Genomic DNA, 576,716 nt, shown 5'->3' on the forward strand with positions numbered 1-576,716 from the left:
CATCAGCGCTGGCAGACGCGGGAACCTTTTATGAGGACGTGCAGTCACCTCTGAACGAGACACAGGGAAAGTGGGACGATGAGCTGGGCATGGAGATAGGGGGAGGATACTGGATGGAAGCACTGCGTAGGGCGAACTGCACCTCCCCATGCGCAAGGTTAAGCCTAACTAGGCTAAAGGTCGAGCACAGGGCGCACTTGACCAGAACACACATGAGTGGGTTCTTCCCGGAGGTGGAGGACAAATGTGAACGGGGCCAGGGAGGCCCAGCCAACCACACCCACATGTTCTGGTCCTGTTCCAGACTTGTTGGGTACGGGACCGCCTTTTCGGAGGCCGTGTCCAAGGTGGTGAGGGTGAGGGTGGAGCCATGCCCACTGGTGGCAGTCGTTAGTGTATCGGAACAGCCAGAACTCTTTGCGGGGAGAAGGGAAGAAGCCCCTCTCCCCACCCTGGTCACCTGGAGATCAGCAGCAACACCCAAAGCTGAAGATCGGCTGTCTGACTGAGCAGAATTCCTTCAATTGGAAAAAATAAAATTCACCAGGAAGGCCTTCCACAACACATGTAGGCAATTCACCAACTTGTTCAAAGACCTGTTTGTGAGCAGCAAGCAAAATGGATAATGGAAGAAGAGATGAAGGGGACGGAAAACATCAACCAGAATACAGGACAAGACGAGCAAAGGAGATCAATGGCTATGAAGCACATGGGTGCGACCGCAACAACAAAAACACCAAGGTAACACCAAACACCCTTTGCAAATGTTTTAATACCAGGGGGCAATATGTATATTAATTAGGACAGTACGGTTGTGGTATCAGATCATTGGGGCCCAAAGTTAGGCGTCCCATATCTGTATATGTGTTACCTTTATATGCATACCTATTTACCTTTCCTTCGTATCCCCGATTCTTAGATAGTTCTTGCAATGTTGTTAGAAATACAAACCAATAAAAATATTTTTAAGTTGAAGACCCTAGTTTCAGACCCATGTGACACCCCCTCAAACTGAGCATGAAATTCTTACCATATTATGATCACTCTTACCTGGAGGATCCTTTATTATGAAGTGATTAATTAATCTCATCTCATTACACATTACCAGGGCTGAAATCACCCATGCCCTGGTTGGTTTCAGAATGTATTGTGCTAAGAAACTGTACAATTCACCAGGATACCGATAGTAGTACAGTTCAGATGAACACTATCTCAATGGTACAGCTCTCTCTTTCCCCAGTACTGGTTCCAATGCGCCTTGAATTGAAACCCATTTCTCCCACACCAATTTTTGAGCTGCACATTCATTCTCTGGTCTTATTTACCCAACTCCAAATTTGCTTGTGGCTCAGGTAGTAATCTAAAGGTTACCTTTGTGATTCTACTTATTAAATTTTGTCCCTAGCTGCTCATACTCTTTATCATAACTTATTTCTTAGTCCTGCTTATGTTGTTGGTACCCACGTGGATCACTACAACTGGATTCTTTCCCTCTCACTCCAAGTTGCTCTCCAGCTTGGGGTCTTTACCCCTGGCACCAGGACTCGCACTCTTGGCTGCAGAGAATACTATCCATCTCCCCAACTATACTGTTCCCCACAACTACATTCTTGTTACTCCCCAACTTGAATGCCTCAAAGAAGAACAAAGAAAAGTACAGCACAGGGACAGGCCCTTCGGCCCTCCAAGCCTGCGCTGACCATGCTGCCCGTCTAAACTAAAATCTTCTACACTTTCGGGGTCCGTATCCCTCTATTCCCATCCTATTCATGTATTTGTCAAGATGCCCCTTAAATGTCACTATCGTCCCTGCTTCCACCACCTCCTCCGGTAGCGAGTTCCAGGCACCCACTACCCTCTGTGTAAAAAAACTTGCCTCGTACATCTACTCTAAACCTTGCCCCTCGCACCTTAAACCTATGCCCCCTAGTAATTGACCCCTCTACCCTGGGAAAAAGCCTCTGACTATCCACTCTGTCTATGCCCCTCATAATTTTGTAGATCTCTATCAGGTCGCCCCTCAACCTCCGTCGTTCCAGTGAGATCCCGGCACCATGGTGCCCTCTCAGTTTACTCATCCTTCCTGCGGTCCCTGCTCTCGTTCACACAAGCTGCCAGAGCCTTGATCTTGTTGACATTTACAAGGGCTGAGGTTCCTCCACTGCTACCTTCGGAGTTTCCATACCTGCGTCTCCGACAGTCACATCCTGCACTCCCTGACCACGGACCAAATGTAAAGAACTGAACCAAAAGAGTGCGACGGCCTTCTGGTACAAAATACCCAGCTCACTTTCCCCTTCCCGGATAGGTCACAGTGTCTGCAGCTCCATAGCTCGACAGCCGAGCCAGACTCCCCCGCGCTGCAAGACGCTTGGCGCAGCCGTGGTTCATTGCAGCAGCACCCACATGCCACAGCACCCGGCCTGCCCATCATCTTCATTGTGCTTTGTTGAACTAATTTGGTTTCCAGTTCAGAAACATGACTCAAACTAGTATTCATAGTCACATAACGAAGTTTAACTATTATGCACAAATCGATGCAGGAGAATGAGAGAGTGCGGAACAGCAACCTGAATAAGAACACAAATCTGTGACCTTACCAAGCCTGCATCCTCGGTGCACTCCCTGACAACGAGACCTGGACAACATGAGCTCGGCAGGGGAAACAAACCTAAACACGGTCTCGCGCAGCATCTCTTGGCAGGACACGGTCACCAGAGGCTTTGGAGCTAATTTGATCAGCATTGCCAAGCCAACGACCTCTGAACTGGCTCAGCCATGTTCATTGGGTGGATGACGGCCGTAAATGCAAAAACATTCTGAATGGCGAACTGGGTCATGGCGTCCTAGGTGTCCGGACACCTGTGACGAGGACACCAGCAGGTGAGATGTGATGATGGTGAACGCTGACACTTGGGACAGCTGCTGATGGCCACGACATCCGGAGGTTGTCTGTTTGCCGGGGCACTGGCAGAGGTGAGCAGGGAGGTAAAGCTCACCTCGCCGAGAGGAGGGCTCGGAGAGGTCACCGAATCGTGCACCTTCTCAGCCCACTGTCTCGCTCTGCAGTTAATGTGACAGAAACGGCCAATGCCAGGGTGGAATTCCTGAGCCGTACCAGATCAAATTTGTGGGACGTGGGCCTTGCTGGCTAGGCCAACGTTCAGTGCCCCATCCCAACAAGTGGAGAGTTTTCCATCACATTCTTGACTTGCTCATTGTAAATGGTGAACAGGCTTTGCGGGTGGGGGGTGGGTGGTCAGGAGGTGAGTTACCTGCCGCAGGAATTCTAATCTCGGACCTGCTCTGGTCACCACAGTATTTATATGGCTGGTCTAGTTCAGTTTCTGATCAATGGTAACCCCCAGGACTCAACGACGGCAACAGAGACATAGATAATAGGAGCAGGCGGAGGCCATTCAGCCCTTCGAGCATGGTCATGGCTGATCATCCAACTCAGGAGCCTAATTCCGCTTTCCCCCACATACCCTTCGCCCAAAGTGCTACATCTAACTGCTGCTTGAAAACATACAGGGCGGGATTCTCTCGGCCCGGGGCCGGGCAATCCCCGCGACGGGCGCAAACCGCGCCAAGCTCTCCCAACGTCAGGATGGGCCGAGCGGCCGTCGTAAAAAGCCGAGACCCGCCAGCGCCGCCCACACCTGCTCTCAGCCGGCGGAACTCGGCGTGGAAGGGTCGAGGAGCGGCCTGTGAGGGGGTGATCCGACCCCGGGAGGGGGCCTCTGATGTGGCCTGGCCCGCGATCGGGGCCCACCGATCGGCGGGCCAGCCTCTCTGGCTGGGGGCCTCCTTTCTTCCGTGCCGGCCCCTGTAGTCCTGCACCATATTGCATCGGGGCCGGCAAGTTGAAGGAAGCCACTGCGCATGTGCGCGTTGGCGGCGGTGCCACTGCGCATGCGCGGATCCCGCAGCAACCAGTTGACGCCGGGATCAACAGCTGGAGCGGTGGGAGCTGCTCCACTGCCACGCTGGCCCCCTCTAGGGGCCAGAATTGCTGGTCTTGAAGCCGTGTTGATGCCGTCAAGATCACAGAATCCCACCCACAATGTATTGGCCCCAACTACTTTCTGTGGTAACATTAACAAAGGCCGGCCACTCTCTGGGTGAAGAAATCTCTCCTCATCTCTGTCCTAAATGACCTGGGTCATTCACCTGAGGAAGGAGCAGCGCTCCGAAAGCTAGTGACATCGAAACAAACCTGTTGGACTTTAACCTGGTGTTGTAAGACTTCGTACTGTCCTAAATGGTCTAACCCGTATCCTCAGACTGTGACCCCTGGTTCTGGACACGCCCACCATCAGGAACATCCTTCCTGCAGCTACCCTGTCCAGTTCTGTTGGAAGTTTATAGGTTTCGAGGATATCTCCCCCCCCCCCCATACTCTTTCACATCTTCTGTCCTCTCTGGGGACTGCCATTAACACTCTTTCCCCTTGGTTTCTGTGGCCATTAGCACCCGTTTCCGTGGGATTCTGTGACTATGACTCATCTTTCATTCTCACTCCACAGTATAAATATTTCCCACTTTCTCTGTCTGTTAGCTTTGACAAAGAGTCATCGGACTCGAAACGTTCGCTCTTTTCTCTCCCTACAGATGCTGCCAGACCTGCTGAGATTTTCCAGCATTTTCTCTTTGGTTTCAGATTCCAGCATCCGCAGTAATTTGCATTTCTCCCCCTCCCCCGCATACTCTTCTGAACTCCAGCGAATACAATCCTAACCGATTCAATCTCCCCTCGTAGGTCACTCCCACCAGCCCAGGAATCAGTCTGGTAAACCTTTGCTTCACTCCCTCTGGAGCAAGAACATTCTTCCTCAGATAAGGAGACCGTAACTGCCCACAATACTCCAGGTGTGGCCTCACCGAGGCCCTGTATAACTGCAACAAGACATCCCTGTTTCTGCACTCGAATCCTGTCGCTACGAAGGCCAAGATACCATTTGCCTTTTTACCACTTGCTGCACCTGCATATTTACCTTCAGTGACTGGTGCACGAGGACACCAGATCCCGCTGCACATTCCCCTCTCCTAATTTATGGTCATTCAGGTAATAGTCTGCCCTTCCGTGTTTTCTACCAAAGTGGATGACCTCGCATTTATCCAAATTTTACTGCATCCGCCATTCATTTTCCCCACTCACTCAACTTGTCCAAATCACAATCTTTGCAGCCTCCTCACAGCTCACCCTCCCACCCCATTGAACATCAAGGGACAATGGATAGATTCCTTCTTTTTGAAGATGGTCATTGGATGACACTGGTGTGACACAAATGTTACTTTTCCTTGTCAGCCCAAGCCTGGATATTGTCCGGGTCTTGCTGCGCTTGCACATGCACCGTTTCAGTATCGGAGTCGTCGCAAAAGTTGCTGAAAATTGTTCGCTAGTCGCGGCATCCCCACATCTGACTTATAATGTAGCAGCTGAAGATGGTTGACCTCCAACCACCACAACCATCTTCCTTTGTGCCGGGTATGAATCCAACCAGCGGAGAGTTTTCCCCTGATTCCCATTGACAAGGAGCTCGGGCTCCTTGATGCCACACTCAGTCGAATGCTGTCTTGATGTCAAGGCAGTCACCTCTGGCATTCAGCTCTTTTGTCCAGATTTGAAACAAGGCTATAACGAGGTCAAGAGCTGACTGACCCTGGCAGAACCCAAACTGATCACTACATTCACCTGAGGAAGGAGCAGTGCTCCGAAAGCTAGCGATTTGAAACAAACCTGTTGGACTTTAACCTGGTGTTGTAAGACTTCTTACTGTGCCCACCCCAGTCCAACGCCGGCATCTCCACATCATGGCTACCATCGACACCGCAAACTGCCGGCTCAAAGTGGAGAGGATCTCCAGGAAGATCGCGCATATAGACACTGACATTAAGTTTCTACAAAGATGCAAGAAAGCAGACAAGATCCCGAAAGGGCTACAGATCACAAACCCACTCGTCGACCTACAACACAGACTACGCTGTGAGACTCTGCCGTCGCACCTCTCTCACACTCCTCAACCACCTCGTACGCCAGCTCTACAGCAGACGACGCAACCTGGAAACCAAGATAGAGGCCATATTCTCAACTTGCGCTCAGGACGCAGCAGACCAGCTGCGGAACACCGCCAAACAGATGAGACAACAATACTATGCCACCTATATGCATACCAAGAACAGGAAGCTTGAGAAACTTGGCATCACCACCAGCAGCAACCAAGCCACCCCCGGTGTCACAGTAGAAAACAGTACAGGGAAATCTATTGTCAACTTGTCAGACTACACCCTTCAACCAGACGAAATCGAAGTCCTCAGCAGAGGGCTCAATTTCTGCACCACCACCAAAATGGACCCCATCAGTCTCGCGGCAGACACGGAGGAATTCATCAGGCGAATGAGGCTCCGGGAATTCTTCCACAGACCCCAAGAGGCCGACAGCGAACCTAAGGAGATTACCAATGAACCGGAACAGCAGACCGAGAGATCTGCGGTGCGGCAACCGAAGAGGAAAGAGTCGAATTGGACCCCTCCGGAAGGCCGCTGCCCTAGACTCGACATGTATGCTCAAGCCGTCAGGAGTCGCGTCAATGCCAGATTCATCAGTTGCATTCACAAGACAGCCCCGAACGTCACCCAAGCACAACGCAATGCCATCCGCGCTCTCAAGACTAATCGCAACATAGTCATCGCCATCAAACCAGCAGACAAAGGAGGGGCCACCGTCACACTGAACAGAACGGACTGCTGCAAGGAAGTGTACCGACAACTCAACAACCAGGAATACTACAGACAGTTACCAGCAGATCCGACCAAGGAACACACTGGCCAACTCAACAGACTGATCAAGACCTTGGATCCAGACCTTCAGAACACCCTACGTGCTCTCATCCCACATACTCCCCATGGCAAGTTCTGGAGCACAAGTCTTCAGTACTATTGCCGGGATATTGTCAGGGCCCACAGCCTTTGCAGTATTCAGTGCCTTCAGCCGTTTCTCGATATTATGTGGGGTGAATTGGATTGTTCGAAGACTGACATCTGTGATGTTGTGGACCTCTGGAGGAGGCCCAGATAGATAATCACTCAGCACTTCTGGCTGAAGACTGCTTCAGCGTCATGTTTTGCACTGATGTGCTGCGCTCCTTCATCATTGAGGATCGGGATATTTGTGGAACTTCCTCCTCCAGTGAGGTAAACATAGAAAACAGGAGGAGGGGGAGCAGACCTTCGAGCCTGCTCTGCCTTTCCTTATGATCAGGGCTGATCATCAGTAACCGGTTCCCACTTTCTCCCCATATCCTTGGATCCTTTTCACCCCAAATGCAAAAACTACCTCCTTCTTGAAAACATGCAATGTGTCTCAACTGCTTTCTGAGATAGCAAATTGCTCAGACTTACCACTCTGTCTGGTGAATAAATGTCTCTTCATCTCGGGGCAGCACGGTGGCGCAGTGGTTAGCATTGCTGCCTCACGGCGCCGAGGTCCCAGGTTCAAATCCCCGCTGGGTCACTGTCTGTGCGGAGTCTGCACGTTCTCCCCGTGTCTGCGTGGGTTTCCCCCGGGTGCTCTGGTTTCCTCCCACAGTCCAAAGACGTGCAGGTTAGGTGGACTGGCCATGCTAAATTGCCCTTAATGTCCAAAAAGGTTAGGAGGGGTTATTGGATTACGGGGATCGAGTGGAAGTGAGGGCTTAAGTGGGTCGGTGCAGACTCGATGGGCCGAATGGTCTCCTTCTGCACTATGTTCTCTGAAACCCAAAAATGTGCAGGCTAGGTGGATTGGCCACATTAAATTTCCCCTTAATTGGAAAAAATGAATTGGGTACTCTAAATTTTAAAAAATATAGATGTCTCTTCATCTCAGTCCAAAATGGTTTACCCTGGAACCTCAACCGTGACAAAGGCTAATTACTGCGGATGCTGGAATCTGAAACCAAAGAGAAAATGCTGGAAAATCTCAGCAGTTCTGGGTTTCCAATCCAGATGACCCTTTATCAAATCATTGACAAGGGGCCGAAACGTTCGCTCTTTTCTCTCCCTACAGATGCTGCCAGGCCTGCTGAGATTTTCCAGCATTTCCTCTTCGGTTCCTTAACTGTGAACGCTGGTTCCAGACTCTCCGCCATTCGAAACATTCCTGTTAGAATTTTATTCATTCTGACTCTGTCTGATTCTGCCACCCTTTTCCCAAGTGCTCTTGCTATTAAACCTTTCATCATGAACTCGAGCATTTTCCCCACTACCAAAGTCAGGCTTACTGGTCTATAATTCTCAGTTTTCTCTCTCCCTCCCTTTTTAAATAGTGGTGCTACATTCGCCACCCTCCAACCTGCAGGAACTAGTCCATAGTCTATAGAAACTTGGAGGATGACCACTAATGCATCCACTAGGTCACTTACCGCTCTGGGGTACAGACTATTAGCCTTCAATCTCATCAATATTCGAGGATGACCTGTTCTCCAGTTGGCTCCTCAATATATTGGTCCAGAAAACCATCCCGTATACACTCCAGGAATTCCTTTTCGACAGTATTGTGACTCATTTGATTTTCCCAACCAATTTGTAGATTTAAAGCCACTCATAATTACAGATATTTCTTTATCGCACGAGTCTCTAATGTCCCGTTTACTGCCATTCTCACCATCTCCACCATAGTTTGGGGGTCTATATGCAACTCCCAATAACGTTTTTTGCCCTTGGTGTTTCTCTATCCATACAGATTCCAGATTGTCGGAGTCAATATCCTTCTTCACTACTGCACTAATTTCCTCTTTAACCAGCAATGCAACTCCACCAGCTTTTCCTTTTTGTCGGTCCTTCCTAAATACTGAATATCCCCGATGTTCAATTCCCATCCCTGCTCACCCTGCAACCATGGGGGCGATTCTCCGAGCCCCGTGCCGGGCCGGAGAATCGCTGCAACCGCGCCACGAAGCCCTGACGCCGGCGCGCGATTCTCCGAGGTGCGGAGAATCAGCGCCATTTGCGCCGGCATCGGTAGATACGACAGAGCCGGCTGGCGCCATTCACCCCTGGTCGCTGCCGGCGGGAACTCTGCGCGAACGGTCGGGGGGGCGGCTCCGTCCCCGGGGGGGGGGGGGGCACCGATGGGGTCTGGCCCGTGATCGGTGGCCCACTGATCAGCGGGCCGGCCTCTCCCCCCCCGGGACTACTTTCCGGCACAGCCGGCCCCTGAACACCGACGCCATGTTGAGTCGGGGCCGGCGCGCTAAAGAAGCCCCCCGCGCATGCGCAGGTTGGCACGGCCCAACTGCGCATGGCGGGTTGGCGTGGTGCCCATTTGGCACTGGGAAGGGAGGCTAGAGTGGCGTAACCCGCTCCAGCACCGTGCTGGCCCCCTGTGGGGCCCAGAATCGGTCGTCCCCGTGCCCGTTTAGCGCTGTTGTGAAACGCGACGCCGTTCGCGATGACGTGAACACTTGGGCTCCATTTTGGAGAATCGCCTCCCATGTCTCCGTAACCCCGGTTATATCATATCCGTTTACATCTATGCAATTAATTCATCCAGTTTATTGCGAATGCTCCCAGCAATCACGCACAAAGCCTTAAGGCTGGTCTTTTTAATATTCTTTGTCCCATTCCCGTTATTTTTCGCTGTGGCCCTGGTTCGTTGGGTTGTCAATACGGAATTGGCCACCATGGACAGAAGGCTGCCTGAAATATTACAGCCTGCCTGGTTCATACTACATTGAAATTACCACATGCTCTCCTTGCTGTCATATCTCTCTATTCCCTTATCCCTCACGCCTGGATCCGGTCTCTGCATTAATGCATCAGAATTCTCTGCTTTAACCACTACGTTCTGTATGAAGAAATTTCTTTAAATCTTTATTTGTTGTCAGTGGCTATCTGATATTTATGGCCTCTTGAGTTCAACAATTTCAGATCATAACCTCTGCTCCCATTTTTTCTGACAGTAGCGGTTACCAATTACAAATCCACTAGACCCACCTAAAACATAGAACATACAGTGCAGAAGGAGGCCATTCGGCCCATCTAGTCTGCACCGACCCACTTAAACCCTCACTTCCACACTATCCCTGTAACCCAATAACCTCTCCTAACCTTTTTGGACACGAAGGGCAATTTATCACGGCCAGTCCACCTAACAGCACGTCTTTGGACTGCGGGAGGAAACCGGAGCGCCCGGAGGAAACCCACGCAGACACGGGGAGAACGTGCAGACTCCGCACAGTGACCCAGCGGGGAATCGAACCTGGGACTCTGGCGCTGTGAAGCCACAGTGCTATCCACTTGTGCTACCGTGCTTGGTTTCTTTATTAATCCCACAACGCTGGGCGAGATTCCCTGGCCTCTGTGGGCGGGACTCCCTGGCCTCTGTGGGCGGGACTCCCTGGCCTCCACCGTCGGCTGGGGTGCGCCGTCAGCAGGACCAGAAGATCCAGTTGGTGTGAGCTTGCGGAAGATCGCGCCCCGTGATTGACACGCTCACCTCAGAGTCAGATCGTCGGAGGTTCCAGCCTCACTGCCACCCAGCAATGCAAGGTGACACTCCCAACATAAAAAAAACAACAGTGGCTTCACCTCAAAACTCCTTCACTGGCTGCTGCGTAATCATTCGCACGTCTTTCGCTTTCCTTGCACCATCATCCATTCAGGTTTCACTCAAACATTAACCAGCCTCTCCACGTCACTAACACTTCCCAGTTCTGATGGGATTTCAGGCTCATGACCTGAAACATGAATTCTCTTGCGATGCCGGCTGATTATGCGAATTCTCCACATTTTCTGTTTATATTCCAGACTTCCGGCACTCGTGTAATACACCATATATTCTAATTCTGGACACACCCCGGGGTTTCTCCACATCGCACAACAGCAAACTCCTCCCACAATAAGATCGCCTCCCAAGTCTCCCCTTTTTACAGGTAAAAGATCCCCAGGTCGGCCAAGCCTTTCTGACAGCAACCCGCCCCCTCCCCCCCACCATCCCCCTCCCCCCACCATCCCCCTCCCCCCCACCATCCCCCTCCCCCCACCATCCCCCTCCCCCTCCCCCCACCATCCCCCTCCCCCACCATCCCCCTCCCCCCGCTCCACCCGCCCCCTCCCCCCACCATCCCCCTCCCCCCACCATCCCCCTCCCCCCGCTCCACCCGCCCCCTCCCCCCACCATCCCCCTCCCCCTCCCCCCCACCATCCCCCTCCCCCCCACCATCCCCCTCCCCCTCCCCCCCACCATCCCCCTCCCCCCACCATCCCCCTCCCCCTCCCCCCCACCATCCCCCTCCCCCCCACCATCCCCCTCGCCCACCCCGCCCCATCCCCTCGCCCACCCCGCCCCATCCCCTCGCCCACCCCGCCCCACCACCTCGCCCCCCCGCCCCACCCCCTCGTCCCCCCTATCCCCATCCCCTCACCCCCCCCTATCCCCATCCCCTCACCCCCCGCATATCCCCATCCCCTCACCACCCCCGCCCCGTCCCGTCCCCGCACCGCCCACGCCCCGTCCCCTCACCCCCCCTATCCCCATCCCCTCACCCCCCCTATCCCCATCTCCGCACCCCCCCATCCCCATCCCCTCACCCCCCCTATCCCCATCCCCTCACCCCCCCTATCCCCATCCCCTCACCCCCCTATCCCCATCCCCTCACCCCCACCTATCCCCATCCCCTCACCGCCCCCGCCCCGTCCCCGCACCGCCCCCGCCCCGTCACCCCCCCATCCCCTCACCCCCCCTATCCCCATCTCCTCACCCCCCCTATCCCCATCCCCTCACCCCCCTATCCCCATCCCCTCACCCCCCCCTATCCCCATCCCCTCACCCCCCCCTATCCCCATCCCCTCACCCCCCCTATCCCCATCCCCTCACCCCCCTATCCCCATCCCCTCACCCCTCTATCCCCATCCCCTCACCCCCCTATCCCCATCCCCTCACCCCCCTATCCCCATCCCCTCACCCCCCCCTATCCCCATCCCCTCACCCCCCCTATCCCCATCCCCTCACCCCCCCTATCCCCATCCCCTCACCCCTCTATCCCCATCCCCTCACCCCCCTATCCCCATCCCCTCACCCCTCTATCCCCATCCCCTCACCCCCCTATCCCCATCCCCTCACCCCCCTATCCCCATCCCCTCACCCCCCTATCCCCATCCCCTCACCCCCCCCCTATCCCCATCCCCTCACCCCCCCCTTATCCCCATCCCCTCACCCCCCGCATATCCCCATCCCCTCACCCCCCGCATATCCCCATCCCCTCACCCCCCGCATATCCCCATCCCCTCACCCCCCGCATATCCCCATCCCCTCACCCCCCGCATATCCCCATCCCCTCACCCCCCGCATATCCCCATCCCCTCACCCCCCGCATATCCCCATCCCCTCACCCCCCGCATATCCCCATCCCCTCACCCCCCGCATATCCCCATCCCCTCACCCCCCGCATATCCCCATCCCCTCACCCCCCGCATATCCCCATCCCCTCACCCCCCGCATATCCCCATCCCCTCACCCCCCGCATATCCCCATCCCCTCACCCCCCGCATATCCCCATCCCCTCACCCCCCGCATATCCCCATCCCCTCACCCCCCGCATATCCCCATCCCCTCACCCCCCGCATATCCCCATCCCCTCACCCCCCGCATATCCCCATCCCCTCACCCCCCGCATATCCCCATCCCCTCACCCCCCGCATATCCCCATCCCCTCACCCCCCGCATATCCCCATCCCCTCACCCCCCGCATATCCCCATCCCCTCACCCCCCGCATATCCCCATCCCCTCACCCCCCGCATATCCCCATCCCCTCACCCCCCGCATATCCCCATCCCCTCACCCCCCGCATATCCCCATCCCCTCACCCCCCGCATATCCCCATCCCCTCACCCCCCGCATATCCCCATCCCCTCACCCCCCGCATATCCCCATCCCCTCACCCCCCGCATATCCCCATCCCCTCACCCCCCGCATATCCCCATCCCCTCACCCCCCGCATATCCCCATCCCCTCACCCCCCGCATATCCCCATCCCCTCACCCCCCGCATATCCCCATCCCCTCACCCCCCGCATATCCCCATCCCCTCACCCCCCGCATATCCCTATCCCCTCACCACCCCCGCCCCGTCCCGTCCCCGCACCACCCCCGCCCCGTTCCCGCACTCCCCCCGCCCCGTCCCCGCACTCCCCCCCCGCCCCGTCCCCGCACTCCCCCCCCGCCCCGTCCCCTCACCCCCCCCCCCCCCCCCGCCCCGTCCCCTCAATTCTCGCAAATCATGATTTTCCCTCTTGCTACCTTTCCGCCGGCCAGCATCACAGGAGCTCGAAGGAGAAGGTCCAAATCTCTCCTCGATCGTCTCGCTCGGACTGGAGCCAAATGCACAGAATTCAGGTTACCTGGACCAAACAGAATTTAAATGGGGAGGGGTGGGTTGACATCAGGCAGCTCCCGATGATCACACACTGTGCCTCCTGATGCAGGAACAGGCCATATGCTGCCATTGTATGCCAGGACCTTCAATAGAAAAAATTTGGCTGACAATATTAGTTTGTCATCGTGACAGGATTTTGATGGGATTTGACAATGATGTGTACTTATACAGTGCTTTAAAGCAGTTAAATGTCCCAAGGTGCTTCGCAGTGGAGGTCACTATTGAGCAGAAACTGGACCAGCCATATAAATACTGGCGCTACGACAAATAAAAATAAAGTCGCCGTAGTCCTAGATGACCAGAGGCTGCTTTCCCCTTTGAGGGGGGAGAGCTGCCTGGCGGTGATTTAACCGGAGGGTCACCACACCTCAGGCGAGGGGCGAGGTCGAGAAGGCGGGACCTTGATGAATAACCTCAACCGGTACGGGGATTGAACCCCCGCTGTTGGTCTCGCTCCCCGTCATGAACCAGCTGTCCAGCCAACTGACCTAAAGCAACACCCATGCCCACCGCGAATAGCCCACCTCCCGACTCCCCAAAGCCAGTCCATCTCCCTACAAGGCACAAATCAGGAGTGTGTGACAGAATACTCGCCACTTGCCTGGATGAGTGCAGCTCCAACAGAGCTGAAGAAACTGGACATTATCCAGGGCAACTGAAACTTTCAAGACGGAGATGGATACATTTTTGTTGGGCAAGAATATCAAGGGAAACGGAACAATGGATCAAGGTAAAGATAGGTCATGATCTATTTGAAACGGTGGGATAGAATCCAGAAGCCCAAGTGGGATGGTAATACTGGGTCAAAAATCTAACAAGGCCTTCAGAAAGGACGAGTTAAGACAGAATGGGCAAGGCATTACTACATTCATTAATGGAAACGTTATCGTTCGGGAAATTGGTCATTCTGCTGGATAAGATACAGCCATAGTATTTTGGGTTCAAATGGATTATAGCAGGAAGAGAAAACCATTCAGTCCCTCAAGATGGTTCCAATTCTAGCTCTAATTGCCTGGATTCTTTCCCCACCATCTCCCCCCACACCACCACCGAGGAAATAGTTTCTCTGTATTAACTCCTTTGTTGCTCAATTAGATCACCACATAATATTCTGCACTCAAGGAAACTAGTCTGTGCAACCTGACAACATGATTTATCACTTCCCCAGAATCAACTATGGCACCTTGCGTCACCTCCAGATCTCCCATTGTCGCCCATTGCTCGAGTTTATATTATATTCCCTCTCCTCACGGCCAAGCCTCGCGCCTTGAAAGGTGTTGTACAGGAAAGGTGTTTTATGAGCGGCTGTGGATTTAATTCAAACAACATTGGGCCCATTTTCAGGAATGATTCTTTGTCAGCAACAAGTTGGGTCTCAGCCGCTGCGCACGTATAGTTTTCAATCGAATTGTTACCCGCATTGTGTGCAAACCGCTCAAATACGACTGGATGCCGATATGCAGCAGTCACAATAAGCAAATTGGTTCTTAATTACTCTCCTCTTTCCCTTTCAACATGGCGCTAGTTATGTTGGCAAGCATGCAGGATTCTTCTGGAGGCAGCACTGAATGCAAAACTCAGGAGACTTTACTCACACCCCACCCCCCCCCTACTTTTGCTTATTTGTCATTAGCAGTTGGGTGGGGGCACAGGTTAATGATGGGCGGTGATATGATGAAACCAGAGTTGGCAACTCAAGGCACTGAACCAAACTCAGAACCAGAGATTGGTCACTCTCCAGGTCCGGCTGCGTTGAATCATAGAATCCACAGTGCAGAAGGAGGCCATTTGGCCCATCGAGTCTGCACCGGCCCTTGGAAAAAGCACCCTACTTAAGCCCACACCTCCACCATATCCCTGCAACCCCACCTAACCAATTTGGACACTAAGGGCAATTAAACATGGCCAATCCACCTAACCTGCACATCTTTCAACTTGTGGGAGGAAACCGGAGCACCCGGAGGAAACCCACGCAGACACGGGGGGAGCGTGTAGACTCCTCACGGACAGTGACCCAAGCCGGGAATCGAACCTGGGACCCTGGAGCTGTGAAGCAACAGTGCTAACCACTGTGCTAACGTGCCGCCCTTATTGCAATCTGGACTTCAAATCTCTCTCTACACCTTGAGTCTAGATCACGGTTGCCAAATTTGATTACATGTATTCCAGGAGAAATCACCACATGACTTGCCCCCAGGCTCCAGCCAATAGGCGGCCAGCACTCGTGGCCTTTCTGCACCAGTTGGAGAGCAAAACGACTCATTGATTGGATGATGATCGACTCTCATTCCCCCCCACGTTCTAATACTTTTATATCTGGTGAAGAGAATCTGGTAAAGAGAATGATTAAAAAAACACATTTTTTCAATGCCCAAACACCCCAGGCAAACCCTGGAAGTTTGGCACTCCTGCTACAGACGGTAAGCACCAACATGCTCTTTAACTGTTCTGATCCCACTCTCACGTGGCACTATGCCAATGTTAGAAGTGATTTGCAATTTCCTCGAGATTGATCACATTGCCACCAGCTGGAACCAACATTCCCAACTCATTCATCCTCCCACTATCACTCTCTCTTACCCAAGGGGATGGTTCAGGTCTGTCAAATGAAACTACTCTTGTTAACCTCAACGCCGGGATTTAAACAGGGCTAAACACCTGGAAACATCTGAGCTGGCCAGAGAGCCAGCTTGGATCAGTACAGGGCGGATTGTGCCAGATAAACCTGTGGGTGACTAAAGTAACGGACAGGAGAGAATGTCTATGGATCTTGTTTACATGGACTTCCAGAGGACAACGGAGAACATTCTGCACAAGCCACTGTTAGTTCAAGATGATGCAATTAAAGTCAAATGATTGACCACGATAGGAAATGGCTGAGCAGAAGGAGCAGGGTAAGGATAATTAGCAGGTACTCTAATTGGCAGGATGCGAGGAGTGGGAGCCCACATAGCCCAGTCAGTACAGCATCAGACCTTTAACCTGAGTGCCCACAGTTCTGGTCTCTGCTGGAGGGCTGCCTGTTACAAAGTATTTCAATTCTTGGTGAAAACATGCAATGTGAGCCATTTACTTGGAATTCTCCTGCTCCCTGAATGGAAGCGAAGGGGACGATTCTTCATTTTGCAAGGATCTGTGTTGGGGCCTGAACCATTCACCAGATTTATTAATGAGTTTGATGATAGTATTGATGAAAGCCACGTATTCAAATTTGCCAATGATGCAACATAGACGGCGCGGTGAGCAGTGTAGACGGGAGCATCAAATTACAAAGTTAAATTGATAGATTCAATGATTCGGAAAAACTAAGACAAATCGGAAATCACCCAATTTTGACCGGGAAAGGATAGAAGAGTGCACTTTGCAAATGGTGAACAGCAAGAAAAATAAGTTGTCCAAAGAGACTTGGAGGGTCCTGGTAAATAGATCATAAAAAGGCATGATTATGCAAAGAAAATAAATGGAGGTGAATGGCGTGCTGGCCTGTACAAGTCGTGGATTAGAAAACAAAGAGGTAGATGTCGTGCTTCAGCTACCCAAAGCCACACCTGGGATAGCGGGAACAGGTCTGCACACCACACCATCCAAAAGATATATTGGTCTTTGGAAGAAGTGCAGCATGGATTTACATGATACTTGCATTCCTTGAAACTAGGGTTGTGCCCCCGGAAATTGATGGGTAATTGGACCAAAGATTAAGATGTCAAGGGAACAGATAAAAGGTGGGAATGTCTAAAACTAGGACTTTCTTCAATATTGGCAAAGTCCGGTGCCGGGTGAGATGAGCGGTGTTATGCCTGCCGATGGCAACGGTGGCTTTTTACACCATATAGTGTGGGATTTCGTTGAAAAAAGAAAAGGCTTTTATGCCATATCGTTAGCGGACAGCCTCTGACCCACCCACCCCACCAATCACCTCAGCGCTTTGATGATCTGGGCACCATATTAGAAGGCCAGCCATGCACACAGCGAGTACACAACATTCACCTGGAAAGAACATTCTTCACCCAGGTTTATCCCCTGGCACCCCCTCTGAACTCTGCCCTTCTCCCCACTCAAAACGTTGAGCCATTTCCGAGCTCCCTCCGGAGTAATGCCCACCAGGTGAACGCCTTCCGAGACAGTCGCACGTTGCACTGTCCTGCCACCACGCCAGCGTGGATGCATTATCTGCGGCAGGGGTCTGATTCCGGCACAAAAGGCCCGACAATGATATACTGATTTATTACAATGAAGTTCCCAATGTTGGACGATGGGAAACATGGGCATTGTGGGCAGCACGGTAGCACTGTGGCTTCACAGCGCCAGGGCCCCAGGTTCGATTCCCTGCTTGGGTCACTGTCTGTGCGGAGTCTGCACGTCCTCCCCGTGTCTGCGTGGGTTTCCTCCGGTTTCCTCCCACAGTCCAAAGACGTGCGGGTTAGGTGGATTGGCCGTGATAAATTGCCCTTAGTGACCAAAATGTTTAGGAGGGGTTATCGGGTTACGGGGATAGGGTGGAAGTGAGGGTTTAAGTGGGTCGGTGCAGACTCGATGGGCCGAATGACCTCTTTCTGTACTGTATGTTCCACGTTCTATGTTCCCTGACAGGGGGAGAGGGGAGAGCAGCCGCTTCTTGCATTTACGTAGACGTGAATGTGACTTTGATCTTCTCGCATATTCTCCGCTCTCGCTGCCTGATCGGGAGCGGAAAGTTCCAGCCTAGAAAGAGTCGGAAAACTTCAAACCCCAGATCTTTCAGGAATTTAATTAGGAAAAAAACCCTTTTACATGCAAAGGGTGACAGCTGTTTGGGACGCTTCACTCACAATCGATCCTCGATCAGCTGGAATTTCAAATCTGGGATTAACCAATATCTTGACTTTACAATTCACACCCACGTTTTCAAACCTCTTCATGGCCTCACCTCCTTCCCCATCTCGGAAATCTCTTCCAGCCCCAAAACCCTACGCGATATCGGCATTCCTCTTGCTTCTCGCGCATTCGCAATCCTATTGCTCCACCACTGCTGAGGCGGTCTTCAGTTGCCTCGGCCCCAAGCTCTGGGATTTCCTCACTGCATCGCACGTTCCTCCATTTATCGCTTCTTTTACCTCTATGACCAAGCTTTTGGTCATCTCACCTAAATATCTCCTTATGGAGCTCAGTGTCAGACTTTGTCTTGTGACACTCCTGTGCGGCACTTTGGGATGTTTCATTACATTAAAAAGGTGCTATACAAATGAACGTTGGTGATGCAAGGTTTTTGTTAGTCATAGATCATAGAATTTACAGTGCCGAAGGAGGCCATTCGGCCCATCGAGTCTACACCAGCTCTTGGAAAGAGCCCACACTACCCTATCCCCAGTAACCCCACTCAACCAACCCCAAGGGCAATTTTGGACACTAAGGGCAATTTAGCATGGCCAATCCACCTAACCTGCACATCTTTGGACTGAGAGAGGAAACCCACGCACACACGGGGAGAACGTGCAGACTCCGCACAGACAGTGACCCAGCCGGGAATCGAACCTGGGACCCTGGAGATGTGAAGCAATTGTGCTAACCACTATGCTACCGTACTGCCCACAGATTGGTCATAGGTATGAAGTGATATCGGGCAAACGTGGGTAGGTGCAGTTATGTCTGAGATTAGCTCTGCCCTCAGTGAATGGTGGGACTGGTTTTGAGAGGCTCCATGACCTCTTCCTGTGCCTATGTTCTCAAAGAATACAAGAACTAGGAGCAGGAGTTGGCCACTCTTACCAACTTTTACAGATGCACCATAGAAAGCATCCTGGGCGGGATTCTCCACTCCCGCGCCGAAGTGCCCACGCTGTCGTGAACGCCGTCGAGGTTCACGACGGCGCGAAACGGTCCCTATCCCGACCGATTCAGGGCCCGATAATGGGCTAGGAGCGGGGCCGTGTCATTTACACGCACCAGGCCTTGGCGCCGCGTAAAGGCGGCACCGCATACATGACGCGGCTGGCGCCGCATAACTGGCGTCACCCGCGCATGCGTGGTTGCCGTCCTCTCCGAGTCCGCCCGCAAGATGTCAGACGGATCTTGCGGAAGAAAGGAGGTCCTCCTTCAGAGAGGACGGCCCGACGATTGGTGGGCACCGATCGCGGGCCAGACCCCATTTGAGCCCCCGCCCCCCCGGTGCGGGATCCCCTCTCCCCCCACCGCAGGCCGCCCCCCCCAGCATTCCTGCGCTGTTCCCGCCGGCAGCGACCAGGTGTGGACGGCGCCGGGGGGAACCCGCCGTTTTGGCCTGGCCGCTCGGCCCATCCGGGCTTGGGAATAGCAGGGGTGCCGGAGAATCGCCATTTTGGGTGTCTCAGGCGATTCTCCGGCCTGCGGCCCGCGGAACTCGACGGGGCCGTTCCCACCACTTGGGAGAATCGCGGGAGGGCGTCGGACCGGCGTCGCGGGAAAATTCGGCGACCCAGGCGATTCTCCCAATCAGCGCGGGAGTGGAGAATCCCGCCCCCTATCCTGCTGCATCACAGCCTGGTAGGGTAACTGCTCGGCCCAAGACCGCAAGAAGCTTCAGAGAGTCGTGAACACCGCCCAGTCCATCACACAAACCCACTTCCCATCCATTGACACCATCTACACCTCCCGCTGCCTGGGGAAAGCGGGCAGCATAATCAAAGACCCCTCCCACCCGGCTTACTCACTCTTCCAACTTCTTCCATCGGGCAGGAGATACAGAAGTCTGAGAACAGGCACGAACAGACTCAAAAACAGCTTCTTCCCCACTGTCACCAGACTCCTGAATGAGCCTCCTGTGGACTGAACTGATGCCTCTCTACTGTGTATGCTTCACCCGATGCCCATATATTTACATTGTTTGTTTATTGATTTCTGTCCTATGTTTTTCATGTATGGAACGATCCATCTGGACTGTACGCAGAACAATATCTTTCACAGTACCTCAGTTCACGTGACAATAAACCAAATCCAAAATGCTGAGATGTTTCCATTGTGGGGGAGGGGAGCTCAAAACTAGAACATACAGAGGCCATAAATATGAGACAGTCATGAATAAATTCAGCAGGGAGTTCATAAGAACATCTCTTTGAATCAGAGCAGTGAGAATGCAAACTTTGTTCCAGCAGAGAGGAGCTACATTGAAGAGTATAGATACATGTAATGGGAAAGCTGGATAGACAGAGGAAAGAGAAATTAATAGAAGGCTATGGTCACAGGGTGAGAGGAGAAGGTTGGGAGAGGCTGATGAGGATCTTACAGCAGTTGGGTCAAACAGTTGGACCATTTAACTCTGATATCCCCCCCTCCAATTTCTCATCTGCACGATGCCCTCAGCAACATGGGCCCACATCTTCCTGGTTCCCCGTTGTAACATTTAAGGGGGTACTCAATGATGCGTTGGGGAATCCCTCAAGGAAGTTCACTCGGCAAATATCCAGAAGTTTGAACTTGCTCTGGACAATTGCACTGGGCTGGAAACCATCCAACAGAAGCGATGTAAATCACTAACTTTGGCTGGTTCTGCCAATTTTACCCCGATAGTTACACTGAAAGAATTAGAGGAGAAAAATCACTTCCAAGTACCAAGACGAATCCTCCCACGGGACACCCGCCCACACACACAATTCCCTACCGGAGCCCCCTCCACCATCCGGTCTGATGCTCCCCCTTCCAGACCTACCTATGCCCACCCCTCCGCTCCCCCAGGTACTCCATGCCAATGTTGCCGGGCCCACTATTCACTGCTCACCCGGCCCGGGGAAGGACCGATGGGCGAGACAGGGGCTTCGGGATTTCAACAAGGGCAAGTCCATTGAAAGTGACAATCTGACGGAGATGGCCACGCTGGGAGTCATCCGAGAACACTGTAATAGTCTTCACATGTACACCGAGAACACCCATCTCAACCTCACCACTTCTCTCTCCGCTTTCTGAAACTGGGCTGCTTGTCCAGCATCCAGAAGCGAACGAGCAGGAATTTCCTCCAACTACATACTGGGAAGATTTTTGCCAATGTTTTTAGTTGGTGGCAAAAATCCCTCTCGCTCACAACCGAGTCTATGGCCGTCCCTGTCCCAGACTACTGGAAACCCCGTTGTCATCCCTGACCCCGGATGAGCTTCCAATCGCCTGGCAACGTCGCTCCCCGTTGAACACAACCGTTCAAATCTTTTTTTTTTTTAATATATTTTTTATTCTCCTCCTTTTTCACATTTTCTCCCAAATTTACACCCACCAACAATAAACAATAATCAGTAACAAATATGTCAATCCCCATATCAATAACGACGATCCCATCCTCCCACCAAACCCCAAACATTCACCCACATGTTCACATAAACAAATGACAAAAAGGAATCAGGAATCACCAATAGTCACCATCAACACACACCGCCCCCCTCCCTCTAACTCTCCCACCCACCCCACCCCCAACTAATGTTCGATGTTATCCAGTTCTTGAAAGTGCATGATGAATAATGCCCATGAATTGTAGAACCCCTCCATCCTTCCCCTCAGTTCAAACTTAACCTTCTCAAGAGTCAAGAATTCCAACAGGTCCCCCCCACCACGCCAGGGCACAGGGTGGAGAGGTTGTCCTCCATCCCATCAGGATCCACCTTCAGGTGATCAACGAGGCGAAGAATACAACATCTGCCGCCGCACCCGTTTCCAACCCTGGCTGATCAAACACCCTGAATATGGCCTCCCGGGGGCCCGGGTCCAGTTTCACGTGCACCACTTTAGAAATTACCCTCAAAACCTCCTTCCAGTAATCCTCTAGCTTTGGACAGGACCAAAACATATGAACAGGATTAGCGCTGCCCATGCTGCCCGTCTAAACTACAATCTTCTACACTTCCTGGGTCCGTATCCCTCTATTCCCATCCTATTCATGTATTTGTCAAGATGCCCCTTAAATGTCACTATCGTCCCTGCTTCCACCACCTCCTCCGGCAGCGCGTTCCAGGCACCCACTACCCTCTGAGTAAAAAACCTGCCTCGTACATCTCCTCTAAACCTTGCCCCTCGCACCTTAAACCTATGCCCCCTAGTAATTGACCCCTCTACCCTGGGGAAAAGCCTTTGACTATCCACTCTGTCTATGCCCCTCATAATTTTGTAGACCTCCATCAGGTCGCCCCTCAACCTTGTCCTCTTCCAAAATAGCTCCGTAAACCGCTGACACTACCCCCTTCTCCAGTCCCCCTGTCGTCAGCAAGCTGTTCATACTTAACTTCCATCAAATCCGGTTCACCATTACCACTATGCTCGTTGACCTACATGGGTTAAGAAAAACCTTGATTTTTAAATTCTGGTCCTGGTTTACAAATGATGCCAAGTCCTCCTCGTTTTATTTCAGTTCTAATCCGCTGCAGCTCCACGACCCTCCGGGGGCACTCTGCACTTTTCCAATTCTGACCCCATGCAACCCCAACATTAGCCACTCCACCACTGGTAGCCATGCTTACAGTTGCCAAAGTCTTTAGCTTGTGAATTCCTTTCCAAAAACTCTCCGACTCTCTACCAATCTCTCCTCCAGTAAGTCAGTCCATTTAAACAGAGTTTTTATCTGGCTCAGCCTCCCATTTTGCCGATCACACTCCTGTGAAGTTCCTTGGATGCTTTACTGTGATAAAGAGTGCTATACACCTGCAAATTGTGCATGGTTTGGTTGTCCCTGTCCACGCCTGGTGATGCTGAAGCTAATATTTCCAACGCCGCCGTCACATCAAGGGACCTGTCCCCAGATAACGAGGCTTTGAATCGCAACCTGGTCTTAAAAACCGGAATTCTGCTCCAAGTCTGAAAATGGGAAGCTGGTATCTGCAAAACCGACCACAAATTATCCGAAAACCCAGTAATATCGATCACAAAAGGAAATCTGCCAACCTTAACTGACCTGACCTAGAACTGACTCCCCCAGATCCACGACAAGGTGATCAGTGATTAACTACTCGAAAAATCCTGCAACTCCCTCCCCAACAGCACAGGGGGTGTACCTACACCTCCAGGGCTGCAGGGGTTCGAGAAGGCAGAATGGGCAACTAGGGACGGGCAGTAAATGCTGGTTTAGCCAGGGGCAACCACATCCCATGAAGGAATGAAGAAAGCCACAGGAACATCAATGAACTCTTGGCACAAACGGGACACTTACGGAAACAAATTAGCTCGTCACCGCTGAAAAAAAAAAAGTGTCAATGAAATTTCCAGTCCTTAGTGTGAGTTAATGGATCAGGACATGATGAAGCAACAGGTTTTCCCGTGACACAGGGGAAGCCACAACTCATGCACATGCCTCATGTAATAAATGAGTCAGTGTCTGCTCCACATAAAGCACCTCAATAACAAAACAGAAAGTTAGTCCACTGACTCAATACCATAGGGTGGCTTTCTGTTATTGTACCTACTGACGTCACCATTATTCAAGTTTGGGCATAGCACAAATAGACCAAAATTGCTTTACCGGGTTAGAAAACCCGGTGGGCAGCACGGTAGCATTGTGGATAGCACAATTGCTTCACAGCGCCAGGGTCCCAGGTTCAATTCCCGGCTTGGGTCACTGCCTGTGCGGAGTCTGCACGTCCTCCCCGTGTCTGCGTGGGTTTCCTCCGGGTGCTCCGGTTTCCTCCCACAGTCCAAAGATGTGCAGGTTAGGTGGATTGGCCGTGATAAATTGCCCTTAGTGTCCAAAATTGCTCTTAGTGTTGGGTGGGGTTACTGGGTTATGGGGATAGGGTGGAGGTGTTGACCTTGGGTAGGGTGCTCTTTCCAAGAGCCAGTGCAGACTCGATGGGCCGAATGGCCTCCTTCTGCACTGTAAATTCTATGATAATCTATGAAAACCTGGGCCATTATTTATCCTTCACCCAGCGTCACTGAAATAGATTCACTGACCATTACCGCACCACTTTCTTTGTGGGATCTTGCTGTGCACAATCAGGTTGCTACATTTCCTGCATGACAACAGTAACTACACTTCAAAAATACTGAATTGACTGTAAAAAAAACTTTGGAGCGTCCCACGGTCACGAAAGATGCTAGAGCAATGCAATGTCTTTTGACATCCTCACGTATGCACTGCAATCAGGTGTGAGAAGATTGATACCTTCTCTTCCACCCACCAGCCCATTACTGCAGCATGGGCGATGGACTGAACCTTCAGCTCAGCCTATCCATTCCCGCGTTGGAGTCAGGGCGCCCTCAGATGTAAAGACCTTACTTCTGACACAGAATTTCAGGTTGAAATCAGATGGTTGTGTGTGACCCCCCCCCCACCCGACCCCTCCTTGTGTGGATTGAGAGAGCTCAGTGAACCCTCCCATTGCAAAGGACGAACAGGCCCCCACCATCAGCTGCAAGTAAAAGTGGTCAGCGCCATGGAAAGAACATTCTATGTGAATGTGAGCCCTCCCACTGCTCCACACGGTCCTGCCAAGAGTCCAACTGTGATGACACCTAGAATACTGGGCTGAGACCAACTAATAAAACATCGGCTGCAAAAAGAGACAGGGGGGGTGGACTATTCGGCCCATCAAATCTATTCCACCATTCAGTACAACCATGGCTGAATGTGGGACTTCAATTCCAACCACTCACTCCTCATATTCCTCAATTGCTCAATTCCTCAAACAAGAACAAAAATCTGCTTATCTCAGCTTTAAATGTTCATTTTTACAGGACGTGGGCTTTGTTGGGTAGGCCAGCAATTGGCTCCCAGCGTATTCAATGGTGGAGCACCCACCACCCTCTGGGATAGAGGATTCGCAGAGTGAAGAGATTTCCCTCATCACTCAGTCCTCAAATCGCCTGACCCCCCCCCCCGAATCCCGAGGTTGGGCTGGTTGAAAATCAAACCAGGGTCCCTGGTCTCTGCGTCACGTTAGGCTGTTGAGTTAATTTGTGAGGTGGGGGCAGAAACAATTTGGCAACTTGTCTTTCTCTCTCCTTCCCTCACAGAACACCTTACTGATCTGCAAGAAAGGACAGGCAGAGACTTGCTCCTAGGTTCTGCTGCCGCTCCATAACACGGAGAACAGATTTAGATTCCCACTCCACCCACACATTCGAGACAAATTTGAACAGAGTACAGCAACTCCAACCATGTAGGACTTTGGCCATCTAATCTTCACATTCCGAGGCACAGAGCCAATCTCAGATACAGTATCAAATAGCATTCCATGACATGAATCCATTCTCCCAAACAACTTAGATATGCCGACAAGCCTTAGGAAATGCGATGGGATGGGATAGTTCCCGTCGGAACCAGTTACACTCCTCCATTCCATCCAACAAGCCATGATTCACGTGCAGACCACAAGGCCCATCACGCATCAGCCCCAATTCGTCTTCAACGGGCATCTCAATACAAGCAGGCTGTTGTCATTTACTCTCCACGAGGAGCAAACAATTCCAATCGCGTTTACCCAGTCTCTCGCTGCACCCCTTCAAAACCATTTCCTTCATCCAAATATTCGGAATGCCTGAACCTCTAACCTTGGCATACTGGCCCTGGGGAATGACGGGCAACTTTGTGCATTTGTGTAGCACCTTTCATGTGGTTAAACATCCCAAGACGTTGTTCACACACCTGATTATCAAACAACATTCGACGCTGAGCCACATTAGGCCAGGTGGCCAAAAGCTTGGTCAGGTGCAATATTTTTTATGGTACGAGGCGGGGAGAAGGTAAAATGACTTGGCAGCCTGATGGTGGAGTGATTAAAATGCACTGGAGGCAGGAATTGGAGGAGCACAGAGGTCTCAGAGAGTTGGAGGAGGTCACAGGAATAAGGAGATAGACCATGGAAGGATTTGTAAACAAAAACTGGAATTTGTTTTGGGTGGGGGGGGGGGGGGCATAGAATGACAAACAGCAGGTTCGCTAAAACCCTTCACAAATTTCTGCTGTCAGTTTGCCAAACAGGCATTGAAAGAAGTAGTGCTTTCTGAGTTAACCAGTGTCTCAACATTCTTGTGTATGGGATTTCTGCCTCTGCAAGAAACGACTTGCCATATTAAGCATCTGGGGAGAGGGGCACTGAATCCAAATCACTCCTTCTCCCCTGCCCCCACTAACATGCGCATTGACACGATGGTCTGTTCAAAAATGCCACAAGAGCAGAACTGTGCAGACATGCCAGCAAATCAAGAGATAATTAGCAGAATAGCTCTTTCACAGGCTCGTGACAAAAGCCCTATATTAAACTCAGAAGTGACTCCACACAAGATTTTTTTTTTTTGATATTCATCCACACTAAACAAAGGCAGTCTCACCATTGGATACACTCTACAACAGGCACACACCAGCGCTGGTCAACACCCCTTCCCCACCATCACTCATTCCCCACCCAACCCCAGCACTCTGTCCAACTCTCTCCACCACCCCCCCCCACCCCGCAATCCGGCCTGTCAACCACCTCGCCCCCACCCCCCAATTCTTTCCTCCTGAATTCTGCCCTCGACACACCCATTCAGGATCATTCACAGCAATCAGCACAGTTTAATGAGAGGGGTCACAGCAGGTTATTTGAAGTGACCATTTCTCTCTGGCAGCTCTCCAGTACCCAAATGCCCTAAATTATGGCAGCTTCGGATTAACTGAAGGAGTGATTTTCACCTGAATAACTCATTGCCTTCAAAAGCATTGCATTAATGTGTCTCACCAATAACAGGTCTGATAACATTAACCAACAGAGCTCCTGGGCTCCTGAACCGGAGGAATCGGCCTCTCATCTGAAGGCTTTAAAAAAAAACAGGTCCTATTGAACATCTTCACCTCCATAAATGTAAATGTGTTTTGTTGGGGCGGAATTAAACAGCACAATATTCCTGGGTCAGTTTCTCTACCTTCTACCAGGGGTATTTTTCTGCACTGTCCTAGCTGAGGCTCCCCCCATCTCTCTCTCTCTGCTCTCTCTAACCATCCATCTCTAATTCAGGCGATTCTTTACAAAAGCAGCAATACATTTTCTATAGAGAGACGGGGGGGGGGGGGGGGGCTATTTTTAAACGCAACCTCTTCAGTGAGACCCTGCAAAGGATGCAATGAAACATTGGACGGATTTAGGAAGGGGGGCACACACACACACACAGAGGAAAGGCCAGGAAAATGCCTCCAATTGAAAACAATTCACATTGCACTGCGGGGATGGGGAGGAAAGTCAATGAATGAAATAGGCTCAATTTCTACCCTACTTCATTGTGAGATCGGTGTAGTAGTGAGCTTGTCAGAACGGGCTAAAGACATAACAGGCAACTTGGGTGTTTTAAATAAAAAAAGTGTTATTTTCCCTTCCTTACCAATTGTGGAATACGATACAATATTTGTAGTTGTAACATTGCACACATCCCTGTTACATCTAGCTGCAACATTGGTGAGTTTTATATTGTGACAGTACTAGAGGGGGAGAAGAGGAGGGGGGGGGGAGACAATGTGTCTTCGGGAATAAAGGAATGTCTGGAGCAGTACAAGGAATGCTCTGCTCGAGGCTACTCACCCTCAGAGCCGAGAGGTCGATTTCATCCAAGCTTCGAGCCGGAGAGTCGCTCGCCATGTTAATTTCACCAGAAAACTGACACAGCCGGAGCCCAGTCCTCTTCCCTGAGTCTCCTCTCTCTCTTCACTGCTGGGCTTCTAGCGATTTAAACCATATCCTTCCGCTCAATGACAAACAATCAATCGGACAGGTCCTTTATACTGAAACAAAGAAACAAGGGAGGGGGGGGGGGGTATTTCAATTTGTTCTCATTTCTGGTCAGACCACAGAGAGAGAGAGTTAAAATTTTTAGCAATACTGTCGTCTTATTCTGTGATCTGTCCTTTTCAGAACAACTGCTCTCTCTCTCTCTCTCTCTACAAAGCGCCCACACAATATAAAGCACACACACAACAGGCTTTGCAGAACCTGCCAATCTCAGTATCCGGGGAGGAGACACACGCGTGCCCTTCCCCGAGACAGACAAAAACCTGCCTCGTCTTAAAGCAACTCCAACCAGTTTTGGACAGCGGGTGGTCACCGGGGCGGAATGCCCAAACGCACAAAGCACCTCCACTCCCCCCTTCCCTTAAATCCCTGGCTGGAACGCGTCCCCCATCAGCTTGCAAGCTCAGGTCAGAGGCTTAGTACGTGCTGAGTGAGGGGAGGCTGCATCCACGAGGCCGGCGGTCCAGTCCACAGAATGAGGCGCTTTGGGAATGGATCCACCTGTTGGACCATTTCTGGAGGCGACCACATTGCTGTGGGTCCCACAGGTGCGGTCTCGTCGGTCAGGCCAGGTAAAGGCGGCAGGTTTCCTTCACGAAAGGACACACAGCAGGTTACAACAATCAACAATGGTTCCACGGTCACCGTTACCGGCATCAGCTTTTAATTCCAGATTTATCAATTCATTGAATAAAATTCCACCTGCTGCCCTGGTGGGATTTGAACTCACGTTCTCACAGCTCGCACCAGGAGCTCCTCTCCCAGCCACACCCCATCCTGGTTTGGAAATATATCACCATTCTTCACCATCGCTCCAACAACACTCATGAAGCTCGACACCATCCAGGATAAAGCAGCCCGCTTGATTGGCACCCCTTCCACAAACATTCAAACCCCCCACCACCGACGAACAGTGGCAGCCGTGTGCACCATCTACAAGATGCAGGAACTCACCAAGGTTCCTCAGGCAGCACCTTCCAAACCGTGACCACTACCATCTAGAAGGACATGGGCAGCAGATACCTGGGAACCCCACCACCTGGAGGTTCCCCTCCAAGTCACTCGCCACCCCGACTTGGAAATATATCCACCGTCCCTAACCAGTGATGCCCACATCATGCGAACACGTCGAGATGTTTCAGCAGATTCAATGACTGGATAAACAAAGAGGACCTATTTCCTTTGGTGGGGCGTGTTCGCGACAATGGTTATGACCGGAGACTAGAGCCAGGCTGTTCAAGGTTGATGTCAGAAAGGCAGCACGGTAGCCTTGTGGATAGCACAATTGCTTCACAGCTCCAGGGTCCCAGGTTCGATTCCGGCTTGGATCACTGTCTGTGCGGAGTCTGCACATCCTCCCCGTGTGTGCGTGGGTTTCCTCCGGGTGCTCCGGTTTCCTCCCGCAGTCCCAAGATGTGCAGGTTAGGTGGATTGGCCATGATAAATTGCCCTTAGTGTCCAAAATTGCCCTTAGTGTTGGGTGGGGTTACTGGGTTATGGGGATAGGGTGGAGGTGTTGACCTTGGGTAGGGTGCTCTTTCCAAGACCCGGTGCAGACTCGATGGGCCGAATGGCCTCCTTCTGCACTGTAAATTCTATTCTTCTATTCTATGATTTCTACTCAAAAATGGTGGTGAAAATCTGCAACTCTTTCCACCGAAAAGAAAATTGCCAAGACTGGAGTGAGTTAAAAATGTCAAAACTGCCACTGATGGATTTCAGGTGGATGAGGAAATGGTCAGTTATGGAACGAAGGTGGATCGATGGAGTTGAGATACAAATTAGATAATCCGATTGAATTATAGAATTCAGCCACTCAAACCATTGGCATTAATTTATATCTAATTATTGAGGCGGAGGCACCCTCGGGTGGGGGGGGGTGTTGGGGTTGTTCGGGGGGGGGGGGGGCTGGAGTGTTCGAGGTCAGGGGTCGCCCTTGAGCCGGGGAGGATTGGATTGGATTGGATTTGTTTATTGTCACATGTACCAAGGTACAGTGAAAAGTATTTTACTGTGAGCAGCTCGACAGATCATTAAATACATGGGAACAAAGGGAATAAAAGAAAATACATAATAGGGCAACACAACATATACAATGTAACTACATAAGCACTGGCATTGGATGAAGCATACAGGGTGTAGTGTTAATGAGGTCAGTCCATATGAGGGTCATTTAGGAGTCTGGTAACAGCGGGGAAGAAGCTGTTTTTGAGTCTGTTCATGCGTGTTCTCAGACTTCTGTATCTCCTGCCCGATGGAAGAAGTTGGAAGAGTGAGTAAGCCGGGTGGGAGGGATCTTTGATTATGCTGCCCACTTTCCCCAGGCAGCGGGAGGTGTAGATGGAGTCAATGGATGGGAGGCAGGTTTATGTGATGGACTGGGCGGTGTTCACGACTCTCTAATGTTTCTTGCGGTCCTGGGCTGAGCAGTTGCTATACCAGGCTGTGATGCAGCCAGATAGGATGCTTTCTATGGTGCATCTGTAAAAGTTGGTAAGGGTTAATGTGGACATGCCGAATTTCCTTAGTTTCCTGAGGAAGTATAGGCTCTGTTGTGCTTTCTTGGTGGTAGCGTTGACGTGGGTGGACCAGGACAGATTTTTAGAGATGTGCACCCCTCGGAATTTGAAACTGCTAACCATCTCCACCTTGGCCCCGTAGATGCAGACAGGGGTGTGTACAGTACTTTGCTTCCTGAAGTCAATGACCAGCTCTTTAGTTTTGCTGGCATTGAGGGAGAGATTGTTGTCGCTGCACCACTCCACTAGGTTCTCTATCCCCCGCCTGTATTCTGACTCATCGTTATTCGAGATCCGGCCCACTATGGTCGTATCGTCAGCAAACTTGTAGATAGAGTTGGGACCAAGTTTTGCCACGCAGTCGTGTGTGTACAAGGAGTAGAGTAGGGGGCTCAGTACGCAGCCTTGCGGGGCCCCGGTGTTGAGGACTATTGTGGAGGAGGTGTTGTTGTTCATTCTTACTGATTGTGGTCTGTTGGTCAGAAAATCGAGGATCCAGTTGCAGAGTGGGGAGCCAAGTCCTAGGTTTTGGAGCTTTGATATGAGCTTGGCTGGGATTATGGTGTTGAAGGCGGAGCTGTAGTCAATAAATAGGAGTCTGATGGAGGAGTCCTTGTTTTCGAGATGCTCTAGGGATGAGTGTAGGGCCAGGGAAATGGCGTCTGATGTGGACCGGTTGCAGCGGTATGCGAATTGCAGTGGATCAAGGCGTTCTGGGAGTATGGAGGTGATGCGCTTCATGATCAACCTCTCAAAGCACTTCATTACGACTGAAGTCAGGGCCACTGGGCGGTAGTCATTGAGGCATGTTGCCTGGTTCTTCTTTGGTACCGGTATGATGGTGGTCTTCTTGAAGCAGGTGGGGTCCTCGGAGTGGAGTAGGGACAGGTTAAAGATATCCGCAAATACCTCTGCCAGCTGGCCCGCGCAGGCTCTGAGTGCACGACCAGGGATCCTGTCCGGGCCCGTCTCCTTCCGAGGGTTCGCTTTCAGGAAGGCCAATCTGACTTCGGAAGCTGTGATGGTGGGTATGGGTGAATTATGGGGTGCTGGGGCACTCGCCAGCGGATTGTTGGTTACCTGCTCGAACCGAGCACAGAATGCGTTGAGTTCATCGGGGAGGGGTGCGCTGCTGCCAGAGATACTGTTCGTCTTCGCTTTGTAGCCCGTTATGTTGTTTAGTCCTTGCCACAACCGTCGAGAGTCTGTCTGAGGGGCTTTGTGCCTGTGAGGCCTTCAATCCCTCTTTAAATATTGTGGAGACCCACAAGAGGGGTAACCACAGCTGCAGCCTGTCTGTCCCACCAAACACTCCCAGGACAGGGCCCTGCTGCAAGTTCTATTCAATTTCACTCCCTTTGACTGTGAGCAGCCTCTAGCTTCACAGCTGAAGGCGTGCACTTCACGTCCAGCGAACATTGATGCCTGAACAGTGAGCCTGTCCTCGAGCAGCGTCAGCACCACAGAGGCAGCTAAAGACCAGGGATTTAAACAATAAAGAGCAGGGATTCCGCTCTGAGGATGCTCTCGCAGCCAAAGGGTAAGAATATGGATGAGCGGAGGGCAGCTGAGCATGGCCTCCTTCATGGTTTCCACTGGGTCTGGGGGCTCCTGATGTGGCTGGGGGTGGGTGTGCAGAGCAAGATCTCGCTGGATGGCATGCTGAGAGAAAGCGGGGAGGACATGGTAAGGGCGGGGGAGGCTTGGTGGATTTGACGATCCCGGGATGGAAATTCTCCAATTCCTTTGGAGGCGTCGTTGGTGTGGGTCCCGTAGAGCCTGCCCTCGCTGTATTAGTGGCAGCCGAGGTGGGCAGGTTCTGTCGAAGATAGCAGCGACAATGCACGCTGGAGGGGGCACCCCATGTCAGGGGACCCGCTGCACACCCCGAGGTTGCGGCCGACCATTAGGCTGAGGAAGGAACCAGAAGTGGAGGCCAACGGACAGCCCAAGGTGTACAGGCGTCGTTGGTCATAGAGCTGACGGACGCCATGTGCCGCAGGAGACTCCGTCTCAACAAGGAGACAGTGCAGCACCTGTGCCACGTCCTCATGGACATGCCACCTGTGGAAGAGGAGGACACTGCTCCCGGTGGCCAGAAAGGTCACCACAGCCCTAAACTGCGGTGCCACTGGGTCATTCCAGGGCTCGAGCAGGGGCCTGCGTGCCATTTCCCAATCTTCCACCCAGAGGTACATCTGGGGGTGGTTGGGGGAGGGGGGGGGGGTGGGTTGGCGATGCTCTGCTCAGGCATCAAACTATATCACCTTTGACCTGGACCAAGCCCACCAAGATGTCCAGGCTTCAGGAATCGCCGCCATCGCTGGGATGCCCCAGGCCCAGGGGGTGATTGATGGCACCCATGTCTCCCTGTGAGCACCGGGGCATCAGGAGTACCCCATATTAACAGGAAGGCGTCCCACTCCCTGAAAGTTCGGTTTATGTGCGACCACCAACTCAGAATCATCCACGTGTGTGCCCGCTACCCTGGGAGTGTGCGTCACAGCTACATTCCTGGGACACTCAGAAATCGCCGGTGTCTTCGATGGCCACGACAGGATGATGGGTCTGCTCATGGGGGATAAAGGATACCCGCTGAGGACATGGCTGATGACACTGGTGCGGAGGCCGGTGGCCGAAGCAGCCTCGATCCAGTGAGGTCATCATCGCCACCGTGCTGTCATTGAGCAGGGCATCGGACTGCTCAGAATACAGTTCTGATGCCAGGGCCGTTCTGGTGGTGCCCTGCAGTACACCCCCCGGAGGGTCTCCCCTTGGTGGTGGTCTGCTGTGCCCCCCACAATCTGGCAGAGCAGAGAGACGACATGCTGGAGGAGATGGAGGGACATTCAGCCTCGTCTGCGGAGGTGGACCAGGAAGGGCTGGAGGACGAGCCTGAGGAGGGGGCTGGAAGATGGAGGACAGACTGCAGCGAGGATCTGACGAGCCGGGAAGACCAGGGAGGCCATCATCGTCTCCAGATTCTCCCAGGATGAGGTTGTGTCCGTCAGTTCAATGCCCCCACATTCCCTCCCCCCATTTCCCCATTCCCCCCACCCTCCTCCCCATCACACCACCCCATCCCCGACCGCCCTGTTCCCTCCTACCTGGCTCTGTGTAACATCACTCCAGGGTGATGGGCCTGTGACGGCACTGTCAGCGGCTCAGTGTACAAGGCAGGAGAGTGATGATAATTCACTGTGAGGAAAGCTCTGGTGCACCTCAGTTTCGGTTAAAGTCTGACTCCCGTCTTGCTGTTGACAGCGCGTCACACCCGTCCTCTGAACGGGGTTTGCATCGTGGTGTTTGATCTCGGACCACTGTCTCCGCAGGGTGAGGAGGAGGGGTTGCTGGGATTGAGGGTGCGGGCAGGCTCGGTCTCAGGATTAACTTGACAGAGGCTGCACATATATGAAGTATATTAAGAGCGAACATTTCACTGTTACAGATTTCCATTCCCCCAGAAAAAGATAGTGACCTCACCAGTGCCCACTTGCTGCTCCTCTCTCTTCCTGATCTTTCTTGGCCTTGCGCTGAGTCTAGATGTGTCCCCAGGGTGCACAACAAAGGTGGAGGCAGTCTGCTGCCTTGCGTGCCTGTGACATCTGATGCCCTTGGCAGACGTCCTCTGCAGGGCATGGAGCCGGAGGGCACTGGTCACCTTATCGGTGCCACAGGTGTCACCATGCCACCCTGTTCTGCCCTCTGCCCTTGAGATACGCCAGTGTCAGGATGGGGGTAATCGGAGCTGGAGACCACCTTAGGCTCCTTGGTGGCAGGCCCCAGGTTGGCCACCAGCACTTCCTTCTCCCTGAGATTGCCCGTAGGGGACTCCATGAGAGGGAGGGGCAGCTGGAGTGAGCTCCAGCAACCTCTGAGTCCTGTGGCTCTGCCAGTCCTGGAGGCTCCCAATTGTTTGTGTCATGGTGACGCGCCCCAGCAATATTCCTAAGTGACTGGACCACCCTCTGCAGTGCTTAGCATTGTCCACCTGTGACTGGGCCATGTCCCTCAGTGACTGGGACATGATGTCACGGCTCTCAGCCATGGTCGTCACAGTCTGAACCATGCCTTGGACACACCACTTAGGGCATGGACATCGTGCTCCAGGCTTTCCACTGCCACCCCAGCAGTGGAGGCCTCGGTGCCATGTCCTGCACCTGAAGCCCTTGGGGCTCCTCCAATCTGCCTTGCAGTCGCTGGAGTGTAGCTGACATTCCCTCCTGAATCTCACAGCCATGCCCTCGCGTCTGCATCAGCTCCGGGATAACCTGGTCCAGAGGCTCAGCATCTGACTGGGACTCAGCTGAGCCCCGGGCGGGGTCCCTGAGTCCGACTGCTGATCCCCTTGGATGTTCCTGCCTCCACCTGATGTGCATCAACAAGCAGATTGTGCCCTCGAAGCCTGTCTAATAATGTCGCCCACCAATGTGAGTGTCTCTGCGCTGGCAGAGGGTGTGGGTGTAAGCTGTGACGTCCTCGATTGTGGTCTCCTTTGCGCTCCTTTCCGACGTGGTCTCTTGGGTGTCGGGGGGGGGGGGAGTGATTGGGGATTGTCCGTTCCCGTCAGACAGAGATCCTGCAAGAACTGACATGTGATCAGTGAGAGGGAAGGGTCATTTTGTCAGACGTGAACAGGTCAGCTGAGGCAGGTCACCTGGGTGAAGGGCCAGTGGATGCTCACCTCTCTGGCATGGGCTAACCTCGCTGTGAGTGACGGCTCTTTCCTCGGGCAACCCCGTGATTTCCAGGGCCCGCTCCTCAGCGGAGCTGTTGACTCAAATCTCTGGGTCTCCTCACCCTATCTTGGCCTTGTCCATCTGATTATGGGCTATCTTCTCGTATAGGGACAAAGTGAGGATATTGTGAGCCACACGCTTGATAAGTCATGGGGGTTTATAGCGGGCGGCATGTGTGGGTTGTGCCAGTGGGTGCGGAGAGGGGGGGGGGCGGTTACATAGAACATAGAACATAGAACGATACAGCGCAGTACAGGCCCTTCGGCCCACGATGTTGCATCGAAACAAAAGCCATCTAACCTACACTATGCCATTATCATTCATATGCTTATCCAATAAACTTTTGAATGCCCTCAATGTTGGCGAGTTCACTACTGTTGCAGGTAGGGCATTCCACGGCCTCACTACTCTTTGCGTAAAGAACCTACCTCTGACCTCTGTCCTATATCTATTACCCCTCAGTTTAAGGCTATGTCCCCTCGTGCCAGCCATTTCCATCCGCGGGAGAAGGCTCTCACTGTCCACCCTATCTAATCCCCTGATCATTTTGTATGCCTCTATTAAGTCTCCTCTTAACCTTCTTCTCTCTAACGAAAACAACCTCAAGTCCACCAGCCTTTCCTCATAAGATTTTCCCTCCATACCAGGCAACATCCTGGTAAATCTCCTCTGCACCCGCTCCAAAGCTTCCACGTCCTTCCTATAATGCGGTGACCAGAACTGTATGTATATCTGAGGGATATGCTTGAAGACCGGATTTGGGAGGTGCGAGGCATCAACCTGTGGATTTGTGGGGGGGAGGGGGGGTTGCGAATGGGGGGGGGTTGAGGGCTGAGGGCTGGCAGGCAGAATTGGAGAGAGGTGGTAACTTACCCTTGCCGCTCGTTGGAGGTCATAGAATGTACAGTGCAGGAGGAGGCCATTCGGCCCATCGAGTCTGCACTGACCCACTTAAGCCCTCACTTCCACCCTATCCCCATAACCCAATAACCCCTCCTAACCTTGTTTTTGGTCACTAAGGGCAATTTCTCACGGCCAATCCACCTAACCTGCACGTCTTTGGACTGTGGGAGGAAACCGGGGCACCCGGAGGAAACCCACGCAGACACGGGGAGGATGTGCAGACTCCGCACAGACAGTGACCCAGCGGGGAATCGAACCTGGGACCCTGGCGCTGTGAAGACACAGTGCTAACCACTGTGCTACCGTGCTGCCCAAGACCAAGGTCGTTGGTCGTCTTCTGACATTGGACACTTCTCCGCCTGGTCATGCTGCCCGTACTCACTGCCGCTCTCACTGACTCCCAGGTGGCGTTTCTGACCCTGCTGCTTGTCCCTCTCTGGGAAGAAGGGTGCCTGACCTTCCATTCACAGCGTTGAGAAGCCTGACCAGGTTGCCATCGCCAAAGCGAGGAGCAGGTCTGCGCACTGCCATGCTTGTGTTGTGACTGGGAGTGAGGGTCAGGGAGTGTTTAAAAGCAGCTCCTCCTTGTTAGCAGCACTGAGGCGCGAGATGGGTGATCAGAGGGCAAGGGAGCCAATAATGTTGAGATTCTCATTGGGGCTCATTTTAATAATATTAATAATAATCTTTATTATTGTCACAAGTAGGCTTACATTAACACTACAATGAAGTTACTGTGAAAAGCCCCTAGTTGCCACATTCCTGCGCCTGTTCGGGTACACTGAGGGAGAATTCAGAATGTCCAATTCACCTAACAAGCACGTCTTTTGTGACTTGTGGGAGGAAACCGGAGCACCCGGAGGAAACCCACGCAGACACAGGGAGAACGTGTCGACTCCGCACAGACAGTGACCCAGGCGGGAATCGAACCTGGGACCCTGGCGCTGTGAAGCAAGAGTGCTAACATTGAATACGGGCCTTGATCTCGTAAACGTGGCCAATACGTAACTCGTCACCAAACGTGTTCAAAACCGGATTTTAACTTTTGTCCGCTGAATCACGCCTAATATGTTTGAGTCTTCCGAAGAAATGGCTCAGGTAATTTGCTGTGTATCTGTCAGTGATTCCAAAGCTCTCCTGACTGACCACCACCCCTACCCCCGCCCTCCCGACCACCCGCACCCTCCCCCCCCTCACCCTTGCAACCTCCGTACACTTGAGCTCATCCAAACCTCGCTGTCTACATTTCACTCACACCAAACACATTCATTCCTTTACTAATATTGAAAAAGTTGTCACAAGTAGGCTCACATTAACACTGTAATGAAGTTACTGTGAAAAGCCCCTAGTCGCCATATTCCGGCGCCTGTTCGGGTACACGGAGGGAGAATTCAGAATTCTCAGCTGGTACGGGAATTGAACCCGCGCTGCTGGCCTTGCTCTGCATCACAAACCAGCTTTCTAGCCCACTGAGCTAAACCAGCACTGCCCATAGATACATTGGCGTGATTTACATCCGCGATGTCCCAATTATAAATTCTCATAGTCAGACTCCATGGGCCTCAGCCAACCTCCATTTGTAACTTTCTCCATCCCGACAATCCTTTGAGATCTCAGCGCTCCTCCAATTCCAGCCTCTTGTACATCCCGGATTTTAATCGCTCTGCATTGGTGGCTGTGTCTCTCTCTCCAGCTATCTGGGTCCCAAGCACTGCATTCCCTCCCTAAACCTCTCCACCTCTCTCTCTCCCTCCTCCTTGAACCAACTCCTTAAAATCCAATCTTTCACCAAATCTTTGGTCATGGAATCTCGACAGTGCAGAAGGAGGCCATTTGGCCCATCAAGTCTGCACCGACCCTCTGAAAGAGCTCCCTCCTTAGGCCCACTCCCCCGCAACCCCATAACCTAAGCTGCACATCCTTGGACACTAAGGGCAATTTATCATGGCCAATCCGCCTAACCTGCACATCTTTGGACTGTGGGAGGAAACCGGAGCATTCGGAGGAAACCCACGCAGACTCAGGGAGAAAGTGCAAACTCCACGCAGTCACCCAAGGCCGGAATTGAACCCGGGTCCCTGGCGCGGTGAAGGCAGCAGAGCTAACCACTGTGTTGCTCGGTCACCTGCCCTGATATCTCCTTATGTGCCTCGGTGTCAAATCCTGTTTGATAATGCTCCTGTCAAGCACTTGGGATGTTTTACTACATTAAAGGTGCTAATAAATGCAAACATTGCTGTATATTGTAGCTAACCACACTTGACATTACATATGGGTGGTCATTAATGTGTCGTTTTTGAATGAAATGCATCACGAACTGGGGTATGTTTGGTCTCGACTCCATTATAAAGCTGCAGATTCAATCCTTATTTTTTTATATGGCCATTATGAATTCTTATATGTGCATTTAGAATGGAATTTGCCTCAGTAAACAGATCACCCGATAGTTTCAGTCTCCTACTGGCAGTGTACTGGTTACTCTCCCTCTGGCACCGGCTAGCAGAGATGTAATTAAAGATTGATAAATCTACATAATCACACGCATTCTGAATGTAAAGATTGGAATTTCGGATGGAAATATTGACAGGAAGTGTGCACAGAGAGAAGATTTTTAAAATTAAGAGAAATTAATTTGTATTTTCACTGCACCTTTCGTAACCTGTGGTTGTCCTAAAATAAGGGGGTGGCATAGTGGTATCGTCACTGGGCTAGTAAACCAGAGACCCAGAGTAATGCTTCGGAGACCCGGATTTGAATCCTGCCACGGCGGATGGTGAAATTTGAATTCAATAAAAAATCTGGAATTACAAGTCTAATGATGACGATTGTCGGGAAAAACCATCTGGTTTACTGATGTCCCTTTAGGGAAGGAAGTCTGCCGTCCTTACCCGGTCTGGCCTACGTGTGACTCCAGACCCACAGCAATGTGGTTGACTCTTAAATGGGCAATAAATGGGCAATAAATGCTGGCCCAGCAATGCCCACACACCGTCAACAAATAAAGAAAACAAAGTCCCAAAGCACAAGACAAGGAAGTACCTGTAAAGTGCCGTCCCTGTTGTAATATAAGATTCTTGCAGCCAAGCTGCATGCATGCTGATTGCACAAACGGCAACCTTTATAATAAAGGATAATTTTACTGGCGATAAATGTTGGCCCAAGACATTGTCGAGAAATCCCTTGTTCACCTCCAGTATGGTGGTGTGGGATTTTCTGCGTTCAGCTGAGAGGACTGAGGGGCCTCGGTTTAGTGTCCATACCTGTTTTCATAAAAGTGATCTTTGCGTAATCTGAACCCCCAGAGAATGCTTAATCCCCTTTCGCAATAACCCTCTGAAAATTCTTTGTGTAACCTTAACTGAAAGTGTTTGGTGCACATTTCCTTTCTCTCGGTAACTAAAATATCCGTGATATGCATTTAACACGCTATTATGGGCGGCCCGGTGACACAGTGGTTAGCACTGCTGTCTCACTCGCCGGGGACCCTCAGTAAATGTGACCATGTAGCTTCTGAACTGCCATAAAATCTCATCCGCTTCAGTAATATCCGTTCAAGAGGGAAAGCTGCCACCCTGACCCGGTATATAACTCCAGTTTCATACATTCAATCGGCTGGCATTGAATCCCTACAGTGCAGTAGGAGGCCATTCGGCCCATCAAGTCTGCATTGACCCTCTGAAAGAGCACCCTATCTAGGCCCAATCCGCTGCTCTAGCCTCGTAACTCCACCGAACCTGCACATCTTTTTGGGAGGAAACCGGAGCACTCGGAGGAAACTGTAGAATCCAATGCATGAACACACGGGAGAATATGTATGAATAAAGATTTATTACGGTATACACAATAATCTCAAAAGCACCAACTCCTCTCCCCGAAGGACCACATTTCCCGACCAGCACCCAGGTCGAGTTCTTTATACTGAGAGGTTCCTCCTGGTTAAGAGGAAACCCCCCCCCCCACCCTCCCCCAATTATCAGGGGCTTCATACTCTGAGGAAAAGGGGAGGGAATTGTTTGGGGACACTCCTTGGCACCTGAGGGGGTGGCGACAGAAACCCACGCCGACGCGGGGAGAAAGTGCAAACTGCACACACAGACAGTCACCCGAGGCCGGAATCGAACCCGGGTCCCTGGTGCTGTGAGGCAGCAGTGCTAAGCACCGTGCCGCCCTGAGGTTTATTCTTAACTTCCCTCTGAAGTTACTGAGCACTCGGTTGTATCAAATCTCAGGCAGCTCGAGTGGGGGGTAAATGCCAAGCATGTCAGCAGCGCCTGCATCCGAGAGCGTAAAGAAAAGTGTCTACAAAAACGAAACATTATACATTTTGTCACAGCATGATGACATTTAGCCATCAAGTTTACTTTCTGCTTTTTACTGACATTAGGGCGACTGTAAGGTTCAAGTACACACTGTTTTATGATGAGTATCACTTATTTAATCTGAGTGTGTGTTTGATATTTGCCAAGTTGAGAAAAGAAATACAAAGCAATCTCTTTTTTCCCTTTGCTTACTGGTGCGAGCTCCCTGCTGGGGAAAGGGTACATGAAGGTTCGTGCCAGGCACTACCCAGTACCAAGCCTAAGAAATCGAAAGATCGACACAGGTGAGAAAGGCCATCTCCCTCAATCTTATTCATGCAGAATATCTGTAGTATCGAACCGATCCTGACTCCCAGGATACTCGCCTCCACCATCCAACTCCGAGCCCGTTCCACATACTGACCGTTCTGTCAGGTAAGGTTTGTGATGATATGCCCCTGCAGAGTTCTGTACATAGTTAGTAATGCAACCTCCAACCAGCTGGTGGTAATAGAGATCTAGCATGTGACTCAAGATACCTGCCAGTTGGTAGTAAGATGTACAAGAGGATAGTCACACTTATAGTAGCTCCAGGAGAATTCACAGAATTAATTTAGTAGCCATTGTCTGTATTATAGTTTGTTACTTATCTTTCCACGTGTTTGTTATAAAGCATCTTTCTACTTAAACAAATAGGTGTTCTGTGTACATCATTACAACGGTTATATCACAGAACACAACAAGGTTAACAGGGTAAAACTAAAGATATTTGGTCAGCTGCATGTTACACATTCCCACCTGATTTTAATCTCCATTTGTCCATTTTATATTATTGCTAAAAGTTTTCTGTGTGAAGCAGAATTCCGTGATGTCAATCCCAGATTCCTATTCATCTGACTTGAACTGCTATGCTCTCCCAGCACTGAAATTGTGATTTGATTGACCACACTCCAATCCAAGCCCCCTCACATTCATATCGTCAAAAGCAAAATGCTGCAGATGTTAGAAATCTGAAATAGTTTTCTGTTGGAAAACGCTGGGTGAACTCAGCAGATCTGGCAGCGCCTGCTGAGAGAGGGAAACAGAGTTAAAGTTTCGAGTCCAATGTGACTCTTCGTCAGAGCTGCAGGATGGGAGAATGTTGATGGGGGTTGATGGCACTGAGGTGGGGGAGAGGAAGGAAGAATGGTAGGGCAGGTCTGGGATAATAATAGCTTATTATCACAAGTAGGCTACTGTGAAAAACCCCTAGTCGCCACATTCCGGCACCTGGTTGGGGAGGCTGGTACGGGAATTGAACCCGCGCTGCTGCCTTGTTCGGCATTTCAAGCTAGCTGTTTAGCCCACTGTGCTAAACCAGCCCCAGTATAGGGTAGCGAGCAGGAGAGATTAAATGGTAAAAATGTAATGGAACAAAAGGCAAAGGGAGTGGTAGTGGTCATAGGTAAGAAAGAAAGTATTGTTCCAGAGAGAGTGTGAATGGCAAAATAATTAAAGGTTTTGTCCAAAAGCAAAAGGCTTTCAGACCGGCATGTGGCAGAAAGAAACATTGTAAATGGGGGGCAGGGGCTATGGTCTGACGCTGTTGAACTCAATGTGGAAGATGAGGTACGTTCCTCGAAGGAACATCACCGGATTACTGCAGCTCGCTGAGGACAAGTAACTTGTGCAAGAAAGGAAAGTGGTGGATTAAAATGGCGAGCATCGGTCAGTGGGCCTGGTCGTTGGGCCCGGAGAGAGAGTAGTGTCCGAAGGGGGTGGCCGGCATCGGGCGAGCAAGCAGAGATCCCGCTGAGTTATGGTGCCCCATGGTATGTGTGTCACCACCACCACCCCCCCATCACCTACCATCCCCACACCCATTATACAGCAGGAAGACTGACTCACCATCGTGATATTTCTCTTGCCTTATAACTGCCTATCTGGACATTCCTCGAATGTAGACTGTGCACTCTCTCTGCTCAAATCTCTTTAGACAGAGCTGGGCCTCAATGCCGATGCAGCTGGAAGAGAGCGAGCTCTCTGTCAGCGGAATGAGGCAGGACGTGACAAGGGCCCAGATTTGCGTGGTTGAGACTGGTATTGAGAATGTTGGGTTTTCTCGTCCCCACAATGCCATCTCTGCCCTGGAGGAGCCCATTTACCCTCTTTTAGTGCTGGGGTAGTGGGTGTGTGCTGGAGACGGGTCCATGGCCTGTGGTGTCAGGCTGGAGGCAGGAACAGGCCCAGCAGAGACTGAGGCAGGGCAATGGTGATGTCGCCTTATTTCAAGGCGATCGGGCGGAGAATCCCTTCTGACGCCGAAATCGGGGGCGCCTGTTTGAAGCAGGTTTCGCATCCTCCGCCCCCTCCGAAGTGGCGACATCGAGTCGCGCACCGCACACCATCAGGCGTTAGCGCGTCACCTGAATGCCCTTCCCCGATACTCCGTCCCCGATGGGCCGAGTTCCTGACCGCGCGGCTGACATGTGGTCTCAGCGGTCGGGAACCCGGCGTGACGGCTGCGGACTGTGTCCAGCCGCCACAGTCGGGCGGTGTCATGATAGTCAAACACACACATCATGATGGACACACCAACAGACAAATCAGAGCACACAACACCACAACCAATCACACACAAGGACACCAACCACATAAAAGCACGAGCACGACACCTAGTGGACAGTAGGTCTGGGGACAAAGACACGGACAAGACCTGTTACAAGATCACAAACAGGGAATCCCCACGTGCAGAGTATCAAGACAAAACTGTACATTAAAGTTTAAATAAAATAGCGTTGTACCATATACAACCGTGTTGGCTCATCTGTGATTCAGAACGCCCAACACCACATGATACAGGAGTGGATCGATACCTGCCAACTAACCTGCCATTCTGGACATGGACCGCACCGACAAACCGCAGCCGTTGCAAGTCGCGGGGAACCTAGGTACCAATTGGAAGCTCTTCAGGCAGCGATTTGACCTGTACATCCGAGCCAACGAAAAACAGAGTGCCTCGGATGAAACGAAGATTGCAATGCTCCTCTTCTACGCAGGTCAGCACGCCCTCGACGTCTTCAACTCACTGGTGTTCGAAGAAGGCGAAAACCAATCCAAATATGACACGGTTATCCTCAAACTGGACCAGCACTTTAAGGTTGAAGTGAATGAAAGTTTTGAAAGATACCTCTTTCAGCAACGCCTGCAAGGTAAGGAGGAGCTTTTTCAACCCTTTTTGACGCACCTCCGAATTCTAGCGCAGTCCTGCGGTTTCGGCAGCACCACAGAGTCCATGATCAGGGACCAGATTGTTTTTGGCGTTGCCTCTAGTGGCCTACGCCAGCAGCTTCTTAAAATTAAAAACCTCACCTTAGCGTCTGCTGTGGAAGCCTGTGTCCTCCACGAGAATGCAACCTGCCGTTTTGCCCGATTTCAGGCGTCCGAGTTGGCACGGAGGGGGTCCCCAGCCGTCGAATCGGCAAGCCAGGCCGCCCACGACGCCGAACGCATCCAGGCCGTCGATTACTTCCCGACCCACGGCCCGGACGACAGCGGCCGCTTCCCGCGCTTTTCGCGGTCTCCCGCGCTGGTGCGCGCCAAAAATAACGGACGCCGTGACGTCATGACGTGCGGCAATTGTGGAGCTGTACACTTAAAAGGGCAATGTCCTGCTAAAAACCGACAGTGCCTCAGATGTGGCAAGATGGGCCACTATGCTGCCCACTGTCGTTCGGCTCAACCCATGGATCCTGCACATCCCCGACAATCTCGCAGACAAGTCAGGACCGTCCAGCCCACGCATCAAGACTTCCAGTTAAGTGATGCAGATGACCAGGATGCCTTCCGCGTTTCCGTCATCGATGTCAACAAGGTCAATGCCATCAATCCAGCCGATGAGTGGTGTGCCACCCTGACGGTCAACCGATCGCGCGTCACCTTCCGTCTGGACACCGGCGCATCCGCCAACCTGATTGCATATTCTGCATTCCAGGCCATGAAGGTCAAACCACCCATCACGCCATCCCGGCTCAAGATGGTTGATTATAACGGGAACGTCATCCCGTCCATAGGATCTTGCCAGCTACAGATAACTCACAAGATGCACACGGCCACACTCCCCTTCGAAGTTGTCGGCTCATCAAAGGACTCGTTACTGGGCGCACAGGCGTGTAAGGTCCTTCACCTGGTACAGCGCATTATGTCTCTCTCTCCAGATGAGATATCCGACTTCCCGGATGCTGAGTTCCACGCAAATCTCCATTCCCTCCTTGCTCACAACCAGGAGGTTTTTGAAGGCATGGGGACATTGCCATACACGTACAAGATTCGACTCAAACCGGACGCCATCCCTGTCGTTCACGCACCTCGCATGTTTCCTGCGCCACTCAAAGACCGCCTCAAGTTGCAGCAGCAGGATCTTCAGGACCAAGGGGTCCTATCCAGGGTCACGGAGCCCACGCCATGGGTCAGCTCCATGGTCTGTGTAAAGAAGCCCTCTGGCGAGCTCCGCATATGTATAGATCCTAAAGATCTGAATAACAACATCATGCGGGAACACTATCCCATCCCGAAACGAGAGGACCTCACCAGCGAGATGGCGCAAGCCAAAATATTTACCAAATTGGATGCGTCCAAAGGATTTTGGCAGATCCAATTGGACCCGGCCAGCCGAAGGCTATGCACGTTCAACACCCCTTTTGGCAGATTCTGCTACAACCGGATGCCATTCGGCATCATTTCAGCATCTGAAGTTTTCCACTGCATTATGGAGCAGATGATGGAAGGCATCGAAGGGGTACGTGTATATGTGGACGATATCATCATTTGGTCCACCACTCCGCAGGAACACATGCATCGTCTACGACGTGTCTTCACCCGCATACGACAAAATGGCCTGCGTCTCAACCGCGCCAAGTGTGCCTTCGGCCAGATGGAGCTGAAATTCCTCGGGGACCACATCTCATGATCAGGGGTCCGTCCCAATGCAGACAAAGTTAGCGCCATCACAGCCATACCACGGCCGGCTGATAAGATGGCTGTCCTAAGATTCCTGGGCATGGTCAACTTCCTTGGGAAGTTCATTCCCAATCTGGCTTCTCATACACCGAATATGCGCCATCTCGTAAAAAAATCAACAGAATTCCACTGGCAGCAATCGCATCAGCTGGAATGGGAGGAGCTCAAGCACAAACTGGTCACGGCACCAGTGCTGGCGTTCTTTGACATGACTCGCCCTACAAAGATCTCAACAGACGCCAGCCAATCTGGTATTGGAGTGGTACTCCTGCAAAAAGACAGCACGTCATCATGGGCCCCAGTTGCATATGCCTCACGAGCCATGGCCCCTACCGAACAGCGCTACGCGCAAATAGAAAAAGAATGCCTGGGCTTGTTAACTGGACTGGACAAGTTCCACGACTATGTGTATGGCCTGCCACGATTTACGGTTGAAACTGACCACCGCCCCCTGGTCAACATCATTAACAAAGACCTGAACGACATGACCCCTCGCCTTCAGCGCATCTTACTTAAACTCAGGAGGTATGATTTCGAACTGATCTACACTCCGGGGAAGGATCTCATCGTGGCGGACACGCTCTCCCGAGCAGTGAGCACACCACCAGATGCGGAGGGGTTCGTGCGTCAAATTGAGGCACACGTGACTCTGACAGCAGCAAATCTGCCAGCTGATGATCCAAGTCTGGCCCACATACGCACAGAGACGGCGACTGACCCCCTTCTGCAGCGAGTGATGCGCCACATGACGGAAGGGTGGCTCAAAGGGCAGTGCCCCCAGTTTTATAATGTGCGAGATGACCTTACCAACAGAGACGGTGTCCTTCTGAAATTAGACAGGATCGTTATTCCGCACAGCATGCGCCAGATGATTCTTAATCAACTACACGAAGGCCACTTGGGCGTCGAAAAATGCAGACGAAGGGCCCGAGAGGCGGTATATTGGCCGGGTATTAATGAAGACATAGCCAACATGGTGCTCAATTGCACAACCTGTCAGAGGTTTCAGCCGGCGCAACCTCCGGAGACGCTTCTACCACACGAGTTGGTGACGTCACCCTGGGCGAAGGTGGGTGTTGACCTATTTCACTCACTCAGCAGAGATTACATCATTATTATAGATTACTTCTCAAACTACCCGGAAGTCATGCCTCTCCATGATCTGACGTCGTCCGCAGTCATTGGGGCCTACAAGGAAACATTTGCTCGCCATGGCATTCCAAGGACTGTCATGTCAGACAATGGACCCTGCTTCGCCAGCCGTGAATGGTCGTCCTTTGCCGCAGCATATGGTTTCACTCATGTGACATCCAGCCCTCTACATCCACAGTCGAACGGGAAGGCTGAAAAGGGCGTCCACATTGCCAAGCGGCTCCTGTGCAAGGCGGCTGCTGCCGGATCGGACTTTAACCTCGCCTTGCTGGCCTATCGATTGGCCCCGCTATCCACGGGTCTCTCGCCAGCGCAGCTACTAATGGGTCGCTCCCTCAGGACGACGGTACCGTCCATCCTGGCACCAACAACAGACCATGAGACGGTTCTTCGGAACATGCAAATGCAGCGTGATCGCCAGAAAAGTCAGTACGACACACGAGCGACGGACCTGCCCCCCCTGTCCTCCGGAGACAAAGTACGCGTCCATCAACCGTATGGTGGCTGGTCAGCACCGGCCGAAGTCCTCCGACATGTGGCTCCCCGCTCGTTCCTGTTTCGCATGCCGGATGGTTCAGTGCGTCGCCGCAATCGGCGCGCCCTTCGCTGACTTCCACGCTCGCAGCCACACAGTACGCACACGCCAGATCCTCAACAGGCTTCCGAGGATGACTTTGTGGAGCTGCCGCAGATCACGCCCTCTCCATCGCCACCCATGGCCATGCTTGCACATCAGCCGGTGGTTCTTGACCCACCCTTGAGGCGGTCAACCCGAACTCGTCGCAAGCCCATTAGACTGGACTTATAACACCGTTCATATGTCTAACAAGTTACACAATTTTATATGATAACCTGTTGTTGTTTATCGTTCCAGATATCGTCTGACTGGACCACTGTTCAAGTTTTTTTTTCTCGTTCGCATTCATGTTCTGTTATGGTACAACTTTGCTCATGTGACGCACCCGACATCGCCCCATGTAAATAGTTACGTCATATGCACATGCTGTACACAACACACACACACTCTTAGATGCACTCACGACGCAATCATATTTATTACCACGTAGGCACATATCTTTGTAAAAAGGGGGGATGTCATGATATTCAAACACACACATCATGATGGACACACCAACAGACAAATCAGAGCACACAACACCACAACCAATCACACACAAGGACACCAACCACATAAAAGCACGAGCACGACACCTAGTGGACAGTAGGTCTGGGGACAAAGACACGGACAAGACCTGTTACAAGATCACAAACAGGGAATCCCCACGTGCAGAGTATCAAGACAAAACTGTACATAGAAAGTTTAAATAAAACAGCGTTGTACCATATACAACCGTGTTGGCTCATCTGTGTGTCAGAACGCCCAACACCACAGGCGGGAGCCGTGCTGCTGGCCGGGGGGGCTTCAGCGAGGGCTGGGGGGACTGGTGGGGGTTGGCCATAGGGTGGTCAGGGGGGGGCACTATCTGGCAGGTCGGCTGCGTGCACGTCCGGCGGCATGCAGGCCGTTGCCGCGCGCATGCGGGGCCACAGACCCGGCCATTCTCCGACTGTTTATATCGTGGGTGCCGGGAGTTTTCTGCCACGTGGCTGCCAGGCCCTCAACGGCCGCAGGGTCGGTGAGGAGCCGGCGTCCATTCTTTTGACGTAAAACGCCACAGATCCTCCACACAGGCTAAAAAAAAGGTGAATCAAGCCCCTCAGATTGAAGCATTTCTGGATAAATTGCAGAGAAAACACACTTCCTGCCTCCAGTTCACAGGTGATGACCTCACTCATCAGAGGTCAATCGTGAAGTTTCTCAATTGTGACCACCTCCATCAAGGGGAGGGGGGGGGGGGCTCTGAACCAACCGTCTCCCCAACAATACCATCAACATTGAACAACAGGCGGCCAGGGTCACAACCTTACCCCATTTCCCATGCGATTTACACGCGATAATTAATTGGAGTAGGTTGAATTGAGGGACGTTCCGAGACAGTGTCAAACTGGAGAGGAAATAGACAGAGTTTGGATAATGCCTGGAATTGAAGAAAGAGCTGACAGTTAACACAGATCATTTTAATGTAAGAGAAATGAGCAGCCTCGATATTAGACGTCATCATCATTCCTCCAGTGCCATTAAGCTTTTTATATGAAGTAATAATTAATCAATACTGACACATTCAGCCTGGGCATTTCTACTAAACATTTCACCTTTGAATGAGATATTAAGCTGCGCTGTAGGACGAATGTAAAATATCCCATGAACTCTGCTGTTTGTGATTTTCATTAATGACTTGGATGAGGGAGTTGAAGGGTGGGTCAGTAAATTTGCAGACGATACGAAGATTGGTGGAGTTGTGGATAGTGAGGAGGGCTGTTGTCGGCTGCAAAGAGACATAGATAGGATGCAGAGCTGGGCTGAGAAGTGGCAGATGGAGTTTAACCCTGAAAAGTGTGAGGTTGTCCATTTTGGAAGGACAAATATGAATGCGGAATACAGGGTTAACGATAGGGTTCTTGGCAATGTGGAGGAGCAGAGAGATCTTGGGGTCTATGTTCATACATCTTTGAAAGTTGCCACTCGAGTGGATAGAGCTGTGAAGAGGGCCTATGGTGTGCCAGGGTTCATTAGCAGAGGGATTGAATTTAAGAGCCGTGAGGTGATGATGCAGCTGTACAAAACTTTGGTAAGGCCACATTTGGAGTACTGTGTGCAGTTCTGGTCGCCTCATTGTAGGAAGGATGTGGAAGCTTTGGAAAAGTTGCAAAGGAGATTTACCAGGATGTTGCCTGGAATGAAGAGTAGGTCTTACGAGGAAAGGTTGAGGGTGCTAGGCCTTTTCTCATTAGAACGGAGAAGGATGAGGGGCGACTTGATAGAGGTTTATAAGATGATCAGGGGAATAGATAGAGTAGACAGTCAGAGACTTTTTCCCCGGGTGGAACAAACCATTACAAGGGGACATAAATTTAAGGTGAATGGTGGAAGATATAGGGAGGATGTCAGAGGTATGTTCTTTACGTAGAGAGTAGTGGAGGCATGGAATGCACTGCCTGTGGAAGTAGTTGATTCGGAAACATTAGTTAACGATTCAAGTCCGTACGACTCTTCTTGGATGCTGTTGGACCTGCTGAGATTTTTCAGCATCTTCTGTTTTTATTTCCCCCCGTTCCCGCCGGACTGGGGGGGGGGGGGGGGGGGGGGGCGGGCGGGGGGGGGGGGGCGGTGGTCTTCAAGTCCCGTCAACAGGCTCCCCAGTAGCAGAGGATGCAAACAACGGGAAACTCAGTCAAACAATCTTCCCGCGTTTACCAATTAATGGATGAAGCTCAAGATCACTTAAAAGGCAGTGAAACTGCCTTATCCATACTGGGTATATCCAAAACTTGAAGGTCATGAATTTAAAATGGATGTGGTACGGGCGCAGAACAATTGTTAATACCTGAGACAATTTATCATCAAAAGCTAACGCATCTGCCTTTAAAACCATCAAATGTGATTCCAAGGACATGCACCAAAAATGTTGCACCATTAGAAGGATGCATTATGGTGAAAGTTGATGCAAAGGGACAGACGGTGAAGCTGCCTCTTTGCGTGGAAACCTTCCTGCTCTATTTGGCAGTGCATGGTTGGCCAAGATTAGGCTTAACTGGGGGACAATCAATCCATTAGTGGATTCAAAGAGCAATTTGCAACCATTTCTGAAGAAGTACGAGAAGGTAGTTGAAGATTCACTTGGCGTTATGATTGGAGTTGAAGTACACAAAAAAATCAAGCCAGACAGCGCACACAAATGTATCAAATCTAGCACTGTACCATATACCATCAGGCCTAAAGTTGAAGAAGAGCTAGAAAGGTTGGGAAGGACAGGAGTCATTGAGCCTGTTGCTACAAGTGATTGGGCGACACCAATCATTCCTGTATTAAAGTAGGATGGCTCAGTGAAAATTTGCACAGATTTTAAAACCACTATTAGTCCACTTTGTGCATAGATCATTATCCACTACCCTGATTGAAGCCTGGTTTATTGGACTTTCTGGAGGACAGGAATTCAGCAAAATTGATCTTTCACAGGGCCATCTGCAGATGAATGTGGCTGCCGAATGACAGCCACTACTCACCGTCATGATGCACAAAGGTCTGTTTCAGTCCAGGAGACTTCCTTTTGGAATAACATCTGCTCCTGCTCTTTTTCAAAGATCCATGGATCAAATTCAAAGTGGGTTGAATGGAATGCACAGGTTTGAGTGAACAGAAACACTTGGAGAATTTGGAAGTTACCCTGAGGCAGTTACAGAGCCACAACCTGAGGGCTAAAAAGGAAATTTGCGATCTTTTCAAGTCATCCATAAATTATCTTGGTCATATTATCCACAAAGACGGTTCACACAAAGAACGAAAGACAATATCAGCCATCCTAGAAGCTCCACCTCCTCAAAATGTGATACAATTAAGGTTGTTTTTGGGGTTGATTAATTATTATGGTAGCAACACGATTGAAGCCTTTACGCATGTTGCTATGTGTCAAACAGGCATGGAACTGATCAGAAGAATGTGAAAATGAAATGAAATGAAATGAATGAAAATGAAAATCGCTTATTGTCACAAGTAGGCTTCAAATGAAGTTACCGTGAAAAGCCGCTAGTCACCACATTCCGGCACCTGTTTGGGGAGGCTGGTACGGGAATGCAGACAATGAAGTGAAAGATGCTTCACTGAAGTCAGAGCTGTTGGTTCATTATAATCCCAAGATGAAGTTGCAGTTAGCTTGTGTTCCCTCATCCTATGCGGTTGGTGCCATCGCCTCGCAGATAGGAGCGCAACAACCAACAGCATTTGCTTCATGCGGAAATTAATTAAAAGCAGCTTGTAAAAGAAGCTTCGAACATCATTTTCGGTGTAAGAAGGTTCCACCATCATCTTTATGGGCCTCATTTTATCCCTTTGATGGATCCTTGACTACAATCTTGACTACATCTTTGGCAGGTAATAGATTGCGTGACGACTGAGAGATGTTAGGAAATTGGATCGAAGATGAAGTGGGCGATTTAGGGGTTAACAGCTTGAGGGTAAAACAGTTAGCACGAAGTCAAAGATAGACACCCACACCTGGCCTGAGTTACATTGTCCCATTCAGAATTAAACTTGTTAATGGAAATAAACAGGATAACCCTGTTCTGCAGGGGTCATTCACTCAAGATCCATTGTCCTCATGGACACTATTGTCTGACCAGCCATTAGCCCATTATGGAACCTCTTTTGTCCAGAAATTGGATGTTAGTTGCGTATTCATAACTTGGCCCTGTTCTTTTGTGTAAACGGGAGTGGATAATCAAGTCTCGATCGCGATGATGAGTTCAAGTCTGGACAGAACCATCTTTGAGGGGCTGGGTGGAGCTCAGAGAGATAAGAGAATCCTATTTGAACAGGTGGGAGCTGAAGGAATTGGAGGACGATTGGGAGAGGCCATGAAAAAACTGCAATAGAGACCGGCTTTTGGACAGTGCCTGAAAGAGCCTCACTACCAGCAGGAAGACGTTCTGTAATATAAGTATCATTTTTTCCTGTCTGTGTAAGTGGAGGTGAGAGCTGTATGTTCATTTTGCGTTGCTGTTTAATGGAAAGTTGTATGTTCGTATTGAGAGATACATGGAAGCTGTTCCTGTTATGTTTGAAGTTTACAAGTTTAAATATTGTTTTTCTTTTTTTATAATAAAGTTTTGTTTGTAAAAATAACCATGGCCTATTCCTCAAGCCCTGGAGGGCGGCAGGGTAGCACAGTGGTTAGCACTATTGCTTCACAGTACCAGGGTCCCAGGTTCGATTCCCGACATTAGTCACAGTCTGTGTGGACTCTGCATTTTCTCCCGAAAGACGCGCTGTTAGGTGAATTGGACATTCTGAATTCTCCCTCAGTGTACCGAACAAGCGGCGGAATGTGGCAACTAGGGGCTTCTCACAGTAACTTCATTGCAGTGTTAATGTAAGCCTACTTGTGACACGAATAACGATTATTTAAGGGCAGCACGGTAGCACGGTGGTTAGCACTGCTGCCTCACAGATCCAGGGTCCCAGGTTAGATTCCAATCTTGGGTCACTGTCTGTGCGGAGACTGCACGTTCTCCCCGTGTCTGCGTGGGTTTCCTCCGGGTGCTCCGGTTTCCTCCCACAGCCCAAAGATGTGCAGGTTAGGTGGAGTGGCCATGCTAAATTGCCCTTAGTGTCCAAAAATGTTAGGTGGGGTTACTGGGTTCCAGGGAAAGGGTGGAGGCGTGGGCTTGAGTAGGGTGCTCGTTCCAAGGGCCAGTGCAGACTCGATGGGCCTCCTGTACTGTACATTCTATGATTCTATGAATCTCTACGCACAGTCTTGAAAGGGAATGGTAGACAGCATATATAGTCAGCTCCATATCATCAGCACCAAAGGATTGGTCATATTTTTTGTGCAGTCATTAAAGCTTTCTGGAAAAGCATCGATAGGCCAGAGAACATTATCGAGAGTAAACAAATTTCTTCTCGGAGGACTGTACATGTGATGCACTATCAATTACGACGAGACGAGAGTAGAGAGTAATCGAGGCTTTATTAAGCAGAGATGTGTTGCCACCTGCAGCTGCTGCCGAAATGGCTGCAGCTCGGTGAGCACGCACATTTACACTCCGCCTACTGGGCGGAGCCAGCAGGCAGGGATCTACCCCCGTACCTGTAGTACAGGAGCCTTACAGTATTGCTTCTCCTATACGTCATATATACAAACAGTGGTGACTGCCACAACATGCTACCATGCAAAGTTCACCAGCAAATGCCATTCAAATTCAAGAGAAAACTTACAAACACAGTTTGATTTGTTAACTCCACCTGATGCTTCAGAGATTGTCAAATTACAACAGCAAGCTCAGATTGCTGGGAGGGAGAAAATCTATTTTAAAAAAAGCAGGGAGAGAGTGTTAGCTAGGAGCCGCACCACCAATGAGAAATGGGTACCAGATATGATCCCAACAAAGCCAGAGTCAATATCATACACCGTACAGGCGGACAATGAAAGAGTTTGACGATGTCATGTTGATCAGTTACTTGCTGCACAAAGTGAGTTTGCAGAAAGTTCTCAACAGGTTCTACCTTTAGAAGATCTGGAGAGCTACACCTTGGAACGGGGACAAGAGACAGTGAGGAGTTCAGATTCCATTTCTGCGGACTTTTCAATGCCTATGGTGGCAGATACAGAAATAACTACACAAGAGGGACGATCTACAGAAATGAATGAGGACATTTCTAAGGTCACAAATAGCCAAGTTCAAGAGCACCAAATTCTAATAGTAAGGAATAGACGTCCATCACAGAGACTGTCTTATTGAATTGTACACATGAATAGAAATAATACATAAGGAGATATGTTGTGTAAATGTTAATTGTTGTCATTGCACTAATGAGGTAAAGAGGGAGGGATGTTATGTATTTGGGAATACATTCCTGCTGGTTATGCGTCACGGGATGTGTAGTGATGTCAGCGGAGTGTTTGCGTGGGCTTTGGGCCAATCACCATCTTGACCGTCTGAGCAAGACTCTGAATAAACCTCTCATCGTGTTTGACAAGAATCCAGAGTGTGGGCCTCCACTCCTTTTCTCTTTGCAGCAGCAAAGAGATACAGCAAAGGGCAATTATGGAAGGGCAACAGATGCTGCTCCAGGGAGCAATGTCAACATCCCACATAAGGATACTGCTCCACCATTGGTGGCCATACCGAGAGCGGCCTGGGCCCTCAGCTCTGAAATTCCTTCCCTAAAATGTGCTATATTTACCCGGTGACCCACATGTGTTTCCAGACCCTCTGAAATGGCTGAGCAAACCACCCAACCAAAGGAAACGAGGATCGGCAACAAATGCCGGCCTTGCCAGTGACACCCACATGCAATGAAATAATTACTTAAAATCAAACCAAACAAAGACAATGGAGGTTAACAAGCAACGAACCTGTTGATGGTCCCTTTAATTAGCATTACTGAGGGGTGGGGTTATGGTGACACTGGTGGTGGTGAGGGTGGGGATCTATTGCCAGCATCTATGGCCCATCCCTAATTGCCCTTGAAGGGGCAGTTAAGAGTCAACCACATTGCTGTGAGTCTGGAGTCACATGTAGGCCAGACCGGGTAATGACGGCAGATTTCCTTCCCTAAAGGACATTAGTGAACCAGATGGGTTTTGACGACAATGGTTTCATGGTCAGCAGCAGACTTTTAATTCCACTTCAAATTTCACCACCTACAGTGGCCGGATTTGAACCTGGGTCCCCAGAGCATTGCTCGGGTCTCTGGTTTACTAGTCCAGTGATAATACCTGTGGCAATCTGTGTTAGAAGGATTACAGTACCTGGCAATGCCGGAATACCATTGGTGGAGAATGTACTTGTTCCCATTGGTTAAGCTTGTATGTTAGCTCCCCCTACAAGGCGGGGTATAAGGGCCTGTGCCGCCCCAGCAGCTTTCTTCTGGACCTGCGCTGCTGGGGGAAACATCTAGCGTATTAAAGCCTTCAATTGTCTCCAACCTCACTTCTTGAGTTATTGATCGTGCATCAATTTAATACGCTAGTTTTTAAAGGATGGAGCTCCGAATCAAGCCGGAGTGTCTGCAACTCAGCCCCCACACGGCAAACTCAGCGGCAGCCTTCAAGCACTGGCTGGCGTGCTTCAATGGATATCTCGGAACGGCCGAAAACACACCCACGGGAGGACAGAAACTACAAATTCTGCACTCAAGGGTGAGCCCAGAAATCTACACCCTCATCGAGGACACAGATGATTTCGATGCCACAATGGAGCTGCTGAAAGAACATTATATTCGCCCTGTAAACCAGGTCTACGCCTGACATCTACTAGCGACGAGGCGACAAATCCCTGGGGAATCACTGGAAGAATTCTACCGTGCGCTCCTGGTGTTGGGCAGAAACTGCAGCTGCCCGCAAGTTTCGGCAAGCAACCACACAGAACTTTTGATTCGGGACGCTTTCATTTCAGGTATGCTGTCCTCCTAAATCCGCCAGCGATTGCTGGAGAAAGAGACACTAGGCCTCAAGGAGGCATGGACCCTTGCTGGCTCCCTGGATGTGGCCTCCCGAAACGCCCGCGCTTACGTCCTCGACCGCACGGCAGCCCCCTGGGCAGCGTGGAACCCCCCAACAGCCGACCCAGAGGCATCTCCCATGCACCCACAAGCTTGTGCTGTGAGACGGCCTGGCAACCTCGGGCCCCGCTGCTATTTTTGCGGCCAAGCCAAGCACCCCCGACAGTGCTGTCCGGCCCATTCATCCATCTGCAAGGGATGCGACAAAAAGGGCCATGTCGTGGTGGTATGCCAGGCCCGGGCAGTCGCTGCGCTCTTCGGAGGCGAATACGGACTGCCACCACAACCCTCTCCACGGACCCCGTGCGGCCAACGGGCGCCGCCAGCTTCCTCCTCCAGGGCCACATGCGGCCTCCGGGCGCCGCCATCTTGTCCCGCGGACGCCACGTGCGATGGATGGGCGCTGCCATTTTGTGCACACCCAGCCATGTGCGACCAGTGGGTGCCGCCATCTTGGATCGACTTCCAGGACCCCAGTTCGGCTGACCACACACCGCCCGAAGAGAACATCCAACTGCTGCCATGAGTAGCCTTGGTGACCCTGGACCAGTCTCAGCCCCGAGCAGTCTCGACTGCTACAACGACGGTGCTTATCAATGGGCATGAAACGTCCTGCCTAATCGACTCTGGGAGCACGGAGAGCTTCATACAACCCGACACGGTAAGGCGCTGTTCTCTCCCCGTCCACCCCGTTAATCAAAAAATCTCCCTGGCCTCCGGATCTCACTCAGTAGAGATCATGAGGTTTTGTGTAGCTAACCTCACGGTCCCGGGAAGGGAGTTCGAAAACTACCGACTTTACGTCCTTCCCCACCTCTGCGCGGCCACACTCCTAGGGTTGGATTTTCAGTGCAACTTCCAAAGTCTAACTTTCAAATTCGGCGGCCCTATACCCCCCCCTCACTGTCTGCAGCCTCGCGACCCTCAAGGTCGATCCGCCTTCCCTGTTTGCGAACCTCACCCCTGATTGCAAACCAGTCGCCACCAGGAGCAGACGGTACAGTGCCCAGGACCGGATCTTTATTAGGTCAGAGGTCCAACGGTTACTGAGGGAAGGTGTCATTGAGGCTAGCAACAGCCCCTGGAGAGCTCAATTAGTGGTTGTAAAGACCGGGGAGAAGCATAGGATGGTCATCGACTACAGTCAGACCATCAACAGGTTTACGCAGCTTGACGCGTACCCTCTCCCCCGCATATCCGACCTGGTCAACAGGATCGCGCAATACAAGGTCTTTTCCACCGTGGATCTTAAGTCCGCCGACCACCAGCTCCCCATCTGCACGAGTGACCGCAAATACACTGCCTTCGAGGCAGATGGGCGGCTCTACCACTTAAGGGTTATCTTCACTAATCGGGTCTCGGTCTTCCAATGAGAGATGGACCGAATGGTTGACCGGTACGGTTTACGGGCCACATTCCCGTACCTCGATAATGTCACCATCTGCGGCCATGATGGTCGGGGGGGAAGATTGGGGGGGAAGGGAAAGTCAGGGAACCAAGAGGTGAAGTAATCAGTGGGAAGCGTAGCTGCTTAGGAATACAAAAAAGCACGAAAAGACAGAACTCAGGAGAGGTTACGATAGTCCCCATCCCACAAAATATGACACAGTGTATGGAAAGGCTCAGTAAACCAAGGTCCACCACACTAAGAAAACAAAAAGGGACGGTCAATAGAGAATTAAAGGTGCTATATTTAAATGCGCGCAGTGTACGGAACAAGGTAGATGAGCTTGTGGCCCAGATTGTGACTGGCAGGTATGATGTGGTAGGCATCACAGAGACATGGTTGCAGGGGGTTCAGGACTGGCATTTAAACATCCAGGGATTCACAACCTATCGAAAAGACAGGGAGGTGGGCAGAGGGGGCGGGGTTGCCTTGTTAATTAGGAATGAAATTAAATCAATAACACTAAATGACATAGGGTCAGATGATGTGGAGTCTGTGTGGGTAGAGTTGAGGAACCACAAAGGCAAAAAAACCATAATGGGAGTTATGTACAGGCCTCCTAACAGTGGCCAGGACCGGGGGCACAAAATGCACCACGAAATAGAAAGTGCATGTCAGAAAGGCAAGGTCACAGTGATCATGGGGGACTTCAATATGCAGGTGGACTGGGTAAATAATGCTGCCAGTGGACCCAAGGAAAGGGAATTCATTGAATGTTTACAGGAGGGCTTTTTGGAACAGCTTGTGATGGAGACCACGAGGGAACAAGCCATTCTGGACTCAGTGTTATGTAATGAGCCAGACTTGATTAAAGATCTTAAAGTAGGGGAGCACTTAGGAGGCAGTGATCATAATATGGTAGAATTCAATCTCCAATTTGAAAGAAAGAAGGTAGAATCAGATGTAAAGGTGTTACAGTTAAATAAAGGTAACTACAGGGGCATGAGGGAGGAACTGACGAAAATCGACTGGGAGCAGAGACTAGTGGGAAAGACAGTAGAACAGCAATGGCAGGAGTTTCTGGGAGTAATTGAGGACACAGTACAGAGGTTCATCCCAAAGAAAAGAAAGGTTATCAGAGGGGGGATTAGGCAGCCATGGCTGACAAAGGAAGTTAGGGAATGCATCAAAGCAAAAGAGAAAGCCTATAATGTGGCAGAGTAGTGGGAAGTCAGAAGATTGGGAAGGCTACAAAAACAAACAGAGGATAACAAAGAGAGAAATAAGGAAAGAGAGGATCAAATATGAAGGTAGGCTAGCCAGTAACATTAGGAATGATAGTAAAAGTTTCTTCAAATACATTAAAAACAAACGGGAGGCAAAAGTTGACATTGGGCCGCTCCAAAATGATGCTGGTAATTTTGTGATGGGAGACAAGGAAATAGCTGAGGAACTAAATAAGTACTTTGCGTCAGTCTTCACAGTAGAAGACATGAGTAATATCCCAACAATTCCGGAGAGTCAGGGGGCAGAGTTGAATATGGTAGCCATCACAAAGGAGAAAGTGCTAGAGAAACTAAGAGGTCTAAAAATTGATAAATCTCCGGGCCCAGATGGACTACATCCTAGACTTCTAAAGGAGATAGCTGAAGTAATAGTGGAGGCGTTAATTATGATCTTTCAAAAGTCACTGGAGTCAGGGAAAGTCCCAGAGGATTGGAAAATCGCTGTTGTAACCCCCCTGTTCAAGAAGGGAACAAGGAAAAAGGTGGAAAATTATAGGCCAATTAGCCTAACCTCGGTTGTTGGCAAGATTCTAGAATCCATTGTTAAGGATGAGATTTCTAAATTCTTGGAAGTGCAGGGTCAGATTAGGACAAGTCAGCATGGATTTAGTAAGGGGAGGTCGTGCCTGACAAACCTGTTAGAGTTCTTTGAAGAGATAACAAATAGGTTAGACCAAGGAGAGCCAATGGATGTTATCTATCTTGACTTCCAAAAGGCCTTTGATAAGGTGCCTCACGGGAGACTGCTGAGTAAAATAAGGGCCCATGGTATTCGAGGCAAGGTACTAACATGGATTGACGATTGGCTGTCAGGCATAAGGCAGAGAGTTGGGATAAAAGGTTCTTTTTCGGAATGGCAACCGGTGACGAGTGGTGTCCCGCAGGGTTCAGTGTTGGGGCCACAGCTGTTCTCTTTATATATTAACGATCTAGATGACGGGACCGGGGGCATTCTGGCTACGTTTGTCGATGATACAAAGATAGGTGGAGGGGCAGGTAGTATGGAGGAGGTGGGGAGGCTGCAGAAAGATTTAGACAGTTTAGGAGAGTGGTCCAAGAAATGGCTGATGAAATTCAACGTGGGCAAGTGCGAGGTCTTGCACTTTGGAAAAAAGAATAGAGGCATGGACTATTTTCTAAACGGTGACAAAATTCATAATGCTGAAGTGCAAAGGGACTTGGGAGTCCTAGTCCAGGATTCTCGAAAGGTAAACTTGCAGGTTGAGTCCATAATTAAGAAAGCAAATGCAATGTTATCATTTATCTCAAGAGGCTTGGAATATAAAAGCAGGGATGTACTTCTGAAGCTTTATAAAGCATTAGTTAGGCCCCATTTAGAATACTATGAGCAATTTTGGACCCCACACCTCAGGAAGGACATACTGGCACTGGAGCGGGTCCAGCGGAGATTCACACGGATAATCCCAGGAATGGTAGGCCTAACATACGATGAACGTCTGAGGATCCTGGGATTATATTCATTGGAGTTTAGGAGGTTGAGGGGGGATCTAATAGAAACTTACAAGATAATGAATGGCATAGATAGGGTGGATGTAGGGAAGTTGTTTCCATTAGCAGGGGAGACTAGGACCCGGGGGCACAGCCTTAGAATAAAAGGGAGTCACTTTAGAACAGAGATGAGGAGAAATTTCTTCAGCCAGAGAGTGGTGGGTCTGTGGAATTCATTGCCACAGAGGGCGGTGGAGGCCGGGACGTCGAGTGTCTTTAAGACAGAAGTTGATAAATTCTTGATTTCTCGAGGAATTAAGGGCTATGGAGAGAGAGCGGGTAAATGGAGTTGAAATCAGCCATGATTGAATGGTGGAGTGGACTCGATGGGCTGAATGGCCTTACTTCCGCTCCTATGTCTTATGGTCTTATGACCAGCAGGACCACGACACCAACCTCCAAAAATTCCTCCAGACCGCAAAAATCCTTAACCTCACGTATAGCAAGGATAAATGCGTGTTCAGCACCGACAGCCTAGCCATCCTCGGCTACGTAGTGCGTAATGGAGTTATAGGCCCTGACCCTGAACGCATGCGCCCCCTTATGGAGTTCCCCCTCCCTCACTGCCCCAAGGCCCTGAAGCGCTGCCTAGGTTTCTTTTCCCACTATGCCCAGTGGGTCCCCAACTATGCAAACAAGGCCCGTCCACTGATCCAACCCACAGCTTTTCCCCTGTCGGTCAAGGTCCACCAGGCCTTCAGCCGCATCAAAGCAGACATTGCAAAGGCCACGATGCGCGCCATCGACGAGTCCCTCCCCTTCCAGGTCGAGAGCGACGCGTCTGACGTAGCTCTGGCGGCCACTCTCAACCAAGCGGGCAGACCCGTGGCCTTCTTCTCACGTACCCTCCATGCTTTCGAAATCCGCCTTTCCTCCGTTGAAAAGGAGGCCCAGGCCATAGTAGAAGCTGTGCGACATTGGAGGCATTACCTGGCCGGCAGGAAATTCACTCTCCTCACTGACCAACCGTCGGTTGCTTTCATGTTCGATAATGCAAAGCGGTGTAAGAATAAAAACGACACGAACTTACGGTGGAGGATCAAACTCTCCACCTACAACTATGAGATCTTGTATCATCCTGGGAAGCAAAACGAGCCTCCTGATGCCCTATCTCTCGGAACATGTGCCACCGCACAAGTGGACCGCCTCCGAGCCCTCCACGAGGACCTCTGCCACCTGGGGGTCACTCGAATTTTCCATTTCATCAAGACCCGCAACCTGCCCGACTCCATCGAGGAGGTCAGGACAGCCACCAGGGACTGCCAAATCTGCACGGAATGCAAACCGCACTTCTACCGACCAGAGAAAGCGTACCTGATAAAGGCTTCCCGTCTCTTTGAATGCCTCAGTGTGGATTTCAAAGGCCCCCTCCCCTCCACCGACTGCAACACGTACTTCCTGAATATGTTTGACGAGTACTCCCGGTTCCCATTCGCCATCCCCTGCCCCGACATAACCGCAACCACCGTCATAAAAGCCCTCCATAGTATCTTTACGCTGTTCGGTTTCCCCGCCTACATACACAGTGATAGGGGGTCCTCCTTTATGAGCGACGAACTGCGTCAATTCCTGCTCAGCAAGGGCATTGCCTCGAGCAGGACAACCAGTTACAACCCCCGGGGAAATGGACAGGTAGAGAGGGAGAACGGAATGGTCTGGAAGACCGTCCTACTGGCCCTGCGGTCCAGGAATCTCCCAGTCTCCCGCTGGCAGGAAGTCCTCCCGGATGCCCTCCACTCCATCCGGTCACTGCTCTGTACCACGGCCAACCAAACACCTCATGAACGTCTCCTTGTCTTCCCCACGAAGTCCTCCTCAGGGACCTCGTTCCCGACCTGGCTGGCAGCACCCGGACCCATCCTGGTCCGAAAACACGTGCGGGCACACAAATCGGACCCATTGGTCGAGAGGGTCCATCTCCTCCACACTAACCCTCAGTACGCCTACGTGGCGTACCCTGACAGGATACGGTCTCCCTACGGGACCTGGCGCCCGCTGGATCCCCACACACACACACCCGCCACCAGCCCCACCCTCCCGCCTACCGGCGCACCCCACAGCCGCCCCCTTCCCAGGTCAGTCAGTCCTTCCACCGGCCCCGTCTAGGGGTGATGAAGCTGCCACAGAGCCAAAACCACGCTCCCGGAGTCACAGACGCCCGAACCTCCATCGGCATCGCCACCAAAGCTACGACAATCGCAGAGGACGACCAGGGCCCCCGATCGACTAATTGCTTCATTTTGAAATGTACATTACTGTTGTTAATAGTTAAGATGTAATGAGGCAAAAAGCTGTATCGAGGTATTACGGTACCTTCATAACTGTAACTTCTACCACTTTTACCACATTGTAATACGAAGCCACCACCCTCGCCAGACTCTTTTTTTAATGGAGTGAATGTGGTAGTCTGTGTTTGGAGGATTATGGTACCTGGCAATGCCGGACTACCATTGGTGGAGAATGTACCTGTTCCCATTGGTTAAGCTTGTATGTTAGCTCCGCCTTGCAAGGCGGGGTATAAGAGTCCGTGCCGCCCCAGCAGCTTCCTTCTGTATCTCCGCTGCTGGGGGAAACATCTAGCGTATTAAACCCTTCAATTGTCTCCAATCTCGTTTCTGGAGTTATTGATCGTGCATCAATACCACTTTGCCACCACCTCCCCTTGCCCCTTGAAGGGACAAGGTGGAAAACGACAGATCTGCTGTTAAATTGCTAGTACAAGTTAAAGTCAAGATCTGCCGACTCGGCACACTATCAGTGCAAACTCCTAATGTTCACACAACACCCTCACCAAGATGGCATTTAGCATGAGCCAAGCGCAGTGTGAACACAACCCATCGGGCAAAAACTACTTGTGGTCAAGGTTTTTTCACATTTTCAGGATGTGGGTGTGGTTAATCATGACACCATTTATCACCCACACGCACAGTTGTCGTGAGATCTCTTGATGCAACTGAGTGGCTGGTTAAGTTTACAGTCATTCATGTTGGTGTGGATCCTGAGCCTCACCTCGGCCTAAAGCAGCTCAGGGTGGCAGGTTTCCATCCTGACAGGGACATTGGGGGCACCAGTTGAGTTTTCTTGACAATCTGACAGCTTGGAGGTCACTTTCGCAAACAGCGGACGTTTTCTTTTCCAAACTCCCCAAGTGCGAGCTGCCCCCAAGCTGTTTTCAAACAGCTGTTTCCATTCGGCTATGCTGAGAATTAAGCTCAGCTGCACTGGGGGGAACTGTAGCACAGCCGTTACGCGATGGTCTGTCCACGCACGGAGGGATGGTGAGTGCAGCTTTGCTTTCGAGTGTTGGGCTATTTTTCTTTGAGCGACACGTGCGGCTAAATGGAGTAAGTGAGAGGGTCAGACAACTGGATCACACCTGCCCTGAAATCGAATCAGTGCCGCATGATTCCGGAGAAGGGTAATTACACAGGCAAGGCTAGGTATTTGCCAGCAGCTTGTGAAAGAGCCAGCCATCACATTCCGAGAGACAAAATCCACAGCGAGATCAGTTACCAGCTCTCAGACCAAATAACACAATGCAAAGGAAATGTGTGAGACGCTCGATCTGCGGTGTATTAGTTACCGTCCTCTGTGTGAGGCTGTTGCAGCATTTTTAAGACTGCTATTTTACTTATTCATGGTATGTGGGCAAGGATGGTATTTATTGCCCATCCCCAGAGCCACTGGTGGCAAGGCCAGCATTCACACCGCCGCAGTCCACGTGGCGGTCAGGGCGGCAGCTCGCCCCGCCTGAGGGAAGATGCTCCCCTGGGCAAACTTGTATTTTCTTTTATTCATTCATGGGCAGTTATTGTCCATCCCTAACTGCCCACGTGTTGAGTGGCTGGTTAGGGGCAGTTAAGAGTCGATCACATTGCTGTGGGTATGGAGTCGCTTGTCGGCCAGACGGGGTAAAGACGGCTGATTTCCTTCACATCGGTGACGCAGACAGAACGAAATTCCCCGTTTCTGAGGCTAAGAGCTGGCACCAACGCAGAACCCACGGGTGATTCATGGCAGGACGCGAACCCCTCGCCGATTCCGGTACCGGTGAGGGCCGAGCACCGGGGCCGCGTGGAACACCCGCTGATCACGCGGAAAACGGCCGGAGAATGACGCGGCGTGGATCTCGGACACTGCCGCAGCCGGCACACCAGGGGCGCGATTCTCCACTCCCACGCCGAAGTGGCCGCGCCGTCGTGAACGCCGTCGAGGTTCACGACGGCGCGAAACGGCCCCGATCCCGACCGATTCAGGTCCCGAAAATGGGCTAGGATCGGGGCCGGGAGAACCTCGGGGGGGGGCGTGCCGCGAAGGCCGCGTCGTCACCGCGCGACGCCCGAATGACGCGGCACTGCATCATAAATGGCGCGATCCGCGCACAGAGGACCCGGAGGAGATGGCTGAGCCCCGAAGAGCCGCACCGAGGTTCCGGGATACGGACCTGGACACCCTGGTGGATGAGGTGGAGCGGAGAAAGGACACCCTCTGCCCAAGATGTGGGCATCGCCAGCCATCCAGCGCGGTGAGGCGCGGCTGGCGGGAGGTGGGCACTGCAGTCAGTGCTGTGGGGCAGACCCCCCGGACGGGGGAGCAGTGCCGCAAGAAGCTGCACAACCTCACCCGGGCTGCCAGGGTAAGTGCCATGAGGGCGCCCCCAGGCCCCCCCCCCCCCCAGGACAAGACAGCGCACAACCAGCGGGAGCGTATGAGAACCGGAGGGGGTTCTCCGGTCCTGCACCCCCTAACTGTTCACGAGCAGAGGGCCCTGGACCTCGCTGGGGGATCCGCCACCCGGGAGATCGCGCCATGCCAGGTCGGAGGCGCAGAAGCAAGTGAGAGAACCCAGCATGTCCTCCCCACCCCCAACCCGTCATCGCCCCCTCACACTCTGGCAACTGCACCCCCGAACCCATCCCCCCTCACACTCTGGCCACTGCACCCCCGATCCCATCCCCCCTCACACTCTGGCCACTGCACCCTCGATCCCATCCCCCCTCACACTCTGGCCACTGCACCCCCGATCCCATCCCCCCTCACACTCTGGCCATTGCACCCACGATCCCATCCCCCCTCACACTCTGGCCACTGCACCCTCGATCCCATCCCCCCTCACACTCTGGCCACTGCACCCCCGATCCCATTCCCCCCTCACACTCTGGCCACTGCACCCCCGATCCCATTCCCCCCTCACACTCTGGCCACTGCACCCTCGATCCCATCCCCCCTCACACTCTGGCCACTGCACCCCCGATCCCATCCCCCCTCACACTCTGGCCTCTGCACCCCCGATCCCATCCCCCCTCACACTCTGGCCTCTGCACCCCCGATCCCATCCCCCCTCACACTGTGCACCCACCACCACCGTACACACGGGCCACCGTGTCTAACGAACCCCGAATCTTTTATGTTCCCCAGGGCCATCCGCCGAACCTTCAGGGACGTCTCGCCCAGGAAGCAGCGCAACGCCACCCACCGCAACGGCACCCAGGGACGCACGCCAGAGGTTGGCAGTTGGTCGGACAGGAGGGCAGACCTCACAGTCTGGGACACAGGACCAGGATGCTGAGACCTCCGGGACAGACATTAGTGAGGGGCACAGGGTGGGCAGTCATGCCGAAGCCCACATCACGGCCACACACCCACTGGATCGAACTCAAGACGACATGGCCCGCATGGAGCTTGCGCCGGGCCATGAGGGGGACCAGTACACACCAGACGTCTTGACGGATGATGTCCTCGAGCTTGCGGCACTGCTGTCTCACACACCGTTCACCATCACAGAGACACTCACCTCGGTTGGGCATATAAGTGATGAGGCTCCCGGGTCACGGTCTGGTGCGCACCCCACAGCCAAGCCGGTACAGCAGGTGGAGTTTGGAGCAGCCGAGGGGCTGGACGGTCGGAGGGCAGTCCAGGCCCAGCAACCAGCTGCCGCCCAGAATGTTCCCGGGTTTCTGGATGTAATCGGCCCACCCAGACAACCGATGCGTGTGGACACCCAGGGACTGAGTAACGGGATGAGGGCCATCTTCCAGGACCTGCACACGCAGCTGCAGGAGTCTATCCGCGTCCAGGAGCAGGGAGTGATGCCGCTCATCGCAGCCACCCAGGCCGACACCGCACGGGTGGCGTCCGCGGTGGAGGTAATGGGTGAAGGGGTTTTGGCCATGGGTCAGGTTCTGCAAGGCGTTGGGCTTCACGTGCACGCGTCATCCATGGCCCAGGAGAGGGCTGCCCTCTCACAGGTAGCCATGCGCCAGAGCCAACACGACATTGCCGCCGCTCTCCAGACCCTGGCTGAGTCTCACCATGCCATGGCCCGGTCCCAGCAAGCGATGGCTCAGTCCCAGCAGTCGGTCGCGGAGACCATAGACCGCCTGGCGCACGTGATGGATGGCGTCGCGCACTCACAGGTCGAGATCGCACAGACCTTGGCAGGAATGTTGCACTCCCTGGGCTCCGTCTCGGCGAACATTCGGACCATGGTCGATACCACTGCAGGCCTCCAGGACTGGCAGCGCCAGGTGTCGGGGGTGCGACGGGGCATGTCTCCGTCCCACAGTGAGGCACGGGGGCCACCGGGCTCCCCGAGGGAGGAGGAGGTTCTGGGGCCCGTCCCGGTAGCTCCACCAAGGGACCTCCCGGTACACTCGGCCTCCCCCCGTTCCGTCCCTGGTGCATCTGGTGAGGAGCGGGCAGGTTAGGGTGGCACCACGCCATCCAGCACGCCCGCAGAGCAGCCTGGCCCATCGAAGCCGGGCCGCCCCAGGAAACGCGTGCCGACAGGGAGCCATGTCGAAGGGCGTGATTCTCAGCAGTCCACCTCCACTCCTGCTGTACCATCTGGGAACACACCTAGACGTAGTAGTAGGGCCCGTAAGGCAAAGACGTTAGGCACGCAAGAAGTTGGCACGGGTGCAGGGCACAGTCTAGTTGTAGTGGGTAGGGCACCTATGTTAACCACACGAATAAACGCACTGTTAAATTTGACTTGTCAGACTGTGTGCTATGTCCGGTGCCAGGGGGCTCGTGAGGGTGCCCGATTGGCGTAGTGGTATACGAGCCGTTCAAGGTCTGTTCCGGATGTGCTGACCCTTTCACCCCCCACCGCCCCCCATAATCGGACACCGTAGTCCTCGGTACACCGACGCCAGCCACCCCACGGGCATGTGGTGAAATATCCGTCACGAAGGCTGTGACCACCGGAGTGCATGGTTCAGCTATAGCCATGAGTCAGACCTTGGCTGGCGAATCTGAGCTCACAGCTCATCGCAGAGCGGGCCGTCCTCATTCAACATGGCACTGATCACACCCGCTTACCCAATCATCACTGTGCAATCCCGTCGTGCCGCAGTGGTAAGGTGATGTGGAATTGTTGCCATGAATGCGATGCGGGGGTGCGGGGGCCGGGGTGGGGTGGGGTGGTGGGCGCGGTGTGGTGCCCGTGTGCAGGACTGACGGTGCAAGTGGCAGTGTTCAGCGAATCCCTCCCCCATGGTGCGTGAACCGTGCGGCCACCAACGCGTCGCGTGCCCGCTGTCCCCGGCGGTGCCGTCGCGCAGCCTCCTGGACGTAACCAGCACCCGGGCAGTGTCTGCGTCCTGCGCCCCTCCTCCCACCCTGATGTGCCCCATCATCCTTATCCTCCGCATCCTCCTCTTCCCCATCCCCCGGTCCTCCCTCCGGCTCCTCCACCAGGGCATCTCCCCTCTGCATGGCAATGTTGTGCAGCGCACAGCAGACCACAACCATGCGACCGACCCTGTCGGGCCGGTACTGCAGGGCCCCTCCTGATCGGCCCAGGCATCTGAATCGCATGTTCAGCAGCCCGAAGCTCCACTCCACCACACCCCTGGTTGCTGCATGGGCCTCGTTGTATAGGCTCTCCGCGTTGGTGTGAGGCCTCCGTATTGGCGTCAGCAGCCATGACCTCAATGGAAAGCCCTTGTCGCCCAGCAACCACCGTCTCAGCCGGGGGGGGGCATCCATCGAACATTGCGGGGATGAACGACTGTGCCAGAATGTAGGTGTCATGCACACTGCCGGGGTACCTTGCACACACGTGCATGATCTTCATGTGGGGGTCGCACACCACCTGAATGTTCATGGAGTACGCGCCCTTCCTGTTCAAGAACACTTCCCTGCTGTCTGCAGGCGGGCGCATGGGGGCGTGCAGACCATCGATGACACCCTGGACCATCGGTATCCCGGCCACCTTGGCGAATCCACGTGCCCGTGCTTCCTGCTGTGCTCGGTGCTCGGGGAATTGAATGTACCTGTCCGCGATGGCGTACAAGGCGTCGGTCATGGCCCTGATGCACCTGTGGACCGATGCCTGTGAGATCCCGGATAGGTCCTCGCTCGGCGCCTGGAAGGAACCGGTAGCGTAAAAGTTTAGGGCCACCGTCACCTTGACGGAGACTGGTATAGTGTGTCCTCCTCCCATTCCTTGTGGTGCGACTGTCTCCCTGCTGAACCGTAGTCTCCTCCTGCATGTGATATCCGTTAGGGCCTCGAACGGCATTCTGTCACGGTACACCCTCGGCCTTGCTGGACGCCTGTGGCGCCCTGGCACCACCATCAGTGGCTCCTCCTCCTGCTCCTCCTCCTCCTCCTCCTGCTCCCCCCCAAGCACTTCCTCTGCATTCCTCGCCGTCTGGCGGTCAATGTTACCCTCGGCATTCCCCTGTACATTCGGGTCCTGAGCGCCTGCGGCCTGCGCGGCGACGACGGGCCACTCCGCGCCCATCCCCTCTGCTGCACCGGCAACCGCTGCATCTGCAGCCACTGTGGGCCGTCCGACTCTACACTGCCGGGTGGCAAACTCCAGAACGGTGGCTCCAACCACGGCAGTGAACATCGCTGTCTGGTTGGCAACATGGTGACCTGCAGGAGGGTGGTGGGGGGCAGAGAAACGACATGTTACACGGAGGTTCTTCCACACCTCGCCAGCCGGGATGCGCGGGATCCCTGTGTGCCCCGGTGGCCTGGTCACGCTGCAGACACGCAGCCAGCCTAACACCTGCTCACTGTCTGCGTCCAACGGTCAGTTCACACCGTACTGCTCACCAGTGTGCCACTCGCCTGTGCCCATCAGCCACATGCACCCTGCGGCCGTGTCCTCGTCACCGTCCTGCCATATCAGGGCGGCTGACATGTGGCATCCGCGGATGGACGATACCATCCATACCCTCCCGCACCCCCCTCCCACCTGCACACTCCCCCACACACACCCCCTCCCACCTGCACACTCTCCCTCACTCCCCTCCCACCTGCACGCCGCTCCCTCACCCCGCCCCCACCGGCACACTCTCCCTCGCCCCCCCCTCCCACCTGCACACTCTCCCTCACCCCCCCACCTGCACACTCTCCCTCACCCCCCTCCGACCTGCACACTCTCCCTCACCCACCCCCACCTGCACACTCCCTCACCCCCCCCACCTGCACTCTCTCCCTCACCCCCCCCACCTGCACAATCTCCCTCACCCCCACTCCCACCTGCACACTCTCCCACCCACCCCCTCCCACCTGCACACTCTCCCTCACCCCCCCACCTGCACAATCTCCCTCACCCCCACTCCCACCTGCACACTCTCCCACCCACCCCCTCCCACCTGCACACTCTCCCTCACCCCCTTCCACCTGCACACTCTCCCACACACACACCCTCCCACCTGCACACTCTCCCTCACCCCCTTCCACCTGCACACTCTCCCACACACACACCCTCCCACCTGCACACTCTCCCTCACTCCCCTCCCACCTGCACGCCGCTCCCTCACCCCGCACCCACCGGCACACTCTCCCTCGCCCCCCCCTCCCACCTGCACACTCTCCCTCACACCCCCACCTGCACACTCTCCCTCACCCCCCTCCGACCTGCACACTCTCCCTCACCCACCCCCACCTGCACACTCCCTCACCCCCCCCACCTGCACTCTCTCCCTCACCCCCCCCACCTGCACAATCTCCCTCACCCCCACTCCCACCTGCACACTCTCCCACCCACCCCCTCCCACCTGCACACTCTCCCTCACCCCCCCACCTGCACAATCTCCCTCACCCCCACTCCCACCTGCACACTCTCCCACCCACCCCCTTCCACCTGCACACTCTCCCTCACCCCCCTCCCACCTGCACACTCTCCCACACCCCCTCCCACCTGCACGCTCTCCCACCCACCCCCTCTCACCTGCACACTCTCCCTCACCCCCCTCCCACCTGCACGCTCTCCCGCCCACCCCCTCCCACCTGCACACTCTCCCGCACCCCCCCCACCTGCACACTCTCCCTCCCCTCCCACCTGCATACTCTCCCGCACCCCCCCCACCTGCACGCTCTCCCCCCTCCCACCTGCACACTCTCCCTCACCCCCCCCACCTGCACGCTCTCCCACCCACCCCCTCCCACCTGCACACTCTCCCTCACCCCCTCCCACCTGCACACTCTCCCTCACCCCCCTCCCACCTGCACACTCTCCCTCACCCCCCCCCACCTGCACACTCTCCCTCACCCCCCTCCCACCTGCACGCTCTCCCACACACCCCCTCCCACCTGCACACTCTCCCTCGCCCCCCACCTGCACGCTCTCCCCCCCTCCCACCTGCACGCTCTCCCGCACCCCCCCACCTGCACATTCTCCCGCACCCCCCCCACCTGCACGCTCTCCCCCCCTCCCACCTGCACACTCTCCATCACCCCCCTCCCACCTGCACACTCTCCCTCACCCCCTCCCACCTGCACACTCTCCCTCAACCCCCTCCCACCTGCACACTCTCCCTCACCCCCCCCACCTGCACACTCTCCCTCACCCCCCTCCCACCTGCACGCTCTCCCACACACCCCCTCCCACCTGCACACTCTCCCTCGCCCCCCACCTGCACGCTCTCCCCCCCTCCCACCTGCACGCTCTCCCGCACCCCCCCACCTGCACATTCTCCCGCACCCCCCCCACCTGCACGCTCTCCCCCCCTCCCACCTGCACACTCTCCCTCACCCCCCTCCCACCTGCACGCTCTCCCCCCCCCACCTGCACGCTCTCCCCCACCCCCCCCCACCTGCACACTCTCCCTCACCCCCCTCCCACCTGCACACTCTCCCACCCCCCCCCCACCTGCACGCTCTTCCCCCCTCCCACCTGCACACTCTCCCTCCCCCCCCCCACCCCACCTGCACACTCTCCTGCCCCCCCACCTGCACACTCTCCCTCTCCCCCCCCTTTGGCCGCAGCGTTCTCAGGTAAGCCGACCCGGTCTCCGGGCGCTGCGCTGCAGTCCGCTCACCTCCTCCCTGCTCAGCGTCAGCCAGCACGACTGGCTGATGACTTTAAGAAGCAGGTGTGAACGGCGACGGCGTGAACTGGGGTCTCGCCGTCAGGACTTCGGCCCATCCAGGCCTGAGAATAGCGGGGGTGCCGGAGAATCGCCGTTTTGGGTGTCTCGGGCGATTCTCCGGCCTGCGGCCCACTTAACTCGACCGGGCTGTTCCCGCCGCTCGGGAGAATCACGGGAGGGCGTCGGACCGGCGTAGCGGGAAATTTTGGCGGCCGAGGCGATTCTCCCAATCGGCACGGGAGCGGAGAATCGCGCCCCAGGTTCCTGACCGCTGGGACCACACATGATCCGCGCCGTCGGTAACTCCATCACGGGTGGGTCCGGCTGATGATGCATCAACGGTGTTGCGACCGCGCGCGGCGCGCCTCCCATTGGTGCCGATTTGGAGAGGGCGGAGCATCGCCAACCGGCGTCAAACCAACACCTGCCCCGAATCCGGCGTCAGAAGCCATTTTACGCCCGATCGCTGATCCCGATTTCAGCGTCGGGCTACGGAGAATTCCACCCATAGTCTGGCCACCACCAGACGTTTGCTCTAGATTTTTACTGAACTCCACCATCTGCAGTGCTGCCAGCAGTGCTGGAGTGAGCTCCAGGGCCTCTGGTGAACACCCCATTAAGAAGAAGTTGAAAGGAGGAACGAATCAGAATAAAGATGATTTCTTGAGGTATGGATTTGTTAATCGTGCCAATGCAAATCAGGACACAAAGCCCATGTGCAGGGAAGTGAAATGAAATGAAACGAAAATTGTTTATTGTCACAAGTAGTGACAAATGAAGTTACTGTGAAAAGCCCCTAGTCGCCACATTCCGGCGCCTGTTCGGGGAGGCTGGTACGGGAATTGAACCGTGCTGCTGGCCTGCCTTGGTCTGCTTTAAAAGCCAGCGATTTAGCCCTGTGCTAAACCAACCCTAGTTCTGGCAAATGAAAGATTAAAACCCTCACAACTTCAAAGGCATGGCGAGTACGAGGACAAACACCTTGATTCTTTTTCAACGGATGCAATGAGATCTTAAATCTTCAGCTGAAGCCCTTAGCGGAAATGTAACATTGAATGACAAAGCAAGTGAGATCGCGAGGACCAAGCAGGCTCACCTGGCACATTAAAAGGAATGGTGGGTCATGAAGTTCGACCAGTATGGGTCGCGATATTAGGCCGGATTGGATTGCAAAGATCGGCCGGCGTGGGGCGCAATATTCGGCCGGCGTGGATTGCAAAGATCGGCCGGTGTGGGTCGCGAATGTCGGCAGACGTCGGTTCCAACGGGTGACTGGTTGGTAAAAATGGGGCCCAGCGAAAAAGTTTGAAAAACATTGGCAATGGAGGAACGAGGCAAGGATGCCCTATGTCCCCCTCTTATTCGTATTGATGAGTGAGTTGTTGGTCATCGCTTTGAAAAATTCGGATAAGTGGAGGGGGATAATGGGGCGGGGGGGAGCGTAAGGTGTCGCTTTATGCCAATGACCTTTTGTTGTACATTACACACCCTGTTCCCGCGATGGACGACATAATGGGGCTGTTAAGGCGGTTTAGAGCTTTCTCCGGGTACAAATTGAATTTGGAAAAAAGCTATGTTTTCTGGTCACTTCACCGGGGAAGGGAGTTAACTCAGGGGTACTGCCGTTTTGTTTGGCAAGCTCTCATTTTAGATGCTTCCCCAGGTGGTTTGGGATTGGGCATGTCATAGACTTTACAGTGCAGAAGGAGGCCATTCGGCCCATCGAGTCCGCATCAGCTCTTGGAAAGAGCACCCTACCCAAGGTCCACACCTCCACCCTATCCCCATAACCCAGTAACCCACCCAACACTAAGGGCAATTTTGGAAACTAAGGGCAATTTACCATGGCCAATCCACCTAACCTGCACATCTTTGGACTCTGGGAGGAAACCGGAGCACCCGGAGGAAACCCACGCACACACGGGGAGAATGTGCAGACTCCGCACGGACAGTGACCCAAGCCAGGAATCGAACCTGGGAGCCTGGAGCTGTGAACCAATTGTGCTATCCACAATGCTACCGTGCTGCCCACAAGTTCCAGAGGCATGCTCCAGAGTTGGGTGGAAGTGGGAAAGGGGGGAAGGGGGAAAGGCGAAATGGGTGGAGGAAGATCATAGAATTTCTACAGTGCAGAAGGAGGCCATTTGACCCATCGAGTCTGCATTGACCCTTGGAAAGAGCACCCTACCTAGTCCCATGCCCCAAACCCTATCCCCATATCCCCAGTAATCCCATCTAAACTTTTGGACTTTCAGGGACAATTTAGCTTGGTCACTCCACCTAACCTGCACATGTTTTTTACTCATCCAGGCATCACATATAAATTTTGTGAGAACAGATGACCGGACAAAGAGGTAGTTTTCCTGCACAATGCCATTCATATATTTAAGAAATGTGGTCAATGTTGTCAGGGTTTCAGTTCAGACCTGGACCATCACCAACAATTCCATCCTTCACCAGCTCGGAGTACGTGCCCGCCAACAGCTTGTGGTCTTCAGAAAATGAATGAAGCTCCAACTTTGGGAGTGATGGAAGCTCGAGCAGCCGGACACCATCGGCTAGAGTGTTGCTGACTTGCCGCTGGATGGAGCAGCTCCCCGTGAACCTGCTCCCGGGCCTGGTCAAACTTGCCATCAACAGGTCCAGGCACCGGGCAATCGAGGCCATTCACAGCCTGGTGTCCCTGGAGAGGGAGCATGCAGTGCCCATCGAGGCCTCCCGTGCCCAGTGGGCACCACGGGGGCTGGGGTGCCACATTGACCCCTTTTGTCACATTTCGGTTTAATGTTTTAAGCTTAATTTATGATTCGCTTTTCATTTAAGGCAGTTTCCCATGAAAGGGACTGTCTCTTTAATTTGTCCCTCAGTTTATTTGACTTAGTTTCCTTGGTTATTTATGTTGATCCAAATAGTTGGAAGCTCCTGAGTGGTCGGTTTGGGTGTTCAATTGTGACGAGTGATGTGCTGAGGAAGTGTCCAGTCATGGGCTGTGGGGCAATGATTTAATGGGTGGCCAACTATATCAGATAAGTCACTACAATTAAATCCAATCAGGATTTCAGGAGAAATGTCTTTTTCCACAGTAGTGAGGATGTGGAACTTACTACCCCAGGGAGTTGCTGAAGTTCTGAGTGGGAGGTGGTGACGTAGCGGCGATTCTGATGGAGCAGTAATCGAGAAACCTGGGCTAATGCTCTGGGGTCGTGGGTTCAAATCTCACCACAAGAGCTGGTGGAATTTAAATTCAAAGAATAAATGTAGAATCTGAAGGTAGTCTCCGCGACGGTGGCCGTGGCAATTATCATCGATTGTCGCTGAAAGCCCATCTCGCTGATGCCCTTTAGGGAAGGAAATCTGCCGTCCTTACCTGGTCTGGTCTACATGTGACCCCCCGACCCACCCAAATGTGGTTGACCCTGAACTGCCCTCTGACAGAGCCGAGCAAGCCTCTCAATTCAAGGGCAATTAGTGATGGGCAATGAATTTTGGCCTTGCCAGGTACACCATCAACTGGATGAAAGACTCTCTCTGCTCTTCCCGAAACCTGTAGGTCTTCCAGTGCAAAGAACTGTCCTTGACCGAGTGTTGCAGACTGGCACATTCCAAGGTCCAGGACCACCTGCTGGGGACCACTGCCGGCAATGCAGAATGGGAAAGGCCACTGTGTAAGGCATTTCAGCTAATGTACACCGAGGGCCTGATAACCGTGTGAAACCCCTTGCTCTGTGTGTTTAACCCTAACCGTATCTAACTGTATTGAAGCACCGCAGGGTGGAGCATGACCGATATATACGGTTTGAACAGAATTGTGCTCTCTGTAATGAAAACATTGTCATGTTTGTAATGTTCTCATTGCTGGATTGAAGAACGTCAGAGTGCCTCTTGATCTCTGGAGAACATGTAAATATCCATAGAATAGAATAGAATTCCTACAGTGCAGAAGGAGGCCATTCAGCCCATCGAGTCTGCACCCACCCTCTGAAAGAGCACCCTATCCCGGCCCAATACCCCCAACTCTGCGCTTTGATCATGGCCAATCCACCTAACCTACATGACTTTGGACTGTGGGAGGAAACCCACGCAGACACGGGGAGAACGTGCAGACTCCGCACAGACAGTGACCCAAGCCAGGAATCGAACATGGGACCCTGGAGCTGTTCGGCAACTGTGATACCCACCATGCTACCGTGCTGCCCTCACATCCAGACACCTTTTAATGAGATCTGCTTTTGTGTCTCTACCATTCTTTCAAGCAGTGTGGTCCAGACCCCGACCAACCTTTGGAAGAAGAAATACATTTCTCATCTCGCCTTGAATCCTTCTACCAATCACTTTAAATCTATGCCCCCTAGTCACCGACCTCTCTGCTACGGTAAACAGGCCATTCCCATCCACCATATCCAGGCTCCACACAATGTTGTATATCTCAATCCAATCTCTACTCGGCCTCTGTACCCAGGGCAACAACCCCAACCATCCAAAAGGACCATGTTGATAGGGTTGGATGTGAAAGGACAGGACGAAGTTTGCGTGGACATGAACGTTGGGATGGACTGGCTGGACAGAATGGCCTGTTCTCTATGAAATTCTGTGGACTAAGTTTAAGTGTAGAAGGGCTTTGGAAAGAGATCAAATGGGGGCAACGCGAGTTGACCCCAACGTTAATGGGGCTTGAAGGGTTAAGTTATGGGGAGTAGGCAGGACAGTGGAGTTAAAACCACAATCAGATTATTGACACTCGTGGTGACGGGCAGAACAGACAAGATGGACCGAATGGCCTATTAATGTTCCTATTTCTGATGATCTTATGGCCTTTAATCTTATGGGTGTAAATTCCATTAGCTTGGTTGGTATAGCAGGTTGAGGGGTGTTTTTCTTTATTCTTCGATGGGACATGAGTGGTGTTGGCGAGCCCAGCATGTATTGCCCATGCCGAATTGCCCCTGAGAAGGTGTTGGCGAGGCACCTTCTTGAGCCGCTCTAGTCCACATGGTGTAGTTACACCCACCGTGCTCTTAACTTCCAGGATTTTGACCCAGTGGCGATGGCGTTTCAAGTCGGGATGGTGAGTGACTTGGAGGGGAACCTCCAGGTGGCGGGGTTCCCAGGTATCTGCTGCCCTTGCCCTTCTAGATGGTAGTGGTCTTGGGTTTGGAAGGTGCTGTCTAAGGAACCTTGGTGAGTTCCTGCAGTGAACCTTGTAGATGGTGCACACGGCTGCTGCTGTGCGTCGGTGGTGAAGGGAGTGAAGGTTTGTGGAAGACGGTTCTGTCATCTTCTCCCTTGTCCTGATTCTGGGTCGTGCTTGAGGAAAAAGCTGGTATTTTAAAACATTTTGGCCTTGCATTTCAGACGGCTCGAGGTTCTTCGAACTCTGTTCAGGATTCGTCTCCATCTGCTGGAACAGAGTGAGAATTACACATTCTCAGCATTCATCTTTCAAAATGGCTCTGTCACCATGCAGGATCCCACATTTTGGCTCTGTGGGCAGAATCTTACCACCATTGAAGATGGTCGAAGCGCAGGTCCCGATCCCAGTAGTGGTGCCCGGCTGCCCACTTGCAGCATGTTATCGGAGGCTATCCCGGTATGACACTCGGCTGCCACCAGAGTCACTCAGCTCCTGATATGATCAAAATCTGAAACCAAACTTGTACAAAAGGAAGTGAACTCCAGAGGTGAGTTGGGTAACTACCCTGTACATCTAACCAGTATTTGGGTGGCATGGTAGCACAGTGGTTAGCACTGTTGCTTCATAGCTCCAGGGTCCCGGGTTCGATTCCCGACTTGGGCCACTGTCTGTGGGGAGTCTGCACGTTCTCCCCGTGTCTGGGTGGGTTTCCTCCGGGCGCTCCGGTTTCCTCCCACAAGTCCTGAAAGACGTGCTGTTAGGTGAATTGGACATTCTGAATTCTCCCTCTGTGGACCCGAACAGGCGCCGGAATGTGGCGACTAGGGGCTTTTCACAGTAACTTCATTGCAGTGTTTATGTAAGTCTACTTGTGCTTTATAAAGCATTAGTTAGGTACATTTAGAATACTGTGAGCAATTTTGGGCCCCACACCTCAGGAAGGACATACTGGCACTGGAGCGGGTCCAGCGGAGATTCACACGGATGATCCCAGGAATGGTAGGCCTAACATACGATGAATGTCTGAGGATACTGGGATTATATTCATTGGAGTTTAGGAGGTTGAGGGGAGATCTAATAGAAACTTACAAGATGATGAATGGCTTAGATAGGGTGGGCGTAGGGAAGTTGTTTCCATTAGCAGGGGAGACTAGGACCCGGGGGCACAACCTTAGAATAAAAGGGAGTCACTTTAGAACAGAGATGAGGAGAAATTTCTTCAGCCAGAGAGTGGTGGGTCTGTGGAATTCATTGCCACAGAGGGCGGTGGAGGCCGGGACATTGAGTGTCTTTAAGACAGAAGTTGATAAATTCTTGATTTCTCGAGGAATTAAGGGCTATGGAGAGAGAGCGGGTAAATGGAGTTGAAATCAGCCATGATTGAATGGTGGAGTGGACTCGATGGGCCAAATGGCCTTACTTCCTACCCTATGTCTTATGGTCTTAATACAGATTATTATTATTGATTAAGTGTAATGTCAAGGAGCCCGAGCTAAACTGGAGTCAATGGGAATCAAGGGGAAAACTCCCCGCTGGTCAGAATCATACCTGACACAAAGGAAGATGTTGTAGTGGTTGGAGGTCAATCATCTCAGCTCCAGGGCATCACTGCAGGAGTTCCTCAGGGTCGTGTCCTCGGCCCAACCATCTTCAGTTGCTTCATCAATGACCTTCCTTCCATCATCAGGTCAGAGTGGGACACTCACTAGTGATTACACAATGTTCAGCACCATTTGTGGCTTTTCACGGTAACATCATTGCCGTGTTAATGTAAGCCTATTTGTGACAATAGTATTAGTATTATGGTATATATTTTTAAAAAAGTTTTTAAAAATTAATTTAGAGTACCCAATTCATTTTTTCCAATTATGGGGCAATTTAGCGTGACCGACCCACCTACCCTGCACAACTTTGGGTTGTGGGGGTGAGACCCACGCAGACACGGGGAGAATGTGCAAACTCCACACAGGCAGTGACACGGGGCCGGGATCGAACCCGGGTCCTCAGTGCCATAGGCAGCAGTGCTAACCACTGTGCCACCATGCCGCCTTTGTAACTCCTCATATACTGGAGTAGTCTGTGTAGATATGCATCAAGACCTGGGCAACATTCTGGCTCAGACTGATACAGGCATAGTATCCTTTATTCCTAAATCGAAAAACCACACGCGTCCAAAATACTTCACATTTTTGAACCTCATCGATCTTTAGTGCGGGAAATCCCCAACCTAAGCCAACACAATCCGACACTCTGAATCCCCTCCTATAAACAGAGTCACACACAGGTGGGAACTTAACGCACGTTCCCTGTATTTATTATTCAATGATATGTCTTACTTTTCCAGCCATGCTATTTACTTCAGACTGAAGCTAACCTAGGATTTGGCTGTTGGGTTGTAATTAGCCCTCATCCTAAATTCTGCATCCGAAAACTGGAAATGATCTGACATCCAAAATGCGATCAGTGCCAAGGATTCTGGATAAAATCTAGTGCCAGCCAATGTCCATCTCCAACAAGAGAGAATCTGACCATCTCGCCGTGACAGTCAATGGCATTACCCTCATTGGATCCACCACCTGTGGGGCTTATCACTGACCAGAAATTGAACTGGACCCAGCCATATGAATACTGTGGCTATAAGAGCAGGTCATAAGCTGGGAATTCTGCAGCAAGTAACTCACATCCTGACTCCCCAAGTCAGTCTGTCCACCCACCTCAAGGCACAAGTCAGGAGCGTGATGCCTGGGTGAGTGCAGCTCCAATAACGCTGAAGAAGCTCAAAATCATCCAGGACAACGCAGCCCATTTGATTGGCACTTCATCCACTGCATTAAACTTTCACTCCCTCCACCAATGATGTACGGAGTACATAGAGTGGATGGGGAGAGGATGTTTCCACTGGTCGGAGAAACTAAAACCCGAGGGCACAGCCTCAGGCTGAAGGGACGATCTTTTAAAATGAACAGTACGAAGTCTTACAGCACCAGGTTAAAGTCCAACAGGTTTGTTTCGATGTCACCAGCTTTCGGAGCGCTGCTCCTTCCTCAGGTGAATGAAGAGGTATGTTCCAGAAACATATATATAGACAGATTCAAAGATGCCAGACAATGCTTGGAATGCGAGCATTAGCAGGTGATTAAATCTTTACAGATCCAGAGATGGGATAACCCCAGGTTAAAGAGGTGTGAATTGTGTCAAGCCAGGACAGTTGGTAGGATTTTGCAGGCCAGGTGGTGGGGGATGAATGTAATGCGACATGAATCCCAGGTCCAGGTTGAGGCCGCACTCATGTGTGCGGAACTTGGCTATAAGTTTCTGCTTGGCGATCCTGCGTTGTCGCGCGTCCTGAAGGCCGCCTTGGAGAACGCTTACCCGGAGATCAGAGGCTGAATGCCCTTGACTGCTGAAGTGTTCCCCGACTGGAAGGGAACATTCCTGCCTGGCGATTGTCGTGCGATGTCCATTCATTCGTTGTCGCAGCGTCTGCATGGTCTCGCCAATGTACCACGCTTCGGGACATCCTTTCCTGCAGCGTATGAGGTAGACAACGTTGGCTGAGTCACACGAGTATGTACCGCGTACCTGGTAGGTGGTGTTCTCACGTGTAATGGCGGTATCCATGTCGATGATCTGGCACGTCTTGCAGAGATTGCCATGGCAGGGTTGTGTGGTGTCGTGGTCACTGTTCTGAATGGCAGGGTAGATTCAATGGGCCGAATGGCCGAACTCAGCTCTACTATCTCATGGTCTAATTGTGAGATGCACACGAAAGCTCCTTTAACCGGACCATCCAAACCCGCTACCTGTACCACCTAGATGGACAAGAGCAGCAGATACCTGGGAATACCACCACTCGCAAGTTCCCCTCCAAGACACACACCATCCTGTCTTGGAAATATATCGGCGTTCCTTCACTGTTACTGGATCAACGTGAACACGTGGCTGCAGGAATGGTGTAGGAGGGAGGGCTTCAGGTATTTGGATAATTGGAGCGCATTCTGGGGAAGGTGGGACCTGTACAAGCAGGGCGGGTTGCATCTGAACCAGAGGGGCACCAATATCCTGGGAGGGAGGTTTTCTAGTACTCTTCGGGAGGGTTTAAACTAATTTGGCAGGGGAATGGGAACCGGATTTGTAGTCCAGCAACTAAGGTAGCCAATATTCAGGATGCCAAAGCGTGTAATGAGGCACTGGGGAAGGGAACACTGACAAAGGAGAGTACTTGCAGGCACGGAGATGGGTTGAAGTGTGTATACTTCAGCGCAAGAAGCATCAGGAATAAGGTGGGTGAACTTAAGGCATGGATCGGTACTTGGGACTACGATGTGGTGGCCATCACGGAAACTTCGATAGAAGAGGGGCAGAAATGGTTGCTGGAGGTCCCTGGTTATGGATGTTTCAATAAGATTAGGGAGGGTGGTAAAAGAGGTGGTGGGGGGGGGGGGGGGGGTGGCATGTTAATTAGAGATAGTATAACAGCTGCGGAAAGGCAGTTTGAAGAGTATCAGCCTACTGAGGTAGTATGGGTTGAAGTCAGAAATAGGAAAGAAGCAGTCACCTTGTTAGGAGTTTTCTATAGGCCCCCCAATAGTAGCAGAGATGTGGAGGAACAGATTGGGAAACAGATTTTGGAAAGGTGCAGAAGTCACAGGGTAGTAGTCATGGGTGACTTTAACAAAGAACAAAGAACAAAGAAATGTACAGCACAGGAACAGGCCCTTCGGCCCTCCAAGCCCGTGCCGACCATACTGCCCGACTAAACTACAATCTTCTACACTTCCTGGGTCCGTATCCTTCTATTCCCATCCTATTCATATATTTGTCAAGATGCCCCTTAAATGTCCCTATCGTCCCTGCCTCCACTACCTCCTCCGGTAGTGAGTTCCAGGCACCCACTACCCTCTGCGTAAAAAAACTTGCCTCGTACATCTACTCTAAACTTTGCCCCTCTCACCTTAAACCTATGCCCCCTAGTAATTGACCCCTCTACCCTGGGGAAAAGCCTCTGACTATCCACTCTGTCTATGCCCCTCATAATTTTGTATACCTCTATCAGGTCGCCCCTCAACCTCCTTCGTTCCAGTGAGAACAAACCGAGTTTATTCAATCGCTCCTCATAGCTTATGCCCTCCATACCAGGCAACATTCTGGTAAATCTCTTCTGCACCCTCTCTAAAGCCTCCACATCCTTCTGGTAGTGTGGCGACCAGAATTGAACACTATACTCCAAGTGTGGCCTAACTAAGGTTCTATACAGCTGCAACATGACTTGCCAATTCTTATACTCAATGCCCCGGCCAATGAAGGCAAGCATGCCGTATGCCTTCTTGACTACCTTCTCCACCTGTGTAGCCCCTTTCAGTGATCTGTGGACCTGTACTCCTAGATCTCTTTGACTTTCAATACTCTTGAGGGTTCTACCATTCACTGTATATTCCCTACCTGCATTAGCCCTTCCAAAATGCATTACCTCACATTTGTCCAGGTTAAACTCCATCTGCCATCTCTCCGCCCAAGTCTCCAGACAATCTAAATCCTGCTGTATCCTCAGACAGTCCTCATCGCTATCCGCAATTCCACCAACCTTTGTGTCGTCTGCAAACTTACTAATCAGACCAGTTACATTTTCCTCCAAATCATTTATATATACTACAAAGAGCAAAGGTCCCAGCACTGATCCCTGTGGAACACCACTGGTCACAGCCCTCCAATTAGAAAAGCATCCCTCCATTGCTACCCTCTGCCTTCTATGGCCTAGCCAGTTCTGTATCCACCTTGCCAGTTCACCCCTGATCCCGTGTGACTTCACCTTTTGTACTAGTCTACCATGAGGGACCTTGTCAAAGGCCTTACTGAAGTCCATATAGACAACATCTACTGCCCTACCTGCATCAATCATCTTAGTGACCTCCTCGAAAAACTCTATCAAGTTAGTGAGACACGACCTCCCCTTCACAAAACCGTGCTGCCTCTCACTAATACGTCCATTTGCTTCCAAATGGGAGTAGATCCTGTCTCGAAGAATTCTCTCCAGTAATTTCCCTACCACTGAAGTAAGGCTCACCGGCCTGTAGTTCCCGGGATTATCCCTGCCACCCTTCTTAAACAGAGGAACAACATTGGCTATTCTCCAGTCCTCCGGGACATCCCCTGAAGACAGCGAGGATCCAAAGATTTCTGTCAAGGCCTCAGCAATTTCCTCTCCAGCCTCCTTCAGTATTCTGGGGTAGATCCCATCCGGCCCTGGGGACTTATCTACCTTAATATTTTTTAAGACACCCAACACCTCGTCTTTTTGGATCACAATGTGACCCAGGCTATCTACACCCCCTTCTCCAGACTCAACATCTACCAATTCCTTCTCTTTGGTGAATACTGATGCAAAGTATTCATTTAGTACCTCGCCCATTTCCTCTGGCTCCACACATAGATTCCCTTGCCTATCCTTCAGTGGGCCAACCCTTTCCCTGGCTACCCTCTTGCTTTTTATGTAAGTGTAAAAAGCCTTGGGATTTTCCTTAACCCTATTTGCCAATGACTTTTCATGACCCCTTCTAGCCCTCCTGACTCCCTGCTTAAGTTCCTTCCTACTTTCCTTATATGCCACACAGGCTTCGTCTGTTCCCAGCCTTTTAGCCCTGACAAATGCCTCCTTTTTCTTTTTGACGAGGCCTACAATATCATTCGTCATCCAAGGTTCCCGAAAATTGCCGTATTTATCTTTCTTCCTCACAGGAACATGCCTGTCCTGTATTCCTATCAACTGACACTTGAAAGCCTCCCACATGTCAGATGTTGATTTGCCCTCAAACATCCGCCCCCAATCTATGTTCTTCAGTTCCCGCCTAATATTGTTATAATTAGCCTTCCCCCAATTTAGCACATTCATCCTCGGACCACTCTTATCCTTGTCCACCAGTACTTTAAAACTTACTGAATTGTGGTCACTGTTACCGAAATGCTCCCCTACTGAAACATCTACCACCTGGCCGGGCTCATTCCCCAATACCAGGTCCAGTACCGCCTCTTCCCTAGTTGGACTGTTTACATATTGTTTTAAGAAGCCCTCCTGGATGCTCCTTACAAACTCTGCCCCGTCTAAGCCCCTGGCACTAAGTGAGTCCCAGTCAATATTGGGGAAGTTGAAGTCTCCCATCACCACAACCCTGTTGTTTTTACTCTTTTCCAAAATCTGTCTACCTATCTGCTCCTCTATCTCCCGCTGGCTGTTGGGAGGCCTGTAGTATACCCCCAACATTGTGACTGCACCCTTCTTATTCCTGATCTCTACCCATATAGCCTCACTGCCCTCTGAGGTGTCCTCTCGCTGTATAGCTGTGATACTCTCCTGAACAAGTAGCGCAACTCCGCCTCCCCTTTTACATCCCCCTCTATCCCGCCTGAAACATCTAAATCCTGGAACGTTTAGCTGCCAATCCTGCCCTTCCCTCAACCAGGTCTCTGTAATGGCAACAACATCATAGTTCCAAGTAGTAATCCAAGCTCTAAGTTCATCTGCCTTACCCGTAATGCTCCTTGCATTAAAACATATGCACTTCAGGCCACCAGACCCGCTGTGTTCAGCAACTTCTCCCCGTCTGCTCTGCCTCAGAGCCACACTGTCCCTATTCCCTAGTTCTCCCTCAACGCTCTCACCTTCTGACCTATTGCTCCCGTGCCCACCCCCCTGCCATACTAGTTTAAACCCTCCCGTGTGACACTAGCAAATCTCGCGGCCAGGATATTTATGCCTCTCCGGTTTAGATGCAACCCGTCCATCTTATACAGGTCACACCTGCCCCGGAAGAGCTCCCAGTGGTCCAGATAACAGAAACCCTCCCTCCTACACCAGCTGTTTAGCCACGTGTTTGTCTGCTCTATCTTCCTATTTCTAGCCTCACTGGCATGTGGCACAGGGAGTAATCCCGAGATTACAACCCTCGAGGTCAATGTTAACTTCCCAAACATTGAGTGGAAACTCTTTAGATCAAATAGTTTGGATGGGGTGGTGTTTGTGTAGTGTGTCCAGGAAGCTTTTCTAACACAGTATATAGATTGTCCGACCAGAGGAGGGACAATATTGGATTTAGTACTTGGTAATGAACCAGGGCAAGTGATAGATTTGTTAGTGGGGGAGCATTTTGGAGATAGTGACCACAGTTTTGTGACTTTCACTTTAGTAATGGAGAGGGATAGGTGCGTGCAACAGGGCAAGGTTTACAATTGGGGGGAAGGGTAAATACGATGTTGTCAGACAAGAATTGAAGTGCATAAGTTGGGAACATAGGCTATCAGGGAAGGACACAAGTGAAATGTGGAACTTGTTCAAGGAACAGGTACTACGTGTCCTTGATATGTTTGTCCCTGTCAGGCAGGGTCGAGTGAGGGAACCATGGTTGACAAGAGAGGTTGAATGTCTTGTTAAGAGGAAAAAGGAGACTTATGTAAGGCTGAGGAAACAAGGTTCAGACAGGGCGTTGGTGGGATACAAGATAGCCAGGAGGGAACTGAAGAAAGGGATTAGGAGAGCTAAGAGAGGGCATGAACAATCTTTGGCAGGTCGGATCAAGGAAAACCCCAAGGCCTTTTACACATATGTGAGAAATATGAGAATGACTAGAGCGAGGGTAGGTCGGTTAAAGGACAGTAGCAGGAGTCTGAAGAGATAGGAGAGGTCTTGAACGAGTACTTTTCTTCTGTATTTACAAATGAGAGGGGCCATATTATTGGAGAGGACAGTGTGAAACAGACTGGTAAGCTCAAGGAAATACTTGTTAGGAAGGAAGATGTGTTGGGCATTTTGAAAAACTTGAGGATAGACAAGTCCCCCGGGCCTGACGGGATATATCCAAGGATTCTATGGGAAGCAAGAGATGAAATTGCAGAGCCGTTGGCAATGATCTTTTCGTCCTCGCTGTCAACTGGGGTGGTACCAGGGGTATGGAGAGCGGCGAATGTTGTGCCCCTGTTCAAAAAAGGGACTAGGGATAACCCTGGGAATTACAGGCCAGTTAGTCTTACTTCGCTGGTAGGCAAAGTCATGGAAAGGGTACTGCAGGATAGGATTTCTGAGCATCTGGAAAGACACTGCTTGATTAGGGATAGTCAGCACGGATTTGTGAGGGGTAGGTCTTGCCTTACAAGTCTTATTGAATTCTTTGAGGAGGTGACCAAGCATGTGGATGAAGGTAAAGCAGTGGATGTTGTGTACATGGATTTTAATAAGGCATTTGATAAGGTTCCCCATGGTAGGCTTCTGCAGAAAGTAAGGAGGCATGGGATAGTGGGAAATTTGGCCAGTTGGATAACAAACTGGCTAACCGATAGAAGTCAGAGAGTGGTGGTGGATGGCAAATATTCAGCCTGGAGTTGAAGGGTGGGTCAGTAAATTTGCAGACGATACAAAGATTGGTGGAGTTGTGGATAGTGAGGATGGCTGTTGTCGGCTGCAAAGAGACATAGATAGGATGCAGAGCTGGGCTGAGAAGTGGCAGATGGAGTTTAACCCTGAAAAGTGTGAGGTTGTCCATTTTGGAAGGACAAATATGAATGCGGAATACAGGGTTAACGGTAGAGTTCTTGGCAATGTGGAGGAGCAGAGATATCTTGGGGTCTATATTCATACATCTTTGAAAGTTGCCACTCAAGTGGATAGAGCTGTGAAGAAGGCCTATGGTGTGCTAGCGTTCATTAACAGAGGGATTGAATTTAAGAGCCGTGAGGTGATGATGCAGCTTTACAAAACTGTGGTAAGGCCACATTTGGAGTACTGTGTACAGTTCTGGTCGCCTCATTTTAGGAAGGATGTGGAAGCTTTGGAAAAGGTGCAAAGGAGATTTACCAGGATGTTGCCTGGAATGGAGAGTAGGTCTTACGAGGAAAGGTTGAGGGTGCTAGGCCTTTTCTCATTAGAACGGAGAAGGATGAGGGGTGACTTAATAGAAGTTTATAAGATGATCAGGGAAATAGATAGAGTAGACAGTCAAAGACTTTTTCCCCGGGAGGAACAAGCCATTACAAGGGGACATAAATTTAAGGTGAATGGTGGAAGATATAGGGAGGATGTCAGAGGTATGTTCTTTACGTAGAGAGTAGTGGAGGCATGGAATGCACTGCCTGTGGAAGTAGTTGATTCGGAAACATTAGGGACCTTCAAGCAGCTATTGGATAGGTACATGGATTACCGTAAAATGATATAGTGTAGATTTATTTGTTCTTAAGGGCAGCACGGTAGCATTGTGGATAGCACAATTGCTTCACAGCTCCAGGGTCCCAGGTTCGATTGCGGCTTGGGTCACTGTCTGTGCGGAGTCTGCACATCCTCCCCGTGTCTGCGTGGGTTTCCTCCGGGTGCTCCGGTTTCCTCCCACAGTCCAAAGATGTGCAGGTTAGGTGGATTGGCCATGATAAATTGCCCTTAGTGTCCAAAATTGCCCTTCGTGTTGGGTGGAGGTGTTGACTTTGGGTAGGGTGCTCTTTCCAAGAGCCGGTGCAGACTCAATGGGCCGAATGGCCTCCTTCTGCACTGTAAATTCAATGATAATCTATGATTAATCTAGGACAAAGTTTCGGCACAACATCGTGGGCTGAAGGGCTTGTTCTGTGCTGTATTTTCTATGTTCTATGTTCTAAAATCCTGGAACTCCCTCCCTAACAGCACTGTGGGTGTACCTACATCACAAGGACTGCAGCGGTTCAAGGAGGCAGCGCACCACCACCTTCTCAAGGGCAATTAGGGATTGCTGACCCAGCCACCATTGCCCACATCCCGTGGAAGAATAGATTTTGTAAAAAAGTGGAGTTCAACATTGAGGAGTATGGGTTCCCCCGCTGAGGGAGGGCGTTAGCGATGACCAGCAGGAAGTTTCCTTTACAATTTGTGACCTAATGCCATGGGACTGCTTGGTGTCAGGAGTCAACGTTGCGGACCCCCGGGGCCATTCCTTCCTGACTGCATACCAGTGTATCACCGCCTCTGGTGGGTTTGCCGCTGAAACAGGACGTAGCCAGGAATGGTGATGGAGGATTCTGGGACACGAACTGCCAGGAATGATTCGGTGGCAATGACTTTGATAGTTTGTCCGGCAGCAGTATGATGATGGTAGAAAGGTCAGTCACCAGAGGTCACAAATGTAAAGATAATTGACGAAGGAACGATGGGGGGGATGAGGAGGATATTGTTCTATTCATTGGATTGTTGTGACCCAGACTAGTCTACTGAACGGGCAGTGGAAGCAGATTTACTCATAACTTTTAGAAGGAAATTGGATTGATATTTGAAGGAGAAAGTCTTGCAGGACTATGAGGGAAAGAGAAGGGGAATGGGTTTAATGGGGTAACTCTTGATCGTGGCCAACACAGGCATGATTGGCCAAATGGCCTCCTTTGTGCGTTTGAACATAGAACAGTCCAGCACAGTACAGGCCCCTTCAGCCCACGATGTTGTGCCGACCATTTATCCTAATCTAAGATGAACCTCACCTACACCCCTTCAATTTACTGCTGTCCATGTGCTTGTCTAAGAGTCGCTTAAATGTCCCTAATGACTGACTCCACCACCTTTGCTGGCAGTGCATTCCACACACTCACCACTCTCTGTGTAAAGAACCTCTGACATCTCCCCTATACCTTCCTCCAATCACCTTGAAATTATGACCCCTCGTGACAGCCATTTCCATCCTGAGAAAAGTCTCTGGCTATCCACTCTATCCTTGCCTCTCATCACCTTGTACACCTCTATCAAGTCACCTCTCTGCCTTCTTCGCTCCAGTGAGAAGAGCCCTAGCTCCCTCAAACCTTTCTTCATAAGACGTGCCTCCAGTCCAGGCAGCATCCTGGTAAATCTCCTCTGTACCCTCTCCAAAGCATCCACATCCTTCCTATAATGAGGCGACCAGAACTGGACACAATATTCCAAGTGTGGTCTAACCAGGGTTTTATAAAGCTGCAGCAAAACCTCACGGCTTAAACTCAATCCCCGTTAATGAAAGCCAACACACCATATATCTTCTCAACAACCCTATCAACTTGGGTGGCAACTTTGAGGGATCTATGTACGTGGACCCCAAGATCCCTCTGTTCCGCCACACTTCCAAGAATCTTGCCTTTAACCCTGTATTCAGCATTCAAATTCGATCTTCCAAAATGAATCACTTCACATTGATCAAGGTTGAACTCCATCTGCCACTTCTCAGCCCAGCTCTGCATCCTGTCAATGTCCTGTTGTAACCTGCAACAACCCTCAACACTATCTGCAACTCCCCCAACCTACATGTCATCGGCAAACTTACTAACCCACCTTTCCTCATCCAAGTCATTTATAAAAACCACAAAGAGGAGAGGTCCCAGAACAGATCCTTGCGGGACACCATTGGTCACCAACCTCCAGGCGGAATACTTTCCATCCACTACCACTCATTGTCCTTTTTTGGCCAGCCAATTCTGTATCCAGACAGCCAGATTTCCCTGTATCCCATGCCCCTTAACTTTCTGACTGAGCCTACCATGGGGAACCTTATCAAATGCCATAAGGCTCTGAATCATACCAGGTGATTGCACGACAGCGAACTGAGGCATCGTTGGTTAATGATTCGTTCAATTTTCATCCTCAGTAATTCCTCCCAACCACAAAGGGACCACCAGGAGGCCGTGTTCAAGCAAATACGGCATCCGACAAAAGCCAGCATCGTGGACGCTAGCCTTTTCAGCTATGGCTCAGTGGATAGTGCTGTCACTCTGAATCACACAGCCAGAGGTTCAAATCCCATCTCTGCGTCTCGAGCCCTTAATCCTGGCTGACACACTGTGCACAGTACGGAGAGAGTGCTGCACTGCCCAGGGAGTCATTTTGCTGAGGTATTAAACAGAGGCTCCATCTACCCTCTCACTTGTTGGGTGAAGGATGGGTATTGGTCTTAATAATAATCTTTATTGTCACAAGTAGGCTTACATTAACAGTGCAGTGAAGTTACTGTGAAAAACCCCTAGTCACCACATTCGGGCGCCTGTTCAGGTACAGGGAGGGAGAATTCAGAATGTCCAATTCACCTAACAGCACGTCTTTCGGGAGGAAACCGGAGCACCCGGAGGAAACCCACGCAGACGCGGGGAGAATGTGCAGACTCCACACAGTCAGTGACCCAAGCCGGGAATCGAACCCGGGACCCTGGTGTTGTGAAATAATGGTGCTACCCACTGTGCTACCATATATCCATGACACTGGGGTGAGATCCTTCACCTTCAACCAATGATGTGGGATCTTTTTCATCTATCGGACGGAGCAAGTGGGTCCACTTCACATTCTGTCTCAGAGGTGAGATTGTTATTCACTCTTATTCAGCCTAACCCCAAGCCCTGCACTGCATCCTCCAGTTGGATTCATCATTCTGTGGACCCTTACTTTGCTGAGAATTGGCTGCCCACGTTTACCGACACGTCAAAGGCTTTCCGCATTTCAAAGTTCTCTGGGATGGATCTGGGAGACGTGAGGAAGCAGTGTTGTGGTCTCAGAAGATGTGTCCTCTGCTACTCACATCCTGAGCCTATGCTGGGTTAAATGAGGCAGCGAGGTGTGCTGGTTTGATACGGTCACGGTTGAGAGAGGTGACATGGCTGAGCGGTGTCAGTGTTAATAATTAGCCAGCACCCAGAGAGGGACTCACAGGGATTGAGGCAAGTTCCCAAACACACAGCACCATCAAACAGGAACAAGAGGAAAGCACGGAGTCTCAGAGTACCGAAGACACAGAGTGAAACAGGTAGGGAAAGGAGCTCTGAAGAAATGCCACAGTCAATGGGATAGAAAGAGGCAAGAGATTGACAACAACTTCAATTTATATAGCACCTTGAACATCCAAAGAATCTTCACAGGAGCATTAACTTTTCTTTTCTAAATTTAGAGTACCCCAATCCTTGTTTTCCAATTAAGGGGCAATTTAGCCTGGCCGATCCACCTACCCAGCACATCTTTGGGCTGTGGGGGTGAGGCCCACGCAGACACGGGGAGAATGTGCAAACTCCACACGGACAGCGACCCAGGGCCGGGAGCGAACCTGGGACCTCGTCGCCGTGAGGCACCGGTTCTAACCACCGCGCTACCGTGCCACCCAGGGAGCATTGATAGATTTTACACCAACTGCACTATGAAGAGACATGAGGCGAGGTGACCAAATCGATCAGTAAGGCCGGTTTTAAGGAGCAGCTTCCAGGACGAGAGAGAAGCGGGGAGGTTGTGGGAGGAAATTCTGGAGCTTAAAATCAAGGCATCTGAAGGCACAGCCACCAATGGTGGAGCGGTTAAATTTGGGGTGCCCAAGAGGACGGGATGTTGCAACGCAGAGATCGCAGAGGGATGTAGGCATGGAGGTGGTCACAGAGACAGGCAGGAGCGAGGTCGTGCAGGAGGTAAGGGCACAATGTTCCTGTGTCAGGCAGCTGCAATGGAGCTGGCGAAAGATATTTAAAATGAAAGAAAAACGTTGGGGAGGCAAAGGAGGAATGAAAGTCTGAGAAAGAACGAGACAGCGAAAGGCAGGAAGGTCAAAAGCAAAAAGGAGAGAAAGTGATAAATTAGCAAGGGTGGATGGCCAGAGTGTGCGGGGAGGCGAGAGGTTTTAGCTCGTTTGGAATGCGCACATTATGTGGGCGAACAAACTAACCTCAGCTGACGGTGAATAACTGTTGAGATGTGCAGTACGTGTCAAGTCGCTGATTCTGCAATGTTTCAGTGCAAGTTGCTTTCAGTTCCTCTGCAGCCAAACAGATATTGAACAGGAAGCAGCTTTTCCTGATGAAGTAATATTACCCCTGTGGGTCAGTTAGATGTTTTACACCCCCTCTAGTGCCATGGAGGGATTGCAATGGCGGTTCCAGGGGATGGCGGGAGATTGGACACGCTCGGCCTGAGTTCTCGAGAGTTTTGAAGAATGAGAGGCGATCTCACTGGAAATGTTCTAACCCACACGAATGGTAAACGACCCCCTGGATCTTGCAGAATACGAGCTCCCCCGATAACAATAGTTGGCTTTGTGTAAATAGCCATGATGTGGAGGTGGCGGCGTTGGACTGGGGTGAGCACAGTCCCGAAGCGTGGTACATGCAGACGCTGCGACAACGAATGAATGGACATCGTGCGACACTCACCAGGCAGGAATGTTCCCTTCCAGTCGGGGAACACTTCAGCAGTCAAGGGCATTCAGCCTCTGATCTCCGGGTAAGCGTTCTCCAAGGCGGCCTTCAGAACGCGCGACAACGCAGAATCGCCGAGCAGAAACTTATAGCCAAGTTCCGCACACATGAGTGCGGCCTCAACCGGGACCTGGGATTCATGTCACATTTCATTCATCACCCACCATCTGGCCTGGGCTTGCGAAATCCTACCAACTGTCCTGGCTTGAGACAATTCATACCTCTTTAACCTGGGATTACCCCTCTCTCTGGATCTGTGAAGAATTAATTACCTGCTAATGCTCGCATTCCAAGCATTGTCTTGCATCTTTGACTTTGTCTATATAAATGTTTCTGGAACATACCTCCTCATTCACCTGAGGAAGGGGCAGTGCTTGGAAAGCTAGTGATTCGAAACACACCTGTTGGACTTTAACCTGGTGACTTTAACCCATAACGTGCGCATTCCACAGTAAGATTTCTTACTGTGTAAATAGAGTCGACCAGTGAAGGCACTAAATAGAGAAGACCCAGTCGGGATCTACTGGAGCTGTGAACAATAGTTATTGTAAAATGAAGTCAGTTTTTGGTTTGACCAACTCGGTGTGGACCCTTCGTCGCTCTGACCAAAGAAACCTACCAAATACGTAAAGGAATAGATTGGCTCGATGCAGATAAGATGTTTCCCTTGGTCGGGGGGTCTAGAACCAGGGGTACAATTTCAAAATAAGGGAGGACCAAGATGAGGAGAAATGTCTTCACTCAGAGTGTTGTGAATATTTGGAATTCTCTACCTCAGAGGAGTGGGAATCTCAGTCATTGTCTGAGGGGTAATTATTGCCCACGGCAATATGGAGAACTCTGCTGATTTTTCCCCAACAGTACCTTAGGAGTTTTACATCAAACCGAGAGGGTATAGTCTCAGTTTAACATCACATGTCAAGGGCAGGCATTGTGGTACTGTCTCTGGACTAGTAATCCAGAGACCCGGGTCAATGATCTGGGGACCGGGGTTTGAATCCCACCACGGCAGGTGGTGAAATTTAAACTCAATAAAATATCTGGAATTAAAAGTCTAATGATGGCCATGAAATCATTGTCGATTGTCCTAAAAACCCACCTGGTTCACTAATATCCTTTAGGGAAGGAAATCTGCCATCCTTACCCGGTCTGGCCTACACGTGACTCCAGACACTCAGCAATGTGGTTGACTCTTAAGTGCCCTCTGAAATGGCCTAGCGAGCTGCTCAGTTATATTTCAAAAACACGAAAAGGAATGAAACTGGGCCACTTGGCATCAACCCAGGCACCGGAAATAACAACGCAAACCCAGCCCTATCTAACCCTGCAAAGTCCTCTTCATTAAAAGGCCAGTCCAGAAGGCTGGTGACTAGTCAATGTTGTCCCTTTGTTTAAAAGGGAAGCAGGGATAATCTAGGTTAATTATAGGCCTGTGAGCCTGACGTCAGTGGTGGCGAAGCTGTTGGAGAAGATACTGAGGGACAGGATTTATTCACATTTGGAAGCGAATGGACTTGTCAGTCATAGGCAACATGGTTTTGTGCGGGGAAGATCAAGTCTTACCAACTTGAGAGAGTTTTTTGAAGAGGTGACAAAATTAATTGATGAGGGAAAGGCTGTGGATGTCATCGACATGGACTTTAGTAAGGCGTTTGATAAGGTCACTCATGGCAGACTGGTACAAAAGGTTAAAATCGCATGGGATTCGGGGTGTGCTAGCTAGATGGATAAAGAACTGGCTTGGCAACAGGAGACAGAGAGTAACAGTGCAAGGTAGTTTTTCAGAATGGAGATCTGTAACTAGTGATGTTCCATAGGGATCAGTGCTGGGGCCTCAGTTGTTTGTAATATATATAAATGACCTGGAGGAAAATGTAGATGGTCTGATTAGCAAGTTTGCAGATGACATTAAGATAGATGGAGTTGCAGATAGTGAAGGGGACTGTCAGAGAATACAGCAGAATATAGATAGATTGGAGAGTTGGGCAGAGAACTGGCAGATGAAGTTCAATCCCAGCAAATGCGAGGTGATGCATTTTGGAAGATCAAATTCAGGTGTGAATTATACAGTAAATGGCAGAACCCTCAGGAGCATTGACACTGACAAATCTGGGCGTTCAGGTGCATGGTTCCATGAAAGTTGCAATGCAGGTGGATAAGATGGTCAAGAAGGCATACGGCATGCATTAAGTACAAGAGTTGGCAGGTCATGTTACAGTTGTATAAAACTTTAGTTCAGCCACATTGCTGGTCGCCACACTGCCAGAAGGACATGGATGCTTTGGAGAGAGTGCAAAGAAGGATTACCAGGATGTTGCCTGGTCTGGAGGGTGTAGGTATGAGGAGAGGTTGAAGAAACTCGAATTGTTTTTGTTGGAAAGGCGGAGGCTGAGGGGAGACCTGATTGAGGTCGATAAAATTACGACAGGGTGAATCGTCAGAAGCTTATTCGCAGGGTGGGAGTGAAAGACTCAATTACAAAGGGACACAGGTTCAAGGTGAGAGGGGGAAAGTTTAGAGGAGATGTGCGGGGAAAGTTTTTCACGCAGAGGGTGGTGGGTCCTGCAATTCCGGTGCAGGGGGTGGAGGCCGGCACGACAGCAACATTTAAGATGTATCTTGATAGACACATGGAGGGGCGGGGAATGGAGAGATACAGATTGGGCAATAAATAGTAGGTCTAAATAAGGAATCTGGATCGGCACAGGCTGGGTGGGCTGAAGCACCTGTTCCTGTGCTGTAATGGTCTTAGTTCTTTGTTGTATCTGGGGGCTTGTGCCAAAGTTAGGAGACCTGTCTCACAGACCAGTCAAGCAACAGCCTAACATAATCGTACTCACAGAATCACACCTGACAGACAATGTCTCAGACACCACTATCACCATCCCTGGGTGTGTCCTGTCTCACCGGCAGGACAGACCCAGCAGAGGGGCTGGCACAGTGGGATACAGTCGGGAGGGAGTTACCCTGGGAGTCCTCAACACTGACTCTGGACCCCATGAAGTCTCACGGCTTCAGGTTAAACATGGGCAAGGAAACCTCCTGCTGATTACCACGTAACGTCCACCATCAGCTGATAAATCCGTGCTCCTCCAACACCACTTGGAGGAAGCCCTGAAGGTGACAAGGGTGCTGAATATGCTCTGGGTGGGGGGACTTCAGTGGCCATCACCAAGACGGTATGGAGGGATTGTCTTATGAACAAAGAGTAAACAGGTTGGGACTCTACTCATTGGAAGTTAGAAGAATGAGAAGTGATCTCATTTAAAAAAAATTTTTTTTTTAGAGTACCCATTTTTTTCCAATTAAGGGGCAATTTAGCGTGGCCAATTTTACCTACCCGGCACATCTTTTGGGTTGTGGGGGCGAAACCCACTCAAACACGGGTAGAGTGTGCAAACTCCACACGGACAGCGACCCAGGACCGAGATCGAACCTGGGACCTCGGTGCTATGAGGCAGCAGTGCAAATCACGGTGCCACCGTGTTGCCTGAGAGGTGATCTCATTGGACAGATAGGATTCTTAAGGGTCTTGACAGGGCAAATGCTGAGAGGATGTTTCTCCATATGGGAGAGTCGAGGACCAGAGGGCATAGCCTCAGAGTAAAGGGCTGCTCATTTCAGACAGGCATGAGGAGGAATTTCTTCTTTCAGAAGGTTGTGAGTCTTTGAAACTCCTTGTCACAGAGAGCTGTGGGGGCAGAGTCCTTGTGTACATTTGAGGCTGAGATAGATAGATTCTTGACCAGTAAGTGAATCATGGGTCACGGGAAAGGGCAGGAAAGTGGATGTGAGGAATGTCGGATTAGCCATGATCCTATTGAATGGTGGAGCAGGCTCGAGGGGCCGAACGGCCTCCTCCTGTTCCTATTTCTTATGGTCTTATGGTTTTGTGGTTTCTGTCCCACAGCAGAGATAATTCAACTCCTGGGTTTCCTGACACGTGGGACACCGCAGCGGCAGAAATGGATTCCAGATCCCAGCCTCCATGCCTTGCAGGATTGAGGAAGGCCATGGGAGATTTCCTGGATCTAATGGATGAAGCGCTGAGCACCGATTCCCAGCAGCTGACCAGCAGAGTTCCACAGCTTCTCCAGAGGACGAAATATATGGTGAATGGAACAAGACCTAATGTAACTTTGACAAACAGTTCAGGATGCTCTAATTCCATTCCTGGTGTGGGTATTGTTGGAGGGGGGGGGGGGGGGGGCGGGGGGGGGAACATAGTAACAGAAGGAGGCAATTCAGCCCCTCAAGCCTATTTCCCCATTCATTGACGTTGTAGCGGATTTGTATCTGAACTCCACGTCCACGTACCCATTTTGGTTCTGTGACCCTTGAAACCCTTTGTGAACAGAAATCCATCCCACTTTGACAATTCAGCATCAACAGCTTTTTTAAGGGAGAGAGTTTCAGATTTCCAGAGGTGGGAAGAGGTGCTTCCCGACATCAACTCCTGGACAACCTTCCCTGAATTTAAACGCTCTTCCTCCTTGTTCTGGACTCTCCCCATCAGAGGAAATTGTTTCTTTATGTCTACGCTTTCAACTCCTTTGAGCGTCTTGAACACTTCACTTCGATCACCCCTTAATCTTTTACATATGGGTGACTACAAGCCAGATCTATGCAACCTGTCCTCATAGTTTGACCACCAGGATTCAGCAAACTCCAAAGTATATCACGGGGTTCACCCGGCCCATGACTTTTAATAGATTTTGGTTATGGGGATCACGAGGGTCCACTCTCCAGGTGTGATGCAACAAAGACCTTAAAAGTATTTTAAAAACAAATCAATGTATATTCTATGAACCCATTTAACATTTTATAAACACACAGTAAGCATTTTATTAACTATCAACTCACGTAACCCCACAGATACAATACTCTATAGGTAACCCTTAATACCTTTCCTAGCAACAGCCATAAGTTAAACCTTTTTAACAAAGACAGCAGGTTTAAATTCTCTACAGAAACAGGTATTACTTTGAAATCATCAAGTGAGCTGAAGACATTCTTTAGCTTGTAGAGAGAGAGATCATAACATCCTCTTGCTTTGACTGCAGCTCTCCAACTCTGAAAACAAAACCAAAAACAGAGCCACAAAGCAGCTTTTCAGCTCAAAGCGAATGTAAAAGACAGAAAGACAGCCCAGCTCCACCCACACACAGGCATCACGACAGCTATTTGATAAACACTCATTTCTTAAAGGTACATCCACATGACAGACTCATTCAGCGCCTGGCATCTTTCCGGTGAATCCGCTTTGTATTCACTCCCCAGTTCACAGGACTGATTGAAATGTGACTACGACTCTCTGTAATGTTAGGATACCAAACCTGATACCAACAATTGTTAGGAGACCAGACAAGAACACCAAACAATTTTCAAATAATTTGTATAACTGTGAGGAAAGGATACTTCAACCCAGGATTGATGATTCTGATCTGTAAGTGTCTTTTATGTTAAAACAAACTTTAATTTAAACATAGAATTAACCACATTAACATACATAAAAATAGCTTTATAATTATCAGTTAAACCGTTCTTAAACGGAAGGAAAAAATTAAACTCACTATCTATGCCTGCCACTAACTCCAATTAAGCAACCCCATACAGTTCAAATGCCACTTATAAATAAAGTTCGCAAAACAGGTTTGCTTGCTCAGTTGTGTCGACCTTTGGAGAGAGTTTCTTTCCAGAGCAAATTCAATACACTTCTGCTCAACCCAACAGCATTTGGAAAAACTGTTGTTCAACTTAAAATCTTCTGTCTTGTCAGACTCAAATCATATGGCAAAACTGCAAAACTACAGACAGGCCTGGCTCCTCCCATGAATTACATCATCTAAATCCCACTAAGATATCACATGACCTGCTTAGCTAGGACTAAATGCAGTGCCTCATAAATTATCTACTCTCCCGGGAATCTCCAGCAATCATAACAATCTTCCATTAGCCCTCTATATGTAAACAGGTAAACGGTTAGAATCAATCATTACCTCACATTTATGACTTCTTAATGACAGCTTTAGCAGAGACAAAGTGTGGATACCTTAGCCTAGGTTCTTTAATAATATTATTGCAGCAAATATATATCTTAACCCAGGCTTTTAATAACATTACTGCCACAAACATAAAATATAATAGATAACAATTTCTACATTCATCACAATAACTGCAGTAAAACTATCATTCATTCGCATTCCAGCACCTTGGAAGTAAAGGCTGACATTTCATGAGATTTTACAATAATTCTGTTGTGTCTGATCACTAGACTTTGCTTATTTTTGTAGTTGGACCCCTAAATCTCTCTGTTCTACCACAGACCCTTCTTCCTTCATTTAGAAAATTCACTGATTGACCTTCTTCAGTCCAGCCTTAGTTGTCCTGTGGTTTTCCACAGCACCTTGGAAATGGGGTGAATGGTCATGAGCGAGGATGGAGGAGCCAGCATTTCCCCCTCAGGTGGTGTTTATGGTCCACAGTGAGGGTGTGTGGGTTGCTGGCCCATTAAATATGCAATGGGTATCATTGTCATGGACACCACTAATGACAGTGTTATGGGCCAGGGTTTAGAGAACCCCAAAGTGTGGCATGGAGTTAACAAAGAACAAAGAAAAGTACAGCACAGGAACAGGCCCTTCGGCCCTCCAAGCCCGTGCCGACCATGCTGCCCGACTAAATTACAATCTTCTACACTCCCTGGGTCCATATCCCTCTATTCCCATCCTATTCATGTATTTGTCAAGATGCCCCTTAAATGTCACTATCGTCCCTGCTTCCACCACCTCCTCCGGCAGCGTGTTCCAGGCACCCACTACCCTCTGTGTTAGAAACTTGCCTCGTACATCTCCTCTAAACCTTGCCCCTCTCACCTTAAACCTATGCCCCCTAGTAATTGACCCCTCTACCCTGGGGAAAAGCCTCTGACTATCCACTCTGTCTATGCCCCTCATAATTTTGTAGACCTCTATCTGGTCTCCCCTCAACCTCCGTTGTTCCAGTGAGAACAAACCGAGTTTATTCAACCGCTCCTCATAGCTCATGCCCTCCATACCAGGCAACATCCTGGTAAATCTCTTCTGCACCCTCTCTAAAACCTCCACATCCTTCTGGTAGTGTGGCGACCAGAATTGAACACTATACTCCAAGTGTGGCCTAACCAAGGTTCTATACAGCTGCAACATGACTTGCCAATTCCTATACTCAATGCCCCGGCCAATGAAGGCAAGCATGCCGTATGCCTTCTTGACTGCCTTCTCCACCTGTGTTGCCCCTTTCAGTGACCTGTGGACCTGTACACCTAGATCTCTCTGACTGTCAATACTCTTGAGGGTTCTACCAGAAGAGTTCACCTGACCCACAACTTTTAATAGGTTGTGGTATGGGGAGCACACGGCCCACTCTACAGGTGTGGTACAGCAGAAATCGAAAAGTATGTTTTAAAGCAAAACAATGTTTATTCTATGAACTCAAGTTAACCTTTTTAAAACTTCAGTGAACATCTTAGCAACCATTAATTCAAATACAACCCCCAAAGAAAACAACGCTAAGTAATCCTTAATAACTTCCCAAACAACATCCAGAAGACAGAAGACACCTTTCAACAGAAGCACATTAGATTAAAGTTACTATTGAAAACATTTATAATTCTGAATTCACCAAATGATCAAGAGATAGTCTTTTATGGCAGAGAGATCAACAGTACACCCGCTCTGTCTGGCTTCAGCTCCGATACTGAAAACTAAACAAAACACACCCTGCAGCAAACAGCCTAAAACAAAAGTAAAAAGCTGACAGGCAGCCCAGCTCCACACACTCTCTGACATCACTGTAGTAATGAACACCCATTTCTTTAAGGTACTCTCACTAAAGATATATTTATATACACACCCATTAATAAACACCCATTTCTTAAAGGTACTCTCACATGACAACAGTAAGAAGTCTTACAACATCAGGTTAAAGTCCAACAGGTTTGTTTCAAGTCACTAGCTTTTGGAGCACTGCTCCTTCCTCAGGTGAATGAGGAGGTATGTTCCAGAAACATATATATAGACAAAGTCAAAGATGCAAGACAATGCTTTGAATGCGAGCATTTGCAGGTAATTAATTCTTCACAGATCCAGAGATAGGGGTAACCCCAGGTTAAAGAGGTGTGAATTGTCTCAAGCCAGGATAGTTGGTAGGATTTCGCAAGCCCAGGCCAGATGGTGGGGGGTGAATGAAATGTGACATGAATCCAAGGTCCCGGTTGAGGCCGTACTCATGTGTGCGGAACTTGGCTATAAGTTTCTGCTCGGCGATTCTGTGTTGTCGCGCGTCCTGAAGGCCGCCTTGGAGAACGCTTACCCGGAGATCAGAGGCTGAATGCCCTTGGCTGCTGAAGTATTTCCCGACTGGAAGGGAACATTCCTGCCTGGCGATTGTTGCGCGATGTCCGTTCATCTGTTTTCGCAGCGTCTGCATGGTCTCGCCAATGTACCACGCTTCGGGACATCCTTTCCTGCAGCGTATGAGGTAGACAATGTTGGCCGAGTCGCACGAGTATGTACCGCGTACCTGGTGGGTGGTGTTCTCACGTGTAATGGTGGTATCCATGTCGATGATCTGGCACGTCTTGCAGAGATTGCCATGGCAGGGTTGTGTGGTGTCGTGGTCGCTGTTCGGAAGGCTGGGTAGTTTGCTGGTTTGTTTGAGGCTGTGCAGTTGTTTGAAGGCAAGCAGTGGAGGTGTGGGGATGACCTTGGCAAGATGTTTATCTTCATCGCTGACGTGTTGAAGGCTGCGAAGAAGATGTCGTAAAACCTCTTCATTCACCTGAGGAAGGAGCAGTGGTCCGAAAACTAGTGTTTGAATCCGACCTGTTGGACTTTAACCTGGTGTAAGACTTCTTTCTGTGCTCACCCCAGTCCAACGCCGGCATCTCCACACCACCATTAATGACCACAGAAGAGCCTGATCCTGCCTCCACCGGCATTGAACCAGCAATGGGAGTGACGAGGCAAAGCATCCAGGCCAGGAGCTCTCGGTACGCAGCTGGTGACAGGCAAGAGAAGGGTGCCTCCTTTATGGACCCATTGGAAAACCTTTACCAGAATGCCTTATGCCCCACATTGCTCCATCCTCCTTTCTGCCGCACTCAGCTGGCCACAGCCTTCGCTCCACCCCCTTGCCAAAGCCTGCTAGCTTGGCACCGCAAGATTTTAGATATATCGGACAGTAAACATTTGGCAATTTAAGGGTTAGAAGCCTGGGTTAGAGAGTGTTTGACTCCAGTAATCATGTTTTAAACATAATCTTGTTTTGTAAGACCAGAAAGCTTTTAGGAGCCAGAGGTGAAATTGGCCATTGCAAAAACTTGGGCTAATGCACTGTTGTTTGACTAGGGTGGGGGAGGGTGAGGGGTGTCCCTGGAGAATTCATGCGTTTTCAGATTGGGAGTTAATTTGTTTTCAGCTTGGGGAGATTAGGTCAATGCTGGGTGGATTTAAGGTATTCAGACATTTTGAGAAAGCTTTTTAAGTGAGTTCTGATCTGGCTAACACTGAGTCCCCAGGTGAGGCACTTTTCGCTCACAGTAGGATAGTTAAAAAAACATAATAGTATTTAAAGCAGTGCAGACTTGTCTGAGGACAAGGGGAAGCTGAAACCAACCAAGCAAACAGCTTTTTGAAGACATCCAGCCAGAATCATCAGGGGTTCTAACAAGAGCAAAACTTGTTCTGAAAAGTAAGTGTTACTCTGTGCCATTGGAATGTTGGATGGATTGAGAGCTGCATGTTTTTCCTTTCCTGGTGTTTAAATTGGAAGTGGTGATAGGAATTAAGCGTATTATTTACTGAATTTAGTAGTATTGTTTCAGGGGTAATTGTCAGCTATTTTTGGATGTAAGGTTTGAATACTGTGTTAACAATAACATTTTGTTTTAAAATGACAAAATCTCTATTTCTTCTGCAGTCAGTCCTGGAGCGAAGTATTCTTTCTGCACAGTCGTAAAAAAAATGTATATTAGGGTTTTGGGCCGGAATCCTCACCACTGTTGGTCTCTCATTGTGGATCGTAATACTGCCGTAACCCCGTGCAGACCAGGCCTAATCTCACTCAACACCAGGACAGGCTAAAGAGGCTAAATAATCACCCGTTCCTGTGTTCGGAATAGCAAAGCAGGGTGATCCGCTGAGGGGTCACTTGTTCTGAGAATGAGAAGACCTTATAGTTAACACCGGTGTACCTGGTTTGGTGGTGGTGGTGGGGGGGGGGGCTACATTGGAAACGTTTATCAGTTTCAGAGTATCATTGAGGAGAAAATGCTTCCCTTCCTGGGTGAATAGCCTGCTGTCGCTTAGCAGGCAACATTAAAGATCATCTGCCCCTCAAGGAGAATCAGTTGTGACTTGCTTTTGAAAACTCGCCACTATTCTTAGAAGTCCCCCTATACCAAAAATGGCCGACATTCTAAATGGTGATCAGGGATTCTCACTCCCCGACTCCGATGCAAGCTTCAGTGGGTGCTATTCAGGTCAAACTATGTTTTCAAGTTATCCCCCGGTATAACCCATACCTTCACCGAAGATTTCATCTACTTACCATTTAGTAGCATCGATCCTGGGTCCCGCATTGCTAAGTAAGTAAAGTAGACTTTGGAATAACTACCATTTCAGGTTAAATTAAGTTATTTTATTATTATATTTTTTCTTTTAAAAGCTGCAAATACTTTCTTTACAGAAAGGAAAAAGACCTTGCTTCTGGGTCCTTCTGGTTGGTTGAAGGGACCTTCAGGCCCACCTTGACAATCAATCTTCTTTTTAAAGTCTGGTCTTCTTTAGATGTATTTGCTGGTTAGCTCGAATGCTGTGTCCTATCTTTCCCATGTACCGAGCTGTGAGAGCTGGCTCTGCTGGCTGACTCTGAGCTGACTCTGAGCTGACTCTGCCTACTCTTTAAATTCTCGTCTTCCTTAGATATATTAGCTGTTTTAGCTCGGCTGCTTTGCACTGTCTCTTTCCCATGGCCGAGCTGACTGTAATCTGACTCTGCTTCTCCCCCCTCTCTCTCTCTCTCTGAGTTCTGGTTCTCGTAGTTCCTGCTCTGGTCTCTAGGTTTATATATTTTTCTAACAGTTATTAAGTTTTTATGACTTTATTGTAAAGTAACTTATTTCACTTTGATTGTAAAAAGTATCTTTGATCTAAACCTTCTAATCCAACTAAGTATTCATTTTGACATAACCTCATCTCATAGATCTGATTACATTGTTTCCTTTGTGATGTTCAAAATGCTTTGACTTCAAGAGGTGTTACTTTTAATTCCTGTCATTTCTATAGTTTTATTTTCCAATTGTGTCCTCAGCTCATAATTCTGACTGTGATTTTGGCTTTAAATTATGTTTCTCGTAGACTGATAGTCTCCAGTTTTCTTTAATTTACCTGGTGTCAGCAAATTTTCACACCTAGAATTATCACCAGATTCAACTGAACCTCATCCATTCTGCTCACTAAGATAGTTACTTTCAATGAGCCATTGTTTTTGGCTTCATTCAAAATCCTGTTTGTCTTGTTTGCTAAGCCTGCTTGACCAAGGCTATCTGCATTTTACAATTCTCTCCTGGCAGCTGCTGTTAACCCTTTGTGGGATCTTTCCCTGTAGTCTCTCATGTTTCTCTCAGACCAGATATTGCCAGACTTCCATGTTTCAAATGACACATCTTTCCATATTTTCAATAACAGACTGCAGAGGGCATCAGTGGGTAGACTTAAAAATGACTCAAAGACATTTAGTAAAGGCTGCGAGTAAACAATAGGAAAGAGAGCATGGGCCCCCCGATTCCTCCGTGTAACAGCCTACGACTATGCCCATGCCGGGCCGTGTACTGGAATGATTTTACATGTGTCCTTTGTTGCAGCATTTTCACACACAGGAAACCCACTCATTGCTTCTTGAGCAGCTGATCAGCAAACTGGAGGAATGCAAGAGGGACGTCTGCAAAAATCTCGAAGTGAGTTCGCCACAAAATCAGAAACGTTCAGAGCACAAGAAAAATGATGATCATTTGTAGAAAATTATTCCCGTGCTGCACCTGTCCTGGGAGTGTTTGATGGGGACAGTGTAGAGGGAGCTTTACTCTGTATCTAACCCCGTGCTGCACCTGTCCTGGGAGTGTTTGATGGGGACAGTGTAGAGGGAGCTTTACTCTGTATCTAACCCCGTGCTGTACCTGTCCTGGGAAAGTTTGATGGGGACAGTGTAGAGGGAGCTTTACTCTGTATCTAACACCGTGCTGTACCTGTCCTGGGAGTGTTTGATGGGGACAGTGTAGAGGGAGCTTTACTCTGTATCTAACCCCGTGCTGTACCTGTCCTGGGAAAGTTTGATGGGGACAGTGTAGAGGGAGTTTTACTCTGTATCTAACCCCGTGCTGTACCTGTCCTGGGAAAGTTTGATGGGGACAGTGTAGAGGGAGCTTTACTCTGTATCTATCCCTGCGCTGTACCTGTCCTGGGAAAGTTTGATGGGGACAGTGTAGAGGGAGCTTTACTCTGTATCTAACCCCGCGCTGTACCTGTCCTGGGAAAGTTTGATGGGGACAGTGTAGAGGGAGCTTGACTCTGTATCTAACCCCACGCTGTACCTGTCCTGGGAAAGTTTGATGGGGACAGTGTAGAGGGAGCTTTACTCTGTAACAAACCCCCTGCTGTACCTGTCCTTGGGGGTGTTTGATGGGGACAGTGTAGAGGGAGATTTACTCTGTATCTAACCCCATGCTGTACCTGTCCTGGGAGAGTTTGATGGGGCCAGTGTAGAGGGAGCTTTACTCTGTATCTAACCCCGTGCTGTACCTGTCCTGGGAGTGTTTGAGGGGGACAGTGTAGAGAGAGCTTTACTCTGTATCTAACCCCGTGCTGTACCTGTCCTGGGAGTGTTTGATGGGGACAGTGCAGAGGGAGCTTTACTCTGTGTCTAACCCCGTGCTGTACCTGTCCTGGGAGTGTTTGATGGGGACAGTGTAGAGGGAGCTTTACTCTGTATCAAACCCCGTGCTGCACCAGTCCTGGGAGTGATTGATGGGCACAGTGTAGAGGGAGCTTTACTCTGTATCTAACCCCGTGCTGTACCTGTCCAGGGAAAGTTTGATGGGAACAGTGTAGAGGGAGCTTTACTCTGTGTCTAACCCCGTGCTGTACCTGTCCTGGGAAAGTTTGATGGGGACAGTGTAGAGGGAGCTTTACTCTGTATCTAACACCGTGCTGTACCTGTCCTGGGAGTGTTTGATGGGGACAGTGTAGAGGGAGCTTTACTCTGTATCTAACCCCGTGCTGTACCTGTCCTGGGAAAGTTTGATGGGGACAGTGTAGAGGGAGCTTTACTCTGTATCTATCCCTGCGCTGTACCTGTCCTGGGAAAGTTTGATGGGGACAGTGTAGAGGGAGCTTTACTCTGTATCTAACCCCGCGCTGTACCTGTCCTGGGAAAGTTTGATGGGGACAGTGTAGAGGGAGCTTGACTCTGTATCTAACCCCACGCTGTACCTGTCCTGGGAAAGTTTGATGGGGACAGTGTAGAGGGAGCTTTACTCTGTAACAAACCCCATGCTGTACCTGTCCTTGGGGGTGTTTGATGGGGACAGTGTAGAGGGAGCTTTACTCTGTATCTAACCCCATGCTGTACCTGTCCTGGGAGAGTTTGATGGGGCCAGTGTAGAGGGAGCTTTACTCTGTATCTAACCCCGTGCTGTACCTGTCCTGGGAGTGTTTGAGGGGGACAGTGTAGAGAGAGCTTTACTCTGTATCGAACCCCGTGCTGTACCTGTCCTGGGAGTGTTTGATGGGGACAGTGCAGAGGGAGCTTTACTCTGTGTCTAACCCCGTGCTGTACCTGTCCTGGGAGTGTTTGATGGGGACAGTGTAGAGGGAGCTTTACTCTGTATCAAACCCCGTGCTGCACCACTCCTGGGAGTGATTGATGGGCACAGTGTAGAGGGAGCTTTACTCTGTATCTAAGCCCGTGCTGTACCTGTCCGGGGAAAGTTTGATGGGAACAGTGTAGAGGGAGCTTTACTCTGTGTCTAACCCCGTGCTGTACCTGCCCTGGGAGTGTTTGAGGGGGATAGTGTAGAGGGAGCTTTACTCTTTTCCTACCCCGTCCTGTACCTGTCCTGGGAGTGTTTGATGGGGACAGTGTAGAGGGAGCTTTACTCTGTATCTAACCGCGTGCTGCACCAGTCCTGGGAGTGTTTGATGGGGACAGTGTAGAGGGAGCTTTACTCTGTATCTAACCCCGTGCTGTACCTGTCCTGGGAGTCTTTGATGAGGACAGTGTCGAGGGAGCTTTGCTCTGTATCTAATCCCGTGCTGTACCTGTCCTGGGAGTGTTTGATGGGGACAGGGTAGAGGGGACATTATTCTGTATCTAACCCCGTGCTGTATCTGTCCTGAGAGTGTTTGATGGGGACAGTGTAGAGGGAACTTTACTCTGTATCTAACCCCGTGCTGTACGTGTCCTGGGAGTGTTTAATGAGGACACTGTAGAGGGAGCTTTACTCTGTATCTAACCCCGTGCAGCACCTGTCCTGGGAGTGTTTGATGGGTCAGTGTAGAGGGAGCTTTACTCTGTATCTAACCCCGTGCTGTACCTGTCCAGGAGTGTTTGATGGGGACAGTGTAGTGGGAGCTTTGCTCTGAATCTAACCCCGTGCTGTACCTGTCCTGTGAGTGTTTGATTGGGACAGTGTAGAGGGAGCTTTACTCTGTATCTAACCCCGTGCAGTATCTGTCCTGGGAGTGTGATGGGGACAGTGTAGAGGGAGCTTTACTCTGCATCTAACCCCGAGTTGTACCTGTCCTGGGAGTGTTTGATGGGCACAGTGTAGAGGAAGCTTTACTCTGTATCTAACCCTGTGCTGTACCTGTCCTGGGAGTGTTTGAGGGGGACAGTGTAGAGGGAGCTTTACTCTGCATCTAACCCGTGCTGTACCTGTCCTGGGAGTGTTTGATGGGGACAGTGCAGAGGGAGCTTTACTCTGTGTCTAACCCCGTGCTGTACCTGTCCTGGGAGTGTTTGAGGAGGACAGGGTAGAGGGAGCTTCACTCTGTATCTAACCCCGTCCTGTACCTGTCCTGGGAGTGTTTGATGGTGACAGTGTAGAGGGAGCTTTACTCTGTATCTAACCCCGTGCTGCACCAGTCCTGGGAGTGTTTGATGGGGACAGTGTAGAGGGAGCTTTACTCTGTATCTAACCCCGTGTTGCACCTGTCCTGGGAGTGTTTGTTGGGGACAGTTTAGAGGGAGCTTTACTCTGTATCTAACCCTGTGCAGTACCTATCCTGGGAGTGTTTAATGAGGGCACTGTAGAGGGAGCTTTACTCTGTATCTAACCCCGTGCTGTACCTGTCCCAGGAGTGTTTGATGGGGACAGTGTAGAGGGAGCTTTACTCTGAATCTAACTCCGTGCGAGATCTGTCCTGGGAGTGTTTGATTGGGACAGTGCAGAGGGAGCTTTACTCTGTATCTAACCCCGTGCTGTACCTGTCCTGGGAGTGTTTGATGGGGACAGTGTAGAGGGAGCTTTACCCTGCATCTAACCCCGAGCTGTACCTGTCCTGGGAGAGTTTGATGGGCACAGTGAAGAGGAAGCTTTACACTGTATCTCACCCCGTGCTGTACCTGTCCTGGGAGTGTTTGATGGGGATTGTGTAGCGGGAGCTTTACTCTGTATCTAACCCCGTGCTGTACCTGTCCTGGGAGTGTTAGATGGGGACATTGTAGAGGGAGCTTTACTCTGTATCTAACCCCGTGCTGCACCAGTCCTGGGAGTGTTTGATGGGGACAGTGTAGAGGGAGCTTTACTCTGTATGTAACCCCGTGCTGTACCTGTCCTGGGAGTCTTTGATGAGGACAGTGTCGAGGGAGCTTCGCTCTGTATCTAACCCCATGCTGTACCTGTCCTGGGAGTGTTTGATGGGGACAGGGTAGAGGGGGCTTTATTCTGTATCTAACCCCGTGCTGTATCTGTCCTGAGAGTGTTTGATGGGGACAGTGTAGAGAGAGCATTACTCTGTATCTCACCCCGTGCTGTACCTGTCCTGGGAGTGTTTGATGGGGAGAGTGTAGAGAAAGCTTTAATTTCTATCTAAACCCGTGCTGCGCCTGTCTGGGATTGTTTGATGGGTCAGTGTTGAGGGAGCTTTACTTTGTATCTAACCCCGTGCTGTACCTGTCCTGGGAGTGTTTGATGGGGACAGTGTAGAGGGAGCTTTACTCTGTATCTAACCCGTGCAGGACCTGTCCTGAAAGTGTTTGATGGGTCAGTGTAGAGGGAGCTTTACTCTGTATCTAACCCCGTGCAGTACCTGTCCTGGGAGTGTTTGATGGGTCAGTGTAGAGGGAGCTTTGCTCTGTATCTAATCCCGTGCTGTACCTGTCCTGGGAGTGTTTGATGGGGACAGGGTAGAGGGGACATTATTCTGTATCTAACCCCGTGCTGTATCTGTCCTGAGAGTGTTTGATGGGGACAGTGTAGAGGGAACTTTACTCTGTATCTAACCCCGTGCTGTACCTGTCCTGGGAGTGTTTAATGAGGACACTGTAGAGGGAGCTTTACTATGTATCTCACCCCGTGCTGCACCAGTCCTGGGAGTGATTGATGGGGACAGTGTAGAGGGAGCTTTACTCTGTATCTAACCCCGTGCTGTACCAGTCCTGGGAGAGTTTGATGGGCACAGTGAAGAGGAAGCTTTACACTGTATCTCACCCTGTGCTGTACCTGTCCTGGGAGTGTTTGATGGGGACAGTGTAGAGGGAGCTTCACTCTGTATCTCACCCCGTGCTGTACCTGTCCTGGGAGTGATTGATGGGGACAGGGTAGAGGGGACATTATTCTGTATCTAACCCCGTGCTGTTTCTGTCCTGAGAGTGTTTGATGGGGACAGTGTAGAGGGAACTTTACTCTGTATCTAATCCCGTGCTGTACCTGTCCTGGGAGTGTTTGATGGGGACAGGGTAGAGGGGACATTATTCTGTATCTAACCCCGTGCTGTATCTGTCCAGGAGTGTTTGATGGGGACAGTGTAGTGGGAGCTTTACTCTGAATCTAACCCCGTGCTGTACCTGTCCTGGGAGTGTTTGATTGGGACAGTGTAGAGGGAGCTTTACTCTGTATCTAACCCCGTGCAGTATCTGTCCTGGGAGTGTTTGATGGGGACAGTGTAGAGGGAGCTTTACTCTGCATCTAACCCCGAGTTGTACCTGTCCTGGGAGTGTTTGATGGGCACAGTGTAGAGGAAGCTTTACTCTGTATCTAACCCTGTGCTGTACCTGTCCTGGGAGTGTTTGAGGGGGTCAGTGTAGAGGGCGCTTTACTCTGTATCTAACCCCGTGCTGTTCCTGTCCTGGGAGTGTTTGATGGGGACAGTGCAGAGGGAGCTTTACTCTGTGTCTAACCCCATACTGTACCTGTCCTGGGAGTGTTTGAGGGGGACAGTGTAGAGGGAGCTTTACTCTGTATCTAACCCCGTCCTGTACCTGTCCTGGGAGTGTTTGATGGGGCAAGTGTAGAGGGAGCTTTACTCTGTATCTAACCCCGTGCTGTACCTGTCCTGGGAGTGTTTGATGGGGACAGTGTAGAGGGAGCTTCATTCTGTATCTAACCCCGTGCTGTACCTGTCCTGGGAGTGTTTGATGGGGACAGTGTAGAGGGAGCTTTACTCTGTATCTAACCCTGTGCTGTACCTCTCCGGGGAAAGTATGATGGAAACAGTGTAGAGGGAGCTTTACTCTGTGTCTAACCCCGTGCTGTACCTGCCCTGCGAGTGTTTGAGGGGGACAGTGTAGAGGGAGCTTTACTCTGTATCTAACGCCGTGCTGCACCAGTCCTGGGAGTGTTTGATGGGGACAGTGTAGAGGGAGCTTTACTCTGTATCTAACCCCGTGCTGTACCTGTCCTGGGAGTCTTTGATGAGGACAGTGTCGAGGGAACTTTGCTCTGTATCTTATCCCATGCTGTACCTGTCCTGGGAGTGTTTGTTGTGGACAGTGTAGAGGGAGCTTTACTCTGTATCTAACCCTGTGCAGTACCTGTCCAGGGAGTGTTTAATGAGGGCACTGTAGAGGGAGCTTTACTCTGTATCTAACCCCGTGCTGTACCTGTCCTGGGAGCGTTTGATGGGGACAGTGTAGAGGGAGCTTCACTCTGTATCTCACCCCGTGCTGTACCTGTCCTGGGAGTGTTTGATGGGGACAGGGTAGAGGGGACATTATTCTGTATCTAACCCCGTGCTGTAGCTATCCTGAGAGTGTTTGATGGGGACAGTGTAGAGGGAACTTTACTCTGTATCTAATCCCGTGCTGTACCTGTCCTGGGAGTGTTTGATGGGGACAGGGTAGAGGGGACATTTTTCTGTATCTAACCCCGTGCTGTATCTGTCCTGAGAGTGTTTGATGGGGAGAGTGTCGAGGGAGCTTTACTCTGTATCTAACCCCGTGCTGTACCTGTCCTGGGACTGTTTGGTGGGGACAGTGGAGCGGGAGCTTTACTCTGTATCTAACCCCGTGCAGTACCTGTCCTGGGAGTGTTTGATGGGTCAGTGTAGAGGGAGCTTTACTCTGTATCTAACCCCGTGCTGTACCTGTCCAGGAGTGTTTGATGGGGACAGTGTCGTGGGAGCTTTACTCTGAATCTAACCCCGTGCTGTACCTGTCCAGGGAGTGTTTGATTGGGACAATGTAGAGGGAGCTTTACTCTGTATCTAACCCCGTGCAGTATCTGTCCTGGGAGTGTTTGATGGGGACAGTGTAGAGGGAGCTTTACTCTGTATCTAACCCCGTGCAGTACCTGTCCTGGGAGTGTTTGATGGGGACAGTGCAGAGGGAGCTTTACTCTGTGTCTAACCCCGTGCTGTACCTGTCCTGGGAGTGCTTGAGGGGGACAGTGTAGAGGGAGCTTTACTCTGTATCTAACCCCGTCCTGTACCTGTCCTGTGAGTGTTTGATGGGGACAGTGCAGAGGGAGCTTTACTCTGTGTCTAACCCCGTGCTGTACCTGTCCTGGGAGTGTTTGATGGGGACAGTGTAGAGGGAGCTTCACTCTGTATCTAACCCCGTGCTGTACTTGTCCTGGGAGTGTTTGATGGGGACAGTGTAGAGGGAGCTTTACTCTGTATCAAACCCCGTGCTGCACCAGTCCTGGGAGTGATTGATGGGGACAGTGTCGAGGGAGCTTTACTCTGTATCTAACCCCGTGCTGCACCAGTCCTGGGAGTGTTTCATGGGGACAGTGTAGAGGGAGCTTTACTCTGTATCTAACCCCGTGCTGTACCTGTCCGGGGAAAGTTTGATGGGGACAGTGTAGAGGGAGCTTTACTCTGTATCTAACCCCGTGCTGCACCAGTCCTGGGAGTGTTTGATGGGGACAGAGTAGAGGGAGCTTTACTCTGTATCTAACCCCGTGCTGTACCTGTCCTGGGAGTCTTTGATGAGGACAGTGTCGAGGGAACTTTGCTCTGTATCTAATCCCGTGCTGTACCTGTCCTGGGAGTGTTTGTTGGGGACAGTGTAGAGGGAGCTTTACTCTGTATCTAACCCTGTGCAGTACCTGTCCAGGGAGTGTTTAATGAGGGCACTGTAGAGGGAGCTTTACTCTGTATCTAACCCCGTGCAGTACCTGTCCTGGGAGTGTTTGATGGGTCAGTGTAGAGGCAGCTTTACCCTGTATCTAATCCCGTGCTGTACCTGTCCCAGGAGTGTTTGATGGGGACAGTGTAGAGGGAGCTTTACTCTGAATCTAACCCCGTGCTGTACCTGTCCTGGGAGTGTTTGATGGGGAGAGTGTCGATGGAGCTTTACTCTGTATCTAACCCCGTGCTGTACCTGTCCTGGGAGTGTTTGATGGGGACAGTGTAGCGGGAGCTTTACTCTGTATCTAACCCCGTGCTGTACCTGTCCTGGGAGTGTTTGATGGGGACATTGTAGAGGGAGCTTTACTCTGTATCTAACCCCATGCTGCACCAGTCCTGGGAGTGTTTGATGGGGACAGTGTAGAGGGAGCTTTACTCTGTATCTAACCCCGTGCTGTACCTGTCCTGGGAGTCTTTGATGAGGACAGTGTCGAGGGAGCTTTGCTCTGTATCTAACCCCATGCTGTACCTCTCCTGGGAGTGTTTGATGGGGACAGGGTAGAGGGGGCTTTATTCTGTATCTAACCCCGTGCTGTTTCTGTCCTGAGAGTGTTTGATGGGGACAGTGTAGAGGGAGCATTACTCTGTATCTCAACACGTGCTTTACCTCTCCTGTGAGTGTTTGTTGGGGACAGTGTAGAGGGAGCTTCACTCTGTATCTCACCCCGTGCTGTACCTGTCCTGGGAGTGTTTGATGGGGAGAGTGTCGAGGGAGCTTTACTCTGTATCTAACCCCGTGCTGTACCAGTCCTGGGAGTGTTTGATGGGGACAGTGTAGAGAAAGCTTTAATTTCTATCTAAACCCGTGCTGCGCCTGTCTGGGATTGTTTGATGGGGACAGTGTAGAGGGAGCTTTACTCTGTATCTAACCCCGTGCTGTACCTGTCCTGGGAGTGTTTAATGGGGACAGTGTAGAGGGAGCTTTACTCTGAATCTAACCCCGTGCAGTACCTGTCCTGGGAGTGTTTGATGGGTCAGTGTAGAGGGAGCTTTACTCTGTATCCAGCCCCGTGCTGTACCTGTCCTGGGAGTGTTTGATGGGGACAGTGTCGAAGGAGCTTTACTCTGTATCTAACCCCGTGCTGTACCAATCCTGGGAGTGTTTGATGGGGACAGTGTAGAGGGAGCTTTACTCTGTATCTAACCCCGTGCTGTACCTGTCCTGGGAGTGTTTGATGGGGACAGTGTAGAGGGAGCTTTACTCTGTATCTAACCCCGTGCTGTACCTGTACTGGGAGTGTTTGATGGGGACAGTGTAGAAGGAGCTTTACTCTGTATCTAACCCCGTGCTGTACCAATCCTGGGAGTGTTTGATGGGGACAGTGTAGAGGGAGCTTTACTCTGTATCTAACACCGTGCTGTACCTGTCCTGGGAGTGTTTGATGTGACACAGTGGACTGTATCTTAATCTCGCTGTCTAACTCTAAGCTACAATCCATCTATAGAGTCTATCAGCCTCTTTAAACGACAACTGAAATGCTCAGATCTGAAACTACAGCAGTGTCCCAACGAACACGGGATAATCTCTGGAGAAAAATGCAGAGTGGATCATTCTGATGTGATACAAATTATATTCAGAACAACAACCCAGTCACTTGGAGCCCGGCTAGTTTATAATTTCTGGATCAGTCTTGCGCTGTCACTCCATATAGTGATACTCAAATCACTGCTGTCCTTACATAACTCACAGCAAAGATTCATCCCAATGAGCAAGAAAGACGATGAACAGGATGAATCATCTGGGGCCCGCTAAATTTCAAGGAGTGTATTTGATTTGGGGCGGCATGGTAGCACAGTGGTTAGTACTGCGACCTCACAGCACCAGGGACCCAATTTGCACGTTCTCCCCGTGTCTGTTTGGGTTTCCTCCGGTTTCCTCCCACAGTCCACAGATTGCAGGTGAGGTGGATTGGCCGTGATCAAATGCTCCTTAGTGTCCAAAAATGGTTCGGTGGGGCCCACTTTCGGAGGATCAGTGCAGGCTCGCTGGGCCAATTGGGATTCCGTGATAGGCTGGCGCCGCAGTAGATGTGCCACTCTTTTTCAAATGTTGCCCAGTTGACTGCGATGTTTTCGTAAACCACGAGCGGGTGAATGCGGCGAAGTCCCTGTGCCATTCTGTCAACTGCTGACACCATGTAGAAGTATTAGATACCCAGGGACTAACAACACTAGATGTTTATCAACAGTCACTGAGCAGCTGTTACTCACTGTGTTGCTGTCCGTGCTCCAGGAGAACACATGCGCTCCTGACACGTGACCCCTGCAGTGGCTGCTTCATTCCAATATCCACTTGGCCAATCGGTCTACACTCACAATCACCAGGGAAACGGCTCACAAGTCCCCAGGACCTGATGGCCTGCTTCCTCGGGTCTCAAAAGAATTGGCTGACAGCGGCATAGTGGCGTTATCATTGGACTAGTATTCCAGAGACCCAGGGCAATGCTCCTGGGGTCCTGGTTTCAAATCCCGCCACTGCAGATGGTGAAATTTGAATTGTAAATAAAATCTGGGATTAAAAGTCTAATGATGATCATGAAACCATTGTCGATTGTCGTAAAAACCCATCTGGTTCACTAATGTCCCTTAGGGAAGGAAATCTGCCGTCCTTACCTGGTCTGGCCTACATGAGACCCACAGCAATGTAGTTGACTATTAAATGTCCTCGTGGATGGGCAATAAATGCCGACCGAGCCAGTGATGCCCACATCCCAAGCATGAATAAAAAAAAAGTTAGCCTAACATCAGTCACAGGGAAATTGCTAAAATCCAGTATGAAGGAGCAGAATAGTTAGAAAATGATCGGGCAGAGTTAATATGAAAAGAAAATGGTGTTCAACTAATTTCTCAGAATTAATGGGGGAAGTAAGAAGCAGGGTGCTTTGTGTAGCTTTGGTGTGTGTGATTGCGAAAAGGAATTTGATAAGGGGCCAGGTTAATGGTTACTCCGAAAGACAAGAGCTCGTGGTGTAGGGGGTCACATTAACATGGATGAAGGACTGATTGGCTAACAAGAAGCAGAGTCGATTTTGATTTATTGTCACGTGTACCGAGGTGCAGTGAAAAGTATTGTTCTGTGTACAGTCCAGGCAGATCGGGAAGCATACGGAGTGTGGTACTACACAGTAGAGAAGATGTGTGGCGACATCAGTTCAGTCCATAAGAGGGTCATTCAGCAGTCTGGTAACAGCAGGGAACAAGCTGTTTTTGAGTCTGTTCGTGCGTGTTCTCAGACTTCTGTATCTCCTGCCCGATGGAAGAAGTTGGAAGGAGTGAGTAAGCCGGGTGGGAGGGATCTTTGATTATGCTGCCCGCTTTCCCCAGGCAGCGGGAGGTGTAGATGGAGTCAATGGATGGGAGGCAGGTTCGTGTGATGGACTGGGCTGTGCTCACGACTCTCTGAAATTTCTTACGGTCTTGGGCCGAGCAGTTGCCAGACCAGGCTGTGATGCAGCCCGATAGGATGCTTTCTATGGTGCATCTGTAAAAGTTGGTGAGAGTCAATGTAGGCATGCTAAATATCCTTTGTTCCATGAGGAAGTATAGGCACAATTGTGCTTTCTTGGTCATATTGGCGGACCAGGACAGAGTTTTGGTGATGTTCACACCTAGGAATTTGAAGCTGTTAACCATCTCCACCTCGGCCCCGTTGATGCAGACAGGGGTGTGTACAGTACTTTGCTTCCTGAAGTCAATGACCAGCTCTTTAGTATTGCTGACATCGAAGGAGAGATTGTTGTCGTTACACCACTCCACTAGGTTCTCTATCTCCCTCCTGTACTCTGACTCATCGTTGTTTGAGATCTGACCCACTAGGGTCGTGTCATCAGGAAACTTGTAGATGCCACACAGCAGGGATAATTGGGTAATTTTCAGATTGGGCAAAATTTAAAGAGTGCAGTGCCACAGGGATCAATGCTGGAGTCGCAACTATTTACAATTTACACCAATGATTCGGGTGAAAGGACCGGATATAGAGGAGCTAATTTTGCCGATGACACTAAGGTAGGAACTGAGGTAGGGAAGTAAGTTGGCAAGAGGAGGTAGAGAGTCTGTAAAGGGATATGGAGAAGGTAAATGAGTTGGCAAAACATTGGCAGATGAAGTATAATATGGGAAAAGGTGAACTGGTCCACTTTGGCAGGAAGAATAGAGAAACAGAATATTATTTAAATGCAAATTGCAGAACTCTTCTTCTTTTGACTAAGATGAGATGCAATGCCTGTTCTTGTCAGCTTGAATCCTGTACATTTCATTTCGGAGGACAATGGATTAGATTCAGAGAACCATAGAATCCCTACTGTGCAGAAGGCGGCCATTTGGCCCATCGAGACTCCCCGAAAGAGCACCCTACCTAGGTCCACTCCCCTGCCCTTTCCCCGTAATACCACCTAACCCGCACACCTTTGGGCTGTGGGAGGAAACCGGAGCACCCGGAGGAAACTCAAGCAGACGCGGGGAGAACGTGCAAACTCCACATAGACAGACCCCAAGCTGGCTACAAACCCGGGTCCCTGGCGCTGTGAGGCAGCAGTGCTAGCCACTGTGACACCGTGATTCAATTTGGATTTGAATTGTTTTTGGGGTAAGAAAGGAGATGGATTAAGTCCTTGCCCTGTCCACTTTGCACATTGGTTTTGTAACTTAAAGGAAGGAAGGAATAACATTTAAAAAAGCTCTGAGATACAGAGGGATCTGGGCATACTGGTACATGAATCCTACTGTGCAAGAACCACAAGTGATTAGGGAGACAATTGGGATGTGGTAAGTGGAGTTGACACCGCAGCAAGATAAGCCATGATCATATTGAATGGCGGAGCAAGCTTGAAGGGGGAATGGCTTGTTCCTGCTCCTAAGCCAAATGTTCCTGTTTCCTGACCCTGCAGCCTACAGATTTTGAAAGACAGTGGGCTGAGAGTATCTGTTGGAACAATGATTAATAATCCATTTGTTTTCTCTCATTCAGAACAAAAAGTTCAAACAGCCCAGCATGACGTTGCAAATGTCAAAAACGTTCGGTAAGTTTGTAAGTGGCCTTCTCCTTCAAAAGAAAATAAATGGGCGGGATTCTCCGTTGCCAGCCGCTGATATCGTAATCGGCGATCAGGCAGAGAATCGATTCCGACACCATAATTGGGGCCGGCGGCGGTTTGCTGCCGGTTTCCGATTCTCCACCCCCTCCAGACCTGCGTGATCGTGCCACGCGCCGCGCGCAGTCGCAATGCCGCTGGCACCTCATTGGCCGGCCCGCTCACGATGCTCCGCCTCTGGTGGGCCGGGTTCTCGGGACGCGGGACACATGTCCTCACACCAATCGTGAACCTGACCCGGCGGCTGCGGAATCTGTGCTGCTGGCCAGGGTGTGGGGTGTGGGGTGGGGGGGGGGGGTAGGGACTTCTGTGAGGGCTGGGTGGACTGGTGTGGGTGGCCAGGAGGTGGGCTGAGGGGTCGCGGATGGCGGGTCGGGTCCGGGACCATGTTGTACGGCGCGACCGCCGCAGGTCGTCAGCCGTGCGCATGCACGGCCCTGGATCCGGGACCCGGCCATTCTCCGGCTGTTTTCAGTGCGGGAAGCGGGGGGGTTCCATTTGGTGTCGGTGCTAGCCATTCACCGGTACCAGAATCGGTGAGGGGTCTGCCCCGATTTTGTTCGCGTAAACCCCCCCCCCCCCCCCCCCCCCCCCCCGCTGATTCTCCATTATAGCCACATTTAGCCGCAGGAACGGGAAATCCTGCCCCATGTGTGGTTAAACCTTCGGGGTCGAAGGCTGCAAACTGCCTCAGTATCGATGGCAGTGCTGATGCCCTGTGGGCAGGTTTCGGAGAGGAATCATACCTGTGCCATCCCCGACAGAGCAGGCAGTTCCGAACACTATCTTGGTGAGGGCGTGGGTACGGGCGATATGTGCTTGCACCTGCAGTATGCAGAGTAGATGCATCGTGGTGCGTGACGTTGCTTTGACATCAGAACTACCATTTCCGACTTTGCCGCTATAGTGAATATCCTCTCTTAAACACCCACAGCTGAGTGTGTGCATTCAGCAACTGTGGTAGTCTGTGTAGAGGTATTACGGTACCTAGTATTGCTGGAACACCATTGGTAGATATTGTATGTTTTCCATTGGTCAAGCTTTAAGGTAGCTCTGCCCTGCAAGGCGGGGTATAAGAGCCCGTGCCGCCCCAGCAGCCTTCATTCTGTACCTGAGCTGCCGGGGGAAACAACTAGCTTATTAACGCCTTCAGTTGGGCTACAACCTCGCTTTAGTGGTCATTGATCGTGCATCAGCAACATGAGAGATCTGCCATCCATGCTATTTAAAGGGACAATTCACGTTGCAGAGTAATTACTCATCAGATTCTGCTGGCTCTTGCTAACTAGTTGGAAGGATTGGGTGGTTGGAGGAGTTCAGAAAGTTGCTACATCGGTTAATGGGATCAAGCTGTCAAAACCAAGACACTGAGCTTTATTTTATTAAGAGAGTTGTTAACTTATTCAGTCTCACAGCTCTCCTCCCACACACCCAGTGTCCCAGAAATCCCCTTCTTGTATATGCTCAGTTAATACCCATTTGCTTTTAACATTAACAATTTAACCAACAAACCTTGGCAACGTTATTTGATGTTCGGATACCGGACCAGACCCCAGGTTTTGTTGGGATAGCAGACGAGAAACCCTAAACAATTTGCAATTTGTAAAACTATAAGGAAAGGATACTGCACACTAGATGCGAAGACTCGGAAAGGATACTGCACACTAGACGCGAAGACTCGGAAAGGATACTGCACACTAGACGCGAAGACTTGGAAAGGATACTGCACACTAGACGCGAAGACTCGGAAAGGATACTGCACACAAGACGCGAAGACTCGGAAAGGATACTGCACACTAGATGCAAAGACTCGGAAAGGACACTGCACACTAGGCACGAAGACTCGGAAAGGATACTGCACACTAGACGCGAAGACTCGGAAAGGATACTGCACACTAGGCACAAAGACTCAGAAAGGATACTGCACACTAGATGCAAAGACTCGGAAAGGACACTGCACACTAGGCACGAAGACTCGGAAAGGATACTGCACACTAGGCACAAAGACTCAGAAAGGATACTGCACACTAGATGCAAAGACTCGGAAAGGACACTGCACACAAGACGCGAAGACTCGGAAAGGACACTGCACACTAGGCACGAAGACCCGGAATGGACACTGCACACTAGGCACGAAGACCCGGAATGGACACTGCACACTAGGCACAAAGACTCGGAAAGGATACTGCACACTAGACGCGAAGACCCGGAATGGATACTGCACACTAGGCACGAAGACTCGGAAAGGATACTGCACACTAGGCACAAAGACTCGGAAAGGATACTGCACACTAGGCACGAAGACTCGGAAAGGATACTGCACACTAGGCACGAAGACTCGGAAAGGATACTGCACACTAGGCACGAAGACTCGGAAAGGATACTGCACACTAGGCACGAAGACTCGGAAAGGATACTGCACACTAGGCACAAAGACTCGGAAAGGATACTGCACACTAGACGCGAAGACTTGGAAAGGATACTGCACACTAGGCACAAAGACTCGGAAAGGATACTGCACACGAGGCACGAAGACACGGAAAGGATACTGCACACAAGACGCGAAGACTCGGAAAGGACACTGCACACAAGACGCGAAGACTTGGAAAGGATACTGCACACAAGACGCGAAGACTCGGAAAGGATACTGCACACTAGGCACGAAGACTCGGAAAGGATACTGCACACAAGACGCGAAGACTTGGAAAGGATACTGCACACTACGCAGGAAGACTCGGAAAGGATACTGCACACAAGACGCGAAGACTCGGAAAGGATACTGCACACAAGACGCGAAGACTCGGAAAGGACACTGCACACTAGGCACGAAGACTCGGAAAGGATACTGCACACAAGACGCGAAGACTCGGAAAGGACACTGCACACTAGGCACGAAGACTCGGAATGGATACTGCACACAAGACGCGAAGACTCGGAAAGGACACTGCACACAAGACGCGAAGACTCGGAAAGGACACTGCACACTAGGCACGAAGACTCGGAAAGGATACTGCACACAAGACGCGAAGACTCGGAAATGACACTGCACACTAGGCACGAAGACTCGGAAAGGATACTGCACACAAGACGCGAAGACTTGGAAAGGATACTGCACACTACGCAGGAAGACTCGGAAAGGATACTGCACACTAGACGCGAAGACTCGGAAAGGATACTGCACACTACGCAGGAAGACTCGGAAAGGACACTGCACACTAGGCACGAAGACTCGGAAAGGATACTGCACACAAGACGCGAAGACTTGGAAAGGATACTGCACACTACGCAGGAAGACTCGGAAAGGATACTGCACACTAGACGCGAAGACTCGGAAAGGATACTGCACACTACGCAGGAAGACTCGGAAAGGACACTGCACACTAGGCACGAAGACACGGAAAGGATACTGCACACTACGCAGGAAGACTCGGAAAGGACACTGCACACTACGCAGGAAGACTCGGAAAGGATACTGCACTCTAGGCACAAAGACTCGGAAAGGATACTGCACGCTAGGCACGAAGACACGGAATGGATACTGCACACAAGACGCGAAGACTCGGAAAGGATACTGCACACAAGACGCGAAGACTCGGAAAGGATACTGCACACTACGCAGGAAGACTCGGAAAGGATACTGCACTCTAGGCACAAAGACACGGAATGGATACTGCACACTACGCAGGAAGACTCGGAAAGGATACTGCACACAAGACGCGAAGACTCGGAAAGGATACTGCACTCTAGGCACAAAGACTCGGAAAGGATACTGCACACTAGGCACGAAGACTCGGAAAGGATACAGCACACAAGACGCGAAGACTCGGAAAGGATTCTGCACACTAGGCACGAAGACAAGGAAAGGATACTGCACACTAGGCACGAAGACTCGGAAAGGATACTGCACACTAGGCACGAAGACTCGGAAAGGATACTGCACACTAGACGCGAAGACTCAGAAAGGATACTGCACACTAGGCACGAAGACTCGGAAAGGATACTGCACACTAGGCACGAAGACTCGGAAAGGATACTGCACACTAGGCACGAAGACTCGGAAAGGATACTGCACACTACGCACGAAGACTCGGAAAGGATACTGCACACGACGCAGGAAGACACGGAATGGATACTGCACACTACGCATGAAGACTCGGAAAGGATACTGCACACTAGACACGAAGACTCAGAAAGGATACTGCACACTAGGCACGAAGACTCGGAAAGGATACTGCACACTAGGCACGAAGACTCGGAAAGGATACTGCACACTACGCAGGAAGACACGGAATGGATACTGCACACTACGCACGAAGACTCGGAAAGGATACTGCACACTACGCACGAAGACTCGGAAAGGATACTGCACACTACGCACGAAGACTCGGAAAGGATACTGCACACTACGCACGAAGACTCGGAAAGGATACTGCACACAAGACGCGAAGACTCGGAAAGGATACTGCACACAAGACGCGAAGACTCGGAAAGGATACTGCACACTAGGCACGAAGACCCGGAAAGGACACTGCACACTAGACGCGAAGACTCGGAAAGGATACTGCACACTAGGCACGAAGACCCGGAAAGGATACTGCACACTAGGCACGAAGACTCGGAAAGGATACTGCACACTAGGCACAAAGACACGGAATGGATACTGCACACTACGCAGGAAGACTCGGAAAGGACACTGCACACTAGACGCGAAGACACGGAATGGATACTGCACACAAGACGCGAAGACTCGGAAAGGATACTGCACACAAGACGCGAAGACTCGGAAAGGATACTGCACACTAGGCACGAAGACTCGGAAAGGATACTGCACACTAGGCACGAAGACACGGAAAGGATACTGCACACTACGCAGGAAGACTCGGAAAGGATACTGCACTCTAGGCACGAAGACACGGAAAGGATACTGCACACTAGGCACGAAGACTCGGAAAGGATACTGCACTCTAGGCACGAAGACTCGGAAAGGATACTGCACACTAGGCACGAAGACTCGGAAAGGATACTGCACACAAGACGCGAAGACTCGGAAAGGACACTGCACACAAGACGCGAAGACTCGGAAAGGATACTGCACACTAGGCACGAAGACTCGGAAAGGATACTGCACACTAGGCACGAAGACTCGGAAAGGATACTGCACACTAGGCACAAAGACTCGGAAAGGATACTGCACACTAGACACGAAGACTCGGAAAGGATACTGCACACTAGACGCGAAGACTTGGAAAGGATACTGCACACTAGACGCGAAGACTTGGAAAGGATACTGCACACAAGACGCGAAGACTTGGAAAGGATACTGCACACTAGACACGAAGACTCGGAAAGGATACTGCACACTAGACGCGAAGACTTGGAAAGGATACTGCACACTAGACACGAAGACTCGGAAAGGATACTGCACACTAGACACGAAGACTCGGAAAGGATACTGCACACTAGACGCGAAGACTTGGAAAGGATACTGCACACAAGACGCGAAGACTCGGAAAGGATACTGCACACTAGGCACGAAGACTCGGAAAGGATACTGCACACAAGACGCGAAGACTCGGAAAGGATACTGCACACTAGGCACGAAGACTCGGAAAGGATACTGCACTCTAGGCACAAAGACTCGGAAAGGATACTGCACACAAGACGCGAAGACTCGGAAAGGACACTGCACACTAGGCACGAAGACACGGAATGGACACTGCACACTAGGCACGAAGACTCGGAAAGGATACTGCACACAAGACGCGAAGACTCGGAAAGGACACTGCACACTAGGCACGAAGACACGGAATGGACACTGCACACTAGGCACGAAGACACGGAATGGATACTGCACACTAGGCACGAAGACTCGGAAAGGATACTGCACACTAGGCACGAAGACACGGAATGGATACTGCACACTCGGCACGAAGACACGGAATGGACACTGCACACTAGACGCGAAGACTCGGAAAGGATACTGCACACAAGACGCGAAGACTCGGAATGGACACTGCACACTAGACGCGAAGACTCGGAAAGGATACTGCACACAAGACGCGAAGACTCGGAAAGGACACTGCACACTAGGCACGAAGACACGGAATGGACACTGCACACTAGGCACGAAGACTCGGAAAGGATACTGCACACAAGACGCGAAGACTCGGAAAGGACACTGCACACTAGGCACGAAGACTCGGAAAGGATACTGCACACTAGACGCGAAGACTCGGAAAGGATACTGCACACTAGACGCGAAGACTCGGAAAGGATACTGCACACTAGGCACGAAGACACGGAATGGATACTGCACACTACGCAGGAAGACTCGGAAAGGATACTGCACACTAGGCACGAAGACACGGAATGGACACTGCACACTAGACGCGAAGACTCGGAAAGGATACTGCACACAAGACGCGAAGACTCGGAAAGGATACTGCACACAAGACGCGAAGACACGGAATGGACACTGCACACTAGGCACGAAGACTCGGAAAGGATACTGCACACTAGGCACGAAGACTCGGAAAGGATACTGCACACTAGGCACAAAGACACGGAATGGATACTGCACACTACGCAGGAAGACTCGGAAAGGACACTGCACACTAGACGCGAAGACACGGAATGGATACTGCACACAAGACGCGAAGACTCGGAAAGGATACTGCACACAAGACGCGAAGACTCGGAAAGGATACTGCACACTAGGCACGAAGACTCGGAATGGATACTGCACACTACGCAGGAAGACTCGGAAAGGATACTGCACACTAGGCACGAAGACACGGAATGGACACTGCACACTAGACGCGAAGACTCGGAAAGGATACTGCACACAAGACGCGAAGACTCGGAAAGGATACTGCACACTACGCAGGAAGACTCGGAAAGGATACTGCACACAAGACGCGAAGACTCGGAAAGGACACTGCACACAAGACGCGAAGACTCGGAAAGGACACTGCACACTAGGCACGAAGACACGGAATGGATACTGCACACAAGACGCGAAGACCCGGAAAGGATACTGCACACTAGACGCGAAGACTCGGAAAGGACACTGCACTCTAGGCACGAAGACTCGGAAAGGATACTGCACACAAGACGCGAAGACTCGGAAAGGATACTGCACACTAGGCACGAAGACTCGGAAAGGATACTGCACACTAGGCACGAAGACACGGAAAGGATACTGCACACTAGGCACGAAGACTCGGAAAGGATACTGCACACTAGGCACGAAGACTCGGAAAGGATACTGCACACTAGGCACGAAGACTTGGAAAGGATACTGCACACTAGGCACAAAGACTCGGAAAGGATACTGCACACTAGACACGAAGACTCGGAAAGGATACTGCACACTAGGCACGAAGACTCGGAATGGACACTGCACACTAGGCACGAAGACTCGGAAAGGATACTGCACACTAGGCACGAAGACTCAGAAAGGATACTGCACACTAGGCACGAAGACTCGGAAAGGATACTGCACACTAGGCATGAAGACTCAGAAAGGATACTGCACTCTAGGCACGAAGACTCGGAAAGGATACTGCACACTAGACGCGAAGACTTGGAAAGGATACTGCACACTAGGCACAAAGACTCGGAAAGGATACTGCACACTAGGCACGAAGACACGGAAAGGATACTGCACTCTAGGCACAAAGACTCGGAAAGGATACTGCACACAAGACGCGAAGACTCGGAAAGGACACTGCACACAAGACGCGAAGACTTGGAAAGGATACTGCACACAAGACGCGAAGACTCGGAAAGGACACTGCACACTAGGCACGAAGACACGGAATGGACACTGCACACTAGGCACGAAGACACGGAATGGATACTGCACACTAGGCACGAAGACTCGGAAAGGATACTGCACACTAGGCACGAAGACACGGAATGGATACTGCACACTCGGCACGAAGACACGGAATGGACACTGCACACTAGACGCGAAGACTCGGAAAGGATACTGCACACAAGACGCGAAGACTCGGAATGGACACTGCACACTAGACGCGAAGACTCGGAAAGGATACTGCACACAAGACGCGAAGACTCGGAAAGGACACTGCACACTAGGCACGAAGACACGGAATGGATACTGCACACTAGGCACGAAGACACGGAATGGATACTGCACACGAGGCACGAAGACTCGGAAAGGATACTGCACACTAGGCACGAAGACACGGAATGGATACTGCACACTCGGCACGAAGACACGGAATGGACACTGCACACTAGACGCGAAGACTCGGAAAGGATACTGCACACAAGACGCGAAGACTCGGAATGGACACTGCACACTAGACGCGAAGACTCGGAAAGGATACTGCACACAAGACGCGAAGACTCGGAAAGGACACTGCACACTAGGCACGAAGACACGGAATGGACACTGCACACTAGGCACGAAGACTCGGAAAGGATACTGCACACAAGACGCGAAGACTCGGAAAGGACACTGCACACTAGGCACGAAGACTCGGAAAGGATACTGCACACTAGACGCGAAGACTCGGAAAGGATACTGCACACTAGACGCGAAGACTCGGAAAGGATACTGCACATTAGGCATGAAGACACGGAATGGATACTGCACACTACGCAGGAAGACACGGAATGGATACTGCACACTAGGCACGAAGACTCGGAAAGGATACTGCACACTAGGCACGAAGACACGGAATGGATACTGCACACTCGGCACGAAGACACGGAATGGACACTGCACACTAGACGCGAAGACTCGGAAAGGATACTGCACACAAGACGCGAAGACTCGGAATGGACACTGCACACTAGACGCGAAGACTCGGAAAGGATACTGCACACAAGACGCGAAGACTCGGAAAGGACACTGCACACTAGGCACGAAGACACGGAATGGACACTGCACACTAGGCACGAAGACTCGGAAAGGATACTGCACACAAGACGCGAAGACTCGGAAAGGACACTGCACACTAGGCACGAAGACTCGGAAAGGATACTGCACACTAGACGCGAAGACTCGGAAAGGATACTGCACACTAGACGCGAAGACTCGGAAAGGATACTGCACACTAGGCACGAAGACACGGAATGGATACTGCACACTACGCAGGAAGACTCGGAAAGGATACTGCACACTAGGCACGAAGACACGGAATGGACACTGCACACTAGACGCGAAGACTCGGAAAGGATACTGCACACAAGACGCGAAGACTCGGAAAGGATACTGCACACAAGACGCGAAGACACGGAATGGACACTGCACACTAGGCACGAAGACTCGGAAAGGATACTGCACACTAGGCACGAAGACTCGGAAAGGATACTGCACACTAGGCACAAAGACACGGAATGGATACTGCACACTACGCAGGAAGACTCGGAAAGGACACTGCACACTAGACGCGAAGACACGGAATGGATACTGCACACAAGACGCGAAGACTCGGAAAGGATACTGCACACAAGACGCGAAGACTCGGAAAGGATACTGCACACTAGGCACGAAGACTCGGAATGGATACTGCACACTACGCAGGAAGACTCGGAAAGGATACTGCACACTAGGCACGAAGACACGGAATGGACACTGCACACTAGACGCGAAGACTCGGAAAGGATACTGCACACAAGACGCGAAGACTCGGAAAGGATACTGCACACTACGCAGGAAGACTCGGAAAGGATACTGCACACAAGACGCGAAGACTCGGAAAGGACACTGCACACAAGACGCGAAGACTCGGAAAGGACACTGCACACTAGGCACGAAGACACGGAATGGATACTGCACACAAGACGCGAAGACCCGGAAAGGATACTGCACACTAGACGCGAAGACTCGGAAAGGACACTGCACTCTAGGCACGAAGACTCGGAAAGGATACTGCACACAAGACGCGAAGACTCGGAAAGGATACTGCACACTAGGCACGAAGACTCGGAAAGGATACTGCACACTAGGCACGAAGACACGGAAAGGATACTGCACACTAGGCACGAAGACTCGGAAAGGATACTGCACACTAGGCACGAAGACTCGGAAAGGATACTGCACACTAGGCACGAAGACTTGGAAAGGATACTGCACACTAGGCACAAAGACTCGGAAAGGATACTGCACACTAGACACGAAGACTCGGAAAGGTACTGCACACTAGGCACGAAGACTCGGAATGGACACTGCACACTAGGCACGAAGACTCGGAAAGGATACTGCACACTAGGCACGAAGACTCAGAAAGGATACTGCACACTAGGCACGAAGACTCGGAAAGGATACTGCACACTAGGCACGAAGACTCAGAAAGGATACTGCACTCTAGGCACGAAGACTCGGAAAGGATACTGCACACTAGACGCGAAGACTTGGAAAGGATACTGCACACTAGGCACAAAGACTCGGAAAGGATACTGCACACTAGGCACGAAGACACGGAAAGGATACTGCACTCTAGGCACAAAGACTCGGAAAGGATACTGCACACAAGACGCGAAGACTCGGAAAGGACACTGCACACAAGACGCGAAGACTTGGAAAGGATACTGCACACAAGACGCGAAGACTCGGAAAGGACACTGCACACTAGGCACGAAGACACGGAATGGACACTGCACACTAGGCACGAAGACACGGAATGGATACTGCACACTAGGCACGAAGACTCGGAAAGGATACTGCACACTAGGCACGAAGACACGGAATGGATACTGCACACTCGGCACGAAGACACGGAATGGACACTGCACACTAGACGCGAAGACTCGGAAAGGATACTGCACACAAGACGCGAAGACTCGGAATGGACACTGCACACTAGACGCGAAGACTCGGAAAGGATACTGCACACAAGACGCGAAGACTCGGAAAGGACACTGCACACTAGGCACGAAGACACGGAATGGACACTGCACACTAGGCACGAAGACACGGAATGGATACTGCACACTAGGCACGAAGACTCGGAAAGGATACTGCACACTAGGCACGAAGACACGGAATGGATACTGCACACTCGGCACGAAGACACGGAATGGACACTGCACACTAGACGCGAAGACTCGGAAAGGATACTGCACACAAGACGCGAAGACTCGGAAAGGATACTGCACACAAGACGCGAAGACTCGGAAAGGACAATGCACACTAGGCACGAAGACACGGAATGGACACTGCACACTAGGCACGAAGACTCGGAAAGGATACTGCACACAAGACGCGAAGACTCGGAAAGGACACTGCACACTAGGCACGAAGACTCGGAAAGGATACTGCACACTAGACGCGAAGACTCGGAAAGGATACTGCACACTAGACGCGAAGACTCGGAAAGGATACTGCACACTAGGCACGAAGACACGGAATGGATACTGCACACTACGCAGGAAGACTCGGAAAGGATACTGCACACTAGGCACAAAGACACGGAATGGACACTGCACACTAGACGCGAAGACTCGGAAAGGATACTGCACACAAGACGCGAAGACTCGGAAAGGATACTGCACACAAGACGCGAAGACACGGAATGGACACTGCACACTAGGCACGAAGACTCGGAAAGGATATTGCACACTAGGCACGAAGACTCGGAAAGGATACTGCACACTAGGCACAAAGACACGGAATGGATACTGCACACTACGCAGGAAGACTCGGAAAGGACACTGCACACTAGACGCGAAGACACGGAATGGATACTGCACACAAGACGCGAAGACTCGGAAAGGATACTGCACACTAGGCACGAAGACTCGGAATGGATACTGCACACTACGCAGGAAGACTCGGAAAGGATACTGCACACTAGGCAAGAAGACACGGAATGGACACTGCACACTAGACGCGAAGACTCGGAAAGGATACTGCACACAAGACGCGAAGACTCGGAAAGGATACTGCACACTACGCAGGAAGACTCGGAAAGGATACTGCACACAAGACGCGAAGACTCGGAAAGGACACTGCACACAAGACGCGAAGACTCGGAAAGGACACTGCACACTAGGCACGAAGACACGGAATGGATACTGCACACAAGACGCGAAGACCCGGAAAGGATACTGCACACTAGACGCGAAGACTCGGAAAGGACACTGCACTCTAGGCACGAAGACTCGGAAAGGATACTGCACACAAGACGCGAAGACTCGGAAAGGATACTGCACACTAGGCACGAAGACTCGGAAAGGATACTGCACACTAGGCACGAAGACACGGAAAGGATACTGCACACTAGGCACGAAGACTCGGAAAGGATACTGCACACTAGGCACGAAGACTCGGAAAGGATACTGCACACTAGGCACGAAGACTTGGAAAGGATACTGCACACTAGGCACAAAGACTCGGAAAGGATACTGCACACTAGACACGAAGACTCGGAAAGGATACTGCACACTAGGCACGAAGACTCGGAAAGGATACTGCACACTAGGCACGAAGACTCGGAAAGGATACTGCACACTACGCACGAAGACTCGGAAAGGATACTGCACACTACGCAGGAAGACACGGAATGGATACTGCACACTACGCACGAAGACTCGGAAAGGATACTGCACACTAGACACGAAGACTCAGAAAGGATACTGCACACTAGGCACGAAGACTCGGAAAGGATACTGCACACTAGGCACGAAGACTCGGAAAGGATACTGCACACTACGCAGGAAGACACGGAATGGATACTGCACACTACGCACGAAGACTCGGAAAGGATACTGCACACTACGCACGAAGACTCGGAAAGGATACTGCACACTACGCACGAAGACTCGGAAAGGATACTGCACACTACGCACGAAGACTCGGAAAGGATACTGCACACAAGACGCGAAGACTCGGAAAGGATACTGCACACAAGACGCGAAGACTCGGAAAGGATACTGCACACTAGGCACGAAGACCCGGAAAGGACACTGCACACTAGACGCGAAGACTCGGAAAGGATACTGCACACTAGGCACGAAGACCCGGAAAGGATACTGCACACTAGGCACGAAGACTCGGAAAGGATACTGCACACTCGGCACAAAGACACGGAATGGATACTGCACACTACGCAGGAAGACTCGGAAAGGACACTGCACACTAGACGCGAAGACACGGAATGGATACTGCACACAAGACGCGAAGACTCGGAAAGGATACTGCACACAAGACGCGAAGACTCGGAAAGGATACTGCACACTAGGCACGAAGACTCGGAAAGGATACTGCACACTAGGCACGAAGACTCGGAAAGGATACTGCACACTAGACGCGAAGACTCGGAAAGGATACTGCACACTAGGCACGAAGACTCGGAAAGGATACTGCACACTAGGCACGAAGACTCGGAAAGGATACTGCACACTAGACGCGAAGACACGGAATGGATACTGCACACAAGACGCGAAGACTCGGAAAGGATACTGCACACTAGGCACGAAGACTCGGAAAGGATACTGCACACTAGGCACGAAGACACGGAAAGGATACTGCACACTACGCAGGAAGACTCGGAAAGGATACTGCACTCTAGGCACGAAGACACGGAAAGGATACTGCACACTAGGCACGAAGACTCGGAAAGGATACTGCACTCTAGGCACGAAGACTCGGAAAGGATACTGCACACTAGGCACGAAGACTCGGAAAGGATACTGCACACAAGACGCGAAGACTCGGAAAGGACACTGCACACAAGACGCGAAGACTCGGAAAGGATACTGCACACTAGGCACGAAGACTCGGAAAGGATACTGCACACTAGGCACGAAGACTCGGAAAGGATACTGCACACTAGGCACAAAGACTCGGAAAGGATACTGCACACTAGACACGAAGACTCGGAAAGGATACTGCACACTAGACGCGAAGACTTGGAAAGGATACTGCACACTAGACGCGAAGACTTGGAAAGGATACTGCACACAAGACGCGAAGACTTGGAAAGGATACTGCACACTAGACACGAAGACTCGGAAAGGATACTGCACACTAGACGCGAAGACTCGGAAAGGATACTGCACACTAGGCACGAAGACTCGGAAAGGATACTGCACACTAGGCACGAAGACTCGGAAAGGATACTGCACACTAGACGCGAAGACACGGAATGGATACTGCACACAAGACGCGAAGACTCGGAAAGTATACTGCACACTAGGCACGAAGACTCGGAAAGGATACTGCACACTAGGCACGAAGACACGGAAAGGATACTGCACACTACGCAGGAAGACTCGGAAAGGATACTGCACTCTAGGCACGAAGACACGGAAAGGATACTGCACACTAGGCACGAAGACTCGGAAAGGATACTGCACTCTAGGCACGAAGACTCGGAAAGGATACTGCACACTAGGCACGAAGACTCGGAAAGGATACTGCACACAAGACGCGAAGACTCGGAAAGGACACTGCACACAAGACGCGAAGACTCGGAAAGGATACTGCACACTAGGCACGAAGACTCAGAAAGGATACTGCACACTAGGCACGAAGACTCGGAAAGGATACTGCACACTAGGCACAAAGACTCGGAAAGGATACTGCACACTAGACACGAAGACTCGGAAAGGATACTGCACACTAGACGCGAAGACTTGGAAAGGATACTGCACACTAGACGCGAAGACTTGGAAAGGATACTGCACACAAGACGCGAAGACTTGGAAAGGATACTGCACACTAGACACGAAGACTCGGAAAGGATACTGCACACTAGACGCGAAGACTTGGAAAGGATACTGCACACTAGACACGAAGACTCGGAAAGGATACTGCACACTAGGCACAAAGACTCGGAAAGGATACTGCACACTAGGCACGAAGACTCGGAATGGACACTGCACACTAGGCACGAAGACTCGGAAAGGATACTGCACACAAGACGCGAAGACTCGGAAAGGATACTGCACACTAGGCACGAAGACCCGGAAAGGACACTGCACACTAGACGCGAAGACTCGGAAAGGATACTGCACACTAGGCACGAAGACCCGGAAAGGATACTGCACACTAGGCACGAAGACTCGGAAAGGATACTGCACACTCGGCACAAAGACACGGAATGGATACTGCACACTACGCAGGAAGACTCGGAAAGGACACTGCACACTAGACGCGAAGACACGGAATGGATACTGCACACAAGACGCGAAGACTCGGAAAGGATACTGCACACAAGACGCGAAGACTCGGAAAGGATACTGCACACTAGGCACGAAGACTCGGAAAGGATACTGCACACTAGGCACGAAGACTCGGAAAGGATACTGCACACTAGACGCGAAGACTCGGAAAGGATACTGCACACTAGGCACGAAGACTCGGAAAGGATACTGCACACTAGGCACGAAGACTCGGAAAGGATACTGCACACTAGACGCGAAGACACGGAATGGATACTGCACACAAGACGCGAAGACTCGGAAAGGATACTGCACACTAGGCACGAAGACTCGGAAAGGATACTGCACACTAGGCACGAAGACACGGAAAGGATACTGCACACTACGCAGGAAGACTCGGAAAGGATACTGCACTCTAGGCACGAAGACACGGAAAGGATACTGCACACTAGGCACGAAGACTCGGAAAGGATACTGCACTCGAGGCACGAAGACTCGGAAAGGATACTGCACACTAAGCACGAAGACTCGGAAAGGATACTGCACACAAGACGCGAAGACTCGGAAAGGACACTGCACACAAGACGCGAAGACTCGGAAAGGATACTGCACACTAGGCACGAAGACTCGGAAAGGATACTGCACACTAGGCACGAAGACTCGGAAAGGATACTGCACACTAGGCACAAAGACTCGGAAAGGATACTGCACACTAGACACGAAGACTCGGAAAGGATACTGCACACTAGACGCGAAGACTTGGAAAGGATACTGCACACTAGACGCGAAGACTTGGAAAGGATACTGCACACAAGACGCGAAGACTTGGAAAGGATACTGCACACTAGACACGAAGACTCGGAAAGGATACTGCACACTAGACGCGAAGACTCGGAAAGGATACTGCACACTAGGCACGAAGACTCGGAAAGGATACTGCACACTAGGCACGAAGACTCGGAAAGGATACTGCACACTAGACGCGAAGACACGGAATGGATACTGCACACAAGACGCGAAGACTCGGAAAGTATACTGCACACTAGGCACGAAGACTCGGAAAGGATACTGCACACTAGGCACGAAGACACGGAAAGGATACTGCACACTACGCAGGAAGACTCGGAAAGGATACTGCACTCTAGGCACGAAGACACGGAAAGGATACTGCACACTAGGCACGAAGACTCGGAAAGGATACTGCACTCTAGGCACGAAGACTCGGAAAGGATACTGCACACTAGGCACGAAGACTCGGAAAGGATACTGCACACAAGACGCGAAGACTCGGAAAGGACACTGCACACAAGACGCGAAGACTCGGAAAGGATACTGCACACTAGGCACGAAGACTCAGAAAGGATACTGCACACTAGGCACGAAGACTCGGAAAGGATACTGCACACTAGGCACAAAGACTCGGAAAGGATACTGCACACTAGACACGAAGACTCGGAAAGGATACTGCACACTAGACGCGAAGACTTGGAAAGGATACTGCACACTAGACGCGAAGACTTGGAAAGGATACTGCACACAAGACGCGAAGACTTGGAAAGGATACTGCACACTAGACACGAAGACTCGGAAAGGATACTGCACACTAGACGCGAAGACTTGGAAAGGATACTGCACACTAGACACGAAGACTCGGAAAGGATACTGCACACTAGGCACAAAGACTCGGAAAGGATACTGCACACTAGGCACGAAGACTCGGAAAGGATACTGCACACAAGACGCGAAGACTTGGAAAGGATACTGCACACAAGACGCGAAGACTCGGAAAGGATACTGCACACTAGACACGAAGACTCGGAAAGGATACTGCACACTAGACGCGAAGACTTGGAAAGGATACTGCACAAAAGACGCGAAGACTCGGAAAGGATACTGCACACTAGGCACGAAGACTCGGAAAGGATACTGCACACAAGACGCGAAGACTCGGAAAGGATACTGCACACTAGGCACGAAGACTCGGAAAGGATACTGCACTCTAGGCACAAAGACTCGGAAAGGATACTGCACACAAGACGCGAAGACTCGGAAAGGACACTGCACACTAGGCACGAAGACACGGAATGGACACTGCACACTAGGCACGAAGACTCGGAAAGGATACTGCACACAAGACGCGAAGACTCGGAAAGGACACTGCACACTAGGCACGAAGACACGGAATGGACACTGCACACTAGGCACGAAGACTCGGAAAGGATACTGCACACAAGACGCGAAGACTCGGAAAGGACACTGCACACTAGGCACGAAGACACGGAAAGGATACTGCACACTAGGCACGAAGACTCGGAAAGGATACTGCACTCTAGGCACGAAGACTCGGAAAGGATACTGCACACTAGGCACGAAGACTCGGAAAGGATACTGCACACAAGACGCGAAGACTCGGAAAGGACACTGCACACAAGACGCGAAGACTCGGAAAGGATACTGCACACTAGGCACGAAGACTCGGAAAGGATACTGCACTCTAGGCACAAAGACTCGGAAAGGATACTGCACTCTAGGCACAAAGACTCGGAAAGGATACTGCACACAAGACGCGAAGACTCGGAAAGGACACTGCACACTAGGCACGAAGACACGGAATGGACACTGCACACTAGGCACGAAGACTCGGAAAGGATACAGCACACAAGACGCGAAGACTCGGAAAGGACACTGCACACTAGGCACGAAGACACGGAATGGACACTGCACACTAGGCACGAAGACACGGAATGGATACTGCACACTAGGCACGAAGACTCGGAAAGGATACTGCACACTAGGCACGAAGACACGGAATGGATACTGCACACTAGACGCGAAGACTCGGAAAGGATACTGCACACAAGACGCGAAGACTCGGAAAGGACACTGCACACTAGGCACGAAGACACGGAATGGACACTGCACACTAGGCACGAAGACTCGGAAAGGATACTGCACACAAGACGCGAAGACTCGGAAAGGACACTGCACACTAGGCACGAAGACTCGGAAAGGATACTGCACACTAGACGCGAAGACTCGGAAAGGATACTGCACACTAGACGCGAAGACTCGGAAAGGATACTGCACACTAGGCACGAAGACACGGAATGGATACTGCACACTACGCAGGAAGACTCGGAAAGGATACTGCACACTAGGCACGAAGACACGGAATGGACACTGCACACTAGACGCGAAGACTCGGAAAGGATACTGCACACAAGACGCGAAGACTCGGAAAGGATACTGCACACAAGACGCGAAGACACGGAATGGACACTGCACACTAGGCACGAAGACTCGGAAAGGATACTGCACACTAGGCACGAAGACACGGAATGGATACTGCACACTACGCAGGAAGACTCGGAAAGGATACTGCACACTAGGCACGAAGACACGGAATGGACACTGCACACTAGACGCGAAGACTCGGAAAGGATACTGCACACAAGACGCGAAGACTCGGAAAGGATACTGCACACTACGCAGGAAGACTCGGAAAGGATACTGCACACAAGACGCGAAGACTCGGAAAGGACACTGCACACAAGACGCGAAGACTCGGAAAGGACACTGCACACTAGGCACGAAGACACGGAATGGATACTGCACACAAGACGCGAAGACCCGGAAAGGATACTGCACACTAGACGCGAAGACTCGGAAAGGACACTGCACTCTAGGCACGAAGACTCGGAAAGGATACTGCACACAAGACGCGAAGACTCGGAAAGGATACTGCACACTAGGCACGAAGACTCGGAAAGGATACTGCACACTAGGCACGAAGACACGGAAAGGATACTGCACACTAGGCACGAAGACTCGGAAAGGATACTGCACACTAGGCACGAAGACTCGGAAAGGATACTGCACACTAGGCACGAAGACTTGGAAAGGATACTGCACACTAGGCACAAAGACTCGGAAAGGATACTGCACACTAGGCACGAAGACTCGGAAAGGATACTGCACACTAGTCACGAAGACTCGGAAAGGATACTGCACACTAGGCACGAAGACTCGGAATGGACACTGCACACTAGGCACGAAGACTCGGAAAGGATACTGCACACTAGGCACGAAGACTCAGAAAGGATACTGCACACTAGGCACGAAGACTCGGAAAGGATACTGCACTCTAGGCACGAAGACTCGGAAAGGATACTGCACACTAGACGCGAAGACTCGGAAAGGATACTGCACACTAGGCACGAAGACTCGGAAAGGATACTGCACACTAGACGCGAAGACTCGGAAAGGATACTGCACACTAGGCACGAAGACTCGGAAAGCATACTGCACACTAGACGCGAAGACTTGGAAAGGATACTGCACACTAGGCACAAAGACTCGGAAAGGATACTGCACACTAGACACGAAGACTCGGAAAGGATACTGCACACTAGGCACGAAGACTCGGAATGGACACTGCACACTAGGCACGAAGATTCGGAAAGGATACTGCACACTAGGCACAAAGACTCGGAAAGGATACTGCACACTAGGCACGAAGACTCTGAATGGACACTGCACACTAGGCACGAAGACTCGGAAAGGATACTGCACACTAGGCACGAAGACTCGGAAAGGATACTGCACACTAGGCACGAAGACACGGAAAGGATACTGCACACTAGACGCGAAGACTCGGAAAGGATACTGCACACTAGGCACGAAGACTCGGAAAGGATACTGCACTCTACGCAGGAAGACTCGGAAAGGATACTGCACACAAGACGCGAAGACACGGAATGGATACTGCACACAAGACGCGAAGACTCGGAATGGACACTGCACACTAGGCACGAAGACTCGGAATGGATACTGCACACTAGGCACGAAGACACGGAAAGGACACTGCACACTAGGCACGAAGACTCGGAAAGGATACTGCACTCTAGGCACGAAGACACGGAAAGGACACTGCACACTAGGCACGAAGACACGGAAAGGATACTGCACACAAGGCACGAAGACTCGGAAAGGATACTGCACACTAGACGCGAAGACTCGGAAAGGATACTGCACTCTAGGCACGAAGACACAGAAAGGACACTGCACTCTAGGCACGAAGACACGGAATGGACACTGCACTCTAGGCACGAAGACACGGAAAGGACACTGCACTCTAGGCACGAAGACACGGAATGGACACTGCACTCTAGACGCGAAGACTCGGAAAGGATACTGCACACAAGACGCGAAGACTCGGAAAGGATACTGCACACTAGGCACGAAGACTCGGAAAGGATACTGCACACTAGACGCGAAGACTCGGAAAGGATACTGCACACTAGACGCGAAGACTCGGAAAGGATACTGCACACTAGGCACGAAGACACGGAATGGACACTGCACACTAGACGCGAAGACTCGGAAAGGATACTGCACACAAGACGCGAAGACTCGGAAAGGATACTGCACACAAGACGCGAAGACACGGAATGGACACTGCACACTAGGCACGAAGACTCGGAAAGGATACTGCACACTAGGCACGAAGACTCGGAAAGGATACTGCACACTAGGCACAAAGACACGGAATGGATACTGCACACTACGCAGGAAGACTCGGAAAGGACACTGCACACTAGACGCGAAGACACGGAATGGATACTGCACACAAGACGCGAAGACTCGGAAAGGATACTGCACACAAGACGCGAAGACTCGGAAAGGATACTGCACACTAGGCACGAAGACTCGGAATGGATACTGCACACTACGCAGGAAGACTCGGAAAGGATACTGCACACTAGGCACGAAGACACGGAATGGACACTGCACACTAGACGCGAAGACTCGGAAAGGATACTGCACACAAGACGCGAAGACTCGGAAAGGATACTGCACACTACGCAGGAAGACTCGGAAAGGATACTGCACACAAGACGCGAAGACTCGGAAAGGACACTGCACACAAGACGCGAAGACTCGGAAAGGACACTGCACACTAGGCACGAAGACACGGAATGGATACTGCACACAAGACGCGAAGACCCGGAAAGGATACTGCACACTAGACGCGAAGACTCGGAAAGGACACTGCACTCTAGGCACGAAGACTCGGAAAGGATACTGCACACAAGACGCGAAGACTCGGAAAGGATACTGCACACTAGGCACGAAGACTCGGAAAGGATACTGCACACTAGGCACGAAGACACGGAAAGGATACTGCGCACTAGGCACGAAGACTCGGAAAGGATACTGCACACTAGGCACGAAGACTCGGAAAGGATACTGCACACTAGGCACGAAGACTTGGAAAGGATACTGCACACTAGGCACAAAGACTCGGAAAGGATACTGCACACTAGACACGAAGACTCGGAAAGGATACTGCACACTAGGCACGAAGACTCGGAATGGACACTGCACACTAGGCACGAAGACTCGGAAAGGATACTGCACACTAGGCACGAAGACTCAGAAAGGATACTGCACACTAGGCACGAAGACTCGGAAAGGATACTGCACACTAGGCACGAAGACTCAGAAAGGATACTGCACTCTAGGCACGAAGACTCGGAAAGGATACTGCACACTAGACGCGAAGACTTGGAAAGGATACTGCACACTAGGCACAAAGACTCGGAAAGGATACTGCACACTAGGCACGAAGACACGGAAAGGATACTGCACTCTAGGCACAAAGACTCGGAAAGGATACTGCACACAAGACGCGAAGACTCGGAACGGACACTGCACACAAGACGCGAAGACTTGGAAAGGATACTGCACACAAGACGCGAAGACTCGGAAAGGACACTGCACACTAGGCACGAAGACACGGAATGGACACTGCACACTAGGCACGAAGACACGGAATGGATACTGCACACTAGGCACGAAGACTCGGAAAGGATACTGCACACTAGGCACGAAGACACGGAATGGATACTGCACACTTGGCACGAAGACACGGAATGGACACTGCACACTAGACGCGAAGACTCGGAAAGGATACTGCACACAAGACGCGAAGACTCGGAATGGACACTGCACACTCGACGCGAAGACTCGGAAAGGATACTGCACACAAGACGCGAAGACTCGGAAAGGACACTGCACACTAGGCACGAAGACACGGAATGGACACTGCACACTAGGCACGAAGACACGGAATGGATACTGCACACTAGGCACGAAGACTCGGAAAGGATACTGCACACTAGGCACGAAGACACGGAATGGATACTGCACACTCGGCACGAAGACACGGAATGGACACTGCACACTAGACGCGAAGACTCGGAAAGGATACTGCACACAAGACGCGAAGACTCGGAATGGACACTGCACACTAGACGCGAAGACTCGGAAAGGATACTGCACACAAGACGCGAAGACTCGGAAAGGACACTGCACACTAGGCACGAAGACACGGAATGGACACTGCACACTAGGCACGAAGACTCGGAAAGGATACTGCACACAAGACGCGAAGACTCGGAAAGGACACTGCACACTAGGCACGAAGACTCGGAAAGGATACTGCACACTAGACGCGAAGACTCGGAAAGGATACTGCACACTAGACGCGAAGACTCGGAAAGGATACTGCACACTAGGCACGAAGACACGGAATGGATACTGCACACTACGCAGGAAGACTCGGAAAGGATACTGCACACTAGGCACGAAGACACGGAATGGACACTGCACACTAGACGCGAAGACTCGGAAAGGATACTGCACACAAGACGCGAAGACTCGGAAAGGATACTGCACACAAGACGCGAAGACACGGAATGGACACTGCACACTAGGCACGAAGACTCGGAAAGGATACTGCACACTAGGCACGAAGACTCGGAAAGGATACTGCACACTAGGCACAAAGACACGGAATGGATACTGCACACTACGCAGGAAGACTCGGAAAGGACACTGCACACTAGACGCGAAGACACGGAATGGATACTGCACACAAGACGCGAAGACTCGGAAAGGATACTGCACACAAGACGCGAAGACTCGGAAAGGATACTGCACACTAGGCACGAAGACTCGGAATGGATACTGCACACTACGCAGGAAGACTCGGAAAGGATACTGCACACTAGGCACGAAGACACGGAATGGACACTGCACACTAGACGCGAAGACTCGGAAAGGATACTGCACACAAGACGCGAAGACTCGGAAAGGATACTGCACACTACGCAGGAAGACTCGGAAAGGATACTGCACACAAGACGCGAAGACTCGGAAAGGACACTGCACACAAGACGCGAAGACTCGGAAAGGACACTGCACACTAGGCACGAAGACACGGAATGGATACTGCACACAAGACGCGAAGACCCGGAAAGGATACTGCACACTAGACGCGAAGACTCGGAAAGGACACTGCACTCTAGGCACGAAGACTCGGAAAGGATACTGCACACAAGACGCGAAGACTCGGAAAGGATACTGCACACTAGGCACGAAGACTCGGAAAGGATACTGCACACTAGGCACGAAGACACGGAAAGGATACTGCACACTAGGCACGAAGACTCGGAAAGGATACTGCACACTAGGCACGAAGACTCGGAAAGGATACTGCACACTAGGCACGAAGACTTGGAAAGGATACTGCACACTAGGCACAAAGACACGGAAAGGATACTGCACACTAGACACGAAGACTCGGAAAGGATACTGCACACTAGGCACGAAGACTCGGAAAGGATACTGCACACTAGGCACGAAGACTCGGAAAGGATACTGCACACTACGCACGAAGACTCGGAAAGGATACTGCACACTACGCAGGAAGACACGGAATGGATACTGCACACTACGCACGAAGACTCGGAAAGGATACTGCACACTAGACACGAAGACTCAGAAAGGATACTGCACACTAGGCACGAAGACTCGGAAAGGATACTGCACACTAGGCACGAAGACTCGGAAAGGATACTGCACACTACGCAGGAAGACACGGAATGGATACTGCACACTACGCACGAAGACTCGGAAAGGATACTGCACACTACGCACGAAGACTCGGAAAGGATACTGCACACTACGCACGAAGACTCGGAAAGGATACTGCACACTACGCACGAAGACTCGGAAAGGATACTGCACACAAGACGCGAAGACTCGGAAAGGATACTGCACACAAGACGCGAAGACTCGGAAAGGATACTGCACACTAGGCACGAAGACCCGGAAAGGACACTGCACACTAGACGCGAAGACTCGGAAAGGATACTGCACACTAGGCACGAAGACCCGGAAAGGATACTGCACACTAGGCACGAAGACTCGGAAAGGATACTGCACACTCGGCACAAAGACACGGAATGGATACTGCACACTACGCAGGAAGACTCGGAAAGGACACTGCACACTAGACGCGAAGACACGGAATGGATACTGCACACAAGACGCGAAGACTCGGAAAGGATACTGCACACAAGACGCGAAGACTCGGAAAGGATACTGCACACTAGGCACGAAGACTCGGAAAGGATACTGCACACTAGGCACGAAGACTCGGAAAGGATACTGCACACTAGACGCGAAGACTCGGAAAGGATACTGCACACTAGGCACGAAGACTCGGAAAGGATACTGCACACTAGGCACGAAGACTCGGAAAGGATACTGCACACTAGACGCGAAGACACGGAATGGATACTGCACACAAGACGCGAAGACTCGGAAAGGATACTGCACACTAGGCACGAAGACTCGGAAAGGATACTGCACACTAGGCACGAAGACACGGAAAGGATACTGCACACTACGCAGGAAGACTCGGAAAGGATACTGCACTCTAGGCACGAAGACACGGAAAGGATACTGCACACTAGGCACGAAGACTCGGAAAGGATACTGCACTCTAGGCACGAAGACTCGGAAAGGATACTGCACACTAGGCACGAAGACTCGGAAAGGATACTGCACACAAGACGCGAAGACTCGGAAAGGACACTGCACACAAGACGCGAAGACTCGGAAAGGATACTGCACACTAGGCACGAAGACTCGGAAAGGATACTGCACACTAGGCACGAAGACTCGGAAAGGATACTGCACACTAGGCACAAAGACTCGGAAAGGATACTGCACACTAGACATGAAGACTCGGAAAGGATACTGCACACTAGACGCGAAGACTTGGAAAGGATACTGCACACTAGACGCGAAGACTTGGAAAGGATACTGCACACAAGACGCGAAGACTTGGAAAGGATACTGCACACTAGACACGAAGACTCGGAAAGGATACTGCACACTAGACGCGAAGACTTGGAAAGGATACTGCACACTAGACACGAAGACTCGGAAAGGATACTGCACACTAGGCACAAAGACTCGGAAAGGATACTGCACACTAGGCACGAAGACTCGGAAAGGATACTGCACACAAGACGCGAAGACTTGGAAATGATACTGCACACAAGACGCGAAGACTCGGAAAGGATACTGCACACTAGACACGAAGACTCGGAAAGGATACTGCACACTAGACGCGAAGACTTGGAAAGGATACTGCACACAAGACGCGAAGACTCGGAAAGGATACTGCACACTAGGCACGAAGACTCGGAAAGGATACTGCACACTAGGCACGAAGACTCGGAAAGGATACTGCACACTAGGCACAAAGACACGGAATGGATACAGCACACTACGCAGGAAGACTCGGAAAGGACACTGCACACTAGACGCGAAGACACGGAATGGATACTGCACACAAGACGCGAAGACTCGGAAAGGATACTGCACACAAGACGCGAAGACTCGGAAAGGATACTGCACACTCGGCACGAAGACTCGGAATGGATACTGCACACTACGCAGGAAGACTCGGAAAGGATACTGCACACTAGGCACGAAGACACGGAATGGACACTGCACACTAGACGCGAAGACTCGGAAAGGATACTGCACACAAGACGCGAAGACTCGGAAAGGATACTGCACACTACGCAGGAAGACTCGGAAAGGATACTGCACACAAGACGCGAAGACTCGGAAAGGACACTGCACACAAGACGCGAAGACTCGGAAAGGACACTGCACACTAGGCACGAAGACACGGAATGGATACTGCACACAAGACGCGAAGACCCGTAAAGGATACTGCACACTAGACGCGAAGACTCGGAAAGGACACTGCACTCTAGGCACGAAGACTCGGAAAGGATACTGCACACAAGACGCGAAGACTCGGAAAGGATACTGCACACTAGGCACGAAGACTCGGAAAGGATACTGCACACTAGGCACGAAGACACGGAAAGGATACTGCACACTAGGCACGAAGACTCGGAAAGGATACTGCACACTAGGCACGAAGACTCGGAAAGGATACTGCACACTAGGCACGAAGACTTGGAAAGGATACTGCACACTAGGCACAAAGACTCGGAAAGGATACTGCACACTAGACACGAAGACTCGGAAAGGATACTGCACACTAGGCACGAAGACTCGGAAAGGATACTGCACACTAGGCACGAAGACTCGGAAAGGATACTGCACACTACGCACGAAGACTCGGAAAGGATACTGCACACTACGCAGGAAGACACGGAATGGATACTGCACACTACGCACGAAGACTCGGAAAGGATACTGCACACTAGACACGAAGACTCAGAAAGGATACTGCACACTAGGCACGAAGACTCGGAAAGGATACTGCACACTAGGCACGAAGACTCGGAAAGGATACTGCACACTACGCAGGAAGACACGGAATGGATACTGCACACTACGCACGAAGACTCGGAAAGGATACTGCACACTACGCACGAAGACTCGGAAAGGATACTGCACACTACGCACGAAGACTCGGAAAGGATACTGCACACTACGCACGAAGACTCGGAAAGGATACTGCACACAAGACGCGAAGACTCGGAAAGGATACTGCACACAAGACGCGAAGACTCGGAAAGGATACTGCACACTAGGCACGAAGACCCGGAAAGGACACTGCACACTAGACGCGAAGACTCGGAAAGGATACTGCACACTAGGCACGAAGACCCGGAAAGGATACTGGACACTAGGCACGAAGACTCGGAAAGGATACTGCACACTCGGCACAAAGACACGGAATGGATACTGCACACTACGCAGGAAGACTCGGAAAGGACACTGCACACTAGACGCGAAGACACGGAATGGATACTGCACACAAGACGCGAAGACTCGGAAAGGATACTGCACACAAGACGCGAAGACTCGGAAAGGATACTGCACACTAGGCACGAAGACTCGGAAAGGATACTGCACACTAGGCACGAAGACTCGGAAAGGATACTGCACACTAGACGCGAAGACTCGGAAAGGATACTGCACACTAGGCACGAAGACTCGGAAAGGATACTGCACACTAGGCACGAAGACTCGGAAAGGATACTGCACACTAGACGCGAAGACACGGAATGGATACTGCACACAAGACGCGAAGACTCGGAAAGGATACTGCACACTAGGCACGAAGACTCGGAAAGGATACTGCACACTAGGCACGAAGACACGGAAAGGATACTGCACACTACGCAGGAAGACTCGGAAAGGATACTGCGCTCTAGGCACGAAGACACGGAAAGGATACTGCACACTAGGCACGAAGACTCGGAAAGGATACTGCACTCTAGGCACGAAGACTCGGAAAGGATACTGCACACTAGGCACGAAGACTCGGAAAGGATACTGCACACAAGACGCGAAGACTCGGAAAGGACACTGCACACAAGACGCGAAGACTCGGAAAGGATACTACACACTAGGCACGAAGACTCGGAAAGGATACTGCACACTAGGCACGAAGACTCGGAAAGGATACTGCACACTAGGCACAAAGACTCGGAAAGGATACTGCACACTAGACACGAAGACTCGGAAAGGATACTGCACACTAGACGCGAAGACTTGGAAAGGATACTGCACACTAGACGCGAAGGCTTGGAAAGGATACTGCACACAAGACGCGAAGACTTGGAAAGGATACTGCACACTAGACACGAAGACTCGGAAAGGATACTGCACACTCGACGCGAAGACTTGGAAAGGATACTGCACACTAGACACGAAGACTCGGAAAGGATACTGCACACTAGGCACAAAGACTCGGAAAGGATACTGCACACTAGGCACGAAGACTCGGAAAGGATACTGCACACAAGACGCGAAGACTTGGAAATGATACTGCACACAAGACGCGAAGACTCGGAAAGGATACTGCACACTAGACACGAAGACTCGGAAAGGATACTGCACACTAGACGCGAAGACTTGGAAAGGATACTGCACACAAGACGCGAAGACTCGGAAAGGATACTGCACACTAGGCACGAAGACTCGGAAAGGATACTGCACACAAGACGCGAAGACTCGGAAAGGATACTGCACACTAGGCACGAAGACTCGGAAAGGATACTGCACTCTAGGCACAAAGACTCGGAAAGGATACTGCACTCTAGGCACAAAGACTCGGAAAGGATACTGCACACAAGACGCAAAGACTCGGAAAGGACACTGCACACTAGGCACGAAGACACGGAATGGACACTGCACACTAGGCACGAAGACTCGGAAAGGATACTGCACACAAGACGCGAAGACTCGGAAAGGACACTGCACACTAGGCACGAAGACACGGAATGGACACTGCACACTAGGCACGAAGACACGGAATGGATACTGCACACTAGGCACGAAGACTCGGAAAGGATACTGCACACTAGGCACGAAGACACGGAATGGATACTGCACACTAGACGCGAAGACTCGGAAAGGATACTGCACACAAGACGCGAAGACTCGGAAAGGACACTGCACACTAGGCACGAAGACACGGAATGGACACTGCACACTAGGCACGAAGACTCGGAAAGGATACTGCACACAAGACGCGAAGACTCGGAAAGGACACTGCACACTAGGCACGAAGACTCGGAAAGGATACTGCACACTAGACGCGAAGACTCGGAAAGGATACTGCACACTAGACGCGAAGACTCGGAAAGGATACTGCACACTAGGCACGAAGACACGGAATGGATACTGCACACTACGCAGGAAGACTCGGAAAGGATACTGCACACTAGGCACGAAGACACGGAATGGACACTGCACACTAGACGCGAAGACTCGGAAAGGATACTGCACACAAGACGCGAAGACTCGGAAAGGATACTGCACACAAGACGCGAAGACACGGAATGGACACTGCACACTAGGCACGAAGACTCGGAAAGGATACTGCACACTAGGCACGAAGACACGGAATGGATACTGCACACTACGCAGGAAGACTCGGAAAGGATACTGCACACTAGGCACGAAGACACGGAATGGACACTGCACACTAGACGCGAAGACTCGGAAAGGATACTGCACACAAGACGCGAAGACTCGGAAAGGATACTGCACACTACGCAGGAAGACTCGGAAAGGATACTGCACACAAGACGCGAAGACTCGGAAAGGACACTGCACACAAGACGCGAAGACTCGGAAAGGACACTGCACACTAGGCACGAAGACACGGAATGGATACTGCACACAAGACGCGAAGACCCGGAAAGGATACTGCACACTAGACGCGAAGACTCGGAAAGGACACTGCACTCTAGGCACGAAGACTCGGAAAGGATACTGCACACAAGACGCGAAGACTCGGAAAGGATACTGCACACTAGGCACGAAGACTCGGAAAGGATACTGCACACTAGGCACGGAGACACGGAAAGGATACTGCACACTAGGCACGAAGACTCGGAAAGGATACTGCACACTAGGCACGAAGACTCGGAAAGGATACTGCACACTAGGCACGAAGACTTGGAAAGGATACTGCACACTAGGCACAAAGACTCGGAAAGGATACTGCACACTAGGCACGAAGACTCGGAAAGGATACTGCACACTAGACACGAAGACTCGGAAAGGATACTGCACACTAGGCACGAAGACTCGGAATGGACACTGCACACTAGGCACGAAGACTCGGAAAGGATACTGCACACTAGGCACGAAGACTCAGAAAGGATACTGCACACTAGGCACGAAGGCTCGGAAAGGATACTGCACTCTAGGCACGAAGACTCGGAAAGGATACTGCACACTAGACGCGAAGACTCGGAAAGGATACTGCACACTAGGCACGAAGACTCGGAAAGGATACTGCACACTAGACGCGAAGACTCGGAAAGGATACTGCACACTAGGCACGAAGACTCGGAAAGCATACTGCACACTAGACGCGAGGACTTGGAAAGGATACTACACAATAGGCACAAAGACTCGGAAAGGATACTGCACACTAGACACGAAGACTCGGAAAGGATACTGCACACTAGGCACGAAGACTCGGAATGGACACTGCACACTAGGCACGAAGATTCGGAAAGGATACTGCACACTAGGCACAAAGACTCGGAAAGGATACTGCACACTAGGCACGAAGACTCTGAATGGACACTGCACACTAGGCACGAAGACTCGGAAAGGATACTGCACACTAGGCACGAAGACTCGGAAAGGATACTGCACACTAGGCACGAAGACACGGAAAGGATACTGCACACTAGACGCGAAGACTCGGAAAGGATACTGCACACTAGGCACGAAGGCTCGGAAAGGATACTGCACTCTACGCAGGAAGACTCGGAAAGGATACTGCACACAAGACGCGAAGACACGGAATGGATACTGCACACAAGACGCGAAGACTCGGAATGGACACTGCACACTAGGCACGAAGACTCGGAATGGATACTGCACACTAGGCACGAAGACACGGAAAGGACACTGCACACTAGGCACGAAGACTCGGAAAGGATACTGCACTCTAGGCACGAAGACACGGAAAGGACACTGCACACTAGGCACGAAGACACGGAAAGGATACTGCACACAAGGCACGAAGACTCGGAAAGGATACTGCACACTAGACGCGAAGACTCGGAAAGGATACTGCACTCTAGGCACGAAGACACGGAAAGGACACTGCACTCTAGGCACGAAGACACGGAATGGACACTGCACTCTAGGCACGAAGACACGGAAAGGACACTGCACTCTAGGCACGAAGACACGGAATGGACACTGCACTCTAGACGCGAAGACTCGGAAAGGATACTGCACACAAGACGCGAAGACTCGGAAAGGATACTGCACACTAGGCACGAAGACTCGGAAAGGATACTGCACACTAGGCACGAAGACACGGAATGGATACTGCACACTAGGCACGAAGACACGGAATGGATACTGCACACTAGGCACGAAGACTCGGAAAGGACACTGCACACTAGGCACGAAGACACGGAATGGACACTGCACACTAGACGCGAAGACTCGGAAAGGATACTGCACACAAGACGCGAAGACTCGGAAAGGATACTGCACACAAGACGCGAAGACTCGGAAAGGATACTGCACACAAGACGCGAAGACTCGGAAAGGATACTGCACACTAGGCACGAAGACTCGGAAAGGATACTGCACACTAGGCACGAAGACACGGAATGGATACTGCACACTAGACGCGAAGACTCGGAAAGGATACTGCACACAAGACGCGAAGACTCGGAAAGGACACTGCACACTAGGCACGAAGACACGGAATGGACACTGCACACTAGGCACGAAGACTCGGAAAGGATACTGCACACAAGACGCGAAGACTCGGAAAGGACACTGCACACTAGGCACGAAGACACGGAATGGACACTGCACACTAGGCACGAAGACTCGGAAAGGATACTGCACACAAGACGCGAAGACTCGGAAAGGACACTGCACACTAGGCACGAAGACACGGAATGGACACTGCACACTAGGCACGAAGACACGGAATGGATACTGCACACTAGACGCGAAGACTCGGAAAGGACACTGCACACAAGACGCGAAGACTCGGAAAGGACACTGCACACTAGGCACGAAGACACGGAATGGACACTGCACACTAGACATGAAGACTCGGAAAGGATACTGCACACAAGACGCGAAGACTCGGAAAGGATACTGCACACAAGACGCGAAGACACGGAATGGACACTGCACACTAGGCACGAAGACTCGGAAAGGATACTGCACACTAGACGCGAAGACTCGGAAAGGATACTGCACACTAGGCACGAAGACACGGAATGGATACTGCACACTACGCAGGAAGACTCGGAAAGGATACTGCACACTAGGCACGAAGACACGGAATGGACACTGCACACTAGACGCGAAGACTCGGAAAGGATACTGCACACAAGACGCGAAGACTCGGAAAGGATACTGCACACAAGACGCGAAGACACGGAATGGACACTGCACACTAGGCATGAAGACTCGGAAAGGATACTGCACACTAGACGCGAAGACTCGGAAAGGATACTGCACACTAGGCACGAAGACACGGAATGGATACTGCACACTACGCAGGAAGACTCGGAAAGGATACTGCACACTAGGCACGAAGACACGGAATGGACACTGCACACTAGACGCGAAGACTCGGAAAGGATACTGCACACAAGACGCGAAGACTCGGAAAGGATACTGCACACTACGCAGGAAGACTCGGAAAGGATACTGCACACAAGACGCGAAGACTCGGAAAGGACACTGCACACAAGACGCAAAGACTCGGAAAGGACACTGCACACTAGGCACGAAGACACGGAATGGATACTGCACACAAGACGCGAAGACCCGGAAAGGATACTGCACACAAGACGCGAAGACTCGGAAAGGATACTGCACACTAGGCACGAAGACTCGGAAAGGATACTGCACACTAGGCACGAAGACTCGGAAAGGATACTGCACACTAGGCACGAAGACACGGAAAGGATACTGCACACTAGGCACGAAGACTCGGAAAGGATACTGCACACTAGGCACGAAGACTCGGAAAGGATACTGCACACTAGGCACGAAGACTTGGAAAGGATACTGCACACTAGGCACAAAGACTCGGAAAGGATACTGCACACTAGACACGAAGACTCGGAAAGGATACTGCACTCTAGACGCGAAGACTCGGAAAGGATACTGCACACTAGGCACGAAGACTCGGAAAGCATACTGCACACTAGACGCGAAGACTTGGAAAGGATACTGCACACTAGGCACAAAGACTCGGAAAGGATACTGCACACTAGACACGAAGACTCGGAAAGGATACTGCACACTAGGCACGAAGACTCGGAATGGACACTGCACACTAGGCACGAAGACTCGGAAAGGATACTGCACACTAGGCACAAAGACTCGGAAAGGATACTGCACACTAGGCACGAAGACTCGGAAAGGATACTGCACACTAGGCACGAAGACACGGAATGGACACTGCACACTAGGCACGAAGACTCGGAAAGGATACTGCACACTAGGCACGAAGACTCGGAAAGGATACTGCACACTAGGCACGAAGACTCGGAAAGGATACTGCACACTAGGCACGAAGACTCGGAAAGGATACTGCACACTAGGCACGAAGACTCGGAATGGACACTGCACACGAGGCACGAAGACTCGGAAAGGATACTGCACACTAGGCACGAAGACTCGGAAAGGATACTGCACACTACGCACGAAGACTCGGAAAGGATACTGCACACTAGGCACGAAGACACGGAAAGGATACTGCACACTACGCACGAAGACTCGGAAAGGATACTGCACACAAGACGCGAAGACACGGAATGGATACTGCACACAAGACGCGAAGACTCGGAATGGACACTGCACACTAGGCACGAAGACTCGGAATGGATACTGCACACTAGGCACGAAGACACGGAAAGGATACTGCACACTAGGCACGAAGACACGGAATGGACACTGCACACTAGGCACGAAGACTCGGAATGGATACTGCACTCTACGCAGGAAGACTCGGAAAGGATATTGCACACAAGACGCGAAGACACGGAATGGATACTGCACACAAGACGCGAAGACTCGGAATGGACACTGCACACTAGGCACGAAGACTCGGAATGGATACTGCACACTAGGCACGAAGACACGGAAAGGATACTGCACACTAGGCACGAAAACACGGAATGGACACTGCACACTAGGCACGAAGACTCGGAAAGGATACTGCACTCTACGCAGGAAGACTCGGAAAGGATACTGCACACAAGACGCGAAGACACGGAATGGATACTGCACACAAGACGCGAAGACTCGGAATGGACACTGCACACTAGGCACGAAGACTCGGAATGGATACTGCACACTAGGCACGAAGACACGGAAAGGATACTGCACACTAGGCACGAAGACACGGAATGGACACTGCACACTAGACACGAAGACTCGGAAAGGATACTGCACTCTAGGCACGAAGACACGGAATGGACACTGCACACGAGGCACGAAGACACGGAATGGACACTGCACTCTAGGCACGAAGACACGGAATGGACACTGCACTCTAGGCACGAAGACACGGAATGGATACTGCACACTAGGCACGAAGACTCGGAAAGGATACTGCACACAAGACGCGAAGACTCGGAAAGGATACTGCACACTAGGCACGAAGACACGGAATGGACTCTGCACTCTAGGCACGAAGACACGGAATGGATACTGCACACTAGGCACGAAGACACGGAATGGACACTGCACTCTAGGCACGAAGACACGGAATGGATACTGCACACTAGGCACGAAGACACGGAATGGACACTGCACTCTAGGCACGAAGACTCGGAAAGGATACTGCACACTAGGCACGAAGACACGGAAAGGACACTGCACACTAGGCACGAAGACACGGAATGGACACTGCACTCTAGGCACGAAGACACGGAATGGACACTGCACACTAGGCACGAAGACTCGGAAAGGATACTGCACACTAGGCACGAAGACACGGAAAGGACACTGCACACTAGGCACGAAGACACGGAAACGACACTGCACACTAGGCACGAAGACACGGAAAGGATACTGCACTCTAGGCACGAAGACACGGAATGGATACTGCACACTAGGCACGAAGACACGGAATGGATACTGCACACTAGGCACGAAGACACGGAATGGACACTGCACACTAGGCACGAAGACTCGGAATGGATACTGCACACTAGGCACGAAGACACGGAAAGGACACTGCACACTAGGCACGAAGACTCGGAAAGGATACTGCACTCTAGGCACGAAGACACGGAAAGGACACTGCACACTAGGCACGAAGACACGGAAAGGATACTGCACACAAGGCACGAAGACTCGGAAAGGATACTGCACACTAGACGCGAAGACTCGGAAAGGATACTGCACTCTAGGCACGAAGACACGGAAAGGACACTGCACTCTAGGCACGAAGACACGGAATGGACACTGCACTCTAGGCACGAAGACACGGAAAGGACACTGCACTCTAGGCACGAAGACACGGAATGGACACTGCACTCTAGACGCGAAGACTCGGAAAGGATACTGCACACAAGACGCGAAGACTCGGAAAGGATACTGCACACTAGGCACGAAGACTCGGAAAGGATACTGCACACTAGGCACGAAGACACGGAATGGATACTGCACACTAGGCACGAAGACACGGAATGGATACTGCACACTAGGCACGAAGACTCGGAAAGGACACTGCACACTAGGCACGAAGACACGGAATGGACACTGCACACTAGACGCGAAGACTCGGAAAGGATACTGCACACAAGACGCGAAGACTCGGAAAGGATACTGCACACAAGACGCGAAGACTCGGAAAGGATACTGCACACAAGACGCGAAGACTCGGAAAGGATACTGCACACTAGGCACGAAGACTCGGAAAGGATACTGCACACTAGGCACGAAGACACGGAATGGATACTGCACACTAGACGCGAAGACTCGGAAAGGATACTGCACACAAGACGCGAAGACTCGGAAAGGACACTGCACACTAGGCACGAAGACACGGAATGGACACTGCACACTAGGCACGAAGACTCGGAAAGGATACTGCACACAAGACGCGAAGACTCGGAAAGGACACTGCACACTAGGCACGAAGACACGGAATGGACACTGCACACTAGGCACGAAGACTCGGAAAGGATACTGCACACAAGACGCGAAGACTCGGAAAGGACACTGCACACTAGGCACGAAGACACGGAATGGACACTGCACACTAGGCACGAAGACACGGAATGGATACTGCACACTAGACGCGAAGACTCGGAAAGGACACTGCACACAAGACGCGAAGACTCGGAAAGGACACTGCACACTAGGCACGAAGACACGGAATGGACACTGCACACTAGACATGAAGACTCGGAAAGGATACTGCACACAAGACGCGAAGACTCGGAAAGGATACTGCACACAAGACGCGAAGACACGGAATGGACACTGCACACTAGGCACGAAGACTCGGAAAGGATACTGCACACTAGACGCGAAGACTCGGAAAGGATACTGCACACTAGGCACGAAGACACGGAATGGATACTGCACACTACGCAGGAAGACTCGGAAAGGATACTGCACACTAGGCACGAAGACACGGAATGGACACTGCACACTAGACGCGAAGACTCGGAAAGGATACTGCACACAAGACGCGAAGACTCGGAAAGGATACTGCACACAAGACGCGAAGACACGGAATGGACACTGCACACTAGGCATGAAGACTCGGAAAGGATACTGCACACTAGACGCGAAGACTCGGAAAGGATACTGCACACTAGGCACGAAGACACGGAATGGATACTGCACACTACGCAGGAAGACTCGGAAAGGATACTGCACACTAGGCACGAAGACACGGAATGGACACTGCACACTAGACGCGAAGACTCGGAAAGGATACTGCACACAAGACGCGAAGACTCGGAAAGGATACTGCACACTACGCAGGAAGACTCGGAAAGGATACTGCACACAAGACGCGAAGACTCGGAAAGGACACTGCACACAAGACGCAAAGACTCGGAAAGGACACTGCACACTAGGCACGAAGACACGGAATGGATACTGCACACAAGACGCGAAGACCCGGAAAGGATACTGCACACAAGACGCGAAGACTCGGAAAGGATACTGCACACTAGGCACGAAGACTCGGAAAGGATACTGCACACTAGGCACGAAGACTCGGAAAGGATACTGCACACTAGGCACGAAGACACGGAAAGGATACTGCACACTAGGCACGAAGACTCGGAAAGGATACTGCACACTAGGCACGAAGACTCGGAAAGGATACTGCACACTAGGCACGAAGACTTGGAAAGGATACTGCACACTAGGCACAAAGACTCGGAAAGGATACTGCACACTAGACACGAAGACTCGGAAAGGATACTGCACTCTAGACGCGAAGACTCGGAAAGGATACTGCACACTAGGCACGAAGACTCGGAAAGCATACTGCACACTAGACGCGAAGACTTGGAAAGGATACTGCACACTAGGCACAAAGACTCGGAAAGGATACTGCACACTAGACACGAAGACTCGGAAAGGATACTGCACACTAGGCACGAAGACTCGGAATGGACACTGCACACTAGGCACGAAGACTCGGAAAGGATACTGCACACTAGGCACAAAGACTCGGAAAGGATACTGCACACTAGGCACGAAGACTCGGAAAGGATACTGCACACTAGGCACGAAGACACGGAATGGACACTGCACACTAGGCACGAAGACTCGGAAAGGATACTGCACACTAGGCACGAAGACTCGGAAAGGATACTGCACACTAGGCACGAAGACTCGGAAAGGATACTGCACACTAGGCACGAAGACTCGGAAAGGATACTGCACACTAGGCACGAAGACTCGGAATGGACACTGCACACGAGGCACGAAGACTCGGAAAGGATACTGCACACTAGGCACGAAGACTCGGAAAGGATACTGCACACTACGCACGAAGACTCGGAAAGGATACTGCACACTAGGCACGAAGACACGGAAAGGATACTGCACACTACGCACGAAGACTCGGAAAGGATACTGCACACAAGACGCGAAGACACGGAATGGATACTGCACACAAGACGCGAAGACTCGGAATGGACACTGCACACTAGGCACGAAGACTCGGAATGGATACTGCACACTAGGCACGAAGACACGGAAAGGATACTGCACACTAGGCACGAAGACACGGAATGGACACTGCACACTAGGCACGAAGACTCGGAATGGATACTGCACTCTACGCAGGAAGACTCGGAAAGGATATTGCACACAAGACGCGAAGACACGGAATGGATACTGCACACAATACGCGAAGACTCGGAATGGACACTGCACACTAGGCACGAAGACTCGGAATGGATACTGCACACTAGGCACGAAGACACGGAAAGGATACTGCACACTAGGCACGAAAACACGGAATGGACACTGCACACTAGGCACGAAGACTCGGAAAGGATACTGCACTCTACGCAGGAAGACTCGGAAAGGATACTGCACACAAGACGCGAAGACACGGAATGGATACTGCACACAAGACGCGAAGACTCGGAATGGACACTGCACACTAGGCACGAAGACTCGGAATGGATACTGCACACTAGGCACGAAGACACGGAAAGGATACTGCACACTAGGCACGAAGACACGGAATGGACACTGCACACTAGACACGAAGACTCGGAAAGGATACTGCACTCTAGGCACGAAGACACGGAATGGACACTGCACACGAGGCACGAAGACACGGAATGGACACTGCACTCTAGGCACGAAGACACGGAATGGACACTGCACTCTAGGCACGAAGACACGGAATGGATACTGCACACTAGGCACGAAGACTCGGAAAGGATACTGCACACAAGACGCGAAGACTCGGAAAGGATACTGCACACTAGGCACGAAGACACGGAATGGACTCTGCACTCTAGGCACGAAGACACGGAATGGATACTGCACACTAGGCACGAAGACACGGAATGGACACTGCACTCTAGGCACGAAGACACGGAATGGATACTGCACACTAGGCACGAAGACACGGAATGGACACTGCACTCTAGGCACGAAGACTCGGAAAGGATACTGCACACTAGGCACGAAGACACGGAAAGGACACTGCACACTAGGCACGAAGACACGGAATGGACACTGCACTCTAGGCACGAAGACACGGAATGGACACTGCACACTAGGCACGAAGACTCGGAAAGGATACTGCACACTAGGCACGAAGACACGGAAAGGACACTGCACACTAGGCACGAAGACACGGAAACGACACTGCACACTAGGCACGAAGACACGGAAAGGATACTGCACTCTAGGCACGAAGACACGGAATGGATACTGCACACTAGGCACGAAGACACGGAATGGATACTGCACACTAGGCACGAAGACACGGAATGGATACTGCACACTAGGCACGAAGACACGGAAAGGATACTGCACACTAGGCACGAAGACACGGAATGGATACTGCACACTAGGCACGAAGACTCGGAAAGGACACTGCACACTAGGCACGAAGACCCGGAAAGGATACTGCACACTAGGCACGAAGACACGGAATGGATACTGCACACTACGCACGAAGACTCGGAAAGGATACTGCACACTAGGCACAAAGACTCGGAAAGGATACTGCACACTAGGCACGAAGACTCGGAATGGATACTGCACACTAGGCACGAAGACTCGGAAAGGATACTGCACACTAGGCACGAAGACTCGGAAAGGACACTGCACACTAGGCACGAAGACCCGGAAAGGATACTGCACACTACGCAGGAAGACACGGAAAGGATACTGCACACTAGACGCGAAGACTCGGAAAGGACACTGCACACTAGACGCGAAGACTCGGAAAGGACACTGCACACTAGGCACGAAGACTCGGAATGGATACTGCACACTAGGCACGAAGACTCGGAAAGGATACTGCACACTAGACGCGAAGACTCGGAAAGGACACTGCACTCTAGGCACGAAGACTCGGAAAGGACACTGCACACTAGGCACGAAGACTCGGAAAGGATACTGCACACTAGATGCAAAGACTCGGAAAGGATACTGCACACTAGGCACGAAGACTCGGAAAGGACACTGCACACTAGACGCGAAGACTCGGAAAGGATACTGCACACTAGGCACGAAGACTCGGAAAGGACACTGCACACAAGACGCGAAGACTCGGAAAGGATACTGCACACTAGACGCGAAGACTCGGAAACGACACTGCACACTAGACGCGAAGACTCGGAAAGGATACTGCACTCTAGGCACGAAGACTCGGAAAGGATACTGCACACTAGACGCGAAGACTCGGAAAGGACACTGCACACTAGACGCGAAGACTCGGAAAGGATACTGCACTCTAGGCACGAAGACTCGGAAAGGACACTGCACACTAGACGCGAAGACTCGGAAAGGATACTGCACACTAGACACGAAGACTCGGAAAGGATACTGCACACAAGACGCGAAGACTCGGAAAGGATACTGCACACAAGACGCGAAGACTCGGAAAGGATACTGCACACAAGACGCGAAGACTCGGAAAGGATACTGCACACAAGACGCGAAGACTCGGAAAGGATACTGCACACAAGACGCGAAGACTCGGAAAGGATACTGCACACAAGACGCGAAGACTCGGAAAGGATACTGCACACTAGGCACGAAGACTCGGAAAGGACACTGCACACAAGACGCGAAGACTCGGAAAGGATACTGCACTCTAGGCACAAAGACTCGGAAAGGATACTGCACACTACGCACGAAGACACGGAATGGATACTGCACACAAGACGCGAAGACTCGGAAAGGATACTGCACACAAGACGCGAAGACTCGGAAAGGACACTGCACACTACGCACGAAGACTCGGAAAGGATACTGCACACAAGACGCGAAGACTCGGAAAGGATACTGCACACTAGGCACGAAGACACGGAATGGACACTGCACACTAGGCACGAAGACTCGGAAAGGATACTGCACACTACGCACGAAGACTCGGAAAGGATACTGCACACTAGGCACGAAGACTCGGAAAGGATACTGCACACAAGACGCGAAGACTCGGAAAGGATACTGCACACAAGACGCGAAGACTCGGAAAGGATACTGCACTCTATGCACAAAGACTCGGAAAGGATACTGCACACTACGCACGAAGACACGGAATGGATACTGCACACAAGACGCGAAGACTCGGAAAGGATACTGCACACAAGACGCGAAGACTCGGAAAGGACACTGCACACTACGCACGAAGACTCGGAAAGGATACTGCACACTAGGCACGAAGACTCGGAATGGACACTGCACACTACGCACGAAGACTCGGAAAGGATACTGCACACTAGGCACGAAGACTCGGAATGGACACTGCACACTACGCACGAAGACTCGGAAAGGATACTGCACACAAGACGCGAAGACCCGGAAAGGATACTGCACACTAGGCACGAAGACTCGGAATGGATACTGCACACAAGACGCGAAGACTCGGAAAGGACACTGCACACTAGGCACGAAGACACGGAATGGATACTGCACACTACGCAGGAAGACACGGAATGGATACTGCACACTACGCAGGAAGACTCGGAAAGGATACTGCACACAAGACGCGAAGACTCGGAAAGGATACTGCACACAAGACGCGAAGACTCGGAAAGGATACTGCACACTAGGCACGAAGACACGGAATGGACACTGCACACTAGGCACAAAGACTCGGAAAGGATACTGCACACTACGCAGGAAGACTCGGAAAGGATACTGCACACAAGACGCTAAGACTCGGAAAGGACACTGCACACTAGGCACAAAGACTCGGAAAGGATACTGCACACTAGGCACGAAGACACGGAATGGACACTGCACACTACGCAGGAAGACTCGGAAAGGACACTGCACACAAGACGCGAAGACTCGGAAAGGATACTGCACACAAGACGCGAAGACTCGGAAAGGATACTGCACTCTAGGCGCGAAGACTCGGACCATTAGGTATGTCTTATATTAAAACAAACGTGAATTTAAAACCAGAATCAATCACATTAATGTCAAATAAATAGCTTTATAATCCAACACCCTCATTATATATATGTGCCAACTACTTATACGAAACCTTAAGTTAAGGTAAAGTCACCATAATCCCAGATGACAATAGGCTGCTTTTTCCTTTGAGGGGGAGAGCTGACTGGTGGCGATTTAACCTAAGGATCACCCACACCTCAGGCGAGAGGCAAGATTGAGAAGGCGAGGTCTTCATGAATAATCACAGCTTCAGCAGACGCACCGCCTGTCCGTATTTGAACCCAGGGTTTTAATAGCATTACAATACATATTACAATTAAGCAATATGAATAAGGAGCAAGTATTTCAACTGGGTGGAGCTCAATATTTATTTAGATACTTAGAGTGAATGTATTGAGGGACATTGGTAGATGATAGTTATCTATGGTTCTGATCTGTGAAAATAGGACCAGGTCTTTAAGCGCTGAAGAAGCGTCATACACACTCAAAACGGTAACTGTTTCTCTGTCCATAGATGCTGCCTGACCGACTGAGTTTTTCCAGCACTTTCAATTTTTTTCTAGCAACAAGCTGGTTGGGCTTTATTGAGTTTTAGTTCTTCTCAAAACTCCTCGTGTCACCATGGTTCCACGAGTGAGTAGATGTTCAACAGATCAGATGGTTTCATATCTAATGCAGAGCTGATTTTCCAGCGATGATCTGGGAGGAGAAGAGAGCCTTGATGAAGATGAAGGCAGAATGTAAAGACATGATAGTGATGCGAGCTGTCCTGAGCACAATGCAACGCCAGGTGAAGGAGAAAAATGAAGAGATTGCACGGTGAGTAACATAACAGGCTACCTGGAGTCAAACAAGGCAATATCCCCCACACTCATCCCCAAGAATTGGTTCTGTATAGTGAACTCCTCCACTGTTATTTTCTTCCAGGGCAGCCCCTCGGGATTGAAACTGCTTGGTTCCTATTCTGCTTCAATGGGTTGAGATGGTGATGAATCTGTAGACTCTGCCACATGTGGGGCAATTGCAGCTCCAAGGGCCGTGTACGTGGACTGTTTGGAGGTTCCTGTACTCCCTCCAATGCCTCAACGTCACCCTTTCCCATTCCTGATCGAGCCGCCGCATGTGTTCAGCGTCTTCCTGAAAGAGCTCTCTCCATTTTGGTCGGTCACCAGTGGGGTCTCCCATGTGTCAGCGGGAATGCTTTGAGGACATCCCTAAGGTGTTCCCTCTATCCACCTGGGAGTCTCCCGCTGTGGCCCAGCTCTGAGTAGAGCAGTTGTTTCAGCAATTTGGTTTCAGACATCCAAGTGACATTCCTTACCCAGTGGAATTTAACTGGAGCGATTAGCGCTTCGGTACTGGGTTTATTGGTTTGAGAGAGGATTCTGCGAGCATCACCTTTCTTGCCAACATATTTGAAACAAAGCACCACTGATGGTACTTCCCCAGTGCTTTGAGGTGTCTGCTGTAGGTTTTTGAAGTATCTGAAGCATATAGGATCAGATAGGAAGCTAAATGTTTCCATTACCTTGCCCAGCATTGTCTAGTTTTATGTAATATTTCCTCACCCTCAGTCTGAATATGTTTGACAGATTGAGGCGAGCGAGCATTGTCCAGCTGTGGGAACGAGAGAGACAGAAAGTGCTGTGTGAAGTCTTGGAGAGGTAAGAGACACAGGGGGCGGCATAGTCCCGCAAATAAAGGGGCACACTCATCACTGTCAGTCCACCTCCTTTCCACCGCCCACCCCCAGCCCTCCCCATGGCTCCTCCATTCCTCTGATACCTCCAATGCCCTCTCACCCGCCTTCAAATCCTCCATGCCCTCCAACTTTCCCTCAAACCCCAACATCCTTCAATGCCTCCCCTGTTGATCACTGACTAACACTATTCCCCATGCGCCATATACCAGGAAACTCTTTACCACAGTGCAAATCTGGAACCCTCTCCCCCAGAGGGTTGGGGAGCAATTGAACATTTTGATTTCTGAGGGTGATCCATTTTTGTTCAGTAAGTGTATTAAGAGTTCTGGGAGCAAGGCAGGAAGATGATGTTAATACACATGATTAGCCGTTTATAATTGGATTGTGGATTAATGGTCACCTTCCCCCAAACATGGGCTATTTGTCAGCCTTTGGCCTTGTCAATACACTAATCTCACTGGAAAGGAACACACTACCAACTCTTGGCTGTTAGAACAAAAAACAAAGAACAGTACAGCACAGGAACAGGCCCTTCGGCCCTCCAAGCCTGTGCTGACCACGGTACCTGCCTAAACTCAAACCGCCAGCACTTACGGAGTCCGTATCCTTCCATTTCCACCTTATTCATATATTTGTCTAGATGCCCCTTAAATGCCGCTATCGTACCTGCTCCCACCACCTCCCCAGGCAGCCCGTTCCATATATTTACCACCCTCTGTGTAAAAAACTTGCCTCGCACATCTGTTCTAAACTTTTCCCCATGAACTTTAAACCTATGTCCCCTCGTACTTGACTCTCCTACCCTAGGAAAGAGCATCTGACTCTCCACTCTGTCCATGCCACTCATAATCTTGTAGACCTCTATCAGGCCGCCTCTCAAACTCCGTCGTTCCAGTGAGAACAGACCGAGTTTATCTAACTTGTCCTCATAGCTAATGTCCTCCATACCAGGCAACATCCTAGTAAACCGCTCCTGCACCCTCTCCAAAGCATCCACATCCTTCTGGTAGTGTGGCGACCAAAATTGTACACAATATTCCAAATGAGGCCTAACTAAGGTCCTACACAGCTGCAACATGACTTGCCAATTTTTATATTCAATACCCCGACCGATGAAGGCCAGCATGCCGTATGCCTTCTTGACCACCTTATCCATATGCATTGCCACTTTCAGTGATCGATGGACATGCACACCCAGATCTCTCTGCCTGCCAGTAGTTGCAAGAGTTCTACCATTTACTGTGTAATTCCTACATGCATTGGACCTTCCAAAGTGCATTACCTCACACTTCTCTGGATTAAACTCCATCTGCCATCTCCCTGCCCAAGACTCCAACCAGTTTATATCTTGCTGTATCCTCTGACAATCCTCTTATCTCTCCGCAACTCCACCAATTTTTGTGTCGTCTGCAAACTTACCAGTTAGACCAGCTACGGTTTCTTCCAAATCATTTATAGACACTACAAACAACAACGGTCCCAGAATTGATCCCGATGGAATGCCACTAGTCACAACCTTCCATTCAGAAAAACACCCTTCTACTGCTACCCTCCGTCTTCTATGCCCAAGTCAGTTCTGTACCCAACTTGCCAGCTCTCCTCTGATCCCATGTGACTTCATGTTTTGTGCCAGTCAACCATGAGGTTGTCAAGGGGAAGAGGACAATTAAAATGCCAGATGTATGAGTAGATTGGTCAAAGCGCATATACTGAGGGATATTCCTGAGAACCTACTGACATTTTACTCCATCAATGTTTTCCCTATCGTAGTGCCCTCCATGCATGTGAAGTTCACTACAGGCGCACGCACAATTGATCCCCAAGGCAACTGATTTTGTTGATGAAAAGAGAAAACAACGCTGACAGGAATGGGGCAAATGCGCAGAGGGTGAATCGTGATGGGATGAATGAACCTGATAGCCTCATCCCTGTTGCTAATATATTCACACGATTTAAAGACCATTCAAAGAGAAATGATCAGAATTGAGTCTGTCATGTAGGGAAGAAGTGGCATAAACATGATGGGAAGAATGGTCTTTTTCAGGACTGCAAACCTTACTGAATCTCTGAATATAATAATACTCTTGCATTTTATAAGTGGAGGCACAGAGTATAGATGCAAAGTGTGCTGAACCTTTATAAATTACTGGTTAAGCCTCAGAATATTGGAATGCTTTCCCCAATTCTGGGTACCACACTTTAGGCAGGGTGTCAAGACCTCGGAGAGGGAGCAGCTTCCGTGCCCGGTGGGCACCTCAGGGCCCAGAGTGCCTTTACCGACCCCTTTAATCACTTTTTAATTTTGTGTCTTTAAGTTTCATTTGATCTTTGTTTTGGTTTGGGCAGTGCCCCTTTAAGGATCGGCCCCTTTTGATTTGTCCCTTAATTTGTTGACTTTCTTCTAATTGGTTGAACTTCAAAAGAGCTCCAAGTCAAGGAGACCTGAAAAAAGAGTTGAGAGAGGGGGCAGGGGAGATTTACTCGAATGGATCACAGGGATGGGGGACTTGATGTGGAGAGCCTGGAGACGCTGGGATTTGTTCTGCTCAAGGCAGAAAAGGTTCAGGGGAGATTTAATAAACGTGTTCAAAATCACAAAGGATTTTGATGATGTAAACACGGGGAACCAGTTTCCCCTGGTCGCAGAGCCAGTAATCACATGACGCTGATTTAAGGTGATTGACAAAGAACCAGATGAGGAGAATCTTTTTAACTGAGTGAGTTGTGTTCTGCAGGCGTGTCTGAAAGGGAGGTGGAAGCCGATTAATAAGGAACTTTCAAAAGGAGAATTGGACAAATTCTTAAAGGAAAAATGTGAAGAGCGATGGGGATAATGGGGGAACTAACTGGGGAGGTCCTTCAAAGAGACAAGACAGGCATTTACTGTGCTGCTTTATTCTATGAATATTCTCAGTGAATCTTCCTGATTTCTTCTCTTTCCGACAGAGAGCAAGCGTTGAAAGAAGAGACAGAGGATAAAACGGCTCAATGGATGGAGCTTAAAGAGAAGCTGATAAAGAAGTTGAAGGTAACTTTTTTGGTTAACAGGTTGGATTGGCACTGAAACTACCTCCATGTTCAATGAGAGGGAAGAACTGAAGATGATCAATATTAGTGGAGAAACGTATTGGGGAAATTGATGGAGTTGAGGGCTGATCCCCAGGGCCTGACAATCTACATCCCAGAGTACTTAACAAAGTGGCTCGAGAAATAGATTTAGATTTATTGTCACGTGTACTGAGGTACATTGAAAGGTATTGTTTTATGTGCAATCCAGGCACATCGCTCCATACATGAAAACATACAACATAATGATCTTTTTATTTTGAGTATTCAATTTTTTTTTTCCAATTAAGGGGCCAGTTTAGTTTGGCCAATCCACCCATCCTGCATATAACATAGGACATAGATCACAGAGTGCACAAGGAGCCCATCGAGCCTGCACCGATTTTGGACTGTGGGGGTGAGATCCACGCAGAGATGGGGAGAATGTGCAAACTCCACATGGACAGTGACTCGGGATCTCACTCAGTCCCTGTCCAGTTGTAGTAGAACTTTAATACTCCAGCCCCTCATATTAAAGATGAACATTTCATTTGCTTTCCTAATCACTTACTGTACCTTTGTGCAAACATTTTGATTCATATAATAGGATACCCAGATCCCTCGATCCAGCAGCATTCTGTCGTCGCCCTCAATTATAAAATCAAACACTAGTGTTTTGTGCTTAAACAAAGGAGATTACAATGGGATGAGAGAAGAGCTAGCTAAGGTAGACTGGGAGCAAAGACTTTATGGTGAAACAGTTGAGGAACAGTGGAGAAACTTCCAAGCGATTTTTCATAGTGCTCAGCAAAGGTTTATACCAACAAAAAGGAAGGACGGTAAAAAGAGGGAAAATCGACCGTGGATTTAAGGAAATAAGGGAGAATATCAAATTGAAGGAAAAAGCATACAAAGTGGCAAAGATTAGTGGGAGACTAGAGGACTGGGAAATCTTTAGGGGGCAACAGAAAGCTACTAAAAAAGCTATAAAGAAGAGTAAAATAGATTATGAGAGTAAACTTGCTCAGAATATAAAAACAGATAGTAAAAGTTTCAACAAATGTATAAAACAAAAAAGAGTGGCTAAGGTAAATATTGGTCCTTTAGAGGATGAGAAGGGAGATATAATAATGGGAGATGAGGAAATGGCTGAAGAACTGAACAGGTTTTTTGGGTCGGTCTTCACAGTGGAAGACACAAATAACATGCCAGTGACTGATAGAAATGAGGCTATGACAGGTGAGGACCTTGAGAGGATTGTTATCTCAAAGGAGGTAGTGATGGGCAAACTAATGGGGATAAGGTAGACAAGTCTCTTGGCCATGATGGATGCATCCCAGAGTGCTAAAAGAGATGGCTAGGGAAATTGCAAATGCACTAATGATAATTTACCAAAATTCACTGGACTCTGGGGTGGTCCCGGCGGATTGGAAATTAGCAAACGTGACACCACTGTTTTAAAAAGGAGGTAGGCAGAAAGCGGGTAATTATAGGCCAGTGAGCTTAACTTCGGTAGCAGGGAAGATGCTGGAATATCATCAAGGAAGAAATAGCGGGGCACCTGGATGGAAATTGTCCCATTGGGCAGACGCAGCATGGGTTCATAAAGGGCAGGTGGTGCCTAACTAATTTAGTGGAATTTTTTGAGGACATTACCAGTGCGGTAGATAATGGGGTGCCAATGGATGTGGTATATCTGGATTTCCAGAAAACCTTTGACAAGGTGCCACACAAAAGATTGCTGCATAAGATGCATGGCATTAAGGGGAAAGTAGTAGCATGGATAGAGGATTGGTTAATTAATAGAAAGCAAAGAGTGGGGATTAATGGGTGTTTCTCTGGTTGGCAATCAGTAGCTAGTGGTGTCCCTCAGCGATCAGTGTTGGGCCCACAATTGTTCACAATTTACATAGATGATTTGGAGTTGGGGACCAAGGGCAATGTGTCCAAGTTTGCAGACGACACTAAGATGAGTGGTAAAGCGAAAAGTGCAGGGGATACTGGAAGTCTGCAGAGGGATTTCGATAGGCTAAGTGAATGGGCTAGAGTCTGGCAGATGGAATACAATGTTGACAAATGTGAGGTTATCCATTTTGGTAGGAATAACAGCAAAAGGGATTATTATTTAAATGATAAAATATTAAAACATGCCGCTGTGCAGAGAGACCTGGGTGTGCTAGAGCATGAGTCGCAAAAAGTTGGTTTACAGGTGCAACAGGTGATTAAGAAGGCGAATGGAATTTTGTCCTTCATTGCTAGAGGGATGGCGTTTAAGACTAGGGAGGTTATGCTGCAATTGTATAAGGTGTTAGTGAGGCCACACCTGGGGTATTGTGTCTCCTTACTTGAGAAAGGACGTACTGGCGCTGGAGGGTGTGCAGAGGAGATTCACTAGGTTAATCCCAGAGCTGAAGGGGTTAGATTACGAGGAGAGGTTGAGCAGACTGGACTGTACTTGTTGGAATTTAGAAGGATGAGGGGGGATCTTATAGAAACATACAAAATTATGAAGGGAATAGATAGGATAGATGCGGGCAGGTTGTTTCCACTGATGGGTGAAAGCAGAACTAGGGGGCATAGCCTCAAAATAAGGGGAAGTAGATTTAGGACTGCGTTTAGGAGGAACTTCTTCACCTCAAGGGTTGTGAATCTATGGAATTCCTTGCCCAGTGACGCAGTAGAGGCTCCTTCATTAAATGTGTTTAAGATAAAAATAGATAGTTTTTTGAAGAATAAAGGGATTAAGGGTTATGGTGTTTGGGCCGGAAAGTGGAGCTGAGTCCACAAAAGATCAGCCATGATCTCATTGAATGGCGGAGCAGGCTCAAGGGGCCAGATGGCCTACTCCTGCTCCTAGTTCTTATGTTCTTATGTTCAGGCTCCCATTAATTTATGGTTTTACCTATGTCTTACAGTGTAGCTACTGATAGCGGGCCTGTAAACTACACCCGCTATCAACATTTCCCTCTTGTATTTCTTATTTCCATCCAAACTGAATTGACATTCTAAGCTTCTGAACCAAGATCATTTCTCACTAATGTGTTGCTCGCACCCTTTATTAACAGAACTACCCCACCACCTTTTTTATTTTTGCCTAACCGTTCTAAGTTTAACATACTTTAAATATTCAGTTCCCAGCCTTGGTCACCTGGCAACCATATCTCTGTGATGGTCTCCACATTGTATCTATTTAATTTAGTTTTATTTATGATATTGTGACAAATAGAGAACTTTAGGAATGTTGGCTTCTAAATATTGGGGCAACTTAAGGGTTAGACGTCTGGGGTTATACTGGTCATGCTTTTAAAAAAGGATTTTGTTTTGCCGGGCCTGGGGCTTTTAGGAGCCAGAAGGTGAAATTAACCAGAGGAATGCGGTTTTCAGTCTGAGCTAATGCACTGTGGTTTGACTGGGGGAAGTCCCTGGGGAGTTAATGTGCTTTCAGCCTGGCGAGTTTTTCAGCTTGGGGATATGATGTCATTGTTGAGGGGTGGAACTAAGGGATGTAGAGGCATTGTGGAAAAGCTTTGGAGAGGAGTTGAAGGCTGATCTGTCTGACACTGTGTCCACATTTCTCTCACAGTACGATGGTTAGAAAACGAGTAATAATATTTAAAGCAGAACAGCCTTGTCTGAGGACAAGGAATAAGCTGACACACACCAGGTCACCCATCGTTTTGAAGATATTCAGCCAGAGTCTGAAGGGGTTCTAACAGGGGCCAAATCTGTTCTGTAAAGAAAGTATTACTCTGTGCCATGCTAATTTTAAGATGGATTAAGAGCTGTATGATTATTTCCTTGCTGGTTAAGGGGTAATTGCACGCTGTTGTTTTCAGGTGTGAGTTAGAGTTTAATATTGTATTCATAATAAAGTTCTGTTTTTAAAATACCAAAGCCGTATTTCTTCATGCAAGCACTCCTGGAGGGAATCATTCCTTCCGCACAGTCTTACAAATAAATTAAAATAATAATAATAACCATTTTAGTCCAGTATCCTAGCCACTGTTGGGATCTGATCTGGGATTGTAATACTATCAATCCATCTGACTTGTTATGAATGCATTCAGATAAAGAGTTTTTAATTGTGTCTTTTCATCATTTGTCCCGACACTGACCCTATTCTCTGGTGAACTCTCATGTTTGCATGTTCTGTCCCTCCCTGTCACCTTCTGCTTGTTATCACTCATTGCACTGTTGCCTTGTCTTTTCTGTTTAATTTTCTAATTTTTTCCTGACTTCAGCCCTTCCCACCATTGCTTATTCCCCCCAGAGCTAGTCTTCCCCGAACCTCACATTTGTGACCTGCCTTTTCTGGTTTTTCCATTTGAATTTTTTGAAAGTTCGACGAGAGGGTGCCTCCGTTTGGAAGCCCCCTTTCGGTCACTTACCCTTTCCGGCAGCCAGTTGTTCCTCTCAAGCTGGAAGGCCCCTGAATGGCCCCTCCAGCTTCAGGCACCCGGCTGCCACCTTGAATTGGGCAGCGAGCCTGTCTCTGTGCCAATCCAGGAGGTAGATACACTGGTCGAAACGTCAGATCAGTGGTTGCTTCCACATGTGTGTGGGTTTGACTGTAAGTGTGTGTGTGCAGATGTAGTGGTTGAGTGGGTTGATTCTGGGGTCCCCCCAACACCCATGGAACTGAACCCCAACTAGGTTCAACACCTGAGGAAGGGGGCAGGTGAGAACGAAAGGGAGAGAGCCAGGGCAATGGATTCTCTCGCATAGGGGCTTTTTGCCCTGGATGGAGTAGACCAGGCCATTGTCGGGTCACTCAAAATCTTCAATTAGAGACTAACAGAATCTGCTTTGTTAACAGGCACAGGAGGAAGAGATCCAAAAGCTGCGCTTGAAAGAGAAGATTTATCCAAAGTCCCTCTCTCGCCTGGACAACCAGGGGCTAAAGGAAGAGTTGAAATCTCTGCGGCAACAATTGCTCCTGACAGAGAAAGATTTGCGTGATTCTCACAGTGAAATCCTGATGCAGCAGCAACGTACGGCAGCATTTCTCAAAGGCCTCAACACCCACTTACAGTAAGAACTTTCGGGCTGAGAAAATGATATCCGCACATTGTCATTGAGTGCCAGAAGCAGGGGTTCTGTTCCTCTGCTCGGAGAGTCTAGAACGTGGGGTAACAGTCTGATGATAGGTGGTTGAACTGAGATGAGGAGAAATTTCTTCACGAAGAGGATCGTTAATCTTTCGAATGATCTATCCCAGAGAGCTCTGGACTCTCAGTCATTGGCGTTGACTGATCTCATGTCGATATTTGGACACTTGGGGAATGGAGGGGACTGGGTGAGATAGTGGAGCCGATGTGGAAGATGAACCATGATCTTATTGAAGAGAAGAACAGGTTCGAGGGGTTTTACCTCCTGCTCCTGCTCCTATTTCCATGTCCTATTATTATGCAGTGAGCTTGAGGGGCTGAACGCCAACTATTGTTCCTAGTACCATTGAAAGAAAGAAGGATTTGCATTTGTGTAGCACCCATCATGACCTTGGGATATCTCAAAGCACTTTCCAACCAATTAAGAACTTTTTTGAGATGCAGGGTGGAATTTTCCATTTTATTGCAAAATTGCGGCGGCGGAAAGTTCCGGAAACACCGGAAGCGCATCTTCAGAAATCCTTTGGTCTGCTCTATATGGGGGCATGGGGAGTGGTGAGCAGCGATGTTCCTCTCCTCAGCATGAGTTTGAAGACAACACAACGGAGTCATCAACTCGTTTTTAATTTCACTCATTTTTCCGGGATATGAGTTTCACTGGCCAGCCAGAATTGGTGCCCATCCCTACCTGCCCTTCAGAAGGTGCTGGTGAGCTGCCTTCTTGAACCACTGCAGTCCTTGAGGTGTAGGTACACCCACTGTGCTGTTAGGGAGGGAGTTCCATGATTTTGACCCAGCGACAGCGAAGGAACGACCGGTGTATTTCCAAGTAAGGATAGTGAGTGACTTGGAGGGGAACCTCCAGGTGGTGGGGGTCCCAGGTATCTGCTGCTCTTGTCCTTCTAGATGGTAGGGGTCCTGGGTTTGGAAGGTGCTGTCTAAGAAACCTTGGTGAGTTCCTGCAGTGCATCTTGTAGATGGTGCACACGGCTGCTACTGTTCGTCGGTGGTGGAGAGAGTGAATGTTTGTGCAAGGGGCGATGGTTGAATTCTCTCTTATTAGAGATGGTCATTATCTGGTACTTGTGAGACACAAATGCAATTTGCCACTTGTCAGCCCAGGCCTGAATATTATCCAGATCTTGTTGCATTTGCGTGTCGGCTGCTTCAGTATCTGAGGAGTCGCGAATGGTGCTGAACATTGTGCAGTCATCCGCAAACATCCCCACTTCTGACCTTATGATGGAAGGAAAGTCATTGACGAAGCAGCTGAAGATGGTTGGGCCTAGGGCACTACCCTGAGGAACTCCTGCAGTGATGGCTTGAGACAGTATCGGTAAGAGTGACCACCACACATCCCTGTGGAGACAGTCACGTCTTCACATTGAGGATACTGCCCATCGTGTTGTGTGGCACTACCACCGTGCTAAATGGGAACAGATCCAGCAACTCAATACTGGGCATCCATGCTATGGCCCATCAGCAGCGGCAGAATTGTACTCAACCACAATCTGCAACATCCTGGCCCGGCATATCCCCCACTGTACCATTGCCACCCAGCCAGGGATCAACCCTGGTTCAATGAAGAGTTCAGGAGGGCATGGCAGGAGCAACACCAAGTATACCAAAACATGAGGTGTCAACCTGGTGAAGCGACAACACAGGACTACTTCTGTGCCAAACAGCATAAGCAGCAAGTGATAGAGATAACCGATTCCACAACCAACGCATCAGATCTAAGCTCTGCAGTCCTGCCACATCCAGCCGCGAATGGTGGTGGACAGTTAAACAACTCACTGGAGGAGGAAGCTCCACAAATATCCCCATCCTCAATGATGGAGGAGCCCAGCACATCAGTGAAAAATGTATGTTGCACTCGCCGCGAAGACTCAAGTAAACTGAGGCCTGAATTGTGAATGCCCCTCCTTTTCAATCAGAATTCAGGCCAACGTGATTTCCCGCTGACGTGACGTAAGATTGGAAGACGTGGCAAGGTTCCGGCAAGCAGCTGCTTAATTCATGAGATGGTAATGAATGCAAATGTAAATGTCGTTGGCACCAGCAGGCACTGAACTAAGCGACCACTGGTAACCTGACGTCGGGAGAATTGCAACCTGGTTTTACAGCGGCGGGTTTCGGAGTTTTTTGGCTCCCGATATTCTCCGCTATTGCCCGCAGAGAAGCCCGCCAGAGGCGGTGTGGGAGACTCCCACCCGTGGTCACTGTTATAATGTAGGAAAAGTGGTCACAGACTTGTGTGCAGCAAGCTCCCAGAAACGCTAATGAGATAATGACCAGATTGTCTGTTTTGTTAATAAGTGTTGGCCGACACAATAGGGAGATCTTCTCTTTGTTTAAAATGGCGCCACTAGATTTTTAACATCCACCTCAGAGAGATGTCAATGGCCTGAGTTTAAGGTAAAACCGTTCAGCACACCCCCTGGCACTGTGTCAACTTAAACATTGTGCTCAAGTCTGGAGTGGGCATGACCCACCTATCCGACTCGAAGTTCAGAGCCCTCAGAAACAGGTTGAAAGATTGAGGTGAAGACCACACAACTTATAGTGCAGGAGGCAAACTCCAAACCATGAATACTTGAACATCGCAACTCTTAACCTCATTTTTCTGACGACAGTTAGTCTTCCCTCTCTCTCCCTCTCTCCCTATAGCAGCCACCTCCTGCCCACCACAGTTACCTCGGTAACAAACAACTTGCTGCCTAGCATCCACCGATGTTACTCTGGGCTGGTTACTAGGAGACATATAACAGCCGTTTGGGAATGTTACTCCCAGTGAATGTTCCCGTTTGGCTTCCTGCCTCTCTCACCCCCCAGCTGTGAGAGTCAGCCTATCAATTGTTCCCATCAATAAGGTCACTGAGATTTATCATGTATTCGGTAAGGTTACTGGGTTAGTTATCTGGAGAAGCCACCCTCAAACAGCACCCCCCACCCCACCTCTTTCCCGACTCCCCCACCCCATCCAAAAAATGAACTTATATTAAATGATTTATATTCAAACAAGACAGAAATTAAGAACTATGATCAGTGAAAGTGACAATGAGACTGTCAGATTGTTGTAGAGGATTCAACAAGTTCACTAATGTCCGCAAAATTGAGATTCTCCCAAGCTCTGCTACCTCTCTGCTCACACACACAAGTCCTGTTCAGCCGCCATCCCTGTGCTCACTGACCTACACTGGCTCTCAGTGCAGCAATACCTCCGTTTAAAAATTCTCCGGCTCATGTTAAAATCCCTCCATGGCCTTGTCCCTCTCTCTGTAATCTCCTCCAGCCCTACAACCCTCCACGATATCTGCGCCCTCCATTTCTGGCCTTTTTCAGCATCTCCGAGTTTCCATCACAGACCAATGCCGACCATGTCTGCAGCAGCCTGGGCCCGAAACGCCTGGAATTCACACCCCAAACCCTAGTCTGCCCTCCAACTTTCAGATATTCGTTAAAACCTACTTGTGGCCAAGCTTTTGGTCAATTGCCTCAATGTCCCCTTACGTGAGTCAGTGTCACGTTTTGCTTTATAAAGTTCCTGAAAAGAACTTTGGCATATTTTATAATGTTAAAAATGTTACATAAGACCAAGGGAAATAGGAGCAGGAGGAGGCCATTCGGCCCTTCAAGCCCACCCCGCCATTCAATGAAATCAGGGAGGACCTTCTACCTCACCACCACTTTCCTGCACTATCCCCGTATCACTCGATGTTTCTAATGTGTAGAAATCTATCGATTTCTGTCTTGAACATACTTAACCACTGAGCTTCCACAATCCTCTGGGATAGAGAATTCCAAAGATTCACCACCCTCTGCCTGAAGCAATTCCTCCTCATCTCAGTCCTAAACGACCAGCCCCTCATTCTGAGGCTGTGTCCCCTGGTTCTAGATCTCACCCCTGTCAAACTTTCCTGAGAACCCTATACGTCTCAATAAGGTTGCCTCTCATTCTTCTCAACTCCAATGGGTACAGGCCCAATCTACTCAACCTCTGCTCATAGGAAAACCCCTCCCTACCCGGGATCAACCTGGTGAACCGTCTCCGGGCTGCCTCCAATGCCAGTCTATCTTTCCTTAGGTAAGGTGACCAATACTGTTCACAGTATTCCAGGTGTGGGCTAACCTTGTGTATAGTTTGAGCAGGACTTCCCTGACTGTGATCCCTCACCGATGATCCCTTGCTTCAGGAAAGCAGCTGTGAAGCAGTCCTCGGGATATTACCTGCCATCTGAGGACTTCCAGTACATCTGCAGTCAATTGGATGTTATCTGTCGAGCTGTGCGAGATGGGACACTGAGAACATTACCTTCTGGCTCACCCGAGGCCCTTCTCACACTTCCCCAGGTAACATTTCGCCCTTCACTTGAGGTAAGACACCAACATTAGCAGCAGACTATGATAATTCTGATGGACATATTCAGGCAGGTCACACTCAGTCGATGGAAACATGAAATGGAATGAAAATCGCTTATTGTCACAAGTAGGCTTCAGTGAAGTTACTGTGAAAAGCCCCTAGTCGCCACATTCCGGCGCCTGTTCGGGGAGGCTGGTACGGGAATTGAACCCGCGCTGCTGGTCTACTTCTGCATGACAAGCCAGCTGTCTTAGCCCACTGTGCTAAACCAGCCCCTGGTTCAACCCCTAGGAGTTGAACTCCTAGATGGAGTTCAACCTTGATAAATGTGAAGTGATGCATTTTGGAAGGTCGAATTTGAATGCTGAATACAGGGTTAAAGGTAGGATTCTTGGAAGTGTGGAGGAACAGAGGGATCTTGGGGTCCACTTACATAGATCCCTCAAACCCATTGGCCACAGATTAAAGATCCCTCGACACTGTCCCCATCAAACATTCTCAGGGCAGGTACAGCATGGGGTTAGATACAGAGTAAAGCTCCCTCTACACTGTCCCCATCAAACACTCCCAGGGCAGGTACAGCATGGGGTTAGAAACAGAGTAAAGATCCCTCTACACTGTCCCCATCAAACACTCTCAGGACAAGTACAGCACGGGGTTAGATACAGAGTAAAGATCCCTCTACACTGTCCCCATCAAACATTCCCAGGGTAGGTACAGCATGGGGTTAGAAACAGAGCTCCCTCTACATTGTCCCTATCAAACACTCCCAGGACAGGTACAGCACGGTGTTAGATACAGAGTAAAGCTCCCTCTGCACTGTCCCCATCAAACACTCCCAGGATAGGTACAGCACGGGGTTAGATACAGAGTAAAGCTCCCTCTACACTGTCCCCATCAAACACTCCCAGGACAGGTATAGCATGGGGTTAGATACAGAGTAAAGCTCCCTCTACACTGTCCCCATCAAACACTCCCAGGATAGGTACAGCACGGGGTTAGATACAGAGTAAAGCTCCCTCTACACTGACCCCATCAAACACTCCCAGGACAGGTGCAGCATGGTGTTAGATACAGAGTGAAGCTCCCTCAACACTGTCCCCATCAAACACTCCCAGGACAGGTACAGCACGCGGTTAGGTACAGAGTAAATCTCCCTCTACACTGTCCCCATCAAACACTCCCAGGACAGGTACAGCACGGGGTTAGATACAGAGTAAAGCTCTCTCTACACTGACCCCATCAAACACTCCCAGGACAGGTACAGCACGGGGTTAGATACAGAGTAAATCTCCCTCTACACTGTCCCCATCAAACACTCCCAGGACAGGTACAGCACGGGGTTAGATACAGAGTAAAGCTCCCTCTACACTGACCCCATCAAACACTCCCAGGACAGGTGCAGCACGGTGTTAGATACAGAGTGAAGCTCCCGCTGCATCAATGAAAGGAAACCTCGGTTCGTGAGTGGGCTGCATGGGGAGTCCTCTGTCATCTCAATGGGCCGCAAGATTGAAATTGCGCTTGTTCACTAGCCTCGACCCCGTGAATAAGATTAAATACAATTAATACAAGGTGAATATTTCATAACGAGTTATATACCCTGGGCAGCACAGTAGCACAGTGGTTAGCACTGTTGCTTCACAGCTCCAGGGTCCCAGATTCGATTTGCGGCTTGGGTCACTGTCTGTGTGGAATCTGCACGTTTTCCACTTATCTGCATGGGTTTCCTTTGGATGCTCCGGGTTCCTCCCACAAGTCCTGAAAGACGTGCTTCTTAGGTGAATTGGACATTGTGAATTCTCCCTCTGTGTATCTGAACAGGCGCGGGAGTTTGGCGACGAGGGGATTTTCATAGTTACTTCATTGCAGTGTTAATGTAAGCCTACTTGGGGTTAATGGCGAGAGAGAAGACAACCTGCCTGTATGGACAACTCATGTTTTTGGGTGGAAAATGGCTTTAACTCTGAAGTCTTGACTTGAAGCACCAAATCCATAACCCCTGACCGTGCTGTATCACTTCTGGTACGCATCTTCATCTATTCTGTGGTTATAGGAGTGTTATCGACTTGCTCGAAGTAGAAAATATTTCCACACAAACTGTTTTTTAACAAATTATTTGGTAAGGATAGCTGGGGGAGTCCATCTGCGTTTCCATGAAGGTTTGACTGATGATAATTGATTGTATGCGTCTGTGTGCTGACAAGAACAATGCCCACCTCTGTATTCTGCTCTCTGCCCGCAATAGAATCTTGCTGTGAGGTACAATAATCAGTGTTAGTGGACAATGGCCTGTCAATGAAGCACATTTCCGCCCAGACAGGAATTGGTAGAACTATTTTATTCCAAAAGTCATTCCTAGATTTTCTTCCTCTATCTGCGCGTAATTGCTTTCGGTCTTATTCAAGGTCCTCGACGTGAAGGCTAACAGTTTCTCCTCAGTTGTGGACACTATGTGGGAAACCACCGCCCCCAACCCCACAAGGTGATGCTTCACTTGTCAGTTCCACGGGGAAATTTGGATAAAAATGTGTCGGGAGTTCTGAATTGAGTAGTGCCTCTTTGATTTGCACAAAATCTCTCTCACTATGATCCCCCTATTTCCACTTTTCATTTTGACACAGTAGATTGTGCAAGGATTTCAGAATAGTTGCCAGATTCGGGACAAACCTTCTGCAGTAATTTAGTAAGTCTAAGAGTGATCGAAGTTGGTTGACATTTTGAGATCTGGGTTCCTCGGTAATGGCTTTGACTTTCCAAGGCGACTTATGCAGTTCCTTGGCGTCGATGACATGACCCAGATATTCAGTTGAAGATTGAAAAAATTCTCATTTTTCTTTTCGGAGTTTTAATCCATAACTTTCTAATCTCTGGAGTGTGGCGAGCAGGTTGTGGAGCTGTTCTTCCCCCTTCTTCCCAGTGACCAAGATAGCATCCAGATAACACCGGACTTCTCTAATCCACTTAAGATTTGGTCCATTGGGACAATGCTGGCACTGAACTGATGCAAAATTGTCATCTTTTGCATCAATTACTGTTGTGAACCCTGATTCATATTCATTTGAAGATGTGCTTGACTGAGGTCAATTTCACTGAAGTGTTGACCTCCAGCCAACCCATCGAACAGGTCAGCAATCAGGGTTAGAGGGAACTGCTCTGCACATAGTAAAGGATTAATCGTGACTTTAAAATCGCCACAAATGAGTACAGATCCGTCTTTTTTTATCACGGGTACGCTTGGCGTAGCCCAGTCCCTCATGTTAATGGGTTCAAGGATTCCCATTCTGACCAGCCATTCCAATTCCACCTGTACCTTAGGTCTGATTGTGTTGGGCACTGACCTGGTAGCCTTTCAGCACCTCACCTGCATTTATTCCTTGATCTTCACTTTTCTGAGATATCCTTCATGCTTCCCAGCTCATCAGTGAAGACAATGCATGTTCCTAAAAGATTTTTGGCAGGCTTGGTTCGGAATCTGTCATTAGATTGACCACGGCCAAAATCAATATGATCTTTTCCAGCCAAGTTCTTCCCAATAGTCCCGGATAATTTCCTTTGACTATGTGCAAGGGCAAACCTTCCGTCTGTTCATTTAATTGCACCGCTATATCAATACGACCCCTCAACGGAACCACTTCCCCAGTGTAGGTTTTTAACACCATTTTCAAGGGTTGCAGAGCTTTTCTTGATAAACCATCTCTGGCACCAGTGAGGCAGCTGCCCCAGTGTCCACCTCCGTCTTCACCAGTTGACCACCCAGTAATGGAGTGACCCAATGCCGGTTTGTTGCACCAGTAATAATTAGTAGATTTAATGAGTCGACAAATTAGTAGTTTGTCTTTGGACTGCGAATCGAGTTCCTTCTCACGTTCTTCTCGTACCACATGGACAACATTTTCCTTCATTCAGTTTGCCATTTGTTTTAGTTGACTCTTGCTTCCTGCAACTTTTGCCTGAAGCTTGTTTCTTTTTCCAACAGGTGTGGCAATGCGGCCGTTTGTGCCACAATTCCACACCTGCTGTCTTTGCACCAACAGTTTGGTGCTGAGTGCCCGGTTTCTGTACACCGATGGCAAGTGTGGGTCTGTGTTTGTGTTCGGGTTTCAGTCGACATCATGGGGGCGATTCTCCGATCCCCGCGCCGGGCCGGAGAAACGCCGAAACCGCGCCCCGTCGCCGGCGCGCGATTCTCTGAGGTGCGGGGAATCGCCGGCATTTGCGCCGGCGCGTTTAGCGCTGCTCCGGTCGTGGGCCGCTGGAATCGGCGGGGCCGCCAATTCTCCGGCCCGGATGGGCCGAGCGGTCGTGCCGATACGACAGAATCCCGCCGGCACCGTTCACCCCTGGTCGCTGCTGGCGGGAACTCTGCGCGAGCGGTCAGGGGGCGGCCTATGAGGGAGTGGGCTCCTTCACCGAGGGGGAGCCTCGCGATCAGGGCCCACCGATCAGCGGGCCGGCCTCTCCTCCCCCCAGGCATACTTTCTGGCGCGGCTGGCCCCTGAACACCGACGCCATGTTGAGTCGGGGCAGGCGCGCTAAAGAAGTCCCCCGCGCATGCGCGGGTTGGCGCGCCGCCCATTTTGCGCCGCGAAAGGAGGCTGGAGCGGCGTGAACCATTCCAGCGCCGTGCTGGCCCCCTGTGGGGGCCAGAATCGGTCGTACCCGGGCCCGGTTCGCGCCGTCGTGAAACGCGACGCCGTTCACAATGGCGCGAACACTTGGGCTCCATATTGGAGAATCGCCCCCCTTGTGTATTCTTGTGCTTGAACTCAACTGTTGAGCTTCTTTGGCTGCTAATTGCATGGACATCGCACTTCCAAAGCTTTATTTAAGGTCAGGTTGTTTTGGGTGAACAATCGCTTTTGAATCGCTTTGCTCTTTGCGCCACAGACTGATCTGTCTCTGATGGTATCGTTTAACACATCCCCGAATTCGCCAGTCTTTTTAGGGAAGCTACAAACTGTGTAATCAATTCACGTTCGTCTTGGTTGAGCTTATGAAACCTAAATCTTTTTGCGATGACTAAAGAATTTGATGAATCGTGACCCTGCAAAATGTCCACAATTCCGATGTTTTTGCGCCTGGCTTTTCCGGTTGTACCAGACTCCTAAGGCAGTTAAATGTACAGCCCCCATTATCCTCAGGAATGTTGGGACTTTTATATCGGCTGCTATCTTGTTAGATTGGACAAAATAGTCGAATCATTCAGTATGTGAGCTCCATCACTGTATTCTCATCAAACGGTACAACGGCGCCAAATGCTCCCCCCATTTTGATGGGTGGCGCAGTAGTACAGTGGTTAGCACTGTTGCTTCACAGTGCCAGGGACCCGGGTTTGATTCCCAGCATGGGTCACTGTCTGCACGTTCTCCCCCTGTCTGTGTGGGTTTCCTCCGGGTGCTCTGGTTTCCTTCCACAAGTCCCGAAAGAAATGAAATGAAATTAAAATTAAAATTAAAATGAAAAGAAAAATGAAATGAAAAGACGAGCTTGTTAGGTGAATCGGGCATTCTGAATCCTCCCTCCGTGTACCCGAACAGGCGCCGGAATGTATGCGACTGGGGAATTTTCACAGTAACTTCATTGCAGTGTTAATGTAAGCCTACTTGTGACAATAATAAAGATTATTATTATTTAGATGTTAACACTACAGGCTGCGATACTAGACTGCCGATTTGACTGTGCAAATGGCCAATGATGTCATCTCAGACACTATGAATACACAACAGAGAGCACCGTCCAATCCCATGACCGTTACCATCCAGAAGGACAAGAGCAGCAGACACATGGGAACCCCAGCACCTGCAAGTTCCCTCCAAACCACACAACCTCATGACTCAGAAAACATACCACCATTCCTTCACTGTCACTGGATCAAAATCCTAGAATTCCATCCCAAACAGCACAGTGGGTGTACCTACGCCACAGGGACTGCAGCGGTTCAAGAAGACAGCTCACCAGCACCTTCTCAAGGGCAATTAGGGATGGGCAATAGATACTGTCCTAGCCAGCGTCGCCCACATCCCACGGGTTAATTTTTTTAAGATGTCACTAATTACTGACACTAGCGTTTTTTAGGTTGAACACAAGTTGTCAAAGTGGCGTAGTAATTATGTTCTGAATTTGAGTCTTTGGGTTTCCTATCCCCGAACACAATCAGCATTCCACAGCAACCAATTAGATTTGGAGTCTGTCACTGATTCTGTCCTTCCCGAATTTGTTGATTATTAATTTCCGGACCTGGATTCTGATTTCTTTCCCCCCCTCTGTTCTGGTTTAACTCTGCTTCGTATTCCCACAGGATGTTCCTGTTTTGTTTCAGGAATCACCGCCGCCTCCTGAGAATGGACGAAACCAGTGAGTCAGTTATATCGTACCAGCGCTCTTGTCTTTTAGTGAGGTAGCCTCAATTTGTTTCACTCCTGGCTTATCTTGGGGAGATGTCCCGTCTTGTTCGTGTTCACTGGCCCACTTGCTCCGTCACTTGCTGGGCACGTGACAGGCTAGTGAGGTCGAATGTCACGGCCTATTCACCAATCAGGACATGGCCTCCTCAAGTGAGGCATCATGTCCTGGACATGTGACATGCCCTCGGTTTGGTCAAGTGACAGGCGACAGCCCTGGTCATGTGACCCCACTCTTCCTGCGTCAAATCCGAGGAACTGCCCTGTGGCTTCCCACTCACCCACATGAGGATTGCCATCACATTTTGAAGACATCATTCTTCAGTCACCCCCCTCGTTGCTGTCAGTCTCTAACTGCCACTTCAGACTGGTCCCCGTTTCTGAAACCCATTAAACGTGGTCTGTATTATATTCCTTGTCTTGTTCCCCAAGACAGCCAAAACTGTAGTGTTGACAAAGAACATAAAACTATATGTTTAAATCAAAAGTAATTTATTTTACACTACTTAACTTCATTTGGTTTGCACACTCTACTGAGTAACAGTTAACAAATAATAATACTGAATCTGTGATACAGTAATTAATATGGTTGCCACACTATCGCAGAGGGCAATGGTCTGGCAATTTCTCTGGGTTGGGAGTCAACCACATTGCTATGGGTCTGGAGTCACATGTAGGCCTCACCAGGTAAAAATGGCAGATTTCCTTCCCTGAGGGAACAAGATGGGTTTAATCTATCTGGTCAACATTCTGATCCCAGACCAGACCCCAACAGAGAGCACGGTAGCACAAGTGATTAGCATTGTGGCTTCACGGCGCCAGGGTCCCGGGTTCAATTCCCTGCTGGGTCACTGCCTGTGCGGAGTCTGCACGTTCTCCCCGTGTCTGCGTGGGTTTCCTCCAGGTGTTCCGGTTTCCTCCCACAGTCCAAAGATGTGCAGGTTAGGTGGATTGGCCATGATGAATTGCCCTTAGTGACCAAAAAGGTTAGGCGGGGTTATTGGGTTACGGGGATAGGGTGGAAGTGACGGCTTAAGTGGGCCGGTAGAGACTCGATGGGCCGAATGGCCTCCTTCTGCACTGTATGTTCTATGTTGTAATATGTAACTTAAACTCTAACTCAACCTCACACTATCCTTCTACATCGAATTCTCCATCAGCTTCTTCCAGCATGCCGAGAGACGCAGCCTTTTATAAGATCACTCAGTGATGCCATCTAGTGTTGGTATACATGTACATCATCTTGTTAACCCTTTACTATACTTGGACTATACATATCATTACCGTTTGTTTGCCCAACCATCTGGTATCTGACAGATTCCACGCGGAAGCAGGATTTGGTGCTGCAGGTTTCCATGGAAACAGTTCAATGATCATAGTCAAGGAGCCAACACATGGTCCTCCGAAACCTAGCTGCAGTTTAGCATTCCTGGGTGACCATGGTTTATAGCTGAACATGGTTCCCTAAAGGATCCCTGGTGAGTTGAATCTCAGCTTCGAGCCAGTTCGCTGAACTTGCAGAGCCACAAGGTCGTGTGGTCCCTTCCACACTCCAGAGACCTGAGCACATGGCCCAGGATGGACTCCCAATGTCAGTGCTGAAGGAGTGCTGCACTGCCAGAAGTGCCACCTTTCAGATGGAAAGTTAAACCAAAGTTCCATCTGTCCTCTTGGGTTGGCATAACTGGCCACATGGTCATCGAACATAGAACATAGAACATTACAGCGCAGTACAGGCACTTCGGCCCTCGATGTTGCGCCGACCTGTGAAACCACTCTAAAGCCCATCTATACTATTCCCTTATCGTCCATATGTCTATCCAATGACCATTTGAATGCCCTTAGTGTTGGCGAGTCCACTACTGTTGCAGGTAGGGCATTCCACGCCCTTACTACTCTCTGAGTAAAGAACCTACCTCTGACATCTGTCCTATATCTATCTCCCCTCAATTTAAAGCTATGTCTCCTCGTGCTAGACATCACCATCTGAGGAAAAAGGCTCTCACTGTCCACCCTATCCAATTCTCTGATCATCTTGTATGCCTCAATTAAGTCACCTCTTAACCTTCTTCTCTCTAACGAAAACAGCCTCAAATCCCTCAGCCTTCCCTCAGAAGGTCGTCCCTCGATACCAGGCAACATTCTGGTAAATCTCCTCTGCACCCTTTCCAATGCTTCCACATCCTTCCTATAATGCGGCGACCAGAACTGCACGCAATACTCCAAATGCGGCCGCACCAGAGTTTTGTACAGCTGCAACATGACCTCATGGCTCCGAAACTCAATCCCTCTACCAATAAAAGCTAACACACCGTACGCCTTCTTAACAACCCTCTCAACCTGGGTGGCAACTTTCAGGGATCTATGTACATGGACACCGAGATCTCTCTGCTCATCCACACTACCAAGAATCTTACCATTAGCCCAGTACTCTGTCTTCCTGTTATTCCTGTCATGATTGAACGAAGAACAGGGGAGTTCTTTCAGGTGTTTTAAGGCTAATATTGATTTGTCAATTAATAATAATAATCTTTATTAGTGTCACAAGTAGGCCGACATGAAATGAAATGAAAATCGCTTATTGTCACAAGTAGGCTTCAAATGAAGTTACTGTGAAAAGCCCCTAGTCGCCACATTCCAGCGCCTGTTCGGGGAGGCTGTTACGGGAATCAAACCGGCTGCTGGCCTGCCTTGGTCTGCTTTTAAAGCCAGCAATTTAGCCCTGTGCTAAACATGAACACTGCAATGAAGTTATTGTGACAATCCCCTTTACCATCACTAAAAAAACTTTACCATCGCGTGGACGGCACGATAGCATTCAGAATTAGTGGTTAGCACTGTTGCTTCAAAGCGCCGGCGACCCGGGCTTGATTCCCGGCTTGGGTCACTGTCTGTGCAGAGTCTGCACGTCTTCCCCGTGCCTGCATAGATTTCCTCCGGGTGCTCCGGTTTCCTCCCACAAGTCCCGAAAGACGTGCTTGGACATTCTGAATCCTCAGTATACCCGAACAGGCGCCGGAATGTGGCAACTAGGGGCTTTTCACAGTAACCGCATTGCAGTGTTAATGTAAGCCTACTTGTGACACTAATAAAGATTAAACAGCAGATTGTTTTATTTATTCTTTTGTGGGATGTGGGCGTCTCAGGCAGGGCCAACATGCATTGCCCAACCATAATTGTCCTTGAACACAGTTGGTTGCCACACTATCGCAGAGGGCAATGGTGTGGCAATTTTTCTGGGTTGGGAGTCAACCACATTGCTGTGGGTCTGGAGTCACATGTAGGCCTCACCAGGTAAGAATGGCAGATTTCCTTCCCTGAGGGAACAAGATGGGTTTAATCTATCTGGTCAACATTCTGATCTGAGACCAGACTCCAACAGTGGCTAGGGCTTGGGCAGAAACTCCAATATTTTATTTTATTTGTAAGACTGTGGGGATAGGATACCTCACGCCAGGAATGGTTTTGCAAATAGGTATGTGGTTTATAAAAACAAACATTCCTTCCAACACCATCTTTAAAAAAATGTTGCCTGACCACAGATAATTGCTTAAAAATACCCCTTAAACAATGCTACGCAATACAGTGAATATTAACTGCTATCTTTATTCCTTAACTTAAACAACAAGAAAAAAACTAATCTCAGCTCTCAATCCACTTTAACTACCAATGGCACATAGGAATACTTGCTTTACAGAGTTGTTCTTTGAGAAAAAGAAATCTCTTAACGTGGTTTTAAAGACAAGATCTGACTCCTGTCAGACCCATGCAGAAACTCTGGCTGTGTACCTTCGGAATCTGTTTCTCGGCTTGTTTCAGCTCCCCCTGGTGGCAGAGAAACTGGGAGAATTGTTCAGCTGAGAGTTCCCAGCATTTTCTGATTCTATTTCAGATTTCCTGCATCTGCGGTGTTTTGCTTTAGCGAGAGACATGTAAGTTCTTTATATTGTATTTTTGTTTTCTAGAAATGACCGGGAGGTACCAGAGAAACACAAAGGAAAGTCAGCTGTCCCTGTACAACGATTAGCTTCAGCTACTGCGAAGAAGACCAAGAAAGGAAGGAGAAGATCGAAGGCAGGACCACTCCAGAGGTCAACCGACCAATCAGAATTAAGAGATCCTCTTAGAAAATCTCTGACCCCACAATCATGTGATCCTCCAGCATCTTCTTTCCCAACTGACAAACTGACCAATGGTGGTGACAAGCTGAAAGGTGACCAATCAGACTCCCAAGAAAAGGGTCAGATGACTGTTCCCAAGGCAGTATGGGGTGTGGTTCAAAACGCAAAACTAAACCCAGGTATCAGCTGATATTCTTTCAAATTAAATAATCATTCATGTGCAGAAGAGAATGTCATGCTGTTATAGGTCAGGGTTTAGAGAACCCCAAAGTGTATCATGGAGTTCCCCTGACCCACAACATTTACTAGATTGTGGTATGGGGAGCACACGGTCCACTCTACAGGTGTGGTACAGCAGAAATGGAAAAGTATTTTTTAAAAGCAAAACAATGTTCATTCTATGAACTCAAGTTAACCTTTTTAAAACATACAGTGAACATCTAAGAAACCATTAATTAAAATACAACCCCCAAAGACTACAACACTAAGTAATCCTTTAAGCTTTCCTTTTCACATCCATACGACTTAAAGCACCTTTTACCAGAAGTACATTAGGTTTACATTCACTACTGAGAACATTTATAATTCTGAATTCACCAAATGATCAAGAGATAGTCTTCTGATGGCAGAGAGAACAGCAATACACCAGCTAGGTCTGGCTTCAGCTCCAACACTGAAAATGAAACTAAAACACACCCTGCAGCCTGGTCAAAAACGAAAGTAAAAAGCTGACGGACAGCCCAGCGCCACCCACTCTCTGACATCAGTGCAGTAATAAACATCCATTTCTTAAAGGTACTCTCACATGACAATGCTTCCCTCAGGCATTCCCTTCCCTATCTCCATAACATCCTCTAGTCCTACAACCCACTGAGATGCTGCACTCCTGGGCTGGGATTCTCCGAGCCCGCGCCGGGCCGGAGAATCACTGGGGGGGGGCACGTAAATCCTGCCACGCCGCTCCAACGCTGGGCCACCGATTCTCCGGAGACCGGAGAATGGACGGCAATCGCGCCAGCGCGGTCGCCGCGGTGCCCGTCAGGGGCCGTTGAAAGTGGCCCCCGCGGCGATTCTGCGCGCTCGATGGGCCACGTGCCCGCTGAGTTCCGCCGACATCGTTTGCGTATGGTCCTACCCGGCGGCACCTCGGCTGCGGGGGCCGTCCTGGTTGGGGGGGCGGGGTGGGGAGCCGACACCAGAGGGGGCCCTCCACGGTGGCCAGGCCCGCGGTCGGGGCCAACCGATCGGCGGGCGTTCTAATTCCGGGGGGGGGCCTTTCTTCCGCCGCGCTGGGGCCCTGTAGGACTCCGCCATATTGCCCAGGGGTCGGCGCGGAGACGGCCGTGGCGCAGATGCGCGGACCTGCACTGCACGTGTACGGCTGGCTTTCGGCGCCGTAGCAGTGCACAGCACTCCGGCACCATTCTAGCCCCCGAGGAAGGGGTGAATGCCTGGGCCTGCAGGCCCGTTGACGGCAGAGTCGCTTGAGCCAGTTTTGACGCCACCGTCAACACTTGGCCGGGATTTCGGAGAACCCCAGCCCAGGTCTGGCCTCTTGTGCTTCCCTGATTTCAATCACCCCCACCAGCGACAGAAGAACCAAGAGCAGAAATACGCAATTTAGTCTCTCGAACTTGCTCCGCCATTCAACACGATCATGGCTGATTTCCTCTCGGCCTCAACCCATAGCCCATCAACCCATTTCTAATTAAAAACCTGTATATTTCATCCACAAATTTACTCACTGTCCCGGCATCCACTGCACTCTGGGGTAGCGAATTTCACAGGTTCACGGTCATTTGAGAGAAGTAATTTCTCCTCATGTCTGTTTTAAAACTGTTACCCCTTCACCTAAATCTGTGACCTCTCATTCTAGAATGTCCCACGAGAGGCAGCTTCTGCTCTATCCCTACTTTGTCAATACCTTTTATCATAAGAACATAATAACATACGAACATAAGACTAGGAGCAGGAGTAGGTCATCTGGCCCCTCAAGCCTGCCCCGCCATTCAATGAGATCATGGCTGATCTTTTGTGGACTCAGCTCCACTTTCCGGCCCGAACACCATAACCCTTAATCCCTTTATTCTTCAAAAAACTATCTATCTTTATCTTAAAAACATTTAATGAAGGAGCCTCTACTACTGCACTGGGCAAGGAATTCCATAGATTCACAACCCTTTGGGTGAAGAAGTTCCTCCTAAACTCAGTCCTAAATCTACTTCCCCTTATTTTGAGGCTATGCCTCCTAGTTCTGCTTTCACCCGCCAGTGGAAACAACCTGCCCGCATCTATCCTATCTATTCCCTTCATTATTTTGTATGTTTCTATAAGATCCCCCCTCATCCTTCTAAATTCCAACAAGTACAGTCCCAGTCTACTCAACCTCTCCTCGTAATCCAACCCCTTCAGCTCTGGGATTAACTTAGTGAATCTCATCTGTACACCCTCCAGCGCCAGTACGTCCTTTCTCAGGTAAGGAGACCAAAACTGAACGCAATGCTCCAGGTGTGGCCTCACTAACACCTTATACAATTGCAGCAGAACCTCCCTAGTCTTAAACGCCATCCCTCTAGCAATGAAGGACAAAATTCCATTTGCCTTCTTAATCACCTGTTGCACCTGTAAACCAACTTTTTGCGACTCATGCACTAGCACACCCAGGTCTCTCTGCACAGCAGCATGTTTTAATATTTTATCATTTAAATAATAATCCCTTTTGCTGTTATTCCTACCAAAATGGACAACCTCACATTTGTCAACATTGTATTCTATCTGCCAGACCCTAGCCCATTCACTTAACCTATCCAAATCCCTCTGCATACTTCCAATATCCTCTGTACTTTTTTCTTTACCACTCATCTTAGTGTCGGCTGCAAACTTGGACACATTGCCCTTGGTCCCCAACTCCAAATCATCTATGTAAATTGTGAACAATTGTGGGCCCAACACTGATCCCTGAGGGACACCACTAGCTATTGAATGCCAACCAGAGAAACACCCATTAATCCCCACCCTTTGCTTTAATATACCTCAATTAGATCTCCTCTCATTCTTCTAAACTCGAGAGAGTATCGGCCTAAACTGCTCAATCTCTCTTCATACGACAAACCCCTCATCTCTGGAATCAACCGAGTGAACCTCCTCTGAACTGCCTCCAATGTCACTACATCCCATCTCAAATAAGGGGACCAAAACTGTGCACAATACTCCAGGTACGGCCTTGTATAGTTGCAGCAACTCTTCCCTACTTTTATACTCTATCCCTTTAGCTATTAAGGCCAAAATTCCATTTGCCTTCTGTGGTAATACCAGGTATTGCGGTACCTGAGAGGCTGATGACCATTGGTTAGACCCTGGAGTCTATCATTGGCTGTATTGCGTAGCTCCGCCCTGAAGGCGGTGTATAAGAACCGGTGCCGTCCCAGCAGCCTTCACTTTCTGTATCGAAGCTGCTGGGGAAGAGTTCTAGCAGATTGAAGCCTTCAGTTATGGAATCACTTTGTCTTGAGAGTAATTGATTGCGCATCAATTTAATCTGCTACAACTTCAGTTGGAAGGATGGATCTCCGCATCAAACCGGAGTGCCTTCAGCTCAGCCCCCACGCGGATAACTCTGCTGCTATTTTTAAACACTGGCTGGCGTGCTTTAAGGGCTACCTCGACACGGCCGTAGGCACCCCAACGGAAGGACAGAAGATGCATCTCCTGCGCTCCTGGGACAGCCCTGGGACCTACCCCCTTATCGAGGAGGCGGAGAACTATGCTGCCGCTATCGAACTGCTGGAAGGACATTACATCCGCCCGGTAAACCAGGTCTACGCTCGTCACCGGCTTGCGACTAGGCGGCAAAGCCCCGAGGAAATGTTGGAGGATTTCTACCGGGCGCTACTGGTGCTGGGCCGAAACTGTGGCTGCCCGCGGGTTTCGGGGAATGAGCACATGGAACTTTTAATCAGGGATGCTTTTGTTGCAGGTATGACCTCCCCCGATATCCGTCGAAGGCTCCTAGAAAGGGACACCCTGGGACTTAGAGAGGCACGGGCCCTGGCAGGGTCCATGGACGTTGCCTATAAAAAGCGCTGTCCTTTGCACCCGATCGCGCAGTGGCACCCCGCAGCGGCAGCCCCTCAGACCTTCCCCCTGACCCCGCGGGCCTGCTCTGCGAGACAGCCCGCTAACTCCGCCGGACCCCGCTGTTTCTTCTGCGGGCAGGCGAATCATCCCCGCCCGCGCTGCCCGGCCCGCCCCGCCACCTGCAAAGGGTGCGGCAAGAAGGGCCACTTTGTGGGGGTCTGCCAGGCCCGCGCCGTGGCCGCGGTCTCCAGCGACTATGGACCGCTGCGGCAACCCTCCCTTCAGGCCCCGACCGACCAGCGCTCACTGCCCCCCCTCATCCTAACGCCACGGACGCGGCCATCTTGCCCCCCGGACTCCACTCTGGACCGGTGGGCGCCGCCATTTTGTCCATCACCGACGCCATCTTCTTCATCCCCGGACACCATATGCGACCCATGGATGACGCCATCTTGGATGGGGCCCCAGGCCCCCAGCTCGGTTGACTACTCGCTGCCCGATCAGAACTCGCAGCTGCTTCATCTGGCCTCGGTAACACTGGACCAAAGTCGACCTCGGACACTCGCAACGGCTACAACGACGGTCCTCATCAACGGCCACGAGACGTCGTGCCTGATTGACTCTGGGAGCACGGAAAGATTTGTTCACCCCGACACGGTAAGGCGCTGTTCACTTGTAACCCACCCTGTAAACCAAAGGATCTCCCTGGCTCCGGGTCACACTCGGTGGAGATAAAGGGGTTCTGCCTAGCGAACCTCACTGTCCAAGGCAGGGAATTCAACAATTTCCGCCTGTACGTCCTGCCGCACCTCTGCGAGGCCACCCTCCTGGGGCTGGATTTCCAATTCCATTTGCAAAGCCTGACTTTTAAATTCGGTGGCCCTAAACCTCCCCTTACTGTCTGCTCCCTCGCGACCCTTAAGGTCGACCCGCCTTCCCTGTTTGCGAACCTCACCCCGGATTGCAAACCCGTCGCCACCAGGAGTAGACAGTACAGTGCCCAGGATCGGACCTTTATCAGGTCCGAGGTCCAAAGGCTGCTGGGGGAAGGAGTCATCGAAGCGAACAACAGCCCCTGGAGAGCTCAAGTAGTGGTGGTAAAGACCGGGGAGAAGCACAGGATGGTCATAGACTACAGCCAGACCATCAACAGGTTTACGCAGCTGGACGCGTACCCTCTCCCCCGTATAGCCGACCTGGTGAACAGGATTGCGCAATACAAGGTCTTCTCCACGGTGGATCTCAAGTCCGCCTACCACCAGCTACCCCTCCGTATTAGTGACCGCAAATACACTGCCTTCGAAGCAGATGGGCGGCTCTATCAATTTTTAAGAGTTCCCTTTGGTGTCACTAATGGGGTCTCGGTCTTCCAGCGAGAGATGGACCGAATGGTTGACCGGTACGGCTTACGCGCAACGTTCCCGTATCTGGATAACGTCACCATCTGCGGCCATGACCAGCAGGACCACGACACCAACCTCTGCAAATTCCTCCAGACCGCGAAAATCCTTAACCTGACTTACAATAAGGATAAATGTGTGTTTAGCACCGACCGTCTAGCCATCCTCGGCTACGTAGTGCGAAGTGGAGTCATAGGCCCCGATCCTGAGCGCATGTGCCCCCTCATGGAGCTCCCCCTCCCTCACTGCCCCAAGGCCCTAAAGCGCTGCCTCGGGTTCTTCAGCTATTATGCACAGTGGGTCCCCAATTACGCAGACAAAGCCCGACCCCTGATCCAGTCCACAACCTTCCCCCTGTCGATAGAGGCCCGCCAGGCCTTCAGCCGCATCAAAGCAGACATTGCAAAGGCCACGATGCGCGCTATCGACGAGTCCCTCCCCTTCCAGGTCGAGAGCGATGCGTCCGATGTAGCTCTGGCGGCCACCCTCAACCAAGCAGGCAGGCACGTGGCTTTCTTCTCCCGTACCCTCCATGCTTCCGAAATTCGCCACTCCTTGGTCGAAAAAGAAGCACAGGCCATAGTAGAAGCTGTGCGACATTGGAGGCATTACCTGGCCGGCAGGAGATTCACTCTCCTCACGGACCAACGGTCGGTTGCGTTCATGTTCGATAATGCACAGCGGGGCAAGATTAAAAACGACAAGATCTTACGGTGGAGGATAGAACTCTCCACCTTCAACAATGAGATCTTGTACCGCGCGGGGAAGCTGAACGAGCCTCCTGACGCCCTGTCCTGCGGCACTTGTGTCACTGCACAAGTGGACCGCCTCCGGGCCCTCCACGAGGACCTCTGCCACCCGGGGGGTCACTCATTTTCTCCATTTCGTCAAGACCCGCAACCTGCCCTACTCCATCGAGGAGGTCAGGACAGCCACCAGGGACTGCCAAACCTGCGCGGAGTGCAAACCGCACTTCTACCGGCCAGAGAGCGCACCTGATAAAGGCTTCCCGTCCCTTTGAACGCCTCAGCATGGACTTCAAAGGCCCCCTCCCCTCCACCGACCGCAACACGTACTTCCTGAACGTGATTGATGAGCACGCCCGGTTCCCATTCGCCATCCCCTGCCCAGACATGACCACAACCACCGTCATCAAGGCCCTCCAGGGTATCTTTACACTGTTCGGTTTCCCCGCATACATTCACAGTGATAGGGGGTCCTCCTTTATGAGCGACGAACTGCGTCAATTCCTGCTCAGCAAGGGCATCGCCTCCAGCAGGACGACCAGTTACAACCCCCGGGGAAACGGGCAGGTAGAGAGGGAGAACGGAACGGTCTGGAAGACCATTCAACTGGCCCTCCGGTCCAGGAGTCGCCCGGTCTCCCGCTGGCAAGAGGTCCTCCCCGATGGCCCTCCACGCCGTCCGGTCGCTGATCTGTACAACCACAAATCAGACGCCTCATGAACATCTCCTTGTTTTCCCCAGGCAGTCCTCCTCCGGGACCTCGCTCCCAACCTGGCTAGCGACACCCGGACCCATCCTGCTTCGGAAGCACGTGCGGGCGCACAAGTCGGACCCGTTGGTCGAGAGGGTCCACCTGCTGCACGCTAACCCCCAGTACGCCTACGTGGCGTTCCCTGACGGCTGGCAAGACACAGTCTCCCTTCGGGACCTGCCGCCTGCCGGAACCCCACGCGCACCCGAGCCATTGCCCCCACCCCTACCTCCCCCACAGCATCTCACTGGAGGGTCAGTACTCCCGCCGCTCCTGCTCAGGCCCAACCACCCACCGACGCCCCCTACAGGCGCCCCACCTCCCTGTCAATCTTTTGCCCCTACAGCGCCGCCTATGGGTGACGAAGCTGCCAGGGAGGACGACACCACGCTCTCGGAGTCGCAACCGCCGGGACCCCCGTCAGGATCACCGCCGAAGCCCAGACGCTAATGAAGGACGACCAGGCCGCCCGATCGACTGATTGCTGCACTATGAACACTTTGTACATCACCTCGACATCACGGTACCTCCGTACCTGGTCATACCATGCTAAAGGCGATTATTAACGCTGGCCACCACCCCGTCGGGCTCTTTTTAACAGGGGGTGAATGTGGTAGTACCAGGTATTGCGGTACCTGAGAGGCTGATGACCATTGGTTAGACCCTGGAGTCTACCATTGGCGTAGCTCCGCCCTGAAGGCGGGGTATAAGAGATGGTGCCGTCCCAGCAGCCTTCACTTTCTGTACCGAAGCTGCTGGGGAAAAGGTTCTAGCAGATTAAAGCCTATTAGTTATGGAATCACTTCATCTTGAGTGTAATTGATTGCGCATCACCTTCCTTATTACCTGTTGTACCTGCATGCTAGTTTACTGAGCTTCACGTACAAGGATTCCCAGACCCGGAGCACTCTGAAATTTCTCTCCATTCAGAGAATAAGTTGCCATTTTTCCGACCAAAATGGATGACCTCACACTTATCCACGTTAAATTCCACCTGCCAAATTTTGGCCCACTCACCTAACCTATCTATATCCATTAGTAAGTTTCTTATTTCCTCTTTGCAACTTACTATCCCACCTATTTTCGTTCTATCTGCATATTTGGCTGTAGTACCTTCTACCCCTACATCCCAGTGATTAATATATGTCGTAAATAGTTGGGGCCTGAGGACCGAACCCTGTGGCATCCCCACTAGTTACATCTTGCCAACCAGAAAAAGACACGTTTACCCCGACTCTCTGCCTTCTGTTGGTTAGCCTGTCTTCCATTGAAGCCAATAAATTACCCCTACCCCATTTCTTGCGTATTAACCTTTTGTGTGGCACCTTATCAAATGCCTTTTGAAAGTCCAGATAAACTACATCTACAGCATTCCCATTTTCCACTTGGCTTGTTACATATTTGAAGAACTCCAGCAAATTATTTAAACATGGTTTACCCTTCATAAAATTATACTGACTCTGATGGATTGCATTTTGACTTTCCAAATGTCCTGATGTTACTTCCTTAATAATGAATTGTAACAATTTCCCAACAACAGATGTTACACTAACTGGTCTGTAATTTCCGACATTCTGCCTCCTTCCCTTTTTGTACAGGGGCGGTACATTAGCATTTTTCCAATCCACTGGAACCTTCCCCGTGTCCAGGGGATTTCGAATATTATAACCAATGGATCCACTTTCTCCGCTGCCACTCCCTTTAACAACCGAGGATGTAGCCCATCAGGCCCTGGAGACTTGTCTGCCTTCAATCTCAATCATTTGTTTCGTACTTATTCCCTATTGACAATGATTGTTCTAAGCTCCTCCCTTTCTTTTACCTCTGCATTACCTGTTATTATGGGATGGCACCGTGTCTTCCACCGTGAAAACTGAGGCGAAATATAGATTTAGCATCTCTGCCATTCCTGTGCTTCCCCACTATTAACTCCCCAGTCTAATCTGCCAAGGGACCAACATTCACTTGAGCTACTCTTCCTCTTTTTCTACTTGGAGGAACTTTTGCCATCCTATTTTAGATTTTGCGCTAGTTTTCTTTCATAATTTACTGTTTCTCTTTTTAATACTTTTACAGAACCCTTTGTTGAGCTTTAAAGGTTTCCCAGTCTTCCACCCTGCCACTGGCCTTTGCAATATGGTATGCCTTAGGTTGTGTCTTTATATTATCTTAAACTTCCTTGCTTATTCATGGATGTTTTTTTCCCCCCTCACAATCTTTCTTCCTCTCTGGAATATTTTTTAGTTGGAATAATTGAGTATCTCTTTAAACAAATGCCACTGCAAAATCTGTCCTCAAGTCGACGTAATTACCTTTGTTTAACTCCAGAATGTAAATGTCTCCAGTTTATTGCTCTCAAACTGAATCTGACATTCCGTCATGCAATGATCACTCTTCCCGAGAGGATCCTTAACTATGAGGTCATTAATTAATCCCTCCTCATTACACAGTAGCAAATCCAGAATAACCTGCTCCCTGGCTGGTTTCTCCTGAAATATATTCAGTGATTTGGCCTCTACAGCTTTCTGTGGTAGAGAATTCCGCAGATTTTCCACACTCTGAGTGAAGAGGTTTCTTTCTCCTCCGTTCTAAATGGGCTACTCCATATCCTGAGTCAATGGCCTCTTTATCTATGCCTCCCCAGCCAGACAAAACAACATCCCTGCATCCAGTCTGTCCTGCCCTGTCAGAATTTCACACGTTTCAATTAGATCCCCTCTCAATGTTTTAAACTCCAGTGACTACAGGTCGAATTGACCCAATCTCTCCTCAAAAGACAATCCTGTCAGACCAGAAATATGTCTGGTGAACCTTCAGTGCACTCCCTCTCCGAGATAAGGAGACCACAACTGTATACTGTAGGTGCGGTCTCACCAAGGGCCTGTACAGCTACACCATGACATCACTGCTCCTGTACTCAAGTTCTCTCGCAATGAAGACCAACATACCAATACGCATGCTTTCTTTCAGTGACTGGTGTACAAGAACACCCAGGTCCCTTTGTATGTCAATATTTTACTATCTATCACCACTTAATTAATACTCTTGTTGCTTTCTTTGGTTGTTTCTAAATATGGCGGTCAATATGGTCGCCTTCCTTAATTCTAGTTACATTTGCTTTAGAGCCGCCAGGTATCTCTCGATACCGCCACAAGGTTCAAACCGAAAACTGATCAAAGAGTCGGTACACCAGTTAGTTAGTTCAAAGTCAATACTATTTATTTACACACACAGCAATACCTACTCATGCACGAAATACTACAGACTAAACTATCACTACTGCTAATGCCTATACTTAGCTTCGGGCGCCCACTCAGTCAGAGGAACAATGGCCGTTGTTCGGTTCTGAGGCTGCTGGGGTCGAAGTGGTAGAGGGGAAACAGCTAAGGTCGTCCGTCTGGTAGCGAGCGTTGACCTTGGACTTACTTGCTTCTGGTGCAGCTGGTGGACGGGTCTCTCTCCGCTGTGAGAGCCGAGTCCAAGAGAGCGATTCTCTCTCGGGGCCTTCTTCTTACACCTGAAGGGGCTTCGCGCGCTTTTGGGCGGGGCCCTGAACTTGGCCCCAATCAATTGGGCCATTTCCTGATCATTCGCATTGATCCTGACCAATAAAGGGGTGGGTGCCCTGATGGCTGGGCGTGTCCTCGGTGGCCGTTGGCCTGGCTTTGTTTACGCTTTCGGTTTGGGGAACTGGCGCCGAAGGTCTGGGGCCAGGTCGGTTACTTAAGTATCTTCCTTTGTTCCTGGAGATGGGCCATCCATATGCTCAAGGGCCTACAGTTTCAGTCTTGTCTGGGAGCTGCGGCTCCAATATGCAGACAGGCTCTGTGCCTGCTTGCTTTCTTAACATTGTCCATTTTTCCCTGCAATCTTTGCAAATGTCCATTTTGTGTTCTGGAAGTGGCCATCCCAGGTGGCAACATTCTGCTATTCCGTTTGCCTATCCGAAGTGGATAACATTGACATTTATCGATGTTATACTTCATCTGCCACTCACTCAACTTGGCTAATCACCTTGAAGCCTCTTAATATCCTCCTCATGACCCACCTTCCCACCAGGTTTTGTGTCATCACCAAACCTAGAAATTACTATGTTTGACTGCCTCATCCAAATCATTGATGTATATTGTGAACAGCTGGGGCCCAAACAAGCTGGGGTCCTGCGTAGCCCAAATAGTCACTGCCTCCCACTTTCAAAATGAGCCATTTGTTCCACCAGCTATCTCCGTATTTCAATGATGTGAGTGTTAATCCCTCCATGACCAAATCTACATAAGGCTCACTTTCAGTCTTTCTAATGGTTTTATTTCAGATCAGAAGGATTCACATCTCACTACGGTGTCAGGATTCCTCGATGTAGAATTGACTAGATGTCACAATCAGAGATTCAGAGACAATGAGGTAAGGTTGGCAGTGTGACCCCTAACCCCTGCTGAGATAGACCAGACAGTCAAGCTGGGAGTTTGTAAACGAGCAGCTTGGATTTGACTGAACAGATCGCACATTTGTTCGACAAAATGCTCATTCCTCACAACATTCATTAACATTTATTTGCCTTCAACTCCGTCGATATTGTCCCATCAAACACTCCCAGGACAGGAGCAGCACGGGGTTAGATACAGAGTCAAGCTCCCTCTACACTGTCCCCATCAAACACTCCCAGGACAGGTACAGCGCGGGGTTAGATACAGAGTAAAGCTCCCTCTACACTGCCCCCATCAAACACTCATAGGACAGGTACAGCACGGGGTTAGTTACAGAGTAAAGCTCCCTCTACACTGTCCCCATCAAACACTCCCAGGACAGGTACAGCACGGGGTTAGTTACAGAGTAAAGCTCCCTCTACACTGTCCCCATCAAACACTCCCAGGACAGGTACAGCGTGGGGTTAGATACAGAGTAAAGCTCCCTCTACACTGTCCTCATCAAACACTCCCAGGACAGGTACAGCGCGGGGTTAGATACAGAATAAAGCTAACTCTACACTGTACCCATCAAACATTCCCAGGACAGGTACAGCGCGGGGTTAGATACAGAATAAAGCTAACTCTACACTGTACCCATCAAACATTCCCAGGACAGGTACAGCCCGGGGGTTAGATACAGAGTAAAGCTCCCTCTACACTGTCCCCATCAAACACTCCCAGGACAGGTACAGCACGGGGTTAGTTACAGAGTAAAGCTCCCTCTACACTGTCCCCATCAAACACTCCCAGGACAGGTACAGCACAGGGTTAGGTACAGAGTTAGGCTCCCTCTACACTGTCCCCATCAAACACTCCCAGGACAGGTACAGCGTGGGGTTAGATACAGAGTAAAGCTCCCTCTACACTGTCCTCATCAAACACTCCCAGGGCAGGTACAGCGCGGGGTTAGAGACAGAGTAAAGCTAACTCTACACTGTACCCATCAACCATTCCCAGGACAGGTACAGCCCGGGGGTTAGATACAGAGTAAAGCTCCCTCTACACTGTCCCCATCAAACACTCCCAGGCCAGGTACAGCACGGTGTTAGATACAGAGTAAAGCTCCCTCTACACTGTCCCCATCAAACACTCCCGGGACAGGTACAGCACGGGGTTAGATACAGAGTAAAGCTCCCTCTACACTGGCCCCATCAAACACTCCCGGGACAGGTACAGCACGGGGTTAGATACAGAGTAAAGGTCCCTCTACACTGTCCCCATCAAACATTCCCAGGACAGGTACAGCACGGGGTTAGATACAGAGTAAAGCTCCCTCTACACTGTCCCCATCAAACACTCCCAGGACAGGTACAGCACGGGGTTAGATACAGAGTACAGCTCCCTCTACACTGCCCCCATCAAACACTCATAGGACAGGTACAGCACGGAGTTAGATACAGAGTAAAGCTCCCTCTACACTGGCCCCATCAAACACTCCCAGGACAGGTACAGCACGGGGTTAGATACAGAGTAAAGCTCCCTCTACACTGTCCCCATCAAACACTCCCAGGACAGGTACAGCACAGGGTTAGATACAGAGTAAAGCTCCCTCTACACTGTCCCCATCAAACACTCCCAGGACAGGTACAGCACAGGGTTAGATACAGAGTAAAGCTCCCTCTACACTGTCCCCATCAAACACTCCCAGGACAGGTACAGCACGGGGTTAGATACAGAGTAAAGCTCCCTCTACACTGTCCCCATCAAACACTCCCAGGACAGGTACAGCACAGGGTTAGATACAGAGTAAAGCTCCCTCTACACTGTCCCCATCAAACACTCCCAGGACAGGTACAGCACGGGGTTAGATACGGGGCTAGATGCAGCGGGCGTCGATTTCATGCTAAATCGGAAATCTCCGTCGCCTCGACAGTGGCATCACATACAGTAAACATAGATTGCATATAATTAGTGGGCCCGACCCAGTATTCTCCGGGGCTCCGCGATTCTCCTCCTCCGATGGCCCGAATTCCCGAAGGCGAATGGATGGTCTGTAATACAGGGTACGATTGGATAGGGAAAATTGGCTGTCTGTAATACAGGGTACGATTGGATAGGGAACAATGGGTGGTCTGTAATACAGGGCAGGATTGGATAGGGAACAATGGATGGTCTGTAATACAGGGCAGGATTGGATAGGGAATAATGGATGGTCTGTAATACAGGGCAGGATTGGATAGGGAACAATGGATGGTCTGTAATACAGGGTATGATTAGATAGGGAACAATGGATGGTCTGTAATACAGGGTACGATTGGATAGGGAACAATGGGTGGTCTGTAATACAGGGCAAGATTGGATAGGGAACAATGGATGGTCTGTAATACAGGGCAGAATTGGATAGTGAACAATGGATGGAATGTTATATAGGGCAGGATTGGATAGGGAATAATAGATGGTCTGTAATACAGGGCAAGATTGGATAGGGAATAATAGATGGTCTGTAATACAGGGCAGAATTGGATAGGGAACAATGGATGGTCTGTAATACAGGGCAAGGTTGGATAGGGAACAATGGGTGGTCTGTAATACAGGGCAAGATTGGATAGGGATTAATGTATGTCTGTAATACAGGGCAGGATTGGATAGGGAACAATGGATGGTCTGTAACACAGGGCAGAATTGGATAGGGAACAATGGATGGTCTATAATACAGGGCAAGATTGGATAGGGATTAATGTATGTCTGTAATACAGGGCAGGATTGGATAGGGAACAATGGATGGTCTGTAACACAGGGCAGAATTGGATAGGGAAAATTGGATGGTCTGTAATACAGGGCAGAATTGGATAGGGAACAATGGATGGTCTGTAATACAGGGCAAGATTGGATAGGGAACAATGGGTGGTCTGTAATACAGGGCAAGATTGGATAGGGATTAATGTATGTCTGTAATACAGGGCAGGATTGGATAGGGAACAATGAATGGTCTGTAACACAGGGCAGAATTGGATAGGGAACAATGGATGGTCTGTAATACAGGGCAAGATTGGATAGGGATTAATGTATGTCTGTAATACAGGGCAGGATTGGATAGGGAACAATGGATGGTCTGTAACACAGGGCAGAATTGAATAGGGAATAATGGATGGTCTGTAATACAGGGCAGGATTGGATAGGGAATAATGGATGGTCTGTAATACAGGGCAGGATTGGATAGCGAACAATGGGTGGTCTGTAATACAGGGCGAGATTGGATAGGCAATAATGGATGGTTTGTAATATAGGGCAGGGTTCAGTAGTACAGGTTCAACCCCAGATATTACATAGAATTAAGGTGACTCTGTTACCAAAAGTGAAAACGGGGACTCCATGAGGTAACAATACCTCACAACACGAGGAGATTTCACTGCACAGCTCCTCAGGTGGAACACCTCCTCAAACAAGTGAGGTGGCTTCAAATCGGTAAATAATTTCTCCCTTTCAAAGCAGTTCCCACCGAGGAAACCGTATCCCGTGGACAGCAACATGTCGGACAAGCAACTCCAGTCTTCCTGCTGCCCATTTTCTACCCACCTCAGCCTTTCCATGTGTTAGTCGAAATGTAATGTTGCGACATGTCTAGGGCGCGTGAGCAAAGCTAACTTCAATTCAAACTCATTTCGCTCCTGCAGAATGAATAGCAAAACTGGAAACTCCGACATTTGAACCATTTTGAGGAAATTGTTAGTACCCTGGGACGTTTAAAGTGTGAATCCCGCGACACCTCGTCACCCTCGATCTAATTCACAGCACGGACACAGCCCATTCAACCCATAATCTCTCCCTCAATGTCAGGAAATCTAAAGGGCTGGTAATTGACTTCAGGAAGCAAAGTACTGTACACACCCCTGTCAGCATCAACGGGGCCGAGGTGGAGATGGTTGACAGCTTCAAATTCCTAGGTGTGCACATCACCAAAAATCTGTCCTGTTCCACTCAAGTCAACGCCACCACCAAGAAAGCACAACAGCGCCTATACTTCCTCAGGAAACTAAGGAAATTCGGCAGGTCCACATTAACCCTTACCAACTTTTACAGATGCACCATAGAAAGCATCCTATCAGGCTGCATCACAGCCTGGTATGGCAACTGCTCAGCCCAGGACCGCAAGAAACTTCAGAGAGTTGTGAACACCGCACAGTCCATCGCACAAACCTGCCTCCCATCCATTGACTCCATCTACACCTCCCGCTGCCTGGAGAAAGCGGGCAGCATAATCAAAGACCCCTCCCACCCGGCTTACTCACTCTTCCAACTTCTTCCATCGGGCAGGAGATACAGAAGTCTGAGAACACGCACGAACAGACTCAAAAACAACTTCTTCCCCGCTGACTCCTGAATGACCCTGTTATGGTCTGATCTGATGTCTTCTCTATTGAGTTATACTACATTCCTGTGTGCTTCTCCCATGCCTGTGTCTATGTATTTACTTTGTGTATTTTATGTTCGCCCTCTGTATTTTTTTTTCATGTTTGGAGTGATCTGCCTGGACTGTATACAGAACAATACTTTTCAGTGTACCTCGGTACACGTGACAATAAATCTAAATCCAATCCAACGAGCCTCCTTACGCCCCTCCGCATCTCACCCAATAAACATCTTCTATCCCTTTCTTTCTCAGCACTTAGCCCATTCCCCCTTAAATGTATCCATATCATTCACTTTGACCGCTCCCTGTGCTAGTAAGTTCCACACTCTCACCCCGCCCCGGGTGAAGAGAATTCCCGATGGGATTCATTCGAGACTATTGTCTATTTATCACCTCTAGTTTTCGGAATATTTATACACTGAAAGCTGGGAGCGAAGGCTACAGATCACAGGGCAACCCTCTCAATATCGTCCAGTCCAGTGAGCTGATCTTATTCTGATGCTGAGGGTCACTGTCTGTGCGGAGTCTGCACATGCTCCCCGTGTGTGCGTGGGTTTCCTCCGGGTGCTCCGGTTTCCTCCCACAGTCCAAAGATGTGCAGGTTAGGTGGATTGGCCGTGATAAATTGCCCTTAGTGTCCAAAATTGCCCTTAGTGTTGGGTGGGGTTACTGGGTTATGGGGATAGGGTGGAGGTGTTGACCTTGGGTAGGGTGCTCTTTCCAAGAGCCGGTGCAGACTTAATGGGCCGAATGGCCTCCTTCTGCACTGTAAATTCTATGAGAAATTCTATGAGGTATCTTGCGAAGCAGTGGGTGGTGTCCCTGTCTCGGAGACACTCAACGGCCAAGGAGGTTGTGTTTATAATGTGCCAAACAGGCTGATTGTTGACTGGAAAGTGCTTCCAACAGACACCGATGGCGGGACGGGTGGGAGAGATTCCTGATCAGCCAGTCCCTGCCAACACTATTCACATCTCCAGACTACAACATGCGTGGAAAAGTGTGAGCTGCCGCGGCAACTCAGACAGCCTTGGGAGCCTGTTGGGTGCTGTGGATCAGATTGGTGCCAACAGCAATGGGGGTTCGATAACCCCGCCCTGACCTGCGTGGCTTTGGGACCTCCACCCTTGCCCTACCCATGGTGGAGCTTGTGACGCTGAGGGCCAGACCTCCTATTCGGCAGAGAGCTGACGAAGAAGGTGCCTGATTGAATTGGAGTTAAATCTAGGCCATTAAGGGACACAAGCGGAGTACAATTACATTTACAATTACACATTACATAAAGTGCAGCAGTAATCGTAAACTGTCACTGCCAAAGGCTGCGGGAGCTGGGGGAACAAGAGGATTGTCAGAGAGATTTGACAGAATCTTTGTGAGGGAAGAGCATCAAGGAATATGAAGAAAAGGTGAATGAATGGAGTTGCGATACAGGTGAGGGTCTTGCTGAATGGTGGAACATGTTTCGGAGCTGAATGGCCTTAACCTTATATCAGCCACGATTGAATGGGGGAGCAGACTCGATGGGCCGAGTGGCCTAATTCTGCTCCTATGTCTTATGGTCTGATAACCGGCTCCAGTAATAAGGACAAAATCAATCAGCAAATACTAATAGCAGATTATTTATTTTATAAAACAAATCATGAATAACCATTTTGTTTTAATGGATTAATGATGTTAACAAGACTCTAGTTTGTAGACTTGTACACTTCTAACGATTGAGGATTCTCCCAGGAAGGAGGGCAAATTGCATCAGAGAATACTCTTCACCGCGGTACAGGATCTTATTGTGGCCATTACGTGGTTACGACGCAGGTGGTTATGCAGGTTGCACATCTGTCGCAAACATCTGGCTCTCAGAGCTCTGCCTTCCCTGGGAGGCAGCACCAGTTCTCAATCAGAGTCCCATCTCCTCTGCACCAAGTTGTGTGTTGTGACAGTGGGTCCCAGATATACCCGCCACGCGCTGGTACCGTGAACTGCCCTTCGGAGGACCGGACACCGACATTCTCCGTCGCCTGAAATACGATCTCGCTACGACTGTCTCATTACAGGAAGATATAAATTAAACAAATCAGATAACGGTTAGGTTAACGTCGGGAAAACGGAAAGAAATCGCAACACAATGCCGATGATTAAAGGGTTCAAAGGGTGAACCGCCCAAGCCAGCAGGGAACAGGAGGAACCGCGAGCCTCCAGGGTGTGCACCTTTTGTTTGGCTTTGCCGTGTAAACTGTTACACACCAGCTCGATCCAGGAACCCGCTCACAGTCCAGCGCAAACCCAACAGTATCGAGAGTTTGCCCAGGGGATTGAAAGGAAGATGAAAATAATTAAACTGATTGCCAAGAGAGATCAGCGGGATTTGGCAGATTATTCCTGTGAGGTGTAACAGGCTGGTGGGGGGGGGGGGGGTCTGAGCTAAAATCCCCAACTGCACTGGCTCCACCTTGGTGAGTGCGGCTCCAGTTGCCAAGACCTTGGCCGGGATTCTCGGTCTGAGCCTCTCCACCGTTGTATCTTTCAGAACATTCTCTTTAAAACATTCGTCTTTGACGAAACTGCCGTCACCCGCCTCGAAATCTCTCACTGTCGCTCAGTGTCAGATTTTGCTTGATTACCGTCCTGCGAAACTCCTCAGGAATAAAAGGCGCTATGCAAATGCAATTGTTGTTGCTAACGCCACCAGCATTTTTTGTCGGGACTCCATCCAAAGAGACTTTATTCCTGTTGCATTTGAAACCTTGGGTGTCCAATTTGCCCCGGGTTCAGCTTTCATTCCATCATTGGTCTGCTCACCTGCACTCCTGTCTCAGCTCATACCCTTAATAAAATAATTCCCTTGCTGCTGGGTTCGAGTATTCCGATGTTCTCCTCATCAAACTTCCACCGTAAACTCACCCAAAACTCTGCTGCCGGGATCCTAACTTGCGCCAAATCCCCTTTACCCGCATTGCCCACCCACTGTGCTCGCTGACCCTCATTGGCTCCTGGTCTGGTAACTCTTCCATTTTAAAATTCTCACCCTTGTTCTCAAACCCCTCTCCACTCAATCTCTGTAATCTCTTCCAGCCCCGCAACCTGCTGAGGCCTCTGCACTCCTCCAACTCTGGCGTCCTGAATATTCCTGATTTTTTAAATCGCTTCACCATTAGCGTCATGCCATCAGCCCCCTGGTCCTAAGCTGTGGAATTTTCTCCCTTAACCTCTGCACCTCTCCTCCTTTAAGATGCTCCTTGTAATCACTTCCTATCCCGTGTTTTTTGGTCACCCGTTCTAATATCCCGTGTGGTTCAGTGTCACATTTTGGTTTGATAACCATTCCATTGGAGCACCTTTTATTTTTTTAATATAAATTTAGAGTACCCAATTCATTTTTCCCAATTAAGGGGCAATTTAACGTGGCCAAACTCCACACACGGTCACCCGAGACCCTGGAGCTGTGAGGCAGCAGTGCTAACCACTGTGCCCCCTGCCCGCTGTGCAGGCGCAAGAAGCACCACCCCAGACTGCACCTATCCGTGCTATCACTGACTGGAGAGAGTCTGCTGAGCTGGGAAAAAGCGGTAGCCTTACGCAGCGTCTAACACCGCGCTGAGCGTGTTCTCACTTTGCTACTTCTCGTCCCTGTCTGTGTCAAACGTCGCCTTGAGATAGACGGGGGTTTGAGGACATGAGGGACAATGAAAACACTAGAGGGTGCTGTGGAGCTAGGGTGGCCTGTAGTGCCACCTGCTGGGTGATGCCATGTCCTGCAGCCCTGTGATGGAACATCTTTTTGGGGGTAATACAATCTAAGGGCAGCACGGTAGCATTGTGGGTAGCACAATTGCTTCACAGCTCCAGGGTCCCAGGTTCGATTCCGGCTTGGGTCACTGTCTGTGCAGAGTCTGCACATCCTCCCCGTGTGTGCGTGGGTTTCCTCCGGGTGCTCCGGTTTCCTCCCACAGTCCAAAGGTGTGCAGGTTAGGTGGATTGGCCATGATAAACTGCCCTTAGTGTCCAAAATTGCCCTTAGTGTTGGGTGGAGGTGTTGACTATGGGTAGGGTGCTCTTTCCAAGAGCCGGTGCAGACTCAATGGGCCGAATGGCCTCCTTCTGCACTGTAAATTCAATGATAATCTATGATTAATCTAGGACAAAGGTTCGGCACAACATCGTGGGCCGAAGGGCCTGTTCTGTGCTGTATTGTTCTATGTTCTATGTTCCCCTGATGGTGAACAGAACACAATATTGAGGGAGATTTTCCGCCTTCAAAAACCGGAGGGGGAGGGTAACCCAACCGAAATCCCCAAACGGCTTTTGCGACGGCAGGGCTTCCCGACGAGATTGTGCCCACCTCCACCAATGATGTAATGCTGTTCCTGCAATGACAGGTTGGGTGGGACACCAAACCTGTCATTGCAGGAACACCATTACATCATTGGTGGAGGTGGGGACAATCTCGTAGTGGGGCAGGATTCCCGGGTTGGGGGGGGGGGGGGGCGTGTCTGTTGGGGGTGGGGGGAGAATTCACTGCCTCGTTTCCGCGATTGTTTAATTTTTATTTCTGCTTTTGCGTTTAGCTTTTTCTGATTGGGGAGCCTTTTAAAGATGGTGACCTGATCTCACAGGAGCTGAGGGTTGCCGGAAGAGCGGGTTCTCGGCTTGGTGACGTGACCCCCCCCCCCCCCCCCCCCCCCCGCCCTCCTCACTCCCACCCCTACACACTTTCAATTCTTACTTTCAAGCAAAGCTGCCCTTGCTTCCCCCTCCCGAGATATGAAAAGAAAATTGTAAAATTCTGCCCAATTATCGTGAGTAGTGACTCCCCCCCCCCCCCGCCCCGCCCCCAGAGAGGAACGGTGCCAAATTCTTTGAGCTTAGTGTATAAAAAAAACCTGTCGGGAAAGTTACTGGGGGGTGTGAATGTTACGGTCAAGGCAGCATCGGCACCGCATCATCAAAAGTGGCCGACACTCCTTTAGCATTGAATGGAAAGCTGAAGAATTGATAACCCATGAGAACCTGCGTTGACAGAGGGTTTTTCAACGCTGAAGGTGACCTAAGGAGCATCACCCAATCGAAACAACAAAACCTCTTGACGAGGCTCTGGAGCACTTTAAATCAAAAACAAAAAGCTGGAATACCCCCACCAGCCCCCTGCCCTTTGCCAAAAAACATCCCCCCCCCCCCCCCCCCGCCTCCCCGGCGGAACAATCTGGTTCTCAGCTTCGTTGTGCACGGCAAGATCTCACAAAAAAAACATAATTTGATAGCCGCCGGTTAATTTGTTTTTTGCGGCGTTGGTTGACAGCAAAATATTGTCCCAGAAAAGGGGGAGAACTCATCTTCTCTTCTTCAAAGTAGTGGATGTGGAGCGTTGTATGTCAAGCTCAGAATGTATAATGTCGTAACCCGCAGGCGACGTACAAAGTGGAAATGATTAAACTCTCTGTGAGCCTCGCTGAATATAACATCCCCCGTTAAAGGGGGCGCGGAACCCTAAACCATGTACAGCTAAACGTCTGTCTAATGTTGGCCAGTTGGGTACCGACATAGAGGAGAGGCCCGGCTGGGATCTTTCGTGCTGTGAAAATAATAATTATTGTCAATAAAATTTTATTTAATTCTACAACTTGGTGTGGACTTCCTTCGTGGTCGAGGAAAGTACACTTAAGGGGAAGCTGGATAAACACATGCCGGAGAGAGGAATAGAAGGATTGGCTGATGGGGTAAGTGGGGAGGAGGCTCCTATAGGACGAAAATGCTAGCATAAACCAGCGGGGCCAAATGGCCTGTCCCTAAGCTGTAAATACTGGGCAACAAAACTGCCGCAGTTTGGATCTCACTGTGCAGTGTTCAGTAGGTAGTGTTTTGCATGTTGTGAGAAAGGAGGTGGGCCTGACACCAGGAAAGGAGGGGCTTCCGATAATACATAACACGATGGAACTTATATCAAAGAGCCTGGGGGGGGGGGGGGGGGGGGGGGGGTGGGTGCAGGGGACTGTGGGAGGTCCAGGCCGAGGAACAATTCTGAGGGGATAAGGAATGAAGACAAATCCATTCTTCAGCTGAATTAAGAGGCTGCAACATCAATGGGCTGTGCCTGAGAAACACCTGTTCCCAGAAATGACCCACACACGCACCTCAATAATCGCACAATTCACACTGAGTGAAATTAAAGAAACAACTTTGTAAAGACCTGATCGACATGAAGGTTCAAGAGTTCGAATGCCTCCATATTTAGTGTCCGGTTTGTGTAATGACAAAGATCATCAGAGATTCCAGCTCAAATATCTTTGCTCTCACTGTGTTGAAGATTGATTTGATGGATCCCATGATTCATTTCCCATGACAACAAAGGTTGTCTATCCTGAGGTATACCTAAGTTAGTTCAACGATGAAACCACCAGATTGAACTCCACGACTCATCTCTCTAATGTCAGGTCCCCAATAGATACCTTCACCAGAAGAAGAGGAAGTCAACTAACTAGTTGGGCCTATTCTCTTTGTAGACTTGGCATCTCTCTCGCTCGCCCGCTCACTCTCTCTCTCTCATGTCCACAGCTCCATCGGGACCATTCGCTCTTTCGTACTTAAGGCTGGGAGGAGGTTTTCTTCAGACAAGAAGCAGAATGGGAATTGCACCAGGAATCCCCGGATCTTCTTCAATTCTTCCACGGCTTTGGCTGTATCTTCCTCAGCCAGGCCCGCTTTAGAGACAAAATCTGCCAGCTCGACATTGTTCCGCACATGATCTGACGGGAGACACCTGAAGACCTGGGTGAAGAGGATGAAACATTCTTTAGTCTTCTTGACCGACCCAAGTACGCTCTCCACCGCCCTGCAATTTGCTCTTCTCCTCCGGCAACAACAACTTCAATTTAAATAGCAGCTTTAATCTAGCAAGCACATTCCAAGGATTTTAACGGCTCATCAATGACCTCTGAAATGCTCCAGCAAGTCACTCAGTCCAAGAGGAGGCAATTAGGGGTGGGCAATCGATGTTGCCAGCAGCACCTACACAGCATGTAAAGAAAAACTCCAATGGGGAATTAGGGAGAAACCTCTTTGCCCAGGAGGACTGGTGAGGTGTTGTTGAAGTGAATAGGTCGATTTAAAGGGAAACTGGATAAACACATGTTGATGAGGTCAGTTGAAGGAGGGCGAGAGGTGCCAGCATGGACCAGGTGGACCGAATGGCCTGTTAATCTGCTGTAATTCTACGAAAGGTAGCGATTGTTTCCTATTCTGAGCCCAACAATTTAAGAAGGATGTCAAGGCCTTGGAGGGGGTCTGGAGGAGATTTACTTGATTGGTCCCAGGGATGAGGTTCTTCAGCTACGTGGGGGGGGGAGGGCTGGAGAACTATGTTCTTCTCAGAGCAGAAAAGTTAAAGGGGAATATTTAATCAAAACACTCAAAGTGTTTGAGAGAGTAGGAAAGGAGAAGCTATTTCCACTGGCTTGAGGCTCACTAACCAGAGGACATAGATTAGCACATGGAAGTGAAGGGCAGAACGATCTCCGTCTGCATTGAAGCAGTTTGACGATTCTTTTCATTGCAGTGACCTAGAAGTGGGCGGTCCAAAACGGAGGTGGGATCAGTTTCAATAATCATTTTCAAAATAAAGTTGGATAAATACTTGGAATAGGAGGAGTGCGGAGGGCCGCGGGGGAGGAACAGGGAGGGGGCTAATTGTACAGCACATCCGAAGAGCCATGACGGACACAATGGACTGACTGGCCCCTTTCTTTGCCGTGTGCTTCCATGAGGTTTGTTGAGGGCATGAGGGCAGCACGGTAGCCTTGTGGATAGCACAATTGCTTCACAGCCCCAGGGTCCGAGGTTCGATTCCAGCTTGGATCACTGTCTGTGCGGAGTCTGCACGACCTCCCCGTGTGTGCGTGGGTTTCCTCCGGGTGCTCCGGTTTCCTCCCACAGTCCAAAGATATGCAGGTTAGGTGGATTGACCATGATAAATTGCCCTGAGTGTCCAGAATTGCCCTTAGTGTTGGGTGGGGTTACTGGGTTATGGGGATAGGGTGGAAGTGATGACCTTGGGTCGGGTGCTCTTTCCAAGAGCTGGTGCAGACTCGATGGGCCGAATGGCCTCCTTCTGCACTGTAAAGTCTATGAATGCAATATGAACTCAGCTCAGCAAAAAGGAAATTGGTGGATTGACCTTTTCGTATATTGTGGCATTTCGAGCACTGGTTGGAATCCAGACTTCTTTGAAGAACTTCTCACTGACGGGGTCCTGTACCTGGATTGTGGAATCGTTGAAAGCCCCGAGAATGAGCCTGTGAGAAACAATATGGTCAAAGAGTGCAACATTGACAAAGCGTGGAACAATGCCCTGCCAAGCTGTGGGTGGGTTCGGCAGGGGGGGAAATACACTCCCGTCCTTCAGTATGGTCCCAGTATCTACATGAAACTTGTTCAATTACATTCAGGAAGGAGGGTGTGAAAAAAAGTCTGAAAACAGCGTAACTTAAAAAGGGAACAGACAAGCGTTGGTGCAGAACTGAAACCAACGCTGTTGCAATCAGTGTTGTGTGTTTGACAGAAGCATAAATAGAAACAATGCCTCAGCAATTGCATTCAACTAGGCAATCAATCCAGATTATCCAGAGAGATATAGAAGTATAGCGATTATATCACTGGACTAGTACACAGGAGTGTAGCGGTTATATTATTGGACTAGTAATCCAGAGAGATACAGGAATGTAGAGGTTCTATTACTGGACTAGTAATCCAGGGAGATACAGGAGTGTAGTGGTTATAGCTTGGGTCGCTGTCTGTGCGGAGTCTGCACATCCTCCCCGTGTGTGCGTGGGTTTCCTCCGGGTGCTTCGCATTTCCTCCCACAGTCCAAAGATGTGCAGGTTAGGTTCATTGGCCGTGATAAATTGCCCTTCGTGTCCAAAATTGCCCTTAGTGTTGGGTGGGGTTACTGGGTTATGGGGATAGGGTGGAGGTGTTGACCTTGGGTAGGGTGCTCTTTCCAAGAGACGCTGCAGACTCGATGGGCCGAATGGCCTCCTTCTGCACTGTAAATTCTACGAAAATTACTGGAGTAGTAATGTAGGGAGATACAGGAGTGTAGAGGTTATATTACTGGATTAGTAATCCAGAGAGATACAGGAGTGTGGTGGTTATATTACTGGACTAGTAATCCAGAGAGATACAGGAGTGTAGTGGTTATATTACTGGACTAGTAATCCAGAGAGATACAGGAGTGTAGAGGTTATATTACTGGACTAGTAATCTAGAGAGATACAGGAATGTAGAGGTTATATTACTGGACTAGTAATCCAGAGGGATACAGGAGTGTAGAGGTTATATTACTGGACTAGTAATCCAGAGAGATACAGGAGTGTAGAGGTTATATTACTGGACTAGTAATCCAGGGGGATACAGGAGTGTAGTGGTTATATTACTGGATTAGTATTCCAGAGAGATACAGGAGTGTTGAGGTTATATTACTGGACTAGTAATCCAGGGAGATACAGGAGTGTAGAGGTTATATTACTGGATTAGTAATCCAGAGAGATACAGGAGTGTTTGAGGTTATATTACTGGACTAGGAATCCAGAGAGATACAGGAGTGTAGAGGTTATATTACTGGACTAGTAATCCAGGGAGATACAGGAGTGTAGTGGTTATATTACTGGACGAGTAATCCAGAGAGATACAGGAGTGTAGAGGTTATATTACTGGACTAGTAATCCAGGGAGATACAGGAGTGTAGTGGTTATATTACTGGACTAGTAATCCAGAGAGATACAGGAGTGTAGAGGTTAAATTACTGGACTAGTAATCCAGGGAGATACAGGAGTGTAGAGGTTATATTACTGGATTAGTAATCCAGAGAGATACAGGAGTGTAGTGGTTATAATACTGGATTCGTAATCCAGGGAGATACAGGAGTGTAGTGGTTATATTACTGGACTAGTAATCCAGAGAGATACAGGAATGTAGTGGTTATATTACTGGATAGTAATCCAGAGAGATACAGGAGTGTAGTGGTTATATTACTGGATTCGTAATCCAGGGAGATACAGGAGTGTAGTGGTTATATTGCTGGACTAGTAATCCAGAGAGATACAGGAGTGTAGAGGTTATATTACTGGACTAGTAATCTAGAGAGATACAGGAATGTAGAGGTTATATTACTGGACTAGTAATCCAGAGGGATACAGGAGTGTAGAGGTTATATTACTGGACTAGTAATCCAGAGAGATACAGGAGTGTAGAGGTTATATTACTGGACTAGTAATCCAGGGGGATACAGGAGTGTAGTGGTTATATTACTGGATTAGTATTCCAGAGAGATACAGGAGTGTTGAGGTTATATTACTGGACTAGTAATCCAGGGAGATACAGGAGTGTAGAGGTTATATTACTGGATTAGTAATCCAGAGAGATACAGGAGTGTTTGAGGTTATATTACTGGACTAGGAATCCAGAGAGATACAGGAGTGTAGAGGTTATATTACTGGACTAGTAATCCAGGGAGATACAGGAGTGTAGTGGTTATATTACTGGACTAGTAATCCAGAGAGATACAGGAGTGTAGAGGTTATATTACTGGACTAGTAATCCAGGGAGATACAGGAGTGTAGTGGTTATATTACTGGACTAGTAATCCAGAGAGATACAGGAGTGTAGAGGTTAAATTACTGGACTAGTAATCCAGGGAGATACAGGAGTGTAGAGGTTATATTACTGGATTAGTAATCCAGAGAGATACAGGAGTGTAGTGGTTATAATACTGGATTCGTAATCCAGGGAGATACAGGAGTGTAGTGGTTATATTACTGGACTAGTAATCCAGAGAGATACAGGAATGTAGTGGTTATATTACTGGATAGTAATCCAGAGAGATACAGGAGTGTAGTGGTTATATTACTGAACTAGTAATCCAGAGAGATACAGGAGTGTAGAGGTTATATTACTGGGCTAGTAATCCAGGGAGATACAGGAGTGTAGTGGTTATATTACTGGACTAGTAATCCAGGGAGATACAGGAGTGTAGTGGTTATATTACTGAACTAGTAATCCAGAGAGATACAGGAGTGTAGAGGTTATATTACTGGGCTAGTAATCCAGGGAGATACAGGAGTGTAGTGGTTATATTACTGGACTAGTAATCCAGAGAGATACAGGAGTGTAGAGGTTATATTACTGGGCTAGTCATCCGGAGAGATACTGGAGTGTAGAGGTTATATTACTGGACTAGTAATCCAGAGAGATATAGGAGTGCAGAGGTTATATTACTGGATTAGTAATACAGGGAGATACAGCAGTGTAGAGGTTATATTACAGGACTAGTAATCCAGGGAGAAACAGGAGTGTAGAGGTTATATTACTGGACTAGTAATCCAGAGAGATACAGGAGTGTAGAGATTATATTACTGGATTAGTAATACAGGGAGATACAGGAGTGTAGTGGTTATATTACTGGACTAGTAATCCAGAGAGATACAGGAGTGTAGAGGTTATATTACTGGATTAGTAATCCATGGAGGTACAGGAGTGTAGTGGTTATATTACAGGACTAGTAATCGAGAGAGATACAGGAGTGTAGAAGTTGTATTACTGGACTAGTAATCCAGGGAGATACAGCAGTGTAGTGGTTCTATTACTGAACTAGTAATCCAGAGAGATACAGGAGTGTAGATTTTATATTACTGGACTAGTAATCCAGAGAGATACAGGAGTGTAGAGGTTATATTACTGGGCTAGTCATCCAGAGAGATACAGGAGTGTAGAGATTATATTACAGGACTTGTAATCGAGAGAGATACAGGAGTGTAGAGGTTATATTACTGGACTAGTAATCCAGAGAGATACAGGAGTGTAGTGGTTATATTACTGGATAGTAATCCAGAGAGATACAGGAGTGTAGTGGTTATAATACTGGATTCGTAATCCAGGGAGATACAGGAGTGTAGTGGTTATATTACTGGACTAGTAATCCAGAGAGATACAGGAATGTAGTGGTTATATTACTGGATAGTAATCCAGAGAGATACAGGAGTGTAGTGGTTATATTACTGGATTCGTAATCCAGGGAGATACAGGAGTGTAGTGGTTATATTGCTGGACTAGTAATCCAGAGAGATACAGGAGAGTAGCGGTTATATTACTGGACTAGTAATCCAGGGAGATACAGGAGTGTAGAGGTTATATTACTGGACTAGTAATCCAGGGAGATACAGGAGTGTAGAGGTTATATTACAGGACTAGTAATCCAGAGAGATATAGGAGTGTAGCGGTTATATTACTGAACTAGTAATCCAGGGAGATACAGGAGTGTAGAGGTTATATTACTGGACTAGTAATCCAGGGAGATACAGGAGTGTAGAGGTTATATTACTGGACTAGTAATCCAGGGAGATACAGGAGTGTAGAGGTTATATTACTGGACTAGTAATCCAGGGAGATACAGGAGTGTAGAGGTTATATTACTGGACTAGTAATCCAGAGAGATACAGGAGTGTAGCGGTTATATTACTGGACTAGTAATCCAGGGAGAGACAGGAGTGTAGAGGTTATATTACTGGACTAGTAATCCAGGGAGATACAGGAGTGTAGAGGTTATAATTACTGGACTAGGAATCCAGGGAGATACAGGAGTGTAGAGGTTATATTTCTGGACTCGTAATCCAGGGAGATACTGGAGTGAAGAGGTTATATTACTGGATTAGGAATCCAGGGAGATACAAGAGTGTAGAGGTTATATTACTGGACTAGTAATCCAGGGAGATACAGGAGTGTAGTGGTTATATTACTGGATAGTAATCCAGGGAGATACAGGAGTGTAGTGGTTATATTACTGAACTAGTAATCCAGAGAGATACAGGAGTGTAGAGGTTATATTACTGGGCTAGTAATCCAGGGAGATACAGGAGTGTAGTGGTTATATTACTGGACTAGTAATCCAGAGAGATACAGGAGTATAGAGGTTATATTACTGGGCTAGTCATCCGGAGAGATACTGGAGTGTAGAGGTTATATTACTGGACTAGTAATCCAGAGAGATACAGGAGTGTAGAGGTTATATTACTGGATTAGTAATACAGGGAGATACAGCAGTGTAGAGGTTATATTACAGGACTAGTAATCCAGGGAGAAACAGGAGTGTAGAGGTTATATTACTGGACTAGTAATCCAGAGAGATACAGGAGTGTAGATATTATATTACTGGATTAGTAATACAGGGAGATACAGGAGTGTAGTGGTTATATTACTGGACTAGTAATCCAGAGAGATACAGGAGTGTAGAGGTTATATTACTGGATTAGTAATCCAGGGAGATACAGGAGTGTAGTGGTTATATTACAGGACTAGTAATCGTGAGAGATACAGGAGTGTAGAAGTTGTATTACTGGACTAGTAATCCAGGGAGATACAGCAGTGTAGTGGTTCTATTACTGAACTAGTAATCCAGAGAGATACAGGAGTGTAGATTTTATATTACTGGACTAGTAATCCAGAGAGATACAGGAGTGTAGAGGTTATATTACTGGGCTAGTCATCCAGAGAGATACAGGAGTGTAGAGATTATATTACAGGACTTGTAATCGAGAGAGATACAGGAGTGTAGAGGTTATATTACTGGACTAGTAATCCAGAGAGATACAGGAGTGTAGAGGTTATATTACTGGGCTAGTCATCCAGAGAGATACAGGAGTGTAGTGGTTATATTACAGGACTAGTAATCGAGAGAGATACAGGAGTGTAGAAGTTGTATTACTGGACTAGTAATCCAGGGAGATACAGCAGTGTAGTGGTTCTATTACTGAACTAGTAATCCAGAGAGATACAGGTGTGTAGAGGTTATATTACTGGACTAGTAATCCAGAGAGATACAGGAGTGTAGAGGTTATATTACTGGGCTAGTCATCCAGGGAGATACAGGAGTGTAGAGGTTATATTACTGGACTAGTAATCCAGAGAGATACAGGAGTGTAGTGGTTCTATTACTGAACTAGAAATCAAGAGAGATACAGGAGTGCAGAGGTTATATTACTGGACTAGTAATCCAGAGAGATACAGGAGTGTAGAGGTTATATTACTGGACTAGTAATCCAGAGAGATACAGGAGTGTAGAGGTTATATTACTGGATTAGTAATACAGGGAGATACAGCAGTGTAGAGGTTATATTACAGGACTAGTAATCCAGGGAGAAACAGGAGTGTAGAGGTTATATTACTGGACTAGTAATCCAGAGAGATACAGGAGTGTAGAGATTATATTACTGGATTAGTAATACAGGGAGATACAGGAGTGTAGTGGTTATATTACTGGACTAGTAATCCAGAGAGATACAGGAGTGTAGAGGTTATATTACTGGGCTAGTCATCCAGAGAGATACAGGAGTGTAGAGGTTATATTACTGGATTAGTAATCCAGGGAGATACAGGAATGTAGTGATTATATTACTGGACTAGGAATCCAGGGAGATACAGGAGTGTGGTGGTTATATTACAGGACTAGTAATCGAGAGAGATACAGGAGTGTAGAAGTTGTATTACTGGACTAGTAATCCAGGGAGATACAGGAGTGTAGAGGTTATATTACTGGATTAGTAATCCAGAGAGATACAGGAGTGTTTGAGGTTATATTACTGGACTAGGAATCCAGAGAGATACAGGAGTGTAGAGGTTATATTACTGGACTAGTAATCCAGGGAGATACAGGAGTGTAGTGGTTATATTACTGGACTGGTAATCCAGAGAGATACAGGAGTGTAGAGGTTATATTACTGGACTAGTAATCCAGGGAGATACAGGAGTGTAGTGGTTATATTACTGGACTAGTAATCCAGAGAGATACAGGAGTGTAGAGGTTAAATTACTGGACTAGTAATCCAGGGAGATACAGGAGTGTAGAGGTTATATTACTGGATTAGTAATCCAGAGAGATACAGGAGTGTAGTGGTTATAATACTGGATTCGTAATCCAGGGAGATACAGGAGTGTAGTGGTTATATTACTGGACTAGTAATCCAGAGAGATACAGGAATGTAGTGGTTATATTACTGGATAGTAATCCAGAGAGATACAGGAGTGTAGTGGTTATATTACTGAACTAGTAATCCAGAGAGATACAGGAGTGTAGAGGTTATATTACTGGGCTAGTAATCCAGGGAGATACAGGAGTGTAGAGGTTATATTACTGGACTAGTAATCCAGGGAGATACAGGAGTGTAGTGGTTATATTACTGAACTAGTAATCCAGAGAGATACAGGAGTGTAGAGGTTATATTACTGGGCTAGTAATCCAGGGAGATACAGGAGTGTAGTGGTTATATTACTGGACTAGTAATCCAGAGAGATACAGGAGAGTAGAGGTTATATTACTGGGCTAGTCATCCGGAGAGATACTGGAGTGTAGAGGTTATATTACTGGACTAGTAATCCAGAGAGATATAGGAGTGCAGAGGTTATATTACTGGATTAGTAATACAGGGAGATACAGCAGTGTAGAGGTTATATTACAGGACTAGTAATCCAGGGAGAAACAGGAGTGTAGAGGTTATATTACTGGACTAGTAATCCAGAGAGATACAGGAGTGTAGAGATTATATTACTGGATTAGTAATACAGGGAGATACAGGAGTGTAGTGGTTATATTACTGGACTAGTAATCCAGTGAGATACAGGAGTGTAGAGGTTATATTACTGGATTAGTAATCCATGGAGGTACAGGAGTGTAGTGGTTATATTACAGGACTAGTAATCGAGAGAGATACAGGAGTGTAGAAGTTGTATTACTGGACTAGTAATCCAGGGAGATACAGCAGTGTAGTGGTTCTATTACTGAACTAGTAATCCAGAGAGATACAGGAGTGTAGATTTTATATTACTGGACTAGTAATCCAGAGAGATACTGGAGTGTAGAGGTTATATTACTGGGCTAGTCATCCAGAGAGATACAGGAGTGTAGAGATTATATTACAGGACTTGTAATCGAGAGAGATACAGGAGTGTAGAGGTTATATTACTGGACTAGTAATCCAGAGAGATACAGGAGTGTAGTGGTTATATTACTGGATAGTAATCCAGAGAGATACAGGAGTGTAGTGGTTATAATACTGGATTCGTAATCCAGGGAGATACAGGAGTGTAGTGGTTATATTACTGGACTAGTAATCCAGAGAGATACAGGAATGTAGTGGTTATATTACTGGATAGTAATCCAGAGAGATACAGGAGTGTAGTGGTTATATTACTGGATTCGTAATCCAGGGAGATACAGGAGTGTAGTGGTTATATTGCTGGACTAGTACTCCAGAGAGATACAGGAGAGTAGCGGTTATATTACTGGACTAGTAATCCAGGGAGATACAGGAGTGTAGAGGTTATATTACTGGACTAGTAATCCAGGGAGATACAGGAGTGTAGAGGTTATATTACAGGACTAGTAATCCAGAGAGATATAGGAGTGTAGCGGTTATATTACTGAACTAGTAATCCAGGGAGATACAGGAGTGTAGAGGTTATATTACTGGACTAGTAATCCAGGGAGATACAGGAGTGTAGAGGTTATATTACTGGACTAGTAATCCAGGGAGATACAGGAGTGTAGAGGTTATATTACTGGACTAGTAATCCAGGGAGATACAGGAGTGTAGAGGTTATATTACTGGACTAGTAATCCAGAGAGATACAGGAGTGTAGCGGTTATATTACTGGACTAGTAATCCAGGGAGAGACAGGAGTGTAGAGGTTATATTACTGGACTAGTAATCCAGGGAGATACAGGAGTGTAGAGGTTATAATTACTGGACTAGGAATCCAGGGAGATACAGGAGTGTAGAGGTTATATTTCTGGACTCGTAATCCAGGGAGATACTGGAGTGAAGAGGTTATATTACTGGATTAGGAATCCAGGGAGATACAAGAGTGTAGAGGTTATATTACTGGACTAGTAATCCAGGGAGATACAGGAGTGTAGTGGTTATATTACTGGATAGTAATCCAGGGAGATACAGGAGTGTAGTGGTTATATTACTGAACTAGTAATCCAGAGAGATACAGGAGTGTAGAGGTTATATTACTGGGCTAGTAATCCAGGGAGATACAGGAGTGTAGTGGTTATATTACTGGACTAGTAATCCAGAGAGATACAGGAGTATAGAGGTTATATTACTGGGCTAGTCATCCGGAGAGATACTGGAGTGTAGAGGTTATATTACTGGACTAGTAATCCAGAGAGATACAGGAGTGTAGAGGTTATATTACTGGATTAGTAATACAGGGAGATACAGCAGTGTAGAGGTTATATTACAGGACTAGTAATCCAGGGAGAAACAGGAGTGTAGAGGTTATATTACTGGACTAGTAATCCAGAGAGATACAGGAGTGTAGATATTATATTACTGGATTAGTAATACAGGGAGATACAGGAGTGTAGTGGTTATATTACTGGACTAGTAATCCAGAGAGATACAGGAGTGTAGAGGTTATATTACTGGATTAGTAATCCAGGGAGATACAGGAGTGTAGTGGTTATATTACAGGACTAGTAATCGTGAGAGATACAGGAGTGTAGAAGTTGTATTACTGGACTAGTAATCCAGGGAGATACAGCAGTGTAGTGGTTCTATTACTGAACTAGTAATCCAGAGAGATACAGGAGTGTAGATTTTATATTACTGGACTAGTAATCCAGAGAGATACAGGAGTGTAGAGGTTATATTACTGGGCTAGTCATCCAGAGAGATACAGGAGTGTAGAGATTATATTACAGGACTTGTAATCGAGAGAGATACAGGAGTGTAGAGGTTATATTACTGGACTAGTAATCCAGAGAGATACAGGAGTGTAGAGGTTATATTACTGGGCTAGTCATCCAGAGAGATACAGGAGTGTAGTGGTTATATTACAGGACTAGTAATCGAGAGAGATACAGGAGTGTAGAAGTTGTATTACTGGACTAGTAATCCAGGGAGATACAGCAGTGTAGTGGTTCTATTACTGAACTAGTAATCCAGAGAGATACAGGTGTGTAGAGGTTATATTACTGGACTAGTAATCCAGAGAGATACAGGAGTGTAGAGGTTATATTACTGGGCTAGTCATCCAGAGAGATACAGGAGTGTAGAGGTTATATTACTGGACTAGTAATCCAGAGAGATACAGGAGTGTAGTGGTTCTATTACTGAACTAGAAATCAAGAGAGATACAGGAGTGCAGAGGTTATATTACTGGACTAGTAATCCAGAGAGATACAGGAGTGTAGAGGTTATATTACTGGACTAGTAATCCAGAGAGATACAGGAGTGTAGAGGTTATATTACTGGATTAGTAATACAGGGAGATACAGCAGTGTAGAGGTTATATTACAGGACTAGTAATCCAGGGAGAAACAGGAGTGTAGAGGTTATATTACTGGACTAGTAATCCAGAGAGATACAGGAGTGTAGAGATTATATTACTGGATTAGTAATACAGGGAGATACAGGAGTGTAGTGGTTATATTACTGGACTAGTAATCCAGAGAGATACAGGAGTGTAGAGGTTATATTACTGGGCTAGTCATCCAGAGAGATACAGGAGTGTAGAGGTTATATTACTGGATTAGTAATCCAGGGAGATACAGGAATGTAGTGATTATATTACTGGACTAGGAATCCAGGGAGATACAGGAGTGTGGTGGTTATATTACAGGACTAGTAATCGAGAGAGATACAGGAGTGTAGAAGTTGTATTACTGGACTAGTAATCCAGGGAGATACAGCAGTGTAGTGGTTCTATTACTGAACTAGTAATCCAGAGAGATACAGGAGTGTAGATTTTATATTACTGGACTAGTAATCCAGAGAGATACAGGAGTGTAGAGGTTATATTACTGGGCTAGTCATCCAGAGAGATACAGGAGTGTAGAGGTTATATTAGTGGGCTAGTCATCCAGAGAGGTACAGGAGTGTAGAGGTTATATTACAGGACTTGTAATCGAGAGAGATACAGGAGTGTAGAGGTTATATTATTGGACTAGTAATCCAGAGAGATACAGGAGTGTAGAGGTTATATTACTGGGCTAGTCATCCAGAGAGATACAGGAGTGTAGTGTTTATATTACAGGAATAGTAATCGAGAGAGATACAGGAGTGTACAAGTTGTATTACTGGACTAGTAATCCAGGAAGATACAGCAGTGTAGTGGTTCTATTACTGAACTAGTAATCCAGAGAGATACAGGAGTGTAGAGGTTATATTACTGGGCTAGTCATCCAGAGAGATACAGGAGTGTAGGAGGTTATATTACAGGACTTGTAATCGAGAGAGATACAGGAGTGTAGAGGTTATATTACTGGACTAGTAATCCAGAGAGATACAGGAGTGTAGAGGTTATATTACTGGGCTAGTCATCCAGAGAGATACAGGAGTGTAGTGGTTATATTACAGGACTAGTAATCGAGAGAGATACAGGAGTGTAGAAGTTGTATTACTGGACTAGTAATCCAGGGAGATACAGCAGTGTAGTGGTTCTATTACTGAACTAGTAATCCAGAGAGATACAGGAGTGTAGAGGTTATATTACTGGACTAGTAATCCAGAGAGATACAGGAGTGTAGAGGTTATATTACTGGGCTAGTCATCCAGAGAGATACAGGAGTGTAGAGGTTATATTACTGGACTAGTAATCCAGAGAGATACAGGAGTGTAGTGGTTCTATTACTGAACTAGTAATCCAAAGAGATACAGGAGTGTAGAGGTTATATTACTGGACTAGTAATCCAGGGAGATACAGGAGTGTAGAGGTTATATCACTGGGCAGTAATCCAGGGAGATACAGGAGTATAGTGTTTCTATTACCGGACTAGTAATCCAGAGAGATACAGGAGTGTAGTGGTTATATTACTGGACTAGTAATCCCGGGAAATACAGGAGTGTAGAGGTTATATTACTGGGCTAGTAATCCAGGGAGATACAGGAGTGTAGTGGTTCTATTGCTGAACTAGTAATCCAGAGAGATACAGGAGTGTAGAGGTTATATTACTGGGCTAGTAATCCAGAGAGATACAGGAGTGTAGAGGTTATATTACTGGGCTAGTCATCCAGAGAGATACAGGAGTGTAGAGGTTATATTACTGGACTAGTAATCCAGGGAGATACAGGAGTGTAGAGGTTATGTTACTGGGCTAGTAATCCAGAGAGATGCAGGAGTGTAGAGGTTATATTACTGGGCTAGTCATCCAGGGAGATACAGGAGTATAGTGTTTCTATTACCGGACTAGTAATCCAGAGAGATACAGGAGTGTAGTGGTTATATTACTGGACTAGTAATCCCGGGAAATACAGGAGTGTAGAGGTTATATTACTGGGCTAGTAATCCAGGGAGATACAGGAGTGTAGTGGTTCTATTGCTGAACTAGTAATCCAGAGAGATACAGGAGTGTAGAGGTTATATTACTGGGCTAGTAATCCAGAGAGATACAGGAGTGTAGAGGTTATATTACTGGGCTAGTCATCCAGAGAGATACAGGAGTGTAGAGGTTATATTACTGGACTAGTAATCCAGGGAGATACAGGAGTGTAGAGGTTATGTTACTGGGCTAGTAATCCAGAGAGATGCAGGAGTGTAGAGGTTATATTACTGGGCTAGTCATCCAGAGAGATACAGGAGTGTTGAGGTTACATTACTGGACTAGTAATCCAGGGAGATACAGGAGTGTTGAGGTTATATTACTGGACTAGCAATCCAGAGATATACAGGAGTGTAGAGGTTATATTACTGGACGAGAAATCCAGAGAGGTACAGGAGTGTAGAGGTAATATTACTGGACTAGTAATCCAGAGAGATACAGGAGTGTAGAGGTTATATTACTGGAGTAGTAATCCAGAGAGATACAGCAGTGTAGAGGTTATATTACTGGACTAGTGATCCAGAGAGATACAGGTGTGTAGTGGTTTTATTACTGGGCTAGTAATCCAGGGAGATACAGGAGTGTAGTGGTTCTATTGCTGAACTAGTAATCCAGAGAGATACAGGAGTGTAGAGGTTATATTACTGGGCTGGTAATCCAGAGAGATACAGGAGTGTAGAGGTTATATTACTGGGCTAGTCATCCAGAGAGATACAGGAGTGTAGAGGTTATATTACTGGACTAGTAATCCACAGAGATACAGGAGTGAAGGGGTTATATTACTGGACTAGTAATCCAGAGAGATACAGGAGTGTAGAGGTTATATTACTGGACTAGTAATCCAGAGAGATACAGGGGTGTAGAGGTTATATTACTGGACTAGTAATCCAGAGAGATACAGGAGTGTAGATGTTATATTACTGGAGTAGTAATCCAGGGAGATACAGGAGTGTAGAGGTTATATTACTGGATAGTAATCCAGAGGTTGACACTTTGTGGGACTTACTTGAAGCAGTGCAGTCGGAGTTGAAGGGCAAATTGTCCAGCCTTGTACACCTCCCCGTCCATCACTGATGACACAAGCTCTGTGTCCTCCATAATGACGGCCACCTCACTGTCTCGCTTTCCCAGCATGCTTCGATCATTGATGTTCGACGAGCCTGAGATCACAGTAATCATTTGTAATAATGTACAATTACCACCAATACACAAGTATGAAAATATCAGCTGTGTTCCAATATCTGACAAGCCCATGTACGAAACGGGCTTGTCCAGATCCTCAGGATGTAAGTATCTGCATGAATACATCCCGTGTTGTCACCAGGACAGGGAGAGGGAAAGGTCATGTGCATTTCTATCGCGCTTTTCAAATCCTCAGGTCATCCCAAAGTGCAGTTGAGGCCATTTTTTTTGTATTCATTCTCAGGATTGCAAGCATTTATTGCCCATCAGGGCCAATTTCGAGTCAACCACATTGCCGTGGGTCTGGAGTCACATGTAGGCCAGACAGGGTGAAGACGGCAGATTTCCTTCCCAAAAGGACAATAGTGAACCAGATGGGTCTTTCAAACAATCAACAAATGGTTTCATGGTCAGCCTTCAAGTGTTAATGGCAGATATATGTTGAGTTTGAAGATCACAATGTGCCGAGGTGGGACTCGAATCCAGGTCCTCGGACCATTCCTCTGGGTCTCGGGATTCTTCGTCCAGCGACAGTTCCACAACACCACCGCCTCCCGAAGCAGCACAAATCACCTGATCCTTTGTGACATGCCAACACTTGTAATGTGGACCAGTAATCCAGCTGCTCAGTTGGGCACAGCAGGAACCCACAACAAAGAACAAAGAACAATACAGCAAAGGAACAGGCCCTTCGGCCCTCCAAGCCTGCGCCCACCATGGTACCGGCCTAAACTAAAACCGTCTGCACTGACGGAGTCCGTATCCTTCCATTCCCACCCGATTCATATATTTGTCTAGACGTCCCTTAAATGCCGCTATCCTACCTGCTCCCACCCCCTCCCCAGGCAGCACGTTCCACATACTTACCACAGTGTGATAATGACCGGAGAATTTGTTTGAATGATGTTCACTGTCAGGACAGTGGGCGGATGCCCACGTTCTTTTACAAATTAGTGTCTGTGGGGTAATCTGGGTCACCTGAGTTTACCAGTTTACCATCTAAACTAAGCGCCAGTTCCTCTGACAGTGCAGCACTCCCTCAGGATTGGCCTTGAAACAACAGATTGGTTTACGTGCTTGTGTCTCTGGAATGGGCCATGAAGTCATAACTTCAAACTCTGAATCAAGAGTGTTAGCCACTGAGTCACTGCACAGACCAAAACAAATTACAGAAAGGGAAACAACTCGCAATGTTGTGCTGAGGACAAGGTTGAAGCACAATGCTGAGACAGACAGGAAGCTTTACTCTGTATCTAACCCCGTGCTGTATCTGTCCCGGGAGTGTTTAATGGGGTCAGTGTAGAGGGAGCTTTACTCTGTATCTAACCCCGTGCTGTACCTGCCCTGGGAGTGTTTGATGGGGACAGTGTAGAGGGAGCTTTACTCTGTATCTAACCCGCGCTGTACCTGTCCTGGGAGTGTTTGATGGGGACAGTGTAGTGGGAGCTGTACTCTGTATCTAACCCGCGCTGTACCTGTCCTGGGAGTGTTTGATGGGGACAGTGTGGAGGGAGCTTTACTCTGTATCTAATCCCGTGCTGTACCCGCCCTGGGAGTGTTTGATGGGGACAGTGTAGACGGAGCTTTACTCTGTATCTAACCCCGTGCTGCACCAGTCCTGGGAGTGTTTGATGGGGACAGTGTAGAGGGAGTTTTACTCTGTATCTAACCCCATGCTGTACCTGTCCTGGGAGTGTTTGATGGGGACAGTGTAGAGGGAGCTTTACTCTGTATCTAACCCCGTGCTGTACCTGTCCTGGGAGTGTTTGATGGGACAGTGTAGAGGGAGCTTTACTCTGTACCTAACCCCGTGCTGTACCTGTCCTGGGAGTGTTTGACGGGGACAGTGCAGAGGGAGCTTTACTCTGTATCTAACCCCGTGCTGTACCTGTCCTGGGAGTGTTTGATGGGGACAGTGTAGAGGGAGCTTTACTCGGTATCTAACCCGTGCTGTACCTGTCCTGGGAGTGTTTGATGGGGACAGTATAGAGGGAACCCTTACTCTGTATCTAACATCTGTGGAGAGAGAAACGCAATTATTGACGTGAATTTTCTATCTAGAGGCTCGGGGAATTGGCGATCAAATCTCACTGGGGCTGTTTATACCCAATCCTGACCGACGGTCATTAATCTGAAACATTCACTCAGTTTCCCTCTGTGCCGCTGCTAATCTGAACCCTGGCTATTTCCAGTATTGGCTTTTTTATGACATTTCTGGCTGTGATGACCAGAAAAATTGTGAAACAAAGATTTTTAAAAATAAATTTACAGTACCCAATTCTTTTTTCTCAATTAAGGGGCAATTTAGCGCGGCCAATCCACCTACTCTGCACATCTTTGGGTTGTGGGGGCGAAACCCACGCAAACACGGGGAGAATGTGCAAACTCCACACGGACAGTGACCCAGAGCCGGGATCAAACCTGGGACTCGGCGCCGTGAGGCAGCAGTGCTAACCACTGCGCCCCCCCGTGCTGCCCCTGTGATGAAACAAAAATGTGCAGGTTGGGTGGATTGGACATGCGAAATTGCCCCTGAGGGTGATGTTATAGGGCATGTGATAGGGCATACGTAGGGTGGTCTTTCAAAGAATCGGTGCAGACTCACATGGCCGAATGGCCTCTTCCTGGACTGTGGGGAATCTATAATTCTAAAGTACAAATGAGCCATTATTGGTCAATCCATCCCTCCTATGCCCTGGGCCTTGGGCAACGCAAGGCGGCTTGTTTTTCTTCTCGTCTCTGACTGTTTGCTACATTCTGCCTTTCACAGGTTCTAAATCTCAGGAACACACAGTCACTCACTTTGCCGAACCCACTGCAACAAACGTGTGGCGATTAACTATTGCCTTGAACGGTCGCAGCAACACTGGGATAGGCGAGTGATTCCAGGAAACCAGACTGGCGCGGCAGTGGGGAGATCCCGTGGTTCGCTCCCAGAAACTGAGAAGAGCGATTCCCGCTGTACAATGTAGTTACTCTGTTGGGATATGCTCCAGAGCGCAGGAGCTCAAATCCCTCCACGGCAGGTTTTAGAATCTAAATTTAAACTAATTAAATCTGGAAATTAAAAGTAAAACCTGTGGGATTTTTTTTTTTAACACGGTGAGATTATGGGCGCGATTCTCCACTCCCACGCCGGTTGGGAGAATCGCCTGGGCCGCCAAAATTTCCGGGGACGCCGGTCCGACGCCCTCCCGCGATTCTCTCAAGCGGCGGGAACGGCCCGGTCGAGTTTCGCGGGCCGCAGGCTGGAGAATCGCCGGAGACACCCAAAATGGCGATTCTCCGGCACCCCCGCTATTCTGAGGCCCGGATGGGCCGAGCGGCCAGGCCAAAACGGCGGGTTCCCCCCAGCGCCGTCCACACCTGGTCGCTACAGTCGTGGGCGGTGCGTGAACGCTGGGGGGGCGGCCTGTGGGGGGGCGAGAGGGGATCCTGCACCGTGCTTCACCTGCAATGTGGGGTGGCCCGCGATCGGTGCCCACCGATCGTCGGGCCGTCCTCTCTGAAGGAGGACCTCCTTCCTTCCACGGCCCCGCAAGATCCGTCCGCCATCTTCTTGCGCGGCGGACTTAGAGCGGACGGCAACCACGCATGCGCGGATGACGTCCGTTCTGCGGCGCCGGCCGCGTCATCTATGCGGCGCCGCTTTTACGCGGGCGACAAGGCCTGGCGCGTGTAGATGACGCGGCCCCGATACTGGCCCATTGACAGGGCCTGAATCGGTCGTGACCGGGGCCGTTCCGCGCCGTCGTGAACCTCGATGGCCACTTCGGCGTGGGGGTGGAGAATCGCACCCGTTATGCTGCCTGATAGGGTGGTGGAACCAAACCCAACAATATCTTTCAAAAGGGGGTTGAATAAGTCCTTGAAATGGAGGTGTTTGCCGAGCTTTGGCGAATTAATTGGACGGTTCTTTCAAAGAGCCAGAGAAAGCACAATAGGGCCGAATGGCCTCCTTGTGTTCTCGTCGCCTCGCCCCGTGCGATGCCTTGGTCCTCCCCGCTCCTGTATCTCACTCACCGATAATGACGGTGTTATCGTCAGCGATCAGCATCTTGCTGTGGACGTAGATGAGTTCAGTGACGAGGCGCCCGTTCAGTTCCACATGCGTCCTGAGCCCACAGACCGAGAAATAATTCATCCAGAGGTCCTCCACTGCCAGGAGAGAGAGGGGGGAGAGCGGGGAATGGGTTAACACACTCTGAAACTGTACGAAGACATAGCCATAGATGAGGGTAATGCATTTGAGGTATCTACTTGGACCTCAGCAAGGCTTTTGGTCAAGTCCCACATGGGAGACTGACTGTGATGAGGCCATGGGATCTAAAGAAATTTGGCAAATTGGATCCAGATTGAGTTGAGTGGCAGGAAGCAGAGGGTGATGGGCGAGGGGTGTTTTCTGACTGGAAGCCTGTGTCCAGTGGGGTCCCGCGGGGATCAGTGTTGGGGTCCCGCGGGGATCAGTGTTGGGGTCCCGCGGGGATCAGTGTTGGGGTCCCGCGGGGATTAGTGTTGGGGTCCCGCGGGGATCAGTGTTGGGGTCCCGCGGGGATCAGTGTTGGGGTCCCGCGGGGATCAGTGTTGGGGTCCCGCGGGGATCAGTGTTCGAGCCCTTGCTGTTTGCGGTTTATATAAATGATTTAGACATGAATGTAGGAGGGTTGATCAGTAAGTTCCCTGATGATACAAAAATTGGTTGGGTGGTAAATAGTGAGGAGGGTAGCCTTTGATTACAAGAGGGTATAGACGGGCTGGTCAGGTGGGCTGGTCAGTGGCAAATGGAATCCGGATGAGTTGAGGTGATGGACTTGGGCAGGACAAACAAGGTAATAAAAGGTGATAAACGGCAGGACCCTGGGAAGCGCCGAGGATCAGAGCGATCTTGGTGTGCGTATATACCGGTCCCCTAAGGTAGCAGAGCAGTGGAATACAGTGGTTAAGAAGGCTTATGGTATACTTGCCTTTGAGTTTAAGAGCAGGGAGATTATGCTGGAACTGGAGAAAACATTGGTTAGGCCACAGCTGGAGTATTGGTGCAGTTCTGGAATCCACATTATAGCGGGGGTGGGGGGGGCACGGGGGTGGGGTGGGGGGGTCGGTGATAGCACTGGAAAGGGGGCAGAGGCGATTTACCAGGATGTTGCCTGGACTGGAGAGTTTTAGTTATGAAGAGAGATAGGATAGATAGGATTCCTTGGAGCAGAGGAGACTGAGAGGAGTGATGATTGAGACGTATAAAATGACGAGGGGCACAGAGTAGACAGAAGGAAACTTTTCCCATTGGTGGAGGGGCCAATGACCAGGGGGTGGGGGCAGAGATTTAAGGTAAGGGGCAGACGGTTTAGAGGGGATGTGAGGAAAAACCTTTTCACCCAGAGAGTGGTGAGTGTCTGGGACTCGCTGCCTGAAAGGGAGGTGGAAGCAGAGACCCTCAGAACATTTAAGACGTATTTAGATGTGCGCTTGCGATGCCGGGGCCTACAGGGCTATGGGCCAAGTGCTGGGAAATGGGGTTAGAATTACAGAGGTTGTTGCTTTTGACGGGCATAGATTTGATGGGCCGAGGGGCCTTTTCAGTGCTGTACACCGCAATAACGCTCAACACAGTATTGGAAACAAGGCAGAAGATCATCACTCCATCTACCAGCTTACACATTCACCCACTCCCCACCACCGACGCACAGTGGCAGCCGTGTGCACCATCTACAAGATGCCCTGCAGCAACTCACCAAGGTCCCTTTGACAGCACCTTCCAAACCCGCCACCACTACCACCTGGAAGGACAAGAGCAGCAGATACCTGGGAACCCCTCCACCAGCCAGTCCCCCACCAGGTCACCCACCACCCTGACTTGGAAATATATCGGCTGTTCCTTCAGCGTCACTGGTTCTAAATCATGGAACTCCCTAACAGCACAGCGGGTGCACCTACACCACATGGACTGCAGCGGTTCAAGACGGCAGCTTATCGCCACTTTCTCACGAGCAACTCGGGATGGGTAACAAATGCTGGCCTTGACGGCGAAGCCCACATTCCATGAAAGAATTTTTAAAAGAATGTTGGCCGGGGTGAGGAATCCTCCTGGACAATCTTGACTAGTCCCTTAATTGGCTACGAACACATTGACACCGGTGAACAGCTGTTCGACTAAAGTCAAAATGAATCTAATTGGGTAACAAAGCATTTCTTCCTTCTTTCAATTGGCTGTTGGAAAGTGGGCGGCTGCGAGGATTGACCAATGGTGGAAGACCAGGGAAAAGTCTTCACGAACATCCCTAAATAGAATTAGCCATTCTTGATCAAAGAATCACTGCTGCCAGGAGGAGAGGGGGCAATCCTGAGTGGGGAGCTCGGGAGGGTGGGATTCCAGCCCATGGAGAGTAAGACACCCCCGCCCCGCCCCCCTGCCAGACTCCGCTCAGTAAATGCACGAGGTAGCGGACAGGTACATTGTCAGTAAATATCATCCCCTCCCTCACACCCTGTCTTCCCCTCAGCAACAGTGGGGAGGGTCATGCTCTCAACTCCTGGCTAATCCAGCCTTTACTCTGAACCCCCTCCCACCTCCCCCCCCCCCCACTCCCCCACCCCCCACACCTTCTTCACCCACCCCACCACCCCCACCCCACCCCCTCCCCTCCCACCCCCCCTCCCCCCACAAACCCCCACACACACACCCACACCCCCACCCACACACCCCCACCACACCCCTACCCCCCCGACTTACTTTCTTTCTTTAACTGCTCGATGATTGAGTATTCTCCTCTGGCAATGGTCCTGTGGAGGGGAAAAGTTCAATTAGATTTGAGTATTACTGAAAAAAAGAGACATACTGTCAAAGCTTTTTGTCTTGCACCCATCTGGACAGATGCAAGAATACCAAAGTTCAAAGGGAGCAACAATGTCCACTGCGCAAGATAAAGGCGCTGATGGGTTGGCAAGTTGACTCTGTTCGGTCAACACGTTGCCATGGAGAATTAGGTTGCTTCATGGTGACCTTCAGAGAGCCACAGGCCAGGCTGGCCAGCCTCTGGATTGGCAGAAGACCAAACTCCTGTACCCACACGGACATCGGACAGGCCGGATAGAGGATTGGGCTTCAGTGGTACATCCAATCGCCATCCATGTAGGGATATGTGAGGGAATTTTGGTGCTTGGGGAATGCCGGGCCTAGGAGTGGGGCAGGGGTGGGGTGCGGATACTGGAGTAAAATTTCAGAAAGAAAGACTCGTATTTAAGAATTTCCCAAGGGCTTTGCAGTCAATTAAATATTATTTGAAGTGTAGCTATTGCTGTGAGGGAGGAAACACCGCTCTCAATTTGTGCACGGCAGGATGCCACAAGTAGAGATGTGTTTGAGTGGTATTAGTTGAGGTAACTATTGGACTAGACACCAGAAGAGATTCATTAAAATTGTGTCATAGGATCTTTAACATCTGCATGAGAAGACAGAGAGTGTCGCAGTTTAAAATCTCAGTGACGGATAGCTCCTCCGACAGTGCAGCACTCCCACAGTACGGCATTGGGAGTGTCGGCCGGGATTATAGGCCCCGGGTGTCAGAACTGGAATGGGTACAGCCACCGTGGGTGGAGTTATTTAAATTGGGGATGAGACGGGGCCAGAATTAGAGCAGCACACAGAGTTCTCAAGGGGTTGTTGGGCTGGGGAGATTGTAGGGATGGGGAGGGTACGAGGCCAAGGAGGGATTTGACGACAAGGACGAGACGTTTAAAATCGAAGTGTTGCCAGAGCAGCAGCCAATGAAGGTCAAGATTGATGGGTGAACGAGACTCAATACGGGTTAGGGTACAGACAGCAGAGGTTTCTGGAAGATGGTGGTTGACCTGAGATTGAAGTGCATGACAGCCTGGATTGAAGTCCCTCCGCCTGTCGAGATGTCTCCTTCGAATCCGGGCATCAGCGGAGTCACCACATAAACACGGAATCTCTGCTTTTCCCTGTGGAAATAAATGAAATTACATTCAACCATACAGACTGTCTGACTGACTGGATCAAACAGAGGCGACTGGGGTACACATATTGTAGCCATCTGGGAAGGCCACTTACAACCAGGAACAGGGAAGGTCGCAAAGCTTAGCGGGAAAAATGGACAATGCAAGATTCAGGCAGGCTCAGAGCCGGAATGTATATTTGCGAGTGAGGAATCCAGACGCTATCGAAACCCCCAACCGATTAGCATTTGATGGCCCATCTCCGCCAGACAAAGGACTGATACTTGAGCGACCGATACAACCCCAGACACTTCGGCGCCACTCCCTGTACTAGGGAAGCGTAAACAACAGGGTCAATGACCGCTCAGCACATGCCCAGCCATCAAGGCACCCGCCCTTTTATTGTTTGAATCGAACACAGTGATCAGCGATCACCCAATTAGTGGGGTCCAAACTGAAGGACCGCCCGAAAGAGCGCGAAAACCCCCAAGGATAAAAAAGAGAGACCACCATGTGTTCGGCCTCTCTTGGACCTGACGCTCCGGCAACGTCTACCTCCAATTGCAGCACCACCAGAAGCAAGTTCAAGGACTCCACAGAGAGAGCGATGAAAGACTCCACAAAGAGAGTGACGCAAGCCTCCACAGACAGCTCGGTGACAGACTCAAAAATGGAACCAAGCAAACACTCCATAGCGAACGCCATGCATGAACAAGACCATGAAGATCTATCAAGCTTATTTGAGCCGCCAGAAGAAGACTATGACAGTGTATCCTGTTTATTTGAGCCACAAGAAGACACTGAATGTCTACCCACTGTATGTGAGACAAGTGACGAAGACATCACAATTCCCATACAGGATGTGCAGGATCACAGCGAGACTGACATATCTCAGCTCGTCTGCACAGAAGCACTCAATAATCAGAGGACGGCCACCCATGAGTCCAGAGAGATCACCTCAATAGAAATCCTGAAGATTTTGACTCCAGAAGAGGAGCACCAAGAAACCAAAGGCGATTCAAAGGAACCAGGAATAACTCCAGAAGAGGAGCACAAAGAGATCACAGATGATTCAAGTGAACCAGAAATGACTCTACAAGAGGAGTACCAAGAAGCAAAACAGAGGAATCAAATCCATCACAAATGACTGTGTCACCAATATCAACGCAACATCAGATCATTCTCACAATTCTCAAGAAGAAACGCTCAATGTAGCAGATACCACAAAGGACACTGACACCAATAACTGTGACAATTACTCAAATCATCCACATGGAACACTCAGTGAGCGCAACAGCAACAACAACAACAACATGAAGTGCTGCAGAAACAAGAATGACAGCAACATCAAAAACTACAAGCACAATAACAAAAACTACAAGAACAACAACAAACACAACAGGAAGCAGAACATAACAACGAGCACGACAAGAAAAACAACAAGAACAACAGCGAAAACAACAAAAACAGAAACAACAAGCATGATGAAAACAATAACAAGAACGACAACAACAAGAACGACAATGAAAACGGCCAAGACAGAAACGACAACAATGAAACACCGACCTGTACAACATGGCACAACTCTGCACATGAAGGACAATGCCACAGCACACTGCGAAACAATGGCAGGTGTACAAACATGGCATGGCATGGCAACAAATCTCACAAATTCACATCTGCCCCACAACAAACAAGCAAACCAGCTGTCAAGAAAGATGACATACAGAATCAACACTACAAACACAGGAAAAAGTCCAGGTCAGACAACAAAGATGTAACACATTGACTACGTTCACAAAGAAATAACAACATCAACATCACCACTTCAACAATAGAAGAAGAAAGCAACTCGACCGAACAAACTCATAAAGTTTGGACTCACAAAAACATTTTTTTATTAAGACTGGACTCATAAATATTAATTGGCTTTGTATAATCGTCAAGATCATCACAACTTGTACATATCATCATTTGTTTACCTATTTCACGCAAGCAAAACAAAACTTATTTGGTACTGGGTAATGAACCAGGACAGGTGTTAGATTTGGAGGTAGGTGAGCACTTTGGTGATAGTGACCACAATTCGATTACGTTTACTTGAGTAATGGAAAAGGATAGGTATATACCGCAGGGCAAGAGTTATATCTGGGGGAAAGGCAATTATGATGCGATGAGGCAAGACTTAGGGTGCATCAGATGGAGAGGAAAACTGCAGGGGATGGGCACAATGGAAATGTGGAGCTTGTTCAAGGGACAGCAACTGCGTATCCTTGATAAGTATGTGCCTGTCAGGCAGGGAGGAAGTGGTCGAGCAAGGGAACCGTGGTTTACTAAGGCAGTCGAAACACTTGTCAAGAGGAAGAAGGAGGCTTATGTAAAGATGAGACATGAAGGTTCAGTAAGGGCCCTCGAGAGTTACAAGTTAGCTAGGAAGGACCTAAAGAGAGAGCTAAGAAGAGCCAGGAGGGGACATGCGAAGTCTTTGGCAGGTAGGATCAAGGATAACCCTCAAGCTTTCTATAGATATGTCAGGAATAAAAGTATGACTAGGGTAAGAGTAGGGCCAGTCAAGGACAGTAGTGGGAAGTTGTGCTTGGAGTCCGAGGAGATAGGAGAGGTGCTAAATGAATATTTTTTGTCAGTATTCACACAGGAAAAAGACAATGTTGTCGAGGAGAATACTGAGATTCAGGCTACTAGACTAGAAGGGCTTGAGGTTCATAAGGAGGAGGTGTTAGCAATTCTGGGAAGGGTGAAAATAGATAAGTCCCCTGGGCCAGATGGGATTTATCCTAGGATTCTCTGGGAAGCTAGGGAGGAGATTGCTGAGCCTTTGGCTCTGATCTTTAAGTCATCTTTGTCAACAGGAATAGTGCCAGAAGACTGGAGGATAGCAAATGTTGTCCCCTTGTTCAAGAAGGGGAGTAGAGACAACCCCGGTAACTATAGACCAGTGAGCCTTACTTCTGTTGTGGGCAAAATCTTGGAAAGGTTTATAAGAGATAGGGTGTATAATCATCTGGAAAGGAATAATTTGATTAGACATAGTCAACACGGTTTCGTGAAGGGTAGGTCGTGCCTCATAAACCTTATTGAGTTCTTTGAGAAGGTGACCAAACAGGTGGATGAGGGTAAAGCAATTGATGTGGTGTATATGGATTTCAGTAAAGCGTTTGATAAGGTTCCCCACGATAGGCTACTGCAGAAAATACGGAGGCATGGATTCAGGGAGATTTAGCAGTTTGGATCAGAAATTGGCTAGCTGGAAGAAGACAAAGGGTGGTGGTTGATGGGAAGTGTTCAGACTGGAGTCCAGTTACTAGTGGTGTACCACAAGGATCTGTTTTGGGGCCACTGCTGTTTGTCATTTTTATAAATGACCTGGAGGAGGGTGTAGAAGGATGGGTGAGTAAATTTGCAGATGACACTAAAGTCGGTGGAGTTGTGGACAGTGCGGAAGGATGTTACAAATGACGGAGGGACATAGACAAGCTGCAGTGCTGGGCTGAGAGGTGGCAAATGGAGGTTAATGCAGAAAAATGTAAGTTGATTCATTTTGGAAGGAATAACCGGAAGACAGAGTACTGGGCTAATGGTAAGATTCTTGGCAGTGTGGATGAGCAGAGAGATCTCGGTGTCCATGTACATAGATCCCTGAAAGTTGCCACTCAGGTTGAGAGGGTTGTTAAGAAGGCGTACGGTGTGTTAGCTCTTATTGGCAGAGGGATTGAGTTTTGGAGCCATGAGGTCATGTTGCAGCTGTACAACACTCTGGTGCGGCCGCATTTAGAGTATTGCGTGCAATTCTGGTCACCGCATTATAGGAAGGATGTGGAAGCATTGGAAAGGGTGCAGAGGAGATTTACCAGAATGTTGCCTGGTATGGAGGGAAGATCTTATGAGGAAAGGCTGAGGGACTTGAGGCTGTTTTCGTTAGAGAGACGAAGGTTAAGAGGTGACTTAATTGAGGCATACAAGATGATCAGAGGATTGGATACGGTGGACAGTGAGAGCCTTTTTCCTCGGATGGTGATGTCTAGCACGAGGGGACATAGCTTTAAAGTGAGGGGAGATAGATATAAGACAGATGTCAGAGGTAGGTTCTTTACTCAGAGTAGTAAGGGCGTGGAATGCCCTGCCTGCAACAGTAGTGGACTCGCCAACACTAAGGGCATTCAAATGGTCATTGGATAGACTATGGACGGCAAGGGAATAGTGTAGATGGGCTTTAGAGTGGTTTCACAGGTCGGCGCAACATCGAGGGCCGAAGGGCCTGTACTGCGCTGTAATGTTCTATGTTCTATGTTCTTAAGAAACTAAATGTATTCACATTTGACGGACTAACTCATTGATTTTATGTAATGCCTTTGCAAACTGCATCCAGTATGTTTGTTCAATTTTCTTTACAACATACAGAAAATATGTAACACATAAAAAAGGGGATGTCGTGATCTCTATCTGTGCATGTACACAAGGGGTTAATATGTCATCAGTAGCACCACATGATCACTAGAGGGCCGGACCAACAGGGGTATAAAAGGCAACCACATTGGGTCTCTCTCTCTCTCTCTTGGGTGCACTGTGACCAGGGCAATAGCAGACTAGTTCAGACGGCCAGTGGAGTTATGCATAGTTACCATAGTTAGATCTTGTTAATCTTATCACTAGTGTTAAAGTAAAGAACTCATGTAAATATTGTTGTAATTACTCAATAAACCTTTTGTTACAACTGGAAGAGTTTGAATATTCTTCATCGGGATCACCTCATCACCAAGGTTTGAGTAGCACATGTTACCTACCAGACAGGTAACAAAACACAAGCTGCCTTCAAAATGGCTGCGAACATGTAAAAGAAATGCGGCCACATTTGTTCTACGGTCGCAGCCTTTTTTTTACAAGTTTGGGGGGGGTTTATTCATTTTATTTTATTCATTTATTTTATTCATTTTATTTTTTCCATTAATTTTATCCTATTTTTTTACAAGTTCGTTTTTTTTAATTTGATACAATTTTACAGGAAAAAAATGCAGAACTTTGGACAGATGGAGACTCCATACTTTCCCACACCGGAAGGCTTCACCTTCATCCACCAGGTTCCATTTGAGGAGTGCGTACGAGGGCCAAAGGGACCCCAAAACAATTTCCTCCAGTTTTGTCAGCAGCAAACAAGGTAAGAAAAAATGGTTGGTCGTGCAGGTCAGCCGGCGTGGGTCACGAAGGTCGGCCGGCGTGGGTCGCGAAGGTCAGCCGGCGTGGGTCGCGAAGGTCAGCCGGCGTGGGTCGCGAAGGTCGACCGGCGTGGGTCACGAAGGTCGACCGGCGTGGGGAGCGAAAGTCAGCCGGCGTGGGTCACGAAGGTCAGCCGGTGTGGGTCGCGAAGGTCGACAGGCGTGGGGAGCGAAAGTCAGCCGGCGTGGGTCACGAAGGTCAGCCGGTGTGGGTCGCGAAGGTCGACCGGCGTGGGGAGCGAAAGTCAGCCGGCGTGGGTCGCGAAGGTTGACCGCCGTTTGGCGCGAAAGTCAGCAGGCATGGGTCGCGCTGGTCGGCCGAGTTGGGTCCCGAAGGTCAGCCGGCATGGGTCGCAAAGGTCGGCCGGCGTGGGTCGCGAAGATCAGCCGGCGTGGGTCGCAAAGGTCGGCCGGCGTGGGTCGCGAAGGTGAGCCGGCGTGGGTCGCAAAGGTCGGCCGGCGTGGGTCGCGAAGGTCGGCTGAGTTGGGTCCCAAAGGTCGGCCGGCGTGGGTCGCGCAGGTCGGCCGGCGTGGGTCGCGAAGGTCGGCCGAGTTGGGTCCCAAAGGTCGGCCGGCGTGGGTCGCGAAGGTCGGCCAAGTTGGGTCCCAAAGGTCGGCCGGCGTGGGTCGCGAAGGTCGGCCGAGTTGGGTCCCAAAGGTCGGCCGGCGTGGGTCGCGAAGGTCAGCCGGCGTGGGTCGCGAAGGTCGGCCGGCATGGGTCGCGAAGGTCGGCCGAGTTGGGTCCCAAAGGTCGGCCGGCGTGGGTCGCGAAGGTCGGCCGGCGTGGGTCGCGAAGGTCGGCCGGCGTGGGTCGCGAAGGTCGGCCTGCGTGGGTCGCAAAGGTTGGCCGGCGTGGGTCGCGAAGGTCGGCCGAGTTGGGTCCCAAAGGTTGGCCGGCGTGGGTCGCGCAGGTCGGCCGGCGTGGGTCGCGCAGGTCGGCCGGCGTGGGTCGCGCAGGTCGGCCGGCGTGGGTCGCGCAGGTTAGCCGGCGTGGGTCGCAAAGGTCGGCCGGCGTGGGTCGCGCAGGTCGGCCGGCGTGGGTCGCGCAGGTCGGCTGGCGTGGGTCACAAAGGTCGGCCGGCGTGGGTCGCAAAGGTCGGCCGGCGTGGGTCGCGAAGGTCGGCCGAGTTGGGTCCCGAAGGTCGGCCGGCATGGGTCGCGCAGGTCGGCCGACGTGGGTCGCGCAGGTCGGCCGGCGTGGGTCGCGAAGGTCGGCCGGCGTGGGTCGCGAAGGTCGGCCGGCGTGGTTCGCGAAGGTCGGCCTGCGTGGGTCGCGAAGGTCGGCCGGCGTGGGTCGCGAAGGTCGGCCGGCGTGGGTCGCGAAGCTCGGCCGGCGTGGGTCGCGAAGGTCGGTCGGCGTGGGTCCCGAAGGTCGGCCGGCGTGGTTCGCGAAGGTCGGCCGGCGTGGGTCGCGAAGGTCGGCCGGCGTGGGTCGCGAAGGTCGGCCGGCGTGGGTCGCGAAGGTCGGCCGGCGTGGGTCCCGAAGGTCGGCCGGCGTGGGTCGCGAAGGTCGGTCGGCGTGGGTCCCGAAGGTCGGCCGGCGTGGTTCGCGAAGGTCGGCCGGCGTGGGTCGCGAAGGTCGGCCGGCGTGGGTCGCGAAGGTCGGCCGGCGTGGGTCGCGAAGGTCGGCCGGCGTGGTTCGCGAAGGTCGGCCGGCGTGGGTCGCGAAGGTCGGCCGGCGTGGGTCGCGAAGGTCGGCCGGCGTGGGTCGCGAGGGTCGGCCGGCATGGGACGCGAAGGTCGGCCGGCGTGGGTCGCGAAGGTCAGCCGGCGTGGGTCGCGAAGGTGAGCCGGCATGGGTCGCAAAGGTCGGCCGGCGTGGGTCGCGAAGGTCGGCCGAGTTGGGTCCCAAAGGTCGGCCGGCGTGGGTCGCGCAGGTCGGTCGGCGTGGGTCGCGCAGGTCGGCCGGCATGGGTCGCAAAGGTCGGCCGGCGTGGGTCGCGAAGGTCGGCCGAGTTGGGTCCCAAAGGTCGGCCGGCGTGGGTCGCGCAGGTTGGCCGGCGTGGGTCGCGAAGGTCGGTCGGCGTGGGTCGCGAAGGTCGGCCGGCGTGGGTCGCAAAGGTCGGCCGGCGTGGGTCGCGAAGGTCGGCCGGCGTGGGTCGCGAAGGTCGGCCGGCGTGGGTCGCGAAGGTCGGCCGGCGTGGGTCGCGCAGGTCGGCCGGCGTGGGTCGCAAAGGTCGGCCGGCGTGGGTCGCGAAGGTCGGCCGGCGTGGGTCGCGCAGGTCGGCCGAGTTGGGTCCCAAAGGTCGGCCGGCGTGGGTCGCGCAGGTCGTACGGCGTGGGTCGCGCAGGTCAGCCGGCGTGGGTCGCAAAGGTCGGCCGGCGTGGGTCGCGCAGGTCGGCCGGCGTGGGTCGCGCAGGTCGCCTGGCGTGGGTCGCAAAGGTCGGCCGGCGTGGGTCGCAAAGGTCGGCCGGCGTGGGTCGCGAAGGTCGGCCGAGTTGGGTCCCGAAGGTCGGCCGGCATGGGTCGCGCAGGTCGGCCGACGTGGGTCGCGCAGGTCGGCCGGCGTGGGTCGCGAAGGTCGGCCGGCGTGGGTCGCGAAGGTTGGCCGGCGTGGGTCGCGAAGGTCGGCCTGCGTGGGTCGCGAAGGTCGGCCGGCGTGGGTCGCGAAGGTCGGCCGGCGTGGGTCGCGAGGGTCGGCCGGCGTGGGTCGCGAAGGTCGGCCGGCGTGGGTCGCGAAGTTGAGCCGGCGTGGGTCGCGAAGATCGGCCGGCGTGGGTCGCGAAGGTCGGCCGGCGTGGGTCGCGCAGGTCGGCCGGCGTGGGTCGCAAAGGTCGGCCGGCGTGGGTCGCAAAGGTCGGCCGGCGTGGGTCGCGAAGGTCGGCCGAGTTGGGTCCCGAAGGTCGGCCGGCGTGGGTCGCGAAGGTCGGCCTGCGTGGGTCGCGAAGGTCGGCCGGCGTGGGTCGCGAAGGTCGGCCGGCGTGGGTCGCGAGGGTCGGCCGGCGTGGGTCGCGAAGGTCGGCCGGCGTGGGTCGCGAAGTTGAGCCGGCGTGGGTCGCGAAGATCGGCCGGCGTGGGTCGCGAAGTTGAGCCGGCGTGGGTCGCGAAGGTCGGCCGGCGTGGGTCGCGAAGGTCGGCCGGCGTGGGTCGCGCAGGTCGGCCGGCGTGGGTCGCAAAGGTCGGCCGGCGTGGGTCGCGAAGGTCGGCCGGCGTGGGTCGCGCAGGTCGGCCGAGTTGGGTCCCAAAGGTCGGCCGGCGTGGGTCGCGCAGGTCGTACGGCGTGGGTCGCGCAGGTCAGCCGGCGTGGGTCGCAAAGGTCGGCCGGCGTGGGTCGCGCAGGTCGGCCGGCGTGGGTCGCGCAGGTCGCCTGGCGTGGGTCGCAAAGGTCGGCCGGCGTGGGTCGCAAAGGTCGGCCGGCGTGGGTCGCGAAGGTCGGCCGAGTTGGGTCCCGAAGGTCGGCCGGCATGGGTCGCGCAGGTCGGCCGACGTGGGTCGCGCAGGTCGGCCGGCGTGGGTCGCGAAGGTCGGCCGGCGTGGGTCGCGAAGGTTGGCCGGCGTGGGTCGCGAAGGTCGGCCTGCGTGGGTCGCGAAGGTCGGCCGGCGTGGGTCGCGAAGGTCGGCCGGCGTGGGTCGCGAGGGTCGGCCGGCGTGGGTCGCGAAGGTCGGCCGGCGTGGGTCGCGAAGTTGAGCCGGTGTGGGTCGCGAAGATCGGCCGGCGTGGGTCGCGAAGGTCGGCCGGCGTGGGTCGCGCAGGTCGGCCGGCGTGGGTCGCAAAGGTCGGCCGGCGTGGGTCGCAAAGGTCGGCCGGCGTGGGTCGCGAAGGTCGGCCGAGTTGGGTCCCGAAGGTCGGCCGGCGTGGGTCGCGAAGGTCGGCCTGCGTGGGTCGCGAAGGTCGGCCGGCGTGGGTCGCGAAGGTCGGCCGGCGTGGGTCGCGAGGGTCGGCCGGCGTGGGTCGCGAAGGTCGGCCGGCGTGGGTCGCGAAGTTGAGCCGGCGTGGGTCGCGAAGATCGGCCGGCGTGGGTCGCGAAGTTGAGCCGGCGTGGGTCGCGCAGGTCGGCCGGCGTGGGTCGCGAAGATCGGCCGGCGTGGGTCGCGAAGATCGGCCGGCGTGGGTCGCGCAGGTCGGCCGGCGTGGGTCGCGAAGGTCAGCCTAGTTGGGTCCCAAAGGTCGGCCGGCGTGGGTCGCGAGGGTCGGCCTAGTTGGGTCCCAAAGGTCGGCCGGCGTGGGTCGCGCAGGTCGGCCGGCGTGGGTCGCGAAGGTCGGCCGGCGTGGGTCGCGAAGGTCGGCCTGCGTGGGTCGCGAAGGTCGGCCTAGTTGGGTCCCAAAGGTCGGCCGGCGTGGGTCGCGCAGGTCGGCCGGCGTGGGTCGCGAAGGTCAGCCTAGTTGGGTCCCAAAGGTCGGCCGGCGTGGGTCGCGAGGGTCGGCCTAGTTGGGTCCCAAAGGTCGGCCGGCGTGGGTCGCGCAGGTCGGCCGGCGTGGGTCGCGAAGGTCAGCCTAGTTGGGTCCCAAAGGTCGGCCGGCGTGGGTCGCGAGGGTCGGCCGGCGTGGGTCCCAAAGGTCGGCCGGCGTGGGTCGCGAAGGTCGGCCTAGTTGGGTCCCAAAGGTCGGCCGGCGTGGGTCGCGCAGGTCGGCCGGCGTGGGTCGCGAAGGTCAGCCTAGTTGGGTCCCAAAGGTCGGCCGGCGTGGGTCGCGAAGGTCAGCCTAGTTGGGTCCCAAAGGTCGGCCGGCGTGGGTCGCGAGGGTCGGCCGGCGTGGGTCCCAAAGGTCGGCCGGCGTGGGTCGCGAGGGTCGGCCGGCGTGGGTCGCGAAGGTCAGCCGGCGTGGGTCGCGAAGTTGAGCCGGCGTGGGTCGCGAAGATCGGCCGGCGTGGGTCGCGAAGGTCGGCCTAGTTGGGTCCCAAAGGTCGGCCGGCGTGGGTCGCGCAGGTCGGCCGGCGTGGGTCGCGCAGGTCGGCCGGCGTGGGTCGCAAAGGTCGGTCGGCGTGGGTCACGAAGGTCAGCCGGTGTGGGTCGCGAAGGTCGGCTGGCGTGGGTCGCGAAGGTCGGCCTGCGTGGGTCGCGAAGGTCGGCCGGTGTGGGTCGCGAAGGTCGGCCGGCGTGGGTCGCGAAGGTCGGCCGGCGTGGGTCGCGAAGGTCGGCCGGCGTGGGTCGCGCAGGTCGGCCGGCGTGGGTCGCGAAGGTCGGCCGGCGTGGGTCGCGAAGGTCGGCCGGCGTGGGTCGCGAAGGTCGGCCTGCGTGGGTCGCGAAGGTCGGCCGGCGTGGGTCGCGAAGGTCGGCCGGCGTGGGTCGCGAGGGTCGGCCGGCGTGGGACGCGAAGATCGGCCGGCGTGGGTCGCGCAGGTCGGCCGGCGTGGGTCGCAAAGGTCGGCCGGCGTGGGTCGCGCAGGTCGGCCGAGTTGGTCCCAAAGGTCGGCCGGCGTGGGTCGCAAAGGTCGGCCGGCGTGGGTCGCGCAGGTCGGCTGGCGTGGGTCGCAAAGGTCGGCCGGCGTGGGTCGCAAAGGTCGGCCGGCGTGGGTCGCGAAGGTCGGCCGAGTTGGGTCCCGAAGGTCGGCCGGCATGGGTCGCGCAGGTCGGCCGACGTGGGTCGCGCAGGTCGGCCGGCGTGGGTCGCGAAGGTCGGCCGGCGTGGGTCGCGAAGGTCGGCCGGCGTGGGTCGCGAAGGTCGGCCTGCGTGGGTCGCGAAGGTCGGCCGGCGTGGGTCGCGAAGGTCGGCCGGCGTGGGTCGCGAAGGTCGGCCGGCGTGGGTCGGGAAGGTCGGCCGGCGAGGGTCGCGAGGGTCGGCCGGCGTGGGTCGCGAAGGTCGGCCGGCGTGGGTCGCGAAGGTCAGCCGGCGTGGGTCGCGAAGGTGAGCCGGCATGGGTTGCAAAGGTCGGCCGGCGTGGGTCGCGAAGGTCGGCCGGCGTGGGTCGTGAGGGTCAGCCGGCGTGAGTCGCGAAGCTCGGCCGGCGTGGGTCGCAAAGATGGGCCGGCGTGGGTCGTGAGGGTCGGCCGGCGTGGGTCGCGCAGGTCGGCCGGCGTGGGTCGCAAAGGTCGGCCGGCGTGGGTCGCGAAGGTCGGCCGGCGTGGGTCGCGCAGGTCGGCCGAGTTGGGTCCCAAAGGTCGGCCGGCGTGGGTCGCGCAGGTCGGACGGCGTGGGTCGCGCAGGTCGGCCGGCGTGGGTCGCAAAGGTCGGCCGGCGTGGGTCGCGAAGGTCGGCCGGCGTGGGTCCCAAAGGTCGGCCGGCGTGGGTCGCAAAGGTCGGCCGGCGTGGGTCGCGAATGTCGGCCGGCGTGGGTCGCGCAGGTCGGCCGAGTTGGGTCCCAAAGGTGGGCCGGCGTGGGTCGCAAAGGTCGGCCGGCGTGGGTCGCGCAGGTCGGCCGGCGTGGGTCGCAAAGGTCGGCCGGCGTGGGTCGCGAAGGTCGGCCGGCGTGGGTCGCGCAGGTCGGCCGAGTTGGGTCCCAAAGGTCGGCCGGCGTGGGTCGCGCAGGTCGGACGGCGTGGGTCGCGCAGGTTAGCCGGCGTGGGTCGCAAAGGTCGGCCGGCGTGGGTCGCGCAGGTCGGCCGGCGTGGGTCGCGCAGGTCGGCTGGCGTGGGTCGCGAAGGTCGGTCGGCGTGGGTCGCAAAGGTCGGCTGGCGTGGGTCGCAAAGGTCGGCTGGCGTGGGTCGCAAAGGTCGGCCGGCGTGGGTCGCAAAGGTCGGCTGGCGTGGGTCGCGAAGGTCGGTCGGCGTGGGTCGCGAAGGTCGGTCGGCGTGGGTCGCAAAGGTCGGCTGGCGTGGGTCGCAAAGGTCGGCCGGCGTGGGTCGCGAAGGTCGGCCGAGTTGGGTCCCGAAGGTCGGCCGGCGTGGGTCGCGCAGGTCAGCCGGCGTGGGTCGCAAAGGTCGGCCGGCGTGGGTCGCAAAGGTCGGCCGGCGTGGGTCGCGAAGGTCAGCCGGCGTGGGTCGCGAAGGTGAGCTGGCGTGGGTCGCAAAGGTCGGCCGGCGTGGGTCGCGAAGGTCAGCCGGCGTGGGTCGCGAAGGTCGGCCGGCGTGGGTCGCGCAGGTCGGCCGGCGTGGATCGCGAAGGTCGGCTGGCGTGGGTCGCGAAGGTCGGTCGGCGTGGGTCGCGAAGGTCGGTCGGCGTGGGTCGCGCAGGTCGGCCGGCGTGGGTCGCGAAGGTCGGCTGGCGTGGGTCGCGCAGGTCGGCTGGCGTGGGTCGCGAAGGTCGGTCGGCGTGGGTCGCGAAGGTCGGTCGGCGTGGGTCGCGAAGGTCGGCCGGCGTGGGTCGCGAGGGTCGGTCGGCGTGGGTCTCGCAGGTCGGCCGGCGTGGATCGCGAAGGTCGGCTGGCGTGGGTCGCGCAGGTCGGCCGGCGTGGGTCGCGAAGGTCGGTCGGCGTGGGTCGCGCAGGTCGGCCGGCGTGGGTCGCGAAGGTCGGCCGGCGTGGATCGCGAAGGTCGGCTGGCGTGGGTCGCGAAGGTCGGCCTGCGTGGGTCGCGAAGGTCGGCCGGCGTGGGTCGCGAAGGTCGGCCGGCGTGGGTCGCGAAGGTCGGCCGGCGTGGGTCGCGAAGGTCGGCCTGCGTGGGTCGCGAAGGTCGGCCGGCGTGGGTCGCGATGGTCGGCCGGCGTGGGTCGCGAAGGTCGGCCGGCGTGGGTCGCGAAGGTCGGCCGGCGTGGGTCGCGAAGGTCGGCCTGCGTGGGTCGCGAAGGTCGGCCGGCGTGGGTCGCGAGGGTCGGCCGGCGTGGGTCGCGAAGGTCGGCCGGCGTGCGTCGCAAAGGTCGGCCGGCGTGGGTCGCGTAGGTCAGCCGGCGTGGGTCGCAAAGGTCGGCCGGCGTGGGTCGCGAAGGTCGGCCGGCGTGGGTCGCGAAGGTCGGCCGGCGTGGGTCGTGAGGGTCGGCCGGCGTGGGTCGCGAAGGTGAGCCGGCGTGGGTCGTGAGGGTCGGCCGGCGTGGGTCGTGAGGGTCAGACGGCGTGGGTCGCAAAGGTGGGCCGGCGTGGGTCGTGAGGGTCAGCCGGCGTGGGTCGCGAAGGTGGGCCGGCGTGGGTCGTGAGGGTCAGCCGGCGTGGGTCGCGAAGGTCGGCCGGCGTGGGTCGTGAGGGTCGGCCGGCGTGGGTCGTGAGGGTCAGCCGGCGTGGGTCGCAAAGGTGGGCCGGCGTGGGTCGTGAGGGTCGGCCGGCGTGGGTCGTGAGGGTCAGCCGGCGTGGGTCGCAAAGGTCGGCCGGCGTGGGTCGCGCAGGTCGGCCGGCGTGGGTCGCAAAGGTGGGCCGGCGTGGGTCGTGAGGGTCGGCCGGCGTGGGTCGCGAAGGTGAGCCGGCGTGGGTCGCAAAGGTCGGCCGGCGTGGGTCGCGAAGGTCGACCGGCGTGGGTCGCAAAGGTCGGCCGGCGTGGGTCGCGAAGGTCGGCCGGCGTGGGTCGCAAAGGTCGGCCGGCGTGGGTCGCGAAGGTCGGCCGGCGTGGGTCGCGAAGGTCGACCGGCGTGGGTCGCAAAGGTCGGCCGGCGTGGGTCGCGAAGGTCGACCGGCGTGGGTCGCAAAGGTCGGCCGGCGTGGGTCGCGCAGGTCGGCCGGCGTGGGTCGCAAAGGTCGGCCGGCGTGGGTCGCGAAGGTCGGCCGGCGTGGGTCGCGCAGGTCGGCCGAGTTGGGTCCCAAAGGTCGGCCGGCGTGGGTCGCGCAGGTCGGCCGGCGTGGGTCGCGCAGGTTAGCCGGCGTGGGTCGCAAAGGTCGGCCGGCGTGGGTCGCGCAGGTCGGCCGGCGTGGGTCGCAAAGGTCGGCCGGCGTGGGTCGCGAAGGTCGGCCGAGTTGGGTCCCGAAGGTCGGCCGGCATGGGTCGCGCAGGTCGGCCGACGTGGGTCGCGCAGGTCGGCCGGCGTGGGTCGCGAAGGTCGGCCGGCGTGGGTCGCGAAGGTCGGCCGGCGTGGGTCGCGAAGGTCGGCCTGCGTGGGTCGCGAAGGTCGGCCGGCGTGGGTCGCGAAGGTCGGCCGGCGTGGGTCGCGAGGGTCGGCCGGCGTGGGACGCGAAGGTCGGCCGGCGTGGGTCGCGAAGGTCGGCCGGCGTGGGTCGCGAAGGTCGGCCGGCGTGGGTCGCGCAGGTCGGCCGGCGTGGGTCGCGAAGGTCGGCCGAGTTGGGTCCCAAAGGTCGGCCGGCGTGGGTCGCGCAGGTCGGCCGGCGTGGGTCGCGCAGGTCGGCCGGCATGGGTCGCAAAGGTCGGCCGGCGTGGGTCGCAAAGGTCGGCCGGCGTGGGTCGCGAAGGTCGACCGGCGTGGGTCGCAAAGGTCGGCCGGCGTGGGTCGCGCAGGTCGGCCGGCGTGGGTCGCAAAGGTCGGCCGGCGTGGGTCGCGAAGGTCGGCCGGCGTGGGTCGCGCAGGTCGGCCGAGTTGGGTCCCAAAGGTCGGCCGGCGTGGGTCGCGCAGGTCGGCCGGCGTGGGTCGCGCAGGTTAGCCGGCGTGGGTCGCGAAGGTCGGCCGGCGTGGGTCGCGAAGGTCGGCCGAGTTGGGTCCCGAAGGTCGGCCGGCATGGGTCGCGCAGGTCGGCCGACGTGGGTCGCGCAGGTCGGCCGGCGTGGGTCGCGAAGGTCGGCCGGCGTGGGTCGCGAAGGTCGGCCGGCGTGGGTCGCGAAGGTCGGCCTGCGTGGGTCGCGAAGGTCGGCCGGCGTGGGTCGCGAAGGTCGGCCGGCGTGGGTCGCGAGGGTCGGCCGGCGTGGGACGCGATGGTCGGCCGGCGTGGGTCGCGAAGGTCGGCCGGCGTGGGTCGCGAAGGTCGGCCGGCGTGGGTCGCGCAGGTCGGCCGGCGTGGGTCGCGAAGGTCGGCCGAGTTGGGTCCCAAAGGTCGGCCGGCGTGGGTCGCGCAGGTCGGCCGGCGTGGGTCGCGCAGGTCGGCCGGCATGGGTCGCAAAGGTCGGCCGGCGTGGGTCGCGAAGGTCGGCCGAGTTGAGTCCCAAAGGTCGGCCGGCGTGGGTCGCGCAGGTCGGCCGGCGTGGGTCGCGCAGGTCGGCCGGCGTGGGTCGCGAAGGTCGGCCGGCGTGGGTCGCGAAGGTCAGCCGGCGTGGGTCGCAAAGGTCAGCCGGCGTGGGTCGCGAAGGTCGGCCGGCGTGGGTCGCGCAGGTCGGCCGGCGTGGGTCGCAAAGGTCGGCCGGCGTGGGTCGCGAAGGTCGGCCGGCGTGGGTCGCGCAGGTCGGCCGAGTTGGGTCCCAAAGGTCGGCCGGCGTGGGTCGCGCAGGTCGGCCGAGTTGGGTCCCAAAGGTCGGCCGGCGTGGGTCGCGCAGGTCAGCCGGCGTGGGTCGCAAAGGTCGGCCGGCGTGGGTCGCGCAGGTCGGCCGGCGTGGGTCGCGCAGGTCGGCCGGCGTGGGTCGCGCAGGTCGGCTGGCGTGGGTCGCAAAGGTCGGCCGGCGTGGGTCGCGAAGGTCGGCCGAGTTGGGTCCCGAAGGTCGGCTGGCATGGGTCGCGCAGGTCGGCCGACGTGGGTCGCGCAGGTCGGCCGGCGTGGGTCGCGAAGGTCGGCCGGCGTGGGTCGCGAAGGTCGGCCGGCGTGGGTCGCGAAGGTCGGCCGGCGTGGGTCGCGAAGGTCGGCCTGCGTGGGTCGCGAAGGTCGGCCGGCGTGGGTCGCGAAGGTCGGCCGGCGTGGGTCGCGAGGGTCGGCCGGCGTGGGTCGCGAAGGTCGGCCGGCGTGGGTCGCGAAGGTCAGCCGGCGTGGGTCGCGAAGGTGAGCCGGCATGGGTCGCAAAGGTCGGCCGGCGTGGGTCGCGAAGGTCGGCCGAGTTGGGTCCCAAAGGTCGGCCGGCGTGGGTCGCGCAGGTCGGCCGGCGTGGGTCGCGCAGGTCGGTCTGCGTGGGTCGCAAAGGTCGGCCGGCGTGGGTCGCGAAGGTCGGCCGAGTTGGGTCCCAAAGGTCGGCCGGCGTGGGTCGCGCAGGTCGGCCGGCGTGGGTCGCGAAGGTCGGCTGGCGTGGGTCGCGAAGGTCGGCCGGCGTGGGTCGCGCAGGTCGGCCGGCGTGGGTCGCGAAGGTCGGCCGGCGTGGGTCGCGAAGGTCGGCCGGCGTGGGTCGCGAAGGTCGGCTGGCGTGGGTCGCGAAGGTCGGCCTGCGTTGGTCGCGAAGGTCGGCCGGCGTGGGTCGCGAAGGTCGGCCGGCGTGGGTCGCGAAGGTCGGCCGGCGTGGGTCGCGAGGGTCGGCCGGCGTGGGTCGCGAAGGTCCGCCGGCGTGGGTCGCGAAGGTCAGCCGGCGTGGGTCGCGAGGGTCGGCTGACATGGGTCGCGAAGGTCGGCCGGCGTGGTTCGCGAAGGTCAGCCGGCGTGGGTCGCAAAGGTCGGCCGGCGTGGGTCGCGAAGGTCGGCCGGCGTGGGTCGCGAAGGTCGGCCGGCGTGGGTCGCGAAGGTCGGCCGGCGTGGGTCGTGAGGGTCGGCCGGCGTGGGTCGTGAGGGTCAGCCGGCGTGGGTCGCAAAGGTGGGCCGGCGTGGGTCGTGAGGGTCGGCCGGCATGGGTCGTGAGGGTCGGCCGGCGTGGGTCGCGAAGGTCAGCCGGCGTGGGTCGCAAAGGTGGGCCGGCGTGAGTCGCGAGGGTCGGCCGGCATGGGTCGCGAGGGTCGGCCGGCGTGGGTCGCGAAGGTCGGCCGGGTGGGGTCCCGAAGGTCGGTCGGGTGGGGTCCTGAAGGTTGGCCGGTTGGTAAAAATGGGTCCCCGGAAAAAAAGTTTGAAAAACACTGGGTTAGCGGGTAACATATAAACATGAATAAAGGATTTGTTTAGCTATCAGGAAGCAAAGAATTCGGATAAATGGGTTAGGGCTGTAACTAGTGGAGTGCCACAGGGGTCAGTGCTGGGACATCAACTAGTCAGAGTTTATGTCAGTGATTTGGATTAAGGGGCTGAATGGATGGGAGCAAAACTTGTTGATAGCACAAAGATAGGTAGGAAAGTAAATTGTCAAGCGGAGGCCAAGAGGGCACCTAGTGCTGGCTCGGGCGTGAACAACCGTGTGCAGCTCGCGGGCTTTCTCCAGACAACCCAGCATTTGGTGCAAAGACAATGTGCAGCCGTGGCCCCGCTGTCACGTTGGCGGGTCCTGGAAAATCCAGCAATGCCAGGAATCCCGTGAAATTCTACCCCATGACTTGGAGCGCGTTTCTTTGTTAACGTAAAGACAAAATGTGTCCTTATATAAACAGCTGTTGCTGCAACAGCTCCTCCACAGGCCGGAGCAACCCTCCAGCTGAATATAATTGAACTTTGGGAATTCTCGGAATATTTAAGCAACTACTGAGCCTTAAAAAATCTCAAGTCGGATGCTGCTGTGCCCTCCTTCCGCCACAGGTGGCTCTGTCGAGCCATTACAGACACGGCGATGGCACCTCCTGGGTCCGAGTGCCCTCAGCATCAGGCAGACGAGGGCAGCACGGTGGCGCAGTGGGTTAGCTCTGCTGCCTCACGGCGCCGAGATCCCAGGTTCGATCCCGGCTCTGGGTCACTGTCCGTGTGGAGTTTGCTCATTCTCCCCGTGTCTGCGTGGGTTTCACCCCCACAACCCAAAGATGTGCAGGGTAGGTGGATTGGTCACGCTAAATTGCCCCTTAATTGGAAAAAATAAATTGGGTACTCTAAATTTATTTTTTAAGTTTGGATCAGGTGGCAGGCATTAGTGATCCAATCTGCATCCACCCCCACCCACCACCGATTTTAACCCAAGATGACCAACCATATCGAAGACTGTCAGCCTCAATGTTATTTCGCTCTTTGACGTCCAATTGTGACTAAATTGAGGCAAGGACTTGGCAGATTGGAGAAGTGACTGCCTTTACACCCAATGTCCTGGACCCAGGCATCCTGCCTTAGAAGCTGACCTCCAACACCTCTCCCCCCCCCCCTCCCTCCACACACACACACAGGCATGCCTCTCCCTGAAGTCTCCAAAGCCCTTTGGAAAATCGTGAGTGTGGTGATGTGCATCACTGTAAATACATGTAAGCTAGACAGACACTTGAGGGAGCACCAGAAACATCACACACACACACTCAACCAATAGATAAGTTAGATGGGAGGCGACCAATGGACACTCACGATACACAAGGAGGTGATACGGCCACAGTGGGGCATTACACCAACCCATACATAAAGGACACCACACACATGATCAGCCCCTCTGGCCAGTGGAGACAGTCAGTGAGGAGAGGCACAGGGTTGATTCATTATCACACCCACCACGTGGAAGACAGCAGCTGGTTAGTCAGTTTAAGTAGCTACAATAGGATTAGCAGTAGTGTCGAACTCAAGTTATAAAAGTGTACATAGTGTAAATAAATGAGTTGAAGTTATTTACACGTCTCGACCTTCCTTGACAAATGCAACACAAGGAAGCCGCTTATGTTACAAAGGAAACATAACAAAACAGTGAGGTTGTGGAAGGTGCTGAGAGTTCTCATCTAACCAACGCACAGCTAAACAACAACAGCAAACCAGATAGGGTGGTTTCTGTTGACTTTGGCAGGCTCTGCAATCTACCCTGTTTACTTTGCACAACTGTTTGAAAGTCAACAAAGACAGAGTGAGTTCTTCTTCGCAGTCAGCAGCTTTTAATCTCTGTGGGTCAGTCTCTAGGCTCTGTGCGCTGCTTCAACTCACAACACTGAGCTCCTAGGATGGCCCAACATAAACTTTAAACCCAAGAATCCAATCAATGAGCCGATGCGCCAGGCATTTTCCGTTGTGAGCTGGTGTGATTTATATGACAGCACAAACACATCCTTCCCAAACCTCCAAGCTGGAGATAATGAGACATTTACAGTAAAACACAAATTGAGCTTGACTCACCTCCTATTTGTCCCCTCGGTAATACTGCTCAATGTCGCCTCACCCTCACAGGATCTGCTACTGAAGCTTTCACCCGTGTCTTTGTCACTCCAGACTCAACCACCCACTCCTGACCAAACCCTAAACTCCCACCCTCCCGACAATTCCACTCATCTGAAACTCTTTTGCCCAGGGCCCACCCACGTGTTATACAGTGACAGACCCGTCCCCACCAGTACTGTACGCCAGTGTTATACAGTGACAGACCCATCCCCACCAGTACTGTGCCCCAGTGTTATACAGTGACAGACCCGTCCCCACCAGTACTGTACCCCAGTGTTATACAGTGACAGACCCTCCCCACCAGTACTGCACCCCAATGTTATACAGTGACAGACCCGTCCCCACCAGTACTGTACCCCAGTGTTATACAGTGACAGACCCGTCCCCACCAGTACTGTACCCCAGTGTTATACAGTGACAGACCCGTTTCCACCAGTACTGTACCCCAGTGTTATACAGTGACTGACCTGTCCCCACCAGTACTGTACCCCAGTGATATACAGTGACAGACCCGTCCCCACCAGTACTGTACCCCAGTGTTATACAGTGACAGACCCGTTTCCACCAGTACTGTACCCCAGTGTTATACAGTGACAGACCCGTCCCCACCAGTACTGTACGCCAGTGTTATACAGTGTCAGACCCGTCCCCACCAGTACTGTACCCCAGTGTTATACAGTGACAGACCCAACCCCACCTGTACTGTACCCCAGTGTTATACAGTGACAGACCCGTCCCCACCAGTACTGTACCCCAGTGTTACACAGTGACAGACCCATCCCCACCAGTACTGTACCCCAGTGTTATACAGTGACAGACCCGTCCCCACCAGTACTGTACCCCAGTGTTATACAGTGACAGACCCGTCCCCACCAGTACTGTACGCCAGTGTTATACAGTGACAGACCCATCCCCACCAGTACTGTACCCCAGTGTTATACAGTGACAGACCCGTCCCCACCAGTACTGTACGCCAGTGTTATACAGCGACAGACCCATCCCCACCAGTACTGTACCCCAGTGTTATACAGTGACAGACCCATCCCCACCAGTACTGTACCCCAGTGAGATACAGTGACAGGCCCGTCCCCACCAGTACTGTCCCCAGTGTTATACAGTGACAGACCCGTCCCCACCAGTACTGTACTCCAGCGTTATACAGTGACAGACCTGTCCCCACCAGTACTGTACCCCAGTGTTATACAGTGACAGACCTGTCCCCACCAGTACTGTACCCCAGTGTTGTACATTGACAGACCCGTCCCCACCAGTACTGTACCCCAGTGTTATACTGTGACAGACCCGTCCCCACCAGTACTGTACCCCAGTGTTATACAGTGACAGACCCTTCCCCACCAGTACTGTACCCCAGTGTTATACAGTGACAGACCCGTCCCCACCAATACTGTACCCCAGTGTTATACGGTGACAGACCTGTCCCCACCAGTACTGTACCCCAGTGTTGTACAGTGACAGACCTGTCCCCACCAGTACTGCACCCAGTGTTATACAGTGACAGACCCGTCCCCACCAGTATTGTACCCCAGTGTTATACAGTGACAGACCCATCCCCACCAGTACTGTACCCCAGTGTTATACAGTGACAGACCCGTCCCCACCAGTACTGTCACCTAGTGTTATATAGTGACAGACCAGTCCCCACCAGTACTGTACCCCAGTGTTATACAGTGACAGACCCTCCCCACCAGTACTGTACCCCAGTGTTATACAGTGACAGACCCGTCCCCACCAGTATTGTACCCCAGTGTTATACAGTGACAGACCCGTCCCCACCAGTACTGTACCCCAGTGTTATACAGTGATAGACCTGTCCCCACCAGTACTGTACCCCAGTGTTATACAGTGACAGACTCGTCCCCACCAGTATTGTACCCCAGTGTTATACAGTGACAGACCCGTCCCCACCAGTTCTGTACCCCAGTGTTATACAGTGACAGGCCCGTCCCCAACAGTACTGTACCCCAGTGTTATACAGTGACAGACCCGTCCCCACCAGTACTGTACCCCAGTGTTATACAGTGACAGACCCGTTTCCACCAATACTGTACCCCAGTGTTATACAGTGACAGACCCGTCACCACCAGTACTGTACCCCAGTGTTATACAGTGACAGACCCGTCCCCACCAGTTCTGTACCCCAGTGTTATACAGTGACAGACCCGTCCCCACCAGTACTGTACCCCAGTGTTATACAGTGACAGACCCGTCCCCACCACTACTGTACCCCAGTGTTATCTAGTGACAGACCCATCCCCACCAGTACTGTACCCCACTGTTATACAGTGACAGACCCATCCCCACCAGTACTGTACCCCAGTGTTATACAGTGACAGACCCATCCCCACCAGTACTGTACCCCAGTGTTATACAGTGACAGACCCGTCCCCACCAGTACTGTACCCCAGTGTTATCTAGTGACAGACCCATCCCCACCAGTACTGTACCCCACTGTTATACAGTGACAGACCCATCCCCACCAGTACTGTACCCCAGTGTTATACAGTGACAGACCCATCCCCACCAGTACTGTACCCCAGTGTTATACAGTGACAGACCCGTCCCCACCAGTACTGTACCCCAGTGTTATCTAGTGACAGACCCATCCCCACCAGTACTGTACCCTACTGTTATACAGTGACAGACCCATCCCCACCAGTACTGTACCCCAGTGTTATACAGTGACAGACCCATCCCCACCAGTACTGTACCCCAGTGTTATACAGTGACAGACCCGTCCCCACCAGTACTGTACCCCAGTGTTATCTAGTGACAGACCCATCCCCACCAGTACTGTACGCCAGTGTTATACAGTGACAGACCCGTTCCCACCAGTACTGTACCCCAGTGTTATCTAGTGACAGACCCATCCCCACCAGTACTGTACCCCACTGTTATACAGTGACAGACCCATCCCCACCAGTACTGTACCCTAATGTTATACAGTGACAGACCCGTCCCCACCAGTTCTGTACCCCAGTGTTATACAGTGACAGGCCCGTCCCCAACAGTACTGTACCCCAATGTTATACAGTGACAGACCCGTCCCCACCAGTACTGTACCCCAGTGTTACACAGTGACAGACCCGTCCCCACCAGCACTGTACCCCAGTGTTATACAGTGACAGACCTGTCCCCACTAGTACTGTACGCCAGTGTTATACAGTGACAGACCCATCCCCACCAGTACTGTACCCCAATGTTATACAGTGACAGACCCGTCCCCACCAGTTCTGTACCCCAGTGTTATACAGTGACAGGCCCGTCCCCAACAGTACTGTACCCCAATGTTATACAGTGACAGACCCGTCCCCACCAGTACTGTACCCCAGTGTTACACAGTGACAGACCCGTCCCCACCAGCACTGTACCCCAGTGTTATACAGTGACAGACCTGTCCCCACTAGTACTGTACCCCAGTGTTATACAGTGACAGACCCATCCCCAATACTGCACCCCAGTGTTATACAGTGACAGACGTGGATTAAATGGAGAGTAACAATTTTCTCTGGGGGACCTATCCAGAACATGGTGGGCGGGGGCATAAGCTTAAAACTAGAGCCAGTTTGAGTAAGGGTGAGGTAAGGAAGCCCTATTTCACACAAAACTGAGTCAAAAGCTGGAACTTTCTTTCCCAATCTGCTGTTGAGCCTGGCGTTGAATTTGCAACTTCAGAACTTTAAGGTCAATAGAGTTTTGTTGGACAAGGATATTCGGATTATAGGTCCAAGGTGGATATGTGGAGCTGGGATTATAGATCATCCATGATCGACATGAATGGCGGAGCAGACTAAAAGGGGCTGAATGGCCTCCTCCTGGCCCCAGCTCTATTCAGGGGGAGATACAGCACAAGAGTTCCCACAGTGAAATGTCAATGGTGATGCAGATTCTCACTGCGTCTCTCTTATCCAGTGGTGGTCACATTACGTTACCTGTAAGCTCTCAGGATTCTCTGCACAATGGCATCACCAATCTTATTGAAGACGTACTTGTTGTCAGCACAACTGATGAAGAATTGGTTCTGATGAAGCACAAAACAGGGAAAAGAGGGAAGGGTGAAAATGAGCCAGATGTTGAACGTGACCTTTTCCCTCCGAGGCGCTGCTCCCCATCCCAAACCAATCCCCAGCCTCTGGCTCTCTGTTATTTTCTTTGCAAAGTTAACATCTGTTGCCGGAACCCTGATCCATTCTCTCATCTCATCCACCTTTTTGTTTACATTCTCATGGTAGCGAGTGTCACTCGCCCGGTCAACATTTATTGCACATCCCCCCAGGACATAGTCAACCCCATTCGACTATTCCCACACTTGCCTCTTCCTGGCCTCCCAACTTTCAACTTCGAATAAATTCTATCTCGTCCTTGACTCAGCTCCCCATATCCTCACTTGCCCCAAGACCCATTCTTCCATCACTGCCTTTGCTCATTGATGTTCATTGACTGTCTGTCTGGCAATGTCTCCATTTTAAAACTCATTCACGCGCCGAGGACCCGGGTTCGATCCCGGCCCTGTGGGTCACTGTCCGTGTGGAGTTTGCACATTCTCTCCGTGTCTGCGTGGGTCTCACCCCCACAACCAAAGATGTGCAGGCTAGGTGGATTGGCCACGCTAAATTACCCCTTTATTGGAATTTTTTTTTTTAAAAATAATAATTTGAAAACTCATCTTTATCTTCAAATCCCTCGCCCAACCCCAGCACTCTCTAAGACCTCTGTATGCTCTCCTCCCTCTACCCCAGCAATATGTATCTATTGTGTATTGTATGTTGTTTATGCACAGTATACTGTACAACATGTGTGCACTGTGTGTACACTCTGCACTGGGTACACACTCGGTATCAAATACTCTGCCTGGCTTTTTACATCTCAGAACATTGCCTAAATCAGCAGCGAGGCAAATGCCCCAGCGATGTGCCTGAATGACGTTGCTGAATGCTCTCTCGCAGCACCTGTACCCGGTGTTGAGAATCTGTACTGGTGGGAGCCAGTCTGGTCCTCACCTCAATGTAGACGTAGTGTTTGCTGTTTTCAATCACGTGTATGTAGGCGTTGTGAATAGATTCTTCGTGATATTTAATACCACACGACCAATCAGCAGCTGATCGTAACACCTAAAAAAACACGGAGCGTTTTATTGTGATCAGCGTGAGTGTTACTCTCCAGTCCCATTGTCGATCCAGGCGATAGTCCGTCAGCACAGTTACGCAACACAGAACTTACTGCACCTATCAGAGGCGCAGGTTGCCCCTGAGGAAATGCGGCAGACAATTTGTGCACAGCAAGCTCCCACAAACAGCACTGTGATCATGTCCTGATGATCAGTATTGAATAGGACTGATTGAGGGACGCAGGACACGACGGGGGGGGGGGAGAACTCCCATTGCCCGACTTCAGCGGGATCGTTTGCATGCAGCTGAGAAAACAGACAGGGCCTTGGTTCGATGTCTGATCCGAAAGACAGCACCTTCGACTGGGCAGCGCTCCAGCTGGGGTTTGGAGTTGGGACTTGAGCTCACAAACCCCTGACCTGGTGTTGAAAGTGCGACCCACTGTGCCATGCGCGGCACAAGGTTAGGTGTAAACGCACCAAAGCAGGACCGAGGCATATACACCAGGGCAGGTCTCCAGGTCAATGTCCCCAGCCTGTGCTATCTCAGATGGCACAACAGCAGAGGGGCGATAGACTTAAGCTGAGTGCCTCGAGGGAGGGATACAGGATGGACATGCTAACTACCCCAGTGACCGCCAGGGAAAGCCCCTGCGAGTGGGTGACAAAGGAGCAGACTTGATCATGATTCCTTCCACAGTTGAATAGTCTGTCAACATTCCTGCTCAACGGGTAAGAGAATGATCAACAACAGCAGAGAACAGGAAGGAAAGATCAGTCAAGCGGAGAAAAAGCAGACAGTACATAGAAAGGGGGAAAACAAGAAACAGTCAAATGAAGTGAAGCAGAGAGATAAGGACAGATGGAAAAGCAGAGAATTACATCAAGGATGTACCCCCCACAAATATTACCGCAATCCCCAGGGAGGTCCCAGAAACTGAACATTTCACTGCTTATCAAAGGGTCAAAGTGGCCGCTCTGGGGAGGCTGGACGGTCTGACCAATCGGTCTTGGTCAGTATATAACACCGACGGACAGTGGCAGCCGTGTGTACTATCCAGAAGATGCACTGTAGCAACTCAGCAAGACTCCTTCAGCAGCACCTTCCAAACCCACGCCCTCTACCATCCAAAAGTCCGAAGGCAGCAGATACCTGGGAGGTTCCCCTCCGAGTCACTCACCGCCCCGACTTGGAAATATATCGGCCGTTCCTTCACTGCCGCTGGGTCAAAAACCAGGAGCTCCCTCCCTAACAGCACTGTGGGTGTACCTACACCATGCGGTTCAAGAAGGTAGCTCATCGCCCCTTCTCAAGGGGCAATTAGCAGCGGGGAATAAACATTAGCCTAGCCAGCGACATTTTAGGAAAACAGGACACACACCTGGACCCGAGCATGGACTGAACCTGGCACCTGATAGCTCAGCTCGTTTGCCGTCGAAAGTGATTTTGGCAAAAGGTAGGGGTAGGACAGGGAGCGATACTTGGCTTTAACGATCTGAAATAGAACAGAACACAGAAACCGTTACTCCTGTGAAACACAGAAGTTTCAAACACTCAATGAGTCAGTACATCGGTGTCAGCAGAAACTCAACGGGTGAGAACTCCGTACAGAGATCTGACTTCACATTCCACACTGACGCTCCCAGTGTGGTGCGCAGGCAGTGCTGCATTTTGGAAATGCCATCCTCCTGAGAGATGGTAATAAAAGTCTGCCCTCCCAAGTGGTTGTGAAATATTCCTCAGCCACTGATGTGACAAGCAGCGAGGACACTGACCCCGGTGAGCTGGCCGATATTTATCCCACAGCCAAACCCAATGAAAACAGATGACCTGATCGTTAGCAGGCGGCTGGATGTCGGGGTTTCCTGGGTGGACAGTGGCTGCCACATTTCCGACATCACAACAGCGACAACAATTTTAAAAATGCCGAATTGGTTGAAAAATGTTTTGGGGATGTCTTGAGATCAGGAAAGGCGCCGGAGGAATGCTTGACCGTGTTTTCTTGTCAGGGAAATAGGAGCCGTCAATGCTGAACCTGACTGGACCTCGCTGCTCTGTGTTGTCGACTGCGGTCAATGTAAAAACTGGGCCCTCAGACAAAACACTGGGGATGCTGGGAAAACTGAAATTAAGACAGAAATGCCGGAAACACTCGGCCGACCGATAATAAGTTCAGTTGTGCCGAAAGGCCAGCGACACTGGACTGGATTACACCCCCTTTGGCAGGTTGAAGGGCCCATGGAATGTAGCCTGTGGTCTGCCCAGCCGTCTTCCCGCTCGCCCCGGGGGGGGCAGTGGGGTGTCGGCCAGCCGCTTTTCCTCCGCCCACTTAAGAGTCTGACCCCATCCCTATAGCTATTTCACTCTAGGCAGGGGCAGGCCGCTGGCCCAGAGGCTATCCCGGTAGGTGTTACTGGGCCAGGTGGTACCGGGCAAGGGGACAGAGGGAACTGCCTCTGTGCCCATCGGGGGCGTCGCACCCGCCCCCCCCCCCCCCCCCCCGCACCACCCCCAAACCTCCCTCCAGCCTCTCAAACCCAGCCGCTCATCTCCCCCACCTCCCCTCACTGGGGTCTGCCAATTCCACAGTTTTTTTAAAGTAAATTTAGAATACCCTAATAACTTTTTCCTATTAAGGGACAATTTTAGCGTGGCCAACCCACCTACCCTGCACATCTTTGGGTTGTGGGGGCGAAACCCACGGGGAGAATGTGCAAACTCCACACGGACAGTGACCCAGAGCAGGGATCGAACCTGGGACCTCGGCGCCGTGAGGCAGCAGTGCTAACCACTGCGCCACCATGCTGCGCTGCCAATTCCCCAGTTGACCTTCAGTCTGACCTCCGTGACCTCTCTCCCTCTCTGGCTTCTGGCTGCGATCCCAGCAGAGATCGCCATCCAAACCTGGGGCTGCTGGGACGACAGAGCTGCCCGCCAATCTGATTGGCTGGATTGCCCCGCCCCGCAGCCAATATTTCTGCGGTGGGCCCCTGACTGAAATTTTATTCGGGGGCGGGATGTGGGCAGGGAACACATGCCCATAAAATCCAGCCCATGAACTCGGTCTCTGTCCACTGACGCTGCCTGCCTTGCTCAGTATTTACAGAATTTTCTCTTTTCATTTCTGAGCATTAAGAGCTCAGGTTCAGCATCAAATCTGCATTTTTATAAATTAAGAATACCCAATTTTTATTTCCAATTAAGGGGCAATTTAGCATGGCCAATCCACCTACCCTGCACATCTTTGGGTTGTGGGGGCGAGACCCACGTAGACTCGGGGAGAATGTGCAAACTCCACAGGGACAGTGACACCGGGCCGGGATCGCACACAGGTCCTCGGCACCATGAGGCAGCAGTGCTAACCACTGCGCCACCGTGCCGCCCTTACCCAATCCATGTTGAACTTGTTGGCTTTACTCAGGTATTTCCAATTGATCTCCACAGCATATGCTAAAGTCGGGAATTTGACTTGATCAGATTCCTGCTCCTGATCAATGTCCAGTATTGGGGGAGAAGCAGTCACACTGACCAGCTGACCAACTAGCCCATCGGCATTCAGCCTTTGAGTGACCGATGCAGACCATCTCTGCCCGCCAGGGAGTGGGATGGCCACTCAGATGCACAAACTCCCCATCCAGGCGCAGTGCATCAGAGATACAAAGACATGCGTACACATCCTGTCCATACCCTGTCTGGGTCCTTCAGTGCTGTGGGTCTCAGTGGGTCTAATGGCCAATTTCCATGCTCTAGATCTCTAGGAGATGGAATGGTGCAGGGATTGAGTCACCTTTGTGAAGTTCCAGCGCTGGATGAAATGCCGTGCCACATTGCGCGCGGCCTTCCCATGCACCACTGCAGCGATATCGTGCCAAGGCATTCTGGGAGTCGTGTACCGGTCGATGAAATCTATGGGACAGATGGAGATGTTAGGCAAGACCTGTGAAATCAGAGTCAAACCAGGTCACATTCCCTAGCAAGTGAGTGGCCCCAGCATGAACATTGGGACAGGGTCAGGAAAGTTCCAGGCCCAATCCAGGGATTGAGTTTAGGAGCCATGAGGTCATGTTGCAGCTGTACAAAACTCTGGTGCGGCCGCATTTGGAGTATTGCGTGCAGTTCTGGTCGCCGCATTATAGGAAGGATGTGGAAGCGTTGGAAAGGGTGCAGAGGAGATTTACCAGAATGTTGCCTGGTATGGAGGGAAGATCTTATGAGGAAAGGCTGAGGGACTTGAGGCTGTTTTCGTTAGAGAGAAGGTTAAGAGGTGACTTAATTGAGGCATACAAGATGATCAGAGGATTGGATAGGGTGGACAGTGAGAGCCTTTTTCCTCGGATGGTGATGTCTGGCACGAGGGGACATAGCTTTAAATTGAGGGGAGATAGATATAGGACAGATGTCAGAGGTAGGTTCTTTACTCAGAGGGTAGTAAGGGCATGGAATGCCCTGCCTGCAACAGTAGTGGACCCGCCAACACTAAGGACATTCAAATGGTCATTGGATAGACATATGGACGATAAGGGAATAGTGTAGATGGGCTTCAGAGTGGTTTCACAGGTCGGCGCAACATCGAGGGCCGAAGGGCCTGTACTGCGCTGTAATGTTCTATGTTCTAAGTATTTTTCTAATGTCTACTTATTGGAATGTACAACCTATTACAAAAATTCACCTAAAACAATCAAAAGCAAAAAAGGCAGCTACAGGTGTCATTGCACAGCAGGTACAGCACGAAGCAACAGTCATTACAAAGTTAGGAACAATAAAACCGGAGGAATCAGGGACAAAATCCCCAACAAGGTCCCGCCCAGAATAAATGACCTGTCTGCAGCCAATCAGCCAACATTATAGACCCACATCCGACACATAGCTTCAAAACAGAAGGACAAGGAAACAATACCGCGAGAAACCCAACACTAGGGGGAATCGACTAACTCTGACAGCGCAGTCTATACTCTTCCCAGATCTAGGCCGGAATGCCATCGTGTGTCTTCGAGATGACAAAAGACAGGTACAATGTCAAAGAGAAGATCGGGCATGGCCAGACCTAAATTATCAGCCCAGGGACCCCATAGAAGAAGTAATAAGAGAGCAAGACGGAGAGCCAAGAGCAAAGAGCTGAGCAAAGTCAGGAGCAGAATGAAGAGAAGAAGAATAAGAGCTTTCAGAACCAACTCCTCAGATTCACAATATTACGACCAGATGAGAACCGGCCAACTGACTGCCACATGGGCCCCATTCAACTCCCAAGAGGAACTGACCGAGGATGAGCAATGGACACTACCCTCGGACCGACCCCAATTCCTCACCTCTCCAGATGTGGGCCACCCACATCAAATCCCCCGTGGTTCCCCAAGGGAGATGCCTCCACCCGAGGAGCAATGTACTTACTGCAACTCTGGGCCTGGCCCAGGCCAGCACCACCACAGAATTGAGATTCCCGAAGCACGGCAGCCAGTTCTCAGACCCGCTGGGAACCTCCATCACCTCAACGGAGACCCCAGGCTCAGCGGGGCTCCACACCGGCTCCCCCACTTCCCCACCCGAATCCCTCAGGACAGACGACAGGTCACGCAACAGGAACTTAACCTGGCCGAGGCGGGCTTTCACTAACGACAGCGCTTTCTCTGCTACAAGAACCTCCTCATGCGCTGCTACTTCTCCATAAAGACACCTGTTGAACTTGGTTTTTGACGTCCCCACCACAGAGCCGAGACATTAAGATGGATTAACTTCATCACTAGCAAGGGCGGAATGGTGCTGAGGACCCGGGTTCGATCCTGGCCCCGGGGACTTTTGACACCCAGTCTTCTCCCTGTAGTCCCACACTTATGTAATGGTTGTTGGTTCTGTGCTGGGCCTAGAAGGGAGTCTGATTGCATTGTGGGTATCAGTGTAATTTTCCCCTATCTCTGGGTTTCCCGGGATGAGTGTTGTCTCTGCTGTCACCTGTATCCTCCTTTGGTGCAGCTGGGTCACGTATCCATGGACGGAACACATTGGGAACATTGTCCCTGACTCACACCAGCTTACTTGTTCCTATGCTTGCAATGACTTCTGACTGGTGCTGTACCTGTTACACATGGCGTCTCTTCACTCTTCTTTTGTTTTGATGTGATATTTGTGAACATTTGTAAATTGCAAGAAAAATACATTTAAAAAAATATATCGAGCGTGTGTTGTAATTTCACTCACCGTCAAAGGGTTTATCCAACTGGACCCAGTCCTTGAAGACAAAGTTGCAATAGTCCTTCCCATGCCAGAACCTTGTCTGCCCGACCAGCTCTCCGATATCTGTGTGTAAACTGCATTCTGAACCCCTCTCTGCCTCAGGATGCACAACAGACACAAATAACATTCAGTATATTTCCAAATGAATTGCCCAGAAAGTACTTCATCTCATGAGTTAGGACACAGATTTGGGGGAATAATGCTGATGCTATCTGCCAGTGACCTGTTTCATTTCATTTCATTGTGTTTCAGAGCCTTTGATTCTAGAAACATTGGAGATGGTCGAGGAGTGGCCGCTGGGATTGTCAGTCAAGAGCCATCCCATCGGGTAATGAAGAGGCTAATTGCCGCGAGGAGGCGGGGCACTGGGATGATGGTCATGTCGGGTGACCAATCGCAGTAGTGCGGGCGCAGGAGTGGTTGGAATCATGTGATCCCAACCTTCAGGAGTACATCCTTCAGTGTGCACGTCAGGTCTCCAGAGCAACTCGAATGTTACAAGTGTCTTCCATTGCAACACTCAGGTTCAAAATCCGAAGCCACACAGCCAGATAGGAGACCTGTATCTGGACACAGAGGCTCAAGTGACGGTAGTTCAGAGACCCAGACCCAAGGGTCATGCTCTGGGGACCTGGATTCGAATCCCACTATGGCAGATAGTGAAAGTTGAATTCAATAAATATCTGGAATTAAATGTCTAATGATCACCATGAAACCATTGTCGATTGTCGTAAAAACCCATCTGGTTCATTAATGTCCTTCAGGGAAGAAAATCTGTCGTCCTTACCTGGTCTGGCCTTCCTTTGACTCCAGACCCACAGCGGCCCGGTTGATTGTTAACTGCCCTCTCAAAATGGTGGAGCAAAGCTACTCAGTTCAAGGAGAATTAGGGATGGGCAACAAATGCTGGAGTTGCCAGGGGTACACACATCACATGAGGGAATCAAAAAAAGTGACCTAGGCATTGGATGAGATTTATACTGACCTGAGACATGAGGGTGGGGTCGACACTGATCCAGCCACAGGGTTAGGTCTATACTGACCCAGGTACAGGAGGGGGTTTACACTGACCCAGGTACAGGGTGGGGTACACACTGACCCAGACACAGGGTGAGGTCTACACTGATCCAGACACATGGTGGGGTACACACTGACCCAGACACAGGGTGAGGTCTACACTGATCCAGACACAGGGTGGGGTTTACACTGACCCAGGTACAGGGTGGGGTTTACACTGACCCAGGTACAGGGTGGGGTCGACAATGACCCAGGTACAGGGTGAGGTCTATACTGACCCAGGTACAGGGTGGGGTCGACACTGACCCAGGTACAGGGTGAGGTCTATACTGACCCAGGTACAGGGTGGGGTCTACACTGACCCAGGTACAGGGTGGGGTCGACACTGACCCAGGTACAGGGTGAGGTCTATACTGACCCAGGTACAGGGTGGGGTCTACACTGACCCAGGTACAGGGTGGGGTTTACACTGACCCTGGTACAGGGTGGGGTCGACACTGACCCAGGTACAGGGTGGGGACTACACTGACCCAGGTACAGGGTGGGGTCGACACTGACCCAGGTACAGGGTGGGGTCGACAATGACCCAGGTACAGGGTGAGGTCTATACTGACCCAGGTACAGGGTGGGGTCTACACTGACCCAGGTACAGGGTGGGGTCTACACTGACCCAGGTACAGGGTGGGGTCGACACTGACCCAGACACAGGGTGAGGTCTTCACTGACCCAGGTACAGGGTGGGGTCTACACTGACCCAGGTACAGGGTGGGGTCGACACTGACCCAGGTACAGGGTGAGGTCTATACTGACCCAGGTACAGGGTGGGGTCTACACTGACCCAGACACAGGGTGGGGTCGACACTGACCCAGAAACAGGGTGAGGTCTACACTGACCCGGTACAGGGTGGGGTTTACACTGACCCAGACACAGGGTGGGGTTTACACTGACCCGGTACAGGGTGTGGTCGACACTGACCCAGGTACAGGGTGGGGTCGACACTGACCCAGGTACAGGGTGGGGTTTACACTGACCCGGTACAGGGTGGGGTTTACACTGACCCAGGTACAGGGTGGGGTTTACACTGACCCGGTACAGGGTGTGGTCGACACTGACCCAGGTACAGGGTGGGGTTTACACTGACCCGGTACAGGGTGGGGTTTACACTGACCCAGACACAGGGTGGGGTTTACACTGACCCGGTACAGGGTGTGGTCGACACTGACCCAGGTACAGGGTGGGGTCGACACTGACCCAGGTACAGGGTGGGGTTTACACTGACCCGGTACAGGGTGGGGTTTACACCGACCCAGGTACAGGGTAGGGTTTACACTGACCCGGTACAGGGTGGGGTCGACACTGACCCGGTACAGGGTGGGGTTTACACTGACCCAGGTACAGGGTGGGGTTTACACTGACCCGGTACAGGGTGGGGTCGACACTGACCCGGTACAGGGTGGGGTCTACACTGACCCAGGTACAGGGTGGGGTCGACACTGACCCGGTACAGGGTGGGGTCGTCACTGACCCAGGTACAGGGTGGGGTCGACACTGACCCAGGTACAGGGTGGGGTTTACACTGACCCGGTACAGGGTGGGGTTTACACTGACCCAGGTACAGGGTGGGGTTTACACTGACCCGGTACAGGGTGTGGTCGACACTGACCCAGGTACAGGGTGGGGTTTACACTGACCCGGTACAGGGTAGGGTTTACACTGACCCAGACACAGGGTGGGGTTTACACTGACCCGGTACAGGGTGTGGTCGACACTGACCCAGGTACAGGGTGGGGTCGACACTGACCCAGGTACAGGGTGGGGTTTACACTGACCCGGTACAGGGTGGGGTTTACACTTACCCAGGTACAGGGTGGGGTTTACACTGACCCAGGTACAGGGTGGGGTTTACACTGACCCGGTACAGGGTGGGGTTTACACTGACCCAGGTACAGGGTGGGGTTTACACTGACCCGGTACAGGGTGGGGTTTACACTGACACGGTACAGGGTGGGGTCGACACTGACCCAGGTACAGGGTGGGGTCGACACTGATCCAGTACAGGGTGGGGTCGACACTGACCCAGGTACAGGGTGAGGTCTACACTGACCCAGGTACAGGGTGGGGTCGACACTGACCCAGGTACAGGGTGAGGTCTACACTGACCCAGGTACAGGGTGGGGTCTACACTGACCCAGGTACAGGGTGGGGTTTACACTGACCCGGTACAGGGTGGGGTTTACACTGACCCAGGTACAGGGTGGGGTCGACACTGACCAGGTACAAGTGACCTAGGCATTGGATGAGATTTATACTGACCTGAGACATGAGGGTGGGGTCGACACTGATCCAGCCACAGGGTTAGGTCTATACTGACCCAGGTACAGGAGGGGGTTTACACTGACCCAGGTACAGGGTGGGGTACACACTGACCCAGACACAGGGTGAGGTCTACACTGATCCAGACACATGGTGGGGTACACACTGATCCAGACACAGGGTGGGGTCGACACTGACCCAGGTACAGGGTGGGGTCGACACTGACCCAGACACAGGGTGAGGTCTATACTGACCCAGGTACAGGGTGGGGTCTACACTGACCCAGGTACAGGGTGGGGTCGACACTGATCCAGGTACAGGGTGAGGTCTACACTGACCCAGGTACAGGGTGGGGTTTACACTGACCCAGGTACAGGGTGGGGTCTACACTGACCCAGGTACAGGGTGGGGTTTACACTGACCCTGGTACAGGGTGGGGTCGACACTGACCCGGGTACAGGGTGGGGACTACACTGACCCAGGTACAGGGTGGGGTCTATACTGACCCAGGTACAGGGTGGGGTCGACACTGACCCAGAAACAGGGTGGGGTCGACACTGACCCGGTACAGGGTGGGGTTTACACTGACCCAGGTACAGGGTGGGGTCGACACTGACCCAGAAACAGGGTGGGGTCGACACTGACCCAGAAACAGGGTGGGGTTTACACTGACCCGGTACAGGGTGGGGTTTACACTGACCAAGGTACAGGGTGGGGTCGACACTGACCCAGAAACAGGGTGGGGTCGACACTGACCCAGGTACAGGGTGGGGTCGACACTGACCCAGGTACAGGGTGGGGTTTACACTGACCCGGTACAGGGTGGGGTCGACACTGACCCAGGTACAGGGTGGGGTCGACACTGACCCAGGTACAGGGTGGGGTTTACACTGACCCGGTACAGGGTGGGGTCGACACTGACCCAGAAACAGGGTGAGGTCTACACTGACCCAGTACAGGGTGAGGTCTACACTGACCCAGTACAGGGTGGGGTCGACACTGACCCAGAAACAGGGTGGGGTTTACACTGACCCAGGTACAGGGTGGGGTCGACACTGACCCAGAAACAGGGTGGGGTCGACACTGACCCAGAAACAGGGTGGGGTCGACACTGACCAAGGTACAGGGTGGGGTTTACACTGACCCAGGTACAGGGTGGGGTCGGCACTGACCCAGGTACAGGGTGAGGTCTACACTGACCCGGTACAGGGTGGGGTCGACACTGACCCAGGTACAGGGTGGGGTCGACACTGACCCAGGTACAGGGTGAGGTCTACACTGACCCAGGTACAGGGTGGGGTCGACACTGACCCAGAAACAGGGTGAGGTCTACACTGACCCAGTACAGGGTGGGGTTTACACTGACCCGGTACAGGGTGGGGTCGACACTGACCCAGGTACAGGGTGGGGTCGACACTGACCCAGGTACAGGGTGAGGTCTACACTGACCCAGGTACAGGGTGGGGTCGACACTGACCCAGAAACAGGGTGAGGTCTACACTGACCCAGGTACAGGGTGGGGTTTACACTGACCCGGTACAGGGTGGGGTCGACACTGACCCAGGTACAGGGTGGGGTTTACACTGACCCGGTACAGGGTGGGGTCGACACTGACCCAGGTACAGGGTGGGGTTTACACTGACCCGGTACAGGGTGGGGTCGACACTGACCCAGAAACAGGGTGGGGTTTACACTGACCCGGTACAGGGTGGGGTCGACACTGACCCAGGTACAGGGTGGGGTCGACACTGACCCAGGTACAGGGTGGGGTTTACACTGACCCGGTACAGGGTGGGGTCGACACTGACCCAGGTACAGGGTGGGGTCGACACTGACCTAGACACAGGGTGGGGTCGACACTGACCCAGGTACAGGGTGGGGTCGACACTGACCCAGACACAGGATGGGGTACACACTGACCCAGACACAGGGTGAAGTCCACGCTGATCCAGACACAGGGTGAGGTCTACCCTGATCCAGACACAGGGTGGGGTCTACACTGATCCAGATACAGGGTGGGGTACACACTGATCTAGACACAGGGTGGGGTCGACACTGACCCAGGTACAGGGTGGGGTCGACACTGACCCAGACACAGGATGGGGTACACACTGATCCAGACACAGGGTGGGGTCTACACTGATCCAGATACAGGGTGGGGTACACACTGATCTAGACACCGGGTGAGGTCTACACTGATCCAGACACAGGGTAAGGTCTACAGTGATCCAGACACAGGGTGAGGTCTACACTGATCCAGATACAGGGTGGGGAACACACTGATCTAGACACAGGGTGATGTCTACACCGATCCAGGCACAGGGTGATGTCTATACCGATCCAGGTACAGGGTGATGTCTACACTGACCCAGACACAGGGTGAGGCCTACACTGACTCAGACACAGGGTGATGTCTACACTGACCCAGACACAGGCCGAGGCCTACACTTACCCAGACACAGGGTGATGTCTACACCGATCTAGACACAGGGTGAGGCCTACACTGACCCAGACACAGGGTGATGTCTACACCGGTCCAGGCACAGGGTGAGGCCTACACTGACCCACACACAGGGTGAGGCCTACAATGACCCAGACACAGGGTGGATGTGGGGTCTAAATTTTAACAAGTGGATACAAGGCCCTGTCATGTTTTAGCAAGAAAGATCTGTGAAAATCACACATTTAAATGGAATGCAGGCTGTGTGTCTATACATTGATATAAATATGAAAACAGCACAATGCAGATATGACAAGCAACAGCACCTTGAAGAGACACTGCCAGAGTGATTGTTTACTGTGAAGGCCCATTCCCATCGTCTGCGTGTTACAGTTAACAATTTGGCAAGTTCGGCAGTCATTTCCGTTTCTCATGCATTGGATGAGTCTGGGAGAAAGCAACAGGAACTTGGCGTGTCAGAGAGGGGAGGGAGAGAGAGGCATGCGGGAATTGAAAGCTCAGAGCAGGCAGGCAAGCTGGGAAAGTGCACGGCCAGAGAAAGGTGTGAGCGAGGGAACTTGGTGACAGTTTGACAATTGGGCTCTGAATTCTAATTTATTCAGTTATTTACATGCAGATGTTCCAAGTTGTTTCCTGCACTAATAAACAATGCGTAGGAACAAATCAAGTCAGGAAATAGTGACCGGTTGTAGCTGAGGGCTGACCGTCTATTGCTCCTTGGGAATCACTCCTCTTCTCACATAAATGCAGACAAGTGATCGAGGAGGAGCGTAGACATCGCGCCCTGTGTGCACTGACCTGGTCTGGTCGAACAACACTGATATTTTTTTTTAAATATAAATTTAGAGTACCCAATTCATTTTTTCCAATTAAGGGGCAATTTAGCGTGGCCAATCCACCTACCCTGCACATCTTTTGGGTTGTGGGGGCGAAACCCACTCAAACACGGGGAGAATGTGCAAACTCCACACGGACGGTGACCCAGAGCCGAGATCGAACCTGGGACCTCGGCGCTGTGAGACTGTAGTGCTAACCCACAGCGCCACCGTGCTGCCCCAACACTGACATTTTAAAATTATCACCCTTGCTTTCAAATCTCCCCATGATTTCACCGCTCCCCATCTCGGTAATTTCCTGCAGCTTCGCAACCCGAGGTATCTGTGCTCCACCAAGTCCAGGCTCCTGAACACTCGGGGGGTAGCATTTTAAGGATGATCGGCGCTCACCATCCCGAGCATCTTTACCGAACACCCAGCTGCCGACTCTCAAACCCCTGCTGCCGTTCAACACTCACTCGAGCGTTGATTGGCCATGGGAGTGGGGCCTCTGTCCACACTTGGAAGGAGGTCCTGCCAGTGAAAGCCGTCAGCCAATCAGATTGGCTGATTGCGTTCCATCCCGACCTTGGCCAGCAGCCCTCTGCCTGGGACTGAGTCCTGGGACCTTCGGTAAACGTAGGTTCCGGAGGTCCCGGAGCTGAGAGGCTGGAGTATGCTCATGGGGGCGGGGTTTTCTTTGAGGGGGGGATGGTTGCGACATTGGGGGAGGGGGTAATCTGGGGGAGGGGATGCCAGAGATCCAACATCCCGGGGGAGAAGGGCACCCCAAGTCTGAGGGGGCCTTCAGAGTGAGATCCCCCCCTCCCACCTGAGATGGGGGAAAGGTATTTTTTTATCAGTTTCCCACCCTACCCCCTCCCGCCAGCCTAGAAATTGAGACCAGGCCGGACAAGGCCCTTAAGTGGCCCTGAAGGGGGAATAGGTGTGATTTGGTGGATTTCCCACCTGAGGCCCCCCCCCCCCCCACCCCCCCCACCCCCCACCCCCCCCCCCCCCCACCCCCCCCCCCCCCCCCCCCCCAACCAAGTGTGAAACTGTGACTGGGTTTGGGCTTTTGAGCTACACCCGCACTCCCCCTGCCCCAGAACCCATCTTGGGGGGGGGGGAGGGGGGGGGGAGAATAAAATTCAGCCCTCGGTCTTAATTTCTCCTCAGTTGGTGACTGTGTTTCAGCGACCGACGCCGCAAGCTGCGAAAATTCCTTCCAAAACCCATCGGCCGCTCTCTTCCCCTTTAAAACCTACCTCTTTGCCCAATTAACCTGGGACCTCGGCGCCGTGAAAAGCCGCAGTGCTATCCACTGCGCCGCCGTGTGGCCCTCTCTTTGCCCAATTAAGGCTTCTCCTGAAATCCTCTTCTGTGACTCAGAGTCAACCTGTGTTTGGTCATCTATCCTGTAAAGCATCCTGGGTATTTAATGGTAAAGGCTTGTATCAATGTGAATAATTGTGGAGAGGGCAAATGATGACAGATTGTCAGTGATTGGTGATGCTGGGGGGATTACACAGATAGGAGGGAATGAGACATGGAGGAATCTGAAAACGAGGATGGGGATTTTCAATTGGCAGTGTTGGCACACCAGGCACCTTGCCCGGGTCTGAACATTTCTTTAACTTGTCGCTTCAGTGTTTCCTGGGAAATGAAGCTCCACTTTTTCAGTCCTTCTGAACATTAACCAAACTCTGGCATCATTCCAGTGATCCATCAATCCCCCTTTGCAATGAAAATCGCTTATTGTCACAAGTAGGCTTCAAATGAAGCTACTGTGAAAAGCCCCTAGTCGCCACATTCCGGCGCCTGGTACGGGAACAGAACCGTGCTGCTGGCCTGCCTGGGTCTGCTTTAAAAGCCAGCGATTTAGCCCAGAGTGCTAAACCAGTATTCTTTCCAGGTATTCTTCTCATCAAACACTCCCAGGACAGGTACAGCACGGGGTTAGATACAGAGTAAAGCTCCCTCTACACTGTCCCAATCAAACACTCCCAGGACAGGTACAGCACGGGGTTAGATACAGAGTAAAGCTCCCTCTACACTGTCCCAATCAAACACTCCCAGGACAGGTACAGCACGGGGTTAGATACAGAGTAAAGCTCCCTCTACACTGTCCCCATCAAACACTCCCAGGACAGGTACAGCACGGGGTTAGATACAGAGTAAAGCTCCCTCTACACTGTCCCCATCAAACACTCCCAGGACAGGTACAGCACGGGGTTAGATACAGAGTAAAGCTGTCTCTACACTGTCCCCATCAAACACTCCCAGGACAGGTACAGCACGGGGTTAGATACAGAGTAAAGCTCCCTCTACACTGTCCCCATCAAACACTCCCAGGACAGGTACAGCACAGGGTTAGATACAGAGTAAAGCTCCCTCTACACTGTCCCCATCAAACACTCCCAGGACAGGTGCAGCATGGGGTTAGATACAGAGTAAAGCTCCCTCTACACTGTCCTCATCAAACAATCCCAGGACAGGTACAGCACGGGGTTAGATACAGAGTAAAGCTCCCTCTACACTGTCCCCATCAAACATTCCGTGGCAGGTAGAGAAGTGGTTAAAGACAGAGTTTCCTCATAATTGAGCCTCCTGCAGTCGCAATATTGAAAATTGCAGTTCGGACCAAATAATAGTGTTCCAATGAGCTGAGCTCAGGTTTTCAAGCCCCAGTTTACGGTCTGCCAGTGTCAGCCTTGTTTTGCAGAATCTCTCGGAAAGCTCAGGCTCCCGCTGCAGTAAGTCTCCAAGGCTGGCCTGGTTTTCCAACAGACTGGGATTATGCGATTCCCTGTGAAAGCTGACTGATTGTGGCGAGGATTGGTTTGAGTTGTGAGAAGGCTTCTTTGTCCGGAAGCAGTGAGTGCCTGCTGTGTGCGCAGGAGGCAAAATTCCAGCCTTGCAGTGCCTTTATTTCCAAGAACAACCCCATTAATTGGTCCCCAGCTGCACAATGCTGTTTCTGTTCATGAGGACAGAGCGATTAATCCTGCTCCTGACATAGCTCTCGACAAAACCCTTGTAAACAACCCCCTTTTCACTTATTAACTTCAGGCAACGTTTCCTCCAGTGTCTGCCCTGAGCGACCGAGTGTACCCCCAGGCAGTTACTGATTCATAACGGCAATAACAATCTATAATTATGCTGCGTTAACATAATAGGATGCCCTAAGGTGCTTCACAGGAATGATTGTCAAACTAAATTTGACATCAGCCCACTTTCGGAGGTTATTCGGGGATGTGATTCAGTCAAAAAATTGAGTGATAAAGAACATCTTAAAGGGGTACTCCGAAGCTCAGGGCCTGAGCAGCTGTCGGCACAGCATTGCGAGGAGTGAAAAAATGGCGGTGAACGAGAAAACAATTACTCTGGTGATAAATTACAGACAGCAAGAGCCGCTTTTCCGTCTCCCGGTGGAGGTCAATGAATCAGGTCACCAGAAAATGCCGTACTCAGGAATGGATTTTCCTGCCCCAGGAAGGCCTGTCAAGGCAGGAAACTGCACAGTTGTGAAAAGTCTTGAGCGCGGGTTGGGTGTACATTTTGGAAGGTGCAAATGTGCACAGATTAGATTTCCCCGAGCTCACAAGAAAATCTGCCCCCAGATCACAGAATCATAGAATTTACAGTGCAGAAGGAGGCCATTCGGCCCATCGAGTCCGCACTGGCCCTTGGACAGAGCACCCTGCTTAAGCCCACGCCGCCATCCTATCCCCGTAACCTGACCTTTTGGACACTAAGGGCCAGTTTAGCACCCAACCTGCACATCTTTGGACGGTGGGAGGAAGCCGGAGCACCCGGAGGAAACCCACGCAGACACGGGGAGGATGTGCCAGAATTGAACCTGGGTCCCAGGAGCTGTGAGGCAACAGTGCTAACCATTGTGCTACCAGGTGAAGATTGGCCAAGTGATTTCAACGCGCGGACAAACCCAAATAAACTCCCCTCAGTTGTGTAAAATCATTACTGTTGTGGTTAGAAATACAGCCCAAGGACACAAAGACAGAAATATGGACGGACGTTGAGGTAAGCTTTACACAACGTTGACATCTTCTTCGCTTTTCCAGACCCACCTCTGTTCACTGCCCGAAAGGGCTTAATTCCTCACTCAGACCTGTTACCATGGCCACCAGAGATCCTGGGGCACCTCAACCATATCGCAAGACCTGAAATTTTGGCTCCTCCTTTCATTGGTGTTGTCTGACCAGTCAAGGATTTCCAGAATATTCTGTGTTATCTTTGAACCCAGACTTGTTTCTGCACAGGGAGCTATGAGTGAGGGGACACTCCACCACGAGGACCCCAGACGCCAAACAGTTCCTCACTAGATGAACTTAAGGCTCGTTCTTTGACTGTTTAGATCCTTTTTGTCAATTCCCTCAGGATTAATCCTTGCCCTCCTCCTTTTTCCCAGCTGCCCCTCACCAACATCATTCCAAATGGTCAGGTGACCAAGTGCAGACTGATGACACCCACTTCCACCTCACCCGCACATCTCTTAATTCCACCACAGTCTCTGGTTTCTCCCACTGTTGGTCTAACATCCGAAACCTAATTAGCAGAATCTTTCTGCATTCATTATTGGGAAGACAGAAGTTAGTGCCTTCAGTCCTTACTACACACATTCTACTCCCCACCAAATCCTTTCTCTTCCCTGACAACTCCGAGAGGTTGGCCCCAACTGTTGGTGTCTTTGACATCCTGCAATACCCAAGGTGAAGTTTCGAAACCACATCCACTCTTCAATACTATTTCCACATTCGTAACATCGTCCAACTCTGCCCTCAGCTCATCTGCTGCTGAAACCTTCCCTCACCAGTGCCTTTGCTAACTCCAAACCTGACTGCTCCAACGCATTCCTGGTTGACCTTTCCGCTTCCAGCAAACCCTGCTGCCCAAATCCTAACTCACACCAAACTCCTGTCCGCCCATCTTTCCCTGTGTTCAGTGACATTCATTAGCTCCCAGTTCAGCAAATCATTCCATAGTCTCCACCCCCCCCCCCCCCCCTCCCTATCTCTGCAACCTCCTCCAGCCCTACAACCACCCAAGATCTCCGCACTCCTCCAATTCCGACCTCAGGCACGAATCCGACTTCCATTGTTCCACCAATGAGAGCCGTGCTTTCTGTCATCTGGGGCATAAACACTGGGATTCCCTCCCGAAACTTTCTCTGCATCTCTCTCTACCTTTAAGACATTCCTACCTCCTTGGGCCCACCTATCCTAATGTTGCTTGTGGTCAAATTTTGTTTAATAGAAGTCCAATGAAGCAGCTTGGGACATTGTCCTGTGTTAGAGTTACTATTTCAATGTAACTTGGTTTTTCCTTGTTGAAATTTTGTGCCTGGGGTGGGTTTGTGGGCCAGGTTCTGGATTTACAGCCACAAGTCGGGAAGGTCAGGAACTCCATGGGCGATTCAGAGGAGGAACAGGAAGGGAACAGCAAGGCTGGTCAAGTAGGCTGCTTCAAAGCGGAACTGTGCCCTTGTAGCTACCTGTCATCAAAACCATGGGCAAACCTTCAGGAATGCTCCGACGAGCATCAACGTCAGTCATTCTGAGGCTGCCAAAGGCTCAATTGGAAATGCCCTTGCCTCTGAGTCAGAGGTTCGTGAGTTCAAGACCCACGTCAGGGATTTCAGCACAAAATCTCGGTTGACATTCCCACGCAATGCTGAGGGAATGGTGCACTGTCAGAGGTGCTGCCTTTTGAAGAGGGTGCTGAACGTCCCCCCTCAGGTGACCATAAATTGTTCAAATGCAGGGCATGAAAGAGCAGGGGAATTCCCTGGTGGTGCCTCGATCAAACCCTCAACTAATATCACTAAAATAGATGATCTGGTCAGTTACAGCATCGCTGTGTGTGGGATCTTTCTGTGCACAAACCTTTCTGTGCACAAACTGGCTGCAGTGTTTCCTAAATTAAACAGCGGCAACACATCCAAAGCACTTCATTGGGTTGTAAAGTGCTTCGGGAGGTGCCACAGAAATGAAAGCCCTTTCTCTCACACACTCAGTTGAGGAAAATGAACACAGGTGAATGCGAGGGAGAGACGATTTTCTGTGCGGGAGAGGAGGTCAAGGTTGAATCATTGGAGTTTTGACGACGGATGGCAGTTCTGCAATTTCTTCGACATTTTCTTTGAGATTCATGAATCAGTGCCACAAAACTTTCTCCTGCCGTTGTACAGTCAGAGGGCAGGGCAGGGTAATGCAGCCTTTCCAGGGTCTATAGCAGGACGTTAAATGGGTGGTTGTGTGTTGGACGTGCGAGATTGATGGGCCAATTGTCTTTGAGTTGTTTTTCTTAAATGATGCTCTCATCTGTACTGAAAATGAGAGGTTTTTATTATCAGAGCGATGGTTGCCCTATCCTAACACACTGCACACGTTGCGAGAGATTGTTTTAGTGTTGGCTTAATATATATTCACTGCAAAATGCAAAGTAGCCAGATCATATATCAGCTGCAAAACCTGAAAATGATTTGCAAGCAACACTTTGCATCAAATGTTGATGGCACCTCCTAACTCTGAGTCAGCATCTGCCTAAGCTGATAACGGCAAGGTTCAACGATTGTGGGTAATATTTGCTAAACATGCCTCATGTTTGTGAAGAATTACTTTTTGTATTCTCGGAGAAAATAAACTTGGCAGCTAGGTTGAATAGCCTTGTTTAACTTGTTGGTTTCACCCTCGCCTCGGAGTGAGAAACCTGTGGATTCAATCCCGCTGAAGGACTGATGTAACTAAACGAGGCTGATAACCCCGGGGACAGTGCTAATACACTGTTGCAGTGTCAGTGGGAAATATAGTTTGCATGAGGGGTTTCGCTAGCAGCACCATCCAGGAATTACCTGGACAATCCTGGTTGGTTGTCAATATTGGCAATACTTATCCTGGTCAATATTCATCCTTCTGCTAACACCGCCAGCAAGCAGCAGAACTGGTCAGTCGTCCCTTTACTGTTCACACAAGATGCCCTGCAGGAACTCACCAAGGTTCCTTAGGCAGCACATTCTGAATCCAGGACCATTACCACCTAGAAGGGCAAGGGCAGCAGAGTCCAGCAAACACCAGCATCTGGAGGTTCCCTTCCAAATCACTCACCTCGCCAACTTGAAGTTATAGAACATAGAACAGTCCAGCACAGTACAGGCCCTTCGGCCCACAATGTTGTGCCGACCATTTATCCTAATCTAAGATCAGCCTAACCTACACCCTTTCAATTTACTGCTGTCCATGTGCCTGTCTAAGAGTCGCTTAAATGTCCCTAATGACTCTGACTCCACCACCTCTGCTGGCAGTGCATTCCACACACCCACCACTCTCTGTGTAAAGAACCTCTGACATCTCCCCTATACCTTCTTCCAATCACCGTAAAATTATGTCCCCTCGTGACAGCCATTTCCGCCCTGGGGAAAAGTCTCTGGCTATCCACTCTATCCATGCCTCTCATCACCTGGTACACCTCTATCAAGTCACCTCTCTGCCTTCTTCGCTCCAGTGAGAAAAGCCCTAGCTCCCTCAACCTTTCTTCATAAGACATACCCTCCAGTCCAGGCAGCATCCTGGTAAATCTCCTCTGGACCCTCTCCAAGGCATCCACATCCTTCCTATAATGAGGCGACCAGAACTGGACACAATATTCCAAATGTGGTCTAACTAGGGTTTTATAAAGCTGCGGCAAAACCTCGCGTGATATCACCATTCCTTCCTGACCTCCCTCCCGAACAGCACTGAGCTGTACCTACACCTCATGGACTGCTGCATCTGTAGATGGCGGCTCACCACCGCCGTCACAAGGGGCGATTAGGAATAAGCAATAAATGCCGACCTTGCCAGAGGTGCCTGCATCCCATGAACAGATTCAAAAAATGTTGCTAACCATTCTACACAGGAACCTTCCAAAAATAGCAACGTGACCACAATCAGATAGTTAGCTTTTTGTGATGTTGATTGGGCGATAACTATTGGTCGCAGGGCACAGTGGGCAACTCTTGTGCTGTGTTTTTGAATGTTGTAGAAGCAAACAGGCCTTGGTTTAAGATCTCACGTTGAAGAGGGCAGCCAGCTCCGACAGTGCAGGATTCCCTCGGTGCTGCACTGCCAATGTCAGCCCAGATACTCTGCTCAGACCCTGGGCTGGGATTTGAACCCATGACCTCTGACCCGGGGGTGAGAGCGCTTCCCGCTGAACCAGGGCTCGAAGGTCAATGGGTGTTCCTCTGAGAGTGCGACGCTGCGTTCCGTACAGGCTGCATCCCGAGGCAGAAGCGTCCCACCACACTGCAAAGCTGAAGCACCGAGCATGTCCAGGGCGTCAGACCCCCTGGCTCTGAGCAGCAAAAGCCCCACCACAAGAATGAGAAGGAAGGAGAAAAGCTTTTCTCGAAATTTCAACTCACCGTCCTCGGAGCGAGAGAGCCCAGGGCTGCTGGCCTGGTGATACAATCGCTTCAGGTTGGGCAGCCTATCTCTGAGTAGGTTCTGCTGGCTGTTGTGAGCGTTAAACCAACCTGCAGAGAGGCACATGGCAGCTGGTGTGGAGCAGTGTGCACACAATTCACCACCCCACCCCTACCCTGAACACCGCGCCCCCCTCTCCCCCCACCGAGCGGACAGAGAAGAAACTCACCAACGCACGTCTTAACCTTGCGAGGAGAGTCTTAAGGCATTGAATAAAAGCAGCTGCTCTCTTTAACAATGCCTAGTCCCTCCTCTTAGTGAAATCATGACACTTTAATGAGCAATTTTGTTTCCAAGCCTCAATAAAATACTGTTTCCATTATCCACTGGAGACACAGCTTCAAACGTTGAAGAGCGTGGAGCTTTTTTACAGTATGCAACTGTGGCTCAGTGCCCAACGTTCTCTGGGACTGGGTTTTGGGTTCCACTCCCAGTCCGCGGACTTGAGGACAAGATCCGGGCTAACTGACTCCTGGGGCGGCAGGATTGTCGTCGGAGGAGAGATTGGGTCGACTGGGCCTGAATGAGAGGGGATCTGATTGAAACGTATAAAATTCTGACGGGGCAGGACAGACTGGATATAGGGATGTTCTTTCCCTCTGTCTGAGGGGGGGGGGTCTAGGACAAGGGGTCACAGTCTCAGGATACAGGGCGGGCCATTTAGGACTGAGATGAGGAGAGATTTATTCATTCAGAGGGTGGTGAACCTGTGCAATTCTCTACCACAGGAGGCTGTGGAGGCCATATTGAATATATTTAAGAAGGAAATAGATTTCTAGGAGTCGGGGGTATGGGGAGTAAAGCTTTGAGATGGAAGACCAGCCATGATCATGTTGAATCGTGGAGCAGGCTCGAAGGGCCGAATGGCCCACTCCTGCTCCGATTTTCCAAGTTTCTATCGGAGGCGTCACCTTGCAGATGAAACATCAATCATGGTTTGCCACCGCATGCAGAAGGGCTCCCAGATGGGACTCGGAAAGAGAATGGTGGAGATAGGGGGAGGTGGGTGGGGAGGGGCGGGGTTAGCAAACAGGAATTCCATTGGCTGACACCCACTTTCCATTACTGTCCAAACTAATTGGCGGGCCCAGATCAGGGACATTGTGAAACTTGACCAGGAGGAATACGACCCTTTGTGATCATTGGGTGAGGGTAACCTGTGGCGCTGGATTTTATTTTCTTTGACAGGGTGAAACTCTGGCCCTCTGAAAATGAAAAATGAAAATGAAATGAAAACCGCTTATTGTCACGAGCAGGCTTCAAATGAAGTTACTGTGAAAAGCCCCTAGTCGCCACATTCCGGCACCTGTTCGGGGAGGCTGGTACGGGAACCCATTCCCCTGGCTCCCATTCCCTCCATCTCAACACATTCAATCAAGCGTCTCATAGCCAATTACTGGCCTTCTAATAGGAAGGACGCCAGTTCGTAGAATCATGGAATTTACAGTGTAGAAGGAGGCCATTTGGCCCATCGAGTCTGCACCGGCCCTTGGAAAGAGTACCCTACTGAAACCCATGACATTGAATGATGTCATCACGCTGAATTCTTTGTCAGTGTGGCCTGCCCGATCTGGGAAACTAAAATCTAACCGATGAGGTGTGAGACTGAACAGTAGGAAGCAAATCAGATGCAAAACGCTGTCTGGAATCTCCTGTAACTCCACTCCAAAAACAAGCAACTACCATTGAAAGCATGGGGCACGTTTTGCACGTTTTAACATAACAATCAATATCTTTCAGGTTCAGTAGAATCTCACCTCTAGAATTCCCAGAAACCTCTTGGAATTTACACAGCGACAACATAAAACATAGAACAGAACATAGAACATACAGTGCAGAAGGAGGCCATTCGGCCCATTGAGTCCTGCACCGACCCACTTAAGCCCTCACTTCCGCCCTATCCCCGTAACCCAATAACCCCATCCTAACATTTTTGGTCACCAAGGGCAATTTTTCATGGCCAATCCACCTAACCTGCACGTCTTTGGACTGTGGGAGGAAACTGGAGCACCCGGAGGAAACCCACGCAGACACGGGGAGGATGTGCAGACTCCGCACAGACAGTGACCCAGTGGGGAATCGAACCTGGGACCCTGGCGCTGTGAAGCCACAGTGATATCCACTTGTGCTACCGTGCTGCTCTAACATGTTCCAATGCCACAAACATCTGTCGCATTGTCAATGGAGACCTCAATAACACTGTTCACTCCCCATCCACACATTGGGATGATCCACAGATCCCTTTCCCATCCATTTGAGAAGGATGGAAAGCCTTGGAATGGGAAGGGTGAGGGGCAAATTCTCAGGGGCAGAAAAACAACGGGTGCAGATGATGGTTCGAACCTGCTTCGAACTCCCCTCGCAAACTTCAATCAACCCCCCTACCCACCCACCCATTTGGCATCTCACTCCAGGCACGTGTGCGCCGAGGGCTGGGGTAAATGCTCAGTGAGTCACATCGATGAGAGTTGGTATCACTAAACCTCGTCACCTTGTTTGGCCATGATGCGAGTGGTGTTATCTCTCAAAAACGGCGAGGCCATCAACCTGGAATGTTTACTCTGTTCCTCTCGCCACAGATGCTGTTTGACCAGCTGAGCATTTTTCGCCTTTTCTGTCTTTATTTCAGATTTCCAGCATCCGCGGCATTTCACTTTTATTCAGGAAGTGGGCAGAATTGGATCGCTCTTTGATAGAGCCAGCACGCACACGGAATGGGCCGAACAGCCTCCTCTGTACTATTCAATACTACTCTGATTAAGATTCGATGAGTCTAGCCCTTTCATACGACCGTTTCGGCCAGGAGGAGCTATGAGAGATCAGTGCGCTCGAGACCTTTCTGGGCTGCAGTCCATGTGGCTGCAACGTTTGGATATTTTCACTGCTAAATGCGTTCGCAGTATCCTCCTTGCAACACTCTTATTGTTGCCTGCCTGTCAAAGTGTCCCATTTCAGGCTTCACGGTGATTCAGACAGGTTGAGTGAGTGGGCGGGCAAACACATGGCAAATGGTGTTATTTGGGGAATTCTAGAATTTACAGTGCAGAAGGAGGCCATTCGGCCCATCGAGTCTGCACCGACTCTTTTGAAAGAGCACCCTACCCAAGCCCACACCTCCACCCCATCCCCATAACCCAGTAACCCCACCTAACACTAAGGGCAATTTTGGACACTAAGGGCAAATTGATCATGGCCAATCCACCTAACCTGCACATCTTTGGACTGTGGGAGGAAACCGGAGCACCCGGAGGAAACCCACGCACACACGGGGAGAACGTGCAGACTCCGCACAGACAGTGACCCAAGCCGGGAATCGAACCTGGGACCCTGGAGCTGTGAAGCAATTGTGCTAACCACAATGCCGCCCTTGTGGAACGTACAGAGGGATCTGGATGCCCTTGTACACCAGTCAGTGAAAGTGGAGAGGCAGCTGCAGCAAGCAATTAGGAAGGCAAATGGTATGTTGGCCTTCATTGCAAGAGGATTTGGGTTCAGAAGTAGGGATGTCTAACTGCAATTAAATGTAAAGGGTGCAGTTATATGTTTGGCTTTTGCTGCACTAAATGTGAGATTTATTTTCTGTGGAGACATTTGACATTAGGTAAAGAACGAATCCTTCAATCTGTTTTTTACCTGGTTAACTGTGGCTCAAGGCTGAGGTGTGGCTCCCTTGTCTCTAGATGGTGACCCACAGTCCAGTGTGACAGAGATAACGGTCGCTCGAGAGGGTACTTGAGACAGAGGTTTTTGAGGTCGCGACCTGGTCCCCTATGGCCTAGGCAACCAAAACACCCTGAATACGTTTCCACTACCAACCCCTCAGGTGTAGGAAGTGAAACACTCGCACACCACCACACGCCCCTCTTCCATCCCCTCCCACTCCAAGCTCATGTCACAGACGTTCCTCACAGCCAACGGCAAGGTTCATTCCAACCTCCCTTCGCAGGTCAGTAATAAAATATCATCGCTGCCCACAAAATGGTTGCTTTGGTCATTCTGAGGCGTTTCCGACGTAGTTCTTGTCGTGCAGTAATAGGACAGTGAGTGTACCGGGACAATCTGAAATCGGCCCCCAGCCCGCCCCCAACCTGCCCCCAACCTGTCCCAGTCTGCTCTGCACATCAAACACTACTGCCCAAACAATGGATCATCCCACAGCCATTAATCATTAACCAACAGCCGGTGAATTGGTTAGTCAGCAACAATCATTTGATGTTATTAAATTTGGCGTGCAGGTGATGGGAGTAAGTCATGCAGTTTAACACTCTGCATTCTGTCAGTAATTCATAATGCTGATGGGTCTGATCAGAATCTCCTAAACCCAGGAGCTAGGGAACAAGATCAGCAGGTGCACAGAAACACAATCCTCTCCAAAACCCCCTTCCACGTCACACGCCATCCGAACTTGGACACACCTCGTCCATTCTTTCAGTGCCACTGGGTCAAAGGTCTGGAGCTTCCCAAACATCTTGATGACTATAACGACACCACACGGGCTGTCGCAATTAGGGAAGGCAGTTCACCACCAGCTTCCCTTGGCTAGTTAGGGATGGACAATAAGTGCCAGTCTTGCCAGCGAGTCGCATCCCAAAGAATGGCCTAAAGATAAAAGGCAAGCAGCTTCTACCCGACCTGATCTCACTGAAGTACTTACCATTTTCTGTGCTGTCGATACTACTCACGCTGCCACTGTGGTCCAGGTTCTGTCGCTGCAGCTGTTTAACCAGGTTCAGGACTGGGAAAGACTTTTTAGACTTTCCGATACCCTTCATCCTGGATGAATCCACCTCGTCCTCCCCCTCCACACTCTTTTCGAGTGTCACCGTGGCTTTGTTTCTCTTGGCTTCGTCATGGTCACTGGGAGTGATGAATGGCTGTGAAGACAGTGACGGTTTCCGTGAGTTTCTAACTGTATTAAATGGGGATCAGGGAAGCCTCGAGACCCAATGTCACTGTGATGAAGAAGGACCTGTGGACACTGGGCATTTTGGTGCCAAGGTGGACATGTTAGACAGCAGAGAATTGGGTAAATATCTTCCTTTGGAATCCAATTGTCTTCCCTCTCTCTTTCTGCGATGGGTGCTGAAACAGAATGGGGGTGGAGGAGGATTTCACCAGTGACAGACTGACCTCTGCTAGCTCCCTCATATCTATGTTCTGCACCCATGTGAGCGTACACACTGCATAGAAAACGATCTTCATCCACACATCGACTCCACACAGTCACATCCTCTCTCTCACACACACACACTCTCACACACACATTCTCACACACATTCTCACACACACACATTCTCACACACACATTGTCACACACGCATTCTCACACACACACATTCTCACATGCACATTCTCACATGCACATTGCCACACACACATTCTCACACACACATTGTCACACACACATTCTCACACACACATACACATATACCAATTCACACACACACCCATTCACATTTACACATACATTCACACATACACTCATTCTCACATTCTCACACACCCACATTCACAAGGCACTGATAAAGATTGTTATTATTCTCACACACCTTCATATTCTCACGCAGACACATTCACAGTCACATACACACACGCACACTCAGGCACAAACTCACACACGCACACTCAGACACAAACTCACACACGCACACTCAGACACAAACTCACACGCGCACACTCAGACACAAACTCACACACTCAGACACAAACTCACACACGCACACTCAGACACAAACTCACACACGCACACTCAGACACAAACTCAAACAGGACACACACATAACTGACAGGCAAACCAAACAGAACACATACATAAACTCACATGCGCGCACTCACACACATACAAACACATGCACAGCTTCACATATACACACCTTCACACACACACATCATCACACAGAAATTCACACACACATAGGTACAATAAACATACACACATTCACACCTGCACCCAGACATAAACGCACACACACTTGCATATACATCACTGACCAAAGCTAGAGTCTAGATCTTTCCCGGACAGCATGGTTGGAGATTCTCATCAGGTGTAGGAGATACAGATCAGTGCTGTTCTTACTGTTTGGTTGTTGGTTGTGCCGGGCGGTGAGGAAAGATTCCGAGAGACGCTTCCCACATCGGTCAGCCGGTGCTCGTTATCGTCCCACCTCCCGTAGGCCAAGTCAATGCCACCAACGAACGCAACCGATTGGTCAATGACCACGATCTTCTCATGGTGGGCCCACAGGTACACAGAGGAGGAGACGTGATCCGGGTGCCTCATCACCTGTGAGAGAAGGAAACCATAGCAACAGGTTGGTGCACGTTCAACAAACTGCTGTCCATTCACTCGGCCGGTGTGGAGAATAAATGGGAATGTCTGGAAGAGGACTGTCTTTCAGGAACTTGGGACTTTGTTAATCTGCAAATTCTGATGATTCTTCAGTGGGATGAAAATTCCTGAACACTCAAACCTGCCTGCAACGCCATTCATGAAACCCTGCCCCCAAGTGAGGAGCACGGACAAAACCAAAGTAATGGGCAGGGGGGATGTTCAACAACAACTCGCATTTAACTGACACCTTTAACTTAGCCAAAGTGCGTTTGTGAGGCGGCAGGTGAGGGAATTCCCGCTGCTCCCGGCACAGGGGATTCAACACAGGGTGATTTTGGGCGTATGGGTCGGAGAGGGCAAGGTGTCGGCGATATACCAGGAGATGAAAGAAGAGGGGGAGGCTTTGGTAGAGGAGCTGAAGGGTAAAAGGGAAGAGGAGCTGGGGGAGGAGATTGAGGAGGGTCTGTGGGCTGATGCCCTAAGTAGGGTTAATTCCTCTTCCTCGTGTGCCAGGCTTAGCCTAATACAATTTAAGGTTGTTCACAGAGCGCATATGACGGGGGCGAGGCTGAGTAGGTTCTTTGGGATGGAGGACAGATGTAGGAGGTGCTCAGGAAGCCCGGCGAACCATGTCCATATGTTTTGGTCATGCCCGGCACTGGATGGGTTCTGGAGGGGAGTTGCGAGAACAGTATCTAAGGTGGTGAAAGTCCAGGTCAAGCCAAGCTGGGGGCTAGCATTATTTGGGGTAGCGGACGAGCCGGGAGTGCAGGAGGCGAAAGAGGCCGGTATTCTGGCCTTTGCGTCCCTGGTAGCCCGGCGAAGGATCTTGTTAGTGTGGAAAGATGCGAAGCCCCCCAGTGTGGAGGCCTGGATAAATGACATGGCAGGGTTCATCAAGTTGGAGAGGATAAAGTTTGCCCTGAGAGGGTCTGTGCAGGGGTTCTCCGGGCGGTGGCAACCGTTCCTAGATTGTTAGATGAAGTTTGGTCGACAGCAACAGCAACCCGGGGGGGGGGGGGGGGGGAAGAGAGGAGGGGGGGACATCTCTCTTGGGGGGGGGGGAGGGAGGGGGGGGGAAGGTTTTTTTTTTCTGGGGGGCATCTAAGCAAGAAAATACATAAACGATCCGGAAAACTGATATGTACGGGAGGAATCCAATGTACAAAGTTCTGTATCATATTGATTTGTCATGTTTATGTCTTGCTATGCGACTTTTCTTTTCTTTTTGTTACGGGGGGGGGGGGGGGGGGGGGGGGTTGTTTGTATGGTTGAAAATTTTGTTAAAAAATTCTTAATAAACATTTTTTTTTTAAAAAAGCCAAAGTGCTTCCCAGGAACGATATTACCAACTTTAATTTGACACTGCGTCACCTGAGGAGATATGATGACAGGTGACTAACATCTTGGCCAAGGAAGCTTTAAAGAGCCTCTGACTGGAGGGGAGAGAAGTAGAGAGGTGGAGATGTTTAAGGAGGGAATCTGTGAGGTGAGGCAACTGCAGAGCTAAGTGGGCCTTTCCTTTATATTCTGTACATGAAGGTGACCTGCACTTTGCAATGTTTTGAAATGTATACTGAAATGTAATCATTGTGCAGTCAAACACACTTCCCCAATGTGCGCGACCTTGACCTTCGGGAAGGACAAGGGTGACAGGCACATGAGGAAGGGTCATAATGATTCTTCCATCTGCCCCCCAGTCTCTCTGTCTCTCGGTCTAGTGAAAGCTTAGCTGCCAAAAGTGGAGTAAAGGAAGTGGGGGAAGCAGAAGTGGCCAGAAGTTATTTTTATTCTTTTTGCAGCGGCAGGAAGAGGCTGGAGAGACAGGCCATGTCCTGAAGGTGGAAGTAAAGTGTCACACTCAAAAATAATAATAATCTTTATTGTCACAATGAAATGAAAAAGTAGGCTTACATTAACACTGCAATGAAGTCACTGTGGAAATCCCCTCGTCGCCACGCTCCGGCGCCTGTTCGGGTACACAGAGGGAGAATTCAGAATGTCCAATTTACCGAACAGGCACATCTCTCGGGACTTGTGGGAGGAAACCGGAGCACCCGGAGGAAACCCACGCAGGCACGGGGAGAACGTGCAGACTCCGCACAGACAGTGACCCAAGCTGGGAATCGAACCTGGGACCCTGGAGCTGTGAAGCAACAGTGCTAGCCACTGTGCTTTGTGAAAAGCAGGCCAGTTTGATAAAACGCCACTGTACCGTTCGCTCTGACCAATAACCTTTCAGGCACAGCTTTCACGGGCGGCATGGTCGCATAGTGGTTAGCACGGTTGCTTCACAGCTCCAGGGTCCCAGGTTTGATTCCCGGCTTGGGTCACTGTCTGTGCGGAGTCTGCACGTTCTCCCTGTGTCTGTGTGGGTTTCCTCCGGGTGCTCCGGTTTCCTCCCACAGTCCAAAGATGTGCAGGTTAGGTGGATTGGCCATGATAAATTGCCCTTTGTGTCCAAAGACGGTTGGGTGAGGTTACTGCGTTACAGAGATAGGGTGGAGGGTGCTCTTTCCAAGGGCCTGTGCAGACTCGATGGACTGAATGGCCTCCTTCTGTACTGTAAATTCTATGAGAATACAGAGTGATACATTTCTTTGCAAGCCATGTCGTGTTGCCCCGCCACCCACCCCCCTCATGTTACCAGAAGAATATTGAGGAACTGTGGAAGTTGTCAATAAAAGAGGTACAATGGTGAGTTTATTACCATCAGGAAAGTTTGAACAAGCTGGGACTCTTTTCACGAGAGAAATTAAATTCAAAGGTGTGGAATCTTTAAGATTATGAAAGGGATTGTTCGGATGGAGAAAGAGAAGGGGTGTGATTCTCCGATCCCGCGCCGGATCGGAGAATCGTCGGGGGGGGAATCCTGCGACGCCGGCCCGCTGATTCTGCGGTGGCGCAGGCCGGGGGCCGCTCAACGCGGCGCCCCCGGGATTGTCCCCGAGCATGAGCTGAGTGCCCGCCGAGTTCGACCGTGTCCCACCGGCGTCGTTTCGTGTGGTCCGACCCGGCGGGACCACGGCGTCCTGGCTGCGGGGGGCGGCCTGGTGGGGGGGGGTGGGGGATCCGACTCCGGGGGGGGGGGGGGAGCCTCCACGGTGGCCTGGCCCGTGATCGGGGCCTACCGATCGGCGGGTGGGCTTATCTCGGTGGGGGCCTATGTTCCGCCATGTTGTGCGGGGCCGGCAATCCACGCGCATGAGCGGACCCACGCCACCCGTGGGCGCATGAGTGGACCCGCGACGCCCGTGCTGACGCCCGGATCGACAGCTGGAGCTGCGTGAGGCGCTCCAGTGCCGTGCTGGCCCCCCGTACGGTGCAGGATCGCTGATCCTAGGGGCCAGGCGACGCCGCCGTAAAACGCTCCGGCGTTTACGACGGCTTCGACACTTAGCCCCAGGATCGGAGAATCCCGCCCGAGATGTTTCCACATGTGAAGGAGACCAGGACCAGGGTCATAAACATAAGGTGGTCACTAATAATTCCAATAGGGAATTCAGGGAAAACAAAAACGGTGAGGGTGTGGGACTCACCATCAGATGGAGTTGCTGAGGTGAGTGGTAACGATGTATTCAAGGGGAAACTGGATAAACACAAGATGTAGAAGAAGGATTTGATGATAGGGTGATATGGAGTCGTGTGCAAACACCAGCATGGACCATTTGGGCTGATTGGCCTATTCTGACTCGAGGAATTCTCTGTTACATTATATGTCTTTGGTTTACAAAACCCATTGCGAGCTCGTGTCGAATCGATGGCAACGCACCTTAATGTTGGGGTGAAGGTGCAGCAGAGTCCGCTTGCTGTATTCACTGTTGATACCAAGAGCAAGTTCCACCTCTTTGTAGAGAATCACAAAAATCTTCACCCCTTGTTGCTGCCGGCAGAGGGACGGAGGAAAATTAATTCAAACCAGCCTCACTTCAACGAATGCTGAACATCACAAGGTATACACGGAACCGCTCAGCATATTGAGGAAACTACGCTGACAGTGCAGCACTCCTTCAGTGCGACCCCCAAGAATGTCAGCCTGAATTATGGGTTCAAATCACTGGAGTGGGACTTCAGAACATGACCACTTGACTAAATGGACATGACTGATGCCCAAGAGAAATGGCCATGAAGAGCCTGCCCTTTGCTATGGACATTCCCCTGACCCTGGAATGTGGGTTCGAGGGTCAGGGAGGAGAAAGGGACACACAGTAATCTCACCCCTCCCCGTGGACTGTTGCTATGGCAGCAGGCAACAGAGATCCGTGGACCTGTCCTACGAGGTACATGTACAGACATGGAAGAGAAGAACTCTCCGGGTAGCACGGTAGCACAGTGGTTAGCACAATTGCTTCACAGTTCCAGGGTCCCGGGTTCGATTCCGGCTTGGGTCACTGTCTGTGCGGAGTCTGCACATCCTCCCCGTGTCTGCGTGGGTTTCCTCCGGGTGCTCCGGTTTCCTCCCACAGTCCAAAGATGTGCAGGTTAGGTGGATTGGCCGTGATAAATTGCCCTTAGTGTCCAAAATTGCCCTTAGTGTTGGGTGGGGTTACTGGGTTATGGGGATAGGGTGGAGGTGTTGCCCTTGGGTAGGGTGCTCTTTCCAAGAGCCGGTGCAGACTCGATGGGCCGAATGGCCTCCTTCTGCACTGTAAATTCTATGAAAAAAAACTCACGGCTTTGCGCTTGAGCACGTAGTCCAGCCTCCAGTGATTCCCCTCCACCACCGGCCTCTTGAGAAAAATTTCGGGACTCAACCTGTGCTCCACCAAGTCAGAAAACAGAAGAATTATGAATAGCCACTGGCATACTCCAGCATTCCACTGTAGGCCTGGGACATTCCTTGGGTCACACAGTCAGTCTCAAGAATATTTTCTCAAAACTGGGGCTGGTTTAGCTCACTGGGCTAAATGGCTGGCTTTGAAAGCAGACCAAGGCCGGCCAGCAGCACGGTTCAATTCCCGTACCAGCCTCCCCGAACAGGCGCCGGAATGTGGCGACTAGGGGCTTTTCACAGTAACTTCATTGAAGCCTACTCGGGACAATAAGCGATTTTCATCTCATTTCATTTTCATTTCATTTCAACCATTTCCCGAACTCTCTGGGTGGTTTAGTTTTAGTTAATCGCTGGATGCGATTAATACTGGTGGGGAAGCATCAACCTCCACTCCCTTATTGTCTTTCGAAACTTAATTGGGCCTTGTCCTTGCAACACCAGAATGGCTTGCTTCAGAGGGGATACAAAGTGAAGCACACTGGTGTGGGACTGGAGGCGATTGTAAGGGTAACGGCTTTGTTTATTTTGCGGGTGGGCATGTGTGGACTGATGGGCTGTCTGGGATGATCTGGCTGTTGCCACACTCATTATCTTTTGCTGGCGCCACCCAGGACGTCTTCAGCTTCACCGAAGTTGATTTCACAATTCCGCCGAGCTGGGAAGATTAAGAGATTTACATTTAATAACAGCGTTTAAACCAGATTTGGAATGCGCAGTCTGAAAGTGGGGTGGATTCCATTCCAATTGCACTAAGGCAGACCTTTGGCTGCTTCCACAGCTGGTAATACCTGGAACAGGTCGCTAGCCTGTCGCCAGGGGGCTTATAGCTTGACGGGTGCCGTTCACAGCAAGTGGGGCTGACCAGGAGTCTCTCCCGCTCTTACCAGTCAGTGTGTTTGGGAGGATTTGCAGGTTCACAAACAAAATCTGTTTGTCCCCGTTACGAGCCTTCCTTGGCCACCAAGTTCTGTCTTGGACTCAAAGCCAGAGGCAGGGATACAACCCACTGAGACCAGGGTAGCGGATACAGTTACAGTGATATCCTTCACAGGGGCATCTCAACAAATACATGGATAGGATGGGGAGATGGGGTTACGGCACTAGGAGGTGCTGAGGGTTTTGGCCAAGGGTGGTATCATGACCGGTACAGGCTCGAAGGGCCGAAGGGCCTGTTCCTGTGCTGTATTGTTCTTTGGATAAATACTTGAAGAAGAAAAATAGAAGCAACGGGAAAAGAGTAATGAGAAATAACAGAAAACTCAGGAAATCGCAGCCGGTCAGTGAGACTCTGTGGAGAGAGACACAGGGCTCTGATGAAGTGTCATATTGGACATGAAACATTGGGCGGAATGTTTCTAAAAACTGTTCCGCATTCAGTAAGATCATCGTTGATCTGATTGTGGCCTTGACTCCCCGTTCCTTCCAACATCATCCCCCCCCCGCCCCCCCCCTCCGCCCCCCCCCCCCCCCCCCCCCCCGCTCCCCCCCCCCCCCCCCCACCCCCCCACCCCCCCCCCCCCCAGCCCCCACCCACCGCACCACCGTTTGACTCCCCTGTTTGTCAAGAATATATTTCTAAATCGGCGCGAAACTGTTCAGTGACCAGCCTCCATCACTCGCTGGGGAAGAAAGCTCCAGACCCTCGCAATCCGCCATGCAAATAACTTCCCCGTCTTCAATTGGCGACCCCCCCCCCCTAATTTTTAAAACCCTGTCCCCAGGTTCCAACCCCTCCCCCCTCCCCCAAGGAGAAACACCTTTCCGGCATCCCACCCAGTCAAGGCTAAGATGAGGATGAATGCCTTTAGACAGAGGGTAGTGAATCTTTGGAATTCTCGAGAGGGTTGTGAGTGGTCAGCTGTTGAATACAGTTTGATAGACTTTTGGGAATGAAGCGAGTCAATGGAAATGGGCATAAAGCAAGAAAGTGAAGTTTAAGTTGAAGATCTTATTGATGGACGGAGCAGGGTCAAGGGGCCCAATGGCTTCCTCCTTCTACTATACTTTATGTTAAGACAAGTGAGCGAAAGTTTGGCTTAACAGGTGGAGTTTAATGGTAGCCTCCCCAGGAGGGGGTTGAATCCACTCGAGCCCTGTTTGATGTTTTATTCTCTGTTGCTTCCGAAATGATACAAAATGAGCTCATCTTCAGTGAAGACACAGAGCCCAAAGTGAGAGGGAGAAACAATTTTCAACCGAATCAAACATTCAACACCAACATCACATCTCAACTGGACAAAGTAATGCTGTGCCTACCACCAATCGGTGATGAATATTTCCTCTCTCGCATTGTCCAAAGCATTGGCCAAATCTTCAAAATATCCTTTTGCATTGACGTACCTGCCAATGAAGAGAAGCAGGGATGAAGGCTATTCATTCATACAACATTGCATCAAGTCCCAGACAGTCCTGGAACACACTGAGACGGGGCAAGTGGGACAATCAGTAGGGTGGTGGGTGAGGAGTGGGAGGTAGGGAGGCTGATAGATTGGTCGGCGGGAAAATTGGTCGATCTGTGGAAAGCGAAAGCTGGCGTCTTGCTGTGCATGCACAGAAGTAAAGTCACCACAGTCCCAGATGACCACAGGCTGCTTCCCTCTTTGAGGGGGAGAATTGACTGGTGGTGATTTCACCTGAGGATCACCGCACCTCAGGCGAGGGGCAAGGTTGAACAGGCAGGGCCTTCATGAATAACCCCAGCCGGTATGGGAGTGCTAGCCTCGCTCTGCATCACAAACCAGCCGCCCAGCCAACTGAGCTAAACCGGCTCCACCACACAAACCGGCACAGTGAGGAATTGAGCAATATATGTTCCCAGACATCACTCTCTGATTGGCTACCATTTGCACAACGTGTTTTCATGCACGGCACTGAAGGATTTGAAACGTTGATCTTCGAGAAACACATTCGCGTGCTTCTGAATGAACTCTTCGATCTCTTGACCCCACCAGCGAGCATGGCGGTAATTGTTGCATTTGATAATCAAAGTCCTGGATTGGGAAAGAAAGAACAGAAACAAATTAATGTTTTAGAGTCCGTCAGGCGGACCCTCTGACAGTGCGGCACTCCCTCAGTACTGACCCGCAGACAGTGCGGCACTCCCTCAGTACTGACCCTCTGACAGTGCGGCACTCCCTCAGTACTGACTCTCTGACAGTGCAGCACTCCCTCAGTACTGACCCCTCTGACAGTGCAGCCCTCCCTCAGTACTGACCCTCTGACAGTGCAGCACTCCCTCAGTACTGACACTCTGACAGTGCGGCACTCCCTCAGCACTGACCCTCTGACAGTGCGGCACTCCCTCAGTACTGACCCTCTGACAGTGCGGCACTCCCTCAGTACTGACCCTCTGACAGTGCGGCACTCCCTCAGTACTGACTCTCTGACAGTGCGGCACTCCCTCAGTACTGACTCTCTGACAGTGCAGCACTCCCTCAGTACTGACCCGCAGACAGTGCGGCACTCCCTCAGTACTGACCCTCTGACAGTGCGACACTCCCTCAGTACTGACCCGCAGACAGTGCGGCACTCCCTCAGTACTGACCCTCTGACAGTGCGGCACTCCCTCAGTACTGACCCTCTGACAGTGCAGCTCTCCCTCAGTACTGACACTCTGACAGAGCGGCACTCCCTCAGTACTGACCCTCTGACAGTGCGGCACTCCCTCAGTACTGACCCTCTGACAGTGCAGCTCTCCCTCAGTACTGACACTCTGACAGAGCGGCACTCCCTCAGTACTGACCATCTGACAGTGCGGCACTCCCTCAGTACTGACCCTCTGACAGTGCAGCACTCCCTCAGTACTGACCCTCTGACAGTGCGGCACTCCCTCAGTACTGACCCTCTGACAGTGCGGCACTCCCTCAGTACTGACCCTCTGACAGTGCAGCACTCCCTCAGTACTGACCCTCTGACAGTGCGGCACTCCCTCAGTACTGACCCTCTGACAGTGCGGCACTCCCTCAGTACTGACCTTCTGACAGTGCAGCACTCCCTCAGTACTGACCCGCTGACAGTGCAAGCACTCCTCAGTACTGACCCTCTGACAGTGCGGCACTCCCTCAGTACTGGCCCTCTGACAGTGCAGCACTCCCTCAGTACTGACCCTCTGACAGTGCGGCACTCCCTCAGTACTGACCCTCTGACAGTGCGGCACTCCCTCAGTACTGACCCTCTGACAGTGCGGCATTCCCTCAGTACTGACCCTCAGACCAGTGCAGCACTCCCTCAGTACTGACCCTGTGACAGTGCGGCTACTCCCTCAGTACTGACCCTCTGACAGTGCGGCATTCCCTCAGTACTGACCCTCTGGCAGTGCGGCATTCCCTCAGTACTGACCCTCTGACAGTGCAGCACTCCCTCAGTACTGACCCTGTGACAGTGCGGCACTCCCTCAGTATTGACCCTCTGACAGTGCGGCATTCCCTCAGTACTGACCCTCTGACAGGGTAGCACTCCCTCAGTACTGACCCACTGACAGTGCAGCACTCCCTCAGTGCTGACCCTCTGACAGTGCGGCATTCCCTCAGTACTGACCCTGTGACAGTGCGGCATTCCCTCAGTACTGACCTGCTGACAGTGCAGCTCTCCCTCAGCACTGACCCTCTGACAGTGCGGCACTCCCTCAGTACTGACTCTCTGACAGTGCAGCACTCCCTCAGTACTGACCCTCTGACAGTGCAGCACTCCCTCAGTACTGACCCTCTGACAGTGCGGCACTCCCTCAGTACTGACCCTCTGACAGTGCAGCACTCCCTCAGTACTGGCCCTCTGACAGTGCAGCACTCCCTCAGTACTGACCCTCTGACAGTGCGGCACTCCCTCAGTACTGACCCTCTGACAGTGCAGCACTCCCTCAGTACTGGCCCTCTGACAGTGCAGCACTCCCTCAGTACTGACCCTCTGACAGTGCAGCACTCCCTCAGTACTGGCCCTCTGACAGTGCAGCACTCCCTCAGTACTGACCCTCTGACAGTGCGGTACTCCCTCAGTACTGACCCTCTGACAGTGCAGCACTCCCTCAGTACTGGCCCTCTGACAGTGCAGCACTCCCTCGTACTGACCCTCTGACAGTGCGGCACTCCCTCAGTACTGACCCTCTGACAGTGCAGCACTCCCTCAGTGCTGGCCCTCTGGCAGTGCAGCACTCCCTCAGTGCTGCCATCGAGCTGTGAGTCCACCTCACTGAGCTCCTGCAGGCTGCCACACAGCAGAGAGTCACAGGAAACCTACAAATGCTTTGACCTAAATCAGCTGACTCCACAAATTCCAAATTTTAACCTGACGTAAAATGCTATTAACAAAACTCCACTTGAGTGGTTCTTGAGCCAGTTTTGATTGTTTGACTTGCTCTCTTTACACACTTGCCGATTCCCCAGTAACATCAAATTGATAGCCATATGACTCTAACTCTTCCTGGATTTCATTTGAAATGCAATGGACAATCTCCTGGCAATATTTCCTTATTACTCCCCCATCCGGGCCAATCTTTACAGGCAACCAATTGGAGATTGAAGACTTTCATTTGTCATTTCATCCTGCCTTATTGGATCTTGAGAGAATTGTAAATTGACACAATCTCCCTGATAATTGCCCATGCCTCTGTCAACATTTGCACCGCGCATCTGTAAATTAAAAATCACCCAGGGAACCAACCCATAATATCACAGAACATCAGTCAGGCTGACACCGGTCAACATTCACTTTCAGCTGGTCATCTCCATTGGATTCTTTGTGCAAATCCCTGACTGACTGATGGGGGCATAATTGGGAGATTCCTTGTGGCTCACTCAGCTAACGCTGCTGCTCATGGTGGGCTTGGGTACAGATTGCCGCTAACTCCACCGTCATTCCTTGTGGCTGGTACAGGGGGTGGGATTATCCTGAGAAGTGAGCTGCAAGAATGACTCCAGCTTGAAAAGCTTTTCCATTCAGAGCGGTGTTAAGTGTGGTGCCCTAAAGCCTCCGCATTCCAGCTGAGGTTTAAGCAGTGTTTTATAAAGGTTTGCAACACCAACCTCCACTGATAGCACACCTTTAGAAGTGTGCATCATCCCAAAGCGATTCACAGGAACGTTATCCGACAATATTTGGCAGCGAGGTGTGTAACCATTCACTCAAGGAATCCAAGTTGCTGTGGCAACATGCATGTTGTCGCTGTGAGCTATGGATCGAGGCTCCAAGTTTCTTTCCATTGCACGGCTAACCAGGAATCTCTCCCGCTCTTCCCAACAGCCATTGGCGTGTCACAAGGATTTGCTAGTTGATACTCAACCTGTTTGGCCACGTTTTGAACGCACCTCCCTTGACCATCAGATCTTGGAGCAGGACCCGGACCCAGAGGTTCTGGCTCAGAGGGGGGACCCTACCCACTGCACTACAACACCTCCAAGGTGTTAGGACAGTGGTCTAAACATTTGTGAAAGAGGTTTTAAGGTTGGAAATGTTGCAAACACTCAGAGGTGTGAGTCAGTCTTGACGGATCAAATGACCTTTTTGTGTCCACATCAGTTTTCATACGTTAATGCATCAACTTGGCTTTGTTTCCTGTGAATGATGAATGGAAATCAGCCAGGACTCCTCTTCACTCTCCAGCGACACTGCTGATTATCAGCTCAGGCCAAAGTCTGACTTGGCTAACGCTGCACAAACACCGGGCATGATGAGGGACGTGGATAGGGTGGACAGGAAAGAACCTTACCCCAGAGTAGAGGGGTCAAAGGTTAGGTTGAAGGCCAGAATGCAGGTGAAAACAGAGAGGAAAGGATTTATGCATATACAGTACCTTTCACAACCTGGGGACTTTCTAAAGGGTTTTACAGACAGCCCTGTGCTTTTGTGAAGTGTAATCACTTCGCGATGCACAAAAGGCAACTTCCAATTCGCGAGCAAGACCCGATGAGCGGCAAAGCGATAATAACCGGATAAGCAGTTTGAGCGATGTTGGCCCAGGACACGGGGAGGTCTTCCCTTGCTCTCCTTCTAATGCTGACCATGGGAATGCTCCTGGCCATCTGCCAGAACAGACAGTGTCAGCCCAGGTTACAGGCTCCAGACTCCAGAGTGCGACTTGAACCAAATCCTTCTCACTCGAAGGCACGAGGACAGCTCCCTGGGCCCCGGCTGTCACCGTTGATTATGATTTGGCTGCTGCAGGAATTATTACCAAACAAAGACGCTCCGTGCCATACCTGGACAGGTTTTCGATCCTGATGCCGTATTTAGTCTCAGTGTCCTTGGCACCCAGTTTGATGCTGAATTCTTTGTCCACAAGCAGAACAAAGGCGACGGCGCCAGAGTCTGGCTTCATGTACAAGAGAAAAGAATCTTTCACCGCTAACCATCTGTGGAGAAAAGCACAGGAACAGCATTCAGATCGGACACTCCAACACCCTCTGTCCAGTCCAACACCGAGTTTTCAGGTTAAAGTAAACCCTACGGCCTTGAAAGGAGATAATTAAGAGTCATAGAGTTATTCCGCACAGCAAGAGGCCATTCGCCCATCGTGTCTGTGCCCGCCATCAAACACCTGTCTATTCCAATCCCATTTTCCAGCTCTTGGTCCGTAGCCTTGTATGCTACGGTGTTTCAAGTCTTCATCAAAATGCTTCTGAAGTGTTGTGAGGGTTCTCGCCTCTACCACCCTTCCAGATTGCCACCACCCTCTGGGAGCTTACGTTTTTCCTCACATCCTGTCTAAATCCCTTGACCCTGAACTTAAATCTCTGCCCCCTGGTTATTGACCCCGCTGCTATGGGGAGAGGTTCTTTCCTGTCCACCCTATCCACGTCCCTCATCATTTTGTACACCTCAATCAGGCCCCCCCCCCCCTCAGCCTTCGCTGCTTTCAGGAAAACAACCCCAGCCTAACTAGACCCTCTTGATAGCTGAAACGCTCCAGCCCAGGCAACATTCTGGTGAATCTCCTCTGCACCCTCTCCAGTGCAATCACACCCTCCCCATAGTGTGGCCACCAGAACTGCACACAGTGCTCCAGCTGGGGCCTAGCCAGCGTTTTATACATCACAACCTCCCTGCTCTTATACTCTTCGCCTCGGCTAATAAAGGCAGGTATCCCATAGGCCTCCGTAGCCACCTTAAATCCCTGTGCTGCTGTCTTCTGGGGTCTCTGGACATGACCCCCAAAGCGAGGACCTCATGGAGAATACAATCAGTTGCATCAAATGGACTGAGCTCGCTCTGCCCTCCCCTCCCCTCCCTATGCTTAGCTGCATATCACTGTCTAATTTGTTACTTCCAGACTTGACAACTCTAACCCATTCCTGGTCAGCCTCCCATCTTCCAAATTCTTTAGATTTCAGTTCACCCGAAACTGTGTTACCCGTACCCTAATCTAATTCACACCAAATCCCATTCACACACCTCACTGACCCACATGGGCCCCCGGTCCACCAGGTTTTCAATCTTAAGATTCTCAACTCCGCAGCCTCGCCCCCCCCCTAACATGTCATCCACCTGAAAGCCGTACCCTCATTCCGGTCTCTTGCACATACCCAATTGTAACACTCCACCATCGGCGGCCGTGCATTCAGCTGCCTGGGCCCTAAGCTCAGGAATTGTCTCCGCAAACTTCTCCACCTCTCCCCCTCTGAAAACCTCTCTCGAAAACCAAGGCTTTAATCGCCTTTCATTATATGTGGCTCAATGCGAAAGTTTGCGTGACAATAACTTCGGTTCAGCACCTTGGGATGCTGAAGGTTCTATATAAATTCAACTTGCTGTTGTTGAACTGGTTCACATCAGCACAAGGGGACATGTTGAAGCTGCTGTCCTAGCAGCTATCCTTCTCTCCATGGATGTCACATTAACCGACAGAAGACTAACGAATGGCAATGTTACCTACCTCTTGGACCAACGATAACATATTTGACTCCTCCCGCAACAATTGAGTCCTGGAATTCTGTGACCCCCGGAGCGTTTCATGACAAAGCCTTCCCTACAAAGGAGAAGGAATTCTGATTAATGGCAGTGATCCAGAACATGAGGAAATATCTCCAGCAAAACATGAATGGGCTAATTTCATGGGCTACTTTGGCAGTTGGGGGGGGAGGGTGGGGGGCGGGGCGGGGGGGAAGGGGGGGGTGGTATCTGGTTGTAACCGATTGGTTGCAATCTGGAGATTAGGGGTTGCCAACCCTTGAGGATTGCCCAGGAATTGGAGAAAATGTCCAGGGCACTGCCCAGAACAAAACGCGGGGAGGAACATAACCGGAGCATGAAAACAAATGGTCTTCAGCAATTTTTTTAAAAATGCTTTTGGCATTCATTGCAAAACTTTTTGTGTTTTTGTGACGATTATTCGTCCAAGTTTCATGTAACACCTGTTTGATGATTGTTGGGCAGTTCGCACGCACACAAACTCACATATCTTTGTACCCCTGTGGCCAATCGGTGGGAATTTCCACTTAAAGATGTATGGTGTGAAGGGAAAACGGCGGCCAACAAGGATAAACAGCAGGTCCAGTGGTGAGGCTGAGAATAAATTCATTTGCAATCTTATTTGGAAATCCATCGGATGATAAGGGAGCCACTTGCTCATCGGGGGGATTCTCCAATATTGGGCCCAAAAGTTTGCGCCGTTGTGAACACGTGGCGTTTCACGACGGCGCGACGCGGGCCCGGTTACGGACGGTTCTGGCCCCCACCCACGCATGCGCAGTTGGTCCAGCTCAATCCTGCGCATGCGCAGGATGGCGCGGGGGATTTCTTTAGCGCGTGGCCCCGACTCAAGGTGGAGTCGGTGTTCAGGGGCCGGCCGCGCCAGAACGTAGGCCCGGGGGGGGTGGAGAGGCCGGCCCACCGATCGGTGGGCCCCGATCGCGGGCCAGACCCCATGGAGGCCCCCCGCGGTGAAGGAGTCCCCCTCCCCCCCCCCCCACAGGCTGCCCTCCCGACCGTTCCCGCAGAGTTCCCGCCGGCAGCGACCAGGGGTGAACGGCGCCGGCGGGACTCTCTCGCATCCGCGCGGCCGCTCGGCCCATCCGGCTGGAGAATCGGCGCCGATTCTCCGCACGGGGCGGGGCTCGGAGAATCGCCCCATCATCTCTCTGCCTGTTGTTTGAAACCCCTATCCTTTTACTATCCTTCTGTCTGCACCTTGCCCACAAATTGTTCGTGTCCATGTATCTGTCCAATTCCCTTTTGAAAATTCTGATTGGAGCTCCTTCCAGCGACAACACATCCAGGATCATCGCAAATCATTGTGTGAAGAAATTCTCCTCCCCTCACCTCTGCTTTTTCTGCCCATCCTCCTCAATCTGCGGCCCCCCTGCTTACCGACCACCCCACCACCGGAAACAGTTTCTCCTTATTGAGCCCATCAAACCCCCTCACAATTTGGAAGGCCTCTCGTAAGTCTCCCCTTAATCCTCTTTTTGATGCAGTTGAGTGAGGACGTCTCAAGAGGCTTAACGATGTTTGTGTGCATGTGGGGCAACCTACAACCCCGGGGGCCCATCTGGGTTCTGAGTGTGAGCCGCGAGACAATTTGGTGACCATTGCCCACATGCAGAGTCACCACATTCCGCTGATTTCCCTCCGTGTAGTTTTCTTCCTGTAACCTGAGGTGCCAAAATGGTATTTTCTGCACGCACGCGATTGGGCAGGGGTTGCCCGGTGTGGGTGTTGGGGGTGCGGGGGCTCTCTCATGTTGCGTTCGGGTTGGGGGGGTGGGGGGAGGTTCATGATGTTGGGTTCTATCAGTATGGATAGAAGATTGACGAACTGATAGAAATGATGTCCTGATCTCTTATCACATGGGGAGTTCCGGCGAGTAGAGCTCCCATTGTACAAAAAGGGGGCTACATGCGGCCTCGGCCGTGCATTCCCCGCTCAGGTCCCTTATTCAAACCGAGTCTCGCTGAATAGCCATGAGTTTCTTCGCACTGCGAGTGCCGGGAAACACGCGGCTAAACGCGCTCGCTTGGGGGACTTCGTCCACTTTTGGGAAGATCACACTCTTATGCTCAGCAATGCCGGGCATTTATGAAAATAGTTCATGACTCGCAAGAAAGATATATCCCAGTGAGGAAGGAGGATTCCAGGAAGGGGGCAAATCAATAATTGTTAACCAAGGAAGTTAAGGATAGTATTACACTGGAAGAAAAAGATTATACAATGTGGCAATGATTAGTGGTAATCCGGAGGTTTGGGAAAGATTAAAAAACTAACAAAATATGGCCAAAAAATTAAAGAGGTAGAAGATATACAATGAGGGTAAACCAGTGAGTAATATAAAAACAGACAGCAAGAGCTACTTTAAATATATAAAAAGGAAGAGAGAGACCAAAGTGAACAGAGTCCCCTTAGAGAATGAGACCGGGGAAATAATAATGGGAAACAAGGAAATGTCAGAGCAGTGAAACAATTATTTTGTGTCAGTCTTCGTGACACTAATAACATTCCAAAAAGACTAAGTAATCAAGGGGCAAAAGAGGGAGAGGGAATAAATATAATGGGCGGGATTCTCCGGTCTCTGACGCCGAAGTCGCGTTTGCCGATCAGACGGAGAATCCCCATTGGCTCTGGTATTTTTTTCCGGGAACTCGGCGTGGCAGCTGCGGACTAAGTCCAGTGCCGCCACAGTCTGGGGGGGCAGGGGAGTCGATCCGTGGGCACTGGTGGGGGGGAGGTCCGGGGGTGGCGAGCCTGGCCAAAGGGGGGGCACTATTTGGCAGGCTGGGTCCGCGTGCGGCCGGTACCGTATTGCACGGCACGGCCGCTGCAGGCCGCCTCCGTGCGCATGCGCGGCCACAGACACGGCAATTCTCCGGCCGCATCAATAGATAGAGAGTCTGCCTGCTAGCCCCTCACCAGGCGGAGGATCGGTGGCCGTTTTGCGCCGTTTTTTCGGTTGTAAAACGCCACCGTTCCCATCCATCACTAGAGGAAAAGTACAAGGGAAACTAATGGGGCTAAAGAGTGATGGTTCCCCTGTACCTGATGGGCTGCATCCTAGGATATTAAAGGAAGTAGCTGCAGAGATAGTGGATGCACTGGTAGTATATCCCAAGAATCCTCAAATTCTGGAAAAGCCCCAGAGGATAGGAAAAATGCCAATATAACACCATTTGTCAAAAAGGGAGGGAGACAGAAAACAAGTAATTATAGGCCAGTGAGCTTAACGTCTGTCATTGGGAAAGTTAGAGTCCATTATGAAGGATGTAATAGCAGAGCACTTAGAAATGCAGAATATAATCAAGCAGAGTCAGTATGGCTTCATGAGGGGGAAATCATGCCTGACAAATCTATTTGAATTCTTTGAGGTGGTAATGAGCAAGATAGATAAAGGGGGACCTGTAGATGTGATATACTTGGATTTCCAAAAGGTGTTTGATAAGGTACTGCATAAAAGGCTCCTTAATAAGATAAGATCCCATGGTGTTGGGAGTAGTATATGAGCCTGGACAGTGGATTGGCTAACTGCTAGAAGACAGAGTTGGGAGAAGAGCATTTTCAGGATGGCAGCCTGTAACTAGTGGAGTGTCACAGGGATCCGTGCTGGGGCCACAATTATTTACAATATATATAAATGACTTGGACGAGGGAAGTGAATGCACTATTGCCAAGGTTGTGGATGACACAAAAATAGGTGGGAAGACAAGTGGTGAGGATGACACAAAGAGTCTCCGAGGGATGCAGACAGGTTAAGGGGATGAGCAAAATCTTTGCTGATGGAATATAGTACAGGAATATGTGAAATTCTGCACTTTGGAAGGAAGAATAAAGGTGCTAAATATGAATTAAATGGAGAAAGACTGCAGAAAGCTGCAGCACACAGAGATCTGGGGGTTTCTTGCATAAATCAGAAAAAGCTCGCATACAAGTCCATCAGGTAATTGGGAAGGAACGTGAAACATTGGCCTTTATTTCAAACGGAATGGAGTACAAAAATAGGAAGTCCTACTAAAACTATACAAGGCACTAGTTATAGACATATAGAACATACAGTGCAGAAGAAGGCCATTCGGCCCATCGAGTCTGCATCGACCCACCCAAGCCCTCACTTCCACCCTATCCCCGTATCCCTCCTAACCTTTTTTGGTCACTAAGGGCCAATTTATCATGGCCAATCCACCTAACTAACCCGCACGTCTTTGCACTGTGGGAGGAAACCGGAGCACCCAGAGGAAACCCACGCAGACGCGGGGAGAACGTGTAGGCTCCGCACAGACAGTGACCCAGCCGGGAATGTTAGACCACACCTAGGATACTGTGAACAGTTTTGGTTGCCTTATCTGAGGAAAGATATACTGGCATTGGAGGCAGTCCGGTGAAGGTTCACTAGGCTCGTCCCGGGTATGGAGGGATTTTTTTATGGGGAGGGGCTGAGTAGATTGGGACTGTACTCAATGGAGTTCAGAAAAATGAGAGGTGACCTTATTGATTCATATAAGATTCTCAGGGGGGCTTGGCAGGGTAAACGCTGAGAGGTTGATCCCTCTGCGGGGTGGGAGAGTCGAGGACCAGAGGGCATAATCTCAGAGTAAGGAGTCATATAAGACAGAGATGAGGAGGAATTTCGTCTCTCAGAAGGTAGTGAATCTGTGGAATTCTTTACTGCAGAGATCTGAGGGGGATGGGTCGTTAAGTAGGCTTAAGAAGGCAGGGAGAGGCCGGTTTCTAATGATGTGGACCTGAGGAAGGAGCAGTGCTCCGAAAGCTAGTGTTTGAAACAAACCTGTTGGGCTTTAACCTGGTGTTCTTACTGATTTCTAATCAGTAAAGGAATCAATGGTTATGGGGGGAAGATGGGAAAGTGGAGTTGAGGATTCTATCAGATCAGTCAGGATCTCACTGCAATGCCCGTGCAGACACAATGGGCTGAATGGCTGCCTTCTGCTCCTTTGTCTTATGGTCTTATTTTCACTTACACGCCTTTTGGTCCCAAATGATGAATGAACGACAGCTGGTTGACGCCAATAAATTCCATCTGCAGACAGAAGAGAGATAATTTGCATATATTCGGAACCTTTCACATCTACGGGACACCTCAAAACACTTCCCAGCCAATGAAATGCAATCAGTGCCCTCGCATAAGGAAATGTGGCAGCCAATTTACACACAGCAAGATCACACAACCAGCAATGTGCTAATGGCCCAGGCAATAACCTGCTTTTGGTGATGCTGACTGAGGGTGAAATGCTAACCAGGGCACTGAGTAACTCCCCTTCTCTTTTGTGAAACATTGTCACGGGATCTTCGAAATTCACATCCAGAAGATGCACGTCCATCACTGCAGCACCCCCTCAGCACTGCGCTGGAGATTCAGCCTGGGTAAGAACCCCCCCGCACCCCCAACCCAGGATCCTGCCATGTTCTGCTAATGCTCCCTGTTGGTGGATCTATAAAGGGGTCAACGATTTTCCAGAACTGTGGGTGTGATTTTTTAAATTCGGGTTCAGCATGTGAATTACGTATCATTTCAAGGAAGCAACATTTGAGCTGTCCGGTGTTACAGATTCTTTGCCGGGGTTTTTTGGTTCACCCTGGCAGACACGGGACAGCAGGAAGATCACGCTGGTGGGGAGGGCCAGATTATATTCCAGGTACAGTCAACAAATTAAAAAATCAACAAGACACAACCAAATTACAAAATTATTTTCCCCTATTTCTCCCCTCACTAACCAACGTTAGTAATCCCCCGGCAGTAATCCCCCCCAAAACAACCCCCGCCCACTCGCTGGCAACAAACAGATCCTTGAATAGAGACAGAAAGTGCCTCCATCTCGCATAAAAACCTCCTTCCGACCCTCTAAAAGCAAATTTAATTTTCCCCAGTTGTAAGAACTCTGCCATAATCCCCCAGCATCGCCGACACCCTCTGTGGCACCGCCGGCCTCCGTCCCAATAGGATTCGCCGCCGGGCAGTCAGAGTGGCGAAGATCAGGGCATCGGCCTCCTTCCCCTCCGGCGACTCCGAAACTCCGAAAATCACCACCAATGGGCTCAGAGCCATCCTGAACTCCATACTCTCCTCCGACACTGTCCGGGAAACCTATGCCCAGAATCCCCCTAACTTCGGGCAAGACTAGAGCCTATGAGTATGATTCGCAGGCCCCCCGCGCCTCTCACGCCCCTCCTCAACCACAGTGAAGAAGACCTTCAAATGACCTCAGTTATCGGGGGCCCTGTCCGCCACCTTAAACTGTATCAGGCCCATCCTAGAGCAGGATGATGTCAAATTCACCGTGTGCATAATTTTTCTCCAGGCCCCACCCCCAGCTCTATCCCCAGCTCCCCCTCTCACTTCCATCTTGTCTCCTCCACTGGCACCTTCTCCATTTCCAAGAAACACCCATAAATATCCACAATCTTGTCTTCCCCCAGCTCGTCCTTAGTTAACAATCAATCCAGGAAGGTCTACCTCAACAGCTGAGGGAACAAGCTCCTTACGCACAAAGTCCCTCACCTGCATGTACCTGAATTCACTCCCCCTTGGCAGCTGGGACTTCTCCTGCAACTCCTCCAGCCTCGCGAACCTCCCTTCTACAAACAGATCCCTGACCCCTTCCCGATGCCAACACCCGCATGTCGCGTCTATCCCGGCTGGTCTGAACTTATGACTACCGCATATTGGGGCCAAAACTGACATACCCCCCTGTTCCAAAGTGCCGCCACAGCTGGTTCCATATCTTGAGGGATGACGCCACGACCGGGGTGTTGGTATAGCTCCCTGGGGAGAGTGGGAGTGGGGCCATTACCAAGGCCCTTAACAGCCCCCATACAGGAAGCCTCCTCCATCTGTACCCATTCTGAACCCCTCCCCCCCTACCACCATCGCACCTTCTCCACATTTGCTGCCCAATAATAATGTAGCGGCTTTTGGGAGTGCCAGCCCCCCTCCCCCCCCCCCCCACGCCCCCCCTCACCCCCTCCCACCCCACCCCATTTGCCGTCCCCTCTGCAAAAAAGGCCCTCCAAATCCTGGGCATCTTACCTGCCCATACAAATGCCATGATTAACTTGCCTACCCCTCCGAAAGAACACCTTTGGAAGGAATATTGGAAGAGACTGGAAAACAAATAAAAAGCTCGGGGTAATGTACATCTTTATAGTCTGCACCCTCCCCGCTAAGGACAGCAGCAGTGTGTACCACCTCTTCAAATCCCCTGTTACCCCCTCTGCTAAACCAGCAAATTCCACTTACTCATCGTGGCCCCACCATTGGCCACCTGAATACCTAGATACCGGAAACCTGTTTTGGCCAGGTTAAATGACAGGGCTGCTAAATGAGCATTCCTCCCCTGGACGATCTCTGGGAATACCTCACTCCTTCCCCACTTGATTTATACCCAGAGGAGGCGCTGAAATTCCCTAATATTCCTTAATATGTCCATTATTTTCCCCATACACCCCCGCGGATTTGAAACATATAACAGCAGATCATCTGTGTACAATAACACCCTCTGCTCCCTACCTGCCCATTCAACGCCCTTCCACTCGCTTGATGCCCGGAACGCAATAGCCAAAGTCTCGATAGCCAACAGTAGCGGGCATCCCTGTCTCGTGCCCCTATGTAGCTGAAAATATTCCAAGCTCATCGTGTTCATCCTTACATTTGCCTTGGGGGCAGCATACAGGAATCCCACAAAATGATCATTGGCCACAACCCAAACCATCCGAGGTTCTAAACAGGTGCCTCCATTCTACAAAACCTGTCTGATCCTCAGAGACCACCTCCGGCACGCACCCCTCCAGCCAGCTCGCCAGCACCTCAGCCAGCAACTTCACATCGGTGTTTGACAGGGAGATGGACCTGTAAGGCCCACACTCCATTTGATCCTCTACTTCTTCGAGATGAAAGAGATGGATGCCTGAGCCAGCGTGCCCAGCCACCCCCCCTGCGCCAGTGAGTCATTAAACTTGCCCAGGAGATGGGGCACTGAAACTGCTGAAAACAACCCTCACCAGGGGTTTCTGAACCCCCCCCGCCTATTAAGGTCCACCATCCAACCTGACTCGAAACTCTCCCTCCCACCAGACTCCCCTCTTGTACCCAAAATGGCCGCCCCCTCCATTCTCTCCTGCACCTGCGTCACCAGCACATTCGGTTGAATGTTCCGGAATCAAGTGTGTCTGTTGGCAGCAGAAGCCATTTTGTTGTTTGAGTGATTTCCAAAAAAATGAATTTAGAGCACCCAATCCATTTTTTTTCCCAGTTAAGGGGCAATTTAGCGCGGCCAATCCACCTACCCTGCACAGCTTTGGGTTGTGGGGGTGAGAGCCCCCGCAGACACGGGGAGAATGTGCCAACTCCACACGGACAGTGACCCGGGGCCGGGCTCAAACCCGGGACCTCGGCGCCGTGAGGCAGCAGTGCTAACCACTGCGCCACCGTGCCGCCATTTGAGTGATGCTGGCCAGCAAGGAACTGTGGTGGAAAACCTCCTGCCAGCAGAATGCCAACGGATCCTTCACTTCCGCCCTCGGCCTCGAGCCAATGCCTCAATCGGCAGGCAGAACAGGTGCCGCAGAGAGAGGCCTTACCGTGGCGTGGTAGTTCCGGTACATGGGCATCTTCAGCAGTTTGGTCAAGTAATCTTCCAGTTGCTTCTGTAGAGGGAAGGAAAGAATTTCAGAAAACCTGGATGATAAGAGAGCTAAGTTGCCCACATTGATGTCTCGAGCAGAGAGGACCCTCTGTGGAGAGCGTGTGTCAGAATACAGGCCCAGGAACACCAATGCCCATCAGGCACAGTAACAGAGTGGTTATGTTACAGGGTGAATGATCCACAAAGTATGAGTTCTAGGCCCAACTCGCCAATAAATAATCGTAAATAAATCAATAACGACAGTATAAAAATTTCAAATCAGTTTAATATAAATAATAAATCAGGCAGTAAACAACTCTTAATTGTGACCATGAAGCTGTTGGATCGTTGTAAAAGCCCAACTAGTTCACAAATGTACTTTAAAAAAAATAAATTTAGAGTACCCAATTAACTTTTTCTTCCAATTAAGGGGCAATTTAGTCTGTTCAATCCACCTAGCCTGCACATCTTTGGGTTGTGGGGGCGAAACCCACGCAGACACGGGGAGAATGTGCAAACTCCACACGGACAGTGACCCAGAGCCGGGATCGAACCTGGGACCTCGGCGCCGTGAGGCAGCAGGGCTAACCCACTGCGCCACCGTGCTGCCCTACAAATGTACTTTTAAAATTGGCCACTTCACCTACTCTGTCCCACCCTGTGACTCTTAACCTTCAACCACCCTCTGAGATCTCTGCGCTCCTCCAGTTCTGACCTCAGTACATCCCTGGCTTTAACCCAATATTGACAGCCATGGCTTCAGCTGCCTAGGACCTAGACTCTGGAATTCTCTCCCCAAGGCCCAAGTCTCGCTCTTCCTTTGGAATTCCGGTCAAAACGAATCTCTTTCACTGTGTGGTATTATCAGGTATTGCAGTACCCGAGAGGCTGAAGCCCATTGGTTAAACCTAGGAGTTTACCATTGGCTGTATAGTATGTAGCTCCGCCCTGACAGGCGGGGTATAAGAACCGGTGCCGTCCTAGCAGCCCTCATTCTGTACCGAAGCTGCTGGGGAACAGTTCTAGTCTATTAAAGCCTTCAGTTATGTTACAACCTTATTTTAATATTTATTGATCGTGCATCACACTGAGCTCTTGGTCACCTTATGTAGCTCAGTGACAAACGTTCATCACATTGTCATGAAGCACCTTGGGATGTTTTATTAGGATGAAGGGGCTATGTGAAAGCAAGTTGTTGTTGTTGTTGTATGCACTGGGGGTGGAACTGAAGGGAGGTCTCGCCCGCCGGATTGAGAGCCAGTGGGTGACCCGTGCCACCTCCTGTGGGGAAGATCTGCAGCATTAAGCGCCAATCAGGCACCTGAATGGCTGGTGGTGGATCTGCCCCAGGATCACAAGCCCCGGGGGCACCTGTTGAGAGCTGCCAGCCGACTCGAGGTCAGCAGCTGCTCATTGCTGCCAGCTCCATGGGTTGTAGTTGCCGGAAATATACCTACCAGGGGCCCAGGACCAGTGAGGGGCCCAGGTCACAGGTGAGTGAGGGCATGATAGGGGTCGTGGGGAGGGGATCTCTGTCTCTGAGCAGTTGTCAGGGATGTCAGAAGGGCAGCACGGTAGCATTGTGGATAGCACAATTGCTTCGCAGCTCCAGGGTCCCAGGTTCGATTCCGGCTTGGGTCACTGTCTGTGCGGAGTCTGCACATCCTCCCCGTGTGTGCGTGGGTTTCCTCCGGGTGCTCCGGTTTCCTCCCACAGTCCAAAGATGTGCAGGTTAGGTGGATTGGCCATGTTAAATTGCCCTTAGTGGCCAAAATTGCCCTTAGTGTTGGGTGGGGTTACTGGGTTATGGGGATAGGGTGGAGGTGTTGACCTTGGGTAGGGTGCTCTTTCCAAGAGCCGGTGCAGCCTCGATGGGCCGAATGGCCTCCTTCTGCACTGTAAATTGTATTAAAAAAAAGGGCAGAGGGTGGTTCCCAGTGGGCAATCTGATGCCAGGTTCCTCGACATGACACTGGCAATGGTGGACCGACCCTTCGCTCCGGGTGCCTGCAAGTAAACTCAATACAGTTTGCTAATTCAGGCTCCCGGTGAGGCAGGAGCAGGCACTTAAGTGGTTATTAATCAGCCTTCCCACCCTAGGCTTAGTTGCAACAGAGGTGGAAATGCCGTCCCATACCTTCTAGCCCAATTAAATTTGCCTGGGAGGAAGATATTAAAGTCTGCCCTACGCTGGAGACAACCCACTTGGTTATTGCCCAATGTAGCACAAAATCTCGGACAGGATTTGGGGGGGGATCTACCATTTTCATCGGGTGTCTGACGCACTGCCTGAAAAAGCATCAAGACTCCTACGCTGACTCAGAGACAGGAGGCCCCGCTCTCTCTTCTGCTCATCAGGCAGTTACGTGGACAACCTGGGCCTCCCCCCCCGACCGAAGACCCTGGGATATGGCACCTCACCCGCTCCCGCCTGCCAAGAGATTCTGGCCAATCAGAGGATGCCATGGTTGCTGCCGTATCAGCAGCCCCCCCCCGCAGAGTCCCAGGATTATGGAGCAACCCAGGAAACTGGTAGGTGCTGCGTGACGGGGGGTGACTCTTAGGGTGGGGGTCACGTGGAGAGGAGGGAAATGGGAGTGGGTAGCAGGGGAGGGGTCAATGTCAGCGGCCACCCACTTTCCCCATGCCCCCTCCCCCAGCTGACATGCGGCCCTCGCAGCTCTACCAGGCGTGCAGGCCATATGTCAGCCGGACCGCCTGCAGATGCGGAGGTTTCAGCGGAGGCAGAAAGAGGCCTTTAAGCGGTCGTTCACTGGCCACTTAAAGGGACTCAAGTGGAGGTGGAGTGGGCAGGTCAACCATGGGCATTCCCATCCGGAACTTAATTCAGATGGAGGCAGGAAAGTGTCAAGTGTTGTCTCCAATGCCAACGCACTAAAGTTTCAGACCCTCCCACCTCCTCCCCCACCTCTCACTGGGGCAGAGGTTTCGACCCATAGTCTCTGCTCAACCAGTTGACTTTAACAGGGTTAAATTGCAAGACCAGATTGAGCAGACTGGGCTTGCACTCTCTCTGATTTAACTCAGGTGTTTAAGATGACTGAAGGATTTTACTTCCTCCCTGACAGCACATTGGGTATACCTGCACCACTCGGACCGCAGCGGTCCAAGCAGACAGCTCACCACCATCTCCTCAAGAGAAACTAGCAAAAGGACAGTAAACACTGGCCTCACCCAACGACACCCATCTCCCATGAATGAATTCTGATAAAGGATGGGGGTGTTGCAGAGATAGGAAGGGGAAGTGACCGTGGAAGGATTTGAAATCAAGGACGGATCAAATTTAGAATCAAGGTGGTGTCGGACTGGGAGCCAGTGTACCTAGGCCTGGATCCAGCATCTGGATATGTAACTGACACCAGTGTCCAGTTCTGTAATCGGCACCTCCACAGGACTGTCAGCAGTACATGTACCCAGCTGCACCATCGTATAACACGTACCCGTCGGCTAGATATTTGTTCCTCTCTAATGATGTGTTCGGAGCTGCGAGGCAGAGTGGGCATAGTCCTGGGCTCTCCTCGTTTCACCGTCTGTCTCCTCACTGTGTAGCTGGAAGCCAAAGACATCATTATCATAAAAGCGTACTGAAAGAAAAAAGCACTTCAGCCGATCAAAAGTTCCACAAGTACGTGTTCACTTGTCCCGTCTAGGACGATACCCATCTATTTAATCTCCTCAAGGGAAAATGTATCAAATTCCATAATCCCAAAAGTAAAACCCAGCAGAACCTGAAAATGTAGTGTTATGTGCTGGCATGCCGTTGTACGTAAAGTTGCTCAGCACTGGGGGTATGATGTAGAGAGTCACATGGTAATTGGCTCAGCGAGGTCACTCTGGAGGCTTGCCTGCATAGAGAAACAGATCCATGCAAGACAAAACTATGATGGACTGCTGCGGTTCAAGAAGGCAGCTCACCACCACCTTTTCAAGGGCAATTAGGGATGGGCAATAAATGCTGGCCTATTTTAAAAAATACCTGGGATCTATGAATAGTTAAGGATTAACACTAAATGGTTCATGTTTCAATATACAGGTCTAAAGGTCCCATCATTCCCGTACCAGCCTCCCCGAACAGGCGCCGGAATGTGGCGACTAGGGGCTTTTCACAGTAACTTCATTTGAAGCCTACTTGTGACAATAAGCGATTTTCTTTTTTTTTTCATTTTCATTTTACTAAAAATACAGTATACCCAATTCATTTTTTCCAATGAAGGGGCAATTTAGCGTGGCCAATCCACCTACCCTGCACATCTTTGGGTTGTGGGGGCGAAACCCACGCAAACAAGGGGAGAATGTGCAATTATACTTTAATTGCCTGTGAGGTGCTTTGAGGTGTGCCTGAGATATCTTGTGAAGCAAAATTAAATTATCAACACCACTCCTGCCCAAGAATTCATTGGAACTCCACTTCGGAGTCCAGTGGGCATTTCCCTTCCTCTATTGCAAGACCAGTTACTGCGTTTACAACACATTTGGCAACTATTGATTCAACAGGAAGTTAAGAAACAGGTCTTCGAGACATTATGTTGACAGTTGCCCAAGTGCAGGGTCACTGCTTTCCGTCCTTGTACTTTTTCTCCTACCGGTCTGACTGAGGTGATTTGCACATAAAGTGAGGGCGAGGGAAGCGAGGAGCGTGCTGATTGCTCATGACATTAACTGTGAGAGCCATAGACGAGGTCCCAGGTTCGATTCCGGCTCCGGGTCACTGTCCGTGTGGAGTTTTCGCATTCTCCCCGGGTTTCGCCCCCACAACCCTAAGATGTACAGGGCAGGTGGATTGGCCACGCCATATTGTCCCTTTTTTTAGAAAAAATGAATTGGGTACTCCAAATTTTTTTTAAAAAAGAAACAAAACTGTGAGAGCCGAGGGCAGCAAGGTGGGGCGGTGGGTTAGCCCTGCTGTCTCATGGCGCCGAGGTCCCGGGTTCGATCCCAGCTCTGGGTCATTGTCCGGAGCTCGCACATTCTCCCCATGTCTCTGTGGGTCTAACCCCCACAACCCAAAGATATGCAGGGTAGGATGAGTGGCCACGCTAAATTTCCACTTACATTGGAAAAAATGAATTAGGTACTCTAAATTTATATAAAAATAAAATAAAATAAGAGAAAAGTGTGAGAGCCACGCATTCAATCAAAACGTGTCCAATCAAAACGTAAACTTTTATTTTGTTTTTAAGATTAGAAGTTGATGACAGTTCTATTAATATATAAATGATTCAGCATTTTCTATAACTCGTTATGAAATATTCGATGTGTATTAAATGTATTCAATCTTAATCAAGGGTCTAGGTTAGTGAGCAAGCCTGATTGCAATCTAGCAGCCCACTGAGTTAAAGGAGGGTCACTCATGCGGCCCGCTCACCAGCCCATGTTAGGTGGATTGGCCATGATAAATTGCCCTTAGTGTCCAAAAAGGGTTATGTGGGGTTACTGGGTTACGGGGATGGGGGTGGAGGTGTGGGCTTAAGTAGGATGCTCTTTCCAAGGGCCGGTGCAGACTCGATGGGCCGAATGGCCTCCTTCTGCACTGTAAATTCCATGATTCCAGCCCCCAACTCTCCCAAAACCTGTGACTCTTTCAGGATTCTGGGGCAGTCGCCTCAAAGTCTCCAGTCGAGTGGGGTTGCATCTCTGATGCCTCAGCAACGTGGCTGGAAGATGGGGCAGGCGAGGGTGACAGTAGTGAATCGGAGGGAAAGGGGGAGGGTGTTTGCAGGGTCTATGCTCATTCCCACAGGCTCCTGCCTGGAAAAAGAAAGGAAGCAGGGGAGAAACAAAGGCGAGATAAAGAGGTAAGATTTGGGAGCGAGCCCCTCAATAGCCCATACCCCATGACTACTGATGTGTCGGGTGTTCTGGATCCGTGGAACATATACAAGTCACCAACACTTGAAATAGTGCAACACAATTTTATTGAATCATTAACTGTTTAACATACTCTGACTGTGGGTTAACACGATACTGGCTTTAACTAAAGACCTTTGCCTTGTCCTAACCAGTTGATGCACTCAGCACATGGTGAATGTCTGTGTTACAGGCTGTGAGCTCTGTCCTCCTAGCTAGCTGCAACTCGAATGAGCGGGAACTCTGATGCCCCCTGTCTTTAAAGTGCGTGTGCTCTCACTGGTGATTGGCTGCGGTGTTGTATGTGTTGATTGGTCCCACTGTGTGTCCATCAGTGTGTGTCTGCACCATGATATACTGGTGTATATTATGACATCCCCCCTTTTATAAAATATGTACCTGCGTGGCAATAAATAGTGTATGGTGAATGTCCCTGACTACGGGTGTGCGAAATATTTACAGGTCTATGTACATGAGAACTAAGCTATTTACATGGGAAGGTGCCTGGTGCAGAAACACAGAATGTCACAAGAATAACGAGATGAACACAATATACAAACCACGTAAACGATTAAACGGAAGAACAGAACAAATCAGAAAGTCCATAAGTCCACAAAGTTCACAAATTAAGTCTCTGAGTGGGCGACGAATTCTGGTTGACCGCCTCAAGGGTGGGTCGAGAGCCGCCGGCTGAGGAGCGGGCTGGACTGCGTCAGGGTGAGGAGGATGCAGAGTGACCGGAATCTCTGCATAGTCCAGGTCAGGGTCAGCAGGAGGGCGTGGCACTGGCGGAGGATCACGTAGCGAGCGCGAAACGAGACGAAGGGCACGTCGATTGCCGCGCAGATTGGAGCCCTCCAGTAGACGAACCAGGAACGAGCGGGGGGCCACCTGCCGAAGGACCACAGCGGTTGCAGATCAGCCCCCACCCGGAAGATGGATGCGGACGTTGTCATCTGGAGCCAGAGCAGGGAGATCAGCTGCACGGGAGTCATGAGCCGCCTTGTGCTGTGCACGAGACAGCTGCATCCGTCGAAGGACCGGAACGTGGTCGAGGTCTGGGACATGGATGGACGGCACCGTCGTCCTCAGGGTGCGACCCATGAGCAGCTGGGCTGGCGACAGGCCAGTGGACAGTGGGGCGGAGCGATAGGCCAGCAAGGCGAGGTAGAAATCGGACCCAGCATCGGCAGCCTTGCAGAGGAACCGTTTGACTATGTGGATGCCCTTCTCCGCTTTGCCGTTGGATTGGGAGTACAGGGGACTGGATGTCACGTGGGCAAAATTGTACCGCCTGGCAAAGTTGGACCATTCCTGGCTTGCAAAGCAGGGGGCCATTGTCCGACATAACCGTGAGTGGGATGACGTGTCGAGCAAAGGTGTCCTTACAGGCACGGATGACTGCAGACGATGTGATGTTGTGCAACCGTATCACCTCCGGGTAATTTGAAAAGTAGTCCACAATCAGGACATAGTCTCAACCCAGCGCGTGGAACAGGTCGATGCCCACCTTGGTCCAAGGTGACTTGACCAACTCATGGGGCTGCAGGGTCTGGAAGCGCTGACAAATGGGGCAGTTGAGCACTGTGTTGGCTCTGTCGTCGTTAATGTCGGGCCAATGCACGGCCTCTTGGGCCCGTCGGCGGCACTTTTCCACGCCAAGGTGGCCCTTGTGTAGTTGTTCCAGGACGAGCTGGAGCATGCTATGCGGGATGACAATGCGGTCCAGTTTTAGGAGAACCCCGTCTACTACCGCCAGATCATCTCTGACATTATAGAACTGAGGCCCTTGAGCCACCCGTCTGTTATGGCGCATGACACGCTGTAGCAAGGGGTCAGCCGCTGTCTCGCAGCTAATTATGGACGAGGCGTTCATCCGTGGCAGGTAGATTGGAGGTCACGAAGGCCAGATGAGCGTCAACCTGGCAGACGAATCCCGCTGGGTCACACGGAGTGTTGACTGCCCTGGAGAGAGCGTCAGCAATGATGAGGTCTTTGCCTGGGGTGTATACCAGCTGGAAGTCGTATCGCCGGAGCTTGAGAAGAATACGCTGGAGGCGAGGCGTCATGTTGTTCAAGTCTTTCTGTATTATATTGACCAGCGGGCGATGGTCGGTCTCGACGGTGAATTGAGGAAGTCCGTAGACATAATCGTGAAACTTAACCACACCGGTCAGAAGGCCCAGGCACTCCTTTTCTATCTGCGCATAGCGCTGTTCCGTGGGGGTCATGGCGCGTGACGCATATGCAACGGGGGCCCATGATGAGGCCTCATCACGTTGAAGGAGCACTGCCCCAATGCCGGATTGGCTGGCATCGGTCAAAATTTTGGTCTCCTTTGCTGGATCAAAGAAAGCTAAGACCGGGGCCGTGGTGAGTTTGGTTTTGAGTTCTCTCCATTCGCGCTCGTGGGCAGGGAGCCATTGGAAGTCTGTCGTCTTCCTGACCAGGTTCCTGAGAGCTGTGATATGAGAGGCGAGGTTAGGGATGAACTTCCCTAAAACGTTGACCATGCCCAGAAATCGGACGACCACCTTCTTGTCCTCTGGTGTTTTCATGGCTGTGATGGCAGCTACCTTGTCCGCATCCAGCTGCACATCCAATTGGGAGATGTGGTCCCCGAGGACCTTGAGCTCCGTCTGGCCGAAGGAGCATTTGGCTCTGTTGAGGCGTAGGCCCTGCTCACGTGTGCGTTTGAACACGTGCTGGAGGCGACTAACACCTGCGGGGTGGTGGACCAAATGATTATATCGTCGACATAGACGCAAACACCTTCAATGCCTTCCATCATTTGTTCCATGATCCTATGGAACACTTCTGAAGCAGATATGATCCCAAACGGCATCCTGTTGTAACAATATCTGCCAAAGGGGGTATTGAATGTACACAGTTTGCTGCTGGATTTGTCGAGCTGGATTTGCCAGAATCCTTTCGAGGCGTCGCATTTGGTGAAGAGCTTGGCGCGAGCCATCTCGCATGTGATCTCTTCGCGCTTGGGAATTGGATAATGCTCCCTCATGATATTGCGATTCAGATCCTTGGGATCAATGCAAATTCTCAACTCGCCGTAAGGCTTTTTTACACATACCATGGAACTGACCCAGTCGGTTGGTTCCGTGACTCTGGAGATCACTCCTTGGTCTTGGAGGTCCGGCAACTGCTGCTTGAGGCGGTCCTTAAGGGGTGCTGGGACCCTGCGAGGTGCACGCACCACAGGCGTGGCGTTCTGTTTCAGTAAGATCTTGTAGGTATATGGGAGCGTGCCCATGCCTTCGAAGACGTCATGGTGCTGGTCGATGATGGCGTCAAGTTGCGCCCTGAAGTCGGTGTCCTGAAAGGCAGACGTGTTATCAGAATAGAGAGAGAGTGAACTCTCTGAACTAGGTTCAACAGCTTGCATGCCTGCGCGCCAAGCAGGGAGACTTTCGAGGAGCCCATGATCTCAAAAGGAAGGATGGCTTTGCGTGACCTGTGCGTCACTTCAAGTTGGCACGAGCCGCTAGCAGGAATTACATTGCCATTATAATCCAATAGCTGGCAGGCTGCTGGAAGGATGGCTGGTTTGACACAAAGGCTTTGGAAGTCAGACCGCGCAATGAGATTGGCGGAGGCACCAGTGTCCAGGCGGAATCGTATTTGGGACCGGTTGACCGTCAGGGTGGCACACCACTCATCGTCTGGATCGATGCTGTATACCGACAGCGGCTGGTGTCTTTGCTTCAGGGACAGCCTGTTTTTCGTTACGATACCGACTCGAAAAGGCGCCTTCGGGACCTCGGTGTCACTGCTGTGTGGGAGGTCCGCATCGGACTATGTGACCGTGGGTTGAATTGCCCGAACATTCCTGCGAGGCTGGCTGAAGCGATATGAATTGGCAGGCTGAGCTGCTCGGCAGAAGGCAGCATAGTGGCCAAGTCTGCCACATCGTAGGCATTGTCGAGATTTGGCAGGGCATTGCCGTTTTAAATGGGCGGAGCCACAGTTGCCGCACGTCGTAGCGTCAGCACGTTCGCTGCGCCACAATGCATGCACGGTGCAGTCGTGCGTGGTGCATGCCTGCGCATTGCATTCTTCGACGTCGCCGTCCCCTCGTTTGGTGCGCACAAGCGTGGGAGTCCGCGAAAAGGACGCGTAATGGCCGCCCTCATCCAGGCTGAGGCCCTGGAGGTGCTCAATCACTTGGACGCGTTCCGCCTCATGGGGACATTGCTGCGGCGTTTCAGCCGCTTGGATGTGGGAATACCGACTCGTGGCGTTTTCGTGTACGACACAGGTCTCAATGGCGGTCGCTAGGGTGAGCTGCTTTACTTTGAGGAGCTGCTGTCGTAGGGGGTCCGACTGAACACCGAAAACGATCTGGTCGCGTATCATGGAGGCGGAGGTGGGCCCGCAGCTGCAAGACTGCTCAAGGATGCGGAGGTGGGTGAGAAAGGATTGGAAAGGTTCATCCTTACCCTGCAAACGCTGCTGGAACACGTAGCGCTTGAAGCTTTCATTCACCTCTACGCTGCAGTGAGTGTCAAACTTGAGGAGGACCGTCCTGAACTTCGTTTTATCTTCATCATCCGCAAAGGTGAGAGAGTTCAAAATGTGGATGGAATGGTCCCCGGCCGGGGAGAGGAGGAGAGCAATCTTCCTGGCATCCGGGGCGCCCTCCCTGTCTGTGGCTTCCAGGAAGAGCTGGAAGCGCTGTTTGAAAATCTTCCAGTTGGCCCCGAGGTTGCCGGCGATGCGGAGCGGCGGCGGTGGGCTGATGTTGTCCATGTTGCAGGATGACGGAATGCTGGCGGAAGGCAGATCACTTGCAGGTAGGTCTAAGAAGTGCTAATATCTCTCAACTCCTGGTATCATGATGTGTTGGGTGTTCGGGATCCGTGGAACACATACAGGTCACCAACACTTGAAATAGTGCAACACTATTTTATTGAATCATTAACTGTTTAACATACTCTGACTGTGGGTTAACACGATATTAGCTTTAACTAAAGACCTTTGCCTTGTACTAACCAGTCGATGCACTCAGCACATGGTGAATGTCTGTGTTGCAGGCTGTGAGCTCTGTCCTCCTAGCTAGCTGCATCCCGAATGAGCGGGAACTCTGACGCCCCCTTCTTTATAGTGTGTGTGCTCTAACTGGTGATTGGCAGCGATGTTGTGTGTGTTGATTGGTCCCACTGTGTGTCCATCAGTGTGTGTCTGCACCATGATATACTGGTGTATATTATGACAACTACGACTTCCGTTGGTGCGTTCCAGGTTTAAGATTACCTGCGTGTTGGGATTGGCAGGCGCAGGATGGCTTTATATCGGAGAAGTTCCCTGTGAAGGTCTTGAAAATGTTTGTATTTCCTCTTGACTTTCCAGGTGAACTCTCCATGTTTCAACTCAATGGTGTAGACGTTGGGACTTGGGACCTGGAGATGCAAAATGGGTAAGAAAATAAAACAGATGTTAGACCGTGATAGAGGCAGGTCTGAAATACTCAGGGAACGGGACTAACAAAGAGAGACCAAGCAGTCTCAGTGTTCAATGCCTGTAGCACCGTCAATATGACGCGAGGCAGGTTGAGGTAATGTCAATTGAAGGCTTTATTAAGCAGAACTTTATCCCCAGCAGCGTGGTTACAGAATGCTGCTGCTGAGGGAAATGGAAGGAAAAACTGGGTTCTTATACCGGCATTTCTGGGTGGAGTCCAGTAGGTGGCAGATCCTATCAGGACCTGGCATCCCTCCACCAATAGGCTGTCGACACGTGGTGTACCGTATTACCCCTAATACATACCACCACATTCACCCCTTGTTGATAGAAAACCCGGCGGGATGGTGGTTCGCATGGTGGTAGGGGTTTACAGAGTTGGTACTGTGCCGTAACTTTGAACAAAACACAAAATTATCGCTTCAACTGGGCCAACGGGCCAAACAGGGTCGGATGATGCCATAACTATAACAAGACACAATAACTGAAAACGTTGAGAATTAAAGTGATTCGATGAGCCGGATGGGCGCCCTGGTCGTCCTTTCCGATCGTCTCGGGCGTGGTGGTGATGGCACTGGCCCGTCGACTCTGGGAGCGTAGCGCTGTGCCCTGTGTCCTTACTCCTGGGCGGGTCTGGGAGGAGAACCGAACCCCCCGGGAAGGGGGTGGCTGCGGGATGAACCGGCGGGAGTGAGGAGGTGGTGATTGGCGTTGGGGGGGGTGTGGGTAGCTCCGGCGGGCGCCAGATCTCGCAGGGAGACCGTGTCCTGTCGGCCATCGGGGTACTCCACATAGGCGTATTGCGGGTTGGCGTGAAGGAGATGCACCCGTTCCACTAATGGATCTGACTTGTGCGCCCGCACACGTTTCCGGAGCAGAATGGGTCCCGGAGCTGCTAGCCAGGTCGGAAGTGGCGTTCCAGAGGAGGACTTCTTAGGAAAGAGGAGGAGGTGCTCGTGAGGCGTTTGATTCGTGATGGTGCACAGCAGGGACCGGATAGAGTGAAGGGCATCCGGGAGGACTTCCTGCCAGCGGGAAATTGGGAGGCTCCTAGACCGGAGGGCCAGCAGGACGGCCTTCCAGACCGTTCCATTCTCCCTTTCTACCTGCCCGTTCCCCTGGGGGTTGTAACTGGTCGTCCTGCTCGAGGCTATGCCCCTGCTGAGCAGGAATTGACGCAGTTCGTCACTTATAAAGGACGACCCCCTGTCGCTATGGATATAGTCGGGGAAACCGAACAGTGTAAAAATGGTACCGAGGGCTTTAATGACCGTGGACGCTGTCATGTCGGGGCAGGGGATGGCGAAAGGGAAACGGGAGTATTCGTCAACGACGTTCAGGAAGTACGCGTTGCGATTGGTGGAGGGGAGGGGGCCTTTGAAATCCAAACTGAGGCGTTCAAAGGGTCGAGAGGCCTTAACCAGGTGCGCTCTATCTGGCCTGAAAAAGTGCGGTTTGCACTCAGCGCAGATCTGGCAGTTTCTGGTGACTGTTCGGACGTCCTCGACGGAGTAAGGGAGGTTGCGGGCCTTAAGGAAGTGGTAGAAACGAGTGACCCCCGGGTGGCAGAGGTCCTTGTGGAGGGCTTGTAGACGGTCCACTTGTACATTAGCACATGTGCCGCGAGATAGGGCATCGGATGGCTCGTTCAGCTTTCCGGGACGATACAAGATCTCATAATTGAAGGTGGAGAGTTCGATCCTCCACCGCAAGATCTTGTCGTTCTTGATCTTGCCCCGCTGTGCATTATCGAACATGAAGGCAACCGACCATTGGTCAGTGAGGAGAGTGAATTTCCTACCGGCCAGGTAATGCCTCCAGTGTCGCACAGCTTCCACTATTGCTTGTGCCTCCTTTTCCACTGAGGAGTGGCGGATTTCTGAAGCGTGGAGGGTTCGGGAGAAGAAGGCCACGGGTCTGCCTGCTTGGTTGAGGGTGGCTGCCAGAGCTACATCCAATGCGTCGCTCTCGACCTGGAAGGGGAGGGACTCGTCGATAGCGCGCATCGTGGCCTTTGCGATATCCGCTTTGATGCGGCTAAAGGCCTGGCATGCCTCTGTCGTCAGGGGAAAAGTAGTGGATTGGATTAGTGCACGGGCCTTGTCTGCGTACTGGGGGACCCACTGGGCGTAATAAGAAAAGAAGCCCAGGCAACGTTTCAGGGCTTTGGCACAGTGGGGGAGAGGGAACTCCATGAAGGGGCACATGCGTTCAGGGTCGGGGCCTATCACTCCATTACGCACTACGTAGCCCAGGATGGCTAGACGATCGGTGCGGAACACGCATTTTTCTTTGTTGTAAGTGAGGTTCAGGGCGTGAGCGGTCTGGAGGAATTTTTGGAGATTGGCGTCGTGGTCTTGCTGGTCGTGGCCGCAGATGGTGACGTTGTCGAGATACGGGAACGTGGCCCGTAAACCGTGCTGGTCAACCATTCGGTCCATCTCGTTGGAAGATCGAGACTCCGTTCGTGACGCCGAATGGAACCCTTAAAAGTGGTATAACCGCCCGTCTGCTTCAAAAGCAGTATAGTTGCGGTCACCGGGACGGATGGGGAGCTGGTGGTAGGCGGACTTAAGGTCCACGGTGGAAAAGACCTTGTACTGTGCAATCCGATTGACCATGTCGGATATGCGGGGGAGAGGGTACGCATCTAGCTGAGTGTACCTGTTGATGATCTGACTATAGTCGATGACCATCCTCTGTTTCTCCCCGGTCTTAACAACTACCACCTGTAGCCTGTCGACACATGGTGTACCGTATTACCCCTAATACATACCACCACAATGCCCCACACTGCGATCAAGTGCAGAGTGACAGGGTAGACCGCGCCTCCGTTTAATGGTTCATTCAAAAGCAAACACCTCCCTAGTGTTGCACTTGGACTGTCAGCCTGGCCTACGTGCTCAAAGTAAATAAGTCACCAGTCCAGATGGGATGCAGCCTCGGTGGTTGAGCGAGCTAAGAGCGGAAAGTACAGAGGCTCAAGGTTGCAATCTTCCAATTCTCAACAGGGTGTGCCGAAGTATTGGAGGATTGCCAATGCCACACCCCTGGGATAAATGCAGCGTTAGGCCTGTCAGCCGAATGTGGCAAAGAAACAATTAACACTTTTAAAAACGACTTCGCTCTGCACCTGAAGTGCAATAAGATACAGGGCCATGGACCTTGTGCAGGAAGGTGGGATTAGAAAGGGCAGCCGGGTGTCCTCGGGCTGGCATGGAGGAGATGGGCTGAATGGTCTCCTTCTGTGCTGGAACGTTTCTATGATTCTATGATGCTATATAACCGGCATTTGGAAAAATACGGATTAATAAATGAAAGCTAGTGTGATTTGTAAAAAAGATAATCTTGTTTGATTAACTTGAATGAGTTCTTTATTGCAATAATGAAGAGGTTTAATGAAGGTAGTGTGACTGATGTTGTGCATGTGGACTGCCAAAGGGTGTCCAATAAAGTACATATCATAGAATCGTAGAGCCTCTACAGAGCAGAAGGAGGCCATTCAGCCCATCAAGCCTGCACCGACCCTCTGAAAGACACTCCACCCAAGCTCACTCCCCCTCCCTTTCCCAATAACCCCTTAAAATAACCTACATATCTTTGGACACTAAGCAGCAATTGATCACCTAACCCGCACATCTTTGGGCTGTGTGAGTGTAGCACAACAATTACTCACTCAAGTCGAGAAGTGATGAAGTCAATCGAGGCTTTATTAAGGAAGACTTGTTCCCCAGCAGCTCAGTTACAGAATGCGGCTGCTGGGAGAGCCCGGGCTCTTATACTCCGCCTTACTGGGTGGAGACAGCAGGCGGCAGATCCAACCAGGACCCGGGACCTGTCAGCCAATAGCCTCGCGGCTTCACAGGTACCGTACTGCCCCTAATACATACCACCACAGGGCGGAAACCGGAGCACCCAGAGGAAACCCACGCAGACACGGGGAGAACGTGCAGACTCCGCACAGCTAGTCTCCCACCCAAGTTCAGAAGGTAACCTGGGTCCCTGGCATTGTGAGTCAGCAACGCTGCCACTGTACCGCCGTGCGGCAATTATTACAAAATAGAATCCCACAGGATTAAAGTAGCAATGGCAGCAGGATAAAAAACTGCTCGCGGTCGGAAAGCAGTGTTGTGCTTTCTTGAGCTGGAGGGAAGCATTCAGTGGTGTTCCCCCCGTTAGGATCACGGCTGCTTCTGAGATATATTATTGACCTAGACTGGGATGTACCGGGAAGAATAGGAAGATTTGATAATGACACAAAGCTCCAAATGTGGACAACAATATAGAGGATAGTAACAGACTTCAGGAGGGCATAAACAAACTGGGAAACGGGCAGACACTTGGGGCGCGATTCTCCACTCTCACGCCAGTTGGGAGAATCGCCTGGGCCGCCAAAATTTCCGGGGACGCCGGTGTGACGCCCTCCCGCGATTCTCCCAAGCGGAGGGAACGGCCCGGTCGAGTTTCGCGGGCCGCAGGCCGGAGAATCGCCGGAGACACCGAAAATGGCGATTCTCCGGCACCCCCGCTAGTCTGAGGTCCGGATGGGCCGAGCGGCCAGGCCAAAACGGCGGTTTCCCCCCCACACCTGGTCACTGCAGTCGTGGGTGGTGCGTGAACGCTGGGGGGGCGGCCTGTGGGGGGGGGCGAGGGGGGATCCTGCACCGGGCTTCACCTGCAATGTGGGGTGGCCCGCGATCGGTGCCCACCGATCGTCGGGCCGCCCTCTCTGAAGGAGGACCTCCTTCCTTCCGCGGCCCCGCAAGATCCGTCCCCCATCTTCTTGCGGGCGGATTTAGAGAGGACGGCAACCACGCATGCGCGGATTGGCGCCGGCCAACCTGCACATGCGCGGATGACGTCCGTTGTGCGGCGCCGGCCGTGTCATCTATGCGGCGCCGCCTTTACGCGGCGACAAGGCCTGGCGCGTGTAGATGACGCGGCCCCGATACTGGCCCATTGTCAGGGCCTGAATCGGTCGGGACCGGGGCCGTTCCGCGCCGTCGTGAACCTCGACGGCGTTCACGACGGCGCGGCCACTTCGGTGTGGGGGTGGAGAATTGCGCCCCATGGTGATGCAATCTAACACAGTATTGTGGAGTGATACATTTTAGGTAGAGAAGATTGACTTGGCAACACAAACCAAATAGTACATTATTAAAATATCAGAGAGGCCTTGTGCAGCTATCTTCGAAGGTGAACAGGACAAGTCAACTTCAAAAAGCATATGGGATTCGGGGCTTTTTAAATCGAGACAATAGGGCACGAGGGCAGGGAGGTTCTGCTGAACCTTTATCAAACACTGGCTGAAGCTCAGTTGACACACTCTGGCTCCAGCTCTGGGTGCCACACTTTCGGGAGGATGTCGAGGCCTTGGAGAGGGCGATGAGTAGATTTATTAGGATGGCCCCGGAGTTGAGGGGCTTTATGTGGAGAGGCGGCAGAAGCTGGGATTGTTCGCCTTGGAGCAGAGAAAGTTAAGGGGAGATTTAATCATGAAGGATTTTGATGGAGAAAATGAGGAGTAATTGTTCCCATTGGCAGGATGGTAGGTAACCAGAGGACACGGATTTAAAGTGATTGACAAAATAACTGAAGAGGGGATGAGGAGAGATGTTTAACGCACCAATTTATTGTGATCTAGAATGTGCTGCCGGAAAGGACGAAGGAACAGGACCTGTCAAAAGGGAACTGGGTAAGTAATTGAAAAGGAAAAATAATTCAGTGCTACAGGTGAAGAGCAGGTGATTGGGATTATTTGGATAGCTCGCTCAAAGAGTCAACACAGGAATTATGGGCCAAACGATCTCTTTTTGTATTCTATCATTCTGCAATTCCAATTCTCAGGAGGTGGCACCAGGGGGATCAGCTGACCCAGCGTCATCATGAGGGTTATCAACTCTGGTTGGACAGATTCTTGGAGGTTTTGTCACATGACCTCCAACCACCCTGCTGTCCCCAACCCCACCCCAGCCCCCTACCACCCCAATTCTCCCTGGGGCGTGGTCAGCTGATTAGTCCACCCTCATGGACATCCACCACTTCTTGGCCATAGGAAAGTGAAAAGAGTCATAAACATGGACGGCACGGTATCACAGTGGTTAGCGCTGTTGCTTCACAGGTCCAGGGACCCGGGTTCGATTCCCGCCTGGGTCACTGTCTGTGCGGAGTCGACACGTTCTCCCCGTGTCTGCGTGGGTTTCCTCCGGGCGCTCCGGTTTCCTCCCACAAGTCACGAAAGACGTGCTTGTCAGGTGAATTGAACATTCTGAATTCTCCCTGTGTACCTGAACAGGAGCCAGAATGTGGCAACTCGAATAATCACCTTTAATAACCTTTATTGCCACAAGTAGGCTTACATTAACACTGCAATGAAGTTACTGTGAAAAGCCCCTAGTCACCACAGGGTTCACCTGAGGAAGGAGCAGCGCTCCGAAAGCTAGTGACATCAAAACAAACCTGTTGGACTTACCTGGTGCTGTAAGACTTCTTACTTTAAAGTAATGAGCAGTAATGTTTAAGATTTTTTTTCTGAATGTACAATTTGTTGATTAACAGAGTACTTCTCCCACATTTTTATTCCCAGTTGTGTCCTGGAATATTAGCCTTTATTTCCTGGAAGCTCCAGGGTAGACCTGAAGGGTTACCACAGAGACAGCTGTAGACTGGGTTATTTCACCCTGCAACCTGTCCACCATCCACAGGGCACAAGTTAGGAGTGTAATGGAATACTCTCCACTTGCCTGGATGAGTGCAGCCCCAACGACACTCAAGAAGCTCAACACCATCCAGGACAAAGCCGCCCACTTGATTGGCACCCCTTCCCCAAATGTTAACTCCCCTACCACCGATGAATAGTGGCAGCCGTGTGTACCATCTTCAAGATGCACTGCACGATCTCACCAAGGCTCCTTCAACAGCACCTTCCAAACACATTGCGCCTACCATCTAGAAGGACAAGAGCAGCAGATACCTGGGAACCCCACCACTTGGAGGTTCCCCTCCAAGTCACTCACCACCCTGACTTGGAAATATATCGGCCGTTCGTTCACTGTCACTGGGTCAAAATCCTGGAACTCCCTCCCTAACAGAACAATGGGTGTACCTACACTACATGGACTGCACCGGTTCAAGAAGGCGGCTCACCACCACCTTCCCAAGAGCAATCAGGAGTGGGCAGTAAGTACTGGTCCAGCCAGCGATGTCCACGTCCCATGAATGAATCAAAATGAAATTGTGTATGGTTTAATAGTGGCAGAAGCAAAGCTGTGGTTTGGTTCTAAGTCCAGACACCCTCACCTTTGATGTGGAAGTGAATCGTTCCACCTCCATCACGTGGACTTTGATAGGTTGTCCAGTGAGGTACACCTTGATCTCAGGTTCCTTGAAGGAATTTGTCTTGTAAATGGCTGAGAATGGGATCTGATAGCCACCTGAAACATAAAAGATTGAAACATGGAACAGCACAAAAGGGATCATTCAGCTGAATGGGTCTGTGCCAGCTCCACACAGACTACTCCCACCCTTCCTCACCTCACCCTTCTCTCCCTTTCCCTCTCACATGTTCAACTTACTTCTCCTTCAATGGATTTATTCTCTTTGCTCGAACCACTCCCTGAGGTAGAAAATTCTCCGTGGGTGGGATCCTCCAGTCTGCCAGCAGCGCGCCCACGGGTTTCCCGAGTGCGTGGGGGCGACCATAATGGGAAACCCTATTGTCCGGGTGCGGGAACGGAGAACCCCGCTGCTGATGGGGTCACGCCGCGTAGGAAAAGGCAGCTGCCGGATCAGAGAATCCCGGCCCACATTCCCCCCACTCTCTGGGTGAAGAAGCTTAATCTGAATTCCCCACTGAATTTATTACTGACCGCTTTTCATGCTGGTCGTCCCTGGTTCTGGCCTTCCCACAAGTAGAATCGTCTTCAGGTCGGACCTATCAAACCTCTGCAGAAGTTTAGAATCCTCCATCAGGTCACCCCCTCGACCTTCTCTTTTCCACAGAACTGTCTGACCGATGGGAGCTCAGTGATAAACCACAATGCTTTGTTCCCTTGGCAGAACATCACCGCGGTGAGGAATTTCCCCAAACCATTGCAGTTGGGTTACAAGTCACTGATTAGGCCTCAGCTGAGATACCCTGGGCACCACACTTTCGGGAAGGGTGCGGGAGAGCTTGACCAGAACGGTAAGAGGAATGAGGAACGCAGATTGAAGATAACTGGCAAAAGAGCCAGAGGGGAGGTGAGCAGAGGTTTTTTGCTTTCCGCACGGCGAATGGTCCTGATTTGGAAGAGGCTACCAGAAAGATTGGCAGGGGTTGTGGGGAAAGAGCTGGCAACTTGGATTAATTATGCAGCTCTTTCAGACTGCTGGCCAGAATACAATGGGGACCATTTTGCGCCCGCGTTAGCCGTGAGTCCAAACGGTGACGTGGGCACAAAGTCCCGTGAGAATCGGAGATTGAGACTTTCTCAGCAGCTAGATTAGATTTTCCACTGCCCCTCGCCTGTGACGTAACAAGGTTCAAATACATTTCAATAAATTTTAATATAATTAGCGGCCTTTCCTGCCATATGTACACTCCACATTTAGAATTCCCCCGAGTGAAGCAGTTGAGGGGAACCCATCGGGGACGCACAGCTGAGCATAGCCCCAGGGGGAGAGGAATATGCCCGGGGGCAGTGCCAGGGGCTAGCTCTCTGGGGTGTTCCATTGGAGGGATGGGGGGAGTCCCCTTATGTGTGGGTCGTGAGGGGTTTGCCCCGGTGCATGTGGGCAGGGGGTTCTCCTTATCTATGATGGGGGAGCGTCCCCGGATCTATGGGGGAGGCGAGGAGCACCCTCACGATGGCAATGACCATGCCCCCAGACTCTCTGTCCACAGAATGCCAGAGAATCTGAGAGAAAACTTGCTGTGTGGCTGGAGAGCGACACACTGACTTCCTCACCCCAGCCAGCACTCTGTGTGAGTTCATTATATTTGGGTACGTATTGAGGGAGGAAAATACTTTCAAGTGTTGCATGATTCTTGCATTTTAAGTGACAGCCATACTCACCGGGTTCTCTCGCATCGTTGACAGTATCAAAGTCCACCTCCTCTCCCTCCAGTCTGAGCTCATTGGTGTCAAGCTTCTCCATGAGTTGGCTGATGCCCGAGGCCACACCTTTGAGTGCAGAAGACCGCTGTAACGAGCTTTGCATTCCCTCCGGCATTTTGAGAACTAGCACTGAGAGACGAGCCAACCAGTCTGGAAATAAAGGAAAAATAAGTCAACTTGCGTTCGTCTGGCACTCCGAACTTGATAAAACATTTCACAGTAACTTCATTGCAGTGTTAATGTAAGCCTACTTGTGACACTAATAAAGATTATTATTATTATAGTGAACCAGGTGAGATTTTACAACAATCAACAATGGTTTCAGTGTCACAATTAGATTTTAATTCCAGATGTTTTATGGAATTTAAATTTCACAATGGTGGGATTTGAATCTGGGTCCCGACACCACTGCCCCCTCCAGTCACAGGAATGTTAGAAAGGAAAATCTGATTCCAAGCTACAAAGGGGTGGATTTTATACAGTGTTTTAAAGGTGGAGAGCTTGAAGGAGGGGATTCCAGAGTTTAGGACCCAAGCGGCTAAAGACAAGGCTACCAATGGTGGACAGACCATCAGGAATGTACAACTGGCAAGAATTAGAGGTGAATAGATACCTCGGAGGGTTCTGAAATTGGAGGAGATGACACCGATAGGGAGGGTTGTGGGATTGCAGGAGATTGCAGAGATAGGGAGGGTTGTGGACTGGAGCAGATTACAGAAATAGTGAGGATTGTGGGATTCAAGGGGATTACAGAGATAGGGAGAGTTGTGGACTGGAGGAGATTACAGAAATAGGGAGGACTGTGGGATTCAAGGGGATTACAGAGATAGGGAGAGTTGAGGACTGGAGGAGGTTACAGAAATAGGGAAGTGGAAGGTCATGGAAGGATTTGAAAACAGGGATGAGAACTTTACAATTGAGGTCTGACGGTGGATGGACTACACCCCAGGGTTCTAAAAGAGATAGCTGAGGAGATTGTGGGGGCATTGGTGATGATCTTTCAGGAATCACTGGAGGCAGGAAGGGTCCCAGAGGACTGGAAAGTGGTTAATGTAACACCACTGTTTAAGAAGGGAGGGAGGCAGAAGACAGGAAATTATAGGCCGGTTAGCCTGATTTCGGTCATTGGTAAGATTTTAGATTCCATTATTAAAGATGAGATCGCGAAGTACTTGGGAGTGCATGATAAAATAGGACTGAGTCAGCTCGGCTTCGTCAACGGGAGGTCATGACTGACAAATCTGTTAGAGTTCTTTGAGGAGGTAACAAAGACGTTAGACAAAGGAGAACGAGTTGACGCAATTTATTTAGATTTCCAGAAGGCCTTTGACAAGGTGACGTATAGGAGACTGTTAAATAAGTTAAAAGCCCACGGTGTTCAGGGTAAGATCCTGGCATGCATAGAGGATTGGCTGACTGACAGAAGGCAGAGAGTGGGGATAAAGGGGTCTTTTTCAGGATGGCAGCCGGTGACTAGTGGTGTGCCTCAGGGGTCGGTGCGGGGACCACAACTTTTCACAATATACATTAATGATCTGGAAGAAGGAACTGAAGGCACTGTTGCTAAGTTTGCAGATGATACAAAGATCTGTCGAGGGACAGGTAGTATTGAGGAAGCAGGGGGGCTGCAGAAGGATTTTGACAGGCCAGCAGAGTGGGCAGTGAAGTGGCAGATGGAATACAATGGAAAAGTGTGAGGTTATGCACTTTGTAAGGAGGTATGGAGGCATAGACTATTTCCTGAATGGGGAAATGCTGAGGAAATCAGAAGCACAAAGGGACTTGGGAGTCCTTGTTCACGATTCTCTTAAGGTTAACGTGCAGGTTCAGTCGGCAGTTACGAAGGCAAATGCAATGTTAGCATTCATGTCAAGAGGGCTAGAATACAAGACCAGGGATGTACTTCTGAGGCTGTGGTCAGACCCCATTTGGAGTATTGTGAGCAGTTTTGGGCCCCGTATCTAAGGAAGGATGTGCTGGCCTTGGAAAGGGTCCAGAGGAGGTTCATAAGAATGATCCCTGGAATGAAGAGCTTGTCGTCTGAGGAACGGTTGAGGAGTCTGGGTCTGTATTCATTGGAGTTTAGAAGGATGAGGGGGGGGGGAAATATTGAAACTTACAGGATACTGCGAGGCCTGGATAGAGTGGATGTGGAGAGGATGTTTCCACTTGTAGGAAAAAACTAGAAGCTGAGGACACAATCTCAGACTAAAGGGACGATCCTTTAAAACAGAGATGAGGAGGAATTTCTTCAGCCAGAGGGTGGTGAATCTGTGGAACTCTTTGCCGCAGAAGGCTGTGGAGGCCAAATCGCTGAGTGTCTTTAAGACAGAGATAGATAGGTTCTTGATTAAAAGGGGAGCAGGGGTTATGGGGAGAAGGCAGGAGAATGGGGATGAGAAAAATATCAGCCATGATTGCATGGCGGAGCAGACTGGATGGGGCGAGTGGCCTAATTCTGCTCCTATGTATTATGGTCTTATGGTGTTGGTTAATGTTATAACCCACACGGGATGACCTACTGCCCTGTGGCCCTTTCAGAATACAAGCACCCCCAATAAGGAGGGGGGGACCCTTAACTGAGTTCATGTGCCTTTGTGTAAATAGAGTCGACCAGTCAGGCACCGCTTCGAGAAGGCCCAGTGGGGAATGCCGGGAGCTGTACATAATAGTTAAGGTGTTAAATAAAGTAAGTTTTGATTTTCTCTCCAACTCGGTGTGGACCCCTTCCATTGCTCCTTACGAAAGTTAACAAGGAGTAAATGTGGGCCAGCGAGCACAGAGGGGATTAGGAATGGAACTTAGTGTGAGTCTGAACATAAGCACTGGAAGTTTGGATGACTTCAGGTTTACAGAGGGTGGAGTGCGGGAGATTTGCCAGAAGTGCATTGGAACAGTCAGATCTGGAGGGTTTCAGCAGAAGCTGGGGTGTGGCATTGGTGGAGTTGGACGATATTAGGAAGGTGGATATAAGCGGAGCAGGTATGTGACGAGGAACTCAAATCAGGGCCAAATATGACTCCAAACAGAAAAATGATCAACGCGTTCTAAACAATCCATGCCTTCATTTCCTTTGAATATTTTTGTTCAATGCTTAGAAAAATAAGCGAGATGGAAAACGAGGCAGCTTTGGCTGACTGTCAAGAACATCCAATCAGACTTCCGGGTGCGGCGATGACCAGCTGAGTCGCACGTTTCGGCAGCTCCCAGTGAAACGGACTTTTGGGCTCTTGATAGGAGCCCCAACGGCAATTTTGACGGCTAAAAACACTGTGTGGTAAACCAGAAGGGAATCCCCCCTGGATACGGATGGAAAAAGGAGGAGAAAGTGGCCGGATTGCAGTGGATCCTTTAGAACAGCAGCAAGGAAGGCAAGCAAAAACCAAGATGGCGTCGGAAGGTGGCAGTTTAACATGGGGCCCTGAACAACAAGAGTTCTTGAAATGCTGTGTGGAAGAGATCAAAAAGGAAATGAAGAAAGAGCTGTTGGCCCCGATACAACAGGCGATCGAAGGGCTAAAAGAGGAACAAAAGACCCAGGAGCGGGAGCTTCGGGTCGTGAAGGCAAAGGCAGCAGAGAATGAGGACGACATACAGGGCCTGGTGGTGAAGACGGAGACGCAGGAGGCACATCAGAAACGATGTGTGGAAAGGTTGGAGGCACTGGAAAACAACGCAAGGAGGAACAACCTGAGGATTCTTGGTCTTCCTGAAGGTGTGGAGGGAGCGGACGTCGGGGCATATGTGAGCACGATGCTGCACTCGTTAATGGGAGCGGAGGCCCCGGCGGGTCCGTTGGAGGTGGAGGGAGCATACCGAGTGATGGCGCGAGGACCGAGAGCAGGAGAAATTCCCAGAGCCATAGTGGTGAGATTCCTCCGTTTTAAGGATAGAGAAATGGTCCTTAGATGGGCGAAGAAAACTCGGAGCAGTAAATGGGAGAACGCGGTGATCCGCGTTTATCAAGACTGGAGTGCGGAGGTGGCAAGAAGGAGGGCGAGCTTTAATCGGGCCAAGGCGGTGCTTCATAAAAAGAAGATAAAATTTGGAATGCTGCAACCGGCAAGACTGTGGGTCACATATCGAGGGAGGCACCACTACTTTGAGACGGCGGATGAAGCGTGGACTTTTATTGTGGAAGAAAAACTGGAATGAGTGGGTTATTAAAAAGAACGTTTGAACAAAGTGGTGGGGCGAATGTGGGGGGCAAAGAGGGGGGTTAAAAAGGGGGGAAAGAGGAGTTTTATGTACTAATCCTGCGATGTGGTAACTTTTCTCTCTCCCACAGGTGGTGATGGGGGGAGGAGGGGAGGTGGAGGAGATGGGGCGTTGGCCATTGGGGGCGGAGCCAAGGGAGAAGCGCGGGCTTGGTTCCCGCGCTATGATAATCATGGCGGGAATAGAGAAGCAGGAAGGAGGGGGCGTCGCACGGTGCGAGCCGAGGTCACGGGGGGAAGCCGAGGTCGGCCAGAGTTTGCTGACTTCTGGGAGCAACATGGGGGGAGTAATTACGCTCGCGGGGGATCTAGCTGGGAATTACTGGGTTGTTGCTGCTGGGGAGAGGGGGGAGCTGGTATGGGGGAGGATGGGCGGGGGGGCACCGCCTGGGGGAGATACAGCTGCGTGGGAACCGGGTGAGGAGCTGGAAAAAAGTGATGGCTAATCGACAAGGGGGGGGGGGTAGGAAGCCCCCCAACTCGGCTGATCACGTGGAACGTGAGAGGGCTGAACGGGCCGATAAAGAGGGCACGGGTACTCGCACACCTTAAGAAACTTAAGGCAGATGTGGTTATGTTACAGGAAACGCACCTGAAACTGATAGACCAGGTTAGGCTACGCAAAGGATGGGTGGGGCAGGTGTTCCATTCGGGGCTAGATGCGAAAAACAGGGGGGTGGCTATATTAGTGGGGAAGCGGGTAATGTTCGAGGCAAAGACTATAGTGGCGGATAACGGGGGCAGATACGTGATGGTGAGTGGCAAACCACAGGGGGAGACGGTGGTTTTGGTAAACGTATATGCCCCGAACTGGGATGATGCCAATTTTATGAGGCGGATGCTAGGACGCATTCCGGACCTAGCGATGGGAAAGCTGATAATGGGGGGAGATTTTAATACGGTGTTGGAACCAGGGCTGGATAGGTCGAAGTCCAGGACTGGAAGGAGGCCGGCAGCAGCCAAGGTACTTAAAGATTTTATGGAGCAGATGGGAGGTGTAGACCCGTGGAGATTTAGCAGACCTAGGAGTAAGGAGTTCTCGTTTTTCTCCTATGTCCATAAAGTCTACTCGCGAATAGACTTTTTTGTGCTGGGTAGGGCATTGATCCCGAAGGTGAGGGGAACGGAGTATACGGCTATAGCCATTTCGGATCACGCTCCACACTGGGTGGACTTGGAGATAGGGGAGGAAACAGGAGGGCGCCCACCCTGGAGAATGGACATGGGACTAATGGCAGATGAGGAGGTGTGTCTAAGGGTGAGGGGGTGCATTGAAAAGTACTTGGAACTCAATGATAATGGGGAGGTCCAGGTGGGAGTGGTCTGGGAGGCGTTGAAGGCGGTGGTTAGAGCGGAGCTGATATCAATAAGGGCACATAAAGGGAAGCAGGAGAGTAAGGAACGGGAACGGTTGCTGCAAGAACTTTTGAGGGTGGACAGACAACATGCGGAAGCACCGGAGGAGGGACTGTACAGGGAAAGGCAAAGGCTACATGTAGAATTTGACTTGCTGACTACGGGCACTGCAGAGGCACAATGGAGGAAGGCACAGGGTGTACAGTACGAATATGGGGAGAAGGCGAGAAGGGGAGAAGGTTGCTGGCACACCAATTGAGGAAAAGGGGAGCAGCGAGGGAAATAGGGGGAGTGAGGGATGAGGAAGGAGAGATGGAGCGGGGAGCGGAGAGAGTGAATGGAGTGTTCAAGACATTTTATAAAAAATTATATGAAGCTCAACCCCCGGATGGGAGGGAGAGAATGATGGGCTTCTTGGATCGGCTGGAATTTCCCAAGGTGGAAGAGCAGGAAAGGGTGGGACTGGGAGCACAGATCGAGGTAGAAGAAGTGGTGAAAGGAATTAGGAGCATGCAGGCAGGAAAAGCCCCGGGACCGGATGGATTCCCAGTCGAATTCTATAGAAAATATGTGGACTTGCTCGCCCCGGTACTGACGAGGACCTTTAATGAGGCAAAGGAAAGGGGACAACTGCCCCCGACTATGTCTGAAGCAACGATATCGCTTCTCTTAAAGAAGGAAAAGGACCCGCTACAATGCGGGTCCTATAGACCTATTTCCCTCCTAAATGTAGATGCCAAGATCCTGGCCAAGGTAATGGCAATGAGAATAGAGGAATGTGTCCCGGGGGTGGTCCACGAGGACCAAACTGGGTTTGTGAAGGGGAGAGAGCTGAACACGAATATACGGAGGTTGTTAGGGGTAATGATGATGGCCCCACCAGAGGGAGAAACGGAGATAGTAGTGGCGATGGATGCCGAGAAAGCATTTGATAGAGTGGAGTGGGATTATTTGTGGGAGGTGTTGAGGAGATTTGGTTTTGGAGAGGGGTATGTTAGATGGGTTCAGCTGTTGTATAGGGCCCCAGTGGCGAGCGTGGTCATGAATGGATGGGGATCTGCATATTTTCGGCTCCATAGAGGGACAAGGCAGGGATGCCCTCTGTCCCCATTATTGTTTGCACTGGCGATTGAGCCCCTGGCGATAGCGTTGAGGGGTTCCAAGAAGTGGAGGGGAGTACTTAGGGGAGAAGAACACCGGGTATCTTTGTATGCGGACGATTTGCTACTATACGTGGCAGACCCGGCGGAGGGGATGCCAGAAATAATGCGGATACTTGGGGAGTTTGGGGATTTTTCAGGGTATAAATTGAACATGGGGAAAAGTGAGTTGTTTGTGGTGCATCCAGGGGAGCAGAGTAGAGAAATAGAGGACCTACCGTTGAGGAAGGTAACAAGGGACTTTCGTTACCTGGGGATCCAGATAGCTAAGAATTGGGGCGCATTGCATAGGTTAAATTTAACGCGGTTGGTGGAACAGATGGAGGGGGATTTCAAGAGATGGGATATGGTATCCCTGTCACTGGCAGGGAGGGTGCAGGCGGTTAAGATGGTGGTCCTCCCGAGATTCCTCTTTGTGTTTCAGTGCCTCCCGGTGGTGATCACGAAGGCTTTTTTTAAAAGGATTGAAAAGAGCATCATGGGTTTTGTGTGGGCCGGGAAGACCCCGAGAGTGAGGAAGGGATTCTTACAGCGTAGCAGGGATAGGGGGGGGCTGGCACTACCGAGCCTAAGTGAGTATTATTGGGCCGCTAATATTTCAATGGTGAGTAAGTGGATGGGAGAGGAGGAGGGAGCGGCGTGGAAGAGATTAGAGAGGGCGTCCTGTAGGGGGTCTAGCCTACAGGCTATGGTGACAGCCCCATTGCCGTTCTCACCGAGGAACTACACCACAAGCCCGGTGGTGGTGGCTACACTGAAGATTTGGGGACAGTGGAGACGGCATAGGGGAAAGACTGGAACCTTGGGGGGGGTCCCCGATAAGAAACAATCATAGGTTTGCCCCGGGGGGAATGGATGGGGGATATGGAATGTGGCAAAGAGCAGGAATAACGCAACTGAAAGATCTGTTTGTGGATGGGAAGTTCGCGAGTCTGGTAGCGCTGACCGAGAAATATGGGTTGCCCCAAGGGAATGCATTCAGGTATATGCAACTGAGGGCTTTTGCGAGGCAACAGGTGAGGGAATTCCCGCAGCTCCCGACACAAGAGGTGCAGGACAGAGTGATCTCAAAGACATGGGTGGGGGATGGTAAGGTGTCAGATATATATAGGGAAATGAGGGACGAAGGGGAGACTATGGTAGATGAACTAAAAGGGAAATGGGAAGAAGAGCTGGGGGAGGAGATCGAGGAGGGGCTGTGGGCAGATGCCCTAAGCAGGGTAAACTCGTCGTCCTCGTGTGCCAGGCTAAGCCTGATTCGGTTTAAGGTATTACACAGGGCGCATATGACTGGAGCACGGCTCAGTAAATTTTTTGGGGTGGAGGATAGGTGTGCGAGGTGCTCGAGAAGCCCAGCGAATCATACCCATATGTTTTGGTCATGCCCGGCACTACAGGGGTTTTGGATGGGGGTGACAAAGGTGCTTTCAAAAGTAGTAGGAGTCCGGGTCGAACCAAGCTGGGGGTTGGCTATATTTGGGGTTGCACAAGAGCCGGGAGTGCAGGAGGCGAGAGAGGCCGATGTTTTGGCCTTTGCGTCCCTAGTAGCCCGGCGCAGGATATTGCTAATGTGGAAAGAAGCCAAGCCCCCGGGGGTGGAGACCTGGATAAATGACATGGCGGGGTTTATAAAGCTAGAGCGGATTAAGTTCGTCCTAAGGGGGTCGGCTCAAGGGTTCACTAGGCGGTGGCAACCGTTCGTCGAATACCTCGCAGAAAGATAGACGGAATGGAAAAAAGAAGGCAGCAGCAGCAGCCCAGGATCGGGGGGGGGGGGGGGGGGGGGGAGGAGGAACCAGAAGGACTCTCAGGGTTGTTAATATATACTGTATAGTATGTATAGGTCGTTGCTACAGATAATTATATATTGGACTATTAAATTATATTTTTGGAGAGTGTTACTTGTGATAAGGCAGTTGCCAATTAGGGCTAGTTTTCATTTTTGTTATTTATTATTTATTCATTTTTTGTTTATAAAATAGGTCATTGTTATTTGTGTTGTTATAATATTGTGTAAAGGATGCACAATGTACTGTGTTGGTTGACCAAAAATTTTCAATAAAATATTTAATTAAAAAAAAAGAACATCCAATCAACTGCTTTCTGATTGGACGATTGCATAGGGACACTTCTAGGATTGGTTTGTCGAGTGACCAATGTTAGCGGCATTGGGGAGGGGGGGGTGTCACCGTGAAGCAGGAATCCGTGTGGTAACACTTCTTGGAACATGGAGAACGCGAATTGGCAACAGGAGGAACAACGCAGGCGAGAACAGGAAGAGTTTGACGGTCAGCTGCTGAACAATTATCTCATCCAATTTGATGTTTCCCTTCTTGCTTTAGCTGGGCGTCCAAATTCACCACTTGCAAATGAAGCAATGTCTGCACTGTCGTCTGAGTCAACTAAAAAAAACGAACAAGCTTTGGAATGAGCCCAGGAGGATGCATTGAGGTAGTGGCCAACACTCCTCAGAACACAAATATCGACACTGCAGAGAAATAGAAAAGAAGGACTTTCATTTTTCTATTAACTCTTTCATGGGTGTGGGCAAGGTAAGCATTCGTTTCCCACACCTAATTGCCCTTTGAACTGGGTGGCCTGGCCAGGCTAATTCAGAGGGCAGTTCAGGATCAACCGCATTGCTGTGGACCTGGAGTCACATGTAGGCCAGACCAGGCAAAGACAGCAGATTTCCTTCCCTACAGGACATCGGCGAACCAGATATGTTTTTTTTTAACATCTATTATGGCGACTGTTACTGAGACGAGCTCTCGTGGAACTGAATTTAAATTCAACCAGCGTGGGATTTGAACCCATGTCCTTGGCCGGGATTCTGGATTACTCGACCAGTTACATCGCCACCGCCATCTCCACAAAGTGCCTTTCATCCTAGAATTTACAGTGCAGAAGGAGACCATTCGGCCCATCGAGTCTGCACCGGCTCTTGGAAAGAGCACCCCACCCAATGGTCCACACCTCCACTCTATCCCCATTACCCAATAACCCCACCCAACACTAAGGGCAATTTTGGACATTAAGGGCAATTTATCACGGCCAATCCACCTACCCTGCATATCTTTGGACTGTGGGAGGAAACCGGAGCACCCGGAGGAAACCCACGCACACACGGGGAGGATGTGCAGACTCCGCACAGACAGTGACCCAAGCCGGGAATCGAACCTGGGACCCTGGAGCTGTGAAGCAATTGTGCTATCCACACTGCTACCGTGCCGCCCACTCACCCATCAAGAAGTCCAAACACACTTCACAGCCAATGGAGAACACGACAATTTAAAGGAATGACTGTATTTCTTTAATATATGTTTTCCTATGGATTGCATGGCAGGGGTGGGGGGCGGGGGATGGAGGGGGGGGGGGGGGGGGTGAGGAATGTACTTTATCCACCAAGGTCATCTCCTTCCACAGCCCTCATACAATCTCGCCTCTCATAGATGCTACAAACTCATTTAATCCCCTATTGGGAGATTATATAAAGGCGCTCCCTCGTCCCCTTAATGCTTGATATGTACCGTTTATTAACTCCGTTACCTGTCCCTGTAACCTTCATTTCCACAGATCACATTTCCTTAGCCCCATCCACACGGGATTTATGAACAACTTTGTTTTTTTCCTCTGAATTTCACCCAATAACGTTCAGTCCATTCCTGTCGCACAAGCTGTCTTTTGGAGCAAATTAATTTGTACATCAAGTCATGTTCCTGGATGTCTGGTCAATGGCATTCGGAGAAGTGGGAAATAGATCGTCAATGTCGCAATGACCCAACGTACCTTGTGAAAAGGTATCAGTCTGCCAGGCTTTGGGCCTGAGATGGAGTTAGGGATGTCTCTGATATTTACCTGTCACAGTAGCCATTGATCACCCCTTAGACCTCTAAACTCCAGCAGATACAAGCCCAGCCTCTCCACCCTTTCTTCAGAACACAACCCACCCATTCCAGATATTAGTCCAGTAAACCTTCACGGAACTGCTTCCAAGTCATTTACATTCTTCCTTAAATAAAGAGGTCCATACTGTTCACTGTATTGCAGATGCCGTCTCTCCAATGCCATAGAATCCAAAGATTCATAAAATTCGGTAGCCCCGTGCATTGATCGTGGACAATCCACCTAACCTGCACATATTTGGATTCTGGGAGGAAACCGGAGCACCCAGAGGAAACCCACGCTGATACGGGGAGAATGTACAAACTCCACACAGTCACCCAAAACTGGAATCGAACCCGGGTCCCTGACGTTGTGAGGAAGCAGTGCTGATTACTGTGTCACGGTGCTTTGAATAACTGAAGCATAATGTCCCAACCTTTTGTATTCAATTCCCCTCTCAATAAACAATAACATTCTATTAATGCAGCATGGTAGTATTGTGGATAGCACAATTGCTTCACAGCTCCAGGGTCCAAGGTTCGATTCCGGCTTGGGTCACTGTCTGTGCGGAGTCTGCACGTTCTCCCCGTGTCTGCGTGGGTTTCCTCCGGGTGCTCCGGTTTCCTCCCACAGTCCAAAGATGTGCAGGTTAGGTGGATTGACCATGATAAATTGCCCTTAGTGTTGGGTGGGGTTACTGGGTTATGGGGATAGGGTGGAGGTGTTGCCCTTGGGTAGGGTGCTCTTTCCAAGAGCCGGTGCAGACTTGATGGGCTGAATGGCCTCCTTCTGCACTGTAAATTCTATGATAATTAACTTACCGAATTGCTTGCTGTACCTGCATACTAATGTTTTGTGATTCATGCACTCGGACACCCAGATCTCTCTGCATCTCAGAGCTCTGCAATCTCTCACCATTTAAATAATGTGCCTCCATTTTTATTCTTCCTGCCAAAATAGACAATTTCACATTTTCTCACATTATACTCCATTTGCCAGATCTTTGTTCACTCACTTAACTGATCCATATCCCGTCGTAGCCTCCCTATGTCACTTACTTTCCTACCGATCTCTGTATCATCAGCCAATTTAGCAACCATACCTTCAAAATAGTCATTTGTAAAAATTGTATAAAGTTGAGGCACCAGCATTAATCTCTATAGCACAACATTCATTAATCTTGCCAACCAGTAATTTGTCCATTAATGCTTACTCTCTGTTTCCTGTTAGCTAGCCAATCTTCTATCAATATCAATACATTACCATCCACACCATGAGCTTTTATTTTAAGCAATAACCTTTGACGTGGCACCTTACCAAATGCCTTCTGGAATCTAAGTACAGTACACCCACCGGCTCCCCTTTATCCACAGGCCTACTACTATAACATCTTTAACGATAGTAAAAATGTTAGAAGCTACGACAGATGTTAAGCTAACTGGCCTGCAATTTCCTGCTTTCTGTCCCCTTCCCTTCTTGAATAAAAACCATAGAATCCCTACAGTGCAGAAGGAGGCCATTTGGCCCATCGAGTCTGCACCGACACAGGAAAAACACTTGACCTACCTACCTAATCCCATTTGCCAGCTCTTCGCCCATAGCCTTGAATGTTATGACGTGCCAAGTGCTCATCCAGGTACTTTTTAAAGGATGTGAGGCAACCCGCCTCTACCACCCTCCCATGTGCTTTGCTTTACATAGATTGCGGGGAGTGTCTTGAGATGGACTGAAAGCTGGTTAGCAGACAGGAAGCAAATGGTTGGAATAAATGGGTCTTTTTCCGATTGGCGGGCAGTGACTAGTGGGGTACTGTAGGGATCAGTGCTGGAACCCCAACTGTTCACATTATATATTATGTATTATCTCCAAATTTGCAGATGGTACAAAGTTGGGTGGGAGGGTGAGTTGTGAGGAGGCTGTAGAGATGCTTCCGTGGGATTAGGACAGGCTGAGTAAGTGGGCATAGGCATGACAATGTGGATAAATGTGAGGTTATCTGCTTTGGCAGCAAAAATAGGAAGGCAGATTATTATTTCAATGGGAGCAAATTGACTGAGGTGGATACTCAGCGAGACCTTGGTGTCCTCGTGCATCAGTCGCTGAAAGTAAGCGGGTAGGTACAGCAGGCAGTAAAGAAGGCAAATGGTATGTTGGCTTCATAGCGAGAGGATTTGAGTATAGGAAGAGATGTTTCACTGCAATTGTATCGGGCATTGGGGAGGCCCCACCTGGAGTATTGTGGGCAGTTTTGGTCTCCTTATCTGAGGAAGGATGTTCTTGCTATGGAGGGAGTACAGCGAAGGTTCCCCAGGCTGATTCCTGGGATGGTGGGACTGTCATACGAGGAGAGACTAAGTTGGTTCGGATTATATTCATTGATGTTTGGAAGACTGAGAGGGGATCTCATAGAAACTTATAAAATTCTAACAGGATTAGACAGGGTACATTCAGAAATAATTTTCCCGATGGTGAGGAGTCCAGATCTAGAGGTCATAGCTTGAAGATAAGGGGCAAATCTTTTTGGACAAAGCCTCCTTCATCGGGGCAACAAGACTCTGATCCACCCACTCCTTTAGCGAGGTCATCAATCTCTTGCGATGCTTGTCAAAGTGCTCAGAAAATAGCAGCTCAAACTCTCTCACCATCATTGTCAATTGGGTGACTGTCTGTGTGGAGTCTGCACGTTCTCCCCGTGTCTGCGTGGGTTTCCTCCGGGTGCTCCGGTTTCCTTCCACAGTCGAAAGACGTGCAGGCTAGGTGGATTGGCCATGCTAGATTGCCCTTAGTGTCCAAAAATGTTAAGTGGGGATACTGAATTACGGGGATGGGGTGCAGGTGTGGGGATAGGTAGGTTGCTCTTTCCAAGGGCCGGTGCAGATTTAATGGTCCTCCTTCTGCACTGTAAATTCTCTAATTCTATGATCACCTCAGCGAGCTTATCCACTCTAAAGGGCACAGCCCCATTCGACAAGCCATTTCCCGCCATCTTTCCTCCCGCTGGACTCCCCATCGAACTTGCCGGTGGACTTTCGCTCGTCCCCTTTTTCCCTGGATTCTTTTCCTGGATTTATGACATCCTTTGGTTGCCTTAGACTTTCCCCATAAATAATCATAACCAAATTCTCCCCGGAAACTTGGTGGGAAGGGGCAAAAACCAAAAGCTCAAGCACTAGCCACCCAAATTGCAACCTCCACCAACATGTTGCCACTGGAAGTCATGTCTGATTTTAAAAACGGCACTTCTGGCAGCACAGCACTCCCTCAATACTGCACACCTTTTACGAGTTGGTGCCATATTTCAGCCTGATAATGCTCTTTTGTGTTGCCCTGGGGAACCTTTATGTGTTGAATGTGCTATAGAACTTTTCAAAGAACCTTTCACTGAAGAGCAGATTTATAGTAGTGTTGGGCATTGAAAGTGCAAAGGTTGGGAGTTCTTAGCATGTAATAAGGGAGCTAGTATCGAATTTAATGTTCCGTGTAACAAATACTGTATTGGCTGGTAAGATTATTGGCGTGGTTTCAATCTCCTATTAACTGGTGGTTTAGCAGGTGATGATTGGTGAGAAGAATTGAAAAGTGCAGAAGTCACATTGGAAATACAACCAGGAAGTAATGGCTGGGTTGAGGTATCCTGTGTGTTTTTGCACTGCCATAACCACAGCTAATTTCAGAAACACGCATTTCAAAAACCAGAAGTAACTGTTTGGGCAATGAACACTTTTTCTCTGGGGTTTGTGATGTCACAGGCGACATATAACTTGGAAGTGATCATTTGTAAAATGTGATTTTTTTTTTAATGGAAGTTTTCACAGGGCATGGGGAGTATTCAGTTGCCGAACACATTGCAAAACCATTTTGATTCATACTAAAAAGGAAACAAAAAGTGCTGGAAATACCCAGCAGGTTAGACTGCAGAGAAGAGAACAGAGCTAACACTGATGACCTTCGTTCAGACCTGGAGTACGTCAGAGATGTAACAGGTTTTAAACAGTAACTGAAGGAGGGAAAAGGTGAGGAAGGGAGATCAGAATGAAAGGGAAGGCCTGTGATCGGGTGGAGAGGAGGAGAGATGAAATGACAAAAGGGATGATGGAACGAGACAAAATGAGGTGGTAAAGGAAAGGTACAGAAACAAAAAAGAGATGGGCTGAGAGTTTTGGGAAGGGGAATTTGACCCACATCCCCGTTCACTCATCACCTTTGTGCCCACTCACTGATTGGCTCTTGACCTGTCAACATCTCAAATTTAAAATTCCCATCCTTCTGTTCCAATTCCCCCCCATGGATTTAACCTCTCCCCGTCTCTGTTACTTCCACCAGCCCCATAACCCTCCGAGCTCTTTGTCCGCTCATTCTGCCCTCTTGCTCATTTCTCATTCTCTGTTGACGTGTAAACTCTGAGCAACAAGTGACCCTCTGTCTCTGATACCGAAAACTCAAAATGTTTATTTATTTACTCACTACAATTTTGCTCTGAGTAACATAGGCAAATGACCTAATGTTACTTCTCATATTTTGTCATTTGTAGCATTTCCCCTTTCCAAAGAAGCTGCAGTAATATTGGCCAAAATAGTTGCATTACTTTCACCAAGATCTTACTGCATCATTACAAGGGAGGCCATTCATCGCGTCCTCAGCCTTCGACACAGAGGCTTCTAGTGAATAATTTTATACCAAGCACAAGCTATTTCCCCTTTTGGTTCATGTAACAGATCCCAGACACTATTTTGAAGAAGAGCAGGAATGTTCTGCCCAATGTTCTGACCAATATTAATCAACCTGCCAAACACACAGCCTCGACCACCTTGAAGAACAAGGGCAGCAGGTGCATGGGAACACCACCAACTGCAAGTCCCCTCCAAGCCACACACCGCCCTGACTTGGAATTACATCGCCGTTCCTTCATTGTCACTGGGTCAGGAGAACTCCCTCCCTCACAGCCCTGTTGGTGTACCTACACCATGTCACCTGCAGCGGTTCAAAAAGGCAGCTGGCCACCAGCTTGTCAAGGACAGTTAGGCATGGGCAAGAAATGCTGTCCGAGCCAGCGATGCCCACGTCGCATTGGCAATTACATTTTTTTTGAAAGGTCCCTCAAACACTAAAAACAGATCTGGTCATTATCACAGTGATGTTTGTGGGATCACACTGTGCACAGATTTGCTGTTGCGTTCCCTACACTACAACAGTGAACACACTTTTTTAAAAGTACCTCATTGATTGTGAAAGGTTCGGAGAAGTTGCCGCATAAATGCTGATTCTTTCTCTGCTGTGTGTCAGTTTTGAAACATGAGGAACATCATTTCAATCTGGTGCTACGCTCCGGTCTGCTCAGGTTACAGGCTGAACCGTACTGTGGGCGGAATGCTGGGGAAGGCAGTCACTGGGTTATCTGTGTTCATTCCACACTCTGAGGCTGATACAAACGAATGAGTAACAACTGATCTTGCCCAGGCTCTACCCAGGTTAGAATAATTTCCGCTAAAGACTGGGCTGTCTGGAATATTGTACAACGGTTAATGGCCCTGAAGAAACTTGCACAGTGAAATTGGTTAAACACGGTGTATCAAACACGAGATATGTGTTTGCCGGAGGGTGGGGGGCAGTGGAACAGGTGATTAGTTATTCACAACACTTCACCTGCTCATACAAGTAGCATTACATTGACTTAACTAAAGTGAAAGGAAACATTCAACCCTGACCAATGGGGATTGATGGGCATTACCCAAAACTCTCAGTATTGACTGCGGAGTTCTTTTTAATTTGTTTATGGGATGTGAGCATCAGAGGTCAGACCAGTATTTATTGCCCATCCCTAACTGCCCTTGGGAAGGTGGTGGCGAGTCGCCTTCTTGAACCGCTGCAGTCCATGAGGTGTAGGTACACCCACAGTGCTGTTAGGGAGGGAGTTCCAGGGTTTTGACCCAGCCACAGTGAAGGGACCACATTAGAATGGTGTGTGGCTTGGATCTGTTGCCCCTGTCGTTCCAGGTGGTAGAGGGTTGGGAGATGCTGTCAATGTAGCTGAGAACTCTGAGGTGGGATGGCGTGGGCGGCATGCAAGACATAGATGCCTGGAACTCGCTGCCGGAGGAGGTGGTGGAAGCAGGGACGATAGTGATGTTTAAGGGGCATCTTGACAAATACATGAATAGGATGGGAATAGAGGGACACAGATCCCGGAAGTGCAGAAGATTGTAGTTTAGTCGGGCAGCATGGTCGGCGCAGGCTTGGAGGGCCGAAGGGCCTGTTCCTGTGCTGTACTGTTCTTTGTTCTTTATATGCACCATATAAACAGGTGGACCATATATCCAGATAAATTTACGCCCAGCACATAAAACTGTGCACTAGTGACACACACATAAACCAAACTTTCTCTCTCCATTGTAACCCCTTCTCAGTCACTTTCTCAGAGCTACTTACAAAGCACAGAGTGGGGCGGGGCTCCATGCTGGCTAATGGGGTTAATGCTGGCTATTCTTGCCTCAAGCTCACTCAACCACGGTGACCCCAAAACTAAGTTTGGATTGGCAGTGAGTTAGTCACAAGGTAGCAGTCCACCTGCTTCGGGAGGTCCTCTGGTTGGATGAGATGAAACTACACTAATCTCAAATTCAATCGGGAGTCAATTAATTTGTAAAGGATATCAACTGCGGCCCAATGGGTACCTCTTACCAGTAGAGTCTGAAGGCCACACTCCAGATGCTGAACACATCATCCAGACTGACACCCCTGTACGAGTGCTGAGAGTGTGCTGTACAATCTATCAGGTTAAATCTTAAACCAAGGGTCCTGTCTGTCCTCTCATTTGGGATTAGAGATTTTGTAGCCACGAGGGGGGGGGCTTGTCCTGGGATCAATATTCATCCCTCAGTCAACGTCGCTGAAACAGATGATCTGGCAAGAATCTCATTCCTGTTGGTGGGATCTTGCTGTGCGCAAATTGGCTGCCGCATTTTCTACATTACAACAGTGACTACATCACCAAAAAGAGGTTTGTGAAAGGTGCTGTATAAAGACCAGTGTCTAGTTTTCAATCTGTCCTCAGTGGGAGCGTCACAGAAATGCCAGAGCCAGCACCCGAGGTCTCTTTCAGGCCTTTAAAGTTTTTGCATCATGAAGCATTAATCTGCTGGTGGGGTCGTTTGCAATCTGATCAAAACCCTTTGTGTGACAGCAGTAGACGTGTAGTGACTTGGTGTCTAACGGCTATGACAGTGCGCTATTAGCTATGGAAAACAGAGTCAGCCTACAATCTTTTCAGTGTGTGTAGCCACCCAGCACTTTGTCTGTTCAGCACTGTCTGCGTCGTTGGAATAACCGTCTCCAAAACGGAAAGTCTGATCATGTCTGTCAGACTAGCTTTCCAAAATAATATTTATTGAGAGTCACTGACTGGCACTTGGGTGGGCAAGTCCAGCAGTGAGATGAATGATTGGTTGTTTTTTTTAGAGGGGGGTGATTTTTCTTTTAAGTATTTACTTTGGGAGTGGTGTTGGCCAAACCGCTGGGAGAACTCTCCTGCCTTTACATAGATTCTACAGGCCATTTGGCCCATCTGATGAATGCTGGTGTTTATAGTCCTCCCACTCTCTTTATTTCTACTCTCCCTACGCCTCCCTATCCCTTCCCTCATCATGTGTGCGTCACACTTCCCATGACTGCATCAATCTGGCATGGAGTTGGCAACACTCCTCCCTCTGAGACAGAAGGTGTGGAAACCAGATTGAGCACAGAACACTGGGCCAACACTCCAATGCAGTACTGAGGGGGAAGTATTGTTTGTCCAACATTAAACCATAGCCCCATCTGTCCTCGGAGGTGTACAATAAAGATCCCATGACACTATTTTGAAGAACAGCAGGAGAGCTCTTCCCGGTATCCTGGCCATTTATCCCTCTATCAACAGCTCAAGAACCCGATCATTTGGCCATGTTTGCGGGATCTTGCTATGCTTCGTGTCCTACATTACAACAGCGCCGACCGTTTTACTTCACTGGCTATTGGACTTTGCTTTGGGACATTCCTTGAGGGTGAAGGGCTCAGTGGAAAGCCAAGTCTCGTCTTTTTAATGCGTGAACCACTGCGTTTGGCAGTGAGTTCCGGAACCTCATCATTCTCTGCAAAAAGAAACGCCCCCTTATTTGATCATTTAGTCTTGTGTTTTCACCACCTTGCTGTGGTTATCAGAGAATCATAGAATTTACAGTGCAGAAGGAGACCATTCGGACCATCGAGTCTGCACCGGCTCTTGGAAAGAGCACCCTACCCAAGGTCAACACCTCCACCCTATCCCCAGAACCCAGTAACCCCACCCAACACTAAGGGCAATTTTGGACACTAACGGCAATTTATCACGGCCAATCCACCTAACCTACACATCTTTGGACTGTGGGAGGAAACCGGAGCACCCGGAGGAAACCCACGCACACACGGGGAGAACGTGCAGACTCCGCACAGACAGTGACCCAGCCGGGAATCGAACCTGGGACCCTGGAGCTGTGAAGCAATTGTGCTATCCACAATGCTACCGTGCTGCCCCCACGCAAGTGGAAATTAACTCTCTCCGCCTGGGAGCGTTGTGGGATCTGTACGGTTCAGTCGAACAGGAAGACATCCCAGGGAAGATTAGCTTACACTGTACAACATCAACCTGCCTTTATATAGTACCTTTAATGCAGTGAAACATCCCCTCCCAACGCACCTTATAGGGGCGTAATCAAGCAAAATTGAACAATGAGCCACAAAGGGGGGTATTAGGGCCGATGGACCAATCTGATATCTCACGGACAGCTTCTCCATTTCAAACATGGAGAAGTTATTCCTTCGGGTGCAGTGTGTTTAAATGGACTGTTTTGAGGGATTTTTAATCGTTTCTGGGATGTGGGCGTGGCCGGTTGGGCCAGCATCTATTGCCCATCCCTGAGGGCATTTAAGAGTCAACCCAATTGCTGTGGATCTGGAGTCACAAGGAGGCCAGATCGATTTCCTTCCCTCAGGGACATTAGTGAACCAGATGGGTTTGTATGACAATCGACAAATGTTTTCGTGGTCACCTTTTAATTCCAGATTTTAAAAAAATTGAATTCGAATTTTGCCATCTCCCCTGGCTGGATTTCGAACCCAGGTCCCCAGAGCGTAACTCTGGGTTTCTGGATTACTCGTCGAGCGACAATGCCACCACCTCCCCATGGAGGAGGATGGACGTGCAGGCAATCGAAGAAATTGGATTGGCACTTGAGGGATCTAAACTTGCAGAGCTATGGAGATAGAAGAGGGAATGGGTCCGATTGCACCAATCTACAGAGAGCTAGTATGGACTTGATGGGTCAAATGACGTTCTTGTGCTCTGTAATATCTCAATGAATCTCTGATTCAAGGTTTTTAAGAAATATCGAAATGGAGCAGAGAGAGGGGTAGCGAGGTGGAGAGATTGAGGGAGGGGATTCCAGAGATACTGGTTGAAGCAGCTGAAGCTATGGCCATCATTGGTGGAGTGAATGTAATTGGGGGTTGACAGCAGGCCAGAAATGAAGGAGCATGGAGATCTCAAAGGTTTGTGGGGCTGGCGAATTCTGCCTCACTATGGAGTTGGCAGGCGATGGGGATTTGCAAACAAGTATGAGAACCCGTGGTCTTCCCGTTGACACATGGGAACACCACCACCCACACATTCCCCTTGAAACCACACCCCGACCTGACTCGCAAATACTCCGGCCGTTCCTTCACTGTCACTGGGTCAAAATCCTGGGATTCCCTCCCTAACAGCACTGTGGGTGTACCTACACCACATGGGCCGGAGTAGTTCAGCACCACCTTCTCCAGGACAATCAGAGATGGGCAATAAATGCTGGACTTGTCAGCCACTCTCGCATCCAATGAATGCATTCAAAAAATATTTTTAAATTGAAAGGTTGCCTGACTGGGATCTGCTGGAGGTCTGTGAGCACAGACCCTGGCGATGAACAGGTTTGGTGCAAGTTAGCATGCAGACAGTTGAGGTTTGGATGAGCCAAAGTTTACGGTTAGAGGGAAGGGAGTTTGGAAAGCAGTGGAATAGTCTTGCATTGCAGCTTAGCACTTTGTCAATTGGGCGTTGTTGCCACTTTTGCTCATTACAATGCATGGCTCACATGTCCATACATGTGTTTCAGAATGTGACACAGCTGCCGGCGCACTCAATTACACACTCGCGTTGAGATCACACATTGCAGAATAAAAGCAACACTGCAGCATTCAGAATGTGGCCGTAGGTTTACGGTTTATCGTGGTGCAATATTGATATTCACCGGAAAATTGTTTGGGCTGTGTGGGGCAGCATCTGAAGCATGGCTTGCCCACTGCTGTCGTTGGTGAGACAAAGACAAACCGCGTCCCCTTCTAATCTTGCCTCAGTGGGAAGGACCTTTCCCTCTGGGTTGGACGGTGGTGGGGTCAAGCTCCACTCTGCAGATTTAATCCAGGCTGAGGCGGCCCGCGCGCACTGAGGGAGAGCCGCATCGTCAGAGGGTGAAACCTTAAACCAAGGATCCATCTGCCCTCTCAGCTGGATGTAAAAGATCCCTCGCCCACTATCTCGAAGAAGAACAGGAGCCCTGGGTCAATACTTATTCCTCAAACATCACTAAAGAGCAGATCATCTGATGGAGTCCATTGACTCCATCTACACCTCCCGCTGCCTGGGGAAAGCGGGCAGCATAATCAAAGATCCCTCCCACCCGGCTTACTCACTCTTCCAACTTCTTTCATCGGGCAGGAGATACAGAAGTCTGAGAACACGCACGAACAGACTCAAAAACAGCTTCTTCCCCGCTGTTACCAGACTCCTAAATGACCCTCTTATGGACTGACCTCATTAACACTACACCCTGTATGCTTCATCCAATGCCAGTGCTTATGTAGTTACATTGTATATGTTGTGTTGCCCTATTATGTATTTTCTTTTATTCCCTTTTCTTCTCATGCACTTAATGATCTGTTGAGCTTCTCGCAGAAAAATACTTTTCACTGTACCTCGGTACACGTGACAATAAACAAATCCAATCCAATTCGGTAAAAGATCGCTCGACCGAGACATTGGGCTGAATTTGCCATGGGAACAGGATCAGAATACTGGGACCAGATGGGGTGCCAAACCTGCACACTGCCTCATTGCGCTTGTTGCAGCAACTTTCGATGAGATGGCCTCCTAATCAGAGGTCCACGTTGGACAATTAATGACGGAAGATAGACCAAGTAAGTGCGAGGGCCAAAAGAAATGTCCGCAGTAATGTACAGACCGCAGCCCCATCAGGAGAGGTGAGTGTGAAGGAAGAAGAGGAAGACCAAGGGGGAGCCTGACAATGGGAGCACTCACGGAAGTCTCCCTCATCAATGGTGAAAGAAATTAGAAAATACTGTGAGGGACCTCGGAGTGGAGGGTCCACCCCATTTAGAAGAGTGGAAATGGCCAATCCTAGACCCCCTCGGAGAATTGTGGCTGCCCAATGCTACCCCTGACACCATGGGGGAACCATGCGAGGGCGGAAAAGTCGCTCTGTTCTGGGAAAATGACCCTCGGCTGGGGCCTAAATTGGCTGAACTGCCGGTGTACCTCTGGGGAGCGGGTTGACAATTACCATGGCAGCCTGACCTTGGGAATCTCACAAGGAGGAAGGACGTCATTGGGGAGATCTCCAGACACAAGTTTCCCAGTACTTTCCCAGACCCCCCCCCCCCCCACCAGCCTCCAAACCAACCTTTACATGGCTGAGAAAAATCAGTTCATTAACTCTGTTTCTCTCTCCAGGCCTACTGAGTATTTTCTGCATTTTCTGTTTCATTTGAAGCTTCCAGCAGCTGCAGTATTTTATACTTCTCACCTACTCCTGTGTCTGGAACACTGCAATATTCTCAGCTTATGAAATGCACAGTTTCTTGTCAGCAACACGATGATTTTGGATGTTTTCTGTCTAAAGGAGAAAGTTGTTCGAGTGAAGGGCATTGTCACACTATATTTCTGTTAAATTCAAATGTATCACAGATATTTAGCAGGGATCCATGTTTCACTGTAGCCAATGAGTCACGTGTCATTCAGTGAGGACGTTTATATTTTGGGAACTATTAAGAGTTGAGAGTTTATGCGCAATCATGAGGAGCATAGTGGCGATGGTGGGGGAAATGGCGCAAGATAGTGGCAATGTCGCTAGACTCGCAATCTCGAGGCCCAGGCTAACGCCCCGGGAAGATCGGTTTAAATCCAACCATGGCAGCTGGCGGAACGTAAAATCAATTCATAAAATCTGGCATTGAAAATCAGTCACGGGACTGTCCTTACCCGGTCTGGCCTACATGTGACTCCAGACCCACAGCAATATGGGTGACATTTGACTGCCTCTGAGAAATGGTGTTGGGGAAATTGATGGGGTTGAAGGCCGATAAATCCCCAGGTTATCCCCTTTGGTAGCAAAAACAAGAAGGCAGACTATTATCTGAATGGTCATAAATTAGGAGAGGGGAATGTGCAACGAGACCTGGGTGTCCTCGTGCACCAGTCACTGAGGGTAAGCATGCAGGTGCAGCAGGCGGTAAAGAAGGCAAATGGTATTCTGGCCTTCATTGTAAAAACATTCAAGTACAGGAGCAGGGATGTCTTACCTCAATTATACAGGGTCTCGGTGAGGCCACACCTGGAGTATTGTGGGCAGTTTTGGTGTCCTTATCTGAGGAAGGATGTTCTAGCTATAGAGGGAGGGCAGCGAAGGTTTACCAGACTGATTCCTGGGGTGGCAGGTCTGACTTATGAGGAGAGATTGAGTTGGTTAGGATTGTATTCACTGGAGTTCAGAAGAATGAGGGGGGATCTCATAGAGACCTATAACATTCTAACAGGACTGGACAGGGTAGATGCAGGAAGGATATTCCCGATGATGGAGATGTCCAGAACCAGGGAGCACAGTCTGAGGAGACGGGATAGACCATGTAGGACAGAGATGAGGAGAAATTTCTTCACCCAGAGAGTGGTGAGCCTGTGGAATTCATTACCACAGGAAGTAATTGAGTCCAAAACATTGTATGGTTTCAAGCAGCAGTTAGATGGAGCACTTAGGGCGAAGGGGATCAAAGGCTATGGGGGAAAGCGGGATTAGGCTGTTGAGTTGGATGATCAGCCATGATCATAATGAATGGCGGAGTGGGCTTGAAGGGCCGAATGGCCTCCTCCTGTTCCTATTCTATGTTTCTAAGAGGCCCAGTTCAGAATTTCGGGCCAGGAATGTGGAGATCCGGCATTGGGAACGATAACGGGAGCAGAATGGTAATCCGATGCTGATTCCCATTCCGTGGAGGATTTGGCGCATTGTCCCGTCTTCCCAGTGGGTAGAACTCATCAGCCAGTCAGAAAGCTGGAACATCAAACCTCCCCTACAGAGATTTGAGAATGTTATCTGCGTTGGCACGGATGGATCGGCACCTTCCACAGGATGTTAAAGCGAGGCCTGGATATAAAATAAACTCCCGTGGCCACTATTTCAAAGAGTAGGGAGTTCGCCCAGTGTCCTGGGGCCAATGTCTATCCCTCTGACATCAATAAAAAGAGATTATCTGGTTACTCTAACTGTTTGTGGGATCTTGCTGTGAGCAAGTTGGTTGCTGCATTTTTTACATTACAATATTGCAGGAAGTTTTTCATTGGCTCCCAAGAGGTTTAGGACAACACAGGCGCTATAAAAACGCAGCCGTTTTCTTTCTAAACATTTATGAGTCATTGGGAAGATTTTATGTTTTCTTGTTTGATATGAAGCAGTTAAAGTTTGATTGTTTTGTCCGAGAGCCAACTTAATTGCAATTAACAGCAATCAACAGTGCCTGGCTGTACCAGGCTACCCCGAGATGGTGTAGATAGCGTAGGCTTCAGATCTGCCAGCAACGTCTAAATGTGCTATAATCAACTCTCCGGCTCTCCAGCAACAAACATTCATATTTCATCGGTTTTATTTTCCTCGTTCCTCGCTCCATTTTGAACCTCTTCAACTCAGCTCCATAATTCAGTGAACCCCCCCGGGAAGCTATTTCCCAAGTACTTTCCCAGTGCTCCTCCTTCGGCCGAATTCTCCGGCCGTCGCCATTCGCTCTTCCCTCCCGCAGTCCATCCCTGCCCGCAAGTTTCCCGACGGCATGGGGTGTCTTCAATGGGAAATCCCATTGGCCCGCAGTTGGGCGGAGAATCCCGCCAGCAGCAGGTGGCGCGCCGCCGAGAAACACGGGAATGTTGGGGCGGAGGATCCGGCCCCTCAGCTATTGGTTGACTCTGATTGTTCAGGTCCTTGACAATGCCCAGCAGAAGCTCTTTCGACGGACTGCCCCACACGGCCACATCAACAACAACCCACATATCTATAGCGCCTTGAATGTGCGAAAATGTCTCCAAGGTGATTCACAAGCGTTCTGAAGGGCAACTCGGAATGGGCAATAAATGCTGGCCTAACCAGTGACCCCCACATCGAGTCACATTGCTGATCAGAAATAGGACAGAAGAATGGATTGAGGCCACTGTGAGCCTCCTCCATCATTCAGGAAGACCATGACTGAACGTATACATGACTCTACCTTCCTGACCTCTCCACGTTTCCCTGGACTCCCTTTGTGTCCAAAAACCTATTGGTCTCAATTTGAACATACGAAGGAGAAATCAGGAGAAGCGATCAAAAACCTGGTCAAAGATATAGGGCAGAATCCTCCGGCCACGCTGCGCGGGAAAAGCGGCGGCTCCCGGGAGCGGCCCTGCTCGCAACGCCTCGCGAGATTGAATGCATTCACCTTTTGGCAAATCAACATGTCAGAGTGAGACAGTGAGCCTCACTCCAACTTGCCTATTCCCGGGGTACCTGAGGATTTGGGGTTCAATCCCCTTGGCCGCAGGGACCTCGGGCGAGCGCTGCTTGGCACTGGTGCCCACAAAGGGAACGGCACTCGCGGGGGTCTGCAAGCGTGGTGCCCTGGCACTGTTGCTGCCTCCTGGGTACTGTGGCAGTGCCACCCGGGTGCTCAGTGGCACTGTTGGCTGACAGGGCCACTGGAAAGGTGCCAAGCTGACATTCCCTGCATGCGATCAGAGTGGGTGTTGGGTGGCTGAGGGGGGGGGGGGGGGGCGGCATGTATGGGCTGGAGGTCGGGGATTCTTTTGGGGGCCTTGAACCTCCACACTGCAAAAACGGGGCTATGTGCAGATCGGCCCCACGTTCCCTGTTCGGGCGGCTTATTCAACACCAGGGCGTTGAATCGCCGCGCCCACAGGTTTCAAAGACAAAGAGGATCTGGAAGGAGCAGAGAGAGAGGCAGGGGGGGGTGCAGAGAGTTCAAATTAGAGAGTCGCAGAGCCCAGCAGCCGAAGGCACGGCCGCCCAAACCGCGATGATTAAAAACAGAGAGTGTGAGAAGCCAGAGCGGGAGGAGCAGAGTGATCCGGGAGGGTTGTGGGGCTGGAGGAGTTACAGAGATAGAGAGGGGGCAAAGCCATGAATGGTTTTGACAACAAGGACGTGGGCGTGAAAATCAAAGTCTGGCAGGGTCTGGAGCCAATGAGTGAGCACCGGGGGTAAAGGGAGATGGATTTGGTGTGAGCTGGCAGTCATTGAAATAGTCGAGTCTGCAGCAGGGACTGAAGTGAATGTGGTGGCGAGGCCCCTTTAAGGGGCAAGTCCTCACGTTCCACATGAGTGGCTAGGGGCCGATTGTGAAGGAACACACAAACCCCGACCAATGGGGAAAGGGCACAGGGTCCTGGGAGTGGGGTCCCAGGCAGAGTGGACCCTAGAGCCAGAGAGAGAAGACCTGTTTAGTGACTTTGTGCCTGTGTACAGTTTACCTGTCCTTGTTATTAATGAACCCTTGCTCCGTTACACTGGAGGTCTGCCTGGTATCGCCTTGAGCCAGCACAGTTAATATCATCAATCTTATCAATATTTAACAGTATCCTCAGTGAATTTCTAAATCAGTGAATCCCATTTGTTAACCAGAATCTGTCTTGTTCCTTCTTGAAACCCTTTCCCATTTCCTGTTCCACCACCAAGTCCGACAACCTGCCCTCAAAATCCTATCTAAATTTCCTTTATAGAGTCCTTAATTTGTAAATAGAACTCTTTCTGCTTGATTCAGTTTTGCGTTAGCTGGGCCTTTGCAGGTAAATCCCTCCCAGCTCAGCCACGAGGTTCTGAGTTCAATTCCCCCCTCCCAGATGCGTGAACACAAATCCAGTCTCACACTAGTCAGTGCAGTGCTGAGGGTGTGCTGCACTGTCGGGGGTGCTCTCTTTCCGAGGAGTTATTAACCTCTCGGGTAGAGGGAAAAGATCTGACGCGACAACGCGACGGTGAGCAGGGAAGTTCTTGGCAGTGGCCTGACCAGGATTTATCCCACAATCAATATCAGTAAAACAGATCATCTGCCCATGATCGCAATGCTGTTTGTGGGATCTTGCTATGCACAGATTGTCTGCCATTTTTCCCACAATACAACAGTATCATGGGGGTGTCCCAAGGTGGTGACAGGGTTAGGGTTCATAGAATCATACAATCCCTACAGTGCAGAAGGAGCATCGGCCCACTCCCCCGCCCCATTACCATCGCTCCACCTAACCTGCACAACTTTGGATCGGAGGAAACCCACGCAGACATGGGGAGAAAGTGCAAACTCCACACAGACAGCCACCCGGGGTCCCTGGTGCTGTCACACAGCAGTGATAACCACTGTGTCACCGTGCTGCCATAAGTAAAGGTGAGGGCTTTCATCTCCTACTTGTCTGAGAAGCTTACAGGCTCCAGTCTGTCCAAACATTTCACAACTATTAATACTTGCGTCGCATCGTTTCACAGTCAACTGCTTCCAGAGAGATAGGGCCCAGAGTCATCAACATGGTCTCACACTCGCCTCCCATTCCCCGAGGTTCTGGGATCAATAATGACCAGGGTTCACACAAAGAAACACAGGAACAGAATGTGACCAGTCAGCAATAACGCGATTGTGCCACAAGATCATGGATCGTTCAGACATCCCCAGCAGGGCACCCCAGTGTTATACAGAGACAGGCCCTCCCCACCAGTACTGTACCCCACTGTTATACAGAGACAGGCCCTCCCCACCAGTACTGTACCCCAGTGTTATACAGAGACAGGCCCTCCCCACCAGTACTGTACCCCAGTGTTATACAGTGACAGACCCGTCCCCACCAGTACTGTACCCCAGTGTTATACAGAGACAGGCCCTCCCTACCAGTACTGTACCCCAGTGTTATACAGAGACAGGCCCTCCCCACCAGTACTGTACCCCAGTGTTATACAGAGACAGGCCCTCCCCACCAGTGCTGTACCCCAGTGTTATACAGAGACAGGCCCTCCCCACCAGTACTGTACCCCATGTTATACAGTGACAGACCTGTCCCCACCAGTACTGTACCCCAGTGTGATACAGTGACAGACCCTGCCCCACCAGTACTGTACCCCAGTGTTATACAGTGACAGACCTGTCCCCACCAGTACTGAACCCCAGTGTTATACAGTGACAGACGCGTCCCCACCAGTACTGTACCCCAGTGTTATACAGTGAAAGACCCATCCCCACCAGTACTGTACCCCAATGTTATACAGTGACAGACCTGTCCCCACCAGTACTGTACCCCAGTGTTATACAGAGACAGGCCCTCCCCACCAGTACTGTACCCCAGTGTTATACAGAGACAGGCCCTCCCCACCAGTACTGTACCCCAGTGTTCTACAGTGACAGATCCTCCTCCACCAGTACTGTACCCCAGTGTTATACAGTGACAGACCAGTACTGTACCCCAGTGTTATACAGTGACAGACCCATCCCCACCAGTTCTGTACCCCAGTGTTATACAGTGACAGGCCCGTCCCCACCAGTACTGTACCCCAGTGTTATACAGTGACAGACCCGTCCCCACCAGTACTGTACCCCATTGTTATACAGTGACAGACCCGTCCCCACCAGTACTGTACCCCAGTGTTATACAGTGACAGACCCGTCCCCACCAGTACTGTACCCCAGTGTTATACAGTGACAGACCTGTCCCCACCAGTACTGTACCCCAGTGTTATACAGTGACAGACCCGTCCCCACCAGTACTATACCCCAGTGTTATACAGTGACAGACCTGTCCCCACCAGTACTGTACCACAGTGTTATACAGTGACAGACCCGTCCCCACCAGTACTGTACCCCAGTGTTATACAGTGACAGACCTGTCCCCACCAGTACTGTACCCCAGTGTTATACAGTGACAGACCCGTTCCCACCAGTACTATACCCCAGTGTTATACAGTGACAGACCTGTCCCCACCAGTACTGTACTCCAGTGTTCTACAGAGACAGATCCTCCTCCACCAGTACTGTACCCCAGTGTTATACAGTGACAGACCCGTCCCCACCAGTACTGTACCCCAGTGTTATACAGTGACAGACCCATCCCCACCAGTACTGTACCCCAGTGTTATACAGTGACAGACCCTCCCCCACCAGTACTGTACCCCAGTGTTATACAGTGACAGACTCGTCCCCACCAGTACTGTACCCCAGTGTTATACAGTGACAGACCCGTCCCCACCAGTACTGTACCCCAGTGTTATACAGTGACAGACTCATCCCCACCAGTACTGTACCCCAGTGTTATACAGTGACAGACCCTCCCCCACCAGTACTGTACCCCAGTGTTATACAGTGACAGACTCTCCCCCACCAGTACTGTACCCCAGTGTTATACAGTGACAGACCCTCCTCCACCAGTACTGTACCCCAGTGTTATACAGTGAAAGACCCGTCCCCACCGGTACTGTACCCGTGTTACACAGTGACAGATCCGTCCCCACCGGTACTGTACCCCAGTGTTATACAGTGACAGACCCATCCTCACCAGTACTGTACCCCAGTGTTATACAGCGACAGACCCATCCCCACCAGTACTGTACCCCAGTGTTATACAGCAGACCCTTCCCCACCAGTACTGTACCCCAGTGTTATACACTGACAGACCCGTCCCCACCAGTACTGTACCCCAGTGTTATACAGTGACAGACCCGTCCCCACCAGTACTGTACCCCAGTGTTATACAGTGACAGACCCGTCCCCACCAGTACTGTACCCCAGTGTTATACAGTGACAGACCCATCCCCACCAGTACTGTACCCCAGTGTTATACAGTGACAGATCCATCCCCACCAGTGCTGTACCCCAGAGTTATACAGTGACAGATCCATCCCCACCAGTGCTGTACCCCAGTGTTATACAGTGACAGATCCATCCCCACCAGTACTGTACCCCAGTGTTATACAGTGACAGACCCGTCCCCACCAGTACTGTACCCCAGTGTTGGACAGTGACAGACCCGTTCCCACCAGTACTGTACCCCAGTGTTACACAGTGACGACCCGTCCCCACCAGTACTGTACCCCAGTGTTATACAGTGACAGACCCGTCCCCACCAGTACTGTACCCCAGTGTTATACAGTGACAGACCCGGCTCCACCAGTACTGTACCCCAGTGTGATACAGTGACAGACCCATCCCCACCAGTACTGTATCCCAGTGTTATACAGTGACAGACCCGGCTCCACCAGTACTGTACGCCAGCGTTATACAGTGACAGACCCGTCCCCACCAGTACTGTACCCCAGTGTTATACAGTGACAGACCCGGCTTCACCAGTACCGTACCCCAGTGTTATACAGTAACAGACGCGTCCCCACCAGTACTGTACCCCAGTGTTACACAGTGACAGACCCGTCCCCACCAGTACTGTACCCCAGTGTTACACAGTGACAGTCCCGTCCCCACCAGTACTGTACTCCAGTGTTATACAGTGACAGACCCGTCCCCACCAGTACTGTACCCCAGTGTTATACAGTGACAGACCCGTCCCCACCAGTACTGTACCTGTGTTATACAGTGACAGACCCGGCTCCACCAGTACTGTTATACAGTGACAGACCCGTCCCCACCAGTACAGTACCCCAGTGTTATACAGTGACAGACCCGGCTCCACCAGTACTGTACCCCAGTGTTATACAGTGACAGACTCATCCCCACCAGTACTGTACCCCAGTGTTATACAGTGACAGACCTGTCGCCACCAGTACTGTACCCCAGTATTTTACATCTCAAAAAACATTCTCGAGGCTCAGCTCTGTTTTGGGATGCTCATATCTTTGTTATGCGCCTTTGGCTGTTTTGCAATTCACATGTGCACAGTGTGGATCTTTTATATTCCCACACTTATGTATTACTGATATCCTGCTCAGGTTCGGATCCTGGCCTTGCTCTGGCCTGATCAACCCTGTTTCAGCATTCAGGAACTGACTGCTCTCCTCCTGTTCCTGCAGTCCCGTTTGCCCAGGGCAGTGCTGCAGTTTGGACATAAGCATCAAAGTGTAGAATTTTCTTGTGAAAGATGAGGTAAGACTGATTCGTGGCCAGTGACACCCGAGCAATGCAGTCATCCAGTAAGCTAATGTATGTGCTAATATTAATTGTCCATTAAACTAATTGGGTGTGGGTTTGATCATTCCCCCTGACCTGGCAGAAGTCTCTGTCTTAGACAGGCTTTTCAAAATAGACCCACTTGTCTTGGATTTGGATTTTGTTTGTTGTCACGTGTACCGAGGTTCAGTGAATAGTATTTTTCCGTGAGCAGCTCAAACAGATAATTAAGTACATGAGCACGGTAGCACAAGTGGCTAGCACTGTGGCTTCACTGCGCCAGGGTCCCAGGTTCGATTCCCCGCTGGGTCACTGTCTGTGTGGAGTCTGCACGTTCTCCCCGTGTGTGAGCGGGTTTCCTCCGGGTGTTCCGGTTCCCTCCCACAGTCCAAAGACGTGCAGGTTAGGTGGATTGGCCATGATAAATTGACCTGAGTGTACAAAATAAAGGTGAGGAGGGGTTATTGGGTTACGGGGATAGGGTGGAAGTGAGGGCTTAACTGGGTCAGTGCAGACTCGATGGGCCGACTGGCCTCCTTCAACACTGTATGTTCTACGATCTAAAATAAAATAAAACAAAAATACATAAAAGGGCAACGCAAGGTCCACATTGTAAATAAATAGACACCGGCATCGGATGAAGCATACAGGGTGTAGTGTTAATGAGGTCAGTCCATAAAAGGGTCATTCAGGAGTCTGGTAACAGCGGGAAGAAGCTGTTTTTGAATCTGTTTGTGCGTGTTCTCAGACTTTTGGATCTCCTGCCCGAAGGAAGAAGTTGGAAGAGTGAGTAAGCCGGGTGGGAGGGATCTTTGATTATGCTGCCCGCTTTCCCCAGGCAGCGGGAGGTGTAGATGGAGACAATGGACGGGAGGCAGTTTTGTGTGATGGACTGGGCGGTGTTCACGACTCTCTGAAGTTTCTTGCGGTCCTGGGCTGAGCAGTTGTCATACCAGGCTGTGATGCAGCCAGATAGGATGCTTTCTATGGTGCATCTGTAAAAGTTGGTAAGAGTTAGTGTGGACATGCCGAATTCCCTTAGTTTCCTGAGGAAGTATAGGCGCTGTTGTGCTTTCTTGGTCGTCGCGTCGACGTGGGTGGACCAGGACAGATTTTTGGAGATGTGCACCCCGAGGAATTTGAAACTGCTAACCGTCTCCACCTCGGCCCCGTTGATGCTGACAGGGGTGTGTGCAGTACTTTGCTTCCTGAAGTCAATTACCAGCTCTTTAGTTTTGCTGGCATTGAGGGAGAGATTGTTGTCGCCACACCACTCCACTAGGTTCTCTATCTCCCGCCTGTATCCTGACTCGTCGTTATTCGAGATCCGGCCCACTATGATCGTGTCGTCCGCAAACTTGTAGATGGAGTTGGAACCAAATTTTGCCTCGCAGTCGTGTGTGTAGGGAGTATAGTAGGGGGCTAAGTACGCAGCCTTGCGGGGCCCCGGTATTGAGGACTATTCCGGAGGACATGTTGTTGTTTATTCTTACTGATTGTGGTATGTGGGTCAGAAAGTCGAGGATCCATTTGCAGAGTGGGGAGCCAAGTCCTAGGTTTTGGAGCTTTGATATGAGCTTGGCTGGGATTATGGTGTTGAAGGTGGAGCCGTAGTCAATAAATAGGAGTCTGATGTAGGAATCCTTGTTGTCGAGATGCTCTCGGGATGAGTGTCGGGCCAGGGAAATGGCGTCTGCTGTAGACCGGTTGTGGTGGTATGCGAATTAAGACCATAAGACATTGGAACAGAATTAGGCCACTCGGCCCATTGAGTCTGCTCCACCATTCAATCATGGCTGGTATTTCCTCATCCCCATTCTCCTGCCTTCTCCCCATAATTCCTGATCCCCTTATTAATCAAGAACCTATCTATCTCTGTCTTAAAGACACTCAGTTATTTGGCCTCCACAGCCTTCTGCGGCAAAGAGTTCCACAGATTCTCTGGCTGAAGAAATTCCTCCTTCGCTCTGTTTTAAAGGATCGTCTCTTTCATCTGAGATGGTGCCCTCAGGTTCTAGTTGGACCTCTCCACATCCACTCTATCCAGGCCTTACAGTAGCCTATAAGTTTCAATAAGATCCCCCCTCATCCTTCTAAACTCCAACGAGTACAGACCCAGAGTCCTCAACCGTTCCTCATACGACAAGTTCTTCATTCCAGGGATCATTCTTGTGAACCTCCTCTGGACCATTTCCAAGGCCAGCACATCCTTCCTTAGATACGGAGCCCAAAACTGCTCACAATACTCCAAATGGGGTCTGACCAGAGCCTTATACAGCATCAGAAGTACATCCCTGGTCTTGTATTCTAGCCCTCTCAACATGAATGCTAACATTGCATTTGCCTTCCGAACTGCCGACTGAACCTGCAAATTCACCTTAAGAGAATCGTGAACATGGACTCCCAAGTCCCTTTGTGCTTCTGATTTCCTCAGCAATTCCCCATTTAGAAAATAGTCTGTGCCAAAATTCCTCCTTCCTAGGAGTATGGAGTTGATGCGCTTCATGACCAACCTCTTGAAGCACTTCAATATGATCATGTCTGATGTCAGGGCCACCGGACGGTAGTCATCTTTTTGATTCAGCCTCGGGCTTTGGGTCTCACTGGCTAAGCCGGCACTTACTGTCCGTCCCTAATTGTTCTTGAGAAGGTATACAAAATTATGAGGGGCATAGACAGAGTGGATAGTCAGAGGCTTTTCCCCAGGGTAGAGGGGTCAATTACTAGGGGGCATAGGTTTAAGGTGAGAGGGGCAAGGTTTAGAGTAGATGTACGAGGCAAGTTTTTTACGCAGAGGGTAGTGGGTGCCTGGAACTCGCTACCGGAGGAGGTAGTGGAAGCAGGGACGATAGGGACATTTAAGGGGCATCTTGACAAATATATGAATAGGATGGGAATAGAAGGATACGGACCCAGGAAGTGTAGAAGATTGTAGTTTAGTCGGGCAGTATGGTCGGCACGGGCTTGGAGGGCCGAAGGGCCTGTTCCTGTGCTGTACATTTCTTTGTTCTTTGTTCTTTGAGAAGGCGGTGGCCACCTGGCTACCTGGACCACTGCAGTCCCTGTGGAGTTTCATTCTTGCTATTGTTTGAAGCAGTTTGACAGAGCTGAGTGCTTCACTTGACCATTTGGCAGTGGGACTGAAGTCACGTTCAGCAGTGGTTCCTAACCTTTTTTTACGTCATGTCACACTTTTAGGCGATAAAGATTTTGAGGCACGCCTCCTATTTTCTGCAACTAAACAGCCCTCTTGCAAACCCTATTATCTCTAGAGCCTCCTAAAAACATAGCAAGGCACCATTTAATGCATTTTTTATCAGTTTAAGAAGTTCCCAGTGGAAGCCGTCTCCCCATTTACATGTCAAATATAATATTGGAGCCTGCTTCTCCTTTTCTTCACTTTATTGGTTCCTGTTTCTTCCCTCTTGTCGTCCTCCCTCACCAGGAACTTTGTTTTATTTTTAAACTGCTCCCTGTGTCTACCTATTTCACGCAAGCGAAAAAACCTAAGAGGCTAAATGTATTAACATTTCATATCACAGAATTTTTCATAGAATTTACAGTGCAGAAGGAGGCCATTCGGCCCATCGAGTCTGCACCGGCTCTTAGAAAGAGCACCCTGCCCAAGGTCAACACCTCCACCCCATCCCCATAACCCAGCAACCCCACCCAACACTAAGGGCAATTTTGGACACTAAGGGCAATTTAGCACGGCCAATCCACCTAACCTGCACATCTTTGGACTGTGGGAGGAAACCGGAGCACCCGGAGGAAACCCACGCACACACGGGGAGGATGTGCAAACTCCGCACAGACAGTGACCCAAGCCGGAATCGAACCTGGGACCCTGGAGCTGTGAAGCAATTGTGCTAACCACAATGCGGCTGTGCTGCCTTTTGACGGACTAACTCATTGATTTTATGTAATGCCTTTGCAAACTGCATCCATTACGTTTGTTCAATTTTCTTTACAACATACAGAAAATATGTAACACATAAAAAAGGGGATGTAGTGATCTCTATCTGTGCATGTACACAAGGGGTTAATGTGTAATCAGTAGCACCACATGATCACTAGAGGGCCGGACCAACAGGGGTATAAAAGGCAACCACATTGGGTCTCTCTCTCTCTCTCTTGGGTGCACTGTGACCAGGACAATAGCAGACTAGTTCAGATGGCTAGTGGAGTTACGTATAGTTACCGTAGTTAGATCTTGTTAACCTTATCACTAGTATCAAAGTTAAAGTAAAGAAGTCATGCAATTATTGTTATAGCTACTAAATAAACCTTTTGTTACTACTGGACAAGTTTGAGTCTTCTTCATCGAGATTCAGAAGACCTCATCACTAACCAAGGTTTGAGTAGCACATGTTACCTACCACACAGGTGACAAAACACCTGCCTTCTCTCCCGTTATTATTTTCACCCTCTCGCTGTCTCCCTTGCCTCTCCCAGGCTTTTGGCCCTTTTTCTGTTTTTGTGACCTGTGCGGGCGCCTGGCGTCTTTTTCTTCAATCCCATAGTCGGCACCCCCAATTCCCAAAGAACCTGGGACCTCCTTTGCGTGCGTCCACCAGGAAAGGGCTGTGCACACACAGTTCGGAATGGTTTGCGTTGGCAAGCCGAACCGTGCATACGGCGGCCTGGAATGGGCCTTGTCTGCGCAGTTATGATTTTTTTAGTTGCAGCGATTAGGCCCAGGTGCATGCTCCTGACCAATGTCAAGAAATCTGCGGCCCATTCCCAGCCGGAGCATCCGTGAGAGGTCCAAGGTTTCACGGAGCTGCAGACGAAGATTAGGTTTTGTTTGTTGACATTAACGTTGAACCGTTTAGAATCTTGCGTTGCAGCGCACTTGTGAAGCCTTCGCGACACAACAGGTGCCGCTTCACACTGGCTGGGAACCCCTGACACTTAGGACCAGGCCAAGTAAGGACGGTGGGTTTCCTTCGCTGTCGGACATTGGGTTTTTACAACAATCACGCAGCCACCGTGGGCTGAATGGCCTCCTTCTCTGCTGTATCATTCTGTGATCCAATGGAGAGAACGTGAGACAGAAAGCAAGGGAGAGAGAAACTGAAGGAGGGTGAGAAGATGCTGCAGATGAGTAAACAAGTCAAGTCCTCATTATTAACGTAAAGAAAATACAATCTAGGCACTTTCAAGAAGATGGTATATCAGAGTTGGTAAAACAGATCAGTTCGATTACTGTCTTATTTTGAGCAAGAGTTTGGCTGCGAAATTAATATGTTTATTTAGTTTCTCAAGTGGTCTGATGGGGTTGTAAAAATTCCCAGCTATAAAGTTACCACAAAAACATCCTTGTTATACTGCACAGCCATCAGTCAACTGTGATTTTCAGCATGTCCTCATGCAGACTGAGTCTCCTGCCCCAGTGCCCTCCCCAGATACATGGGATCATTGGCTAAATGTTGGCACCCGTCCCGGTTGTGGGGTTAGTAAAAGGCCGGCCAGATTCCACTGACGAGAGCAATTGGCAGCAGAGAAATTTGAAAGAGAAACATATGTCCTGGCTATCTGCAATGCCAGCAACGTTTCTGGGAGTGAAATGATTCAGTTTTGGAATGTACGTGACAGTGGCAAAACTCATTATTACCCTCCTTGTATCATTGGAGGTTGAAACATTGCGAATGTCTTGGACAGTCAGTCAATCAGTTCATGGACAGGCAATGGGAGATTCTGCATCTTAGTGATGTACGGGTGGTTTGTGTGTTTACAGTAAAGGAATGGTTTGATCAGTGTGCCATCTACCACCTTCAGCGCACTCATACGAACACACGAATTCGGAGAAGAAGTAGGCAACTCGGTCCCTCGAGCCTGCTCTGCCAATCGATAAGATGGCTGATCTCATAGAATTTACAGTGCAGAAGGAGGCCATTCGGCCCATCGAGTCTGCACCGGCTCTTTGAAAGAGCACCCTACCCAAGCCCACACCTCCACCCTATCCCCATAACCCAGTAACGCCACCCAACACTAAGGGCAATGTTGGACACTAAGGGCAATTTAGCATGGCCAATCCACCTAACCTGCACATCTTTGGACTGTGGGAGGAAACCGGAGCACCCGGAGGAAACCCACGCACACACGGGGAGAACATGCAGACTCCGCACAGACAGTGACCCAAGCCGGGAATCGAACCTGGGGCCCTGGAGCTGTGAAGCAACTGTGCTAACCACTGTGCTGCCGTGCCGCCCGTTTGACTTTCAAGTTCTACAATTCCATCTACCCCCGAAAATCTTTGATTGCCTTGCCTCGCAAGAATCTACCTATCTCCGCTCTGCCCGTTTAAGCGACGAGTTCTCAGAAGGTCCTGAGGCCCATTCAGCCAATCGGGCCGGAATGCAGGAATGCTGGGGCTGGGCGTGGGTTTTCCTGGCAGTTAGGAGTTGTGGTGTACAGTGCCTTAATCTCACTCTCTGGAAATAGTTATTTATCTTAATGAACCGTTTATCCGTCGATTTACTTGATGGTCACCAGTCTTTCAAGATACCACATTTGGCGACGAGGATGGAGCTCTACTGCTACAGAAATCAGGACAGCAGAGCTCGTGTGGAAACCTTTTTTCTTTGAAGCAAACTCATTCAGTAATCTGTGAGTGTCAAAATGCCCGTTCTTGGCAAAACTTGAGACATTCGATCTTAACAGGGAGCAGCGGGTGTTATATGTCGAACGCCTAATCTATTTCTTTCAGGCCAATGAAATTGCCGCGGAGGGGGGGGGGCGAAAAGAAGCGGTGGGTAATCCTATTAACAGCCTGCGGGGCCCCGACCTATAACCTGATTAGGTGGCTGAATTCCCCAGAAGCCCCCGACTCCAAAGCCTTTGAGATGCTTGTGGAATCGGTTGAGGGCCCACCCCATGCCCCCGATATTAATGCAGCGATACTAATTTTCTTCAATGACAAGAGCCCCGGGGAAGACCACAGCGATGTTCACGATGCACCTGAGACAAATGGGCGAACAACGTGAGTTCGAGTTTGCATTCGTGACCAATACACGACTAGGATGGGAATAGGGGGAATACGGATCCCGGAAGTGCAGAAGGTTTTAGGTTAGACGGGCATCATTTTCTGTTTAAATTTCGGGTACCCAATTCGTTTTTTCAATGATGGGGCAATTTAACGTGGCCAATCCACCTATCCTGCGCATCTTTGGGTTGTGGGGGTGCCGGAATGTGGCAGCTAGGGAATTTTCATAGTCACGCCATTGCAATGTCAATGTGCCAATTAAGATTATTATTATGATAGAAAGTTAAGTCTGAACTCAAGCGGCTAAAAGAATTAAGCATCATCCAACCTGTACAGTTTCAGAGTGGGCGGCACTCATTGTGGTTAAGTCAGACGGAACCATTGGGAGATGCGGGCGTTGTATATGTGGGTCATTGGAGTTGTGGGCGATGTCTCTTTAAGAACCATGTCAGGTGACATCTGTGACATCGTTGGCTACTTTGCGGGCTTTCGCCCTTAGTCTGGTACTAACCTTTGTACAGTGAAGACCTCAGAATCCCTACAGTGCAGAAGGAGGCCATTCAGCCCATCGAGTCTGCACCGACTCTCTGAAAGAGTACCCTGCCTAGGCCCACTCCCCCATAACCCCACCTAACCTTTCAGCGCTCAGCGACAATTTACCATGACCAATCCTAACCTGCACTATTTAATAAACAGTTGTTAATGGTGCTTTCAACCCATGTGTATCTGCAATCTATTTATTTTGTACTGTTACTCTGAATGTACAACAGCGGGGACTGCAAATTAACCGTAAATCAGGTGGCGAAATTGGATGGGTACCCAAGACTAAAGATTGAAGATTTACACGCCAAATTAGCAGGAGGTTTAACTTACACGAAACATGATATGAGCCATGCATATCAACGATTGGAATGAGATGAGGCAGCTAGAGTATACACGGTGACGCGTCAAAGTCTCATCGGCCCTGCACACTATGAAAAGTTAATTACAGGACCTACCCAAGAGGGGTATCACTCTGGACTGGGGATTTTCAAACCCGGGGTCGCAACCTGTGGGTGGGTAGTGGGCGGGTGTCAGGAGGGTCACAGAGCGATCGGCCGCGTTGCTCCCGACCGCGGGGAAGTGCCCAAGAGCCACACCCGCCTTTTAGGTTGGGATTGCTGGCTGCGACGGTCAGCAGCATTATGCCTTGTTCCAACCGGTTGCCATCCAGGTTATCGACTGGGTGATTAGCTTTCCTAACGTCACATCGGCCCCTCATTGTTCGGCTGACTAATAGGATGGGGTGGGGGGGGCGGGGGTGGGGGTGGGGGGGGGGGGGGTGGGGGGGGCGTACTTCCGGCGGTGGGACTATTGGAGCTCGGGGCCTGTGAAGGACACGGAGAGCAGCCGAGGGAAGTTTGTGTGAGGGACACGGAGAGAGGCCGAGGGAAGTTTGTGTGAGGGACACGGAGAGAGGCCGAGGGAAGTTTGTGTGAGGGACGCGGAGAGAGGCCGAGGGAAGTTTGTGTGAGGGACGCGGAGAGAGGCCGAGGGAAGTTTGTGTGAGGGACGCGGAGAGAGGCCGAGGGAAGTTTGTGTGAGGGACACGGAGAGAGGCCGAGGGAAGTTTGTGTGAGGGACGCGGAGAGAGGCCGAGGGAAGTTTGTGTGAAGGACACGGAGAGAGGCCGAGGGAAGTTTGTGTGAGGGGGAGAGAGGCCGAGGGAAGTTTGTGTGAGGGGGAGAGAATGGTGGGTCACAATGCTGGCCGTCAGCACCAGTTCGCTGGCTTCCACAAGTACTTCAATGCTGACACCATCACAGGGAGGAGCAGCTTCGTAGGCCGGGATTGCAACAATTTGCTTATTCTTCAAACTGAGATCCAAGAATAAGGCACCAGCAGCAATCACAGAAAATACTGTGTGTGTTTCTCCTCTAAAGCAGGGCCTGTGGAATTTAGGCACCAGCTTGTGAAATCTGTGTGAATGTTTGAAACGTCTGCAATAGTGAGACGATAATGGGATATTATAAGTTATCAGTCTTTACAAAAAACTCATGGGGCACCATGTGCTGTCTGAAAAATAAGAGAATGCTGTCCGCATTCATGTCCCCTCGGGCAAATCCAGCAGTGCCCAGGCCCAGTGCCCAGCTGGGATGGGCTGTTACCCCCTGGCGTCAGCGCGCTGTCCCAGTGCCGTCTCCTCCTGGCGTCAGCGCGTTGTCCCAGTGCCGTCTCCTCCTGACGTCAGCGCGCTGTCCCAGTACTGTCTCCTCCTGACGTCAGCGCTCTGTCCCAGTACCGTCTCCTCCTGATGTCAGTGCGCTGTCCCAGTACCGACTCCTCGTGACGTCAGCGCGCTGTCCCAGTACCGACTCCTCGTGACGTCAGCGCGCTGTCCCAGTACCGTCTCCTCCTGGCGTCAGCGCGTTGTCCCAGTGCCGTCTCCTCCTGACGTCAGCGCTCTGTCCCAGTGCCGTCTCCTCCTGATGTCAGTGCGCTGTCCCAATGCCGTCTCCTCCTGGCGTCAGCGCGCTGTCCCAGTGCCGTCTCCTCCTGACGTCAGCGCGCTGTCCCAGTGCCGTCTCCTCCTGGCGTCAGCGCGCTGTCCCAGTACCGTCTCCTCCTGACGTCAGCGCGCTGTCCCAGTCCCGTCTCCTCCTGGCGTCAGCGCGCTGTCCCAGTACCGTCTCCTCCTGACGTCAGCGCGCTGCCCCAGTACCGTCTCCTCCTGACGTCAGCGCACTGTCCCAGTACCGTCTCCTCCTGACATCAGCGCGCTGTCCCAGTACCGTCTCCTCCTGACATCCGCGCTGTCCCAGTACCGTCTCCTCCTGACATCAGCGCTGTCCCAGTACCGTCTCCTCCTGACGTCAGCGCGCTGTCCCAGTGCCGTCTCCTCCTGACGTCAGCGCGCTGTCCCAGTACCGTCTCCTCCTGATGTCAGCGCGCTGTCCCAGTACCGTCTCCTCCTGACATCAGCGCTGTCCCAGTACCGTCTCCTCCTGACGTCAGCGCGCTGTCCCAGTGCCTTCTCCTCCTGACGTCAGCGCGCTGTCCCAGTACCGTCTCCTCCTGACGTCAGTGCGCTGTCCCAGTACCGTCTCCTCCTGACATCAGCGCGCTGTCCCAGTACCGTCTGCTCCTGACGTCAGCGCGGTGTCCCAGTACCATCTCCTCCTGACGTCAGCGCGCTGTCCCAGTACCGTCTCCTCCTGACGTCAGCGCGCTGTCCCAGTACAGTCTCCTCCTGACGTCAGCGCGCTGTCCCAGTACCGTCTCCTCCTGACGTCAGCGCGCTGTCCCAGTACCGTCTCCTCCTGACGTCAGCGCGCTGTCCCAGTACCGTCTCCTCCTGACGTCAGCGCGCAGTCCCAGTACCGTCTCCTCCTGACGTCAGCGCGCAGTCCCAGTACCGCCTCCTCCTGACGTCAGCGCGCTGTCCCAGTTCCTTCTCCTCCTGACATCAGCGCGCTGTCCCAGTACCGTCTCCTCCTGACATCAGCGCGCTGTCCCAGTACCGTCTCGTCCTGACGTCAGCTCGCTCTCCCAGTAACGTCTCCTCCTGACATCAGCGCGCTGTCCCAGTACAGCCTCGTCCTAACGTCGGCGCGCTGTCCCAGTACCGTCTCCTCTTGCTGTCAGCGTGCTGTCCCAGTACCATCTCCTCTTGATGTCAGCGCGCAGTCGCAGTCCCATCTCCTCCTGACGTCAGCGCGCTGTCCCGGTACAACCTCGTCCTAACGTGAGCGTGCTGTCCCAGGACCAAATTTATTTTTAAAACAGCAGAGTCTTCCCACCAGTAGTGGCAGCAGAGAGCCGAGCACGTACACTGACGCGATCTGTGCTTTGGCCTCGGAATTTGTAGCTGCCAGCAAGCAAGCAACAGGAGTGCGTGAAGAACTAAAGATAGATCAGTTTGTGATAAGGAAGAGAGGGCCGGAGACACATACAGGCCAGGATCTCACAGCTAAATCTGCTGGTGAGAGCTGCACAGGAGAGTCCAGGGCAGGACAAAACAGTGCTGGAGTGAGCTCCAGGACCTCTGATGAACAACCCATTAAGGAGAATCTGAAATCTGGAACAAAGCAGTATAAAGATGATTTCTTGAGGTATGGCTTTGTTAATTGTGCCAATACAAATCAGCACGCAAAGCCCATCTGCGGGTAAGTATTGGCAAATGAAAGATTAATACTCTCTATACTTCAAAGGCATTTGAAGTCTAAGCGTGGCGAGTTCGAGGACAAGTATCTTGATTTTCTTTTCAAAGGATGCAGCGAGAACTTAAATCATCAGCTGAAGTCCTTAGCATTAATGCAACGTTGAATGACAAAGCAAGTGAGTGGGCAGCACGGTAGCATTGTGGATAGCACAATTGCTTCACAGCTCCAGGGTCCCAGGTTCGATTCCCGGCTTGGGTCACTGTCTGTGCGGAGTCTGCACATCCTCCCCGTGTGTGCGTGGGTTTCCTCCGGGCGCTCCGGTTTCCTCCCACAGTCCAAAGATGTCCAGGTTAGGTGGATTGGCCATGATAAATTGGTGCGGGTGTTGACCTTGGGTAGGGTGGTCTTTCCAAGAGCCGGTGCAGACTCGATGGGCCAAATGGCCTCCTTCTGCACTGTAAATTCTATGAGACCGTGAGGGCCAAGCAGGCTCACCTGTCACATTAAAGGTAAGCAAAAAAGTCGGTCGCGAAGTTCAGGCAGAGGTTGGCCGGCGTGTGTCCCGAAGGATGGCCGGGCGGCAAAAATGGAGAAAGGGAAAAATGTGCGTTCCAAGCTCAAAAGGTGGCGAATTTAGGGTTTTGCGTTGACACCCAGGGGCTCTGCACCCGATGGAGAAGATAGAGGCAGTTAAGAAAGCACTGCCCCCAAAAAATGTCAGAATTGAAATCTTTTTTAAAAATGGTGAATTATGGTGAAAGATTTAATTCCTAATCTTTCTACAATGTTGGCAACCATTTCTCAAGACGCATCTGAGGTGGTATTGGAGAGAGCATCATAAAGAAAGAGGCCTTTGGACAGGCCAAACTGGGTTTGCACTCATCCAGTCTCTTGGTTCATTTTGACCAATCAAAAGAGAGCGTTCTCTCACCCCCAGCACCTTTTCTTGTGGAATCAGAGCGGTTTCTGTGCACGAGATGGAAGATCGTGCAGAAAGGCCTATTGCCTCTGCCTCAAGGACTCTGACCAATGCTGAACAAGCTTCCTCTCAAATCAAAAAAGAGAGATTAACCTTAATCTTTGGAGTGAAGAAGATCCAACCATACGCTTATGGGCCTCGCTTCATAGCCGTTACTGACCACAAATGCGTGTTGGGCTTCTTTAGGGCCTATAAGGCCATCCGTCCCATAACAAGGGTCCAACTCTGGGCTCTATTGTTGGCAGCCCACAAGTATACCTTTCATCAAAGGCCAGGCGCACACATATCAAATGTATATGTTTTAAACCGCCTTCCCCTACCCAAGAGTATACCACCTCCGCCAGTGCCACAGGAAATTGTTCTTACTCTAAACCTTCTCGATACATTGCCCATTTCGGCACAACAGGTCACATTGTGAACTCAAAGGACTCCATATTATCTTGTGTCAAACAGATGTGGTCCTTCACAGTTGGCATTCTGACAACAGGTCTGAGCAAATGCCACCTTTTTGGATAAGAAAAGATGAATTAATTTGTGAAGACGGCAAATTATTATTATTATTTTTTTTAATTTAGTGTACCTAATTCAATTTTTCCAATTAAGGGGCAATTTATGTTCAATCCACCTACCCTGCACATCTTTGGGTTGTGGGGGCGAAACCCACGGAGAACGTGCAAACCCCACACGGTCAGTGACCCAGGGCCGGGATCGAACCTGGGACCTCGGCGCTGTAAGGCTGCAGTGCTACCACTGCGCCACCGTGCTGCCCCGTAGACGGCGAGTTATTATGGAGGGCAAGGTGGTCATTCCCACTTCCGCGAGGAAGTTATTACCACAAGAGTTACACAGTGCCCATCCTGGGATGACAAAGGTGAAAACGCTCACAGCCAGCTCCGTGCGGTGGCCTGGAATGGATACCGACAGAGACAATCTGACCAAACAATGTGGCCAGTGTCAAATGCAGCCAAGCTTTCGGTCTGCGGCATGGTAGCACAGTGGTTAGCACTGTTGCTTCACAGCGCAAGCGCCCCGGGTTCGATTCCTGGCTTGGGTCTCTGTTTATCCGTCTATCGATCTATCTGTCTGCACGTTCTCCCCGTGTCTGCGTGGGTTTCCTCCAGACGCTCCAGTTTCCTCCACAAGTCCCTAAAGACGTGCTGTTCGGTGAAATGGACATTTTGAATTCTCCCTCCGTGTACCCGAACAGGCGCCGGAATGTGGCGACTAGGGGCTTTTCACAGTAACTTCATTGCAGTGTTAATGCAAGTCTACTTGTGACAATAAAGATTATTATTATAATGCACCCTTGGGAGCTGTCATAGGTGCGACTACACATTAATGTTGCAGGTCATTCATGGGCACCATGTTTATAATAGATGCTTATTCCAAATGGTTGGACATACACAAAATGAGGTTCCATGACCTCATCAGCAACGGCCGAGAAATTGCGACTGATATTCACCACCCACAGGTTGCCAGTGCTGCGGGTCTCAGATACCGCGACTGCTTTTGCGAGTGAAGAGCTCCAACATTTAATGAGCATCAACAGCCATTCAACATATTCGAGCTGCTCCCGACCACACTGCTTCAAATGGACTGGCTGAGAGAGAGGAGTCCAAACATTCAAAACCGCCATGAAGAGACAGTCATCAGCCTCTCCACAAACCAGACTGACCCATGACCTCCTCACCTGTAGAACAGGTGACCACAGGTGTTACACCTGCCGAATTGCTCATGGGTCGACACATTGGAACAAGGTTGGATATGATATTTCTGAATTCTGCGCGGAGGATGGAGGTAAGACAGAACGCGGAGAAGAAACATCGCGACTGGAGAAAACCTGAGAGAACATTTGACGCAGGCGACTTGGTCCGTGTGAAGAATTTTGGTGTTGGTCCAGATTGCATCCCTGGAGCAGTGGTAGCCAGAACAGGTCCAGAATCGTATGAAATAGATGTCCAAGGAAAACACCTGGACTGTTTGAGAAGAAGAGAACTGTACCCAGAAACAGTGGGACAATCGATCCCTGCCATGCCTGTCAATGAGATTGCTACGGATGAAAGTCAAACTGCAGCGAGCTGCCCAAGGAAGAGGCCAGTAATGTCCCAGGGGAACTGGAGAAGTTATTTGCATGGATACACATTCAAACATCAGGAGTCAACACAATGAAGTTCAAACCAAAGTTACCTCTACTGCAGGAGCAGCCACTGGTGAATTATGACGCTCCCAAAGGATTCGCAATTCCCCAGGTAGACTTACCTTATGAGGGATTGTGTGGAGATCCGTTTGTTGTACAATATTGTAAATAGTTCCATTGTGTTGAAATGCATTAATCAGGAACTTAAAGGGGGAGGGATGCGGTAGTGGACCCCTTTAAGGGGCACGGTCTTAGAGGGTCATGTGACACATTAGGATAATCGGGCTGGAATGCGCGAATCCTGGGACTGAGCACAGTTTTCCCTGCCAGTTTGGAACCGTGGAGTACGGTAGCCTTTAACACAGCTCTATAAATAGTTATTGACCGGAATAAACCATTTAGTCATCAATCTAATTGGTGGTCACCGGTCTTTCAAGATATTACATCGCCTTAAAAATATCCAGCGACCCCGCCTCCACTTCCGCCGGAGGCAGACGGTTCCAATGTTGCACAGCCCTACGAGAGAAAAGAATCCTCCTCATCTCTGTTAGCTCTGGATTCACCCACGAGAGGAATCATCCTCTCCACGTCCAACATGTCAAGACCATTCAGGATCTTAGAAACTTCAATCAAGTCACCCCCTCACTCTTCTCAACTCCAATGGACACAAGCCCAGCCTGTCCAACTGTGAGGGCCACGAAGAATCCAGCACGAGTTTGTAGAGTCATACAGAAAATAACTTTATTTACAACAATATGTACATAGCAGCAGTTCACCACTGCTTCCTTCTCTAGACGGTACCACGCTGGCCAGCTGCATTTATCCAGCTGCAACTACTAGAGATTTTTCCACGCCCCCCCTCATTGGGGGAGTTCATACTCCCCAAGGGTCATGGGATAACCAATTGTCCCCAGCCAATAGTATTCAGGCAGGTTATAACACCAACCTTTCCTCATAAGTCAACCCGTTCATCCCAGATAGTAATACTCCTCTGAACCACATCCAACGCATTTACAAGGAGAGCAAAACTGAACACAATATTTGAGGTGTGGTCTCACTAATGCCCAGTACAACCGAAGCATAACGGGTGGGACTCTCTTTCTGGCGACTACGTCCCCGCGCGCGCCGGAAAACGGGCGAGAATCACTCCGGACCTTTTCCTCTAAGGTCCGGGGTGATCCTCTGCTTTCCAGGGGGCTAGCAGAGCCCCGGCATGCGTGCCGCAGCCCAGGCTGGCCGGCGGGGCCCTGCTAGCGAGACCGCGCGGCCGCGTATGCACACAGCCGCCGCAAGCGGGGTACGCGCCTGCATGCAACGGCCCACCCCGACGGGGGCGCCACCAACATGGCGGAGCCACACAGCGGGCCCGCGCAGAGGAAGGTAGGTCCCTCCCAGATCGTGATGGCCCGCCAATCGGTGGCCCCCAATCACGGGCCTGGCCACCACTGAGGCCCCCCTGGAGTCAGATACCCCCCCCCCCCCCCCCAACCAGGACTGCCACCGTGGGTCCCTACTCCTACCGGGTGGTGCCACATGTAAACCACGCCGGTGGGAGTTCGGCCAGTCGACCGCGGAGAATCACTGTGGGCCTGTTCCGATGGCCCCCGACCGGCGCCCCGTCAACCGCGTGCACGGGACTGGTGGGTCCGCGGAGAATCGCGGAAGCACGTCGCGCTGGATTTCCGGTGTGAACGGCTATTCTCCCGCCCCCGCGCCGGACGCGATTCCGGCACGGAGGGTCGGAGAATCCCGCCCAACCCAGGGCTGGTTTAGCTCAGTGGGCTAGACAGCTGGTTTGTGATGCAGAACAAGGCCAGCAGAGCGGGTTCAATTCCCGTACCAGCTTCCCGAACAGGCGCCGGAATATGGCGACTAGGGGCTTTTCACAGTAATTCATACTTGTGACAATAAAAGGTTATTATTATAACATCTTTACCTTCGATGTGGCCTATCATCAAATGCTTTCTGGAGATCCAAGTACAGTACGTCTTCAGGCTCCCCTTTATCCACAGCACATGTTACTCCTTCAAAGAACTCCAATAAGTCGGTTACAGATAATTTCTCTTTCACAAAACTCTGCTGGCTCTTCCCAATTACATTGAGTTTTTCTAAGTTTCCAGTTATAACCTCTTTGATGTTCGATTCCAACATCTTCCCCACAACAAACATCAACCTAACTGGCCTGTAGTTTCTTGTTTTCTGCCTCCTTCCCTTCTTGAATAGAGAGATTATATTTGCTACTTCCCCAGTCTGATGGAACCTCTCCAGAATCTGGGGAATTTTGGAAAATTAACACAAACTCATCTGATCCCGCAGTAGCTGCCTCTTTTAAGACCCGAGGATGATGTCCACCAGGACCCCAAGACCTGCCAGCCGTGGCTCCATCAGTTTGCTCTGGACAGCTTCCCTGGTGTTTGTAATTTCAGCAGGTTCCCCTCTCCCTGTCACCTCTTGATTTACAGCAATTGCTGGAATATTTTTTGTATTCTCTATAGTGAAGACAGAAGCAAAATATTTGTTTATTTCATCCATCATTTCATTATTATCAGGGTCCCAGGTTCGATTCCTGACTTGGGTCACTGTCGGTGCGGAGTCTGCACATTCTCCCCGTGTCTGCGTGGGTTTCGTCCGGGTGCTCCGGTTTCCTCCCACAAGTCCCGAAAGACGTGCTGTTAGGTGAATTGGACATTCTTAATTCTCCCTCTGTGTACCCGAACAGGCGCCGGAATGTGGCGACTAGGGGCTTTTCACAGTAAGTTCATTGCAGTGTCAATGTAAGCCTACTTGTGACATTAATAATAGTCTTTATTGTTACACGGAGGCTTACATTAACACTGCAATGAAGTTACTGTGAAAATCCCCCAGTCGCCACATTCCGGCGGCGCCTGTTCGGGTACACAGAGGGGGAATTCAGAATGCCCGATTCACCTAACAAGCACGTCTTTCGGGACTTGTGGGAGGAAACCGGAGCACCCGGAGGAAACCCACGGAGACACGGGGAGAACGTGCAGACTCCGCACAGACAGTGACCTAAGCCGGGAATCGAACCTGGGACCCTGGCGCTGTGAGGCAACAGTGCTAACTAATGTGCTACCGTGCCACCCTTGTGACACTATTAAAGATTATTAACGGAATTTGTATCTCCTAATTTGCGTTTTAATCATTCTCTGCTGTTCTTTATATTCTTGCCAATCACCTGACCTACCACTCATTTAAGTTTGGTGCTTTTCTTAACTTGTTCAACTAACCACAGATGGTTGGTCCTCCCCTGAGCATTTTTCTCTCCAGCAGTCTATTATTCTGAGTATTCTGAAATAACCCCTTTGATGTCTGTCACTGCTTCTCTATTGATGTCTTCTCCCCTGCCCTAGTATCCCAGTTCACTTCAGCGAGCTCAGCTTTTATGCCCTTATTTAAGTTTAAAATACTGGTCCTAGACCCACCCTGGGTGCAAAAGTCAGTCATATTGTGGTCGCTGCTAGCGAGGGGTGCCTACACTCTGAGGCTGTTAATTAATCCTGTCGCACGACACATACCATGTCTAATATAACCTGCTCTCTGGTTAGCTCACTCCCACCACCACCAACGCACAGTGGCAGCCGTGTGTACCATCTACAGGATGCACTGCAGTAACTCGCCAAGGTTCCTTCAACATCAGCTTCTAAAGCCACAGCCTCCACAACCTTGAACAAGGACGGCAGGCGCGTGGGACACCACCATTGTGGTCAGTGTTTCCATTTGTACCTTCTTGTGAAATTCTTGCTTTAAAAAAAAAACCTTTTGAAATAGTTTTGTTTGCCCTGGCCGTCAGTGGAGCAAACCACCGCCACTCTGAAAGAAAATATCGGAAAGAAGATGCTCCAATGTTGACAATGAAAGAATTAACAAATCAACAACAAGATCACAAAGAAACCAGGGGTCACGCGATCGCAAACGGCTCCGCTCACAGTCAGCTTGGCCAATGCTGCCAGTCACACGGTTAGCTGAGGTTCGGGGACATGGAGAAACCTTCCTAGTGTTCAGAGTCAGAGTGCGACACGCAGACTGCGTGACGCCCAGTACCTGTTCGCTCGGCCAATGAGGCTGACAAACTTTAACAGGCCAAAGTGTGACAAAACATGCTCAGTGAAATATCCGAGTTACAACATGGAAACAGGCCATTCGCCCATCCCGTCTGTGCCTTCCCGTACTCCCCACATGAACAAATGATGCTAATCACATTTACTTGTGTTGTTTCCTGTATGTTGTCCACCCCCTTTTCATTCATCGCAGCATGATGACACAGTGGTTAGCACTGTCGCTTCACAGCGCCAGGGTCCCAGGTTCGAACGCTCCGGCCCCGACGGTTCTGGGGCCGGAAGCGCAACAAAGTGGACCCTGGGGGGGGGGGGAGGCCGACCCGCCGACCGGTGAGCCCCGATCGCGGGCCAGACCCCATCGGAGGCCCAGCCCCGGTGAAGCAGCGCTTTTCCCCGCCCCGCAGGCCGCCCCCCCCCCGATCCTTCGCGCAGAGTTCCCGCGCAGCCGTTAGGCCCACCAAGGCCGGAGAATCGACGGCCCGGCCACGGACGCCAAACGTGGCGGCGCAGATGGTGCCGATTCCTCGGAGAATCGCCTGCCGCCGTCGGACCGGCGCCGCGGGACAAAATGGCGCGAACGGCGATTCTCCCATACGGCGCGGCACGGGACAATCCCGCCCATGGAGTCCTAGAGCCTTGCAGCACAGAAAGAGGCCCTTCGGCCCATTGCGTCTGGGCCAGCTATCAAGCACCGATCTATTCTAACCCATTTTCCAGCACATGGTCCGAAGCCTTGCCTGCTGCGGTGTTTCAAATGCGCATCTAAATGTGTGTTAAACGTTGAGAGTCCCGCCTCTTCCACCCTTTCAGGCAGCGAGTTCCAGATTCCCACCACTCTCCGGGTTAAAAGGTTTTTCCTCAAATACCTCTAACCTCTAAAATCCCCCGCCCCTTACATTAAATCTATGTTTGATTAGGAGTAGTCAGCACAGCTTTGTGCCTGGGAGATCATGCCGTGCAAATTTGTTAGAGTTCTTTGATGAAGTGACCAGGAAGGTGGATGAGGGCAGGGCAGTAGGCATAGTCTATATGGACTTCAAGAAGGCCTTTGATAAAGTTCCATATGGTAAGCTGCTCTGGAAGGTTAGACCACATGGAATGCAGGGAGAGCTGGAAAATTGGATATACAATTGGCTTTTTTTTTAAATTTAGAGTAGCCAATTATTTTTATTTCCAATTAAGGGGCAATTTTGCATTGCCAATCCGCCAACCCCGCACAACTTTTGGGTTGTGGGGGTGAGACCCACACAAACACGGGGAGAATGTGCAAACTCCACATGGACAGTGACCCAGGGCCGGGATTGAACCTGGGACCTCAGCGCCAGGAGGCAGCAGTGCTAACCCACTGCGCCACCGTGCTGTCCTGATATACAATTGGCTTGATGGTAGGAAGCAGAGGGTAATGGTGGAAGGACGCTTGTCAGACTGGAGGCCTGTGACTAGTGGTGTGCCTCAGGGGTCAGTGTTGGGCACATTGCTGTTTGTTATCGAGATCAACGATTTGGATGAGAAGGTACAAGGCATAATCAGTACGTTTGCAGATGGCGCTAAAATAGTTGGTGTTGTAGACAGTAAGAAAGGTTAACAAAAATTGCAACAGGATCTTGATCAGCTGGGGAAGTGGGCGGAGAAGTGGCAAATGGAGTTCAATACAGATAAATGTGAGGTGTTGCATTCTGGAAAGTCAAATCAAGGCAGGATCTTGGGAGTATCGTGGAACAGAGGGACCCAGGAGTTCAGGTGCACGGTTCTCTAAAAGTGGAGTCACAGGTGGATAGGGCAGTGAAGAAGACTTTTGGCATGCTGGCCTTCATCAGTCAGGGCGTTGAGTATCGAAGTTGGGAGGTTAAGCTGCAGTTGAACAGGACGTTGGTGAGGCCGCATCTGGAGTATTGTGTTCGGTTTTGGTCGCCTTGCTGTAGGAAAGATGTTATTAAACTGGAGAGAGTGCAGAAGAGATTTACAAGGATGTTGCCAGGGCACAAGGTACTGAGTTACAGGGAGAGATTGGACAGGCTGGGACTTTTTTCTTTGGAGCGTAGGAGGCTGAGGGGTGATCTTAAGAGAGGTGGATAAGATCATGAGAGGCATGGACAGGGTGAATGCACTCAGCCTTTTTCCCAGGGTTGGGGAATCGAGAACTCGAGGGCAGAGGTTTCAGTTACGAGGGGAAAGAATTAATGGGAACCTGAGGAGCAATGTTTTTTACACAGAGGGTGGTACGTGTGTGGAAGGAGCCTCTACTGCTTCACTGGGCAAGGAATTCCATAGATTCACAACCCTTTGGGTGAAGAAGTTCCTCCTAAACTCAGTCCAAAATCTACTTCCCCTTATTTTGAGGCTATGCCCCCTAGTTCTGCTTTCACCCGCCAGTGGAAACAACCTGCCCGCATCTATCCTATCTATCCCCTTCATAATCTTATATGTTTCTATAAGATCCCCCCACATCCTTCTAAATTCCAACGAGTACAGTCCCAGTCTACTCAACCTCTCCTCGTAATCCAACCCCCTCAACTCTGGGATTAACCTAGTGAATCTCCTCTGCACACCCTCCAGTGCCAGTACGTCCTTTCTCAGGTAAGGAGACCAAAACTGAACACAATACTCTAGGTGTGACATCACTAACACCTTATACAGTTGCAGCATTACCTCCCTAGTCTTAAACTCCATCCCTCTAACAATGAAGGACAAAACTCCATTCGCCTTCTTAATCACCTGTTGCACCTGTAAACCAACTTTTTGCGACTCATGCACTAGCACACCCAGGTCTCTCTGCACTGCAGCATGTTTTAATATTTTATCATTTAAATAATAATCCCTTTTGCTGTTATTCCTACCAAAATGGATAACCTCACATTTGTCAACAATGTATTCCATCTGCCAGACCCTAGCCCATTCACTTAGCCTATCCAAATCCCTCTGCAGACTTCCAGTATCCTCTGCACTTTTTGCTTTACCACTTATCTTAGTATTGTCTGCAAACTTGGACACATTGCCCTTGGTCCCCAACTCCAAATCATCTCTGTAAATTGTGAACAATTGTGGGCCCAACACTGATCCCTGAGGGACACCACTAGCTACTGATTGCCAACCCATTAATCCCCACTCTTTGCTTTCTCTTAATTAACCAATCCTCTGTCACTGCTACTACTTTACCCTTAACGCCATGCATCTTTACCTTATGCAGCAACCGTTTGTGTGGCACCTTGTGTGGGCTTTGTGGTTGGCATGGACCAGTTCTGTCTACGTACCGTAGATTCTATGACTTTATGTCTTCTTATTATTGACCCCTTTACGAAGGAGGAACGTTCCTTCCTATCTATCCTATGTTTGTCCCTCATACTTTTGTGCACCTCAATCAGGACCCCCTCAGCCTCCTCTATTCTGTTCTTAGTGATGTTGGTGAAGGGAAATGGCCAACAGAACCTGCTCTTCGGTGAAATAGTGTCGATGGGACTTTGACACCAACCTCAGAGGGCACACAGATCCTTACTTAATATCTGAAAGACAGAACCTCAAAAAGTGCAGCAATCCCACATTACACCCCTGGGAGTATCAAACCCCATGCTGTACTGTGGGGACAGTGCAGAGGGAGCTTTACTCTGTATCTAACCCCATGCTGTACCTGTCCTGGGAGTGTCTGATGGGGACAGTGTAGAGGGAGCTTTACTCTGTATCTAACCCCGTGCTGTACCTGTCCTGGGAGTGTCTGATGGGGACAGTGTAGAGGGAGCTTTACTCTGTATCTAACTCCGTGCTGTACCTGTCCTGGGAGTGTTTGATGGTGACAGTGTAGAGGGAGCTTTACTCTGTATCTAACCCTGTGCCTGTCCTGGGAGTGTCTGATGGGGACAGTGTAGAGGGAGCTTTACTCTGTATCTAACCCCGTGCTGTACCTGTACTGGGAGTGTTTGATAGGGACAGTGCAGAGGGAGCTTTACTCTGTATCTAACTCCGTGCTCTACCTGTCGTGGGAATGTTTGATGGGGACAGTGGGTGCAACGTTTAGTGAAAATGCTCCCCAATCGAAAATTGGTGTTTTGACCTGCGAAAGTTTTAGAGGAATGGTAAGACAGCTTCAGAAGCAGTAAGTGTCCAGGAACGGGATCAAGTTCTGAAATGGCCACAAACCCCAGTAGCTGCAGCTGTGACCAAGAAAGTTTAAAATAGCCCGTCCAATAGATGCACAGCCTCCTGAACATGCATGGCAGCCTCCTAATGCAGTAAATAAACTCCTCTGTCAGCCTTGCGAAAGAGAGAGCCGGGGAGTGCAGCAGAGAGCAACGTTAACACTAACCTCTGACAATTGAACCCTTGACTCCATGGTGCCTGTTCGAGTCGCCGGGCTGAACAGAAAGCGAGCAGAGTGCAGGGGAGCTGAAGTTCCTGCTGTGAGCAGGATTTCCACCGTCGAAGCAGGCGAGCTGCTGTGGAGCTCCTAACTTCACCAAGGATCTGCAGTGCAGCAGCACGTTAAACTTGGAGCCTCACCCACACTGGCCGACACAGACTCGCAGAGAGGCAAGGCTTGCACATGGACCCTCCCACCTCAAAGCCAAGCCCAGGTCGAGACCAGGAATAACTCTTTCCCTTCCTGCCTTTTTGGCGCTTGGGTTAAGAAAGGGAATCCAGTTTAAGCACCAGAGGTTATCCTGCCCACTTTGAGTTTTATTCAGCGGGGGGGGTGAATGATTTAAATCCTGTGGGAGAACAGCCACAAGATCCTACCCTGTGTGGGAGTTTTGCTGGGAATTGTCACAGAGAACAGCAGTTTATGCAAAAGGGTAACAGTTGGGGCAGAATGAATCACACGGCGCTCCTTGGCAACTGCTCCTCGCTCAGGGTGGCATTTTAAATTTAAATGAGGTTTTCACAATTCGGTGAATTGTAATGGGAAGAAGGAAGTTTGATTCATGTGAGAAAAGCTATTCACTCATCAGTGAAGTTGGCCAGCTCCAGAAGGTGGGGGGAGAGCTTGGGTCTACTGCCCTCTGATGGAAGGAGGTAGTCTTGCCTCTTCAGGAAGCAGGTTAAGGAAGGAGCAGCACTTGGCAACTCTCAACTCTTGTCACGGTGAGCACCGTGGCCTGCTGGGGTAAGAGCCAGCCTTCCCAGCATTCAGATTTTTCCAAGGAATGTAGCAGTACTGCACCAGGAGAAAGGGATAACACTGAACTGCAGTGATACCACGCGGGTGTAGACCATCATTCCCAGTCTGAATTCCAGTAGTGTTCAGCCATCACCCTCGTGCTTCATAGAATTTACAGTGCAGAAGGAGGCCATTCGGCCCATCGAGCCTGCACCAGCTCTGGGAAACAGCACCCTACCCAAGGTCAACACCTCCACCCTATCCCCATAACCCAGCAACCCCACCCAACACTAAGGGCAATTTTGGACACTAAGGGCAATTTATCATGGCCAATCCACCTAACCTGCACATCTTTGGACTGTGGGAGGAAACCGGAGCACCCGGAGGAAACCCACGCACACACGGGGAGAACGTGCAGACTCCGCACAGACAGTGACCCAAGCCGGAATCGAACCTGGGACCCTGGAGCTGTGAAGCAATGGTGCTAACCACTGTGCTACCGTGCTGCCCACTTGTTGAGCTGCACGGTGCCTCCTCAATTTAAAAAATGATCATCCTTGTTTTCAAACCCCTCCCTATCGCTGTCGTATCCTCCAATCCCACAACTCTCCGAGATCCTTGCATTCCTCCAGTCCTCGCCTCTTGAGCATCCCTGATTATAATCGCTTCACTATTGGCGGCCAAGCCGACATCTGCCTTCCCAAATTCTGGAATTCCCTCCGTGAATCTCTCCGCCTCCCTCCCTGCCTCTCGACCTCTCTCCCCTCCATTAATGTTGCTTGATGGCATTCCCATGAAACACTTTGGGTTGGCTGTTTTACCGTGTTAAAAGCGCTGTAATAATAATTTTTATTAGTGTCACAAGTAGGCTTACATTAACACTGCAATGAAGTTACTGTGAAAATCCCCTAGTTGCCACATTCCGCCGCCTGTTCGGGTACACAGAGGGAGAATTCAAAATGTTCAATTCACCTAACAGCAAGTCTTTCGGGACTTGTGGGAGGCAACTGGAGCACCCGGAGGAAACCCACGCAGACACGGGGAGAACGTGCAGACTCCGCACAGACAGTGACCCAGCGGGGAATCGAACCCGGGACCCTGGCGCTGTGAAGCAACAGTGCTAACCACTGTGCGACCATGCCTTCCGAGATGGTGGGGAAGGGTTTGTTAACTCAATCTCCGAGTGCTGAATTCAGCTGAGGGAAATTTAAGAGTGGACCTTCCAGGCGTGGGTCCACAGAGGCCCAGCCGCTGCAAAGACAAGCGGTTTCAGAGTGGACTGTACAGGCGTGGGTCCAGGGAGGCCCTGCAGCTGCAAGGACAGGCAGTTTCAGAGTGGACCGTACAGGCGTGGGTCCACGGAGGCCCTGGAGCTGCAAGGACAGGCGGTTTCACAGTGGACCGTACAGGCGTGGGTCCACGGAGGCCCTGCAGCTGCAAGGACAGGCGGTTTTCTTCCCCAAACAGACATCTGCCACCAAGCTGAGTTTTTACAACAATCTGTCAGTTTCCTCAAAATCCTTGTGCAATGTGTTGCAATTTTGTGAAGTGAACGGAAGATTCTGGTCCTGACCAATGAGACTCTGAGACCATGGGCGGGATTCTCCAACCCCCGCTGGGTCAGAGAATCACTGGGGTGGGGGGGGGGCGGCGTGAATCACGCCCCCGCCGGCTGCCGAATTCTCCGGCGCCGGGGATTTGGCGGGGGCGGGAATCGCACCCCCCCCCCCCCCCCCCCCCCCAGCGATTCTCCGGCCCGCGATGTGCCACCCGTTTTCGGCCAGTCCCGCCGGCGTATGTTACACCAGGTATTTCCCGGCGGGACCTGGCTCCGCAGGCGGCCTCCGGGGTCCTCGGGGGGGCGCTGGGGGATCTGGTCCTGGGGAGTTCGCCCACGGTGGCCTGGCTCGCAATCGGTGCTCACCGATCCGCGGGCAGGCCTGTGCCGTGGGGGCACTCTATTGTTCTGCGTCGGCCGCTGTGGTCTACACGATGGCCGACGCGGAGATGAACCCCCCCTGTGCATGCGCTGGGATGATGCCACACATGCTGGCACTCCCGCGCATGCGCCAACTCGCTCCAGCCGGCGGAGGCCCTTCGGCGCCGGTTGGCGTGGCGCCAAGCCCCTTCCCCGCCAGCCGGCGTGCCGCAAGCCACCCCGGAACCGGCCTGGCCCCTGAAGGTGCGAAGGATTCCGCACCTTTGGGGCGGCCCGACGCCGGAGTGGTTCACGCCATTCCCCGGCGCCGGGTAGGGGAGAAACCCGCCCCATATTTATAAATAAATTGTGAAGCAAGTTGGCTGTAATTGACATAGAAAGTGAGAAAGGAAATGCTGACTAACTCCTCGTCGCCAGTTGGGCCTGACTGAGAAATGTTTCTGTGCCCAGGGTGATGTTGCAAAGCCAATCTCTGCCCAACCCAGGGGATTGTTGGAACCATGGCTGAGGGAAATTGAGTCCATGATGTCGTTGGGCACGCGTCCGCCGGGAAACTCACCGTGACAGATCCTTGCCCCCCCAAAAAAAAAACCAGCGCCAAAGATTGTGCTCCAGAGGCAATTCGTCCCCTCGGATCTGTTTCAATCAGATGATGCTGGGTTCCGGAAACTGCAAAGTCTTTGGGCCCTGACAATATCCTGGCAATACTACAGAAGACGTGTGCTCCAGAACTTGCCGTGCCCCTAGCCAAGCTGGTCCAGTACCGCTACAACACTGGCATCTACCCGGCAATGAGGAATTGCCCGGGTACATCCTGTACACAAAAAAGCAAGACAAATCCAACAGCACCATCTGCCAACTCGCGATCATCAGTAAAGTGATGGAAGTGGTGATCAATGTACCTATCAGGCAGCACTTACCCAGCAATAACCTGCTCACGGACGCTCAGTTTGGGTTCCGCCAGGGTCTCTCAGCTCCTGACCTCATTACAGCCTCCAGAGGTGAGCTGAGAGTGACTGCCCTCGACATTAACGCAGCATTTGACCGAGTGTGGCATCAAGGAGCCCTGGCAAAACTGGAGTCAATGGGAATCAGGGGGGAAATACTCCACTGGCTGGAGTTCTGCCGGGAACAAAGGAAGATGGTATGGTTTTAGGAGTTCAATGACCTTTTCCCCCAGGACATCACTGCAGGAGTTCCTCAGGGTCCAAACATCTTCTCAGTTGCTTCATCAATGATCTTCCTACCATCATACGGTACAATGCTCAGCATCATTCCTGACTCCTGAGGTACTGTGGGAGACCATGTCCAAATGCAGCAAGACCCAGACAATATTCAGGTTTGGGCTGACAAGGGGCAATTAACATGCACAAACACAAGTGCCAGGAAATGGCCATTTCCAACAAGACAGAACACACAACCATCTCCCACTGGGATTCATTCATATTCCCACAGCTGAATCTCCGACTCTCAACATCCCGTGGGGTTAGCATTGACCAGAAACTGGACTGGACCCAGCCATATAAATGATGTGGCTACTAGAGCAGGTCAGAGGCTGGGAATCCTACAGCGAGTAACTCACTCCTGACTACCCAAAGCCTGTCCACCATTTACAAGGCACAAGTCAGGAGTGTTATGGACTACCCCCCCCCCCCCCCCCCCCCCCCCACTTGCCTGGATGAGTGCAGCTCTAACAACACTCAAGAAGCTTGACAAGGGGCTGGTTTAGCATAGTGGGCTAAATAGATGGCTTGTAATGCAGAATAATGCCAGCAGAGCTGGGTTCAATTCCTGTCGCGGCCTCCCCGAACAGGTGCCAGAATATGGTGACTAGGGGCTTTTCACAGTAACTTCATTGAAGCCTAATTGTGACAATAAGCTATTATTATTATATTATTGTATTACCATCCAGGACAAAGCAGCCCATTCACGTTAAATATTGACTCCCTCTACCATCGCTGCACGGTGGCAGCCGTGTGTACCATCTGCACTCCCTAACAGCATTGTGGGTGGTCAGGGGTGGTGAGCGGTTTCAATAGAAATTGGTGACTAACACAAGTGTTGCTACGGTGATAGTGGTTTCACCACAGGCATTGACTTTAGTGGAAAAAGGCCCACTTTCAACCAGGTCAAAGTACTGCACACGTTGCTGTTTATCTGACAAACATAGGCTCCCATTCCGTAACCAGGGAAGTGAAGCGATGGAAAAACACTCAATCTCTGGATTTTCTCGGAAAGAAAAAGGACAACTTGAATTTTAACTGGCAGCGCCATCGCCAGCCTGAATCTCTACAATTCCTCCTTAAATCTCTGACTCCTCCATTAAGCTGCTGTCTGAAATCTACCTCTCTTGCCAAACATCTGGTCTGCTGTCCAAACATCTGCTCATGGGTCACGGTGTCAAATTTTGTTTGATAATCACTGCTCTGAAGCATTTTGGGAATTTTTACTCTGTTAAAGGCACTGTACAAATGCAGGTTGTTGTTGTTATTCGACCCATCGCCACCCCGAGACAGCACAAACTATACGCAGACTTATTTAACTGCGTAACCCGCCGTAGCTCAGTGCCAGCCCCGGACACAACCGAGGGTGGATTGACGTGGCAGTGAACTGCTGTTCTGTGGGAACACAATCATGCGGCCTTTATTGCCTTGCAACATGGCAGATAGCCCAGGCATTCCTTCATTGGCCACCAATCAACAGTCAGCTGGCAAACAAACCCGGCTCCGAACTCTTGGTGCCTCCTCAGTGGCCAGACCTCACTCGGGGCTGCAAGTCAGGGGGAACTATTTACAGAGTTAAAAGGGACGATGAATCCTGGTGACACATGGTTCCCATTATCTGTACAATTCCAGTGTGCAATTTGAAGGGTTGTGTTCGTTGTGAGAGTGCGACCCCACCCATTCCCAGAAAGAACACCAGAACGAGTTTATCTCCCCCGTCAGATTCCCTCTCCCGTCCCACTTCCCACCCCCGCTCCACGGTGTGGGTTTTCTCTCCAACTCTCCTGAAGTAACAAAACGAAGGCACAAATTTACAGGGTGGATAGTCAGAGGCTTTTTCCGAGGGTGGAAGTGTCAATTACAAGGGGGCACAGGTTCAAGATGAGAGGGGGAAAGTTTCAGGGAGATGTGCGGGGTAGGTTTCTCACGCAGAGAGTGGTGGGTGCCTGGAACGCGCTGCCAGAGGATGTGGTGGAAGCAGCAACATGAGGCATCTGGATGGATTCATGAATAGGGCGGAAATAGAGGGATACGGACCGAGTAAGGGCAGAGTTTTTTTTTAGTTCGGGCATCATGATCGGCACAGGATTGGAGGGCCGAAGGGCCTGTTCCTGTGTTGTACTTATTCATCTGTGTTCTCTTTCTTCTTTGACACCACAGCACTGAGAGGCTGCTGCATTGCTGGTGGTGCTTTTGTTTGGATGAAATGTTAAGCTCCCCGGTGTCCTGGGCCAATAGTTATCCCACAACCGAACATATGATCTGGTAATTCTCAAACTGCTCTTTGTGGGATGTTGCTGTGTGCAAACTGGCTGATGCATTTCCCCACATCAAAACCAATTGCACTTCAAACAACATTTCATTGGCTGTGAAATGTTTTGGGACTTCCTTTAAAATTGTGAAAAATGCCTTGTAAATGTAAGTTCTTTATTAATAATAATAATCTTTATTGTCACAATTAGGCTTACATTAACACTGCAATGAAGTTACTGTGAAAAGCCCCCAGTCGCCACATTCTGGCGCCTGTTCGGGTACACAGAGGGAGAATTCTGAATGTCCGATTCACCGAACAGCACGTCTTTTGGGACTTGTGGGAGGAAATCGGAGCACCCGGAGGAAACCCACGCAGGCACGGGGAGAACGTGCAGACTCCGCACAGACAGTGACCCAAGCCGGGAATCGAACCTGGGACCCTGGCGATGTGAAGCAACAGTGCTAACCACTGTTCTACCGTGCCGCCTCAGGCACTGTAGCGGTTTAAGAACCACCACCTTCTCAAGGGCAACTAGGGATGGGCAATCAACATCCCGATGGTTACCATTGATCAGAAACTGAACTGGACTGGCCACATTAATACTGTGGCTACCAGGGCAGGTCAAAGGCTAGGAATCCTACGGTGAGTAACTCACCTCCTGACCCCCCCCAAAGCCTGTCCACCATCTACAAGGCGCAAGTCAGGAGTGTGATGGAAAACTCTCCACTTGCCTGGATGAGCGCAGCTCCAACAAAACTCAGAAAGCTCGATACCATCCAGGACAAAGCAGTCTGCTTGATTGCTCCCCTTCCACAAACATTCAAACCCTCCACCACCGACCAACAGTGACAGCCGTGTGTACCATCTACAAGATGCACTGCAGTAACTCGCCGAGGTTCCTTAGTCAGCACCTTCCAAACGCACGACCACCACCATGTAGAAGGACAAGGGCAGCAGAAACCTGGGAACCCCACCACCTGGAGGTTCCCCTCCGAATCACTCACCACATTGACTTGGAAATATATCGCCGCTCCTTCACTGTCGCTGGGGCAACATCCTGGAACTCCCTCCCTAACAGCACAATGAGTGTACCTACCCCTGAAGGACTGCAGCGGTTCAAGAAGGCAGCTCACCACCACCTTGTGAAGGGCAAGCCGGGATGGGCAATAAATGCTGGGCCTAACCAGTAACACGCACATCCCGTAAATGATTTTTTTAAAAATTCCAATCCGGCCGGATGGGCGGGGCCTGGGGTAATGGTGGTGGCGGAGAGGAGGGGCAGGGGCAGGGGTGGGGGGGGAGGTGAAAGACCCCCGGTCAGAATGGTGACGTGGAACGTGAGGGGGTTAGGGGGTCGGGTGAAGAGAGCGAGGGTTTTTTGCACATTTGAAGCCGGCGTGGTGATGCTGCAAGAGACCCACCTGAGGGTGAAGGGTCGGATGAGGCGGAGGACGGGTTGGGTGAGCCAGGTGTTTCATTCGGGGTTTGATAATCGGGTTCGGGTGGCAGGGATTGTGCAGGGCAAGCGGGTGAGGTTCCAGATGGAGAAGGTGGGGGTGGATCAGGGGGGTAGGTACATGACTGTAATGGGTGCGTTGGAGGGGAGATTGTTGCGGTTGGTAAGCTTATATGTCCCCAGTTGGCATGATGCCCCAGTTCGTGATGAAAACGCTGGCTGCAATCCCGGATTTGGATACCGATGAGTTGATTTTCGGCGGGGGGGGGGGGGGGGGGGGGGGGGGGGGGGGGGGTGAATTGGAACGCTGTGCTGGAGCTCAGCATCGCTACCTGACCCCAGGGGGAGGTGGGGGGGGGGGGGGAAACTGAAGTTTCTGTGACAAGGTAGGGACGGTGATTGAGGAGTATGTGGGGTTCAACTGCACGGGGGAGGTCTCACCATCGGTGATTTGGGGCAACTTGAAGGCAGTGGTGAGGGGGGAGGTGAGGCGAAGGTGGACAGGGAGCAGAGGGATGAATGCCAATGGTTGATGGAAAAGGTTTTGGAGGTGGATGGGAGGTACGCGGGGGACCCAGATCCAGGACTCCTGGCAAAGAGGAACGACTTGGCAGGCGAGATTCGGCCTGCTGTCCACGGGGAGGCAGTGCCTCAGCTGAGGAGGCCAAGGAGGACTGTCTCTGAGTACGGGGAGAAGGCAGGTCGCATGTTAGCAGGTCAGCTCCGCAGGCAGGCTGTGGCGAGGGAGATTGTTCAGGGTCGGGATTGTTCAGGGGTTATGGGGAGAAGGCAGGAGAATGCGGATGAGAAAACATCAGCCATGATTGCATGGCGGAGCAGACTCGATGGGCCGAGTGACCTAATTCTGCTGCTATGTCTTCTGGTCTTATGGGATTGGACGGGGGAGTTGGTGATGGGCCCTAGAGCAGATTAACAAGGTGTTTGAGGGGTTTTATCGGGACTTGTATCAGTCAAAGCCACCAGAGGATGAGTGGGAGGTGAGGGATTTCCTGGGCGGGTTAGAGTGCCTGAGGTTGGGCGAGGTGGAGAGGGCAGGGCTGGAGGAGCCGGTGGGGGTCGAGGAAGTGAAGGTGGCAATCAGGAGGGAGCAGGCAGGGAAGAACCGAGCGGGTTCCCGGTGGACGTTTACAAGTTTAAGGGCAAACCGGCGGCGTTGCTGGTTGAAATGTTCGAGGGTGCGATGGTCAGGGAGGTCTTGCCGAAAACGATGGGACAGGCCTCCATCTTGTTGCTGCTAAAGATGAATAAGGGCCTGGTGGAGTGTGGGTCGTACAGGCCGATATCTCTGCTGAATGCGGACGGCAAAATATTGGCAAAGGTGCTGGCGTTACGGTGGGAGGTGCCTTCCGAGGGTGATTGGGGAGGAACAGACGGGGTTCATTAAGGGAAGACAGCTATCATCGGATGTGAAGCGGCTGCTGAATGTGGTGCTTTCTCCAGCAGAGGGAAGGGAGGCGGAGGTGGTGATGGCGCTAGATGTGGAGGAGGCATTTGAGCGGGTGGAGTGGAGTTACCTGATTGCGATGTTGGAGAAGTTTGTGATTGGGCCGAAGATTGTGGCGTGGGTGCAGTTGCTGTACAAGGAGGCGAAGGCGAGCGTGTGTGCACGAGTGAAATTCAGGGTATTTGTCCTTGTGCGCAAATGGTGTGTCATATATTTCGGAGCCGGATTCCTCTATGGGGACATAATGGGTTTGCTCCGAACACTTTGGGCGTTCTCAGGGTATAAGCTGAATTCGGGGACAAGTGAGTGTTTTGTGGTTTCCTGGGGTGGGGGTGGAGGAGGGTGGGGTGGGTAGCCATTCCGTGTGGCAGAATCCCACTTCAGGTATCTGAGGGTGCAGGTGACAGGTGATCCGGGATTGGGCAGGTCTTCGGAAGATGAATTTCTCTCGTCTGGTGGGGAGGGTGAAGACTGAATTGGTGAGCTGGGATAATCTCCCTTTGTTGGTGGGTGGGCCGGGTACAGGCGGTGTTGGTGGGCCGGGTACAGGCGGTGTTGGTGGGTCAGGTACAAGCGGTGTCGGTGGGCCGGGTACAGGCAGTGTCGGTGGGCCGGGTTCAGGCTGTGTTGGTGGGCTGGGTACAGGCGGTGTTGGTGGGTCAGGTACAGGCGGTGTTGGTGGGCCGGTACAGGTGGAGTCGGTGGGTCGGGTACAGGCGGTGTCGGGGGGACCGGGTATAGGCGGAGTTGGTGGGCCGGGTACAGGCGGTGTTGGTGGGCCGGGTACAGGCGGAGTTGGTGGGCCGGGTACAGGCGATGTTGGTGGGCCGGGTACAGGCGGTGTAGGTGGGCCGGGTACAGGCGGTGTCGGTGTGCTGGGTACAGATGGTGTCGGGGGGCCGGGTACAGGTGGTGTCGGGGGGCCGGGTACTGACGGTGTCGGGGGGGCAGGTACAGGCGGTGTTGGTGGGTCGGGTACAGGCGGTGTTGGTGGGCCGGGTACAGGCGGAGTTGGTGGGCCGGGTACAGGCGGAGTTGGTGGACCAGGTACAGGCGGTTGGTGGGCCGGGTACAGGCGGAGTTGGTGGACCAGGTACAGGCGCTGTTGGTGGCCGGGTACATGCAGAGTTGGTGGGCCGGGTACAGGCGGTGTCGGAGGACCGGGTACAGGCGAAGTTGGTGGGATGGATACAGGCGGTGTTGGTGGGCCGGGTACAGGCGGTGTTGATGGGTCAGGTACAGGCTGTGTTGGTGGGCCGGGTACAGGCGGTGTTGGTGGGTCAGGTACAGGCGGTGTTGGTGGGCCGGGTACAGGCGGTGTTGGTGGGCCGGGTACAGGCGGTGTTGGTGGGCCGGGTACAGGCAGTGTTGGTGGGCCGGGTACAGGCGGAGTTGGTGGACCAGGTACAGGCGCTGTTGGTGGCCGGGTACATGCAGAGTTGGTGGGCCGGGTACAGGCGGTGTCGGAGGACCGGGTACAGGCGGAGTTGGTGGGATGGATACAGGCGGTGTTGGTGGGCCGGGTACAGGCGGTGTTGATGGGTCAGGTACAGGCTGTGTTGGTGGGCCGGGTACAGGCGGTGTTGGTGGGTCAGGTACAGGCAGTGTTGGTGGGCCGGGTACAGGCGGTGTTGGTGGGCCGGGTACAGGCGGAGTTGGTGGGCCGGGTACAGGCGGAGTTGGTGGGCCGGTTACAGGCGGTGTTGGTGGGCCGGGTACAGGCAGTGTTGGTGGGCCGGGTACAGGCGGAGTTGGTGGGCCGGGTACAGGTGGTGTCGGTGGGGCCGGGTACAGGCGGAGTTGGTGGGCCGGGTACAGGCGGTGTCGGTGGGCCGGGTACAGGCGGTGTCGGTGGGCCGGGTACAGGCGGTGTCGGGGGGCAGGGTACAGGCGGTGTTAGTGGGCCGGGTACAGACGGTGTCGGGGTCCGGGTACAGGAGGTACATATAGAACTGGTTAATATTCTGCCGCGATTTTTGTTTTTGCATGCCGATCTTTTTGTCGAAGATGTTTCTCAAGGAGAGAAGATCTTTCCAACCTTCCCGATAGCACCTGAATCCTCGGTGCAGGAGGAGGTGCTGTCAGCCGGGAGGGTTGGAGAGGGGTTCTGTTTTAAGGTGTCCATAGAGGGGGCTAAGGCTAAGTGGGAGGAGGAGCTGGGGTCGACGATAGAGGAGCGAGTGCACTGCGAGGTGCTGCGGACGGTAAATGCCTCGACCTCATGCGAGAGGCTGGGGCTGATACAGCTAATGGTGGTGTACAGGGCGCACCTGACAAAGTCCAGGATGAGCGGACTGTTTGAGGGGGTGGAGGTTGCCTGTGAGGGGTGTGGAAGGAGGGGGTCCTACAATCCATGTCCAGATGTTTGGTCCTGCCCAAAGCTGGATAGGATTTGGAGGACGGTTTTCAGCGCCATTTTGCGGGTTCTATATGTAGATGTGGAGCCCGGTTCCCTGGAAGCCACATTCGGGGTGTCGGACTGGGCAGAGTTGCGGATGGGTGCGGGGGCAGATGTCTCGGCCTTCGCCTCGCTGATTGCTCACAGTCGGGTCTTGTTGGCGTGGAGGTCAAATTCTCCCTGTGCCTCGTGAGGCGGGGGAACCTACTGGAGTTGTTAGCCCTGGAGAAAGTGACATTTTCCCGAAGGGGCGAGGGGGGTGGGGGTGGGGGGGGTGGGGTGGCGCCGGGGGGGGGGGGGGGGGTGGCAGCGAGTAATGAGTTCTATAAAAGCTGGAGTTTGTTCATTCTGCATTTTGGAGAGTTAGTTACTATTGACTGTTGTGTGGGGGGGGGGCAGGGGGCGCGCGTTGTGGGGGGTGGTAGGTATAATGTGTTGGATGGGTCAGCTGCTGTAGTATGTAAGAAGCTCAAAATTTGGAACAAAAATATATTTTTTTAAAGGTTGGCCCACTTGACACAGTTTGAAGTCCCGGTGAAAACTCATCTCAATTATTGTGTGATTTTCAATTGATCTCACCATCTCAGATGAAAAAAAGAGATTAATCGCCCGATTCTTACTGTTGTGCTTTTAAAAAAATAAATTTAGAGTATCCAATTATTTTTTTGCAAGGAAGGGGCAATTTAGCACGGCCAATCCACCTGCCCAGTGCATCTTTGGGTTGTGGGGGCGAAACCCACGCAGACACGGGGAGAATGCGCAAACTCCACACGGACAGTGACCCGGGGCCGGGGTCGAACCTGCTTCCCTGGGTCCTCGGCGCCGTGAGGCAGCACTGTGTCCAAGTGCCGCCCACCTACTGTTGTATTTTTATAATGATATAAAGACATCAAACCGCACAATGGATTGGGTAAAGCTGCTGTCGGCTCATTTATTTTAACCAGGCACATGAGGTGGAAAACATAGATACAAAACCTGAAGACATCGGCAGCAGAACGGTGGGTGTGTGTTCTGCTGGAAGGCAAGAGTGAAACTAAGACTGGATCGCATGACACATTTCCCTTCTGGTGACGCCATGCTGCTATTCCTTGAAGGGATATTACAGCATCTACGACTGGTCCATATTGGTCGAGCCAACTGGGGAAGGGGGTGGGCGTTTCACTCTGTGGTCTGGTCGGGTTGGTAGATTGGAAACAGGGACTGGGTCCGGGAAACTGTTGAATTATCTAGCCTGGGAGACCAAGCTGAGAACTGCACAGATCGGCCGCCTGAAAACAGCTCTGATAGGGTCTCCCAAGTCCTGCTGACCATCCTCAAAATCTACAGGTAGCGATAAATGTTACCCAGCAAAGATTGGCCACAATCTCTGCAATTAACAGAACAGATTTGTTTCTATTGTAACTGCTGAATTAAACTCTGGAGGCACAGACACACATGGGTACAACAGAAGTCCAATCCACCCCTCGAGCCTGTTCTGTTATTTCACTGGATCATGGCCCAAGACCAATTAACTGCTGTTGCCCCATATTCTTGATGTGCGCATCCAGGACAGGGGCATATTCTTAAAATTAGAACTGATTGGTTCAGAGGGGTGATGTCAAAAAGACCTTCTTTGCTCAAAAGGGTGTAGAAATCTGAAACTCTCCCTCGAAGGGCTGGAGATTTTGTGGTGAAATCGAATGTTCCAGACGGGGGTGGATAGCTGTTGGGTACTGGGTCGTGAGGAATACGGAGTTAAGCTGGAAGATTAAGATAACGGGTGCACAGCACCGATGATGTCACCGACTTCAGGGACCGAATCTTCATCCTGTGTCAAAAAGGCCTGAAAAACCTGCATTTGTATAGCACCTTTGAAACCGGTCCGGGGCAATTACCCAGTCTTCCTTGAAAAAAGTGTCACAAAGACCATTTGGACTCACCCGAGAGACAGACTAATGTCCCACCCAAAAGACAACACCCCTGACAGTGTCGCATTCCCTGCGCACTGCACTGGGCGTCTCAGTCCGATTTTTGTCTGAAAGGTGGGACTTACTCCCACCACGTTCCGACTCAGAGGAAAGAGCTGTTACCTACTGACCACACCTTGAAGCTCAGGCATTACCTGTGGTTCATGTTAAATGACAATGTTGAAATTCAGCATTGGGCCCCCCCCCCCCAAAACCAGCCCACCTGAATCCCAATGCCTTGAAGAGGCCGCAGCTGAGGAACTGATGGGGTGGGGGGGGGGGGGTCAGGGTTCAAAGGATGGAAATACAGGGCCTGAAATATTGGTGCGACCATGCCACTACAACAAGGGGACGCAGTTTAAAAATAAGGGGTCTCCCATTTAAGGTGGAGATCAGAAGAATGTTGTTCTCGCAGAGGGTTAGAACTCTCTTCCTCGGAGAGGGTTGGAGGGAAGGTCCCTGAATATTTTTAAGGCGGAGGTTGATAGATTCTTGATAAACGAAAGGTGAAAGGTTATCGAGGCGGATTGCAGGATTGAGGCCACAATCTGATCAGCAATGGTTTCATTGAATGGCGGAGAGTTCAATGGGCCGAATGGCCTCCTCCTGCCCCTGATTCAGATGATTGCATGCCTGGTAATGACTGGTTTTACTGTTCAGTTCTCAATATCGCCCAACACCAACCTTTGTGCTTGAATACAGAGTTCCCGTTCGTTTGACATCCAAATCTTTACCGACAGAAGCATCCGTGGAGCATCTGTAGAGGGCGTAGAGATGAAAGAGAGCCAAAGTTAGGGAGGTCTAAAATACTATCCAAAAACTCACAGTTTCTACATCCACCATCAGTCAGAGAACGGGCACAATAATTGAGGCACAGTGACTGTATTGTTACAATATTTCCCCCCCCCCCCCCCCTCATGCTCAGGAAGTAAAGAACAAGAGAATTGTGAGTTCTCATTTACATAAATAGAATTTACAGTGCAGAAGGAGGCCATTCGGCCCATCGAGTCTGCACCGGCCCTTGGAAAGAGCACCCTACTTAAGTCCACACCTCCACCCTATCCCAGTAACCCCATCTAATCATTTTGGACATTAAGGGCAATTTAGCGCGGCCAATCCACCTAACCTGCGCATTTTTGGACTGTGGGATGAAACCGGAGCACCCAGAGGAAACCCACGCAGACACGGGGTGAATGTGCAGACTAGGTTAGGTGGATTCGCCATGATACATTGACCTGAGTGTCCGGGAAGGTTAGGAGCGGTTGTTGGGTTGCGGGGATGGGGTGGAAGTGAGGGCTTGGGTGGGTCGGGGCAGACTCGATGGACCGAATGGCCTCCTTCTGCACTGCATGTCCTATATTCTATGTTCTATGAGGGAGTTAGCTCCTTTTAGGGGAAGCCTTGGCAAACCGCAGCAATGAAGATAAATCTTGGGAGGAAACATTTGGCACAGGATTTCATCGTTGAAATTTATTTACCAGCCCAGCATTACTGAGTGCCCAATAAAACCGGGGATTTTGCAACGATCTCGCCTTACCATAAAGAATTTGAGTTGCAGCAATCTGATCGTGCAGTTGGCAGGGCAACATCTTACAACACATACTTAGTAAAATCCAGAGACCCAGGTGGTTACTCAGGGGCCCAGTTTTGAATCCCACCGGGGTAGATGGTGGAATTCCAATTCAGTAAAAATCTAATTGACGGCCATGAAACCATTGTTGTAGAAAAAACCCTCTCGTTTGCTAAGGTCCATCGGGGAAGAAACTCTGCCTCTGGCCTACATGTGACACCAGTCCCACAGCAATGTGGTTCACTCTTTTATTTAAATATTTTGTTTAAAATTTAAAGTGCCCAATTCTTTTTTTCCAATTAAGGAGCAATTTAGCGTGGCCAATCCACCTACCCTGCACATCTTTGGGTTGTGGGGGTGATGCCCACACAGACACGGGGAGAATGTGCAAACTCTACACGGACAGTGACCCCGGGCCGGGATCGAACCTGGGTCCCCGGCGCCGTGAGGCAGCAGTGCTAACCACTGCGCCGCCGTGCCGCCCGCAATGCGGTTGACTCTTAAATGTTCTCTGAAAAGGCCACTGAATTCCAGGGCAATTAGGGATGTGTGACGAGTGCTACCCTACCCAGCAACGTCCACACCCCATGAATTAGAAAATAAACGGCCCTCCTGGATCCAACAGTCCTCACTCTTTATAGAACATAGAACATAGAACAATACAGCGCAGTACAGGCCCTTCGGCCCACGATGTTGCACCGAAACAAAAGCCATCTAACCTACACTATGCCATTATCATCCATATGTTTATCCAATAAACTTTTAAATGCCCTCAATGTTGGCGAGTTCACTACTGTAGCAGGTAGGGCATTCCACGGCCTCACTACTCTTTGCGTAAAGAACCTACCTCTGACCTCTGTCCTATATCTATTACCCCTCAGTTTAAAGTTATGTCCCCTCGTGCCAGCCATATCCATCCGCGGGAGAAGGCTCTCACTGTCCACCCTATCCAACCCCCTGATCATTTTGTATGCCTCTATTAAGTCTCCTCTTAACCTTCTTCTCTCCAACGAAAACAACCTCAAGTCCATCAGCCTTTCCTCATAAGATTTTCCCTCCATACCAGGCAACATCCTGGTAAATCTCCTCTGCACCCGCTCCAAAGCCTCCACGTCCTTCCTATAATGCGGTGACCAGAACTGTACGCAATACTCCAAATGCGGCCGTACCAGAGTTCTGTACAGCTGCAACATGACCTCCCGACTCCGGAACTCAATCCCTCTACCAATAAAGGCCAACACTCCATAGGCCTTCTTCACAACCCTATCAACCTGGGTGGCAACTTTCAGGGATCTATGTACATGGACACCTAGATCCCTCTGCTCATCCACACTTTCAAGAACTTTACCATTAGCCAAATATTCCGCATTCCTGTTATTCCTTCCAAAGTGAATCACCTCACACTTCTCTACATTAAACTCCATTTGCCACTTCTCAGCCCAGCTCTGCAGCTTATCTATATCCCTCTGTAACCTGCTACATCCTTCCACACTATCGACAACACCACCGACTTTAGTATCGTCTGCAAATTTACTCACCCACCCTTCTGCGCCTTCCTCTAGGTCATTGATAAAAATGACAAACAGCAACGGCCCCAGAACAGATCCTTGTGGTACTCCACTTGTGACTGTACTCCATTCGGAACATTTCCCATCAACCACCACCCTCTGTCTTCTTTCAGCTAGCCAATTTCTGATCCACATCTCTAAATCACCCTCAATCCCCAGCCTCCGTGTTTTTTGCAATAGCCTACCGTGGGGAACCTTATCAAACGCTTTGCTGAAATCCATATACACCACATCAACTGCTCTACCCTCGTCTACCTGTTCAGTCACCTTCTCAAAGAACTCAATAAGGTTTGTGAGGCATGACCTACCCTTCACAAAGCCATGCTGACTATCCCTGATCATATTATTCCTATCTAGATGATTATAAATCTTGTCTCTTATAATCCCCTCCAAGACTTTACCCACTACAGACGTGAGCGGGGTTGTCACTGCTCCCCTTTTTGAACAAAGGGACCACATTTGCTGTCCTCCAGTCCTCTGGCACTATTCCTGTAGCCAATGATGACATAAAAATCAAAGCCAAAGGTCCAGCAATCTCTTCCCTGGCCTCCCATAGAATCCTAGGATAAATCCCATCAGGTCCCGGGGACTTATCTATTTTCAGCCTGTCCAGAATTGCCAACACCTCTTCCCTACGTACCTCAATGCCATCTATTCTATTAGCCTGGGGCTCAGCATTCTCCTCCACAACATTCTCTTTTTCCTGAGTGAATACTGACGAAAAATATTCATTTAGTATCTCGCCTATCTCTTTAGACTCCACACACAACTTCCCATCCCTGTCCTTGACTGGTCCTACTCTTTCCCTAGTCATTCGCTTATTCCTGACATACCTATAGAAAGCTTTGTCGGTCCTGCGGCTCAAGACAGCCAGGAAGGCAGATTGGGTAAATGTGAGGTTACCAACCTTGTTATAATATTTAAGTTGATGGATCGGCCACACACTCCCTGCCCCGCCTCCAGTTAAAATCGCAAGTGGGCGGTTGGAGGCATGTTTGGATGAAGGATTCAGCTTTCCAACAATTTAACCTCCCACGCGACCCTGGCATGCCTGTTTTCTGGGGGTTGAAACTTCCCCTCTGGGTGACCAGGGAGAGAAACCTCTAAAAGCCACTGCACAGGTAGTGGAACATTGGCCCTGACCTTAAGGAGTCTGGAATAGAGAAGGGGAGGAAATGATCCTTCAGCGTGATAGAGGTTGGGTCAGGCCCTGTCTGAAGCATACCGGGAAATGTCGAAAATATGCCATTTGGGGGCTTGAAAAGAGCCCAAAAGTCCTTTCCAAGCGGGAGCTGCCGAACGTGCGACTTAGCTCTGCATAGCCGCAACCGGAAGTCCCACAGACACACCTTCACACACACACACACTCACACGCACACACTCACACGCACACACTCAGACACACACACACTCACACGCACACACTCAGACACCTTCACACACACACACGCACACACTCCGACACACACACAATACCACACAGACACACACTCACACACTCAGGCACACCTTCACACACTCAAACACACACACACACTCAGACACACACAATAACACACACTCACACACTCAGATACACCTTCACACACACACACACACAATAACACACACACACACACAATAACACACACACACACAATAACACACACTCACACACTCAGACACACCTTCACACACACACGCACACACACAATAACACACAGACACACACTCACACACTCAGACACACACACACACTCAGACACACACACACACTCAGCAGGGAATATTCAGGACGGCACGGTAGCACAAGTGATTAGCACTGTGGCTTCACAACGCCAGGGTCCCAGGTTCGATTCCCAGCTTGGGTCACTGTCTGTGCGGAGTCTCCACGTTCTCCCCGTGTGTGCGTGGATTTCCCCCGGGTGCTCCGGTTTCCTCCCACAGTCCAAAGATGTGCAGGTTAGGTGGATTGGCCATGATAAATTGCCCTTAGTGTCCAAAAAAGGTTAGGAGGGGTTATTGGGTTACGGGGATAGGGTGGAAGTGAGGGCTTAAGTGGGTCGGTGCAGACTCGATGGGCCGAATGGCCTCCTTCTGCACTGTATGTTCTATGTTCTGAACAGGAGTTCCTGTGCTCAGTGAGAGCCTATGATTAGGTGAGGTCTTTTGTACCAAGACCGCCCATTTCCACTTGAGACAGTTACATCAGTTTGTTCCCTCAGTGACTGCCAGCTGTTTGTGCAGAGGCGGTTTCCCCTTGGTTGCTGAGATTAGAAAGTGTGTGGTCTCCGAATACAAGGGCCGCCCAGTGCCCAGCCCGATGAGGAGAAATGTTGCCATTCAAAGTGTTGTGAATATTTAGAATTCGCAACCCCAGAGGGCTGTGGCGGCCGCCCTCTACTGTACTCACCATTAAATTATAGTTTTTCAATGCGAAGGCAATCGGGGGTGGGGATTGGGGCAGGAAAGTGGCAGAAGATAAGCCATGATTTCAGTGAAGGGCAGAGCAGGCCTGAGGGGCTGAATGGCCTCCACTTGCTTTTAGTTTTCATGATCTTCTCCTTGTGAACGTGTTTCAACAGAACTGGGTTTACTTAGTCTCAGTCTGCACACAACAGCACGGTTGACGGGAGAATGAGAAAAAGGTTTGTGTATGTGTGTACTGTGTGTGTACCGTGTGTGTACCGTGTGTGAGTGCGCATGTGCGTGTATGCAGCCCGCTAATCTTCTATCCATGTCAATATTGTTATGTATATTGTCAATATACTGAAGGGTTAATAATTGCGTCTATGTGCAAATCAAACACTCAAGGGTGTCACTAATTCACTGGCCGGGATTCTCCTTGCCTCCGCTCCGAAATCGCTGCTCGGCGCAGGGGCAGAGAATGGGCGTCAGCGTCGCGACCGGGTCCGCAATTCTCCAGGGACCGGAGAATTGCGGCAAATCGCGCACGCGCGCGGCCGACGCGGCGCCGGTCGGGGGCCATTGAAAGAGGCCCCCCGCGGCGATTCTCCGCCGACAACTGGCCGAGATCGCGCCGGCGCGGTTCACTCATGGTTTCACCCGGTGGACCAAGTCCGCGGCCGCCATGGTGGGGGGCACGGGGGGGTGGGGAGGGGAGGGCTCCAGGACGGCAGGCTCGGGGGATGCCGATTGGCGGGTGTGCGCGATCTTGGAGGGGGGGGGGGGGCCTATATTGTCGGGGCCGGCCCGCGGTGTGGGTCCGCCATGTTGCGCGGACCCGCGGCCGGAAGTGCAGGGCCCCGTATCGGCAGGCGCAGCTGCGAGGGGCACACCAGAGCCCCGCTGGCCCCCTGCAAAATGGAGAGTCACTCTGGACTTTCTCCAGGAAAGAGTGATTCGCGCCCATTTTCCCACAGGCGTGGGGACATAGCTCCATTATCAGAGAATTCTGCCCACTGTATATAAGAGCCTCTCTAGGAATTCTGGGAGGAGCTGATGGAGAAGCTGAACAGAACATGGAGAGAGCAGAGTGAAAGTTGATTCGAGATATGTAGCACAAGGTCAAGTCATAGTGTAGTTAGTAGTTCGATAAAATATTGAATACTGTCGTACAGATTCAAAATCATTTGTTTATTATCTATAACTCAGTAGAGTGTGCGAACTTCATTTGATTAGTTGCGTAATAATGAATTACTTTGTTTCAATCTTTTGATTGGTATATTCTTTGTCAACACTACATCTAGTCATTCTGGAGGAAAAGGCAAAGAATACAACATACTACCAATCATGGTAATATAATGGTATAATTTGAGGGCATTTAAAAGTTTATTGGATAAACATATGGATGATAATGGCATAGTGTAGGTTAGATGGCTTTTGTTTCGGTGCAACATCGTGGGCCGAAGGGCCTGTACTGCGCTGTATCGTTCTATCTATCTATCTATAACAAATATATTACTCCTATAATTTGAGCTTTTATTTTCTGCAATAATGTTTGATGTGGCACCTTATCAAATGCCTCCAAGTGTGGAACCTGCTGAGCACAGCTGCTTCAGACAGGGCCTGACCCAACCTCTATCACGCTGAAGGATCATTTCCTCCCCTTCTCTATTCCAGACTCCTTAAGGTCAGGGCCAATGTTGTATGGCTTGGACCAGGAGCGGGTCGACTAAAAAAGTGGTGGTGAACCCAAAGAAAGTGCGAAGGAAGAAGAGCAAGATGGCGGTGTGCGGGGACCAGGCAGCGTGGATGCAGTGGGAGCAGAAGCAGCAGGAGGGTATCCAGCGCTGCTTCAGGGAGCTCAAAGCGGACCTGCTGGAGCCGATGAAGGCTTCTATCGATAAGCTGCTGGAGACCCAGACGGCCCGGGGGTGGCGAATCGCGAGGTCCGACAAAATATCTCCAATAACGAGGACGAGATCTTAGTCCTGGCGGTAAAGGTGGAGGCGCACGAGGCGCTCCACAAGAAATGGCAGGAGCAGTTCGAGGAGATGGAGAACCGGTCGAGGCGGAAGAATCTGCGGATTCTGGGCCTCCCGGAGGGGCTGGAGGGGTCGGACGTGGGGGCCTATGTGGTCACCATGTTAAACTCGCTGATGGGAGCGGGGTCCTTCCAGGGGCCCCTGGAGCTGGAAGGGGCCCATAGAGTGCTGGCGAGGAGGCCCAAGGCTAACGAGCCTCCGCGGGCGGTGCTGGTGCGGTTTCATCGGTTCGTCGATCGGGAATGTGTGCTCAGGTGGGCCAAGAAGGAGAGGAGCAGCAGGTGGGAGAACGCGGAGGTTCGGATATATCAGGACTGGAGTGCGGAGGTGGCGAAGAGGAGGGCCGGGTACAATCGAGTGAAGGCGGTGCTGCACAGGAAGGGGGTGAAGTTTGGCATGTTGCAGCCGGCGCGACTGTGGGTCACCTACAAGGACCGGCACCATTATTTTGAGCCCCCGGAGGAGGCGTGGGCCTTTGTTCAGGCCGAGAAGCTGGACACAAACTGAGGGTCAGGATGGGTGGTCGCGGGATTGTGGTTGCTGTGTTACATTTTGAAGGGGGGGGTGTTCTTTGTTCTTGTTTCTTTTGGGTTCGGTGTGGGTGGTTCGGGTGGGTTGGGCACTGTTTTGGTTTTGGAAATGCAGCTGTATAGAACCTTAGTTAGGCCACACTTGGAGTATAGTGTTCAATTCTGGTCGCCACACTACCAGAAGGATGTGGAGGCTTTAGAGAGGGTGCAGAAGAGATTTACCAGAATGTTGCCTGGTATGGAGGGCATTAGCTATGAGGAGCGGTTGAATAAACTCGGTTTGTTCTCACTGGAACGAAGGAGGTTGAGGGGAGACCTGATAGAGGTCTACAAAATTATGAGGGGCATAGACAGAGTGGATAGTCAGAGGCTTTTCCCCAGGGTAGAGGGGTCAATTACTAGGGGGCATAGGTTTAAGGTGCGAGGGGCAAGGTTTAGAGTAGATGTACGAGGCAAGTTTTTTACGCAGAGGGTAGTGGGTGCCTGGAACTCGCTACCGGAGGTGGTGGTGGAAGCAGGGACGATAGTGACATTTAAGGGGCATCTTGACAAATACATGAATAGGATGGGAATAGAGGGATACGGACCCAGGAAGTGTAGAAGTTTAGTCGGGCAGCATGGTCGGCGCGGGCTTGGAGGGCCGAAGGGCCTGTTCCTGTGCTGTACATTTCTTTGTTCTTTCTTTGTTCTTTTGGGTCTGTCGGTTGGGCTCTTGGAGGGGGGTCAGTAAATAGAGTAGGGGTGGATGGCCGGTAGGGGGGATGGGACCCCGTGGGGGAGGGGGAGGCCCGGGTAGGGGGTGAGGGGACTGGGCCTGTAAAAGGAGCTGCGGCAGAGGAGGCGGGGCCGGGCAGGTGGAAAGCGCGGGCTTTTTCCCGTGCTGAAGGCTGGAGGGGGCGGGGCCGGGGCTGGTAAGCGAGGGTTGTTTCCCGCGCTTGGGATGGAAGGGGGAGGCGGAGAGCCTGCTGATGGGTAATGGAGGAGGAGGGGATGTCCCACAATGGGCGGAGTCGAAGGAGAGGCGGGAGTGGCCAGGGTCAGCAGGAGTCAGCTGACTTGCGGGAGTGCAATGGGGGGAGCAAGACAGCTAGGTGGGGTCCTAGCTGGGGGGCTGGGGGTGGGGGGGGACCGGGTTGCTGCTGGTATGGTCAAGGGGGAGCTGGAGCGAGTAGAGGGTGTTGGGACAGGGGTCTGCCGCCGTGGGGAATGGGCCGGGTGTGGGGTGCGGGCGCGTGGCTGAGCAAGGAGTGGTTATGGCTAGTCGGCGGGGAGGGGGGGTGGCGGGTAACCCCCTGATCCGGCTGATAACGTGGAATGTAAGGGGACTGAACGGGCCGGTCAAGCGGGCCCGGGTGTTCATGCACCTGAAGGGGCTGAAGGCGGATGTGGTCATGCTCCAGGAGACACACCTGAAGGTGGCAGACCAGGTAAGATTGAGGAAGGGGTGGGTAGGTCAGGTGTTTCATTCGGGGCTGGATGTCAGAAATCAGGGGGGTGGCGATCTTGGTGGGAAAGACGGTGTCGTTCGAGGCGTCGAGCATTGTGACAGACAATGGCGGCAGGTACTAGACTCTGGGGTGGTCCCGGCGGATTGGAAATTAGCAAACGTGACACCACTGTTTAAAAAAGGAGGTAGGCAGAAAGCGGGTAATTATAGGCCAGTGAGCTTAACTTCGGTAGTAGGGAAGATGCTGGAATCTATCATCAAGGAAGAAATAGTGAGGCATCTGGATGGAAATTGTCCCATTGGGCAGACACAGCATGGGTTCATAAAGGGCAGGTCGTGCCTAACTAATTTAGTGGAATTTTTTGAGGAGATTAACAGTGCGGTAGATAACGGGGAGCCAATGGATGTGGTATATCTGGATTTCCAGAAAGCCTTTGACAAGGTGCCACACAAAAGGTTGTTGCATAAGATAAAGATGCATGGCGTTAAGGGGAAAGTAGTAGCATGGATAGAGGATTGGTTAATTAATAGAAAGCAAAGAGTGGGGATTAATGGGTGTTTCTCTGGTTGGCAATCAGTAGCTAGTGGTGTCCCTCAGGGATCAGTGTTGGGCCCACAACTGTTCACAATTTACATAGATGATTTGGAGTTGGGGACCAAGGGCAATGTGTCCAAGTTTGCAGACGACACTAAGATAAGTGGTAAAGCAAAAAGTGCAGAGGATACTGGAAGTCTGCAGAGGGATTTGGATAGGCTAAGTGAATGGGCTAGGGTCTAGCAGGTGGAATGCAATGTTGACAAATGTGAGGTTATCCATTTTGGTAGGAATAACAGCAAAAGGGATTATTATTTAAATGATAAAATATTAAAACATGCTGCTGTGCAGAGAGACCTGGGTGTGCATGAGTCGCAAAAAGGTGCAACAGGTGATTAAGAAGGCAAATGGAATTTTGTCCTTCATTTCTAGAGGGATGAAGTTTAAGACTAGGGAGGTTCTGCTGCAATTGTATAAGGTGTTAGTGAGGCCACACCTGGAGTATTGTGTTCAGTTTTGGTCTCCTTACTTGAGAAAGGACGTACTGGCACTGGAGGGTGTGCAGAGGAGATTCACTAGGTTAATCCCAGAGTTGAAGGGGTTGGATTACGAGGAGAGGTTGAGTAGACTGGGACTGTGCTCGTTGGAATTTAGAAGGATGAGGGGGGATCTTATAGAAACATATAAGATTATGAAGGGGATAGATAGGATAGATGCGGGCAGGTTGTTTCCACTGGCGGGTGAAAGCAGAACTAGGGGGCATAGCCTCAAAATAAGGGGAAGTAGATTTAGGACTGAGTTTAGGAGGAACCTCTTCACCCAAAGGGTTGTGAATCTATGGAATTCCTTGCCCAGTGAAGCAGTAGAGGCTCCTTCATTAAATGTTTTTAAGATAAAGATAGATAGTTTTTTGAAGAATAAAGGGATTAAGGGTTATGGTGTTCGGGCCGGAAAGTGGATCTGAGTCCACAAAAGATCAGCCATGATCTCATTGAATGGTGGAGCAGGCTCGAGGGGCCAAATGGCCTACTCCTGCTCCTAGTTCTTATGTTCTTATGTACGTAATGGTAAGTGGTAAGCTGCAAGGGGAGAGGGTGGTGCTGGTCAACGTGTACGCCCCGAACTGGGACGATGCGGGTTTTATGTGGCGCATGTTGGGTCGGATCCCGGACTTGGAAGTGGGGGGCCTGATCATGGGGGGGGAACTTTAACACGGTGTTGGATCCGGCACTGGACCGCTCCAGGTCTAGGACGGGTAGGAAGCCGGCAGCGGTTAAAGTGCTGAGGGGGATTATGGACCAGATGGGAGGGGTAGATCCTTGGAGATTTGCAAGGCCGGAGGCTCGGGTATTTTCATTCTTTCATTCTTCTCGAATGTTCATAAGGCCTATTCCCGGATCGACTTTTTTATTATGAGCAGGGCGCTGATAGCGAGAGTAGAGGATACCGAGTACTCGGCGATAGCCATTTCGGATCACGCCCCGCATTGGGTAGACCTAGAGCTGGGGGAGGAGAGGGACCAGCGCCCGTTGTGGCGCTTGGAGGTGGGGCTGTTGGCGGATGAGGAGGTGAGCGAGTGAGTCCGAGGAAGCATAGAGAGATACCTGGAGGCCAACAATAACGGGGAGGTCCAAGTGGGGATGGTCTGGGAAGCGCTGAAGGCGATGGTTAGGGGAGAGCTGATCTCCATTAGGGCCCACAAGGAGATGAGAGAGCAGAGGGAGAGGGAGAGGCTGGTGGGGAGATGGTGAGGGTAGACAGGAGGTATGCAGAGGTGCCGGAGGAGGGACTGTTGAGGGAGAGGCGTAGCCTCCAGGCCGAATTTGACCTGTTGACCACCAGGAAGGCGGAGGCGCAGTAGAGGAAGGCCCAGGGGGCGATTTATGAGTATGGGGAAAAGGCAAGTCGGATGCTGGCACATCAGCTTCGGAAGCGGGACGCAGTTGGGGAGATCGGGGGAGTTAAGGACAGGGGAGGGAGTGTTGTGCGGAGTGGGGTTTGCATCAACGGGGTCTTCAGGGACTTTTATGAGGAACTGTATCGGTCCGAGCCCCCACTGGAGGAGGGAGGGATGGGCCACTTTCTGGACCAATTGAGGTTCCCGAAGGTGGAGGAGGGACTGGTGGCGGGATTGGGGGCCCCGATTGGGCTGGAGGAGCTGGCCAAAGGGATAGGGAGCATGCAGGCGGGGAAGGCACCGGAGCCGGACGGTTTCCCGGTCGAATTCTACAAAAAGAATGTGGACCTGTTGGGCCCGTTGCTAGTTAGGACCTTCAATGCGGCAAGGGAGGGGGGGCTTTGCCCCCGACGATGTCCCGGGCACTGATCTCCTTGATCCTGAAGCGGGGCAAGGATCCCCTGCAGTGTGGATCTTACAGGCCGATTTTGTAGTTAAACGTAGATGCCAAGGTGCTGGCGAAGGTCTTAGCCACGAGGATTGAGGATTGTGTGCCGCAGATCACCCACGAAGACCAGACGGGGTTCGTGAAGGGGAGGCAGTTGAACACGAATGTGCGGAGGCTCCTGAACGTTATTATGATGCCGGCGAGGGAAGGGGAGGCGGAGATAGTGGTGGCGATAGACGCTGAGAAGGCCTTCGATAGGGTAGTGGGGGTACTTGTGGGAGGTGCTGAAGAGGTTCGGGTTTGGGGAGGGGTTCGTCAGGTGGGTTAAGCTGTTGTACGAGGTCCCGATGGAGAGTATGGCCACAAACAAGAGGTCTGAGTACTTTTGGTTGCATCGCGGGACGAGGCAGGGGTTTCTGTCCCCTGTCCCCCCTGCTCTTCGCACTGGCGATTGAACCCCTGGCTATGGCACTGAGGGAGTCGAGGAACTGGAGGACGCTGGTGCAGGGTGGGAGGAGCATAGGGTGTCGCTCTGTGCGGACAACTTGCTGCTATATGTGGCGGACCCGGTGGGGGGAATGTCGGAGGTCATGAGGATCCTCAGGGAGTTCGGGGATTTCTCAGGGTACAAGCTCAATATGGGGAAGAGCGAGTTGTTCGTGGTTCACCCAGGGTACCAGGAGAGGGGGATTGGCAAGCTCCCACTAAAAAGGGCGGAGAGGAGCTTCAGGTATTTCGGGGTCCAGGTGGCCAGGAGCGGGGGGGCCCTGCATAGACTTAATTTCACGAGGCTAGTGGAGCAAATAGAGGAGGAGTTTAAGAGGTGGTTCGCGTTGCCGCTGTCCCTGGCGGGTAGGGTGCAGTCAGTCAAGATGACGGTGCTCCCAAGGTTTTTGTTCCTGTTCCAGTGCCTCCCCATTCTTATCCCGAAGGCCATCTTTAGGCAGGTCAACAGGAGCATAACGGGGTTTGTGTGGGCGCGAGGGACTCCGAGGGTGAGAAGGGTGTTCCTGGAGCGGAGTAGGGTTGCGGGGGGCTGGCACTGCCCAACTTCTGTGGGTACTACTGGGCCGCCAATGTGGCGATGGTGCGCAAGTGGGTGATGGAGGGGGAGGGGGCTGCATGGAAGAGGCTGGAGACGGAGTCTTGTGAGCGTACGAGTCTGGAGGCGCTGGCAATGGCGCCGCTGCCGCTCCCTCCAATGAGGTATACCACGAGCCCGGTGGTGGCGGCTACCCTCAAAGTCTGGGGGCAGTGGAGGCGGCACAGGAGGGAAGTGGGGGCCTCGGTGTGGACCCCAATACGGGGGAACCACCAGTTTGTCCCAAGGAGAATAGATGGAGGGTTTTCGGGGTGGCACAGGGCAGGGATAAGAAGGTTGGGGGACCTGTTTGTGGACGGGAAGTTCGCGAGCCTTGGTGAGCTGGAGGAGAGGTACGGGCTCCCCCCGGGGAACACCTTCAGGTACTTACAGGTAAGGGCGTTTGCCAGGCGGCAAGTGGTGGAATTCCCGCTGCTACTGCCACACACAGTACAGGACAGGGTGCTCTCGGGGGGGTGGGTTGGAGAGGAGAAGATCTCGGCAACATACCAGGTGATGCAGGAGGAGGAGGAGGCCTCGGTGGAGGTGCTGAAAGGTAAGTGGGAGGAGGAGTTGGGGGAGGAGATCGAGGAGGGGACGTGGGCAGATGCCCTAGGGAGGGTGAACTCTTCCTCTTCATGCGTGAGGCTCAGCCTCAGACAGTTTAAGGTGCTGCACAGGGCTCACATGACCGGGACAAGGATGAGCCGGTTTTTTGGGGGCGAGGACAGGTGTGTTAGGTGCTCAGGGAGCCCAGCAAATCACACCCATATGTTCTGGGCATGCCCAGCGCTGGAAGAGTTTTGGAAGGGCATAGCGAGGACGGTGTCGAGGGTGGTAGGATCCAGGGTCAAACCAGGTTGGGGGATCGCAATATTTGGGGTTGCAGGGGAGCCGGGAGTGCAGGAGGCGAAAGAGGCCGGAATTCTGGCCTTTGCATCCCTGGTAGGATGCGAGGCCCCCACGCGTGGAATCCTGGATCAATGATGTGGCGGGGTTTATTAAATTGGAGAGGGTGAAATCTGCTTTAAGGGGATCGGTGCAAGGGTTTTTCAGGCGGTGGCAACCGTTCTTGGACTTCCTGGCAGAACGGTAGACAATGGTCAGCAGCAGCAGCAACCCGAGGGGTGGGGGGGGGGGGGGGGGGTACTATTCTTTTTTTGTTTGTCTACACTGGGGGATCTGAGGGGATGTATATATTTGCTATGTGTTAATTCGGGGTGTTAATTTATTATTTATGTATTGGGGAAGGGGGGTACGGGGGTTGTTTTATTTTGTTTTGTATTTAATTCTATTGGGTTCCTTTTTCATTTGGTTGTTGATATTTTGTGAAAACTTCAATAAAACATTTTTTTTTTTTAAAGGTGTGTCTGAGTGTGTGTGTGTGTCTGAGTGTGTGTGTGTGTGTGTCTGAGTGTGTGTGTGTGTCTGAGTGTGTGTGTGTCTGAGTGTGTGTCTGAGTGTGTGCGTGTCTGAGTGTGTGTGTGTGTGTGTGTCTGAGTGTGTGTGTGTGTGTCTGAGTGTGTGTGTGTGTGTGTGTCTGAGTGTCTGAGTGTGTGTGTGTGTCTGAGTGTGTGCGTGTGTGTGAAGGTGTGTGTGTGTGTGTCTGAATGTGTGTCTGAGTGTGTGTATGTGTGTGGCTGTGAAGGTGTGTCTGTGTGTTATTGTGTGTGTGTCTGAGTGTGTGTGTGTATCTGAGTGTGTGTGTGTGTGTCTGAGTGTGTGACTGAGTGTGTGCGTATGTGTGTCTGAGTGTGTGCCTGTGTGTCATTGTGTGTGTGTTTGTATACTTATGTGTTTGGAGGTATGTATGTGTGTGTTGGTGTGAGTGTGAATATATGTGTGTGTTTGTACGTGTGCATGAATGTCTGAGTGTATGTGAAGGTGTTAGTGTGAGTGTGCATATGTATACATGTGACGGTGTGAGGACATGTGAATGTGAGTGTGAAAATGTGTGTGTATGAGTGCGAAGGTGTGTGCGTGTGTGTAAAGTCGTGAGGATGAGTGTGCATGTGTGTGAGAGTATATGTGTAGGTGTGTGCACATGTGTGAATGTGTGTGAGAGAGTACGTGTGTGTGTGTGAGAGTGTGTATCTGAAGGTGTGTGCGCGTGTATGAATATGTGTGTGAGTGAGAGAGAGAGTGCGTGTTTGTGAACCTTTCCTTGGATTGCCACTTTGCCATGGTGGAGATTATCTGTGAATTCAAAGAACAAAGAAAGAGCAAAGAAACGTACAGCACAGGAACAGGCCCTTCGGCCCTCCAAGCCGGCACCATCCATACTGCCCATTTAACCTAAAACCTTCTACACTTCCGGGGTCCGTATCCCTCTATTCCCATCCTATTCATGTATCTGTCAAGATGCCCCTTAAATGTCACTATCATCCCTGCTTCCACCACCTCCTCCGGCAGCGAGTTCCAGGCACCCACTACCCTCTGCGTAAAAAACCTGCCTCGTACATCTCCTCTAAACCTTGCCCCTCGCACCTTAAACCTATGCCCCCTAGTAATTGACCTCTCTACCCTGGGGAAAAGCCTCTGACTATCCACTCTGTCTATGCCCCTCATAATTTTGTAGACCTCTATCAGGTCGCCCCTGAACCTCCCTCATTCCCGTGAGAACAAACCGAGTTTATTCAACCGCTCCTCATAGCTAATGCCCTCCATACTAGGCAAAATCCTAGTAAATCTCTTCTGTACCCTCTCCTAAGCCTCCACATCCTTCTGGTAGTGTGGCGACCAGAATTGTGCACAATATTCCAAGTGCGGCCTATTAAGATTCTGTACAGCTGCAGAATGACTTGACAATTTATATACTCAATGCCCCAGCCAATGAAGGCAAGCATGCCGTCTGCCTTCTTGACTACCTTCTCCACCCGTGTTTTGCTCTTTCAGTGACCTGTAAACCTGTGTGCCAGATCCCTTTGCCTGCCAATACTCTGAAGGGTTTAGCCTTCCATTCAGAAAGTAAATTTAAGGAGGAGTTAGACAGATTTTAATTGGTAATGGGTTGAAGGTTCTGGACAACTGGCAGGACTGTGGAGTTAAGGCCAGGATGAGATCAGCCAGGAATGAATAGAGGAGCAGACTCAATGGGCCGAACGGCCTAATTCTGCTCCTATATCTTATAAACCTATGAGAGGCTTGAATATTCCTTTGATCACAAGATCAATGCCTTCGGGAGACTTAAACTCCTGGCAGGGTCACCCATGACGATCAGACAAGTCCTCAACGGCAGATCAGGCCGTAGATACTCGTCTGGTATCAATGGCTACAGCTGTAGGGAGACCCCCCCAGTCCTCGAGGTTCCCTCTGCCACTGGAACTGGATCTCCCCTCTGACAAAGACCACGTAGCTGCCGATATGCAATGGCATACCCAGGTTTAAAGATGTCCCGCGCCAGGTGTCTCCCTAGAGGAAACCAGCACCCCCACCCACCCTCCCCACACACACAGCCAAGCCCTGCGGTGATTGGCAAGAGGTGATAGGGGCAGGGCCGTGAGATCTGGGAGTTCCGAGCTTCGGACCGGTGCGTAGGCAGTGGCGTTTGATTCAGTCGTCTCGCTCTTGGATAAGAACAGGAGAGCGTTTCGGCAGCTTTCTTCATGACCGAGCACCCCTCTTCAGTATCCACTCTGCTCACCCCGCCTGGGGACAGGTCGAGGAAAGGTGCCGAAAGAATCGTCTGCTCCCTCCCCAACCTGGCTGGCAAACCCTATCCAGCAGCTGATCGACCTGTGGTCAGAAAATCAAAGTTAATCTGGATTTCAGAAACTGGAATGTACCAACCCTCATGGATAATGAACCAAACAATTGACTGGAACAGAGAACTGCCCTTGTTGCACTTCAACACTGGCGTTGCTGCCCTGCAAGAGGCCCGAAGAGCTGGCCGAGGGCAGCTGAGGGAAGATGGTGGCGATTACACCGTCTTCTGGAGAGGGAAACCCGCGGATCAACCCAGGACGCGCGGAATTGGTTTCATCATCAAGAACAAACACATCACCCAACTCTCAGAGCCCCCTGTCAGTATCAACGAGCACATCATGATCGTCCGACGAAACCTGCCAAGAACCAGCAGGCAAGTAACAGTCGTCAGTGCCTACGCCCCAACCCCTGATGCCAATGATGAATCCAAAGAAGGCTTCTATTCCACCCTGGGCACCATACCCTCCAACATTCCGAAGGAAGATAAGATCATCCTCCTTGGGGACGCCAACGCCAGGGTTGGAAAGGACTCCCAAATCTAGAAAGGAACCCATTGGAAAGGAAGGATTTGGAAATTGCAACTCCAGCAGGATTCTCTTGCTCGCCAAATGCACGGAACACCAGCTGGTCATCACTAACACACTGTTGCGTCAAAAAGACAAGTTGAAGACTTCCTGTGGACATCCGTGATCAAAGCACTGGCACATGATTTAAAAGTTTATTGAATAAGCCCTATGGATGATAATGGCATAGTGTAGGTTAGATGGCTTTTGTTTCGGAGCAACATCGTGGGCCGAAGGGCCTGTACTGCGCTGTACTGTTCTATGTTCTATGTTCTATGATCAACTTTGTCATCATCCAATCCCGAGACCAAATGGATGGCCCTCATCACCAAAGCAATGACCAGTGCAGATGACTGCTGAACAGACCACCGGCTCATCTATTCCTCGATATCCATCAAATGCCTAAGAACATAGAACATAGAACATAGAAAATACAGCACAGAACAGGCCCTTCGGCCCACGATGTTGTGCCGAACCTTTGTCCTAGATTAATCATAGATTATCATTGAATCTACAGTGCAGAAGGAGGCCATTCGGCCCCCTGAGTCTGCACCAGCTCTTGGAAAGAGCACCCTACCCAAACTCAACACCTCCACCCAACACCAAGGGCAATTTGGACATTAAGGGCAATTTATCATTGGCCAATTCACCTAACCCGCACATCTTTGGACTGTGGGAGGAAACCGGAGCACCCGGAGGAAACCCACGCAGACACGGGGAGGACGTGCAGACTCCGCACAGACAATGACCCAAGCCGAAATCGAACCTGGGACCATGGATCTGTGAAGCAATTGTGCTATCCACAATGCTACCGTGCTGCCCTTAAGAACAAATAAATCTACACTATATAATTTTCCCGTAATCCATGTACCTATCCAACAGCTGCTTGAAGGTCACTAATGTTTCCGACTCAACTACTTCCACAGGCAGTGCATTCCATGCCCCCACTACTCTCTGGGTAAAGAACCTACCTCTGATATCCCTCCTATATCTTCCACCTTTCACCTTAAATTTATGTCCCCTTGTAATGGTGTGTTCCACCTGGGGAAAAAGTCTCTGACTGTCTACTCTATCTATTCCCCTGATCATCTTATAAACCTCTATCAAGTCGCCCCTCATCCTTCTCCGCTCTAATGAGAAAAGGCCTAGCACCCTCAACCTTTCCTCGTAAGACCTACTCTCCATTCCAGGCAACATCCTGGTAAATCTTCTTTGCACCTTTTCCAGAGCTTCCACATCCTTCCTAAAATGAGGCGACCAGAACTGTACACAGTACTCCAAATGTGGCCTTACCAAAGTTTTGTACAGCTGCATCATCACCTCACGGCTCTTAAATTCAATCCCTCTGTTAATGAACGCGAGCACACCATAGGCCTTCTTCACAGCTCTATCCACTTGAGTGGCAACTTTCAAAGATGTGTGAACATAGACCCCAAGGTCTCTCTGCTCCTCCACAATGCCAAGAACTCTACCGTTAACCCTGTATTCCGCATTCATATTTGTCCTTCCAAAATGGACAACCTCACACTTTTCAGGGTTAAACTCCATCTGCCACTTCTCAGCCCAGCTCTGCATCCTATCTATGTCTCTTTGCAGCCGACAACAGCCCTCCTTACTATCCACAACTCCACCAATCTTCGTATCGTCTGCAAATTTACTGACCCACCCTTCAACTCCCTCATCCAAGTCATTAATGAAAATCACAAACAGCAGAGGACCCAGAACTGATCCCTGCGGTACACCACTGGTAACTGGGATCCAGGCTGAATATTTGCCATCCACCACCACTCTCTGACTTCTATCGGTTAGCCAGTTCGTTATCCAACTGGCCAAATTTCCCACTATCCCATGCCTCCTTACTTTGTGCAGAAGCCTACCATGGGGAACTTTATCAAATGCCTTACTAAAATCCATGTACACTACATCCACTGCTTTACCTTCATCCACATGCTTGGTCACCTCTTCAAAGAATTCAATAAGATTTGTAAGGCAAGACCTACCCCTCACAAATCCGTGCTGACTATCCCTAATCAAGCAGTGTCTTTCCAGATGCTCAGAAATCCTATCCTTCAATACCCTTTCCATTACTTTGCCTACCACCGAAGTAAGACTAACTGGCCTGTAATTCCCAGGGTTATCCCTAGTTCCTTTTTTGAACAGGGGCACGACATTCGCCACTCTCCAATCCCCTGGTACCACCCCTGTTGACAGTGAGGACGAAAAGATAATTGCCAACGGCTCTGCAATTTCATCTCTTGCTTCCCATAGAATCCTTGGATATAACCCGTCAGGCCCGGGGGACTTGTCTATCCTCAAGTTTTTCAAAATGCCCAACACATCTTCCTTCCTAACAAGTATTTCCTCGAGCTTACCAATCTGTTTCACACTGTCCTCTCCAACAATATCGCCCCTCTCATTTGTAAATACAGAAGAAAAGTACTCATTCAAGACCTCGCCTAGCTCTTCAGACTCAATACACAATCTCCCGCTACTGTCCTTGATCGGACCTACCCTCGCTCTAGTCATTCTCATATTTCTCACATATGTGTAAAAGGCCTTGGGGTTTTCCTTGATCCTACCCGCCAAAGATTGTTCATGCCCTCTCTTAGCTCTCCTAATCCCTTTCTTCAGTTCCCTCCTGGCTATCTTGTATCCCTCCAATGCCCTGTCTGAACCTTGTTTCCTCAACCTTACATAAGTCACCTTTTTCCTCTTAACAAGACATTCAACCTCTCTTGTCAACCATGGTTCCCTCACTCGACCATCTCTTCCCTGCCTGACAGGGACATACATATCAAGGACACGTAGCACCTGTTCCTTGAACAAGTTCCACATTTCACTTGTGTCCTTCCCTGCCAGCCTATGTTCCCAACTTATGCACTTCAATTCTTGTCTGACAACATCGTATTTACCCTTCCCCCAATTGTAAACCTTGCCCTGTTGCACGTACCTATCCCTCTCCATTACTAAAGTGAAAGTCACAGAATTGTGGTCACTATCTCCAAAATGCTCCCCCACTAACAAATCTATCACTTGCCCTGGTTCATTACCCAGTACTAAATCCAATATTGCCCCTCCTCTGGTTGGACAATCTACATACTGTGTTAGAAAAGCTTCCTGGACACACTGCACAAACACCACCCCATCCAAACTATTTGATCTAAAGAGTTTCCACTCAATATTTGGGAAGTTAAAGTCGCCCATGACTACCACCCTATGACTTCTGCACCTTTCCAAAATCTGTTTCCCAATCTGTTCCTCCACATCTCTGCTACTATTGGGGGGCCTATAGAAAACTCCTAACAAGGTGACTGCTCCTTTCCTATTTCTGACTTCAACCCATACTACCTCAATAGGGTGATACTCCTCGAACTGCCTTTCTGCAGCTGTTATACTATCTCTAATTAATAATGCCACCCCCCCACCTCTTTTACCACCCTCCCTAATCTTATTGAAACATCTAAGAAGCTGCAGAAGATGAAGAAACAGCTCAGAAAAACGATCAACATTGAACGACTTCAAGAGCCAAGAATGCTGGTCAACTTTCAGCAACGTCTTGCCCAAAATCTCCAAAGTGTCCAATCCAATGGAATGGAGGTAAACTGGGAAGAGCTGAAGACAGTCATCATCTCAAACTGTGAAGAAACCATCGAAACAAACCTGTTGGACTTTAACCTGGTGTTGTAAGACTTCGTACTGTCCAAAAAGGTTAGGAGGGGTTATTGGGTTATGGGGATCGGGTGGAAGTGAGGGCTTAAGTGGGTCGGTGCAGACTCGATGGGCCGAATGGCCTGCTTCTGCACTGTACGTTCGATGTTCTGAAGTCAGAGCTCCTATTAAACAGGTGAAGAATGGACAAGCTGCAGGAGTGGGTGGAACCTTAGCAGAGATTTTTAAACTTGGAGGAGAAGAGATCACGAGTCATCCCTACCAGCTCTTAATGAAAATCTGGGACAGAGAAGAAATTCCTGCCAACCTCAGGGATACTGTCACCACCACCATCTTCAAGAAAGGAGACAAAGCGGACTGTGGGAATTCCTGAGGAATCTCCCTACTCTCCATCACCGGAAACTTATCACCCAGACCCTCCCTACCTGAGTACCCCGTGCTCAAGTACCCCCAATTCCGAATACCCCGTGCTCAAGTACCCCCGTACCTGAATACCCTGTGCTCAAGTACCCCTGTACCTGAGTACCCCGTGTGTGGTCGTCGATTTTAGGGGTATTACGGTACCCAGGTTGATGCTGTAAGACCATTGGTGTGGGAGGTACCTGAGACAGCAATATCATTGGGGAAGCCTGCCTGCTGGTTCCGCCCAGTAAGGTGGAGTATAAGAGTCTGTGTCTCCCGAGCAGCTGCATTTTGTACCTGCGCTGCTGGGGGAAACATCTAGTCCAATGTGCGGCCAACGGGCGCCGCCATGTTCCTTTTCCAGAGCCACGTGCGGGCCCCGGGCGCTGCCATCTTGTTGCCCAGGGACCACGTGCGACAGATGGGCGCTGCCATCTTGCACACCCCCAGCCATGTGCGACTAGTGGGCGCCGCCACCTTGGCTGGAGTCTCTTGACCCCGATTCGGATGACCACACACCGCCCGAGGAAAACCTCCAACTTTTGCCACGATTTGCCTCGGTGACCCTGGACCAGTCTCAGTCCCGAACGCTCTCGACCGCGACGACGACCGTGCTCATCAATGGGCACAAATCATCCTGCCTGATCGACTCCGGGAGCACAGAGAGCTTCATACACCTCAACACAGTAAGGCTCTGTTCTTTTCCCATCCACCCAGTTAACCAAAAAATCTCCCTGGCCTCCGGGTCTCACTCTGTAGAGATCAAAGGGTTCTGTGTAGCGAACCTCACAGTCCAGGGAAGGGAATTAAAACATTTCCGCCTCTACGTCCTCCCTCACCTCTGCGCTGCCACGCTCCTAGGGTTAGACTTCCAATGTAACCTCCAGAGTTTAACTTTTAACTGGCTGGAGCTGCCCCGCCGTAATTGCTGAGAGGCAATTGTCTGGCAGTCACCTGAGGCCTGTTTAGGGGCACAAAGGTACACATTGTATTCTTCTCTTTGAAGATTAAGTAGTGTGAGTCATCCTAAAGTCTGTATAAAAGACAGACAGAAAGCGTACCTAGTAAGCGTTGCGCTGGTCAAGAGACACAGCCTGAGTGAGTGAGACACAGACAGAGTGAGAATTTGAAACTTGGTAATTTGGTGCAGTGAGGTAATTCGGTGCAGAGTGGGAGAAGGTGCTTTTTCCCTACTGTTTTGTTCTCTCTTTCTTCTGGCCTGTAATGTTTAATCAGCAGGGAGAGGACCTGAGAACATCTGAGACCCTCAGAAGGTAAGTAAGTGATTTTTACTCATTTTTACTTTTATTACCTTTTCAAATTGTGTGTGTGTGTCGGGGGGAAACTGAAGTGACATCACAGAAAAGCTGTGACCTGAGTGGCTGGTTGGGAATCTACACTAAATTTTAAAAATTAAGCATTGGTAACTAATTAAACATAATTACTTAATTATAATTTAGAGGGGTATCTAAGCCAGAGATCGGAGAGTACTATATTTAGCTTTCACATTTATAGGAGAAATCTAGTGCTGGGAAACAGATGGTTAACAGTAACTTTTTAAATAAATTTTAACTTTTAACTTTAATTTACTAATTAATTGATGAAATGTCAGTTAGAGGGGCGCAGTGCTCTGACTGTGAGATGTGGCAGGTCCGGGAGGCTTCCAGCGTCCCGGATGGCTTCATCTGCAGAAAGTGCACCCGACTGGAGCTCCTCACAGACCGCACGGTTCGGTTGGAGCAGCAATTGGATGCACTTAGGAGCATGTAGGTGGCGGAAAGCGTCATAGACAGCAGTTATATAAATATGGTCACACCCAAGGTGCAGGCAGAGAAATGGGTGACCACCAGAAAGGGCAGGCAGTCAGTGCAGGAATCCCCTGTGGTTGTCCCCCTCTCGAACAGTATCTTTGGATACTGTCGGGGGGGGATAGCCTATCAGGGGAAAACAGCAGCATCCAGAGCAGTGGCACCACGGCAGGCTCTGATGTTCAGAAGGGAGGGTCAAAGCGCAGAAGAGCAATAGTAATAGGGGACTCTATAGTCAGGGGCACAGATAGGCGCTTCTGCGGACGTGAAAGAGACTCCAGGATGGTATGTTGCCTCCCTGGTGCCAGGGTCCAGGATGTCTCTGAATGGGTAGAGGGCATCCTGAAGGGGGAGGGCAAACAGGCAGAGGTCGTTGCACATATTGGTACTAACGACATAGGCAGGAAGGCGCATGAGGTCCTGCAGCAGGAGTTCAGGGAGCTAGGCAGAAAGTTAAAAGACAGGACCTCTAGGGTTGTAATCTCGGGGTTACTCCCTGTGCCACGTGCCAGTGAGGCTAGAAATAGGAAGATAGAGCAGCTAAACACGTGGCTAAACAGCTGGTGTAGGAGGGAGGGTTTCCGTTATCTGGACCACTGGGAGCTCTTACGGGGCAGGTGTGACCTGTATAAGACGGACGGGTTGCATCTAAACTGGAGAGGCATAAATATCCTGGCCGCGAGGTTTACTAGTGTCACACAGGAGGGTTTAAACTAGTATGGCAGGGGGTGAGTACCGGAGCAATAGGTCAGAAGGTGAAAGCATTGAGGGAGAACTAGGGAATAGGGCCAGTATGGCTCTGAGGCAGAGCAGACAGGGAAAGGTTGCTAAACACAGCGGGGCTGGTGGCCTGAAGTGCATATGTTTTAATGCAAGAAGTATTACGGGTAAGGCAGATGAACTTAGAGCTTGGAACTATGATGTTGTTACCATTACAGAGACCTGGTTGAGGGAAGGACAGGATTGGCAGCTAAACGTTCCAGGATTTAGATGTTTCAGACGGGATAGAGGGGGATGTAAAAGGGGTGGCAGAGTTGCGCTACTGGTTAGGGAGGATATCACAGCTGTACTACGGGAGGACACCTCAGAGGGCAGTGAAGCTCTATGGGTATAGATCAGGAATAAGAAGGGTGCAGTCACAATGTTGGGGGTTTACTACAGGCCACCCAACAGCCAGCGGGAGATAGAGGAGCAGATAGGTAGACAGATTTTGGAAAAGAGTAAAAACAACAGGCTTGTGATGATGGGAGACTTCAACTTCCCCAATATTGACTGGGACTCACTTAGTGCCAGGGGCTTAGGCGGGGCAGAGTTTGTAAGGAGCATCCAGGAGGGCTTCTTAAAACAATATGTAGACAGTCCAACTAGGGAAGGGGCGGTACTGGACCTGGTATTGGGGAATGAGCCCGGCCAGGTGGTAGAAGTTTCAGTAGGGGAGCATTTCGGAAACAGTGACCACAATTCAGTAAGTTTTAAAGTGCTGGTGGACAAGGATAAGAGTGGTCGTAGGGTGAATATGCTAAATTGGGGGAAGGTTAATTATAACAATATTAGGCGGGAACTGAGGAACCTAGATTGGGGGCGGATGTTTGGGGGCAAATCAACATCTGACATGTGGGAGGCTTTCAAGTGTCAGTTGAAAGGAATTCAGCACCGGCATGTTCCTGTGAGGAAGAAGGATAAATACGGCAATTTTCGGGAACCTAGGATAACGAGAGATATTGTAGGCCTCGTCAAAAAGAAAAAGGAGGCATTTGTCAGGGCTAAAAGGCTGGGAACAGACGAAGCCTGTGTGGAATATAAGGAAAGTAGGAAGGAACTTAAGCAAGGAGTCAGGAGGGCTCGAAGGGGTCACGAAAAGTCATTGGCAAATAGGGTTAAGGAAAATCCCAAGGCTTTTTACACGTACATAAAAAGCAAGAGGGTAGCCAGGGAAAGGGTTGGCCCACTGAAGGATAGGCAAGGGAATCTATGTGTGGAGCCAGAGGAAATGGGCGAGGTATTGAATGAATACTTTGCATCAGTATTCACCAAAGAGAAGGAATTGGTAAATGTTGAGTCTGGAGAAGGGTGTGTAGATAGCCTGGGTAGCCTGGGTAGATAAGCCCCAGGGCCTGATGGGATCTACCCCAGAATACTGAAGGAGGCTGGAGAGGAAATTGCTGAGGCCTTGACAGAAATCTTTGGATCCTCACTGTCTTCAGGTGATGTCCCGGAGAACTGGAGAATAGCCAATGTTGTTCCTCTGTTTCAGAAGGGTAGCAAGGATAATCCAGGGAACTACAGGCCGGTGAGCCTTACTTCAGTGGAAGGGAAATTACTGGAGAGAATTCTTCGAGACAGGATCTACTCCCATTTGGAAGCAAATGGACGTATTAGTGAGAGGCAGCATGGTTTTGTGAAGGGGAGGTCGTGTCTCACTAACTTGATAGAGTTTTTCGAGGAGGTCACAAATATGATTGATGCTGGTAGGGCAGTAGATGTTGTCTGTATGGACTTCAGTGAGGCCTTTGACAAGGTCCCTCATGGTAGACTAGTACAAAAGGTGAAGTCACACGGGATCAGGGGTGAGCTGGCAAGGTGGATACAGAACTGGCTAGGTCATAGAAGGCAGAGAGTAGCAATGGAAGGATTATTTCTAATTGGAGGGCTGTGACCAGTGGTGTTCCGCAGGGATCAGTGCTGGGACCTTTGCTGTTTGTAGTACATATAAATGATTTGGAGGAAAATGTAACTGGTCTGATTAGTAAGTTTGCAGACGACACAAAGGTTAGTGGAATTGTGGATAGCGATGAGGACTGTCAGAGGATACAGCAGGATTTAGATTGTTTGGAGACTTGGGCGGAGAGATGGCAGATGGAGTTTAATCCGGACAAATGTGAGGTAATGCATTTTGGAAGGTCTAATGCAGGTAGGGAATATACAGTGAATGGTAGAACCCTCAAGAGTATTGAAAGTCAGAGAGATCTAGGTGTACAGGTCCACAGGTCTCTGAAAGGGGCAACACAGGTGGAGAAGGTAGTCAAGAAGGCATACGGCATGCTTGCCTTCATTGGTCGGGACATTGAGTATAAGAATTGGCAAGTCATGTTGCAGCTGTATAGAACCTTAGTTAGGCCACACTTGGAGTATAGTGTTCAATTCTGGTCGCCACACTACCAGAAGGATGTGGAGGCTTTAGAGAGGGTGCAGAAGAGATTTACCAGGATGTTCCCTGGTATGGAGGGCATTAGCTATGAGGAGTGGTTGAATAAACTTGGTTTGTTCTCACTGGAACGACGGAGGTTGAGGGGCGACCTGATAGAGGTCTACAAAATTATGAGGGGCATAGACAGAGTGGGTAGTCAAAGGCTTTTCCCCAGGGTAGAGGGGTCAATTACTAGGGGGCATAGGTTTAAGGTGAGAGGGGCAAGGTTTAGAGTAGATGTACGAGGCAAGTTTTTTACACAGAGGGTAGTGGGTACCTGGAACTCGCTACCGGAGGAGGTGGTGGAAGCAGGGACGATAGTGACATTTAAGGGGCATCTTGACAAATACACGAATAGGATGGGAATAGATGGATACGGACCCAGGAAGTGTAGAAGATTGTAGTTTAGTCGGGCAGCATGGTCGGCACGGGCTTGGAGGGCCGAACGGCCTGCTCCTGTGCTGTACATTTCTTTGTTCTTTGTTCTTTGTTCTTAAATTCGGCGGCCCTATACCCCCCTCACTGTCTGCAGCCTCGCGACCCTCAAGGTCGATCCGCCTTCCCTTTTTGCGAACCTCACCCCGGATTGCAAACCCGTCGCCACCAGGAGCATATGGTACAGTGCCCAGGACCGGACCTTCATTAGGCCGGAAGTCTAGCGGTTACTGAAGGATGGTATTATTGAGGCTAGCAACCGTCCCTGGAGAGCTCAAGTAGTGGTTGTAAAGACCGGGGAGAAGCATAGGATGGTCATCGATTATAGCCAGACCATCAACAGGTATACGCAGCTCGACGCGTACCCTGTCCCCCGCATATCTGATTTGGTCAATCAGATTGCATAATACAAGGTCTTTTCCACGGTGGATCTAAAATCCCCCTACCACCAGCTCCCCATCCGCCCTAGCGACCGCAAATACACTGCATTCGAAGCAGATGGGCGGCTCTACCACTTCTTAAGGGTTCCCTTCGGTGTCACAAATAGAGTCTCGGTCTTCCAACGAGAGAAGGACCGAATGGTTGACCGATACGGTTTGCGGGCCACGTTTCCGTACCTCGACAACGTCACCATCTGCGGCCACGACCAGCAGGACAACGACACCAACCTCTGAAAATTCCTCCATACCACAAAAATCCTTAATCTAACCTACAACAAGGACAAATGCGTGTTCAGCACCGACTGCCTAGCCATCCTCGGCTACGTAGTACGAAATGGAGTTATAGGCCCAGATCCAGAACGCATGCGCCCCCTCATGGAGTTCCCCCTCCCCCACTGCTCCAAGGCCCTGAAACGCTGCCTCGGATTTTTTCATATTACGCCCAGTGGGTCCCCAACTATGCGGACAAGGCCCGCCCACTAATTCAATCCACAGTTTTTCCCCTGTCGGCAGAGGCCCGCCAGGCCTTCAGCCGCATCAAAGCGGACATTGCAAAGGCCACGATGCACGCAATCGATGAATCCCTTCCCTTCCAAGTCGAGAGCGACGCATCCGACGTAGCTCTGGGGGCCACCCTCAACCAAGCGGGCAGACCTGTGGCCTGCCTCTCACGCACCCTCCACGTTTCAGAAATCCGCCATTCCTCCGTTGAAAAGGAGGCCCAGGCCATTGTAGAAGCTGTGCGGCACTGGAGGCATTACCTGGCCGGCAGGAAATTCACTCTCCTCACTGACCAACGGTCGGTTGCTTTCATGCTCGATAATGCACAGCGGGGCAAGATAAAGAACGATAAGATCTTACGGTGGAGGATCGAGCTCTCCACCTACAACTATGAGATCTTGTATCGTCCCGGGAAGCTAAACGAGCCTCCTGATGCCCTGTCCCGTGGCACATGTGCCAATGCACAAGTGAACCGACTCCGGGCCCTCCACGAGGACCTCTGCCACCTGGGGGTCACTCGATTCTTCCATTTCATCAAGACCCGCAACCTGCCCTACTCCGTCGAGGAGGTCAGGACCGCCACCAGGAACTGCCAAATCTGCGCGGAGTGCAAGCCGCACTTCTACAGGCCAGAGAAAGCGCACCTGATAAAGGCTTCCCGTCCCTTTGAACGCCTCAGTATGGACTTCAAAGGGCCTCTCCCCTCCACCGACCGCAACATGTACTTCCTGAACGTGATTGACGAGTACTCCCGGTTCCCATTCGCCATCCCCTGCCCCGACATGATCGCAGCCACCATCATAAAAGCCCTCCACAGTATCTTTACACTGTTCGGTTTCCCCGCCTACATACACAGTGATAGGAGGTCCTCCTTTATGAGCGACGAACTGTGTCAATTCCTGCTCAGCAAGGGCATCGCCTCGAGCAGGACGACCAGTCACAACCCCCGGGGTAACGGTCAGGTAGAGAGGGAGAACGGAACGGTCTGGAAGACCGTCCTACTGGCCCTACAGTCCAGGAATCTCCCAGTCTCCCTCTGGCAGGAGGTCCTTCCGGATGCCCTCCATTCCATCCGATCACTGCTGTGTAACACGACCAACCAAACACCTCACGAACGTCTCCTTGTCTTCCCCAGGAAGTCCTCCTCTGGGACCTCGCTCCCAACCTGGCTGGCAGCTCCTGGACCCATCCTGCTCCGCAAACACGTGCGGGCGCACAAGTCGGACCCATTGGTCGAGAGGGTCCACCTCCTTCACGCTAACCCTCAATACGCCTACGTGGCGTACCGCGACGGCCGACAGGATATGGTCTCCCTACGGGACCTGGCACCCGCTGGATCCCCATCCACATCCCCACCACCAACCCCACCCTCCCTCCCACTGGCGCACCCCACAGCCGCCCCCTTCCCAGGTGGATCAGTCCTCCCACCGGTCCCATCTAGGGGTGATGAAGCTGCCGAAGAAGCCAAAGCCACGCTCCCGGAACCACGGATGCCCGAGCCGGTGCCTGCATCACCGCCGAAACTGCGACGATCGCAGAGGACGACCAGGGCCCCCGACCGACTAATTGCTTCATTTTGAATGTAAATAAATACTGTAAATAGTTGCGACATGTGACAAGGCAAAACACTGTACTAATGTATACCAGGTACCACCATAACCTCAACCTCTACCACTGTATAACGCGAGACCACCACCCCCGCCGGACTCTTTTTTTTAACAGGGGGTGAATGTGATAGTTGGTATTAGGGGTATTACGGTACCCAGGTTGATGCTGTAAGACCATTGGTGTGGGAGGTACCTGAGATAGCAATATAATTGGTGAAGTCTGCCTGCTGGTTCCACCCAGTAAGGTGGAGTATAAGAGCCTGTGTCTCCCTAGCAGTTGTTGGGGGAAACATCTCGTCCAATAAAGCCTTCAATTGTCATCCAATCTCGCTTCTGGAGTTATTGATCGAGCATCACCATGCTCAAGTACCCCTATATCTGAGAACCCCCTGCCCAGGTACTCCTTTACCCCTGAAATGGAGTACCCCTGTATCCCTGCATTCCAATCCCTCAGTAATTGTATATGCAATTAGCCCAATGTTCTGGCCAATATCTATCCCTCAACCTACTCCGAAAACAAACTACTCGGGCGAATTTCATTAGGTCTAAAAGTCCCTGGAATGTGCAGGGTCTGTGATAGGCAGTACAAATGCAAGTAATATTACTCTTACAGTTTAGTGTGAAGTAATTTTGCAGAATGACCTCTCCCTTCAATATGCTCTGTCAGATCACCTCCTAACCTGAAGAGCTGCCTCCTCCAGTCCCAGCGAATGAAGCTTTCCTTGCCGATTAGCTCTCTGTCTTGTCAGCGTAAAGGTCCAGCGACTGTGTATCCGGCATGACTCGCCCTGCGCAAGATGAACTTCCAGGCACCAGTCACAAACTAAACGCACCTAATGGAGTTGGAATTTGATACAGACTCGCAACTCATAAATCAACACTCCTGCCAATAACTTCAGTCGTGCTACTAACCAAACAGGTCCCCACCTTCTTCTCAAAGGGAGTTTACCTCACATACAGGCCAGCTTGGGAAATGTCCTGTGTACATGGAGGTACACGGTGACCCTGCTCGATACCTGCCGTAGCTCAGTTAACCCATGGCATGCTGAGTAGCTGCAGTCCCTGCGGTTTGGGGTACAATGACATTCTGGCCCAACAACAGGAAACAGTGAGACTGGGAAACAGGCCCAGGAAACATTCCAACTTAATGAATCATACTTTCTCAAGAGCTGAGTAAAATTTGCAAACTATTGTGTGCTGGATAAGCAGATTAAGAAAGCTTACAGAAAACGTTCCTTTGTAGTTATTGTGTGGGTCTACCCCTGTGCAAAATAGATTCAGAGCAGATCTAGCAGCTCAGGATTGGGTATCCATGAGGGGCTGGGAGCCATTAGTAGCGGCAGAATTCCTCAGCCACAATGTGTAACCTCAGGGCCTGGCAGATCCCCCACACTGCCATTGCCATCGAGCCAGAGACTCGATCCAGGTGCAGTGCAGAGTGCAGGAGGGCATGACAGGAGCAACACCAGGCAAACCGAAAAATGATGGGGCGGGATACCCGGGCCTGCGAACTCTGGATTCCCCATCTCGCCAGCCGACCAATGGGGTTTCCCAGTGTAGGGCAGCCCCGTGTCGTCGGTAAATCCCCCGGCTGCCGGCGAAACGGAGAATGCCCACGGCGGAGAGTCCAACACGAGGTGTCGACCCACTGAACCGCCAACATCGGATTACACGTGTGTCAAACAGCAGAAGCAGTAAATGATTGCCAGAGCTAAGCAATTCCACAACCATCGGATCAGATCAAAGCTCTGCCACATCCAGCCGTGCTGTACCTGTCCTGGGAGTGTTTGATGGGGACAGTGTAGAGGGAGCTTTACTCTGTATCTAACCCCGTGCTGTACCTGTCCTGGGAGTGTTTGATGGAGACAGTGTAGAGGGAGCTTTACTCTGTATCTAACCCCGTGCTGTACCTGTCCTGGGAGTGTTTGATGGGGACAGTGTAGAGGGAGCTTTACTCTGTATCTAACCGCGTGCTGTACCTGCCCTGGGAGTGTTTGATGGGGACAGTGTAGAGGGAGCTTTACTCTGTATCTAACCGCGTGCTGTACCTGCCCTGGGAGTGTTTGATGGGAACAGTGTAGAGGGAGCTTTACTCTGGATCTAACCGCGTGCTGTACCTGTCCTGGGAGTGTTTGACGGGGACAGTGCAGAGGGAGCTTTACTCTGTATCTAACCCCGTGCTGTACCTGTCCTGGGAGTGTTTGATGGGGACAGTGTAGAAGGAGCTTTACTCTGTATCTAACCCCGTGCTGTATCTGTCCCGGGAGTGTTTGATGGGGACAGTGTAGAGGGAGCTTTACTCTGTATCTAACCCCGTGCTGTACCTGTCCTGGGAGTGTTTGATGGGGACAGTGTAGAGGGAGCTTTACTCTGTATCTAACCGCGTGCTGTACCTGTCCTGGGAGTGTTTGATGGGGACAGTGTAGAGGGAGCTTTACTCTGTATCTAACCCCGGGTTGTACCTGTCCTGGGAGTGTTTGATGGGGACAGTGTAGAGGGAGCTTTACTCTGTATCTAACCCCGTGCAGTACCTGCCCTGGGAGTGTTTGATGGGGACAGTGTAGAGGGAGGTTTACTCTGTATCTAACCCCGTGCTGTACCTGCCCTGGGAGTGTTTGATGGGGACAGTGTAGAGGGAGCTTTACTCTGTATCTAACCCCGTGCTGTACCTGTCCTGGGAGTGTTTGATGGGGACAGTGTAGAGGGAGCTTTACTCTGTATCTAACCCCGTGCTGTACCTGTCCTGGGAGTGTTTGATGGGGACAGCGTAGAGGGAGCTTTACTCTGTATCTAACTCCGTGCTGTACCTGTCCTGGGAGTGTTTGATGGGGGCAGTGTAGAGGGAGCTTTACTCTGTATCTAACCCCGTGCTGTACCTGTCCTGGGAGTGTTTGATGGGGACAATGCAGAGGGAGCTTTACTCTGTATCTAACCCCGTGCTGTATCTGTCCTGGGAGTGTTTGATGGGGACAGTGTAGAGGGAGCTTTACTCTGTATCTAACTCCGTGCTGTACCTGCCCTGGGAGTGTTTGATGGGGGCAGTGTAGAGGGAGTTTTACTCTGTATCTAACTCCGTGCTGTACCTGCCCTGGGAGTGTTTGATGGGGGCAGTGTAGAGGGAGCTTTACTCTGTATCTAACTCCGTGCTGTACCTGCCCTGCGAGTGTTTGATGGGGGCAGTGTAGAGGGAGCTTTACTCTGTATCTAACTCCGTGCTGTACCTGTCCTGGGAGTGTTTGATGGGGACAGTGTAGTGGGAGCTTTACTCTGTATCTAACCCCGTGCTGTATCTGTCCTGGGAGTGTTTGATGGGGACAGTGTAGAGGGAGCTTTACTCTGTATCTAACTCCGTGCTGTACCTGTCCTGGGAGTGTTTGATGGGGACAGTGTAGAGGGAGCTTTACTCTGTATCTATCCCTGCGCTGTACCTGTCCTGGGAGTGTTTGATGGGGAAAGTGTAGAGGGAGCTTTACTCTGTATCTAACCCCGTGCTGTACCTGTCCTGGGAGTGTTTGATGGGGACAGTGTAGAGGGAGCTTTACTCTGTATCTAACCCCGTCCTGTACCTGTCCTGGGAGTGTTTGATGGGGACAGTGCAGAGGGAGCTTTGCTCTGTATCTAACCCCGTGCTGTACCTGTCCTGGGAGTGTTTGATGGGGACAGTGCAGAGGGAGCTTTACTCTGTATCTAACCCTGTGCTGTATCTGTCCTGGGAGTGTTTGATGGGGACAGTGTAGAGGGAACTTTATTCTGTATCTAACCCCGTGCTGTACCTGTCCTGGGAGTGTTTGATGGGGACAGTGTAGAGGGAGCTTTACTCTGTATCTAACCCCGTGCTGTACCTGCCCTGGGAGTGTTTGATGGGGACAATGTAGAGGGAGCTTTACTCTGTATCTAACCCCGTGCTGTACCTGTCCTGGGAGTGTTTGATGGGGACAGTGTAGAGGGAGCTTTACTCTGTATCTAACCCCGTGCTGTACCAGTCCTGGGAGTGTTTGATGGGGACAGTGTAGAGGGAACTTTATTCTGTATCTAACCCCGTGCTGTACCTGTCCTGGGAGTGTTTGATGGGGACAGTGTAGAGGGAGCTTTACTCTGTATCTAACCCCGTGCTGTACCTGTCCTGGGAGTGTTTGATAGGGACAGTGTAGAGGGAGCTTTACTCTGTATCTAACCCCGTGCTGTACCTGTCCTGGGAGTGTTTGATGGGGACAGTGTAGAGGGAGTTTACTCTGTGTCTAACCCCGTGCTGTACCTGTCCTGGGAGTGTTTGATGGGGACAGTGTAGAGGGAGCTTTACTCTGTATCTAACCCCGTGCTGTACCTGTCCTGGGAGTGTTTGATGGGGACAATGTAGAGGGAGCTTTACTCTGTATCTAACCCCGTGCTGTACCTGTCCTGGGAGTGTTTGATGGGGACAGTGTAGAGGGAGCTTTACTCTGTATCTAACCCCGTGCTGTACCTGTCCTGGGAGAGTTTGATGGGGACAGTGTAGAGGGAGCTTTACTCTGTATCTAACCCCGTGCTGTACCTGTCCTGGGAGTGTTTGATGGGGACAGTGTAGAGGGAGCTTTACTCTGTATCTAACCCCGTGCTGTACCTGTCCTGGGAGTGTTTGATGAGGACAGTGTAGAGGGAGCTTTACTCTGTATCTAACCCCATGCTGTACCTGTCCTGGGAGTGTTTGATGGGGACAGTGTAGAGGGAGCTTTACTCTGTATCTAACCCCGTGCTGTACCTGTCCTGGGAGTGTTTGATGGGGACAGTGTAGAGGGAGCTTTACTCTGTATCTAACCCCGTGCTGTACCTGTCCCGGGAGTGTTTGATGGGGACAGCGCAGAGGGAGCTTTACTCTGTATCTAACCCCGTGCTGTACCTGTCCTGGGAGTGTTTGATGAGGACAGTGTAGAGGGAGCTTTACTCTGTATCTAACCCTGTGCTGTACCTGCCCTGGGAGTGTTTGATGGGGACAGTGTAGAGGGAGCTTCACTCTGTATCTAACCCCGTGCTGTACCTGCCCTGGGAGTGTTTGATGAGGACAGTGTAGAGGGAGCTTTACTCTGTATCTAACCCCGTGCTGTACCTGTCCTGGGAGTGTTTGATGAGGACAGTGTAGAGGGAGCTTTACTCTGTATCTAACCCCGTGCTGTACCTGTCCTGGGAGTGTTTGATGGGGACAGTGTAGAGGGAGCTTTACTCTGTATCTAACCCCGTGCTGTATCTGTCCTGGGAGTGTTTGATGGGGACAGTGTAGAGGGAGCTTTACTCTGTATCTAACCCCGTGCTGTATCTGTCCTGGGAGTGTTTGATGGGGACAGTGTAGAGGGAGCTTTACTCTGTATCTAACCCCGTGCTGTATCTGTCCTGGGAGTGTTTGATGGGGACAGTGTAGAGGGAGCTTTACTCTGTATCTAACCCCATGCTGTACCTGTCCTGGGAGTGTTTGATGGGGACAGTGTAGAGGGAGCTTTACTCTGTATCTAACCCCGTGCTGTACCTGTCCTGGGAGTGTTTGATGGGGACGGTGTAGAGGGAGCTTTACTCTGTATCTAACCCCGTGCTGTACCTGTCCTGGGAGTGTTTAATGGGGACAGTGAGAGGGAGCATTACTCTGTATCTAACTCCGTGCTGTGTCTGTCCTGGGAGAGTTTGATGAGGACAGTGTAGAGGGAGCTTTACTCTGTCTAACCCTGTGCTATACCTGTCCTGGGAGTGTTTGATGGGGACAGGGTAGAGGGAGTTTCACTCGGTATCTAACCCCGTGCTGTACCTGTCCTGGGAGTGTTTGATGGGGACAGTGTAGAGGGAGTTTCACTCTGTATCTAACTCTGTGCTGTACCTGTCCTGGGAGTGATTGATGGGGACAGTGTGGAGGGAGCTTTACTCTGTATCTAACCCCATGCTGTACCTGTCCTGGGAGTGTTTGATGGGGACAGTGTAGAGGGAGCTTTACTCTGTATCTAACCCCGTGCTGTACCTGTCCTGGGAGTGTTTGATGGGGACGGTGTAGAGGGAGCTTTACTCTGTATCTAACCCCGTGCTGTACCTGTCCTGGGAGTGTTTAATGGGGACAGTGAGAGGGAGCTTTACTCTGTATCTAACTCCGTGCTGTATCTGTCCTGGGAGAGTTTGATGAGGACAGTGTAGAGGGAGCTTTACTCTGTCTAACCCTGTGCTATACCTGTCCTGGGAGTGTTTGATGGGGACAGGGTAGAGGGAGTTTCACTCGGTATCTAACCCCGTGCTGTACCTGTCCTGGGAGTGTTTGATGGGGACAGTGTAGAGGGAGTTTCACTCTGTATCTAACTCTGTGCTGTACCTGTCCTGGGAGTGATTGATGGGGACAGTGTGGAGGGAGCTTTACTCTGTATCTAACCCCGTGCTGTACCTGTCCTGGGTGTGTTTGATGAGGACAGTGTAGAGGGAGCTTTACTCTGTATCTAACCCCGTGCTGTACCTGTCCTCGGTGTGTTTGATGAGGACAGTGTAGAGGGAGCTTTACTCTGTATCTAACCCCGTGCTATACCTGTCCTGGGAGTGTTTGATGGGGACAGTGTAGAGGGAGCTTTACTCTGTATCTAACCCCGTGCTGTACCTGTCCTGGGTGTGTTTGATGAGGACAGTGTAGAGGGAGCTTTACTCTGTATCTAACCCCGTGCTGTACCTGTCCTGGGTGTGTTTCATGGGGACAGTGTAGAGGGAGCTTTACTCTGTATCTAACCCCGTGCTGAACCAATCCTGGGAGTGTTTGATTGGGACAGTGTAGAGGGAGCTTTACTCTGTATCTAATGCCGTGCTGTACCAGTCCTGGGAGTGTTTGATCGGGACAGTGTAGAGGGAGCTTTACTCTGTATCTAACCCCGTGTTGTACCTGTCCTGGGAGTGTTTGATGGGGACAGTGTAGAGGGAGCTATACTCTGTATCTAACCCCGTGCTGTACCTGTCCTGGGAGTGTTTAATGGGGACAGTGTCGAGGGAGCTTTACTCTGTATCGAATTCAATGCTGTACCTGTCCTGGGAGTGTTTAATGGGGACAGTGTCGAGGGACTTTGCTCTGTATCTAACCCCGTGCTGTACCTGTCCTGGGAGTGTTTGATGGGGACAATGTAGAGGGAGCTTTACTCTGTATCTAACCCCGTGCTGTACCTGTCCTGGGAGTGTTTGATGGGGACAGTGTAGAGGGAGCTTTACTCTGTATCTAACCCCGTGCTGTACCTGTCCTGGGAGAGTTTGATGGGGACAGTGTAGAGGGAGCTTTACTCTGCATCTAACCCCGTGCTGTACCTGTCCTGGGAGTGTTTGATGGGGACAGTGTAGAGGGAGCTTTACTCTGTATCTAACCCCGTGCTGTACCTGTCCTGGGAGTGTTTGATGAGGACAGTGTAGAGGGAGCTTTACTCTGTATCTAACCCCATGCTGTACCTGTCCTGGGAGTGTTTGATGGGGACAGTGTAGAGGGAGCTTTACTCTGTATCTAACCCCGTGCTGTACCTGTCCTGGGAGTGTTTGATGGGGACAGTGTAGAGGGAGCTTTACTCTGTATCTAACCCCGTGCTGTACCTGTCCCGGGAGTGTTTGATGGGGACAGCGCAGAGGGAGCTTTACTCTGTATCTAACCCCGTGCTGTACCTGTCCTGGGAGTGTTTGATGAGGACAGTGTAGAGGGAGCTTTACTCTGTATCTAACCCTGTGCTGTACCTGCCCTGGGAGTGTTTGATGGGGACAGTGTAGAGGGAGCTTCACTCTGTATCTAACCCCGTGCTGTACCTGCCCTGGGAGTGTTTGATGAGGACAGTGTAGAGGGAGCTTTACTCTGTATCTAACCCCGTGCTGTACCTGTCCTGGGAGTGTTTGATGAGGACAGTGTAGAGGGAGCTTTACTCTGTATCTAACCCCGTGCTGTACCTGTCCTGGGAGTGTTTGATGGGGACAGTGTAGAGGGAGCTTTACTCTGTATCTAACCCCGTGCTGTATCTGTCCTGGGAGTGTTTGATGGGGACAGTGTAGAGGGAGCTTTACTCTGTATCTAACCCCGTGCTGTATCTGTCCTGGGAGTGTTTGATGGGGACAGTGTAGAGGGAGCTTTACTCTGTATCTAACCCCGTGCTGTACCTGTCCTGGGAGTGTTTAATGGGGACAGTGTCGAGGGAGCTTTACTCTGTATCGAATTCAATGCTGTACCTGTCCTGGGAGTGTTTAATGGGGACAGTGTCGAGGGACTTTACTCTGTATCTAACCCCGTGTTGTACCTGTCCTGGGAGTGTTTGATGGGGACAGTGTAGAGGGAGCTATACTCTGTATCTAACCCCGTGCTGTACCTGTCCTGGGAGTGTTTAATGGGGACAGTGTCGAGGGAGCTTTACTCTGTATCGAATTCAATGCTGTACCTGTCCTGGGAGTGTTTAATGGGGACAGTGTCGAGGGACTTTGCTCTGTATCTAACCCCGTGCTGTACCTGTCCTGGGAGTGTTTGATGGGGACAATGTAGAGGGAGCTTTACTCTGTATCTAACCCCGTGCTGTACCTGTCCTGGGAGTGTTTGATGGGGACAGTGTAGAGGGAGCTTTACTCTGTATCTAACCCCGTGCTGTACCTGTCCTGGGAGAGTTTGATGGGGACAGTGTAGAGGGAGCTTTACTCTGCATCTAACCCCGTGCTGTACCTGTCCTGGGAGTGTTTGATGGGGACAGTGTAGAGGGAGCTTTACTCTGTATCTAACCCCGTGCTGTACCTGTCCTGGGAGTGTTTGATGAGGACAGTGTAGAGGGAGCTTTACTCTGTATCTAACCCCATGCTGTACCTGTCCTGGGAGTGTTTGATGGGGACAGTGTAGAGGGAGCTTTACTCTGTATCTAACCCCGTGCTGTACCTGTCCTGTGAGTGTTTGATGGGGACAGTGTAGAGGGAGCTTTACTCTGTATCTAACCCCGTGCTGTACCTGTCCCGGGAGTGTTTGATGGGGACAGCGCAGAGGGAGCTTTACTCTGTATCTAACCCCGTGCTGTACCTGTCCTGGGAGTGTTTGATGAGGACAGTGTAGAGGGAGCTTTACTCTGTATCTAACCCTGTGCTGTACCTGCCCTGGGAGTGTTTGATGGGGACAGTGTAGAGGGAGCTTCACTCTGTATCTAACCCCGTGCTGTACCTGCCCTGGGAGTGTTTGATGAGGACAGTGTAGAGGGAGCTTTACTCTGTATCTAACCCCGTGCTGTACCTGTCCTGGGAGTGTTTGATGAGGACAGTGTAGAGGGAGCTTTACTCTGTATCTAACCCCGTGCTGTACCTGTCCTGGGAGTGTTTGATGGGGACAGTGTAGAGGGAGCTTTACTCTGTATCTAACCCCGTGCTGTATCTGTCCTGGGAGTGTTTGATGGGGACAGTGTAGAGGGAGCTTTACTCTGTATCTAACCCCGTGCTGTATCTGTCCTGGGAGTGTTTGATGGGGACAGTGTAGAGGGAGCTTTACTCTGTATCTAACCCCGTGCTGTACCTGTCCTGGGAGTGTTTAATGGGGACAGTGTCGAGGGAGCTTTACTCTGTATCGAATTCAATGCTGTACCTGTCCTGGGAGTGTTTAATGGGGACAGTGTCGAGGGACTTTGCTCTGTATCTAACCCCGTGCTGTACCTGTCCTGGGAGTGTTTGATGGGGACAATGTAGAGGGAGCTTTACTCTGTATCTAACCCCGTGCTGTACCTGTCCTGGGAGTGTTTGATGGGGACAGTGTAGAGGGAGCTTTACTCTGTATCTAACCCCGTGCTGTACCTGTCCTGGGAGAGTTTGATGGGGACAGTGTAGAGGGAGCTTTACTCTGTATCTAACCCCGTGCTGTACCTGTCCTGGGAGTGTTTGATGGGGACAGTGTAGAGGGAGCTTTACTCTGTATCTAACCCCGTGCTGTACCTGTCCTGGGAGTGTTTGATGAGGACAGTGTAGAGGGAGCTTTACTCTGTATCAAACCCCATGCTGTACCTGTCCTGGGAGTGTTTGATGGGGACAGTGTAGAGGGAGCTTTACTCTGTATCTAACCCCGTGCTGTACCTGTCCTGGGAGTGTTTGATGGGGACAGTGTAGAGGGAGCTTTACTCTGTATCTAACCCCGTGCTGTACCTGTCCCGGGAGTGTTTGATGGGGACAGCGCAGAGGGAGCTTTACTCTGTATCTAACCCCGTGCTGTACCTGTCCTGGGAGTGTTTGATGAGGACAGTGTAGAGGGAGCTTTACTCTGTATCTAACCCTGTGCTGTACCTGCCCTGGGAGTGTTTGATGGGGACAGTGTAGAGGGAGCTTCACTCTGTATCTAACCCCGTGCTGTACCTGCCCTGGGAGTGTTTGATGAGGACAGTGTAGAGGGAGCTTTACTCTGTATCTAACCCCGTGCTGTACCTGTCCTGGGAGTGTTTGATGAGGACAGTGTAGAGGGAGCTTTACTCTGTATCTAACCCCGTGCTGTACCTGTCCTGGGAGTGTTTGATGGGGACAGTGTAGAGGGAGCTTTACTCTGTATCTAACCCCGTGCTGTATCTGTCCTGGGAGTGTTTGATGGGGACAGTGTAGAGGGAGCTTTACTCTGTATCTAACCCCGTGCTGTACCTGTCCTGGGAGTGTTTGATGGGGACGGTGTAGAGGGAGCTTTACTCTGTATCTAACCCCGTGCTGTACCTGTCCTGGGAGTGTTTAATGGGGACAGTGAGAGGGAGCTTTACTCTGTATCTAACCCCGTGCTGTACCTGTCCTGGGAGTGTTTAATGGGGACAGTGAGAGGGAGCTTTACTCTGTATCTAACTCCGTGCTGTATCTGTCCTGGGAGAGTTTGATGAGGACAGTGTAGAGGGAGCTTTACTCTGTCTAACCCTGTGCTATACCTGTCCTGGGAGTGTTTGATGGGGACAGGGTAGAGGGAGTTTCACTCGGTATCTAACCCCGTGCTGTACCTGTCCTGGGAGTGTTTGATGGGGACAGTGTAGAGGGAGTTTCACTCTGTATCTAACTCTGTGCTGTACCTGTCCTGGGAGTGATTGATGGGGACAGTGTGGAGGGAGCTTTACTCTGTATCTAACCCCGTGCTGTACCTGTCCTGGGTGTGTTTGATGAGGACAGTGTAGAGGGAGCTTTACTCTGTATCTAACCCCGTGCTGTACCTGTCCTCGGTGTGTTTGATGAGGACAGTGTAAAGGGAGCTTTACTCTGTATCTAACCCCGTGCTATACCTGTCCTGGGAGTGTTTGATGGGGACAGTGTAGAGGGAGCTTTACTCTGTATCTAACCCCGTGCTGTACCTGTCCTGGGTGTGTTTGATGAGGACAGTGTAGAGGGAGCTTTACTCTGTATCTAACCCCGTGCTGTACCTGTCCTGGGTGTGTTTCATGGGGACAGTGTAGAGGGAGCTTTACTCTGTATTTAACCCCGTGCTGAACCAATCCTGGGAGTGTTTGATTGGGACAGTGTAGAGGGAGCTTTACTCTGTATCTAATGCCGTGCTGTACCAGTCCTGGGAGTGTTTGATCGGGACAGTGTAGAGGGAGCTTTACTCTGTATCTAACCCCGTGTTGTACCTGTCCTGGGAGTGTTTGATGGGGACAGTGTAGAGGGAGCTATACTCTGTATCTAACCCCGTGCTGTACCTGTCCTGGGAGTGTTTAATGGGGACAGTGTCGAGGGAGCTTTACTCTGTATCGAATTCAATGCTGTACCTGTCCTGGGAGTGTTTAATGGGGACAGTGTCGAGGGACTTTGCTCTGTATCTAACCCCGTGCTGTACCTGTCCTGGGAGTGTTTGATCGAGACAGTGTAGAGGGAGCTTTACTCTGTATCTAACCCCGTGCTGTACCTGTCCTGGGAGTGTTTGATGGGGACTGTGTAGAGGGAGCTTTACTCTGTATCTAACCCAGTACTGTACCTGTCCTGGGAGTGTTTGATGGGGAAAGTGTCGAGGGGGCTTTACGCTGTATCTAACCCCGTGCTGTACCTGCCCTGGGAGTGTTTGATGGGGACAGAGTAGAGGGAGCTTTACTCTGTTTTTAACCCCTACTGTACCTGTCCTGGGAGTGTTTGATGGGGACAGTGCAGAGGGTGCTTTACTCTGTATCTAACCCTGTGCTGTAACTGTCCTGGGAGTGTTTGATGGGGACAGTGTCGAGGGAGCTTTACTCTGTATCTAACCCCGTGCTGTACCTGTCCTGGGAGTGTTTGATGGGGACAGTGTAGAGGGACCTTTACTCTGTATCTAACCCCATGCTGTATCTGTCCTGGGAGTGTTTGATGTGGACAGTGTCGAGGGAGCTTTACTCTGTATCTAACCCCGTGCTGTATCTGTCCTGGGAGTGTTTGATGGGAACAGAGGGAGCTTCACTCTGTATCTAACCCTGGGCTGTACTTGTCCTGGGAGTGTTTGATGGGAACAGAGGGAGCTTCACTCTGTATCTAACACCGTGCTGTACCTGTCCGGGGAGTGTTTGATGGGGAAAGTGTCGAGGGGGCTTTACGCTGTATCTAACCCAGTGCTGTACCTGCCCTGGGAGTGTTTGATGGGGACAGTGTAGAGGGAGCTTTACTCTGTATTTAACCCCGTACTGTACCTGTCCTGGGAGTGTTTGATGGGGACCGTGCAGAGGAAGCTTTACTCTGTATCTAACCCCGTGCTGTAAGTGTCCTGGGAGTGTTTGATGGGGACAGTGTAGAGGAAGCTTTACTCTGTATCTAACCCCGTGCTGTATCTGTCCTGGGAATGTTTGATGTGGACAGTGTCAAGGGAGCTTTACTCTGTATCTAACCCCGTGCTGTATCTGTCCTGGTAGTGTTTGATGGGAACAGAGGGAGCTTCACTCTGTATCTAACCCCGTGCTGTACCTGTCCTGGGAGTGTTTGATGGGAACAGAGGGAGCTTTACTCTGTATCTAACTCCATGCTGTACCTGTCCTGGGAGTGTTTAATGGGGACAGTGTCGAGGGACTTTGCTCTGTACCTAACTCCGTGCTGTACGTGTCCTGTGACTATTTGATGGGGATAGTGTCGAGGGGGCTTTACTCTGTATCTAACCCCCTGCTGCACCAGTCCTGGGAGTGTTTGATGGGGACAGTGTAGAGGGAGCTTTACTCTGTATCTAACCCCGTGCTGTACCTGTCCTGGGAGTGTTTGATGGGGACAGTGTAGAGGGAGCTTTACTCTGTATCTAACCCCGTGCTGTACCTGTCCTGGGAGTGTTTGATGGGGACAGTGTAGAGGGAGCTTTACTCTGTATCTAACCCCGTACTGTACCTGTCCTGGGAGTGTTTGATGGGGAAAGTGTCGAGGGGGCTATACGTTGTATCTAACCCCGTGCTGTACCTGCCCTGGCAGTGTTTGATGGGGACAGTGTAGAGGGAGCTTTACTCTGTATTTAACCCCGTACTGTACCTGTCCTGGGAGTGTTTGATGGGGACAGTGCAGAGGAAGCTTTACTCTGTATCTAACCCCGTGCTGTAACTGTCCTGGGAGTGTTTGATGGGGACAGTGCAGAGGAAGCTTTACTCTGTATCTAACCCCGTACTGTACCTGTCCTGGGAGTGTTTGATGGGGACAGTGCAGAGGAAGCTTTACTCTGTATCTAACCCCGTGCTGTAACTGTCCTGGGAGTGTTTGATGGGGGCAGTGTAGAGGGAGCTTTACTCTGTATCTAACCCCGTGCTGTACCTGTCCTGGGAGTGTTTGATGGGGACAGTGTAGAGGGAGCTTTACTCTGTATCTAACCCCGTGCTGTATCTGTCCTGGGAGTGTTTGATGTGGACAGTGTCGAGGGAGCTTTACTCTGTATCTAACCCCGTGCTGTATCTGTCCTGGGAGTGTTTGATGGGAACAGAGGGAGCTTCACTCTGTATCTAACCCTGGGCTGTACTTGTCCTGGGAGTGTTTGATGGGAACAGAGGGAGCTTCACTCTGTATCTAACCCCGTGCTGTATCTGTCCTGGGAGTGTTTGATGGGAACAGAGGGAGCTTTAATCTGTATCTAACCCCGGGCTGCACCTGCCTGGGAGTGTTTGATGAGGACAGTGTAGAGGGAGCTTTAGTCTGTATCTAACCCCATGCTGTATTTGTCCTGGGGGTGTTTAATGGGGACAGTGTAGAGGGAGCTTTAGTCTGTATCTAACCCCGTGCTGTACCTGTCCTGGGAGTGTTTAATGGGGACAGTGTCGAGGGACTTTGCTCTGTATCTAACTCCGTGCTGTACGTGTCCTGTGACTATTTGATGGGGATAGTGTCGAGGGGGCTTTACTCTGTATCTTACCCCGTGCTGCACCAGTCCTGGGAGTGTTTGATCGGGACAGTGAGAGGGACCTTTACTCTGTATCTAACCCCGTGCTGCACCAGTCCTGGGAGTGTTTGATGGGGACAGTGTAGAGGGAGCTTTACTCTGTATCTAACCCCGTACTGTACCTGTCCTGGGAGTGTTTGATGGGGAAAGTGACGAGGGGGCTTTACGCTGTATCTAACCCCGTGCTGCACCAGTCCTGGGAGTGTTTGACGGGGACAGTGAGATGGAGCTTTACTCTGTATCTAACCCCGTGCTGCACCAGTCCTGGGAGTGTTTGATGGGGACAGTGTAGAGGGAGCTTTACTCTGTATCTAACCCCGTGCTGTACCTGTCCTGGGAGTGTTTGATGGGGACAGTGTAGAGGGAGCTTTACTCTGTATCTAACCCCGTGCTGTACCTGTCCTGGGAGTGTTTGATGGGGACAGTGTAGAGGGTGCTTTACTCTGTATCTAACCCCGTGCTGTACCTGTCCTGGGAGTGTTTGATGGGGCAGTGTAGAGGGAGCTTTACTCTGTATCTAACCCCGTACTGTACCTGTCCTGGGAGTGTTTGATGGGGAAAGTGTCGAGGGGGCATTAAGCTGTATCTAACCCCGTGCTGTACCTGCCCTTGGAGTGTTTGATGGGGACTGTGTAGAGGGAGCTTTACTCTGTATTTAACCCCGTACTGTACCTGTCCTGGGAGAGTTTGATGGTGACAGTGCAGAGGAAGGTTTACTCTGTATCTAACCCCATGCTGTAACTGTCCTGGGAGTGTTTGATGGGGACAGTGTAGAGGGAGCTTTACTCTGTATCTAACCCCGTGCTGTACCTGTCCTGGGAGTGTTTGATGGGGACAGTGTAGAGGGAGCTTTACTCTGTATCTAACCCCGTGCTGTATCTGCCCTGGGAGTGTTTGATGTGGACAGTGTCGAGGGAGCTTTACTCTGTATCTAACCCCGTGCTGTATCTGTCCTGGGAGTGTTTGATGGGGACAGTGTAGAGGGAGCTTTACTCTGTATTTAACCCCGTACTGTACCTGTCCTGGGAGTGTTTGATGGGGACAGTGCAGAGGAAGCTTTACTCTGTATCTAACCCCGTGCTGTACCTGTCCTGGGAGTGTTTGATGGGGATAGTGTGGAGGGGGCTTTACTCTGTATCTAACCCCGTGCTGTACCTGTCCTGGATGTGTTGGTGCTGATATTTGGTGCCTGGAATATAAAATGTTCAATTCGTGAGGATTATGCAAACAGAAATGCACTAAAATAGATACAGATTTCGATGTGTTATTTATTCATTCCCCGCATTCTGGCTGAGGTCTATTAATATGCGTCATTTCAACAAATTCCAAAGCATAAATAAATTACAGGAACCACATCAGAATGGATGGATTGAAACATATTCCTGTGCAGAGTGTGGGTTCGCTAAAGTCACCGCAGCCCCATGACTCTGATTGAAGCTCAGGAGAGATGTTGGGTTGTCTTTCTCTTTCTCCCAGATTGTGGTGCAAAGCATGAGGCAGATTATAGAATGCTCCAGTCACAGCTCGCACATGTTTAACTCCAAGAATATCACATCGCAAGCCTCTTCACCAAACACATTGCAAGCAGCAACCACGACACCGATTGCACGTTCAAATTCTATTGCTCCCGTCCCCACCCCCTCCCTTATCTCTGGAATCTCCTGAAAAACAACAGCGACTTCCGCATTGTTCAACTTCCCAAGGCACTTCACAAGATCAATGATTAAACAGCGAGGTGATTATTCCATTGGTCACTCCAAGAGGCTGGTTTGAAGGAGCTTCGTGAAGGATGAGGGAATATTGGAGTGTGTAAGGCGCCAATAATTGGGGGAGAGCTGGGACCTGGGGGGGTTGTGTTTTGTTGTGCGGTTGGGGTCCTGATGGGGATTTGGGGGATTGTCCATTCTCCCAAAGTGTGCGACTCGAGTCTGTAGTTTTTGAAAACCATTGCTCCTTATCTAATGTAATGTAAATCGCTTATTGGCTTCAAATGAAGTTACTGTGAAAAGCCCCTAGTCGCCACATTCCGGCGCCTGTTCGGGGAGGCTGATACGGGAATTGAACCGTGCTGCTGGCCTGCTTTGGTCTGCTTTCAAAGCCAGCGATTTAGGCCTGTGCTAAACAGCCCCATCAATTATTGAAGCATTTGGACCCATCCACGAGCTTAGAGTTCCCCTCCTCCCAGATCTCTCTTACTTCCCTGTCATGTGATCTGACATTAATATCACATCAGCATGACCCGTATGTTTCTGACATGAAGCCTTTCCTCTGCAGGATGTGGGACCGGGGGTATTACAGAGCCAAGGAGAGGGTAAGGAGGAGAATTTGAAAATCGACGTGTTGGAGGATTTGGAGCCAATGGGAGTGCAGAGGCTGATGGGTGAATGGGGCTAAGATATGAGCTGCAGGCCTTTGAATGATTTACAGTTTATAGAAGGTAGGAGATTGGCCGGAGTGCTTTGAAATAGCGGCACTCGAAGTAACATGAAGGAAGGCCGTGTGGTTTCTCTATGACAAGCAATTTTCCCTCAACTCAACCATTAATAAAACAGAGAATCCGGTTGTGATCATATTGCTGGTAATGTGACAATGTTGCGTTTGAATTGGCTGTCACAGTTCCCACATTTGAACAGCGATGACATTTCAAAAATACTTTCTTAGCTGTAAAGTGCCTTGGGCCTTCCTGAGGTTCTGAAAGATGCTGGGCAAACGAACGTTCTGTCTTGTTGAGTGCGAAAGGTTTGACACAGATGAGACTTGACCCACTGTTGTCTCTGCTCTCCAAGAGTTACTTCCCCAAAAGGTACACGACAAACCTCTTTACCCCCATCGATTCCATGTGTCTGGACAGGTAACCTCAGCCAAGCAACAGCAGGGAGGCGTTTCCCAACCACAGTCTAAGAGCAGCAATGCAAAGAGACTTTTGAAGGTAGAGCAAGTGTTCAGCAAGTTGGTGGCATGTAGAGAGACCACGGGCCTGAGATTCCTGATGTCTGTTACCCCTTCCTCACAGCATGAGCACAGTTACCCTAACAACCTGCTCACTCTGCCCCAGCTCACAACATCGTCCCACCTCAGGAGCTGGGGATAAAAGACAAGGTGTAGCCTGAGGGGCTGGACAGGGAGGGGGAGTTAGGGTTTGTCAATTGTGAGATGTGCTCAAACGGCAGAGGGATGTTAATAATAATAATCTTTATTGTCACAAGTAGGCTTACATTAACCCTGCAATGAAGTTACTGTGAAAAGCCCCTAGTCACCACATTCCAGGTACACAGAGGGAGAATTCAGAATGTCCAATTCACCTAACAACATGTCTTTCGGGACTTGTGGGAGGAAACCGGAGCACCCGGAGGAAACTCAGGCAGACGCGGGGAGAACGTGCAGACTCCACACAGACAGTGACCCAAGCCGGGAATCAAACCCGGGACCCTGGCGCTGTGAAGCAACAGTGCTAACCACTGTGCTATCATGCAGAATCTACACAAATGATTTAGGTGAAGGGGCCAAATGTATAGTCGCTGAATTTGCTGGTGGCACAAAGACAGGTAGGAAAGTAAGTTGCGAAGAGGCCAAAAGGAGCTGGAAAAGGGATCGAGACAGGTTTCAATGAGTGGACAAAAATTTGGCAGATGAAGTATACGGTGGGAAAATGTGAACTTTCCAATTTTGGCAGGGAGAATAGATACAGCATGTTACCTAAATAGAGGAGGTTTGCACAACTCTGAAGTGCCGAGGGACCTGGTGATTAGGAAAGCAAATGGAATGTTGTCAGTTATTGCAAGCGGAAAGGTTTATAAAAAATGGGGAAGTTGCGCTACAGTTGTACAGGGCATTGATGAGACAATATCTGAAGGACTTTGCACAGTTTTAGTATCCTTAAGGACAAAGTTGCATGAGAGATAGTTCAGAGAATGTTCACTCAAATGTTGATTGCTGGGATGAGGGGGTATCTTCGGAAGAAAGGTTGGGCCTATATCCGATGGAGACGAGGAGAGTGAGATGTGATCCCATTGAAACACAAGACAGAGTAGATGCAGAAAGAATGCCTACCCCTGTGGGAGAGATCAGAACTTGGGGACACAGTTTAACAAAGAATAATACAGCACAGGAACAGGCCCTTCGGCCCTCCAAGCCTGTACCGGTCATGATGCCAACCTTTGCCAAAACCCTCAGCACTTCCTAGTGCCGTATCCCTCTATACCCGTCCTATCCATGTATTTGTCAAGATGCCTTTTGAACACCGTTAATGTATCTGCTTCGCCAACCTCCCCTAAATATTCTTAAGGCAGAGGTACACAGATTCTTGATTAACTGGGGAATCCAGGGGCACATGGGGGGGGTGGTTGCTGTTGGTACAATACTAAAGTTTCTATGGAGCACATGTGACTCCAGCCCCACTCTCACCTTGGTTTAGCTACATGTGACTCCTAACTCCTGGAAGGGATCATCAACAGTGTTATCAAGTGATACTCACTTGGCAATAACTTGTTCACTGATGTTCAGTTTGGCTTCCACCAGGATCATTCGGCTCCTGACACATTACAGCCTTAGTTCAAGCATGGACAAAAGAGGTGAGGTGAGAGTGACTGCCTCTGACACCAAGGCAGCATTTGACTGAGTATGACACCAAACACCCCTAGCAAAACTGAAATTAGTGGGAATCTGGGCAAACTCTCCGCTGGCTAGTGTCATACCCGGCACAAATGAAAATGATTGTGTGGTTGGAGGTCAATCATCTCAGCTCCAGGACATCTTTGCAGGAGACTTTTAAGGTAGTGCCCTCGGCCCAACCATCTTCAGCTGCTTCATCAATGACCTTCCATCATAAGGTCAGAAGTGGGGATGTTTGCGGATGACTGCACAATGTTCAGCACCATTCGTGACTCCTCAGATACTGAAGCAGTCCCTGTCCAAATGCGCAAGACCTGGACAATATCCAGGCTCGGGGCTGACAAGTGCAAGTTACATTCACACCACACAAGTGCCAGGCAATGACCATCTCCTACAAGAGAGAAACAAGAGAGGGGCTAGCTGATGGAGGTCTCCAAAATTATTTTTCCCCAGGGTAGAGGGGTCAATTACTAGGGGGCATAAGATTACGGTGCGAGGGGCAAGGTTTAGAGTAGATAGAACATAGAACATAGAACAATACAGCGCAGTACAGGCCCTTCGGCCCACGATGTTGCACCGAAACAAAAGCCATCTAACCTACACTATGCCACATAGTGGCTGTACAAGGAAATAGTGGATGTACAAGGAAAGTTTTTTACACAGAGGGTAGTGGGTGCCTGGAACTCGCTGCCGGAGGAGGTGGTGGAAGCAGGGACGACAGTGACGTTTAAGGGGCATCTTGACAAATACATGAATAGGATGGGAATAGAGGGATACGGAACACGGAAGTGTAGAAGATTGTAGTTCAGACGGGCAGCGTGGTCGGTGCAGGCTTGGAGGGTCGAAGGGCCTGTTCCTGTGCTCTACTTTTCTTTGTTCTTTGTTCTACCCATCACCCCCTTCACATTGAATGGCATTACCATCACTGAATCGGCTGCTATCAACATCCTGGGGGTTACCATTGATCAGAAACAGAAATGGATTATCCATATAAATACCGTGGCTACAAAATCCTAGGAATCCTGCAACCGGTAACTCACCTTCTGACTTCCCAAAATCTGGGGCGAGATTCTCCGACCCCCCGCCGGGTCGGAGAATCGCCGGGGGCTGGCGTGAATCCCGCCCCCGCCGGTTGCCGAATTCTCCGGTACCGGAGATTCGGCGGGGGGCGGGAATCGCGCCAGTTGGCGAGCCCCCCCCCCGATTCTCTGGCCCGGTTGGGCCGAAGTCCCGCTGCTAGAATGCCTGTCCCGCCGGCGTGGATTAAACCACCTTCCTTACCGGCGGGACAAGGCGGCGCGGGCGGGCTCCTGGGTCCTGGGGGGGCGCGGGTCTCCACCATGGCGGAGGCAGAAGAGACCCCCTCCCCTGCGCATGCGCGGGGATGCCGTGAGTGGCCGCTAACGCTCCCACGCATGCGCTGCCCGGCAATGTCATTTCCGCGCCAGCTGGCGGGGCACTTCCACCAGCTGGCGGGGCGGAAATGAGTCCGGCGCGGGGCTAGCCCCTCAAGGTTAGGTCTGGGCCCCCCAAGATGTGGAGGATTCCGCACTTTTGGGGTGGCGCGATGCCCGACTGATTTGCGCCGTTTTTGGCGCCAGTCGGCGGACATCGTGCCGATACCGGAGAATTTCTCCCCTGTTCACCATCTACAAGGCACAAGTCGGGAGTATAATGGAATACTTTCCACTTGCCTGGATGAGTGTAGCTACAACAACACTGAAGAAGCTTGACACTATCCACGATAACCCAGGGACGGACGTTTCATCAGGGGCTGGTTTAGCACAGGGCTAAATAGCAGGCTTTTAAAGTAGACCATGGCAGGCCAGCAGCGCGGGTTCAATACCCGTACCGGCCTCCCGAACAGGTGCTGGAATGTGGCGACTAGGGGCTTTTCACAGTAACTTCATTTGAAGCCTACTTGTGACAATAAGCGATTTTCATTTCATTTTCATTAAAGCAGCCCGCTTGATTGGCATCCCTTCCACACACATTCTCTCTCTCCACTACCAACGCACAGTAGCATACGTGTGTACCAGCTACAAGATGCATTGCAGGAACTCATCAAGGTTCCTTAGGCAGCACCTTCCAAACTCACGACCGCTACCATCTAGAAGGACAAGAGCAGCAAACACCTGGGAATCCCACCACCTGGAGGTTCCCCTCCAAGTCACTCACCACCCTGACTTGGAAATACATCGCTGTTCCTTCAGTGTCACTGGGGCAACATCCTGGAACTCCCTCCCTAACAGCACAGTGGGTATACCCACACCACATGGACTGCAGCTCACCACCACCTTCTCAAGGGCAATTAGGGACGGCCAGCAACACCCACATCCAATTACGGGATTTGTTATGACTCCAAGAGGGCATTAGAAGAAACCTCTAGATGTTTGACCAATCGGAATTGATAACTTTATCCCCGCATTGGAGGGAATGATGAACATTAAATGCCACCTTGGTAACATTATTCCTCCATCAAAAACAAATAATCATCATCAGATCATTCACCCGAGACAAAAACATTCCATTAACACGGTGTTACCCTGAGAATGCATAGAATCATTGAATGATACAGCATAGATCGAGGCCACTTGGCACCGTGCTTGTGCTAGCTCTTTCACAGAGCTATGCAATTAATTCCCCTCCCCCTATTCATTCGGCAAAGACCTGCAAATACTTTCTTTCAAGAATTTATCCAATTACCTTTTGAATCTGCTTCCACCGCTCTTTCGGGCAGCGCCTTCCAGATCATAACGGTTGGATTGCCTCATGTCGTCTCGGGTTCTTCAACTCAGTGTGGAAATTAAAATTAAAAATGTGTGTGTTTTTGTGCCGTTTTATGTAGGTTTGATAGGATCTACTTGTTAGATAGCTACACTGTCTGAGCATGCCCAAGAAAGCAATAATTCACATTGTACATACCTCCACATGCATCAGCTGTATCCCAGTAATTCCAAAGAGGTTTGGGAAGGGGTCAATTTAGCGGCGCAAGGTATGAAAGAAGCAAACGTTACTTGCCACGGCAGCCAGTGAGCAAGTGAGTGAGCTGCTACTGAAATAATCAGCAGCTCGTGGTTTGATTGAGTGGGAGATAGAGGCTTGTGAAAGCAGAGTTGAGGAAGTTTCACAGCGACGCAGCATGAGGGATGGTGGAGCTAGCCATTACGGTGGAGAATTTCAGAGTCCAGCTTCAACCTCCCGCTTGCTCAAGATTTGCAAACCTTTATCCGTTTGTCAGCCAGGAGGCAGGGGGAGCTTGTTCATAGTGACACTCCTTCCTGATTGACAATCTGCACAAGATCAGGGTGGGGCTCAGTGATGACAGAGGGCAGCTAAAACATCAGTGACTTTGCCTGTAGTCAACACCTTGCTCAGTGTGGTGGTATGTATTAGGGGTAATGTGGTACCTGTGAAGCCGAGAGGCTATTGGCTGACAGGTCCCGGGTCCTGGTTGGATCTGCCGACTTCTGGCTCCGCCCTGAAGGCGGAGTATAAGAGCTCGAGCTTCTCCCCGCAGCCCCATTCTGTTGCTGAGCTGCTGGGGACAAGTCTCGCTTAATAAAGCCTAGATAGACTTCATCGCTTCTCGTCTCGCGTAAGTCATTGTGCGCTACACTCAGTCTGACTCAGCTTTTACATTTAAGCCAACCCGCCCATTGGGGAAACCGAAATGGAATCCGGGGCGAATGTCATGGAGGTTAATTTTACTCCGTCTGGTTTTATTACAGCCGGTCTAACAAGCCACTCAGTTCAAAGACGATTCGGGAAGGCCAACAAATAGGGGGGGGAATGGTGGCGCAGTGGTTAGTACTGCTGCCTCACGGCACCGAGGACCCAGGTTCGATCCCGGCTCTGGGTCACTGTCTGTGAGGAGTTTGCACATTCTCACGTGTCTGCGTGGGTCTCACCCCCACAACACAAAGATGTGCAGCGTAGGTGGATTGGTCACGCTAAATTGCCCCTTAATTGGAAAAAATGAATTGGGTACTCTAAATTTATTTTTTTTAAACTCGAAATAGCACAAATTCTTGGAAAAGCCCCATTGAATTGGAATATAGTGACTGGAATGAAGCAGGAAAAGGGAGAGGATGTCGATCAATGTAGCAATTGGAGGTTTGGGGCAGATTATAACGATGGGGGTTTTGGCACAGTGCCGAGCAGAGATGATGTTGTTTATCCTGTTGTATACAGGCGGCCATTGCCTCGCCCCACCAGGGAAGATGGGCCAGCAGGGCAGGAAATCACATGGCGAAAACAAAGACAAAGATGTTGGTGGTGGATGTTACAAATGAAATTAAATGAAAATCGCTTATTGTCACAAGTAGGCTTCAAATGAAGCTACTCTGAAAAGCTCCTAGTCGCCACATTCCGGCGCCTGTTCGGGGAGGCTGGTGCGGGAATTAAACAGCTGAATTACAAGCCAGCTGTTTAGCCCGCTGTGCAAAGCCAGCCCCTCAACTGAGCCAATCCCCAACTGAGACAGCGGCCAGTGCGACAGCCGTCCCGAAACCTCAGGTGTGCTTTCGTTGTAAAAACCCCAGACCTACGAAAATGAGCGCAACGCCCCAGGACAAGACAAGCGCCGACAATGGCGCAATTGCCATAGGCCGGGCCATCCAGAAAAGGCAAAAGGTGGAGGAGCCAAGGGGAGGGCACCCTGACGAAACAAGGCAACACAAAATCCCACCAGTGTCTCAGCCAATCTGACGGACATGCCAAACTCCTCACTGATCAGTATCTTGGAGAACCCGACCAAGGTAAAGACCAATCAGTAGAGTCTCGAGGAAGGAACCAATCCTCGCATGCGTTGTTAGGGGGCCGGCAATGTGATATGTTAGTAGGCACGGGGGCATCGGAATCCATTCGGCCCATCGAGTCCACTCCACCATTCAATCATGGCTGATTTCAACTCCATTTACCCGCTCTCTCTCCATAGCCCTTAATTCCTCGAGAAATCAAGAATTTATCAGTTTCTGTCTTAAAGACACTCAACGTCCCGGCCTCCACCGCCCTCTGTGACAATGAATTCCACAGACCCACCACTCTCTGGCTGAAGAAATTTCTCCTCATCTCTGTTCTAAAGTGACCCCCTTTTATTCTAAGGCTGTGCCCCCGGGTCCTAGTCTCCCCTGCTAATGGAAACAACTTCCCTACGTCCACCCTATCTAAGCCATTCATTATCTTGTAAGTTTCTATTAGATCTCCCCTCAACCTCCTAAACTCCAATGAATATAATCCCAGGACCCTCAGATGGTCATCGAACATTTGTGGGATCATCCGTGTGAATCTCCGCTGGACCCGCTCCAGTGCCAGTATGTCCTTCCTGAGGTGTGGGGCCCAAAATTGCTCACAGTATTCTAAAGGGGGCCTAACTAATGCTTTATAAAGCTTCAGAAGTACATCCCTGCTTTTATATTCCAAGCCTCTTGAGATAAATGACAAGCCTCTTGAGATAACTGAGTCAGATTTGCCGTAGTCCGGGCATTCTATAACAATTAACGGAAGGGGGGTGGGGGGGAAGGTGTTGGGGGGTGGGGGGTGGGGGGGGGGGGGGGGGTGAATGGGTGGCAGCATACAAAAGCCAAACCCAGGTGTTAGAAATAAAAGGGATGTTAATCCCAGGCCAATTTGGGGAGTGTGACAGCCATAGAGGTACAATACTGGGGATGGGCACACCGTTGTTCAGTTCTTAACTTCCACCTGATTCACAGGATTAGACGGAAGTACAGCTCAGAAGCAGGCCATTCAGCCCGACCGGAAGATGCTGGTCTTCATGATCCATCAGAACATCCAAAAGACGACGCAGAATCTGCAGAATTCCCTCAGTGCTGCTCTTGGATGTTGTGGGAATGGGATTTGAACCCATGAATCTTCTGACTGAGAGGTCACTCATCGAGCCCACGGCTGGAACCAGGTGAAAGTTCAGAGTCTGAACCCACCGTTCAAACTCCAGCTCCAGGTGGGCAACCTTTCGCAAGCAGCAACGGATATGCAGCCCGTAAACCTGTCAGTGGCGTCGCTGAAACAAAGTTGGTGTTGTCAAAGTTCTCATTGATAGGTGCAGGACATTGTTAAAAATAAACAATACGGGGAAATCCTTTTTGGAGTGTTTCAATCAGCAAGATTTCAGTGACAAAGCTCAGCATCGCGGTCCCATTGCTTTCCCCTTTTGCCTTGCACCGTGAAATCATTTAATCTCTCCTTCCTTCCGGCTTATCACAGACCTTGTCCCTTCTCCCCACCCTGCCTCCGCTCTCACTCTCTCGAGTGTTGGGTGGGGTTACTGGGTTATGGGGATAGGGTGAAGGTGTGGACCTTGAGTAGGGTGCTCTTTGCAAGAGCCGGTGCAGACTCGATGGGCCGAATGGCCTCCTTCTGCACTGTAAATTCTATGAAACCTGTCACAATTCCTCTCGGTTCGAATGTTTATCATCACCAACCTGAACTTGGGCGGGGTTCTCCGTTTGAGAGGCTAAGTGTTGACATCGGGGCTGAATGGGGGGGGGGTTCCTCGCTCCCGAAGGGGGTGCGACTGACATGCTCATGGGCCAGCGTGCGATTCGCTGCGTTCGGGATTGGCCCGACAAGCTGGGGCTGTGTATAAACACTCCGCTCCCCACATACTCTCATTTCAGCCAAGAAGGTGCCATCCCGGAGAACGGACCCGAGATTCTCGGATGCAGAGCTGGAGATACCGCTGGATGCTCTGGAAGAAAGGCGGGACACCCTGTTCCCCGGGGTGGGAAGGTGGCTGCCACCCGCCGATGTCAACCGCCAATGTCAACCGGGCCTTACCGGAGGTGGCAGAGGCCGTGAGGGCCGTGGGCCCCACCCCCAGGACCGGGTAGCAGTGCCGAAAGAAGCACAACATCCCCAGGGTGGCCTGGGTGAGTCACCAGCAGCACGCCCCCAGCCCCACAGGGCACAGTTATTGTACAGAACACTGTCACAAGCAAACACCTGCTCACGGACGCTTCGACCTGCCTCAGGCCTCTATCTGAAGGGTGTGATGGATGGGCTGGGCTGGGTGTGGAGTGTGTGCCGGGTGGGGGAGGGGACAAGGAGCAGGGATTGGGGGTGCAGGGAGGGGGGGGGGGGGGTCCGGTAGGCCGGTGATGTGGATTTTGGAGGAGTGGCCCCCAGGTCAGTTGGGAGTATCCCTGGATGTGGAGGTCCTGGGGTGGGTGGGTGGAGGTCCTGGGGTGGGGGGGGGGAGTGCAGGCAGGGGGTTGAGGGTAGGGGGCGAGGGGATGGGTGGCCATGCCCAGGGGTGATATTTGGGGGTGGAACGGACAGCTGGTCTGCTGGAGGCTAGGCCGCATAGTCAGCGAAGCTGGAGGCGATTCTGTTGCCCCGTGCGCGGCGGCCCAGGAGCCCCTGCCATGCGGCCTCCTGTGCATGCTCGGGGCCCCATGCCCTGTCCATCCTCCGCATTGGACCAGATCTGACATTCCTCCAGCTCCTCCTGCAGCACGTCACGCGCCTGCTGCGCGATGTTGTGGAGGACTCAGCAGGCCACCACGATGTGGGAGACCCTCCTGGGCCTACACTGGAGGGCGGCCCCACCAGGGCGGTCCAGGCACCTGAACCGCACCTTCAGGACGTTGGTGCACTGCCCGGTGATGTCCCTGGTTGCTTCATGGGCGACATTGTATTGGGTCTCCACTTGGGTCTGTGGCCTCCAGATGGGTCAGTAGCCACGACCGCAGCGGTAACCCCTGTCGCCCAAGAGCCAATCCCTCACCCAGGGGAGTGCCTCAAAGGTGTTGAGCACCGACCTGTGCGCCAGGACGAATGCATCGCTGCATCGACGCAGACGTGGCAATGGGCAGCCGGTGGTCACATTCATTGAGTGGAAGCCCTTCCGGTTGCTGAATGGCTCCCCCTCATGCACGGGTCCTTGTAGAAGGTTCTCTGTCCCATCAATCACCCCCTGGACCTGGACCTACCTAGGGCATGCCTGCGATGATGGCGAATCCCGCTGCCCGGGCAATGGTCGGCTCTGCCCACATTGAAGTTGATACGTTGAGCCACCCGGACATCTAGGGCAGCCACCGCGGCTCAGATGTCCCTGTGTCTGCAACATCCCCAACAGGTTCCCACTCGGCGTCTGGAAGGACCTTGTGGCATAAAGGTTCAGGGTGCCCGTCACCTTGATGGCCACTGAGGGTGGGTGTCCTTCCCCCATGGTCTCCCTGCTGAGCCGCACTGATCGGCGACATGCTTGAAGGACAGACACTGCTGATATACACGAGACCTGATGAAGCACCTCCTTCCCACCTCCGCCGCGGCCTGTTGGACGGCCGGCTCTCCAGCCTCAGCGGCTGGCCCCTGCTCCTCTGAGGCAGGCTCCTGGTCTGCAGTGCCCTCCCTGAGCAGCCCCTCCTCGTGCAGCCTCAGTGCGTTCGCAAGGGCTGCTGGGGCCAGGCAGATGCCAACCATTCCTGATTGGACTCCGAACTCCATTGTCTGCAGGGGGGGTAAAGGGCAGACATGTTTGCATGGTGAGGGCTCCTGTGCCTATCCACGTCCAATGGGCTACACGATGGCCCCGGCCTGCACTGCAGACCGCGCCCACCCCCCGCATGTTCCCTTCCCAATCCCAACCCCACCCCAGGCGGTTCCCTCTGACACTCTCCCTTCCACACCACGCCTTGGCCCCATCAGTGCCTGGCACCGGGAGACCTCTAGCACTGCCACCATCCCCCCCCCAACCGGCAGGGGTACCAGTGGCTGGCACTACCCATGCCAGTGATACGCTCTGCGACCCCTATACTGCGTACTCCTGTGGGCCGTACCATGGGTTGCATCCTTGGGTGGGCCATGTGATACCCCATCAGCAGAGTGGCTCGTGGCTGTGGGGCTGGGTGGGGGGCACCGGATGCCACCAACCAGCACCATGCCTGGTGGCATGCGTGTGGGCAGGACCCCGGATGGGGCTGGGCAAGGGGTGTGAGCATCTGTTGGGTCCGCAGCTGTAATATGTCGTGGGTCCTGTGTGCGGCGCACAGGTTGTGCCTACCTGTCCAGGGGCAGGATGGATGGAGCGGGGTCGCACTGGGCTGCCGGGGCTTGGTGACAGCCGGTGGTCCTGTGGGGTCCCGTTGATGGGTCAGCTGGGGTCTGAGGGCTCCTGGGGGGTGGCCTGTGGGGGTGGGTCGCTCTGCACATTTACGGGTCACAATGGCAGTCGGTGATGGGCACAGCCAAACGGCTGGCCTGCAGGCCCCGGCAATGGCGGTCCGTGCCTGGCCAACCCGGTCCGGGAGGGACACCCCAAAGCCATGGCCCATCTCCCAGTCACTCCCTGCTCCCCCCCCCCCCCCCCGCCTCTCGGCCTGGCAGACGCTTCCCCAGCGACACAACTGGCAGCCGACCGCTACACCTATGGAGCCTTTTCCTACCTCCTCCCTCTCCCTCAGCCGCCCCGGCGTCGGTCCCCGTTTTTAAACACCACAGGTGAACCGCAGCGGCGTCACTTCGGCCTGGTGGAGGCGGAGCGTCGCGGGAGGCCGGAGGCTGTCGGGTCGGCCCGTTAAGGATCTGTTAACGAGTGCTACTGTGCGTTTGGCAGTCGCACGGTGGCACAGGGTGGGGAGCTCATTCACACCGCCTTCGAGGCAGCGGAGCATGGCGCTCCGATGGGCGCACAGTGCCAACCTCGATTTTCACTCAACTCAGGAAAGAGGCTGGAGCCAACGATGGGAGGAATGGAAAATGGAGAAGTGTGTTGGAGAGAGGTGTGGCTCCGAGAGGTGGGGGGGGACTGGAACAGACAATGAGCTATTTTACACACAATGGCATTGCATAGCAGGAAAACAGGTTTGATTTATCTCGACTCCATTCCTCCTTCACAATCCAAATGATATCACAACTCAGCAGCTCCCTTCACTTACACTGCCACGATGTGGAGATGCCGGCGTTGGACTGGGGTGGGCACAGTACAAAGTCTTACAAAACCAGGTTAAAGTCCAACAGGTTTATTTCAAACACTAGCTTTCGGAGCGCTGCTCCTTCCTCAGGTGAATGAGGCTCTGAAAGTTAGTGATTCGAAACAAACCTGTTGGACTTTAACCTGGTGTTGTAAGACTTCTTACTGTGCTCACCCCAGTCCAACGCCGGCATCTCCACATAATAACACGTGGGCAGCAGCCATGTGGGGCAGGGGTGGGGTTGTGTTGGGACAAACCAGAGGAATTAAATACTGAAAGCAAAAGGGAAAATCAAGATGGAGGAGAAAGTTCATAGTCTAAAATTGTTCACCTCAATGTTTTGTCCGGAAGGCTATATATGGACTCGAAACATTAACATTGTTTCTCTCTCCACAGACGCTGCCAGATCTGCTGAGTTTATCCAGCATTTTCTATTTTTTATCAGATTTCCAGCGTGCTTTTATTTTATAATGATGTTGGGTTGAGGGATAATTTTGTTTTCTGGGCCTTGGCGAGGAAACCCTCCTACTGAGGTGCGATCTCTGGACCCCCCCCCCCCCCCCCCCCCCCCCCCCCCTCACGGCCTCCAGTGGGGTTGAGGGATAATTATTAACCTGGACAGTAAGAAGTCTTACAACACCAGGTTAAAGTCCAACAGGTTTGTTTCGATGTCACTAGCTTTCGGAGCGGTGGGTGGTGTTCTCACGTGTAATGGTGGTATCCATGTCGATGATCTGGCACTTCTTGCAGAGATTGCCATGACAGGGTTGTGTGGTGTCGTGGTCACTGTTCTGAAGGCTGGGTAGTTTGCTGCAAACAATGGTTTGTTTGAGGTTGCGCGGTTGTTTGAAGGCTAGTGGGGGTGTGGGGATGACCTTGGCAAGATGTTCATCGTCATCAATGACGTGTTGAAGGCTGTGAAGAAGATGACGTAGTTTCTCCGCTCCGGGGAAGTACTGGACGACGAAGGGTACTCTGTCGGTTGTGTCCCATGTTTGTCTTCTGAGGAGGTCGGTGCAGACGTGAGAACACCACCCACCAGGTACGCGGTACATACTCGTGCGACTCAGCCAACGTTGTCTACCTCATACGCTGCAGGAAAGGATGTCCCGAAGCGTGGTACATTGGCGAGACCATGCAGACGCTGCGACAACGAATGAACGGACATCGTGCGACAATCGCCAGGCAGGAATGTTCCCTTCCAGTCGGGGACCACTTCAGCAGTCAAGGGCATTCAGCCTCTGATCTCCGGGTAAGCGTTCTCCAAGGCGGCCTTCAGGACCCGCGACAACGCAGAATCGCCGAGCAGAAGCTTATAGCCAAGTTCCGCACACATGAGTGCGGCCTCAACCGGGACCTGGGGTTCATGTCACATTACATTCATCCCCCACCATCTGGCCTGCGAAATCCTACCAACTGTCCTGGCTTGACACAATTCACACCTCTTTAACCTGGGGTTACCCCATTTCTGGATCTGTAAAGATTTAATCACCTGCTAATGGTCGCATTCCAAGCATTGTTTGGCATCTTTGAATTTGTCTATATATGTGTTTCTGGAACATACCTCTTCATTCACCTGAGGAAGGAGCAGCGCTCCAAAAGCTAGTGACATCGAAACAAACCTGTTGGACTTTAACCTGGTGTTGTAAGACTTCGTACTGTGCTCACCCCAGTCCAACGCCGGCATCTCCACATCATATTAACCTGGAGGCAGAACTCTTCTGCTTTCCTCCAAGGTATTGGCCATGGGATGAAAGGAGGAATTTGGAGAATTGAAATAGCCAGGGGTCACTCAGGGGGCACTCAGGCGGCACTCTCCCATTGGGTAAGCGCCTCCTTAATGAAAGCAGCTTCGAAGGTTTAGCCAGCAATCTCATTCTCACCCAGGGCCAGAAAGCACCTGAAATCACAGAAAGACACCTTTGATGTATGAGGAACTCACCACAGTCGGAGCTGGCTCAGTTTCCCGGACATTGTGTTCACAGAACAGCCTTTGTAAAATTAAGGAAGAAATACAATTATCAGAAGCAAAGTCCAATCGAGGTCTGTACGCAAAGCTGTCTGTCAAAGTGGAAAATCTAGTTTAACTAGTCTTTAAACTGGCCTTTAAACCTTCTTACAATAGTACGAAGTCTTACAACACCAGGTTAAAGTCCAACGGGTTTGTTTCGATGTCACTAGCTTTCGGAGCGCTGCTCCTTCCTCAGGTGAATGCAGAGGTCTGTTCCAGAAACACATATATAGACAAATTCAAAGATGCCAAACAATGCTAGGAATGCGAGCATTAGCAGGTGATTAAATCTTTACAGATCCAGAAATGGGTTAACCCCAGGTTAAAGAGGTGTGAATTGTATCAAGCCAGGACAGTTGGTAGGATTTCGCAGGCCAGGTGGTGGGGGATGAATGTAATGCGACATGAATCCCAGGTCTCGGTTGAGGCCGCACTCATGTGTGCGGAACTTGGCTATAAGTTTCTGCTCGGTAATTCTGCGTTGTCGCGGGTCCTGAAGGCCGCCTTGGAGAACGCTTACCCGGAGATCAGAGGCTGAATGCCCTTGACTGCTGAAGTGTTCCCCGGCTGGAAGGGAACATTCCTGCCTGGTGATTGTCGCCCGATGTCCGTTCATTCGTTGTCGCAGCGTCTGCATGGTCTCGCCAATGTACCACGCTTCGGGACATCCTTTCCTGCAGCGTATGAGGTAGACAACATTGGCCGAGTCGCACGAGTATGTACCGCGTACCTGGTGGGTGGTGTTCTCACGTGTAATAGTGGTATCCATGTCGATGATCTGGCACGTCTTGCAGAGATTGCCATGGCAGGGTTGTGTGGTGTCGTGGTCACTGTTCTGAAGACTGGGTAATTTGCTGCAAACAATGGTTCGTTTGAGGTTGCGCGGTTGTTATAATAGTTGAGTACTCGTTAAGTGTGAGAAGCCATCATAAGCAACCCCCAGACAATAAGAGCACCAAGTGATGAGAGACAATTGAACCCTTGGAGTCCAGGTATCAATCTCATGAATCTACATTGCACTCCCTCCGAGGCCAATCGCCCCTTCCTAGTGTGTGGTGCCCAGAGCTGCTCCCGGTCACTCCAGGTGTGGTCGAACGGGGCATTGTGTTGCTGACGTACGGCTGCTAACTCTGTATTCTAATCCTGACCATTGGAGACCCAAGGTGTACGTCAGACTCCCGCAGGCTTCTAGATGTACTGACCTCCATAGGAACAGCCTGGGAAGTATGAACTTCCGGAAGACAATTCACCGACATCCCGGGACCCTTTGCGAATGTCTCCAGCTCGGAGCCAGAGGCTGCAATTGTCCACTCATCGGGATTGGGTACTCTAAATTTTTTTTAAAACCTGTCTCCACCACACTCTCAGACAGTACATTCCCCAGATCCTAACCGCTCGCTGTGTGAATCTGCCTCCACCACACTCTCAGACAGTACATTCCAGACCCTCACCACTCGCTGTGTGAATCTGTCTCTCTCACTCTCAGACAGAACATTCCGGATCCTAACCAGTCACTGTGTGAATCTGCCTCCACCACACTTTCAGACAGTACATTCCAGATCCTAACCACTCGCTGTGTGAATCTGCCTCCACCACACTCTCAGACAGTACATTCCAGATCCTAACCACTCACTGTGTGAATCTGTCTCCACCACACTCTCAGACAGTACATTCCAGATCCTAACCACTCGCTGTGTGAATCTGTCTCTCTCACTCTCAGACAGAACATTCCGGATCCTAACCACTCGCTGTGTGAATCTGCCTCCACCACACTCTCAGACAGTACATTCCAGACCCTCACCACTCGCTGTGTCAATCTGCCTCCACCACACTCTCAAACAGTGCATTCCGTATCCTAACCACTCACTGTGTGAATCTGTCTCCACCACACTCTCAGACAGTGCATTCCGGATCTTAACCACTCACTGTGTGAATCTGTCTCCACCACACTCTCAAACAGTGCATTCCGGATCCTAACCACTCACTGTGTGAATCTGTCTCCACCACACTCTCAGACAGTACATTCCAGATCCTAACCACTCGCTGTGTGAATCTGCCTCCACCACACTCTCAGACAGTACATTCCAGACCCTAACCACTCGCTGTGTGAATCTGCCTCCACCACACTCACAGACAGTGCATTCCAGATCCTAACCACTCGTTGTGTGAATCTGTCTCCACCACACGCTTAGACGGTACATTCCAGATCCTAACCACTCGCTGTGTAAATCTGCCTCCACCACACTCTCAGACAGTGCATTCCAGATCCTAACCACTCACTGTGTGAATCTGCCTCCACCACACTCTCAAACAGTGCATTCCAGATCCTAACCACTCGCTGTGTGAATCAGTCTCCACCACACTTTCAGACAGTGCATTCCAGATCCTAGCCAGTCACTGTGCGAATCTGTCTACACCACACTCTCAGACAGTACATTCCGGATCCTAACCACTCGCTGTGTGAATCTGTCTCCACCATACTCTCAGACAGTACATTCCAGATCCTAACCACTCACCATGTAAACCTGTCTCGAGGGCAGCAAGGTGGTGCAGCGCTTAGCACTGCTGCCTCATGGCGCCGAGATCCCAGGTTCGAATCCCGGCCCTGGGTCACTGTCCGTGTGGAGTTTGCACATTCTCCCCGTGTCTGCGTGGGTTTCACCCTCACAACCCAAAGATGTGCAGTGTAGGTGGATTGGCCATGCTAAATTGCCCCTTAAAGTCCAGAAGGACGTGCTTGTTAGGTGAATTGGACATTCTGAATTCTCCCTCTGTGTACCCAAACAGGTGCCGGAATGTGGTGACTAGGGTCTTTTCACAGTAACTTCGTTTCACAGTAACTACTTGTGACAATAATAAAGATAATGATGATGATAAGTCCCTTAATTGGAAAAAAATGAATTGGGTGCTCTAAATTTTAAGAAAACTGTCTCCACCACACTCTCAGACAGTACATTCCAGATCCTAACCACTCGCTGTGCTAATCTGCCTCCACCACACTCTCAGACAGAACATTCCAGATCCTAACCACTCACTGTGTGAATCTGTCTCCACCATACTCTCAGACAGTACATTCCAGATCCTAACCACTCGCTGTGTCAATCTGCCTCCACCACACTCTCAAACAGTGCATTCCGGATCCTAACCACTTGCTGTGTGAATCTGCCTCCACCACACTCTCAGACAGAACATTCCAGATCCTAACCACTCGCTGTGTGAATCTGCCTCCACCACACTCTCAAACAGTGCATTCCAGATCCTAACCACTCACTGTGTGAATCTGCCTCCTCCACACTCTCAAACAGTGCATTCCGGATCCTAACCACTCACTGTGTGAATCTGCCTCCACCACACTCTCAAACAGTGCATTCCAGATCCTAACCACTCACTGTGTGAATCTGCCTCCTCCACACTCCCAAACAGTGCATTCCAGATCCTAACCACTCACTGTGTGAATCTGCCTCCACCACACTCTCAGACAGTACATTCCAGATCCTAACCACTCGCTGTGCTAATCTGCCTCCACCACACTCTCAGACAGAACATTCCAGATCCTAACCACTCACTGTGTGAATCTGTCTCCACCATACTCTCAGACAGTACATTCCAGATCCTAACCACTCGCTGTGTCAATCTGCCTCCACCACACTCTCAAACAGTGCATTCCGGATCCTAACCACTTGCTGTGTGAATCTGCCTCCACCACACTCTCAGACAGAACATTCCAGATCCTAACCACTCGCTGTGTGAATCTGCCTCCACCACACTCTCAAACAGTGCATTCCAGATCCTAACCACTCACTGTGTGAATCTGCCTCCTCCACACTCTCAAACAGTGCATTCCGGATCCTAACCACTCACTGTGTGAATCTGCCTCCACCACACTCTCAAACAGTGCATTCCAGATCCTAACCACTCACTGTGTGAATCTGCCTCCTCCACACTCCCAAACAGTGCATTCCAGATCCTAACCACTCACTGTGTGAATCTGCCTCCACCACACTCACAGACAGAACATTCCAGATCCTAGCCACTCACTGTGTGAATCTGTCTCCTCCACACTCACAGACAGTACGTTCCAGACCCTTCATAGTTTTGAACATCTCCACTAAATTTCCTCTCAACCTTCTCTTCTCGAAGAAAAACAGTCCCAACTTCTTCAATCGAGCTCCATAACTAAAGTTCTTTTTCACTGGAACCATTCTCATGAATCTTTTTCAGACTCTCTCCAGCACCTTCACATCCTTCCTGAACTGTGGTGCCTGGAATTGGACACAATACTCCAGCTGAGGCCCAACTAGTGACTTATACAAGTTTAACATAACCTCCTTGCCAACTGCCCTCTCCACCTGTTCTGCCACCCCCAATGACCTATGCACATAAACACCCAGGTCCCTCTGCCTCTTTAGATTTGTATTTGATCAATTTAGAGTAGACAATTCTTTTTTTCCAATTTAGCATGGCCAATTCATCTACCCTGCACATCTTTTTGGGTTGTGGGGGTGAAACCCACGCAGACACAGGGAGAATGCGCAAACTCCACGTTTACAGTGACTCGGGGCCGGGGTCAAACCCGGGTCCTCAGCGCAATGAAAAGGCAGTGCTAGCCACTGCGCGACCGTGCCACCAACCAGACTTGTACCTTTTATCTTTTCGTGACCCTCCATGTTCTTCCGACCGAAATGAATCACTTGCCATTTCCCTGCATTGATCTTCATCCCTCACCTGTCTACCATTCCGGCAACTTCTCTACATCCTTTTGAAGTTCTAAGGAACCTCCTCAGAGTTGACAATGCTTCCAAGTTTTGTGCCATCTGCAAATTCTGAAATTGTGTCCTGGGCGCCATGGACAAGGTCATTAATATAGATCAGGAAAAGCAAGGATCCCGAGACTGACCTCTGGGGAATACCGCCACAACCCTCCCTCTAGACTGAAAAACATTTATTCAGTATTATTCTGTTTCCTGTCGCTCAGCCAGTTCCATATCCATGTTGCCAAAGTCCTTTTATTCCATGTGCAATAGCTTTACTCATAGTCTGTGTTAAATAACTTCGAATGCATCTCATCCAGTCCAGGGCCTGATCAGCTTTAAGTACAGCCAACCTATCCAATATCTTCTCTTTTATCAATTTTAAACCTTTCTAGTGTCTGAATTCCCTCCTCTTTCACCATGGCCTGTGCAGCAGATAGCTTGTCCCTTGGTAAAGTCAGATGCAAGTATTAATTTCATATCTCAGCTATGCCCCCTACCTCATGTGCAGGTCCCCTTGCCTAATTGCCCCCACTCCTCCTTTTACTATTTACAGAAGAAGTTGGGATTTCCTTTCATGTTGGCTGCCAAACACTTCTCATACTCTCTCTTTGTTTCTCTCATTTGATTAATTGATTGATTGATATTTATTGTCACGTGAAAAGTATTTTTCTGCTGCCAAGGGAATGTACACAGTACATACATAGTAAACAAAAAGAATAGTCAACAAAATACATCGACAAATAAGTAATTGGTTATAGTGCGGAACAAGGGGCCAAACAAAGCAAATTGGGGAGCAAGAGCTGCATAGGGCGTCGTGAATAGTGTTCTTACAGGGAACAGATCGGTCCGAGGGGGAGTCGTTGAGGAGTCTAGTAGCTGTGGGGAAGAAGCTGTTCCTATGTCTGGATGTGCGGGTCTTCAGGATTCTGTACCTCCTGCCTGATGGAAGGGTCTGGAAGAGGGCAAAGCCTGGGTGGGAGGGATCTCTGATAATGCTGTCTGCCTTCCTGAGGCAGCGGGAGGTCTAGACAGAGTCAATGGAAGGATGTCAAACTTATGTGGTGCGTTGGGCTGAGTTCACCACACTCTGCAATTGTATTTTCGACCTGACACCTGTCATAAGCAAACATCTTTTCCTCATCTTAATTCCTATTTATTTTCTCATCCGAGGAGCAGAGGATTTGTTTTTCCTACTTTTCCCTTTCGAGGGAATGTGCCTTGACTGTGCCCAAATCATCTCTTCTTTTTAGGCAACCCATTGTTCAGCTAATATTTTTCCTGACAACATTTGATTTACAATTTATTCAGCCCATTATTAAGATCCATTCTTACCCCCATTGAGGCTGGCTTTCCCCGCAATAATTATTCTTCCTCTGGATTGTTCCTTTTCCACAAGCAACCTAAACCTTACAACACAATGATCACTGTCCCCTAAATGTTCTCCTGTCACTAGATCCACTTGGTCCATCCCAGTCCCCAAAACCAGATCCAGCAGCTCGCTGGACTGGAAACATAACTGCAGCAGAAAAGTCTCTTGAGCAGACTCCAGAAACTCTCGCTCTTCTCTGCCCTTCACACAACTAATCTCCCAATCTATATTTGGGTAACTAATGCCATCCATTATAACTACTTCAGAATTTTTGCTCCTCCCTGTAATTTCCTTGCACATTTGTTCTTCGACATCCTTCCCACTAGTTGGGGGCTTGTAAACCACACCGACCAGTGTAATTGCACCTTTCCTGTTCCTGAGTTCTAGCCCAAAACATTCTGTAATTGGCTCCCCCTGTGACATCCTCGTTCTCCAGCACTGCTATGTCCTTTAATCAACACCAGCAGCCCTTCTCCTTTCCTATCTCTCACTTTGTATCCAGATATTTATGAAGGACTTTAGCAAGGGAGATGGCGGCGCAGTGGTATTATCGCTGGACTAGTTAACCAGAGCCCCTGTGTAATGCTCTGGGGACCCAGGTTCAAATCCCACAGACGATGAAGCAGGCAGTAATCACACTAATCCCCCAAAAAGGGAAGGATCCGGTGGAATGCGGGTCGTATAGACCCATATCACTATTGAAAACAGATGTGAAAGTATTGGCTAAGTTGTTGGCGAGGAGGATGGAAGATTGTGTCCCGGGGGTGGTTGCAGAAGATCAAACGGGCTTCGTGGCGGGCAGGCAGCTGGCGGGTAATATAAGACGGCTGTTGAATGTGGTGGTGAATCCGTCGGGGGCTCTGGTATCGGAGGTGGTGATGTCCATGGACGCGGAGAAAGCATTTGATCGAGTGGAGTGGCGGCACTTGTTCAAAGTTTTGGGACGGTTTGGGTTTGGGCCGAGATTTGTGGCATGGGTGCGGTTGCTGTATGTGGCACCAAGAGCGAAGGTGAGGATGAATGATATGAGCTCACGAAACTTTGACTTACACAAGGGTACGAGGCAGGGGTGCCCGCTGTCGCCGCTGCTGTTTGCGCTGGCCATAGAGCCATTGGCGATGGCTCTCAGGGGGTCGGCAGAGTGGCAGGGGATAATGAGGGAATAGAGGGAGCATCGGGTGTCGCTCTCTGCCGATGACCTCTTGCTGTATGTTTCGGATCCGTTGGAGAGTATGGGAAGGATTATGGGCCTGGGGATTGGGGAGGTTTGGAGGTTTTCTCAGGATACAAGCTGAATGTAGGGAAAAGCGAGGTATTCCCGGTGAATGAGCTGCACAACGGGCTAATTTAGGGGGGGTTCCATTTACGGTAGCGAGGGATAGGTTTAGGTACTTGGGGATTCAGATAGCGAGGGAATGGACGGGGCTCCATGAGTGGAACTTAACGAAGCTGGAGGAGGAGGCCAGAGAGGATCTTAAGAGGTGGGGTACACTGCACTTAACGTTGGCGGGGAGGGTCCAAGTGGTGAAAATGAATATTCTGCCGAGGTTCTTGGTTATCTTTCAGGCTCTCCCGATCTTTATACCAAAGGCCTTTTTTCGGAAAGTGGACACAATCATCTCTGACTTTGTATGGGCGGGGAAGGTGCCGAGGGTGGGGAGGACCCTGCTACAGAGGCAGAGGCAGCAGGGGGGGGTTGGCGTTGCCAAACTTGCTTCATTATTATTGGACGGCGAATGTGGACAAGGTGCGGCGATGGTGGGAAGGAGAAGCGATAGAGTGGGTTAGGATGGAGGAGGAATCTTGTAAGGGGTCTAGTTTGAGGGCTATGGTGACGGCAGCATTGCCAATGACTCCGAGTAGGTATTCAGGGAGCCCAGTGGTGCAGTCCACGGTGAAGATATGGAATCAGCTGAGGAGGCATTTTCGGGTGGAAGGGATGTCGGTGCTAAACCCGCTGTGCGAGAATCATGGGTTTGAGCCGGGGGGGGGGGGGGGGGGGGGGGGGGGGGGTGGAAAGTGTATACAGGAAGTGGAGGGAAGTGGGGCTGGTCAAGGTGAGGGATTTGTATTTGGAGGAAGGATTCGCCAGTCTGGAGGAGCTAAGGGAGAGGGTAGAGCTGCCGAGGGGGAGTGAGTTCAGATATGTACAGGTCAGGAACTTTGCACAAAAGGTCTGGAAGGGGTTCTCTAGATTGCCGGGATACACCCTGCTGGAGCGACTGCTGCTGCCGGATGTGGAAGGGAAGGGAAGAATTGGGGATATATATAAGTGGCTCGGGGAGCAGGGAGGCGAGCGGGTGGTGAAGATCAAGGAGAAATGGGAAGCGGAGTTGGGAATGGAGGTCAATTGGGGAGTATGGAGTGAGGCACTGCGAAGGGTAAACGGGACCTCCTCTTGTGCAAGGATGTGCCTGATACAGTTTAAGGTGGTGCACAGGGTGCATATGACTCGGGTGAGAATGAGTGGGTTCTTTCAGGGGGTAGCAGAGTGTGAGAGGTGTGGGCGGGGGCCAGCAAATCACTCGCACATGTTTTAGGGTTGTGGAAAATTGTGAAGATTCTGGGCAGGAGTGTTCGCGGTCTTAGCCAGGATAGTGGAGGAGGGAGTGGACCCGGACCCTTTGGTGGCGATACTTGGGGTTTCAGAGAAGCCGGAGCTCATGGAGAGGAGGAAGGCCGATGTCTTGGCCTTCGCCTCTCTGATTGCACGGCGACGAATGTTGCTGGAGTGGCGGTCGGCATCGCCACCGGGGGTAGCAGCATGGTAGGGTGACCTGTCTGACTTCCTGCGGTTAGAGAAGATAAAGTATGAGTTAAGGGGCTCAGCAGGGGAGTTTGAGAAAAGGTGGGGGATGTTTGTGACCGTGTTTGAGGAGCTGGGGGGATGGGTGATGGGGGGTGGGGGGTGAAAAATCTGTACTAACTGATCGGGGTGTTTATTTAGCTACTTTGATACAAGTTTGAATAAAATGGGTTTTGAAATAAAAAGGTTCAAATCCCACCAGGGCAGATAGTGAAATTTGAACTCAATAAAAATCTGGAATTAAAAGTCTAATGATGACCATGGGCGGGATTCTCCGACCCCCCGCCGGGTCAGAGAATCGGCGGGGGCTGGCGTGAATCCCGCCCCCGCCGGGTGCCGAATTCTCCGGCACCGGAGATTCGGCGGGGGTGGGAATCGCGTCGCGCCGATTGGCGGGCCCCCCCCCGCGATTCTCCGGCCCGGATGAGCCGAAGTCCCGCTGCTGGAATGCCTGTCCCACCGGCGTGCAATAAACCACCTCTCTTACCGGCAGGACAAGCTCCGGGGTACTGGGGGGGGCGCAGGGCAATCTGGCCCCGGGGGGGTGCCCCCACGGTGGCCTGGCCCACGATCGGGGCCCACCGATCCGCGGGCGGGCCTGTGCCGTGGGGGCACTCTTTTCTTTCCGCCTTCGCCACGGTCTCCACCATCATAGAATTTACAGTGCAGAAGGAGGCCATTCGGCCCATCGAGTCTGCACCGGCTCTTGGAAAGAGCACCCTACCCAAGGTCAACACCTCCACCCTACCCCCATAACCCAGTAACCCGACCCAACACTAAGGGCAATTTTGGACACTCAGGGCAATTTATCATGGCCAATCCACCTAACCTGCACATCTTTGGACTGTGGGAGGAAACCGGAGCACCCGGAGGAAACCCACGCACACACGGGGAGGATGTGCAGACTCCGCACAGACAGTGACCCAAGCCGGAATCGAACCTGGGACCCTGGAGCTGTGAGACAATTGTGCTATCCACAATGCTACTGTGCTGCCCCATGGCGGAGGCGGAAGAGACTCCCTGCCCAGCGCATGCGCGGGGATGCCGTGAGCGGCCGCTAACGCTCCCGCGCATGCGCCGCCCGGCAATATCATTTCCGCGCCAGCTGGCGGGGCACCACAGGCCTTTTCTGCCAGCTGGCAGGGCGGAAATCAGTCCGGCGCGGGCCTAGCCCCTCAAGGTTAGGGCTCGGCTCCCCAAGATGCGGAGGATTCCGCACCTTTGGGGCGGCGCGATGCCGGACTGATTAGCGCCGTTTTTGGCGCCGGTCGGCAGACATCGTGCCGATACTGGAGAATTTCACCCCATGAAACCATGGTCGATTGTCGTAAAAACCCATCTGGTTCACTCATGTCCTTTAGGGAAGGAAATCTGCCGTCCTTACCAGGTCTGGCCTACATGTGACTCCAGACTCACAGCAATGTGGTTGACTCTTAACTTCCCCGTCAAGGACAATTAGAGATGGGCAATAGATGCTGGCACAGCCTGCGATGCCCCCCACCCCATGAACAATTTTTTAAAAAATGCCTTCCAGAATTCCCAAAACACGGGGCTGGATTCTCCATCGGCGGGATCTTCCGTTTTGCCGGAAGCACACTCACCCCCGTGGATCTCCCGACGCATGGGATGCCCACAATTGCCGGCTGTCGGGACGAAGAATCCCGCTACCAGAAATCCCGCCCACTATTTTCCAGCCATTGATTCTAAACCTGCCCCTGGACACGATCACAGATTGAACCAAACTATTCATGAACTACGTGTCTTATTGGACCCTGAGCTAAACTTCTCGCACTATAACCCCAGGCATCGCCAAGGCTGCCTTTTTTCACCTTGGTAACATCGCTCACCTCTACCCCTACCTCTGAGCTCAACTGCTGCTGTGGGCCTTACCCATTCCGTTTGTATTTCTGGACTAGACTACTCCAATTGTCTCCTGGCCAAACTCCCAGCCTCCATTCCTCGGCAGGAACTCTGCAGCCCGTATCCCAACTCTCACCAAGTCCCACTCACCCAACACTCTCTGTGTTCACGGCCTGACAGTGGCTCCCAGTGCAACAAGGCCTCAATGTGTTTACATTGCTCCGTGACATCACCCCTCCCCTTCATAGCTTCCTCCAGCCCGACAACCCTCCGCTTACCAGACTGATTCGAGGGATGGCGGGACTGTCAAATGAGGAGGGATTGACTAGGTTGGGATTGTTCTCGCTGGAGATCAGAAGAATGAGGGGGGATCTCATAGAGACGTATAAAATTCTAACAGGACTGGACAGGGGAGATGCAGGGAAGGTGTTACCAATGATGGGTGTGTCTAGAACCAGGGGTCACAGTCTGAGGATTCAGGGTAAACCATTTTGGACAGAGATGAGGAGACATTTCTTCACCCAAAGAGTGGTGAGCCTGTGGAATTCATTACCACAGGAAGTAGTTGGATATATTCAAGAGGCGGCTGGATATAGCACTTGGGGAGAATGGGATCAAAGGCTATGGGGAGAAAGCAGGATTAGGCTATTGAGTTGGATGATCAGCCATGATGGTGATGAATGGCGGAGCAGGCTCGAAGGGCCAAAAGGTCTCCTCCTGCTCCTATCTCCTATGTATCTATGTATCTCTGCACTTCTCCAGTTCCAGCCTCTTGTGTATCCCTGGCTTTAATCACTACACAATCGGTGGCTGTGCCTCCACTCCCTGGGCCCTAAGCTCTGGAGTTCCCTCCTTAAACCTCTCTACGTCTCTTTCACTCTCTCTGTTCCTCTGTGACGCTCCTTAAAGGCTACCCCTTTGGCCAATATTTTAGTCACTCCTCCTAATGTCTCCTTTGACTTTGTGTCAATTTTGGTCTGATGTATGCTTCTGTGAAGGGAACTTGGGGAATTTTCCCACATTGAAAGTGCCAAATAAATGCAAATGTTGCTGTGAAGAATAACTTTCTGTGATCTATCCTGAGCCCTGCCCTGCACTGCATCGAATCTGTGCCTCCTTAAATAATGCTAACCCTTTAACAATGCAGGAAGCCAAACACAATGAGCATATCAAATATTCCACACACGTAAAACTCAGGCTGTTTAGTTTGGCCTTTTAGCCTGCAATTAAGGTTGAGTCAAATCCCTGGTATGACGTTTAATGAACAATACAAATCGGAAAGTTAGAAATTCATGGGACATGAATTTACATATGCCAAATCGGAAAATAATGCCATCAAGGTGGGTTGGGTATACACAGGTAGACAAACTGAGGGTTTTACTTGAGACGTTTGTCACATGATTCTAGATGTACCAAGAAACAAGGTACAAGAATGTAGGAAAGGCAGATATCATTGTGTAGTTACACACAGTTTGGGAGTGGTACCTACTGCGTAGACATTGGCAATGGGTAATCTCACCTGTTGGCAGTGGATTAGCTCACCTGTTAGCTGTGGGGCACCTTATCCGTTAGTAATGGACCATCTAGGAGGTCAAGGCTAGCAGATACATTGGAACCCTACCACCTGCAAATTCCCCTCCAAGTCACTCACCGTCCTGATTACGAATACATCGGCTGTTCCGTCACTGGGTCAAAATCCTGGAACTCCCTCCCTAACAGCACTGTGGGTGTACCTACACCACGCGGTCTGCAACGGTTCAAGAAGGCAGCTCACCACCAGCTTCTCAGGGCAATTAGGGATGGGCAATAGATGCTTTGCCCATTGGGAACATGAAAATAACTCCACTTCATTTCCTCATTCCCTTGATAGCCAGAGCGCCTAAAAATCCATTTCTGTCTTGAATTTACTCACCGACTGAGTGTCCAGAATCCGCAACCCCCCCCCGGTCTGACACTCTTGAGCCAGTGGAAACAGCTTATCAGCATTTACCCCGTCTCCGATGTTTCCTCTGTGCTGCGCGGGCGTGTTGTAAAAAGTGTGCAGGGAACAAACAGCCCGTGAACGAACCACGTTCCCGTGAAGAGCTTTGCATTCTCAGCTGCACATCGTCCTTCAAAGGGCCACCAGCAAGTCCCAGCAAGCAGAGGTGAGAGGGAGCATTGCCCATCAAACCCTCGGAAGATTTTAAACATTTCATTGAGGTCGCCTCTCACTGGACTGCTAAGAACCCGGGGCCATTCCACTCTGTCCTCCCCCTTTTCCTTCGTTCGCGGGATGTGGGCGTCGCTGGGCTGGGCCAGCATTTCTTGCCCATCCCTAATAGCCCTTGAACTGAGTGGCTCGCTCGGCTATTTCAGGGGGCAGTTAACAATCAACCACAGGTTAGCCAGCTGTGCGCCAGACAGATGAGGACGGTGAGCATTTATCTTCTAAGAACTATTAATGGTGGTTTCATGGCACCATTACTAAGACGAGCTTCCAGTTCCAGGTTTTATTAATTAACCGAATTGAATTGACCTGAGAGTCCACCAGCTGCCAAGGTGAGTTTTGAACCCATGACCTTAGGACATGAGCCTCGGTCTATGGTTCATGTCCTCCGTGGCATCACGGCTACACCCCTGTCTCCACTTGAGGGTGACCTTCTCACTGAAGGAATGGCATACTCCACTTCTTTAAGCAGTGGTGTCTTGTCTTATATATTTTCTAATCAGAGCATTCAGCCACTACCATTGGGTGTGATTTAATGGAATAGTTTCTAAGTGAGGTAGCGACGGGATTGCCGCGAGGTTCCTGACGCGTGACCCGGCAAGGTCATCACCGAGGAGACCGGCCACGCGATTCGGGGATGCCGAACTGGCCAGATTGTTGGACGCGGTCGACACCAGACGGGTGCCCAGTTCCCCCGAGGGGCCCAGAGCATGTGTCTGGCACCGCCCCCGCCCAGGACCATACCGTGCCCCGACCCACCCATACCCAGCAGCTCCACCCACCCCGTCCCCTCCCGTTCCCTCCTCCCCGCCCATCCGCTGCCATCTCTCCTCATACTCCCCACTCCCCCCCCCCCATACTCCCATCGCCGCCCCCATTCTTCCCCCCAACATCACCCTCACCCTCGCGATCAGCAAAGCGGCTAACGATGCGCTCTCTGTGTCCTTGCAGGAGAGGTTGGTCTCAAACAGGCGGGAGAGGGTCCAGACGGGCAGCAGGGCACCTGACAAATGAGTCCTCACCTCGTACGAGGAACGGACCCTGGAGGTTGCGGGAGTGGCCGAGGACACCGACGTAGAGGTTGGTGCACGGCGCAGATCCACCGGCCCCCACCCAGATGACCTGTCACACGAGAGTTGTTGTGTTAATTCCATACAGACTGATCCATCGCTCCCACTGACCATATGTCCGTTCTCCCGCAGGATCTCTATCCGATGCCGCTGGCCCATTCGGAGTGGTCTGACCACCACCCTCATGCCTCCCAGGAGAATACATCAGAGTGGGGGGGCTCCGAGGAGACCATCACAGCTGTCAGCCCCACCCTCCACCAGCACAGTGACACACAACCCCAGTGCACCCGGGTGCATTGCCTGTGAGCGACGATGACTACTCACCTCCTCGGGCCTCCGTAGCAGCCATTTCACAAGCTTCACATTTTTACAAAGGAGTACCAATCGACGCCCACGTCACCACTTGCTGGGGAGGTGGTGACATTACAGGAGGGCGATTCGACAGGGGGTCTATCCCGTTAATTATATGGAGATTGGCCGGAAGTGGTGATTATTGGTGCCTCACTACGGCGAGATCCTGATATCGCCAACAGGAGCAGGCCGATTAGACCACAAATAGATTGGTGCCTGGCAAAGTTCTGGATTTTGGCCTCTCCCGCGATCTAACGGCCGCGTCACGCTCTCGCTCAATGGCAACGCGGCCATTAAATCGCGCCCATTGAGTCTACAACAAACACATACAGGACATGTGTAAAACCCCCAGTGCGGAAGAGCTTCAGAAGCCACAGGCCAAAGACACCTGTTCCTCCCCATTCAGCACACGTCACGCCTCAAGGGGCTTTTCATAGTAACTTCACTGCAGTGTTAATGTAAGCCTACTGGTGACAATAATAAAGATGATTATTATTGTTAGATTATTACTGCTCCCACATTATCTACAAGAGATTGATCGAATTTATGTTTGAATGAAATCACTGATCTACACCACTGACCTGAGACTAAAGACAGTTTTTGAGTTCCTTCTGAGATCCAGTCACAAATTCTCAGAGTTTTCACAGAGTAACGTTAGTTTTTGTTGAGTTCTGATAGGTCGATGCAGGATTATGCTTCCATCGATTAACAAAAAAGAAAGTTTTGTATTTATCCAGAATCACAGAATTGTTACGGAGCAGGAGGAGGCCCGTTGTGAATGCAGCAGGTCCCTAAACAAGCATCATGACTTAGTGCTGTCCCCCTGCCTTTTCCCTGCACCCCTGCACATTGCTTCACTCCAAATAATCATCTAACGCCCTCTTGAAATGCTCCATTGAACCTGCTTCCACAAACTCCCAGGCCGTGCATTCCAGGCCTGGAACCACTCGCTGTGCGAAAAGGTTTCCTCTGACATCACATTTGTTTCATTTGCAAATCACCTTAAATCTGTGCCCCTCGCAATCTCGATCCTTTCACAAGTGGAAACAGTTTCCGCCCGTGTACTCTCACCAGCCTCTTCACGATTTTGAACACCTCTTTCAAATCTCCTCTTGCCCATTTCTCTCCAAGGTGAGCAGTCCCAACCTCTCCAATCCGTCCTCGTCACTGAAGTTTCCCATCCCTGGAGCCATCGTTGTGAACCCTCTTCCGCTCTCTCTCCAATGAGTTCACATCCTTCCTGCAGTGTGGTGCTCAGAGCTGTGCGCAATATCCCAGCTGAGCTCTAACTAGTGTCTTCAGGGGCTGGTTTAGCACAGTGGGATAAACAGCTGGCTTGTCAAGCAGGACAACCGGACGTTCGACCTCTGGCAAGTCCCCCCCCCCCCCCCCCCCCAACCAATAAATTCTGGTGGAGAGGAAACCCGAGACACTACACGTGTAGTGTCTCCCACCCGCCCTCCTCCTCTAACCTAATAATAAGACCCATTGGTGTAAGGTAAGTGCCATATTATATTATTATATTATTAGCATTGTGCAGGTCAAGGATTGGAGGTGGAGGAGCAGTCTCTGTCAGCGAGAGAACCTGAGAACATCTCAGAAGGTAAGCAAGTGATTTTTACTTTTATACCTGTTTTTCAAATTGTGTGTGTCGGGGGGAAACTGAAGTGACATCACAGAAAAGCTGTGACCTGAGTGGCTGGTTGGGATTCTAACCTAAATTTTTTTGAGTATTTGGGAACTAATTAAACATAATAACTTAATTATAATTTAGAGGATATCTAAGCCAGAGATCGGAGAATATTATAGTTAGCTATCGCATTTCTATTAGAAATCTAGTGCTAGGAAACAGATAGTTGACAGTAACTTTGAAATTTAAAAAAAGTATTTAAAAAAAAAGACAAATTTTAATTTTAATTAATTGACGCAATGTCAGTTAGAGGGGTGCTGTGCTCTGACTGTGAGATGTGGCAGGTCCGGGAGGCTTCCAGCGTCCCGGATGGCTTCATCTGCAGAAAGTGCACCCAACTGCAGCTCCTCACAGACCGCATGGTTCGGTTGGAGCAGCAATTGGATGCACTTAGGAGCATGCAGGTGGCGGAAAGCGTCATAGATCGCAGTTATGTAAGTGTGGTCACACCCAAGGTGCAGGCAGAGAAATGGGTGACCACCAGAAAGGGCAGGCAGTCAGTGCAGGAATCCCCTGTGGTTGTCCCCCTCTCGAACAGATATACCCCTTTGGATACTGTCGGGGGGGATAGCCTATCAGGGGAAAACAGCAGCAGCCAGAGCAGTGGCACCACGGCTGGCTCTGATGTTCAGAAGGGAGGGTCAAAGCGCAGAAGAGTAATAGTTATAGGGGACTCTATAGTCAGGGGCACAGATAGGCGCTTCTGTGGACGTGAAAGAGACTCCAGGATGGTATGTTGCCTCCCTGGTGCCAGGGTCCAGGATGTCTCCGAACGGGTAGAGGGAATCCTGAAGGGGGAGGGCAAACAGGCAGAGGTCGTTGTACATATTGGTACTAACGACATAGGCAGGAAGGGGCATGAGGTCCTGCAGCAGGAGTTCAGGGAGCTCGGCAGAAAGTTAAAAGACAGGACCTCGAGGGTTGTAATCTCGGGATTACTCCCTGTGCCACGTGCCAGTGAGGCTAGAAATAGGAAGATAGAGCAGACAAACACGTGGCTAAACAGCTGGTGTAGGAGGGAGGGTTTCTGTTATCTGGACCACTGGGAGCTCTTCCGGGGCAGGTGTGACCTGTATAAGATGGACGGGTTGCATCTAAACCGGAGAGGCATAAATATCCTGGCCGCGAGGTTTGCTAGTGTCACACGGGAGGGTTTAAACTAGTATGGCAGGGGGGTGGGCACGGGAGCAATAGGTCAGAAGGTGAGAGCATTGAGGGAGAACTAGGGAATAGGGACAGTGTGGCTCTGAGGCAGCGCAGACGGGGAGAAGTTGCTGAACACAGCGGGTCAGGTGGCCTGAAGTGCATATGTTTTAATGCAAGGAGCATTACGGGTAAGGCAGATGAACTTAGAGCTTGGATTACTACTTGGAACTATGATGTTGTTGCCATTACAGAGACCTGGTTGAGGGAAGGGCAGGATTGGCAGCTAAACGTTCCAGGATTTAGATGTTTCAGGCGGGATAGAGGGGGATGTAAAAGGGGAGGAGGAGTTGCGCTACTTGTTCAGGAGAGTATCACAGCTATACAGCGAGAGGACACCTCAGAGGGCAGTGAGGCTATATGGGTAGAGATCAGGAATAAGAAGGGTGCAGTCACAATGTTGGGGGTATACTACAGGCCTCCCAACAGCCAGCGGGAGATAGAGGAGCAGATAGGTAGACAGATTTTGGAAAAGAGTAAAAACAACAGGGTTGTGGTGATGGGAGACTTCAACTTCCCCAATATTGACTGGGACTCACTTAGTGCCAGGGGCTTAGACGGGGCAGAGTTTGTAAGGAGCATCCAGGAGGGCTTCTTAAAACAATATGTAAACAGTCCAACTAGGGAAGGGGCGGTACTGGACCTGGTATTGGGGAATGAGCCCGGCCAGGTGGTAGATGTTTCAGTAGGGGAGCATTTCGGTAACAGTGACCACAATTCAGTAAGTTTTAAAGTACTGGTGGACAAGGATAAGAGTGGTCCGAGGATGAATGTGCTAAATTGGGGGAAGGCTAATTATAACAATATTAGGCGGGAACTGAAGAACATAGATTGGGGGCGGATGTTTGAGGGCAAATCAACATCTGACATGTGGGAGGCTTTCAAGTGTCAGTTGAAAGGAATACAGGACAGGCATGTTCCTGTGAGGAAGAAAGATAAATACGGCAATTTTCGGGAACCTTGGATGACGAGTGATATTGTAGGCCTCGTCAAAAAGAAAAAGGAGGCATTTGTCAGGGCGAAAAGGCTGGGAACAGACGAAGCCTGTGTGGCATATAAGGAAAGTAGGAAGGAACTTAAGCAAGGAGTCAGGAGGGCTAGAAGGGGTCATGAAAAGGCATTGGCAAATAGGGTTAAGGAAAATCCCAAGGCTTTTTACACTTACATAAAAAGCAAGAGGGTAGCCAGGGAAAGGGTTGGCCCACTGAAGGATAGGCAAGGGAATCTATGTGTGGAGCCAGAGGAAATGGGCGAGGTACTAAATGAATACTTTGCATCAGTATTCACCAAAGAGAAGGAATTGGTAGATGTTGAGTCTGGAGAAGGGGGTGTAGATAGCCTGGGTCACATTGTGATCCAAAAAGACGAGGTGTTGGGTGTCTTAAAAAATATTAAGGTAGATAAGTCCCCAGGGCCGGATGGGATCTACCCCAGAATACTGAAGGAGGCTGGAGAGGAAATTGCTGAGGCCTTGACAGAAATCTTTGGATCCTCGCTGTCTTCAGGGGATGTCCCGGAGGACTGGAGAATAGCCAATGTTGTTCCTCTGTTTAAGAAGGGTGGCAGGGATAATCCCGGGAACTACAGGCCGGTGAGCCTTACTTCAGTGGTAGGGAAATTACTGGAGAGAATTCTTCGAGACAGGATCTACTCCCATTTGGAAGCAAATGGACGTATTAGTGAGAGGCAGCACGGTTTTGTGAAGGGGAGGTCGTGTCTCACTAACTTGATAGAGTTTTTCGAGGAGGTCACTAAGATGATTGATGCAGGTAGGGCAGTAGATGTTGTCTATATGGACTTCAGTAAGGCCTTTGACAAGGTCCCTCATGGTAGACTAGTACAAAAGGTGAAGTCACACGGGATCAGGGGTGAACTGGCAAGGTGGATACAGAACTGGCTAGGCCATAGAAGGCAGAGGGTAGCAATGGAGGGATGCTTTTCTAATTGGAGGGCTGTGACCAGTGGTGTTCCACAGGGATCAGTGCTGGGACCTTTGCTCTTTGTAGTATATATAAATGATTTGGAGGAAAATGTAACTGGTCTGATTAGTAAGTTTGCAGACGACACAAAGGTTGGTGGAATTGCGGATAGCGATGAGGACTGTCTGAGGATACAGCAGGATTTAGATTGTCTGGAGACTTGGGCGGAGAGATGGCAGATGGAGTTTAACCTGGACAAATGTGAGGTAATGCATTTTGGAAGGGCTAATGCAGGTAGGGAATATACAGTGAATGGTAGAACCCTCAAGAGTATTGAAAGTCAAAGAGATCTAGGAGTACAGGTCCACAGATCACTGAAAGGGGCTACACAGGTGGAGAAGGTAGTCAAGAAGGCATACGGCATGCTTGCCTTCATTGGCCGGGGCATTGAGTATAAGAATTGGCAAGTCATGTTGCAGCTGTATAGAACCTTAGTTAGGCCACACTTGGAGTATAGTGTTCAATTCTGGTCGCCACACTACCAGAAGGATGTGGAGGCTTTAGAGAGGGTGCAGAAGAGATTTACCAGAATGTTGCCTGGTATGGAGGGCATAAGCTATGAGGAGCGATTGAATAAACTCGGTTTGTTCTCACTGGAACGAAGGAGGTTGAGGGGCGACCTGATAGAGGTATACAAAATTATGAGGGGCATAGACAGAGTGGATAGTCAGAGGCTTTTCCCCAGGGTAGAGGGGTCAATTACTAGGGGGCATAGGTTTAAGGTGAGAGGGGCAAAGTTTAGAGTAGATGTACGAGGCAAGTTTTTTACGCAGAGGGTAGTGGGTGCCTGGAACTCACTACCGGAGGAGGTAGTGGAGGCAGGGACGATAGGGACATTTAAGGGGCATCTTGACAAATATATGAATAGGATGGGAATAGAAGGATACGGACCCAGGAAGTGTAGAAGATTGTAGTTTAGTCGGGCAGTATGGTCGGCACGGGCTTGGAGGGCCGAAGGGCCTGTTCCTGTGCTGTACATTTCTTTGTTCTTTGTTCTTTGACAAGGCCAGCAGCGTGGGTTCAATTCCCATAGCAGCCTCCCCGAACAGGCGCCGGAATGTGGCGACTAGGGGTTTTACACAGTAACTTCATTTGAAGCCTACTTGTGACAATAAGCGATATTCATTTTTCATTTGTATAAATTCAGCATAACTTCCTTGTTCTTGTGTTCTGTGCTTCTATTAATAAAGATCTCTGCTCCCTCCACTTGTCCTGCCATTTTCAATGATCTATACACACAGGTCCCTCAGCTGCTGCACCCCCTTAAGATGTTTACCCCTTATTTAGAAGTTTTTTATCACCGATAAACTTTGTCCCCTGCACACCAAGATCTAGATCATTAATATATATCAGGAAATGCAAGGGTCCCAACACCGACCCTGGGGAACACCACTGCAAACCTTCCACCAGCCCGAAAAATATTCATTAACCGTTACTCTCCGATTCCTATTATTCAGACAAACTTGTGTCCATATTGCTACTGTTCAATTCATTCCATGTGTTATAACTTTTCTCGGAGGGCGGCACGGTGACGCAGTGGTTAGCACCGCTGTCTCCTGGCGCTGAAGACCCAGGTTCAATCCCTGCCCTGGGTCACTGTCGTGTGGAGTTTGCACATTCTCCCCGTGTCTGCGTGGGTCTCACTCCCACAACCCAAAGATGTGCAGGGTAAATGGATTGGCCACGCTAAATTGTCCCTTAATTGGAAAAAAAAAGAATTGGGTACTCTGAATTTATTTTTTAAAAATAACTTTTCTCACAAGTCTGTTGTGTGTCACTGTATCAAATGCCTTTTGAAGTCCATGTACACCACGTCAACAACATTACCCTCATCAACCTTCTCTATTACCTCCTCAAAAAACTCCAGCAAGTTAGTTAAACATGATTTCCCCTTAAGAAATCCACGCTGACGCTTCCCAACCAACCCATATTTTTCTATGTGACTATTAATTCAATCTTGAATAATTGTTTGCAGAAGCTTCACCCCACTGATGTTAAACTGACTGGTCTGTAATTGCTGTGCTTATACTTAAAATCTTTTGAACAAGGGTGTAACAGTTCCCATCAATGAATGTTTTTAAAAATTGCGATTCTCCCGTCCTCCCCTGAGTCGAGGGAAGACGGAGAGATTCGGGCCAGCGCCCTTGCAGTTTCCACTCCCACGTCTTCAATATCCTTGGATGTATCTGGCCAGCACGGCAGCATAGTGGTTAGCACAATCGCTTCACAGCTCTAGGGTCCCGGGTTCGATTCCCGGCTTGGGTCACTGTCTGTGCGGAGTCTGCACGTTCTCCCCGTGTCTGCGCAGGTTTCCTCCGGGTGCTCCGGTTTCCTCCCACGATCCAAAAATGTGCAGGTTAGGTGGATTGGCCATACTAAATTGCCCTTAGTGTCCAAAATTGCCCTTAGTATTGGGTGGGGTTACTGGGTTATGTGGATAGGGTGGAGGTGTGGGCTTGGGTAGGGTGCTCTTTCCAAGAGCCGGTGCAGACTCGATGGGCCGAATGGCCTCCTTCTGCACTGTAAATTCTATGATCTGTCTCATTCAGTCGCGGTGTCTTCTCAACTTTCAGAACCGACAGTTTATTCAACACTTTCTCCTGAACAATTTTGAACGCCTTTCTGGGCAGAGTTTCCTCGTCTTTCAGAATGGCCTGGGTAGCATCTACCTCCTTGGTAAAATATTCATTTGACACCTAAGCCATGCCCCCCGCCTCCACGTGTGAATCCCCATTATGGTGCCTAATTGGCCCCTCTCCTTCTTTTACCACCTCTTTACTATTTAGATGCCTATTGAAGACTTTGGGATCCCCCTTCATGTTGGCTGCCAGCCTTTTCTCGTAATCCCTCTTCTCTTCTCTAATGAGCTTTCCCTACTCCCCGCGGAACCTTCTGTTTTCCCTCCCTCCTGCACCATCTTCCCAGCCACGCATTCATCTTCCTCATCCTCCTATTTCTGTGCCCACTTTCACATGACACTGGGGGTAATCCCGAGATTACGACTTCGGAGATCCTTCTTGCTGTGACACAGGAAAATGTCCCAAGGTGCCTCACCGCAGTGTAATCAAACAGACAGCGAATCACATAAGGAGATATTAGGTGACCAAAAGCTGCGTTAAAGATGCTTTTGAGGATGTAAGGATCCTCTTGTAACTCCTTGTCTAATCCTTGTGTCCTTTTCAATCCCTGCCTTGCTGGCTGCGTTTGTTGGCTGCTGTTTTTAAAAACTACAGACTTTTGGTTTTGAACCAAAACCAGCCCCCCCACCTCCACTGCAAGATACTATTTAGACTGACCCAGGCAGACCCCTTGATGCAGTGTACTCTGTGGCATAGCTTGTGATGTCATTTTGGTGGACTTGGCTAGCAGTCAATCCCCTCTCCTGAAATTCCAGGACGTCTTCTATTTTCAATTGGGATTGGTGGAGCCCTTCGGAAGCTTCTGGAAGAGTCTGGAAAACCCAGGCAGGTTCCATTTTGGCATTCCATTTCTGCTTGCACCTGAAAGGCAGCACACAGCAGGTCTAGTCTCTCTCTACTCTCTCTCTCTCTCTCTGGTGACTTAAAAGGCTTCCAGCTACCCTCTTCACCAAATTTAATATTGATCTGCAGAAACGGCAGACAAGCATTTGACAAGGAGTGAATGGAGAACCCTCTTCTGAATTCTGAAGGAGAGAATTCTAATATTATCTCAGTGAGTCTGACAGCTTGTATTGTGGAGGCCTGTACGACTGAAAGTGATTCCCCAAAGATAATTCTACCGCCTGCATGTTCTAATGGAAGTCAAACATTAGAAGATCCGAACCAACTGATGTTTGCAACACTTTGTGCCCTTGGAAGATCACCAACTACAAAGACTACAACCTCAGCAGCAAAGGTTCACCTTGGCACTTTGAACCCCTGTTAATTTTTAACCTTTCTTTCCTGTCCACCACGTGTCTGTCTTGTGTGTGTCTGTGCTGTGCTCTGACTGTGAGATGTGGCAGGTCCGGGAGGCTTCCAGCGTCCCGGATGGCTTCATCTGCAGAAAGTGCACCCAACTGCAGCTCCTCACAGACCGCATGGTTCGGTTGGAGCAGCAATTGGATGCACTTAGGAGCATGCAGGTGGCGGAAAGCGTCATAGATCGCAGTTATGTAAGTGTGGTCACACCCAAGGTGCAGGCAGAGAAATGGGTGACCACCAGAAAGGGCAGGCAGTCAGTGCAGGAATCCCCTGTGGTTGTCCCCCTCTCGAACAGATATACCCCTTTGGATACTGTCGGGGGGGATAGCCTATCAGGGGAAAACAGCAGCAGCCAGAGCAGTGGCACCACGGCTGGCTCTGATGTTCAGAAGGGAGGGTCAAAGCGCAGAAGAGTAATAGTTATAGGGGACTCTATAGTCAGGGGCACAGATAGGCGCTTCTGTGGACGTGAAAGAGACTCCAGGATGGTATGTTGCCTCCCTGGTGCCAGGGTCCAGGATGTCTCCGAACGGGTAGAGGGAATCCTGAAGGGGGAGGGCAAACAGGCAGAGGTCGTTGTACATATTGGTACTAACGACATAGGCAGGAAGGGGCATGAGGTCCTGCAGCAGGAGTTCAGGGAGCTCGGCAGAAAGTTAAAAGACAGGACCTCGAGGGTTGTAATCTCGGGATTACTCCCTGTGCCACGTGCCAGTGAGGCTAGAAATAGGAAGATAGAGCAGACAAACACGTGGCTAAACAGCTGGTGTAGGAGGGAGGGTTTCTGTTATCTGGACCACTGGGAGCTCTTCCGGGGCAGGTGTGACCTGTATAAGATGGACGGGTTGCATCTAAACCGGAGAGGCATAAATATCCTGGCCGCGAGGTTTGCTAGTGTCACACGGGAGGGTTTAAACTAGTATGGCAGGGGGGTGGGCACGGGAGCAATAGGTCAGAAGGTGAGAGCATTGAGGGAGAACTAGGGAATAGGGACAGTGTGGCTCTGAGGCAGCGCAGACGGGGAGAAGTTGCTGAACACAGCGGGTCTGGTGGCCTGAAGTGCATATGTTTTAATGCAAGGAGCATTACGGGTAAGGCAGATGAACTTAGAGCTTGGATTACTACTTGGAACTATGATGTTGTTGCCATTACAGAGACCTGGTTGAGGGAAGGGCAGGATTGGCAGCTAAACGTTCCAGGATTTAGATGTTTCAGGCGGGATAGAGGGGGATGTAAAAGGGGAGGCGGAGTTGCGCTACTTGTTCAGGAGAGTATCACAGCTATACAGCGAGAGGACACCTCAGAGGGCAGTGAGGCTATATGGGTAGAGATCAGGAATAAGAAGGGTGCAGTCACAATGTTGGGGGTATACTACAGGCCTCCCAACAGCCAGCGGGAGATAGAGGAGCAGATAGGTAGACAGATTTTGGAAAAGAGTAAAAACAACAGGGTTGTGGTGATGGGAGACTTCAACTTCCCCAATATTGACTGGGACTCACTTAGTGCCAGGGGCTTAGACGGGGCAGAGTTTGTAAGGAGCATCCAGGAGGGCTTCTTAAAACAATATGTAAACAGTCCAACTAGGGAAGGGGCGGTACTGGACCTGGTATTGGGGAATGAGCCCGGCCAGGTGGTAGATGTTTCAGTAGGGGAGCATTTCGGTAACAGTGACCACAATTCAGTAAGTTTTAAAGTACTGGTGGACAAGGATAAGAGTGGTCCGAGGATGAATGTGCTAAATTGGGGGAAGGCTAATTATAACAATATTAGGCGGGAACTGAAGAACATAGATTGGGGGCGGATGTTTGAGGGCAAATCAACATCTGACATGTGGGAGGCTTTCAAGTGTCAGTTGAAAGGAATACAGGACAGGCATGTTCCTGTGAGGAAGAAAGATAAATACGGCAATTTCCGGGAACCTTGGATGACGAGTGATATTGTAGGCCTCGTCAAAAAGAAAAAGGAGGCATTTGTCAGGGCTAAAAGGCTGGGAACAGACGAAGCCTGTGTGGCATATAAGGAAAGTAGGAAGGAACTTAAGCAAGGAGTCAGGAGGGCTAGAAGGGGTCATGAAAAGGCATTGGCAAATAGGGTTAAGGAAAATCCCAAGGCTTTTTACACTTACATAAAAAGCAAGAGGGTAGCCAGGGAAAGGGTTGGCCCACTGAAGGATAGGCAAGGGAATCTATGTGTGGAGCCAGAGGCAATGGGCGAGGTACTAAATGAATACTTTGCATCAGTATTCACCAAAGAGAAGGAATTGGTAGATGTTGAGTCTGGAGAAGGGGGTGTAGATAGCCTGGGTCACATTGTGATCCAAAAAGACGAGGTGTTGGGTGTCTTAAAAAATATTAAGGTAGATAAGTCCCCAGGGCCGGATGGGATCTACCCCAGAATACTGAAGGAGGCTGGAGAGGAAATTGCTGAGGCCTTGACAGAAATCTTTGGATCCTCGCTGTCTTCAGGGGATGTCCCGGAGGACTGGAGATTAGCCAATGTTGTTCCTCTGTTTAAGAAGGGTGGCAGGGATAATCCCGGGAACTACAGGCCGGTGAGCCTTACTTCAGTGGTAGGGAAATTACTGGAGAGAATTCTTCGAGACAGGATCTACTCCCATTTGGAAGCAAATGGACGTATTAGTGAGAGGCAGCACGGTTTTTTGAAGGGGAGGTCGTGTCTCACTAACTTGATAGAGTTTTTCGAGGAGGTCACTAAGATGATTGATGCAGGTAGGGCAGTAGATGTTGTCTATATGGACTTCAGTAAGGCCTTTGACAAGGTCCCTCATGGTAGACTAGTACAAAAGGTGAAGTCACACGGGATCAGGGGTGAACTGGCAAGGTGGATACAGAACTGGCTAGGCCATAGAAGGCAGAGGGTAGCAATGGAGGGATGCTTTTCTAATTGGAGGGCTGTGACCAGTGGTGTTCCACAGGGATCAGTGCTGGGACCTTTGCTCTTTGTAGTATATATAAATGATTTGGAGGAAAATGTAACTGGTCTGATTAGTAAGTTTGCAGACGACACAAAGGTTGGTGGAATTGCGGATAGCGATGAGGACTGTCTGAGGATACAGCAGGATTTAGATTGTCTGGAGACTTGGGCGGAGAGATGGCAGATGGAGTTTAACCTGGACAAATGTGAGGTAATGCATTTTGGAAGGGCTAATGCAGGTAGGGAATATACAGTGAATGGTAGAACCCTCAAGAGTATTGAAAGTCAAAGAGATCTAGGAGTACAGGTCCACAGATCACTGAAAGGGGCTACACAGGTGGAGAAGGTAGTCAAGAAGGCATACGGCATGCTTGCCTTCATTGGCCGGGGCATTGAGTATAAGAATTGGCAAGTCATGTTGCAGCTGTATAGAACCTTAGTTAGGCCACACTTGGAGTATAGTGTTCAATTCTGGTCGCCACACTACCAGAAGGATGTGGAGGCTTTAGAGAGGGTGCAGAAGAGATTTACCAGAATGTTGCCTGGTATGGAGGGCATAAGCTATGAGGAGCGATTGAATAAACTCGGTTTGTTCTCACTGGAACGAAGGAGGTTGAGGGGCGACCTGATAGAGGTATACAAAATTATGAGGGGCATAGACAGAGTGGATAGTCAGAGGCTTTTCCCCAGGGTAGAGGGGTCAATTACTAGGGGGCATAGGTTTAAGGTGAGAGGGGCAAAGTTTAGAGTAGATGTACGAGGCAAGTTTTTTACGCAGAGGGTAGTGGGTGCCTGGAACTCACTACCGGAGGAGGTAGTGGAGGCAGGGACGATAGGGACATTTAAGGGGCATCTTGACAAATATATGAATAGGATGGGAATAGAAGGATACGGACCCAGGAAGTGTAGAAGATTGTAGTTTAGTCGGGCAGTATGGTCGGCACGGGCTTGGAGGGCCGAAGGGCCTGTTCCTGTGCTGTACATTTCTTTGTTCTTTGTTCTTTGTGTGGAGGGCGGGATTGAGTTTGGGGATTAGTTAGATTAGTAGAGCATTGTTCCATTATTTCCATCATATGTTTATCTTTTCTCTTGTTATTAAACTGATTGTTAATGTTTTGCTGGTGCCTGTAAATCATTGGAGCAGTCAAGGGTCAAAGATCTCAGAAAAATACACAAGGTATTGGTGAATTCACTTACGTTCGGACTTTGGGGCCTGTGGGGCTGGAGTTGACCGCGCACCCGCCCAAGGTGTCGTGAGAAGGAGCATCTTAGGAAAGAGCGAGCAGGGAGGATTTTGGCAAAATCCCAGAGTTTAGGGCCCAGGCTGCTGAAGGCACGGCTGCCAGTGGTTGAGGAACTAGCCTTGGGGATGCAATGTAGAAGGACACAGAAATCACGGTGCGTTGTTGGGCTGGGGGAGGTACAGTGATAGGAGGGGATGTGTCTCCTTTCAGCCAAGTCATTCTATGATTAATGATTCTACAGGGATTGTGCAGGAGGGAGGGTTTCAGATTTCTGGATAATTGGGGCTCATTCTGGGGTCGGTGGGACCTCTACAAACCGGATGGTCTACACCTGGACCAGAGGGGTACCAATATCCTGGGGGGGAAATTTGCTAATGCTCTTCGGGAGGGTTTAAACTAGTTCAGCAGGGGCTTGGGAACCTGAATTGTAGCTCCAGTATACAGGAGGTTGAGAGTAGTGAGGTCGTGAGTAAGGTTTCAAAGTTGCAGGAGTGTACCGGCAGGCAGGAAGGTGGTTTAAAGTGTGTCTTCTTCAATGCCAGGAGCATCCGGAATAAGATGGGTGAACTTGCGGCCTGGGTTGGTACATGGGACTTCGATGTTGTGGCCATTTCGGAGACATGGATGGAGCAGGGACAGGAATGGTTGTTGCAGGTGCCGGGGTTTAGATATTTCAGTAAGTTCAGGGAAGGTGGTAAAAGAGGGGGAGGGGAGGCACTGTTAGTCAAGGACAGTATTACGGTGGCAGAAAGGACGTTTGATGAGGACTTGTCTACAGAGGTAGTATGGGCTGAGGTTAGAAACAGGAAAGGAGAGGTCACCCTGTTAGGGGTTTTCTATAGGCCTCCAAAAAGTCCCAGAGATGTAGAGGAAAGGATTGCAAAGATGATTCTGGATAGGAGCGAAAGGAACAGGGTAGTTGTTATGGGGGACTTTAACTTTCCAAATATTGACTGGAAACGCTATAGTTCGAGTACTTTAGATGGGTCCATTTTTGTCCAATGTGTGCAGGAGGGTTTCCTGACACAATATGTAGATAGGCCAACGCGAGGCGAGGCCATTTTGGATTTGGTACTGGGTAATGAACCAGGACAGGTGTGAGATTTGGAGGTAGGTGAGCACTTTGGAGATAGTGACCACAATTCGATTACGTTTACTTCAGTGATGGAAAGGGATAGGTATATACTGCAGGGCAAGAGTTATATCTGGGGGAAAGGCAATTATGATGCGATGAGGCAAGACTTAGGATGCATCGGATGGAGAGGAAAACTGCAGGGGATGGGCACAATGGAAATGTGGAGCTTGTTCAAGGAACAGCAACTGCGTGTCCTTGATAAGTATGTACCTGTCAGGCAGGGAGGAAGTGGTCGAGCAAGGGAACCATGGCTTACTAAAGCAGTCGAAACACTTGTCAAGAGGAAGAAGGAGGCTTATGTAAAGGTGAGACAAAAATGTTCAGTTAGGGTGCTCGAGAGTTACAAGTTAGCTAGGAAGGACCTAAAGAGAGAGATAAGAAGAGCCAGGAGGGGACATGAGAAGTCTTTGGCAGGTAGGATCAAGGATAAAGCCTAAAGCTTTCTATAGATATGTCAGGAATAAAAGAATGACTAGGGTAAGAGTAGGGCCAGTCAAAGACAGTCGCGGGACGTTGTGCGTGGAGTCCGAGGAGATAGGAGAGGTGCTAAATGAATTCACACAGGAAAAAGATAATGTTGTCGAGAAGAATACTGAGATTCAGGCTACTAGACTAGAAGGGCTTGAGTTTCATAAGGAGGAGGTGTTAGCAATTCTGGAAAGTGTGAAAATAGATAAGTCCCCTGGGTCGGATGGGAATTATCCTAGGATTCTCTGGGAAGCTAGGGAGGAGATTACTGAGCCTCTGGCTTTGATCTTTAAGTCATCTTTGTCTACAGGAATAGTGCCAGAAGACTGGAGGATAGCAAATGTTGTCCCCTTGTTCAAGAAGGCAACCCCGGTAACTATAAACCAGAGAGCCTTACTTCTGTTGTGGACAAAATCTTGGAAAGGTTTATAAGAGATAGGATGTACAATCATCTGGAAAGGAATAATTTGATTAGAGATAGTCAACACGGTTTTGTGAAGGGTAGGTCGTGTCTCACAAACCTTATTGAGTTCTTTGAGAAGGTGGCCAAACAGGTGGATGAGGGTAAAGCAGTTGATGTGGTGTATATGGGTTTCAGTAAAGCGTTTGATAAGGTTCCCCATAGTAGGCTACTGCAGAAAATATGGAGGCATGGGATTCAGGGTGATTTAGCAGTTTGGATCAGAAATTGGCTAGCTGGAAGAAGACAAAGAGTGGTGGTTGATGGGAAATGTTCAGACTGGAGTCCAGTTACTAGTGGTGTACCACAAGGATCTGTTTTGGGGCCGCTGCTGTTTGTCATTTTTATAAATGACCTGGAGGAGGGCGTAGAAGGATGGGTGAGGAAATTTGCAGATGACACTAAAGTCGGTGGAGTTGTGGACAGTGCGGAAGGATGTTACAAGTTACAGAGGGACATAGATAAGCTGCAGCGCTGGGCTGAGAGGTGGCAAATGGAGTTTAATGCAGAAAAGTGTGAGGTGATTCATTTTGGCAGGAATAACAGGAAGACAGAGTACTGGGCTGATGGTAAGATTCTTGGCAGTGTGGATGAGCAGAGAGATCTCGGTGTCCATGTACATAGATCCCTGAAAGTTGCCACCCAGATTGAGAGGGTTGTTAAGAAGGCGTCTGGTGCGTTGGCTTTTATTGGTAGAGGGATTGAGTTTCGGAGCCATGGGGTCATGTTGCAGCTGTACAAAACTCTGGTGCGGCCGCATTTGGAGTATTGCGTGCAATTCTGGTTGCCGCATTATAGGAAGGATGTGGAAGCATTGGAAAGGGTGCAGAGGAGATTTACCAGAATGTTGCCTGGTATGGAGGGAAGATCTTATGAGAAAAGGCTAAGGGACTTGAGGCTGTTTCCGTTAGAGAGAAGAAGGTTAAAAGGTGACTTAATTGAGGCATACAAGATGATCAGAGGATTGGATAGGGTGGACAGTGAGCGCCTTTTTCCTCGGATGGGGATGTCTAGCACGAGGGGACATAGCTTTAAATTGAGGGGAGATAGATATAGGACAGATGTCAGAGGTAGGTTCTTTACTCAGAGTAGTAAGGGCATGGAATGCCCTGCCTGCAATAGTAGTGGACTCGCCAACACTAAGGGCATTCAAATGATCATTGGATAGACATATGGACGATAAGGGAATAGTGTAGATGGACTTTAGAGTGGTTTCACAGGTCGGCGCAACATCGAGGGCTGAAGGGCCTGTACTGCGCTGTAATGTTCTATGTTCTATGTTCACTACCAAGATGACATTGGCATGTCTCTATTGTATCAATGTGAGAGAAGGTCAACCAATTAGATGACATTGTTGCAGACAGGATATGGAGGAGGTGCCATCAGTGGGCATCCAGTATTTACGTGAAAGATGGCAGGGCATTCTGCAATCAAATGACAGTGGGGGTGCATTAGGAGGGTACAAGAAGTGAAATTTAATACATAATAACATAGGCGCTCACATAGTCGCATAAGTGATTGTTATGTAATTGTGCCTAACATTACCCATGCCCATGCTGTGATACTAAACTTTCTTAACCTTCTAGCGGTGGTGGAGGCGGCCTGCTGTCTGCCATGCGCAGTTGCCTGAGATGACCTTGGCGGGTGTTCTCTGGAAGGCCGAGGCCTGTTATTGGGCAGCACAGACGTGATTGTGCTCCCCTCCTCGGTGTGAGGCTGGAGGTGTGTTGGTCAGTGACTGAGGATTGAATAGGGTGGACAGTGAGAGCCTTTTTCCTCGGATGGTGATGTCTAGCACGAGGGGATAGAGCTTTAAATTGAGGGGAGATATATATAGGACAGATGTCAGAGGTAGGTTCTTTACTCAGAGAGTAGTAAGGGCGTGGAATGCCCTGCCTGCAACAGTAGTGGACTCGCCAACACTAAGGGCATTCAAATGGTCACTGGAAAGACATATGGATGATAAGGGAATAGTGCAAATGGGCTTTAGAGTGGTTTCACAGGTCGGCGCAACATCGCGGGCCGAAGGGCCTGTACTGCGCTGTAATGTTCCATGTTCTATGTTCTATTCCTTGAAGCCTCAAATCGAAGTTTTGGGTGTCTCATATTGAATGATCTCCTAAATCAAACAGTGTAATCTGGTGGCAGGCACAAGCTGGTTGATTGTTTATATCTGAATACACTGTCCTTCACCTCTCTGAGATGACACACAGCTTCGAACCTTGGACCATCTCCAAACTAAATCGAAGGAAAACACAGCAAAGTTCGGGGCACTTCAAAGGTCAGTTTTACACAACACTTTGGCTAAACGGTAGCAATGGTCAGCACTGTTGCTTCACAGCTCCAGGGTCGCACGTTCGATTCCCGGCTTGGGTCACTGTGTGTGCGGAGTCTGCACGTCCTCCCCGTGTCTGCGTGGGTTTCCTCCGGGTGCTCCGGTTTCCTCCCACAGTCCAAAGATGTGCAGGTTAGGTAGATTGGCCGTGCTAAATTGCCCTTCGTGTCCAATAAAAAAGGTTAGGTGGGGTTACTGGGTTACGGGGATAGGGTGGAGGTGTGGGCTTAAGTGGGGTGATCTTTCTAAGGGCCGGTGCAGACTCGATGGGCCGAATGGCCTCCTTCTGCACTGTAAATTCTATGAAATTCTATGAAATAAAAGGAAGAAAGACCTGCATTTCTATAGCGCCCCTCATGACCACATGGTGTGCCAATCGCTTTACAGCCATAAAGCATTTTTAAAGTAAGTCACAGTTGTCGAGAAACAGTTCACTCTGTGGGTTTCGCCCCCATAAACCCAAAGATGTGCAGAGTAGGGGAATTGGCCACGCTAAATTGCCCCTTAATTGGAAAGGAAAATCGGGTACTCTAAATTTATAAGAAAAAAAGAAAACATCTCACTCTAATCTCAGTCCCGGTGCCTCGCAATGGCTGAGAGAAATTGTCTCTTAATTTAACAAACACACAACAACAACAACCTGCTTTTACAAAGCACCTTTGGCATCGAGCACATGTGGTGAGTTTTAGGTCACATGACCAAAAGCTTGGCACGGTCATCTTCAAGAAGGAGAGAGAGATAGAGAGGCTGAGAGGTTTATTCGGGAGGAATTCCAGAGGTGGGGGTCCATTGCAGCTGAAGGCACGGCGGTTGAAGGTGGAGGGATTCAAATTGGGCTGTTCAATGAGCTAAAGTTCTAACCAAACTGATCTGGGTAATGAGCAAGTTATCGGGCCCAGTTCTTTAATCTGAGCTGGATTTGGCACGATTTATAAAATGGGTCCTGTATCGCTATGGTCTGCTCTTGTCTCGATAGAGCAGTCGGCCGAGAAGGGTCAGAAGGTCAGAGGTCTGGATGGGGGACAAAGCTGTTTGTCTGCCAGGCGCTCACCTTGTTTTCAAATCCCCCGATGACCTAACCCCTCCCGACCCTCAGTCAGCCCGCTCGGGGTTGCAACCCTCCAAGATAACTGAAAATCATAGAATTTACAGTGCAGAAGGAGGCCATTCGGCCCATCGAGTCTGTACCAGCCCTTGGAAAGAGCACCCTTCTTAACCCCACACCTCAACCCCATCCCCGCAACCCAGTAACCCCACCTAACCTTTTTGGACACTATGGGCAATTTAGCGCGGCCAATCCACCTAACCCGCACATCTTTGGACTGTGGGAGGAAACCGGAGCACCCGGAGGAAACCCACGCTGGCACGGGGGAGAACGTGCAGACTCCGCACAGACAGTGACCCAAGCCGGGAATCGAACCTGGGACCCTGGAGCTGCGAAGCAACCGTGCTGACCACTGTGCCGCCGTGCCGCCCATCCCAGTTCTGGCCGCTTGCCCATTCCCATTTTAATCGCTCCCCCCTTGGTGGCCGTGCCTTTGGCGGCCTGGCTCCCAAGCTCTGGAATTCCATCCCAACATCTCTCCACCCACACTTACCCTCCTTAAACTACCTTTGTGGTGACCAGCCCTAATACCTCCTTAAGTGGTATGGGGGTTATTATTGTCTGCTGACACATCTTCGGAATGCCTTGTGATATCTTACCAGGTGCCCTATGAAGAATCATTAGGTACCTCCACCTCGATCTCGAAACAAATTCTTAAAACAAATCCAAGCCCCAATGCTAAATTTAACTTCAGAAACTGAAATTCTCACAGCGGGAACATGATTTTCAGAGGCACAGGTCAACTACAGGTCAAACGCAGCCTACCAAACTAGGCCGGGTTCTTATCCTGTGGGAGGGGCAGTCATTTTGGTCTGGTTCCTTTTTTATTCCTCTTCGCCTGTAACCCTTTTGATTTCCCACAAACTGCCATTAACCCTTTGTGGTAAATGATGTGTTAAAAGTAAGTTGGTTCAACGTTGACTGCAACTGGATGCAGTGAAACTAGAAACAGGCTTCTGACGCAGGAGATGGAACATAGAACATACAGTGCAGAAGGAGGCCATTCGGCCCATCGAGTCTGCACCGACCCACTTAAGCCCTCACTTCCACCCTATTCCCCTAACCCAATAACCCCTCCTAACCTTTTTGGACACTAAGGGCAATTTAGCATGTCCAATCCACCTAACCTGCACGTCTTTGGACTGTGGGAGGAAACCGGAGCACCCGGAGGAAACCCACGCACACACGGGGAGAACGTGCAGACTCCGCACAGACAGTGATCCAAGCCGGAATCGAACCTGGGACCCTGGTGCTGTTGGTCCAACACTGTTTTATTGAACTTGCTGATTGCTGTACATCGTCTGCAGTGAGTTGACACTCTATCAATCTAACTGATAACCTCTTTTGTAAGGGCCCCGAAGAATCCAGCACGAGTTTTAAGGATACAAAATAATAAAGTTTATTTACTATAACAATATATACATAGCAGTAGCAGTAACTTCCCTTGCTACCTTCTCCTTCCTCCTGGTTCCTGGACTGGCCAGCTTATTTATAGTAGGAGTTTCTCCGCCCCCCTCATTGGGGAAGCTCATACTCCCATAGGATTGTGGGATAGTCATTAGTCCCCAGCCAATCGTCAGTAGGCAGGTTATAACACCCTCCTACTGGCTTGACCAGACTAACTCTCTACCTCATGGTGATAGTGCTCACTGGCTTGTGCACTCTGACTATCTCAGTAGCTGTGTCCTGTAGAGAGAGCGAGAGTCTTAATGCCCTGTGTGCTTTATAGTGGTGGTGTCCTGTCTGGTGATTGGTTGTTATGTGTCGTGTGTGTTCATTGGTTATCCTGTGTGTCAATCACTGCCTGTCTGCATCTCATTATATACATGAGTGGATATTATGACAGTAAACACCACTAGTAACACATTGCATGTATTACGGTACTGCCATTATATTACAGGTACCACAGTAAATCCCAGCCTGCTGGCTCCTCCCAGCAGGCGGTGTATAAAAGTGTACGCTCTCCTGTGCTGCTCCCATTCTGGTTCCAGCTGCAGGAGGCACAACATCTTGTGCAATAAAGCCTCGATTGTTTCACCATTCTCGTCTTGTGGTAATTGACGGTACATCGCTCCTTCAGCGTGGGTCCAGGCATTTAAGAGTTGAGGAAGCTGGAAGCTGGGTCGAGAATCGGCCTGCTCAGTCCAATGAGGACCCTTGACAGAAACTCATGACACCGAGTAGACATCATCCTTGAATTGAAGGGACGGCAACAGAGAATTATCACGGGTGGTGGATATTTAAGACAAATCCGCCCCCCCCCCGTCTCCCCCCCCATTCCCCCCCCATTTCCCCCCCATTCCCCCCCATTTCCCCCCCCATTTCCCCCCCCATTCCCCCCCATTCCCCCCCCATTCCCCCCCCATTTCCCCCCCCCCCATTTCCCCCCCCATTTCCCCCCCCATTCCCCCCCCCCATTTCACCCCCCCCATTTCCCCCCCCCATTCCCCCCCCCCCATTTCCTCCCCCCCCATTTCTCCTGTTGTTCTAGTACTGATCCTCTGACAGTGCAGCACTCCCTTAGTACTAATCCTCTGACAGTGCAGCACTCCCTCAGTACTGATCTACTGACAGTGCAGCACTCCCTCAGTACTGACCCTCTGACAGTGCAGCACTCCCTCAGTACTGATCCTCCGACAGTGCAGCACTCCCTCAGTACTGGACCTCTGACAGTGCAGCACTCCCTCAGGACTGATCCTCTGACAGTGCAGCATTCCCTCAATACTGACCTTCTGACAGTGCAGCACTCCCTCAGGACTGATCCTCTGACAGTGCAGCATTCCCTCAGTACTGATCCTCTGACAGTGCGGCACTCCCTCAGTACTGACCCTCTGACGGTGCAGCACTCCCTCAGTACTGACCCTCTGACAGTGCGGCACTCCCTCAATACTGACCCTCTGACAGTGCAGCACTCCCTCAGTACTGATCCTCTGACAGTGCGGCACTCCCTCAGTGCTGACCCTCTGACAGTGCAGCTCTCCCTCAGTACTGACCCTCTGACAGTGCAGCACTCCCTCAGTACTGATCTTCTGACAGTGTGGCACTCCCTCAGTTCTGACCCTCTGACAGTGCAGCACTCCCTCAGTACTGATCTTCTGACAGTGTGGCACTCCCTCAGTTCTGACCCTCTGACAGTGCAGCACTCCCTCAGTACTGGTCCTCTGACAGTGCAGCACTCCCTCAGTCAGAGGGACAGTTGAATAGTCAGAGACTTTTCCCCAGGGTAGAGGGGTCAATTACTAGGGGGCATAGGTTTAAGGTGAGACGGGCAAGATTTAGAGTAGATGTACGAGGCAAGTTTTTTACGCAGAGGGTAGTGGGTGCCTGGAACTCGCTACCGGAGGAGGTGGTGGAAGCAGGGACGATAGTGACATTTAAGGGCATCTTGACAAATACATGAATAGGATGGGAATAGAGGGACACGGACCCAGGAAGTGTAGAAGATTGTAGTTTAGTTGGGCAGCATGGTCGGCACGGGCTTGGAGGGCCGAAGGGCCTGTTCCTGTACTGTACATTTCTTTGTTCTTTGTTGTTGTTCTAGTACTGATCCTCTGACAGTGTAGCACTCCCTTAGTACTAATCCTCTGACAGTGCAGCACTCCCTCAGTACTGACCCTCTGACAGTGCAGCACTCCCTTAGTACTAATCCTCTGACAGTGCAGCACTCCCTCAGTACTGATCTACTGACAGTGCAGCACTCCCTCAGTACTGACCCTCTGACAGTGCAGCACTCCCTCAGTACTGACCCTCTGACAGTGCAGCACTCCCTCAATACTGACCCTCTGACAGTGCAGCACTCCCTCAGTACTGACCCTCCGACAGTGCAGCACTCCCTCAGTACTGACCCTCTGACAGTGCGGCACTCCCTCAGTACTGACCCTCTGACAGTGCGGCACTCCCTCAATACTGACCCTCTGACAGTGCAGCACTCCCTCAATACTGACCCTCCGACAGTGCACTCCCTCGGTACTGACCCTCTGACAGTGCGGCACTCCCTCAGTACTGACCCTCTGACAGTGCGGCACTCCCTCAGTACTGACCCTCGTACAGTGCAGCGCTCCCTCAGTACTGACCCTCTGACAGTGCAGCGCTCCCTCAGTACTGACCCTCTGACAGTGCAGCACTCCCTCAGTACTGACCCTCTGACATTGCAGCACTCCCTCAGTACTGACCCTCTGACAGTGCAGCGCTCCCTCAGTACTGACCCTCTGACAGTGCGGCACTCCCTCAATACTGACCCTCTGACAGTGCGGCACTCCCTCAGTACTGACCCTCTGACAGTGCGGCACTCTCTCAGTACTGACCCTCTGACAGTGCAGTGCTCCTCAGAATTGAACTGGGTGTGTGAGCCGGGATTTTGTGAAGAGGTCCGGGGAAGTGGGACTTGATCCAGGATTGTTCGGTTCTGAGTCAATCCGTAGAAAGTCTCCAAGTGACACCTGCTGGTGAATTCAAATACCTTTGAATGTCGGGAGAGCCCCGTGTGAGGAAATCTGCTGCAGCGATGTGCCAGTGTCCAGGGACAGAACGGCTCAGCGTGAAAGCCTGGGATTCTGGGAATGTTGGTCGAGTCTTTGGGAACTTTATCTGGGATCGGGCAGATGACATCCACGTGCTCACCGGTCCTACGCCACCTGCTGTGCGGTGGATTCGGAAATAAAATTCTGCTCACAGAAGGATTGCTTAACATTTCGGAACATTCTAGAAATTCGCAGCACCGAAGAGGACATTCAGTCCATCATGCTGGTGCTAATTCTATCCAGTTAGTCCCCGCACTCTTTCGCCTGACACCTGCATGCGTTGGTGTAGTGGTATTTTTACTGAGCTCATAAAGCAGACCCCCGAGTAATGTTCTGGGGACCAGGGTTCAAATCCCTGGTGAAATTTGAATTCAATAAAAAAATCTGGTAAAAGTATAATGATGACCATAAAACCTATCTGGTCTAATGTCCTTTAGTGACGGAAATCTGCCGTCCTTACTCGGCCTGGCCTACATGTGACTCCAGACCCACAGCAATGTGGTTGACTTTTTAAAAAATGTATTTTTAAAAAAGATTTAAAGTACCCAATTCATTTTTTCCAATTAAGGGGCAATTTAGCGCGGCCAATCCACCTACCCTGCACATCTTTGTGTTGTGGGGGCGAAACCCACGCAGACACGGGGAGAATGTGCAAACTCCACACGGACAGTGACCCAGAGCCGGGATCGAACCTGGGACCTTGGCGCCGTGGGGCAGCAGTGCTAACCACTGTGCCACCGTGCTGCCCTGGTTGACTCTTAACAGCCCCCTCAAGGGCAATTAGGGATGGGCAATAAATGCTGGCACGCCCCATGAACGAATGATAACCTGGCCAATTGCCCTGCCCACTCCCTTCATTTTCCACTAGCCCATCAAATGGAATTTCCTCTCAAGCCCTCTCCCTCTATCTGCCTTAGACCTGGGCTCACATCTTTAATTTGCTCCCCCAACGCCCTCCCCCAACCTATCTCGTTCATGAGATCCACCTCCTGCCCCCATTACCCCCCCCCCCCCCCCCTCCCATCAGTCCTTGCCCCACCCTATCTCTTTAATCACCTCCAACCCCACATCCCTCCGAGATCTCTGCGCTCGCCCAGTTTGGGCCTGTTGCAGATCAGAAATTCCCGTCGCTGCACCATTGGCGGCCGTGCCTTCAGCTGCCTGGGTCCTAAGCCCTGGAATTCCCTCACTAAACCTCTCCTCCCCTCTCTCCACCTTTAAGACATTCCTTCCTCTTTGACAAATCTTATGACCACCTGTCCTAATACCTCCTTACGTGTCAGGGCGTTAAACATCCCCGGCGTAACGTTGCTGTGATTGTCGCAGGACATTCTATTCTGCTCTTGTTATTGGGATAATTACTGTGCTGCAGTCAGTTGTGAGGACTTGGCTTCCTGCTGATTATCACCATGGAGCAGGCAGTTAGGAACAGCAACAAAACAGGAGATATTATTCACTTCATTCAGAGGGGAGAGAGGGAGAGAGATGAAACGTTCATACCTGCACATCGGAAGGACCCTCCTCGCCTTTGGCATCATCTCCATTTTCTTGGGAGTCATCACTTTCTTCCCAGTTTTTTCCTACAAGCCCTGGTTTGCAGGGTGGAGTGCCAAGATAGCTTGTCCCATCTGGAATGGGGCTGTGGTAGGGGACTTAAATAATTTGCATTCGTTATTGGTGCGTGTGTACGACTGGCTCGGCCAGCATTTACTGCCCCATCCCTAGTTGCCCTTGAGAAGGTGGTGGTGAGCTGCCTTCTTGAACCGCTGCGGTCCGCGTGGTGTAGGTACACCCACTGTGCTGTTAGGGAGGGAGTTCCAGGATGTTGACCCAGTTTCAGCAGCTGATCCAGTCCTTCCCCCTTTAAACCTTGTGGATTCCAGGGGGGGAAAGCGAGTTCGCGGAGATTAATGGATTGTGATTGGGGAAAGGAGGTAGAGAGGGCCCGGCATTGTCTGGCAGGGGGAACACCCGCCCCCAACACTGTCAACGGGTTTCCCGGTGTTCCCGCTGGCTCTCCGCCGCTGGGGAACCCGTGGTAGAGGGGTCGCTACTGGCGGGAGCTATTGGAAAATCCTGCCCAGAGAGATTGGTCCGAGATACAGATCAGTCATGATTTATTTGAATAGCGAAGCAGTCTGGATGGGCCGAATGGCCTCACCCAGCTCTGTTCTATTGGGCAGTTCACAGTTAATCTCATTGGTGTCAGACAGGAGTCACAGACAGGCCCAGGCTGGGTAGGAATAACAGCTTTTCTTCCCTGAACAGAGACGAATGAGCCAGTTGGATTTTCCGACAATCCAACAGTTATTTTTCCTGAGACCAGCCATTAATTTTCAGGATTTTTAAAAACTGGTTTTAAATTTTCAGTATATCAGAGTGAGATTTGAACTCATTTGAACTCACGGCGAATCCCGCCGCCCCATCGGCAGCTGCTGAATTCTCCGGCGGCGTTTTCCGGGCGGGGGCGGGGTTCACGCCACGCCAGTTGGGGGCCGTTGGCAGCGGCCCCCCCAGCAATTCTCCGGGCCCCGATGGGCCGAGCGGCTGTCCGCTTTTGGCCAGTCCCACCGGCGTGGGTTAGACATGGCCCACACGGCGGGACCTGGCATGTATGTCGGCGGGGGCGGTCCTTGGGGGGGCGCGGGGGGGGATCCGACACTGGGGGGGGGGGGGCAATCGGGGCCCACCGATCTGCGGGTGGGCCTGTGCCATGGGGGCACTCCTTCCTTCCGCGCCGGCCTCTGTAGGGCTCCGCCATGGCCGGCGCGGAGAAGAGAACCCCCCGCGCATGCGCCGAAACACGCCAGCGGTTCTGCGAATGCCGAGATCACGCTGGCCACTTTGCCGCACACGTTAACTCACGCAGTCCCTTCGGCGCTGGCTGGCGCGGCCCCAACCCCTCCGGCGTCCATCTAGCCCCCAGAAGTGCGGAGAATTCCACACTTTCGGGGGCTGGTGACGCCGGAGTGGTTCGCGCCAGTTTTCCCGCCGGCGTGGGGAAAGTCCCCGGAAAGGAGAATCCCGTCCATGTTCTTTAGATTATCCAGTCCAGTAACATAGTCACTACACAATTGTACCTGTATCATTAAATGTTACGGGTTGTGATAAATGTAGACTTTCAATATATATTGTAGTATATGTACATGGGTTAGTAATGGGTAAACACCTGGGTTAGTGTGTGTATGTATCTACTGCAGTAAGGATTTTTAAAATCCTGGTTTAAAAGACAGGCAGACACTGTGGTTACAGAAGGGGTAATTAAGGTGTCATAAAAATGTGTTCATCCTTATTTCACACCATGTGTATAAAGACAATCCTAATGGATTTTTGTTATGATTTCTGGGGTGTAGAGAATTAGAGACATGTTTAAACTTGATTAATCCGGTCACGGGATTTGAGCGGGATATTATTGGGTGTAATTATTGGGAGGAGGAAGGGGCTGAATCAGTCAGGTTTCTGAGCCAATCAGCTTAGTTTTGTCTGTGAACAGGCAGCTTCCGGAAAAAGCTGTCAATTTAAACAGTGGTTTGATACAGGCACGAATCTGCAGGCTCTTTCCTGAAGGATCTCTCTGTCTCTCTCCAAGTCATTTCGATCCAACAAGTATTCCTCTGGTTGATGACTGTATTTAAACCTGGGTTTTGACCAGATATGGGTTTTGCCTGATTGGAGATTTTTTAAAAAGATAGCAGCTAGGAGATTCATTTTATTGTTAAGCATTGTTTAATGTTAGTTGTAAACTATTTATTTTATGATGTCAAAGTTAGTTTTATACTGTGTTAGTAATAGAGTTTGTTTTAATTAACCATATCCCTATTAGTGCATGGAGTCACTTCTGAAGTGAAGTATTCTTGCCTCATAGCTTTGCAAATTAAAAAATATTGGGGGTTCTCTCCGGTATCCTAGCAAATGTTGGGGTCTGGTCCGGATTGTAATAAGTTAAAGTACTTTGAGATATGATTATTAATAAAGCCATGGTGTATGGTTTAACACCCATTCAAAACATTTGAGTCCAAAATCCAGGTTGATCAAGGGTGGGGTTGCAGTAAGATTTGCTCCATTCTTACTGAAATCCTGTTCAATTACATCAAAGTTTCGAGTTAATAAGCTGGATGGAAGACTTGTCTTCATATAGCACCTTTTATATTCTCAGGGTATCACAATGAGATATAATCACTGTTGTTACATAAGAAACACAGCAACCAATGTGTACACGGCAAACTCAGTCAGAGTGGGGGCGGCACGGTGGCGCAGTGGTTAGCACTGTTGCCTCACGGCGCCGAGGACCCGGGTTCGACCCCGGTTCTGGGTCACTGTCCGTGTGGAGTTTGCATATTCTCCCCGTGGCTGGGTGGGTCTCAACCCCACAACCCAACAAGATGTGCAGGGTAGGTGGATTGGCCACGCTAAATTGCCCCTTAATTGGGGGGGGGGGGAACTCCCTCACTGTGATAATGACCAGATCATCTGTCACCACAATGTTAGCTGAAGGATAAATATTGTCCTGACACTGGGGAGAACATCATTGTTCTTTGGGTTCGGCCAAGAGACTGTCCACCCCTCGGCCGGAGAGGAAGGGCCTGGCGTCCGTTCCACATCTCATTGAGAGACAGCACCTCCAACAGTGCAGCACTCCTTCAGTGGCAGCCTGCATTTTTTTAAGCCTCTGCAGTGGGATTTGAACCAACAACCTTCAGACTCAGAGATGAGAGTGCAGAATCATCCTCAGGACGTAACCATCGGTGTCAAGGCCAGCACCTATTGCCCATCCCAAACTGGCTTTGAGAAAGTGGTGGGGAGCTGCCTTCTTGAACCGCTGCCATCCCTGTGGAGCAGACATAGAATCCCTAAATTGCAGAAGAAGGCCATTCGGCCATTGAGTCTGCACTGGCCCTTCGAAAGAGTAACCAGCTACCCCACGTGCCGTTAGGTAGGAGGTTTAAGATAGTTTGACTCCAGCACATTGAAGGAACAGGGAAAATGCTCACAGAAAACAGGACCAGTCTGGCCAGTTACCGTTCCATCTATTCTCAATCATCAGCAAAGCAATAGGAGGTGTTGTCGACAGTGCAATGAAGCAACACTTACTCAGCAATAACCTGTTCACAGATGCTCTGTTTGGTACCCACCAGGGTTACTCAACTCCAGGTTTCACTAGAGATTTTGTGTAAAAGTGGATCAAATTTGATCAAATATGAAACAAGAAACCCAAGTGAAACGAGTAAATGGGAATCAAGGGAAATCTCTCCGCTGGTTGGAGTCATACCCGGCACAAAGGAAGATGGTTGTGGTGGTTGGAGGTCAATCATCTCAGCTCCAGGACATCACTGCAGGAGTTCCTCAGGGTATTGTCCTAGACCCAACCATCTTCAGCTGCTTCATCGATGACCTTCCTTCCATCATCAGGACAGAAGTGGGGATGTTCGCTGACGACTGTGCAATGTTCAGCATCATTCATGACTCCTCAGATACTGAAGCAGTCCACCTCCAAATGCAGCAAGATCCTCAAATGCTGCCTTGATGTCGAGGGCAGTCACTCTCACCTGACCTCTGGAGCTCAGTTCTGTTGCTCATGTTTGAACCAAGGCTGTACTGAGCTGAGTGAGCAGGTTATTGCTGAGTGAGTGCCTCTGGATAGCACTGTTAATGACCCATCACTTAACTGATGATTGAGGATAGGCTGCCAGGATGGTAACGGCCAGGTTGAATTTATCCTGCTTTTCGTGGACAGGACAGATTTGGGCAATTTTCCATTTTCCACTGACATTGAGATATCAACAAACAAAGAACAAAGAAACGTACAGCACAGGAACAGGCCCTTCGGCCCTCCAAGCCCGTGCCGACCACGCTGCCCGTCTAAACTAAAATCTTCTACACTTCCGGGGTCCATATCCCTCTATTCCCATCCTATTCATGTATTTGTCAAGATGCCCCTTAAACGTCACTATCGTCCCTGCTTCCACCACCTCCTCCGGCAGCGAGTTCCAGGCACCCACTACCCTCTGTGTAAAAAACTTGCCTCGGACATCACCTCTAAACCTTGCCGCTCGCACCTTAAACATATGCCCCCTAGTAATTGACCCCTCTACCCTGGGAAAAAGCCTCTGACTATCCACTCTGTCTATGCCCCTCATGATTCTGTAGACATCTATCAGGTCGCCCCTCAACCTCCGTCGTTCCAGTGAGAACAAACCGAGTTTATTCAGCGTCTCCTAATAGCTAATGCCCTCCATACCAGGCAACATCCTGGTAAATCTCTTCTGCACCCTCTCTAAAACCTCCACATCCTTCTGGTAGTGTGGCGACCAGAATTGAACACTATACTCCAAGTGTGGCCTAACTAAGGTTCTATACAGCTGCAACATGTCTAGCCAATTCTTATACTCAAAGCCCCGGCCAATGAAGGCAAGCATGCCGTATGCCTTCTTGACTACCTTCTCCACCTGTGTTGCCCCTTTCAGTGACCTGTGGACCTGTACTCCTAGATCTCTCTGACTTTCAATACTCTTGAGGGTTCGACCATTCACTGTATATTCCCTACCTGCATTAGACCTTCCAAAATGCATTACCTCACATTTGTCCGGATTAAACTCCATCTGCCATCTCTCCGCCCAAGTCTCCAAACAATCTAAATCCTGCTGTATCCTCTGACAGTCCTCAACTGTCACAAATATCGCAAAATGGATCGTCTTAATGGTGTTTACTTCTCCTTAACAGGCGCTAATTGTGGGGTTGTTGGTGCTGCTCGAGGAGAGAGACCCCGGTTTGCAATTTCTGGTAATTATGATCAGTCCTTTCATGTTACTTTTCTCCCACCTGCCTCAGGATTGGTCCCCACACCAACAAGTCCAGGAAGCATTGTGCGGAAAAACAGCATGTAAGCTTCCCTGGTGTGGGGCCATCAAGCATCCAGCACAGACACAATGGACAATGGAAGAGGAAGTGTCTTTGGCTGAATGGCTGAGGAGTTGAGGGAATGCTAGTGGAGGTCAGGGAGCTGGGAATGGGGAAGAGTTTGGGGAAAAGTGGAGGTGCTGAGGAGATAGAGTGGGGTGAATGAGGAGTGAAGGGAGATTGGGGGGGGGCGGGGGGGAGGGGGGGGCAGTGGGGGGGGGGACAGGGAAGGGGATTTGGGGGGAAATGGGAGTGGGAATTGCTGGAGGGTGGGAGCAGTGGGGGTTGAGGAGGGATGGGGAGAAGTGGGAGGGGGAGGGTTTGCGGAGGGATTGGAATGGGGAGTGAGTGAGGGGTAGTTGGTGAGGAGGTGGGACAAGGTGCTGGGCATGTGGCTGTGGGATGAGGGGAATGAGGAGGTGGGAGAGGGTGCAGGTGTGTAATGAGGGTGGGGGAATGGGCTGAGAATACTGGAGAGGGTGTGAACGTGTAGTGAGGGTGAGGGGGTGGAATGAGGAGGTGGGAGGTGGTGTGGATGTGTGGTGGGGCTGGGACTGTGGGAGGTAGTGAGGATGTGTTGGGGTGAGGAGGTGGGGGTGAGGGGGAGGGGGTGTGGATGTGTCGGGGTGGGGGTGAGGGTGTAGGGGGAGTGAGGAGGGAGTGTGGATGTGTTGGGAGTGGGGGGGTGAGGGTGAGGGTGGAGGGGGTGTGGGGAGGGGGTGTGGATGTGTTGGGGGTGATGGGGTGAGGGTGAGAGTGGAGGGGGGTGGGGAGGGTGTGTGGATGTGTCGGGGTGGGGTGAGGGTGTAGGGGGAGTGGGGTGGGCGTGTGGATGTGTTGGGGTGAGGAGGTGGGGGTGAGGGTGCAGGGAAGTGTGGGGAGGTGGTGTGGATGTGTCGGGGTGGGGGTGAGGGTGTAGGGGGAGTGGGGAGGGGGGTGTGGATGTATCGGGGTGGGGGGTGAGGGTATGGGGGTGTGGGGAGGGGGTGTGGATGTGTCGGTGGGAGGGTGAGGGTGTAGGGGAGTGGCGAGGGGGTGGGGGAGAGGGTGTAGGGGGAGTGAGGAGGGTGTGTGGATGTGCCGGGGGGGTGAGGGTGTAGGGGGAGTGGGGAGGGGGTGTGGATGTGTCGGGGTGGGGGGTGGGTGTAGGGGAAGTGGGGAGGGTGTGTGGATGTGTTGGGAGCGAGGAGGTGAGGGGGTAGGGGGTGTGGATGTATTGGGGGGGTGGGAGTGAGGGTGTAGGGGGAGTGGCGAGGGGGTGTGGTTTTGTCGGAGGTGGGGGTGAGGGGATTTGCGGTTGAGGGTGTAGGGGGAGTGGGAGGAGTGGATGTGTCAGGGTGGGGGGGTTGGGTGAGGGTGTAGGAGGAGTGAGGAAGGGGTGTGGATGTGTCAGGGGTGGGGGGTTGAGGGTGTAGGGGAGTGGGGGTGTGGATGTGTCGGGGGTGAGGAGGTGGGGGTGAGGGTGTATTGGGAGTGGGGGGATGTGTCAGGGTGGGGGGGTGAGGGTGGAGGGGGAGTGGCGAGGGTGTGTGGTTGTGCCGGAGGTGGGGGTGAGGGGATTTGTGGTTGAGGGTGTAGGGGGAGTGGATGTGTCGGGGTGGGGGGGTGGGGTGAGGGTGCAGGGGGAGTGAGGAGGGGGTGTGGATGTGTCGTGGGTGGGGGGTTGAGGGTGTAGGGGGAGGGGGGTGTGGATGTGTCAGGGTGGGGGGTGGGGGTGTAGGGGGAGTGGGGAGGGGGTGTGGGTGTGTCAGGGTGAGGGTGTGAGGGTGTAGGGGGAGTGGGGGGGGGTGGATGTGCCAGGGTGGAGGCGTGTGGGTGAGGGTATTGGGGGAGTGGGGAGGGGGTGTGGATGTGTCAGGGTGAGGGGGTGAGGGTGAGAGTATTGGGGGAGTGGGGAGGGGGTGTGGATGTGTCAGTGTGGGGGTGAGGGTGAGAGTGTTGGGGGAGTGGGGGGTGTGGATGTGTCGGGGTGGGGGTGAGGGTGAGAGTGTTGGGGGAGTGGGGCGGAGGTGTGGATGTGTCAGGGTGGGGGTGTGAGGTTGTAGGGGGAGTGGGGGGGGTGGATGTGTCAGGGTGAGGGAGTGGGGCTGTAGGGGGAGTGGGGAGGGTGTGTGGGGTGAGGGTGTAGGGGTAGTGGGGGAGTGGATGTGTCGGGGTGGGGGGGTGGGGTGAGGGTGCAGGGGGAGTGAGGAGCGGGTGTGGATGTGTCGTGGGTGGGGGGTTGAGGGTGTAGGGGGAGGGGGGTGTGGATGTGTCAGGGTGGGGGGGTGGGGTTGAGGGTGTATTGAGAGTAGGAGGGGATGTGTCAGGGTGGGGGGTGGGGGTGTAGGGGGAGTGGGGAGGGGGTGTGGGTGTGTCAGGGTGAGGGTGTGAGGGTGTAGGGGGAGTGGGGGGGGTGGATGTGCCAGGGTGGAGGCGTGAGGGTGAGGGTATTGGGGGAGTGGGGAGGGGGTGTGGATGTGTCAGGGTGAGGGGGTGAGGGTGAGAGTATTGGGGGAGTGGGGAGGGGGTGTGGATGTGTCAGTGTGGGGGTGAGGGTGAGAGTGTTGGGGGAGTGGGGGGTGTGGATGTGTCGGGGTGGGGGTGAGGGTGAGAGTGTTGGGGGAGTGGGGCGGAGGTGTGGATGTGTCAGGGTGGGGGTGTGAGGTTGTAGGGGGAGTGGGGGGGGTGGATGTGTCAGGGTGAGGGAGTGGGGGTGTAGGGGGAGTGGGGAGGGTGTGTGGGGTGAGGGTGCAGGGGTAGTGGGGGGGGGATGTGTTGGGGTGGGGGGGTGGGGGGAGTGGGTGAGGGGGTGTGGCGTGAGGGTGTAGGGGGGAGTGGGATGGGGTTGTGGATGTGTCAGTGTGGGGGGGGTGAGGGTGTAGGGGGAGTGGGGGTGTAGGAGGAGTGGGGAGGGGGTGTGGATGTGTCGGGGTGTGGGGGTGAGGGTGTAGGGGGAGTGGGGAGGGGGTGTGGATGTGTCGGGGTGTGGGGGTGTGGGTGAGGGGGTCGGGGGAGTGGGGAGGGGGGTGTGGGGTGAGGGTGTGGGGGAGTGGGGAGGGGGTGTGGGGTGAGGGTGTAGGGGGAGTGGGGAGGGGGTGTGGGGGTGAGGGTGTAGGGGGAGTGGGGAGGGGGTGTGGGGGTGAGGGTGTAGGGGGAGAGGGGAGGGGGTGTGGGGGTGAGGGTGTAGGGGGAGTGGGGATGGGGTCTGGGGGTGAGGGTGTAGGGGGAGTGGGGAGGGGGTGTGGGGGTGAGGGTGTAGGGGGAGTGGGGAGGGGGTGTGGGGGTGAGGGTGTAGGGGGAGTGGGGAGGGGGTGTGGGGGTGAGGGTGTAGGGGGAGTGGGGAGGGGGTGTGGGGGTGAGGGTGTAGGGGGAGTGGGGAGGGGGTGTGGGGGTGAGGGTGTAGGGGGAGTGAGGAGGGGGTGTGGGGGAGTGGGGTGAGGGTGTAGGGGGAGTGGGCAGGGGGTGAGGGTGTAGGGGGAGGGGCTGTGGGGGTGAGGGTGTAGGGGGAGTGGGGAGGGGGTGAGGGTGTAGGGGGAGTGGGGAGGGGGTGTGGGGGCGAGGGTGTAGGGGGAGTGAGGAGGGGGTGTGGGGGAGTGGGGTGAGGGTGTAGGGGGAGTGGGGGAGGGGGTGTGGGGTGAGGGTGTAGGGGGAGTGGGGAGGGGGTGAGGGTGTAGGGGGAGTGGGGAGGGGGTGTGGGGTGAGGGTGTAGGGGGAGTGGGGAGGGGGTGTGGGGTGAGGGTGTAGGGGGAGTGGGGAGGGGGTGTGGGGTAAGGGTGTAGGGGGAGTGGGGAGGGGGTGAGGGTGTAGGGGGAGTGGGGAGGGGGTGTGGGGGTGAGGGTGTAGGGGGAGTGGGAGGGGGTGTGGGGTGAAGGTGTTTGGGGAGGGGGTGTGTGGTGAGGGTGTAGGGGGAGTGGGGAGGGGGTGTGGGGGTGAGGGTGTAGGGGGAGTGAGGAGGGGGTGTGGGGGAGTGGGGTGAGGGTGTAGGGGGAGTGGGGAGGGGGTGAGGGTGTAGGGGGAGTGGGGAGGGGGTGAGGGTGTAGGGGGAGTGGGGTGGGGGTGAGGGTGTAGGGGGAGTGGGGAGGGGGTGTGGGGGTGAGGGTGAGGGTGTAGGGGGAGTGGGGAGATTGCCCAGTTGAGTGTCTCGGTGTGTTTGACGGAACTTGCTCCCATTTCCATTCGCAGAGAATGTTTGCGTTGCCCTTGGCCATCGTCAATCTGATCGCCTCACCCCTACAATTCGTCATTGCGCTGGCTGCCATCCTGATTGGTCCACTCTGCTACTACTCCTTGGCGGGAATTACAGGCACAGGTTATCTGGGATTCGCTGTCCAATTTCCGTATGGCTACAGCCCCCCCACCGTCTGCGTGGACCCCCCGCTTTACGAATATTACCACCTGGTCCTTCAACTCACCAGTCTGCTGCTCAGCGCTGTCATCTTCTCCCTGTCTCTGCTTTTCTCTGTCCGACTGACAGTGAGGTTCAACGCAACAGGAACGCTCACCGTAAGTATGGTCAGTTTTACCCTTCATTGGGATGAGGTAGATTGAGGAGCTCAGTTTCAGGGACCCTCTCTGTGCAAGAAAGACAGAGAGAGAGACAGAAAGAACCTCCATTTATATAGCACCTGTCACAACCTCAGGATGTCTCAAAGTGTTTGACGGCCAATGGAGTGCAGTCTGTTGTACTGCAGGAATGGACATTGATGCAGAGCAAGCCCCCATTAATGGCAGTGTAACAACGACCAGGTCGGCACTGTGGGTCCGTCCACACCACAGGCGCAGTGGTTTAACAAAGCAGCTCACCAACACCTTCCCCAAGGGCAATTGGGGATGGGCAATGAATTCATTTAAATGTGACTAGCCATTCGACCCAGTGTGCGCCGGGCCTCCACGATGCTCCGCCCCTCTCAGGCGGGAGTCACGTTGGCCCGATTTACGCCAGGTATTTACAAACGGGCGACATGGCTGCTGCGGGGGAGGGAGCAGGTAAGCAACGTTTTAAAAACTGTTAAAAACTGTCTCCCTCGGGATCTGGGTGGCCTGACTCAGACCCCCATTGCTGCTGTATGTGTTTCAAACCCACCCCTTTGGTACATGTTACTGTCTCCCCGGCGCCTCACCCTGCCGACTGCTCGCTGTGTCCTGTAAATGTTCACAGAGCCTCTGGTCATTTGGGAGCCCTCCCAGGCCGCCCCTCTGGAAACCTCAGACCCCGGCTGACCCGTCACCGGGATGGGCGTGGCCAAGCTCGGTCGCCAGCCCCCCAGGTGCTGCCACTCCCCAGTTCACTCACCAGTAACTCGGCCCCACTGCAGGGGAAGCAGGGGGATCGCAGAGCTCACCCCAAACACAGAACCCCTGCCGCGACACCCTCCCTGGCACACTGCCCCTCTCAGGGCAGAGGCCACACCAGTCACACTATCAGCCAGACCACCCCGCAGGACCACCAGCTGTCTCCAAGCCCTTCCCACCCTGCCCCTGCTCCTACCCATCCTGCCCCCAGTCAGGGTGTCACACCCGGGACCCACGTCACACTGTCGCCACGCTCCCAGCAGGCGCACACGTCCCTGCCTCACCCTCACCTGTAGGACCAGGTCTCTAATCATGGAGGTGATTGGTGGCACACAGAGACCCTCTCCCCCGCACCACCAGGGCCACACTGCCAGTGGCCAGTGCCCACCCAGTGGGGACACCCACTGGGGAGGCAGGACAGGGGCCGCAGAACCTATCACTGGCCTGGCTTGTGGCAGCCTCCGATACCCCTGTTGATAGGGACAGATGGTGAGGATAGAACAATCACCCCGTTGAGGTGATAGTTTCTGCGATTGTGGAGGGTGCAGGTAAATAAGACCATAAGACCTAGGAGCGGAAGTAAGGCCATTCGGCCCATCGAGTCCACTCCACCATTCAATCATGGCTGATTTCAACTCCATTTACCCGCTCTCTCTCCATAGCCCTTAATTCCTCGAGAAATCAAGAATTTATCAACTTCTGTCTTAAAGACACTCAATGTCCCGGCCTCCACCGCCCTCTGTGGCAATGAATTCCACAGACCCACCACACTCTGGCTGAAGACATTTCTCCTCATCTCTGTTCTAAAGTGACTCCCTTTTATTCTAAGGCTGTGCCCCCGGGTCCTAGTCTCCCCTGCTCATGGAAACAACTTCCCTACGTCCACCCTATCTAAGCCATTCATTATCTTGTAAGTTTCTATTAGATCTCCCCTCAACCTCCTAAACTCCAATGAATATAATCCCAGGATCCTCAGACGTTCATCGTATGTTAGGCCTACCATTCCTGGGATCATCCGTGTGAATCTCCGCTGGACCCGCTCCAGTGCCAGTATGTACTTCCTGAGCTGTGGGGCCCAAAATTGCTCACAGTATTCTAAATGGGGCCTAACTAGTGCTTTATAAAGCTTCAGAAGTACATCCCTGCTTTTATATTCCAAGCCTCTTGAGATAAATGACAACATTGCATTTGCTTTCTTAATTACGGACTCAACCTGCAAGTTTACCTTTAGAGAATCCTGGACTAGGACTCCCAAGTCCCTTTGCACTTCAGCATTATGAATTTTGTCACCGTTTAGAAAATAGTCCATGCCTCTATTCTTTTTTCCAAAGTGCAAGACCTCGCACTTGCCCAAGTTGAATTTCATCAGCCATTTCTTGGACCACTCTCCTAAACTGTCTAAATCTTTCTGCAGCCTCCCCACCTCCTCCATACTACCTGCCCCTCCACCTATCTTTGTATCATCGGCAAACTTAGCCAGAATGCCCCCAGTCCCGTCATCTAGATCGTTAATATATAAAGAGAACAGCTGTGGCCCCAACACTGAACCCTGCGGGACACCACTCGTCACCGGTTGCCATTCCGAAAAAGAACCTTTTATCCCAACTCTCTGCCTTCTGCCTGACAGCCAATCGTCAATCCATGTTAGTACCTTGCCTCGAATACCATGGGCCCTTATTTTACTCAGCAGTCTCCCGTGAGGCACCTTATCAAAGGCCTTTTGGAAGTCAAGATAGATAACATCCATTGGCTCTCCTTGGTCTAACCTATTTGTTATCTCTTCAAAGAACTCTAACAGGTTTGTCAGGCACGACCTCCCCTTACTAAATCCATGCTGACTTGTCCTAATCTGACCCTGCACTTCCAAGAATTTTGAAATTTCATCCTTAACAATGGATTCTAGAATCTTGCCAACAACCAAGGTTAGGCTAATTGGCCTATAATTTTCCATCTTTTTCCTTGTTCCCTTCTTGAACAGGAGGGTTACAACAGCGATTTTCCAATCCTCTGGGACTTTCCCTGACTCCAGTGACTTTTGAAAGATCATAACTAACGCCTCCACTATTTCTTCAGCTATCTCCTTTAGAACTCTAGGATGTAGTCCATCTGGGCCCGGAGATTTATCAATTTTTAGACCTCTTAGTTTCTCTAGCACTTTCTCCTTTGTGATGACTGCCATATTCAACTCTGCCCCCTGACTCTCCAGAATCGTTGGGATATTACTCATGTCTTCTACTGTGAAGACTGACGCAAAGTACTTATTTAGTTCCTCAGCTATTTCCTTGTCTCCCATCACAAAATTACCAGCGTCATTTTGGAGCGGCCCAATGTCAACTTTTGCCTCCCGTTTGTTTTTAATGTATTTAAAGAAACTTTTACTATCATTCCTAATGTTACTGGCTAGCCTACCTTCATATTTGATCCTCTCTATCCTTATTTCTCTCTTTGTTATCCTCTGTTTGTTTTTGTAGCTGAGAATAAATGCTGAGAAAACAGTGTCTCTCCCGGACTGTTCCTCTGGGGTGTGCTGGGGTTGTGGCTGGGGGTGAGGTACCCCCGACAGGCCGACCTGGTCTGATGGTGACCCTGTAGACAAGACACTTGGTGCGATCACAGAAAGGAGTGGTCTGGGGGAGAGGGCGGCTCACTCTGCATTAGGGACTCACTTGGTTGTCGCATGCTGACCTCCGCCTCGGAGATAGTCCTCTCCTCCACCTTCCCGGATAATCCCATCAGAGACCGTCCTCTCCTCCACCTTCCCAGATAATCCCATCGGAGATCGCCCTCTCCTCCACCTTCCCGGATAATCCCATCAGAGACCGTCCTCTCCTCCACCTTCCCGGATAATCCCATCAGAGACCGTCCTCTCCTCCACCTTCCCGGATAATCCCATCAGAGACCGTCCTCTCCTCCACCTTCCCAGATAATCCCATCGGAGATCGCCCTCTCCTCAACCTTCCCGGATAATCCCATCAGAGACCGTCCTCTCCTCCACCTTCCCGGATAATCCCATCAGAGACCGTCCTCTCCTCCACCTTCCCGGATAATCCCATCAGAGACCGTCCTCTCCTCCACCTACCCAGATAATCCCATCGGAGATCGCCCTCTCCTCCACCTTCCCGGATAATCCCATCAGAGACCGTCCTCTCCTCCACATTCCCGGATAATCCCATCAGAGACCGTCCTCTCCTCCACCTTCCCGGATAATCCCATCAGAGACCGTCCTCTCCTCCACCTACCCAGATAATCCCATCGGAGATCGCCCTCTCCTCCACCTTCCCGGATAATCCCATCAGAGACCGTCCTCTCCTCCACATTCCCGGATAATCCCATCGGAGATCGCCCTCTCCTCCACCTTCCCCGGATAATCCCATCAGAGACCGTCCTCTCCTCCACCTTCCCGGATAATCCCATCAGAGACCGTCCTCTCCTCCACCTTCTTGGATAATCCCATCGGAGATTGCCCTCTCCTCCACCTTCCCCGGATAATCCCATCGGAGATAGTCCTCTCCTCCACCTTCCCCGGATAATCCCATCAGAGACCGTCCTCTCCTCCACCTTCCCGGATAATCCCATCAGAGACCGTCCTCTCCTCCACCTTCCCGGATCATCCCATCAGAGACCGTCCTCTCCTCCACCTTCCCGGATAATCCCATCGGAGATCGCCCTCTCCTCCACCTTCCCCGGATAATCCCATCGGAGATAGTCCTCTCCTCCACCTTCCCGGATAATCCCATCAGAGACCGTCCTGGCCTCCACCTTCCCGGATAATTCCATCAGAGACCGTCCTCTCCTCCACCTTCCCCGGATAATCCCATCGGAGATAGTCCTCCCCTGCACCATCCCAGATAATCCCATTGGAGATCGTCCTCTCGAGCACCATCCCGGATAATCCCATCAGAGATAATCCTCCCCTGCACCTTCCCGGATAATCCCATCAGACATCGCCCTCTCTTGTACCATCCCGGATAATCCCATCGGAGATCGCCCTCTCCTCCACCTTCCCCGGATAATCCCATCGGCGATAGTCTTCTCCTCCACCTTCCCCCGATAATCCCATCGGAGATCGTCCTCTCGAGCACCTCCCCGGATAATCCCATCGGAGACTGTCCTCCCCTGCACCATCCCGGATAATCCCATTGGAGATCGTCCTCTCGAGCACCTCCCCGGATAATCACATCAGAGATATCCCTCCCCTGCACAATCCCGGATAATCCTATCGGAGATATCCCTCCCCTGCACAATCCCGGATAATCCTATCGGAGATAGTCCTCCACTGCACCATCCCGGATAATCCCATCGGAGATCGCCCTCTCAAGCCACTCCCCGGATAATCCCATCGGAGACAGTCCTCTCCTGCACCATCCCCGGATAATCCCATCGAAGATTGTCTTCTCCTGCACCATCCCAGATAATCCCATCGGCGATAGTCCTCTCCTCCACCTTCCCGGATAATCCCATCGGAGATCGCCCTCTCCTGTACCATCCCCGGATAATCCCATCGGCGATAGTCCTCTCCTCCACCTTCCCGGATAATCCCATTGGAGATCGCACTTTCTTGTACCATCCCAGATAATCCCATCGGAGGTAGTCTTCCCCTGCACCTTCCCGGATAATCCCATCGTACATCGCCCTCTCCTCCACTTTCCCCGGATAATCTCATCGGAGATAGTCCTCTCCTCCACCTCCCCGGATGATCCCATCGGAGATCGTCCTCTCGAGCACCTCCCCGGATAATCCCATCGGAGATATCCCTCTCCTCCACCTCCCCGGATAATCCCATCGGAGATTGTCCTCTCGAGCACCTCCCCAGATAATCCCATTGGAGATATCCCTCTCCTGCACCATCCCCGGATAATCCCATCGGCGATATCCCTCTCCTGCACCATCCCCGGATAATCCCATCAGCGATAGTCCTCTCCTCCACCTTCCCGGATAATCCCATCGGAGATAGTCCTCTCCTCCACCATCCCGGATAATCCCATCGGAGATCACCCTCTCCTGCACTTCCCCGGATAATCCCATCGGAGATATCCCTCTCCTGCACCTCTCTGGATAACTCCACCGCCCTCTTCTTGGCGAAGGTGAGAACTGTGTGGTCTGGGCTGCTGCCACCAGTCTTCTCCCGCTCTCCTGTTACGGGCTGACTTTTGCTCGGGGTCACATAAAGGACATGGTGAGATGCATTGAGGTGAGATACATGGGGCAGGTGGGTGGGGGGGGGTTCTGTAGCTGGGGGCAGGTGTGTGTGCAGAGAGGACAATACAGGTGTTGGGGTCTGGTGCAGGGTGGGATGTGAGCGAGATGCGGGCAGGCGGGTTTTGATTGGCTTCTATGGGACGGGGGGGGGGGTGGGAACAGGTTACTGAGTTGGATGATCAGCCATGATCATAATGAATGGCGGAGCGGGCTCGAAGGGCCGAATGGCCCCCTCCTGCTCCTATTTTCCTTCCTTTCTGGATCTGGAGGTTTGTTGAAGTCCATTCCTGAGCTTCACACGACGGGAACAGAACTGATTTTTTTTTTTTAATCGCTGGTTAGGCCCAGCATTTATTGCCCATCCCTAGTTGCCCTTCAGATGGTGGTGGTGAGCCGCCTTGCTGAACCGCTGCAGTCCTGGAGGTGTAGGTACACCCACTGTGCTGTTAGGGAGTACCAGGGTTTTGACCCAGCGACAGTGCAGGAACGGGCGATATATTTCCCAGTCGGGGTGGTGAGTGACTTGGAGGGGAACCTCCAGGTGGTGGGGTTCCCAGGTTTGGGTCGTGGGTCTGGGCCTTACACACGTTCCTCCGAGGGTGAAAGATGGGAATCATGAAGGTATAAAACCTGGGCAGCCCTGGTCAAGGCCAAAGCAGGGGTGGAAGTTGGAGCTTCTTCCTGAACATTAATGGGAACACAGACGTGAATCTTCACAGCAACTTCATTGAAGCCTACTTGTGACAATAAGCGATTTTCATTTCATTTTCATTTCACACGGCTCGAAAGAGAGAGGAATAAATACGGAAAGAAAGGTTGAGCCAGAAGACTCAACAGTTGTGTAGCGAATTAAACGGTAATCAAATGGAGGTGTTTAAGAAGCTGAAAAGAATTAATCGGGCAGCACGGTAGCACAGTGGTTAGCACTATGGCTTCACAAGCACCAGGGTCCCGGGTTCCATTCCCCGGTGGATCACTGTCTGTACAGAGTCTGCACGTTCTCCCCGTGTCTGCGTGGGTTTCCTCCGGGTGCTCCGGTTTCCTCCCACAGTCCAAAGATGTGCGGGTCAGGTGGATTGGCCGTGATAAATTGGTCTTCGTGTCCAAAATTGCCCTTCGTATTGGGTGGGGTTACTGGGTTCTGGGGATAAATTGTCCCTTAGTGTCCAAAATAAGTTAGGAAGGGTTATTGGGGTGCGAGGATAGGGTGGAAGTGAGGGCTTATAGTGGGTCGGTGCAGACTCGATGGGCCGAATGGCCTCCTTCTGCACTGTATGTTCTATGTTTAATGCAATGGGGACAGTGGAGGTGGGATAATCCAGAATAAACTCATCTGTGTAGAAGATTTTAGTTCAGACGGGCAGCATGGTCGGCACGGGCTTGGAGGGCCGAAGGGCCTGTTCCTGGCTGTACTTTTCTTTGTTCTTTGTAAACTGATGTCCAGAAAGACTTTTTCACACGAAGGGTGGTGGAATCTGGAACTCTCTCCGCAAAAAAAACATTGAGGTGAGAGGGGGGGGGCGTAAATTCAATATTTCAAAACCGAGATTGATAGATTTTTAGCGAGGAAGGATATTAACGGCTATGAGTGGCAGATCAGCCACGATCCGATCGGGTGCTAGAATAGTTTCAAGGGGCTGAATGGCCTCCTCCTATTCCCATGTTCCGAGGCTCTTACCATCAAAGAGGCCGGAAGTGGAGAGAGGCAGGGACTAACACAAGGAGCCTTTGAACTGGAATGTGGCTCTGAACTTGCACAGCGACTTCAAAGGGGAGATGAGGATCACAACACAGGGAATGTTTCTGAAATAAATTGGAATCTGAGAGAGAAAGGCAGATGAATACAAGAAAGATGGGAACTTATCAAAACTTTCAGTTCAAACACATGTGGCATTTAGTGTGTGTACTTCAATGATATTAAGTAACAGGCCCTCAGTGTGTGTCACAGGGTCTTTTGACGTATATACACAATACTGCTTTCAATATTGTTCAAATGCATTGAACAATGCCCCCCCCCCCCCCTCCCACACACACACACACACACACACATCAAAGTCAATGATATTGGAGCTCACAACCCCAGTGGGAATTCATTCTGATCTGGCTCAGAGCGTGAGAGACTGCCGGCGGACAGGACCAGACTACGACGCTCCTGCAGTCGAATTGCTCCACAACACCTTCTCCCGCTAAGGGGTGAGATGCTGGAAGGTGGGTGTGTGAAGATGTACATGCTCACCCACACTACCACCACCCCCCCCCCCCCCCTCCACCACCACCACACACACACACTTCCTCCCCACCCACACCCCATGTCCCCAAATTTGTGTGTGGAGGGTAGCTATAGACCCCGCAATATGATCCCAGTTGCAACCAGGAAGCTGCTGTACGGCGACAGGCAGAAACAAATCGTACATTTCTATAGCACCTTTCACGCCCCAGGATGTCCCAAAGTGCTTTACAGCCAATTAAGTACTTTTGTGAAGTGTGGTCACTGCGTTAATGTAGAACCAGGCCGGCATGTTTACACATCGAGATTCCACAAAGTGCAACATGATAATATCCTGGATTCTCCATTGTGAGACTGCCCCACTACTGCTGGGAGCAAGGACGGGGAATTTGGTTCTGTATGGTTTTGCGGAGTTAGTTAAAGGTTAAAGGCCAGGACACCGGAAATAAATCCCGTTCTTCAAAATAATGTTGGAGCCTCATTTACAACCACCTGTGAGGATGAATAGGTCTTCGGCTTAATGTAACATTAAAAAGACAGCTCCTCTGGCAATGCAGTTCCTCTGGCAGTGCAGCTCCTCTGGCAATGCAGCTCCTCTGGCAGTGCAGCTCCTCTGACTGTGCAGCTCCTCTGGCGGTGCAGCTCCTCTGACAGTGCAGCTCCTCTGGCAGTGCAGCTCCTCTGACAGTGCAGAACCTCTGACTGTGCAGCTCCTCTGGCAGTGCAGCTGCTCTGACAGTGCAGCTCCGCTGACTGTGCAGCTCCTCTGGCAGTGCAGCATCTTTGGCAGTGCAGCTCCTATGACAGTGCAGAACCTCTGACTGTGCAGCTCCTCCGGCAGTGCTGCATCTTTGGCAGTGCAGCTCCTCTGGCAGTGCAGATCCTCTGGCAGTGCAGCTCCTCTGACAGTGCAGCTCCTCTGGCTCCGTGTGCTGTGGCATAAACTCACTGAGCCAACGCAGGAATGAATCCACTCAATTCTTTATTTCCTTCTGTGCAGGGTCAGCGCTGGAGGTGGTAACCATTCCTCATCCCGCCTTACTGGATCCCCGCCTCTCAATGAGTTGCTGAAGGATTGCTGCTGAAAACAGGGACTTGTAATTGTCAGGGAGGGATTTGCCCCTTTTAACTCTGTACCCACCGTAAAGACTGGCTATTCCAATGTGACCTTCGCAATCACCGGGCATTCAAAAACATTTGACATCTAACCTGAGTGCTTTTCGAAGTGTGGTCACTGTCGTAATGTCACCAACCAATTTGTGCACAGCAAGACTCCACAAACAGCGACGTGATAATGACCAGATAGTCTGTTTTAGAGATGTTGATTAAGTGATAAATGTTGGCTCCAGACCACCAGGGGATACACCCCCCCCCATCACTCCCATCCTCTCCCTCACCCCCCACCCTCGCCTCCCCCCCCCCCACCCTCGCCTACCCCCCACCTCCCCCAGCTATTGTTCAAAAAGTGCCCGCAGGAATGTTCACTTCCAGCTGAGAGGGCCAGAGGTTAACGTTTATTCCTCCGACAGTGCCGCACTCCTTCACCACTGCGCTGGGGCGCGAGCTTGGAATCTTGTGCCCCGGGTGTGTCTCGAACCCAGAATCTTCTGACTCTGAGATCAGAGCATTTGTGGTTTGCAGGCCGTACCCCACAGTGTCTCCTTCCACCCGGCGAGCCCTCACGTCCCACCCCTCCCCCTTCCGGAAGGCTGCCGGAGGCCTCGACAGTAACCTCCATTCACATGGTGCATTTCGCTTTGCAAAATCTTTCCTGGGTGCTTCTTAGATGTGCCACGGAATCAAATGTGACCTTCATCTGGCTCCGGAGATCTCAGGAAGGAGCAGCGGCTGCTGGGAATCTGAAATGGAAAGCGGGAAAGGCCAGACTAATGCCGAGCAGGAACAATGGTGTTCATGGGGAGAGGAACAGAGTTGACAGGGTTACAGCTCATTGATCACAGAATTTACAGTGCAGAAGGAGGCCATTCGGCCCATCGAGCCTGCACCGTCCCTGGGAAAGAGCACCCCACCCAAGTCCACACCTCCATCCTATTCCCGTACCCCCACCGAATGCTTTTGGACTCTCAGGGCCATTTATCACGGCCAATCCACCTAACCTGCACGTCTTTGGACTGTGGGCGGAAACCGGAGCACCCGGAGGAAACCCACACAGACACGGGGAGGACGTGCAGACTCCGCACAGACAGTGACCCAGCGGGGAATCGAACCTGGGACCCTGGAGCTGTGAAGCAACTGTGCTAACCACTGTGCTACCGTGCTGCGTAACAATGGCCTAACATCAGAACCGATTCCCCCATGTTTCCTCCAGGATGTTCTGGATTTTTAAATGATCCATTATGTGTGGAAGGTGAATTTTAAGCAGGGAAGTGAGGCAGAGGAGATGGCAGGTTTAGGGCGGGTGTTGACGAGGCGAGGCCTGCTGAAGATCCTATTAAATTACGTACAGTAATATCCTGTTGCCCATTAGCTTACTGCCAGGATGGTCAGATGGTTGATGTTCAGTGACACTCTCAGTCTTCAAATTAAACAAATACTTTTTATTGAGTAACGATAATGAATTAACTATGAGTTTGTTCACTCTTCTCCAACTATAACTGAAAATTAGATAAATAAGATCAAGTATAAATAATGTTAAACTACACCTGCTCACTAAGCTATATCTCTACCACTCTGTTTACTAGTCACTCCTGATACGAAGAGGCGGGAATCTCCTCTGAGTGCAGTTTATCTACATATAGCTGGTGCTGCCACCTAGTGTTGTTTAACACTTACTTACAGATGTTAACCCCTTACATACCAGCAGATATACAGATCACTACAGGCCTGGCTTCCAATGGGAGAGCAGTTCAAATTGGGAAGGTGCGCGAGGCTGGTGTTAGGGGAGTGCGGAGACCTCAGAGACTTTGGCCGAGGGGAATTGGAGGACAAGAATTTAAAATGTTTTGCTGCAGTTGGGCGAGACCGCGTCTGGGAGACTGGACGCAGTTTTGGGCTCCACGCTGACGGAAGGATTTACTGCCCTGCTGCCTCACGGCGCCGAGGTCCCAGGTTCGAACCCGGCCCCGGGTCACTGTGTGTGGAGTTTGCACATTCTCCCCGTGTCTGCGTGGGTTTCGCCATCAGAACCCAAAGATGTGCAGGTTGGGTGGATTGGCCACGCTAAATTGTCCCTCAATTGGAAAAAATGGATTGGGTACTCTAACTTTTTTTTAAAAAGGAAGGATTTACTTGCACTGGAGACGGTACAGCCAAGATTCACAAAACTGGTCCCCAGGATGAGGGGGTTGTCCCGTGATGGGGGCGGGGGAGGCTGAATACATTTGGTTTATATTCTCTGGAGTGTAGACGAATATGAGACAATCTCACTGAATCATAGGAAATTCTGAAGGGGTTTGAACGGGCGGACACTGAGAGATTGTTTCCGCTGCTCGGGAGAGTCTAGACCATGGGGGCCAATCATTTAGGACTGAGATGAGGAGAAGGTTCTTCACTCAAAGGGCTGTGAATCTTTGGAATTCTCCAGCCTGGATGGTTGCGGAAGCTCCATCCCTGAATATATTGAAGGCTGTGAGGCAGAGAGATCCTTTGGTCTCTCAGAGAATGGAAGGGATTTGTGGAACAGGCAGAGAAATGAAAGCCAAGATCGCAGTGAATGGTGCAGTAGGCTCGATGGGCAGAGTGGTCTAATCCTGACCCTATTGCTTCAGATCCGGTGTTCTTGTGATTGCAAGGCCAGAGGAGGTCACAGTGATAGGGAGTGGAGGGGGGTTGGAGGAAGGGTGGGGGAGGCAATGGAGGTGTTTGGAAGCAGCAATGAGGATTTTAACATTGCGGTGTTGCTGGACGGAGAGGCGATGTAGTTCAATGAGCATGAGGAGAAAGGGGCGGTTGGGACTTGGTGCGAGTTTGACAATAGACAATAGAACATTACAGCGCAGTACAGGCCTTTCGGCCCTCGATGTTGCGCGACCTGTGAAACCACTCTAAAGCCCATCTACACTATTCCCTTATCGTCCATATGTCTATCCAACGACCATTTAACTGCCCTTAATGTTGGCGAGTCCACTACTGTTGCAGGCAGGGCATTCCATGCCCTTATTACTCTCTGAATAAAGAACCTACCTCTGGCATCTGTCTTATATCTATCTCCCCTCAATTTAAAGCTATGTCCCGTCGTGCTGGACATCACCATCCGAGGAAAAAGGCTCTCACTGCCCATCCTATCTAATCCTCTGATCATCTTGTATGCCTCAATTAAGTCACCTCTTAACCTTCTTCTCTCTAACAAAAACAACCTCAAGTCCCTCAGCCTTTCCTCATAAGATCTTCCCTCCATACCAGGCAACATCCTGGTAAATCTCCTCTGCACCCTTTCCAATGTTTCCACATCCTTCCTATAATGCGGCGACCAGAACTGCACGCAATACTCCAAATGCGGCCGCACCAGAGTTTTGTACAGCTGCAACATGACATCAGGCTCCAAAACTCAATCCCTCTATCAATAAAAGCTAACACACCATATGCCTTCTTAACAACCCTCTCAACCTGGGTGGCAACTTTCAGGGGTCTATGTACATGGACACCGAGATCTCTCTGCTCATCCACACTACCATTAGCCCAGTACTCTGTATTCCTGTTACTCCTTCCAAAACGAATCACCTCACACTTTTCTGCATTAAACTCCATTTGCCACTTCTCAACCCAGCTCTGCAACTTATCTATGTGCCTCTGTAACCTGCAACATCCTTCCGCACTGTCCACAACTCCACCGACTTTAGTGTCATCCGTAAATTTACTCACCCATCCTTCTACGCCCTCCTCCAGGTCATTTATAAAAATAACAAACAGCAGCGGCCCCAAAACAGATCCTTGTGATACACCACTAGTAACTGGACTCCAGGCTGAACATTTCCCAGGAACCACCACCCTCTGTCTTCTTTCAGCTAGCCAATTTCTGATCCAAACTGCTAAATCTCCAGTTTGCATAAAGAATTACTGATGAACTCAAGTTAGGTGTTCACCAAAACCCACTTTCACAACTATCATTCCCTCCTCAGCGATTGCCTCCATCTCTGACTCACCCCACGTGGATTCCAACTCAAGTTGTACCCCTCATGTTTCAATCCGCGCAGGCTTAACGATATCTCCAGAATGTACTGTCATTATATACACACAGGTATATGATGGTGCACACACAGGCAGTGATTGACACACAGGATGACCAGTGAACACACAGAACACAGCAGCCAATCACCAGACAGGACACGACCACTATAAAGCCAGAGGGCACTAGTTTTCCCGCTCTCTCGGGATGCAGCCTCTGTGACAGTCAGAGCCTGTGAGCAGCAACTAGAACATACACCATGTGGTAGTAAGATAGTCTGGTCAGGTTAGCCTCAGGTCTCCATTCAGGTCAGCATAGTGTCAACCCACAGTTAAAGTATGTATGATAGTTAGGAGTTCAATAAAATCGAGTTGCATTTCTTCAAGTGTTGGAAGCCTGTCTCCCTCACTGCTGCAGTAAACGCAGTCCCCGCAGACCCGGCATACCCAACACATCATGGTACCAGTGAGTCATGCTCGAGTTTGACGGACTCACCTTGAGATAGTCTGCCTTTGACCAGCGATCAGCCATTCGGTAACATGGACAGCGTCCGCCCTCCCCCGCAGCTCCGCATCGCCGGCAACCTCGGTGCGAACTGGAAGATTATCAAGCAGAAGTTCCAGCTGTATCTTGACGCCACCAACCTCGAAACCGCATTGGATGCCAGGAAGATCGCTCTCTTCCTCTCTACAGCCGGGGACCAGGCTATCCACATCTTCAACTCCCTCACCTTCGCTGAAGGCGAGGACAAGACAAAGTTTAAAACAGTCCTGCTGAAGTTCGACAGCCACTGTGACATCGAAGTCAATGAGAGCTTTGAACACTATGTGTTCCAGCAGAGGCTTCAGGGTAAGGATGAACCTTTTCAGTCCTTCTTAACCCATCTCCGTATCCTCGCGCAGTCCTGCAACTACGGCTCCACTTCCGACCCCATGATCCCCGACCAGATCGTTTTCGGGGTCCACTCCGATCCCCTTCGCCAGCAGCTCCTTAAGGTTAAGCAGCTCACCCTCACCATCGCCATCGAAACCTGCGTCCTCCACGAGCACGCTAACAACCGGTACTCCCATATCAAGGCGGCAGAGATGGCGCGGCAAGGGCCCCACGTTGCAGAGTGGGTGCAGGCCGTAAAACAGCTCCAGGGCCCGAGTCTGGATGAGGGCGGCCATTTTGTGCGCTTTTCCCGGGCTCCTGCGCATGCGCGCCACGACCAAGGGGACGGCGAGGCCGAGGATTGAACTGCGCAGGTGCGCACATCGTTCGACCGCACCGCGCATGCGCGGTGGCGCACGGAGCATCCTGACGTCGGCGCCATGTCGTGCAACAACTGTGGCTCCGCCCATTTAAAGTGGCAATGTCCCGCGAAATCTGGACGCTGTCTCCAGTGTGGCAAGCTTGGCCACTACGCAGCCCTGTGCAGATCTGCTCAACTGCCCAATACACAGCGATCCCAGCCGCAGCGCAGGAACGTCCGGTCAGTACAGCAACCCGGTGCAGACTCCGACTCCGACATGGTTCCAGATTCCGACACCGAGGGCCTCACATCCCCATTCTGGGTGGGCATCATCACCAAGCATACGATGCTCTCAGCGAAGAAGGTGAAACAACTCCCAGTGCTAAGCATTAATCCGGACGACGAGTGGTGTGCCACCCTTACGGTCAATGAGGCTCACATACGCTTCAGGCTGGACACCAGCGCTTCAGCGAACCTCGTTTCTGACCTTGACACCATCCACGTCAAGCCAAGCATTCTTCCACCGGCCTGCCAGCTCCTTGACTATACTTACCTCTACCTCACAGAGGCTGAATGGCAACTCTCAGACACATCCTCCTACCTCCCCATGGACCATGACCCCCCACCGAGCATCAAGCCACTGTTTCCAGGACTGTCACTGACCTCACCCCTCTGGAGATCTTCGCTGCACAGCGTCCAGCCTCAATCGCCCAACCCGGGGCAGCCGACTTCTACCTCCTCCCGAAAATCCACAATCAGGACTCCCCCAGTAAGCCCATCGTGTCAGCCTGCTCCTGCCCCACCAAACTCATTTCTTCCTATCCTGACTCCAGCCTTTCTCGTCATGTCCAGCCCCTTCCCACCTACATCCGTGATTCCTCCGATGCCATACATAATATCAACAATTTCCAGTTCCCCAAATCTAACCACCTCCTCTTTACAATGGATGTCCAATCCTCCTCTCCCTCCATTCCCCACCAGGATGTCCAATCCCCCTCTCCCTCCATTCCCCACCAGGATGTCCAATCCCGCTCCCTCCATTCCCCACCAGGATGTCCAATCCCTCTATGCCTCCATTCCCCACCAGGATGTCCAATCCCTCTCCCTCCATTCCCCACCAGGATGTCCAATCCCGCGCCCTCCATTCCCCACCAGGATGTCCAATCCCTCTATACCTCCATTCCCCACCAGGATGTCCAATCCCTCTCCCTCCATTCCCCACCAGGATGTCCAATCCCGCTCCCTCCATTCCCCACCAGGATGTCCAATCCCTCTATACCCCCATTCCCCACCAGGATGTCCAATCCCTCTCCCTCCATTCCCCACCAGGATGTCCAATCCATCTCCCTCCATTCCCCACCAGGATGTCCAATCCCGCTCCCTCCATTCCCCACCAGGGTGTCCAATCTCTCTATACCTCCATTCCCCACCAGGATGTCCAATCCCTCTATACCTCCATTCCCCACTAGGATGTCCAATCCCTCTCTCCCTCCATTCCCCACCAGGATGCCCAATCCCTCGATACCTCAATTCGTCACCAGGATGCCCAATCCCTCTCCCTCCATTCACCACCGGATGCCCAATCCCTCTCTCCCTCCATTCCCCACCAGGATGCCCAATCCCTCTCCCTCCATTCACCACCGGATGCCCAATCCCTCTCTCCCTCCATTCCCCACCAGTCTGTCCAATCCCTCGATACCCCCATTCCTCACCAGGAAGTCCAATTCCTCTATCCCTCCATTCCCCACTAGGATGTCCAATCCCTCTCTCCCTCCATTCCCCACCAGTCTGTCCAATCCCTCTATACCTCCATTCCACACCAGGATGTCCAATCCTTCTCCCTCCATTCCCCACCATGATGTCCAAACCCTCTCCCTCCATCCCCCACCAGGAAGCCCAAACCCTCTATACCTCCATTCCCCACCAGGATGTCCAATCCCTTTATACTTCCATTCCCCTCTAGGGTGTCCAATCCCTCTCCCTCAATTCCCCACCAGGATGTCCAATCCTTCTCCCTCCATTCCCTACCAGGATGTCCAATCCCTCTCCCTACATTCCCCACCAGGGAGTCCAATCCCTCTATACCTCTATTCCCACCAGGATGTCCAGGCCCTCAATACCTCCATTGCCCACCAGGGTGTCCAATCCCTCTACACCTCAATTCCCCACCAGGATGTCCAATCCCTTTATACTTCCATTCCCCTCTAGGGTGTCCAATCCCTCTCCCTCCATTCCCCACCAGGATGTCCAATACCTCTATACCTCCATTCCCCACCAGGATGTCCAATCCTTCTCCCTCCATTCCCCACCAGGCTGTCCAATCCCTCTATCCCTCCATTCCCCACCAGGGTGTCCAATCCCTCTATCCCTCCATTCCCCACCAGGGTGTCCAATCCCTCTATACCTGAATGCCCCACCAGGATGTCCAATTACACTATACCTCAATTCCCCACCAGGATGTCCAATTACTCTCCCTCCATTCCCCACCAGGATGTCCAATCCCTCTATACCTCCACTCCCCACCAGGATGCCCAATCCCTCTTTCCCTCCATTCCCCACCAGGATGTTGAATCCCTCTCCCTCCATTCCCCTCCAGGGTGTCCAATCCCTCTCTCCCTCCATTCCCCACTTGGATGTCCAATCCCTCTCTCCCTCCATTTCCCACCAGGATGTCCAATTCCTCTATCCCTTCATTCCCCAACAGGATGTCCAATCCCTCTGTACCTCCATTCCCCACCAGGGTGTCCAATCCCTCTCCCTCCATTTCCCACCAGGGTGTCCAATCCCTTTATACCTCCATTCCCCACCAGGATGTCCAATCCCTCTATAACTCCATTCCCCACTAGGGTGTCCAATCCCTCTCCCTCCATTCCCTACCAGGATGTCCAATCCCCCTCTCCCTCCATTCCCCACCAGTATGTCCAATCCCTCTCTTCCTCCATTCCCCGCCAGAATGCCCAATCCCTCTATACCTCCATTCCCCATTAGGAAGTCCAATCCCTCTATACCTCCATTCCCCACCAGGATGTCCAATCCCTCTATCACCCCATTCCTCACCACAATGTCACATCCCTCTCCACCTCCATTCCCCACAAGGATGTCCAATTACTCTCCCTCCATTCCCCACCAGGATGTGCAATCCCTCTATACCTCCATTCCCCACCAGGATACCCAATCCCTCTTTCCCTCCATTCCCCACCAGGATGTTGAATCCCTCTCCCTCCATTCCCCTCCAGGGTGTCCAATCCCTCTCTCCCTCCATTCCCCACTAGGATGTCCAATCCCTCTCTCCCTCCATTCCCCACTAGGATGTCCAATCCCTCTTTCCCTCCATTCCCCACCAGGATGTTGAATCCCTCTCCCTCCATTCCCCTCCAGGATGTCCAATCCCTCGATACCTCCATTCCCCACCAGGATGCCCAATCCCTCTTTCCCTCCATTCCCCACCAGGATGTTGAATCCCTCTCCCTCCATTCCCCTCCAGGGTGTCCAATCCCTCTCTCCCTCCATTCCCCTCCAGGATGTCCAATCCCTCTATACCTCCATTCCCCACCAGGATGCCCAATCCCTCTTTCCCTCCATTCCCCACCAGGATGTTGAATCCCTCTCCCTCCATTCCCCTCCAGGGTGTCCAAACCCTCTCTCCCTCCATTCCCCTCCAGGATGTCCAATCCCTCACTCCCTCCATTCCCCACCAGGATGTCCAATTCCTCTCTCCTTTCAATCCCCACCTTGGATGTCCAATCCCTCTGTACCTCCATTCCCCACCAGGGTGTCCAATCCATCTCCCTCCATTCCCTACCAGGATGACCAATCCCTCTATGTCTCCATTCCTCACCAGGATATCCAATCCCGCTCTCCCTTCATTCCCCACCAGGAAGTCCAATCCCCCTCTCTCCATTCCCCACCAGAATGCCCAATCCCTCTATACCTCCATTCCCCACCAGGATGTCCAATCCCTGTATACCTCCATTCCCCACCAGGATGTCCAATCCATCTATCACGCCATTCCTCACCACGATGTCACATCCCTCTCCACCTCCATTCCCCACCAGGATGTCCAATCCCTCTATACCTTATTCCCCACCAGGATGTCCAATCCCAATATACCTCCATTCCCCACCAGGATGTCCAATCCCTCTCCCTCCATTCCCCACCAGGACGTCCAATCCCTCCATTCCCCACCAGAATGTCCAATCCCTCTATACCTCCAATCCCCACCAGGATGTCCAATCCCTCTATACCTCCATTCCCCACCAGCATGTCCAATCCCTCCAATCCCCACCAGGATGCACAATCCCTCTATACCTCCATTCCCCACCAGGATTTCCAATCCCTCTCCCTCCATTCTCCACCAGGATGTCCAATCCCTCCATTCCCACCAGAATGTCCAATCCCTCTCTGCCTCAATTCCACACCAGGATGTCCAATCCCTCTATACCTCCATTCCCCACCAGGATGTCCAATCCCTCTATACCTCCATTCCCCACCAGCATGTCCAATCCCTCCAATCCCCACCAGGATGTTCAATCCCTCTATACCTCCATTCCCCACCAGGATGTCCAATCCCTCCATTCCCCACCAGCATGTCCAATCCCTCTCCCTCCATTCCCCGCCAGGATGTTCAATCCCTCTCTCCCTCCATTCCCCACCAGGATGTCCAATCCCTCTATACCTCCATTCCCCACCAGGATGTTCAATCCCGCTCTCCCTCCATTCCCCACCAGGATGTCCAATCCCTCTCTCCCTCCATTCCCCACCAGGATGTTCAATCCCTCTCCCTTCATTCCCCACCAGGATGTCCAAACCCTCTCCCTCCGTTCCCTACTAGGGTGTCCAATCCCTCTCTCCCCCTGTTCCCCACCAGAATGTCCATTCCCCACGAGGATGTCCAATCCCTCTCTTCCCCCTTTCCCCACCAGGATGTCCAATCCCTCCAAACCCCCATTCCCCACCAGCATGTCCAATCCCTCTCTCCCCCCATTCCCCACGAGGTTGTCCATTCCCCACCAGGATGTCCAATCCCTCTATTCCCCCATTCCACACCAGGATATCCAATCCCTCGATACCCCCATTCCCCACCAGCATGTCCAATCCCTCTCCCTCCATTCCCCACCATGATATCCAATCCCTCTTTACCTCCATTCCCCACCAGCCTGTCCAATCCCTCTCCCTCCATTCCCCATCAGGATGCCCAATCCCTCTATTCCTCCATTCCCCACCAGTATGTCCAATCCCTATATACCCCCATTCCTCACCAGGATGACCAATCCCTCTCTCCCTTCATTCCCCACTAGGATGTCTAATCCCTCTATACCTCCATTCCACATCAGGATGTCCAATGCCTCTCCCTCCATTCCCATCAGGATGTTCATTCCCTCTAACCCTCCATTCCCCACCAGGATGTCCAAACCCGCTCCAACCATTCACCACCAGGATGTCCAATCCCTCTCTCCCTCCATTCCCCAGCAGTCTGTCCAATCCCTCGATACCCCCATTCCTCACCAGGAAGTCCAATTCCTCTATCCCTCCATTCCCCACTAGGATGTCCAATCCCTCTCTCCCTCCATTCCCCACCAGTCTGTCCAATCCCTCTATACCTCCATTCCACACCAGGATGTCCAATCCTTCTCCCTCCATTCCCCACCAGGATGTCCAATCCCTCTCCCTACATTCCCCACCAGGGAGTCCAATCCCTCTATACCTCCATTCCCGCCAGGATGTCCAATCCCTCTACACCTCCATTCCCCACCAGGATGTCCAATCCCTTTATACTTCCATTCCCCTCTAGGGTGTCCAATCCCTCTCCCTCCATTCCCCACCAGGATGTCCAATCCCTCTATACCTCAATTCCCCACCAGGATGTCCAATCCCTCTCCCTACATTCCCCACCAGGGAGTCCAATCCCTCTATACCTCTATTCCCACCAGGATGTCCAGGCCCTCAATACCTCCATTGCCCACCAGGGTGTCCAATCCCTCTACACCTCAATTCCCCACCAGGATGTCCAATCCCTTTATACTTCCATTCCCCTCTAGGGTGTCCAATCCCTCTCCCTCCATTCCCCACCAGGATGTCCAATACCTCTATACCTCCATTCCCCACCAGGATGTCCAATCCTTCTCCCTCCATTCCCCACCAGGCTGTCCAATCCCTCTATCCCTCCATTCCCCACCAGGGTGTCCAATCCCTCTATCCCTCCATTCCCCACCAGGGTGTCCAATCCCTCTATACCTGAATGCCCCACCAGGATGTCCAATTACACTATACCTCAATTCCCCACCAGGATGTCCAATTACTCTCCCTCCATTCCCCACCAGGATGTCCAATCCCTCTATACCTCCACTCCCCACCAGGATGCCCAATCCCTCTTTCCCTCCATTCCCCACCAGGATGTTGAATCCTTCTCCCTCCATTCCCCTCCAGGGTGTCCAATCCCTCTCTCCCTCCATTCCCCACTTGGATGTCCAATCCCTCCCTCCCTCCATTTCCCACCAGGATGTCCAATTCCTCTATCCCTTCATTCCCCAACAGGATGTCCAATCCCTCTGTACCTCCATTCCCCACCAGGGTGTCCAATCCCTCTCCCTCCATTTCCCACCAGGGTGTCCAATCCCTTTATACCTCCATTCCCCACCAAGATGTCCAATCCCTCTATAACTCCATTCCCCACTAGGGTGTCCAATCCCTCTCCCTCCATTCCCCACCAGTATGTCCAATCCCTCTCTTCCTCCATTCCCCGCCAGAATGCCCAATCCCTCTATACCTCCATTCCCCACCAGGATGTCCAATCCCTCTATCACCCCATTCCTCACCACAATGTCACATCCCTCTCCACCTCCATTCCCCACAAGGATGTCCAATTACTCGCCCTCCATTCCCCACCAGGATGTGCAATCCCTCTATACCTCCATTCCCCACCAGGATGCCCAATCCCTCTTTCCCTCCATTCCCCACCAGGATGTTGAATCCCTCTCCCTCCATTCCCCTCCAGGGTGTCCAATCCCTCTCTCCCTCCATTCCCCACTAGGATGTCCAATCCCTCTCTCCCTCCATTCCCCACTAGGATGTCCAATCCCTCTTTCCCTCCATTCCCCACCAGGATGTTGAATCCCTCTCCCTCCATTCCCCTCCAGGGTGTCCAATCCCTCTCTCCCTCCATTCCCCTCCAGGATGTCCAATCCCTCTATACCTCCATTCCCCACCAGGATGCCCAATCCCTCTTTCCCTCCATTCCCCACCAGGATGTTGAATCCCTCTCCCTCCATTCCCCTCCAGGGTGTCCAATCCCTCTCTCCCTCCATTCCCCTCCAGGATGTCCAATCCCTCTCTCCCTCCATTCCCCACCAGGATGTCCAATTCCTCTCTCCTTTCAATCCCCACCTTGGATGTCCAATCCCTCTGTACCTCCATTCCCCACCAGGGTGTCCAATCCATCTCCCTCCATTCCCTACCAGGATGACCAATCCCTCTATGTCTCCATTCCTCACCAGGATGTCCAATCCCGCTCTCCCTTCATTCCCCACCAGGAAGTCCAATCCCCCTCTCTCCATTCCCCACCAGAATGCCCAATCCCTCTCCCTTCATTCCCCACCAGGATGTCCAAACCCTCTCCCTCCGTTCCCTACTAGGGTGTCCAATCCCTCTCTCCCCCTGTTCCCCACCAGAATGTCCATTCCCCACGAGGATGTCCAATCCCTCTCTTCCCCCTTTCCCCACCAGGATGTCCAATCCCTCCAAACCCCCATTCCCCACCAGCATGTCCAATCCCTCTCTCCCCCCATTCCCCACGAGGTTGTCCATTCCCCACCAGGATGTCCAATCCCTCTATTCCCCCATTCCACACCAGGATATCCAATCCCTCGATACCCCCATTCCCCACCAGCATGTCCAATCCCTCTCCCTCCATTCCCCACCATGTTATCCAATCCCTCTTTACCTCCATTCCCCACCAGCCTGTCCAATCCCTCTCCCTCCATTCCCCATCAGGATGCCCAATCCCTCTATTCCTCCATTCCCCACCAGTATGTCCAATCCCTATATACCCCCATTCCTCACCAGGATGACCAATCCCTCTCTCCCTTCATTCCCCACTAGGATGTCTAATCCCTCTATACCTCCATTCCACATCAGGATGTCCAATGCCTCTCCCTCCATTCCCATCAGGATGTTCATTCCCTCTAACCCTCCATTCCCCACCAGGATGTCCAAACCCGCTCCAACCATTCACCACCAGGATGTCCAATCCCTCAATACCACCATTCCCCACCAGGATGTCCCATCCCTCTCCCTCCATTCCCCATAAGGATGTCCGATCCCTGTATACACCCATTCCCCACCAGGATACCCAATCCCTCTATACCTCCATTCCCACGGGGATGTCCAATCCCTCTATACCTCCATTCCCCTCCAGGATGTCCAATCCCTCTGTACCTCCATTCCCCACCAGGATGTCCAATCCCTCTATATCTCCATCCCCCACCAGGATGTCCAATCCCTCTGTACCTCCATTCCCCACCAGGATGTCAAATACCCCTATCTTCTCCATTGCACACCAGGATGTCCAATCGTTCTCTCCCCCTGTTCTCCACCAGGACGCCCAATCCCTCTATCCATCCATTCCCCACCAGGACGCCCAATCCCTCTATACCTCCATTCCCTACCAGGATGTCCAGTCACTCTATACCTCCATTCCCCACCAGGATGTCCAGTCACTCTATACCTCCATTCCCCACCAGGATTTCCAATCCCTCTGTACTTCCATTCCCCACCAGGATGTCCAGTCCCTCGATACCATCATTTCCCACCAGGATGTCCAATCCCTCTCTCACCCCGTTCTCCACCAGGACCCCCAGTCCCTCTATACTTCCATTCCCCACCAGGATGTCCAATCCCTCTATACCTCCATTCTCCAGCAGTATGTCCAATCCCTCTATACCCCCATTCCCCACCAGGTTGTCCAATCCCTCTCCCTCCATTCCCCACCAGGATGTCCAATCCCTCTATACCTCCATTCCCCACCAGGATGTCCAATCCCTCTATACCTCAATGCCCCACCAGGGTGTCCAATCCCTCTATACCTCCATTCCCCACCAGGATGTCCAATCCCTCTGAACCTCCATTCCCCACCAGGGTGTCCAATCCCTCGATACCCCCATTCCCCACCAGGGTGTCCAATCCCTCTCCCTCCATTCCCCACCAGGGTGTCCAATCCCTCGATACCTCCATTCCCCACCAGGAATTCCAATCCCTCTATACCTCGATTCCCCGCCAGGATGTCCAATCCCTCTCCCTCCATTCCCAACCAGGGTGTCCAATCCCTCTATACCTCCATTCCCCGCCAGGATGTCCAATCCCTCTCCCTCCATTCCCAACCAGGGTGTCCAATCCCTCTATACCTCCATTCTCCAGCAGTATGTCCAATCCCACTATAACTCCATTCCCCACCAGGTTGTCCAATCCCTCTCCCTCCATTCCCCACCAGGGTGTCCAATCCCTCTCCCTCCATTCCCCACCAGGGTGTCCAATCCCACTATACCCCCATTCCCCACCAGGGTGTCCAATCCCTCTATACCCCCATTCCCCACCAGGGTGTCCAATCCCACTATAACTCCATTCCCCACCAGGGTGTCCAATCCCACTATAACTCCATTCCCCACCAGGGTGTCCAATCCCTCGATACCTCCATTCCCCACCAGGAATTCCAATCCCTCTATACCTCGATTCCCCGCCAGGATGTCCAATCCCTCTCCCTCCATTCCCAACCAGGGTGTCCAATCCCTCTATACCTCCATTCCCCGCCAGGATGTCCAATCCCTCTCCCTCCATTCCCAACCAGGGTGTCCAATCCCTCTATACCTCCATTCTCCAGCAGTATGTCCAATCCCACTATAACTCCATTCCCCACCAGGTTGTCCAATCCCTCTCCCTCCATTCCCCACCAGGGTGTCCAATCCCTCTCCCTCCATTCCCCACCAGGGTGTCCAATCCCACTATACCCCCATTCCCCACCAGGGTGTCCAATCCCTCTATACCCCCATTCCCCACCAGGGTGTCCAATCCCACTATAACTCCATTCCCCACCAGGGTGTCCAATCCCACTATAACTCCATTCCCCACCAGGGTGTCCAATCCCTCGATACCTCCATTCCCCACCAGGAATTCCAATCCCTCTATACCTCGATTCCCCGCCAGGATGTCCAATCCCTCTCCCTCCATTCCCAACCAGGCTGTCCAATCCCTCTATACCTCCATTCAACACCAGGATGTCCAATCCCTCTCCTTCCGTTCCCCACCAGGATGAGGGCTCTCCGCTTCTTCCTCGAACAGAAGCCCAAACAATCCCCATCACCACCACTCCCCTCTGTCTGGCTGAACGTGTCCTCTCACTCAACAATTTGTCATTTTCACATGTCTCATTTCATCCGAACCACAGGATTGGCTTGGGGACCGGCCAGGGTCCCGGTTCTGCTTGCCTCTGTATGGTGTATGCGGAACATTCTTTATTCCAGTCTTACTCCTGCCCCATTCCACATCTCTTTTATCGGAATATCGATGACTGTTTCGGTGCCATTTCTTGATCCCGTCTGCACTTGTAAATGTTTATTAATTTTGCTTCCAATTTCCACCCATCTATCACCTTCTCACGGTCCATCGCCGACACTTCCCTTCCCTGCCTTGACCTTTCTACTTCAATTTCTGGGGATAGACTGTCCAATAGTATCCATTGCAAACCCACTGACTCCCACAGTTACCACAACTACAGCTCTTCACGCCCCACATCCTGTACGGACTCCACCCCATTCTCCCTGTTACTTCACCTCCGTTGTATCTGTTACGATGACACTTTCCAAAGCGGTGCTGCCGCCGTGTCTTCAATCTTCCTTCATCATGATTTCCCACCCACTGTGTCGACAGGGCTCTCAACCAACCCATCACCTGCATCTCTGGCCTCACCCCACTCCCCTCCCTCTCCGAGCCAGGATAGGGTCTCCCTTGTCCTCACTTTTCATCTGACCGCCACCACTTTCAAAGAGTCATCCTCCGCTAGTTCCGCCAACTCCAGCATGTCTGCACCACCAAACACATCTCCCCCTCCCCCCGTCAGCATTTCGCTGGGACTGTTTCCTCTGGGATACCCTGGTCCACTCTTCCTTCACCCCCAACACCTCACCCTCTTCCCACGGCACCTTCCCCTGCAATCGCAGAAGGTGTAACACCTGCCCCTTTACCTGCTCCCTGCTCACCACCTCAGGCCCTAAACACTCTTTCCAAGGGAGGCAGCGCCTCCCACACACCTCCTTCAATCTGGCCTGTTGCATTCGCTGCTCCCAGTGAGGCCTACTCTACACTGGAGAGACTAAACGCAGACAGGAACACCTCCAGTCCGTCCACAAGCAGGACCCAGACCTTCCTGTCAACTCCCCGTCCTGCTCCCACGCCCACATGTCCGCCCTGGTCCTGCTGCAATGTTCCAGTGAAGCCCGGCGCAAACTGGAGGAACAGCACCGATTGGACACGTTACAGCCTTCCGGACTTAACAGTGAGTTCAACAACTTCAGACTGTGAACTCTCCTCCACCGTCACCACATTTTTACTTCTATTAATTTATCTTCATTTCTTCCATTGATCTGTCCCCCCCCCCCCCCCCCCCCCCCCACCAACACACTCGGGCCACCTGTTCCCTGTTCCGAGTTGCCCTTTGACACACTGCTCACCTTTCTTCCGCCATTCACACATTCTAATCTCGTTATGCACAAGTGGCTAGCACTGTGGCTTCACAGCGCCAGGGTCCCAGGTTCGATTCCCCGCTGGGTCACTGTCTGTGCGGAGTCTGCACGTTCTCCCCGTGTGTGCGTGGGTTTCCTCCGGGTGCTCCGGTTTCCTCCCACAGTCCAAAGACGTGCAGGTTAGGTGGACTGGCCGTGATAAATTGCCCTTAGTGACTGAAAAGGTTAGGAGGGGTTATCGGGTTACGGGGATAGGGTGGAAGTGAGGGTTTAAGTGGGTCGGTGCAGATGCGATGGGCCGAATGGCCTCCTTCTGCACTGTATGTTCTGTGTTCTATGTAAGAGTCACCCAGACCCGAAACGTCAGCTCCCTCCTCTCTCCGCCGACACTGTCAGTCCTGCAGGGAGTGCCCAGTGTTTTCTGTTCCAGGGCCCAGCATCCACAGTAATTTGCTTTTATCGGAGTGATTTAGGATGTGGGGATCTTGTTTCTGCATTGGTTTGCGAAGTAGCCTGATGCCAAGCGGGAGGAACTGGCAATAAAAAACACGCGGACGGTTAAAAATACCGAAATCAAGATGGGGTTGTGCCGTCTGTGGAAGGGACCTGCGATACTGCCACTCTCCAGGCAGTGGCACTGCAGAGTGCCAACATTTTCCTGCGGCCAAGGGTGTCACCCACAGCCCATTTCTGGTATTGCAGGAAAGTTTCAGCACCCAGGGTTTTATTTTCAATCTGGTGTCCGAGGGGTAATGTATGTCAGGAAAATTGGGTGATTCCGAGAGTGGATGAAAACCAACCCCATTGCATTGGCAGGGCGCCTTATCAGAAGCTCGGGAGATCCCAAACCTTCACATCCAGAAAATTACTTTTGAAATTGTTTGTTAATTCAATCTCAAAATGTGGTCCAGCATTTGTTGGCCATCGCTAATTGCCCCTCGGTGGTGGTGAGCCGGCTCCTTGAGCCGCTGCAGTCCCTGTGGTGTAGGTAAAACCCCGGTGCTTTCAGGGAGGATTTTGACCCAGCGAGCCTGCACGAGAGACAAAGACAAGGTCAACGCAATTCCTTCAAGTTTCTGGTTGAGGGAGGGGATGAAAGTTGCCCAATTCTGTCGCCAGACGGTTTACGCTCGCCGGAACTGACTGATGGGGACTCGGGTGAGAGTTTCTACAACAGAATAACAGCCCCGAGGCAGGACATTCGGCCCATCTCCTCCGTGCTGGTGATCATGGCCTACTCCAGCCTCCTCCTGTTGTGTTATGTACTCTGGGATAACACAGGCTGCAACTCGATGCAGCTTTCACCTAAAGATACTCCAGAATCTGAAGTAAGTTCAATGCGATTTATTGAACCATTAGCACAGTTCTCTATGAGTTCGACTCTCCTGCTAATCTTGCTACAGTAACTCAGTCTAACTAACCAGTCTGCTCTAAGCCACGTGCTGGGTGTGATGCTTCTGATCTGCCCCTGTCCTACTGTCTAAGTGTCGCCTGTGGAAAGGGACCTTATATATGGGTGTGATAGTCTGTGTAGAGGTATTACGGTACCTGGTAATGCTGGAACACCATTGGTCGATATTGTATGTTTCCTATTGGTCAAGCTGTATGGTAGCTCCACCCTGCAAGGCGGGGTATAAGAGCCTGTGCCGACCCAGCAGCCTTCATTCTGTACCTGAGCTGCTGGGGGAAACATCTAGCTTATTAAAGCCTTCAGTTGGACTACAACCTCGCTTTAGTCATTGATCGTGCATCAATTTAATAAGCTAGATTTAAAAGGATGGAGCTCCGAATCAAGCCGGTGTGTCTGCAACGCAGCCCCCACGCGGCGAACTCAGCGGCGATCTTTAAGCATTGGCTGGCGTGTTTTAAAGGATATCTCGGAACGGCCGAAAACACACCCACGGGAGAAAAGAAAATGCAAGTCCTGCACTCGAGGGTGAGCCCGGAAATTTACACCCTGATCAAGGACGCGGAAGCAATAGAGCTGCAAAAATGACATTATAGTCGCCCGGTAAAGCAAATCTACGCCCGACATCTGCGATCCCTGGGGAATCGCTGGAAGAATTCTACCGTGCGCTCCTGGTGTTGGGGAGAAACTGCAGCTGCCCACAAGTTTCGGCGAGCGACCACACAGAACTCTTGATCCGGGACGCTTTCGCGGCAGGTATGCTGTCCTCCCAAATCCGCCAGCGATTGCTGGGAAAAGACACCCTAGGCCTCAAGGAGGCACGGGCCCTTGCAGGCTCCCTGGATGTGGCCTCCAGAAATGCCCGCGCTTACGTTCCCGACCGCGCGGCAGCCCCCTGGGCAGCGTGGAACCCCTCCGCAGCCGACCCCGAGACATCCCCCCCTCCCCCCCACAATCTTGTGCTGCAAAGCGGCCTGGCAACACCGGGGGGCCCCGCTGCTACTTTTGCGGGCAGGCCAAGCACCACCGGCAGCGCTGCCCGGCCCGCGCATCCACCTGTAAGGGATGCAGTAAAAAGGGCCACTTTGTGGGGGTATGCCAGGCCCGTGCGGTCGCCGCGGTCGCCGCGGTCTCCGGCGGAGAATGCGGACCGCCACTACAAACCTCTCCACGGTACCCGTGCGGCCAGCGGGCACCGCCATCTTCCTCCTCTGGGGCCATGTGCGACCCCCGGGCGCCACCATCTTGTCTCGTGGACGCCACATTTGATGGATGGGCGCCGCCATTTTGTGCACCCCCAGCCATGTGCGACCAATGGGAGCCGCCATCTTGGATGGACTCCCAGGACCCCAGCTCGGCTGACCACACACCGCCCGAAGAGAACACTTAACTGCTGAGATTAGCCTCGGTGACCCTGGACCAGTCCCGGCCTCGAACACTCTCAACTGCTGCAACAGTACAGATCATGGGCACGAGACGTCCTGCTTAATCGACTCTGGGAGCACGGAGAGCTTCACACACCCCGACACGGTAAGGCGCTGTTCCCTCCTCATCCACCTCATTAATCAAAAAATCTCCGGTTCCCACTCAGTAGAGATAAAGGGGTTTTGTGTAGCAAACCTCACAGTCCAGGGAAAGGAGTTTAAAAATTACCGGCTCTACGTCCTTCCCCACCTCTGCGCGGCCACACTCCTAGGTTTAAACTTCCAGTGTAATCTCCAAAGTCTAACTTTCAAATTCGGCGGCCCTATACCCTCTCTCACTGTCTGCAGCCTCGCGACCCTCAAGGTCGATCCGCCTTCCCTGTTTGCGAACCTCACCCCGGATTGCAAACCCGTCGCCACCAGGAGCAGACGGTACAGCGCCCAGGATCGGATCTTTATTAGGTCAGAGGTCCAAAGGCTACTGAGGGAAGGAGTCATTGAAGCTAGCAACAGCCCCTGGAGAGCTCAATAGTGGTGGTAAAGACCGGGGAGAAGCATAGGATGGTCATCGACTACAGTCAGACCATCAACAGGTTTACGCAGCTGGACGCGTACCCTCTCCCCCGCCACATCCGACCTGGTAAACAGGATCGCGCATTACGAGGTCTTCTCCACAGTGGATCTTAAGTCCGCATATTACCAGCTCCCCATCCGCACTAGTGACCACAAATACACTGCCTTTGAGGCAGATGGGTGGCTCTATCACTTCTTAAGGGTTCCCTTCAGTGTCACCAACGGGGTCTCGGTCTTCCAGCACGAGATGGACCGAATGGTTGACCGGTACGGTTTACGGGCAACATTCCCGTATCTCGATAATGTCACCATCTGCGGCCACGACCAGCAGGACCACGACACCAACCTCCGAAAATTCAGTCAGACCGCAAAGATCCTTAACCTTACATATAACAAGGATAAATGCGTGTTTAGCACCGACCGCCTAGCCATCCTCGGCTGCGTAGTGCGAAATGGAGTTATAGGCCCCGACCCTGAAAGCATGCGCCCCTTATGGAGTTCCCCCTCCCTCACTGTTCCAAGTGCCACCCTGAAGCGCTGCCTAGGGTTTTTCTCTGACTATGCCCAGTGGGTCCCCAACTATGCGGACAAGGCCCGTCCCCTGATCCAGTCCACTGCTTCTTCCCTGTCGACAGAGGCCCGCCAGGCCTTCAACCGCATCAAAGCAGACATTGCAAAGGTCACGATGCACGCCAGCGACGAGTCCCTCCCCTTCAGGGTTGAGAGCGACGAGTCCGACGTAGCTCTGGCGGCCACTCTCAACCAAGCGGGCAGACCCGTGGCCTTCTTCTCCCGTACCCTCCATGCTTCCGAAATCCGCCACTCCTCAGTCGAAAAGGAGGCCCCAAGCCATAGTAGAAGCTGTGCGACATTGGAGGCATTACCTGGCCAGCAGGAGATTCACTCTCCTCACTGACCAACGGTCGGTTGCTTTCATGTTCGATTATGCACAGCAGGGCAAGATAAAAAACGATAAGATCTTGCGGTGGAGGATCGAACTCTCCACCTATAACTACGAGATCTTGTATCGTCCCGGGAAGCTAAACAAGCCTGATGCCCTTGTCCTGCCGCCACATGTGCCAACGCACAAGTGGACCGCCTCCGAGCCCTCCTCGAGGACCTCTGCCACCCGGGGGTCACTCGCTTTATCAAGACCCGCAACCTGCCCGACTCCATCGAGGAGGTCAGGACAGCCACCAGGGACTGCCAAATCTGCACGGAGTGCAAACCGCACTTCTACCAGCCAGAGAAAGCGCACCTGATAAAGGCTTCCCGTCCCTTTGAACGCCTCAGCATGGACTTCAAAGGCCCCCTCCCCTCCACCGACCGCAACACGTACTTCCTGAACGTGATTGACGAGTACTCCCGGTTCCCATTCGCCATCCCCTGCCCCGACATGACTGCAAACACCGTCATCAAGGCCCTCCATAGCATCTTTGTACTGTTCGGTTTTCCCCGCCTACATACACAGTGATAGGGGGTCCTCCTTTATGAGCGACGAACTGCGCAAATTCCTGCTCAGCAAGGGCATCGCCTCGAGCAGGACGACCAGTTACAACCCCCGGGGTAATGTTCAGGTAGAGAGGGAGAACGGAACGGTCTGGAAGACCGTCCTACTGGCCCTACGGTCCAGGAATCTCCCAGTCTCCCGCTGGCAGTAAGTCCTCCCGGATGCCCTCCACTCCATCCGGTCACTGCTTTGTACCACCACCAACCATTCACCTCACCAACGTCTCCTTGTCTTCCCCAGGAAGTCCTCCTCTGGGACCTCGCTCCCGACCTGGCTGGCAGCTCCCGGACCCATCCTGCTCCGAAAACACGTGCGGGCGCACAAGTCGGATCCGTTGCTCGAGAGGGTCCATCTGCTCCATGCTAACCCCCAGTACGCCTACGTGGCGTACCCCGACGGCCGGCAAGATACGGTCTCCCTACGAGACCTGGCGCCCGCCGGAGCCCCACGCACACCCCAGCCACCAGTCCCACCCTCCCCCTCCACCACAGTACCTCACAGGAGGATCGGTCCTTCTGCCGCCCCTGTCTAGGCCCCCCCACCCGCCGACGCCCCCCACAGACGCTCCCTTCCCAGGTCAACCGTTTTCTCCACCAGCGCCGTCTAGGGGTGACGAAGCTGCCATGGAGATCGCGGCCACGCTCCCGGAGTCACAGATGCCCGAGCCTCCACCGGAGTCACCACCGAAGCTTCGACGATCACAGAGGACGACCTGGGCCCCCCGATCGACTGATTGCTTCATTTTAAAGTGTATAGCTAATAATGAATCATATATGGTAAATAGTAAATACAATTGTAAATAGTTACAAAACACTGTATGGAGGTATTACGGTACCTCCATAACTAATTCTACCACGTTACCATGTTGTAATATCAGGCCACCACCCCCGCCGGACTCTTTTTTAACAGGGGGTGAATGTGATAGTTTGTGTAGAGGTATTTACGGTACCTGATAATGCTGGAACACTATTGGTAGATATTGTATGTTTCCTATTGGTCAAGCTGTATGGTAGCTCCGCCCTGCAAGGTGGGGTATAAGAGCCCGTGCCACCCCAGCAGCCTTCATTCTGTACATGAGCTGCTGGGGGAAACATCTAGCTTATTAAAGTCTTCAGATGGACTACAACCTCGCTTTAGTGGTCATTGATCGTGCATTAATGGATTGTATAATGCCCCCTTGTGGTCGTGTCACCTCTGGGTGTCTTGACTGCCCATTGGTCGTGTTCTATTCTATGTGTTCATTAGCTGTATGTCTGCATGTCATGACGTCTCTGGTGCTCCCTCTAGTGTTTACTTAGTCGTAGTGTAGTTACATTGACCCCTTGTGTATTTACAGATGATGCATATCACCACACATCCTACCCCCCTCTTCACCTTACTCCACCTTCCCCACCCCACCCATCAACATATCCTATTGTCCCTCTCTCCCTCAAATCCAGCTTTCCCCCTCAGAAACGTCGATAATGCTCACTCGGCCACTCCCTGTGGGATTCGGCTGCCTCATTCTCACCACTCTCTGCACAAAGAAGTTTATCCTGAATTCCTGATGGGATTTTTTGGGGGGTGATTCTTCCATGGCTCCGAGTTCCAGTCCCTTCCAAAGTGAAAACATCTCCTGTACATCGACCCGGCTGAAACCCTTTCATAGCTGTTCAGTCTCTCCTGATAGGTGGAATCTCTCGGATCCGACACCACCTTCGTGAATCTTTTCGTTGTACCTTTTCCAATCGCTGTAAATACATTTTGCTAACGAGGTGCAGTTGCTGGTGTCGGATGTGGCCGTCGCCGCCTCAGCCGAAATTCATTGCCCATCCCTAATTCCCCCTTGTTCAGAGGAGTCATAGAATTTACAGTGCAGAAGGAGGCCATTCGGCCCATCGAGTCTGCACCGGCCCTCGGAAAGAGCACCCTACCCAAGGTCAACCACCTCCACCCTATCCCCATAACCCAACAACCCCACCCAACCTTTTTTGGACACTAAGGGCAATTTATCACAGCCAATCCACCTAACCCGCACGTCTTTGGACTGTGGGAGGAAACCGGAGCACCCAGAGGAAACCACGCACGCACGGGGAGAACGTGCAGACTCCGCACAGACAGTGACCCAAGCTGGGAATCGAACCTGGGACCCTGGAGCTATGAAACAACTGTGCTAACCACTGTGCTACCACTCTGCCACATTGCTGTGAGTCAACCACATTGCTGTGGGTCTGGAGTCACATGTAGGGCCAGACCGGGAAAGGACGGCAGATTTCCTTCCCTCAAGGACATTGGTGAACCAGATGGGTTATTGCAACAATCGGCAATGGGTTAATGCTCATCATTAGACTTTGAAATTCTCGGCGCGGGGGGTGGTGCAGTGGTTAGCCCTGCTGCCTCACGGCGCCGAGGACCCAGGTTCGATCCTGAACCTGGGTCACTGTCCGTGTGGAGTTGGCACATTCTCCCCGTGTCTGCGTGGGTCTCACCCCCACAACCCAAAGATGTGCAGGGTAGGTGGATTGGCCACGCTAAATTGCCCCTTAATTGGAAAAAAAAATGAATTGACTACTCTAAATTTATTTATTTTTAAAAATGTTTAATTCCAGATTTTTATTGGATTCAAATTTGTGATGGGATTTGAAACTGGGTCCCAGACGTTTACCCTGGGTGGCTGTGATCATTAATCCAGTGACAATACTACGACACAACTGCCTCCCAATGCTGCATTGATATGGGGCTTGAACGCAGAAGGGGTCACAGAGGGTTTGACAGCACCCGACCCCATTATAAACTTCAAATAATTGGAGTTACCAACTCTTGCTGGAGGTTTCATCACATGACCGCCTGCCCAGCTAAATATCTTCAGTATTTTTATAATTAATAAATGAAAGACCTTTCAAAGTAATTGAAGAAGACTTTGTTTTAATTTTTTCCCTCTCTCTCTGTGGGGAAGTTTAACCTTCAAATCCGGGAGACTCCGGGGCAATCCCAGAGGGATGGCAACTCCTATCCTCAGGACATCTGTGCAGCCTTTGCGATGAGAGTCACCAAAAAAATATTACGGCACCTTTAAACTTGTCAAAAGGTTAACAATAAAACATTTGCTGAAGCACTTTTCTTGCTTGTTTCAAACAACTCGGTGGATGTGAGGATCGCGACCACTCGGCCCATCGAACCTGATGCAGGCTGATCCATTCCCTCATCTCCTCCTCCACCCCCCCCCCCCTCCACACCTCCCCCCCCCCCCCCCCCCCCCCCCCCCCCCCCCCCCCCCCCGGGACCCTACCCAAGAGCGATCGATCAGTCTCGGCAGGGTGGGGGAGAAAGTTCCCCGATTTCCACTCTGCTTCCCGACACGTGGGCAGCACAGTGGTTAGCACAATTGCTTCACAGCTCCAGGGTCCCAGGTTCGATTCCCGGCTTGGGTCACTGTCTGTGCGGAGTCTGCACGTTCTCCCCGTGTGTTCGTGGGTTTCCCCCGGGTGCTCCGGTTTCCTCCCACAGTCCAAAGATGTGCAGGTTAGGTGGATTGGCCGCGATAAATTGCCCTTAGTGTCCAAAATTGCCCTTAGTGTTGGGTGGGGTTGCTGAGTTGTGGGGATAGGGTGGAGGTGTGGGCTTGGGTAGGGTGCTCTTTCCGGGAGCCGGTGCAGACTCGATGGGCCGAATGGCCTCCTTCTGCAATGTAAATTCTATGATTCTCTATGATGACCCTCGATTGACCTACTACTAATGTTTAAGGTTTGCCCCCCTTGTTCTGGACTTGCCCCTGCATGGAAACATCCGCAGGATCTCTATAGTGCAGAAGGAGGCCATTTGGCCCAATCAAAGCCTGCACCAACCCTCTGAAAGAGTACCCTACCTAGGTCCATTCCCCCTGCCCCATCTCCGTAACCACCGACGAACCTGCACACATTCCTGGACACTAAAGGCAGTTTAGTACGGCCAAAACCACCAAACTGCACATCTTTGGACTGTGGGAGGAAACCAGAGCACCCAGAGAAAATCCACGCAGACACGGGGAGAGCGTGCAGACTCCGCACAGTCACCCGAGGCCGGAATTGAACCCGGATCCCTGGCGCTGTGAGGCAGCAGTGCTAACCACTGTGCTACTGTGCCTCCCCACTCCCTGGGGGAATAGTTTCTCTCCATATCTATTTGACCAAATCGCTGAGCCATTTCAAACACCACACCACTCCTTGTCTCAATCTTCTTAAGGGAGCAGCATTTAATTCCAAATTAAAACACAAAGTGCTGGATAAACTCAGCAGGTCTGGTAGCGTCTGTGGGGAGAGAGACCAGAGTTAATGTTTTGGGTCGAAATGACCATTTAATTAGATCATGACTGATCTATCCATCTGCTACCCCCCCCCACCAACCCACCCACCCCATCACCCACACCCCACCATCTGTGACCAACCACCCCCGTGACCTACGACCCCGCGACCCACAACCCCACAACCCACCACCCCGTGACCCATCACCCCGTGACCCAACACCCCACGGCGCACCACCCCGTGACCCACCACCCCGTGACCCCATCACCCCGTGACCCAACACCCCACGACACACCACCCCGTGACCCACCCACCCACCACGACCTACCACCCCCGTGACCCATGACCCACGATCCCGCGACCCGCCACCCCGCGACCCACCAGAAACCTCAGGTTTCATCTTATTGAGCGAGCCGTGGCCATTGCTGCTGCCCGTGTGGGGGAGGATTTCGCACGTCCAGCAATCTGTGTCTGACCATGGTTAGCCAGAGTTCAAAGGGAAGGACTGGAGGGGGAGGGGAGAGTGAGGGAATAGAGGGTGAGGGAATAGAGGGGAGGGAATAGAGGGGGAGGGAATAGAGGGGAGGGGGAGAGTGAGGGAATAGAGGGTGAGGGAATAGAGGGGGAGGGAATAGAGGGGGAGGGAATAGAGGGGAAGGGGGAGAGTGAGGGAATAGAGGGGGAGGGAATAGAGGAGGAGGGGGAGAGTGAGGGAATAGAGGGGGAGGGGGAGAGTGAGGGAATAGAGGGGGAGAGTGAGGGGAATAGAGGGGAGGGAATAGAGGGGGAGGAGTAGAGTGAGGGAATAGAGGGGAGGGAATAGAGGGGGAGGAGTAGAGTGAGGGAATAGAGGGGGAGGGATTACAGGGGAGGGAATAGAGGGGGAGGGGAAGGGGAGGGAATAGAGGGGGGAGGGAATGGAGGGGGAGGGAATAAAGGGGGAGGGGAGAGAGTGAGGGAATAGAGGGGGAGGGGAGAGAGTGAGGGAAAAGAGGGGGAGGGGAGAGAGTGAGGGAATAGAGGGGAGGGAATAGAGGGGGAGGGGGAGAGTGAGGGAATAGAGGGGAGGGAATAGAGGGGGAGGAGTAGAGTGAGGGAATAGAGGGGGGAGGGAATACAGGGGAGGGAATAGAGGGGGAGGGGGAGGGGAGGGAATAGAGGGGGGAGGGAATGGAGGGGGAGGGAATAGAGGGGGGAGGGGGAGAGAGTGAGGGAATAGAGGGGGGAGGGGAGAGAGTGAGGGAAAAGAGGGGGAGGGGAGAGAGTGAGGGAATAGAGGGGAATGAATAGAGGGGCAGGGGAGAGAATGAGGGAACAGAGGGGGCGGGAATAGATGGGGAGGGGAGAGAGTGAGGGAATAGAGGGGAGGGAGAGGGAATCGAGGGGGGAGGGGAGAGAAAGGGATAAAGGAAGGGCAATGAAAGAGGGAGATAGGGAGGGTGTGGCTGAGGGGGGAGGGAGATTCCGGGAGATGGGGGTGAGGGGAAAGGGAGAGAATGGGAAGAAGGGGGGAATGACACGATAGCAAAGTGGTTGACCCTGCTCCTTCAGCTCCAGGGTCCCAGGTTCGATTTCAGCTTGGGTCACTGTCTGTGCGGAGTTTGCACATCCTCCCGTGCGTGCGTGGGTTTCCTCCGGGTGCTCCGGTTTCCTCCCACAGTCCAAAGACGTGCAGGTTAAGTGGATTGGCCATGATAAATTGCCGCTTAGTGTCCAAAGGTTAATTAGGGTGAAAGGGTTACACGATAAGGTGGGGGCGTGGGCCTGGGTAGGGTGCTCTTTCCGACGGTTGTTGCAGCCTTGATGGGCCCGAATGGCCTCCTTCTGCACTGTCGGGATCCTATGGGTGGGAGAGAATGAGGGGGCATGATGGAGGGGAGATGGGGGAGAAAGAAGGAGGGAAGGGGAGGGAGTGAGAGAGGGACGTGGAGGGGTGAGAGTGCGAGGCCGGAGGGAATTGGAGGGAAGGGGTGGGAGGCAGAAAGAGAGGGGAAGTGGAGAATGAGTAAAGAGTGGGGGAGGAGAGCGGCAGGAGGCACTCGGGGAGGGTGAGGAACACAGACCAGAGGGGGAAGGAGAGGGAGAGAGGGAGGGGTAAGAGGACAGGAATCAGTGGAACAGGAGGAGGAGGGAGCTGCCACGGATCCAGGGAACAGCTGGGCAGGGTTTTCAATGCCAGAGTGGCTCAGAGACTTTGCTGATAATAACGGGTTTGGGCCAAGTAAATGTTTCTGGTACATTCCTTGGCCGGTTTTCAAGTGGAGTTTGGCTGGATATTGTTGGTTGGGAAATCTCTGTGAACCCTGCGAGGAGAGGCTTGCCTGCGGGTGAGAATTAACTCAATATTATCCCCCAATCACTGAGATATTGATCACCCTCCCTGGTAAAACAAACCAGTGATTATTGCTCCTCCTTCACAGACAGATCACCGGCTAAAAACTGCTTTAAAGCAAGTTGACCTGTCAGAGGCCAACTTTGTTACTGTGGTGGGTGAGTCAACCCTATTTCATTAGAAAGCTGTGACAGTTTGCAGCAAATCTCCAGTTACTGATTTCCAGGAACACTCATTTTTTCCCCCCCAATCTGCTGATTTATCTTTCTCTCACTCTCCCTCTCTCTATACCTCCCTCTCCCTCATTCTTTCCCCCTCTTCCACTCTGTACGGCTCTCTTGCCTTTTCCCCACTCTCTTTTACTCTGTCGCTGTCTCACTCTCTGCCTGTCTCTCTCTATCTGAACCCAAGGCAGCGATTCGCTTCAACAAAAACTTTTCTAACCATCCACCTCTTTCTACGTATCTCCCTCTCTCTTGCCCTATCTCCATCCCTCTCTCCTTGTCCTCCTCTGCCTCTCTCTGTCTCTCTCTCTCTCTCCACTCCACAAGGTGACTCTTGCCACATTCTGCACCTTCCGTCTCACCTCATCCATTTCTCACGGACTATTCGGCTGTTGAGTGCATCACACCAGCCCTCACCGCCCCTCCAGCAGAAGGGAATTCCAGCAGGGGTTTCACTGAGCAGGGATCAGTCGCAGCCGAGCCAGGGGCTGGATTTTATCAGCATCTTGACGGCAGTCTGGGAGGTGTGGAGATTGAAACGTTGGCACCTACCTGTGGCATCGCCACCAAAGATGGCCGACAGACATCACACCCAAAGACCAATGGAGCCACTCCATCGCCCAACGAAGGGCCTCTGCCCATCTCCACGAGAGCTTTAGCAGTACAGGCGGAGAGGGTGCCTCCACCAGATGGGGAGACTGCCGGCGAGCTCTGCCAGCCTCCAAGTCAGCTCGATTGGAGGAACGTCCATTTCAGGTAGCATGGGATGGGCAGCGGGGTAGCACAGTGGTTAGCACTGTTGCTTCACAGCTCCAGGGTCCCAGGTTCTATTCCCCGCTGGGTCACTGTCTGTGCGGAGTCTGCACGTCCTCCCCGTGTCTGCGTGGGTTTCCTCCGGGTGCTCCGGTTTCCTCCCACAGTCCAAAGATGTGCAGGTTAGGTGGATTGACCACGATAAATTGGCCCTTAGTGTCCAAAAGGATTAGGTGGGATTACGGGGATAGGGTGGAGGGGTGGGGCTTAAGTAGGGAGCTCATTCCAAGGGCCGGTGCAGACTCGATGGGCCAAATGGCCTCCTTCTGCATTGTAAATGCTATGATTCTATGAGATATTCTTTGGTTATCAGAGGGACCCTCCCCCTGCTGCAGCAATGCCCCCCCCCCCCCCACCCCCACCCCCGCCCACAGCAAGGGCATCACCAGCTAAAGCCCCCATCCCACCCTGGACGCTGCGGACTGGCTCCAACACCCACCCACCGCACTGCTCTGCCAACTGCGCCTGCTGCGTCCAGGTGCCGTTCCAGCCACCCCTCCAGGTGGCGCTGCTGAGGTGCCGACCTGCTGATTGGGTGGAAAGATCTCGGGGGGGGGGGGGGGGGGGGGGGGGGGTGGGGGAGAGGGGGGTGGTGAGTGCGATCATGATTAAAATGGACAACAGGGCGGCACCTGGCACAGTGGTTAGCACTGCCTCCTACGCCGCTGAGGACCTGGGTCCGATCGCGGCCCCGGGTCACTGTCCGTGTGGAGTTTGCACATTCTCCCCGTGTCTGCGCGGGTCTCGCCCCCTCAACCCAGAGATGTGCAGGGCAGGTGGGTTGGCCGCGCTAAATTGCCCCTTCATTGGAAAAAATGAATGGAGTGCTCTAAATTTATAATAAAAATGATAAAATAAAATAAAATGGACAGCAGCACTGGAGGGTCATTTCAATTGCCTGCTGCTGGCAAGGATACCGCTGGATACTGGAGGGGATTCATTTCCCCCCCACCCCCCGCCACCTCACCCTGATTCTCGATTTAGCACCGGGACCCCGGAAATCTGCCGCAGTCCCAGTTTGGGCCCTCCTTAATCTGAGGGTACAGATTACCCCATTATGGCCAAACCAATGAAGGTCACTTTTTCCCCAATCTGGGGAGCAATGTGGGAAGATTTGTTAAAAACGTGCCACCCCAGGGCTGACTCACAAACCCCCAACCGGCACAGAGCGGAAACCACTTCAAAGGTGAGGGCAATTGGTGAGCTTGGAATCATCCGGCCCGTTCTTGGCAGGATCTCGATTATTAACAGGAGCAGGATCTCGATTATTAACAGGAGCAGGATCTCGATTATTAACAGGAGCAGGATCTGGATTATTAACAGGAGCAGGATCTGGATTATTAACAGGAGCAGGATCTCGATTATTAACAGGAGCAGGATCTCGATTATTAACAGGAGCAGGATCTGGATTAACAGGAGCAGGATCTGGATTAACAGGAGCAGGATCTGGATTAACAGGAGCAGAATCTCGATTATTAACAGGAGCAGGATCTTGATTATTAACAGGAGCAGGATCTGGATTATTAACAGGAACAGGATTATTAACAGGAGCAGGATCTCGATTATTAACAGGAGCAGGATCTTGATTATTAACAGGAGCAGGATCTGGATTATTAACAGGAACAGGATTATTAACAGGCACAGGATCTGGATTAACAGGAGCAGGATCTGGATTATTAACAGGTGCAGGATCTGGATTATTAACAGGAGCAGGATCTGGATTAACAGGAGCAGGATCTGGATTATTAACAGGAGCAGGATCTGGATTATTAACAGGAACAGGATCTGGATTATTAACAGGAGCAGGATCTGGATTAACAGGAGCAGGATCTGGATTATTAACAGGAACAGGATCTGGATTAACAGGTGCAGGATCTGGATTATTAACAGGAGCAGGATCTGGATTATTAACAGGAGCAGGATCTGGATTAACAGGAGCAGGATCTGGATTATTAACAGGTGCAGGATCTGGATTATTAACAGGAGCAGGATCTGGATTAACAGGAGCAGGATCTGGATTATTAACAGGAGCAGGATCTGGATTATTAACAGGAGCAGGATCTCGATTATTAACAGGAGCAGGATCTGGATTATTAACAGGAGCAGGATCTGGATTATTAACAGGAGCAGGATCTCGATTATTAACAGGAGCAGGATCTGGATTAACTGGCGCAGGATCTGGATTATTAACAGGTGCAGGATCTGGATTATTAACAGGAGCAGGATCTAGATTAACAGGAACAGGATCTGGATTAACAGGAGCAGGATCTGGATTAACAGGTGCAGGATCTGGATTATTAACAGGAGCAGGATCTGGATTATTAACAGGAGCAGGATCTGGATTATTAACAGGAGCAGGATCTGGATTAACAGGAGCAGGATCTGGATTATTAACAGGAGCAGGATCTGGATTAACAGGAGCAGGATCTGGATTATTAACAGGAGTAGGATCTGGATTAACAGGAGCAGGATCTGGATTATTAACAGGAACAGGATCTGGATTAACAGGTGCAGGATCTGGATTATTAACAGGAGCAGGATCTGGATTATTAACAGGAGCAGGATCTGGATTAACTGGAGCAGGATCTGGATTATTAACAGGTGCAGGATCTGGATTATTAACAGGAGCAGATCTGGATTAACAGGAGCAGGATCTGGATTACTAACAGGAGCAGGATCTGGATTATTAACAGGAGCAGGATCTGGATTATTAACAGGAGCAGGATCTCGATTATTAACAGGAGCAGGATCTCGATTATTAACAGGAGCAGGATCTGGATTATTAACAGGAGCAGGATCTGGATTAACAGGAGCAGGATCTGGATTATTAACAGGTGCAGGATCTGGATTATTAACAGGAGCAGGATCTGGATTAACAGGAGCAGGATCTGGATTATTAACAGGAGCAGGATCTGGATTATTAACAGGAACAGGATTATTAACAGGAACAGGATCTGGATTAACAGGAGCAGGATCTGGATTATTAACAGGAACAGGATCTGGATTAACAGGAGCAGGATCTGGATTATTAACAGGAGCAGTATCTGGATTATTAACAGGTGCAGGATCTGGATTATTAACAGGAGCAGGATCTGGATTAACAGGAGCAGGATCTGGATTAACATGAACAGGATCTGGATTATTAACAGGAGCAGGATCTGGATTAACAGGAGCAGGATCTGGATTAACAGGAGCAGTATCTGGATTATTAACAGGAACAGGATCTGGATTATTAACAGGAACAGGATCTGGATTATTAACAGGAGCAGGATCTGGATTAACAGGAGCAGGATCTGGATTATTAACAGGAACAGGATCTGGATTAACAGAAGCAGGAAATGGATTAACAGGAGCAGGATCTGGATTATTGACAGGAGCAGGATCTGGATTAATAACAGGAGCAGGATCTGGATTAACTGGAGCAGGATCTGGATAAACAGGAGCAGGATCTGGATTATTAACAGGAGCAGAATCTGGATTATTAACAGGAGCAGAATATGGATTAACAGGAGCAGGATCTGGATTAACATGAACAGGATCTGGATTAATAACAGGAGCAGGATCTGGATTAACAGGAGCAGGATCTGGATTAACAGGAGCAGGATCTGGTTTATTAACAGGAACAGGATCTGGATTATTAACAGGAACAGGATCTGGATTATTAACAGGAGCAGGAGCAGGATTATTAACAGGAGCAGGATCTGGATTAACAGGAGCAGGATCTGGATTATTAACAGGAGCAGGATCTGGATTATTAACAGGAGCAGGAACTGGATTAACAGGAGCAGGATCTGGATTATTAACAGGAGCAGGATCTGGATTAACAGGAGCAGGATCTGGATTATTAACAGGAGCAGGATCTGGATTAATAACAGGTGCAGGATCTGGATTATTAACAGGAGCAGTATCTGGATTAACAGGAACAGGATCTGGATTAACAGGAGCAGGATCTGGATTATTAACAGGAGCAGGATGTGGATTAACAGGAACAGGATCTGGATTAACAGGAGCAGGATCTGGATTATTAACAGGAGCAGTATCTGGATTATTAACAGGTGCAGGATCTGGATTATTAACAGGAGCAGGATCTGGATTAACAGGAGCAGGATCTGGATTAACATGAACAGGATCTGGATTATTAACAGGAGCAGGATCTGGATTAACAGGAGCAGGATCTGGATTAACAGGAGCAGTATCTGGATTATTAACAGGAACAGGATCTGGATTATTAACAGGAACAGGATCTGGATTATTAACAGGAGCAGGATCTGGATTAACAGGAGCAGGATCTGGATTATTAACAGGAACAGGATCTGGATTAACAGAAGCAGGAAATGGATTAACAGGAGCAGGATCTGGATTATTGACAGGAGCAGGATCTGGATTAATAACAGGAGCAGGATCTGGATTAACTGGAGCAGGATCTGGATAAACAGGAGCAGGATCTGGATTATTAACAGGAGCAGAATCTGGATTATTAACAGGAGCAGAATATGGATTAACAGGAGCAGGATCTGGATTAACATGAACAGGATCTGGATTAATAACAGGAGCAGGATCTGGATTAACAGGAGCAGGATCTGGATTAACAGGAGCAGGATCTGGTTTATTAACAGGAACAGGATCTGGATTATTAACAGGAACAGGATCTGGATTATTAACAGGAGCAGGATCTGGATTATTAACAGGAGCAGGATCTGGATTAACAGGAGCAGGATCTGGATTATTAACAGGAGCAGGATCTGGATTATTAACAGGAGCAGGAACTGGATTAACAGGAGCAGGATCTGGATTATTAACAGGAGCAGGATCTGGATTAACAGGAGCAGGATCTGGATTATTAACAGGAGCAGGATCTGGATTAATAACAGGTGCAGGATCTGGATTATTAACAGGAGCAGTATCTGGATTAACAGGAACAGGATCTGGATTAACAGGAGCAGGATCTGGATTATTAACAGGAGCAGGATGTGGATTAACAGGAACAGGATCTGGATTATTAACAGGAACAGGATCTGGATTAACAGAAGCAGGATCTGGATTAACAGGAGCAGGATCTGAATTATTAACAGGAGCAGGATCTGGATTAATAACAGGAGCAGGATCTGGATTAACTGGAGCAGGATCTGGATAAACAGGAGCAGGATCTGGATTATTAACAGCAATAGGATCTGGATTATTAACAGGAACAGGATCTGGATTATTAACAGGGGCAGGATATGGATTAACTGGAGCAGGATCTGGATTAACAGGAGCAGGATCTGGATTAACAGGAGCAGGATCTGGATTAACAGGAGCAGTATCTGGATTATTAACAGGAACAGGATCTGGATTATTAACAGGAACAGGATCTGGATTATTAACAGGAGCAGGATCTGGATTAACAGGAGCAGGATCTGGATTATTAACAGGAACAGGATCTGGATTAACAGAAGCAGGAAATGGATTAACAGGAGCAGGATCTGGATTATTGACAGGAGCAGGATCTGGATTAATAACAGGAGCAGGATCTGGATTAACTGGAGCAGGATCTGGATAAACAGGAGCAGGATCTGGATTATTAACAGGAGCAGAATCTGGATTATTAACAGGAGCAGGATATGGATTAACAGGAGCAGGATCTGGATTAACATGAACAGGATCTGGATTATTAACAGGAGCAGGATCTGGATTAACAGGAGCAGGATCTGGATTAACAGGAGCAGGATCTGGTTTATTAACAGGAACAGGATCTGGATTATTAACAGGAACAGGATCTGGATTATTAACAGGAGCAGGATCTGGATTATTAACAGGAGCAGGATCTGGATTAACAGGAGCAGGATCTGGATTATTAACAGGAGCAGGATCTGGATTATTAACAGGAGCAGGAACTGGATTAACAGGAGCAGGAATTGGATTATTAACAGGAGCAGGATCTGGATTAACAGGAGAAGGATCTTGATTATTAACAGGAGCAGGATCTGGATTATTAACAGGTGCAGGATCTGGATTATTAACAGGAGCAGTATCTGGATTAACAGGAACAGGATCTGGATTAACAGGAGCAGGATCTGGATTATTAACAGGAGCAGGATGTGGATTAACAGGAACAGGATCTGGATTATTAACAGGAACAGGATCTGGATTAACAGAAGCAGGATCTGGATTAACAGGAGCAGGATCTGAATTATTAACAGGAGCAGGATCTGGATTAATAACAGGAGCAGGATCTGGATTAACTGGAGCAGGATCTGGATAAACAGGAGCAGGATCTGGATTATTAACAGGAACAGGATCTGGATTATTAACAGGAACAGGATCTGGATTATTAACAGGGGCAGGATATGGATTAACTGGAGCAGGATCTGGATTAACAGGAGCAGGATCTGGATTAACAGGAGCAGGATCTGGATTAACAGGAGCAGGATCTGGATTATTAACAGGAGCAGGATCTGGGTAACAGGAACAGGATCTGGAGTATTAACTGGAGCAGGATCTGGATTAACAGGAGCAGGATCTGGATTAACAGGAGCAGTATCTGGATTATTAACAGGAGCAGGATCTGTATTATTAACAGGCGCAGGATCTGGATTAACAGGAACAGGATCTGGAGTATTAACAGGAACAGGATCTGGAGTATTAACAGGAGCAGGATCTGGATTATTAACAGCAGCAGGATCCGGATTAACAGGAACAGGATCTGGAGTATTAACAGGAGCAGGATCTGGATTAACAGGTACAGGATCTGGATTATTAACAGGTGCAGGATCTGGATTATTAACAGGAGCAGGATCTGGATTAACAGGAGCAGGATCTGGATTATTAACAGGTGCAGGATCTGGGTTATTAACAGGAACAGGATCTGGATTAACAGGGGCAGGATCTGGATTATTAACAGGTGCAGGATCTGGATTATTAACAGGAACAGGATCTGGATTAGCAGGAGCAGGATCTGGATTATTAACAGGAGCAGGATCTGGATTTTTAACAGGAGCAGGATCTGTATTAACAGGAGCAGGATCTGGATTATTAACAGGAGCAGGATCTGGATTAACAGGAGCAGGATCTGGATTATTAACAGGAGCAGGATCTGGATTATTAACAGGAGCTGGATCTGGATTAACAGGAGCAGGATCTGGATTATTAACAGGAGCAGGTTCTGGATTATTAACAGGAGCTGGACCTGGATTATTAACAGGAGCAGGATCTGGATTAACAGGAACAGGATCTGGATTAACAGGTGCAGGATTTGGATTAACAGGCGCAGGATCTGGATTATTAACAGGAGCAGGATCTGGATTAACAGGTGCAGGATCTGGATTATTAACAGTTGCAGGATCTGGATTATTAACAGGAACAGGATCTGGATTAACAGGAGCAGGATCTGGATTATTAACAGGAGCAGGGTCTGGATTAACAGGAGCAGGATCTGGAATATTAACAGGAGCAGGATCTGGATTAACAGGAGCAGGATCTGGATTATTAACAGGAGTAGGATCTGGATTATTAACAGGTGCAGGATCTGGATTATTAACAGGAGCAGGATCTGTATTATTAACAGGAGCAGGATCTGGATTAACAGGAACAGGATCTGGATTAACAGGAGGAGGATCTGGATTATTAACAGGAGCAGGATCTGGATTATTAACAGGAGCAGGATCTGGATTAAGAGGAGCAGGATCTGGATTATTAACAGGAGCAGGATCTGGATTAACAGGAACAGGATCTGGATTAACAGGAGCAGGATCTGGATTATTAATAGGAGCAGGATCTGGATTAACAGGAGCAGGATCTTGATTATTAAAAGGAGCAGCATCTGGATTAACAGGAACAGATCTGGATTAACAGGATCAGGATCTGGATTATTAACAGGAGCAGGATCTGGAGTAACAGGAACAGGATCTGGATTAACAGGAGCAGGATCTGGATTATTAACAGGAGCAGGATCTGGATTATTAACAGGAGCAGGATCTGGATTAAGAGGAGCAGGATCTGGATTAACAGGAGCAGGATCTGGATTATTAACAGGAGCAGGATCTGGATTATTAACAGGAGCAGGATCTGGATTAACAGGAGCAGGATCTGGATTATCAGGAGCAGGATCTGGATTAACAGGAACAGGATCTGGAGTATTAACAGGAGCAGGATCTGGATTATTAACAGGAGCAGGATCTGGATTAACAGGAACAGGATCTGGAGTATTAACAGGATCAGGATCTGGATTATTAACAGGAGCAGGATCTGGATTAACAGGTGCAGGATCTGGATTATTAACAGGTGCAGGATCCGGATTATTAACAGGAGCAGAATCTGGATTATTAACAGGTGCAGGATCTGGATTGTTAACAGGAACAGGATCTGGATTAACAGGGGCAGGATCTGGATTATTAACAGGTGCAGGATCTGGATTATTAACAGGAACAGGATCTGGATTAACAGGGGCAGGATCTAGATTAACAGGAATAGGATCTGGATTAACAGGAGCAGGATCTGGATTAACAGGTGCAGTCTCTGGATTATTAACAGGAGCAAGATCTGGATTATTAACAGGTGCAGGGTCTGGATTATTAACAGGAGCAGGATCTGGATTAACAGGAGCAGGATCTGGATTATTAACAGGAGCAGGATCTGGATTAACAGGAGCAGGATCTGGATTAATAACAGGAGTAGGATCTGGATTAACAGGAGCAGGATCTCGATTATTAACCGGAGCAAGATCTGGATTAACAGGAGCAGGATCTGGATTATTAACAGGAGCAGGATCTTGATTAACAGGAGCAGGATATGGATTAACAGGTGCAAGATCTGGATTAACAGTAGCAGGATCTGGATTATTAACAGGAACAGCATCTGGATTAACAGGAGCAGGATCTGGATTATTAACAGGAGCAGGGTCTGGATTAACAGGAGCAGGATCTGGAATATTAACAGGAGCAGGATCTGGATTAACAGGAGCAGGATCTGGATTATTAACAGGAGCAGGATCTGGATTATTAACAGGTGCAGGATCTGTATTATTAACAGGAGCAGGATCTGTATTATTAACAGGAGCAGGATCTGGATTAACAGGAACAGGATCTGGATTAACAGGAGGAGGATCTGGATTATTAACAGGAGCTGGATCTGGATTAAGAGGAGCAGGATCTGGATTATTAACAGGAGCAGGATCTGGATTAACAGGAACAGGATCTGGATTAACAGGAGCAGGATCTGGATTATTAATAGGAGCAGGATCTGGATTAACAGGAGCAGGATCTTGATTATTAACAGGAGCAGGATCTGGATTAACAGGAACAGGATCTGGATTAACAGGAGCAGGATCTGGATTATTAACAGGAGCAGGATCTGGATTATTAACAGGAGCAGGATCTGGATTAAGAGGAGCAGGATCTGGATTAACAGGAGCCGGATCTGGATTATTAACAGGAGCAGGATCTAGATTATTAACAGGAGCAGGATCTGGATTAACAGGAGCAGGATCTGGATTATCAGGAGCAGGATCTGGATTAACAGGAACAGGATCTGGAGTATTAACAGGAGCAGGATCTGGATTATTAACAGGAGCAGGATCTGGATTAACAGGAACAGGATCTGGAGTATTAACAGGATCAGGATCTGGATTATTAACAGGAGCAGGATCTGGATTAACAGGATCTGGAGTATTAACATGAGCAGGATCTGGATTAACAGGTGCAGGATCTGGATTATTAACAGGTGCAGGATCCGGATTATTAACAGGAGCAGAATCTGGATTATTAACAGGTGCAGGATCTGGATTCTTAACAGGAACAGGATCTGGATTAACAGGGGCAGGATCTGGATTATTAACAGGTGCAGGATCTGGATTATTAACAGGAACAGGATCTGGATTAACAGGGGCAGGATCTAGATTAACAGGAACAGGATCTGGATTAACAGGAGCAGGATCTGGATTAACAGGTGCAGTCTCTGGATTATTAACAGGAGCAGGATCTGGATTATTAACAGGAGCAGGATCTGGATTATTAACAGGAGCAGGATCTGGATTAACAGGAGCAGGATCTGTATTATTAACAGGAGCAGGATCTGGATTAACAGGAGCAGGATCTGGATTATTAACAGGAGTAGGATCTGGATTAACAGGAGCAGGATCTCGATTATTAACCGGAACAAGATCTGGATTAACAGGAGCAGGATCTGGATTATTAACAGGAGCAGGATCTTGATTAACAGGAGCAGGATATGGATTAACAGGTGCAAGATCTGGATTAACAGTAGCAGGATCTGGATTATTAACAGGAGCAGGATCTGGATTATTAACAGGAACAGGATCTGTATTAACAGGAACAGGATCTGGATTAACTGGTGCAGGATCTGGATTATTAACAGGAGCAGGATCTGGATTAACAGGTGCAGGATGTGGATTATTAACAGGAGCAGGATCTGGATTAACAGGAGCAGGATCTGGATTATTAACAGGAGCAGGGTCTGGATTATTAACAGGAGCAGGGTCTGGATTATTAACAGGAGCAGGATCTGGATTAACAGGTGCAGGATCTGGATTATTAACAGGAGCAGGATCTGGATTAACAGGTGCAGGATCTGGATTATTAACAGGAGCAGGATCTGGATTAACAGGAGCAGGATCTGGATTATTAACAGGAGCAGGATCTGGATTATTAACTGGAGCAGGATCTGGATTAACAGGTGCAGGATCTGGATTATTAACAGGAGCAGGATCTGGATTAACAGGAGCAGGATCTGGATTATTAACAGGTGCAGGATCTGGATTATTAACCGGAACAGGATCTGGATTAACAGGAGGAGGATCTGGATTATTAACATGAGCAGCATCTGGATTATTAACAGGAGCAGGATCTGGATTAACAGGAGCAGGATCTGGATTATTAACAGGAGCAGGATCTGGATTAACAGGAGCAGGATCTGGATTATTAACAGGAGCAGGATCTGGATTATTAACAGGTGCAGGATCTGGATTATTAACAGGAGCAGTATCTGGATTAACAGGAACAGGATCTGGATTAACAGGAGCAGGATGTGGATTATTAACAGGAGCAGGATGTGGATTAACAGGAACAGGATCTGGATTAACAGGAGCTGGATCTGGATTATTAACAGGAGCAGGATCTGGATTATTAACAGGAGCAGGATCTGGATTAAGAGTAGCAGGATCTGGATTAACAGGAACAGGGCCAGGATTATTAACAGGAGCAGGATCTGGATTAACAGGAACAGGATCTGGATTAATAGGAGCAGGATCTGGATTATTAACATGAGCAGGATCTGGATTAAGAGGAGCAGGATCTGCATTAACAGCAACAGGATCTGGATTATTAACAGGAGCAGGATCTGGATTATTAACAGGAGCAGGATCTGGATTAAGTGGAGCAGGATCTGGATTAACAGGAGCAGGATCTGGATTAACAGGAGCAGGATCTGGATTATTAACAGAACCAGGATCTGGATTAACAGGAGCAGGATCTGGATTATTAACAGGAGCAGGATCTGGATTAACAGGAGCAGGATATGGATTAACAGGTGCAGGATCTGGATTAACAGGAGCAGGATCTGGATTAACAGGAACAGGATCTGGATTATTAACAGGAACATGATCTGGATTAACAGGTGCAGGATCTGGATTAACAGGAGCAGGATCTTGATTATTAACAGGAGCAGTATCTGGATTCACAGGAGCAGGATCTTGATTATTAACAGGAGCAGGATCTGGATTATTAACAGGAGCAGGATCTGGATTATTAACAGGAACAGGTTCTGGATTATTAACAGGAACAGGATCTGGATTAACAGGTGCAGGATCTGGTTTAACAGGAGCAGGATCTCGATTATTAACAGGAGCAGGGTCTGGATTATTAACAGCAGCAGGTTCTGGATTAACAGGAACAGGATCTGGATTAACAGGAGCAGGATCTGGATTAACAGGAGCAGGATCTGGATTATTAACAGGAGCAGGATATGGATTAACTGGAGCAGGATCTGGATTAACAGGAGCAGGATCTGGATTATTAACAGCAGCAGGATCTAGATTAACAGGAACAGGATCTGGATTAACAGGAGCAGGATCTGGATTAACAGGAGCAGGATCTGGATTATTAACAGGATCAGGATATGGATTAACTGGAGCAGGATCTGGATTATTAACAGGTGCAGGATCTGGATTATTAACAGGAACAGGATCTGGATTAACAGGGGCAGGATCTATATTAACAGGAACAGGATCTGGATTAACAGGAGCAGGATCTGGATTAACAGGTGCAGTCTCTGGATTATTAACAGGAGCAAGATCTGGATTATTAACAGGTGCAGGGTCTGGATTATTAACAGGAGCAGGATCTGGATTAACAGGAGCAGGATCTGGATTATTAACAGGAGCAGGATCTGGATTAACAGGAGCAGGATCTGGATTAATAACAGGAGTAGGATCTGGATTAACAGGAGCAGGATCTCGATTATTAACCGGAGCAAGATCTGGATTAACAGGAGCAGGATCTGGATTATTAACAGGAGCAGGATCTTGATTAACAGGAGCAGGATATGGATTAACAGGTGCAAGATCTGGATTAACAGTAGCAGGATCTGGATTATTAACAGGAACAGCATCTGGATTAACAGGAGCAGGATCTGGATTATTAACAGGAGCAGTGTCTGGATTAACAGGAGCAGGATCTGGAATATTAACAGGAGCAGGATCTGGATTAACAGGAGCAGGATCTGGATTATTAACAGGAGCAGGATCTGGATTATTAACAGGTGCAGGATCTGTATTATTAACAGGAGCAGGATCTGTATTATTAACAGGAGCAGGATCTGGATTAACAGGAACAGGATCTGGATTAACAGGAGGAGGATCTGGATTATTAACAGGAGCTGGATCTGGATTAAGAGGAGCAGGATCTGGATTATTAACAGGAGCAGGATCTGGATTAACAGGAACAGGATCTGGATTAACAGGAGCAGGATCTGGATTATTAATAGGAGCAGGATCTGGATTAACAGGAACAGGATCTTGATTATTAACAGGAGCAGGATCTGGATTAACAGGAACAGGATCTGGATTAACAGGAGCAGGATCTGGATTATTAACAGGAGCAGGATCTGGATTATTAACAGGAGCAGGATCTGGATTAAGAGGAGCAGGATCTGGATTAACAGGAGCCGGATCTGGATTATTAACAGGAGCAGGATCTAGATTATTAACAGGAGCAGGATCTGGATTAACAGGAGCAGGATCTGGATTATCAGGAGCAGGATCTGGATTAACAGGAACAGGATCTGGAGTATTAACAGGAGCAGGATCTGGATTATTAACAGGAGCAGGATCTGGATTAACAGGAACAGGATCTGGAGTATTAACAGGATCAGGATCTGGATTATTAACAGGAGCAGGATCTGGATTAACAGGATCTGGAGTATTAACATGAGCAGGATCTGGATTAACAGGTGCAGGATCTGGATTATTAACAGGTGCAGGATCCGGATTATTAACAGGAGCAGAATCTGGATTATTAACAGGTGCAGGATCTGGATTCTTAACAGGAACAGGATCTGGATTAACAGGGGCAGGATCTGGATTATTAACAGGTGCAGGATCTGGATTATTAACAGGAACAGGATCTGGATTAACAGGGGCAGGATCTAGATTAACAGGAACAGGATCTGGATTAACAGGAGCAGGATCTGGATTAACAGGTGCAGTCTCTGGATTATTAACAGGAGCAGGATCTGGATTATTAACAGGAGCAGGATCTGGATTATTAACAGGAGCAGGATCTGGATTAACAGGAGCAGGATCTGTATTATTAACAGGAGCAGGATCTGGATTAACAGGAGCAGGATCTGGATTATTAACAGGAGTAGGATCTGGATTAACAGGAGCAGGATCTCGATTAGTAACCGGAACAAGATCTGGATTAACAGGAGCAGGATCTGGATTATTAACAGGAGCAGGATATGGATTAACAGGTGCAAGATCTGGATTAACAGTAGCAGGATCTGGATTATTAACAGGAGCAGGATCTGGATTATTAACAGGAACAGGATCTGTATTAACAGGAACAGGATCTGGATTAACTGGTGCAGGATCTGGATTATTAACAGGAGCAGGATCTGGATTAACAGGTGCAGGATGTGGATTATTAACAGGAGCAGGATCTGGATTAACAGGAGCAGGATCTGGATTATTAACAGGAGCAGGGTCTGGATTATTAACAGGAGCAGGGTCTGGATTATTAACAGGAGCAGGATCTGGATTAACAGGTGCAGGATCTGGATTATTAACAGGAGCAGGATCTGGATTAACAGGTGCAGGATCTGGATTATTAACAGGAGCAGGATCTGGATTAACAGGAGCAGGATCTGGATTATTAACAGGAGCAGGATCTGGATTATTAACTGGAGCAGGATCTGGATTAACAGGTGCAGGATCTGGATTATTAACAGGAGCAGGATCTGGATTAACAGGAGCAGGATCTGGATTATTAACAGGTGCAGGATCTGGATTATTAACCGGAACAGGATCTGGATTAACAGGAGGAGGATCTGGATTATTAACATGAGCAGCATCTGGATTATTAACAGGAGCAGGATCTGGATTAACAGGAGCAGGATCTGGATTATTAACAGGAGCAGGATCTGGATTAACAGGAGCAGGATCTGGATTATTAACAGGAGCAGGATCTGGATTATTAACAGGTGCAGGATCTGGATTATTAACAGGAGCAGTATCTGGATTAACAGGAACAGGATCTGGATTAACAGGAGCAGGATGTGGATTATTAACAGGAGCAGGATGTGGATTAACAGGAACAGGATCTGGATTAACAGGAGCTGGATCTGGATTATTAACAGGAGCAGGATCTGGATTATTAACAGTAGCAGGATCTGGATTAACAGGAACAGGGCCAGGATTATTAACAGGAGCAGGATCTGGATTAACAGGAACAGGATCTGGATTAATAGGAGCAGGATCTGGATTATTAACAGGAGCAGGATCTGGATTAAGAGGAGCAGGATCTGGATTAACAGCAACAGGATCTGGATTATTAACAGGAGCAGGATCTGGATTATTAACAGGAGCAGGATCTGGATTAAGTGGAGCAGGATCTGGATTAACAGGAGCAGGATCTGGATTATTAACAGAACCAGGATCTGGATTAACAGGAGCAGGATCTGGATTATTAACAGGAGCAGGATCTGGATTAACAGGAGCAGGATATGGATTAACAGGTGCAGGATCTGGATTAACAGGAGCAGGATCTGGATTAACAGGAACAGGATCTGGATTATTAACAGGAACATGATCTGGATTAACAGGTGCAGGATCTGGATTAACAGGAGCAGGATCTTGATTATTAACAGGAGCAGTATCTGGATTAACAGGAGCAGGATCTTGATTATTAACAGGAGCAGGATCTGGATTATTATTAACAGGAGCAGGATCTGGATTATTAACAGGAACAGGTTCTGGATTATTAACAGGAACAGGATCTGGATTAACAGGTGCAGGATCTGGTTTAACAGGAGCAGGATCTCGATTATTAACAGGAGCAGGGTCTGGATTATTAACAGCAGCAGGTTCTGGATTAACAGGAACAGGATCTGGATTAACAGGAGCAGGATCTGGATTAACAGGAGCAGGATCTGGATTATTAACAGGAGCAGGATATGGATTAACTGGAGCAGGATCTGGATTAACAGGAGCAGGATCTGGATTATTAACAGCAGCAGGATCTAGATTAACAGGAACAGGATCTGGATTAACAGGAGCAGGATCTGGATTAACAGGAGCAGGATCTGGATTATTAACAGGATCAGGATATGGATTAACTGGAGCAGGATCTGGATTAACAGGAGCAGGATCTGGATTATTAACAGGAGCAGGATATGGATTAACTGGAGCAGGATCTGGATTAACAGGAGCAGGATCTGGATTAACAGGAGCAGGATATGGATTAACTGGAGCAGGATCTGGATTAACGAGCAGGATCTAGATTAGTAACAGGAACAGGATCTGGGTTATCAACATGATAGGGTAAAAATAAGGACAGTGGGTGTGTTTGTGAAGCTTTGACCCATTCAGAGGGGTAAAATCAGGCTGACAGCCCCACTGGGAGAGGTGACTGGCGCTGAGGCAGGTGAGTGTGAGAATACCTCAACATTCAGGCTCACTGCATACAATAAGTCAATTAAAGAGGCTTGAAGCTGTAAGGAGACATGTCAGGGGACATCCTACACAGGACAGTTTCTTGAATAGAAATGATATGCAGGTGTACTTTTGCACCAAAATCCGGGAAAACCATGCTAAGGCGGGTGCGAAGTCTCCGGCCCATAGACCCGGAAGACTGCTTCTTTACATCCTGTTTGAATGTCTGCACTGCGCGCTCCGCCAACCCATTGGAAGCCGGGTGGTATGGAGCGGTGCGGATATGGCGTATGCCGTTCATCTTCATGAACCTCGCAAACTCCTCACTTGTGAACGGAGTGCCGTTGTCTGTGACCAGCACCTCGGGGAGGCCATGCGTACTGAAAGACAAACGTATCTTCTCGATTGTTGCGCAGGACATTGTGCCCACTCCCTTATCATTTAGACTGGGCATCGATTAATAGAAGGAACATGGATCCTTGAAAAGGGCCAGCGAAATCCGCATGCAAGCCCTGGCCATGTCATAATATCCACTCATGTATATAATGAGATGCAGACAGGCAGTGATTGACACGCAGGGTGACCAGTAAGCACGCAGGACAGTGCAGCCAATCACCAGACAGGACACCACCACTATAAAGCCAGAGGGCACTAGGTTTCCCGCTGTCTCGGGACCCAGCTACTGAGACAGTCAGAGTCCACGAACTAGCCAGTGCAAACACCATGCGGTAGCTAGCAAGTCTGGTCAGGCTACTACAAGGTCTCCAGTCAGTTCGGTATAGTGTTGACCCACAGCTGAATATGTATATCAGTTCTATCATTGAATAAAACAGTGTTGGATCTTCTCCAGTGTTAGACGTCTGTTTCTAGCTTCCCTGCATCGAGTGCAGTCCATATCGAACCTACCTGCCTAACACATCATGGTACCAGAGAGATACTGATCTTGACGGACCTACCTCGAGTGAATCAGCATTGACCAGCAAGCAGCCATCCGGTGACAGGGAAAACATCCAACCTCCTCCGTAGCTCCGCATCTCCGGCAACCTCGGCAACAATTGGAAAATCTTCAAGCAAAAGTTCCTCTTGTACATCGAAGCCTCCGACCTCGAAGCAGCATCGGATGCCAGGAAGATCGCGCTATTTCTCTCCACTGCGGGGGACCACGCCATCCACATCTAAAACTCCCTTACGTTCGCCGACGGCGAAGACAAAACGAAATTCAAGACAGTCCTGCTGAAGTTTGACAGCCACTGCGACATTGAGGTGAATGAGAGCTTTGAACGGTACGCAGAGGCTTCAGGGTAAGGATGAACCTTTTCAGTCCTTCGTCACCCATCTCCGCATCCTAGCGCAGTCATGTAACTATGACTCGACGGCTGATTCCATGATCCGGGATCAGATCGTTTTTGGGGTACACTCCGACTTCCTTCGGCAGCTGCTCCTGAAAGTCAAACAGTTGACCCCCTATCAAGACGTGTGTTGTCCATGAGCATGCTAACAATCATTGCTCCTACATCCACGGTAGCGTTGTGGATAGCACAATCGCTTCACAGCTCCAGGGTTCGATTCCCGGCTTGGGTCACTGTCTGTGCGGAGTCTGCACATCTTCCCCGTGTGTGCGTGGGTTTCCTCCGGGTGCTCCGGTTTCCTCCCACAGTCCAAAGATGTGCAGGTTAGGTGGATTGGCCATGATCAATTGCCCTTAGTGTCCAAAATTGCCCTTAATGTTGGGTGGGGTTACTGGGTTATGGGGATAGGGTGGAGGTGTTGACCTTGGGTAGGGTGCTCTTTCCAAGAGCCGGTGCAGACTCGATGGGCTGAATGGCCTCCTTCTGCACTGCAAATCCTATGATGATCTATGATGATCAGGGCGGCAGAAACTGCAAAACTGGCCTCCCACGAGGCAGAAAGGATGCAGGCCATTGCATAAATGCAGGGCCTGAGCATCGAGGAGAGTGGCCGTTTCACGTGATTTTCCCGGGTCCCTGCGCATGCGCGCCACGACCGAGTGGACGACGAGGCCGACAACCCGACTGCGCAGGTGCGTCCGTTGACCGACTGCACTGCGCATGCGCGATGGCGCACGGAACCCGCTGACGCTGGCGTCGTGATGTGTCCGAATTGTGGCTCCGCCCACTTAAAGTGGCAATGTCTGGCAAAAGGACGCCGGTGTCTACAGTGTGGCAAGCTTGGCCACTACGCAGCCCTTTGCAGATCTGCTCCACCGCTCAGCAGCCAGCGATCCCAGCTGCGGCGCAGAAGTATCCGCTCAATACAACAAGGCATGCCAGATTCCGATCCCGACAGCCCAACAGACCCTGATGCTGAGTGCCTCAAGTCCCCATACCGGGTGGGCATCATAGCTACACATGCGCTGCCTTCCACCACAACGGCGAAACGCCTCTCGATCCTCAGTGTGGATCCCGACGACGAGTGGTGTGCTGTCCTCACAGTTAACAAGGCCCGCATCCGATTTAAACTGGGCACCGGCGCATCAGTGAATCTCATCTCAAAATCCAGCCTCGACACCATCCGCGCCAGACCAAGCATTCTTCCACCGGCCTGCCAGCTCCTTGACTACAATGGCAATGCCATAGCTGCCAGTGGCTCCTGTCAACTAGGGGTATCCAACACGGCGATCAAGGCAACACTGCGGTTTGAAATCGTCGGGCCTGACAGAGCGTCCCTGCTCGGTGCTCGAGCCTGCAAGCTCCTGAACCTGGTTCAGCGAGTCCACACCATGTCATCATCACCGGCGACGGCCTCGCCTGATGGAAACTTGCAAGCCGACATAGATGACATTATCACGCAGTACCACAGCGTGTTCAATGGAATGGACACACTCCCATACCGATATAAAATCCTGCTCAAGGCGAACGCCACCCCTGTAATCCATGCACCATGCCGGGTGCCGGCGCCCCTCAAGGATCGTCTGAAGAAGCAATTACAGGATCTCCAAGACCAGGGCATCATATCGAAGGTCACGGAGCCAACAGACTGGGTCAGCTCCATGGTCTGCGTCAAGAAGTCTTCAGGGGAGCTTCGCATTTGCATTGACCCTAAGAATCTAAACCGAAACATCAAGCAGGAGCATTACCCGATACCAAAACGTGAAGAGTTGACCAGTGAGATGGCTCATGCCAAATTCTTCACTAAGCTGGACGCCTCCAAGGGTTTTTGGCAAATACAGCTCGACGTGTCCAGTCGCAAGTTGTGCACGTTCAACACCCCGTTCGGTCGCTACGGCTACAACCGGATGCCTTTTGGGATCATATCTACCTCCGAAGTATTTCACCGCATCATGGAGCAGATGATGGAGGGCATCGAGGGGGTGCGAGTACACGTTGGTGACGTAATTATCAGGTCCACAACGCCCCAGGAACACATCGCTTCCCTCAAGAAGGTATTCCAGAGAATTCATGAACATGGTCTCCAGCTCAACAGGGCCAAGTGCTCATTTGGTCAATCGGATATTAAGTTCCTGGGTGACCACATCTCGCAGCAGGGCGGGCGGCCAGATGCCGACAAGGTCTCGGCGATCAACGCCATGAAGACCCCGGAGGACAAGAAGGCGGTCCTCCGCTTCCTCGGGATGGTCAACTTCCTCGGGAAATTCATTCCCAATATGGCATCCCACACCACGGCCCTCCGCCATCTCGTCAAGAAGTCGATGGAATTCCAGTGGCTGCCCACGCATGAAGGGGAATGGCACGAGCTGAAAGCAAAGCTCACCACAGCCCCGGTTCTAGTGTTCTTCAACCCAACCAAGGAAACCAAGATATCGACTGATGCCAGCCAGGACGGCATTGGGGCGGTGCTCCTCCAGCGAGATGACTCCTCATCCTGGGCTCCAGTGCCGTAAGCCTCCAGGGCCATGACGCCCACTGAGCAACGGTACGCTCAGATTGAGAAGGAGTATCTGGGCCTCCGGACAGGGATAGTCGAGTTTCACGACTACGTTTACGGCCTGCCAAAATTCACGGTAAAACGGACCACAGGCCTCTAGTCCACATAATCCAGAAGGATTTAAATGACATGACACCTCGGTTACAGCGAATTCTTCTTAAACTACACCACTACGACTTCGAACTTGTCTACACGCCAGGCAAAGAGCTGATCGTTGCAGATGCCCTATCCAGGTCCATTACCACACCGTGTGAACAAAGTGGCTTCATCTGCCACATAGAAGCCCAAGTGCGGTTGTGTGCCTCGAACCTTCCGGCCTCTGACGAACGGGTGGTCCAAATTCGTGAGGAGACGGCCAAGGATCCTCTGCTGCAGCGTGTGATGCAGCACCTTACCAATGGCTGGCAGAAGGGACAATGTCCCCAGTTCTATAACGTAAAAGGCGACCTGACGGTGGTGGAGGGAATCCTTCTGAAACTTGACAGGATCGTAATTCCTCAGAGCCTGCGGGCTATGGTGCTGGGCCAACTCCATGAGCCAACTCCAATGACCTTGGGGTCGGGAAATGCCGACGCAGAGCTCGGGAGGCGGTCTATTGGCCGGGCATCAGCCAGGACATTGCCGACACAGTCCTCAACTGCCCTACCTGTCAGAAGTTTCAACCAGCTCAACCCAAGGAAACGCTGCAACAGCACGAGATCGTGACCTCTCCGTGGTCCAAAGTCGGTGTAGACCTTTTCCACGCCAAGGGGCGTGACTACGTGCTCCTGGTCGACTGCTTCTCCAGTTACCCAGAAGTGGTGAAACTGTCCGACCTCACGTCGAAGGAGGTAATCAAAGCCTGCAAAGAAACGTTCGCCAGGCATGGGATTCCGCTCACGGTAATGAGCGACAACGGTCCTTGCTTTTACAGCCAGGAATGGTCTGATTTTGCACAGTCCTACAACTTCCATCACGTAACCTCCAGTCCCCACTACCTGCAGTCAAATGGGAAGGCCGAGAAAGGGGTCCATAGTGTAAAGTGGTTGCTGTGCAAAGCTGTAGACTCAGGCTCCGACTTCAACCTGGCGATGCTGGCATACAGGGCAACCCCACTGTCCACTGGGTTGTCTCCAGTGCAGATGCTCATGAATCGCACTCTGAGGACCACAGTTCCAGCCATCCATGTTCCGGACCTTTACCACCTCACGGTCTTACAGAAAATGCAGCAGTCACGGGCCCAACAGAAGGCCACGTACGATGCTCATGCCACGGATCTACCCGAGCTGGCCCCAACTGATCATGTTCGTGTCCAGTTGCCTGAGGGCGGCTGGTCAGCCACAGCTGTTGTGATCAAACAAATGGCCCCAAGATCGTTCCTTGTCCGCATGGCTGATGGCTCCCTGCTACAGCACAACAGACGGGCACTGTGAAGAGTTCCACGCCCTCTACCTGACCGAAGTGACCCGTCGCCTACGATACTTCCTCTGGACGTACCCTGCCGCGAGGCCACCGATCTACCAGCGATCCTGCCGGCCCATACGACCACCGCGATGGCAGCGATCCCGCCTATCCACGTGCAGGCGGCTCCTGATCCACCTCTGCAGCGATCAACAAGAATTTGTCGCCCGCCACACAGACTGAATCTGTAGACTGAACTTTTGTACATTTTGTGACTTCATCGCTTTAACCTCTGTAAATATTGTTTTGTTTGCTATGTATCTGCACTATCGACACCTTCCTATGTATATACGTTCATTTAGACACCTTTTGTATATAGTCAGGCGTATATATATACGCAGGCACACCTTAGTACTTATTTATCTAAAAAAAAAGGGGGCATGTGTCATAATATCCACGCATGTATATAATGAGATGCAGACAGGCAGTGATTGACACACAGGATGACCAGTAAGCACACAGCACAGTGCAGCCAATCACCAGACAGGACACCACCACTATAAAGCCAGAGGGCACCAGGTTTACCGCTCTCTCGGGACCCAGCCACTGAGACAGTCAGAGTCCACGAGCTAGCACAGTGCAAACACTTTGCGGTAGCTAGCAAGTCTGGTCAGGCTACTACAAGGTCTCCAGTCAGTTCGGTATAGTGTTGACCCACAGCTGAATATGTATATCAGTTCTATCGTTGAATAAAACAGTGTTGGATCTTCTCCAGTGTTAGACGTCTGTTTCTAGCTTCCCTGCATCGAGTGCAGTCCACATTGAACCTACCTGCCTAACACATATGGCCATTCCCAGTGATGTAGGGGTGCGGCCAGCGGAAGCTTCTGGTGCTCCTGGCAAATGGAGCAGTTTTGGGCCACATTCTCAATGTCGGTGTCGAGGCCTGGCCACCAGACATAACTCCGGGCCAACATTTTCATCTTGGTCACGCCCGGATGCCCATTGTGCAAGTCCTTTAGTATCAGCTCCCGTCCTTTTTCCGGGACGACCACACGTGTCCCCCACAAGAGGATACTGTCTTCCACGCTAAATTCTGACAGTTTGGAGGAAAATGCCCGCAACTCGCCTGGGAGTTTTCTGCGCTGCCCACCATACAGGACTATGTGCCGAACCTTCGACAAGATAGGATCCGTCTGGGTCCACTCACAGATTTGTAATGCCGCGACAGGCAAGGAATCCTCAGTGCGTTGGCTTTCGCTATCTGGGTCCCTGGTTTATGCTCCAGAGAATACTCGTAGGCAGCGAGCAACGAAGCCCAGTCCAGTGAGGGCCACGGAGAATCCAGGACGAGTTTGCAGAATAGAAAGAAATAACTTTATGTACAATTACATATATACAACAGCAGTAGTACTCCCTTGCTGCTCACACCTCTCTAGCTGGTTCCATACTGGCCAGATCTATTTATGCAGGGTATCTGCTAATGATTTCTCCGCGCCCCCCCCCCCCCCCCCCCCCCCCTCATTGGGGAAGGTCCTACTGTGGATGTGCCATTAGTCCCCAGTCAGTGGTAAGCAGGCAGGTTATAAAAGGCACTAAGTCATGACGCTCGTTTAGAGAGTTGGTACAGACACGAAAGGCCAAATTGCCTCTTTCTGAGCCGGACGAATTCTGTGATCCTGTGACAGGTACGGATGGTACTGCCATCTTTTATCCCCACAGATCCCTTCCCTGGCCTTTGGCTCCAACGGCTGTGAAATATTGGCGACAGAAACAATTATATATTCAGCCAGGGACACAGAATTAGAATTGCTGAGCTGTTAAACACGGATCATTTATTCTCCCTTCCTACTGGACTCCCTCTGTACAGTGAAAAGTATTTTTCTGTGGCCAAGGAAACATACACAGTACGTACATAGTAGACAAAAGAATAATCGACAGAGAACATTGACAAATGCTACATTGACAAACAGTGATTGGTTACAGTGCGGAACAAGGGGCCAAACAAAGCAAATACACGAGCAAGAGCAGCATAGGGCGTCGTGAATAGTGTTCTTACAGAGAACAGATCAGTACGAGGGGGAGTCGGTGAGGAGTTTTGTAGCTGTGGGGAAGAAGCTGTTTCTATGTCTGGATGTGCGGGTTTTCAGACTTCTGTACCTTCTGCCTGATGGGAGGGTCTGGAAGAAGGCAATGCCTGGGTGGGAGGGGTCTCTGATAATGCTGTCTGCCTTCCTGAGGCAGCGGGGCTGTAGACAGAATCAATGTGGGGGTGGAAAGTTTGTGTGATGCGTTGGGCTGAGTTCACCACACTGCAGTCTCTTGCGATCTTGGGCCGAGCAGTTGCCATACCAAGCTGTGATGCAGCCGGATAGGATGATCTCTATCGCACATCTGTAGAAGTTTGTGAGAGTCGATGCAGACGTGCCAAACTTTTTTAGCTTCCGTAGGAAGTAGAGACGTTGATGGGCCAGGGTGCCAGTGTCAGGGATCGGGTCTGGAGGGCATTACACATTCGAGGGGGGTTTTCCAGGGGAGTAGAGAAGGATGAGAAGTGAAAGGGTGGGGTCCAGAAAGTGAGAGGGGGGAGGGGGGGTTGAATTGGGGGGGGGGCGTGTGGAGATCGGGGCTGCCGATCAAAATGGCGCCCCGACCTGTCAGGCGATGTTCCCGCCGGCAAGATCAGCGGAAGTGTGGCCTCGACAGGCCACGTTCGGCAGCGTGAGGGCGGAGGAACTTGCAAGGGTACAGAAAGTACTATGGAGGAGGGGGGAGCTTCCATTTGACTAAAGGTACCTAAAAGGAGAGACCCCCACCCAGACACAAAAAGGTGAGACGTGGGCCAGGATTTTATGTTGTTTGAGCGCGATTTAGATCTCACGAGAAGACACCGGGAGCGCACCCAATGATATCGTGCACTCACGCGATATTTCACTCTCCGGGAGTGGGCGGGGGGGGGGGCAATTAAGCCCATTCAGGAGTTCATTGAAAACAGTTTTATAGGGCGGCACGGTGGCGCAGTGATTAGCACACTTCTGCCTCACGCCGTCGAGGACCCGGGTTCGATCCCGGCCCCGGGTCCCTGTCAGTGTGGAGCTTCCACGTTCTCCTCGTGTCTGTGGGTCTCACCCCCACAACCCAAAAAGATGTGCAGGGTAGGTGGATTGGCCACGCTAAATTGCTCCTTAGAATCATAGAATCATAGACGTTTACAGCATGGAAACAGGCCCTTCGGCCCAACCAGTCCATGCCGCCCAGTTTTTACCATTAAGCTAGTCCCAGTTGCCCGCACTTGGCCCATAACCCTCTATACCCATCTTACCCATGTAACTATCTAAATGCTTTTTGAAAGACACAATTGTACCCGCCTCTACTACTACCTCTGGCAGCACATTCCAGACACTCACTACCCTCTGAGTGAAGAAATTGCCCCTCTGGGCCCTTCTGAATCTCTCCCCTCTCACCTTAAACCTATGCCCTCTAGTTTTAGACTCCCCTACCTTTGGGAAAAGATGTTGACTATCTACCTTATCTATGCCCCTCATTATTTTATAGACCTCGATAAGATCACCCCTAAGCCTCCTACGCTCCAGGGAAAAAAGTCCCAGTCTATCCAGCCTCTCCTTATAACTCAAACCATCAAGTCCCGGCAACATCCTAGTAAATCTTTTCTGCACTCTTTCTAGTTTAATAATATCCTTTCTATAATAGGGTGACCAGAACTGCACACAGTATTCCAAGTGTGGCCGTACCAATGTCTTGTACAACTTCAACAAGACGTCCCAACTCCTGTATTCAATGTTCTGACCAATGAAACCAAGCATGCCGAATGCCTTTTTCACCACCCTGTCCACCTGCGACTCCACCTTCAAGGAGCTATGAACCTGTACTCCTAGATCTCTTTGTTCTATAACTCTCCCCAACGCCATACCATTAACTGAGTAGGTCCTGGCCTGATTCGATCTGCCAAAATGCATCACCTCACATTTATCTAAATTAAACTCCATCTGCCATTCGTCGGCCCACTGGCCTAATTGATCAAGATCCCGTTGCAATCCTAGATAACCTTCTTCACTATCCACTGTGCCACCAATCTTGGTGTCATCTGCAAACTTACTAACCATGCCGCCTAAATTCTCATCCAAATCATTAATATAAATCACAAATAACAGTGGACCCAGCACCGATCCCTGAGGCACACCACTGGTCACAGGCCTCCAGTTTGAAAAACAACCCTCTACAACCACCCTCTGCCTTCTGTCGTCCAGCCAATTTTGAATCCAATTGGCAACCTCACCCTGGATCCCGTGAGCTTTAACCTTCTGCAACAACCTACCATGCGGTACCTTGTCAAAGGCTTTGCTAAAGTCCATGTAGACAACGTCTACTGCACTGCCCTCATCTACCTTCTTGGTCACTCCCTCAAAAAACTCAATCAAATTTGTGAGACATGATTTTCCACGCACAAAGCAATCCTTAATTGGGAAAAAAACAATTGGGTACGCTAAATGTTTTTAAAATTTGTTTTATGTGGCCCGTCCAGTTCTCGGGTTGAACAGCAAGCTAGTCGGCCAAGCAAGCCATCACATTTTCACCAAATCTTTGATCCAGGGCTGGATGGAGGGTCTGGGATAAAATGTTTTTAAATGCTGAGTGGGGACTGAGGTGTTTTCTGTTCTGCTGTCGGGTCTGGGAGTGCTCTGCATGGGCACAGCTCGCTGCCTTCAGTCATCTCATTTCATCTGTGCAACTCCACAGCGTTCCCACACCAGCCGTCCGCCTTCAAGTAGCTCATCAGAAGCGCCCGCCTGCAGCCTCCCCTTTTTTGGGCCCGCCCAATCCTGCCGATAATTAATTACCTGCAAAGACTCGCATCATTGCATCATTGACTTTGTCTGGAGGTGTGTTTGTGGAACCCACCCCTTCATTCACCTGAGGAAGGAGCGGTGCTCCGAAAGCCAGTGATTCGAAACAAACCTGTTGGACTTTAACCTGGTGTTGTAAGACTTCTTACTGTGCTCACCCCAGTCCCAACGCCGGCATCTCCACATCGTGGCAATGGCCATGGCACTGCCACCTTGGAACCCAGTCTTAGACCCCAGCCCAACCCTGCAAATGTCCGCTAGCACCTTCCTGAGGTTGGAGTGTAAAACCCCACCACATGGATCTTTGCGATTTGAGAGAATCAAGGGGCATAGCGATTGGACGGAAGGCGGAGTTGAGGCCAGGAATCAGCCATTATCTGATGGGATGACAGAGCTAAATCATGCGGCCATTTCTCTTACTCCCGATCCTATTCCTTACGGACGATGAGAGGTCAATGGCGGAGCGATGAAATTCGGGATGTGCAAGAGGCCTGAATTGGAGGAGTGGCGAGATCCTGGAGTTTGTGGGGCTGGAGGGTGTTTCAGAGATTGGGGATGGAGTGACAAGGTTCCAAGGAAGGTTTTGGATATGAGGGTGAGATTCCGAGGCCAATCAGGTTCCCAGTAAGTATCAGCCTGTGATTTTAGCACAACAGGGCCAGGGAGGGTCCAGGCTCCACCTCCGGCAGTGCTGAGGTGGCTAATTCAGCCAAGAAGGGGCCTCAATAGGGATTGGGGCCAGGCGTTCCACCATTAATCTCTATCCAGATGTGTGGGCGGTGAGTCAGCACATCAGGCTGGACTCCTCCCACCCACAGCCTGTCTAGACCCGCACATCCACAGGGAACGTCACAATGAGCTGGGAAGGCCATCATTCGCCCAGATTCCGCACTTTCTGGGTGAAGGGGGCTGGGTTGGGGAGGGGCTAGGTCCAGTGGAGGTGAGGGGGGAACCTTTGCAGGAAACGTTTTCCAGGAAATGAAGTGTAGCACCTCGGCAGAACTCGCAGTTCTCCGTCACATCATCAGTTCTGCACAAGCTCCAAAAATAACACAAGGACAATAACACAAGGGAGGTTTATGCAACCCTCTGAAAGAAATCTGTTCAACAAAAACTTTGCAAAATGTTCTATTCCACCTACCCAACCCCCCCCCCCCCCCCCCACCCCCCCCCCCCCACCCCCCCCCCCCATCTCAAGAAAAATGATTACTCTTTCAACTTTACTCACCATGAAGGAAAGAAAAAGACTCACTCCCACGACCGCCACACACCCCCCACACCAGGAAACTCAGAGATCCAACTCTAATCCAGGTTTGTGGTGATCCGTGTTCCCATGCCTCAGCTGACGGTAGCCTCACTGTCTTTGTGCTGAGCAGTTTCCAGAGATCGCCGTTTGCTCGCCCTTCAAACATTCCAAAATCACCACCTGCAGAGAACCAGGGAGTCAACCTGGTGAAGTTTAACATTGGACTGACTGCGCTTGACATCCAGCATTCGGCTGATTGGAGTCCAGGCAAGATTGGAGTTGGGCAGCACGGTAGCATTGTGGATAGCACAATTGCCTCACAGCTCCAGGGTCCCAGGTTCGATTCCGGCTTGGGTCACTGTCTGTGCGGAGTCTGCACGTTCTCCCCGTGTCTGCGTGGGTTTCCTCCGGGTGCTCCGGTTTCCTCCCACAGTCCAAAGATGTGCAGGTTAGGTGGATTGGCCGTGATAAATTGCCCTTCGTGTCCAAAATTGCCCTTAGTGTTGGGTGGGGTTACTGGGTTATGGGGATAGGGTGGCGGTGTTGACCTTGGGTAGGGTGCTCTTTCCAAGAGCCGGTGCAGACTCAATGGGCCGAATGGCCTCCTTCTGCACTGTAAATTATATGATAATCTATGATGCTGGGAGGCTGGGGGAATATTTTCCATTGGCTGAAGTCATACCAAACACAAAGGAAGATGTTGCCGGTGTCTCAGCCCCAGGACCTCGCTGCAGGATTCCTCGGGGCAATATCGTGGCCCAACCACCTTCTGATGCTTCACCAATGACCGTCTCTCAATCAGAAGGTCAGGAATGGGGAAGACTTTCCATTCGCAACTCCTCCGATGCTGAAGCAGTCCGTCCGCACGTGCAGCAGGATCCAGACAATATTCAGGCTTGGGCTGCTCTGTGGCAAGTAAGAGTTGCACTACACAAGTGTCAGGCAATGACTCCACCAAGAGAGAATCTAACCATCCCTTTGACATTCAATGGCGTCACCATCACTGAATCCCCCACCATCACTATCCAGGGGGTTGCCATGGACCAGAATCTGGGGCTACAAGAGCAGGTAGGAAGCTGGGTTCTGTGGAGAGTAGTTCACAATCTGGCCCCCCAAAGCCTGTCCGCATTGACAAGGCCCAAGCCAGGAGTGTGGTGGAATGCTCTCCACTTGCCTGGATGAGTGCAGCTCCAATAATACTCGAGACATTTTACACCATCTGGTACAAAGCTGCGGGTTTGATTGGCACCCCATTCATCACCTTCAATATTCACCCTCTCCACCCCCATCTACAAGATGCCCTGCAGCAACTCACCAAGGTTCCTTAGGCAGCACCTTCCAAACCCACGACCACTACCATCTGGAAGGACAAGAGCAGCAGATACCTGGGAACCCCACCACCTGGAGGTTCACCGCCCTTGACAAACACGGTCTGATCTTCCATGATCACTTCTGACGAGCAGCTCTCCGGGCCTCCCGCCAGAAGGTTCGCTCGGACTTTCGCGTCAGTGTTCAGGAGTGAGATGGGCCTGTATGACCCACACTCCACTGGGTCTCTGTCTTTCTCTGGGATCAGTGAGACTGAGGCCTGCGCCAGCGTGGGCAGCAGGGGCCACCTCAGCAGCGAATTGTTGGACATCTCCCACAGCTGCAGGGCGAGTGCGGCCACAAACATATTGTCGAAGTTCATCAAGAACCCATCTGGTCCCGGTGCCTTCCTGGATTGCAGGGAATTGATGCATTCCATGGCCTCCTCTCGACCCTAAGATGCTCCCCCCCCATCTCACAGCTGGGAAGACCAGCCCGTCCAGGAACTGCTTCATCTTCCAATCCCTGATCTGCGCTTTCTCTCGTGCGGTCACCTGTTGCCTCAGCTGGTGCCAGTAGGCGGTTGGCCTTGTCCCCATGTTCATTAAAGGTCCCCTGTGCCCAGCAGAGCTGCCTCACTGCCTTCCCAGTGGAGAGTAGGTCGAATTTCACTTGCAATTCGTTCCTCGCTGCTCGCAGCTCCATGGCCGGGGCTGTCGATTACTGCCGATCCACTTCCAGTATGGACTCGATCAGGAGTTGCCCAGCCGCTTCTCTGTCAGCTCTGCAGGTGATTATCTCCCCCAATCACTTCAGCGTTTCTCAGAATGTGGTGGGAAATACCTCCTCGTTCTGGTTGCAACTTAGATACCTGTCGATGGCTTGTGTCACCCTTTCCGCAAAATGCCTGTGTCCAGCCTCCATGGGGGAGGTGCTGGGCCCGGCCTGTCTGCAACCTCGCATCCAGGGAGTGTGGTGCGTGGTCTGATTACTGCTGTGGAGTATTCCGCCCCAACACCCCTGGAAGCATCGACTTTCCCACCACAAAGAAGTATTTTCGGGAATGGGCCTTGTGGACGTGTGAGAAGAAGGAGAACTCCTCGGCTGGTTGTGGGCAGTAGCATTGTGGTTAGCACAATTGCTTCACAGCTCCAGGGTCCCAGGTTCAATTCCCGGCTTGGGTCACTGTCTGTGCGGAGTCTGCACGTTCTCCCCGTGTCTGCGTGGGTTTCCTCCGGGCGCTCCGGTTTCCTCCCACAGTCCAAAGATGTGCAAGTTAGGTGGATTGGCCATGATAAATTGCCCTTAGTGTCCAAAATTGCCCTTAGTGTTGGGTGGGGTTACTGGGTTATGGGGATAGGGTGGAGGTGTTGACCTTGGGTCGGGTGCTCTTTCCAAGAGCCGGTGCAGACTTGATGGGCCGAATGGCCTCCTTCTGCACTGTAAATTCGATGAAATGGTTGAACCACCATGGGTCCAACCCACCTCCTCTCTGTTCCAGATGGACAGTTCCTTCGCCATTCCGAGTTTTTCTCCTGATTGGGGACTGGACCTAACTGCTTTTGGGTCCAGGACACAATTCCAGCCTCTCCCCCATGATCAGTTGGTGGGAGTCGATCTCGGGGAATCTGTGCCATTGTCTTTTTCATGAACTTGATGTCATCCCAGTTTGGGACGTCTACATTCACTGACACCACCGGAGCTCCGTCCAACACCCCACTTACCACGATGTCCCGTTCCCCTGGGTCAGTCACCGTGCTGGTCACTCGGAATTCCCCGCTCTGCCGGCAGCCCACCCACCCCCGCCGGTTTCCCAACGCCGTGGTGAGGCCGCAATGGGAAATTCCATTGGCCAGCTGCCGGAACGGGAGACCCCGCTGTTGGTGAGGGTGCGCCGTGCAGGAAAACATGGCTGGCATACCGGATAATCCCGCATGGGGCCCTTTCGACTGGGATGTTAAATCCCCTCACGTTCCAAGTGACTATCGTGGTGGGGGGGGGGGGGGTTTCTGCCACCCCCTCCATGGGGTCAGCCATGCTTGCCTCATGGACATGCCCCTGGGTGTCTGGGTTCAACTTTGTTTTTGGCCCGTCCAAGATGGCCGCCGCCCCTTCCTCTTTTTCCCCATCTCCTCTTGTGACCTGTGTGACCAGCATTTTACCATCCCCCTCCTCCCCTCCCCCCTACCCTCCGGCCTTAAGCTACTCAGCCCCCCTCGAACCCCTCTGCTCGTGGGATCTACCCTGTCCTCTCCCAGACCCCTCCCCCACCCTTCCCTTTCCTACCCCACCCCTTCTTGCCCTTCAAGCCCTGTCCCTCCTTCCCCCCACCATCCCTAACCTGTTGACTTACCCACTCACCCCTGCCAGTCGCTCCCTCCCTTGTAACACCCACAAGGCCCCCTCCCTTACTCCCATTCACCAGCATTTTCGCTCGTGTGGTGCCGCCCCCCTCCCCCACCGCCCGGAAAAGAAGCCCAATACCCCATCCTGTCTGACACCCACCCCATCACCCCCGACCCTGACCCTTCACCTTCCCTATTTAACGTTGCCTGTCTGGGGTTTGGGAAGGGGCAGCCTTGATGCTCAAGGTGGCGTGTCAGTCCCCTTCTCACCCCGCTGACCTGCGTGTAGGGTCCCGCCCTATGGCCCTAACCACCCGGATCCCACCATCTCTGTGCGATGGCTCGCGGGGACAATACATCAGATGCTTTCGCTCGAAACTCCCCCGAAACCCCCCTCTCCCACGATTGAATGGTGGAGTGGACTCGATGGGCCGAGTGGCCTTACTTCCGCTCCTATGTCTTATGGTCTTATGGAAACAGTTGGGAAACGAAACAGATGGGTTACCCGCCAACCGGACATATCTCAGAGTTAGAAATGAACCAAAGGAGATCGAAAAATGAGGCAGAAACGCAAATGAACAAAAAGCCAAGCAAAGTACAAAAATAACAAAGAGAAAAAAAACCACACCCGTATATAATGTATACCCCCACCCCCCCAACCCCCTTTCATCGAGGTCCAGAGTTTTGCTCCATCCCGTTCTGTTTTTTCCCAGTCTGTTCCTTTGCACAAACACATTTACCTCCTCAGGTGTGGTGACGAAATGGTCCCTGTCCTTGTACACGACCCAGAGTCTTGCCAGGTACAGCATGCCGCATCGCACCTTGTTCTTACAGAGGGCAGCTTTGGCCCCATTGATCACTGCTCAGCGCTTGGCCAGGTCAACCCCGATGTCACAGAAGGTGTGAAAAAATTTTTTTTAAATGAAGGTGTGTCTTCCCCATTGGCGCGGCTCGAGTTCCGCTCCCCACTCAGGACCGTTCTGTATTCTGGGGCGGGATTCTCCGCCCCCCCCCCCCCCCCCCCCCCCCCCCCGCCGGCCGGGGTAGGAGAATCGCTGGGGGGGCGCGGCGTAAATCCCGCCCCCGCCACCCGCCGAATTCCCCGAAGGGTGAAAAGTCGGCGGGGCGTCAATCGCGCCGCCCGCCTCGGAGAATGGCAGGGGCGGGCGCGAGACAATGGACTCCGGGGCTGCCCATGTTCTCCCGGCCGGATGGGCCGAAGTCCACGGATCACGTCGGCGTAAATCAAAACACCTTTTTAACGGCGTCAACCAGCTCACGGCCTGGGGGCTGGCCGCAGGACAGGTGATGGCGTGGCCGCAGTCTGTCTGTGTGGGGGAGAGGTGTGTGTGGGTATGTGTGCGGCGGGGGTGGGGGGGTGGGGTGGTGTGCGCTTCGAGGGAGCGCCGGTGAAGGGGGGGGTGAGTACCGGGGACGGGGGGGTGAGTGCCGGGGACGGGGGGGGGGTGAATGTCGGGCGGGGGGGGGGTGTGAACTTCGAGGGAGCGCCGGGGAAGGGGGGGGGGTGAGTGCCAGGGACGGGGGGGGTGAATGTCGGGGGGTGGGGGGGGGGGTGAGTGCCGGGGAGGGGGGGAGAGTGTCGGGGACGGGTGGGGTGATTGCTGGGGACAGGGGGGTTGAGTGCCGGGGGGGGGCGGTGAGAGTGCCGGGGACAGGGGGAGAGTGTTGGGGACGGGGGGGGGTGAGTGCCAGGGACGGGGGGAGAGTGTCGGGGACGGGGGGGGGCGGTGAGTGCCGGCAGGGGCGAGGGGGAGGGTGGGAGAGTGTCGGGGGGGAGGGGAGGGGGGTGGTGAGTGCCGGGGGGGGGGTTGAGTGCCGGGAGGGGGTGAGTGTGCAGGGGGGGGGGGGGGTGGTGATTGTCGGGGATGGGGAGGTGAGTGAGTGTCGGGGACAGGGGTTGAGCGCCGGGGGGGGGGGTGAGTTCCGGGGACGGGGGGGGGGGGGGGGGGTAAGGGGGTGAGTGTCGGGGACGGGGGGTGAGTGCCAGGGACGGGGGGGTGAGTGCCGGGGACGGGGGGGGGGTGAGTGCCGGGGCGGGGTGAGTGCCGGGGACGGGGGGGACGGGGGACGGGGACGGGGACGGGGGGGGGGGGGTGAGTGCCGGGGACGGGGGGGTGAGTGCCAGGGGGGGGGTGAGGGGTGGGGGGGGTGAGTGCCGGGGACAGGGGGGTGAGTGCCGGGGATAGGGGGTGGGGGGGGGAGGTGAGTGCCGGGGACGGGGGGGGGGTGAGTGCCGGGGACGGGGGCGCGAGGGCAAGGGAGTTTGTCCGCCTGGCCAGGTGCCATACTCCAATAGTCACGCCCATGCGGCCCATGCCACCTGGCTGGGGGGGGGGGGGGGCGGGTACGGGCAATGATGACGTGTCGTTGTTTCCCCCCCCCCCCCCACCCACCCGCAGGCCGTCATGTTTTCAGATCAGCCAGTGATGTTGGCCGCTGTGACGGAACCGCTATTCTCCATGTTGCCCTGGAGGAGGAGGAGCGTGCCAGAGAGGAGGAGCGTGCCAGAGAGGAGGAGCGTGCCACAGACTCCGGATGAGCCGGGAAACCGTGGCACGCATTTGCCACCTGCTGACACACCTGGCACCGCGTGGCACTGGGGGGGTGGGGACACCCTCTCCCCGTTTCCGTCAAGGTTACGGTGGCCCTGCACTTTTATGCCACGGGGTCATTCCAGACGCCAGGTGGGGACCTGTCCGGCATCTTGCAGACATTGGTGCACCGGTGCATCCGGGCAGTGACAGACGCCCTATATGCCATTGCGGACCACTACATCCGCTTCCCTGTGGACCGGGCCAGCCAAGATGCCCGGGCCGTGGGCTTCTCTGCCGTGGCCGGTTTCCCATGGTCCAGGGCGCGATCGATGGGATGCACGTCGCCGTGCGGCCACCTGCAGATAACAGGGCCATGTTCACCAATAGGAAGGGGACCTATTCCATGAACATCCAGGTGGTCTGCGATCACCACATGATTATCCTGCACGTCTGCGCCCGGTACCCGGGAAGTGTACATGACTCATACGTGTTGTCGCGGTCTTACATCCCCGGCATGTACGAGGGACGCCACCCCCGGCTGAGGGGCTGGTTGCTGGGCGACAGGGGTTACCCGCTGCGATCGTGGCTGATGACGCCTATACGGAGGCCACGCAATGAGGCGGAGAACCGCTACAATGATGCCCATGCAGTGACAAGGGGAGTGATAGAGAGGTGATCTGGCATGCTCAAAATGCGTTTCAGGTGCCTGGACCTCTCTGGGGGCGCCCTCCAATATCGGTCAGATAGGGTCGGCCGCATCATTGTGGTGTGCTGCGTCCTGCACAATATAGCCCAGCAGAGGGGCGATGTTCCGCAGGCAGAGGAGGGCGGAGTGGAGGAGCAGCAGGCGTAGTCCTCCCCAGATGAGGGGGATGGGGGCAATGGTCAGGGCAGACGGGCTAGACACAGGCGGGTGGCTGTCCACCATTACCGGCTGGCCCAGCGGGCACGGGACAGACTGATAGCCGCCCGCTTCACTGACTCGGGGGCGTGGGAATCGGGTAGTATGGCCACATACCGCACACCATGGCAACATCCGAACACCCTCACCCCCCCCCATCCATCCACCCACCCAGCACCCTCACCCCCCCTCCCCAACCACACCCACCCCACCCGCATGCACACCACCCTCCATTGCCGATCCACCTGCGGCACAACGGCCGGGCTCACACAGTTGCCGGTGGACGCGTGTCTATTGCAGGCCGTGGAGGATGATGACAACCCGCCCTGCGGTGAGCTCCTGGCTCCACATCGTTGGACTATGTCTGACCCATGGCCACAGTACCACCATCCACCCGGACCATCCCTGCATGCGGCTGTGACACTGCAGCACACGTCCTCTGCCCGGGGGGATGGTGAGGGCGGCCCAGGGGGAAGGGGGCAGACTCACCTGAGGTCGACGTAAGACCACCCCTCACACACACACTGGCGCTCAACGCACATGACACCCCCCGCACGCTTCGGACAGAGCACAAAGGCAGCTTCTGTAGGTGTTAAAGAGATTTTAATAACAAACAGTGCATACACGTGCCCTAGCCCCTAAAACTCGCCTGTGCCCTGCACCCGTGCCAACTTACTCAGTGTCTAATTGTTTGGCCTTACGGACCCTTTGACTACGCCTAGGTGGTTCCCCAGACGGTACAGCAGAACTGGAGGTGGACTCCTGCGATTCCTGCCCTCTGACTCGGGATCCCTTTGGCGGCCGTTTCCTGGGGCGTCCTGGCCTAGATGGGCCAGGCTGCGGCCCGGGCGACTGGGATGGCGAGCTGCCAGCCTGTCCTGCCCTTTGCCCACCCGATGCACCTGGGACGGAAGGGGGTGCTGCAGTGTTCCTGGACCTCCTCTACAGGGGGACCAGGGACGGGCGCCAGCAACTCCTCCTCCCTCGGAGTGCCCAATGGCCCCCAGGCCTCTACATGGGTCGGGGATGCGAACGGACTGGCCATCCGACGCCCCCCCGACACCTGGCGCGGCCAGTCCTGGAGGCCCGTGCTGGTATCGACAGGGGTCTGCAGGTTTGCAGCCATGGAGCTCAGGGAGTTGGCCATCCTTGTCTGTGACTGTGCGACGCCGGCTAGCACATGGGCAATGGCGCCGATGCCCTCAGCGATGGCCTGCTGAGACAGGGCCACGGCTTTGAGCGCCTCTGCCATCTGGCGCTGGCACGGGCTCATGGCCTCCTGTGAGAGGGCAGCCATGTCCTGGGCCACAGACGCCGCCTGCACGGAAAGCCCCAGGCCTCGCAAACCGTTCCCCATGTCTGACACCGTCGCACCCATTGCCTCCACCGCGGACGCCACCCGTGCGGTGTCGGCCTGGGTGGCACGCATGACCGGCACCACTCCCAGCTCCTGGACGCGGGTGGACTCCTCCACCTGCGACTGCAGCCGCCGCAAGCCGGCCGTCAGGAGGAGGATCCAGTTGTTGTGGTCCATGTCGGTACCAACAACATCGGCAAGTCTAGGAAAGAGGACCTGTTTAGAGATTATAAAGAGCTAGGATTCAAATTAAAAAACAGGTCCTCAAGGGTCATAATCTCCGGATTACTGCCCGAGCCACGTGCAAATTGGCATAGGGAGGCAAGAATCAGGGAAGTTAACACATGGCTGAAAGAGTGGTGTGGGAAAGAGGGGTTCCTTTTCATGGGACACTGGCATCAGTTTTGGGACAGGGGGGACCTATACCGTTGGGATGGTCTCCACCTGAACCGAGCTGGGACCAGTGTTCTGGCGAAAAGAGTAAATAAGGCGGTCAATAGGACTTTAAACTAAAGATTGGGGGGGAAGGGAAAGCCAGGGAACCAAGAGGTGAAGTAATCAGTGGGAAGCGTAGCTGCTTAGGAATACAAAAAAGCACGAAAAGACAGAACTCAGGAGAGGTTACAATAGTCCCCATCCCACAAAATATTACACAGTGTATGGAAAGGCTCAGTAAACCAAAGTCCACCACACTAAGAAAACAAAAAGGGACGGTCAATAGAGAATTAAAGGTGCTATATTTAAATGCGCGCAGTGTACGGAACAAGGTAGATGAGCTTGTGGCCCAGATTGTGACTGGCAGGTATGATGTGGTAGGCATCACAGAGACATGGTTGCAGGGGGTTCAGGACTGGCATTTAAACATCCAGGGATTCACAACCTATCGAAAAGACAGAGAGGTGGGCAGAGGGGGCAGGGTTGCCTTGTTAATTAGGAATAAAATTAAATCAATAGCACTAAACGACATGGGGTTGGATGATGTGGAGTCTGTGTGGGTAGAGTTGAGGAACCACAAAGGCAAAAAAACCATAATGGGAGTTATGTACAGGCCTCCTAACAGTGGTCAGGACCAGGGGCACAAGATGCACCACGAAATAGAAAGTGCATGTCAGAAAGGCAAGGTCACAGTGATCATGGGGGACTTTAATATGCAGGTGGACTGGGTAAATAATACTGCCAGTGGACCCAAGGAAAGGGAATTCATTGAGTGTTTACAGGAGGGCTTTTTGGAACAGCTTGTGATGGAGCCCACGAGGGGACAGGCCATTCTGGACTTAGTGTTATGTAATGAGCCAGACTTGATTAAAGATCTTAAAGTAAGGGAGCACTTAGGAGGCAGTGATCATAATATGGTCGAATTCAATCTCCAATTTGAAAGAAAGAAGGTAGAATCAGATGTAAAGGTGTTACAGTTAAATAAAGGTAACTACAGGGGCATGAGGGAGGAACTGACTAAAATCGACTGGGAGCAGAGCCTAGTGGGAAAGACAGTAGAACAGCAATGGCAGGAGTTTCTGGGAGTAATTGAGGACACAGTACAGAGGTTCGTCCCAAAGAAAAGAAAGGTTATCAGAGGGGGGATTAGGCAGCCATGGCTGACAAGGGAAGTTAGGGAATGCATCAAAGCAAAAGAGAAAGCCTATAATGTGGCAAAGAGTAGTGGGAAGTCAGAAGATTGGGAAGGCTACAAAAACAAACAGAGGATAACAAAGAGAGGGATAAGGAAAGAGAGGATCAAATTTGAAGGTAGGCTAGCCAGTAACATTAGGAATGATAGTAAAAGTTTCTTTAAATACATTAAAAACAAACGGGAGGCAAAAGTTGACATTGGGCCGCTCCAAAATGACGCTGGTAATCTAGTGATGGGAGACAAGGAAATAGCCGAGGAACTGAATAAGTACTTTGCGTCAGTCTTCACAGTAGAAGACATGAGTAATATCCCAACAATTCCGGAGAGTCAGGGGACAGAGTTGAATATGGTAGCCATCACAAAGGAGAAAGTGCTAGAGAAACTAAGAGGTCTAAAAATTGATAAATCTCCGGGCCCAGATGGACTACATCCTAGAGTTCTCAACAGCTTTTTG

At 51.3% G+C, this 576,716-nt stretch overlaps 4 protein-coding genes across 30 annotated transcripts in view; 2 read left to right on the forward strand and 2 right to left on the reverse strand.

Annotated features, from left to right (window-relative positions):
- LOC140389512 (TRAF2 and NCK-interacting protein kinase-like) overlaps positions 1-28,416 on the reverse strand; it is a 302,323-nt gene extending 273,907 nt beyond the window's left edge. For 5 of the 20 annotated variants that reach the window (XM_072473667.1, XM_072473666.1, XM_072473670.1 and 2 more), the window contains exon 1: positions 27,896-28,414. In XM_072473667.1, coding sequence (XP_072329768.1) covers positions 27,896-27,952 — 57 coding nt within the window. In that variant the 5' untranslated portion in view covers positions 27,953-28,414. Of the gene's footprint in view, positions 1-27,895 lie in introns of all 20 variants that reach the window. The other 15 variants (XM_072473662.1, XM_072473663.1, XM_072473661.1 and 12 more) reach the window with 8 other exon arrangements.
- Positions 28,417-90,126: 61,710 nt separating this feature from the next.
- On the forward strand, positions 90,127-259,569 carry LOC140389516 (uncharacterized). 4 transcript variants are annotated; one of them, XR_011934411.1, is made up of 14 exons: positions 90,127-90,241; positions 95,581-95,782; positions 103,576-103,668; positions 116,307-116,358; positions 159,267-159,393; positions 160,167-160,238; positions 163,223-163,304; positions 168,138-168,352; positions 172,626-172,782; positions 179,094-179,149; positions 183,162-183,496; positions 194,604-194,692; positions 233,632-233,784; positions 259,180-259,569. XR_011934411.1 is itself a non-coding variant. In XM_072473689.1 (13 exons), exons 2-13 carry the CDS (start codon positions 95,636-95,638, stop codon positions 223,492-223,494), a joined length of 1,494 nt encoding a protein of 497 aa, XP_072329790.1. In that variant the 5' UTR covers positions 90,127-90,241; positions 95,581-95,635; the 3' UTR covers positions 223,495-223,656. The 4 variants fall into 4 exon arrangements, 3 of the variants coding, with proteins under 3 accessions (XP_072329790.1, XP_072329789.1, XP_072329792.1); XM_072473689.1 differs by lacking the exons at positions 233,632-233,784; positions 259,180-259,569 and adding an exon at positions 223,426-223,656; XM_072473688.1 differs by lacking the exons at positions 233,632-233,784; positions 259,180-259,569 and adding an exon at positions 198,778-199,297.
- LOC140389515 (phospholipase D1-like) lies at positions 200,712-441,962 on the reverse strand. Of its 5 annotated transcripts, none has more exons than XM_072473686.1 (28): positions 441,944-441,962; positions 390,982-391,054; positions 323,077-323,268; positions 321,320-321,453; positions 313,814-313,959; positions 306,139-306,247; positions 302,634-302,699; positions 299,018-299,076; positions 293,989-294,081; positions 292,316-292,468; positions 287,966-288,115; positions 287,382-287,465; positions 285,025-285,106; positions 284,124-284,234; positions 280,097-280,303; positions 278,675-278,894; positions 273,960-274,070; positions 258,892-259,020; positions 256,487-256,605; positions 254,081-254,194; positions 252,592-252,702; positions 251,524-251,612; positions 228,504-228,617; positions 227,386-227,435; positions 224,679-224,813; positions 220,480-220,633; positions 207,273-207,390; positions 200,712-205,867 (listed from the first exon to the last, which is right to left on the reverse strand). In XM_072473686.1, the coding sequence occupies exons 3-28, from the start codon at positions 323,231-323,233 to the stop codon at positions 205,643-205,645; spliced, it is 3,240 nt and encodes a 1,079-aa protein (XP_072329787.1). In that variant the 5' UTR covers positions 323,234-323,268; positions 390,982-391,054; positions 441,944-441,962; the 3' UTR covers positions 200,712-205,642. The 5 variants fall into 5 exon arrangements, with proteins under 5 accessions (XP_072329787.1, XP_072329785.1, XP_072329786.1 ...); XM_072473684.1 differs by lacking the exon at positions 441,944-441,962 and adding an exon at positions 420,798-421,009; XM_072473685.1 differs by lacking the exon at positions 441,944-441,962 and adding an exon at positions 420,729-421,009.
- Positions 441,963-489,874: 47,912 nt separating this feature from the next.
- On the forward strand, positions 489,875-511,753 carry LOC140389517 (transmembrane protein 212-like). The gene is made up of 4 exons (XM_072473692.1): positions 489,875-490,044; positions 495,121-495,180; positions 499,462-499,782; positions 508,998-511,753. Exons 1-4 carry the CDS (start codon positions 489,886-489,888, stop codon positions 509,016-509,018), a joined length of 561 nt encoding a protein of 186 aa, XP_072329793.1. The 5' UTR covers positions 489,875-489,885; the 3' UTR covers positions 509,019-511,753.
- The last annotated feature ends 64,963 nt before the right edge of the window (positions 511,754-576,716 follow it).

Source organism: Scyliorhinus torazame, chromosome 14 (assembly GCF_047496885.1).
Source record: "Scyliorhinus torazame isolate Kashiwa2021f chromosome 14, sScyTor2.1, whole genome shotgun sequence".
Lineage (NCBI taxonomy): Eukaryota > Metazoa > Chordata > Chondrichthyes > Carcharhiniformes > Scyliorhinidae > Scyliorhinus > Scyliorhinus torazame.

What these genes read in the sequence shown, in the direction of transcription:
- LOC140389516 (XM_072473688.1), top strand. Translation starts at nt 95,636, where the DNA reads ATGGATTCCAGATCCCAGCCTCCATGCCTTGCAGGATTGAGGAAGGCC. An exon ending in GCAAATGTCAAAAACGTTCG is followed by an intron (nt 116,359 to 159,266) that starts GTAAGTTTGTAA and finishes CTGATTTTCCAG; the next exon opens with CGATGATCTGGGAGGAGAAG. An exon ending in CTGTGTGAAGTCTTGGAGAG is followed by an intron (nt 160,239 to 163,222) that starts GTAAGAGACACA and finishes TCTTTCCGACAG; the next exon opens with AGAGCAAGCGTTGAAAGAAG.
- LOC140389515 (XM_072473686.1), bottom strand. Translation starts at nt 323,233, where the DNA reads ATGCCGGAGGGAATGCAAAGCTCGTTACAGCGGTCTTCTGCACTCAAA. An exon ending in GATTCACTTCCACATCAAAG is followed by an intron (nt 313,960 to 321,319) that starts GTGAGGGTGTCT and finishes TTGCATCTCCAG; the next exon opens with GTCCCAAGTCCCAACGTCTA. An exon ending in CGAGCAGTTAAAGAAAGAAA is followed by an intron (nt 224,814 to 227,385) that starts GTAAGTCGGGGG and finishes CTCTCCTGGCAG; the next exon opens with TGGAGGACCTCTGGATGAAT.
- LOC140389517 (XM_072473692.1), top strand. Translation starts at nt 489,886, where the DNA reads ATGAAACGTTCATACCTGCACATCGGAAGGACCCTCCTCGCCTTTGGC. An exon ending in CCATCTGGAATGGGGCTGTG is followed by an intron (nt 490,045 to 495,120) that starts GTAGGGGACTTA and finishes TCTCCTTAACAG; the next exon opens with GCGCTAATTGTGGGGTTGTT. An exon ending in ACCCCGGTTTGCAATTTCTG is followed by an intron (nt 495,181 to 499,461) that starts GTAATTATGATC and finishes TTCCATTCGCAG; the next exon opens with AGAATGTTTGCGTTGCCCTT.